The sequence below is a fragment of the Falco cherrug genome, chromosome 12, assembly GCF_023634085.1.
Source record: "Falco cherrug isolate bFalChe1 chromosome 12, bFalChe1.pri, whole genome shotgun sequence".
NCBI lineage: Eukaryota > Metazoa > Chordata > Aves > Falconiformes > Falconidae > Falco > Falco cherrug.
The window spans coordinates 20,152,247-20,728,962 of NC_073708.1; the positions used below are offsets into that span (position 1 = coordinate 20,152,247).

Genomic DNA, 576,716 nt, shown 5'->3' on the forward strand with positions numbered 1-576,716 from the left:
CAATGTGCCTGTGCCCAGTGTCCCAAGCATTGTACATAGCAGGTTTACTGCATGCCAGTATCCTGAAGGATGTAGATACCACATATGTTCTAGAATGACAAAAAGCTATAGTGTGCACAAGATATGCTGGCAAAAATTAAATTGATGAGAAAAATCAGAAATAAATTTTGAAAAAATGAAAGCAAGAATTACTGATGTTCAATCATTTTTATATTCCTTCTCCAAATGTTGGGATGCCTGTTTTTTTCTCCTTTTCCTGTTCCATTTCTTTGTCCTTTTCTGCTCTGTCCGCTGTGAGTCTGACTTTAAAAAGATGCTTTGATTGATACAGCATACTCTCAGCTTGTTAAAAGCACACAAGGGTTACACATTGCTTGTGATAGAATAATTAAGCACATACCTTGGTACGTGAGAAATACAAAGGAAAATTAACACAACATTTGTCTCATTCAGCAGGTTTAATACAGTTATTTATTTTTAAATATCTGGTGAAATAGATACTACCATGAAGGGAGCCAGGCAGGTAGACAGAGATGCAAGCAGGTCTCTGAACTTTATTGTTTTGGAGGATTGATGAAAAATTATAATCTTTGGCAAAAATTCTGAACTTTATGAGAGGAGAAGGCTGCAGAAAAAAAGGTAGTACTGTATTTAGGGATTTCATTACATCCTTCATTACAGATCAAAATGAAAAAACAGGATTTTAATAATGAGGTATAATTCAAAATAATTAGACAATTAGAATAAATGCCTCATTAAAATAATGAGATTTGTGTGCTATATAACATTACATATTTTTTCCTCATTCCAAAATATGGAAGTTTTGGTCAATACGTTGAGCTCCCTGGAATGCTGCTCTGCGAAGGGTGGCTTTTATTATAGCAGGGACTAGCCCAGGCCGCGTGGCGCTGGTGAGTGCTGAGCTCTTGCCGCTCAGAGGGACACAGCATGTTTTTCAGAGCAGATTGGCAGGGACCATACACCTTAGCTCTCCTGAATTTGTTTTGGAAAGAATGATGTGAATTTTGTCACTTTAAAAATGATCTTATGGGGAAATAGCCAACGGTAAAATGGGTGTTAGAATGACAGAAACATCCTGCCCTCCAGGCTTTTTCATGAAAGAAAAGTATTTCATTGCCATTTGAAACAAGCAGAGACATATATTTGTTTGCATTCTCCTATCGCAAACACTGAATCAAAATGGTATGAAGATACAGGGAAAGCCATTACCAAGCTGAGCCGAAAGATGCCAGGTTTCAGCCTGAGAGAAATTTGTAGCCTGAAGTTATAAGCCACTGAAAATAGGTGTTTATAATGGAAGTGCCATCTTAACCTTATCTGTAGTGGCACTACTGCTTTGCTATAATATCTCCTCTCCTAGCATCTGTGAAATTGTAATCTGTCCTATGGCTGGTAACTGAGGAGATGATGAAACCCAGGGATATGCTCTGAACTACCTTAATTTATCTGTACTAGGTTTTTACTGACACATAAAAAAGGAAGGTGAGCAGGGGGCGAGGGGCTGATGTCAGACAGCTGAGTGCCTCAGACGTGCTTGGGAGAAAGGGAAATAGGGCACCAGATGACTGTCTGCATCAGTCACCAGATTATCTTTTTATACCTCAATATTTTTTCTTTCTCTACAGCAAATATGGAACAGAATTGTTCATTATATTTGAAGGTTTCATCTATGATATTTGTTTTTCAGCCTAGTGGACCTAAAAGCAAGCTGGTGTAGGACATCATAGTCCTGCTAATGAAGATGTTATCTCTGCAGACTTTCTGCTTTACTCAGCATTAATGCCATCCAGCTGCTAAATAGTGGTATGTGCTACACTGATTCTTTGTAATTAAAATAGCTCTTCTGTCACTGCCTGTATCATGTAAGCATGGTGAGAGAGACCTGTAATCCTATCTTTAAAAAAAGTCACGGTAAATATTTTTGTTGTATAACCACCTAGTTATTTTTGTCTCCTAAATCATTCAATCACCTCCAAATCATGAGTCAGCCTTATCTGACGGTTTTGTAAATTGAGCGATTGTATCTTTACTCACACAAATTATCTTTAATGGTCCAACAAATTAATTTGTTTTTCAGAGTGTTGTGTTTCTATCCATTAGCTCACAGTAATATTCAAAGATAGAGGATTTGACTCCTTAAAAGTTTTCTTACAAAATTAACCATTTTCCCATTTGAACACGACACTTAAATATTGGAGGGTATAAGTGATGTGAGCCTCTCATGTCTTTACCTGGGGTGAGGACCAAACAAAGTAGAATTTCAGTCCTGCTATCACTCTGCAGGGCAGTTCAGACAAATCTGATGAAGCTTTGGATTTGATTCTTTACTGGAGAAAGAAATTGGCAGAAAATTCTGTTACCCAAAATGACTAAGTTTGAACTACTCCACTTAGCCTATCTTTCTGTAGCCAGTTTTCACGTATTTCATATGCATAACACAGAACTACTAGAAAGAAGGGTCTTTTGGACAATGCAGCATGTACCTAGCCCTCTGGCCTCATTCTCAGAAATTACCCTTATTAATACCCTGCCTTATATTTACATTACCTTCTGATTCTCTTTACAGCTGTGTGAGTGCTCTTATTCTGGTTTACGCAGATACACAACAGCCATCAATGATTTCTCAGCACTTCACATTATTCAGACTTTGCTAATTCTGGGAATTATTTGACTGTAAGGGACTACATTTGCCTGAGGGTGTATAGTTTGTTAGTGACCCTGGGGACAGCCAGTGTAAGCAGAGCTGGAGAGACAATTCATGTGGGTGCATGCATGTGCGTTAAGGAACTGTACCATGGAGCTCTGAGCCTATGTGAAAAGAGCAGTCATATTTCCCATACATAGATGACATTTATAATATTATTTCCAAATACACTAATCCCATTTTTTTTTCTGAAATAGAAGTATAGAAGGTTATAAGGAGCAATCTAAATTAGTAGGTATTTTGGAAAACAGGGGATATCCTAGAATAAAGGGGGACGCAGATCTAAATTTCACCTTTAGGCCAAGTGTAATTGTCAGGAACATTCAACACTGAGGTTGCAAATCATTAGCTTCACAAGGATGTATCCAGACTTTTTCCTATATGGTATCTTGTAACAGTGTTTGCCTAATTATCAGAAGACTGGTTCAAACTGTCTTAATTTTCTTTTTAGTAGTGAAATATAATTCTTTTAAAATTGGCATTACGATTTCAGATGTCTCCCTCCAAAAAAATGCGATTGCCGTGTAAATGATGTTTAGATTAGCAGGTTGCTTATCTGAAATGTTGGCTTTTCTAATACTTGTTAAGACACTTTTAGAGTAGTTCCAGTCCAAAATTGCCATAACTTTTCCCATCCTATTTTCCACATATCCTGACACTTTCTTCTGTCCGTTATCCAGATGTCCTTCATTACCAACGTAACTCTCTGATCAGCTGCAGCAGTGCTGCAGCAGTGACCTGAAATTGGAAGACAAGATCAAGTTTTAAGAAGAGCTATTTTTTTTTATTTTATTAGTTTACAATGAGCTGTACCTTCTTTGGCAACAAACAAATGAACAAAGAGACTTTTACCAGCTGTTTGGCTGCCATGTGCTTGCATGCCTAGTTTTGAAATTAGAGTTGTACTTCCTAATAGGTAAGTACAGAACTACAAGTGAGTACAAACGTGCTTCAAGGAGCACATATATATATCTATGTATGTATGTATGTATATATGTATGTATATATATATATATAAAATTTGTATCAGGAATGCTTAAACATAAGTACTTTTGTTTACAAACAGAGCACTTCTAAACATACTTGCTGTCTTTAGGACATTTACATTGGACTTTTAAAGTATAATAAAATAAATAATCTTATCAGTGCTATCTATAAGATAGAAATGGAGCCTTTAATAGTGCTAATTATGAGCAAACAAACTGACAAAATATCCTGCTAAATGAACAAGTAGGTGTCCACCTCAGTGATGGAGCAGTTAATTATCTTCACCATAGATGGAGTAATTGCACAGATGTATTTGTTTAGTGCTGTAAGAGCACATTTCACATGTAATAGCTGGGTCTAAATGTCTTCCCTGTTTGCTTTCTGAGATCTTCATACAGACTGCAGCAACATCCAGCAGCACTGGGTAAGTCTTCTAATTGTAGCCCCTCTCTCCCTTCCACATTAGACTGTCGTCACAGAAATCTGAAAGAATATGGGTGGCTGTTTCTTGTCAGTCTGTCTTGTGTATTATAGTCTCAAACTATTAGTTAAGAAGATGCCAAAGCTAGAGGGATATTCTACAGCAAAAATATAACCAAGTTCACCTCAACTGATTTCCATCTGAAACAAAGAAAAAACTCACCAGAGGTTCAAACAGGACAATCCTAAGAGCCTTCAAAGTAAAACTTTTTGTCTGTCTGGATAGACAGAAAAATACCCAAGATATTGAGTCTTGGTTTCTGATTAAATTCTATAGCATTTGGTAAAAAAAAAATCTATCTTTTTAAAGTTAAAATATAAATTTATATAAAATTATATGTAAATCAAACAGTTTTGCCTTAGTGAAGCTGGGTTAAAAACATTCTCTAGAATCATAAACCACAGGAACAGAAGCTGAAAAAAGCATTCATTGAAATTCATGCCTCCAGAATTTATACATTTATATAGCAAGTGTGTTGTGCTCTTTCAGACTGGTGAGCTAAAGTCTTTACTTCGAAAAATGATCTACTGCCTCCCCACTTCCCTCAATTACCACCCTTAATTTCAAGTAACAAACACCTGTTCTCGCTAGTGGTTACTTTTTAATTACCTTGAGTGCCCTAATTCTGTTGTTAAAAAAGTTTGACATTCCTAAATCCAACTGTATACTGAAGAATCACTAGTTTGTGAGCTAGAAGTGCAGTCAGAGCTCAGGTATTGATCTTGGAAAAAAAATTACTGAGAATTGTGGGGATTTTGCTCTGACAAGAAAGAATGACTTTTAAGGCCTCCAAAGATGCAAAATTCTTTCAGTGACATGCATTAGTGATAATCAGTGTGTGTTGCTATGGTTCGGTAGAAGTCAGTACCAAACTTCACAGAACTCTTTCAACCTTTTCTTTCTAACTGTATAAATGTGAAAGTAACAATAAATCTTGTTGACAATTACTTCCACATCTATTGGCAGTCAGTCAGCTGCAATGTGAACAGCATTGTGCACAATATGTGCAGCACAGCCAACACCCATTAACTATCTCCCTAGTTTCTCCTGTGACTTAGAGAACATGTTATTTTTCCCCAGTGAGCAGCCCTTTCAAATGTTGAATTAGTAATATTAGCACCAAATACTACTAATTTGTCAGCCAGGCTGTGTTTTTCCAAAGTGTTCACAATGGGGTCTGGTAACTGCTTTGTAGTGCAGCAGAGCAAAGATGAAAATACATAAACTTTTGTAAATAATTTGTATAAGACATAAAGAAGTGGTGTAAAATTCATCTTTTACCATTAGAATAGTCAGTATATATCTAAAAAAAAAAAAACAAAAAAAGCAGAGTTTCAACCCTGTTCAGCAACAAACTTCAATGCATACTAATACGGGAGCATACACATAAGTTCTTTGAAGAAACAGAGCTGGAAACATTTTTAACAATATGAAATACTTGTTCAAACACAGTATTGTCAGGACCTCTATATTTTCAGACTTTAGTGACTAGCTTAAACAATATTTATGAAGAAGAAAAGAAACCTTTCTGCTATAAGTAACAAGTTTCTATTGTATATCATGCATTCATTGCTTGCATACAGTTTTCATTGACATCAGTATGAAATCTGAGCAAATAATTGTGTAGCATATGAAACTGAAAAGCACAAATGGATCAGGGTTGATAGTCTTATTTTTCTAATCAGTTTTTTCTATGCAGTTCTTACAGGCAAATGTACATACACACTTATATGTGAAGCCCTACTCACATCGAGAGATAGACCTGTATCTAATTTTCATAAATACATAGCTATCAGTAAAAACATGACATTCAATAGGCAACAGAGATTCCCCGTGGACATCTGAAAAATTAATTCAGCTTCTTTCCTCTCACAAAATTGTTTATTTTCAATTCATGCTTAGTCAAATACAGCATATGAATGATATATAAGTAGGGGTTGTTACAGCTAAAGCTATCCATAGTTCTCCCCATTGCAAGATTCCCAACAGGTCAACATTAAGCTGACTGATTTAGTGTGAGGAAGGAAAGGGAACCACTTTGGTGGCTAGGGAAGATGTATAGGAAGTCTCTGCCGGAACAGTCTAAAAGTTGGAAGGAAGATTGTGAATTATGTGTGATTATCCAAGGAGTTTTGTCCACATCTGTATAGCCCTATTTTTTAAAGAGAGAGGATGTAATCTAACTGAAGACTGGGTGGCAATATAGGAATACTGACTGCAGGGAGAGTGTACGTTACTGAGGAGCTTTGTTTCCTTGCACTCCCTGGAAAGTTCTTCACTTCCAGCACTCGAGAACTGGCTGCCCCAGGCTGTGAAAAGCCACAGCATGAGAGACTGGGTGCTGTCTTCTGTGACTGCCAGTCATTTCTCAACCGGACTAATGAATCAATTCTAATTTCTAAAGGAGGCAAAGAAGTCCACAGAGTCTCTCTTGCCTGTTGCTTGAATGTCCTTCCTAGGTTTTCAGCTGAATCATTTGTGGGTTTTGATACAGTTTTAGAATACCTCCTGTGTTGCTTTTCTGCACTCTGAAAGTTGTATTATAGGAAAACTTATAATATAGGGAAAACTGTATTTTGTTCCTGGTGTATCAACGTTGAATGAAAAAAGAAAAGCCAAAAATGAAAAAAATACATTGGGAGTGAGGACTGTGGGGTAGGTTCTGTTCTGGGAGTTATTACTGATTTACTGGACTCTGGGCCAATAACTGGCAAACAATTTCAGTGCTATATGAACTGGATATCTAAATCCATTTTAGACAGCTGGCCTGATTAACATCCACAGCTCTCCCCAATATGACGACTCAGGCAGTTCCTTACAGATTTGATTACTTGGAGAGAAGAACATTGCCCAGGGATTCTGGAAATAAAATAAATTTCATTACTCTAAAATGTGTTCTGAGGTGCTTAACATCTAGTTCCCAGTTTTGTCATTAACCTTCCTGGATCCATTGTGTATATTGTGGAACTAACAAAATTTTGACTTTGTTTTTTGGCATGGTTAGCCAATATTTTTAAAACACTGTAAGATCCTTCCATGGAAATTTCTACATAACAGAAATGTAGTGCCCCTTGCAGAATATATTAGGTACTACCTCTTTCCTTCATTTTACTTGAATTTGAATAAAAATTGTTAACAGAACTATCCAGCACTAACAGAGATGAAGCGGTGATCTTTGTTGTAAAAACTGCCTCTGCAAGAATGTTATTTTTTTTTTGAAGTGAGTCTTCTGTTTTATGCTCAGCAATTGCCCTGTGTTTTAATTCCCTCATAAGGATCACCAAAAAAAAAGGAGGAAAAAAAGGAAAATATAGGACTATATGCTGTAAATGTTATGGTCACATATTTTTTCCCCACAAAGAAAAGGGAACTGCTACAAATGTTGATTTGTTTTAAACCTTTCAACAATCGCAGATTATTGAAATACTAAATTACTGGCACACAAGAGAACTAGATGATTGTTGTTCCACATTTACAACACAAACCAAATGATGGCTTGGAAAAAAAAAACAACAGCAGCAAATATTTTGAGTCTTAATTATCAGGCTGAAAAGGCTGATGAACAAAAGAGATAAGGGGGGATTGTGTGCAATAGTCAACGGAAGGACAAATACGCTAAAAAAAAAATAAATTAAAGGCTTTGTCAGTCTCAAAAAGAGAAACAGACTTAATTATTATTTTCCTCTTCATTCCATTTTCAGAGCTTTATCTGAAACTATAACTTACAAAGAGCAATTATAAACAAATGGCACCCAGCATGAATACTTCTCTGAGGTTTGATTGTCTCATCCTTGGCTCTTACATCAGCACAATGATGTGTTGCCCATTGGAAACCAGCATGACTAGGACTGTAGAAGAGAAGCCATGCAGTGATTTAAACCTATAGCTTCATTTATCTGCTCCATATGGAATTGCAACCTGGACAATAGCATCAAGCCATTAAAATGAAGGGCTTATTCCAATGGAACCTGGCTAGATTAGTTAAAGTATTCTGCAATTCATGGAGAACAGCAGAGAATATGGAAATAATTTCCTAGAATAATCCAGAGAATTACTTTATGCTTCTGATATAGATCGCTGGGGAAATAATTTAAAAGCATTTTTAAATATCTTCCATTTTCTATTATGAGCCTTTGGATTTCCACAGTTTGAGAGAAGTGAGACACTGTGGCTTAGAAAACTAATTACAAAACATAAAAATGCTCAAGTCTAATGGAACAAATCAGACAGAAAAAAGATTTCCATACAGAAAGATCAATGCTGGAATGGAAGCTGCAGCTTTTACATAAGTGTCTTCCTCTCAACATCTTTGTTATACATTCTCTTTGTTCCTGTTAGCTTACTAATTAGCTGTGATTTTTTTTTTAATGCCCCTTACACTGGGTTAATTTTGTCTTACTCAACAGCAGGGGTTTGTGTAATAATAATTCACATAGCAATGTCAATGATTAAAATCCTTTCATTAACATGGTACCTTAAAGATAATGAATGTGAAGCTTTTAGCTAACCCAATCTCTAGGCTCAGAAAGGCAGTTTTTGCAGAAAATAATAAAAAAAACCCTCCTTGTGCAGATTAGCTTTTGCCAGCAGAACAAATGAGATCTTTGTTTGGGTGTATTACAAACACAAAGTCATACAAATCAAAGAGCATTTATTATGAATACAATGATGTAGCATGCTTCTTTTGACAAAAGAATTCTAATAATGTACTTGAAGAATGCAAAACAGGCATTCAGAAGTGCTAATTTTCTGGCATTTTCTGTAGACAGCACTGTCAAGGCAGAGATAATCAACTGAGGGGTCAGAGTGCCTTGAGCTGAATGTTGTCAGAGATGTGGCGGAAGGTGCTTTGGGCTGGATACGTCATTTCTCTTCAGCCTCTTCAAGAATTTTAAACAGGTTTATGTGTCAGGATACATGAAGTGTGGTTCAGTAATTAGGGACACAAGATGAAATACCATTTTGGAAAGTTTTAATAAGTGCTGGAACAACTGTTCTACTGAACTTGCTGTCTTTTCTAAAAAATACCATTCCACCTACATTTTAATGGTTCTTACATTTCATTTTTACTAAGTGCAGAAGATGTTTGCTGGATGAATTCATCCACATACAAATCTTATAACTAATAAAGAAAGGTGCCTTAGCAACAGCAGCAGGGTAACAACATTGAGAAGACCAGTAACTCTCATTCAAACCAGTTACAGCATTGTCGCCTTAGTATACTGTGCTTTCACTTCTGTAAATCAAATCTTGATTCTGAAAGCATTCTATTGTACTATGTAATCTGGGTTATATTTTTTTAATATCAAATAACATTTGTACAATAGCCAACTAATTTACATTAATAAATTCTGGCTTTAACAGTTTTATTTAAAAACTAGGGGGAAAATGGTTTTGACACCATCTTTCCTGGTTGTTTGTAGCATTTTTGTACATTTAAAACTATTTTTTCCCAGTGGAGTGGAAGCTTCTAAATCTCAAGTTAAGGGATCATGCTTCAAAGACTCAAGCGAATCTGTGCCTTTATTTATGTAGATGCTGTCATTGAAGTCAGCTGTGTGCTTGCTAAGCCTTTACTGTGTTAAGGTTTTTAGCAATTGATCAACATGAACAGAATTCCTCAGCAAACAAGCTCAGCTGACATTTTCAGTGGGCGATAGCCAAATGGATCTTTCAGATTGTCTCTGTGCTGTGTCATTCATTCAAGAAGGAGGTCAGTGAATGGGTAGTTAGTGAGAACACTTACTGCAGCTGTAGCTTCTTTATAATTTTCCTGTGGATAATTTCATATATTTTTGTCTTTAGTGCATTGCTGTTCCCATTGCTCTCATAAGCACAAATAATTGCTTCCATTTTTTAAAGGAAAGAAAGCAGAAGATAGCCCCCTAGAAAGCTGAGTCACTAAGCTGGCTACTAAAATTAATATAAATATGACTAAGTAAAAGTTTCATCTGATGAAGGCATTAATACGAAAAGTTGGAATAAATGCTTTTTTATAAGAGACTGTCAGGACAAAGCTTCAGGGTTTGATTTGCCCAGCAAAATGCAGAATCTGTGAAAATAATTAATCTTATACATGTATATATACATATATATATATATATATATGGACTGTATGTTGTTATTTTTCATCATATTTTGGCTTACAGGCAATATGTAACTTGCCTTATAGCTCCCCTCTAAAAAAAACACTGCACTGATCCATATGGATTCTTGTGTCCCAGAATGACTTGCAGCCTCAGAAAAGCAAGAAGAAAAACCTTGTTCTCCAAATAAAACCATGGTGAAAAATATGGAGTAGCTGCAGTTTCTTTCAGTTCCATGGGTAAGGTCTGCTGCTAACTGGGCACACAGCACTCTGCCAGTTCCAGCCCTATGACAGAATAGGGCACGATGCTGGGACTTGCGTAGTGATATAGCATAATATTGGGACAAGAGAAAAGTTTTAGAAGTACAAGAAAAATGCATGGGCACTTGGGGACTGAAGAGAGAACACGGGGCATAGAGCAGTCACAGTTTTAATGGAGTTACACTGAGGTAGTTCTGATGAAATGGAAAATACCCCTTTTTACCAGCTTGGAATGTAGGCAACTCAAAGGTGACACGAGACCAGCTTCCCTCATACCACACTTTCATGTTTGCTCTTGGTACATCTCTGTGTTCCACACCAGAACATAGTTTATTCCCTGTTACATAATCTGAACAACAATTTTGTATGATTCTTTGGATTTTATTGGTAAAACTCCAGGAATTCTTCATGAAGAAGTAGCATATTGAGTTTGTGATTATAATTATTTATTCTCTTATAGAAAATGCTTCCTAGACTCTTCATGACATCATTAAATACCAGAAAAGGAATTCATTGGCCCTGATAGAGTCAAATCAGTATTTCTTTTTCAGCAGAGACAATGAAAATACCCAAGACCCTCAGAAATTCCCCTGGGAATGTACTTCTAAAATGCCGATTTGTATATGTTTAGTATTGAAGTAATCATTTTCTAATTCAATATTGAAATAATATTGTCATTGTGATTGGTTTTATGTTTAGCATTTTTGAACCTCTTGAGTACTCATAGAAAGAGAAATGCTTGACAGACTCCTTGCTCCTCTTCCAGGGATGTCCTCTCAGCTCTGTAATTCACTAATTTCCTCTGCCTTTTCTCTGTTCTGATATGCAATATTTTCCTCACCCTTCCAAATAATAACAAACTGTTACTTATCAATAAACCTTTTCCTGAAAGAATGGGCTCAAAGGGATCAACACCCTGACCTCCATCTCTCTGTCCTGGATGAGCTGTGCTCAACTGAGACATAGATAGTTACCTATCAGTAGATACCTGCTTCAATATCTCTTGTATATCATGTTATCCAATTGTATCTTATTGAATTGAAAAATGCCTATCAATCTCTTCTCAGCCTGCTGATGTGTGAGAGTGTATCTTCAGTAAAGACTACTAATAAAAGAACCAGACCTACTGTTCCTATGTATGTATTGCCATATTCTGATAGACATTTCAACTTTGATGGCAGATGGAACGGCATACATGATAAAAGAGAGAGGAAATCAAATGAAGTTGAATATATACAATTGCATCATGGATGAAGGAGATATTTTTTCACTGAAGCATCTTATTCCTGTATGAATGGGGATCATCCTCCAGTTACTAGAAAGGTATTGGTACAACTTGGGTTTTTTTGTTGTTGTTGTTGAATATCTTGCTGGTCTGATTGCAAAAGGAAAAATAGTGAAATAAGTAAATGAAAATAGCTTCAGAGTTGAAATAATTGTTAGTTTGAGGTGTTTGGTTTTTGTTTTCCTGAAATGTCTGGTTGGGTAAGTGTATTGGGGTTTTGTGACCATGTCCCACTGTGGAGTTTATAAGAGGCCCTATTGTCTTGGATGGGTTTTAATTTCAGTACATCAGTTGCAACCAAGACAACCTTGATATTGCAGTTTGTCACGGTTTTTTATGAGCTCTATCTCACTGAAGTGCATTCTTCCTAGCCTGCAGCCATAGCCTACTAGTCTGGAACAAAACTCTTGCACATAACGAAAAACTCTTGCACGTAACAAAAAAAGTAAAATCATACCAGAGAAAATTAATGGGCAGTCCTTTCTACCGGCTTTGTAAAGACTATGACCTCAGCGAAGCTGAGTCAGTGTTTATGTTGCTCCTTCTGCCTGGAGCTGTGCAAGATTTCTTACTTCTATAAATTTGGTCCTGGAGAAACATATTTATGCAGCCAGAAGATGTGTAGGTCAGGATTTGGTCTCAGGTCTAAAGAAAAAACGTATATTCTTAGCCTATATGTGATATAGATAGGTTGTCTGCCAACTACAGTTTGTATCTTATCCTTGTGGTAGACCTTGCCCCCAGTGAATCTCGTTGGCCTTTTTCACCTATGGTATGGTAGCAGTGGTTCAGCTTGTGATCTAGATGTACCATTAAGTCCAAACAGAGATTATTGCCCCATTCTGACAGGGTTTGGAACAGTTAAAGGCAAATGCTGAGAGGGAAAGGAAGAGAGATTTATAATACAGAGATCGGCATGGTTAGAGTAAATGTTTTCTTGATTCTCTAACAAAAGGTTGGGAGTCTTTCTACTTCATGGAACAGAAATGCAGGACAGACTGTAATTCCTCAGAATAACGATCCTGACATGTAACTCTGAAATATAACTCTGAATCAACCCTTTGCTGTCTCCAGTAAGGACAATGGTTGCATATAATGGAAAGGTCAGATTCCAAGGTGGAAAACCACCACTCTCCAAGTAAGAGAACTGAAAATGTTTTGGAACGATTGTTTGATTTTTGTGGTTTTACCTTTAAGGGAAAATATCAATTGTATGGAGTTCCTCTCAAAAAAGAATTTCTCTTGCAAATGATATCACTTCAATGATTACTTGAAAATGGCATCATCTTACGAGTTTTGACAGGAGTTCAGGTTTTGTGTTTGCAACCTATCTGTACTGTAGGCATTGTTTTACTGTCCATTGTTCAGAAAATCTTCATGTGGTGAAGGAAGTGGATGCAGAGATGACTGGCAAAAGTTAGAACAGTCAATACAGCCTTGCACTGCAACCTGTGCTCCTTTCCTTGCTATTCCTGAAATAATGAGATACTTATGGTGTATCTGAGTACTACAGTATAGTTTAAATCATAGAAACATGCTTCTCTGATCATCAGGTGAAGATTTTATGCCTTCGTCTTGGACTGGAAACTAAACAGGAGTCCATAATTAATTGATCATTTGAGAATTAGATGGCATTAAACTGAATTTATTTTATTAAGCTGTACTACTTGCCCAAATGAAAGGCTCAGTACTCTGATGGACCTCCTAAAAAGAACAGGGAATACGCTCTGTACAACCAATATCTTTTCTGTTAATATAAGTTACTGATGTAATTATTTATGATTAAAGAATGAAAGAAGCGATGCTGAGCCAAATATGTCTCTAAAAACATATAATAATGGTAATTGCTGTATATCCTTATATCAGAATAGGAAAAAAGAGAAGGAAAGATGAAAATATGCTATAGAAAAGAAATTGTAGAGAAAAAGAGACTATAAGCACACTTGTTAGAATTTCTTAGGTTCAAAAGCTTACTTCAGTGTCAAATTCACTATTGGCCGTTACAAATGCTAGAAATGCACATGCTAATACTTAGCAGCCTTGTTAACAGATGATTGGTGAGAAAGAATTTTAGCCTGCAGTGTCTTGAATTCACCGCTACACACATTCTCCATCCCACTCCCCCATCCCCCCGGTACATGTGTGTCTTAATTTCACATGGGTAGAACAATTTCTGGAGTTTGTGTATGCTGCTTTTAATCTGGTCACCACCAGATGATGTGGATGGTGTGTTTCTGCCTCTTTCAGCACTTCCAGCTCTTTGTGGTCCTGTATCATGATGAACCTGAAGTTAACCTAGGTCTCTCCCACAAAACATTGCAGAAAACTAATCCACCATAACTCAGAAACCACTTTAAGAAAAGGAACAAACTCTGAGGCAGTAAGTTACGCTACTTGAACTCAGAATTACACAGATTACTCATACTGACACTCACGAGTACAAAATGGGCGCATTTGTGCAAGTGAGACAGAATAAGGCACAGGAAAGATATAAATAGGATACGATCTGCTTTTAGCATGCATTCTGCTAGTAACTGCTTTATTGGTTCTATTCCTTTTGATAATTTTCAACACCAGTAGGTCAAATTCTGTAGCCGTGTTTCAATCATGTGCTAGTAAATGATCCTATGATAAATCTTAGGGACTCCCCTGCAGGAAAGTTAAAAACTGTATCAACTAAGATCTCTCTCTAAACGTGTTTAGATGCACCTCTGAATTTGATGTTATCTGTATTCATGTCAATACAGATCACAGTAGATTATTTTAATGCAGAATATGTTACTCTGAAACAAAATTATCTCATATTCACTGGGTGATATCAGAGTGCTCTTTCCTTTGCTGCAATTAGATGGTGGTGATGGTGTGATGACGGACATCAACACAGTGACAGCAAAAAGGGACATGTAAGTCATCCTGAGCGTAATAAATGCTTGAGAATTTGACAATAACAATTTGAGAGTCAACAGGGAAGCTTGGCACGATGAAGTGCGGTGAATCAGGATGATCAAACGATTTTATTAGTTTGCTTTTATTAGTCAGATCTATTTCCATTTTTTTAATATGACCAGGGAAAAAAAGAAGTAATTGTAATCAGTTTATCAAACACAAGCCTGGCAGAGAGTATGCCACTGGTAACTTGATTTTGTTTTAACTGAACACACTATATTTTGACTAATCTTCAGTATCGAAGATCATTCCTCTTAAAATGTCAGGAAGATGAGTCAGAGTAATAGTTTATTTGTTTTGTTTTGGTGTTTTATTTAGAATAATCTTGAAATACGTTTCAGAGCTGGCCTCATTGTTTCTGGCAGACATGGGACAGATGAAGCTCAAAAAACTGAAAAACATCTAAATTTATCTTCAGACCACAGATGGAGAGTCTACCATGAGTGGTCACAGTATAAGCTTTGCCAGTGCCCCTGCCCTCTCCCCCTGTCACGTGAACTTCACCTAAAATAATCACATACTCAGTGGGAGAGAAGGGATTCTGTAACTGTGATAGCTAATGCTCAAGGCTCCCCTAAGCAATGATGAACAATTATTATAAACTATTCCAAATTTATGACAGTAGGCACTGTGATGGAGACTTTTGTAGACTGGACTGCGACAATTACCAAATGAAGGAAAATATTATTATTTTAGGGAATGTAACATTTTAATACATTGTGAAAAATGATGAGGGAATAATAAATGGAGGGCATAAAAAGAGCTAATAATAAAAAGGAGCTTGGTGAGAAATCCCGCTGTCATATTTGCATTTACCCTGAAACTAATGCCATGCACATTTTTGAATGCAAATAATTCACAAGAGGAAGCAAAATGAGGATGTTAATAATCATTTTTCCCTTAATGAGAAGCTGTACTTTGATTGAAAGGAGCTTTAAGGTGGCCTAAACTAGGCCTAACAAAGGAGCTTTTGGTTTTGGGGGGTTTTTTTGAGACTTTAAAGGAATGAGTTAGAATAATATTCTGTCACTTAAAATCCCCAGCATTAACATTGTTATCACAAATCTTATTTCAAATTAAAAAAGATGTGTTAGGAAAATTATTCATTCCATATGGGACTTTCTTTTTCACTTTGGCTATTAACTTAAAATGCTTTTTCTTTTGGGAACAGCTTAAGTTTTTTGGATTATTTGCTTTTTTTAAAACTTCATTCACAAAATAGATTGTTGTATCCATTCCTTGTCTTAAGACTTCAACACTAGGAAGGCTCTAGGTTGCCTTCCTCATTCTTTTACTTAGTAAAGCCTTGTTAGTTCCAGATGGCTTAAAAGGAAACTTGCCTCCTGCATTGACTGGAGTGTCCATCTTCTTACTGCTGCTTAGAAACACTCATGTATTTCATAAGATATATTTTAACAAATTAAAACTGGGTTCATTCAGGTTTCAAAACACCATTTCCAAACATTAAGAATATGGAAATTACCTTGGATTAGACTGGAGACACCTTGCCAGTGTTGGCCAGCACCCTTTTTATCCACTTAAGGCAATCCTTAGTGGATATAATTCTTTAAGTTAAACCAAGGTTTAAAAGGAGGTGAACCAGACTGATTTGTCCCCGTATGTCTTGAATCCTGTAAGTCTCCCCAACAGAGGAGTATAGTATAACCTCTGTGAGTCATCAGCACACTGAGGAGCAATCAAACATCCTCCACTGTCATCCCATGTATGCTGGAAGACAGTGGTCGTGTTTTCTGTGAGGAATTCCAGCAAATGGGGTTTGATTTCTTTTCATGTATTTGTTTTCAGTAGGTGTTTTGGAAACAGCCTGTGGGTTACGTATGCTCTGCACTGTGTGTGGTGTGTGGCTGATCACTAATGTGTCACGTGATGTGCTTTTTCTTTGATTGCACCTGCTTTAAACAGAAAAACATAAAATGAATATGATGAAGAAAATAATAAATAGAAGTAGTATAAGGACCCCAGTTGAAAATCAGAAGTGAGAGGTGCCCTGCCCTTTCCGGGCAGCCACATAGGCAGCCTGCCCCAGGGCCCTGCCCCTCTTCCGGCCACATGGTGTGAGGACCCGGAAGTCCCTCCCCACTGCATACATGGGCGCAGCCCTTCTGTCTCAGCCGCCATTTTGTGGCAGGGAGCCTTACCCTCAGTTATCAAGCACACACGTTTTCAAGCATGAAATTCCTCACACAGTTCTGTGAGCTAAAACAATTCATATCAGTGTTTATACGGACTTGAAAGAGAGCAAATACAATTTAATTGAACTGTGGCTCACAAAGAGTAAGTTGCCACTAGTAGGATTTTTTTCTGCAGTGACCGTTGAGCTGTAGTTTACATTTGCAGGGCATAATTAATATTGCTTGTCATTAAGATGTACCATCTTTCTTATATTGCCCTTAATTACTTTGATTTTATGCTCATCATTACTCATCAGCTGGCAATGGCACGGCAGGATAGATGTGTTTTTAAAAGCAAATGGTGACTTAGGGATCATTGTTAGCATTTTATAGAATTAGTTTCTTTGTGATCTGAGCTTGGTAATCGTCTTGGCCCCCGCAAGACTGAAACTAAGCAGAAAAAAAGTTGAGCAAATAAGAATTTTGTTCTGTATGTCAACCTTACACATTTAAGTAATTTTCTGTTCCATGTTTATAGCTTTTTAAAACATTATGATACCTCCAATATTGGCTTGGTTAATTCTCTCAAACAATGCATGAAAATAGTTTGATGATAATAATGACTAAAGATTTTAACATATTTTTTAATTAAAGAAACATTTCTTTGATTCTTTCCCCTGAGGTTTTTTCAGACTTCTCATTAATGTTGCAGCATGATTATACCTTCAGGTTGATCAACCAAAAATTGTCATCTCTAATGGTGCAATGCTGCCATTTTTCTCATGTTATGTAGCATTAACTCGACAAGTAGTCAAATTCAAATGCACTCAGTTGGATTACTCAATTAAATCTTAGTGAATATTGAGGATGGCTGAGTATCAATCTCAGGAAGAGCTTCCCAATCATCTAAGGAAGCCCTTCTTTAGGATCTGATCCTGTAACAGCTAATCTGTCTTGAACTACATGTGTGCAATTTATCCATGAGATTGTTTGTGTGCATAAACATGTGCATCAATCTTTGCTTGATGAAGGCCTTACACAGTGTAACTAATGAAACGAAATGATTTGTCCTCTTTTAGGGTCATGGGTATTTATTTCTCTTAACAAGTATGTGTGAATTTTATGGGCTGGTTTCTGATTATGTGCTAGACTTGGAAAAATATTATTTCATGTGGCTATGAAACTGTGTTCAGTAACCCTTTTCAGTTTTATTTTCTTAATGGTGCTATAAGAATTCTTATAGCTGTGGAATGGCTTCCCCAGAATTTGACAACTTTTAGCTCAAGTTTAATAGGTTACAGGTTTAATAGTTTAATTAAATTTTCTAATGTGTGTTCATAATGCCCCTTATACATACAGAGGTATTAATGCAAAACTGTAAAAACAATCATTTTACACAAAAAAGGATATTCTTTAAACATATATATAGATCAATTGAGAAATTATTCTGCCTGAAAAAAAAATCATGTGCAATTCCTGGATTTCATTTTAAGGAAAAAATGCATGTAGACATTATTTGCCTTTTCTGAACATAATTAATTGTAGCAGATATACTTTAATGATGATGATAATTGAATTTTATAGATATATATTTATATGCATATCTGTTGTGTAAATTTAATTGAAATATTGGTGTTATAAACATATCACAGCACTCTATATTGGCTAACATTATTTAAAGCAAAATTTTTTAAAGCAGGCTAAAATAGCCCCTGGATTCCTACTACAGAAAAATTGAAATTAATTTGAACTTCAAAAAATTGTAATCAAAAGAACTATAAAATCTTTGACATGTACTGCATGTGTATGTGTTCAACATTTTGTTGTAAGTGATGATTCACTGTCTTGTGGCATTGGTGTTTACTCTCACACTGATTTATTGGCTGGTCTTTTTCTATGCATACATGTGTGCACTTATTTTCAAAATTTTTTGTTGGTGATAATTTCAGTGGAAGTATGCCTAGGAATCTATCATACATGGTACTTGTGTTTGGACTCTACTTTATGCCCTTTTCCACAACTTGTGACCTTTTATCCAGACTATTTTTCTCTCTCTCACCCCCTGAGCTTTGTCCCCATAAGACTTTTGAAGTTTTATACCTTCAGATCTCCAGCAAAGAATAACAGGGGAGACAGAAACAATTGGATAAAATGTCACAGATATAATCTAGTTCCAAAGGAGAACTCTGATTTATGTTTACTTAGTCTTTAGTTTTCAAGTATATATGACTGTTTCTGTCTCTTCTTTTACCTTCAGCAAATGCAGAATTGATCTGTATCATATTTGCTAATTGCATGTGTTATTGCAGGTTTTGCCATCTGATAACTGATGGAAGCTTTATGTTCTGAGCCAAAAGCAAATGCATACAATAAGCACAGGCGCATATGGTATTGCTATAAACAAGTATTTACAATCACCCTCTGTTGTTCCTCTGTCATTGGCTGAAGAGCAGCTATTCTGTATTCTCTAAGAATACTATGTATTTATTTATGTAATTGTAGATCATGGCGGTATTTTTCCCTGGAAATCTAGATTTGCAAGTACTGAGGGCAATGATCATTCTTTCAACTCTGTTTTCTATCTTTATATTTTGAAATGTATATACCAAAAAAAAAATCTGTTTTCTGTTCAAATATGTTTAGCTGTATTTTAAATAATGTTAGACCTAAAAAGGCCAAGTATATATTACAAAAGTAAACTTAATCACCAGGTATTCCTAGGGCAGTCTCCTGGCTCACAATAATTGTTTCTATGGCTGTAAAAGCCAAGAAAAAACTGTCTCATTATCCCTAAAATTAAAGGTTTTGTCAAGGAAGGAAGCCTTTTAATGTATTAAAAAACCTAATTTATTTTATTGTGCTACATAAAGTCATAATATTTTAGCATTTACTCCACAGTGCATTTTAATTCTTGGAAAAGGATTTCCCACCTAAACAACTTTTTATCAGATTGTATTAGGATCTTTGTTTTCCCCTTGACAGCTGTCATTGATGGAGAAGTCCATGGGCTCATCCACAAGGTAATAAAAGAGACCCTGTAGCTACAGTTTTACTTGAGAATAGGGTATGTAATTACATGCATTAACTGTACTAGGAATGTTTCTAGCATTGGAAGCTGGAGACTGAATTTAGAAAGGTACTATGTAGCTTCTAGATCTTGATTTCTTGCCGTGAGACATCATACTGAATACTTTGGCTGGATACCTGTTGGCAGTGGCAGAAATCATACTTTTCATGCTACTTATGGTAGCTGCAAGACAACTTGGGAAGAGTCGCTGACACGGTTTGAGGAGCTTTGGTGATTTTCTTACTGTTCTTTGTACAGGAGGTATTAGGGCAAATGTTTTTCAGGGGAAAAAAATGAGGGTTAAACAGAAAAAGAGAAATTCAAGCATGTCTAAACAGTTTTCTCCCAGGTGGTGTTTCAGTTTTTGATAACTCTACCAAAATTAAACAATGTTTTAAACTTAGCCGTCTTTTGTATCCCTTATTTAATCCTTAACTCCTGACTTGAGAATTATTAATGGCATTAAATATTAATCTTACAGTGTTACCTGACTAATAAAAGGAAAAGATGTCTAAGAAGTCTTACTGCTACCCTTACTGGAATCATTTCAGATAGTTAAAAGGTACATGCTATTACAATTCTGCTAGTGGAACTACCCAACGAAGAATGTTCAATATAATACTAATTAAAATGAGATGGGAAAAGGGATCTAATACTAATTGGTTTTTATCTCTAAATTAATAAACAGTTATAGTCTAAAGAAACAAGAATCCTATTATTCCTAATTTATTCTGTACTAGATAACTGCAATGCTTTAGAGAAAGACAGAGGACTTCATTTTAGGATTGGTAAATCCTTGCTGGCATTTTGGATTCACTAACAGTAAATGCAGAAATGCAAGTGACTTGACCTAACAGAATTAAAGGTGTTTAACTTAAATAATGGGTTGAATATCAGTGGGTTTTGCTTGTTAAACACCTCCATAAAAAGTGGTTTGGAGCAAATGAATGAATTAATATCTGAGTTGTCAAATTAGAAATAAATTTAATTTCTTTGTTCATTAAAGTTTATATTCTTTTCAGACTGCACAATAGACAGTACAATATGCATTTGGAGTGATTTGTTACTACTTTAAGTTCTGGTATCATTCTCAAAATCCTATTTGTTGATTATAAAAACTGATTAAATCTAATCTCTTAGCAAATCTTTTGCCAATAGTATCCCACCAATTATGCTGAAACTATTTTGCATAAACATTGCAAAAATACTGCAAAAACAATATTGCAGAAACAGTGGTTGTTTTTTCATGGCACTGTAATGCAGCTTCCTTTTTATCTTTAGCAGTTTACTAGTTTAGGAGGAATAAGGTGAAAGTATATGGAAGTGGAATCAGTATCTCGTTTCAGAGGGATGTATATTTAGCACTTGGAGATTTTCTTGATCTCTTTTTCTTTCCTGGCACAGTGAAGGACCTTTTTAAAGGATTGAGGAAGTCATTCTTCATGAATGTAACATGGTATATTGGTAACATCTCATTTTACGAACATGCAGTCAGCTAGCATATGTGCAACAGTGCTATATTTCTTCAGACCTAGAATGTTTGGCTTTATTGACAGATTTCTCTGAATCTTATAATTTAATTAAATTTCTGAGGTAATGCTTTTCTTCAATCATGAGTTATACATCTGTTTCAAATTAATCTAAACCACACCTAATGTCTTTGCCCAAGTCTTTATATGTAAATGCACATCAATCAGCAAGTTGTCTCTTAAGGTTTTCCTAAAGCTGATTCTTAACTTTCTGAGTTTGTAAAGGAAACTGGAAAAACAGTTCCCTGGTTACTTAAATAATAGAAATATTTTACATTCAAAGAGATTCATGTACCAGTAACCAGTTATATTTTATGGTCACTGGATTCTCTGCTGATGGAAAGAATACCAGACTGTTTTTATAATTATACATAATGTCAGAGAAGATTGGAGACCATTTTCAAGAGGCAGCTAATCCAGTAACATTATGAATTCCTGCTCTGCTAGGACAGCTTGCAGTGTAGCTGTGAGCTCTCAGTGCTCTCGTACAGGCATAAACCACAATGACCACCACATTTTGCCATAGATACTTAAAAAATGTGCTAGTCATTCAGTTCTTACAACGAAATGACAAATAGTTGCATAAGCTCCAGGATAAATCAATTGAAGTTTGCTATGAATTTGTGTGTTTTAGTTGTTTGACACTCATGTTTACAAAAATACAAGATTGAGGTGAAGTGTTGCTCTGTGATGAGCATTTATAAGGCTTTCTTCCATCTGGCATCATTTGTGTCCATGCTGTAACTTTTGTAGATGCTCCTTTACCACTTGGCCTGGCTGTTTTTATAAAATTTGAGTGCAGTTAATGATCTTTAACAACTCCATCCTTATGTCAAATTTGGTTAAGAAAGTCAAAAACTTTTGGTGGACCTATGCAGAAGTAGACAGCATTTATGTGCAAGTTTATTTGCTAAGAAAGAGATATTGGGGTTGGGGTGGGTGAGGAAGCTTTACTGACTATTCTTGCCCAAATAACTGACATTCCCCCTTTATCTTCCCCTTTTCCCTTCGCGGAGGGAAGGAGGTTTTTTGTCTTTTTTGGGAGAGGGAAAAATAATAATAAAAAAGCCTTCTCTTTAACTGTGCACTAATTGCAATTTATCGCTCAGTATCTTTTAGAATTCTGGGTTTCTCCAGAGCAGAGAAAACATGGAGAAACACAGTTTACAAATGTGTATTTTCAGCCTTATCATGGGGGGGCCATACATTCCAGCTGGCAACACATTAGCTTCCGATTTGAAAGCCATGAGCTGTGTTCCAGTTCAGTTCTTAATTAACTGCATGTCCTGAGGTTACTTGTCTCAAATTTCATTCATATCCTCTAATACAATGGAAAAGCATTTCTGATATCACTAATTTTGGGGGTAGATCCCTTACAGTTCTATTTCTGAACTCTACCTGAATTTAAAGTGGGATTTATTTTTTTTAAATGAGAATGATATTTTTGTAAAGTAGGATTATCATGTTTTGGTCTCCCCATGAAGGATCCCCTAAGGGCTGAGGTTTTGTAATGACTAATTAAGAGACTGGAAAGGTGCCATTTGTTTTGTGAATTGAAATTCCAGCTGATCTTGGGTTTGGTATAACAGATATGTTTAATGCCTGTGCCCTCACTGAAGAAGCTAAGGTTTGGCTTGTGAAGGTCCATTGACAGGAATTCAGGAGTCTTCGATATGTCTGTCCTTCTGTACCTGGCTGGCCTAAAATAATTTCATTAGCCTTTCACACATGTAAGCAATTAATTCACAGCTCTACAAAACCCTGTTAATGTTTTAAAGAAATATATATTTGTGCCTGTTATTTTTAAAAGAGTTCCAAATGAAAACATTTAGAAAATATCCCAGAAGTGTGCAAAGACAAAACAACCTTGCATTTTCTACTGTGTAAATAGCCGTGTGAATTAGAACTTGCTACAGTGCTCTAATTTGCACAGCTCACATCTGAGATATTTTCCCAATTTAAAATTAAACTGAAATTACTTTTTGTATTTTTAGAATTTTATAGTGTAGTCATTTTTGTTTAAGTTACTCAAAATGTAATTTTTTTTCTTTAAAAACTTAATGCTTTGGAATTAACCTTGGAAGTTTTCCAAGAATGTTTTTAACAACTATAATTGGTTCATGATCAAATTACTTCTAATTTTGCACCTTGGAGGTTGTTATGAACTTCTGCATTTCCATTAAATGATCCTATATTTTCCTCAGTAAATGCTATTTAGCTATTCCAGTAATTAATAAAACCAAAGAATGTTTCCTACTGTGAGTCTTGCCTACATGCTTTTAAGTCCGTGTATCATAGGTGAGAATATGCTTGTAAAGTCCAACATTTAATTAAGTTGTTTTGATCTTTTGTTCTCCTTTTTGCACATATTAATTATTATACCTGTGAAGTCTAATTCAATTGTTTGATATGTGTTGATGTTTTCATAATATAACAAGGCTTTGTTTCTTGTGTACTAGATTTATTGTGTAACTGTGATCACAAGATACCCAGAGCTTTGTAACATACAACGAAACTATGCTCGTGACCCAAGTTTACAATACTGATTATTTTCCTTGTAATGTCAGTAATTTGAATATGTGGATTGATTTCCTTTTTAATGGCTGCATCTGATATAATGGGACTAAGTTCAAAGCTTAGAGAAGGAAACACTTTTAAAGTTGAGAAAGGGGTGAGCCCTACTTTTTACTGTATGTAATTTTAACAGTGTTTGCCCAGTTCATTTCATCAGGATCCAATGGAGCTCATATATGAATACAGTCATTTGAAAGACATTTCCATATTCTTCAATTAAAAAATCTGCATCTGAAACCTCTTTCCTACAAAGAAAGTTCATGTGCTGAGTGCAATTGTAATTTGACCTGGTAGGTTTTCCCCCCTACCCCACTTCTAGGCTAGACCTGATCCCTCCCTGCCAGCTGTTAGTGAGTCTGTTTAGAGTGAATGATAGCAAACAGTGTAAAGATTGATCTTGTTCTGACAGATGTCTCTGAAAGGGACTACAGAAAGGAAGTCTCTTATGCTGTTGCATTAAGCAGTGATCACACTGAATTTAAAAATGGATTCTCACTTCATTGAACTAGCCACTATTCAAAATCCTTGGATGTTTTGCTGAATGCTTTGTTAAGGTGGCACATTCTTTCTGTTGACTGTTGTTTGCCTTTAACAGTCAGTACTCTGGACGAACCAGGAAAGTACAGCAACAGGTCATAATTCATCCTGTGGGAGATAAATGAGTATGAACTGAGTGGATAGCTTAAGATTTTTCTTATACTTTGATCCATATTAACTCTTTAATACCTTGCAGGTCAACAATTATATGTATAATACATTTTCTCATCTCTATGCACACAGTTCTGACCTTTATTCCAAAAGCTGAAGGGAAGGACACAGGAAGGTACACAACTGATCTGAAAAGCCTATAAAACTCAAGTCTGAAGCTCTATCTTCATGGAATTTGCTCTGTTTCTTTCACAATGTCTTGTCTATAAAACCAAAGGGTTTCCTTTTGACTTCATCCACCACAGCAGTTAGCTGCTTATGTCCCTCAGTATGAAAGTACAACCTTTCCCTTTTGCTTTGTATGTGTTACTTAGTGATGCACTGTGAATGAAAGTCATCATATAATATACACTATTACTATTTTAGATAAAATCGCTGGTTAAATTCTTCCTTATGTAAATGTATATGAGATGTATTTCAACATGACTAAGAGAATGTATTTGAATTTTTTCAAAGATTTAGTAGGTCTTAGATGGCAGGAGCTTCTCCATTGTTTAGGAAATTTATTTACATAATCTAGAGAATGAATGATTTTGAGGAGCTAAAATTTTGGTTCTTCAGTTCATTTATTTTGATTTTAAAAACATTTTTTAGTTCAGACAAAGCAGTTACACTGCTAGAATTCCCTGGTTATTCTACTAAATTCCCTGGTTATTCTAGTAAACTACCCTAAGTTTTTTTCAAATTTTAAAGGAATTTGTCTTCCAGAAAATACTTTTTAAAGTGGTGCTTTTGAACTCTTTGCAGACTTCGGGATGTTAAGAATTATAACCTCCATCAGAGTTGTTTTACTTGAAGATAAAGGAGCATTTCACAACACCCAGAGGATCTCCAGAGTTATCCAAAGATTCTCCAAGAAAAGAATTCTCTGGGTGGAAATCTCCATGTTCTTTGACAATACGTCCTGTACGTAAGTAGTGCTGCTGTTGACTCCCTTATAAGTACAGTGTCTTTCATGCTGCAGATAAGTGCCATAGAGTAGACAGGATATTTTTCCATTTTTGGGGTAAAAACTAGTGCTAACAAGGATTATTGCCTTGCTAACTTTATTAAAGATTTAGATGATAGTTTGTTAATGAATAGACATCCATTGGGTTTTTTTTATTATTATTGATATTATTATTATGCAGGCATGCCTTGAATCCAAATTCTTCTGGAAGATATTGTACATGTCAGTGCCTTTATACATTATTCTTGCTCCCTTGTATGTATATAGGCAGCAAAAACACTAAAAGCTCAACAGAAATCCTTTCTGGGAGGCAGTAACTGGGAATACAGTTCTACAGAGGTGGGTGTCTGTGCCTAATGCCTTCATCTACCATGCCTCAAATGTAGAATGAATAAGGATATAAAGTATTTGATTAGAAATATATTTGCCTTTGTTTTTTTCTATCAATGATGTTTTGTATCAATTGCCCAGTAAATATGACCCTGTGAGTATTAAGTGATCATTTAGGCAACTGATAATTGTTATTCTTATCTGAAAAAAGAATTGAATGAACAGCAAAAGACTTGTCACCAAAGATACCGTCATGAGGTAATTTTTCAATATTGAAAATATGATCTAATCCAAGTCAAAAAACCTAAATTCCAATGCAATAAGCAATGGTTAGATTGGCAATTTTTCATAATGGAGGAATAAATTGTTAAAAACAAAAAAAGGAATGACCTGCAAATTGATCCTGTATGCATGAATCAATCATGTAAATGTTAAAAAACTTGGAACCTGGATTATAAAGTAAGAAAGATTAGATATTCAGCTACATAAAACTAAACTGGAATTCATTTTTGGATATGCAGAGCTACACAGTGATGCTTCATTAATATTTAAAATCACTATGGACAATGTTCAGACCTTGATATCATCTATTAAAACAATGTCTCACCTACCTAGAGAGTCCTTGTTAACACAGACTAGTGGATTTTTGTGCCACTAAGACTGCTTAATTTTTAGTTCTGCAATTCCACTTACTATGATACACTTATTACACAATAATACTATGTATTACATACCTCTCTTCATACAGTACCTATGGGAGAATGTTTTATAATTGGAGCAAATTTTATCAAGTTTAAAGATGAAATGTGAATAAATTTGATAATTTAATAAATGTTGTAGCATTTTAGGCAACAAAAACCCCAAAACCTCTATTTTGTAAAAAAGGCACAGGTTTTCTGGAAGGTGTCTAGAAAGTCTCGACCTCTCACCTAGTGCTGCAAGGGAGCACAGCACACTCTCCCACGTCATATGAACTGATCGTGATTGCCTTCATAGCTCTTCTTTCCCCATCCATTTCAGTCAGAAATCTGCTCCAGTGTATGAGCCAGCCATCATGTTTCTATGAGATCTGCAGCAGATATATCTGACACTTGTCGCCATGCTTCTGTAGCTGAGCTCTGTGGTGCTTCTGACAAATCTGTTTCCCTCATATTGGCTTAGGCAGTGTGTTCGGTGTGCCTGCAGACTCTTGTCATCATCAACAGTAGGGTTGAGGGGAGGGAGAGAATAAAGAACAAACAAGTAGATTGATTTGAGTGATTTGAGGAGGGAGAAAAAATCTGCACAGCAGAGCAATTTTAAGCTTACATTATTGCAAATTTGTGTTCCCTCTTTGTCAAGAGAGAAGTGTCAAGTTTTGATAACAACACATGACAGGCTTAAGGAAAAGGAATATGGGATTTTCTTGCCTTCTCCTCAGCAGGTGTAAGCAGCTATTTGTCCATACTGGCCAATCAGTACCTGAGCAAAGTTGGAAGTGGAACGTACGTGTGGAGGATAATAAATCAAGCAGACCAGGGAATTGACTGAAGATTTGAATGCAACTCAGCCTATCAAAATAAATGATACCTGCCAGTACCATCATCAAAACTTCTAATGATAAGAAGAAGCTGCATAAGGTGATGTCTTAGAAAAAATGCAACAAGCATCGAGTATGTTCTTTTTGGACAAAGACATAGAGAAGGTAATTGTGAATTAAATCCAGATGCACAGGGAAGGTAAATGAGAACCACCTTCAGCTGTGCCTGATTTCCACAAATATCTGGGATTGCAGTTTAGGCTATGGGCCTAGATATAGCACAGTTTACTGGATGCTTCTTATTGCCTTTGACAAAAAGCAAACAAACAGAAAAGCTTCATTTATGCTGATATCACTTCAACAATATGCTATTGGCATGCTTACACAGTGTGACAGAGCTAAGCTAATCACATGCAAAGTATTAAGATAGATGCTGAACAAATGTGTTTGCCTCCCAAAATATGATGACTATATGATGTTTTAAGTGGGTCTGATTGTGCTGCTATTAAAGTTGCTTTACATTTTCCACTTGAGTACTGCATTCAGTTTTTATATCCGTGCCAAACTGTAACCCTTTCATTAAGACAAACAGAGTCAAAGGATAAATAGCCCAACCAAGTAATATGTAATTTCCATCATCAGGGTGTGTATATGTACATAGTTTAGCACTGTCATAATCATTCTATCAGTGTCTTTATGCATTTGCAATTTTGGGTGTTATGATTGTCTTTTTATTATATTGTCATTTACATATCCCCTCCTACTCGTTAATGGTATTTATGTATTCAATTAATGCATTTATTCTAAGTAAAAGGTTATTTTATGACTAAAGCTGTGAGAGGGGAAAAAAAAAACCAAACAAACAACCTATGAGTGGAACAAAATGAGACCTTTTATGAGTAAAGAGCTTTGGAATGCCAGAGGATCCCAAATGCTTATTGTCTGGGAAAGAAAGTAATTTATAATATATGCTGAATGAATTCAGGGTTTGCAAATGAGCAAGGGGATGAGGTTGATTGTTCCAAGACTGCTTCTATTAAAAAATATGGCATTGTGCTATACATAAGGTCCACGTTTAAATGGTCCCTATTTGTCATATAACTGGCATAGTCCCACAATGCCAGAGTGTTTTGATGAAATAGTGGCAGCTGAGGAATAACAGACAGATCGTTGTCATCTAGATCAACTATTCCATCAAAAAGTTTTATTTACATTTAACCAGACATGGAAAAGATATTTTTTGCTAGTGGAAATAGATGAATAAACTAATGTAATGTAACAATAACACTTTAAATTATTTTTGTTTAAAAAAGAAAAAGAAAAGCTGCTTCTGTAATTTCTTTCTAATAAAAAAAAAAACAACAAACAACAAAACAGTCACAATCATTACACTCAAACCATTTGTTGCATGAGGAGGGCAAAACATAGGTTCTAATAAGTAGGTTAAATGTAAACCATAACCATCCAAAAGGGAGTTTACTTAGGAACTAAGTTTTAGGTGTCTAATCTCTGGACATCTAATCTCTTCTATATTACCTGACTTAGAACAAGGTGGAATTATGATCTAAGACATGTTGTCTGAACACCTGCATGGTAAGTAGAGGCATATGAAGCTATGTGGAGACATATTTCCAGGAATCTGCTTTGAATTCCTCTATCTAGAGCTAAGTTGCCTGGTTTAGGATTTTAAGGTTGAACTCCACCTACCTGAGATCTGCCATCCCCAGACTCCCTGTGTTATACCTAGAACTGTTCTTTGAAGACCAGAACAAAGTTAGTGGTTTTCTTTTCAAATGCACCTGTGGAGAAGAACCCTCATGGTTGAGTTGTGTGGGGTTTTTTGTGCTATATATACATGTAAACCCTCTCAGGCTGAAGAAGGAATTCAACACATTTGCTGTTTGTAGTGAGTGCTCTCCCTTCTAGGTTATTACACCATTTTTTTTCTTGTGTTCATTAGGAAAGAACATTTAGCTGTACTTTCATTGAAAGTAAATTCTATTTGTACATTATGTATATTTTCCACCACCCCCTAGATTGCACCCTGAAGGATTTAAGCAATCCTTTGCATAATTTTTTGATTCCTATCAAGCTTAAGACAACCTAAATGAACTGCTAAAACTGGAATAGTTTTGAACATGCTCTGAAACAGACTCCTAGATCCAAGAGGAATTAGACTAAAAGTCAAACAAAGAAATGCTTCTGTGATTACATAGTAGGGAGGATGGAGCTTTTTCAAACACCATTTCAGACTTTTCCTCAACTGCAGTTGAATTCAGGGGAGAAGGGGTGTGCGGTTGTTTTTTTTTTAAAAAAAATATCTCTATCTGTTAGTGTTTTTAACAGCAACACTACAGAAGTTGAGAGGTGTAATGAGCAACTTCATAGAGGGACATCTCTTGACTGTGAAGACATTGGTGTTGGAAAAGATGGAACAAGAACCTTAAGGATATCATATTTATCCAGAAAGGGAATAAAAAACAGCTTGCATTTTTTCTCTTAGAGACTACCTCTCCTTCCCCACCACCTCTGAAAAATAACCAATTCTAGCTGTTTCTGTTCTTCTATTTATCTCACATGTATTAGAGGGAGAAAGGCAGAATATGTCTTCTTTTGTAAAGGAAATTACAGCTAACAGTTTCAGTCTTGGAGTAATCTTTTAAAATTGACCATGGCCAGATTCAACAATGCAACCCAGCCCAGCCAAGTCCTTCAGTATGCACATAATTTTATTCACTTACTTAAATCCTTCTGACTTCAAGAGGATTTAAGCAGTGCTTAAGTGCTTTGCTGAGACAGTGCCTTAAATTGGTAGATGGCGAATTTCAGACAGAGAAAGGAAGGACACAGGTTTTGCAATCTCTGCTGGTAGGTGCCTAAAAAATTGGTTTTATTTTTTCAGATGATCCTGTAATTTGTACTGCCTCCGATTTTCTTTTATTCTTCTGGTGCCTTTTTTTAGAGTTATTTTGTTCTTCTTTTTAGGATCCTCATTTATATACAACTCCCAGACTGGTTCCAAACCTAAAAGAAGAGATGTTCTGGTCTGGTTTGGGCAAGCAATGTTTCAGCAATTACACATGACAGAGAAAATCTCAAGGCAAATCAGGCATATCCTAAATCAAAATGGATGGATCTTGCAAGAACACACTTCCGACACTTAACAAGATAAGTAGGGACAATTTCTAATGGTTTATTTTCAGAAGCAGTAATGTGTTAACCCTAGTGAAAGTAAGTTATGACTTTGAAAATGTCATCTTTTACATTTTATTTTTGTTTTAGTTTACATGGATAGTATCTTAATGTGATGACATCTTTAACACAATTGTCATTCTACTTTACTGGCAAAAAGTTTGCAAAGTGTTAAGATGATTAATGTAACTGTCAGGTGAAATATTCATAAGTTTAGCTGACCTACCTCACATACAAAGAGATAATATGTATCAGGGTCTGTGTGCTTCACTCAATTTGCAAAACACAGCCTCTGACTTGAGTAAATGCATGCTAGTTTATAAATATGAAGAGAAGGGGGAAAGAAAAAAGCAAGCTGTTGGGTTTTTTTAACTTTTTAGTTCAAACTAATATTTAGAAGTAGACCCTTTTACCATATGTTTACAAAAAACATGGTCATCACCCTGATGTGAAATTTTGGATTGCACAGAAGTTATTGATTGAAAAGTTAATTATTAAGAATGGTTTCCATGGAAAGAAAATCCATGTATCAAAAGAGAGGAAGAGGTGACATTGCAGTGTCCTTTGAGCTTTGTGCTGTTACTCTTTCCCCCATTGAACAGAATAACTTTTAGCACAGAACCTGGATCTGTTGCTCAGATAAGAAATGGAGCGTGTGTAGCAGGCAGTTGATGTGGTCTCACTGCTGGCCAAACTCTACCTGCTGGAACCTCTCCTCGAGAGTGTCTTCTGGGAGAACTACAGTTGTCTTCAAAAGAAGCACTCTCATGTGCATTAAGCAAGTGGGGGATTCACTAGCTGTATTGAGAAAATGAACAGTTCATTCCGTGTAGGCTTTTTTTTTCCAAAATATTTTTTCAAGTAAGTTAGGAGTATAAACAAAAAAAAACTCTTGAGGTGCAGTGTCACATGGCATACCTGTGCTCCGTCTTGATACACTGAAACACTATGACTTGTGCCTGTGCTACATACCAGCCTACATAGTCCCAATCAATTTTCAGAAGATCTAACATGTAAATATAATATATAAGATGATAATAGTTATCCTGAATGACATGGAGTTTGTTTTTCCTTTTTTTTCCCCCAAAATACCGCTGAGTTACTCACCCAGTCATTTGCAGCTAGTTAGTGAGCAGCAGAACAGAGTAATTTTGATTGTGCATTTCATAGTTTTAATTGGGTTAGGAAGCCTGCTACATGGATGTGTAAAATCTTTAAAGAATTTGTCCAGTGAACACTTTGGAAATACTTCCTTTTTTCTCTCTCTTTTTGGTGCTTCTTTGAATGTTATTAATAGTGTGGAATAGTTCTAAGCGCTTGTTTGAGTGCTGTGCTAAAGCTTTTTGTTTCCAGTATAAACTGATGGAGATCAACACTTTTTTGACACTCCTAGTACCAAGTGCTTATAAAGTGTTTATATCTATAATTGTGTCAAATTATGTTAATTAAGAGCTGAAAGACACAAGTAAGTTGAAGTGCTCAAAAAGTGTGTTACTCTGAGTGTCACCCAGGGGCTCTTTACATCAGACACTTGGGGGACAATTTTTTCCTTCTAAGCACCTTTAGAGCACTGTGTCTTAAAGTGTCTTTCTAGCATTAATTAAATTAAAAAAGCAAGTACCAGTTAAGTGCACATGATTTACTCTTATCTTTTGAAATGAAAGTGTATTTTAGACTAAAATGCCCTTCCCTTTTTACAGTTCACCATTTTCCTCCGCAGTTGTTCCCCACACTTTTTCTTATTGAATATTCAATTGCTGAAAACAACTATGGAAAAGGCTGGGAATTAACTCCATTATGAATGATTAGGCAGAAAAGAGAACTATTCAAAGGATCAGATACTCATATTAGGGTATCTAATAGCTTTATGTTAAAAAATCATATTTGCTTAAGAGAAATGCTGTGTAGGCATGGGCCAGTCTGAGTTTGTTATTCTTATGCCTGCCCCTACCCTTCTGGGTTACTCACAAAATTTATGCTGGAGGTTTCTGGAGCAGCTGTAGTAGACAAGACTATGGTTTTCTTCCAGTGAACTTAAATCATTTGTTGGTCATTAGCCATATGTTAGCCGTGTTCATGAGCTTCCGAAGGCTAAATAGTTTGGCTAAGACGATCTAGTAAAATGGAAGCTTATGCCCCACATTAGGTGATTGATCTCCACCACTGTTGTAAGATGAAAGAGCTTTGTATGGCACTGTAGATATTGACTATGAGGACAGAGGAAAAAAAAAAATAGTTGCTGAAGGAAAGCAGTTTGAAGATAGAGACAGCAGAACAAGGACACCAAAATTTAGTACGTTCCCCTGAAAAGTGGGAAAAAATAAATAAATTCTGAAGTCTGATCAAAACTAAACAGGCACTTTTAGGAATGTCATTATTGAATATCCTACTTCAAGGGCTATTCTGTTTCAGGATATAATATTCTTTTAGATGTGAGGATAACAATCCTTACATTACCTAATTCTGACTAGACTCTATTAAAATTACTTTTTTTTCCTGAGAAACTGTATTTAATCCCTATGTCAATGTGCTGAGAAAGATAGTAAAGATATATCTGAACTTTAAACACCTTTAATCTTTCTCTTTAGCTTTCATTCTTGTTGCACAGCCTCAGCAATCAGATTTCAACACTCCATTCCTCAGAAAAACTTACAGATTTAGAAACCATATTGAGATAACATTCTCCTTTCACCCACAGACACATTCTTCTATGGCTTTGGAAGGTCTTTTAAATAGCAATGTCTATTGAAATTTTCTGAATAGATAGAATATTATTTGGTACTAACTAGAACATGTCAGACGTGTGGCAGGAGTCCATAGGAGTGTAGAAGTGATTTGTGTACTCCAGGTAAAGAGACATCCCAGTCAGTCCTCACTGGAAACACTACCTGAAAAGTCCTTTTTAGCCTAGAGGTTGTAAGCTGAATTGTTCTTAACTTCATTCCCTGGGGAAAGATATCCTTTTGACAAATGTCAGTCTCAGTGTAGCAGGAGTGAAGAAGCCAAGAACTGGGTAAACATTGAGCTTGTTTGACCAGTTCAAGGTAAAATATATTGTTAGGGCATCTGAAGCCTTTCTTGACAATTGCTTACACTGTGTATATATTGGAGCAGCTTTCACTGCTGTATAAAGCAGACGGCTTTATGCTCTACAGATCCCAATCCAGCTCTTACCTGCAGGTTGATCCAGTTATCGGTGAAGGCACTTACCAAGGGACTGATTTAGAGTGAGCTGAATAAAGTCTCCAGAGTATCAATTAAATGTAAAAAGGAAAATTTTAATCATGATTAGTTTGAACTATTATTGTCTGCTGTTTGGAAGGAAAGGAATCAGTGCTCTGATTGTCTTCTCTAAGGTTACCTATTATACACCATATCCCTCTTTTCTGTCCTTCTAGCTACTTGATTGCCTATTTATTTGCAATACTCTTTGGGTGTAATGAGCATATTAAATTTAGATAGAGGGCTCAGATCCACTGTTGGCACAGCTATGCTGAAATAAGTAGAATTAGCCAGGAGAGTCAAAATAGCTTGTATTGAGCAACCATAAGCTACCTGGCCTGTTGGTGACTTCTAAAATCCCTGCAGCAAATGCTAGTGTGTGCTTGCACAGTGTAGTTAGTTTTAAAGGGCAATATATACAGGTCTGAAAACCAGAAGGCATTGAAATATAGAATGTATTGCATTACCCAGATTAAATAGTTGTCAGTATTACTAATTTGAAGGAGGGACCAGTGAGAGAATTGCTTTTGCTTTTGGGCAGTGTTTAATGAGGTACTCTTTTTTTTTTTTTTTTTTTTTTTTTTCTGGTTTGTTTGGTTGGGGTTTTTTCTGTATTTTTTTTTTTTTTTTAATCTTGGGTGCAAGAAAGTTGGACTTGTTTGGATCCAAGTCTTTTTAATATGAGGTACATACCATCCACCTAATGTTGCAAGTAGTTAGACAAATTATATTGGTTACTGCTACATAAATGACTTTGTAAGCAAAGCATCAGCCAACAGATAGCTTCCAGCATTGTTATTGCTGTACATGCTGCAATACAGTGTTCGCTAATTCCAGGGTACAACAGGTCTTGAAAATCTCAGATCATCTGGAAGATCTTAGGACATCTGCTGCTTGTCTGTCTAGGAAAAGAAAGACTGATGAGAGTACAAAATCAGAGGATCATTAAGGTCCAGGTTTAAAGCCACAGCCATGTAAAGAGCAGGACAGAAAGGGGCACTAACACAGAGAAGTTCAAAAGAGAAGCTTATAGGACACAGGAAAAAAGAAAATCCTGGGAGCAAAAAGAATGAACAGGTGAAAATATATGTCATGACATCCTGGCAGGGCATACCCCTTTTTACTGCTGGCCATGAGGGTTTCTGGGGTATGGCTGTGCAAAGCTGTTGTGTACCAGAAGTGCCACTAAGCTTTTAGGCCTTTAACGCATGAAAGAAGAAATGGTGAGTCCCTCTACTTTTTACTTTCCTGTGTCCCATTTGCATGAGGGAATGAAAATGTAGCCTTCAATATAAATGTCTTACTTGACGAATAGCTTATGCTATGGAAAATTTTTAATAAATTGTTCATACATGACATACTTGGCAATTATTTTCCATTGCTCTAAACTTGTATATATCTTCCTTATGCAGTCACTTAGTACATAACTCCAGTGATGTGTTTTTCCCTCTACACCTGCAGTAAGTTATTTTTCATAAGGATGAGGAAGTGACTCCTGAGACAACACATTGCTGAGAAGAATTAGAAGACCAAAGGTAATAGATCTTTTAATTTAAGATAGAGCCACTTGCCATTTCTGTTCCTTTAAAAAGCAGTCAATTCTAATTATAGAGGTTTATCTTGGATTAAGGAAGAAAAATACTAAAGTAAGCACCGCTTCTTCTACTATAACTCTAGGGTTAAGGCTTTTCTAAATGGGAATTATGCATTGTGAGGACAGTAAAGTGACTGCCATGCAATTCTAAATTAACTGTTCATATGATGGAAATTTTGTTTTTCTGAAACTATTTTCCTTTAAACTTTCCATTTAAAAAGTGGAAAAAAATAGGCATTACTGCAGTTAGCAATGATGGGGAAGAAAAAAACATTACTGAAGGTGAGACTTTCTGAAAGGAGGGAAGCACTTCTAATAGTTCTTGCAAATGTTCAGTTTCATCCACAGAATATCAGGATTCAAATGGAAGAAAACACTTGTGATCCATCTTAGCTGAAATATTTTCATAGTCCAATGCAAATAGTGAAGGTTTCCATAAAAGCTACAGACACCCTGGTTGAAAAAGATTAACATGGAAAGAATCACTTTCAGTGCAGTTTCAAAGACAACTGTTCCATTTCCTCATCTTCCCCTTTTGCCTCATGTCCCTGAAATGTTTTTAATTTTACCATATCTTCCTTTTTTCTGATAGTGTTTGTTCTCCACATGGAAATTCTTTAGTACTCATCAAGATAATCTGGTATCCTTCCCCAAGATATCATTTATCATGGGACTGTTTATCACTTTCCTTATCTGGGCCACAGATGTTCTGGCCTATATTTGGAAACTTTATTTTTTTCTGAGCTATCAAAAAATCTATGGAAAGGAATGGGACAACAAGAATGAAGCCACCTCCAACAAATACGGTTTCACAGTCTTTGGAACTTTAAAAATATTCAGCTCTTCTTTTGTCCTTGTCATCCTCTTTTTGTAGGAAATGTGATCTGACTTTATTTAGTACAGTAAAAGATGAGCTATGTGCCAAACTTTCTGGTGTCTCATTGTTACCCACATGGGGAGAGTGGCAGAAATGCTGTGCTGCTTCTTTCAAAAATCTTGGTATTGATATTGTGGTCTGCAATATTTAACCCTCAGTCTGTTTCTGAGGCAGAAATAAAGGAATTGGAGTATGTTTTCAGTGTATTTTGTTATGGATATCTGTGATCTTACCCTGAAAACTACAAGCCTCTCTTAAATAGACTCATATAATACGAAGCTAGAGAAGACTTTTAACACCCTCTGTTATATGTAACAAAACTCTATATATAGAGTGGCCAATACAAGACTTTGGAATGAAAATAAATATTAAGAAATGAACAATATCTATTTTGGTTTTGCATGTTTTATTAACTCAATGTTCTCAAAGTAATATCCTACTGGATGATTAGAAGTTATATTTTTCCAACTGCATTATACGTTTTTACTCATAACCCTATTCTTGTATTTCTTGATACAAATATGCCTGGAGTTACATTTTCTTAAGAAAATAGCCACAAGATGAGAAGTCACGAAGGAAAAACTCTTGAAAGGTACCTACATGCACAAAATGAAGTGGTAAATATATATGAGGCATCAGTGTAATACTATAAAAAGTTTATCCAAAATGATCACAATGCAATCTAAATCAGCTTTAAAGGAAAATGTGGTTAAGTTTAATTGCAATGGTTATTTGAAGTAGTTTACTGTGTGTAGATCATAGCTGAAAATCTGTTCATGTAGAGATGAACTGCAAGAGACAGAACAAATAAATCAAATAACAAGCCCTGTGACAGTGAAAACATCCATTTGAATTTTGACTGTCGGGCTTTTGGTATGTTATTTTTCTGAGTAATGAATGGAAGCATGCGCTGTACTGCAACTTTACCATGCTCGGCCCAGAGGATGCACTATAGATGTATACAAGAGTTCAGAGCCTTTGCCTAATTGCAGAAATGTACCTTGAGTAGACTGGACTCTTAGTGTTCTGTTAAGCTTCCTCCAAAGTATAAGGACAAGAATGAAGAGAGAGACTTGTCAGGATGGTGGGAGGTAGTAAGAAGTTTGCAGCCTTCAGGATCTAAACGAGCTGTCCTGAGAACTCCCTTTCCCCAACAGTAACAGATCGGGTGAGCACCTGGACTTACTTCGCAGCTGCAGCAGGGAGTGCCCTAGAGGACACCTACTCAGCACCACAAACGTCCCTCTCAGTACCTATAGAAGCGCTGAGGCCAGGCGTACTCCACTCAGAGGTGATATTTCAGCTAGAGAGATCACCCAGCAGGAGAGATCTGAGCAGGCAGTAGAGGTGACAAGAAGTGCAGTAGTGCTTTCTCCTGCAGCCTGGAGAGGAGCCTGTCCAAATGTGTTTGGGGCACTACCAACAATCACTTGTTCTACATTCTGTTTGGGGGTATGTTTTATTTACCTTTTAAATGGTTTCATGCTCTGTTGCTGTGCTTGCTTTCCCAAACTAATGTTGTGTTCCTGTTCAATTTAATGAAACTCTTTGTTTTGTACCAAAACTTTTATTTGCAAGTGGGAGCGTATTGTCCAGTGAGTGATTCCAGGAAAATACTTGTTTCTCCTGTTTGGTTTGGTCTTGGTTTGGTTTTGGTTTTTCTTGGTGTTGGTTTGTTGTTTTTTTCTTTTTGGGCGGGGGCGTGGGTGGGTATTGAGCTGTTTTTAATTCCATTTCTTGAGAACTCTGAGTTCAGAACTTGGCACTTACTGCTATCGAAAACTCCTGACAGAATAGTCAAAATACTGTATATGCTAGGGAAAAAAAAAATATTTCCAGTAAATAAAGTGATAGTAACTCAAAACTGTAGTCATTAGTAATCTAATTAGAAATCAGTAGAATTCTAAAAGGGTTTTTCAGGATACCTGAAGAAGGCTTCCAGAGTTAATGAATGATTCAATCCATAACTGGCCTGAAAGAAGAGTGCTGAATACATTTGTTTAAGATAGAAGTGCCAGGCTTTGGACAGGAAGAAAATCTGATAGATATTCTGCATTTAACTTCTAAGTGTCACTGAAACAAGTCTGTGTGGAGTATGAAGCTTCTGGTAAAGCTTATGTGACCCCTCTTATAATTTACAATTGAATGCTACTTTTACATATGGTTAAACGTTTCTGATTTATTTTTTTAGAATGTTTCCCTAACAGCATAATTAATTGTTTTAAGTTTCAGATTTGAAATTAACAAACTTGATCAGAGACAGGTTTATTAGTTGCTTCTTACAGGGTATAAATAAGAAACTTCCACAGTGCCAATGTAAAAACGAAAACAAAACCAGGCCAGATCCATGACTTTATCCAGCAATTAAAACGAAACTTCAGTAGTGGTATATTTTTTACTGTAATTATGACGTGTTTCTTTAAAAGAACGCAAATTTTCTTTGCAAATGGAACAGCCCAAGTATCTGTAGCAAGCATCCAATATTCTGTTTTTCATCTGTAGCAATGCCAGGAGTAAAAGGGGAGGAACTGTTATTTAAAAGTCTGTGGAGACAGTACTTGGTTATTTTCTTTAACTCGGTGATGAATCTGCTTTTAATATATGTGGAGAACAAAGCAGTTCAGACCGTTACACTTTCCAAGCAGAATGTATGAAGAGAGGCAATTTCTCATGCACTTGAATGAGGTGGTTGTAGGCAGTGCTTGTCTAACATACTAGTTCTTTGACTTGCAGTCCCTGGATTGTAAATGGCTCCAATATCTACCACACTGAAGAACCGTTTCCTCGTCAGTGAGGAAGTAACAGGTTATTCATTTGTGTGTTGTTTTGTGGTTTTTTTTTAATAAAATCCTTCATGGATTAAGCAAGTAGCATGTTAATCACAATGGAAACTATGTGATATTAAAGAGACGCAAAAGCTCCTTGCGTTGCAGAGTTGCCCCTTTTGCCCATTTAAAACTCTCATCCAGCATGAATGGTGTGTGATTCCTCCAGATCTGAGTTCTCCCAGCTGGGGCAGTCACATTTTGAAAAATGCTCATCAGAAAGTAAGGAGAGATAGTCCTTCTAGAGCAAATTCAGCTGTAGTGTTTGATAGTTTATCTTCAAACCTGGCATGCCATGATGGTGCTAACCTGCAGGACCTATGGGCAAATTACCTCTGAGCTGCTTGGCTGGATTCAATATTTTAGATATAACTTTAAATAGTATTATTGTATGCATTGGCCTACAATGCTAGGCCTTTTTTTTCCCCCTTCTTTTCCCAAAAGCATCAAAGGCAATCCCAGTCTGCCCTTTGGGCTTGCACGCATCTCACAAGTGCCCGATCTTATCTGAAGGCGCAGTGGTGCGGGGAGTCCATCGGGAATGTGGGAGTCCTGGCTTCAGTTTCTGTCTGTGCTTGATGATTGAATCCTCATCCCCTGGTGGCTAGGAAGTATTTAGGATGGAGATATTCCAAATTTTAATTGGATGCAGAAACTGGAAGCCAGAATTCCCTTCTTCCAGGTGAATGCTGAAACAAGTTAGGTTCTGGAGTGATATTTGTTCTTACTTTCTGCCTTATGTCTGTGGCTTCATAGTTAGGATGTGACAGCAAATTATATGCATATGATTTGTCCATTTATTCAAGGACGCAAATATTTTCACTTCATTGGAAAAAAATTATGCTGATTTTCACTGAATCAACCAATGCTGGGTATTTTATTGGGGGTTTCACTATATACAAACATTTTACCAACTTCCATCACAAGCCAAGAGCACTGCAGTGTTTCTCATCTTTATGGTTTAACAGTGCATATTTAGAGAGACAGGGTTCTACCTTGTTACTTTTACCTCTTCCACAAAATACAGTCTGCAAAATACAGCTATCTTATGTTAGGTATATATTCAAAAGAGATTACACGATTAGCTAAGATGGGAAATTTTAGAATTGAACAAAAGACATTTAAGCTGAATCTTTCTTTTGTGTTGTTTGGTTGGGTTTTGTTGTTTGAATATTTTTTTTTTTTAATATAACAAGCAAATTCTTACTTTTGGTCATTATTTTGTAAATAATAACTAAACATAAGCATGTCTCTACCTTTTTACAATGTTCCAGTATTGCTCTTTGCTCTGAATTCTTTTATCAGGTTACAGTTCAGTATTAGACAAGCAACACTGATAATTATATATATTCATACATTTGCTATTCAGAGCTGGCAAAGACACATATGGTGAATAAATTCTTTCAAAAATGTAGTGATGTTTATATTTGCAGAAGTAAGGGATATGAGTAAGAAAAAAGTTAAGGGCACATTATGGAATGGAAATTACAAGAAATTTTTAGGCACTTGTACTGCAATTATTCAAGTTGTAATCTGATGTTAGCATCTGTGCTGTGTTTTATGTTTAATTTCAACTTCCTAACATGAATTTTGCCTTTACTAAATGCAGTATACAATACAAATAAAACCCCTACTACAACTATCACAGTAAATAGGCATAATTCACAGACTCAGCATCTCAAGGGTATTATATGATCTTTGTCTGTTAAACAGAGTTAATGTTCACCCTATGCATGCACCCTCACATATAATAAGGACCCATTCTCAGCACTTACATGGTTTTATTGGTAGCATTTTAATGCTGAAATTCTGTGTATTATTTATGATGCTAGAATAATATGGTTCTTATTGCAAATTAAGTCAGTAGTTTCCAAGCACCCCAGCCTTATCAGTGTGTTGTTCTGTCCCACTTCAGGAAAGCTCCCTTCAGCACATGATCGGCAATGAAATTGCAGGGACTTGCAGATAGACAGAGTTGAATAAACTATTTCTATGAAGACATAAGGAAGAAACAATCAGAAGTTCAAAGGTCAGACGTTCCTGTTTAATTTTTTAATGATTTCCAATTCTTGCCAAGGTTCCCAGTATCAGCATTCTGCTCAGTTATTTGCCCAGCAGTCATCCTATCCGTATTTGATATAGGATAATTAGCAACTGGCCTTGAGAAATGCAGCCCTTTCTACCATCTGCATAATCAATGTTAGAAAGTGTTCCACTTCCTAGGCATAGCCATGTATTTTCTGAACAGCTCTTGATTTATTAAAAGGGATGTAATGATTATGAAAAGTGTTAAACTTACAGCCTTCTATTGACAGTGGTTCTGTTTAGCTTCATTAGATGTGATGCTAACATCTGTCCATTGAGATGGAGGCCACCTGCTCATTTTATGTAAGTACTAATAATCATCAATTGCTAAAGACCAATGTATTCAGTACATTAAGCAGTGCCAATAATAAAAATGAAAGTATTTGTTGTTCCTTATCAGCCTTCCAATTTCACCTTCTATTGCAATTATTGTATTACAACTTTCTGCAATCCTTTGAAAGCAGGAAAGAGTAACAGGTCTCTGTCCTTTCCATCTGGTAATTTAAGTCTCACTTAGACACCACTCTGAGATGGTGGTGCTGGTTTCACTGGTTGGCACAATGACTAGAGAATGCACAAGCTGTGAATGATCAGATTTGTAAATGGTTTGTAAACACTGGAGAAATAAGGACGTTCTCCAGTATGGCTTGCCAATAGTACCAGGTGACATTACATGAATTTAAAATAAATACATAGAAAAATAAACCCATTTTTTCTGATCAGTGACTTATAAAATGATGCCTCATTCCTTCTTTCTCTTAAAGATAACCAATACAGTCTAAACTCCTCTGTACACAGCAACTTATATTTTATGAGCTGGTAGAATGGTATTTTTGAAAACAACAGCTCTTTCTTCCATGTCTGATAAGACTCTTTTCCTTCCTCCTAAGGAGTTTATACTATGCTGTATAAAAGGAGAGAGATAAATCTCTATAGTATCTTGTAGTATTAAAACTATGTCAACCACAGCTAAACAAGTACCTTTGTCAAAAGGACAGACCATTCCTGTAATCTTAAAGGCATAGTCTTTTTGACAAGACAACTCTAACAAAGTCCTAGAAAACTCTCCTGCTATTAAATTAGTATGTCCATTCAGCATGCATGCATACAAAATGGGAATTTATGCTGTGTTAGACAATAATGCACTTACAGAATTTTTAGCTTAATAGAAACAATGACCTTAATAAGCATATTAAATTGGAAGACTCTATCTGATGATGTACATATTATTTTGCGACTAACAAACTGAATTACATGCTAAAGGTTTGCTGTCAAATTGAAACCTAGTCAGTCCATTAAAATGATTTAATAACAGGTTCCTGTAGTGCAGTATTTCTGCATCTCCCTTTAACTACTGTGGTTTTAAAATCCGTTTTTTCTCACCTCATTTATGAAAATATTTCTCTCTCTTTTAAGCATTATGAAAATTGAAAAGGGGTATAAGCATATAGGAAAGATGGTGAAACCTGCCACGTATGATGACGTAAAAGCTGGCCATATTAAAGTCAGTAGGAGAACACTAGTGAGCAGGAATTCTCAAGAAACGTACAGCCATGTACACCATGAAGACATTGCATATAGGCAATGGCATTGTTACTACTGTACATCTCCCAAACTGAACAAATTAAGCATATTCAGAGGGAAGTGAATGTTTTTGAAATAGATGGTTAAGTTTTTATTATTTAAAACCAGGTGGTTTTTATCAGTTAAAACGTGTTGAAGCAAGTGGGATTGTTTATGAGAGAGAATAATCTGAAAAAAAAATGTTGCTTTTTAACTTTTGTTCCTAAGAGGATTCTCTGTGGATGTATTGTGTGATTTTTCCTTGTATTTAATCATTGTATTGCGTGATTCCTGCTCTACCTTTCCTACTCTAGGCAAAATATAATCTTGGAACCCAGCTTCATAATTTCGATATTCATATAATTTTACGTAGTTGATGAATCCAGCGTGCAATGGTAAACAGCAGGGAGGGGCTCAATGGCAACTCATTTGTTAGTTTTCCCACTTGGAGGCTGTTATTTTTATAAATTACTGATATTGGACACTGTAGGAGTGCCCTTTTTCATATACACTGAAGTACTTCACTGGCCCCAGGAGTCACTAAGACTAGTGGATTTTAATAGTTATAGATCTTAAATGGAGGGTTAGAAATTGTTTCTTTTCATTACAATTACAACAAGGAATTAACCCCAAGGGTATCCACTTAATTTCATAATATATAGACTGGAACGCTAATAATGTGTCTCTTCTAAAATGTAATAAAGAAGCAACTGCCCCTTGGCTCCCTGGGGTAGATTTCTGTAAAATGTATTGCAAAAATGTAACACAAAGAAGATTTTACATTAACAAGCTTTGTAATGACGCTAGCTCCAGTACTCAAAGTGCTCTGGAGCTCATAGACACTAAGTATTGGCACTGGTTTTACAGCAGGAATTTAGTACCAGCACTTTTGTATCGCTTCACTGGTACAAGGGAAAACTAAAACAGTGATAGAAGGAGTGGAGGGTAATTTACAATTAAGCACATAAAGAAGTGAAGGAGCAGAGGGAGGAAGAGGGAGTACAGTAGTACAAAGTAATTACTTCCTTCAAGGTCCACTTGGACCTATCCTCTAGCCAAGTTTCCTGTGTTATTTTAATCTTCCATGCCCTACTGCAAAACAAACCTTGGCCTTACAACTGGCAGCAAGTGAACTCCAGTACATTTGCTATTCCATTTCCACTTGTGAGTAGCAAAGTAGCCTCTGACCTCTCAGTCATTACGGATGGTGACTGTGGAACAAATTCCTGGCCAAGATCTTAAATACTGGATCAGGCTGTGGTTTTAAATCTACGTTAAAGACATTTCTATTTGCTGATGATTTTAATGGGGTCTGACTAGATAGAGCATCCTGGGAAAGCTTTGCAGTAAAGACAGCAAGAAAAGAAGTACACTAGCTGTGCCTATACTTTCTATACTGAAAGAAAAAAATGCAGTTAAAATAAAAATCCATTTTGTTTTGGTTTGATTTTTAATGATAATGCTTCCAGGCATTTCTAACAGAGGTTCTAAGACTGTTCCTTCTTAGGGAAAATTCATTAGGGAAGAAACCTTTGGCCAATGTTTTTTAATTATGCATGATATGGCCAGAACTCTGTGTGCTCACTTATGTTGCAAATCTTCTGTTTGTGACAGCAAATTTAAATAGTTTTCCTGACTAATCACGGGTATGTGCAAATGCTCAGCTGATGTGCTTGTACCCATCCTCTAAAACCAGATTCCCCCAGTTACCTGAATGAGAATTTTACCTGTGATCTGTGGCCTGTACACATTTATTGGACTCCCACTTCCAAATGCTGGGAATACAAACTTAGGATCTTTGAACTAACTTTTCTAGATAAATGGTAGTTCCCATTTAATTTATGTAAACTTTTCTGTAAAGATGCAGAAGCACCCATCTTTAACAAAAGTTACTGTTGCCAACTGTCAGAGATATGCCAAGGCAAGAGTGAACAGATGTCAAAAAGGCTGCAAAGAAAAAGAATGGAAATGGAAAGAATGAGATAATACTTTGTTCACCAAGACAGTACATGGCAATACCTCCAGCAATACCTTATAAGCAGAGGTGGGAATGCCAAGCGCCACACGTGCCTAGGATTGCCACTGTATGGGTCAGCCAGGAGAAGGCGTAGCAGGGGCTATTTGAAAAGTTGGGAGATCAGATCAGAAAGATCACAGAATCGCAGAACGATTGAGGTTGGAAGGGACCCCTGGGTGTCATCTTGTCCAACCCACATACTCAAGCAGGGATATCTAGGGCCAGTTGTCCAGCACCATGTCCAGACAGCTTTTGAATATCTCCAAGGAGGGAGACTCTACAACCTCCCTGTGGAAGTGCTCAGTCACTCTCTCAGTAAAAAAGCATTTCCTGATGTTTGCATTGCAGTTTGTGCCCATTACCTCTTGTCCCATCACTGGGCACTACTGGAAAAAGCCTGGCTTCATCTTCTGTGCACTCTCGCTTCAGGTACTTCTCATATTGATGAGAACCCCCTAGAGCCTTCTCCAGGGTGAACAGTCCCAGCTCTCAGCCTTTTCTTGTAAGAGAGTTGCTCTAGTTCCTTAATTACCTTCCTGGCCCTTCTCTGCAGTATGTCCATGTCTCATACTGGGATTCTCAGAACTGGACACAGTGCTCCAGGTGCTACCTCACGGGTACTGAGTTGAGGGTTAGGATCTTCCCTCTCGACCTGCTGGTGCTGCTTCACCAAAGGCAGCCCAGGATTACATTAGCCTTCTTTATTAGTTCAAAAAACAAATAAACCAAAATATCTGGGCTCTGCAGCTGGCATTTTCAAATCACGGTGAAGTACAGTAGGTTGCTTTCTACTGAGGTGCCTTTGTGCAGTTTCAAGCCTTCCCTCACTTTTCTTTTTTGCCTTTCTTTTTCCATTCCTGTTTTCCATGGATAGTGACCTAAAAATTTTGACTGATAAACTCCATCTTAAGATAAATAATAATAAAAAAACCCCACAAAATAAACTGGGAGAAAATCTAAATTCCAAGTCTTGCCAGCTGGCTTCAGTTAATTTTATTTTCTTGGTATAAAATTTGGCATTTCTGGCCCTCTTTTTTTTTTTTTTCCTTTATTGACATGAAATTGAAGTGGGGGAAAAGTTTTACATAAGAGAGTTTATGTTTTAACAACTTTAATCACCTTCTCCAGGTTGCAATGTTAATTTTCTTAACTGTATCTTGAAGTCAGTTTACTTAATAAGAACAAGAATAAAAATGTCAAGGAAGAACAGGACAGGTAGAATAGAAGTTCAGCATGTAACTGAGTTAGAAGCTTCAGCTGAAAGAGTCTGAGGAGAAAAGTTTCAGGTTAAATGAAATGCTTATAGACATTTCTCCCACTCGTGAGTAATTACTCATATGCAATAGAGTAATAATTGCAATTGAAGTCATATGAGTGATTTTAGCACTCAGGTTTCTAATCATGGATCATAAGCTGGATTTTAATCAAGGATAAATTAAAAAAAAACGTTATGGATCTCTTCAAGAACTGCTTTTGTATATGACAAGTCAGAGTTGTTTCGCTAGGTGAAGTTAAGTTGAAATTGTGTGTATGTTAGGAATTAAATTGGAGATCTTAGTGTAAGGACATCCATTTCCTTTCTTCATATGAAAGCACGGATTACTAAGTTTCTTCCATCTATTCACAAGTGATACAAAGGCAAGTCATTTCAAGGGAAATCCGTGTTATAGCAAGATAACAAATGTGATGTACTTCACAAACAGCGTTATCTCCTTCAACCAGATACAAACATAGATACTGCAGGTTAGGTGCCAATTTGTTTCACACAAATGACATGCTGTAAATCACTCCTGCTGTATTGCCATGTATCTAGTCATATTGTACCCAGCCTCTGCAACCCTAGAATGGATTCATTTGTAATGTAAGAAATGTGTGGTAAAACATATACTATAAAAAATGGAAGTGTCATACTTGAGAGCTGGAAGTAGAAATCTGAAGCACTGACTATTCCTTTTTCACAGGTAGTGTAATTTTTGCCCTTTTTGTACTGCCTCCATCCAGTGATATATAAGTATGTGCTTTGTTTCACAGTAACGGTGATGTCTGTGATAGGTACCAGATGTTCTGTAGCCTTTATTCTAAAACACCTATTCTTTTTAAATAAAATGGGGATGCATACCTTTTATTACAGCATGAAAATGTTACTTGTCCATTTGATATGTTTTTTAAAAGGCATAAAACCCCAAGTCCTCATAAGTACTAAGGTCATATTTATGTAAAGAATTGTTTTTGAGAAACTGGCTGTAAAATGTTTGTTGGGGGGGGGGGGTGTAGGGTTTTTTTTTGTTTGTTTGTTTTTTAAAAATAATACCAATTGTGCACAGTCCAAATTGTACTGGATGTGTCTGTATTGTGAAAAGTATGAGACAGCTATAGACTTCTCCTTGCAGAAAATCTAATATATAGATCATTAAAAATAAACCTGACTTGGACTCTTAAGAAAGGTAAGGAAGGGAAGAATGTTTAGAATACTAGGTCCTCGTGATGCTTTCCAACAGGTTGTCTTGAAAATGCCTCATCATAAACTCCCATGGGAAGCTCATGTCAAAGTAATGGAATAAAATGACATGATGTTTACAGTCAACATGGGGGTGATGCTGAATGCATAGCTGGAGGTATGATACCGGCTGAAGGGATGGGGATATAAAAGCATGTTTGGGATGCTGAAATTACCTTTCCCTTTGACTGGGGAGGAAAGACTAGTTAAACTGATTGCAATTAGTAATTTAGCTGTGCTTCATTTATTTAAATTCTAGATCTTTCAAGACCCTGTTGCCCCATATTTTTTTCTTTTTTTTTTTTTTTTTTTTTTTTGTAGTATTTGAACAGTTCCAACTGGAAACATGCCACCTCCATCTTCCGTGTGTCTATAATATCACTTTTGGGGGATTAGAAGGGAAACTTTTTTTTTTTTAATTTTTCAATGTAATAGAGTTGAAAGCAGTTAAGACCCAGCAAGTTTAATATTAGAAAACATGAGCGTGTTATTTCATAATAACTTGTGGCTGATGCTTGCTGTAGGTAAAGGCTGAAAAGATCAGCTTCAAGGGAGTACATGAGAACAGGGATTCTGCTAATGGACTTCGTGTTCTCAGGAGACGAAAAACCTTGGAATCGTCTCAGCTGAGGCCTTTGAAAATATCCATTGTCCCTGATCAAAAGTATAGTAGATAAAGGAAGCTTAGAAGTGGATGGAGTACTAAAGGTAGGCTCTGAAAATTTTACCCTAGGTTGCTTTTATTATATGAGCTAAAGAGCACTCCAGACTTGCATTGGATTCAGTTAAAAGCCTGGAATGTGAACATCAGGTAAATGCCTGGTATATGTGTGTGTGTGCACACGTATATGTAGCACAACCTCCCAGTGTTAAGTGAATGAAGTTGTGTGACTTTCTATGTAAACCATTTATCTACCTGCTTGTCCAGATCAAAGCTGAAGCAGAATGCAAAGTCACAGGTAATCAAAGAACTGAGCTCTCTTTTCAGCTCTGTTTAATTATTAAAGGAAGTTTCTACCTAACTTGTTTTCAGTAATATAATCCATGACACTGTAGTTTAAAATCAATAGTTCTTTGGTTAAAACTGAAAAATGTAACAGGACATTTGAACATCACTGGAAAGGACTGAATCCTTATGCAGTACCTCACCAGCCAAAACTACTTTTCAGAGGTGATGTTTTAACTATGGTATGTTTGTGTCTGAAATATCAATAAGATGCCATAGAGGGTAGTAAAGGCCTAACCTTTTAACATCCAGTATCTCAAAGAAATGGACCAAAACAGAAAAACCTTTTCTAGAAATAATGTTCTAGCTCTTACCTTAAAAACGGGTTTACTAGCACAATGCTTGTCTGTCCTTACCTTGTGCAGTAGCAGATTTCACAGGATAAGACAAATATCTGAACATTAAATGAATTTCTGTATAGCAGAAAAATCATGGGACCCTTGATTATTTGTCTGAAAATTAAAATGCCACTTAATCAGCTGTCAGAGTAGTGGAAGGACTTCTCAAGCTGTCATCATCAGAAAACCACCTCAAAAACAATGGAAAGTAATTGGTGAGCTAGCCAGAGCTCAGAAGCATATCCAGTAAACAGTAAAAAAAAAAAGTCAGAACACTTCTTTTAAAACTCCAAGTGAACTGTTTTCTGAACTGATGACTAACTCTAATCTGCTGTACAAGTCTGCCAGTATCCTACCGCTTTAGTGGGGGAAAACCATGTGAGCTTTTACATGGCAGAAATTCCACAGTGCCTTTCACCATTCAGGATTCAGGGAGTCTTAGATAAAAAGCAGCATGGATTCCATTCCTAAATGTCAAAAGGATTTCTGGCTTTTTGAGTATGTAGGAAGACCATGGTAACTGATTTGAAGTACTGTTGGACTGGATCTGGTCCCTGTGACTAGCAAATAACAAAAGCTGTTTAATTCTCTGCCTTCCTGCATTAAGTGCATCTCTGTTGTAAACTGCTCTAAAGCCCTTTTTGAAGATGCCTCCTTCCCACCTACTGCACAGCATTATGTGTGTGAGTCCAGAGCAGTGGCTGCTTATCTGAAAGGCTAATCAAACAGTGAGGTATGTGCTTGTACTCAGGAACAGAGGTCTAAAGCAGTGGCTGAGGAGGATATTGCAACCTATGGGTCTCAAAATACCCCTCAGCCATACAAAACAAAAGTTTGCAGATGTATTAGAGGAAAGGGAAGCTAGAAAGACTGGTTTAGCCAGGCTTTCTTTGCTGAACAGTGTGAGGACTGACCAGAAGGAGGGTATTAAACTCCTGTTCAGTTAAGGAGAACTTGAAGCAAGTAAATAATTTTTTATCTTTAATGTAGAATATTGTATGCAACGTATGGTTGAGTAGGGACATAAATCAGACTTTTCAGGGAGTTTGTATGTGAGATATGATAACTGGTACTTAGCAGGTCTGCTAAAAAGGACTGTGGAAATACTTGGAGTGGTCTTTTTGTAAAGTTGTTTTTTTAAAAGTTGATTTGATTTATGAATCTGAAAAAAACCTTCTGTGTCTCCTGGTTATAAATGTCAAGGAACCAAAATAATATAGTGCACCTTGTGACTAATGTTTTAACTGCACCAAGATATTGTTAGTGTGGAGGGGCATGTGTAGAGAATGGGAGCAGCTTTTGAGAAGTGAGGGAAGTATTTCTATTTATAACATTGGTCATGCTGTCTTACTCATCTCTAAACGTTTCAAATGTGTCATATGCTTTTATTAAATCATACTTCTTTTATTAAGAAAATCCGAGTGGATGCTTCTTGCTTCCACAATACTGTAGAATACACTAAAGTTCACTTGAGGAGGGAAAAAAACATTCTGCTTTCATCCCAAAGTATACCTTATTGAGAGTTGTAAACAAACTACACTTTCATATTCAAACCTGCAAAGCAAGGTTTGTGCCACTTTTCTCAGTAAAAGGCAATGTGTGGTTGTACTAATGTCTTTAGGGAGATATAACTGTCTGGAAAAATGAAGGTACGCCAAGGTCTTGGGTGTAAGTAGGTCCAAAATTCATTCTGATTTAAAGCAACATAATTATGACTTGATTTTGGTGTAGCCAGTAAAGTTTGTACAGAGCATTCATTTTTATTATCAGGAGAGAAATGGACTGATCACAGCCAAGACATTTTTCATGGTCTTTCTTACTTGCCTTGGGCAAAGCCTGATGAATAGCAGCAGAGACAGCTGTGCTTAGAGCTAGAGATTGTGGCTCTCAGCCTTACTTTGTGGCTACACAAAAGCACAGCTTACTGCTTGAAATTTCCAGCCAAACTGCTTCTCTACACTCTATCTGTTATAAAGCATACACTTGTGCACCAAATAAACCCTTTTTACTTGAAGAAATTCACTACAGGAAGTGCTAATGCCATGTCTATTTAAACTTGCATAGAATCCATTCCCATATGAGCTTTAAAATACTAGCTAAAAGACTTTCAGAATGCCTGATGTCCATATTGTTTCCTTTGTTGTTGTTCAAGACCATAGAGAAATCATAATTAGTGTAGCTAAACTGATGTCAGTAAAAATCCTAGGTGTCCTTAGTTACTTGGGAGCAGATGATGAATCGGGACACTTAAAAGCTGCAGAACTGGTGTGAGTAGGATATGTGAAAGACAAAAAAGTAGCAGCACGATCCTTCTTATTGGATGGGTTTTCAAAGAACACCCAAATCCAGATGATATAGGAAATTACTGTGCCATTCACTCATTGAGGCTGCCTGAAATGACATGTGCTGTCATGTGTTTGTAATTTTGTGATCCTAAATCTCTTCTCAGGACAGTGTGATGGTGGGTAACATTGTGGTACCCTGTTAGATGGTTTTTGTGTAGCTGGGGCAGCCAGCCAGCATGCGGCAAAGTGGGTAGAGTTCTCTCCTTACCTTCTGTGGGTCTCAGCCATTCACTTACCTCTCAAAACAGTGTGCTAGCCACCATCAGTGGTAGAGATGGGACTGTAATCAATTTTAAGTGCCAAAGGGCAGATAAGCTATTGCTTTTGCTCATGTGGTTACCAGTACTCTTCTTTTAATTATTAAATATTTATCAACGCAAAAACTCTTGAAACAAGGTTTAGGTATCTTTTTCTCTATACCTCGTGACTTTGTAAATTGGGAGGTGGGAGGTTGGACGTGTGAGCATGAATCCCTCCAAGGCAGAGAACTGTATCCAGGTTTTACATGTGGTGAATTGAGCACTTGTTTTGTGAGAAGCCTAATCTATTTGATTATATGTACTAGACAGGCCTAGAAGATGAGAAGACTGAACAACTGTCTAATTTATGGTTCCAGACTGGACTTTGGTGGGGGCTTGGCACCTATTTCCTTTCACAGTTATTCAAATGTCTGATACTTGAACAAATTGCTCCGTACAAAGAAGTGAAATTAACGCATCAGCTGCAGTTTCTTATGTGCTGTATATGCAAGTGATCTTACCCATCTTTCAGTTCAGGAGAGGTATCCTTGGCATTCAAAAATATTCCAAATCATAAAAGCACGTTCAAGATAATAAAGTCATGCATGAAGTTTCTTGTTTATGTGATCTGGACTTACAAGCAGTAAAGAAAGAAACTTTCTGGTGGAAAAATCAAATGTGTCCGGCACCCAACTGCTTTCAAGGCTGGAGAGTGGTAGCGTTGGGTAGGTGGGTTGTGCTTTTACATGAAGGGGTCTGTGGGATTTGGGTGGTCATAACTGCTCTGTCAGGAATTGATAATCAGAAAGTTGTGCTAATGAACCTTTTCTGCTTCCAATACTTAAACTACATAATGTCTTCTACTGCAGCACCCAACGTGGATGCACTTGAATATTTTTGTATCTAGTTCTGAATATCTACCTCTTACTAATTTCCCACTAGAAACTTCACTTTGAGGTTTAGACATTTAAATATCTTAAATTCCCTGACTATCAAAAAATCAAAACCAGATACAACAGAAGAAGTTACACAGCAGGCATGTTTATGGCAAACAAGCTAATATTCCCATTGTGTGTGAACAGGAGATCAACATCATAACATGTTGACTGTAACAGTAAATGTGCTCCCCAACTTCTTTGTGTCTGTGTTCAGCAGTCCAAATTATGATGATCATACCTATTACACACAACTATTGAAAGAATTAATTCATTAATGTTTGCAAAGAACGTTGAGGTCCTCTAGCAGAAGGTACTACACAATTGCTCTGTGTTAATTTATTATTCTTTATTGTTGGATTCAATACAACACGTAGTATAAATCTTTACAAAAGCAAACAAAAAGCTAATCAGGAGTCTCTTATTCACACTGTCAAAGCTGGTAATGACCAAATAGTCTTGTTTGTGGAAGTACAAAAAAAATAACCCATGCTACTTGGTATGTTGAAGCAGCAATTAGCACGCATTGTAGGGAGAAGAAGTGGAGCTAGACCAGAAATGAGCCTTGATGAGCCTAATTGCCTTTAATTATCCCTAAACATTTTCTTGTTGTCTGTCTTATGAAGGCAGAAGAAACCCTGTAGCTCTAAAAGGAAATAAGGCTTGGTTTTGTTTTCCTCTTTTAAAGAGGGACATAATAGCCACCATGGAAACATGTTCTTAATCAACGACATTAAACTCCTGGCTGCTCTGCTTCTCTTGAAATTGCCTAGCTTCATTATTATCAGGGGGAAGGAGGAGGGGAAGGAGTTTAATCACTATTTAGCTTTTCTTAGCAAATTAAAATATTAATTACAATACACATTATTTTATCTTTGCTTAAGCTATTTGTAAGTATTGGTGAATGAGAGCTCACTTCATGTTGGAGTAATTTATTCTTAAACTATTCAGACTTACTTTTTCAATTCCTTTTAAAAAATCATCGGGGCATGAAATGCTGTCTTCTGAGAGCCAAGAAAAACTGTCGTTTGTTTTTTTTTTTCTTGGTCTTGAAGATAACTGTATAATTAAAGGTGCATTTTCTAAAAACTAAAATGTGATTACTTCAGCACAGTGAAATGCTATGGGAAGCTAGGCAATGGAAGGCCAGTCACCTCCAGACTAATGGACGGATGTTTCTCTTTTTTGCACATTTGCAGTCATCAACCTGATCTTCTTAGTTCACAGAATCATGAAAAAGAGAGGAGGAGGCTTTTGGTGAAAAGAACTATCGTAGAAAATCCATGGCCTCCACAATTCTACCCCTCTCAAAGCTTAAGTAATATTAGTGATGTTAGTTTGGTTGACAGAATACAGAAATATGGTGTGATTAAAAAAGTTAGTTATAAAATGAAGAAGATCAGCACTATTTTGCATCTTTTGTGAGTGTTGTACATCCTTTCTTGGTGTGTCCATGCCACTTCTAGTTTTTCACTATAAGCATTCTGTTGTTGCATTTCATAGGGAAGAAAATTTGCTGAAAGGGAACAAATTAAACAATGACTCCACAACAAACTGTGGCTCAGTAAACTTTTTAATTAAAATGTATGCTGGCATAAATCAGTATAGTTCTATTAACTGTAATGAGGCTATGTTGATTTATACTGACTGCAGAAATAATTAATTAATCTATTAAAGTAGTTTATGTACAACTATATGGAAGGCTGTAGGAAACACATAGCACTATGTCAAACAGATGTAGTCCTACACACATTGTTGGCATTGCTGTAGGTCATTGGACAATAGACCGAGAAAACCAAAATCATATTACTATTTTTCACTAAACAGTGGCTTGTGACTTCTGCTTTCCTTATGGTTGTCTTGCAAAGATTGTGGGTATTGCTGGAAAAAGCAGGGCATGACTATAAGTAGCTGTGAGAGTATTTAGCCTCTATTGAGAGAGCCCTACTAGCCATTTGATGTATGTCTGGATTCTGAATATTCCAAAGTGTTTAAGCTTAAGAGGTATGTAGGCTGATTTAATTAAACCAAATTGCCAAAATGAAATCTGTTGATAAACAGAGGGGAAGAGACAATATGAATCTGGCCTTGAAGTAAATCTTTTAGTCTTTTATTTTATTTTTAAACAGTCAAGTTAGCAATTAAGAAAAAAAAAAAAGTGAAGTGAAATTTCCCAGTGGCAATTTCCATTTCAGTTCAGTTCTAAACCCGACCTCTTTCACCATCATGATCTCTTCCTTTCACCTTAAAGAACAAATACTTTAAAAGCCCAGGGTATATATACAAAGAGGGTCAACCAATCCAAACAATATTTTTAATTGTAGCCATGGGATGTTCATCTCAAAAGACATGCCATGAGGTCAAAGGATTTTCATTTCTTAATTGCAGAAATCTTACATAGGCTTACTCCTAGACATTGTTGCTGACCTACATTATTGATGCGGTCTGACTTGTTGGTCTGTATTTATTTTGTATGGCCCCTCATTCTCCTGCCCCATTGCCATGTTTTCTGAGTCTTTTCTAATTGTTCTCATTATTGTTGCTATTGTTTTTATGCCACAAGAAAAGCAGAGAAAAATGTGTATGAAGCCTGGCTACATTACCTCTTGTGACAGCAGAAACATAGAATATGACCATTTCTCATTCTTTCTCTCCTAGCTAAGCACAGGCAAAGACAGCATTTGATTATTCCTGCAAGACTGTATATATATTACCTCTCACTAAATACAATTTCCTTTTTTCATATGCAGGTGCTCTTGGTCTAACACGTGACGGGAAGCATTTCTTCCCAGGACCCAGACCATTGCAATGCCATCCTTTGCTTGGACTTTTCTAATAAATTTATGACCCAGGACATGAAGCTGGGTGATTATTCGGAGTGGTAGAATGCTAAATATTTCCCATCTTGGAGGCTTTGAGATGGGCCAAACCCATGTAGAACCATTAAGCCACTTTTCTGAGTTACTTTGCCTTTCTATGTTCAAATGAATTTTCCTTATTGTATAGAAGTAAAAAAATAAAATAAAATAAAAATCTCAAGATTTTCACCCTGCCAAACTACTGAGTTTAACTTTCATTTTCCATAGGGCATACTAACCACAGTATCATGTGGGCTTGGTCTAAACACTGCTCTTCCCTGTACTTGGGTTGTCACTTTAGAGTTCATTGTATTACAGCTACCCAAAGACCTCGAAGTAACTCATGTATATTCCTAGCTGAACTAAGAAATTAAATCTTTAATAGTAAAATATCTATATTATCTGCTAGAGGATGATGAATTGGTGGTTTTGTGTAGGATTATGTACATCTTGTGCACAGATGTTTGACCTTTCCTTTAGACATGTGTTACTTATGTATTTAGTGAGGAATGGGGTTGGCTTTCTAGTGAGAGGTTGGATCAGGCCTTTTGAAGGCTTTGTTTATGCTTCTCTGTGGCAGAATCAATGCAAGAGAGCAAAGGATTGCTGCTATTTGCCCCTTTACCTGTGTCAGCACAATTCCCTACAAGCTGAGAGGAATCCAGGAATTAGAAGGCTTTTTGGGGGTAGAGGGAAGAGAAGTTAATAGGAACCATACTAGTACAGCTGCTATATGTGTAACGTTTGATTTGCTCTGTGATCTTTCCTTGCTGTATACAAGGCAGCAGTTGAAGGGAGAGTTTAATTTAGTCCTGAAATGGGGTTTAGCAGCTGGACTGCTGCAGAGTTCAGTTTGGATTGGAAGTCAGGAGCAGCTGTTATTTCAAAGGTGAAATCCTGCATCAGTCTCTCACTGGTCCTGTTGATTTCACAACCTCTAGTATTCTTAGGTCCTCTTATACTCAAAGTACAATTTCATCTTGTTTGAAGAGTGCCTTTCTCAACAACTTCATCTTGTTTGAGCATCTTGTTTGAAGAGTGTGAGGGTGGTTGTGATCCCCAGGTCAAGGAAGACCTGGTTTCCCAGCTCCTGGTAAGCTTAAAGAGACCCTGAGCTAGGATCCAGTAGCTTGTTCTAGAAATGCAGAAATGTGAAGAAAGCAATAGCTTCTGCTGAATTCCTGATGATCCTATTGGTGTAGATTATTTTTTTTTTATTATGTATTTTTAATTACAATGAGGGCTATATTCAATATCTTTGTTTTATATACGAGCACCTAAAATTATGTGCAACTTACTTTGAGCCTAGGAAAAGATGATCTTCCAGACCTAAGTAGTCATCTTATGCTGCCATCAACACTTTACTATGTTCTTCTGTGGCAGTTATTTTACTAGGTTTCATCTCTGTTGCTTAAAAAATTGCCCTTTCCCCCATTACATGCTGAAGATAAAGCAGCCTCACAGACGGATCATGAGAGGTCAGCCACAGCAGACTGATACTGACCTCTACATTTGATCAGAGACAAGCCCTTGACTTTTACTGGAGTGTGCTTTTCTCTTTTGTTTTGGTGAAGCTCATGTCCAGTAGCTACTTGGAAGTAAAATCAGGAAACACACCTCTCTCTTGTTCAAGACAAAGACAAGGGTCCTATAGCTTCCTACTGACCTTGACTGAATGCAGTGTAACAGCAGTTAGTGACACCAGAACAATTCTTTAACTTGGCATGGCTGTGATAATACAGTCTTCAGACTAAACCTCTCAAAGTTTGGAGCATCTAAAGAAAGGCTGGGTTACAATAGTTTAAGGAGTACTTCTAGTAGTCATTTAATTTCTCTTTGCCCTAACAAGAAATCTTTCCATGAACAGTAAAGATGAGAAAGAGTGAGAATACTTTTTTTTAGTGGATACGTTTATTAATATTCCTCATTTATCAATTACTTGCAATAGGTGTACAAAAAAGCCCAAACCCAACAGATGAGATCTATCCCAGTCTACTCTGTGATAATGTATCTCTTTGCCTGTTAGCAAGCTCAGAACTATTTGCATATAAAACCATATTTTGTTTCTCCTGGGAGTCTTTTCATGGTGAATTGGTAGTTCTGGCAAACACTTTTGAAAAATCAGTTTATACTTGATAGAAATAGATTTCAGATAGACATTGTGAAGTTTTGAAAGCAATTCTACCTTTTGCCGTTCCATAATCACACAAACATAATTATGTTGCAGTGTGATGCTGTACAGTTAACTAAGATAGAGCTGGTATAAGAAACAGTAAAGTGTTTGCAGAGTGGCCCTTTGCCAGAATAAATATGTTGTGTTCCTCATCAGAGTTGCTAAGCCCAAGTGCCCAATGGTATGACTATACAGCTCCCATCAATTAGCTATTCAATTCACAGGTTCCTTCAGAGTTCATCTTAGTTCCTTAGTTCCTTCAGAACTTCCTAAGAACCCACCTCCTCTGTAACAGTGGAGACCCTGTGATGGTGCATGCCCCTTAAGAGTAAGTATGGAGAATGGAAAATCTTCTAGGATGTAAATGGTTAAATTGAGAGTGTTCAAGGAAGCCTGACTCAAAACAAAGCTGTGGTATATAAGAGGGAATGTTTTCTAATAATGTAATTATATAAATTTTACTTTACATTCTTAGTGCTACCAGCCGTGGAAGCTTCTGTTTTAGGCAGGATCAAATTGGAAACTGGAATGTTCAGCCAAAGAGCAGCTTAGTAGTGAAAGCAGAAGCCTTGACTCTGGAGGCTGTTGAGCTGATATCTTGAAGTGTAAAATTGTATTTCTGAAACTGCTAATAAACAATCACCCATGGTCTCCAAGGGGCAATTTTGTCTTGTATGTTACGCCATACTTCTGCTTATATTGATTACAACTTTCTCCATTTCTGATCTTTGCTGTATTTTCTTCCTTATCTTTCACTACTGAGCAGCAAGCTTGTATTTTATGTGCAGAATAGATGTTAGTCCTGTGTAAGCAGCATATATGACGTTTGTATACCACTGAATTTCACTTAATTGCATTGAACTGAAGTGACTTGAAAGCTGCCTACACTTACATCAGATATCAGCATGGGATGAACATCACCTCTTAGGCAATGCTGTATGGGCTTTTGTGGCTAAGAATTACAGTGAATCACTGTCATAAAATGAATTCTCAAACCATAGCATTTTCAGCCATAATAGCTGCTGACAAGCTGGTACCACCTAAATAATTTCAAAACCCATGGACTTTGGAATTGAGAGGTATCTTCTACTGTTGGAGTAGATTTAACTTTTTCCTGCCAAAAGCAGTAAACCCAAAGGTCATATATATATATATATGTACATACACAAACACAGTGGCATAGGTACATCTGATAATTCAGCAGAACTCAGTAAAAGATAGTTGATATATTTCTTAAAGTGTCATATAAAGCACAGACAACACAGTTCCTATGACAGAATGATCGTAGCATGAATGGACACATTCCTTCAGAAGTGGAGTAGACCTATAGAAAAACCTTCCTGAAGACTTAAGTCTAGCCTCCTGTCTTCTCATTGGCAGTAAGTTTTTTAGTTTCTACTGCCTGTAAAATTGAAAGATCAGCTTTTATCTGGCTGCACAGTTGCCTGGAAAAAAAGGATTCTTCAATTACAGGTGAAAGTAGATTTATTTCTAGCTTTTGACACAGATTCAAGACGTCCAGTGGCATTGCAATGTTGAATATAGTCCAATCCATTCTCTTACAGTTGTATTTGACATTGCAGGATTTTATTTTATTTTTAATAACCTTAGTAACAATGCTTTCAAGATAGGTTTTTATCTTACTTACTTGACACTGTCAGCAATGAATGCTAAGTAATCAATAGTCCTGACCTGGGATTTATTTTGCAGGCCAAGATTGGCTTTAAAATTTGTCAGGTTGCATTTTTACCGACTTTTCTTTTTTTTTTTTTTTTTTTCTTCCCCACACTGTAATGGATAAAATTGTAGGATAGAAGAAGATGGAGATGAAAACCAAGACTCTCAAGATATCAGCAGAATTAAATTCCATCTTCTTTCACTTCATTCCTAAATATAGTGAAAGGTGGCAATCACACACTTGGCTAATCTTCCCTGGAGGAACTTCTCCTCTGCCACCTTCATGATGAAGAGCAAAGCTTGAGACTAACCCAATCCTTCCAGCTTGTTCTTTTAGCAACAGGAAAAGAAGTTGCCATGCCATAGTTTGCAGGTGCTAGAGAGAAGGCACGTAGGTTTTGCTATCATCTTCCAAATTCTCTATTTTTAGAGTGGGCAATTTGAATAGAAAAGTGTACCCTTAAATGCTTGTGTGTGATTGAGCTGGCAGTTACAAGCAACCTGGGTCTGTATGGAAAAGCAGGTAAACTCAGGAAGATGCATCTTGCAAGAGGAACATCTGTTTTCCTCCATGGTTGGTCCTGAACTCCAGAAGTACAGGTGAGCACATCCATGGAGGATTATTCTTCATGTTCAAACTCTGTAGATGAAAAAGTTTATTACCGTCCTGGAATGATCTCAGGTTTTTGTTTGGTTGGTTTTTGTTGGTTGGGTTTTTTTTTAGCAGGTAAATGATAAGACTTTGAATCATTCTAAAGCACTCATTTTCCATATCTAGTAGGACTCCAGCAAGTAATGGTTTCTTCTGTCCCAGTTATTACACCTTCTCTATCACCCTTCTTTAAGTTCCCATTTCTGTGTGTACCAGTCCTCTTACAGATGACAGTGGCTGAGGATATGGGCATTAAAAGAGCTGCTGATGTTTTGAGAATAAAGGCTGGGACTTTAAAAGGTATATGAGGTATGCATTCATATGTTGTATTTAGTTATGACACTGAACCATAATGTTTTTAGTAATTGCACAGAATTTGTTTGTTATGGTATGATATTCATATGGTAAGTATTCTAAGCCTTTAAGAATACATATATAGTTGAAACAAAGATGAAGACTCGTAATTCACAATATTTCCAATTTAAACTGCAGAATTAAATACAAACATGAAAGGATTTTTATGATTATCTCCTTGCTTGGTGAATGGTAATGTATTTGAATATAAAATAGCAAAGGTTGTAATATCTCACTTTTTTCTGCTAAACCTCTTCATAAGGTTGTGTATCTCTAACAGGAAAATGTTTGAGAGGCAAGAAGTTCTAACATAAGGTTAAATTATTGAAAGTCTTGTGGATTTTTTGAAAATTGTGAGCTTCACAAGTACTGTTACATATTTTACTAATGCCTTCAAATCAGCAGAAGTGTAAGTCCTTATCTGTGTATAATTTTGCTGTGATTAATATTAAATATTGTGCGATGTTTTAAGGATCGTGGCCTCAACTAATAAATATGGAAACATTTTAAACTTCTGTTTTCTGTTTAAAGGAATTAGACATGTAACAGCAATTGCTCTGTCTCTTAGAATGGTCCCCAAAAGTCCCATCTGGGATGCTCTATGTGCAGATGTCTTCACTCAGTGTCTAAAATGACACTAGATACCGTTGTTTAAGCACAGAATTATTCTCTTTGTTTATTGCTTGGCTGCTTCTCGTGTCTTACAGGGGCAGAGAAATCTCAAATGTAATTAGACAGCCCTGGAGATTTGCCCTACGAGTGCAAATCTAAGTTGTGGCTTTTTCCCAGCTGTTCCTGAAGTTGAAGCTTGCAAAGGGCCTGGTGGAAAGCAGCTGTTTAAAAATCTTGTTTTAAAAGGAATCGGCACCAGGGGACTCTTCCTCGGTTTGCTTACGCTGGTCCATCCTCTGTGCAAAAGGACTTTGCCCCACAGCCTTCAATCTAGAGCATGTTTTAAGGGACTTCCTTGTCTGAGTCTTTCTTTGGACACATTGCTCCAGGGAAGAGAACACGCACAGTTAAATACAATAAGCATTAGTAAAAGTGTCTGTTTCATAATTCTGGCAAAGTATTTAGAACAAAAATACTGAAGGAGATTTTTCTGGTATAAAAGCACTGTGTTCTCCCAAACATCTTAGCTTCTGAGTTACACCAGCAAGTGCACACTGAGTTTGTCTGTATCCTGTGCATTTAATACAGCAGAATGACTGTGATTTTGAATCTCCACATAAGTCTGAAGAAGTATATGAGAAGGGAATCTAGCTCATATCTAGTAAACATAGAAAAAAAAAAAAAGAATTCAACATGGGGTTCAGAAGTGAAAACACAACTGCAGCTCACCTGCATTCATTCTGGTTTTAACAGGAAATGCAGAACTTATTTTTCACCAAAGAAACACCGGTGTGAGAAAAAAGAAAAAGTATAATGCATTAGAATCACTTCAGTTATCATTTATTTATTTTGTATTGAAATAATAATTAAAAAGCTCTACAAAGCTGTTAGATAGTTGCCTGATCATCTTCCTAAATCTGAGCCAATTTATTATAATTTCTAATTAATAGTGCCACAGTATTGCAGCAAGACTGTAGTCATGACTCAGGCAGGAATTTGGCCAATAGCTTTTCATTGCTGTAAATATTTTAAAGATATTTAGCTACCTAAAGGCACTTGTTAAAATGTACCTCTTTCAATTTGGCATTCTACCAAAAAGTCAGTCAGAGAAATACCTTTTACAGCCTGTCAGGTCACCAAAATCAGTTTATTTTAGAATGAAGAACAGTCAGGCAAGCTTTGTATTATTCTTTAGGTATCGAATGAAACTTTAGGGGAGATTTTCTTCAGAAGTTTTCCAGGGAGGGAATGGTTTATACATAGCATTGTCAGGAGTATAGTTCTGACACACTTTAGAAATGCATATATTAATTTTGCAACTCCATTTTACAAGTATTAGCCTCAGAAGGGTATATGGGTATTAGTTTCATGCAGCTGTTGTGAAACCTGTTAACAACTTCAATATAACAAATGTTTCTGGGTAGCCCTTTTTCATTGTTGAACTAGAATTCAGATTCACAGAGGTAAACAGGAGGTTTGGTAATATCGATGCTAGTGGACTATTTTTATTTGAAATTTGGCAGGATTGATTTATTTTAAAATATACAGATTAGATACAGTAAAGGTTTCCACCACCTCTTTGTTCTTCACACTACAGAAGGAGGATTTGTTTTGGATCCCTCCTTCAGTGCCATTATGTCTTCATGCTTAAATTTCTCACTGGACAAATAGTTGTGCTTATTTCAGTGTGTCATTAAAATTCTTACCCTCCTTAGCCAACACATTCCCATTCTTTTCTGGGTTTGATTTGTGGTGGGATTTTTTCCCCAAAATTTTTGTTTCTCTTCTGTGATTTTTCTTTCTCTGCTGTCATCCTGCTTCCTTTTGGTCAATTTTTATTTTCCAGGGGCTCATGTTATGTTCAGAGTGTTCACTTGCCTTTCCTCATGTAATGTTGCAGCCACAGCAAATAACCTTAAAGGCCAGGCCTCTGAGATTCCTGTCCTTTCCTCAGCTTAATTTTAAGCTATTCTGGGAAAAGAGTGGCGTCTGTTGGTTTTACTTTTTGTTTTCTCCTGAGTGCAGATGACCCAATGTAAGAGGAAGCAATGAGCCATGCCCTGTTACTGAGCGCTGCAGAAGTCGGTGTATGAAAATGAACTGATTCTCTGTCCTTCAGTAAGATTTGTACTATCACACTCTTTATTGAATTAAATGTGTTAATAAAGGACTGATGTAGCAGCTAAGAAGGAGTTGGCTGTCATTTATCAATTAATTACCCATGAAAACTGACGTTACATGGTAGTAATAATCATACCCATGGTGTTAGGCATATGCTACATAAAAATGCAGTCACCTTGAAATAATATGGGCAAATCAGCTTGTAACCTACTGAATACTATAAATAATGTAGTCCTAAGTACTACAGGATTGAAATTGGTCTCTGAGTAGTCTATGGATGCATTGTAGGGTATTTTATTTTTGGTTCAAGTTTTAGCTGATCAAATTTGTTGAGCTACTTTTAATCCTGAAATCAGGGATTTCTTTTCTAACAGGTCTTACATGCATGAAGTAAGTTTAATATTTCTTTGGGGAGGGCAGCGGGTTGAGGGGTTTTGGCAGACAAGTTAGAAACCCAAGTTGTAAGAGAAGTTGAAGATACATTGGTAGAACTTGTATTGACTGCAACAGCTAATTTCTACAGCAGTAGAATGAAGGCCTTGGTATGATACTGTTCTCATTGCTATCTCTAAAACCAGGCTGAGACAAGGTCAGCTGCAGCCATTTTATTGCTAGGGGACAGAAGGGTCTGTGCAGCTGCTAGGTTACAAGTGTTATATGCTTCAAGTCATTTGTGCTACATTAGACACTGCTACTGCAGGAGCTTAGAGAGAAAATGGTGCAAACCAGGAGCACGTTTCTGCCTGGTAAGACTTACCTGAGTTTGCTCCTGGCTCTGGAATGAAGAAAACTTGGTATAACAGGTATGGCAATCTAGCTTAGAGGCTGTATAAAATATGTCAATATGCCCGCCGTCTCCTCTTACAGTCCTGATTACTGAAAGTATTCTTGAACGCCCACTATGCATAATGTCGTTTAGCCTTCTTGCAATGCTGTAAGACACCAGACTCCTTGCTCTTTATGGCAAAGTCATTGACTTGATGAACTTTCCTTGTTATGAGGTCTGGAGCAGATACTGAAACTTTTCAGACTTTTTTGCTGGGGTATCAGACAATGAATGCAAATGATAGCACATCAGTGTTTGTGTTTAGGTTGTCAACATCTATTGTCTTTTCTCCTCATACAGAGAAAGATGCAGTCACTTCCAGAAAGCTTACAGTCGACAGTTGTAGATGAGGTCAAACAAGTGAGTAGCAAATAACACACAGAGTTTATGGTACAGTATGGTGACCTAAAACCGATTTAAATCAAAAGCAATATGCTGGTATGCTTGTTAACTGCAATTGTCTTTGGAGTCTAGAAGGATGATGCAAGAAAAAAACCTGATGATATTTCAGTTTTTATGTGTCGACTTACCTAATCCTTCAGTAGGCTTGGGGCAGAAAGTACAGCGAGGGACTTGGGAAGGCAGTTGACTTTTGCTTTGGTTTAGTTAGATTTCTATGCAGTTATTCATCATGGTGTCTGATGTGCATGGGTAAAAGGTTTTCATTATCCCCCCTCTACACACACACAGAGTAAAAAAAAAAAAAACCCTCAGTATGAATGTAATAGTATAAACCACAGTATCTTTGTAGTTTAGAATGTTCCTCTCTCCAGCTTAACCTATGGCTTAATAAATGAAAAATAATATGCACCAAATTGCAAAAATTATGCACAGGCATTCATTTCAGAGTCAGAGCTATTTGGATGCAGCTATAAATGTACCAGTTGTGCCAATAACTAAGTAATACATTTATTCTAGCTTTATTGTTGGAGCATTTTACACTTCAAGTATACTATATGCTTCTGATCACATGCTGTGCACCATGTACTCTTTGCAATTATGGCAATCTGACTAGTTGCTAAGGTTGAAAAAGGTAACTGCCATTAGAAATCTGGAAATGTGAATTAATTAAAACATTTTGTTATGTAGGAGTGCACTGTCAAAGTTCCCATTTTATGTCAAGTTCAGAGATACGCTAAAATGCTGCCCTTTGAAAAAAAAAGAAAATTCTTATTATTTTAGCTACGTTGATGAAGATTCACTTCAGATTTTATTCCAAAGTCATATATGTTTCTTATGTCAAAATCTGGACTGTAAATGGTGCTGCCTCTCTGCAGTACGACGGAGGTTAGTAGCCTCTGGATACAAATCAGCATAAGGAGAAGTGAGGTCAGGGCATAAGTAAAGAGTATGTTGTCTGGAATGTGACATAAGGCATTCTTACCCTTTTCTTTTAATAAGCTGTAGCAGGTATGTTCTCAGATGGGATGTATGTTACATAAAACTTCAAATCTGGGGTACTAGCTAAAGGAAACATCTCTGTTGTGAGACTTATTCCCAAACCAGGCATTCTGGTGGTCATTTTGTGTCGGGACCCAGGAGCTGGGGGCAGGTGAGTGGCACTGGCAGTGTGTACTGGGCACCCAGTTTTGCTGTAACTGGTGTAATCTTCCTCAAGCTGAAGGATCCATTGTTAAATCCTTTCTACCTGATTCAAAGCGGGGTCTTCAAACACAAGGTGCCAAAAGGGTGACTGCCTTAATTTTCCTGTTGTATCTTCATCTCTGCAAGAAGCTTTCAGTCGCACTGGAGGAAGTGAACAACTGCTTTTCTGCTCCAGATATTGCTTTAAGAATAGAGGTTTTCAGTCCTTACTGACAGTGAACATGGTTTATCTGTTTTTCAGACAGCTGGACAGAAGCACAAGCTCCTCTAAAGACAAATGATGTGTCAGCAGCCAATTGCAGGAAAGATAAAGGATTCCAAAAGCTGTGAATATTGCAGTCAACTATCCAGGGCTTGTTTAATATCCTTTTATTCCAGCTTCTTTCATCACTTTAGTCTTTGCTAGTGAGAATATAAGTGGTTCACTTGAATACATTCACAGAAGTATGATACAGTAACTCCTGCCCTATTCCAATATAGAATGGATTACCTATATGTCTTGCTTGCCCTTCTACTCTTCTTCTGTTTCTATAAAAGAAGTCTCTCATCTCTCTTTCCCATTTGCTATTTTGATCATCATCTTCTTGTCTCCTTTAAGCTACTGTGAACAGGAACTGAAGATAAAATGTGTGTATTTAGGTAGCATTTTAAAATAGCTGCAATTTCAATGCTGGACCAACCCTCTGATTAGACAAGTGGAAAAGCTGTGATGTATACTCTATAATAAATGTCAGCATAGAAGAGCAAAGAAGAAAAACCTGTCCTATTAGAGGCAGGGAATAGCCAGGAAGTAAAAGAAGAACTTGTGTCAAAAAGCAAAAAAAACCCCAATATTCAAGAGCAGAACAGAAGTTCAAGGGTGACAAAGAAAAGGATCACAGCCCTTTTGGTGAGTAAATACTTTTAGACAAGTATTGATCTAGTGGGGGAAAAAAAGTGTATGCTCTCCATTGTGAAATAGCACTTATTGGGGGGTGATGCACGCAGGAACAAGGTTACAAGTAGTGAAGAGAAACAAAGCATTTTTCCATGGTTGGAAAGCATTTTGAAAAACAGGTCGTTTTTGTTATTATTTTTAATGTCTAGTACCCAAGTCTAAGAATCAACAAACTGATACACAAAAAGATCCTCTTAATGATTCAGAAAAGAAATCATAGTCTCACTGAAGTCAGCAAAAACTTTTACCATTGATTTAACTGGGGCCAGGACTTCACTGCAGGCTTTACTGTTATGAACAGTAATCTGATGCTGATGGCAGAACGAAACATGGCAACAAAGGATATAATGCAAAAGCTCTTGTCTTCTGTTCTCTTCACTTTTCCTCCTGTTGAAGGTATTACTGTGGCCCAGTGCTGGTAGGCTTGGAGTACGTGGTACCTGCTATTTTCTAACAACTGGACTAGTTGATCTGGATTCCTTTACTCTTAGGGTGATTTGCTAGTGGAAGAAGTTGAATATCCATAAATATAAATGGATGAGTTGTCTTGTTTCCTAAAAGGAAATAATGCACTAAATCTTGTCATTCCCCACCCCCAACTGTTCAATTATTCCTTACCTGTTGAGAGAAAAGTGATTAAGTAGTAAGCATTACATTTACCAATGATTCTACAAGGAGAGCATGGATGTGGAACAGCACTGGCTCTGCGATAAGGTAATAAAACAGAGGGGATAAGAAACAGAGAGAAATGGCAGAAAATAGACATACCAGACAACAAACCTCACTCTATTCCCATTAACCGGTGCAGGTCTGGAATAATCTCACAGACCTCAATTCAAATCTGCTAGTTTCATATTGGCATAAACTGAACCAAAACTTGTTTAGGCAGATCCTGCCTGCTCTGCCACTGCCTGTTGTAACAGAACGCCTGCTTGTGTACTGCCTTGTAGCTACAATGGAATGATTGTGATGATCTTTCAGTATTTCAGGAAAAATATTTACAGAGAGCTGTATCAGGAGGGCACAGTGTTTTCCCATAATTTGCCAAAGTCAACCAGATACCTTAATGATCTCTCAAATGGAGGAGTTACAGAATTAAGTTTCGTTCCTTATACCAGCTATTTTCAACCGGATGCTTTCAGCAAGTCTTGCTGCCCAGGACACACAACTTTCAGTATACTGAGCAGATTCACAGCTGTTGATCCATTGGTTGTCTGGATCTACAACTTCTTTCTCGCTGAGATGATAACCTATTGTACTCCTTTCTGGGGCACGTAGCAGACAGCAGCATGCTGATCCACCACTTCACAGGGAGAAACTTTAGAACATTCCTCTGTCATGTGTTGGAGGGTAACCAAATACTAAATGTTTGACGTGCAGGAATCCTTTCCGTTGCCTGCTTTAGCATCATGACCATTTGTTCAGGAGAAATGCTTTTCTTCTGTAAGCAAGTGATGCTGGGGGTTTGAAGGTATGTAGATTGGCTAGGCTGAATGCATCTGTGTACCATCCATGGAGTACATAATGAAAAATAGGTCCTTTTCATTTCGGCATTCGCTAACGGATACCTTCTTAACCCTGTTCCCTGCTGGTGTTGCTGACTCTTACACAAAGTATACTGGCTGGTATGGAGACCATTTCAATAGCAGCTTGTCTTTATCTTTGTAGTGAACAAAACCCCTGAAAGTTATTCTATTCCTGATATATTTAATCAGAAAAATGTGAAACAGATGTGGTTTTCTGTATCACATAATGAAAAAAGACTTAGTTTTTATTTGAAGTAAAAGTTTATCTAAATAATAAGTTGGCAAGCTTTTAGAACCTCACTAATTGCAACAAGTTGCTGGAAGACTCCTTTCAAATTACCAAAACTTGTAAATCAGGTGTAAAGAGGCAAACCAAACAAGGCTAATGTTATTTGAACAACTTTCCAGATCCTAATTCTTCTGCTCCAAAGAAATATATTTTATGTTTCTTTTTCCTGACAAATGCAAACTAAATAGTAACTGATTATATTCCAATGTAATCATCATATTCTAGGGAAGGGTTGAGGTGCAGACAGAAAGAAAAAGAGGAGTTGTTTGTTTTTATCAGGGCAACCAAGAGCTTTTCTGTGTGTATGTTTAATGAATGAATCAGCCTACTTTAGCACACAATTGCTTAGATCGATAATTATTCAAGAAATAATACTGCCTTGGGAAAATCTAGAGTAATAAAAGAGAAATCTGGATGGGCTGAATAACCTTTTCAAGCAGATATTTATCTCCAAATGAAGCTATTTTTTTGTAAAGTTTCTATTCTTTAGAAAATGCATTATTGGATGGTTAAAAATAATCAGGTTGTTAGTGTTTAGAGTCCGGAGTTCAGGGTGGCAGCGAAATAAAGCATTAATGTATCCAATGTATTCTCAGATGTATAGCCAGGAAGATTGTTAGGCTTTAAGTATAAAGTCAAAGTGGCAATATGAGCTGCATCTATGCATCTGTACTCTAGCGACAACTGTTACCATTACCAGTATGAACAGATAGCAGGTTCTAATTAAAGTTACAAGCCAGAGGGAATAGGCATTAAGAAAGAAAAGAATAATTCTGTGAATAAATTGCACTTGATTTACTAGTTCACAAAAAAGGTCTAAAAATTAGTATCTGAAATTACTTTAAATACAGCATCTATCAAACCACAGAACAATAATCAAGTCGACCTAATTAGAACACTTATAACTTTAAGCAGCCTGTAGCATGTTCTTATCTTGACGTGGGGAGACCAAGTAGTCCCCTAAGTGCCAGTTAATCTACAACAAACTTTTGCTGAGACCTGGAAGAACCCCCCTGCCGCAGCTACCTGCTTACTTTAGATGTCAGACTATCCAGAATGTAGTTTCTTGTACTCTCTGCATCTGCATCAAGAACAACTTCCACGTGCACTGGATGAGTTGGATCATGAATGGTCCTCAGCAATTCACACAGCACTTTTTAAGAGCAGTTTTATCCATAAATATAGGTTAGCCGTCATTATGTATAGGTGTCTCTTTTACTCACACTTTTGCTTACTTACTCTTCAGTATTAATTCAGGCCAGAAATCCTTCACATATGAGACAAATATTGTCTCTGCAGATACATAGCTTTTAAGATTGGACATAGACCAGATTCCTTAGGTCATGCTGAGTAGTACGATACTGTGCATATTATCAGCACCTCTGAATAGGTCACACTGCCTTGCTGGTACTGAACAGTCTTGTTCTCAGGGAAGAGTGTATTATAGCTTTAGAAAACTCAGCTAGATAATTTACAGGAAGCCAATGCTAAGGCAAATGCCTGAACCATCCAACTCTTGCTAGGTGTATTGACTATTTTCTTAATTTTCAGTGGTTTTGTGAGTGGTAGGGGTTTGGTCCCTTAAAATAAGTTGTTTTGGTTAAATTCAGTTTTGAAAGTATGTAGAGGAATGAGGGCAGTGGGTTGATTAACATTGATAATACGCAGCTGTGGCCTCGCCTCGAAGGCAGTGGGTTGATTGACATGGATGATGTGCAGCTGTAGCTCGTTTCTGCTAAGTAGTTAAATAGCCCTGAGTAGGCAGGGGGAGGTGGCTGGACTGAGGAGGGGCAATGTGGCCTGGCCTCTGGAGGAAAGAGAAACAGCATGGACGATAGAATCTGACTGATGGTAAAGCCTTGTTGCAGCCTGGTAGCTTGTTTGTGCTGCAGCAATTGGTGCCCCGTGTGAGCCTGACTGAGTTGGACTACGACAACTGGTGCCCAGTGTAGCTGAGACAAGTGGGAGAACCTGTGACCTATAACAGGCACCGTGAGAGGTGAGCTGTTGCCAACTAATCCATATGGGTGTATTGCGATATTTGTTGTCCATCTTAACTCAAATTGCAACTGAAGTGTGCTTTGACAATTTCAAGACAAGACATGCTTGGAATGATAAATTTCTAGACCACTTTCTGTAAGCGTATTGTGAGCTGGCAATGCTAGGCCATAAACATGAATTAACAAGTTTAAAGAGTTAGAAATGCTCCACTAAGCTGAAGTATTTTGTCAAATTACCCAGATGGATGGACACTAGTAAATTTTTCTGTCTTGCCTTGAAGGGGCAGCAGTTAGTGGTGCTGGAAAGGAGTGAAATGAGAAAGGGCAGAATTAATTCTGTACCTCATTTGATTCATATTAGCCTTTTATTTTCTTCTCCATCTGTCTGTATTCCTCTTCCCTCCCAAGCATTTGAAAAAGTGTCCAGGCTCAGACTCTTCCAGCAGCCTCTAACGTGCTTGGAAACTGTTTCATATAAACTTGCATGTGTTTGTGCTTTTTCATGGAGACAACCCTGTTGCTAGCCATTTCAGCTAGGTTGAGGCTCTCCTCGGGAAGGTTTTGAGCAGTAGCTTCACATTAAGCTACTCCTGCCTGAGAGAAATAGAGAGCCGAGTGCCAGGGTCAACATTTGCAGCAGTAGCACAACTGTAACCCAGCACTGTGTGGTGGCTTAACCTTGGCTGGGTGCCAGGTGCCCACCAAGGCCACTCTATCACACCCCCACACACCTAAGTAGACAGGGGAGAGAAAATATAACAAAACTCTCGTGGATCAGTGTAAGGGCAGGGAGATCACTCGGCAATTGCCATCATGGGCAAAACAGAGTTGACTTGGGGAAATTAGTTCGATATATTGCCATTCAGATGAGAGTAAGAAAATGAGAACTAAACCTAAAACTTAGAAACAACTTCCTCCAAGTCCTCCCTTCTTCCCAGGCTTAACTTCAATCCCAATTTCTCTGCATCCTCCCCCTGAGCAGCACAGGGGAATGGAGATTATGGTCAGTTTATCACACGTTGTTCCCGTGGCTCCTTCCTCCTCATAATCTTCCCCTGCTCTAGTGTAGGGTCCCTCCCATGGGAGACGGTTCTCCCTGAACTTCTCCAATATGAGTCCTTCCCACAGACTGCAGCCCTTCACACACAGCCCCAGCCAGGGTCCCCCCCAGGGGTGCCGTCCCTCAGGCACAGGCTGCTCCAGCCTGGGTGCCCCTGGGGTCACAGGTCCTACCAGGACCCTGCCCCAGCGCGGGCTGCCCACGGGGTCACAGCCTCCTTCGGGCACCCCCTGCTCCGGCGTGGGGTCCTCCCTGAGCTGCAGGTGGGGATCTCGCTGTGGACTTCACCACGGGCTGGGGGGAATCTCTGCTTCGGTGCCTGGAGTCCCCCCTGCCCTCACCCTGGTGTCCGCAGGGCTGGTGTCTCACACAGCCTCACTCCTCTCTCCAGCTGCAGTTGCTGTTGTGCAGTTTTTATCCCCTCCTTACCATGCTGTCACAGAGGTGCTGCCACCGTGGCTGATGGGCTCAGCCTTGGCCAGCGGCGGGTCCGTCTCGGAGCCGGCTGGCATCGGCTCTATCGGGCATGGGGGAAGCTTCTGGTAGCTTCTCACAGAAGCCACCTCTGTGGCCCTCCACTGCTATCAAAACCTTGGCATGAAACCTAATACACACGGATACTGAAGGAAGTAGGCTGCTGTGAGCAGGTCTTCAGTGGCATGCTGAGGAGCTAACTACTCTGGTTAGCCCAATTTTGATACCTTGAGTTTCTCAGCTAGAGGCTGTGTGTGGGACATGGAGGGCCCTGAGGGTGCCCACCTTTGGCTGGAGAGCATCTACATGCCACCCTGCAGGCCCCATGGTGTGGCTGGTACCATGAACCTGGCATGACATGGCCTTTCAGCAGCTTCACCTGCTCCCTTGTGTGTGATGTATGTTATGCCGAAACCTGTGGAGTTTTTGGTTCTACATACACAGGCAGCATGGGTGACTCACAACACAAACGGTAAACCTGATGTCAGAGAACTCAGCTGCCATGTGATGAAACCAAAGAGCTGGGAGAAATTTTGCAGTCTGTTTTCCATAGCAAGGGGATACACGTGGGCTCACGGAGCTTTGGAAAGGCTCACAAGTGCAGCTCCTGCTGCAATGAGCCAGCTGAGGTATGGGCAGATAGCAGGTGCTGCAGGGCTTCAGTGGTGGCATTTACACCAAGAAGTTACACAGACTCACAGGGCTTATCTCTTATCTCCAGACAAAATAGAATTATTGTCAGGACAGTAGCTTCAGCAGGGGAGGGAAGGAGCCCCTTTGTAAGCTAAATTCTGGATTATGGCATTCATGGGCTCTGCTAGTACACGGGACGAGGCAGCGGCACCGCTTGTGGTGCTTGGCTTGCCTTGGCTCACCTCTGCTGTGGCAATGTGGCCGCACATGTGCGGTAACAGAGCTTGGGCTGAAAAAATGTCTTTAGTAACAAAAATGTATGTGTCTACAGATTAGAATTAATTATGCCCCTGAAGTAATGCCTGTTGTACCTGTGGATGATGTACCTTGGGATTTCAGTGTCTAGATTCCACCTAAGTTTCACTTTGAACAGTTAAGTGCTTTTGGAGTCTGACATCTAGCAGCTCCACATTCAGGCGTACAGTGCGGTGGGAACACTGCCGAAAGAGATGTAACTGCTTAGAAAAGCTTAGAAGAAAATTGTGCCTCTCTAACATACTAAAATTAAGTCAATCATGCAGCTGCTGAGAGTAGAGGGAATGGTTGATGTAATTTATTTGGATTTTAGAAAGAAAAAAAAAAAGTCCTTGTAAAAATATCCCTACCAAGAAGACATTAAAGAGAAGCAGTACTGAGAAAGTGAGAGCCAAAGTAATTGTGCATTAGAAACTAAGAGGTGGAGCAGGATCAAATGGTCAATTTTTTTTATCATGGCAAAAGGCTAATGTTATAGTGCCCCAACATGCTGTATTCAAACTGGTGCTATCTGAGAAATGGGATGAACATGCTATCTGAAAGGTGGCACTGTTTGCTGTTACCAGAGAATTATTTCAGTTAATCAGAACTAGGGAAGATTGTAAATGACCTGGATTAACAAAGTGAATAAATAGACAGTGTGATGCAGATGAAATGCAATGCTGACAAATATGAGGTTGGGCACACATTCAGGGGAGCAATCGGAAGTATTTGTAGGCTTTGCAGGGTTCTAAATTAACCATAACTATTTAGGTCATTACTTGCTATGATCAGCTTGGTGGAAAAAATTGTGTTATGAAGGCATACTATGAAAACAAAAGATGATGTGAGACCATGGGGGGGGGGGGGGGGGGAACTACAGACTAGAAAATACAATTCCATCCATAGATTAACAATAACAATTCACCTGTAATTTTTTTCCTTGCCCTATCTTTTAAAGCATACTGACAAAAAGGAATTCTATGGACTGGCAACTAAATGATTAAAGAAATGGAGGAGCTGAAAACAAGGATTTGTTTAGAAAGGAGTAAAGTAAAAGGAGGCAAAGTATTTAAAATAATGAGTGGCATAAAGAATACAAGTGAAGAAGTTTGCTTCTTTTTTGCATTAGCAAAATAAATAGAGAGTGGTATATTTAAAGGGAATGAAAATGAATTATTTTCATAAAAACCTCGTTAACCTTTGGGATTCATTCTCGTAAGCAATCATGGAGGCTGAAAGTTCAGCAGCATTATGCTACAAGAAGACTGGAACAGTTATGCCAGATAGCTATTCAATGCTGCTTATTCAGAGATCCCGCTTCTCCGTTAGAAAAGCCCGTACAGATGCTAACCTGCTGCTTCCTATATGTGAATCGGACCTTTGAATGTGCATAGATGTTTTTGTGCTCTGCTTTGCTGTCTCTAAACTGCTTGGCAGTGCAGAGTTTATATTGTGCCAGAGCTCCTACTTCAATACACAGAAGGAGGTGTGCACCCAAGGAAGAAATGGTTAAGAATTACATAAACTTTGCTGTAGAAGAGGTTTTTTGCTAAAACCACCTATTCTGAATGTTATTTCTGCAGCTGTGACTTCCCCTGTCTGGGATCCTGGACTGATGACTTCAGCAGCTGGTGCATTATATGGAATGGTCCTTTAAAATCTCCTTGCTGCTGAGTAGAGTCTTGTATGATTTTCAGTAGCATTTATAACCACTCGGGCTGCACCATGGTGTGATCTGTTTCACATGCCAGGAACTTTGATGGGGAGCGGCTGAGATTAATGGTGACATAATACAGTAAGAAGAGATATTAATGCTCTCAGGCATGAATTAACGAAAATACCATTGAGAATTTATCCTGCATGAATAAAAGGATTTGGAAGTTGTCGTTCTAAAAACCACATGAAGGATTTTACTAAAAAAAAAAAAGCCAACAAAACCAAAACCAAATGCTCTGTTGAAAAAGACAGGGTCCTAATGAACCTTTACTCCATTTTTTTTTTTTTTTTTTGTCAGAGCTGGATTATTGAGCTGGATCCATTAATTGAATTCCTACTAATTTACAAAGTGTTCATATAAATGAGAGGCACAGATCTCTTGCTTCCAGGGCTGTGGCTGTGCTAATTTTTATCCCCAGCTCAGTGCAAAGCTGGATTCCAATGTGTGGTGTAGTTGTGAGTAGAGACCCAGTATGCCAGTGGCATCCATAAATCTGGGGTCCTTACCTCACTGTGCAGCCATACAGCAAGTCTTGCTTACTGAAACAGTAGCAATGCTCTTCATAGATGTGGAGAGTGACACTTGCCATCTATTTAAAAATAAAAATCTAAGGTATGCTTTACAATGACCTCCCTGCTCTAAGTGCCTTTGCAGGGCTATAGCTAAGGTGGAACTGAAGATACTGCTGTGTCCTATCACTTCTCGTTCTTCATTGTCCCCTAGAATTTGTGAGTTAAAACCCCAGTGGACATGCTGTGTATATATAATTGTCTACCTGTAGCTTCTGGATTTAAAAAATAGTTTTATTCAGGGATAAAACTTTACACTAGCATATGTTGCTGTATAATCAAGTCTAGTGGACAAGTTTTGTCAGTTTTGAGGCAAAGTGCAATACCAGCACTACACAGGGACTGTTTACTTTTGTTAATGTCTGTTCTGAGTAGTTCAGAAAAAAAATCCTAAACAATTAGGACATAAAATATGACACATATTTTATCCATAACTTACGTCAATTTGAAACACCTTTTATTGCCTACATAAGTGAATATATGTAAACTTTATTAGTAATTTCATTTCAAATTTAAAAGAAGCAAAGGTGTATTGTAGAATTCACAGATAAAGGTTAATTTTAACTATAAAGGTATTACCAGTGTTGCATTTCTTCATGTTATGGTTCACTTGTGTAGAATTGAGATGTATTTTATATTAAACAATGCATAGCACCATTATACAACAGTTCACTAAATGCACATCCCATTTAATCTTTTGTAGGAATTAATATAACTGGACTGAAGTTACAAGGAAGAATTGAACTGAGCCAGTAGGGTTAACACTGATACTAACAGGAGATTACTAGCCATAAAAAAATTACAGCTCTTCTGAAAGACAGTGCCTAAAGTAGCAGCATATCCTTGGCACCATCATAGGAACTGGTTAACTGATGACCCTGAAGAAACACTTGTTTCCATTAATTCTTCTGTCATTATTTTGCTATTCTCGAACTCTTCCTCTGAATTCTTCTGTCCTTCTGATCCCAAGACAAGATGGCAGGAACGTGAGAAGAGAACATAAAGAAATTACAATAAGCTGTCAGCTATATAATTATACTGTAACCTACTACACTGAGAAGTTACACCAACAGAAATTTGGCAAGGTATTGGCTGCTAGCTAAACACAGGACACTCACTAGCATAGCATTAAAAAAAGCAGGCTCACTAAAAAGCAACATCTACTTTACAAAGAAGCTAACAAAAGAATTCCCTTATGATACTTAGGTTCAGCTGGTTCATCTTAGGTTCATCAGCTACATTTTCTTGTTTTAGGAGTACTTGTTACATTTGCAATTGAATATATAGTTAAGATCACAATGCTACAAACCTTTTTCCAGCATGTAGTTTTGCCACCTTTAGTTAGACACAAAGGAGTATTTGCTTGAACTAGGGTTGAAGATTCTGCTGAAAGTTGGTGATGTTATTAGGTCATGTGTACTGTAATTACTTGAGCACCACATTTTTTAAATCCCTAAGACATGATTTCCTAAGGTAAAAGGAAGCAAGTATGCTTTTCAGTTGCCAGACAGTCCAAGGGAATATTTTTTGCTCAAAAAGAAGTCTGCTGTATACCCTGAATCAGAACAAATTCTTATTTCGTAGAGACTTCAGATTTTTAAAGCATCTCTACTAAACAGAAGTAAACAGTTTCTGATTAAATTTTAAATGTTCCAGTGACTCTATTGCAAACATAGTACTGTTTAAGTGTTAAGGAACATACTGGCAAGAGCTCCCAGTAGGGTCCATGGTGAAAGATGCCTTTTTCTTCAGGAAGAGTTGCTACAGTGTCACAGTCCTGATTACAGATACATTGAGGTTACCTGAACCCCACAGTTCCATCTCAACCTGGATTTTATTATTGTTTTTTTTTCCACAGAATTTGAATTGTTTCAACAGCAGGGAGTCTTGCCCAAAATATTCTTCTTTTTCAGTGTTTTCAAAGTGCATTGATTTATTATCCAAATGGTCTTTCAATGCATTAGAAGGTAACAAATGATACAGCTTTCAAATGAATTTTTGCCGTTACCATACAAACAGTCACAGTGGCCACAGGTGAAACCATGGCTTCTGTGGTGACAGGGCATTAATTTTGGAGTTATTTGGAAGAACACCATTTTGGAAGTGGTGACAAATGAAGTCCTTGGTGTTAGGTTTGAGAGGCCCTGGTTGAAAGGGACAGAAGAGGCTTGGGAATCAACACAACAAAGACTTCAGACTTCCAGTTTTGCCACTGATTTGTAGATAACATCTTGGGCATCAGCTGCCTTCTGCAGTTCTCAGGCCTGATAAAAATAGGGACAGTCATGCTTATTTATCTAACTCAAAACAGTGCCGTGATGGATTAATTATTTAGATACCACTCAGAGTGTTATCCAAATGCTGCTTATTCATGTTTTCCCCACTGCAACAATATATCTTCATTACTAATAATTAACTGCTAATTACTGTTGCCGAGAATATGATAGTGGTGTTTACCACCTTATTTTTAATTTTGGTACAGATGCCTACTTAAAAGTTATGTAAATATATGATATTACAGTACATTTTCCTAATGAGTTTGATCCTATTCAATTGTGCCTAGAGTAATAAATAGTAAAATGACCTCTCTTCTCTAGAGATATATAGACAGCTTCTACTGTATTCTCGACACTTGAATCATGAAATGTAAAGAAGCCATTCTAAGCAGGATGCAGCTGGGTTGAAGGACTGCTGATGCCAATTATGCTTCGTACATAATAATGCACATTTTACCTATTTGGAAAAAAAATTCACATTTATTTACTGTCAAACAGGTGTTAAACTTTACACTGGATATTAGTGATGGGCTCATTATTAACAGGTTTACACAAAGGGATGAAAAAAAGCAGAATTTTGTTGAAACAATTTACATTTCATTAGATTTTTATCATAAAATAAATTAATTACTAAATATAGGCAGAAGGAATATGGAAGAGTAATAGTTATGTTTTATTTATTTTTTTAAAGGACAGGCACCTTTTATTCACGAGAAAGCTTGTGAGAAGTGTCCAGTGTCCCCTTTACCACCCAACCCCGATTAAAGAATGAACAGGGAATTGAGTTACAATCTTTGTTAGCTAAACCAAATTTGTGCAAGGCTTGGCATAATTGGCTTCTAAAACAATTTTCTCCCCAAATTTATTTTTTTGGCAATAAAAATTCAAAATGTAAGAATAAAAACTAACTTGTCAAAGCAGAACACTGTTTACAGTGAAAAGTAAGTGAAAATGGGTAGAACTTGCATTTTAAACATACTACCGTACTATGAACAGAGTGTAAGAAAAACAGCTTATAACATATGTGCAACCAAGAGCTTTTCACAATATTTTCTTCAAACCCTTTAAAATTATTTTTTAATGACAATTATCTTTCAGTTGGACACAAAGGTATTTATTTGACCCTAGCAATAGAACAAAATATAATTTCTTTAGCCATTTTCTCATGAGAACGGTTCATTGTACAGTTGAGGAAATATATGAAATAAGGCCTGTGGCTTGATTGCTAGTGGTTAGACATGTATTCAATCTTTGCCCTAATGGAAAAGATTTGCAGTGAACTGCAAACTGATGCAGAATATCTCTCCTGCTTTTGCAAGTCTTGTCAGGAATAGTAAGGTACAGTAAATTTGTCCCACAGGATTTTAGAGCCTACGCCTTGTATATAATACAATGTAGGCCTAGAAAAAAAAATGGTGCAGCCATATTTACAAATTTAGTTCACAAACTGCTGCAGTAAAATGGCTGGGAAGTGTTTGTTTATTTTTTTCACAATTTTGTTAAATTCAGCAGCAGAAGATATCTTAAAATACCTTGTTGGTATTTCTTTTCTTTGTAACAAATAATTCATTTTAGTATACTCTGTGTATATACAAAGTTTTTGTTTTATAAAAATTCACAGAACTGCGAGGTCCAGTCATCCCTGTTACTGGAGAACCACAGGGTCAACAGAATTGTCTCTTCAAGCAGATATGAGGGAGCCTGCATGGGGCCAATTAAGTCTTTTTAATACTTGTATGTGGCCTTTAATATTTCTTTGCTACACTATTAAAGGCTTGTCACTAGTTGCATTTGTCCTTCTCTAACATCCCCTTCTGGAATACATCCTTCTTTATTAATGGGAATTATGTAGCCGTCGCTATTACCCCTGCTGATTTGATAGTACATCTGAAGCTGATGGCCAGCTCCTAGGTTTGGCATGCTCTTGTAGTAAATGTCCTCATTTTCGCTCCTCCTGGAGGGAGAGAGATCTTCTTCAACGTCGGGGCTGCTCTCTGGATACGGAGAGTCTCTGAGATTGGGCATGCTCGTGTAAAGAGAGTCTCTGTTGGGGGACTGGAGGTGGTCGTCAGCCTCAGCTGTCAGCTGTGAGACGTAACTGTCAGTTCCCTCGGTCTTCACTTTCTTCTGGGGCTGGTATAGAAGGGAGTGAGTCCGCTGAGGAATGAGTGGGGCCTCCAGCTCTTTGTGGTGGAGCTCCAGCCCGGGGGTGTCACTGTGCATCAAAGACGAAGCATCTGCCACGATGGCGTCATCCTCGCTACTGCTCCCGCCAATCACAGCTTTGGCTGGTAGCGTGCGCTCCAGGTTGTGGTTCTTGCTGCTGCCCCGCAGGTTGTTGTGCACTAATTCTGAAATGATCATTTTCTCAAAAGCAGTATCATTCAGGCTTAGTCCACAGTCTACAACTTGCACACTGTCATTATAGTCTCCGTTGCGCAATGAGTAGCTGTTGTTGAAATTACCATTTAGCGGTAGAGTATCCATGGCACTTGTATCCCTGGCATTGTTCAGTGAATGTCCTGAAATGGAAAAGGACAGGTCTGGTTATTGTCTGATGTGATTTCTATCACTTTTTTTTTTTTTTTTTTAACAAAATTCTTTAATGTAGTTCAGGACAAAGTTGTACTTGGAAGTAAGACTTGAGAAAAGTTAGGTTATTGAACATTCCCAAATGCTAACAGTTGCACACCTTATAGGAAAGATGCATTTTTAAAATAACGTGTATTTCCTGTGGGGAATAACAGCATTTTAATTTCTTAATTTAGTGTCAATCCTGTGACTCTTCCACAAGGAACCGTTCACTCCATGCCCTTGCATATGTAATGCAAAGCAATTCATTTGGAAACATCTATGTTTTGAAGTACACCACCATGATTTAGAAAAAGAAAATTAACAGAATTTGTCCTAAACGACACTAAAAAGGAATTAAATCACAGACATAACTGAAGGTAAATGTACAACATAAACCCACATAACTGGCAAGCAACTACTTTAACAACATTTCTAACATTTTTTCCTTTTTTATTTTTTTTGAGATGAAGTAAAGAAAAGAATGAAAAAAAATGGATAAATACAAAGAATTTATGTTAAACAAGGACAGCCATCTTTCACACTACAGGGACCAGGGCCCACAAGCACCATCCAACAACACGATAGACAGCCGGTGGAATGACTCACTTTGGACAACTCACATCATGTCTGTCTGCTCAGGCTATCTGGCCTAAGAGTAGCTGATATATAAAAGAAAGTAAAATGATTTATTGTAACATGATGAAGAATTACTGAGCTTCTCAGCAACTTAGTCAGAGCAAGGGTTCAGCAAATTAGATTACTAAGCAATAACAGCTTTTCTTTTCCCACTTAATGTAATTTTTTTGCACTAATATTCTGTCTGCCAACAACGGCCCCAGGCTTCTAAAGGTCAAAGTTTGCCTGCAGTCTGCATCAGTCACAGTGACAGCACTGAATGAACAGAATAGTTAATTAAGAGTAAGGCCCACAGTTACTATGGGCATGGAAGTCAAATGCAGAAATGTTAGGAATTTCTGTACGTATGGGTCACAGAAATTAAACCAAAGAATAAATACTAGTTGTGGAATGGGAAGAGGAAATCAGCCATGGCTGATATCTCATAGCTGCTGGAGGAATGACAGATTGGGTAAGTCTGCTGGAAACATGAAAAGAAGTTTGGGGGGAGGGGGGGGAAATGAAATCTTATGATGATTAAAGTCTTTATGCTTTTGGTTTTGGCTTTTTTTTTTTTTTTTTTTTTTTCTGGTAACAGGATAAAGAAAAGGCTTTCCTATAGACACAAAGACATGTAAACTATGACAGCACAGTGCTTCCCAAGCAAAGGAAAAAGAAAGAAAGAAAAAAAAAAAGACGACTGAAAGAAATTAAACAGTCTGAACCATGGAAAGTCAGATGGCTAGAGCATTCCTAGAAAATCACTTTATCTACAGATATGTCTGAAGTAAAGAAAGAATGGAGTGACTTTACTGAAATGAGACTGACCACTGTGAGGCTGCTGCATTATATGCAAGGCTTGGAGGAGTATGAGAAAAAAGTTGCTTTGGAAAAAGATTATACATTTTCCCATTTTGTGGGTTGGTTTTTTTTTTCATAATTAAAGCTGCAGCTTATCCTAGAAAATTCAATCTTCTCTGGAAATATTGTTTTCAATTAAAAAGTAATTGCATTTTCTCATGAAAAGATTTTTGTCTTCAACTTTAAAAAATAAGAGTAATAATTTCCAAATAAATTCTGAATAATTTGCAAATCATTTTGTATTTTTGTTATTGTTAACTCCTCTCCATGTGTACTGATTTAAACAGTGATGAGGGTTGTTTGAAAGGTCTCTTTAGCTTTGATTAAACAACTCTGTAGTTTTGCAATTTCATATATGTTCCAAGATTTTTCTTGCAATGGATTTAGCTGTGCAGAACATATGGCATTTATAAAAGTAGACAACACATGGACCACATGCTGGCATTCATTTCCCTCGTGAAAGTGATTTAATTCTATAATTTTAATTCTCTTTTTGTCTGCTAAACAGATACCAAAATATATCTGATAATCCAAAATGAGTTTTCTATTATATACTGCAGAGTTAAGCACGGTAGAATATATTCAAATTGGTTTGACGAGGTAAATTTTGTTGCCCATGATCAGGTAATTCATTTGAAATCTTTTCATAGCCTGTAGCAAGATTACTGTGGGAATTTAAAAATGTAAGTAAATTGTTAAGCATTTCTGCTTGACACTGCTTTGGTTTTAAACAGCAAATTATTTCAGCATTGCGTAACTTCTGTTACCAATAGGGTTTGCTACAGACTCATGTTGTTTCCCAAAAAGCAATATGCAAGTACTTTTTGAATGTGGAAACATTTCATTTGCAAATTGTGAACCACTTGCCCGCTGAGTCTACTTCATGACCGCTAGTTATGTTTTAATTGTGCCCATTAAAAATCATGCTGAAAAAATTTACATTTGATAGGCAAAGTTAAGTTTTACTCCCATACTTGTCTCTCTGTAGGTTGCTAGAGGAAAGCATAAGGAAAGTAAGAAAACAAGAGAATGAAAATAGAAACTACAGTTCAGTTAAAAGGAAACTTGAAATAAAAACTGGAAACAAGGTTTTATGATCTCTTTATCAAGGATTTACCATTCCAGTTATACTAAAGTGATCTTATGACTCATCAAACAGTAACTGCTAGATATTACTGATGAATTGCACCGTAGTTAAAAAAGGCAACTAGATAATGCAACAACGAAATGTTGCATAGGTAAGTGATGACACCCTTTATTCCTACAGAACTAAACTGTTCTAAATGTTAATCTCAAGATTTTCCTACAGGAAAATGATCTACCATAAAGCTGCACTATACTATAGTTTAGATCTGTTTGACGCTGGATACAATTTTCTGCGCTGGCGTATCCAAAGGTGTCAAGATGCCTTGCACTGCTTTAGTATCTAATCCGTTCTATAAGCAGTTTTTTTCAGCAAGCTTTAGTCAACCTTATATTGCATAGACATGATACCTCTAAGTGATAAATATCTTGAAGATGGGCTCTCGGACCATGTGGTGTCAGTCCTGTAATAGTATATTAAGATTTATGCCACCTGTGTTAAAAACATGGATAATTATTGGTAAATACTGTTATGGCAAAGGCATTACTATAATATAGTGCAGTTTTACAAGCTGACATCAGCAATACTGTATTTCTCGAACTGACAGAAATTCAGGGTATTGCAACTTGAGTTTCTATCTAGGGAAAAGAAGGGATTTGGAGCAAGCCAAGAAAAGCGGTTTTATTCAGGAAGTATAAGCACACCTGGTGAGTTAAACACAGGAGCTGAAGGGGCATTACATACAACTGTTTCAGCGAGCAATGTGTTATAGGGGTTGTTAGTGCCGTGTGGTCGAAGAAGAGGGTTTGTTAGTAGGTAATTGCCAGTCATTCCTAAAGCAAAAGAAACAGAAAAAAAATGTCAGTTCTTTAATTTGAGGCTGACAGTTTCAATAAAGAATATTTTTATTCATCATGAATCATGTAGGACTTGTCAAATGTAATTCAGCTGAAAATTTCTGAATGTATTTGAGCTATGTATTTGAAATGGGAGCAGGAAAATAGTTAAGATCCCAGTCATTCACAGGTGCTGTCCCAATCCCCAAAGTAAACATCTGGTGAGAGTGACATTTACTAATGTATACACAATCACTGTTACACAAGAATAGCAATTAAATGTGTAGAGATCAAGGTACTACATAAAGCTATTGTAACTTTAAAAATGATCATATGGAACGTTGCTGTCCAGAATACAGAGAACTGAATTTCTTGAGTTGAAAGGTATTGAAAAATCTCTTATGACAGGATCAGAGCTGTTATTCGCTTTATTAAAAACACACGGATAGTGGAAGGGAATTGCTGTTTTCAAACAGACAGTGGATGACAAACTGCAAGAAGCATATCTTAGTATATGCAAAAGTATGCATGCTGAGGGGAAAGCAAAATATTTGCTCTAAGAAATCAGAGCATTCACATTTTCTCCCGGGACATTCATGCTGCAAATTTATCTGCCAGGTTTTAAAAAAGAATTCCCTGAATGACAAATTTTCTTTAAACAATCAGTTTACAAACAAAGTTAAGATGAAGCAAAATACTACATGAACAGATTTTTTTTTTAAAAAACCCATTTTACAAGTTATTCCAACATCATTTAAACAACTCTTGGAATAATTAGGAAAATAATCAGACTATTTTGAGAAATTATTAAAAAGTCAATTAATCTCTGATTTCTAGCTACTAGAAGAAAAATGTGTTGGAATAATGACCAAAAATAAAACCCAAAAAACCACCACCAAAAACCAAACCACGTAAAATGCTGTGATTTAAAACTTACTTTAAACATTTCATTAAAGTAAAATTCCACTTTCTTTTCTATTGCATTGCACAGCAGTATATCAGGATCAGTGTATTACTGACCCAAGCACTGCCAAAGAGCCAGCTACATTTTTATAGTATGGATATTTTTATTTGGCAAGGACGAGACAGTATATATTCCAAATACTAATGCTTTTTACTAGATACTTTACTCTAGATACTTAGTAGCAGAAACGAGCAGAAAATTCTAAGATTCAGGGAATTATTGCCTGATTATGCTGATCTCACTGGCAAGTTTGTATCTGTGAACAACTAAAAAGGTTTTATCGTAGCTTTTTTCAGTTGTAATATACTTATTACTAGAAATACTAACTGAAATATATTCTGCTTGGGGTTCGGGAGGTTTTTTTGTGTACTATGTTTAATCTTGGTTAGAATTATTACTTGTAATTTACAGTTAAGAGAATTATTATTTTCAATCCAAAATTTTTTGCCACCATTAAAGGCTTGACTTTTAAGGAAAAATGACACTTGCCATTAATTATTAAACTAGCTTATATGTATGGATCACTGAGATAGTTACAATATTATAATTGAATAAAAACTGTATCAATTTTTCTAATAGTGACAGAACATTGCCAGTGGCTTGAGACAAGAACTCCGAAATAGGGAGAAACTTCCAAGACCTCTGTTCAACTCTGAATTAACTGAGGGTGCATCATGATTAGAGCAAACCTCAGGATTCAGAGACATCCAGTTAGGGTGAAATCCCAGACTTTTATCTACTGTATTTACAGGATTTTAGTAAGACACTGGAAGGGAATGTACTTCTTTCTTGGGCATGAAAAATATAAATTTTCTACTTAGAAGGGTTTATTTATTTTGACTTTGTCAGAGGAACATACAAGATTTAGGGGAGGGGAGCAGTGAGACACACAGGTCTTACCCACTTTCTATAAGCTAAATAGCAAAAATAGAATCATGCTTTCTGAAATTTTTTCTTTTGCAAAATACCACACTTTTTACTTTCAAAGTGAATGTAAATTAAGTACATGTCCCTACTACCAAATCTTGAAAAAAACCCCAAAAAAACCCAAGGGAAGAAAACTTGCTAGTTGTGGTTGATGACTGCTTTATAGCTCCCTGACGGGGGAATTTTCCGTTGGAAACTTCCTGAGTTAAGCAGGAGCTGGTCGCAATGAGATCAGGGCTACGTGTTCTTCTAGGGATGTGGGTGGAAGAACAGGCTTTGAACTTGGCTTGCACAGAGCAGTCTTCCCTCCTCTGCTAGCGCAAACTACCTCAAAAAGACACAGGGGGAAGGGGAGAAAGGAAGGGACATTCTGTCTTAGTTAATACCCTTGTTTTCTAACTGGACATGAGAATGAGGTTACAAATTTCAAAGCCTATTTGAGCTGAGAAATTTTGAGTTTTGGCTTCTTTGTGCCTGAAAATCTGGATTCTATCCCATGTGACAGACACGATGCTCTTTGAAATAGAAAAGATAAATGCTTCACAGACATCTTTTGCATAGAAATGATATCAATTAGTTTTCACTGGGAAAATTTCTGCACCTAAAAATCATAGTCAAATATGCATTAAAATGTTACTGCACTCATATTTCTGTTTCAGATTTAACCTATAAAGGTTAGGAAAGATTTAAAATTGTGATCTTGCTTTTAAGTTAAATTATTGATGAGACTTATTTAAATACATTCCCACGAATGGAGGAATTAAACTTCTATAACAGGGGGCCAGTTGAGGGAACACAGTTTAAAGGTGCTGGTGGATGACTTTAAAACTCTGCTTTTAGAGAACGTTTTTTCCAGATTTTTTTTTTTCCAAAACATTCTTTTCAATTCTTCTGCATTAAATGATATAAAATCTTCATAAAATTTAAGGCTTCTAAAACTGAAATGTTCCCAGTGACTGACCTTGATTAAGTGTTGAAGTGCTGTTGATGTCACCTGAGATAAAAGACGATTCGGATTGTTTTCTCACAGTGTCATTCCACATCCTCCTTATACGACTCTGTTAACATAAAGCAGCGAGACGGAAGCATAGTAAGTTACAAAAAGATTTTTAGAATGCACCATTTTGTAGTTATGTAGAATATTTGTGTTTATTCTGGCCTAAAGCAAGCTGTTCTTTTAGCATTTAGTGAAACTCCTTCTTTTGTTATTATTAAATAATTTTTTAAATTTCATTTAAATGAAGCATAATGGTATAAACCTTCCTACAAACCAGCCCCTAATTACAAGAAAAGTAAGGTGTTTGCATTAGACCAAAGTAAAAGGAAATGTTTAAAAAGAAATCAATTCTACTATGCAGAAGTATGTACTTGCCATCTAAATGATAATAATGAGAAGACAATTAGTGCTTTGATTGGAACATATCTCAGTAGGCTTTTTATAAATAAGGTTAATTAAAAGATGCTGTCAAAATCTCTCTTACCTGTGTGCCAGAGGAATAGCGAGCGCTAGTTCTTGTTGTTGATGCCTTCACTGAACTGTGGGGACTCTCAGTTGGTAGTCCACCACAGCAGTAGGAATGTCGGAAGCATTTGCCATATTCCTTACGTACCTGTGGGGGAAGAAAAGATTACTTAGCACACAAAAATAGTGTTAAAATTTCTCCACTGGCAAAAACACATGAGTCCTGCATTAAAACTACTCACACACTTTTCAAGCGAACGGATAATTCTTGCTTGTTTAATTGTTGGCTGTTACCAAAATCAGGTACTTTTCCCTACTTGGTGGCAGCATTATCAGGTATCCAGAATTTTTGAACAAGTTGTTTCCAAGTTATACACATTTCATTTAGATGTTTCTGAACTACCGTTACTGAACAATTTATGGGATTATTTTTATCTTGTTTTCATGTTGTAGATTAATATAGTTAAGTTTATTTGAATTGAATGCTGGCTGAAAATGGTCTCTTTTATATGAGCTTTTGGTGAAGAAGCCACATAAATCCTGTCTTCCCATCCCAGCATGCAAGAAGGGCTGAGGTAGCTAGCCTTTGCCCTACTCGGTACTGCCCATTATGTCAGCCCTCCAAGAAAGTGTGAAAACCTGCAATGACTATAAAGGCATTTTCATATAAAGTTACTCTGCGTAACTCAAACAGCTGCCAGTTCATATGGTCACACCTGCTTTGGGATTGCACACAGCTCACAAACACCGCTGCCCCAATCTAGGCAGAGCACCAGCTCTGCCGGCAGAGGCACCGTCAGTGTTCCAGAGTCAAATTTTGAATCGTAAGGCTGGGAACTGAAACATCTTTCACTTCTAGAACCAAAAATTAAAATCCTAATTACTGCCTTTGGTGAACCTAGAAAACTGAATATACCTACGTATATGACATTTTTGTCTGACAGAGCAACAAAACTGATGAATGATTCCAGTATTTGGCCTGCATTTATTCACCTCCTGTTTCCAATGACCTACTGGAAACATTAGTTTTGCAATTTCTGTGTTAACGTTTGTCATGAAAGTATTCAACATTAATTTACAGAGCAGTTAATTCTCTCGTATTCAGTGACTGCCACACTGACTGCTATTATAGTGCGTACTAGGAGAGCGCATACACATCTTGGCAGCATGACAGCATCAGTAAAAGGACACAGTGGATAAAATTCGTGAAGATGTGTAGGTCTAAATTCGTAAATCTTCCCAAGTACATGGGACTCTAAATGTCTCTTCTACTTCTACATCAATGAGACTCCTACATTTCTGGGAAAAGTGGGATTTTAGATAATCTGGAAATTCTGCTTGACCTATGAAAATACAAGATAGAAAGTAAGTTATGTGCATGTAAAAAGGGGAGAGGGGAAAATGCAAGATTTACATGTCATATGTTGTTTCCAATATTACAAGAATTTTACTCATGGAATATACATGTGACGTTTCTATAAACTGGAAGGTTGAAGAACATATGAAGAACATAAAAGCCTTAATTTCAAGCTAGGGACAATAACTTATCTTTTTATAAAAGTATATATTCATATTTTAAGTGAAGCCCTATCCATATCAGCACAAAAGACACATAAAAAAATGGAAAGAGAAATGCACAGACATAGAATTATAATCTTTAACTCTGTAGTCTGAAGAACTTAAATCTATATATATATCATCACTAGATGGTATAACACCTAAGAAAATACATTCCTGAACACTAATGGATATTAAATGCTCTAAACCACTACATAGCAGAGACAATAGCAATCAAAACTGTATTTTTACCCAAATACCACCCTCCAGGGCTGGTTTTGCCTAATGCCTATATTGCAGTGAATGTACATTATCTGTCAGTACTGTGCATTCCACTGTCATTATTTCTAAATTATAGCTTGTTGGAAACTGATGGAAGCAACAGCACTATCATCTTGTCAGAACTGGAAACATAATAGTTTTCACTTTCACAATTCTATTTCTCTGTTCAATTTAGTGACCAACCAGTAATAACAGAATAAAAAGACTACATTAGCTATGCAGACAGAGAATAGGATGATATCCCGTCAAAGGCATCAAAACTTAAAAATCTTAAATGGCAGCTTTAACATTCTTTCAGGTATAAATCTTATTGCTCTAGGTTATGCTTTTTCACACTTGACTGGTATTTTAATATTGCTTTTTGCTGACTCCACTTAATAGAAAAACAATGCACAGCTGTAAAAAGAAATAAAAAGGAAATCTGTTTTTGATTTTCAAGTCCAATACAAGTGGTAAAAAGGGCAACATTATATGAAGCCCTAATCTAAAAATTATTTGCATTTTGAGAATGTTTGCATTTTCTTCCCTCTCTTCTTTTCTTAGGCTTCATCTCCTCTCTAAGTGTGCTTCTGCTCTCTCAAAACGAGAGGACTGCCGTGTTCATATGGATAAAATTCTTTCTGTCTACCAGATCTTTTCCTAAAACATGGCTGAATGCCATTGTCTACACCAGATTTAGAGATGCTGAGATTGTTGGAGCTGGTACAGTCGAGAACATGCAAGAATGTGATTTTTGTACTTACACAGCAATACTATATCCAATGGTCTCCAACCATTTTATAAATATCAGTTAATTATGTCCCTGGTGAGCTAATTATAATGGGAGTTAATAACTGCTAGGTCTCCAGCCTAAAACTGGTAAAAATATTTGGAATCTAAATATTGCAAATTGGGTATTTCCAGATATAGGACGTTTTATGCATTTTATGTTAAATTTTTGGGGGAGAGATTTTTTGATGTTTACCCTTCCTCTCAACTTTTGTTACTTTCCTTTGCCATGCCTTCCAACACTTTTGGAGCTTTTTTATTTCATCCTTCGCTGAAGAACCTCTAAGACATCTTTGGAAGCAGTCCCCACCCTCAGTCTGGGTAAGAGAAGGGGTGCAGTGAACCCAAAGAGAATCCCACTCAGTTGTGCCCTTCACTTTCTTCTCTGCCATTCGCTCCTCTCTCCCCTGCAAGCCGCCTCTCTCCCCAGCACATCTGCTTCTTCTGGACTCATCTGCTCCCTTTGGGCAAAGGGGAGCGGAACAAATTTAGCACATCCCGCTCATGAAGGAAGCCTCGTGCCAGGGGATTCCAGTTTTTCCAGTTAAGAGCATGAAGCTGTTGGATTGCTAGGGGAGGCAAACACTTGAAAAAACTAGTCATGCTGGCGTCTTTGGAAAACTCTCCCCGTTAGCAGCTGCCTAGTGTTAATTACTACTTTTTTCTAAAAAATGTGTGTGTCGAAGTTCATAATAAAATTAATTTTTACATCTCGCTTAATTTGGTAATGAACAAGCACTCATAATATAATCTCTGTCTATCACCCATAGCTTTATGTGGCAACTTAATGGGATCTCAGGAGAGGTCCTCTGTCTTGATCTGAGAAAGAGAGACAGTTTGAGATGGGCTGATACTGTAAATGATCCTTTGTTTGCAGTGCTGCAGCGAAGGAAGGTTTTGTTTCAGGTGCACATAAAAGACTTTTGGCTGTAAGTCCAGACTAATATGTACCACATTACTGATGTTAAACAGTGCATTTTCTATAGCAATTTTCTTCCCAAAGCCTCAAAACTTTCCAGGCTCAGGTTGGAAATGTTGCATCCCTTTTAAACCCCCCCAGGCCAGGCAGGAGTTATATGACTCCCACAATTATGCCCAGCAAGAACTGCTTTTGAATCCTAGTCCTCTCCCCAAACTACTTTAAAATACTCCAGTTCTTGACGCTATTTTTAAAGAAATATATGTGATATTTTAAAAGAGTTAGGGAACACACATCTGTGTTTTCAGTAACTTACTTTCTTTTGAAGGGCACAATGAAAGATGAAAATAAACATTCCTTGGAAAGCATTAAATACTGTGAAGAGATAGGTCATCACAACAGTCCCCTCATTGATAAACAGCAGGCCAAATGACCATGTTAGGCCAAGGAGACACAGGAGAGCAAACGCACCCAGGACCCAGGATCTGTAAAAGAAAATTCATTTTAGTAACATTACTTAAGAGAATGCCCATCACCAAATCCAATATTAACATTTCAGTTCCCGCAGTTGACTTTTACTAGATTCATATTCAAATGTAAAATTTCCTTGGGTTTAACCTTTTATCTACTAAAGAAAGAACAATTCCATTTAGCACTTTTAGTCTCCAGTGAAAACAGCAAGAGTAGATAGACCTTTTTCTTTCTCAAGAACTGCATAGGATGTCAAAACTATTTTGAAATGCAGAAGTATAGCACAAGCCCCAGCTACTCCACTGCTTTATCTGCTTTTAGAAAAGAGATTGATAAATCTGGCTTAGCCACTAATCACACCATAGATTTTAAACAGTGGTGCTGCCATATGACACCAAATAACGTAACACAAATGCACAAAGGTTAAACAGCAGATTAAAAGCCTAGAGCCCAAATCTTTAATGCTCCGATAAACTCAGCTAAACTGAAGCTAGATGATCTAACTTCCGCATGAAGAAACCCTGCTGAAACGTGACAAAAATATGGATACTGCTCTACAGAATAGTCTAAAAAAGATTCCATCATGAATAGGTTAAGGAAAAGGAATTGTAGAGAACGGCACAGAATGAAAGGGAAAGGGAATTTAGTCAGTGAATTCCACATCTAACTAATGATCTTACTTGATAAATGGCTTATTATCTTCATAGCTAGAAAGCATTATAAGCAGAAAAGAGAAACAAAATTATTAGACAGAATTGAAACAGAAATTAATAAGAGCATTTTTAATTGTCTATAAAAATTAGTCAAAATTAGGAAATTCAAAATGCAGAGGCAAGCAATTTAAAATTATAAAGGCATATAATAGTTAAAAATTCTTTAGCAAATCAGGTATCTCAAAACTAATTAATTAAAATTAAGGGAAATCCACAATATTGACCGAGTTTGTAAAGTTAAAAATCATGCTAGAAATTTGTTAATGTAGGGTTCTATCTTACCCAGGTAAGTCCGTATTATAGTAGCCATCACAAACACGGTAATTACTGGTGTGGATGAGAAGACAGAAAGAGGAAAAGGAAGAAAAGAGAGAGATGCTAAAGATTAGCTCTCTCTCTCATCATGCAACATGCAATGAAGCTGATACTGACCTATCTAGAACATCTAGTTCACAACGTTAGCCTTACTGAAAATCTCCCTTCACCATTTTCAACATTCAAAGCAAATCTGTAAGACCCTTTCACATCCAACCCTCAGTGTTAGAAAGTTGCAACATCCCTTCAGTGTTGATAACAAAAACCTTCAGTACAACATAAAGCTATACAGAATACAGTCAAAGACTATCTAAAGAAGCACGAGCTGCCAAAGCCTTGTTAATTATATAACACAATATTACTCTGCAAAAGGGATACTGCAGTACAGCACCATGATAAACATTTGTTAAATTAGCATGAAAACAGCAGATAATCTTCAAGTTAACAATAATAATAGAGTCAATTCTCTTGGGAGAACAGGATTACGAGTAGAAACTGCTCAGAATCCCTAAATCAAAAAGTCATTTAACAAAACAAACTTAATATAATCGTATCAGCCATGCAAACAGGAACATCATTTTTGAACTGCATTTTAAATGCAAATGAAATTACTACAGTGCCGTGGCATTTCCGTGAAACAGTTTATTGGCACTAGTTCCAGGCTGAAATTATCTAATTTTGACCAGCATTTGTGACATACAGCAACAATGTGACGAAAGCAGGATTGGCTCTGTTTGCTTCTAATTGACATCTGCAGTTGCTGGGAGACAATGGCATGTGCTCCTAATGGAGAGTAGCTTTCAATCAGTTCAGCAATCAGAAAATAATCATAGTTCTCATACTTGAACACAAAGCACTTACTTAATGTTTTCCAACCTGCTAGAGTCTGGTTTCAAAGTGTTTGAGTGCTTCACCATTTTGCACAATGTGATCACCAGGAAGATAAGATTCAGCTGTCAAAACAGATAAGAATGAAATTAAACTACTTCAAGTAATAGGCTCAATAATGATGATGTTACAGACTAAACAAAAACTCTGTAATTTATTTTCAAATATATAGTGAAACTGCGTAACTCTATCAAACAGCCTGTGATAGGTGATTGCAAATACAGACAAGAGGAAAAAAATGTTAAAAGCCCTTGTTTCACTTTATTTTCCAAATTCACCACATCATCACGAATGACCGTATTTAGCTCATGTCCAACACCTGTCATTGTCAGCCTAGCTCTGCTTCCCAGCATGTTGTGCTCGACCCCTGCTCACCTTTGCCTGTCACCTCTGGCCCTGTTCTCTAGCTCACTGACTTTCTCTGAGGACTACAGTCACCCCTTTACTGCACCATACTCGTTGTCGTTTTATCACCCTGTCCTGCTTCTGGAATGTTTTTCACCTTTGCTGGTTTCTCCCTTTCTGGTTTTTTTTTTTTATTCCCTTTTGTTCTCACAAATCCCACTGGGGTCTTGAAAAACAGCTTAAATGTAACTGAAGAAAAAGAAAAAGCGAAAGAAAAAAAACAGACAAAGACAAAGAAACACAAAGATGTAGCAAACGCATCAAACTTAGCAGTGCCATAGGCATATGCTGGTGGTGCACCCTCCTACTGCCCTCTTTCCCTTTGTAGTCTGGATTCTGCTGAAGCAAGACTGCATGCCACTTGAAGGGAAGGACTATGCTGTCTCATTCTTGTTGTGTCATTCATATAGATGACACCGGGGAAGATACAGAAGTATAAAAAAGATAATTTTATATTGTTTTCCTACTGTGAAACAGAATCACAGATACCAAAGATACTAGGTGCCTTTCTCCTATCAATTTCAAAGCATGTGAAGAGCACAGGTCAGCCAAATACAAGGATGCCGACAGAATATGGGTCGAAAAGTGTTATAAAGTTGAGTAATTAGTACATGCTGTCCTGTATCAATGCAAACAATTCAAATAAAGTCATACATTTGAAAACAGTAAAAGCTATGTCCTTTCAGGGAGAAGACACACCTCCTCATCTACTATTGCAATGGTCCACAAGAAATAGCTGAATTGATAGCTAAGGGAAGATGGGAGAATATGCTCAAACATCCTTATAACACATATATTAGATAGATTATAAATCCATTCTTACAGCCTTCCGTATACATCTGCAACTGGTTACTGAAGGAGAAGCCCAGTTTCTACTTTTGGGGAGCCTTTGGTTTGAGACAGCATCAAAATCCTCACCATTTTTGTAACACTGAGGATACCAGTTCATATCAGATGTGCTCCTACAGCTGTGCCACAATGGTCATAAATGTCACTCAATTCCTAATAAAGAGCAGGTCTTAACAATCTTGAAAAGATGAGTATTTTGAAGGCTCTGATCAGAGTCTGTTAATAATGACATGTATTATAGAAATAATTCCTACTGCTAAGGGCAATCAAGTTATCACTGCTGCTGCTGTCTTAAAATCAGGATGGACGGCATGAACTGCAATGCAGTTCTCAACACCAGAACAGTGTTTGTCAGCTTTTGACCTCATCAGTCCTTGTTCAAAGTAAAACGTTTTTACACTTGTATCTTGAGATTAATACAAAAAGTGCATGTGATACAAATAACAAAAATAAGCTTTTATAATTTATTTCTGTCTGTGTGTCAAGAACTGATAGAAAATACTTGACCTTTAAGTGGAGGTATGTACATGGGGTAGGTTAAGCACGATTTTCATTGCCGCAAAATGTAACAGAAGCATCAGTATCTCTTGACCATGCTGATTACCTTTTATGATTCTTACTTAATGACTAACCAGCTGAGAAACGCTTCATAACATCATTGCCATCATTTTATTCCTCTTATCTAGGTTCCCACTGCACTGTGTAAGTTCCTTGGGTGAGAAAACAAGTTGCTTCTCTCCCTGGTCTTTGCAGTAGGCAGGACAGGGGCTCTGTGAGTGACCTCACCCTCAGTTCCATGCCTTTGCAGGAAAACTTTCTATATCTGAAAAAGTTTCTTACACATTTTGGTAGCTGACATAACATGAACTTCTCCAGACCTTCTTAAAAAAAAAAAAAAAAAAAGAAACTTCAATTTACTTTTTGTGAAAACAAACAGATTAAGAGCTAAGACACATGCCCCATGCCAATCCTAACACGTAAATCAACTTTGGCTGCAACCTATGCAAACGGGAGTGCACAATCCAGTTCAGAATAGTATTTATACCACAGCTGGAAGCTAATCCTTGCCTAAGTAGCTACCCTGGAGTATCCTGCATTGTACTAGCAACATCGTTCTTGGATCAAAAACTCATAGATACGGCTTAGCCCATAAATGACTGCCTTATGAAACGCAAGGTTTTTATCCTCTGATTCTTTGTGTGACAGAAGTGCTGGTTTGACATATGAAAAACAAAAGCTTGTGTTTATATACTGAGTTTCCTTCGGCGACGTGCAAGCATACTCAGCCTTACCCCAGAGCCTGAGCCAAGCTCCAGCGTATTAAGCAGGTTTTATGTAGACACTCAGCTCTGTCTGTATATATGGCCTTGCTGGACTAGAGGGTAACTGTAGATAGCTGTTTCTTAATAGAAATTAGTTCTTAATTTAATTTGCTTTAATTCTGATTTAGGTACAGACCCCCAAAAGCAGCCCACAGAAATGCTGTATCACAGTAGCTGAAGAAGTCCTTCCAAGATAAAAAGCAAAATACTGTACTTTGAAGACAAATTACTTTGACATCAGAGCATATCATACTTGTTTCTCCATCACTGTGAAATACTGTATAGTTTTCAGTTTCACCAGTCAAAAGACCGCGGTTTGCCACTTGTTCAAACATGCTGGCATCTCTGTTGCACATTATATCATTATCAAAAGCCTATTTTTCCTGCTTACAAATACTGTAACCAAACCTTTCTATAGATTCTCTTTTGGCTCCCTTACTGCTTTTCATCTAGAAATTGATTGCTTTGGAGGAACTCATGAGTTCAAGACTTTTGGGCATCCTGCCATTTTATTACACAAGACACTAAGCAGTGAGGGAAAAGAACATGTTGGAGAATAATTGCTTTTAGAAGGAATGGCTGAATTACTTTCCTTGGTGAGAAGTACATGAGGGGAGAAGGAAACACACTGAGTGCTTTTGCATTCTTTTGTACCAACTTTGTATAAGGGAAGTTTTTTCAGCCCTGAGCAAACTGGTCTGAGCTCAGAGCAGAGTCTGTTTTGAGCAGTAGTTTTGACTACAGATCTCCCGAAGTGCCTTCCAACCTGAATTGTTTCATGACTGTGTGAGGACTGAACTGTTACTGATCTAAGCAAATGAATCTGTAGATGTTTTCCAAGCTTGACAGATGGTCTGTGTAGGACACCCTTCTTTAAGCATGTTCACTGAAAACACACAGTACTCTGGGGTCACACAAAGGCCACGTGAACGGCAAGACAGGCTTTTGAAAGCAAACTTGTAGGAGAAAAAATGGACCTCTGACAATGAGGGCTTTCTGATCACTTCATATAACATAAAGGGCTAGTGACTGGCTGGGCCTCATCCGGACAACTGGCCTGCATTCACCCCTGCACCTGAGCAGTACCATTCTCCTTCAATCGTAATAAAAAATATAAATGTATTGTGTAAACACACCCACAGCCACAGTGTATACATCTCAAACAGTCACGAAATTATACCCTTGATAGTCAGTAAAATCTCTTCCACGCTGCACTTCTGAGAATCAGAACAACACTCTTTTGAAGGCTAAAAATGAGAATTTAAGTCTGGTCAGGCATCAGGGTCGGATTTGAAGATTCTGCTGTGATACTGAGAGTGACAAAAGACACAGCTTCAGTAGATGGAGCTATAATGCGAGATCTCTTAAAACATTAGCTGATAACAATAAGCAAAAACTTGGACTGATAATTTCATTAATGTTTATGCTAGGTTTTTGTTGTAATTTCTAAAAGGTATTATCCACTCTATGAGACAGGATAATGGATTACATAGCGAACTAGCTTAATCCAGATTCTGATTTCAAAAATGTATGTAAAATGAAAAAAAAAAAAAAAAAAGAGCATTTTTTAAGATACCAGTTCCTACTTATTTCTTAGTATGACAGGTGTAATTGGACAGAACAGAGCAAAAGAAAGACAATTGGATAAATTGGATATATATTAAAAAATAAAAAGTAACTACTTAAAAATACAAAATGTTAAGAATTTTTTAAGGTAATAATCAAATGCATCACCCTGGAAGATCATGCTTCTTTCATAGCCAACACACAGAGGGCCATTTCTGGTTTGGAAATCAGAAGGTACTAGACATGAAAAATGGTATCAGTAAGAATTCTGTCTTTCTAGCACCTGAAACCTATGGCATTTTCAGAGAGGGAGCGTCTTCAAGTCAAATTAACTTTTTTTAAAAGTGAATGTAATAACCTGCACTGAAGACTAATGGATTCAAATTAGTTGCAGGTACAATGAATTAGTAGCCAAACAGAGCTAGATTTTGCAATAATTATGATAAATTTCCCTCTGTGAGCAATAGATAAATACCATTTATCAAGTGTCTACTACAGAAAGATATACTTGTATTATTTATATACATAAGCTTACAAATACAGTCCATTTTCATATGCAGAGCTAGATTATCTGTGCATCTGTATGTATACACCCACTGACTTTGGTGAAGTAATGCCTCAACCTGATTGAAAAAATAAACTATCTTTCTTATGTTAATGAAACAGAACATCCTAGGATCTTTTGCTTAAACAACCTTTGGTAGCCCAATATGTTTGCTCCATCTGTGAGAAGCAAACTCCAGTAGTTTGGGCTGAATTAAAAGTCAAACCAACATCACCCATTCCTTGGATATGAATGAATACAGATCTACACAGAAGTCAAAATACTGAGGCTTTTCTGACCACAGATTACAGGAGTGCACTGTTTGTTTTATAGCCATGAACCTGCTCAATTGAATCACGTCCGCCTGAGCTTAGCAGCTTAAAATTCATTCCACACAGCCTGCAGTGCTGACATGGATATGATAAGACAGAAGAACAGAAACACCACTCTGAAGTAACCTAGCTGAACTGCACATGTTCTGACCCTTTTTGAACTCCCCAGAGCTTTTGTTACCTGGCAAATGCAGCTCTAAAACTGCTCTTGTATCTCCAGATCTTTGCTCTTAGCCATGCAGAAGCCTATTTCTCTTTGGGACTAGCAGCGAGAGAGGTGCTCTCTGAAGGCTTCTAAATGAGTGTGCACACTGAACTCTCACTGAACTGAATTAATTATTAAAGATGCAGATGGAGCTGTCCAAATGATAAGAACAGCTCCTGACGTATCATGATCCAAGCTTTCATTAAACCATTTCAGGCATACTAATGGTTTCCCACCGCTCATTACTTACATGCTCTTTTCTCATAGATATGATAACCCTGGTGCCCAAAGGCATGACAGGCTATGGAAACAGTGAAGTTGAAAGTTCCTCAGAAGAGACGTACTGAGGAATTTCATACTTCCCATCCTCATTTTGTACAAACCTGTATACAAGTGCAAATGCTTCTAAACTCAGAGAAGAATTTGTAAATAAAAGTAGTAAGCAATATTGTCAAAAAAGAGTTCATGTGCATTGACAGTACTATTAAACTGGGAATCAGAAGTGATTTGATTAACGTGCTAAGAAGCTTACCAAGGTGAAATTCTCACATGCTACTGACACTAAGTAAGCTACACTACAAATATGGCTCTTCGGTTGCACCGCACCTGACTTACTATTTTTCAGCCATTACACTTCTCACACTTCTTCCTCTGGTCTCTCTTGCTTTCTCAGTTGGGACAATTAGAGGGCAAAGCAATTGCTAGAGAAGAATTACTCCCAGGAACTGTGGTGTGATTGCTACCTGCTGTTTCATATTTTTGAAGTTGGGAATACTGCTCCCAAAGGCCTTTTGCGTCTCAGCCTAAATGATTTGCTGGAGGATAATAATGTCATGGCCAGTAAATAATAGTGAACTATGTCTGTACATGGTCAATATGATTAAATGTCCTTCACCTCTATTCTCACTCTGACCTGGTTATGAGGAAGTGAAAAAGCCGTCAGCAAAGCCCAAAGCCTCCCATGTGAAATGTTATTTTAAAGCAAAGGAGAGAAATAGAGGTGACTTAGCAAAATACTCCCAAGTAACGATAAAACAAAAAGCTAGACACAAAAAGCAAAATTATCACCACACAATCAGACTTGAGGTAACTGAACTATCATGGCATGAAACTTAGAACAATTTTCTAGTAATGATTACAACTGCAAGAAACAACTTTGTGTTGAAAAATACTATCATATAGAAAATACTAAGCATACTTTTCAATTGTAATTGTAGGTTTAATTACAAAAGAATCCCTATCATCCTGAGACTTGATTTAATTTAAATGCATTTAGAATAAACTCTGTACAATTCTTATGGCCTATAGTTAAGTCTTACAAACACTATAATTTTTCTAATTCAACTCATACACACAAGCGTTGGCATCTATGCCTATTCTTTGAAAATATGCCAATGAACTCAGGCAACTTCTACACTGCACAACTATCTTTTCTGAAGTGACTGCTCAAGGATCGAAATAGTTTTTGGTATAAACAAAGAGTAAAACCATCCTAAATACACATAATCTTATTTCAACACTGAAGATACCAGGAAGGAATAAAGTAACTACAACAGATTAGCTGGGTACATTTTTTTACAGAAAGATCCATAAACAAAGTATCAGTTTATTTTTACATGGAAAAGTAATGTAAACTGTAAGCTACAAAAAGTGTTGAAAGAGTACATCTGGCATATAGATCTATAAAAGAAATTTCAAAATTATGCCCGATGCATGTACTTCAGGCTAAAAGATATTTATGACAGAATACAATTTCTGAATTTCGAAATTCAAGGGAACTGAGCTTCTGTTAACATTTCACAACTCTACTACTGTATAAAGGCAGGGGAACAGGTAACTATTTAGACTTTCAAAAGCATGGAAACAAATTAATTCATCCTTCCAAACTATCAACTCTCTATGTACATAGTCTATGTTCCCAGCACCAGCCTTCTAGAATATTTCCCACGTATAGCCAGGCTTTAAAGACTAGACTTTAAAACTAGCAGAGAAAAACAACATGAGCCAAAATGTGCATCTTGCATTCACTTTCCTTTCAAATTCTTATGTTGTGCGGTGTTGGTATTATTAGTCTGAAATAACAGAGAGATGTTTTTTCCCTGGGTTGACAGATGACTATGTGCTTTTTACCTGGAAGTGCTCAGAGAATGGATAATTGATGTATGAACAAAACATTCAGTCTTAAATGGACAATGGGGCACACAGCTGTGGGTATACAGATGGGTGTGCATGCATACGACTTTACTCAAATGACTGCAAGAACATGTGTATGCTTTCTACTGGTTACATAATATTCTACTATTTATACTAAAACAGATGAACTGTGTACCTGACATGCATTACATGTAGCATAAATACACACAGAAGTAGTCATGGAAAAATATGCATACACATATGCAAATACGCATACAAATACTGTGTAAGTGTAATGAAATATAAGGTTCATTTAATTATCCAGTGCATTAGAATGCCCTTTAGAGATAATTCTGTTGGATAATTAGCAGTTAAATTCTGGAATGTGCACAATAGTGACGCAATTGAAAGCAATAACAATGGTTTCTTTAAAAAAACCCTTGTGTTTAGTACTTCATTGATTTTTCATATGACTATGACTACACATGTCAATATGACCTTCAGAGTTCAAGCCATTAGCAAAAAATGGCTATGCTGAAGTGCCACCACAGCTCTGACAATTAATCATTTCGTCAGCACTCTTTAAAGATTTCTAAACATTTATATAACCACTGGTCACATTACAAATTGTTTGTAAGCATTTTCATGAAATGTCTTGTGAATAAGGATAGTATTGACAGATGTTATTCAATCTTTTTAATTTTGCTGTGAGGCAATCTAGAAGGAAGGGAAAAAACAAAGTTCTTACCAGAATAATAAAGGTAACAGGTCCAATGAAACTCCAGATAAAATAGTTATCTACATGGAGCCAGCAACTATCATGGAAAAAAAGAGAATGAGAAGTGAATTGCTTTAGAACTTTAGTTCAGTACATGGAAAGTGCAAAAATACTTCTGAAGCTAACATTTTGTCAGTAAATGATAGAGGTTGCACAGTACCACTTAGTCCACGGACAATTTCTCTCAACCTGAAACTCTTCTGATGCGTCCTGTTTAATAACACTATTGAACTTGAAACTACATCATCAGAAATAGTTAATACATAAGAAGAAACAAAATCAGAATGAGCTTGCTCTCCTTTCAGTCAAAAGGTTTGGTCACAGGTGCTATCATGGACTAATAAATCTAACAACAGTAAATATTTTTCACAGCTTTTCCATGTAATCTTCAAAACCTACTTTTAACTTTGTATCATATCCAAAGTGCTTACTCCTGAGGAACACGAGACAGAAAATGTTCAGATGCCATGTTCTGCTGAAAACTAAAATGGTATAAATAAAATGCACCAACCGGGAGTTGAACAGTAGAGAAAGAATACATATGATACCAGACTAAATGACGTGTAAACCTATTAGGGCCAACTTCACTTGGTGATTCTTTTTTCATACAGCCTACGTCCCAGTTGAATTGCTCTTACTTGTCTTTCATCAGTAGCAAAATCAAGCAGCTTTCTTGTAGGCAACAGTAACTTCTTATTTTGTAACTAATTTCATCAAAGGACAAAGTAAACACTATGGGAAGGCAAATTCATGCCTCCAGCAACTCAGATCCTCAGAAATTTTTTCTGTCTACCTTCTGTCACTTTCTATTTCGTATTTTTGTAAATAAAAGGCAGTGGCTAATTTTAATCCTGCTATACTTGCCTGGTAAAATATTATGGAAATGAAACATATGGTTTGGAATACTGTACTGTTACAATTCAGGGCAAGAGTTAGCTAGAGGGGCAGCTGAACAAAGAGATCTAATGAAGCATTAGCTTAAAAATGGGTGGTTAGGCCTGTCAGATACTTTAAGCTGAGAATTTTTACTTAATATACATTTGAGACCAAAAAGTTATTTACTTTTTCAATTTGTTTCAGGTCAATCTTTTGTGTTAAAAGAAAGACCATAATTTTGAATCGGCTTCTCTAGAGTATAAATCCTCTGAACCTAGAGAATTACAAAAGACTTGATTGTAATTTGTGCACAGCATTGCCATTCTCTTACCAATAAAGCTTTCAGATGGTATTTTAGTCTGTCAGGGACCCTCTGACAGCTAATAGGCTTTAAAAAATTATTCACTTGAAAAACACTCAGGTCACTTGCAATTACTTACGCTTTCTCTGTTCCGTAGCTCTTATAGTCAATAGCTGCTGAGACACCAACTACTGTAGCAGGGAAGAGGTAGCCAGCAACATAATAGTACTTCTTCCTAGAATATTCACTTTCAAATACTTCTACTAACATTAGATAAAGCTGCACTCCTTCTAGACACATCCAGGCAAAGGCTGCCAGGAAGAAAAAGTGTAAGAGACCTGCGAATATTGGACATGCAATCTGCAAAGAAAAAGAAAGATGGAAATATGAACCATAAAATCTTCACATCGTTACATCTCCAATAGTGTGTAATAGAACAGGATATACTTCTATCAGAGATCTTTCACAAATTCAGGAGCATTTTCCCTACCTGAAAACAGATACTGAACATTTGAAAATACTAGTGTGTGCTCAGTAGCTACATAAAGTAAATTCGCTAAACAGTGTGAATGAACATAAGGAAATTGTGCCCTTACTGCCACCACCCCCACCCGCACCCCCTTCAATTATAGAGTAGACTTTTCAATTTTCTAAACCACTCTTTAATTTTTAGGACTTACAGTTTAGATAATCCAGGACATAACAGTTGGTTCTAGATGCATAATGTAATACTGCTTATTTAAAATTATGAAGCGGCCACCAAGCCATTTTTATCTGATGCAATTTGGAAGCCTCTACTGTCGTAACAGAAATCAATCCAATTTCTCTCCCCTTTGGCTGAGTTCTAGATGAAACTACACTGAATTACTAGATTTCAACCCAAATGAATCACTTCAGAATTAAATTTCACCAATACTGCCAAAAAACCTGCATGAACGTGCAGTGTAGAAAACGTAAATATATAGATAAGGCTCTGTACTAATGTGTGTGTGTATATATATATATATATAAGGTAGTCAGTAGCTGTTGAGACATATGAATATAGAGAGAAAAGATATATACATTCATCTCCTCTTTCAAAAGTTTAACCACCTGCTTCCTTCACAGCCAATATTTCTCAACTGAAAATGACAAACATTGCAGTAAGTGGGAAATTAAGGCCACAGTGATAGTTTTGATGGGTATAAATACTATTTATGAACACGTCTGTCTTATTTTCATACTGAGATTTTATTTCAGCTTTGCTGTGTCAGAATGCCGAAAGCTTGGCTGTGTTGTCATGTTTTAATTCAAATCCATTTCAAACAGTCATTTCAGAGAACCAGATCAGTACACACAGAGAAAACTTACCTTGTACTCTGTCTTATCGATGCCTATTAGGAAAATGAACTCAGCAATGAATAGGTTGATACAAAGGTTCTTGTGAATAGTGTTACGATCACTTTGCAGGCCACGGAAAAAACAGAATGTGAAGATGCAGATGGCCAGGCAAACAAGAGAGATGACAATTCCCACCCAGGTGATGACAGTGAGGAGCAATTCGTGCACTCCATCTTTGTACTAGAAATAACCAAGAATGGAGAAAATTAATATGACTCTTTATGAGTATAAACAAAAACCTATTTTCACAGGTAGCATCTAGAAAAGTTACTTGTTCATTACATGAGATGGGCAAAATGTACTCAGTAATTTCTCAGTTTCAGGTCAGCTTCCTAGAGGAGCAGGTCTGAGAGCAAAGATGTGACTATTTTAGCCAGATCAGATCGCATTTCTACTTTTTCTACAATCAGATAAAAACAAGTAGAAGTAACACTTTGAAAGTACCTCTAGGCTCCGATATAAACAAAGAGGAAAGCATTCCCTGGGACCTCCTATAAAAGTACACGTTCTTTCCTACAGACCTGCAACTCCAAGTTGAGAAGAAAGCAATGATTTACACACAATTAGGACAAAATGCAGAATATGTTACGTGTGTAATTCTGACTCTAATTTCACATTTAGCTAAAGAAGGTTCCTTGCTTCAGTTGGAACATAATCACTTTTGTCATCTTGGTTATCTTTTCAGCAGCCTTTCTGAATACAATAGCTTTATGAGAAGTCTCATATCCTTGCAAATATTGCATGCTCCAGACCCCATGACATCCAGTAAGTGCTTCAACTAGACAACAAAATCTCAGAGTATGAGCAGGCATTTAAACAACCCCTATGGAAGCTCCTTGACCTTCCTGCTCTCAGAAGAGCTGGCCCTTGCGCTTCCAGGGAACAGCCTGCACAGCTGCCCCTACAGATACTCTCCAGCTGTACTGATGGGGAGTCAGTAAAATGGTTGTAAGGTTGGTCAGTAACTTTAAAATATGACTTGAAGAAAACTCTTGTCCTTCCTTCATCTTCTTTCCTGCTATTTTGCTTGTAACTTTATTGATGAGGAAGAAAAGTACTACAGAAAGTGAACTGCTTTGGCAAGAGTGGGTAGAAGCTACAGATAGTTAGGAAACTTCAGCAATATTGAATCTTGCTAAAAATTTAAAGCTAAATCTTTAAAAGTTTGTTCCCTGCCAATGGCTAGAAACATCATTACCTACCACAATTTCCCGATGAGCCATAAGAATTGCAAAGTTGGTTAGGTGACTGCAAGCACATGTTGTATGAGTTTTATTTGTGTCAACCAGTTTGCAACCTTGAGTTGACCAGTATCCCATCATAGTCCTCTCTGAGTAGTTCCAGAAGGAACAATTTGCATTGAAATAATTGTCAGGCTGGGAGATAAAAGGATAACATAAAATGAGGATTTCACACACTAAGATGGCAATAACAATTGTTTAATATGTGTAAAGAGTAATTTAGATTAAACTTTGCATGTTTCGGACAATAAAGTTTTTCATCAGCAAAATTGTGGACTATGTTATACAAGGAAGACATCTAGTTTAAAAGGGACTTTATAGTCCGAAACACTCTAAAGTGTAGTCTCAATTACTGTAGATCCAATTTTAAACAATTACAATTTCCATCTTACGATTTTATGCACTGATGGTACATTATAGCCATTTTTGCTTTCTTCAACATTAGGACTGCAAATTTATTCTGAAGATATTTTTCGTATAATTGAGAATTTGAAAACATGATCTTTCTCCTTTGATTCTCACCTTTGGCCAGGCCAAGGTCATGTGAACAGACTTCAGAAAAAAGTTAATTTCTCAATGCCTATCTATTTTGATGAAAAACAATCGAACCAGATTCATAAAAAGAGGCAAAATTAGAGCAAAACCAAACCATATTTTCTCTATCATGGCTGTGATTATTTACTTTCCCCATGTGAGATGTGAAAACAGAAAGAACCAAACTAAATAAGCAAAAAAAAATATTAAATAAATTACCATGAAGAAAACATACACAAATTTAAAGTATAACAAGCCAGGATATAATATTTATTCTTCACTGGATAAATGCATTTAAGCAATTTGTATAGGCTTCCAGAACTTTGTCCAAAATGAACGTAAAAAATTACAGCGTCATTAAAACTTGCTACAGCATACAATCAAGAATTTTGTTATTTTCTACCCTGCTACTAAGGTAAGAGTTAATTTTCAGTTAGAAACAAATTAGTCATTTACATTTTCATGTTGATTACTGAATTAGCTTTCATTAAGAATACACTTAAGTTCTAATAATCACTGAACCAGGCTCATTTAATTTTATGTTCACAGACTTTACTAAGCTTGTGTCTCTGACCTAGCCCAACATTTAAAATTCAAATGGAAAAAAGGTTGTTTTTCTGCATTGCTTTTCTCTCTTGCTGATTTTATGACCTTCCCATTAATTCATTAGTGTAACTCACATCAATGTGTTCCAGCGTAAAATGCACAGGATCAGTCAGGTACACCCGGCTGGACTCCTTGTTGATAGAGGCTGCAATGACGTGGGAGTTGACTGCGATCGTGCTATTCCGCCCAGCAAAGTCGCTGCCTAGCTTTATGGTTGCATTTTCAGTACTGAGAAAACGCCCCAAACTTTTGTAAATGATGAAAACCAGTTTTGCTAATCCTACAGAAGAAAAAAATGCCATCGTCATGCCACAGAGGTCTACAAAAAGACAGCAACCTGCACTCTAATGAACTAACAATAAAGCATCAGTAAACAGAGACGCATTTTCAGGCTATGGATTTAAGGAAAACAACCAGGTACCCACAACCTTCCAGAAAAAGCCACAGAGCAGTTTTGTTGTGTTTTGATATTTTAACTAGGGGAGGTAATGTAAGTTTTATAAAAGTTAATGGAGTTTCAGTGCTCTGTGCCCAAGACTCACCGTTCCTGCTGTTCTGTTTCACGGTGCTCGCAGAGAGCTGAATTGAGTTGCCTCCTTTACTGCCCTGAGGAAATTTCAAGTCCTGCACCTGGCCTTCAGTAATGAGCACTGCAACATCCAAAACTAAGCAGACCAGAGGGGAAAAAAATAAAAGGAAAAAAAAAAAAAAAAAAAGGAGGAGGAAAAAAAAAGGTGGTAAAAAGAGGAGAACATAGAGAAAGTCTCTCGGCCAGACTGCAATATGCCACGTGACGATATTTCCCCCCACTCTTTTTCCCACACTGCTGTCCTCATTTGCCGCTGTAAGACAGATCTGTACGGCATGTTTTAAGCACACAGTTAATTTCTTTAGCTAAACACAGTGCACACTACTGAAATGACAGCACTTTAATAGTAATAAAATGAAATCAAACCTTGTTTTAATTTATGCCCTCAAAACATCGACTTAAAAATACCACACACAAGTTGCAAAGAAATGTTAATTTTGAAGATCCTGAGGTCTATGCTCTGCTAACAAATGTAGAACTTTAAGTACTGATTAAGACATAAGGAGTTTTTTAAGTCAGAAAATGAATACCTAAGTATACTTATGCCATGTATTTAGCTAAATCAGTATTTTTATCTAAAAAAAAATCTGATTTTTCCCCTAAATCTAATTGTGTATAAAAGTATACAGGAAACCATTTTATTGGTTCTGCTAGAAAATATTTAAATTGAAAACTTAGATGCCACTCAGCCTTACTTAAGTATTAATTTTATAAGACACTGTATATTAGGGAGCTTTCATGGGATTACCATTGAAAGCTATATTTCCTGGGGTATGTAAAATCATATAGGTCAGAGTGGTCAATTTGACCTATATGATTTTACATATCCCAGGAAATCTAGCTTTCAATGGTAGTGGTCTAACTACAGATCTAAACTATAGACTGACAAAAGGTATGAAATTAGGGAATGATTTCTTTTTCTTTAAGCCACGCATATGTATGTGCACTGTGAATTCAGTCTTCCGTGGCATCAGTAATGTGTTACTATGACTTGAAGACAGTTTATCACAAAAAGTGATGTTCAGACAGTCAACTGAGGTCCATGGAACTGTTTGTGTACATCCAGACAGAGACCTTCTGTGAATCCACACACATTCCTTCAGAAATAAATGTGCAGTTACTTTGAAAATGGACTGTAACACTTCTCCCCATCCCAGTATCTTCCTACTCAAAAAATAGGCAGAATCATCTTCTACAGTTAGAAATATGCAGACGTGAAATGTGAAAAGCCTCATTTCTGCAGTCTATTCCAAGTCTCCATCTCAGCACCCCTTAAAATAGCAAACTTTCAGATTCCTTGTACCTCGCTGAGACTACGTTAATCTCTGTAATAAGATGAAGGAATTTTAATTTTATGCATAGCAATTATTTTTGCTTTAACACATCTTGCGTACCAATATATGCACACCTCTAATACCAAACCCCTTCATTTTTCTGTCACCACTCAAATTCCAAATTATGCTCCAACTATCTTCAGCTATTTTGTGGTCTCTGGAGCATAGTTATTCTGCATTATGGGAGATGTAGTTCACTGAGCACATTTTTACCTGAAGGCAGTCATGTTTAATATAAACATTTGGTCTATGTTCCGAGTGCCTAAAATATTTAACTGGCAGTGTATGTTGCAAAAAAGTAATTTAAATTCATTAGGAACAGTTTATAAGTAACAGGAAAGCATTTCTGCAGCTCTACAGAAAGCAGTTACCTCAAAAAATCCATACTCTGCCATTTAAGCACCCTTCATATCCATACATTCAGCTAATGATTTTTCAGTGGTAAATCAACTCTGCAACATCAACTACTTTCCATTTTACACTGTATTAATGACACTAAAGAAGAATGCTAATTTTGAAGAACTGAACAAGAAAAGCATGTCTCCCCCGCTTAGGAGCATTACCTTTCCACCAAATGCTGTGCGGCTTGGCTTTCAAAGAGTATGTTTCTGTCTGGACTACTTTATCTTGATTTTGCACAAAGCAACGCACAGCGCTTTAAATTACACTTGAAAAGAATTTTACTTACCGATATTTTCTGTGGGCATTGAGACTCTGGTTGGTTCTAAGAGATTATCAGCCAAGACAAAAGCCCCTTCTTCCAACGTATCAAGTAGCATTGTGGCTGCATGGGCTTGTTCTGAAGAATTCATGTCCTTCCAGGACTCCAGAGCTTCAGGCCTGAGCAGGTTGTCCACTGTATCCACAATTGCCTGCATTCATTAGAAAACTATCATTAGGTCTGATTGCCCTAGGCAGCTGGGGAAAATTTCCAGCGTTATCTGGTGACAATTATAATACTTAACTGTCAGAATGATTTACTGTGATTTAATGGCACTAGAAAACTATTTTCAACATAAAAATATTTTCCATCCTCTCGCTGGATTAGCATTAATAGAAGTGCAGTTAGCCACTAGCACTGTGTGGTCTCTACGTGGTAAACATGCAGATTTGACTTGTCTTGTGTCAGATATATAGACGCTTATTAATGTGCTGGAGAATGTAAGAATAAATGCCAGAAGTTTTGCCTGAAGTTTTCATCTTAAAGTTAATGCCAAAATGTGTAAGTTGTATTTCAAAAAGCGAACACCAAAAATGGCATTCTGCAGTTTAGGCTAAAATGACAATAATACTCTTCTAGGAACTTAGTCCAGCTCATAGAGCCATAGCACTATAAACTCCTTGTCTATGACAAACTGCCTTCTTTATTACAGGAGGCATGAAATGAAGCTGACTCAGTGGATATAAATTAGCCCCAGCCACTCTCACTCCCCCTCCTATTCCTGTACCTGTTCACAGATACTTAAAAGGATTACTAACTCCCATTCCTGCACAAAGGTCAGTTAAAAAAGGAAATCAATAGAGCAAACAAGATGTCCACTGACTGTCCCTGTTATCAGTGAAGGCAAAACTGTAAAACTGAATAAAGCTGCCATTTTAAAAAGTCTTTCTTGTAACAACTCTATCATCATGTTTTAAGGTTCATTAAGCTGCATATAAAGTAACAGTAAATAAGGAAGAAGAAGAATTCAACGACATGATTACATTATTTTTACAAAATAATCCAATCAATCAGAGTAATCAGTTAATCAATTGAAGGCAGGCTCTTACATTAATGCATAATGTAGCTGTGCATTGAGTATGCTGTGCATTGAGTACGCCATGCATTGCTGAAACACCCTGTTTACTCTGTCCCATTTACCTAGTCATAATGTGTCATTAAGCATATATATAATTTGTTTGATCAATTTAAAAGCATCGGGAATGGAAACAGAACACATTGTACAAACAGAAAGATGTTGGTCTGGAATACTGTATCGTGCAAATAAACGAATAGGAGAAGTTGGTCAAGGCTATTGTCAGAGCAAGATTAATTAGCCTAATCCATTTTAATATCCTCTTTCTGCCTGCATTGTGAGCGACCATGACCTTCCTGGCAGGTGGAAGATACTTCGAAGTGGCATTAAAGCCTTTTTTCTTTCTCTAATGGGAGACAGAATAGGCAAAATGCTCACACTGATACTGCCGCAGCCATTAACTAGAGTGGAACAGAAATTGGTCTGCAGAGGCCAGATTCATTAGTCACCAAGAAATACAGATTGGAGCCTCTAATCTGAAGTACAAATGAATCCTCTGTCACAAAGTGGGCACTTGCTTCATTTGCATAGCGTAAGTCAGCTTTTGATTTGTAATTTCAAGAGGTTTATCAGTCTTATCTAAGCAGAGAAGCCCATTTGAGACCTACAGAAAATGACACCGGTTGGAAATTAAGGTTGCGCTACGGTTTCCTGTGTATCGCCATATAGTGCTGATGGTATGCGTTCATTAATATGGACCACTTTTTATTTATTACGGGGTCATCTTAACTCTGCATTTTTCCTGTGGGAAATGATCACCTGCCCAGTAATGTTTCTGAGGCATTCCCTCCTCTCAGACAGAGGTGAGCGGGCAGTGGGAAGACCGCACAGCCCTGTGATGCAGCCACTGGAACAAGCCCATTACTGCTCTTCTGACGTTCATGTTTACCATTGAAAATGAAGTAAGAAAGCTCAGCCTACTCAAACCACACCTGCTGGATTTCCCTTTACTATTAAAAAATATTTTCTCATAAAACCATTTTACAATTATTATTATTTGAGAAGAAAATTTCTCCCCAGATCTTTGTTTATTTTTGTCAAATTTTTGCTTAACTGGACATCTCCCATCCACTTCCAGGGCTGCAGGATAAAAGACAGAAGTTCCCTGCACAGAGAAATTTTTCTTCAGTAGGAGTCGGAATTATTTTATTATGTTACAACGTATTTCAAAGTTCTTTTCAAAAATCATTCTAACATTTATCACAGAGGGTATAAGTAAAAATCAGTATTTTAAAAGAAACTCTGAAATTATGTGCAATAAAATTTTTCAGAGCCACACACAATCTGTTCTAGGAGTTTTTTTCTCCTCTTCACAGGCACGAAGTAGCATTATTGGCATTGTACTGCAGAGCAGGAGCTGGCCACTATGGACAACCATTCTACAGCAGATGAAAGAAACTGAAAGCTGGGTAGCAATGTGTGGCGTGCCTTCCGTACAGCCTGGTTAACGGGACATGTGGCACACATTTTACTAGTACAGTTAGAGAAATATTTGTCTTTACATTTTATCCGGAAGTCACTGAATCTGGCCTTTGTAACAACTCTTAAAACTGTAAGAAAGAGTGATTTTACTAGGTATAACAATACACAAAGAACAAAGCAGGCTGTATAATGTACATTTTTCATGCAAGCAAATTAAGTCTAAACAGTCTTTGATATAAAATACTACCAAGCTGAAATAATTTCTATTAAGTTGCCAGCTTTTTCCCTCTACCCAAAGCTGTATTATGAGAGAGAGATGTTACTTCCAATTCAGATAATAACCATTTCAGCTCTTTAGTTTTGAACAAGTTGAGGTAAAAGAGGTATAAACTTTGATCTTTTTTTTTTTTTTTCTGAGTGTTGTACCTGTGCAAAGCCAACATTTGTACAGTTGATATGGGGCACAATACACATTTATCAAAGACTGAAATACATAGGATCATGCAGCAAGATGATAAAGCGTGGCAGGTTGCTGAAGCAGGGAGAAAGCAGGGTGACAGCACAGGAGAGATACCTTAAGGTAAGCCCTGCATGTCTTCTCTCGTTTTTGGAGCTTTTTAGTAAGAAAAAAGAAAATCAGAAGTTAGACACATTCTGGAAAGCTGCAGAAATATCAAAAAATTAGTCTGGTGTTTCAAATCCCGAATTTGAACTACAGCCTGGACATTAAGCTAGTTTCTGTCCAGTGACAACTATAAAAAAACACCACACAGGAAACGTTTCTCCCCAACCTTTATGCAGGTGCCCAGGTATCTTTGCCAAAACGGTGGGATTTGTGTGAAAAGGTCAAAGGAGAAAATCGCTGTATGTGCAGTTGATCTGTCTCTGGGAAAACTCTTTTAAGGGCCACTAGGGATTGTACGTAGAACTACTGCCAAAACAATAGAGGAGTGCATGGAGCTCTCTCTCTAAAGGAGGCTGAAAAAATGTTTTATTTGTAGCTTGTTGACTAAGCTGATGTAGAAAGAGGCCAAGAAATACAGCATTTCCTGTGAGAAAATGAGGAATGGTAGTAACATTTGTGATTTGTATTTAAACCACAAAGACGTAAGTTTTCTCTGAACATCATTCTGGAGAAAACACTTATTTGTGTTTTTTAGATATGCGTATTAAAGCATATTCATAAAGTTCAATTGCAAGTGATGTTGATGTCTTTAAAAAGATAAGGAAGTGCTACTATTCTGCAGGAAGTCAGATTAAAATAAACCCCTGCACCTATGCAGAATCCCACTGATTTTATTATATGTTCAGGGTTAAAAGGACCACTGGATAAACACACTGATTTGTTACAGAATTTCTGAGAGCTAATGCCTATTTCCCTCACGCTAGTTATAACGCATTCCAGATTTTAATAAGGGACACAGCTATGTATTTTAGGACTAGTCAGCTATTGTGAATTATATCTTATTCCCTAAAGAAGGTAATTGCAACTTCCTGCTGTATATTTACTGCTCTTTTCTCTTACATGTTTATTCCAGAACTATAAGCATGTGGGAACAAAGTATAGATTAATACTTCTGAAAGGAAAAAAACAAAAAAACCCGAGGGCAATGGTTACCCAGCAGGAGAAGGTGACAGGAGGTGTGTACCTTGTTATAACTCCTTCCAGCCGAGTCTTTTTCACTGGGCCGCAGTTCCTGCAGCTGAGCATCCAAGATGTCCACAAGCTGCTCCATCAGCCTCACTGAGGAACTAACATCGCCAGCAAAGACCGGTCCTTTGGTGTGTTTAGCCAGTTCATTGGCCAGACTAGCAGCATTTTCTCCACTTCTGATCTGAAATGACAATTTATATTATCTCAGCAGGGTCCCTTGTTCTGCTTGCGGCTCCTAATTCCAATTCCCCGTGTACCTTTGTTGTGGTGAAATAACCATTTGCACATACATTGAAATCTGCAACTAATTGAGACCAATAACGTTCTCTTTATCTCAGAAGATTAAAGGTTCTTAGATCTGTGACACACAAAAGCAGTTCTTAACAGCCATCAAACCCAGAAATCAGACTGGGACTTTTGGGCTAGATCTTCTATTCATCCTCACTTTTATTTTACTGCCATTATCAGACAGTAAGAAATCTATTTGTTCATACTAGCGCTTGAGGCATTTGAAAGTCAAGTAGCCTGGTACTGACAACAAATTATCGAGTTTTCATAAACTTAGTAAATCTCAGTAGGGAGGGAAAACACAGAAAGTGGCTCTGTGCTCTAATCATACTGTTAACGCATTCAGACAAAGATCCATTTATTACAGTATAATTTTTGCTGAACCAAAAAACCTTGCTGTATACCACAGTTTTTGCTGCGTGATTTAGAATATTTGATTTACTAAGCAAATATACCTTTTGATTTTTGAACACCAGCAAGGCTCCTTTGCTTTAAATAGCGATAAAACCATGTAATCACAGATTCAATACACGAACTTAGAGGGAGAGTGTACCCAAACACACATAGAAGCCCAACTGTTGGCCAGGGCTTTGCACACAAAGTACACATAACCCCTACTTTAAATGAACACAGAGTAATAAAGACGGCTTCAATAAACCAAATTATTAATGCTCAGAGTTAAAATCCTTAATCACCAGCGTACACCAGATGAAAAGGTTTCAACCAACCTTCTGAGCCAGCTGATTTACCCAATGCGAGGTGCAGTTGCTAAGATCAGGGCCTTTGGGGTTCCACATTCCTGTTAGGACCACGCAGAGATACGAGGCAGTTCCTACAACAGATGTAGAAAACTACAGTGAAATGGAAACCATTTTTCTGCATGCATTCAGGAAATCGGCTGCACTGTGCTCCTAAGCAATGTTAAATTCTGAATGCTGCTAATGGCAGTAGTTGACAATAATTGACAAAAACGTAAGGAAATAATGTAGATTACAAACAGCAATAAAAAAGTCAGTGAAAAGTACCAGACGTTTTCTGCAAACAAACAAAAAGCCCTTGATTTTTCCTGGAGCTCATCCAGAGGGGAGCTCATAATGAGAAAGGCAGCTGTAAGCATATTTCACAACAGTCTTCAAGCAAAGCCCTAGAATTTGACCTGGATTCTCAAAAGCGCATGCACGAGGTAATTCTGCGGCTACGCTCAAATGCTGTTTGCAGATTAAAACTTGACCATTGCCTGTAGATACTGCGTTCTCCGAGTAACAAAAGAATCATGTGACAGACAGTTTGAGATTTAAAAAAAAAAAAAGTTCACCATGAGAGAGCGGCACATTGCTTTTGAAATGTCTACTTGAAATCAAGATATATGTTTAAAGGCAATACCTCGTGTTCCTTTGGGACAAGGGCGTTCGACCATCATTCCTCTTTGTGTCTGAGGCCAGCTAATCCCCCTGGCCTCAGTCGGTTCACAGAATCTCTCTGGCAAAGGGAAAAAACTTGTCACAGGAGGAATTTTGGTTGTGGAAACGGGTGGTGGCAGCTTGGGTCCTCTGCTTCCTTCCTTTGTTCCTCCAGCTAACGTTGTGCTTATGGGACCTTTCTGTGATGTAGTGCTAGTGGTTGACACTGTGGTTTTGTATAGCTCTGCTGAAGAAGTTACTGTCACTGCTGTGGTAGGCACTGCACAGAGAAAATTAGAGTAATAATAAAGTCAGTGAATTCAGAATTATATAAAAAAAGGTTCTTTACATGTTATTTATGTAGTTTTAAAGGACTCTCTGGTGTCTCCTTTCCTTTATCTTAAAATTACTCTTTTCTTATTGCTATTCTGGGTGCTTAAGATACAACTTTGATTCCTTTTTTTTTATACTCCCAGCTCATACCAAGTATGATGTTTCAGCACATTCTCCAAATAATCCCTTCCATAATAAAAATTGATAGTTACATTTCTAAAGGCTGAAAGGCAGTACTAGTGAGCTATCAGTATATAATAAGCACATTTAAAGCAATTAAAGATTACTTAATCACTTTTGCAGGAGTAACTCAATAGACAGAATCATTGGAATCAGTGTGCCGTAAACAATGCAGTCCAGCTTTAACAACAAAGGCAGTGGGCTGTAACTAATGAGAACATTTTAAAAGACAGACCCCAAAACTTCAAGTCACTCGGTACACACCTTCCAGGAAAATAATTACGATAACATCTTCCTACCCGGCAGTCATTCTGCTTGAGAAAGCTGCAGCATGCCCGATTAGCTCCAAACAGAGGCAGCGCTAGCATGTACGTGGTGTTCTCATGTTCGAACATTGCAGGCCTTAACATCCTTTTTTGATAAAAGCAGGTATGAAGACACAACTTGTTCAAGCCAGTGGCAAGTGCCTAGTTTAATCTTTTATAGAACACTAGGATCAGCTTAGGCCAAATCATTTCTGCCTGGGACTCCAGTGACCCACGGCAGGGGCACATGGCGGGCGCTGCCGAGGTGCAGCCCCAGCTGCGCCAAGGGCTCGGGCTTTGGAGAGAGAATACCAGTTAATGCTAGTGGAGATGACGGCCTGGAATTCCTATTCATGGCCTTCAAATGTACTCTGAGCAATGACTGAAACAATGCAAGTGAGCAAAGCAACTGAAAGACTTATCATTATTTATTTCCAAATCTTCATTAGTGTTAACAGTGCGTTATAGGCACACAAAAGCACAGATCCTTGTGCTGAGAATAAAGATCATATCAAGTATTTTTTAAATCCTAACTGATATAGAAATCAATTAAGCTATTTTTAGGATTAACTTCAGTAGATGAAGTGGCTTCTTTTTTTCTTTCTTCGTTCTTCTGCTAGGCCCTTGAACCCTGACTTACTGGACAATGCAACTTCTCCAAATTAAATCATAAACAAAAAACAAAAGGAGAGCTGTCTCACTTCATTTCAGCAGATGTTTTTAAAGTTAGTGTTTTGAATAAGATTAACTTTCAGCAGGTCAGCAGATAACATTTATTTCAAAATCCTTTTTCAATTGTATTTCAGTTATAATACGTAGTCTCAAATCTGAATTTATTTTCATATGAATTTAGAGTGGAGTTTTTGAACATCGTGATTTGTTTTTAAAGACTAAATGTAACAATGTGCTTCTCATCCTTCTTTTGCTCAAAAACAAGAAGCAACTTCAGCGGCTGTCTTCTCTTCAGTCTCATTCTTGGCTGCTTCAAAACTCTGTAATTGTGCCGGACTTGTGGTGCAGCCCAGCTACTATGAAACCTATTTAAATCCTCGGATCTGTTCTGCAGGTGCTTGCCTGACATCTTGTGAAACTGCTGTAATTTTCTTTTGATTACAATGCATTCAGCCTTCTAGTGCTTTCCCAATTAACATTTGTCAAAAGCATTTGCAATCACTTGCAGAAGTGTCAGGCAAAGTCTGCTGAATCAGGTCCTGGAGAATGGGCGACTGCTGGGGATGGAGAACGATGCAGGGGACAACCAATTATTACTATCCATCCCCTAACATATCGTGCTAATTAGTACATACTTAATCACTGAAATGTGTATTAGCATTATTGCAATTACTACTCAAAACCTATAATGTTTAGGATAGCTTTATCTCATGAGCAAAATCTCACTGTAAGAATTCATAACAATTCTCTGAAGTTCTGAAGTAACCATTTTCAGAACATATTTTGTGCTGCACCCTGAGCTAAAATATCCTGCCGTCATTACACAACTTTAGGTAGAACAATTTTAATGCTACCCATTGAAATAAATTTCAAAGAATATCACCTATGATTCAAAAATGACCTGCATAGCTTAGTAGTAGTACATATTTTAGAAATATATTTGTAATCTCACATTTTAGAAGGACAACTTCTCCCACAAAACTGAAATAAATACAGATAATTTCTAAGAGATTTTCTCTTGAATTAAATTTTAAAATGGACAAGTTAGCATATTTAAGAATGTACCAGGAAACTTCAGACAGCGCTGGAAGTCTGGGGAAGAAGAAGGTTGAAAAAATAAGAAATGATCCAACACATCACTTTAAGGAATACATGTAGCTTTTAAAAGGCAGATCATTTTGTTTCTAATGACCTGTTGGGGAACTTAATCTGCAAGGCTGTTCTTCTAAGCTGCAAGAAGACACATGATAGCTGCCACCACCTGATGTGTCTTGTTCCGAAAGCTGAGGGTGGTGGCATCTGTGAGCTCCCATGCACTGTCTTGCGGAGTGCTTTATCAGTATAAGATAATGGCAGTGATGATTAATATACTGAAACTAAAAAGAAGAACATACTCCATGTTGAGGTTATTAACCTATTGTTCCAAGCAGCAGGGGTGAGCCTCTACAAGGCTGAAGATATGTAATTTTTGTCCAACACCAAGAAAGCCACTTTTACAATGTGAGATTCTATTTTGGACTTTTTGATTAGGCTTAACAAGCCTAGAAGAAAACGAAAATCTCTTGTGCCTTCTTCCTTTTTTTTTTTTTTTTTTAAGAATAAGTGTGTATTATTATCGCTGAAGACAGTCTTCATAAAATAAAAAAAAAAAAAAAAAAAAAAAAGAAGAGCCATAGGAAGTAAATTCAAAGACTCAAGTTGAGGGTAATTAATTTACATTTGTTTCATGCAGTTCCTAACAGCTGATGTAAACAGTTATGCACACTATCTGTTTCTAAAAATGAAGACACCACTGGAGTAAAACTTAACACCTGTTTAACAGTGTGATGTCTATAAAAAACATAACACAATTGCCTAGGACAGCAGGGGAATAGTAACTTTGTCTCCCCAACTGACAGTGAAGAGCAGACGTTGAGAATGCACACAAGCTATCTAGTATTCTTTGCCAACAGGTTTCTATTCTAAACTGGCATAAAATACAGTTTAACAACCCCTAACCAAGCCAAATAAAAAAAAAATCGGCACCCAAAATACAACTCTAACCTTCGATTTAAAATTGTATTGAAATGCCCAGATAATGTGCCACTTCTGAAAACACTAATGGTCCCATTTTCATCTCTGGCATCTAGGTAATATTAGAAATCAGCTACATGGATTTTGCAGTTAAATGTATATGCTCTTATAGGCGAGGTATTTCACTGTGTTTGGACATGTGAAAATCAATGTGCCCGCCTTCGTTTTCAAAAGGTGTCATACACTGAGCTGCCATGTAAAGCAATGGCGACCAGAAGCCTGTGCAAATCCAGACTTCCCTGCTTTCTGCTTATTACCACTGTGTGCCTGTTTTCATGCTTCAGTGAATAGCAGGGAAGTTGCTAGGACTCACCTAATTACCTATAGGTTCCAGCTATTATGCTAGCCCGTACTCCATTGACCCTGCCAAATTCCATTTAGTCAAAAGCCAAATGTTTACACAGCCATTTATAAATTTACACCCTGAAATTTATAACAAATACACCACAAAATTAGCAAAATATCTATGATCAAGAACTGTGCTATCTGGTCCCCATTATGTTGTCTTTACTTGTACAACCACTCTTTAATCAACCTGTAGTGCATCAGATTTGATATAACAGTAAAGATCTAATTTACTTAACAATTTGCTGCATGACTTGGTCGTAGATTCTTGGTCTTACAAAGATTTAGTCGCACTAGTTTCCTATTATTTCAAGCCCTTGGTGATAGTATTCTCTGAGTTTTTGTTCTGTCCACACTCACAACATCCATATTTTCCTGCAGTGATCCAATAAAACTTAATGATGGGTATCATGGTACAAAGGGGGAGACAACTTCAGTTTGAACAGTTTGCACAGTTAGCGCAAATTGGGATGAGTGTAGATGAAATCTCTCCCTAACGGACTAACACAGAACAAAAGGATTTATCTTCTTTTTGTTACCAAGGAAACCTTACAATGTAATGCTCATATTCACTTTTTAGGGGGAAAATTCCCTTCATTCTTCCTGGTCTTTTAACTTGAAATTCCTTTTAAAAATCCTATTTCAGTGAGGATTCATTTGGTGCCTCAGATACCTCCTTTAGAAAGAAAATTACAGGACATATCCAGTAAATTTACCAAGGATATAAAACCTCAGGTTTGTTTCAAATTTTCATAGTGGCTTTTTGCAAGGCCTAATATATTTTATTTTATTTCTAAAATAAAGTTTTCACTTTTAAATGCAATTTTTACACTTACCCTTAGAAAATGTGCTCTTCTGCAATACCTGAGTGGTACTTGTCAGCTGTATGTCTGAAAACCATTTCTACATCTATGTACTATAATTCCCATGAGAAGAGAGAAGAAAAAAACAACACATGAAGAATGAGGTTAAGGGGGAATTCTAAGGGCAGCAGACCCCACTGTCAGGGTAAAACAGTAGCCAGGCTGCAGCATCTGCAGTTCTAGAGATCTGAAGAGTTCTCCTGAAGATTAAGAAAATAAGAATATGGGGAGTACATAACATGGACAGTTGCAAAAGGAGAAAACGGTGTAGGTTTGCAGCAAGGGCAAGGTCAACATTAGGTTAATTACAGTGGTATTTCAGAGGTTTCAATAGGCAGATTTTAAAATGAAAGAAACAACAAAGAGAAAAAAAGGCAGGTTTGGGGTCATGGATGAATCCAAGATTTTGGCCCTGGGAGCAAATGTAAACCCTTGAGCTCGAAAGTGTGACTCAAATGTGACAAATTCATCTTTCATGTAGGAAGAAAGACTGTTGTTTTTGAAGCGCTCGGTAGTTGGGTGCTATGGTGTAGAGAAGAACTGATAGCCAAGACAGATAGATGAGGGAAAAAAAAAGAATCAGTGTGTGTCTATATATCATTATTGCTCCCACGGCAACAGAAGGAATACAGATTGCTGAGTTTCCCACAATGGTCCCAAGTTAACCATTCGAACAGAAAAGGCCATGACTTCCAATTTTGAGGCACTGACCTTATGACACCATTAAATACTTGATATTAAAGTACCATTGCAAAAGACACTAAAAGAAGGTTCTTGTGTTAGGTGACTTAAAGAATGTTATCCTAACACCTGTGTCTTTGAGTAGATGATTAAGAAATCTGAGCGAACCACAAAAAAAACCAAACCAGAACAAAAGAAACACAAAAATGTCCTTCATTGAATGTGCTGAAAATCTAATCTCATTCCATATGAAAAAAACTTCAAGTGTGTTATTACACATACAGATCCTTTAACTGTCTTAACAACAGAAGGACTGATCTTCATTTTATACAGACTTTATGCCGAAACAAAGAGGAACTGAGAATATAATACAAATAAAATATAGAGTTAGAAACCGTACAGAATCTCTTCTTGGTTTTATAGCAGTACATCTCAAGGACAATCATTTTAGGTAATTTTTCCTTTAATGTAGTAGTCTTTAACTACAGGCAAATGTCCTAGGCAAAAGAGGAAATGAACTGAAACGTATTCTTAGATCTGCTATGTACAGATCCATGCAACACTGAAATACTGGGCATTGGCTTCATATCAGGAAAAACACCTTTCATGAATAAATGCATCACATATTCACACAAACCTGGTGTTTTCATATGGTTTCTATATTTTAGAAAGGCATAATCAAAATACATTTACTGATGTTGTAACACATTTAAAACCCAAGCTCATAAATCACTCAAAAAATATTCCTTCTGTGTCCTCACGGGTGAATGGGCAAAAAGCTTAGCTGAGAGGCAAGCACCCTGCAGTGTGTCCTGGACCCCTTCTCGTCTAGGTCTGGTTGGAACAAACTATTTCTCCCTGTCTTGCGTGCCAGCAAGGAACATAGGAACGTGATGGGGTGCTGGTGGATGCCCAGGTCTCTTTCTGGTATCAGATGGGATGTGGCCAGCACACGTGCTGTAACTTAGGATCCTGGAGATTTTCTCATAATAAAAACACTATGCAATGTCTTACTGGAGACCTTTGGTGGTTTGCTAAAGCAAAGGAAGCATTCCACAAAGCCTTTTCTTCTCTCCCTGCTCTTCCTTAATACCTTTCGTTCAATGCAATGGTTTCAAGACTAGCTTTTGCAACATTCATGGCAGCTGCTTGTACTGCAAAAGCTACTTAGAGCCTGCACCTCCATTCTCCCCTCTTACTATTAAAGCTTTGGAGAATTTAAAATGCCTTTTCATCACAGTTAAACCGAATGAAAATGACATGGATGAGAATGTATGAACACGAAAGCTTTCCATTTTTTCTAATTACTTAGGTGGGTATGTCTCTGCTAAGTGCAGCCCCTAAGCCTCCCTGGGGAACGGACTAGCTTGACTTAGTGAGCAAAGCTTGCCAAGACGGCTGCCCTCGCAGCTGGAGCTCGGTCCTCAAACACCTGGAACCTGCCTCAACCCTGGCCATGTATTGCCAGGGAGGTCTTTGGGAGACAGACTGGACAGATTGCCACTTGGCTCTGGAGATCCTTAATGTATTGGTTCTAAACTGCCTCATTCTGCTGCATCTTATGTACTTTTGTACCTGGAGAAGCGGTGTGTACGCTGATATAACTGTGCGCACACTATGTAGATCGCCCTGCTGTGCATGAATCAGCTTTGCCGAAGCAGGATAGCTACTTTTCATGTGGAGAAGCCATTATTACTACTTTTTTTGAGGTAGAAAAAAATGGCTGCTAAACACGCATACCAGTGAGAGAAGTGAAGTATTACCTCCATTGCTAAAGCAGCTTATCAACATTCTGTTCCTTCCTGCGAGCATCTTCTGCCACGGAGCACTGCTCTTGGTATTTACTCTCTGCAGATGTTACTATGTGGCTGTGCCTGTTCATATAATTTTTAGGGATTTCTGAGACCTAAAGACCTCCGTTTTTCTTTCCTCTTTTTTCAGTGTCTTTCCTTTTAGGTACTTGTTCCAAACTTAAAGTGAGCTGAATTGCAATTGTAATGGACTTATTGAGAAACCTGCTAAAAAGGTGTTGAATAATCATTTGAATAATATATAATAACCAATGGAATAATAATTGAATTGTCTATCCTGGCATTAGGAACCATGAAAATAGGGCTGTGGGAAAAAACTTATGCTTGGTATTGCACATTAACCCCACAGATCTCCTCTGGGACCTCCCAGCAGACAATGCTCTCAGCTGCTGGTGGCAAGAAGTTAAAAGGTCTACATATATGTTGTAATCAATTCAGAAGTCAGGTAACACTGAACGGATGGGAACAGGCTTCTGGCTTAGTGTGAATGAACTCAAACTTAGTTTAGCTACAGAAGTCAAACTGACTAATGGTGTAAAGTGAATAGACAATTCCCCATCTCATTCTCAAACACAGAAAAGCTGCATGCCTGTATTAAAACAAAAAAACCAAACAAAAAAGCACAAGCCTGTAAACCAAATAAAATAATCGTATCTCTCTTCAAAGGTTCTGCAAATTTGCCTTGCATCACTGTAACGCTGTGCTGCTGAGCATGGCACAAAGAACCCCTCCTCACCTTTCTGCCAAGAGCTAAATCTAGGACCGAAGATATCATAACATAGCTATCTGAATGGAAGTACAAAAAGATTAAAAATGAGAAAAAACAAATTCTTACCTTGGGCAGGATCAGGTGGGCCAAACTCCAAAGAATATCGCAGAATGAAGTTGTTATTCCACACATACAGCTGGTTGTCTCTGGGGTTGTAATCCACTGCAGCGATGTACTGGTACTGGTTGGGGAAAGGAATGTCCACGTGCTCGCCTCTGCTTAACCTGGTGTTGTAGATGTAATCGATGGCGTTCTTACCGGTCTCACTCTCATTGTCCTGATACACTGACCGCACTACATACAGGACACCACATATCATGAAAGCATTGGATGCTGCCCGCTTGTCGTATGTCGTTTCCCAGGTGGCTTCGAAACGCAGGGTGTAGGGGTTCAGCTGGCTAATTACTATCATGCCGTTGTTTTGCTCTGTAGCATAAATTACCCATAAGCCATTTTCATCAACCGCCAAGTCAATATCAGTCTTTCCTCCCCATCGGTATGGAGAGGTGTCATGGTAATTAGCGTAATTGATTATGGCCTCTCCGCTCTTAATTCTAGTCCTCAAGTCGAATTTTACTATGTTCCTAGTTCTTTCCTTGTTAAAAAAGACAGCACCATCATACACCACAAATCCAGTACCATCCACTCGATTTGGGAGTTTATATGTTGTCTGCTGGCGTCCGTTTTGGAAGTCCTCTAAAGAAGCATATTCTATCAAAGTATCGGTGCGATATGGAGTCCATGGCATGAAGTATATTTTATCTGCAGCCTGGAGAGGATCTTTGCACCAAGCACCTGCTTTTTGTTCAGCTTCATATAAATACGGTGAGTCCACAATTGCTTTCAACGTCCCCGGGCAAACAAAAACTAACAGTCACAGAGAGAAGTAAGACAAGAATTACGTCAAATTAAGATTGTCTTATAATAAAAAGGGAAAAAAAAAGAAAAAAAGGTAGGTAAATCATAATGACTGTGTCAGGAAGAAAAAAAAATCAATTTAATTGGCACTAGATTATACCTTATGTTATAATTAATGCAATTATCACCCTTTATCATCCACTTTTCTTAAAGTTACCATGTTCTTGCTGTACCAGTATGGAGAGTGGATGGGAACTGTTTTCACTAGTACAGACCAAGGCTCAATGGCATACACAGACAGCTGAAAATGTAGAGCTACTCTTGCATTTTCGTCTTAAGACTTTTAGTGAGTACGCATTAACGCTCCAGAGCTTTTAACTGGTGTGCAGCAGTGCGCTAGGTCATTTCAGTCAAAAAAAAAAATATCACATTGACTTGTTTAGAACTTTAAGAAGTGGTGAGGCTGAAAAAGGAGGTGCCTCGATTATAAATAAAGGAACAAAACAAATCATCAGGTATATAGAGAAAGCAATTAGGAGCAGAGAAAACAAAACACAACCAAAGCAATGAATGAAACAGACCAGGAAACCCTGTAACCATGGCATGCTATGGAGAGGGTTCTGGAAGCCAGGCAAGATGACACTTGATTAACAAGAAATTACCCAAGGGTGAGAGAAAGAGAGGGAAAGAAAGACAAAGAGAAAGGGAGAGAAAAAAGCAAGGGAGTCTTCCCTCCAGCCCAAGTATTTCAGACACTATACCCCGCCACCTACTTTAAGCAGCCAAGTCACTTTATTGCAAACAGTCGACTTCTTTATGAGGTGTACTTATGAGATCCTGCTGATTATCATAATATAAGAGTGTTGTGGGGAGGGGAAGGGAAGAGGTTAACATCCATAAGGCACATAACAAGGAGCTGGGGTTTGGACTGTATACGTTATTTACCTTTTTGCTCCACTTCTATTTTAAGCATCGGAAGAAAAATAAAAAAGTGCAAGGAAAAAAGAAAGAAGATTAACATAAATTGACTATTAATCTAAAGATTAAATTAGTAACAGACGCTAAATATAGGGAGAATAAGAACTGCACTATATTGGATAAAGAGAAACAGACAACAGGAAAACCTAGCAGGAGAGAGATTCTACGGTTACACAAGTGAACATGGATCAATCATTTTAGTAGATTAAGGAGGCAATACAGATAGGTTGGCATGTAGTTTCACTTAGTGAACCTGAATAAATAATGAATTGCTTTACTAATGCATGCTATACATACTCTTCTTCTTCTCAAAGTATAATGCTATCAAGTTGGTTTTTAAGTGACACATTATCATATATGTGCGAGTGCACATATACATATTAATTAGATAATTATAAATTCAAAATGCAATATATTAATTTTATAGGTTTGTATGTGTGCTTATTAAACCTTCTCCCATCTTCGCCCCAGCCACCCCTCTGCTTTTTTTTTCTTGTAAAGAAAGCAGCTTGCATCCTTTAGCCCTCCTTAGGCTTTATTTTATTTGTTTTCCTGAATGTTATTCTTGAGAACTTTTGCCACTTCTTAGTCTGTAACTGTAAAATCAGACTAGAAGGAATAAGCAAATCATCTAGAAAAAAAGAAGCAAAAGCACAGTAAGCCAGAGGAAAAGAGAAGAAAAAATTAACATTAAGATCATTCAGATATTCTCCAGCATCATCGATTAAGCCCGAAACAGCAAGCTAGTATGCAAGAACAGTCATACTAAGTGTTTAAAACAAATATCCATCCCACTACCGTACATGGAAAATATAAACCGAACCTGATTAACGAAGTTACATTACTATAGCAATTTTTCCCCAAGGAAGTTTTAAGGAACATGTTACAGGAAGACATATAGCTGAAGTCCAGCTAGTAAATAGCTTTCCAATAATTATTCGCAATAAAATCTATTTCATATACTCAGTAGCCTTTGAAGTATGCTCCCTTAGTTACATAAAATGACCTGGAAAATGACAGATGTACCGATCTGTGTAACAGTAGCTGCTGATACCAAGGAAGTGTATCAAAACTATTTGCACAGCTATTACAGTTTCAGTATTACAGTATTATCCTGAAGAATGTATTTGTATGTTTCCTATAAAGTTTTGGATTTTCAGTTTCATTTAACAAAATTACATATGATTATTTTGAGAGAATGGTATTGGCTGAGCTGATCTAGTGTTTCTTCAGGGAACAATTCCAAAACTTTATGGGGGAGTGGGAGGCGGTTAATAGCCTCAAAATGAGCAGTAGTTCTCCTAGCCTTTGTTCATTTATACATCTTTAGGTATAATACTTGTTTTTCTGCAATTTGTAATTCTTGAGTTATCCAAGTAAACAGAAGATGTATTCTGAGGTGAATTCCTGGGTTCCACAATCAGTGTTAATGACTTTCAGATGATTCTGTTTGTGAACTTTTATGCATGAGTTTATTCCTTGCCAAAGAGCAATATTGATAATGTACCTGCTTAGAATTAATAACAGGAGAGGAGGAAAAAGATAGGGATAACTCAGATCATTACTGGCATGTCTGCTTTGCCTGCATTGGTGTACAGCTGTACATTTTTCAGGGACAGATGGGCTTATTGAAATAAACAAATGCTGCAAAGTCCAATCAATGCAGACAAAGAGAGAATAAAACACTTTAAAATGTTTTCTACTGAATTCCTGAGTCCAAAAAAGGCTTAAAATAAAAATGCACAGATGTACAAAATGGTACTTTTGATGTTCTTCTTTATGAAAGGGCTGACTTCTGTTATTCAGTCGAAGTGTCAACATACATTGTGCAGCGTAATTGAGAGAAATGTCAAGTATGGTACTCTCAATTTCTTTGTAACTTAATCAATAACACTGTTATTTTAGGACAAAGCAATGCCTATCAAATTTGTCTAGAATTTTAGTTTTGTTGGAGATCCAACTGAGTATCTCAATAGATATTTTTTGTCTACACTTTCAGATGCAAAAAAGGAAGCTTTTTTATTAAATAATTTCTTATGAGGGCGATGAATAGGGAACCCAGAGAAAGGTCAATTAATATGTATGATCAACAAAGCAGCTATGTATTTCTGGAGGCCAGCAAGCCATAAGAGGAGCTCATAAACTGCATTTTGTACAAGGGTGACACCAACTCCAGTGTGTAAGAACTTCCAAGTTTTACCACAAAACCTGTACAATTGCTATTTGTAATCTCTCGTGGACTGAAAGGTGCCACAGTGCAACACAGTAAATTTTGCATTCTTGCAGTAACTGAATGAAGTTCAGGAAAAGTAAGAACCAGAACTCAATCTTCGTTTGAAGTGCTGTGATCACTAAAAACCTTCCTTCCTAGACCCACAAAAGCCTATCCACCTTCCTAATAAGTCTCTTATGCTGGGACAGCTGCTATTTGTAAACCTAATGATTTCAGCCATTCTGTACGTTTAGATATGGAGCACTGGAACAAGTAAGGGAGGAAAAAATTAGACTTGATAACTGGAGTTTCTGTCAAAGAAACTTGGAAAAATACCAGGATAGGCTTTGTGGGACAGGGAAGAAAGACGGTCAACAGTCAAAACTGCTACTGAAGCACAATGTGGTTTGAAATCAAACTTCAAAACTGATTTTAGTAACTAGCAACCTTTTTAATGACTGCTGGTAATGACAGGTGTTGCCTCCTACAGTCCTGGAATTGGGCATAGTGTCACCACTGTAAATGCTGCAGTTGACGAACTCCAAAACTTACAGACTTTGAAAAGCAAGAAGTATCCAGAATCCTGGGTTATGATAGACACAGAATTACAAATGGTAGGCCAATGCAATTGACAGTAAACAAAAATAAACATTTTAGAAGTAGAATAACTACATGTTAGAGCACAGGGTAGGCCGCGGTGTGGCACTATACTTCTGAAAACTGGAAAAGAAAAGATTCCTGTAGATAGCAATACCCAATCAGTAGAACATATCCACACTTCTCTTCCTAAAACAGCATAAAAAGTTGTGTTTGAACATTATTCACATTACACTTTTTCTCTATGAGCTAGCCTACTGGAACTGGAAACGTAACCTCTTGCCATTTGACTGACCTCATGGTTTGGAATCAGATGCACTGTCCCCTTTCAGAGAATTTGGGAATGAAAATAGCGCTAAAGCAAAAGTGATTTTTGTGGAACAAAACTTTGGTTAGATTGGAGTAAGACATCATCACTCCTCAAAAGTGGCACGAGAAGAACAGTTACAACAAGCCACCGATACTACACACAGGAGGAATGGTACTAGGGATCACTGTATGCAGTAGGCTTCCAATCCTACAAATGGTACAGAAAAAAAATAAAAAATCAGCAAGCAACCATTTCACAGTGACACAGCAGAAATGAAGAAAAAAGATGATCTGTGTTTGGCCTTTAACAACAGTGAAGGTTCAATGTGGTGAAACAGTACAGAGTATTATTTTTTCGGTGTAAGAAGTCTAAATTTTAAAATTGTGCAGGAAACAGTATGGACAGTTTTGACATAGCTTTGCTTATGCCAGAACTCATTTCCTTCCTTTTTGGATATATACTGTCACCACAGTGTTTTTGCATCTCAGACTTGGCCTGTTTCCTGTATCAACAGAAAATGTGACTTTGGTTAAGGATTACTGCAGATCAAGAAATTCACGCTTAATAATAACTTAAGGGAATGATCAGTGCACTGCTCAAATTCCATTGCAAACACAGCTATTTCTCTGTTGAGTTACAGGACGAGGGAGAAGTCACTGCAAAGAATGACCTTACAAGAAAGCAAAACCAGTTAAAATTGTTGAATCTGCAGAACTTTTCTAAACATGCATACATGTCAATGAAAAAAAACCATCAATTATTGCAAGGAAATAAGAAGTATGTCTAAAGCTACTGAATTCTGGCATTAGAAAGAATATTGTACAAAACTGCTGAAGTAGCCGTAACTTCATTTTTTTCTATCTCAATATGATTTCAGTATTTACTTTGTTTTCAGTGAAAAATTCTGTTTTGGCAGCTGATTCAAGGCACGGTTCATATTTTCTCTTTACATCAGAAGTGAACCTTTCTTTCTTGCTTTTTTCCCCATTGTTTTTAAGAATCAACTTTCAGTAACTTATTGATGAATTATTTACTCTGAATCTACATTCACTTATAATGTGCCCCAGAAGCACAAAGTCCTCTTACAATGTCCCACAACTGGGGCATTCGCCTCTGAGTGTCAGCGCTGGGTTTTGCTACGCACCCAAAGTCAGCACAACAGCAGGTAGCCTTTCAAGTAGATCATGATTAAAATTGAAGTCAATTCCTGCTTTCGAAGTCTGTGAGCCAAGCCAATTTGTCAGCAACTGGTAGCGGGCAAAAGTACAAATTTCTATCTGGCCTACTGAATAGCTAATTTGAGTTTGTTTTCTGGAAAAACAGTAGCCTTAAAAGCCAAACACTTAAGAACACAGACAGACACTTGGCCAGCACCACACCATGGCTTCTTTCCACACTTCGTGAAGCTAATTGGAGGCCCTAGTCTGCAAGTGCTCTGCATGCATAATGGGTCTGTGGGCCATAAACATATGCTTCTTTTCCATGTAACAGCACTCCAGCTTTAATTGTGAGGGCCAGAGGAAGTGAACAAGAATAAAAAGATTATACTTACTGTAAGGAACACATTCATACTGAACTTCTAGATATTTGTATGTTCCAGGACAAGGATCAGGAAACACATCTGACCCAGTAACTACTATACACTGTGTTCGGTTGTTGCACCTGTAATGGGAAAAGAAAGCAAACCAATTAATTTAAAATTACACTGAATCTGCAAGTTCATACTAAAGTACTATATGCAGTGCTAACTCTCTTTACACTTGGCCAGTCCAACCCATACGACAATGAAGTTAATTAATACTACATCAAAGTCCATAAATAAGACTTCAAGACAGTATCTTAGTTCAGGCTTTTCACTGTTAAGTTTGGAGGAGATGTTACTCATTCCCTCTGGTAGAGACAGTTGTTCCGAGCATATACTGATTTGATACTAGTGTTCAATAAAATCAAAACAAAATGTAATGATGATACAAAATGAAAAAATATGTACTTTTGAAAAATGTACAGTAACAGAAATGAGCAATTCCTTCCATCTTCAGAGATAGACATACTGCTGAATGGTTTTACATCTCAGAGATATTTTTGTTGTGATTCACGGAAATTATTTTGGTTGAATAGTTACTGTAGACAAAGAGCATTAGCATTTCCATTTCAATTATTTTAGGAGCAATTGATGGACTCTAAGCTTCCTCTGTTAGGTTACAGGAAGAAGTAAGGAATGACCATCTGAGTATATAAGAAAAAGTTAAAAGGAAGAAATGCAAAAAAATTAATGAAAATGTATTTTAGAGAAGACACAGAAGCATATATATTATTTGCTTAACAATGGAAGCCAATGCATTTTGATACAGAGAACAATTTGATAACAAAGCCTCTAACCACAAGGGTCCACTGAATGTCATGGTTTTTGAAGATTTTCTTTTTTAAAATAATAATAACCACCAAGATATTTTAGACTACTATTCGGGGGGGGGGGGGGGGGGGGGGGGGGGATGGAGAAAAGAAAAAAGAAAAAAAAAAGGGAAAAAAAAGCTTGGAATTTCAAGAGTGGAAAAACAACCACCTAACCCTGAAGAGATGGTCAAAATGTAATATAGAAAATATAGTCAGAAGGAAACGGAAGGAAAAAAAAAAAAAAAGAAGGTCAGAGAGTTTGGTGACTAAAAGAAAAAGAGAGCTTGGCTGGTCTTCTCAGGGGTTAGTTTTGTTTGTCAGCAAACTGAGTAACAGAAGTCTGAACCAAAGTAATAGTCTAGCCTTTGACTCCAGCTGTACATCAACTTCTCTATTACTCTACTACTTCCCACACGCCCTGAATACCACATCCCCACATCCCAAGCTAAAATAATCTATCTTGTATCAGCGGTTTTCCACAGCTGTACATTGTCAACAGGTATAAGAATAATTCATGCTACCTCATAAAAGGCAGAGCAAGTGCATCTGGAGAACTCTGATATAAATCACTTTCCTTTTTATATACTAATCAAACTAGCATACAGCTGGTCAGATTATGCTGTGCCTCTTGCTGAGCAAACACAGGAACAACAACTCTTCTGACTTGATCAGTTAATTATTTTCTTCCCCCCCCCTCCCCCCCTGTTTTTTTAAGCTACTTATTTCTAGCCTCATAAGACTCATAATTGCAGAACTAATTGGAAATTGCCAGGTATTTCTATATATATGAACAACCATGGATACAGATAGATGGTGAGGAATCCACCTATCACCTCTGTGCTGCTTGTGGCAGTGACTTTCCAGAGAGCGCAGGCAGGTTCCCTGTACAGCCATCGCACAGGTCACACCGTGCCACCCCCAGTAACACCATCATTCACTGCAACAGCTCGTGCAGTTTATTACAGTCTGGAACAAGTGTGATGCATCCAGTGGCTTTCAGACTCGTGCTGAAGTGATGAGATGTGCACCCAAGTTGCAGAGAAAATCACTGTACTGAATCTGTAATACTGAAAATGCACAATCCAGTCCTTTTTTTGTACTCACACCAAGGTCAAAGTGCTGCTCTCATGTGTTGTGTAGGAGGAGGCTGTAAAAGCAGAAGGCAACACAGCCCAAAACCTCATAGGTCTCTCTGTTCTAAACCCTGTACGGGATTTTTTATGCCACACATCTCAGGCCAGACTAATCAGCATGAGAAAACCTCAGATTTAAGATTTTGTAAGTAATTTCCTTAAATTTCTTTTTGTTTCTTTAATGAAAAACTTACACCGAAGCCAAAATAATTCCTACAAAAAGACTGCATAGTGCATCATTCAGTATAATGGTTTCCACAGCTTTGAGCTGTATAAAAATTTCATTTTACACTTGAATGAGTGGCAATTAAGAGAGAAATATTGATTTGTTACAAAATAAAATGGATACATATTGGGAGAAATTGCTTGAGAATGAAACTCATGAAGGTCATATTTAGCTGTGGGAAAAAAAGTTCTACTAGCAGTATTTGTAAATCTTATGAAAAAGATGGACGGTTGTTTCCATACAAAAAGTTGTTTTCTTCCCTTTCATTTTCCTCCAGTGAAAGACTCATAATGTTGCCGTCAGTCAGGAAATGAAGAGCTTCATGTTTGTACCAAAAGGTTGCATAATAATAAATCAGAAGAAAAGGCAGTATTTTTTTTCTTTGTACAGTAAGTACCAGCATCAAACTTCAGGCACTGAGTGGTGTTTACAGGAAGTTGGTGACTGTCTGAAAATTTCTGACTATTTCTTCATGCGAGATTTCACCTGCTGTGCAGATGGTCACCTTCTGCCAAAATGAAGGAGACTCCTATTCCAAAACAATGAGCTACGCCCACTGCTGCAGCACCCAGCAGTGCTACAAAGCACACCAACACCTCCCCAAGAAGTGCAATTACTTGGATAACTAGAGGAACAGAAGGATTCGTGCTTTAAGCTGCAGGTTTTACATTCAAATCACTGATTTTTCTGCATTGCTGGTTGTGTTTTATAAAATCTGAGTTAATTTCCACATAAGGTTCTGATTTTTATGCACTTTTAAGATTTCAAATTAAAGGTGCTTGATTAAAATATTCACATTTTAAAAAGTCAGTATTCAGGTAACTATTTGTTTCATAGTTAAGTGGTCATATTTCAGTTCCAGGGAAACCTTCAAAAACCACCACCAGCAACTACAGCAGCTGTCAATCCCAATTCCTGGGTTAGAGAGAAGAGATGCAGAGTAAGTGGACTTGGTAGAAGTAGTTCTGAGACAAGTAATTCAGGGAATTTACACTACTGCAGTTCGTTCTCTGAATAAATGAAAGTCTTCTGCCTGCTGCATTGGTTTTTTCCCCTGTAAAACCAGGGGTAGCAACTTCTCTATTAGTTACTGGCCTACAGTTCTGCTGCTGCCTGCAAAGACCGTTTTACAAACAGATAAAGGTTTCCGTTTAGCTTCTTTAAGATAAGAGGCACTGAATTTCATGGTGTATCGGACAAAAGATACTCCATTCTCCATAAAATAGCACTAAACAGCAGAATATCCTACATGGCTACAGATTATTAAAGCAACTGCATCACTGCCATAGCAGAGCTTCCTAATTCTGAGAAACCTTTACGCTACGCCCAAAGAAGAGGATATTACACTGTTACAGCCTTCAGCTCAATCCTGTGATCCATTTTCACTTTTTTTTGTAAGGGGCAAGGCCTTTCTGAGTGCACCCACTTCATGGTATTATCCAAAACCAGACTATAGTGGAAATGAAGTACCTGGCGATTTGCAAAATTGGCCTAGACACCATCGGGGGAAAAATATAATCCAAACCTCATAAACCTTAACTGGCAAGTCCTTCATTAATTTTAACCAACATTATTTTTTCTACATAATATACTATTAGTTTGGTCCATCTATTCAAATGCTTTTAGAATTGTTCCCATGAAAACATGATACAAACCAGCTCTAATTTCTGCAAATTTAAGAAGTCAAATCACAAATACTTTATCAGTGTCTGTAATCTGGTGTTTAAGTGTTCTGTAGGTTTTAAGTACCTTTTAAGTGTTCTGTAATCTACTTAACTGCATACTTCCCTAGCATATGTTAAAATACTCAGATTCTCAGGTTTTATATCCAATCTTATAATTCGTATGTTCTCACACTGAGAAATGTCTTCACACTTAAGTCATTCACAATATTCACAAAGATTTATGATACACTGACTGTCATTTACAAGGAAATAAAGCAGATCTGCAAAGAACTCTAATCAAACCCAGTAACAGTTGATTTAGGAAAGGTAATACATGAATTAAATTTGAAACCCTATTTAGCAAAAGACTAACTGTAGCACTGAAGGAATGGCAGTTCAGGTTCCTGTGCCAGCAGCGGCAGGAGTTTTGCAAGTGGAAATGTAGAAAGTATCACCGTTCTCATAAATGCAAGGAGCAATTGTGTACTCGTAACACTAGTTTCTTCGGTATTTTAGTATGAATGAAGAAAGGTTACATTTTCATAATGCAGATGCATCACTTAGACTAATCTAAAAATCAAATGGAGTGTTTAATTAACAGTTACAGTACAATGTCTGAACTCCTCTCACCTCAGGAAGAAGACTGTGCAAATGAGGAATGGCCCTTTCACATTTCAGATGAATACAGAAAAAAAGGAAAGTAAAGCAGCTCCAGCAGGCCTGTTAGCAAGTACCTTCTTCTGCTCACAGCGTAGCCGTGTCCCTGCTGCATCCATTCCGTCTGTGCTCAGCTTTAAGGACAGCTGCACTTGCCATGATAATTTGTTTGCATTTCAACTCTAATCTTGACTTGTACAATTCCCAACAAATTGCTTTTGCTTGTTTTTTATTATCGTATGCTCATTAGTGCACTTTTCCACGTGCAACGTATGGAGATGAGATTCCATGTGCAATCTATTGTGTGAGGTGTTTTAATCAATAATCTTGTTCTGCTGATTAAGCAGGGGCTTCTGTTTTGGCAAGATTACATTAGTTTCTCCTGTCATGCTCCAAAAGCTATTGGGAATCTTCAGCAGATCATTAGATATGCTACAATAAAGCTTTGGTACATTCTCTTTTCTTTCTTAAATTACTTCTTCACTGTCCTATCATTCCCCGTCACCGCTGGCACTGCATTATTATTACAGCTCCCCTGAAACTTGCACTAGAGCTATGTCTCCAGGCCATAGGATGCCATTTTCAATTGAAGCTTCTGCTTGAAAATATAAATTAAGAAAATTTCATTATCTCCTGCCAAGGGCCATTATTCACCACTGTTCTAAGGAAGATTAAAAATGCAAAATCTATGGACTTGAACAAATACTCCAGCATTAAAATGAAAAACAGTGTATCATGACTGGACCAGAAAGTAAAGTACTGGAATCTGAGCAGCAGATTCTGGAAAGGCATTGGCATTATGTGGATCAAACCGGCTGACTGAGAGAAGAGGTCATCTTTATGGTTCAGTCACATCCGTCACATGAAGATACACACAGGTCCTTTCCAAGTGGTTCTCGTATTTTGCAAAATCACGCTATGTAGAAAATAATGTCAACATTACAATTTGTCCTTCAAAATGCTTTTGTTTTGCATACATAACTTTGACAAAGATAGTAACATAAAAGAAACATCGTGTTATTTTGAGAAGGGTAGGGGTTCATGTCTAACCAGAAATGGGCCATCAAAATAATTTGGGGTATTCCTAACGCTGCATTTCCGTGAATGAAGTGTTTCATTAAGTAAGGTAAAATGGGAAAACACAGAAAACAGTCATGTATTTCACTTTAAAAAGAAAAAAAAAAGATACAATACAAAGCCACGCTTAATAAATAAGATTAATTTTAAATAAAACTGTCAATACATTTAAAAATATCTATCTTGGAATGTTTTGAAACTTTTAAGTCAGATCTGACAATATTTCTCTTTCAGCATATTGATTAAATACTTAAAAGCTAGCACGATGACATGTTCCTGCATATTGCCTGCAGCAACCTGCTTAAACACCACTTGAAGCACGTAAACTCTGAGTTGTAACACCACATACTCCATATGGTCTTCTTGTTACTTAATCACCCTGGGTGAGCTGCAGCCTGAGTAAAAAGAGATGGGAATGTCGGATAGCTATGCTTCGTGTATTGACTTTTAACAACAGCATGTTTTAAATTGAAAAATTCCTGTACCTCTTTACCCAGTGTAAATGGCTGTCTTTACATATGTATTCCTAATGGTCTACAACAGCCACATGAGATGTGCTTCTGCTTTTGTATGCATATTCACTAGACCTCCACTCCTGTTATTAAACTGAAAGTTACATATGTATGAAGATGTCAGATATTACTTAAATGCTATGTTTTATTAATTTGGTCTTAGAAAGTGTGTACAAAACTTACATACAAAATAGCCACAGAACAGAGATTCTATTTCAGGGGTGTGTAGATACATACCTATGCACACGCACACCCCACAGTAGATAAAATTATTTAAAAGAATGTATTTAAATTTGGAGTTTCAAATTCAAATCAAAAGAAATACATTATTACATACTGAAACCTAATGAGTAAGTAAACTGGGTGTAACCAAAGCCTGAAAAAAACCAAGACCTACTAAAAAAACCAGCCTTGCTATAAAGCCCTAATTTGGAGCAGCATTGGCCAGCCATCACTGCAATATTCATAGTGCTCCAGCAGCAGTAACACAGCCCTACCCACGCAGGAAGAGTGAGCACACGCATCCCTACACAGCTACACTTGCTTGAAGACAGACATACAATCCTGCAACCGGCCTTTTAAAAACCCAGGATGCCACACTGGCAGTTTTGCTTACTCGTGTAAGCGTTTCTGAAAAATATTTTCAAGTTACAATCCCCAAAACTATTATGGGGAAATGAGCATGCAAAAAGAAAATAGCACCAATTTTACCTAGCTTAAAGGGAAAACAGATTTAGTGTGCTGTGGTGGTAGTTTTCATATCTAAGAAAACAATGGGAGATAAATAAGCACATATGAAAGCAGAATTTGGCCACAAGAATTGTGTCTAGATATTGGCGATCTTCCTGTGACTGCTAAAACAGTAAGGCATGCTGGAACTCGGTCTGAAAATTCACAGCCCAGTCTTGGGATTTTCTATGCACTTGGCAACATGACCGCTACAGCAATAAACCTGGTGGCTTCAGATGAAAAATATTTTATTTCTTTTTTTTTTTTTTTTTTGGGGGGGGGGGGGGAACTGAGAAAATTGTTTCTATTTTCTTTTTAAACATAATATTGATAGTTTGTTGAATCTTCCTAATTACTGAGTAAACATGACATAAGGAAGCCGAGCAGTGTATAATTAATTGTAGATGGTGCACCACAGCGTTTGTTTCCGTTTGCCCGATAAATAGGCAATAATATTTAATTGTGTTTTCTTTACACAGTGTAATCTTGTGGGAGTCTAGGGGTATGCACTGAGGATGAAAACTCCAAATAGACAAGAAAACACAACGGGAAATCCCTTTCTTAGGATTACCCAGTCTGACTTACTATCAATGAATGTGTATCAGACTTATATGGCAAACTAATTTAATGGGGTATTTCTTGCTTACGAATTCTTCTTACAATTTTAATACATTTAGTTACGACCCATTTGCCTTTTAGTGTTGTGTTCTCCAAGTTCAAAGCAGTCACTGTTAAAAAGATGAATCTTCTCACATCTGAGCTGTCAGAGGTACTTTTTCTTGTTACCATTGATCCTCCTTCCAGTACTTTGTTTATTGGTGCAAATGCTATTATTATGGCGTTATTACTAACCTGAAACTGAAGCATCACGTAAGATAGGGAGGGGGGGAAAGAAAAAGGAAATTTAGATTCCAGCGGGATACATAACTCCTGCCTTCTCACAGTAAATTTTTGAGTGCTTTTATAATCCCCTCTTTCTATCCCTGCTACTTTCTACCACATGGATGAAAGGCCTACTAGAACTGCCCGAGCCTGTGAGGAGATGACTGTAAAGCAAGGACAGGAAAGCTAGGTACCAAAAGATGCAACGATGTGTGTGTAGTAAATGGAAAAATCTCCTAGTGAGGTTTGCAGACCCAAACCTTGTAACAGTACGAAGCAGAAGAGACGTGCTTTTTAGAGAAAACATTTCTAATGCGACCTCGCCTGAAGAAGAAATGGAAATAAAGTCATATTCATAATTTTATCATACTATTTATGTGCATGTGTATTTGCAAGCAAAATGCAGCATGGGATTACAGGCAGCGCATGCCTTCGTACACCAACTAAGCCAAGCAGATCCGCACTGCTGAAAAGTAATCAGTTAAAAAGATCCAATTAAATGTTTCACCATTTAGACAAAATAAATAGCCTGCAGCTATGCTTATTTACTAACAAAAACTTTAGTAGTGCAGCATCATAACATCTGAGTGATTTACACAGATTATTCACACTGGATGAGCGTGAGCGCAGTGTCATGCCTTGTGGGTTGAGCAGGTTTCAGGGGAGAAACGCAGGGTTTGGTAATAATACCGCAGCTTTACAAAGGGGCATTTATTTCTGAGGCGCAGTGCGAGAGTGGAGCGTATAGAAAATCCAAGTGAAAATCCTAAATCACAGTGTCTGATCCTCAGGCATAACACTGCAACAGACTTGCAGCAGAAGAGACTCCCAGCTAGAGAGCATAGGATAAGAGTAAAAACCCTTTTTTGCAGCACTGTCAATCTTTTTTATCCATGGCTTGGCATGCAGCATATTCATAATGTAGTTAAAAGTTATGTAACTTAAGATAGCTTCTGAGTCATTATTAAATGAGTAACCTGAAGAATTACAATACTGAAAATAAGTAGCTTTACCCCTCACGTTAATTTGCACAGATCTTCAACACGGTTTAAAAAATCACCCACTTTAATTACCAAAACAAGGTATTTCAAATGACAGTTGTGATTTTTTACTGCAGCTTCTGAAATGTAGAAGCCATGGTACACTTTTAATGTTCATGCTTTGCCTGGACCTCCAGGTCAGTTCAATGCAAATTCAGCTTGACTCACTATGGGTCTCCTGAGTTTAACACAGCTCTTCTGCTTGCAGAAATGCATATGCAACATAAATGTATCTTAGCCTTAACAGGGAAGTAAGACTTACTAATTTACAGAATTGGCTGCTGAGGCAACATGATTTCATAGGGTACTTTGCTTTCCCTCTACAACAGAGAGGATGAAGACAATTTCAAATGGGGGGTGTGGTTGGGGCAACCCTAACTGAACTTTTTACACATGCATTCCCCCTGAATAATTAAAAGTATTATAGCCTGTATCAATTAGGAGCAATTATTTATAAAAATGTTCACCTATTGCAGTTTTCATATAGGAAAACGATCACATTTTTAACAAGGGAAATGGGAAATCGCTATGGGATGCCCTACTTAGATTAAATTAGCAAGAAACGTTATCAGACCATATAAAAGATACACCATAATAAGACGTGACCTTGCAGAACCTTGGAGCCAATCTGTGATTTTTTCCCCCTGTAACCCTTCCTAATTATCTGCAAAGTTACAGACCCTTTTGTGGCAGGTTATTTTTCTGTGAATAGTGAGGGGGTTTGGGCTTTTAAATATTTAATTAGTCTTCTGATATGAGAATTGTTGCACATGCCAACTGCTTCGATTTTCAAACTGTGTTCATCCTAATTATGTTCAGATTTAGATTGGTCATCCCAAACCTCTCACTCTTGTAATTATTTACTCCTTAAAGATCATTCAGTGGAGAAATATTTTTCACCCTTATGGCTCTTCCTTTCCACAAATGGCTTTTCTGGTCCGTTAATTACCCACTCAGAGGATTAGAGTTTGTAATAATGCAAGAGATCCTGCATGTAAGATGAGTTTTACAGGGTGAAAAAGAATAAATTGTTTTTTGTAAACTTGCCTCAGGGAATATCCCCTTTTTGGGTTATAATTTTCATCAACAGAGGCCATGTGCCCACTGCTGCGTATCTACCAATTCCACAGGGCTACGGAGTGACTGGTTTCTATGGCTGAACAGATCTCAAAGCAAAATGCTGAGCAAGAGGCAAAAGACAACTTGGTTATTTTATGAGATTTATAAAAGTGCAATCTGTTAGCAAGATGGTACAGTCTTCCTTCTCGTAATTTTTAATGCAGATTTCATGGCTTTAAAGTTATACATATTTAACTGATAACTAATAATAAAATTACAACTTTTCTTATTTCATCTGCTGATTTTTTCCAGAAGTGCTGTCCCTTGGTAGGTCTTTAATCAACTCTCTAACAGTGGTGTCATTTCCTATTAAAATGTGTCTGAAAGTCCTCGCTACAAGTACTTTCTTTTCTTCTGAGAGGAACGCCTGTCACAAAAGCACTGTTATTCATTACCCACAGTGATGCCTGGATCTAATTATCATCTGGAAAGTTTGCAGGGCTTCCAGGTATAGGACTTCCCCTGAAAAAGTATCCTTTTGCTCTAACTTGGAAAGCACAATCCCACTTTCTTCTTTGTGATTCAGAGTTAAAAGGATTAAGTTCCTGATTTGATCTGTGCACTTCTGGAACTTCCAGTTTTAAGTCCAACAAAGTTTAGGGGGCTGCTTCTGTTTGCTTGTTTTTTCTATCTGCAAACATCCTGTGTATTCTGCAGCTGGTTTTTACCCAAGTCAAGCGGATTCACTGCTGTAAAAAGCACATCAGAAAATTCACTGGCTTGACTCCATCAATGCACAGATAATCTTTAATTGTGTCAAAAATATTCATGATCTAATCCTTTTATCAAACTATCTCCCACTGAAGGAGTCTCATGTGCCTGCACAATTAAAAACCCCATGTTAGCCATACATAATACTGTATTACATTTGATGCAAATCCTTTTCTATTGAAATAAGCACTGGGCTGACAGCAGGAAGTGGCTGATAAGAAAGCAACAAGGCATTGCTGATGGCATTCATGATAACTGAGCACTAACTCATATGTGTTCTGTCCACAGTACATTACCCAAAGTGCTCCTATTTTAAATGCAACTCCAGGAGGTGTTCTTTTGCTGTATCTCTGTCACAAAGGCAGCAAAATTATCTAAGAAAGCTAAATATATGAAGTAAATTATGTTTTTCATACCCACCAGTGATGCTGGCACTAGAATAATATACTGAAGGCAGTATCAGTCCTACTACATCATAGATGAGAAAACACCTACAGCTTCATGAGTGTAACAGCACAGTTGAGTTCAATGCTGTTAAGAAATTCAGTAAACAGGGAAAGATTATGCATTCAGAGCTGTTATGTTATTGTTACACTTACAACTCAGCCTAAATTAATGTATTAAATAGAGGAAGAAGAGTACAAACTGAGTTATGGTGAAACAACAATTTTACAGTGCTGGAAAAATGTGTATATTAAATCCATTTCAAAATTGCTGGATCATATAGCTATATATCACAAGAAGCAAGGTATCTGAGAAGCAACGAACACTAAGGTTAAAGATCACTGATTACTACTAAGAAAAGAATATAGATGCCATTGCACATACAATGGCAAAATATGTATCTTGCCAGATGAAACGTTATACAGCTCGGTGTCACTAACAACTAGTAAGATTAGACTCCTTCCTCCATAGTGTTCAAATCGTATGACTCTGGTCAGGGCAGCTTGCTCAATGAAATGATTCTGCTACCTAATTTCTTTTATTTTTCTGCTTTGTGTGTTTACGTGTGTGTTAGAAGAAATTGAAATCCGGGGGTTCTGATAGTTACTGTATTATAGTGAAAACATGAAGAAAAATATGTCTTTCAACAGTAAATTTGTACTAAAGATTCTGCACTGCAAATGTACTACAAAACAGGTTTGACTTGGTGAGAACCCTTCCTCCCCATTGATGTGTCTACAGCAGGCTAAAAATATACTGAATACTGAGTATTTGGTCTATGTAACACTCTTAAGACTGCATTAACTTCATTGCAGTAGCTTGTTTTATAGGCTCAGTTCATCATGACCTATAAAATGTTAGACTGAAGTGCTTTAAATATCTGCTAACACCATGTGCAAGCCTGGGAGTACAAGACGCTGTGCTGTGAAGCGGCAAAGACAGTACTCTTCTGAGAAAGCAGCATGCACTCTTATGTCACTGATATAAACAGGGTAAGCATGTTAAATAATGTATGAAACAGGCAGCCAATCTTTATATAAAACAGGAATTCTAGTTGGATTCTTTGATTATTTTTTTTACCAGTAGTATGACACTAGTTTTTAAGACTGCTTCTTAAAAAACATAGAAGTTGACTACCATACTAAATTAAAGAACATACACATAAACTCTTTTCATTCACAGTTATTATATGAAAGAAAAAAGAAAAAAGAAAAAAAAAGAAACAAAAGATTTCTTTCATTTGTGGCCTAACAAAAAAATTCATTTTTGCTAATTATTGTTCTGCAATATGTAGAAAACAAAATGCAAAGAGGGGAAATGCAATGAGGGAAATTATCTATGTCTTTCAGTAATCATGGACCATTTATTAAGCAATTAGATTGCAATTTTATTGTTAGAGAGAAAAAAAGGAAAGGCTGTAAAATACTGTTATTGCTTGTATCTTTGATCCTTAAACTTCTCCATTTCAGCAACGTCATTGACGTCAAAATGCCACGAATATGCCCACCCCTTTTTAGATTGTATACCCTGGGCATAGGCAGAATCTATGGGATTTAATAATATTATTTTTTTTCTCGTTGAATTCAACTAAAAAGCTTAATTCAGCCAGAAAGGTCAGAAGGTTCATTTTATTGTAAGTAGGAGATTATTCTGTGGCAGAAGGAATTTTCCAGTATATGAGATCTACTCATTTCTATACTGGTCTGTAGCTACTTTTAAATTTTTAAACCCACGTTACTCTTCTACTCCTTTCTTCTGAATTAAATAGCTTCACTGTAATAATCTTTAAATTCTATTTCCTTTGTGTTACTAATGAAAACTTTTCACTTTCATCGCTACTGCTGACTTTACAACACTAGAAAGTACTCATAATTTACTTACACATATTTAATTCATATTAATCTGTCCTAATTTATGATCTATACCCTGCTCTGCCCGTCTTCATGTTCCTTTTCCATGTCAGTTCTGTTTACTAAGTGATATTCAACAGATTTCCTATAGTGCAATGAACCTTAACAGGCAGCTTTTAATTGCCTTGCATAGGAAACCACATCACTATTAATTCCACAGCAACAGTATAAAATAAAACTATTGCTTCTCAGACTCTAGAGCAATTAGACCTCTCGGCTATTTGGCTAACTCTGCTTCATGATACCCAGTGCAGTTAATTATATTTTTTGATGGTAATAGTCTCTGTCAGTTTCAAGCATAACTCCTCTTTGATGAATATTTAAATTATATTTGAATAAAAAAATAATCTTGGTTACATTTCATATTCAGCAGTCATCACAGCTTAATAAAGGTCTCCTCAGCAAGGGTTGAGATAAATGGCTATATGAACACATGTATAAAGCCCTAAATCAACTTATCAGATAATGTAGCTGTATTGGCTAAGTATTATAGAGGATATATTGGGGTAGGAGGAATTAATAGGCTTCAATTATTACAGTATTATTCTATACGAACTAAATTTGGTGCAGCAATAAGTAAGGAAATCAGAGGGTTTTCATAATAAAGTTCTGAGTGCAACTGAACCAGGAATGTATCTTGGCTAGACTAGAAATCCAAAAACTATACAAAATTCATAGAAATTTGTCCAAGAGAACTCAAAATTCAACTGAAAGGTGTTGAAGGTTAAGCAATGTTGTCTCAGTCAAGTTCTTAAAAACATTAGTAAATTACCAAGAGAGGTAACTGCATACCCCAAACATACATGATTAACTATAGGCTATGCGCACCTAATAGAACCCATTTCAGAAATCAGACAAAAAAATCCCAAGAACATCACAGGCTGAAGCATGTATTTTATATGATATATGATGCTCAAATATACAAGAAACAGTGTATAATACTTAAGAATTTATGTATATATATATATAGTTATTTATATTTATTTTCACACATGAACAACAAGGAAAGACTGATGAATATGTATATACTATCCTGCCAGATAAGATACACACTGACTTAAAAAGGATTTGATGGTAGTTTTGCCAAAAATGAAGGAAAAAAAACCCAACTTAAATAAAAGATGTGAAAACACTAAATAAAATACGAAGCGACACCCTAGTAAAATAATGAATCAAATCTTTTTTAAACTAAATCTAAATTTTATATGTCATTAGTTTGTATCAGTGACCCTTGTGTTGTTTCCTTTGTGGCTTGTCCAATACTGTGACTACAGCACCACACGTGTTATGTGCTTGTGTGTGTGTGATATACTCTCTTCTGCAGGAAGCAATAATAGAACATACTGCAAAAAGATGATCAAGTACCACTGACAGCTATTGCACCTTACTTTACTGCTCAGAGTCTCGTAATACAAGGATTTGTATTTAATTTACTAAGTAATGTCATGATGGAACGACGCCATGAATAAAACCCCCTATTTTTAATGAGTAAACTAGACCTACTACTTTCATATTAAGAATTAATGATAGTGAAAATGCAAAATGCCAGATAAGGTGCTTCTCAGTCATGGGTGTTACTGTGTTTTTCTGTAATAAAGCCAAGGACTATGGTATGCTTCATGAATATTCTAGGCTCTGTGATTCTGCCTAGTTGATGAAAACAGGCTACATGCATTTCTGCTTTTTTCTTTACATTTGAGTCGTAACTAAGTCTTGTGACTAACACACAGAAAACAAAACAAAACAGAAAAAAAAAATCAATTGGGTCATGGCCTGGTATTGTGAAAAGCTTAGTTTAAAAATAAAGAGCATTTTAAGCTTCTGCTACGTCAAAACACTCATGGGGGTGACTGCTGTACTAAGACCTATGTCTGTTTCAGATGAGTAGAAGCTTTCATTTTTACAGGATGCTTAAAGAAAGATATCTAATGTTGATAATTTTGTACGGTAAACGTTTTGTGAGGCAGTTGTCAGGAGGCTGACAGAGAAACTGCTGGCACGCCAAAGCAAAGGAAGGACCTCGTACATGAGATCAGCATCAGCACCACAGCAATTCCAGTGTGCATAAATTCCGAGAACGCACGTTATCCACATCAGCCCGTGCCATCATCAACACCAGTATTTCTCTGATACAAAAAGGGCAGATATGCAAACTCTTAATGACCAGAAAGTAGAAAAAAGCCAGGTGTATCTTTTATTCTGAGACACTTTTCACTGCATAATATCTTTAGCAAAAGGAGGCAATCTTTGGCTGCAGAAGGAAAAGCAAAGGAAAAAGCAAGAATAGCAGCAGGGGTCAGCAGAGCCCTTGACTAAGCCTGGCAGCCCCTCGAAGTGAAGTGCGCCATTACCACAATCACAGTCATTTGTGAGTGGCAGAGGATAAAATCCTGCCCGTGAAAACTGTTTCAAGTCACGTTAGACATGCAAATCCGAAGCATGCTAGAGTTTAAACACTGCATCAACCGTGGGCTCTGTCTGAGGAAGCTATTTTTGAGGCACTAGAATGCTTCTTTATGGAAGTCTTGCAAAGGCTCCAGTTCAGCTCTGCAGTGACCCCACAGCAGGGTTTGCCTTCTACCAGCAAGGACACCCCAAACAAACTTTGCTTTTGGCTAGACCTTTTCACTCTGATGTGACATTAATCAGTTACAGGAGATTTACCCCCTATCCATCCAAGCCTGGAGTCCAGTGGAAGATTTTCTTTATCCACTCACATTATGGAACAGACCAAACTTGTTTTCTCTTGAAAGGACACTAATACGGCACGACAGTGGTTCCTCGGCAGACCTGACAAGCAGGAACAAGACAGAGGGCTTGAGAGATGTGTCATCTTCAGAGGAGAACTCATTTTGTTTTCTTTCAAAAATGCCTCACTGTCATTTATATATGGGATCTTTCAAAATGACATATTTCTTGGACATGTGAATAGGTGGAAAAGAATGAACGTCTCCATTCTCCCACTCTCCCGTTGGGAAGGATTAAGAAAAAAATAGAATCTCAGGAGAAGGAATGGGTATGCTGCTTCCTTCATTTTCCCTTGATCGCTCTGTGAGGCAGGAGGCACTTTGCTTACATTTTGAAGACCCTCCATTTAAGCACAGCTGTCTTGCAGAGGGATGATGGACGTAACAGGTTAAGAGTATTACCACGTGAGAAATGCTCATGGTAACAAAAAACCAGGCATGAACTCTTCACTGGTGTCATGATGGACACGGTAATTGAAGGTACATGTGTTGCATGTGCTATAGATAGGACAGGATATGTACAACAGAAAAAAACACTCACTGCTGAAGATTTATTCCTCTTTTAATACTTTTCCTTTTCTGCAGCAATGCTTTAAAAGGGAAGGGTATTTAAAAAAATTAGCTCCCTAAGTTCATCTATTATACCTAACAGATTTTTCTATTTATGCTTACATAATATAATGAGTTTTGCTTTGTTTGTGCATATTTAAAAAGCAAACTGATACTGATTAAATATGTTTAGGTAAAGATGTAAAGATAAAGCTACAATTACAGTATAAATTGTAAATGAAAATTGAATTTCAAGGCCATTTCAGTGCAGGATTGATGTAACCTCCTTTCTGTTGCAGATCAAAAATTAACCGACCAGCTGTAAGATTATACTTTTTAATGTGGATGTTTGCATGGTTGGCAAAGACTGCAGTATCAGACATTTTGAATTTTTCCTCTTTTTTATGATTACAACTATGTTCTCAGTATCAGAACACAGATCAGAAGTTCCAATCTAAAAGTTCAAGGAATTTCAGCCTTTATTAGGAGGGAAATGGTATTTCCTCTCTGAAGTTAACATTACTTTGGCTGTCAACAATAAATGCTTGAATTTTGTGTCTAAGTAAATGATTCCATAGATTCCAAGTTAATAGGCTGTATTTTCTTTAAATGCAAAATGTTAATTTTCTTTAAACCCCACCAACAGCTCTAACTGTACATTACTCAAGAAATAATGCGTATAGATTGGAATGGACCTGACTTTTTTTTAATATAGGGTTTCTCAAGATTTAGAATTAGGTTATTTAAAATTATTATCTGCCATACTACCCAAGTATTTATTTAAATACACAGGCAAAAAAATCCATCTAATTGTACTGTACTGAAAACACAAAGATAGTTATGGTGTCTACTTTTTAAAATAATCCGGAACTTTTCCTGAAGAAAAAGCTTAGGTCTAGGCAAAATGATTCCTACTAAAAAAACCCTATTTTTATTCAGAAGAGAAAGGTCCCACCATGCAAAAATGCATCCTGCCACCTTATTGTTCCACTATAAAATTACATACACAACATGCCTTTGTGTTTGAAATGTATTTTAAGTATGTATTTACAAGTACCTATAAATATGTGTTATTATTTTAAGGTAATAAAACAGAAGTCCAAAGACTACGTGGTATCTATGTAACCCCTGGTGCCCGTCCTAACAAAAACTGCAGTTGCAGAGCAGGGCTTTGAAGTTGACACTGGAAGCAGAAAGTCCTTATAAACACACAGGTGGTTTGAATATAACTTACACAATCCACCTGCAATCTGCTTACAATGGACGTGGACTTAAGACTAGGTCATAAGTAAATTTTATCATGTTAATTTTCAAACATCTGCTATACCTGTAAAAAGTAGTACTAGTCAGCCTTATCAACTTCAAAGTCTTGTGACAGTTTCTGGCTACAGCCAAACAAACACACTTTATAAGAGCGCAACTACCAGAGCAATGTCCTCAGGCTCCTTTGCATCTTCTGCTTCCTGTTCGTTTAATTTCTTTTTAAACAAAGAGGAAACAGAGGAGATTTGTCCCCGCTAAAGGACAGCGGAGCACCAAGGAGCGGCTATTTTAAGATCTAACTGCCTGAAACATGGGTCCTCTGCCACACACAGCACTCCTTCACCAAATATTCTAGAAATAAGCTTATTTCTATACTCAAGGTAGTATCTATACGCATGGTAGGATCTCTCAGACTTGACTGTATGCAAATACCAGGGTTAATTATCAGAGAACTGTGAAAGGGGAGACAGATTTTCTAAAGGTCTAGGCTCTTTCTTCAAAGCTTTAATTTTAACCGTGCCAGTCTGAAGTTGACATGGAATCTAAATACATCTGAAAGACTTTATTCTGGAATAATTGGGATGTAATTTCAATCAGAAACTAAAAATTTAATAACTACTTTACAAAGGTAAAAGCAAAGCAATGAAGTCAGGATTCCTAGGAAAACATTAAGTTAAAAATCTGTTGAGAACTGCAGGAAAGAAGGAAAAGGGAGGGAGAAAAGGCTAAGTAGCAGCTTGTTCTGAGAAAGCAGAGATGATGCACAAGTGGACACGCGAAGTTTGTATGCTAGTATCTCAGATTCTCTGGAAGGGGAGCAGGGCATTGGATTACACAACTTTGTGTTAAACTGGAAACCTCATCTTATTTTTCAGTCTTCAGATTTCACAGTATTGATCTCATTAAGCTGGTGTTTTCACGTTGGAACTGCAGCAAATGTAGTTGCTGTACAAAAGCTGTGGAGTAATGTCACAAATGAATGATGAGTATTTAATAATTGCTGTGGAACTACATTTAAATGTAGGTGTAAACTGAACTGAGTGGTCCAACGCAGTGGTAAAAACACTGCTGGCTGAAGTGATAAAAACATATCATCAGTCTTTAAACACTGTAAGATTTTAAGTAGCAACGTAGAAACTACTGCTGTTTATTGCTGAAGGTACGTTAGAAAAGTTTCCCCTGTGATCAAATGTTCTAACAGATAATTTTTCTGGTCAGTTTAGGGAGGAAAAAAAAAAAAAAAAGAAAAGAAAAGAAAAAACCCAGTGAATCTGATAGTCCTTCAGGTGAGATTTTTCTATGGAATTGCTGCCATCAAAATACAGCTGATGTGATACTTTTAGATAGCAGATCAAGGACATGTGCTGAGTACCAAACAACAGTTTGCCTTAGACGACAAAAAATTATGATCACCAATGCAGTTATAAATAAATGAGATACAAGAACTTTTCATAAGAAATTTGCAGCGTTCTTCTATGCTTGCAATACAGCACAAATTGAGCAATTTTGAGAAAAGATTAAACAAGGCAAGAGACAGCTTTTCTACTTAATGACAGGATCTGAGAGAGCGAGCTACAAAAGCAAACTTCCAAATTACTATAAATGCCAGACAAAAATAGAAAGCAAAGTGTCAAATGATCTTTGCCATTTGTTCATGACAAAAAAAAAGGAACAAAAATGAGAAACTCTCTCAGCATAGACATACTGAACCAATGTCACACATGTGATCACAAATGCATTTTAATCTGTTGAAAAAGGGTAGGAGTGGAAGACTGGGGAAGTTAAAAAATACTCTCTCCTATCACAAACTTACAGTTGATTAATTGAAAGGGGAGGACTGAAATTTCAGCTTTCCAGTAACAGTTCGATGTCACTTTAAGCAAGATTGTGCCTCTATATTTGTCTCTGACTACCTTAATCTGTATATTTGCAGTGAACATAAGGAGGACTTTGATCAAAACACAACATGCATTTTACACAACAAGGAAGTCTACAGAGAGGCACTACATTTACAAAAGCAATTGAAGGTGGTTTCAAAGGGAGTTGACAGATTAGAGGATGATGACACTGCTGCTGCAGTCTCAATGGAAATCTGGCTTGATCTAATTAACAACGAACTAGAACCACAGAAAGATAATTCAAACATGATTTAAAGAAGTTATATTATCTTTTTACTAGTGTAGCAATGGAGCCTTTCCCTTACTGATCACAGAACAAGTCACAGGTTGAACACAGAACACGAATAAAAGGCCCAATACCCTTAATTTCCCTCCAGCATTTGAAACTGAAGCCTGAGATTTAGCCCAAATATTTGACTACCATAGAGAACATCCATATATTCACAGGAAAATGATAAAAAGTTTAAAGTCACACTCATGACAACTTGAGTGAATTGGGAAATCAATATGGAAGATTATTTTTCAGACGTGACTATATGTTACTGAGTGCTACCACAGTCAAACCGAACACAGTAAACGGAGCACAACTTGCAGGACAGCTTGCGTGTTTCACTTGACACTTCTGTGCACATGCACCAGGAAACTCCCAGGTTATTCCCATCCCCTTTCTGTTCAGATTCCTCACCCTAGGAAAAATGCACTGGGAAGAATACTTCCCACCAATCCTGAACTTACTCAGGCTTGTAGTGTAAGCCAGCAGCAATGCCCATGACTGATTTGTGCTGGCTTTTCCACAACTGTCAGTATAGGTGACTGGTGACTGCTGCCCGTGTGTGGCCTGGAGCACAGTAATTCCTGTGAATCTTCATTCCAATGCACCTTTTGTACTAAAACCACTTGTGTTGGCATTTAGGGACATTGTTTAGGGGTGGACTTGGCAATGTTAGGTTAATGGTTGGACTCTATGACCTTAAAAGATCTTTTCCAACATAAACAGTTCTATGATTCTATTATTGGCTCTTCTGACTGATTGTCTGCTCTGAATGACAGTCACTGTCACTAAGGCATAATGTAACTTGTGCTTATATGCATATATGCTTCTGTACACATACATAATGACATATAATCACCCTGGCACTTAATAATTCTGGCATTTTCCACTGGATGCATTTTACAGGTGGGAACTACGGCATTCATAGGAAATGTTTAACTCTGCCAGGGAATGTAGAAGTTTTCCCTCTTCAGTTCTCAAAACAACATATATTTACCTTTGTGTCATAATTTTGTAGGCGTCTGGAAGGAAACATTCTGTGTTCTCCATCTGGAAAGGGTCAGCATCACAAATCTTGTCATCTGTCCGTCCATAGTTAGCACTTTCTATCATAATAACATCGCTTCCTGGACACCGGAGATCAATGGAGTAGCCTTCGCAGGAGAGCTCCCTCCGAACCAAACCAAACGGTAGTGCTGCTCGACTGAAACCTTAAAAAAAAAAAAAAAAAAAAAAAAATCAAAAAATCGAACTGAGCCTAAAGGATATATTGCATTGAACTTTTCTGTCACATAGGCACTAACTCTCACCAGTGTGCTAAAGGAAGTACACCTTTAAACACTGTGACCTGGTACCATGTTAAGTGAGGCATCTTTCTTGAAACCGTCACATCCCTACACTGCTGCTGCTGTGTCCTTACTCTGGGAAAGGAGGAAATTCTTCACTTCTTCTAACCCTGGCCAGGGCAGACAGCAATACCTGTCTGCATGCCTAAACTGCATGTTCGTCTTTCCTCTCTTTTCTCTCTACTTCTTTCTCCCCTCTTTGGGCACAGCCAGACAGGCTGTGTCTGAAAGCAGGAAGCAGCAGAGCACGCAGGATTTGCAAATGCAGGAATGACTTTAAAAAAACCAAGAAAACCTAAACCCAACAACAACCCCAACAAAAAACCCAAAGCCACAGTTCCAACTTCATTAGTTTTTCTTAATTTGTATCTTACTTTCTCCAGGGAGAGTCTGTTTCTTTTGCATAGCTATTTTATGTCCCCAGCACGGACATGTTTGTGCCACTAGATCTAATACACATGCTGTAACTTAACCTAGTCGAACTTCAGTGCTCCTTACTGTTGCTTTTTACATAAATTAAACCACAGATAGGTAAGATTTTGAACAAATATATAAATGATCAGTACCGCAAACTGCAGATGTGTACTATATTAAATCTCCCTGTCCCTCCCAAAAATGATAGATGTGTTTCATAGAATTCTTATTTTTAACATGTTTTTCTGCATGAGAGAATTCCTAAAAATAGGTACCTTCTCTAATGAAGCTGTATGAAATACTTTAGAAAGAAAACAATGATTTGGATATTCATCCCAATGTTTTGTCTTTTACAGACACCTCTTTATGCAAAAAATACATAGCATTAGAACAATGTATCTGTATACCACACTTTCTTGTACACAGCTACTGGTGGATTATTATTACATAGATTATTTCTGTTTCTCACAAAATGTGTGCATTACTGCCTTTTGGAAGACAAATTGGGTAACGTGGTAGTGTTAAATACCTATTTCTTTAAAACAGTGAACCCCTTCTAAATTTTCAGCAGAATTACCTATGTTTCCTATTTTAACAAAAAATCATCCTAATACAGCAGCACAAGGTCATTAATATTTCAGTGCAGGCTGCTGAAGACAAGTTGTGACACCAAACAGCTAGTAAGTATGGGAAGTTGGAGTTCTACAGTGTTTTGAAGGCAAAGAAAATAAACTTTTCTTAAAAAGTATGATGCATTAGAAAAGGCAAGGAAGCAAGCATCTAAAAAGATCAAGAACAACCTGAGATAACTAACCCCTTGATAGTAAACTTTCACACGAACCAGAGGCTGTCACTTTTTCTATTGAATTAATGATGTGTGGATTAAAACGCCTACCGTACAAAGACGATTATCTGTTAGAACTGCAAAGACGAGCTGTTGGAAAAGATCACGCCAGTGTCGGGATGTGGCTCCCTGCCAGCCAGAGCCCGTCTTCCCGTCTGCCCCTCCGCTACCTGCATGGCCCTGCCTTCCCCTTTGCACCAGCACCAGCTTTTGTCCGACTTGTGTAGTAAACTAATGCAAGGGGCTGGTCTGACACTAACCTCCCGCTGCTGCAGAAGAACCGATGAGGTCTCTCAGGACCAGCTCCTTGGCCAGGCAGGAATCCACCCCAGCACAAGGGGAAGGTGAAGACCAGAGCGCAGTAACCGGGTCTGCCTTTACTTTACATTTCATGGAACCATATCCTACATGAAACCAGTACTGTCACTCTGCCAATATGTTTCAGTATTTGTTAATAAGGGAAGAAGCCATATCACTGTGGAAAGCACCACAGAGTTCCATCTCAAAATCACTCCTGGCTGTCGGTTTGGCTGCACATGCCGTGTGCAATCGCAAACACTGTTATTAGAGGCTTGCTGAAGTATCATGAGCAGAAAGCTGGAAAGAGCTAAAACACGAATCCACCACATTAACACCCTACATGTTCCTCCCATGCAGCAAATTAATACAATGAAGACAGAAGCTGCTCACGGCTCAGTGAGGGCGTGAAATGGGCACAGAGAGGGGTACGCACAAAAGCCCCCCCCACGCATGCATGTAGCAGCTCCTTTCATTAATTACCATCACGACAGGCGTGGTGGGACCAAATATAATGCTGCTAGTGACTGTCATTCCTACATCCTACCACTCCCGTCAAATTTAATGCCGTCCACATAAAGCTCACCCCTCCATCGCGCGGCAATGGTGCCTGTATCTCCTGCACTCCACAGGGCTTCCTCCGGCATCAGCAGGACCTGGCCGGGGGAGTCCCCATGCCCCCCCAGACTGCTGGGTTTGGGGCAGCAAGCGGGGGGAACAGCAGCCTTGGTTGTCCAAAGGGGAGTTTTGCAGAAGGCAGGCGGGGAGGGGCAGGGTGGGTAGGATGCAGCTACCGAGGTGTCGGTGGCTACGCATGCAGTGCGGCTGCAGCAGCAGGTCAGACGTATGTATCGTTACGGGGCCGGGGCTGACAGACCCACACCGAGCTACCTGTGACAAGCACAAAACCCTTACTGCAGATCCTGCAGCACGGCCTCCATGTCTGCTAGGAAATACCCTGAATTCAAATACAAGACCTCCGCAGTTCGTTACAGAGATCCGCTGCCTGTAAACCTTATTTCATCATCTATGGCAAGTGCTAAAAGTACTAGAAATGTGGTTTATCCTGCAATTTTCCTCCCTGCAGACATCCATGAGAAGTTCTGTATTAGGATAAACATTAAAAATACTAGAGCAAGGTTAGATCGCTTCGCAGGCAAAAGGTGACACACCTGAGATTGTAATGCAGGTGTTAGATTGCAAAAGCAGCAAGCAGTAAAGCAAAACAGTGCAGCATGCGCTAGGTGGGAAGACTGCTCTAAGGAATCTCTATGGCACAAAAAGAATTTTAACTAAATAAACGAAATAAATGTAAAGTCTCCTAACAAAGCTGCCGTGATCTTTATGGTGAAGTTTTATTTGTAATTTTTTTCTATCAACAAAGAAAAAATAAGCGTATCAACAAAGTGTAATTCAATCCATCTTGCAACCCTGACAATCGAAGAAAGAACTAGTGGGAGGCCCTGTGAGCGAAAAATCAATATTGCAGCTTTGTGCCGTGCAAATGTGAATACTGCCAAATAGCAGTGCTTAGGGTAAAATGAACTGTTTTGCTCCATTTTCTCCTCTCTGAACAAATGATTTTGAAACGACAGCTTTTTTTGGAGCTATAAAACATCAAGCAATAACTCCCTGCGCTTTAGGCAAGTGATTGGAATAAATACCTCTTGGCAACAGGTGCAATGACTTAGGACTGAAATTCATTTACATTCAGGAGATAATTCCTGATAAACAGATGCACTGCCACAGGATGGAAGTTTGAACGACCAGCATCTGAATGCTATTGCCGGCTTCTGCATCATTCCAGAGCTTTTTCAATGTAAGTATGTGGCTCTGTCAATAATTACTGTTGTCACTGGTAACTTTCTATCTCCAGTGCAATTTCTCATGAATATTTTCAATACTGTATTTTCTAACCATCCTGCGTTCAACCTGCAGCTTGCCTTACTGTACCTTGCATAAACCTATTTTGTTTGGCTGCCCTCCTGCAGCTGAAGTCAACATTCCTCATCTTCCTGCTAATTGCTTCAAGGCAAACTGTGCCATGGATGACACGGCCCCTGCTGTCTGCCGCCCAAAAAACCCAAAGTGCTTCCCGACTGCAAAGACCTTTCTGGTGCCTGGGCTGGGACTTCCAGCGCAACCTAAACATTAACTCAAGTAAGCATCTATTACCAGATGCAACATATGCCATCTCTGATTCATTTGCGTTTGTATATATTAATCAGTGTTGTGTGTGTTGTTGTTTTTTTTAAAAAAAAAGAAAGAAGATTAATACCTAATGAGAAAAAGGGCATGGCTTCTGTCCCGCTGACTATTTTGATTATAGAAAAGCTTCCTGGCAAACATATGTTTCCTGCACATTTTATCTGCTCACAAATTGGTTGAGTGCAGACTCTTTATTGCAAGAAAAAAATAAACTGCTTTTGCAAAATCACATTTCTAAGAAAAAAAGGTAGAGGGGTTTTTTAGTGGCAATATACAATCTTAAATGCTTTATTGTAGAATCCATGTAGAAAAACAGAGGAAAAAAATGTAAATGAAACATCACAAACAAAACTCTTTCCTCTTATACTTTAGTCCATGAAAGGAAAAAACACAAGTCCCATGAAAGAAATGTAGCTCAGAACCGTGTTTCAGAGATATTTTAAATTCACATTTGGCTAAAAATTGTTTCATGTAAGTTTGCAATGCCTTATTTACTATTTTACTGTCTTGGTTCCTTCATAGAGACGATTTGTCTTTAGAAAGATAACCTAAATTTGTCAAAGTGCAAAGAAAAGTTAATAATTCACAGCATCCTGCCCACTAGCATGCCATCTTTTTGAGCTGTCAATATTAAGAGTGTGTGCTAAGTTTGGTAGATAAAAGCAAAAAGGCACCACCACATCTGAATGTTCACCCCATACAGAGGAAAAATAGTGGAATGTAAACAGGCTAACATCAGTACTCCTCAACATCAGAAGCAAGGAACCTTTGATTAAAACTTAAAGCACAGAGAAAGTCAACATGGAAATATAAAATTATTTCAAAGAATGCAGATACTGGAAGAACTGAGAATCCAAAACAAATCTTTGCAGAAATAAATATATATGTCTCTGCAAGCAAGGAAATAGTACTTCTTGTGTTACTTGGCTCTAACAGAAAGGTCTTTTGAAAAGAGCACATCTTTTCAAACAGAATGTTTACAGTTGTCTCTTTCACAATCTCTTTTATTTTACGAAATCATGCAACATGATGATTCAAGTTCTACACAAGATGAAGTGCTGCATCTGGGGCAGCATTTCAATAATATATGTTCAACAAACGCAAAGCCCGATGAAAACTCTGCTGAGAATCCCCTCCCTTTCCCAACGAAGCGCGTACGTGAGCGCGTGGAGGGTGCAGAGACAGCTGAACATACTTTGCCATCTGAAAATCATGCAAATGCTCAACATGGGCTCCACAAAGCTTTTATAATTCCGCAGAAAAGCCTTAGCACCCTGCAGTTTCTAAAGAAACCCATGAACTCTGTCAAGGGAGACTTTTCTCCCCATCTCTCAGCACTGTATAAATTTCACACAGACAAGCGTGTTATTTTGTTAAACAGCTTTTAAATTATCCAATCCTGGTCAACAGATCACTACCAAATACTACAAAGATAGAGGCAATTTAAATGACAACTGTGCTTTCTAATTCTATCTTTGAAGGAAAAAAGTCATCCTGGCAAGCATGTCTATTAAAAGATTACATTGGCACAGTAAGAGCTTCTGATACTGCACAGAGGTCTGGAGTTCACAGCACTCAGCTCTTCTTTCAGGGAAACCCGGCAGCCAGCGCACAGCCAGCCCGAGCTGCCGCCCGGCAGACAAAACCCCACTGTTCAGTCAGGGTCAAATTAGGCAGGAAACGATCATTTCCAAAATATTCTCCTGCAGCTGTATTCTTTGCCATTTTCATTTAAGATGCTGGAAGGAGGGGACAACTACAGAAAAGGGATTATGTAGTGAAGGAAATTATTTTCTAGCAAGAAACATCTTCCTCATTTTAACTCATTCGTAGAAATGGAATTAACTCAAAACACGGTACATGAAAGGATGCTCATTATTTGAACTTCAACAAGGAGGTCCAAAGTCCTAAGGAACAGACTTCACAGTTTAAATTGCACTGAAGCAAAACAACTATTTCATTGAACAAATCAGCTGTGAGGGGTGATTTTTAACACTGGTTTCTAGAATTCAATTTCTCAGACATCCCGTTTCATATTTTAATTAGCTAAAATCTGGAAGCCTGTCTCTTAAAAGATTGAAATAGGAATTGCTATCAATAAAAGCTTTTAGGAATTTTAAGTAATTAATGGTGGCTTTTTATAAATATTTTTACATGTTATTAGATTTTGATTTAACCTTTAAAAAAATACGATGTTCAGAATCTGTCAAATTTTAGTGTTTTTCAAATTCAGTGTGAGCAGCAGAATTACAACTGTACGTAATTTTCTGTAATTACATACTCAATACTCGGAGTACATAAACATAAAGCAAGGTATGTCTGATTAAAGAAATTCAGGACAAACTTCTGAGTTACGCCCTCTGACTCACCCCAGGACAGCTCCTGCCTTCTAGGTTCACTGAAACTTATTACAATTTTCCTTTTACCTTTTCCAGTCTCCATGCAATTCTCAAAAACATCCCTGTGAGGCTCTCTTCAGCAAAAAACGAGTCAGGGCTTACCTGCTTTCTGCACCTTGTTGAATGACTCAGCAAAGCCTGAAGTGAGCAGCAGCACCTCAGCCTTTTAATGTAACACCGTCGACTGGCAAGGATCTCATTCAAATTCTCCTAAACAGCTCTCATCTCTCATTCAACAGGGCAAGAACATGCCTCTCCAAGGTAGCAGAATTAAGGGGATTTCTGGATTGTGTTTTTGTTGGGGTTTGTGGGTTCTTGTTGGTGTTTGGGGTTTTTTTTTGTTGTTGGGATTTTTTTGGTGATCGGGATTTTGGGGTTGTTTATTTATTTTTTTTGTTAATAGCAGAAGAGAAAAGAGTGCTACATTGACAGACAAGTACACCAAAGTCCTTCAATCATCTGGAACAACAACAGCCCAGACAGCAGCCATGCACACATCCCCACATTAGTCCATCATGTCTCAAGCCTATGGGAAAAGAGAGAGTTTGGTCTTCAGACCCATTTAATCTTTCACCTGCCTGCTGAGGCTGCCACAAGAGTGCTAATTAATGCTCAACGTGAAAACAGGCTTCTGCACTTTGAAACCGGCCACACTGAAATGGGACAGAAACCAGTAATTCCTTTAATGAACGTCACCAAACCAAAGCTTGGTTCCTGGCAGCGTTTTAGCAATGCCTACATAAGGCAGATGGAAACCATGTGATCTAAACATGAAAGTCTAAATATCTAGTGTAAAAATATGTGTGTTGTTCAGTTCTCACTTAGAACCAAATTTATTCTCATATGTATGCACCTTTCCCATCCCTTTCAGTGGGAGCTCTATGCATGAGAGCAAAACTTTGCCCTCATATCTAAAATTATCCCAGTTTGAAACAGTATTCATCTGTCAATGATACTTCTTTTCTTTTGCCAGCCAGATGTCTGTTCTCAGGCTGCAAGAATCTCCTTCCTTTTTTCCTTCAGATCATACACGCTTGATCCTATGCCAGCTTGCAAAAAGCACTCTACCCTTTTCTTTCTTGCCGTTAAACACATTGCATCTTCAAAATTTCTCAAGGCAAATAAGTCCCATGGTCTCTGTAAATCCCCCTCACGGAGGTTATCTCCAGTTTACCAACTGTGAACTCTGAGCACACCACCTGTCAGGAAGGAGAAGCTTCTGAATCAGAAACAACCTCTGAAACAGGGAGGTAAGACACACAAAGGCTGGTGTCAGAAACGTTGTGTCAACAGGATTTCCCATTGAATTATTTCCTCTGCACAGGATACTGGTAGCAGAATAAAAATAAATATTCTTTTATTTTCTATAAAATCGTATTTTGACAACAATTTATATTTCCAGTTATCTTATTCATTTTTGATTGGAAACCCTGGGTTGAGGAGGGGCAGAGGAAGAGGAAGAAAGGGGAATTTCCATCAGCAGCATTCAGGGTGAACAGCTGACAAAAGAAACATGGGTTTTTTTGCTTCATCTTTAAGAAACCCAAAGCCTTGTCACTTCAGCAGTTGATAGAAACCATGCAGAGGTGTACCATTTCCTTGGGAATATGTGCACTGGTGAAAGTTAAATCATTCCAGCAGGTGACACACTGGGTGCCAATAAATAACCCTTGGTGTGCTGTGTGCATCGCCTTCCTGAACGGGTTATACCCTAACCTGTGTTATGAAAGCAAAACATTAGATCTCACTAGAATGTAGAAACTAGATCCTGATAATTCTAGGTCATTTTAAAGAAAATCTTATTCTAAAGTGCCAGAGTTTAAAATACCAAATACAGACCTAATGCTAAAAAAAAAATTAACACAGATTTAATTAAAAATATTGGATGATTTCTACCACATTGTAATATTTGAGATCACAGTTGTAAAATTACAAAGGGGCATTTACTTGTTTACAAACAGAATTATACAGACATTAGAAATGGAATCAAGCAAAAATGTAAGAGTTCATATACTCCCTTTTATTTCAATGAAATGATGGGGTGGAGTCAATTGTCACAGTATAATTTACAGTGGAAAAATTATGTGGTTAATTTTAATGACGGCAAGCCACTTAAAGAGTGCTTATGAGTATGCAAATAGCACAGCAATCCCCCTCCTCATTCAGTATAGCTTCTGAAACATTTCTGAGGACTCGAACCACCCATGGAAACATAAAGGCTCAAGATCTTGCAGGCGAAAACTGTTAAACCAAAATACACAGCCATCACCTTTTGAAAACAAGAAGGGCAATGTGATGAACGTACTTTCAGGTAAATGTGCCGTCACTTCAAATATTCCCACAAATAGATATGAGACAAGAGTAGCAAGCAATCTTGGAAAATGCCTGTCAGAGCGAAAGGCTCTCTTTCTGACCTTACCTTCTCTGAAACATTTGTGGATTTCTGAAAGACTGTTATAGAGCGGAGAGGTATATACCATGCATAGTTTTTACAACATACTTTAAGTTCTGGCTCATTCCAGGAATTGTGGAATAATCCTATGTTGATACTTGACAGCATGCTCTAAATAATAAATTGCATGAAGAAAGGAAAACTATTTGTTTATCAATAAAAAGGTAATTCAACAAGTCCTAAGGAATATACGCAGTTCTAACATCTTTCTTGGGCAGCAGGGAGCAAGAATGGCAACCGAGGTACCATTTCCTGAGTAAATAATGGAAATATGCACCTCAGCAACCCTGTCAAACTGCTGTTAATCACCTATAAAGGAACTGCATATCCATATGCCTCACTGCAGATGTGAAAGACAAGGGAGATAAAGTGACAGGATAGCTAAATTCCACCTGGACTCAAATTCAGGGCTTCTGAATTTGGATTCTGGTTTTTAATCCTGGAATTTGTGTCTCCCACCCCAGCTGTCGCAATGTGGATGTAAGCATGCTCTCAGCTTTTAGCAAACTAGCTAAGGAGAGCTCAGATGAAAGAAATGAAAAATCACAATCCCCAAAATCTCTCTCCGAGTACTAAGACAGAAAGTAAACAATTTTCCATAATTATGTCGTAAGAGTTCCATAATTAATGCTATTTACATTAGAAAGTAACAAAAGGGATGAATACACACTGTAAAACAACACAGAAAGGAAAACTTTGCATTTGCTAATTACTTCTATTTAGCAGCACAAATCTAATAGCTGAAAGACTGTGCTTCCAAAGTTGTTCATTGATCTTCATACCACCAATAATAAAGGACTAGGAAAGCTCTGCACCAGACCGCAGAAAAATCGTCATTAGGTGCTCAAGTATAAGCTCAATAACTAGCAAAACAGAAGTACGGCACCGTTACTACAGACATGGAAGGTAATTTCCTCAGTAATTAACGTATTTTGCATAGTGCTTCACTGTACCAGGTCACACCATTCTCTTTTTAAAAAAATCTTTCCCTATGTGTCTAAAGCAAGTGTTTGAGGAGAAGGCAGCTGTGAAGTATAAAAGATCTGATTGCTCCACTTTTTTCCACACCAACTAAACCAACACTTTCCTACCGAAAGCACCGTGTTCTCGTGATACATTATTTAGGCGTACAAACAGACAGACGGTTTCTGCAAGTCAGAGGGGGGGACAGCTCCTGATCTCACCGCCGGGCCGGCAGGGAGCAGCGGGGCTGCCCAGGAGCTGCGGGTCCCACCGGGCTGCCGCCTCCTTGCCACCCCACAGCAGCAAAGCCAGCCTTGCCCAGCCTGCTGCCAGCCTCTGCTCGAACCCACCGGGTCCCTGCGCTCATCGATCCGTTTACATTGTTGTTTCTTCTACAGCGGTGAGTTTTATTAATCAAGATAATTTCCAGAGCGAGCTCAGAGCGTGATCAAAGCAGTCGTTATGGCAGCGTAATTGAGGAGGGAGTTGTTAATCTGCTGGGGATGCCAAGGAGGGAAGGAAAAGGTTAGGGGTGTCCAAAGGAGGCAGGAATGAGCAGGTGTTAGGGTAACTATTTAAATTAGGAATCCTGACATAATCATTTATAATGGAGGCTTTAGATTCCCTGGAAGGCACTAAAGCTGGATATCCTATCTACTCTACTCAGTAAGCAAGCTGCATTTCTTTCGGCACAAACAGTAATTTTAGTAAGTCTACACTGCCACAAAGCAAGCTGTGTTTAATGAAACTGTTCTCTGCGACTTATACTATCCCATGGTACTACTGCAGTGCCCTTTCCATCTCTGCCACTGCTGAACCTGAAGTCCAGATCTTTACCGGCTTTCAGCAATGTAGGGCGCATGCTATCTTTAATTACACAATAAGGACAACGTTTGAACTCCAAAATACCAAAGAACCCTATTTTTCACAATGGTTTTCACATACACAAGCCTCTAGAAGATTACAAGGATACTTTATGAATCAAATGCAAAATACAGAAATAGTATTATCTCTCACTGAAATGCTGTCATCTCTGAAGGATGTGTTGAGATCCAACATTATACAACTCTTCATAGTAGTAATTTCGTAATATTTTATCTACTTGAAAATAATAGGGAATTTTCGGTAAGCAAAATCTTAATTACCCCAATTAAGTTCTCATCCTGCATCACTAATGTCACTGGGAGCTTTGTCATTAACCTCAATGAGTGCAGGATAGATTCCTTAGAATTTAACCTGGACACTCAATATTCTTGTTCTAATGAAAAATGCATTAACGAGCTTCATTAGACTACTCCATTTTAAAGATGCATCTTCAGCAGCCAGTTTCCCTCAACAGCCTAATGGGGCACTGGTGCATTTCTGAACTGGGACTCGACACAAGAGTGGCTAGGTCACTGCAAGTCTTTTTATTGACTCAGCAAGCTCAATGAGCTTCATGCTTAGCCCACCAAGGGATAAGCAACACCTCTTGACTCACTTCAGGAACTCCCCGAGGTAAAGATGACAAAACGTGTATAAATTTTTTAAATTAAAACTGGGGTGGTACATCTGAAAGAGTACATGTAGTGAAATAAACACAATTAGAACTAAAATTCTTCCCTATAATTAAAAAATGACACATTTTTTCTATATGGTCTGCATGCAGGATCCTCAACCCATTTCAATCACTACCTTTTTTCCAGTCATCTACTGGGACACATTATGGGAAAACTAGTGATCTTCTGTGACCTTCATTTTATTTTATTAAATGCAGCAGACACCTCGTGCTGAATATGAAATAAAAAATATGCAACCCAGTAAAGTACTTTAAGAAAAAATGCCCTTTGGAGAACCCAGTTTCAGTCTTGATATATAATGACACAGATTTGCCTATGACATTTGAATAAAAATCTCTGTTATATATATTATTGTGTTCAAAATTCTATTCTGAATTACTAAATTTAGAACAGGCCCTGTAGATCACGATTCAGTCAATGCTTTATAAATGTGGGAAACGCATATTTGAAATACATGTGAAGGCAGAGCAGACTACCTGCACTTCCCACCTTTAGCCACATTTTAGGAGAGAATTTCTGTTTTCAAATAGCTATCCAACCGGTAGTAGTAAAAAACCTCCCAAGTATCTTTGTTTACACAACAGTCGCTGATGTATTGCTAATAAAGCCTTCAAGGAGAAAATAATGTGAATTGCCCAAGCAAGAGAAACTAGCACTTGCAGGTACCATTTTATCTTTCCCATAGCTCTAAGGACAATCGAGAAGTATCACTTGTTGCAGTCCTTGCCTTTGAAAAACTGGGGGTAGGGAGGGTGGACGGGCAGGTGGTGAGTGCAGATGTCTATTATCGCTGCTAGTAAGGGCAGATTAACAAGTCATCACCCAACATAATACCCACAACTTCAGTTAACTGCTGTCTAAGCAACCTGCCTAAAATTCCAAATGCTAAATTCCCAGCCTAATTTGTAGCTGGTTTAAAGCTGCATCAGTTTGGGATAGGTGTAGCTGGTTGTAACAATAGCACGGGGGTATTAAAATTTGGACAGGAGGGGGGTTATGGAAATCTCTCTCCTTAATTAAATCAGAGAATGAGAGTTTGAAGTGGTAAATAATAAATCACAAAGAATCCTCAATCTGGTTGTCAAGGAAACCAGTATGCCTCTGCCATAATTGCTGTGAGCCCAATCTTGCCCTTTTTGACACCAAGCCTTATCATGCATTCTGGTCAGAGACTGAGAAAGTAGCTTTTCCATTCCTCTCAGGCAGCCCTGTACCAGCAGGGAGCTCGCCCGAGCAGGGCTGCACCACGGCGGCGCTCAGCACCATCCGCCTCCCGCCCACAGAGGGTACCAGAGCAGGCAGCGCCGGCACACAGCCATCACCTCCGGGGATGAGAAATGGGACCGGCCAGCCTGGCCATGGCATTGGAAGGTCTCAGCAGCTGTGCTTACTAGAAAGGCACTTCTAACCCACTGTTGCTAACGTCTTAAGCCTCGTTATCGCAGCTTGTCACAAGTCCCAGGAATTTCTAGTTCCCTTGCACCCCTGCTCCCCAGAGCACATCCTTCTGGAAGCAAGAAACAGCCCTTCGTTTCACTCATGGACACGTAAGATGCTTGTGAAAGAGACGAACAGGGAAAGGGAAGTACAAGACAAAATAAATGCTTTCAAAAGCACAGTAACATAGATTAAAATTTGACTCCATGCCAAGCTGTTCAGATAGCTTACTGCATCATTGTCTTTTTCCTCTGTGATGATAATTACCTTTTATAAACATATCCAAACTTGTTTTTTCCTTCTGTTTTTGGTGTAATCACACATCACCGCTGGACACGCACCAAACTTTGAGCATAAGCAATTCCCAGTACTTCAACACCAGGAAGGCCAAAAAGGGGGAAAAGCTATATTAGTGTCTCTATCTCATCCTTCAAGAAATCCTGAAGCTGGTTTTAAAGGAAGTATCTTCAAAGTAAGGAAATAGGAGGAACAACAGGCAAGTACATTATGTTCCCAGCTGACTTCAAGCAAAAGAAAATCAAGAGAGACAGAGGATTGCGGGAAAGAAGAGAAATTAAAATCTCCTTTTCGGAACTACAGAGAGAAAAAGATTATCAGATAGGTTTCTAAAGGAAGAATTGCAACTGATTCTTGTTTGAAATGCTGCAACTAGTTGATTGTCTCCTTGTTATTTTACCAATGGATAAATCTTCTTTCAAATCCTAATCCTACTGCAAGCAAAACACCACCACCATCAATTTCTTTAATGTATTTAAATGTTTAATATATTTAAATTCAGTGTTAGCAAAATACATTAAAAGTAACAAGGCTGATAAATCCCGGTGATTTTAATACTTTGGTGTATGCCATTCCAATGATCTTTGTTTCTTTCAGTACTTAAAGAATGCAAAGGATTCAGCTCAGGATCCACATTTCAATGGAACGTTCTGGATATCTGCTATATAATTCCTGAACTTTATCTTGACATCACACCTGGGTAAATGTCATTTACAAATTTATTTTTTATCCATTACTCAAAGGGGTATAACGTGTTAACAGCGCTTCCTTCTGTCTGGCTACTACTCAAAGAAAGCTATTTATTTCATTTTATTGACTCTAGCAACTGTCGTACCTTTTTTGATTTTGGTTGGTAGATAAACCAAGCATCTCAAGAAAACGTATGGTGCCACACAGTTTTTCTGCTGTAATATTCAACCCAACACAAGCTAAGGATGTTAGTAAAAACCTTTGTTCCTCAGATCTGTAGACAAGCAATACGTAAAAAGCAATAAATGCTTGTTGCAGAGCGGTCTCAGTCAAAACACAATAAACCTTTCCCCAAACCCAACCCAAATCCCATCCATATTCCTCTTCCCAGGAAGCACAGTGTAGGTGTTTGTAGCTATGAGAGCTCAAGCAAATTCATCTTTGATCTTTGTTCCTAAACAATTCATAGGATCATAGTTCATCATGAGATAATTCAGGCTGAAATGGACTCCTGCCTCTTCTTATTAGCTCAGAATATTCTTTAATCCAAATACCTCATCCAGGTATAAAACCTAAATTACATATAGGAAGAATTATTCCTACATAATTTAAAAATTGAAGCCCCTATATTTGTCATCCCTGTTTAAAAGGCACAATTATGGATTAATTATAGCAAATTACAATAATGCCTATTAATATCTGTATCACTGTATATGCCTCTAAAATTCGATCACCTTAAGAAAAAAAAAATGAAAAAGATAAATAAAGGTTTCCATTAGAAAAGATAATGCAAAAGCAAATGAATATGCCATTTGGGTATAAACATGCTCATTTGCAAAATACACATGTAGCATCCATCAGAAGGAAAAAGGCCTTTAGCTGATTTACAGATAATTTACTACGGCACACTCTTACCACTATTTTATTCTTATTTGAAAAATTAGTCTAGATTCCTGAGCACAGTGACAGCACCAGTTTATTTTTATGTCTTTTGCTAAATTTCACTGATCTTGAACCTTTAGGGCTAAACATCTCTGTGACAATCTATTTCTGTCATCCAAGAGTTTTTGCATCCTTCAAGATTCAAAGAACGGTGTAACCGGCTTTCCCAGTGACACAACATGCTGGAGAAGGAGTTCAATATTACCCAGACCCTGCTCCATCATAATCCACTGTGAAAAAAATACCTCCATCTCTTCTGTTGGTAGGAAGCCATAACAACCTGGTATTTCTCCTCTGAACAATTTTCCAGGTGGTCAATTTGATTTGTCAGTTCTTTATAATTTTTATGTCCTCTGTTTGAGCAGTCTCTATCCATCATCGTTTGTCTTCACCTTTTTTCCTTAGACTCCTGCGATTTTGAACAAAAGCCTTCAAACCTCTTACTCTCTGCAACACTAATCCCTGGACTTCAATAAACTTTGCTGTTATGCGAGGAGTTCTTGTAAGGCATTATTGGGTCTTACTCTGAAACCAACTTGTTACTCGTATGGTATGAACCGGCACAGAGGCAGTTTGTCCTGTCGCGGTGAAAACCGAGGGCGTCCCATCCCTTGGTGGCTGTGCCAGCCTGCACGGTGCAGCAGCGGGCACGGTGCCTCCCTGCCTGCCGCAAGCTCCAGTGCACCGTTCGTGCTTCAAAGTGGCCAAGAGCTGCGCTGCGAGCTAGCGCCAAGCCGACCAACTGTGGCCACACCTGGGTTTATTAGGTTGGGTGAGGTACTACTATGCCGTGGATAAGCAGTTTCTAAACAGTTCTGAGCTGAAATGCAATTTTAATATGTCCCTGTACAGTATCATTCAGAAATAGCCACAACTCTCTCCTGCAGTAGTTATGAGAAATGGTTATTAATTTTAATTGGCTTAAGCTAGCTTTTAGGGAAATTATATCTTCAGGCTTCATCACCTATCTGAATAGCCTCTTTTTGCAGTTACCATTGCTATTCACCTATTAAGAAATACAGGCAATACGTTCTGTATTTCCTCACAGCTTACCAACTATATTAAGCAAAGATGGCTGGAAGCAAAACAGAAATTAAAAATTAAAGGCACTTTGAAACAAACTGGCTGTGATGCTCATTGATAGGCAACTTATCCATAGGCCTCTTTCTGGGAGAACAGGACAAGACTGAAAACTCCAAAACAGCAAACCACAGCATTTCCCTTTGTGAAAACTGCATAAACTTTATGTTCAGGAACAAGCTCTGGGTACAGGGCAATGTTTCAGTGACTCTCCTTTCCCAATTCTCCTTCCAGGCCCCTGATGGAATTAGATATAGTTTGCAATCCCCCATTCAAAACAAACCTAAAAATTTTCCTTGTATCAGATTCAACACAAAAACATCCTAGATACACAGGACTGATAATTTTAAAGGTTACCACTGCTAATGCTTTTGCAAGACAAAATGTTTCCCATTGTCATGAGAATTGTACGGACTTATAAATCAGAAGCCCTTCAATTTTTACAGTTCAGCTTTAAGCATCTTCTCTTAGTCTTTGGACACTAACGCTGTAACAGCCACAGGTGACAGTATCAGAAGAAGAAACGAGGGTCATCTCACCCAGGTAGCTAGTGAGAAGCTTTACGAGGGCTCTCCCACCAGCTTTCTTCACCTGCATAGCAATAAACCAGCCCATGGGACAGAGACAGGAGCTAAATTTGTTCAAGTCTTGCTCAGTAGGGTTGCTGGAACTAGGACATTGCAGAACATCACAGTCGAGGCAGTTTGGCCACAAAAAACAAATTTGGCACCACTATGAAATACCTGACAGTCTGGAGTCTAAAACTTAATCAGTTCTGAAGGTCTGTGCTTTATGAAGAGTAACCACTAAGACACCAGCAGAATAATTCAATGAAGTGGAATCTGTGGCTTCAAGTTTTTTTTCTGAAAATATCATATTTTCTCTTAGGCTTGCAAACAGTTTTCACAAGTGGCCTTTACAAGGAGTAATTTAGTAAACAAAAAAAAAATACCTTGTGAATTAAAACTACTTTAAATAGAATCCATTGTGACCACAATTCATATTAACATGGCAAGCTCTTTACAGAACGCCTTTTCAAGGAAAGAAATATATTCCTTGTGTGTTCAAGTATAGAGCCATAAACCATATGAGACCCTATTTATTTCAAATTTCCCATGATGCCATTTACTCCAGCTTTTAACCTTTTATGTGACATTGAGCTATTTTACAATCATAAAATAGTAGAAAAAACGACCTGTTAATTTGAAAGGGACACATTACAACATCTCTCCCCGGCACTATAATATTTTAATTTCTTTTTTCAAGGCAAACCAGTTGGAAAGTGACCATCTGCTAGTCTCTTAGCACTATTCAAGCAAAGTAATGCACAAAATGTCCTCCTTTCCCAGCAAGAGTAGGACCATTAACTGAGAGAAATTTAGGATATTGTCATGTGAGTTTAACAGATTGATTTGCAACAAAATAAAAACTCAATGTCTTTAATTACTGCTAAATATACTTGGTGATACAAAACTGCTGTGTATTGTGTGACACCTAGAGCAGTACAAGAAATCTGAACCTTTCCAAGAAATAATTTAGTATTATCAAATTTCCTATGCAAATTGTGTTCTTCTATTTTGAGCGTTCAGCTAAATGCAAGCACACTTTTACAAGTACAGTTCTATTTCTCACTTCACAATACACAATGTGCTTTGGACACCGGGTAAGTTTTCAGTATCACTTAAGGTTTTGAATATTTCAAAACAGTTGATAATGGCAGTGAAAGAGGGAACTCGGCAAGCTCTCCAGGCTGATAAATATAGAACTTTTTGGATGAGTAGAGCTCAATGGAGCCATAATCTTGGCTGGCACCTGTACATGATACTGTAACACATACAGCTAGAACTGCAAGTTTGTGAGAATAAATTAAATTAAATTCACATTCATGTTAGCACTTTAAAAGATGTTGTCAGTACAACTTTGCATGCATGCAAGCCACTGCACTTTTGAAAGTTTTACCCTAAATGTTTAGAATTCAAGCACACTGTCTCTAAAGGTTAGGAGATACACCGGCCGTATCTTAATCGGTCTTTATCCACATTATTCATATCTGTACTTTCTCAACTACCTAACTGAACTGCAAATTAGGCTGAAAACGAAGTAACTGCACTTCAAATTGTTAAATTCTAAAAGAGTTTATAGTATCTTGAATTGTGAAATATAGCAGATGTCAAATGCCATTACCAAAATGTATTCCACAGTTGCCTTAAATCTGCAGTATATTTTACTTTAAAAGCATTTTTCTCTTCTTCCTCTTCCTAGTCTCTCTCTCCCTATCAAAAAATAATCAAGCAATTCAGGAATTTACACTAGTAGTAAAATACCTGCTAAATATAAAAGACTTTCTCAGCTGTTTTTTGGAACACACAGATCTTTTTGTCCAGTTATTAATGATGTAGTCATATCTATTTGCCCAATAAATGTGTAAGTCTTACCGCTTTCCTTATTTTTATTTATAAATTTCATAATGGCAGTAAGGCACTTTAAACTGTGTATTTCTCAGGGAATACTGCACTTCAGGGACCGTTAAAAGTCGCTCTGCCTTCAGCCTTTATCACCCTACGTGAGGTACAATAAACACTGAGAAATGTGCTGCCTATTGTGTGCCTTGTTATAAAGCTCCTGTCCAGCAATTCTGCCCTTTCTGCTTGAATTTCCTTTCTTCCCATGCCTTTCTCAGACACGTTCTCAGCAAGTCTAACTGATTCCTAATGATTTTGTATGACAGATTGGTGCTGAGCAGTACAGGCTCAAGTTATGCAACAGCCTCATTCACATGGCTACAAACTCACCTACTCTGTACTCCGTTAAGTCACAAGTACGGAGTACTGCTCACTCCTATGCTGGATTCTGGCCCTTTCTGCCTAAAAATTTGCACTATTCCACAAGAAATTTCCTGTGCTCTTTTCTTGGCATTGAGTTTTCCCAATAACTATGTATTACCAGGTTTCAACTAGTCGAGTAGACCTTGCTCACAACATTTCTTGGGATTCAGGGTACACTACTGATAGAAATTCAAGGAAGACTGTACATCATTCATGTAGCTTCTTTACCACAGGGTCAGATATTTGGGTGGTGTTTTGCAAGGTGCAGAGAAAAGTCCTAGTCAAGCAGTAAACTGCAAAAGCTATGCAGAAGATGGAGTGATCCTCCAAACGTGCTTGGATGCCATGTAGGAATTCAAAAGCAATTTTTACCTACGATTGCCTTAGTTCTCGGGCTGGCTGAATCAGACAAGAGGGGAAGGCTAGATGACGCACAAACTTACCTTGCTGTGAAGACAGCATTATTAATTCTCTGTGTGGCTCTAATTCTCATACAGAAAGCCAGACACACACATAAATAAGTATTTACTTGCCGTTATGCTAATTTTGTTAAAAAACGTCAATAGTTGATCAGCTGAAAAATATGTGCAATTTTGAAAGGCTTTTGAAAACATACATGTCTGACTTGACCTTATGACCATTTTCTCCTTCAGGCAAACCAATATTATAACCAGAACAACATGAGAGGATGAACATTGTTGGGGAGTTGCTCACTGTGCCTGTCATACCCCGTTAATGCAACTTTGATTTGCCTTTGTTCTGACAGTAGCAAACAGCTGCTTGTAAATGAGCCACAGTCCCTGGGCTGCCTCCCATTATTCCACACTTTTGTTTGACAAGGTCACTTGCTGTGGGGATTTTGGGGAGAAAGAGTATGCAGCCTATAGAATTAGAGTTAAACCACAGGCAACCCAGCTTGAATGCTCTTATTATATTTTTTTTCATAGCACCAGCAAAGCAAGAATAACAAAGAGAAAATCTTTTGCTATGTGAGCAAGTCAAACTTTTCTTTTTCCTGTGTTGATTTCATAATCCTAAAACTATCTTATAAAAAGCAAGTCATGTTTCCATAAATCCCCTTTCATTCAAATGTTAACAGGATTTATATGAAAGATGTATTTAATTACAAAACAGGATTAACAAAAACAGATTAATATTGTTTTGTTCATCCGCTACTACAATTCATCAGGAGACAATACCCAGCTATAGCTAACAGCAACTCCGACAAACGCTGCAAAAACATGAAGAAACAATCTGAAAGATTTATGCCCGTTTCCACAGGAAATTGATTTATTTTTGATGGGAACTGAGACAGACTAGTCTTCCAGAAAGAAAAGCATTTCATAAGCAAATTACTGCTATGATAGCTGCCCATTTAAGGACAAGCAGACATTTCTTTGACTTGTAACTTTTATAGCATTGAATTAAACTGTAAAATCAGTTGACGAAGACATTAGGATAGTATCTGGTGCTATCAAATCATCCCGAACCTTCATTTTACATTTTGACCTATGATCTTAAAGACAGTGAAAGCTGTCATTTAGGACAGCCTGCTTCTTTGTGACAACTGTTGCTTCTGAAGCCATACAGGAACAAGGAATAGGTGGTAAATATTCAAAGGGATGGCTGATACTAGGGGAGGAGACAGCCAGTGGCTGTCTGCAACCACAGATGAATCACAGTGGAGCACTTTCAAAATTTACGAGTGAAGACAGAATAGGTGCTAACTCTAAAAATGTCTTTCAGGCTCTTCAAGGAGGGTCACTGAAAACAATGAATGGAAATCAATCCAAAAACCTCCCCCGGCAGCCAACTGCACTATTCCGAAGGGACAGTCCCACCCGATTGTTCAGGCTTTTATCTCATCAGCCCAAAAAGTGACTGAACTCTTCCTGCTCTTAATCGTTTGCTTCCTAGTTTTTTGTTAGGCCACTGGAAGAAATAATGTCTTCATCACAAAGGCCTCTGCATCCGCACTGAAAGAAAAACTTACAGACATTTCTGTAATCTTTGATTTAATTTCCACGTCTCCTGGTGTTCTCAGCAAAAAAGCACGACAACCTTTTGGCAAGTTTACACATCTTCCCTGGATAGACTGAAAACTCTGACTGAGCTTGGAAGACTACATTTATGACCATAGGATGGGGATAGGCAGCCTTCTCCTCTCTTCCCTCTTTCAGATAGTTCAGCTTAAACCTCGCTCTTCACAACAAATCCTTCAACAGCCACCTACGTGCAGGGAAGAGAAGTCTTCCCAAGTTTCAGCTGCAAGTAGTTTCCCTTGTCAAATGCCGGTTATAAAAGACATCGTTAGTGACATACCTGAAATATTCTAACTGAATTACACTTGAATTATCCTCTGCTAACAAGCAGACATCAACAACAACAAAGTCTAATGATAGCTCATGATGACAACACTCACTTTCCAATAAGGCATGCTGAATCCTGGTAGTTGACTGCCAGAGTGCAGGATGGGAGGTTGTTAGCCTCATCAGTATTCAAAAGCAGGCAAATCACTAAAACTCATTTACATCCTTCCATCTTTCTTAGTGCATGTCAACAGCAGGTGGTCTATCGATACTACCTTTGAAATAAGTAGGTGGTTTAAATTGCCTTCAAATTTCAGTAAAAACCCTGAATTATAGAATAGACCTTGAGTCTTAACTTTCCTGTTTTCTTTGTGTGGGCTGTAATAGAACATGAATAAGTACGGCACTTACTTTGTTCATATTTTAATCTACATTAAAAAATAAGTTTTATACATAAACCTAGACACCTTAATCTTGAACGTTAGCAAAGACGGTCACAGACATAACCACCTCAGCAAAGCCAGTTACAGAAGTTTATTTGCAAAGGTTTCAGTAAAATCCGCAGTAGATTATTAAAGATTTCTAGGGATGATTTTTTTTTTTTAAAAAAGCACACATTTTTAGGAAAAGCAGATGAAGACTGACGCTTGAATCCTTCAGTACATGTGTTTAAGTTTCCCTGCTGCTAGCCCACTGGAAGCTACTACTCTGAATAGATAACATTCACTACACACATCCGCGGACATATGTCTCCTATTTTTCTCTGTGGCGCTGTGACTGTTCCTAACAGCCAGTTTAAAAACACAAATGTCTGTTGTCAATCAGGACCGATTTCTGATGATGTGAGAAGAAACACTGCCTAAGACAGGAATCAAGGACATCTTCATGCCCAAAAGAGTACACAGCCAGCAGTAAGCAACATCACAAATGTGTTTATACAAAACCAGAATAGATTAAAGTAACTAAAACCAGCATTCGGTTGCTTTTCCTCTGTGATGTTTGCTTTCACGTTTTGACAACTCCCTCAGAATTTCTGTGCAATTCAGTGTCCGCCAAGATTAATACTTTGATGTCTGGCTTCAAACTTCTATAAAGAATGGTGCCTTTTGAAAGCAAACGCAGAGGTCAGTAACAACTCCCCAGACTCTGCAGATTATGCTAAATTAGCTCCCAGATTTTGGAGAGCGGGTGGAGAAAGCGTAGTACACTGTCCCAGTATCCCTGACAGATGAAGCCAGGGCTGGTCCCCACAAATCCATTACAGCCTGGGAGGGTTCGTTTACTAGCCTATCTGGCCTCGGTTAACCATCAGTGAAAACTGGCACGCACGATTCACATTTAAAGATTTGGGTAAGGTTCCGTTGCTAATACACACACATATTTGTTTATATGAAGGGGATTTTCCTGTTTGGAAAGAGGTCAGGATGCTGAAGGTGCCCCCTGTGCAACCAAGCATAAGGGAGCATGCACTTCACAATGAGTTAAAGATTGTTTAAAGACCAGGACAGTCATTAAGCTGTATTTACTGTCTAGACAGGAATCGCTCCACCTAACCATTCCCAAAGGTTGTTAGCATTTCTAAGAATTAAACAGCAGCAGGAAAAGGTTAAGATCAACTTACTAATTAAGTTACACTCACAGAAATTTGGAGAGGGGAATGGAATGTAAATTTAAATGACATCCCCCAGTCTAAGTACCAATCCTCACATGTGGGTCTTCCTCCACGAAGAGAAACCTTAGGACTGAGCAAATGTATGCAAGGTTGATGCCCAGTCACAGGGCTGCACAAAATGCCACTGGCTTGAGACAGATAAGAGAAACCCCTTTAGAGTTTATCTAAATTACTGGTACACACAAGCAGTGTTTTCATTTTACTTCTGTACAGTAAATCTGCTGCCTCCTGGTAAGTACATCCTGTGGTCATTTTTAGCTTTTGGTGTTAAAAGGTGAATTCAAAGCAAGGGCCAAACAATGAGGCATGTTCCGTGCCTAAGTTATGATGTTAATTGTATGATAAAAGCAGAGATTTAGGTCACTTCCATGCTGCTTAGCAAATTCCCAAGGGTACCTGACAGGAAAACAGAACTCCTCCACCAAGCTCCGCTGGCAGCAACCAAGATAAAAGAGATCCCTTCTGGTGACAAGCATTACTCAGAAATTCCTTAGCAAGCAGTGAGACAGGATTGTCTGAGAGATCCCTCACACTCCCAGGATGGACAGAAGGTCTTCTGCTTTACCGGTTCACGTAGGTGGAAACCTTGAGTAAAGCTCAGAGAAGTCTTTGGTTTCGATTACCATATGGTGCTTCTGTGTATGATATGCAATATTGTTTGTGCTTGTTTACATACTGGAGATTTGGGAAGAGTCTGTTGATACAATAATAATTAAATGCTAAGCCAAGGAATAACTGCATGGGCAAAGAATGGGTGGCATGCAGAGCCACTGCCGTCCACACCTCTAAAAACAGAACAGATGAATGTAAATTAAACTGTTTAGAATCATTTTAATTGTTGTTTAGATCAAAGTTCAACTACTTAAATTGTCAGAAAGAAACCTATATTTAGACAACCAATTTATCCTTCCTTACATCTGTATCTTTACTATTGAAGAAAGGATAGCTCACCGATTACCAAATATATTGATAAACATTGATTTTAAACTGAATTTGCACTTCCCTTTGCCAATTTGTAGATACATCTACCTCAATGATATTTCCACTGAGATTTTTACATTCTTCCTCTTTTGTTATACTGTATTTTTTTTCCTTTTAATTAAATGAGTATAAAATCTTACCCTTACTTATGTTGGACCTTTTTCAGGGAAAAGCATACTGGAATTCAACTAAACATGTACTTCTTCAAATCTGGTGGATTATTGCCATTTAAATTAAGTTATCCAACTTGTTTACATTACAAATGTACATACTAAAAAAGCACAGCATTTTCTGGAACAAAAAATCTGAATTGTCTGGGTTTGGTGACCAAGTCATGCAAAATTTGAGAACCAATTTAATCTCATCCTCTTACATCCAAAAATTTAGAGATCAGAAGAAAAAAAAAAGATTTGTCTGCTTTCAGTGTTCCTAGAAAACTTTAACTTTTAACAAACTTGTCAGAGAAGTGGGAAAAACAGAATAAATGGAAATTAAAAATAAATCCCCCACTATTTCCATGCCTGCAGACCGCAGTACTCATGGCTAAAGCTAGTTTAGCACCTCCCAGAGTCTTGTTCCAGATGAAATCGATGCTTTCACCATTCCTCTTTCTTAGGGAAGGAAGAAGCAAACTGGTAGCGCTTGAACATTTCTTATTAAATGCAAACCAAGAGGTGCCTGCAAGAACCACAGCAGCGCCAGCGGCACAGTGGAGTGCCTGCCCGCCGCTCCCTGGCCTCCCCCTGCCCACCTTCCCCCCTCCCCAGGCACCCGGGAATTAACAAACCCAGCGCTGACACCTGACATCACTACTGCTAAGCAGACACTAATGACTTTTTTCTTTCCCCACCCCCTTCTCCTACTTCCCTGTGGGCAGAAGTTGATAATAAACTCTGTGTATGGCACTGGCACTCTTACTGGGGAGAAATAATACACTCTGCAATTCCACCTCTTCTCTGCCCATCTCTCTCGGAGGGTAGATCAATGGTGAGGCCTACATTTTCTCTCCACCTCCCTCAGACAAAAGGTTAATAAACCACTCAGCATTTGCTTTTCGTGGAAATTATATGTGTGGGTTAATTAGCATTTCCTCGGTAACACATTAATACCATTGTGAGTTCTCAACACCAGGTTGTTCCAGAGACTTATTATACAAGTTTAACCCAAAGGCAGTTGAGGATTCATTAATTTTAGGACTGAAGAAATAATTCTGGCTATGACTACTGCTGTAACTTGGCCTAGAACTGAGCACAGACAGAATACTGCATCGTATCAGGAGCATGACCAGGAACTGAGCGACCTAGTTAGAAGCTTTTGTTCTCTTCTGAGATCACTGGCAGCAGGTCTTCATGCTTTAGGACAATTTATATTTGACTGAGGTTGGAGGATATGTATCTAACACCAGCATCAGGCTATTCTAGAACAGCATTTTGCAGGATTTCTTGCACCTTCCCCAAGCAAATTATTGACAGGAGGGGCAGAGCAGACCCCTTCAGCCTGAAGCTTAGGGTGGCCTCAGAAGAGATAAACACTCACCTATCCTCTGTCAAGCACAGAAGACACTCCCCAAGTTTCCAGCTCCTTGTGTAAGCACACCTGCACAGGCGTATTTTTGTGTAAAAGGTGGGAGATGGCACCAGCAGCGAAACCAGAACCACTCCCAGCAGGTTCACCTTAGAAAGATGTTAAGTCCAGGAAACAAGTGTTGACTTCCAGATCTCAGATGGAAGGAGATGCCTGCAAGTAGTCCTGAGCGCTAACTCAGATCTAAGTCCCAGAAAAACACCTTTCCTACTGGCTAGCAGTGGACAGCTCCAGGTCAGGCCACCAGTGACTCTGGATCCCACTTGCAGTACCACCAAATGTGCAAGGAGCACAGTGATCTTAAGAGTGTGGGACCACATACCTAACATTAAGCAAGAACAAAACTGAACATATAATGACACAATCTCCCATGCTAATGTTGAAAATGTCTAATACGGCTTCTGGAATTATCAATTATTTACTGATAAAGTGATATTGAAAAGAAAAAATGCAAAGATTAACTGTATACATATATATGCCCCAAAAAGAGGCCAAACCTAAAAATACACCCCATACAGTATCTCAAACAATCTGTACAGTCGTTTTTATATGACTCGATTATATATCCAGGAGGGCATCACACAGTTTCAGAGCAAGGCATCTGCCAAACTAATGAGAGCCCAAGAGTCACAACAACAGCACAAATAAGCACTAAAAAAAAAAATCCCCAAGCTGTAAGTAGACTCTACTGTCTAAAACTGCAGGTGCTTAGGAAGAAATTATTTCTTAACTGTAACATAAACATTTACAAAAGATGACTTTTTCTTCATCTGGTGTTCATCAGAAACTTTTGCTCAAGTCTCAAAGCAGCAGCCCACAAATTTTGCATCTTCCAGCACAAAGAAACAAAGGGTGTGTCACCGGGGACGAGAAAAAGAAAACCTTAAAGAGCTGGCTCAGAGTAACTAAATACTTCAAATCTAAATTTTAGTCACTTCAACATGTTTGGAAGCGATACAGGTTGGCCAAGAGCCATCTTCAACCCAACAAGTGTACCTCACCAGCTGGCATGACACAGACAAGAGCCCCCAACACCTCAGGAGGGAACAGTCGGGAACAGATCGGGTGAATTAATGTGGCACTCCAGGTTGCATGCCTGGGCAAAACTGTTTGTTCTTCGGCTCCCATTTCAAAATCAGACAGTATTTAAACTGCTTGTTGTTCAGCTCGGATTCCAAAATCAGTGTTTATGTTTTATTGTTTTACAGTTTGACAAGATCAAGCACAATTAGCTTATAAAATATTATAGTGCCTTTCTTCAAGGTTGAAGGAGGGTGAGGAAGCACAACGTAACATCAAGTAGTTACACACTTGGGCAGCTCTGGGTACACTCAACTTTTATGCCATAGTATACTCCAGCAGCTGTTCAAGTTACTATGTAAACCAAGACAAATAAAACTGTACAGTCAACATCAAAGTAAACCTTGCCCACATTTAGAAAACCTGGCCAGGCCGGCTGCAATGCCGCATTTCTGCTGCACTGGGAAGGGCAGGACTGCGGGACGCAGGTATGCAGCTGGGGCTGCGACAGTTTACTTATTGTAAACGTTACTGATTTGTTTGTTGGGCTTTTTTAAATATTTTTTTGGAAAAGTTTTCTTGGATCCACACTGAAGTTTCTGATCAGAGAAGGCTGAACACACCAGCCAGGAGGTAGGATTTCAAACAAGGGAGGAGAGAGTATCAGAACTGTCCTCTGCTGGGATGCCGATGGGTTTCGAGGCCCCTCTCAAAAAAAAAACCACACCAAAAAAAATTGGTTTGTGCAAGAGCTTGTGGGCTGCTGCGAGTCGCAGGGAGCATCCGGAGGCAGAGGGGCTCCGCCTGGGAAGCCTGCAGCTCCTCTGAGACGAAACGTCTATTACAACAGTACAGAAATGGCTCAGAATCTATGAATTTCCATCACATGGGGTACCAAAATCAATCCAACAGAGGGTGAAGAGGTGATTTATGTGTAAGTACCTACAGCAGGGAAAAGCTTGCTAATAACCATCCTCATAAACACAGCAAGCGAAGGCAGAGGCAAGCACAACACAGCACAAGGACACCAGGAGCTGTGCATGTTTAGAAGCATCCTGCTTTCAAGCAATGAGGAACACTCACCGTCCTTTGAACACAACAAGCAGTTCCTTCTGACCAGTTCTGAAATTCAAAGTCCATCCAGGATACACGCTTGACATATGCATGTATAATATAAATCCCTGAACTTCTCTGTAGAGGACAACCAACCAACCAGTCAGCCTTATCCAGGATTCGAGAAGGCTACTTTTTGGGGAGCGAGTGTTAGACAGTCCCAGAGGTTTTTTGTTAAATTATCAGATTAAGGATCTTTCAGTGGAGTGGTGGAGCCCACCACTCCTGATAATGAAGTTAAAGAAAAAAAAAAGACAGCAGAAAATAGCAAAGAACATCAGAATTACCTTTCCTTAGTTATTTAACATAAGACATATTTTAGTATAGTTTATAGCTACAGCTAAGTAATTCAAACACTATCAGTATTTTAAGAGATACCAATCAGTGTTCATAAAATACTTTTTGATACACTTTAGTGTTATCTGTTTTTTTAAATGTATGCATGAGCATTTCAATTATTCCTAAAATTGGGGAAAATATAAATGAGAAAATTATTGTTATTCTACATTATTTTTCACAAAAAATGTAAATTCAGACACAGACTATCAATCTTAAAGAGACAACACTGTTTTTACAAAGCTTAGTCACTTACGTTTATTTCTATTTTCTCAGTAGAAAGAGACTTCTATGAACAGGACTGCCTCAACACCTGGCTCCAGATCTACACTGAAAATCCACAAGTGCATGCAAGCAGTTGTTCTGTAAGATCTCCGTTTATTTTCTAGCAATTACTACTTGCTACTTAGAATGACGCATTATTGGATTACCCATTCCAATTGCTTATTAAAGCACGAACAGGGTATCTTCAAGCCTGTCATAGACATAATCCTGGGGGTGCCTCTTCTGGTCTCTGGACGACACCACACACAGCCCAAAACATCAGCGCTACATTACCCTTTCAGTTGCATGAGGTACCTTCGAGCTAATAGCCCAATTAATCATGAGGATGTACTTGAAAAGGAAGTTGAAATCTTGTTTGGATAATGAAGCAGAGATTATAAGATGCCTAAGAAAAAATGTGCCATACAAGCACAAATTGAGCATGTTCATTATTGTGGTACGATACACTTATCAGAACTTTAAAAAAAAAATTAATTGCCAAAATCTTAATTATCATTTTACAGACTAACAACTGCAGGTACAAATGGAGGTAGACAGACAAAAGGGTCTAAGGAATCTAATAGGGTCAAACTGCATGCTGTTGAGAACCCACACAAATTAGTTTTTTTATTTATAGTTATTAGCTCCACAAAAATGCTCCAAAAATGGCACCTTCTTTTACACATAGATTGAAGAGGTTGAAAATTAAGAGGAAAATGTCTTTCTAAGTGAAGACATAGCACATTTTAATATTATTGACCCACAACTGTAGAGCCTAAAAATCCATTTTATAGTCTTTCTTCAGAGTTTCATTGTACAGTAAAGAACATTTGAGCCCTGCCATGTGAGGCAATGGACCCTGGTGAAGATGGAGAAGGGACACGTCCACAAACTCACCCTGATGATGTCCTCCCACAAAACATTTTACATCTGCATTACTTGTTTCATAAATTTAAGGACTTTGCAAATACAGAGTAAAAAATAATCTTACATGATTTTGCAGTTTGCATTTACATCCAGTCAAGTGATAATTTCTTTTCTTGTCTATTTTTTGTCTATTCTTACTGCTACATTTTTAAGTAATTTTTTAATTTATTCATTAGATTAAAATAGTCAAACCTCATTATCTACTTTCTCTGAATTTACTTTCAAATACAAATGTGTCTGTATTCCAGTCACTTCAGTTACTGTAGTTATAATTGTCTGTACTCCAGTAGTCCAGTTACTCCATGAAACTGTTAATATAATCATTAAAATGGGAGAATATGGAGGACCTGAATTTTTTTCCTGCTTAGGCAGTGAGCAGTCCTAATCACATAGAAGTCTTGGTTTATTATATTTTCAACACCACCCACCCCTCATTATGACCACACAAATAACTGTGTTTCAACATCTGAATCAAACTTTCACAGCTGCTATGAGTGATGAACACTGAATACCTTTTTTGCGTGACCAGATGCCAACCTACTGTAACTCTGGATGAAGTCACTGTGCTACTGAGTAATCAAAAGACAATAGCCTGACCTTTTCCGAACTGTTATCCAATTCACAAATAAAGAGCATTAAAAGAGATTACAGGAAAGCCTGAAAGTCCTCAGCATTATACCTGTTTATGTTTCTGTTAGCTCTGAACACATAAACAGAGGTAGGAATTAGTGGAGGCACGAAATGCTTGTCAGTTCTAGGGTTCATATGAATGTTTTCAGGCTCTCAGGAAAACAGGAGATATTTACACAAAGTCATAAAAATGAATCTTAATAAGAGAAAGCTAACACTGATTTCATGGCTAGTGAAGTCATTGCAATTAAACTTGTTCTAATTTAATGAGGATCTGGTCTGAAATATTTCACCTGCAGGAATAAACAACTAACATGATGTTTTAATTTTATTCTTTTGATTTAATTTAATTTCAGGTGGTGTTGTTGTTTTTTGGGTTTTTTTAAGGAAACAAAACTTTACAAAATCAGATCTCTTAAACTACCTAAAGAAAAGAGCATCAGCCTACTTAAATGGGCACTATATTCTGCACTCACATATAGTCTCACAGAGGCTGGGAGGCTCTACTTTCATGGATAAGCACATCCTAAAGAGATTACAACATCTTAGGCAGAAGGCTATTGAGTTACAGTGTGGATTAAATTACAGAATTTGGTAAGTGTGTAGTATCATATATCAGCACATCCACCAGTTTAGTTCAGGAGATAAATTACTAAAACTATGCAAGAAACTGAATAGCCTCTTATGACAGTTTGATGCATTATTGATTTTTTTTCCACTTTTATTTCCAAAACAAATTTCATTTAATTTTCATTATTTAATTCCCAGGCAATTCACAAACTTTTTTGGTTGTTGAATTTCTTTGTGCAGAACACGTTTAAGTAACTGAGTGGAAAATTCTGTCATAACCACACTTTTTCCTTCTAACTATTGGCAATTATTCTCCCAACACACTGACAGCGTTACAATCAACTTAATTTTTATATACAAAAACTGGAAAAAAAAAAAATTTACAGGAACAGACAGTTATCAGTACTCCAACATTCCTAGTTACTACTCATCCAAAGCAATAATTATCCCTTGATTCAGCTTACCAGGAAGTCACCTGTTTAATTTTTGTCCTTCTGTTTTAATGAAGGTTTCATAATACAATTTCTGCCTTTTCATTTCAGTTGCTTACAAAGGATATTTTAATGCTAAAATAAAATGATCTATACTAGATGAGCCAAAAAGCTCATTATTCGTACCTCAGGCAAGCAGAGCAAAGAAGGTAACTCTTTTAAGCACTCAGTCCTGTTAAATCTTAGGAAAAAAAATAATATTTCTAGGATATTTGTATACTACAGAGTAATATGAAGCAAGCCAAACTATAATAATGAAGAATAACCAATTTAAGTATTTATAAAAATATGTCTCTTTATGGGAACCGTTCAAACATAACCCAAGAAAGAAAAAAACTAAATTCAGCCTCTGGGAACTTTTGCTAGACACATTGTTTTACATTTATATTAGATCATAAAACGTAATTGATATTTTCTGAAAAAATGTTTAAGTTTGATGAGGAAAAGCTGCTTCAGCTGTAAGCTCATGCTGGTCAACCAGAATGCAATACTGTCACCTACATATACATTTTGTATTTGCAAAAAGCGAAGTACTTGTTAGAACCAAAACTGAACTACTAGTAACAGGGAAACCAGGACAATTAGCACAGTCAAAGTTACTCCTAATCTGTAAGAATATAAAGCTATAGGTGTGTATTTTAAGACAGAAAGAACGTCTGGCAAAACCATTATAATATTTTTTGCCTGCTAAGAGAAATATTGCAAAATATATTTTACCAGCCCATGTTCAGACTGTACAACGATAAGGCCTAATTGTTTTGCATAGAGGAATCTGGGATCCCAAGATTTCCTTCTACCTCTAATAAACTATTGTTCAGTTCATTCAGTAATGGAATATTCTACTTGGGTCAATGCTGGCAGCTCAGGCAAACAAAAGAAGCCTTTATGCTCCATCTAGATGTTGCAAGGTGCTTATTCAATTTCTTCTGCATCAGGAGCACTGTTCCTTACCTAATATGTATACATTTGCTGAGTGTTATTCAGCCTTTGTTGCTTCTGACCCTCACTTGGCATTTAATTCCCAGTCCACCAGGGTATTCATGCTTGATGGCACTGATGCACACACTGAATGCTTTATTTATTTAATGGTACAGGGAATGAAGCTATAAACTGTATTAGACAATATCCTGTTTAAAGATGCCAATGGTCGATGTCACAGCATTACTGACCCACGTCTACGGTGGTGAATATGTCATTGGAATTTAGAGGACAGTATGTAATGATTACAGATCAACACTGCAATAAGAAAAGAATATGGTTTCAATTCAAAATCCTATTTAACGGGGTTTTTTTCAGAAATATCATTATAGTATTGAAAAGGTTATGCATGGGTTTATGTTCCATATTTTTTAAAAATGCACATCAGTCTTCACTGTTAGTGGCAAAGCATTTTTCCTGAAAATACTGAAATCCCTAGTAAAAAATGCTGATACTACAAGGAAATTTAAGATATATGCCTGTGTAGTTAATGCAGAATCGTATTAAAGCATAAATCACTAGAAAGCCGATTGCAAACAATTCACGCACAATTTGGTAACTAGTGAAGAAGAATACTGACCTTTAGTCAGTTAAACAACTTTGTCATTTATAACAATAGAAATAATTTCACCTACACTGGTATGGTATCATCTTTCTCCTAGTTAAGCTAAGGTTTTCAAACCAGCGAAACTTATGAATGTTATTCAAATACTCAGAAGGTCCATTGCCTAAAACCAAACAAACAGTATTTGACCAAAATATGATGGAAGTGACCAACACAGGTATGACCTACTGAAATCTCCCTATTCAAATACACTGACTAAAGGGAAATAGCAGATAAATGCTAATAGGCAACAACAGCAAGAGGTATTTTAGGGGAACTTAAAATTATTCTGGAAGCCTGGGACCTAAGATCCATAACAGCCTATATCATCTGTTGTTTTTAATTATGTCTTTTAAAAAAGCTCCCCTGCTGTGTTTCTGAAATACTAAATGGCCTCTGCAGCTACTTGGCATAACTCCTTCTAATTCATGATTACAAGATGGTATTTTCAGACTATTCCCTCTTTCCCAGCAACTACTTAAATGGAAAGAAAAAAAAAAAAAAAGTCTTAATTCCTATTGAAACCATCCATTTGAGGCATAAAATTTGAAATGCAATAAATGCCAAGTCACAGTACATAACATGTACATTATGTTTCTGCAGAATTCCTATGTAAAAGAAATTTTAAAAGTTAGGCATGGTGATTTAGTATTTGTCTTTAGGAAAAAAATCAGATTGTAGAAATTTTCATTTTAAGCAGGATGGTGTGAACTGAATAAGATTTGGTTCCAATTTTTAGTCTTCTCTGCAGGATATAGAAATTTAAGATTACAACCACATACACTAAAAGTAAAAAATTCTGCTCAATACAGTAAATATCACATTTCCTAACTGCACTTCTGCTTTCAAATGCTGAAAGTTGATATGTATATTTATCCTATAAACTGTAACTTTAACTTCTAAAAAGGTTATGCCCTTAAGGTTCAAACAAAACACACTGGAAGACATACTTAAAGCAAAAGATTCAACCACTTTGTATGACCTGTCCTCTGCAGGATTACTCCCATAAATACTGATAGCCTTTTTCATTCTTTACTCTCTTGTTATTCCTAAAATACTACCAGTTCTTTTTTAAAGAATACTGCCATTAAGAATTGTGTCATTTGCATAGGAGAATTACCATTGTTATCTCCCTGAGAAAAGAAGTGCAAGGTAATGGAAAGGGAAGGGAATAACTGAACGCTTGGGGTCATAAGGACTAAGCCTTAAACAAAGACAGAATACAGAGTATTCATGAATTTGCAACTAGTCAAAATGTGCCAAGGACTGTGTTTTCTCTCTGTAAGCTCCTTTGTGTTGCATGTAAGCAGAAGTCAAGCTAACCCCAAAAGAAGCAGTATCTGATTTTCTGGACAGTTCCTCTGATAGGATGTAGCTTGGGCTCTGTTTATCTGGAATAATGCTTGACAGCTGCATCCCCCAAGCACATGCTCCGACACAACGTCCCAAGATGGGTGAAGCATGTATAACAAAATGAAACTTAAAGCAAGACAGCCGAGTCAGACTAAATCCCTGTTTCATTGAGTCCTTTCTTGACTGAAAGACGTGGAGACTGTCTCTTGGTAACATACTGAGAAACCACTAGGTCTAGGGGGGAATACAGTGTCATTCTTTGCCTTTTTCTATTTTATTTTTTTTCCCCCCCTAAATATTGATTTTTAACAGCACATTAAAAAGAAGGATGACAGAATCAATAGAATTTAAGATGCTCTTGTAATCTGGGTTTAACTTCATAGTAACACCTCTAATCAAAAGCAGAGAACCCTTTGTGGCATTTTGACATCTACATCTATCATGTGGAAATGGCTTTTATTGAGCTGAATTAACAACTTTAGACAAATAATTAAAAATCTAGCTGCCCCAAATGTCAGAGTAAAAGTAGTTTAATACTTCATCATTCTTGTAAAAGCATAATTTTAATCTGCACATTGTGCCAGCTATTTTGTGGGTTTACAATAAAAGTAATCAAGCAGTAGAACAGAAAAAGAAATTGTAAAACAGCAAAAGAAATAACACTACAGTAGCCTGCCACATGTTGAAATTAGCACCGATTTTACTCCATGGAAATTAAACCCACCAATAAAAACTGATAATACCTCAAAAGTATAAGCAAGGGAATACTTACAACATCAAATCCAACCTGGGTTCTATTCTTCTCCTTAAATAAAAAGGGTCATAAAAATCTCTCATTTCCTCCCAAAAGTGGGAGTAAAAAATATCATGGGTTCTATCCTGTAATTTGTCTTCTCATATCCTGTTGCACTGGGAAAATCCGATTCTCCAACTACAGACCGAGTGTAAAAAGACCAAGGCTGTCTTTTCAAATGGTGTAACGAGCACCACCACAAAAAGGGGGGAGAAAATAGTTTGCCTTTCATCTTTGCTGCTCCTCCCTTGTTTTGGCTAGGTGTTTTGTGATGTGGTGCTTTGTTTTTGATTTTTGTCATAGTGCAAGTGGATCACCCATGCTGCATAACTGATCAGAGCTTCAGACCACATTTCTGTAGGGAGAGGCAAACTGAAGTTGGAAACAGTACCCAGGGGTGGGGGAGAAGGGTAGGATGCTTTTTTAAGTGGTCACACTGGCTTGTTTTAATCACAAATAAGTATAATCTCAGTTTTCTGTTACTCTTAGCAGCTGAAGGACTTTTTAAATTAATAATAACTGAAATATAGACAAGGCAACAAGTACTGACAATTCTCCACAATAGGGATTCCTTTGCCTTTACCTTCCATTATGACTGGTACTGGTGTACAAGACCATTTACACTAACAGATATGACCTTTTCAAAATGAAGGAGTAAGTCTGAGACAGGGGAGAGAAAGCAGTTGAAAGATGATGCTGGTGCCGCAGTCATCTTATGTTAAAGGCTCTGCTTATATGCGTAATTCATACCGCTGAAGTCAGAATAACTTGAGAGCTGAGTTTTCAACAGCCTGTATAAATGGTGTGTTTTGTTTCAGAAAATGTCGTCTTCACTGAAATGCTGGTAACGTCTACCTAATTATGTCAAAATTAAACTCACAATTTTTTAAAAAAGTCGATGCCTTGATTTAAAAAATAAACTATATATCAGTGACTATTTTCTTTTACTACCTTGATGCCAATTATTTTGAGTTTTACTGATACATATTTTTGTTTCAGCCAGGTTCTTTCCTTACTAACTGTGTTAACAATGTTAATGAGAGAACCACATTTTCTGTACAGATGAAAAAAAAACCAACATAACCATGTCTTCCTCTTCCCCTCTCCCCACTTCTCTTATGGTTTAATATGCACAGCAGATATTTCAAATTATGAGACCTGTACCACAGCAGTAGAAACCCTACACAGCAAAACACTTCCAACGGGCCAAGCACTGTCCCCAGATGCACAGCACGGCTTCTTATTTATTTCAGTGTGAGTCTTAAACAGGCAAAGACGACAAAAAAATTGTAAGCACCTGGGGAAGAGATTAAATTTAAGTAATAAGAAAAATATATACCTGATCTTAAATACTTTTACTCATTGTGGGAAGGTGCTGACACGCTTCTCACCTCTGCAAAGTGAAGAATAATGAGACAACTTAATTGTTTCATGTTTGGATAATGCTAGCTATGCCTAGAGACTGCAGTTAGAATTTCTGGCAACAAATTTTCATTCCTGCGACTCGAATCCAAGTCCCAACAAGCACCTAGGCTGATAGATCCAAGATAACTCACAGATCAAGTTTCCAGGTTAAATTAATACATCCCACTACTACTCACTTTAGGCTGAGTAAGGTGAACTGAATTTCATTAAGAAAATCTGGAAAGTGCTGTTTGAATTGGCAAGGAAACAAGGAAGGATAGTGGGAGGCAGAGACTAGCAGCAGAACACATCTGCAGCCTCAACTCCAAACCTTTCTAGAAATCCACAATCCTGCTGGATGAAGGGAGAGGAAAAAAAGATACAAGAACATGTGCTAAAGAATGCTCTCTTATCCGGACTGGCCACTAAACCAGCATTAATTTGAATGCCTTGATGCTTCTGGGAGATTAAGAACTGCCCCAAAGGGAAACACTCCAAAAGAAAGGGATTAACAAGAAGACAGTTCTAAAAACTTTTTTTTTTTTAATTGTAGACAAGCCAGAAATAGAGAACAACAGCTGAAGGGGAAATTAGAAAGAAAATGAAACTACTACAGATGATAAGGAATTGAGAGGGTTCAGATCTCTCATGAGATTATTATGGCTAACAACCCAATTCAGGGAGATGCAAGATACATGTTACCATTTCTAACCCTTTATAGCATCAACAAACCCAATGAGCTACAATGTAGAAAAATAAACATTCCAGGTAAATATTTTCATTATAGTGATACAAAGTTACTCTTTGTTTCAAAAGGACTCTGTGTTCCTATGGCTAAATGTTTTTGTTTGGGAGGTTTTTGCATCAGCCCCACTCTAGCTCATCACTGTGGAGAAACCTGGACTGGGTTTTCTCACTCTGACACCTTCCAAATATTCTCAACCTGACAAAAAATAACTAGAAAATCTGTACAAAATTTGTTTTTCATTATTTTCCTGTTCCATGTGAGAAATTGCATATTACTCATTATAAATGTCTCTTGCGCATAATTATTTGGACTGAGAGGTTGCAGCTTTTCCTGCATAAGAAGTATTTTCTTCCTCCCATCCTGCAGGAATATCTTGCCTTGCTGCTGCCTGCCTCTCACCAAACAGGACACCTTGCTGCCTGCAGGGCATCAGCCAGGGGAGCATCTTCCTCCTGCCTGACACTCACAATACCACTTGCCAGGCTGACACTGGCAACTTAGAATGAAATGCATCCCACTGCTGCTGGTCTGATGTTCTGGACACTCCCTGTTTAGGTAGATAATTAAAAAAAAAAAAAAAAAAAATGAGGACTGTGAAAAGGTCACGTTCTTGATTACACAATTGGGAAGAGCTAAGAAAGAAAAGTAAAATATAAAAGCAAAATTGTAGAGCTTGCTTCCCAAGGAAACCCTTCCTAGCTCTTGCACTGTTTTGGTTCACTCGGCAGGTTCTGAGCTCCTCCTTTACCCACAGCTGTAACTCGCTTCCAGAGAGTCACTCCGAGCTACATTTCCTCTGTTCCTTTTTGAAAGATGGGAGTCCCCCCAGGGCTGCTCACAGCACTTGCTCAGGGCTACCTTCCTCTCCCTTCCATCAAAGTGGAGTATCTTAGTCTCCTATCAGGCATCTCTGCCTTTCACAATTTCCTGCACTAGTCATATCAAATGTGGCTGTGGAAATTTGTATTTTTCCCGCCTGCTTTCTGGTGTAAAAATATATTTTTAAAAAAATGCAATTAAGTAGGACAGCACTCTCCTTGCACTAGGGAATCACGTTTCATTCAAATGAGATTCAAGATTTACTGTAACGTACAACTCCAGATTATAAATCATATGCGTATTTAGAAGTATTCAACATATACATGGCTTATTACCTAATACCTCTTTTTAGTGTTTTATGAAGGCCACATGCAACATATTGATAATATGCCTACCATCTACAACGCCTTTTCCAGATCACTGTCCATTACTGTTTTGTATCGTTTTGGGAGTCTTGACACTACAAAACGCAGTTACGTCCAGCTGAATCTTAAGCAAAACCACCAAACATAAGAAACCTGTAATTCTGGTATTGTTGTAACATCCAATTTCTTTGTTCAGATTTGGATCTGCTAAGCTCCAATAACAGAAAATATTCCATGTTAAGAGGTGAAAGAAACAGTCCATGTTTCTTAAAATAACAGCAAGGTTTTCTTTTTGAACTGTTTTAAATATTTCCTGCACATCCCAAAATCTACTGCCTTCTGCATGAATCTAGCCTCCTCTGCATGGTACAGGGCAACCTATACATAAAAAACGCCACGCCTTGGCACCAACAGCTTGCCTTATGAATAATCGAATCATAAGATAGTCTAGAATAGTGACAACTATACTTAGAAATCAAACTGCACAATGACATGTTTAAATACATCAACAAACCAAGTAACAAAGGAGATTACATGCTGACCATCACAAACATCAGTCATGATGAAAACAGTGAGTTTATTTATTTAGCTCAACCTCTATCTCCCTATATATATTTATATTCTTCAAAATAGTGCGTGAACATGGTCTTAATGGCATGAAGCTGACCCAAAAGAAACAAGCATTGTAGCAAAAAAATGGGAAAAAACAAAACTATTCTTCATATAATCATTATATTGTAGTTACACAGTATAGTACTAAAGACAAATAGTAAATTTTAATTGCAGAATATAGAAATTGAATTCAGTTAATATGATACATTGATTTTTATTTGAAGTTCATCTTTTCAAGAATTATTGTTTAGCTTATGATGTCATAAACATTACTATTAAAATAACTCGGTTTTTTTCAAAGATGAAATATTTCACTACAAATAGTTCCTATTTTTTTCATTTGAAGGCACTTTTTTCTGCTGTGAATTTTGGAAAGGAGTAGAAAAAAAATCATGGTTTTATGGAAGTGTCCAGTTTTCTCTAAATTCAGTTAGTTTCTACATGATCAATCCCAGCTGAGCTCATAAATCTCACACTGAAACTTATGAAACAGCTACAGGTATCAGAAAGACAAGAAACGGCTGATCTCACTTTCTGCTCAGACTATTTCGTGATGCACAGATCAGTTTTCCAGATGCCTGGACTGGGGAGACCATTATAATGAAAATCAGAGTTAAAAGGTCTGTGGCCTTACCTAGCCTGGAGGTATTTGCTGAAAATACTGGTTTTCCTGGTCTAGGAGTCATCTAGAGAAGTGACCCCTCAAACAAGGTAAGGACTTCTTCAGAGGCCTGAAATAAATTCCTAGGTGCGAGATGCTATTTGAGTTTACCCATTCCCCTTGGGTTCATGCACTTCGGCAGAAACACGAGTTGGAAAACGCCACTGTCGTAGTCTCCCATGACTACATCCTATGCACCAAAAATACAGATACAATGCCTAACGGCATCCATAAACATCCTTCTTGTAACACCTAGGAACCTACAGCGTGCACCTACAATGAAGCGGTCACCTCCATCTCTAAGCACATCAACACTTTTAAAAATATCTTGCTCTTGGGAGAGAAAACTGAAGGTTTGTGGAAACTAGGCCATCAACAGGAGATTAAGGAAATAGTTTCAGAGTTCATTTGTTCCATCATAAAACTGCGCTGGGTAGCCCTGTGTTCTCCTCCACGTCCCCATCAATGCCCAGCCACTTGTGCCACCCCCAGGGCAGGGACACCATCTGGGTCAGCACCGTGCTGGGGGCTGAACCCTGGCTCCTGCCAGCACAGGGCTGCAGGGGCGACCGTGCCCACCGGGGAGAGGGCTGGGGTGGAGGGGGAGCATCCCTCATTCAACAGCAGGGCAGACCACTGCTGCCACTGAATTCATGGAGAATCCAGGATACCCATTTTACGTCCCCAAAGCCCATGAAGCAAACTGACCAGTGCTGCTGTTGTGTGTCAATTAAGTTCCAGTCTTCACAAATTAGCCAGAAAATTCTACCTCTAGAATCAGATTAAGATTATAAATTAGTTAATTGATTGAAAAAATCCTTTGAAAAAGTAATTGTTCTCTGAGCTTGCTGAATTGCTGCCTACAAACTCAGAGACAGAAAACAATACAGATTAAGCACATGAAGAATGTTTAAATTAATTTTAGAGAGCTGGATCCAATTATCATGAATAATTATTTTACTTTAGACTGGCTTTAACAGAAACATGCATTGCCAACAGTTTAGATATGCAAAGAGAAGAGAAAGATCTAATCCTTGACATCAAAACCCACACACTGATTTTTAAGGGAGTCTGATTTGCATAGAGTAACTGCACGCTCAGGTACTATTCCAGACTCATTCCTTTTAGGACTACAGTCAGGGTTGTTTCCCACCTGTAAGAGGCAAAAAGATATCTATATCTATACATATATTTATAACCATCCTTTTGGTACCCGCTGAGTTCTTAGTCAAAACTGTTAATCTATAAATGTATATTTTATGCAACAGATGCCAGAGGAAATGACTTGACTGTAAGTGAATTTGTTTATTTTTAAAATAACGTTTCCTTTAACATCCTTAGTTTGAGAGGAAAGGACCTCTGAACGCTCATCAGGGTCCCAGTGTTTACTCCCTTTGTATTTTAGGGCAAGTAATTTGACCTTTAATTCCATGATTTATTCATTTATAAAATGAAGAAATGTTAACACAACAGTACAAGAAGTTACCCATTCATAAAATGTTCTGAGGACACCATGAAGTGGAGAGCTGTGCTTTACTCCACTGCACATCTTCCCAAGCTTTCAAGCTATGTTTGTTTTTCTTTTCCTTTGGATTTTGTTTTTCTTGTTAGGAAATTTACTTAGAATTTAGAACCTGCTAATACAAGACCAGGCTTTAGCAGGGGGGAGATAAATCTCAGTGGATGCACATAGCTGTTCTCTTCTACTATGAAAATTTTATTTTATTCTCCAGAGACATATGCAGAAGACAGAGAAACAGGGAAGAGGAACGTACCAGCTAATGGGTTCAACAAGAGCACGCACAGGAAGGTTTCTGAGCTCCAGAAACCTTGCTGCTCAGCTAACCTGCTCAGTTCCCTTTGCGGGGTTAGGTCCTCAGTACAGCTAACCTGACCCTGCAGCACGCTGCCTCTGCTGAGCCCCGCCAACACCCCTCCAAGGTTAGCACCAGGACCAGCACAAGAGTAGCAGGGGATGAACACAGCCAAGGCAAGAGTGAAAGGGAATTATTAATTCAGCATAACCTGTGCATGACAAATGCAACCCAAGTTTCATTGGTCTTCCTAATCTAAAGAGAGGCAGAGGGAAGCTCATCCATTTATGAGGATGCACTTCTCAGTTAAGTGAGAATTCACAAGTGCTATATTTCTTTAAGGTTTCTAAAGCACCTCATTCTCCCTGACTGGCACAGAAGTTAGGCACCTAACACATTCAGAAATGCACCCATAATTGTCAGCCTTGCCTCATCTATTAACTAGAGTTATTACCTTGAACAGTTTTACTCCTACTCAAACTGATAATGAAATGGCAATTTTTTTCCAGCTGTTGAAAAAGCACTTCCTTGTTTTCTTGCAGTAACATTACAAACCAAATAGGTTACAGAAGAAATGAAAGAGAGGAAGACAGAGATATGCATGGATTTGTTTTCACAGAAACATATGAGAATTAAACAACCAGAGATCCTTCAAAATAGGCTTTGCGATTGATACTGATGTTTTTTGAATACACTTAAGACCATAATTTTTAGACATAAATGAGTACATGTTTAAAATCATATATAATTATAAAGCAGCATGAGCTCAACAAGAGTATATCAAGATATGGTAGGAGTTATTTTCAAGCTAGTTTAAAAAAATCCTGTCCATTTGCTAGATTCTGTAATTATCAATTAACAATGTATTAAAGTATTTATTAACTCTTTATAACTGATTTTAAAAAGAGCATTGTTAGCACCTAAAATGTCCTCACCAGGATTCTAAGCTCTGGTTTGAGTTTTTCCATTCAAGAGGAAGGTACTGTTGCCCAGTACTGTTGTGGTGGTTTTCCTTTTTCCTTTGGGTTGTTTTCTCTATTTTTTTTTCTTGGTTTTGTTTCTTTGGATGTGTTTCTATATAATGATTCTTGAGTGCTAGTAAATATTAACTTGCAAACTAGAGGCAAGAAATAAAACAAGCGTGAAGGTGCAACTACTAATAAAATTATCTTGGGCATATACATATGTAGCTGAGATGCTTAAGTGAACATCATGAATTTTGGACTCTATAGTAAACGCCTGAGAATAAAAATTGTGACTTATGGCAAGTGTGAGAAAAATGCAAGGAAAAATCATAAAGAAACAGGTGTTGCACTTACTCATAGTAAAGAATGTACAATTCTATAAACAACATTAAAGAAACCTAAAAGGGCAACTGGATAACATCAACACTTCTAAAGTTTCTTTGGATTCATTTTAATAAGTATCAGGTAAAGGGAGGCATAATTTAACTGTCTGAATTACTGGATTATGAATTAAAAGGCTCCTTTTACCATTCTGTACTCAAACCACAGTCGTATTAAGTGTAAGACTGTAATATGAATTCTTAAAGAATGAGAAAATATTATCAGTTCTGCAAGTGATTAAGTCTAGCCCAAAAAGAACATGTAAGGCAAATGTTTCGGAAAGCCTGCCTTTTTGTATAAATGACAGATCAAAGTGGTATTAGTAAAATTATATAATCCTGTTAAACTGGTTCCTGGAAAAGGAGTACTGAAAGGCAGTTTAGAGTCTACCACTTCCTCAAACCACCACATTTATTTATTTTAACTTGCAGGTCCTTGCAAAACTCTTACTGGCATGTACATACTTTCCTTGCTGCTGAAATTACACGACAGGAAAATCAGGTTTGTTATCAAAAAAACCAACATAACAAACACGTGCACACATTTTTCTTGGGATGAAGAATAGCAGCCTTCTGCTTTTCACACTGACAAATTTGATAAATACAGAATATACCTCTCAAATTTGTTTTCTGTTCTTCACTGAAGACTTAAAAAAAACCCCAAACAACAAGAACCCCCCAAAAAAACAAAAAATAAAAAAAACCACAGATGGATGGAGATTTCTTCCATGTTCTGCACACTGTATTGTCACCACAGGACCACCTGCAATCCTGCACTGTCCAGATAGGTGTTCTCAAAAACACCTGGGTAAGCTGTTTGCCCAAGGACTATGTACTGGAGATAAGAGGTAATTAGCAAATGAAACTACTCTTAGCACTCCTCCTTCAGCATTAAGTGCAGAGCTGCAGCAGCAAGCTGGCACCTGGTAGAGGGAAATGCTAGATGTGATCATTTCAATTTACACATTCAGCACTACATCCCATATGCTTGTCAATGTGAAAGTGTCAGTGGTAACAGAGATCTCCTAAGAAAATGCTCTGTTGAAATGCTGACATGAAGGTTTTATATATGAAGCAGACCCTCTCCTCTGGACCATCTGTAACTTCTTCCTTTTCTCACGGGGTATGTGTTGGCCATAAAGTCTTTTCATTAAAAAAAAAAAAAAAAAAAAAAAAAAAAAAAAAATTAAGTTTGACTTTACAGAGAAAACTGTAAGTCCTTAAACATCCATAAACCAAGTTTATATACCCAAGTATCATTCATATAAACACTCTACTTGCTCAGCAAGAAGAAAAATCTGCTGAGCAGGAAGAGTTTGCTGCAATTAGATATAGCAAAATTTATAACTGTGCTGCAAAATTAAAGTGTCTGACTTCTATTGCTATATAATGTTAACCAAACCAGCAAAATATGACTGCTTTGTCTCCCGACTCTGTGCTGTATTTTTTCTACTCCTATGTTCTATGCACATCTTAAACTCACAGGTGTTTTTCCAAAACATTTTCTATATATAACCAGAAATTCAAGTACAACAAAAGTAGGAAGCCTACTTTTGTGTGAGAAGTGACGAGTTTGCTGAGTTAGGTGACCAGCTAAGGCTAAAGAAGACAATGCAGAGAAGCTAAATGATTTCCTCTGCACAGTGGAGGCTTGTGAGGTGGCATAGATCATCAGAAAAGGATGATAGAGAGTATGGGGGGAGAAAACCAGGATGACAAAATTTACAAGGCAATGGTATTAGTATGCTCCTTAAATGATCTGGAAATGAGGTGAGAAGAGAGAGACTAAGAAATCTGCTCCATGATAATGTCTTTAAAGAGTGAAGTCTACAAAGGACAAGGGCACTCCTGACCACAGTAATGCACTCCAAAACTTAAAAGATACAACTTAGGATATTTAAAAAAAGTATTTAATTAAGCAATGAGTTAGGATATATCTACTGGGACTCAATGACAGAGGATAATTAAATGTCCACTGTAAGCAGGCTACTTTGCACATTTTAGTATTTTGGCACCTTCCTCAGAAGCTTCCAATACTGACCACTAGTGAAAGGAAAAAATCTGAACTAGAAGGACCAAGATACAATAAGGCAATTTCAGTTCCTGTAAAACTGTACACAATCTTAAAAGCCCTAATGCACCTTTGAAAGGACTAGCTAATCTGGGAAATGACACCTTGGGAAAAATCTTGTTTCCCTCTTCAGAACAAAAATCAGATATAACTCTGACATCTACCCAACCACACCCTTATGAAGCCACAAAGACAGCCTTCATATATACACTTTTAAACACTTGCTGACAATTTGGGATACGTTTCACCACCTTTGTAACTAAATCAAGGAGATGCAGGCACTAGATACTCTTAACTGTAGATGACAGAGTCCCACCAAGTAGCATTAATCCTGTGAAGAGTCAAACTGGTACTAGACCAAAGAATGACACATTTTACATCTGTTTTCCCTCCTGAAAATAGAAGGCCCATTCATCTGCGCCATGGTTTCCCAGGCTCCAGTGCACGCACAGATCTCACCGTGTTTATCATCTACTTAAGGGTGGAGCACGCTGACAGCTCTCCCATGACCTACACTTCTCCCAGCGCCCAGGTGACACTGTTCAGGGAGGTGACTAGGGGAAACATCTCCCTAAAAGAAAGACTGTCTCCTGCCAGCCCTGCTCCCCGTATCGGGCCACCACACGGATGCCGGAGCTCAGTGTTATCTGGCTCACCCCGCTGATGTGCGTGTCCCCAGCAGCGCAGCCGTCCCAGCTGCCATGACGTTGGCTCCCGGGGCGGGCGCAGGTGTCCTCCTGCCCAGGTGCACGGGGGGCAACCGCAGCCTTGCCCTTCACAGCCTTCCAAAGGCACACTGTCTGCTGCAAACATCTGAGAATTAAATCTTAATACCTTCACTTTGGAAAGCAAACACCTGACACTGAGAAGCTGTGCACACCTCCACATGCTCCAGAGACTTTCCCAAATAACTTGTCAGCAGTACTAATTGAAAGTGTGTAGTGTTAATATGTTAACAGCAGACATATGATCAAAAATAGGTATTTTCCACAGAAAACTGAAATTGGCCAGGAGGTGGGGTGGGGAGAGAGATGCATGTGGATCTATTTATTGTGTAAATATTTTTTTTCCAAAGTATTTATTTGGAATATAATTTAGAAATTACTGTTATACATTCTAACCATATGCTTCCTAAGTAGGTTTTGTTGCTCCCTTTAAACAGCATCAAAGTCTTATATTGACCTCATCAGAAGTATGTCAAGATCTGATCTCCTAAACTCAACATACACAGAAAACAACTGCCATGCTTCTCTTAAAAGTCTCTAAGGTTTAGGTGAAAAGTCAAATGACACAGGCAAATCTGACAGCTCTAAAACCAGACTTATCAGTTTAGGTTGCAGGTATGCTATTGTGCTGCCTGTTCCTCTGAGTCAGCAGAATAAGCATTCTTGTAACCTTCAATACTCTGGTTGAAGAAACCAAAAAAGGTGAGTGTGGAAAACCCAGAGAGAAACAAAACCAAGCATTCTAAGTCTAGCGATGTGAATCTACATCATCAAAAGGAGACACCTAACTTGTGCCACAGATCTCATTTAGAAAGCATGACTTTATGAATGCTCAAAGAACAAAAATGAAATATTAGCTGAGCATGTATGTGCACATTGTTAAAAATACCTGGTTTTAAGCTGAAACTATGCAGGTCATTTGTTCAAAAATTAAGTCCAAATGAAGAGTATACATTTATGTGGGTAATACAAACAGAAACTGATTCCGGAGTCTTTTATTCCAATACCTCCTTTACCTCTAATTCCCCTAGGTTATCTTAAGGATGTAGCATAAATGAGAATTATTTTCATGGAACGGCAATTTCAAATAAATGGGCTATTGGAGATGAGAGCTGTATGTCTAAAAATGCTTTCATGTGTAAAACATGAAATACCATGCAGTAAACTGTTTTCCTATTTAAAAGGCTGTCATACATAAATACATATTTAAAGTCTTTTTAAGAATGAAATTTTTAGTTAATAAGCTCTAGGAAAAGTCACTTCAGGAAGACCAAACTAAGGTACCACACAAATGTGAACTGCCTTTTTATCGACAGATATATTATTAATACTCATGAGAATCACCCGCTTATGAGTGGTTAACTAATGCCACATTATCAAAATACAAACATGTTGCACAAAAATTCTCAAAATCTTCAATAGTAAGCTTTACTCATTTCTTCATCGTGTCACTAGAAACAATTCATTGGGCCTTATCAGACAAGAGTTCCCACTTTCTATCATTCCATTTCAACCTGCCAAATCGGTTGAACAAAAGTACTTTATGTAAAATGATTCCTTCAGTTGCCTTAGCTACAAATCCCTGCAGTATTGTATAATTGAAATCTACTCACGTAAGTTAGGAATAATTAGAACCCCAAATTAAGCCAAACACAAAGTTAATTCAAATAGTCAGCTGCTGTCATTTAAATAGTTACAGAGTTTTATTGTTGCTTAACATCTTTGAATGCTTTGAAATGCAAGACACACCCCACACACCCCCCACCCCACTCCAGTTAAGATTTCATCCCTTACTCCAAATGGAAATAGGATCAAGAGAATAAATTTTGGTCAGGTCACAATCATTTGTACCTTCACCAAAGATTTTCTTTAGTAAAGTTTTTCCATATTATCACCACCAGATTTTTATTTTTTTAAAATCAGCCAAATAAAAAAAAAAAGGCATTAAAAAGAGTAAAAACAGATGAGGCTTTGGAGTAAATATTGAGTCTTACAAATGGCATCAACACGATGACAAACTTTTAATAGCAAATATTCAGAAAGTCTCTCCTCATACTTCAAAAAACCTTTTGTAAGCAGAAAGCAACATAAAAATGCTGTAAAATGGATTCATAACAAAAACAAGGAATAGAAAATAATGTATCAAAGTAAGATTATATATTGGGACTAGAGTTGTTGCCACCACTGAGTTAGGACATTGCTGATTTAAAAGAGTGAAATTCAAAATAATTTATACAACAAATTAATTGTTACACTGCTATATAAAATACATATAACAAAATAATTGTTATATTACTAGATTACAGTGTAACTAGTAAAGAAAACACTGGTGGTTAGATTAATTTCTCAACCATTTTTCTGTCAGCACTTAGTTTACACTGCAGAACAAAATACTGTATATTTTAAAACCTTCAAGACAGTTTACATATGGATGACTTCCCAACTTTTGTATTCTGAATTTTTTTAAATGTATTTGCACAGATGCTTTTTATACATATGAAGATATATATTATCTCTTTCCACTAGCATAAAGTAATAGAAGATTTGATTTTTTTTTTATTACTGAGTGGGATTGAATTGAAGGCCTAAACCAAACAGTTTATGCATGACATGCTATGCTGATATATTTAATTTTTTTTCCAGCTGGTACATTAATACATGAAGTGATGCTTTGTGGACTCTATCCATCTTTACGGGTAATAATCCACATCACAAACCACCCGTTTGCCCTCTAGTACTTTCCATGCTTCACTCTTCACACACACCAGCTTCATCTGTTGCAAATTAAATGATGCAAAAGCATAAGCAGCAAACTGTTCGGTTTTGTTTACGAAAAGCGTATTTATCTTAAGCCACTAAAAAGAAAGATCAGTTCTAAGGCATAAACTCACATTTTTCCAATAGACTTTCAATGGTAAATGTTAACAATGGTGCAGTAACATTTTATAATAATAATAATTAAAAAAAGACAAAATATTAAAGGCAACCCGCAAGCCTAAGTTTGAGAAAAGAACTGGGGCAGCTCAATGGGGAGAAACAGGAGAAATTAATGTGAAATACTGTGAAAGGCAGATCAAGTCACATGCATAGTCAAACAGGATCAGTGGTGAACAGGCAAATGCAACTGAAGCTCACTAGGAAGATGGTTAAAACAGAAGTGATATGAAAGAGCACTGAAGTCTTTAAAAAGCAAACATTTCTGATTGCTTTTCCAACTAAAAATGCAGTAGAAAGGAGAATCCGGTTTCAGTGTCAACTTCCTCTCAGGTTTACTAAATGAATTACTGAATTCAAATTTAACAGGAAAATTGCTCAAACAGCACCTTGCATTAATTGTACTTTCTGCCAGAACAGAACAAAACTACCTAAACTCCTGAGAGAGACATCAAAATCCCTGACAAGGGAGAACACAAAAGCCAGCTCTCCTTCCATTGTCAAGATCCCTCATAAAACTTGCCAAATGCTGTATCCAACAACTGAAAGTTATGTGGTCCCCCTGGGCTTCTCACATGTATGTGTTGCTCAGGCAACAGATGAAAAAAAATTTCATTTTGCTTCCCAACTAGTCTCCCACACACACATTTTATACACCGAGAAAACATCAGTGATTATTATACTAGTATGAATTGAGAAAACAAAAAGAACAAAACATTCCCAACCACACGGACTGGTCCAAGCTCAGGAGGAACAGCCAGGGATTCTCCCCTACCAACACCAGCACACTCACGTACGTTTACATGGGCTGCCTTAATGTCACCAGGACACGGATGAATTGTCTCCTTGATTGAGAAGAGGACCCACGAACCGAGCCAACATTCATACATCTCTGTTTCCCTACACTTCAAAAGAAAGCCAGGAGACAGAGATTATAGAAACACAAAGAGCTTTAGACAATTGGGTTTTGAAAGCCAGTGGGGTAGTCAAGACTCTTTCTGGAAAGGCAGCAATTTGGGGACACCTTCAAGCAAAAGGATTTTTTCAGCTCCTATCTATCAGAAAGAACGGCATATTCAATTTATCATATGGTGTCTTTGGATTTGAGGTATAGCTTATTTACAGAATCACACATACAATATTTATCCTGGGTTAAAAATGTAAAAAATCTAATATTCCTGGAAAAAAAGTGAACAATGATTGGAAAAATACCCAGCGTTCCTGTGTCTCATTCAAAATGTCAATCCAAACAAACCATCAATGCATAAACCAGTACTATTTATAGAAGTGAGTAAAACTGGAGCTGATCCAGCTTTGACAGAATGAGATCTTATCAAATTTGAAGTGATTAGAAAGAAAAAACACCAGCACTGATTCTACCAACACAGATACAGAAGTACCATGTAAAATTGAAAGTACAACAAAATTTTTCATGAACCTGAACTACATGTGTGGTTTATTTCCTTATTTTCCTTTCTTCTCATTTTATACTTGGACGGCATGTAATACAATGAAGTGCTGCTTTAGAGCCGTATTATCCAAGTAGAAAGTCATATAATAAAAAAATAATAAGAGGGAATAACTATAAATATTCTTCTGACCAACCAATGTTGATGAGTAAATACAACACTTCTTTAGCCACTGTAAAAGGCCAGGCATTTTTTAAGTGTCTCTTCCATGAAGATTACTGTATAAATATATACAACTGCATGACAACATGTTGGGAGCTCCTATACTATTAAGTGCATTTATGCAAGAGTATGGATGGACAACAAGCCAAAAACTCCTCCCTGTGAATTGTTTTATCTCCTCTTCCTCACATAACACGACCTGGAATGCTATTACAAACATGGAGGCAGGCACGTAACACGTATGTGAAACATATTACAGCTGTTCCCCTAAGTCCCTTTTCTGTAGCCCTTTCATCCTACGTACACTTGCTGCTATTAAGACATCTGTATAACACACAGCACAAAACGTATTACTTTTATGTACCGTTTACTCACAGAGGTAGACCATGAACATCAATGAATCTACTTGCAAGTAGAAAACGCATTATGTGCTTGCAGAACTTGTCAACAAATACTAAATCTAAAATCATTATACTTGATGGTAATTTTTATAATCTGATCATAAGGACACTAAATGTACTAAGAAATCAGTGCTGCGGTATTCACTGATAGCAGATGCTTCAGGCAGTTATACTTCCATTTTACACCATGACCTAAAAATACAATATGAAGACAGACGTTGTTAAAGCTATATAAAAAACCTTTTTATGATAGAAACAGTATTCTTCCACTTAACAGAAAAGAGAAATGAAAATAATTAAACACTTTAAAATACAACTATTAATAAAAATAAATGTTTTTTTTTTCTATATTTAGTAACAGAATACTAATGAAGCCTATTTGTTTTTTAAAAGACATGTATGTCCAAATTCTGCCGTTGTGTTCTTGGAAAGGCACCTTCCCGTAATAAACTAATCTAAAATATACCTGAATTTATATTTAATAAAAGAAAAGCCCCTTAGGCAGTGGTGTCAGTGCAGATTAGCTGAAGGTTAAGTCAATCTCTACTCACTGCAGTGGTCAGCGGCATGGCTCGCCTCACCACGAGACTCACCAAGGTTACAGCAACGGAAGATGGTAAACTGAAGTAATAGCTTAGAGGGCTCTGAAAATACAGCATCTGCCCTTAGCACAACACAACTGCATTTCTACTGCTTTACACCGTACAGGGTTCTGTTCTTCTGAATACAGAGCTCAAGAAGATACAAAATCTCCCCTCATAAAGGAGAATGTTTTTAAGTAACCGAGAAAAAGGACAGCATATCAAAATAGTAGTACTATTATTCACCTCATAGTAATTCTGCATAGTTATTCTGCATTTATGCTTTTTTCCTTTGTCTAAATTATAAGACCCTTACATTAACATTTTGTAGCAATTCTCATAGAAATGTTAGTATAATATTTAAAATAGTTCTTCACGCATTCTTGTACACAGTTCTTCTCAATTTAAAATAGTGGTGGTTTGGCTTTGGTTTCAAAAATGTAACGTTACAGCACAGGATCCTGCAGACCTCACTGTTCAGGGAATATACAAAAGGATGTTCACTGCCAGCATGTTAAAGAATCTCTGGCTTTTCCAGGCAGTCTGTCAGTCTCTATTAGCTGCAAATGCACTTGCGAAGTGTAACAGACACTCTTCTTCAAGAAGTTTGGTCTCACTGTTTAGATCAATTTCCTTTTTAGAAAATACATTGGGCCTACACCCCCCTCAGGAAAGTTAAAAAAGAGATGTCCCAGGTAAGTATGCACCACAATATCCCAGTGAAAAATCGCATGTTCTTCCCAGAAAGAAAACAGGACTCAGCGCAGCAGTTGCTTTCTGCAGAAACCTAACTGCTCCTTCCACCCAGATATTTTCTTCTGCATAATCTGTTCCAGCCAATTAAGAAAAAACACTTGCTAAAGAATCACAGAACACTTTAGGTATACACGATAAAAATTAAGACAGTATCGGAAGGCTTATTAGATTGACTCTCCAAAGGGTGAGCAATAACTGGCTGGCCTCAGCACGCTGGGTTGCATTTACGGATGCTTTGCAACCTCTGTTAAACCAAGTAGTTGCCTGCTAACTGTGTGCTTCACAGAGCTCTCACTGTGACAAATTCCCTGGCTAGAAATTAAATTAGTGCTCCTATTTGCTCTTGCATGACCCCGTAATGGGTTTCACCCCTTGCAGAACTTAAATCCACTAATTAACAGAAGTTGATTTCTTCTCAAGTCCAGGGTACAAGATTTTTTAAATTTTTATCCTGGGCAATCCTACTAATACTTCCTAGTAAATGTGAGTACCTGTGCTGTATGTCTTAGATGTTCTAAGTCTGGGTGGCTTGACAGGAGGCTGAAGACCTGAAGCAATACACTAAAATATCAAATACCTTTGTAGTGGCCCAGTGTATATTGTCTGTATTTAATATGACTTCTTCAGTAAATGCACTAACATTGGATATACACTTACAACTGCTTCCAATTTAACACTCAGCTCCTTGGCTGGCACAATCGGAATTTACAAGAACATGTATTTCTTGGCATAACGTTAAGTAAAATGTACATTCAGAGGCAAAGACAGGATGGATTTCTTAAAAAACATGAATGCCATTTAGGAAAACAGAATAGATAATGACAGCATGATGCTTCTTCTTTGGACAAAGTCTAGATAATAATTCATAATAAAATGAATAAAATTATATTAAAACCTGATTAAAATAAAATGCAAGCAACTAAAATTATTTCAGTGCTTCCCAAGCACTTGTGCTTCTCAAGCAGTAGTAGACAATAAGAACAAAAGGCATCTAAAGCTAGTCAAAAAGGTGGACTTTGTAAGCAAGATAAAAACTTAAAATATCTAAACTTGTACAGTCCAGAAACCAATCTTAATCAGAATGTTTAGCTCTGACATCTTTTTTTCATATGCATATTAGTCTATCTGTCTTAACTTGCTGGAAGAGAAACCAATAATATGTATAATAAGCTTTTTACTCTGCTTTGCTATGGAAACAAGGCATGTGTGATCTCACTCTCTGACTTTCTGTATTTTCTCAGATAATTTTTAACTTGATGGATGATTTCACCTAATTAGGAAGGGAAAAGAAAAAAAAAAAAAAAAAAGATGGTGTCAGAAGTAATTCATTTCCTACAGTTTGTAGGAAACAGGTAAGTAAAGGTGCGGGGCTCAACTGCATGGAACCCACAGGAATACGAGCACCCTCCTTTTGCCAGACCGTAGAGCCAGGGTGGCATGGAACAGGGACGGGGAGAGGGATGGGGACGGACACTGCGCCAGCGGGAGCTCCCGTCTCCCCCAGGCCATCAGCCACAGCACGAGGCCAGGCTGCGCACAGCTACCTCTGTAACTCCAACTCAAACTACTTCCCAAGGTAGTTCTTTCAGTCTGTCTTTTCTAATAAAACTGTAGTTTTAAAGACATACCTATAGTAGAGTATGTTAGAAAAAGTGACAGAAGATACCTTCGGAAATGACATTCATATTCAAGCTTTTAACTTTAGCTTTTCATTCCTTTTTCCTGCCTTTCATCTTTTCTTTATTTAAGGCTGCAATGCTTGCTGATGATGGTAGCAATGATGTTTTTCAGCTCTCTACACAACAATATTGACCTGTTGTTGATCAATATACCAGCAGTGTATATAACTCGGTGCAGCTTTCCCCTCCAGCTGCTAGCACTCATCTGTTCCAGGTTCCTTCTACCTGAACAAGTGGACTGCTTCAAAGACAACCCTACCTGGACTGCACTAGCCAGGAAAAAAAAAAAAAGGCTAAACCAAGACCTTCTTAACTGAAGATACGATCCCTGTTTGGATAGCTGACACTAAAAGAAAATTGCAGCCTTCATATAACTGTGCCTGCTTGCTAGTTCCCTGCTGAGTTAAAGTTAAGGCACTGTGAAAGTAACAAAGTCTTTATCTTGATTGGAAAATGTTTCATTATGTGAACAAACGATTCACTTGTCCACATCCAGGATCTTCCCCCCGTCCCATCTAATTGCACAGAAACATTAAAATAGAACAGTAGGGAATTCAGCCACGTTTCCTCTCCCCCACCAACTACAACAACCTGCATATATACATAAGATTTCTAGAAAAACCCCTAAGCTGCAAGTGAGAGAATTAAAGATATTTTTTTTATTTCTAGCAAAAGTTAGTTGCTCTTATTTTAACCTTTGTTCATGTTCATACTTCCAGGCATGAAGTGCTACTAAAGCACGTTACACTTGGCATCTCTTATTACTGAAGCAGAAGGCAATGTAATCTTGTGAGAAAGTGTAATAATGCGGTATTCATTTTGCTTCTGTGGCTGGAAGCCAACTCTATATTAATATTCATTTCCAGTATACACAGACACAGTATTTCATTTATTTTAAGAATTTACAATTAATTTGGTACGATTCTGATATCTGCTCCCAATTTCCTTCCCTGTTTCTTTTAGCTGAAAAAGCAGCTCTTGTATAGACTTTAAAAAAGTAAATTCACAACTGAAGCATCAAAAGATTGCTACTGGCTACTAAAAGCAAAAAAAAACAGGGACAGAACAAAATGAACTTGAAATATTACAGATGACAATGAAAATTAGCTTTCTGAAATGGCAAAAATTCAATCTGCAGAAGTTCTCAGTTGACTTTTTCCTTTCCAAACTCAGCAGATAAAACACTCTTTGCAGCATGCTGTTTGCTACTGTAACCAAGAGTTGTTTGTTTGCTTTTCCTTTCTGTTTTCAAATATTTTCAACCACCACATAGCATGAAACTGCAAGTACGTGAATCTTTGTAAAATGTACTAGACATAAGGATTTGAAACAACTGCAATAACAAATAAAATCCTTAGTATTTTAAAACTTCAGAAAATACATAAACAGATGCCTCTACTTCCTATACCGTTGGTTTCGAGGAGTGCAACCACTTTTGCAATGTAAGTGCATTTATAATTAACAGAAGTGATTACCTAACCAGCCAGTTCTAAGATTTATAATCCTATTCTCCTAATACACATTTACCTCCTTACCTGTGAAAAGAGGCTGAAAAGCATTTTGCCTCCCAGCTGTTGGCACTTACTTTCCTATAAAAGTGAGATTTTACACAAGTCCACTGACTCAACAGACACCAAGAGAGCAGTCAGTACAGCAGCTAGCAAACCAGAAACCCCACCAGTGATGAAACCATCCAAGATCAGCAGTGTGCTGTGGGAAATGCCAGTTTTCTAATATATTCTGGCAATATTTAAGAAGAAAGAGGGCAGGGAGGAAAAACTGACTGTGAATGCTATTTAAGTGAAATGAGACTTCCCCACATTCAGAAACCTCCACGAAGACGCCTAGGACTCACTCCCTGGTACATGTGTACGTTCACACATAGATATGAACACCCTATTTCAGTAAAGCTTGTCTATCATTACGACACAAGGCCCGAGCTGTGTTAGTCTAGAATAAATGCTTAGGAAATTACATGGTGAATGTGGAAGACTGTATACAATATTTAAATTTTTAATCTTGGGGTTTGCCATTTTTGGGGACTAGATCCTTTATGTTTGTATAGATTTCAGAAAGAAGAGAGGGGGAGGCAGAGCAGCTTTCCTGAAGTATCTCTGAAAATTTAGCCTTAAAATTCAAAGAATTTTAACAGGGTAAGGTATGGATCTGCTTTAAAAGATGGTGTGATCACACCACAGATGCACCAAAGAAGCCTATGTATTATATACTGACTACTGAATAATGTAATAAGGCATGGAGATGCTATTTTATTACTCAACCACTCTTTTCACCTGCAATCTAGTCAATCAAAATGATTACACCCAGGAACAACCTCAAGTTCTATACAAATAATTGTAATTAAAAATTCATAAACCATGTTTTCCTGATCATTCATTGGTGTTTCTCTGTCTATTAAAAGGGCCACAAGAACAGCTGGGGAGACAGACTAAAGGGATGAAATAAAGTTTATGAAGAAAATGAGATAGAGGATACTTTTTTAAAAAAGCTTTTTCCTTCCTCATCTCTTCAATTTAAGAGCTATTTTAAACACCACATTTGATAGCAATGAAGCATTTTCCCCATTTTTTTAAAAAAGCAAAAATATTTTTAAGTAGATGCTATTTCTGTATGCACTTAGATTTTTATTTCCTGAAATTTATCTTGCATAGTTCTAATCTTAATGAAGTGTTTTCCATTTTATTTTCAGCCAGCCAAATTACAAAAGTAAAACGGGTATTTCATTTCCACTTTTTAGTTATTTTATATCACATTTAACATATCTATACATTGTTGATAAATGGCTGCACAATGAGAACCGAAAAACGAATTAACAGGGAAAGTCCAAAAACAAGGCACCTACCGATCAAGGATATTAACAATGTCACTTCAGTTGCCTGAACACTGCATCTCAGTTTCAACATACCACACTATATCAAAACCAAAAAATGTATTTTCTTTTTTCATTCTAAAAGAGACAATTTGATTCTTAGAAATTAAACCCAGAACACACTACAGATACTTCTAGTTTAACATCCTAAAAGTTCAAATCATCTAACAGAAATTAACTGTACAGACCATTCATCACATCTGCAAACTCAAGTAAAAAAAAAAATAAACTACAGCTTACCTTCAGTACACTGCAGGAAGCTGATAATGAGCAGAAACCAGAAACTTCGCATTCTGCAGCCAGAAGACACCATTATTGATCCCTGTAAGAATTTTCTTTGTATTCCTTAATGAATCCAGTTATAAAAGCCCAGCATCATCGAAACCAGCGGTCTGCATTATTCATCTTCATACCTGGAGAAGCAGAGGGTTTGGAAGAAAAGGAGAAAAAAAAAAAATCCATCAATAGCTGAACACCAATAATTTGGAATACCAAATTTTACTTGACATGAAGACAGACATTTTTAATAAAAACTGACAGTACACCTGTACTGTAGCTGGGAATTTGGCAGGTTTGTGGGATGTAATCACGCAAGGTCAGTGATCATTAAACAGAATGCCAAATAATGATACGTGTTAAAGTTGGAAGTATGAATGTTAGTGACGTACTTGCACTAAAACACATTGGGTGGGTGGGGGAAGATAACATTCTCTCTGAATATAAGGCACTGGATTTGCAGATGACTAGGCTAAGCTCTTCCCACTCCCCAAATCTGACACAACCTGCATTTCTCTACCTCAAAGAACAACAAAATTAAATCTAGGGCACTGCCTTATCTCTTAGGGATTCAAAACATGGAGTGGCTAAGAACAACAGAGCAACACCACTTAACAGTAGGGCTCTGCAGGTCTCCTCCCTGCCACGGCTCTGGCGTTCCCTTTTGCTACGTGTAGGTCACTCCTCTGAAGAGAAGCGTTAACAGCAACTTTGCATAATACTCTGCTTGGTGAGAAATCCTCTTCATATGACTCTACAGTTTGCCATATTTCTACCCAATAAACACCTTCAGACAATGGATGAGACTCGCCTGTCCTTAGCCTCTGACGAGATTTGTCCCAGACTGAGAAATATGAATTGCACTGCTCCAGTAAACGATGTACCAAAGGAAGAATTCTTAAAGCTATCATTTGCATTTGAAAAATGTAATTACAGTGATAGAGTGCAGTAGCTGTGATAGAAGATTCAACAGCAGAGTGCTCCCTTTTGCTAATGACTTCATTCTTTCACCAGACAACTGAGTAACTACATACATCCTCTTCTACATCTCACTGTTTGAGGCCAGATCATGCTTCAGCCCCTACTATTAAGAGTTTGGGGAGACAGAGAAAAATTAACATCCATACAAACCCAAATTATTTTTAACTACAAAGCTGGCTCTAGATATTACAGATGTGTGAACAACTCTGGAAGAATGACTCTCATTGCAGCAATTACAGATCCAGAGAGCTGAGTCTGGTGCCACGTTGGCTTGGTCTCTCCAAGACCAACAGACAGAACTGTGTGGAAGTATTTCTGAGATAGCTGAAATTAACATTACTTTAAAAACATAACAATGACTATGTACACATTTAAGTGGCAGGATCCAAGGGCCACTTATGACCCTTACGAGTACTGGAGCATGTTGAGAGCTTTAAAAATACATTTACCCATTTGACAAGGAGAACTAGAAATGCTGAAGAGCACAAAATGCCAGACAAAGAAATTCTGTGAACTGTAGATCATTTTCAGAAGTAGAATGTGTAACTTTTGTATTAGTCACTGTTAATATTAATCAATTATAAGTTTGTTCCCTGAGCACACAGACAGCAACAAGACTGACACTCACTTTTTTCCCCAAGGAGAGAAAGATGGGAATTAACAGAAAACATTATGGAACAATTTCTCTGGCTCTCAATAAAAGTAATGTGACTGTGGCAGGAGATTATTAAATAGCCAAGTAGGCTTCTTTACTTGGCTCCTCTTTAAGAGGAGTGATGCCATTTCAGTGTAGCGCACACAACACAAGCGTGTTTGTGATTTCTCACACGGGGAAATGAAAGAGAACCGACATCTGAGGCTGACTGATTTTATGTTTATTTATACATAAAAACAAACCCTTTTCCCAATTTCCAGCTACAGGCAGGTGCTCTTCAATCACAGGCGCTTTTATCCGCACATATTTCAACAAAGGGCATGCAACAGCAAACACAGTGCTTCAGTGCAGGACAGCCAGAGCACGGCTCTCCCTGGCACAGACCCATGTGCCTAGGGGTAAAAGATGTGCCCTCAATTTAGGTGGTGATACACCAGCTGCTACAGGACAAGCCAGAAGCAGTTATGAAGAGACAGTCATATTTTATCACTAGATCTTTCACACTGGGCTGATAAGAGTTTTGCAACTAAAAAAAAAAAAATAAATCTAAAAATTCACAAAGGATGCACTGCATTCAGGAGAAATTACAATTGCAAAGGAGCTCCTGCCGAGTAAAGAAGGAAAAATTGCCACCATGATATATCAAAAAAAAAAAAAAAAAAAAACCCTGGAGATAGTTCAGCTAAAAGCTTGGGACAAGCTTGGATTAATTTTTTACCTGTAGCACCCAAAGGAAAAATCATAAAACTATTTCACAGACACTACAGACTAATCAGCATAATTTCAGTAAGCAATCAGAATAATCCAAGAGAACAGATGAGGAACAATAATGGCTAAAAGGGAAATTAAGTCAGCCTTCTGATTGCTCCCAGTCTGTCCAGAAGATTTTGACTTCCTGAGACTCAAGTTTTATCATTATTTCCATAACATATCACTGCACACCCGGATTTTGAGACATCTTCCTTCACCTTCAAGTGGATAGCGACGTACCTGTGCTTTATCATGCTTAAATTCATCGCTTCCTTTTGGGCTTTTTTTTTAATTGGAGGTAGGGGGGAAGGGTTTTGTTAAAAACAAAAGCAATAATCAAGCACCACTTGCAGTACCCAATGTGTCTCTAGGAAACAGTTACAAGCTTTATGGCAGAGACTTTTTTTTTTCTTTTAAATTCGGTAAGAGTTCCTGACCTTGTAAATGGATTTATTTTAACTATTTTAATAAAAAAACAGTTTCTGAAAGAATGTTGATGCTTTTGTGATACTAAAACCAGCAGAAACTATTCAACAATAAATGCAAAACAATTTAAGAACAAATTTAAGTGCTTTGTGCAATATATTGTTCTCTCTATTGTCATAGCCTACAGACTCAGAATTTAACTCAGTGTGCTGCTGCAAAAAGAATTCAAAATAAACTAACCAGCCCATACCAGATTATCAGTAACATGTTTTTTCTAAAAAAGCAAGAAAACATTAAGCAATGTTTGAAAACTAATGCAACAGGGTTTGGCTTTGCTTCTTTTCTTTCAAATAAAAATGAACAGCTTCACAGTGAACAATTTTTAATGCAACCTACATATTTACGAAACTCTATGTGGCTCCAAGTAAAAGAACAGTGCAGTTCTGAACCAACTAATCATCAGTGTGACAAAAGCTAATGCTGAAAAAGGTACCCAGACATGAGCTGGAGCCAGAGAACACTCGGGCCACAGACACTGCTGTCAGCCACGTCCTTCTGACCATCCATCCATCAGCGATACGGAGACTGTCAGTGGCATCTCACAACAACAACAAAGCCCAAACTAAACAAGTAAGACCAGGAAAAACTGTGTTAAGTTACTTCTTTGTAAACAGAAAAAGGAGACCATGGTGAGCAGCTGTCCTGCACAAATAACTTACTTCCCCTCAGACCTTAATAAACTTTTTCTCTGGATCACTGACTGCTTGGGCTTGTGGGTGGGGCAGGCAGAAACTCCCTAGAGCAAAAGGTTGCTTGAATTTCAGAGCACAATAAAAGCTGCCCAGAAAAAACTCAGTTGTAACTTAAATCCCTACCTCTGGGCCATACTGCAGTCTCCCATAGAAAAAAAAAAAGCCAGCCCTCCGCTGGAAACAGAGCAGTTCACCTTGTTAAGTTTCTTTGCCCATTTGCTGTTAAAGATGACTAGATCAGTAATGGAAATGTTAATGTTCAAACCCGTACACTGCAAAGGCATTGGGCCTCTCTCTCTTCATACGGTATTCATAAGCTGTGCTCCAAGTTCTAAATATCTTAGTGCCCCTGCCTTGCTTCCTTGTTCTTCTGTACTTCTGAAACTTCTTACAGAGGAAACACAAGCGCTGCAGAATACATGCCACTGTTGGCCATCCCTCTCCCCGCAACATTGCTCAAGAGCACCCCAGAGATAAGAGAAAGCTGCTCCAAGCATGCTCCTTGATATACTTTCATCTTTGAAGAGAAAGACCTCTAAAAGACTGCCACGTCCTGACTCTACTGTTTAACCTTCCCAAGGTTTTATTTTCAAAAGCCAAAAAAGGGTCTTTTAAGAGCTTCCGGGCAACCGACACAGCATGCTCAAGAGCTGCCTTTTTCCTCCTGTTCCATCCAGCTTTCCAGGTGATTAAGACAGAGGGGAATGCAGAGATCTTTCCAGCTAAGCAAGGATGTTTTTCTTTAGCTGAAAGTCTTTCAGACTAACACTGAATTAATAACTATATTTTTTACAATATGATGCTAAATTTTCCGAATCATCTTAGGAACACCACCACAAAGCACCTGCGACATTGGTCAAGCTTTAGCATCCCTACTACAGAAATAAAATTTACACTAGCTTTACAGTGATGAGGCAGAGAGAGGTAAGGAACATCAGTCATAGCTGCATAGCTCAGACGCACCGAGGAACCAGCATGACCCAGTCAGTCCTTCTTATAAATCCTGTATGACCTATCTTGCCACATATGCAGCACCCCCACTGCCTTTCATAACCCAGTTTATGAAACTAAGTAATTCTGTAATATCTGAGACGCTCTGCAGAGGAAAGCAGGGGGAAGAAGAGGCAAGGGTGAGTAGGTATATATTCATACAATATAATAGACTATTTAGTCTCCAGAGAAATCATGTGTCCACGTGCTTTCCCATCATGAGGCTCTCCCAATTTAAAAAAAGAATGAAGTTAAACTTCCCATAATCTGTAACATAAGAATTTAATTAGTGCCGTGTGATTAGTAAAACTAAGCCACATTAGTAAAATACTAGAATGAGACTAATACTATGATCCAACAGCTACAGTTTTATATGTACCTGCAATAAGACCCAGCTCTAGTTTTCAACATTGAACATCTCTTCAGATGCATTTGAGTTATTCCTAATCCTTCAATATAGTTATCCAAAAACTGACTAGCACTAATGCGAAGTTATTAATGTAACAGCACCATATCCTAGGAAATCTGCAAAGTTAAAAGATTTTACAAGAAAAACTGAAGACAAGCAAGACCCCATGCTGACTTAGTTATCATCCTTCTACTACCTATGGTAAAAAATCAATGCCTCATCTGTTCCAATTAAACCAAGTTGCATATTGCAAGAAGAAAGGAAAGCCTACTCTGCTCTGTCTAAAACTGGTTAACAAAAGCTTGTTTTCCATTAAAAGCAATTCAATGCTTAAAATGTATCAGAGTCTTACCTTCAATTCTGTATTCAACAGTCCCTATTAACTGTCACCTTGAACACAAATTTCTAACCCAAAACATCTCTTCCCAAGTCGCACGGAAGGAATATAGTACCAGAGAGGGGAATAATACAGTAAGAACAAGACTTGACCAAGGTCATCCAATCTTGCAACAAAAAGAATTACTTCAATACATTCAGCTGCATTGTGCTCTGAAGTGACATACTCACGTCTGAGGAACACCTGAAACGGTGTGCAGTGAATGTGAACCCCCAATAGAGAATGGCCGCAGGAATGCCCAGCCCAGCCCAGCCCAGGTTCCCAGCTCCTTAGTGCAGCAGATCATTCAAAATGCCAGACCCACCTATGCAAGGCATGGCACCGAACAGTTCACTGACACTGTTTTAACAGTGCAACATCACAATTCAGTTCACCAGTCCACAGCAGCCCAGTGGTCTACCGCAATCATTCACAGAGAAAATAAATAGGATTTGAGAGGAAAAGACGAAGATTTTCTTTTCTCATCAGCACTCCAGTTCGGCTTGGCCTCACTCTGGTGTTTTACAGACATCTTACACGGCAGTCCATTCCTGACAAGCCAGCTTTGCCCCTTCTTGTTAACACAGGATAAAGCCTGGACACTCTAGGGAGTTTTCATTCAATAAGCCAGCAAAGTAAACCTTTGCTAACGCTAATAAGAATGGCTTTTTTTGGCTCCAGGCACTCTCCTTTTGCCAAGTCTGAATTTCTTTTTGCGTTTGCTAAATGCTCAGAACCAACGGGGGTGGGGGGAGTTGTCACTCAGTCCTCATTGCGAATTCCCTGCATTTCACCCGGATCGACACCGTGCCACTACATCAGACCACCTCCGCTCCAACAGAGCAGGTAAAACCCCTCTAACACTTCTGCCCTCTGTGCGCTACATCTTCCTGGGGTCTCAAAGATAAATCCCCAGCATCCAACAAAGTGGGTAGGGAAAGAGAGGCTGTAAGTCAATTACAACTGTTATCAGCTAATATCTTAGTGTCACGCTGAGCATGTTAAATATGCTGATCACTCTGGACACCAGAGGCACAGTCTGAGGCTGTCTGCCATTCCCTTCATTAAACTACAAAACAAATAGCTCTCATTTTCAAACCTACATAGGACAGATTATACGAACATCAAAAATAAACAAGAAAATAATGAATAGCTATAAAAAACACTGAGAACCATATGACAAATCAGAAGAAGCAATCGTAACAGCTGAGAAAATTCAAAGGCTTTTCAGACTTCTCAAAGAAGAGAAATCCTCAAAATAATCTATTTGTATTAGAAGAGATCATTCCTTTCCCTTGGAAGAAAAAAAAAAAAAAAAAAATCACTAGACTAACATCAACCAAAGACACTGCAGTCTTGTAAGACAGTAAACTGTTTGTTGACAGCCTTGACAAGGCTTTGCAAAGGCCCATATTTCTCAAAGCTGTTCTGCCACTTAGCTGATCTCTTTTTTTTCTCCTCCTATCCAGTGTTTTTCACAGCCAAGAACTTGTTTGAAGTGGAAGTAGACCGAAAAACAAAACAACCAGAACTAAATCCTGGGACTGTGGTCAGACATGCCCGTACCTGTGCAGCAGCGTGGTGCTTCTCTAGCTGACTGCCAGGATTTCAGCGCACCCCGTCTGCTTCGTGGCTGCTACCGCTGGGCTTGAGCAGGGAACTCAGATGTCGAGTGCTGCGCTCAGCTCTGGGGCCCCCAGCATAAGGAGGACATGGGCCTGTTGGGGCGAGCCCAGAGGAGGTCACAAAGGTGATCAGAGGGCTGGAGCACCTCTGCTGTGAAGACAGGCCAAGAGAGCTGGGGTCCTTCAGGCTGGAGCAGCTCAGCTCTGGGGAGACCTTATAGCAGCCTCCCAGTGCTTAACGGGGGCCTGCAGGAAAGCTGGAGAGGGACTTTTTGCAAGGGCGTGAAGTGATAGGAACTGGAAGTGGGCATTTACCTTAGATATTCGGAAGAAATTCTTTCCTGTGAGGGTGGTGAGGCACTGGCATAGGTTGCCCAGAGAAGCTGTGGCTGCCCCATCCCTGGCAGTGCTCAAGGCCAGGCTGGATGGGGCTTGGAGCAGCCTGGTCTGGTGGAAGGTGTCCCTGCCCAGGGCAGGGGGCTTGGAATTAGGTGATCTTTAAGGTTGCTTTCAACTGAAACCACTATGATTCTAGTATGGTATGCCTTTCACAGCTGACACACTGAAGTAAGACAACTTCACCAGACCAACACAGAGCCACCAGCCAAAAACCGTGATGTACTAACTTTCAAAACAAAATCAAGTTACAGACAAGGGTAGAAAACCCCCAGATTTTTATGTATGCATTTACAGCACTTGTACCCATGCTGTAACGGGGTTAATGGGGGCTGTACAGCCCTAATACATTGGATCTTCAATGAAGCCACGGTCGGGGATGGCTGTGCTGCAGCCTTGGCATCTGCTTTTCATGCAGAAACCCCAGTTTGGTAGCATGAAACCCCTGGAAACTACTGCACTGGAGACTTGTTTTCTAGGCATGTGCCAAAGCATATTATCAGAAAGATTCATGAAGGTGCTGTTTTAGCATCTGCCTTAAAGCATCCCATTTTCTATCAGCTCTATTTGAGATTGGTCTGTGTGGTCTACATTCAATATAAATGACATAGCTTGTGTGGGCAGCAAAGTCACTTTTGATTATTTTTAAAAATCGTATCAAAACCCTTTGTTGTTACCAGAGAAATACCAATTCTTTAAAAAGTAACTGGAAAATATTTATATTTTTTTTAAAAGCAGAAGCAGGAGGAACATACACACAATGCACTGGGTATAATTTGTTGCATATCTTTTGCTTAGAGAAGAATATGGTTCTGATGTTAACATCTGTGAGACCATGGCCTAATCATTGTGCAGTGAAATATGAAACAAAATCAATGGCGGCACATAAGATGTAATCTCTGCTGTGTTTGGCTCACTGCACTGAATCCTTGACTCATAAATCATTGTTACTAGCCATTCAGTGAATCAATATTCAGATTCCCTCTTGGTCTATACATATGACCACTAAATGAAATAATAATGACCAAAATCTGTCACATATTAGGTTATCAATATTACCAAAAGGGATTTCTTGGGAGCAATGAGGTAATCTAGGATAAAATAGATCAGATGAGTGTGCAAAGAAATGTGAAAAACCTGTGACTAAATACAGAGACAGCAGGAGAAATATATTTTGAAATACCTATTCTTCCATTGTAACCTTAAGTATTAAAATTTACAATAGCTTCACAATAATGCATTTTATGAAAGACCATATCAATAGTGCATGCCTTTAATTACATTTTAAAACATGTTGTGCTTAAGCATTTTTTTCTACTTTCAAGAAGTTTCTTTTTCCCTGAAGCACAATTAATAAATATTACAGTGATCAGAGAACAGGATTTTCTTATAAGCAGCCTGACAGTCAGGAGCTTCAGAAGACCACATTTTAGTTCCACTAAAAATTAACAACAACAAACAAATGCCTAAGAGTAATGCCGTAAAGCTTTACTTTCCAAACCATTCACCAACCATCTAGTTATTTAGAAGGTAGTGGATCATGTCTTGCAGAGAAACCCAAGAAGTGCTGTGCACTGCCAGCCCACATGGCCATAAACAACATCAAAATTCATCATTTTGACAACAAAAGAAGGGAAGGCATGATGGAGACCCTCAGATATGTCACCTTTGGAAGAATAATCAACTAAGAATAGTCCTTAACTACTTTCTAAGCATACAAGAGATTCTCCAGGCAAGTATGACTTACAGGTAGAAACTTCAATGAACTTACTTAACCCTTTGGAGGAGTTCTGTATGTATATTAAGTACAAATAAGCAGCACACATTGACAGAAGCCATATCTTTCAGGTTCACCAATTTTACATACCAGTAGCACTTAAAAGTAGAAGGCTGAAAACTCAAATATCATGAAGATTTTGGGTTTTTTCCCTTGTAACTGCCTTTTCTCATGCACATATTCATGGTGAAAACAGGAACTCAAGGGTGAGAAGCCATACATGACAGTACTGCACAGACAGCACTAACTCTCTTCCTCGCACCTGCCCACAGATACATGGCCAAATCATGTAACTATTGCTCGCATGTCACCAAGAACGTGCAAAACATATGCAATAAATATGGCAAATAAATCTTCAGTATCTATTCAGAAAGGGCCTGACTCTGCAACAAAACACAGAACTCACTTCTGTTACAGGGTGATGGGGTCTGCAAAGACGTACGAGTTGCCTAGGCATCTAATGGTGCAACTATAGTCAAGAGTATTTTCTTGTACATTTTAATAAGCGATGAACATTCAGCTGGCTACCCTTAACTGTGCAAGGCAGCTGAATGACTACCAGTCATTCATCAGAGCTGTACCGCTCCTGTAACTGGCGTGAACTGTGGGCTTTCTTATTTATTCAAACTATAATAGAAAAATATAAAAGTATTTCAGTTCATTTTTTATTCCTTTTGTAAAAAGGCTAAGTCGGAAAAAGATAACGATTACATCTGGAGAAGTTATGAACAAAAAGAGCTCTAAATTGTAATTCAAAAGAAAGGCTCCTTCTACTTGCACGCACCATTGTTTAAAGCTCTTCTCCCTAGCATCCTACACAGTATTTTTCTCTTCCTTGGGTGGGGGGGGAAAGACAAAACAAGAAAAACAAAAATGTATTGTAGAAACAGTAAGGGCCTTTTCCATGCACTGTGAAAAGGGAATTGTGAAGTGTTATTTTCTAACTATTAAACAAAATGGAATATGGGTTAGCTCCAGCACTGCCACACCAGCCACAGTGAGCACCTGAGGACAAAGTATCCCTAAATTGCTTGTTTCAAAGAATTTTAAGAAAGAACTAATACTTTTTAAAGTATTCAATGAATAAAAGAGTTTACTCTTTTGGAGTGACTGAATACATTGTATTTCCCATATACTTTAATTTTTTTTAAATCATCCATATAGCACCATATTTAAACCATTTTTAAAGCATCCATATAGATGAAATTTAAGATCCATTTTTAACACATATTTTAACAGCAACATGACCTCTGATATTCTGTGGTTTCATCAGGCATATGAAGATCTCTGCGTCACTCATTTACAGTTCTTTTAAATAATGTAAGTCTTGGTAGCTCAATGTGACAATGACACTGCTACTTTGGAAAAAAATTGTATTTTTCGTTATTTAGGCTATGCTCCGATTTTAAATAATATATTTCCCCTTTCACAATTACATACACTTAATGGCTTTTATTTTGTGTTAAAAAACCTGCTCTTCATATGTTCTGCTGCAGTTCACGAACTGTATCTGCAACTAAAAAGAAAAATAAAGTAAGCCTACATTTGTCTATCAACAATATTTATAAGCAAACAGAGTGGAAAGATTACAAAATTTTAATAAGAACATTATATCATAGTAGCAATAATCTAGGTGTTTTACTGGGAAGTGAAGTGGATTACCATAAATGAAATTTTAAATGTCCTTTCCATTTTATAGATAACACAAAATGACTCTTTTCATGTCTCCAGCGATAAGGATACATGTGCCACACATTTAAATAGTGCCTTCACCCTATCCAACCCTGCTCATGAATTAATAATTCAGTGACATTAATACAAGAAGATAAATGATAAAGAGGTTACAGCATAAGGGCCAACGGTACACATATACTTCTTTTAGAACAGCTAATACCTCTCTGCCAATTACAGTCAGAACTTTTTAACAGTTTTCAATGGCATTTTTACAATCTAAATAGCAGCTTATGCACACACAATTTCACACAACTCAAGCTTAATAAATCTCCCGCTGCTACCAAACAATCATTCTGGGGGATTAAAGTGCAACATCTGCTAACATTAATAAGCATTTTACATAGCAATATGTATAAAAGCAGTTGCTATCAGTCTTCTGAAACAGCTTCTAGACCGGTTTGGCATAAATTATACCTTTACCGTTCAACTGGTAACTTTAGCTTACGGCAACAATAAGGTAGCTATATTGCTATGTAGCAGGAAAGAACAATGACACTATATACTGACTGCAATTATCATTTGTAGTGGAACAATTTTAAAAACACTTGAGAAATAAACAAATAATGTAGGTATGCAAAAAATTGCAGGTAAGAACTTGGTAAAGTCCCAAAATTTCAACACAAAAACCCAAAGCTTCCAATCTGTTTGCAAGAGACCATTTCTCTCCTAACCCTGGTTACAGCTTTTTAATCCACCTTGGGTTTTTTTAATTCTTATTTGTATTTCTACCAAAGCAGCATCTACTCTGAAAGAATGCATGCCTTTCCAAGGCATAAAATAAATATCAAGGGGTTTATTTAATTAGGAATTCCAGCATACATTTTTAGATAGAATTTGGCAAATGAGCATGCTTTGGAGTCGAGAGACATGTAACATCAACTTGAGCCAAGAACACAGTTGGCAAACACGGTACAAAGTTTTACGCGCGGCCCTGCCAATGCAACTCAAGCCCTGCAGTTCAGCCACGGACAGCTGAATGCCAGAGCCTGCCAATCACCCTTCCTCTGCAGCAAATAAAATGAACAAAGTCATAGTCTAGCTGGTGTTACATTCTATCATAAAGCAGTTTTTAAAAGACTTTTTTAAAATGGAGAGGTAAAGTGTTACAGGCTTACTTCATAAGCCCTACAATCTTAGTATTTTTTAGAAACTAAAAAAGAAAAAAAAAGTCAATTTTGCAATAATAGATATTGTAACACTTACAATACCCTCGTACAGAACTCCAAGATAATTTTGGTGCGTGGACACATGTGGGCAACTATCTGCAAGCTCGTTTCTTTCTTTTACGCAAGATGAAATTTGTATCAAATATATCCAGAGATATAAGAGTACAGCAAACTGGATCAAATAAGTATGTCAAAAATATTTAATCTTTTTTTTTTTAATTAGCAATTAATTTCTCCTGATTTTTTCATTAAGAATTGCTTAAAAATGATTGGTTTAACATTATTTTTTAAGTCAAAACATTGCTTTAAAAATTACTATTATCATATTCTCCTGACATCGCCTACATTCTTATTTGACATGTTATAACAGCGATGAAGCAAATCAAAAGTAATAAGACAATAAAAGATTCCAGCAATGCCAGTGCTTGATAACTAACACTTGGGACCTTTTGATGCTATTAGGCTTTAAAGTACCCAGAACTAGGGCTGAAGCCAGCCTTAGCCAAGAAAAAATAAACCGGTTATTTAAGGACAGAAGGAAAAAACCTAAAACAAAAGGTAAGTACATTTAGTATCTACTTCCTCCTCAGACTTCCTCAGATGCTTTCCTTAGGCTGAAGTCTGCACCTGCAATTCCCATAGATATTTCAAAGACTGGAATCACTGTCACTGAAGGAAGCACATGGGGATTAAGAACCCAGATGCCTTGAGTGCCACAAACAGTCTTCCTTAAATACAGCTTAAATTTTAGATTACCATTTTTAAATAAAATTTTGTGAAGTTCCTGTGCACTGCCTGTAAAAAAAACAGCTTTAAAGTGAAAAATTCTTACCTTTTTTTTCTTTTTTTTTTTTTTTTAAAATAAGAATAGGAAAACGTGATACTGGCACACGACTTTGTTTTCAGGCTATTCCTCCACCCGCACTCTAATTCTCGCATCAGACATATCCCCTGTTATGTGCTAGCCTTACATGTTCTTGAAGATTTACTGCTGCTGTAGTAGTCTCATGGCTATTTCAAATCCAGGTCACAACTTCCCACAGTTACTCAGATTAACATTTGCAATTTAATCTATTTTAACAGAAGAATTCAACAGCCCTGAGACGAAAACGAGGTGTCTCTTTTTTGCTCAAAGATGACTGAATATTCAATATGAAATTTAACAGATTTTAATCATAACAGTTTGTAAACAGTGTAATATATATGTCTGCCCTAATTTAGTAAGATGGAATTCTCACATAACACTCATCAAACTGAGCACAAAAAAATTGTTCTGGCATTTCACTAAATTAAAATCTTCAGTCCCTACAGCAAGAATGCACAAATTTAGATTTTATTAATACCTTAAATCAAGCTCACTTTTATGAAAGGCAATTTACAAGTCATCTTCTCTTGTGATAGCAATGAACAGAACAAGGTCTTAAACATATTTTTACAGACACTTTGATGATAGTCTAACCTTTTGGTCTGATTGCTACTTTTAACAAAAACAGAATTTTCTTTGAAATCCAGAAAACTTGTTTTCATGAATATAGTTTTAAGCCTTGAAGTGACAGAGTGGCTGACAGCTCAACAGATAGATAGTAAATTTAAGAGAAGTTGTCCCTGTTTAGAAAATGCATGCCATTTTACCAACTCCTCATTCAGCAAACTGAAAAACTCCAGATTTAGTCTGGATCAATGTATTTCGCAGGTTGCCCAAAGGTACCGTACTGCACAAAACCTTCACAATCACAAAACCGTGCAAGTTATACATAGAGTCAACAAGATACCTTGATTTAACTGGTGATCTGTGTACTTTAAAATTTTAGATTTCTAACATTAAATAACACTTATCAAGCCTTCTGCATTGCAGGCACTTCTGCAATAGATTACAAATCAGATGCACAATGAAATCATCATCATTAGGTAGACTCCCCCGTACTGTCAGTTACTCACCAGAAATCAGTGAGAGTCACACCATAGGGCCAGAAGAAAAAAAAGGGGGGAAAAAATACCAGGGGGGAAGAAAAAAAAAAAAAAAAAAAAAAAAAGGAAAGGGTGAAAAAAAATAAAAAAAGGAAAAGGGAAAAAAAAAAGGCAAAGGGAGCAGGCAGAGCTGGAAGATGGCATCCCCCCTAGCTAGTTTCAAGTGCAGTGGAAGTGGGAAAGCCTCTGGGTAGGGCACAGAAGGAAAGCAGGCAGATGGAAAAGGGAAGGCCCAAGGAAAGATGCAGCAGCACGGGCAGGCCCGCCCTGCCGTGCCATGGGTGGATGTGTCCGGGAGCCTGTGCAAAATAAAGAGGCAATTGAAGGAGCGGAGGAAGACTGACAACGAAGGAATGCAAGTCAACAGGGAACAGAAAATATGCAGCACAGTACAGAAAAGGGAAGGACTTGCTATTATGAAATATCTGAGTGTAATCTGATTTCCTTCAAGTGGACCGTCAGCATTTAGGATCAGTTGCCGCACTCTCATAACATAACGTACAAGGCTTTCTTCTATCTGGGACACAAACACAAGCTACACTAACTGCAAATACTCACTTTTTAATCCATATGAAAGGCCCACCAATACACATCAGAAGCCACAAATCTGTTTGAAGAATGAGTCAAAGGAGTAATAAATGCGGAGACAGAAAAAGACAACGCTGGCACTAAATGCTACAAGAGGGGCCAGCACACACGTGCACTGAGATGCACGTCTGCATGTGTACCTGCATACAATTATTTAGAAACATTTGCTGTTCTGCAAGTAATCATATTCTATAAATGACTGATGATTTCACAGTCCCAGAATAATAATACTAATTTTAAAAAGATGACCACAATCTCCACACATCTATTGCGTATTCCAGGCTTCTTTTTTTTTTTTTTTGTTTAAAAATCAAATACAGAAGAGGTTGTGACAGTAATAAATGTACAGCTTATTTATGGGTCACTATTGGGCTGAACTAAGATTTTGTTTCTGGAAGAGAAAAAGACAGACAGAAGGATGAATAACACAGACAAAAATGGAAGGGGAAAAAAAACCAACCCTACCTAAAGGCGCATATTCTCAGATACGTAAGAAGCGACAGACACAGGCATGACAGAATACTTCACCTGATGCTGTCTGGTTATCAACATACTCTGCAGAAGTTGCTCAGTTTTACTTTAACATCTCTTCAGTCAAAAGGCGATTTGACGTTTTTGACCTAAAAATAGCAGCTTTATAGATCTTCTGAAAATAAAAATATCTAACTCAAGACTACTATGGTGCACAACACAAGAAGAGCTTGCAGCAAGCACAGTTTAAGATTTCAACAGCCAGACACTTCACCTCAATGATTTCAGGTCACCAAAATAAAAACCAAATTCACTGTTACAATATTATTTTATAACAATTAAGTAAATACCACTTTTTAGCTTTTCCACAGTGTTGTTATTTACTAACTAGAACATGTACAGGTACAGTCCAGCTGGCCGGGAGCAGAACAAAGGAAAGCAGGCTCTTCCTGGCTGGCAGCCCCTTTGGCCATGACCGGACAAGAACCTCTTTTGCTCTGCCTCACAATTTTAGCACATGATAAACTGGACACTTTGCATTTATGAGTAAGTACGATATAAATAAACACTCCCACACACCTGTACTCAACCGTACACATATTCATAAGCAGACATTCACTTGCTGTTTTCCAACGTTTGTTATTATTTCCGTCACTTTCAAAAATATTTACAAAAAACACAGTCTCTAATAGCAGCTTAAGATAGCTAAGAATATATTTGGCTACATAGTTTCAAATATTCCAACTAAACATGCATTCCTCTCTACGAAGTTGTTTATCTTGCAATTACCACTAACAGCTCTAACTTCCAAACAGCAGGTACCAATTGCTTCAGCATTCAAAGCACCAATTCCTTAAAACTTGGACTTAATGCAAAAGTCCATCTCCCGCTTTTTCATTTTGAGCCCCATTCAATAAGCCACAATTACATATTTTTTTTCATGTTGTTATTCTATTACAGATACAGGGATATAACTCATTAAACTGTGGTGGAACAGGCTATGGTATAGGAGGAAAAGTACCACTACCCTTCTACTAAGGACCAAAATATCAATAATTCAAGCTGATTGGAAAACACTATTCAACAAAACAATTAATTTTTAAGATGGTGGTGAGGATAGCAACAACCATCACAGAACAATTTTAAATTTTACAAGAACTATCCACAAAGCTTACAAATACAAAGCCTTTGAATTAAATAAATCTGTATCTCTTCTTGTTCCAAGTTAAAAAGCCTGGACTCTGGGAACCACAACTCAGGAATCCAGCCAGCAAAGCTATGAGCATCACCAGTGAGTGACCCAGGCTGCTGCTCCAAGTATGCACTGGAGTACTTTGTGCCATATACTGTGCTACACCGCTTAATAAGGTTTTGTCAACACAACTCTAAGGGTTTTTTGATCTTAAAGCTGTTCTGTTGTAGGTTCCCCCACCAGAAGCAGGCATTCAGTTAAAGTGAATGTTAGCGAGGATGCCTGAGAACACATAGCTTAAAAAAAAAAAAAAAAAAAAAAAAACCACCAAAAAAACACCAAACAAAGAACAACCCACCATGCAAAAATTAAAAATGCAAAATAAAACTATCCTCTAAGGTGGCTCCATTTCCTACACATTCGTAAAACTGCACGGACTCAGGACACGCCATTACTCAAGATGCTCCTGCAAGCTTCCTGGGGTCCCTGCACTGCTCACCAGCAGCCATGGATGGGGAGCTGGTCGGAGCCTCCCCCAGCCCCGGCACACAGGTGTGCCCTTTCCGGGAAGAGAGATAAGCAAAATGGTGTTTCCCATGGAGCACAGGATGAACCATTCTACTCATAAATGCTCTTACGTTTTCCATAGTGAGTGTCATTTACATGAAGGCATTATAAAGGTTCCCACATGAAAATGCATCTCTGGGATAATTATTTTCTTTCAAGTTACTTTTCCTCCCACTTGCTATAGTTCTTAGGTGAAAGGAAAATATTGACAAAAACAGGACATAAGGGGGACATAAGCTAACCACAGACTGAAAAACATGAAACCACCAAGCCATTGACAACTCTTTTTTTTAAAACTTTAACTCTTCATTGCTACTGGGCAGCCTGAGATCAACCGCACAGGGTAAAATACTCTAATTTATAGCTTAAGGGTACTTCCATGTTTAAGAGGCAGGAGCATTTAAAGAAATAATATCTTTCTCAACCCGTCTGTTCTTTGAAATGTCTTCATTAAAATGGAGATTTTGACTTTTTGGCTGTGAATAGCAGAAAAAGGACAAACCTTGTTTCCCAGGATCTTCACCTGCAGACAGCACATACAACGCTCCCCTCTTTGTCTTGCCATGATCGCGCTTTCATATCACAGACAATTTTTGAGGGGTAAGGGCAGATGAGACTACCTCCAGTTTCTGATGATTAGCTAAATTAGCCCTAATTACACCTTTTTTTTCATTATGAAACAACTGAAGGAATCTAGCCACAAATTTGGATGTGTGGCACAGGACTCGCGCTTCCCCAGACCTGTGCGGCAGCCATGACAGAGCCCACCACTGCAGGCAGGGTGGTGACAGCTCCGTACCAGACCATGTCACCAGAGAGCTCCGAATCACAAGCCTACAGTAAAAAAGTTGGGGTTTCTGGATGTTTGAGTTGTGGGTTTTTTGGATGGAAACATCTTGTACAGATTGTCATTCACGGTTATTCACTAACACTGCAGTACAAACAGAATTTGCACAATCATCAGATGGACTTGAGTGAATTTTAAGAGCACAATCCGGGAGCTATTTCTTCATACCATTTGTGAGCCATAATAAAATTCCACTGAGCATATTTGCTCTGTTGCTTTAGCAGCAGCTAATATCTCCTATATGTACAATACCTGAACAATTGTTCTGTTAGGTAACTTAAATAATGGCTGTAATTAAGTGATTGAGGAGATATTAATCGTATCTCTCAGCTGTGCCAAAGTAGCGAACACAGTTGTGCAAACTGCTTAACCACAGCACTGAAACAGCAACCGATTTTCCCACTGCTCCACGTATTTTTCAGAAATCCTTACTGATTAGTTTCAATAATGTGCTAATGCTGCAGCTTTATTTGTTGTATTTGTTATTATTATCTAAAACACAAATAGAGATAATTTACTGCCTATCTTCCAGCAGACTTACTATACAATTTTATTTATTTCACTTTCTTTCAATTAAGATACACTACTTTGGTAACTTTTATATATAGATAGATATATATACACACAACCTATATTGCACAAGAAGAATTGTTTTAAATAACTGTTTCATATATAGAGTGTTTTTCTGTGAAAAATACACAAGAACTATGAAATTAATTGTTTACAGAATCTTAGAAATCTATCACATACAAAGATCAGTCAAAGTTGGACAAAAAATTAAGCTAATTATAATTAAAATAAACCAAATAATTTTTTCATTATTTAGATAGGCAATAGAAAGATGCTGATTTCACTGTAAGTCCCTATCTTAGTACCTTTGAAAAAATAATAATAATCTAAGGGACTATACGTTCAGAAGCAAGCTGAGAACAGTACTTTCTAATCATGAGTCTGTCCAAACTGCTTTAAATGTCACTATAATCAGAAATAATATCATTAGAAGTGAAGTTGTACTAAAAATATAGGAATTCTGTACAGATGACAGAAGTATAAGAAAGAATTTCATTCACAGGTATACTTCAAAGGTTATACTGGTTTTATGTGCTCTGTTCAGCAGATTTTTCAGTCCTGAGCCAAGAACTGCTGATTTCTTGCATCCCATTTGCCAAACACAAAAGCTTTATTAGTCATAACAGCACTGCTGTTCCAAACAGACAAAGAGATATAAATAATAATAAAAAAGACGGGGCGGGGGGGAAAGACAGACTTATTCCTTCTTCAGGGTTAGTTGTCTGTGGGCAGTTAAGTATGACTTAGTGTGGCTTCATTTTTAATGCGCACTACAAGTAAAATGACTACAGTGTGGATTTGTGCTTTGACTTATTGTCTTGCCAACAGAAGAATACTAATTTTAAGAATCCATTCCTTATGGCATTTGTACAAAAATAAAAATGGTTCATCTTTACCTTTACCTTACAGCAATATATACGTATTCCAAAAAATGTTTCAGCACATAAGGCTAACAACTTGCTAAGAATATTTCTGCATATATTTTCCTCTTTCAAACACAGAAATTACCTTCCCAAGCATTAGAAAACTTTTTTTGATAAAGATAAATGTGTAAAACAAATCCACTGTACCCTATTTTTAATAAATTTTAAAAAAATTAGAAATAATATTTAAAGCATTGATAAAAATGCTTTACCTCTTACTGATTTTTTTATGCATTATTCATCCTTTTATTGTAAGTACTGGCTTCTTCTTAGGGTATACAAGACAAGCACTGCCCTCAACAATGCAGTCACAGTTCACGCTCTTAAATCGGCTGGAGCTCCACGTTCATCAGGGGGTAACATTCGTCCTTTTGTGTTTTCTTTTTACTTACAGACAAAAGATACAATCGTTTTCCACAGTTCAAAATAAATAAAATGTGAAGCCAATCTAAGAACATACAGGAGCTTTTCTAAAATAGAAAATGTTATTCTATAGGTCATAATTCTTGTTCTGAACACAAGACTGAAGACAAAGATCCAGAATTTCGCTCTAGTTGTGTAAATACAAGGTGTATGAGTTACTGATGACAGATGAAGTCATACACTGCTGTCATCATTACAAAAATATTCAAGCTTTGAATATTCATTGTTTAATGCAGTTTTGAGGCCCCAATTATTTTCCAGTAATCCACCAGAGAACATGAAACTATGTGCAACGTTACCTTCTATTAGCACATTTTCAGAAGTGGAATATTTCATGTCAAAAGAAACAGGTGCACCCTTCCGCTGGCTTTTCGTAATTAATAACAATTTAAAACAGATGGGTACAGGACCTTTCTACATACAGTCTTACACATAGAATTAATCCAAAACATCCAGGAACTGTTGTGTCTTACAAATTTAACTAACACTATTCATGCTTGTACACTATACATGGCATGGAATACGTATTGGGAAGTTCTTCTACAGCAAGAACTGCCATCTATACCTTTTCTGAATTTTGGAATGACCTAATTATCATTTTGTTACAGTAAATCAGGGAAAGAAAAGTATTTTGTTTGTCTAAGCACTCATTATTCCAGTATTTACTGAACTATACCTCAAGGTATCATCCTAAAACATGTGGCTATTCTGTCACACTGTGCCATTCAGACTGCTGCTCAATGCATCTATTCAAAAATTACTATATAACCTAATATATTTTCTTCAGTCAGACCCCATAACTGGTTTTTTTATTGATAAAACATAATTATGTTTTATTAAATGTTACTGGTACATTGTTTCTGCCAAGTAAATGAGTACTAATGTCTCGCTTTCTTGCTTTAAAAAAAAAAAAAAAACAAAAACAGATGGAAAATTTTAAGAATTAAGGAACAGCTTGAATGTCACTTAACATGAAAACTGTACAAGTATGACATTATTGTCACTTTTGTTGCTTGTAGTAATTTTTAAAAGTATCCAAGTTACTTATCACCAGAAAAACCTGGTGCTAATGAAACAGAAAAAGTGTGTTAGGCTACAGCTAAAACAATGTAACATGATTTTATTCAAGCAGGCTCTTCCAATGTAGCAAGTAAATTACCATTGTTCTACCTTCAAAATACAAGGTTTTAAAAAAATATATCTTAATCCCAGCTGTACTATCCTCACAACAGAATTAAAGTTACATTCGTGTCTTGATTTTCACATTGTACGGCAATCTCCACTGAATGGAATTTCTGAAACATCTTTACCTCACTGGGAAAGAAAAAGACACATTGTGTAAAGAAAGATTATGCCCAGTGCCTCCCCATAATTCCTCAACAAGATTAAACTGAGAAACCTCTCTTTCTTCATCACAAGTAATACATCGGTATTTTCCCACGCAAAAAGGATGATGCAACTTTTCAACTCGTAGCACCTATCAAAATCTCTACAAAAGACATAATTTATGTATTTTCTGTAAATCTTACCATTATAATCCTATTGGAGTGTAATTGCTGTGGCTAATATTCTTACCCTGTTATGAAAATGTTCAACATAAATGTGGCACTGAGTTGTTAAGATAATACATGATCATGCTGTGAGAGGGTAATACCTATACAATAGCCTTTGCCAATACCATAAATCTCTTTATTAGACAACAACCTATTACAGGAGATCTACTTAACTGTTTGCCTACTTAGAGGGCCATTTGGTGTTACAATAACAAGCTGACTTTTCACATTAGCAAGGATTAGCCAGTATAAATAATAAATTGACACAGAGTTGCTGCTCTATTAGATATGGTAAATCTTTCTTGGTGTTTAAAAAGAGAATCCAAAGTAAAACCCTAAGACCGTGTTAGCCTGAACATGTGTTAAGTGTAAAGTTCTGTTAGTTTAAACTAACAAAAAAAAAAAAAGGGGGGTGGGTGGGGTGGGGATCAACTCTCAAACCAATTTATGGGGCAGATTTATTACAGAACAGTATGTTATGGAGAGCTGTTTCTGCTTTATGGAATGTGCATGCATACTGCTTTATTTCCTAACAGCATCATAGCAAATCATCTTTAAATTTACTGAAATATTTTACAGTAAAAGGATTGCCACCATTTTTCCAGAGATAAATAGTGCAGAATTCATTTAAGTACTGTCTATTATGCTTCTTGCTCAGCAAGCAAAACTGTATTATAAATGAATTATTTTCTTCTCTGAAGTCTTAACTTTTTGAAGGATTGTACACTCTCATCATCCAGATAACCAGAATCCAGATTACAAAACCTGCAATACACCAGATCATTTCTTTCATTGCACTAGATTAAAGAAGATCATTATCTAAAATGCTTCTGATTCTTCAAGCTAGTTTTTAAGCTACAATTTACAAATAAACTTAGGTTATGATATTCCTTGCTCTTTGTTGTCAATGTTTTTTTTAAAAACTCAAGACAGCTATCCTTACCACTGTTTGTCTGCTTTAGTCCGACTGTATGAATTCATCAATTATATCTGGATGAAAGCTCATTCACCTTTTTATGTTTTTTTAATAGAGAAAAAGCAAAACTGAGAATTAGCCTTGCATCTGCAATCAACGTGATTATGATAACACTGCTTGCATAAATAGAAAAGACTTACCTATTGCTTTTTGCTAGCACACTACACTGCACGAGATGTACTGAAGACCTGAAAGTACTGTGTTGTCTCTCTCATGCTGACATGATGTTTTTAGACTCAGAGAAGACAGTTTATGCAAGAAAAATCTGCTTCCCATCATAGAGTACCAAAACTGTCCTCTTGCACTTCGACACATAAGAATTGTTTTCCACAGTTTCTTTTTAAACTTCCAATAAAAAGGCACTTTGAAATATGAAGTATTTCTAAAGTCAGCTTTTGCTTACTGACACTTTATCATTTTTGCCCATCGTTATTTACTGTTACTGACGGACAGGCTTTTTAAAAGCTATCTTGCGGAGCCTTTCTGCTCTGCATAACAGAGAAGGCACTGTGAAATGGAATTGTACTTACTGGAAACAGCTCAGCCCTGAATGCCTTGATTACTCTGATTATCTCATATACAAGCTCCCTCTGCAGGTAATAAGAAGAATGAGCAAAAATATGTGGAAAATGTGGGTAAAGTCAGCATAGGAACGCAAATAATCAATCATCGTTTTAAAGAAACTCCCCCAAAAATCCTTCTCCAATGTTATCTGAAATAAGGAGTTCACATAAAAAACATTTTTCCAGCCCTGTGTCTCTTCTTGTCCCCTCAGAAAACTTAAAACATTCAGCTTTAGTCTCTCCTTAATAAAAATACACAGATTTCTTTTTCAAAGTCCCCTAAATGCTTTCAAGGCAGCAAAAAAAAAGAGAAGGAAAGAAAGGAAAAAAATCACCAAATAGAAATGAAAGACCACCCCAAACAAGAAAACAAATTCATCCTATCTGATGCATCTCCCTAACCCCAAACCAAACAAACAGCAGCATCCCTCATTCTATTTACTGCTGGGAGATAAAATCCAATGCCACTTCGAGATACAATTACATATGCACTCCCATAAAAGTTTAAAAAGTAATTGAACTGAATGGTAAGTTATCTTGAAAATTAAAGAAGTCTCTATCCATTTATATCAAATTATGAAGTAACAATGTAGTTTTCATCCAATTGGAGGCAAAACGCTTTTCTTCCAAAATACCCTTACCTTAAAATGTCTTCAGGTTGTTCGCCATAATAGCATGAGCTTTCTAGAAAAGAATCCCTCCAACACAAATGGGAAAAAGCTTCAATGAATAAAGCTATAAATATTAAGCAGATCAAAATTGAGCCTTCGTCTTACCTAACCTTTAGCACACACTCAAAAAACTGGAAAGCCATCAGGCAACATTAATTTCCCTTCTAACAGGGAAAGAATGAAAGTATGCCTGTGGTTTTGTTTCTCTTCAGAGCCAAATCCCACTTTCTTTACTTCTGCAAGTAGTGCCATTAGACTCATGAAGAATACTCATAAAATAAATACACATGTATAGGGCATAAAGTCACATATGCCCCATGTGACCTGACTTTCCACTTGGAAAAAAAAAAAAAAAAAAAAAAAACTCCAAAAAAACCCCAAAAGGTTTCAATGTCAGCTTTTAAAAAAAAGTAGAAAAATATTCATGATATTCTAGTATGGCTACAGCCATTACATGGGACAAATGTAGGATAAATTTGGGGTGTTCACTTCAAGACAATGAGACTGCTCCACACTGAGCTCTTCTTTGCTGCTGGAATATCTTTTAACAGTTGGCTCAACAACCAGTTATTATCATATACTATTATACACCTCCTCAAATGAGGGAAAGAATGAGGAAGTAAAGAAAGCAGGAGAGAGGGAAAAAAAAAAAAAAAAAAAAAAAAAAGGCAACATTTTGAAGATACGATGCTCTATTCAAGCACCTGGTAAGATTATTGCCTGAAGGGCAAAAGGATTTCTTCTTACTTTCAAATTATGTCAGCATGCAACTCCACTCCCTCTCTAAACTCCCAGCCTCAGCCCATTTTCCCGGCACAGCAGCTCAGCCAGGAATGCCTCCACTGCCCAGGCAACCTCCCTCCTTTAAGCACTTTTATACCGATTGACACAAGAATCAGCCTCACCGACTGACAGTCTGCGTTTAAGAAATACTTATTAGCATGAAGTGAATCAAAGCCTCAGGAGACGCTGCCCTTCAATATTGAAATGACGAATTTACCAACGAAATAGTTACAGATCGGTATTCTGGAGAAGTCTCACTTTGTTCAAACTGAGGATGCAATCCTTGTTCATTCTGGGAAAGCGAAGTTTTCCACATTGGTTGCTTCGCGTAGAAGTCTAAATTAAGCTTAGAAGAATGAATACAAGTATGCCTGGATCAGATGAAAAGAATCCTGCCTACTGTCAACACAGACATCGGGAATTTCCCAGAGAAATGCAGAGTCAACAGCAGAACTTGTTCTTGGGAATCTTTTCTTAAAGCGCCACTTTATTTAGAAGCAACGCTGCCTATGGAGAGGGAGTTGTTTCTGAACACTCTTCACACCAGCGTAGACTGCTATGCCGTAAAAAAGGACAAATATGATACTGTAAGAGAATATATGGGGAGGTGAACTAAAGTCTCCTTCTGGTATGTGATCTCTCTCCAGCACTGCAGCCTCATTTCAGGGTAAGGCTCGCACTCTATTTACACCGGATCCCACCAACAGCAAAGCAAGTATGATAGTCAGAAACAAGGTCGGTCATCCCCTCCCCAGCCTCCAGAAACAATTTTTAATCATAACTGGCATTATATCATTCTGCCATCTAGATACAGAACAATAATCGGTTTGAGGTGTCGACTGGTAGGAAAATACCAACAGAGGGCACAAAGGAAAGCAGCAGCTTACCCCAAATGAGAGATTTGGGATTTTATCATGTCCAGAGGCAACTAAATAAACAGAAGGAGCCTAATTTTTAAAGCACGATTCTCCAGTGATAAATTGTTTTGCTGCTACTTGCTGATTTTATCTGGGGTTTTTTCAACAGTTGTAGATAGAAATCTAAGCGTACATTAAGGAGATGCACCTCTCTAGCGGTGATGCACAGTGCTCAGCTGCTCCCTGCACTGTCCCCACCACACAAAGCAGTGAAGAAGCCCAAGAAATATGAAAATTCCCTTCTTTGCCGTAAAAGGTATGAACACTCCCAACACCTAATTTATGCACCAAGCCATCCCTAATTTAAAAATTAACATATTAAACACACTTTTATTTGTACAGTATCAGAATTCAGGATCTTAAATAGCAATCTTCATTTCTGTTATTTCATTCCAGCTTTTGTAGTTCATTGTGGCCAAGTAACACATCATTAAAATACAAACATAGTACAAAACACTCAGATACATCGATCAGTGTCAAGTCAATCTGCATTACATTTTAAAAACTATTCTACTTTTTCCCTATATTGCCACTTGAGCAAAAGGAATTCTCTTCCTTGGGTGGTAAACACACTGTAAAACACTGTTAAAGCAAAAACACAGTCATTGCAGAGGTCTTTAGCATACCAAAGGCCAAAACAGGCAGACCTACATCCTACCATATTTGTATGAGGAAATGGCGTAAGACAAATTTCCTATGACAAAACACTGCATTACATTAAAAGGAAAACATTCTTAATATTGCATCTACGTAAGAAACCCAAATAGCTTCTTATCAGCTATGACTAGATTTTCTATGAAGCTAGCTATTTTCAGTATTGAAATACAGACATTGACACTTAAATCTTTTTGTGTAAATGTTAGTGTTTATAATGTGGTCCTCAGAGATTAAGATTAGGTGGGAAAAAAACACAAAACACACAGCCACGACAGGCCCTATTTTTCTCAGTCCATGATCACTTGTCAAGCCATGATTAATGCTGTGCTCTGTAGAGGGAGACATTACATCTAGGCTACAACAGACCTAAATTTTACCCTAAGGCAGAAGCCTGATTCAAACATCTCTATTCAAAGTGACATTTGTCCTCTCTTTTCAACCAGTTTCCTCTGAAATTCCAGTAAACTGACTTTGTGACCTACAAATGGTCCATTGATTCTAACTTGTCCTGTTGCCTGTCCTTGTGGCAAAGTTAGTTTTGGTGACTGAATGAAGCAAGATGTTATGCATTCAAGAAAAATACAGGAGCAGAGTCCATTAGGTGCTCTATTAAATGCTCAGTTGGACACCAGCAACTAGGATTTATGGCTACAAGGATTCCACCTTACACAGAAGAGCTAAAGATAAATACTGAGGTCAATATTAAAAATCAGAAAATAGTTTTATATTCAGAAGTAACAATGGCCTTCATATTCTAAGGTGATGAGCAAAGATACTTTTTATTTTTTTTTATTACAGACAAGAACACGGGCATCGTCAGGGCCACCCTGAAAAGTAATTACATTTTATCTCCTGCCTTTCACTCTGAAATGTCTGCTAAGGTATTTACATTTGTCTGTTACAAGAACAACAAGCTAGACAGGAGAAAAAACTAGTTGTGATCACTTATCTCAAGTAAATACTATTTCTCCAGTGAATGGTATTATTCCATCTATTTTATAAAGTTATTGTTAGATCTTCCGATTATCTGTAACTGCTATTGTAGGAATAAAAATAAGACATGCTTATACCTTATAAAGAAATAGCCGAATAGCAGACCTGGACATGTAGAATAGTAAATATCCTTCTTGCTGAACATAAAAAATGGCAACGTTTGACAATATTAAGCAATTTAAACAGTGCTGGCAAGTTCCTACTAGCCAAGGTAATCTTATTTCTGGTGCTTTTCAGGGTAAATTGATTCCCCTCCTCCCCCTTAGCTGCTCTGATAATTGAACGAATTTATGTAAGTGTGATGGGATTTTACTTAGCAGACAACACACAAAACATTCCCCAAACATGAAGTACATCACTCATAAAACCTATTTTTTTAAATTAAGCAAGCTGTATTTAAACTTGCTTTGTGCTAGGGTAACAATCAATAGCATTTTGTTGGGGACTGCACTCCACCTCCAGGTATTAAGCACTGTGCTTGCTTCAGTCAGGCTGCAATGTTTTTGATTATCATGCCTTTCTAAATAATCTGGGTAAACAGCAGGCTAGAGTAAATTGAATCACTACAATACCGTATGAAAATCAAAAAGAAAGAAATCATGACATATGCAGATTACATAATCTTCTGAAACCCATAAAATAATCCATTTAATGTAATGATCCATAACCTGGAGATGCTATGATTTGGCATTTGAAGGTTGGGTTGTTTGTTGGGTTTCTTTTCCTAAGGAATCAATTTCTGGTCAGCTACCTATTTGTATCTAGAGAATGCTGTAAGACTTTAACATTCAGTAAGTATATTTCTATAACTACATCGCTTATAGAAAGCGACACAATCTTCAAAGCCTGTGCTGTAGAAACACATCTCTGTACACTACAGGTTGAAAAAAACATGAACTCCAAGAAAATGATCTATTGAAAAGGGCTTTAAGCCTGTCATCTTTCACCTTTTAAATGAAGACGGTTAGAAAGAATCATATTTGTTAAATAAAGACTGGAAGTATTTTCTAAACCAGGTATATATGCACATTAAATTGCAAGTTACCGATATTCCACCTACTACTTTTATTTTAAGAACTGTTGGAAACAGAATGCAGCTATCTTTGAAAACTATTTAAATATTAAACATGATTGTGAAGAGTATCAAGAATGGCCTTAAAATAGCTTTTCCTTTTTCCAGTTTTCTTGACATCAGATTATAACTATGATGGTTTAAATCTTTTACTTGTTTCAAACTGAGGGTTTTAAAAAAATAACAGACAGCTTTTAAATTTAAAAGCTGCACATAAATACTTTAAAAGGTGAATTTCTTGCGATTTCAAATCGCTTTTGTACATCACAAACATCAATCCTAAAAAATGCTTCGAAAGAGTCTTTTTAACATGACATCTCCAAGTAACATGCCTGACTATAAATTTCACTAGCCTGCACTCTAAAGTATATTGCTTTATAACTGACTGCTTGTCTACCTATGCATTAATACGATTTCAATTATATACCAGACGCAGTTTAACTTCTTCTCTTGCAGCTGACCAGGTAAAATCATTAATCATTGCTTCCAGTCCTTGTATTATCAGTCATCCACAGATATTCCTCAGTGGAAATGCAGAGGAGACATAAAGCATTTTTCGATATAAAATATCTCCAAGTGGTTATTTGTAGTTTTTTCTTCATTATTATTATTATTATTAGGCATGGTGCTACCCTCAGCAAGAGCCATACTAGAAGTTAACAGTATTTTCTTCCATGTATGTCAACATCTTAGGCGGACACAGGATGAGCAAGGGCTTGGAAATACATAAAACTTTTTTGACTGGTAAAATTCCTTAAAACTTATGATTATGTTTCTACCTCTCTAAACATTAAACAATTATTTATACTGGATGGGTATTATTATTTGTATGAATTTGTGACACACGATATAGAAATGTATTGCAAATGTAACTTTGATAAATATTTTGCCTAACTTCTCTTTCCAACAGCCTTAAGTGAAAATGATGGACCTTTCTACGAAGCTGTCATTCAAGACTGTAGCATTTTTTCTTCATCATAACTACCTCCATTTAAAAGACATAAATCAAAATGTCATGTCTATATATTGCATTTTAAGAAATAAAAATCATCATATTAGGACGTATTATTAACCATAAAGACTACAAACTCTTAAGACTACACTACCCTGCTTATTTAAATTTTAATAAGGTGCTTCCTTACTACAAACTAGAATTCTTGAGTAACCCCCTTTCCTGACTTTATGCATTAAAAGCAGTAAGAGATAAATAAAACATTGAGAAAGCTTCTGCAGCGATCAAATAAGAACTAACTAAGCAAACTTTGGGTCTTTTTAAAGCTCTCCTCTTGCTCATTTGAAGAAGGGAAACACCCAGAAGTCTGGTGTTAATGTCTCTGCTGATTGTGAAAATTGCAGCAATAAAAACTCCAACTGCTTGTCTTAAATTAAGACTTGCAAGACTACATGTGAGATCTGTATCTTTACATTAGTTTTTATAACGTTTCGAAGTTTGGTTGCTTGCTTTGATGTTGGTCTATTAATGAGCAGGGGAGCCAAAAGCCAGAAAATAATGTTCACTGGAAATTCTCAAGTCAAAATCTGAAGTAATTGGTTTGTTCTACCCCACATGATTCAATATCCTGATTCCCCCAACTACCAGCTCCCTGAGCTATCTGAACGTCTATGCTTTTTTGCTGTTGCCAACACATAGTAACCCACAGTGATTGAAAATGGCAGCTGAAGTGCTGCTGCAGCACATTAATTTTTCTCTAAGTGGTCCAATTTTGTCATCTGGATGTTGAAAATCTTCTTTCCACTAAATGTTTTTTATATATACCTTTAGAGATTTGTCGAATTTGAGGTTGCCATCATACAAACCGAAAAGCAACATTTGCAAGACAATTTTTAGATTATCCCTAATAGCTGAAAGAAAGCACCTTCTTTATAGCACTCTACATTCAAAGCACACTAGTTAACAGTAACTTAAGTGTGATAATGGCAATTACATCAATATGTTCCTTTTATACCACCAAAAGGTACTACTTCAGACAGCTGAAGACATTAGGTAAATAAACTGCTGGAAATTACCTGGAAAGTAATGACACACGATTTTAGGACCACTAAAAAAATGGTCGTGTCCACTTAAGAACAACAGAAATCTATAAAAGTTATTTAATTAACTGCACGGGGTTTTGCCAAGACATACCATATACACTCAGTTCTTTCATTAAATGAAAGGAAATTGAAGCATGAGTGAAGACGACCTACTCTAAAGGCACATCACTTTCATGGCTTAGAAAAAGCCACCACACACACACCCCAAACCATCAAATGAAGAACCGGAAGAAAAAAAACAAACAAAAAACCCCAAAAAGATAAACAGACCAAACACTACATACCAAGCACTTAAACCAACTTTTTAAAAACACAAAATTTATGTTTTAGTACCTGCATCATTCAAGTAAAAGGTTTGGAAGGACAGCATTGGCAAGGAAGGGATAGAAAGTTCTTTTTTTTGCCCGAGATATACACCAGAACACAGTCCCCAAGAAACATCTGGTCCCTGGAAAAGGTCCCAACTTATTGACAGGTAAGTGGATTTTGCTTGGCTTTTGGGTTGCCAGATTATGAACACTGATTTGCAAAGCTAATAAAAGGGCAGGCCGGGCCACATCCCCTTTCAGGCTCAAGGAAATAGTAACAAAAGACTAAAAACCTGCAAATACGTAGTCGTGTAAAACAACTTACAATGGAATAGATGTTCTACACAGCCACCAGAACAGCACTCCATACTTGGTTTCAAATTGTTTATTACAGGGTAATACTAACCGCAAATTAGGTTATCTTTGTAAACACTCTATCCCTGATTAAATGAGATTACAAGAATCACTCATTTTCACTTTTTTTCTAGAACAGAAAGGACATGGAAGCATATGGCCGCTGGCGTTCAAAACTTCTTCTACAACTCTCCATAAAAATATCTATTATTCCAGCCTACCCACCCATGAAGGAGGGAAGCGTATTTGTTTCAAAGGTCTGGAATCGATAGGTCTTTCATTACAAGATTGCATTTGTTTTCCGAAGTAATTAGAAGGTGCTCCCCACCCAGCCCCCGCACAGCACCGTGCGGGCCGTGCCCAGCGCGCTGGCGCGGGGGAAGGGGCTTCCCAAGCCCCCCTGGCGAGGGGAGGGGGGCGGCAGGAGCCACGCAGCCCTGCCCGGCGGAAAAGGTCACTTTTTCCCCTCGGAACAAGCCATTAATCAATGGAGTGTAATTGTCCCAGCGCTCGCAAGGGCTCTGCAGCGATGGGACCTTGTTTTTCGCTCGCACAATTGCCAAACAGCGAAAGTTGAGAAACATAGCCCGCATCCACCTCCCCATTTTACCCCTTTACAATTCCCTCTGCCCTTTGGGCCTCTGCTGGGAAGCAAATGGAAGACAAGCTGAAGTTTTCTCAATTGAGCCGGAGCCGAGAAACCTTTGATATGCTAATACCCTCCTTCAAACGGTAAGAATTCACACTTGCATTAATTCAAACAATTTCTGCGGAATGATGCGAAATGGCACCTCTTTTCGTGGCAAAGCAACAAAAGGAGGGAGCCGGGGCGTCTGAGGAAACCAAACAGCGGAACATTTGTTGTGCGCCCCCCCACACCCCACCCCGCACCGGGCAGCGCCGTGCCGGGAGACCCGCACCTGAGCACCGGCGGGTCCCGGTGCGACAAGCCACCGTCGAAGCCCAGCAGTGCTAGCGCAGACTAACAAGGAGATGTTATTTTTAGAGCCAGACACAGCAACTGAGGCTCATGACACACTCTTGTTTTCTGTCTCCAGATGGCCCCAGATTTCTACATGTGAAAATAAATAGAGATAAAATTAAAAAAAAAAAAAAAAAAAAAAAAGTTGTTCTCACTCCGCAGCCGACAAAGGGCAATTTACTGCTCTCCCCGAGGCCACCCCCCGCCCCGCACAGGCCGGTGGGCAGCCGCGGGGCCGAGTTACAAAAATAAACCCGCAACAGGTAATTATTTACCGAACGGATGCAACTTTCCCCGCTGCGCACTGCGCGCCGGGGAGCGCCGCGCCGAGCCGAGCGGCGGCCGGGCCTGCTCCGCGGGTCACCCCGGCCCCAAGGCGGGGCGGGCAGCGGCCGGGGGCCGCACAGACCCGCCGCGGCTGCCGCAGGCCCCTCCGCAGGGGTGGGGGTGGGGGGGCGGCCTGCGGGGGGGCGGCTCCGCGCGGGCGGACAGCGGCCGTGCGGGTCGGCGGCGCCGCGCTGCTGCCGCCCCAGGGCCGCGGCCTCGGCGAGGGGCGCGCCCCGGCTCCGGCGGGGGCCGGCGGGCGAGCGGGGGTGGGCAGAGGCCTCGGGCACCGGCAGACAAGGCAGACCCCGAAGTAAGCGTTTCCCCGCCGGCGGCTCGGTGGCGACCGGCCGAAGTGGGGAGCGGGCGCCGTACGAAACGAGCGGCGCGGCTGCAGCGCGGGGCTCCGCTTACCTCTGTCTGGGAGCCGAAGGCGGGCCGGGATCTCTCGCCCCGGCGGGACCCGGGAGCCGGGTGACCCCGCCGAGCTCAGGGCTGCGGGGGAGCGCGGCGGAGTTAGTCCCGGGGCTCCGGCGGCGGAGCGGGGAGCGGGCGGGCGAGCGCCGGGCTCGGGCGGGGAGCGGGCGGCAGCTGGCTCTGCGGCGCGGCGGGCCGGGGCAGCGCAGACCAGAAGGCGGCTTCTCCTCCAAGCAGCCAGCCGGGAGGCTTCTCTGGGGCTAAGTCAACATTTTCCTGCAGTTTCCGACACTCCGCTCCGCACGAAACGCACGATGCAGCCAGGCTCCCGCCCGCACGCACGAAAATAATAAATTAAATTTAAAAAAAAACGAAATGGAGGGGACGACGGGCGCAGCGCGCAGTGTGTGCCCAGCCTTCGGAGTCCTTTCTGTGCAACGATCGGGAGGCGATGCCAGCAGCGGGAGTAGCGGGGAACAACTCGAAAATGTTACAATGGACCCCCCCTCCTCTGTGTCTCTGTCGCTCGCACCGACTAGATTTACATCTCCCGGGATGACATTCTGGCCTCTGGCGGGGTGCGGGTCCGGCCCCTCCTCGGATTTTCTCCTCTTCCTCCCGGTGCTGCTGCCCCGCCAGCGACTGGAGGCCGGCCGCTGAGCTAGTAACGCGCGCAGCAATGGGAAAAACGCAATACATACACACACACAAAAAAAAAAAAATCCCAATGAATTGTATCGCAGCCTCCTTTTTGCTCATGCACCTCTCCGTGTGTGACTGGGGATTGCGAAGTCCTGACACAGACTCTCCGCCGGCGCTGAACTGGAGTCACCTCCAGCCTCCTCCCCCTCCAATCTCCACCCCCTCTCCCTCCGCTCCCCACCCCTGGGCTCAGCTAATCATATAAACATATTATCACGTAGAGCAGCACCGACGAAGGACAATTTTTCCTCCCCCCCCCCCCCCCCCCCCCGCGCACCCTCCTCCCTTTCTTCCAGCTGGGGGGGTGAAGGCTAACAGCAAACGCCCGGCCGCTCGGCACCACAGGCCGAGCCGATGGGCTGCGCGCCAGCGCTGCCCGCTCCCCGCTCCATCGCCGCGGCTGCCGCGGGGCGCGCACCGACGCGGAGCCGCCCGCCCGCCGCCGCGGAGCCGCCGGGCGCCCCTGCCCGGCGCCTCGGGCCCCGGCGCTCGCCGGGCCTGGGGCCTCGGGCCTGCCGCCCCCCCTCACGCTTCCCGGCGGCTGCCGGCGCGCCGCAGGCCGGCAGGCGTCTCCGCGGCACTTTCTCCTTGGCCGTACCCTGCCGCGCCACCGCGCACCGCCACCGCGCACCCCAACTTGTGCGCCGGGCCCTGCTCAGGTGCTGCCGGGCCGGGCCAACGCGCTGCACCCACCGTGCGTGCTCCCCCCCGGCGTCTGCACCCAAAAATAATTCACCGGGCGGCGCGCCCAGCGGGCCAGAGCAGGCGAGGGGCGGGAGGCAGGGGGCTCCCGGCTCCCCGAGGCTTCCAGGGCTCTTTCGGCCCCTTCCCCGCCTTTCCCCGCACGGAGGCTGCCCGGCGCCCACCTGCCCAGCCACCTCCTTGCGCCGCTCCGCCCGCCCGCCCGCAGCAGCCGGCAGGGACGGCGCTGCTAAGCACCGCGCTGCGCTGGGGAAAGCGTGTCAGGACAGGGTAAACGGCACTTGGAAACGATTTAAAGGATACTGAGTTGACTCATTCCTGCGCTCAGATACAAAACGCAGAGTAGTAGCGCTGTTGCGTTTCTTTGCAAAAATCTGCTCTTAGAAACCAAGGTTTGGGACTGTTGGCAGGCTTTTTCGGTCTGTTCCTCCGCCCCCCCCCCCCCCCCCCCCCGTGTTGATGCAAAATACTGAGGATCCGCGCTGACCTTTCAGGCTTCGCAACATGCCCAGTCCCCAGCTCTCAAGGTCAGGCAGAAGCAGCTGGGCATTAGGCAGGGCCGGTGGGCGCGGCGGGCGGGGGCGCGGCCGGGGCGAGGGCCGGGCTGCGCGGCCGCGGGGAGGGACCGAGGTGCGGCCCCGGCCTGGCAGCGCCCCCCTGCCCCCGCCGCCCTTTGGGGCTTTTTTTAGCCGCCCCCTCCCTCCCCTGGCTGCGGCGCTGGGATGAAATCCGCTGGGCTGCGCCTGCCCGCAGCGTGGCACGCACGGCAGGGGACCAATGGGGCCCCATCGGCTCTGCCGGGTCCAAAGCACGTTGGCGATTCGGCTCGGATCCCCCACACCACTGCAGGAAATCGGGATCGTTGCCTTTGTTAATGGCAAAGATTTACTTTTTAACATAATTACCTCGACTGCTCTGCATACCTGTGCAATTAACGTTCCTGCTTAGCAAAATGCAATGTGTATGAAGAGGGACGTGACACGGTTAAAAGGAAACTGGATCTATCAGCCCTTGCGACCTGAAGTGTTAGTGGGGAGGATAGCCTTGGCCCAGGCCTCTGTGAGAGCACATTAAACTTTCAACAGCACTAGCAATAATCCCAGGGATTAGTACTGAAAAATCACCGCAAAATGGGCATGCCATAGCCTCACTGACCTTCCCCGCTGACCGTGCCTGTGGAGGGGACCGGGAATGGGGAGAGCACTCCCAGGCTTGTGGGCCCGGAGAGGTTGCTCGGCCATGGCGGGCGGCGCATCTTCCTGGGGCTGCTGTCAGTGGGGTTAAACCTGCACGCTGCCTGGCAGCCACGCTCAGCATGCCAGGGCAGGAGATCCTGTGTCCCTGTGATAGTTTGTACCTACTATATATAGTTAAAATATAGGTTACTGTGAGAGCAAAATGTAGAAAAGAGCAGGTTCTCTATTTTCTCCCTAGTTCTTTAAGTCCTTTGTGTACCCCTAGTATAGCTAACTGCCCTGTCTTACTGAAAATATCCTCATAAATATCTCTATAAACCCTTAATAACCTCTTACGCATTTCTAATGGAATTAAATCATACAGGTATTTTAATGTGTTATATTAGAAACTGATTTTCATTGAAAGGGTTGGATGCATCTGTTATGGAAACATGCTTCTTTAAAAGAGGGTCACAGAAATAGAAAGACATACATATTGATTGGCTATCATTTTACCAGAGTTTTAAAACATATCATTAACAAATCCTACTTTTTTCTTTTTTTTTTTTTTAATGTCACATAAATGTAATTGCAGATAAGCAGTGATAGCCTGGAAGTAACAGCCTTTTGCTTAGTTGATGAGAGCAGGGTTTAGCCACAAAACAGTTGAGAGTACAAGAATTACATAGGGTTGGCAGTTTCCCTTTGAGAGGGTGTGAGAGAGAGGAATTCTTCTATTTCGAGCAAAATGTCTGTTGGTTTCTGTAGAAATTTTTTACCCACAAAAAGATTGAAAAGAACTGCAGAACTAGGCCTTGTGTTAATATTTGCTGAAGTGGAAGTGAATTCACCTATGTGGATTCAACGGCAGGACTGAGGTTTATTTTCCCCCTTTTCATCAAAAACTTCTGGAATCATATTTCTTTCTACATGCAGAAATTGAGTTTTACAACTGTAAGTTTTACAGCTCCAAGTTGTAAAACTGATTTTTAAACAATTGGGAAAAATGCAGACAGAGACCTTTCAGCCATTGTTTCGAAAACACATGCTCCCATTAATTCTCATTAAATGTGGATTAAGATATGAGAATACCTGGCAGAGGTGTATGTTACTTTGGCAAGTAAAATAGTATTATTCAAGTGATTAATTTTGCTTCACATGAAACAGCATCTGTTTCTTTAGAACAGGAAAATTGTAGACACATACACCCATGGCATACTTGAATCTCATCCTTTAGTTTTTACCCGGCCACAATTATTGCAAGATTTGCATATTAATACATAAAAAAGAATTATAACAAATCAAGTTTCTTTTCACCATTAAAGCTGCCTATTTACTTTTTGCCATATCCCTATAAAATGTGTATCTCATTCCATACATACTCCCCAAGTAAGTACAGACAAGTAGATTTTCCTTTAAAACCTTGCTTTGCTGCAACAGTGCAAAATAGCTAGCTTGAAAACACTGTGAGAACTCTTATAAGCTTAGCAAAATAATTTGATAGTATTTTATTTGACCCTTTTACTAATGTTAAATTTTTGTTTTCATGTATGTTCTGTGTATTGCTCTCAAATTGCTTTGGTGAAACTGCTGGATCATGTCCTTGAAAAAATAAAAGCAAATTCATAGTAAATTTTTAAATAATCACAAGAACTGTGTATCAATTAGCATTTCTAGGGCCAACATGTAGGACACTGAGAACTGGAAAAAATTTCACTGTCAGCTTGTACTTGAAGAAGATGCATCTGATAAAGATGATTTAACTTGCAGAAAAAAATTGGCCAAATTATGAAGTCTGTAATACAAACTTGCAGACTCAACTAGAGGTTTTCTGCCATAGAATTGCAGTTTACATCTGCCTATTTTTAAAAAGGTTAATTTAAAACGTTTAAATATCTTGATAAATAATATTTTGTATTGCCGTAAGTGTCAGTTCTCCCATGAGAAATGGTTTACACAGATTTTATGCAACCTATTTCTTTATTACTGGAGTTTTATGACTGAACTTTAAATACTAGCAACTGACATTTCCTCCCTATCTGTGCATACCCTGTTGAATAGCGTATCAATGAACTTATAATTAGATATTAGTTGTAATGTTGTTAGACATAATGTTAGCAAAGACTGACAGAAGAGGTTGTATGTATGTAGTGCAGTAGCATCAGCTAAAGTTGGTGTGATATAAAGATGCGGTTTAATTGGTACAGCATAAAGACATGGGGGTTTTTCCATGGTACGTGGAAAAGTAACAAAACATTACATGATTTTACCATTTCAACACAAAACTGAAAAGTCAAAATTTTGGGTTTTTTTATTTAGGAAAACCCCCAATTAATTTTGTGGACAAATTTATATAAATAAAGTGTGAATGATACAACCCATAAAAGAAAATATCCAGTGTATTGTCTTAAAAGTTTGGAAAAATATCTTGACAATTACCAGTCTTTTAAACTAAGTAATTGATTTTAGTGTCGCTTGGGAAAAAAATGAAACCCATCAATAAAAGAAGAGAATTCTGCAGCTGTTCCTAACAAATAAATGTAACATGAATTTGCATTTTACATAGTTTACTTCAGTAATCAGTTTTAATAACTCATAATCTATATCATTATTTAAGAAATGACAAAATCACTGTCTTACTCATAACACTTGGTAATTGTTTTTAAAAATAAATTCTACACATGACTAAGGAAACACCCATTTCCATTTGCTTTATGTTAAATCAACATCTAACCACTCATGGTGATTTCATTCAAAGAAAACAGAAGGAACACATTAGCTGTGTGGTTAAAGAGATTGATGGGCTTCAAAGATTTTAACCATGGATGGTTTTTTCCCAACTGTAGAAACTCATGTTTTTAATTTAAATAGCTTCAAGAAAATGAAGATAATTTCATTCAACAAAGCTGTTGTTTCTTGTTTCTTAGACAGAAATTAATTTGATTTTGGTTAATTAAGTAACATTAGAAACAACCTTGTTCAGAGAAAATGCAGCTAGGAAACAAGAGCATGCGTATGCCATATTAGCTAGGTATTCTGAAACAGAATTGTATCATGCTAATAAATTTTGTATAAAATTAATAAACTATTTTTTAAAATTATAATTAATAATTTTAAGAGATCAATGTGATTTTTACCAGTGACTTTAGATACAGGTTTTTATGTTCATGCTAAGACACTGCAGTTGCCTTTCTACTCTGAAAAGTGAATCTGGGGGAGCTTCAATAACGCTGGAGCTCAGTGTTGTTGAAGAAGTACATTCCTTACTTTGGGCTTTGGGTATTTATGGGTGTATGCTGGTGGAGAAAAGTTTACAGTTTAGTGCTGCAGGCATTTATAAAGGCCAAAGAGTTTTCAAGATTGAGCTGTTAGGAGTCACGTAGCAGAACACGTTTAAAAAGAGACGAGTACAATTCCCTGTTTTCATATGAAAAGCTCAGCACAGAAGCTGAAACGATCATACCAGAAAAGGAACTGCAGTGCTGAGCTTTTGGGGAAAGAGATATGTCATGAGATCCCAATTCTCCAAATAGTTTTGCACATTTCTAGGTTCCCTTTTCTCCAACTGCTGTATCTGCATAGGCATTACTTCTGCATTTCGGCAGCAAATGTTTTTTAAGGAAAGAAGCAAAGCTCAAGAGAATAGTAACAAATTAAATAGATTTTTCTATTTAAAATAAATGTAATTTTGCCTGGCAGGTAGGGAGGTCCTTCTCCTCCTCCCCCTTACACAACTATATTACACAATTTTGCTATGACTTTGCTAAATCTCTGTATCTCTTTCACCTGGTAATTTGCAGCCAGAGAAGTACCCGATATCTCAGACTGGCATATTTGGAGGTCACTGTGTATTCTCACCACCTCTCCTCAGCTCTTGCTACACAGCTGCTTGATATAACATAATGGGAGAAAGACCGGGTGTCTACACTAAACCCCTATACCTCCTATGATTTCCTTTATCAAACTCCAGTTGCAGATCTAGAACTTATACTCATTAGCTTGCTTTTAACTATAATATTACCCAGGTCCTTGGCCACTCTTCTGTTGTTTGTGTGCCGCAAACTGGAAGGTGATGCAAAACAGATGAACAGAAAATGGAGAATTCAAAGGCAAACCATTGTATTTGCAAGTATGAATCCATGAAGGCTTTTCGTTTCTTACCCAAGCATCTAATACAATCGTCCTAGGCACTATTAAAATCCATGTCCTTGATGACATAGGCTAAGATTTAAAGAGATATTAATCTTTATCTGCACAGCTGTACAAACTCATAAAGACTTAGATGCCTACGTTGGGGGTGAGGTTAAATTTACTTTTTTGAGAAGTTATGGGATAAAATACATCAAATTCTTGGACCACCAACCAGAACACAGGCCTCCCCATTCCAATTGATTGCCCAAATCATTGAGCTACAGAGTTGTATTCCCTCTGGTGCTCTCTCTTTCTAGCCCAGTGAATCCTGAATAATTTTCTGCGGGGTGTATGAGTTTAGCAGAAGTGGAGAGTATCTCCATCTCCAGTCAGGCTGTGGGTTAGAGAACTGTTTAGCTGGGGAGAAATACACGTTTGAATCCTTTCAGGCAGAGGAGAGAACTGATCTTGTTTCACACACTTTGGACAAGTCTCTTAACTGCTTGTTGTAGAATAAAGCTACACCTTCAAAAGAAAGTGGTGATTACCACTGGGTTTAGTGACAGGCTAACTGTGTTGTTGCGTGTCAGGTGCCCTTACAGTATGACTGTCACTTTCAACTGCTCAGCTTTGTTTTACAGCTCATTGGCAATGATGTTGGTGCAGAGCTCCTTAGTCTGGTTTATCTTGACTAAAGCAATATTTGGCATGATGAGCATTACCACTGTAGGAAAATTTAATGTAAAAACATGGAAGTGCCTTTTGAACAGAGGCATCTTCCCCAGGTAGGCAGCATTGAAACAGGGTTTTTTCAACTTAAGAGCTTAAATTCCTTCCGTGTTTCTCTTTAGGAGTCTTGTTGTTGGAATTCTGTACGATGCCTACATGAAAATCTGGTCCATAGTCACAATAATCAAGTTCAGAGATACGGTAGTAGGTTATGAACCAGAAAGAACAGGGTGCTCATGATCAATCAATCAGGAACAGAAAAGAATCTCCCACTGGGACTTCCACACGTCATGATTGTAACTTTCAAATTCCCTTATCAAATGGCAAGGCGTGAGAGCCATATTTGCTTCCAAACTTGCATATTTCAGTTCCCATTTACTGTTTTCCCAGTGTGCTACTAGGTGTTAATCTGTAAGAATAAGTGGGGTTTTTTGTCATTTTCTTTTTTAATTTAGAATACTCAATTGGTACCTTTAATCAAGACAACGTATAAGTTGTGCTTTTTGTACAATTCATCTGGTTCTGCTTCTCAGTTTCCCATCCAACTCTGGAAGTGCTCATAACCTGAGTTGATTGGTTATACTTGCTTTGATTTTGTTTTGGAGTTTAAACCAAGGACTTGGTCCCTTATATTTTTTTATAAGAATGTATTTTTGCCTCTTGGTACTGATTGCCATTGAAATGCCGACAGTTATGTGATTGGCTCCCTCTGGAGCAGATACCAGAGATGCATCATGGATCACTGGTCAGAGGGCCTAGAAACAGCAGCAAATTCAGTCTCCCCCCCTCCCCACCAACTCTTAACATCAGCACTGCTTTGCAATCCATCTCAGCTGGCATGGGCAGAGCATGGAGGGGCATACCCAGATTTGTTTCCAGGCTCACATCTTCTAGTTCACATTTTGTCATGCTTGTGTTACATGCCAGGTGTAACTCTGGCAGCTGTAAGAACAGTCATTTTCCTTCACTGAAACTGCATATAAAAGCCTCTGTTTCAGTAATGATTTGTTATACATTACAAACACCTGCAGCACATGGGAATTAATATCACTAAAGTATAGGGATCAAAGATATTCCACCTTTTTTTCTTTAATTAAACGATCATTTACTTCTGACAGACCTCAATGTTTTTGACAAATAGTATTTGAATCTGATTGAAGGTATGGTTACGCCTTTGTAAAAACACTGCAGTCAGAGAATGATATTACTACCATACTCCTGTTGTGAGGAACATCGATTGACTGCTTAGTACTACTGCTAATTATAAATATTAAAATACAGTCAATAATTAATTAGGATGCTATTCCCTACCTTACTATGAGCACTGGCTACTGTTTGTTGAATAATCAGCACCAAAATATGATCTTTTCATATTCTATCTGGTAAATCATAGTACTACATTTAATATATCCTTAAGACAACACACTTAAGCTTTTACTGCATGTTTGGAAAGCAAAGTGATAACTCCTTATGCATTTACACAGGAATGGGAGAATTTCCTGCATATGCAACCACCGAATCTTACAGAAGAATAAACCGTAAATGTGCACTGTACCATTGAGGTGCCCAATTTGGCCTTTCTGTTTTCTTTTCCCGTCACCTCTCTATATTGCTACATTGGTTTAATTTGCTTTCTTTAGAATTTTTGTTGATACTAAAATTAATGTGCAAATTCCCTATCAGTTGTATATATTAATGTAATTCCTCTCTCAAATACAGCTCATTGAAATTAGCACTGGTAAAAGGTGAGATACATATTCATACAGTCATTTCCATAAATCCCATTCAGCTTTATGCACCCTAAGCTTTAATGCAAAGCATCTACTACTGCAGGTAATTTTAGCACAAGCAAAACAGCTCTTAAGTGACATCTGACTTCCCAAAGACTGGAAGTCTTTTTAATAAACAGATTATTGGAAGAGAAAAAAATTCTATAATAAATTACATTTTTGACATTGTAATTTTTATGAATAAAGATTTACTTTAAATATTCTGCATATCTTAACTTCACTACTTAGTGCAACCCAGTTTTGAGTTTTCAAGGAATTTATTGGTCAAAATTTATCACCTTAGAGTCCATTATCATAGTAAACCTTACAAATTAGACCTTTTATTACAGTGCTGAAGTTGGCAGACCAACTCCATTCTGCCTTGCAACTGAATTCAACTATGTTTTCAAAAAGATTAGTAAATATATGGTAATAGATTTGTTTCCTTTGGGGAAACTAGTGTGTTTACAACCAAAAGTTGAAAACAGTGATGCATTTCTCCAACAAATCGCACACAATTGGTTCTTTGCAAGTCCTATAAATTGTGCATGATGCCAAATTTATGATACAGTGTAATATAGTATAGTGTATTAATCTGTTAATAAACTAAACTTATCAACAAGAATTATAGAAGGAAGCAACTTATAGTGTACACCCTGGACCAAAAAGTAAATTTTATTAAAAAACCTATATACTGAAAACTGATCTATGCAGCACAACATTTTTATCAGTTCTAGTGACAAAAATATCTTTAAAATAGGTTGTAATATGCATATTAAGCCTAATTATTTACTTGGATTATACAACGCTAGCTATAACAGAAGCCATTAGGTCAATATCTGTATAGGTTTGGGAAATTAAGGCATCATCTATTCCTTGTTGTGAAAGACATTTGCTACTAAAAATATAAATAGAAATCTACAAGGTGCAGGTGCAGATTCTACTTAGCAATGCAGCTCTGTTTGTGTAAGTGATGTTTTCCCTAGTAAACAGAGGAGCTGCAAGGTCATGAAACAGACAATGGCACATATCTCTCAGAAAATTATGCTTCACTGTACAGACTTGCAATTTTTATATTTCACTTAGCATAATGCAGCAACACATTGTGACTTATAGCAGTCTCTATTTTTCACAATTTTCCAGTTAATGAAAGTAATGTTTAAATACTCTGAAGTTAGATTATTAACTTCTACAAAATAGAAACAGATGTGTGTCTTAGTATGCCATTAAATTTATGATTTACATAGTATTCTTGAATACAGCTGAGCAGAGGCCAATGATTCTAATTTGCTCTAGATTTACAATAACCTGATCTGGTTTTTGTAAGTACTGAAACACTTTAAACAAAATTAGAAAGCCGTTGTGCTTTGTGTGATTAAAGATGCAATTCCCTTTGGGGTAATGAGAAGAGTTAGAACATGTTTCTTTCTTTATGGATGTTTCTATTATAAACATGAGTACCATATATTATGTATTTTTGTTACTATTTCCTTGTTTTTAATTATAAAATAAACTGATTGAGCTGTACTGGAGTTACACTGAAACAATGCCAAAATCTAGCTAAAGAATGCATACAGAGGTTCATAAAAATCCTTAAAATTCTTCGGAGGGTCTTAAGATCTTGTTAGAAAAATACTAGTTCCTTATAGTCTGCAGAGACCTAAAAATGTCTCTGATTTGAAACTACACAATTTAAAGATCTGCTTGAAAAGCTAACACATTTCTCTACTTATTATAATATGTTAATGCACAAAATTTTACAGGTCAAAGGTTCATAGTGATATACATCTGGAAATATGGGTTTGGTGTATGTAATGGCAGAAATGACAACAGGAGTGAGTGTTATAGTTTAAAACACAGGGTATCTATGGGTAGACATAACATGTTGCTGCTCTAAATACTGATCTTTTTTTCAAACAGAGGCAAAATGAGACTAGATATATCTGATAGAAGTAAGTGCCATGAGAGAGGAATACCTTGTGTATGAAGAGTTAAGGCCTGATTCAAAGATTCCGAAAATAGTAAGTCAGGCCATAAAAATGTATGGGTTCAGGGTTAGCTAGAAATTAAGTATTTCCAAATTCTAATCTATGACTCTAAAAAGGATTTCTATTGTGGCCCAAATGTATGTCATTCAGCACTGTAATTTACTTTTCACATGGAAAGGTGACGTAGCAATGAAGTGTAAGCATCTGTTTCATAGAGACTTTCTATAATAATTTTTAAGGCTGCCTCAACTATTCTTTGCATATTGCTCCCCCAAATATCAAATAGATTTTATGAATGTAGAAGTACTGAACCAGGCCTTTAATTTACATAGTACCTGGAATATTATATTATTTCATGCTTTGTGTTATTAATTTGCTATTTTACATAATGCCTTGAAGATAATATAGGCTGAGTATTATATATTCGTATTGAATCATACTACAATATATGTATTTATATTTATCTTTACCTCTGATGAAATGTTTAATATTATTAATCCTTTCATTTTAATTATATTTAATTAACTATCATTAAAACAGGAGCACTACCTTTTAATAAAAATTTAATCATACATTTACTCATGCACGGGATCAAAACGCTACACACAGATGAGATGTCTTAAAAGTGATTGAATGCATTCAGTTTGTTTGGTCACTCACTCTTGCAGTGCACTTACAGACTGCCATTTGTGCTTTGCTCAAGAGATCTCCAAGGGTAAGCTCCCACCCTCCTGCCATGTTCTTTGACTTGGGATTTCAGTGTTAGACAATTGTACAGGCTGAGCCACAAGCATAGCTCTCAGCCTGTGTGTTGCTCCAAATTCAGCTTTCAGTTTTACCAGTGCACCCCCTGATAGCTATAGCATATGGTCTGTTACAGGTATTTTTGCATTTGGCTGTGGATTGGCGTAATGCAGCACTGGTACAACTTTTGACCCAGGCAGACTGATGTGCACATATTTCATTTTAAGAAAGGATGAGGATCACTATGAATTTTTGCTGGGGCATGTGACAACAGCAACTGGAATGAAAAAACGGTAGGAGAAAAGATTTCCATCATATATGGGAGGCTGAAGTGCATATAACTGGACTAGTTTTGTGGTCTCATGTGAACTTTCTGGGAAATATTTCTATTAAACACATAATTACCCATACAAGCGGCGTTAGGCTGACAACAAGAGATTGGCAAACATATTAACTAATTCAAGTTTAAGTTGTGTCTAGGGAAGAATTAATATTATAGAATTGTTTCCTTCTTGAAAAAATGAATATGTATATGGAATAAATTACTGATAGGAATGAATGGCATCAGGACATTGGAACCTCATACTTACTTTTTTACCTGTAACTTAACATAAGCTGAGGCCCCACTTCTGCAAATGCACAGGTTTAGGTGAGCAAACTTTTGCTGAACCAAGACTGTATCCCCAGTCCTATAAATATGCCTGTTAAATCTTATCAACAATATTAATTTGGAAATCTCAGATATAGGAAAATGTGTCCTCTTTATGTCTTGCATTAAAATTGATGGTGAGTTTTGGAGAAGGAGCTTTTAATTGTTCTGGTAAAGACATATTAACTCACTGAGCCCCAAAGTATGGAATTGTGTTTGCAGCAAACTGTTGCTCAAGGAGCCCTGTGTGACTAACTTGGAGACTGGAAGTAAAAACTGCAGATGAGAATTCCATATGTCTGAGGCAAAGCACCTGAAAGGAAAGCTCACATTTTAATGACAGAGCATGGGATGGCCATTATAGGAATATATTGTATTGATAAAAAGGGAAAACACCTGGTCAACAAAGGTTTTGTAATATTTTTTCATATTAGTTATTTTAAAGTCATATTAAGCTGTCGGAAGACTTTGGTTCATTATGAACACTCTGTTTCTTAAAGATGCTCGGTGAGTCTGGATGTACTTAGCATAATTTATTTTCCAATCGACTCTGAGTTGCCCAGACCTACTTCTATTGAAGTCAACTTTTTTCTTTTTTTTTTTTTTTTTTTTTTTCAAAGAGAATTAAATCAAGTTTAATTTTTCTTCAAAACCAGACTTGGTTAGATTTCTTAATTGTCAATTTTCTTCAAACAATTGCTTCATGACGTTTTAGAAAAATTGAAAATCCAATAAATGTTGTGATTCCTTATATTAAAGCCCACTCTAAAAACATTTGTTTGGTGCAATTACTTAGCAACTCAGAATAAGTGGGAAGTTCAAACCTGTATTTATATTAGTTTAAAACCTTCATAATGTGATTTAAAATTACCTTATCCCAAAATACATTTAAATCTCAAATGGAACGGTATTTTAAACGTTTCTGTGGCTGTAAGGCTTCATACATTAGACAAATATTAACTAAAAATACAACAGACCCTTTTCTACTCTTTTCTTTGTATTTACTGGAGCTGTTTCATATTAATACTGACATGGGCAAGACAATGCAACAAACTTCAGAGCGATAAGAAGGCCATTTTGCAATGGCTCTTTTGTTGAGCTATGAAGCTGTGTAGAGAAGGGCATATTTTGACTATTCAGTTCCCATCATTCTGATCGCTCTCTACTGCATAAGACTCAGGTCAGAAGGTTTAAGTGTCTAAAATCTATGGGCTGCTTGTTTTCAGAAAAACAATAGTAAAAATCGGCAGGAGAACTTTCCATCTTCTGACAAGACATTTTTTACTTATGCAGAACTGGGCTTTGTTGAAGAGCTTCTGTCTTCATTATTTAATTTCTTTGTGGAGCTTACAGTCAACATGATCCCGTTGAGTTCTTTATTTAATATGTTTCAGAACACAGGACACCTGCTGACTTCTTTAATAACGAGTTGTCCTCAGTTGGCTTGTATGTGAAAACTGTGCAGCAGAGGCAAGTAAAGAATAACCTTAGACATTAAGACTGATTCCATTAAAAAATAAAATAAAACTATGTCCAGGCTCCACACCCAGAGTCCCTAAAATAAATTTGCAAGGGCTTTTCACAGCATGGAATCCAGGCGGATTTTTTTTAATTGAATTCTGTTCTGTGTAAGCGCAGCTCAGTAGAATTCAATTTCTATGTAGGCTCCCAGGAAAGAAATACATGCTAGGTATTTTTATTGGTAATGTTTTGGATTTAATTTCTTAAAGTATTATTTAGATTTGATTGTGGACAGAGTTGCTAGTGTTTACCTTTACACAGTGTCATGTACCTTTTATTGGAGAAGGGCATCTTTAAAAAAGGATTGGCGAAAGCTCAGAAATTTAACCACGAATAAATTCTGGGGCTTTGTATTGTATTAATAAGGCTCAAACTCTACTTCTTTGTACAAACCCTATGAATTCGATGGAATATCTCCATATTCCCAGTTCAACCTTTATTTTTTGTCCCACTTTAATATATTTTCCCTACTTTGTTGGAAGACTGTTTCACACCTTGTTAGGTGAAGTGTGGGGAAATACTGTTATAGATGACTCAGGGAAGCCCTACAGTCTCAGTTCGTAAGTAAGGGAAGAAACCTTAATAAGATCAATGAGTCATCCTTCTCCTCTGAGTGGATGGTAACTAAAACAGAGAAATCAGGCTTTGACCGATTAGTGTATCTTAACTGGCTCTATTCTGCACTCATTCACATAATTTCTCCCATAATTCTTTCACTTTTGATGAAACAACTTATTTTACTACAATCCATAAAATTCAGATGATGAATAAAAAGTATCTCACAAATGGAAACTACACTCAGCCACTGTTAGCTCACACTCAGGTTGTTTTTCTTAGTCAATAGAATCTTAACAAAATGCTTTTTGCCTTACAACTATGAAGAGAACTGTTGCAAACTGATAAAGCAAGATGTTAAAACAGATAAACTTTTTATTTTGGTTTTTTAATGTTAATCCTTGATTTTCATACAAAGAAATACCCTGAACCAGAGGTTCAGCCTTGTTAATAATTTCATGTTACAATCAATAAATTAACCAGCCTTTATCCACACTTGGTGTGATGTGAAGGATGCTCACCTGATGAAGGAACATGTGCTCCCACCTTGGATTCTGTCACAAAATGTGGACCTAATCCAAAGTATACCTGAATCTGTATTAGAAAACAGAATCTGCACTGCTCGTGTTTAAATCTACTTCCCTTTTCTTTAAGAGGAAATGTATCAATTTACTATCTTGTCTACTATATATAATCTATATTATCATTATACCTGCCTCTCTATATTCTATATTACATATTACATATTACATGTTATCTATTGGCTATTTGTTATATTGTCAAATAATCTTTAAGTACTGGGTTAGTAAATTATTATGTTTAATTGTGTGTTTTTTATAGATAAGCCTGTTGATATGTGTGTAAGGTTTCTTAATAGTTTCATTAAGTTTGTCAGGAAATTAGGATACGGTAGAGATGTATGTCTTTTTCAAATCTGTCTTGCGACACCTTGTGCACACAACCTCTTTTCAAATTCTCCTTATGAATAACCATTTTGTATGTGCTTAAATCACATTTCAGTTTTCTGTAGACGGTTCTTAATACCTGACATATACCATTGCTAGTTTTGTAAACATGTTTTCACTGTTACTTACAAGAACTGAAACAAATCAACAGCTGATCTGCAGGATGACAGTGGCAAGGACAGCCTGTGCGTATGATTATCAAAGGGTTCAATCAGGGTTGATACTGGACAACGCACAGAGCAAAGGGCAAACCCAACCCAAAGAACTTCATAGTACTGCCTCCGTCTGAAGTTGCACAAGGTTTCCTTTTCAGCCTCGGTGTTGCTCAAGTGTCATGGGAATGGCAGGGGGCAGGGGTGGGGAGCCAGCGCTGAAGGCAGCAGAAGCCTCCCAAGCTGAAGGAAGGCTCACAAACCACCGCAGCTTCAGGCAGGAACGGGTCTGCGGGGCCGTTGCACCCTGTATCTGCCTGCAACCACAATCCACCTACAAGGCGCTGGATGGATTTAGGCCTGAGAATTAACAGAGGCAAAAATATTTGTGAATGCATACCGACTAGGGATTCAGTTGGGCTTTGGGTCTGATTTCATACCAACTGGGAACAGAAGATGTGCAGGTAGCGTGGAGCTGCCCAGGCTGTGAGCCTTAGAGCTTGCCCGTCCCTGCAGCTCCCCGCAGCCAGCTTATCAGGGTGGCCTTCGGGAGGAACACTGCACTCCCCAAAGATTTTTTGTCATAGTCCATCTTCATTTTATTGTAATTCTGTATGGTGCAGCTAAGCTGTTCATAACCAGACAAAATGATATCTATTTTTCCACTTCAGCTCATGTCTCTTCTTCCTGTGCTCCATACAATTATTTTGTAGCACATGAGGAAAAATGTTTATGTTCTGTCTAATTCAGTCTAAATAAAATGTTAAAGGGTGACAATCTCTTTAAACATTACTGATCATTACTTACAAAACTATATTTTAAAATTGTGAAAACAAATGCTTTGACCTTGTGAGCTATGGAAATATTTAAAAAACAAATCTGCTATGCTTTTTTGGCTAATAGTTGTGATTTGCATAGTTGAACCTTGAATGCAGTCATAAATAGCTACAGAATCCAGCTTGGCATAATGCCCAGCAACGTTAGGGTGCCAGACAAAAAATCGGGTCAACCACTTACCAAGTAAGTCATTCTGTCTCAACAAGGTGACGTCTAACAAAGAAGCTACAAGGCTGAAGACAGATAACATATTCAGCTGCTGTTCAGAAAGACAAGAACTTTTCATTTATCAGGATAATCTACTACTTGTAATCAGTACACTGAGTGAACTCCCTCTTGTAAAAAAGAGAAAAGCCCATCAATTGTTTTTGCTAATTAAGATGAATATTATTCCTGTGAAATGAACCAAAAAGTTTTGTGTAACCAGAATCCCAAAAGCGATCTATAATATAAAATAATAATTGCACAGAGTTTTAATTGAGAGGAAAATGAGAACTACTTTTTGTCTTCTTCAGTTTTTAGCCAAGATGGTCTTCCACATTAGTAAGTCTTTTATGTTCTCAGTTGATCTAACATGATTTTCCATATATTAAAAGTTGTGGAATTAAAAATTCATGACAAAATGGTTATATGATGATATATATAATGAAATGCTACCGCTAAATGTTACATATTTAGGAATAATTTGAGGTAAAAGATAATTTATTAACATATATAGAAAAAAGTCCATTTTTAGATTAAAATCTAGATGTTGTGACTGTTCATAGTAATGTGTATTTAATCTTTATTCATTAAACATAGCTAGAGTTAGAAACGAGAGGGAAAGTTATTTTCTTAAAGTGATATTAATTATATTCAACAATTTATTTTCTTCTGTGATATTTATCTTGTTTTTAAGTTTAAAAAAAGCCTTGAAATGTTGAAAGGGAGTAATATGAGGAAGCTCAGTTTCCCATTCCATAAACAAAAGACATCCGACTTGAAAATATATTTATATTTTAATTAATATTTACATAAAGGAAATCCATAATTGGCAAAGTAACCTTGTATTCTGGAGCAAGTCAGGGAAAATTCATTTAGGTGTACATGTTTATACAGACAAGAATTAATTCTTCCCAAAATAGTCTAGTACTGTCTTTGTTGTAGCAACCCTTAAGGTCCAAGCCTTTTGTCCTATCTTCTTTGCTTATAGTGTAAATCACACGGTTGGCCTCAAAATAAAAATAATTTCACTTAACGTGCAAATTTAGAGGTGTAAATTACCTCAAATCAGGATACTGGGTGAATACATTTGTTTTCATGAAAAATGAAATGTTGTGTCTCTCTTCTGCCCTTCCCCCAAGCCTTCTTCACAAGATCAGCCTCAGGCTAAAATGGTTTTAAGTAGACTAAATCTGCTGGTAAACACTTACTTTTGACAATATTATTGCCTAATGAACATTGCAGAAAAGGGTGTATGCAGCCCAAGTGTCTGTCTGTGGCTGCAACCTACAAACGATCCTTGTGCCAAGTACCTACTGCTAATAGGCAAATATACACAAGAGACAGGCCCTTTGATGCTGTAATCCCAAACATACTTAACTGTCACATAGTTAATCTTTTTGATTAAAAATGACTCTCGAGTTCTTCTCGAACATTTTTGTGTTTGTGGATGAAGGAGGTTAAATGTAGTTCTCATGCCTGTTTGGATTGTTTTTTTGTTTGGTTTGTTGTTTTTTTTCCCCAACCCTAGTCCCCCCCGTCCCCCGTCCCCCCCCTTTGTTCAACATGACTTTTCCCTCTCTTTAATCATAGATATGCCCCTGAAGGATCCTCAGCCCTGATACTTCTGAAATTCCCTCTGTTAGCAGGCAGGTCAAAATACATTGCAGACTTTGCCAAAGCAGACCTCATTGTTATTGTCAGAGGACTAGATCTACAAGTCATAAACAAGTATTTCAAAACAGCTTCACCTGCAGGTTTTACTTTCCTAGAAAAAAGTTTCAAAGAACAACTCTGACTTTCCATGTTCATCAGAAATCAAGTCATCATTCTTAAAGTTAATCATAAAACTTGTGGTTTGCTATTGGTTTTTCTTGAACACTGGCAACTTTGATACTGTTTCTATCAAAGACAACAAGAAATCAGTCCCACGTATTTTAAATCTATCATTGTTTTAAGCTCTTATGCATTAAAGTTTGTGAATAATGTCCTTTTTTAAAGGGTCTTGAGTTCCTTTTGGGATTAGAGGGAAGGTCTTTCAAGTGTAACCCTAAGAAGCAGTCACATTTTGAGTCAGAATTTGTGCTCTGATGGGATACTCTTTGAGTAATATTTCTTTCCACTTTAACAGTAGTTTCACTTCATGATGGTCTTCATCATGTTGATTTCAGACTACATTTTTATGTAGTGGGAAAGAATTTTTTTTTTTTTGTAAAGTGAATGCCCAAGACCTGTCGGAAAACATTTCTCCTTAGCAACGTACTCATAGGATTCAGTATAGTTTGCTCAGAAGTGTTATTTTAGGATGACCTTTACACATACAGTATGATGAATTTTTCTTTTTATTTCATTGTAAAGATGTTATGATCAAGGGGAAAAATAAATATTGCCTTTTTCAGCCATAAAAAAAAAGAACGACGAATGAAACCATCTTTTTTAAACAACACAATAGCGTGCAGAAGTGATGTCTACGTTTGGAAACTACATATTTTTAAATTCACAGATACAGCAAAGCCCTAGTGAAACATAAATAAAGATCAATTTTATACATTTCAAATAGTAATGCATGCTATGGGACTCACCCTTTTCCAGCCCAAAGACAAGACATATTTATGTTCTTCACTGATAAAACAACGTATTTGTATTTATGAGAATTTATACATTATAATAAATTGTCAAGAAAAATAAGAAGTTGAGCATGCCAGGGTCAGCAGCATTTCTAAAAAAAGATGTTAAATCCTAACTTATTTTCTTTTGAATAATTAGCATAATGTTCTGCAAATCTTTTCTAGGTAGCTTACAGGATTTGAATATTCAAATATTTTCAGTTGTATAAGCCATATAATTATGAAATTGTTCAGTACAGTTATTTCTCAAGCAATTTGGCAATCTTTTCCTACAAGAATTTACCTTATGTTTTGTGTTATCAGAAACAGAAATAGCTTTCTGCTTACCATTCTGGAAAAGATGGAATTCATCATTCTGCCATAAAGACCCTAGAAAGCAAAGAAAATGTTATTGGTTATTATACTGTTATCTGCAGGGATTCTAGGTGCCAAAAAATGCATCAGCATCAAAACAAAAAATGAAAATATCTGTTCAAATCATAGATCAATATTTTAATGCAGTTCTGAATATACATTACATGTATTTAACAGGTACTGGATTAGAAAAAAGCACAGGCTATTGTGTATATCCATCGTTAGAACTGCATACCAGCTGGAATTTATTTGCATAGTGTTCATAAAATACAGACATAGGATCTTGGCATCCAACTTGTGATTGTGCTTTTGAAAATAAAACCATGGGCTTGCTGTCACTGTTACAGAGTGGGAGAAAACAGGGTAAGGCATGTGCATAAGGGGTTAAGGTGAGAAGAGACAATAATCAATGAAATATTAAAGATTTCCTTCTTAACTCATTAAAAAAATTGTATTATGATTTTCTTAAAAAATCTTTTCACGGTTATTAAAATAATTAACTGCCTTTACATTTTGCTTTAGAAAAAAATTACTCATGGGTTGTAAGTTTGCAGTGGTTAGACTAGGGTACTGAGAAAGTACTAAGTACACCACACACCTCATCAGCGTGCTTTAACTCTGATGTGGAAATGAAAAAATGGATACTAGTTAACTGTCCTTTTCTTCCTTCTTTTCTATTATCCCTTTCAGTCTGTTTTATGCCTGACATTGTAGCTATTCTGTTTTCTTTAGAAAGAAATAAATCACTGCTACCAGTTCCTTTAACTAAAGGCTGAACAGAATGATCTCTTTCACTCAATATTCACCCAGTGAGGATTTTCACTTTTCTATAACATCTTGTGCTGTATGTCCCAACTGTGCAGTTTGAGAATAAAAAGTTTTCAGGACAATAGGCTAATGTCTGCGATCATTTCTCACACAGAATACAACTTTACTCCTGCTGAAGTGGCCAGTTAGATACAGAATCTGCCTATCTGCCTGATACATAGTTTTCAGAGGTAAAAGAGATTTATGCCAAAGAAGGGACAACACTTAAAACCCACTTGTTAATTCTTAACTAGTTTAATTCTTTGAGAAAAATACACATGCATAAAAACCTAAAGTAAACATTCAAGGGAGAGAATTAAGGTGTTCAATTAAAAAAGTATGTTTAGAAAATGGTACTATAACCAAGAGATAGAGTCACAAACCACTTAGAAAAAAAAATGTAATGTCTAGCTAGGTAGGGCTATTACCTTTAAAGAAAAAACCTAAAAGCTAAAATAAATGATAGATTGATTCCAGGATCTCACCATGACTGCATATATTGCTGGATGAAATATAGGTATTTACAGGTAAGGGAGTGTCCAGATAGAGAAGAATTCCCCAGTACGGTGCAGGAGTTATTTCTGTTCAAGGAGTTCAGCTTGGGCAAAAAGGGAGTTTCCAGGGTGTTCAGTGCTGCAGAAATTCAGACTTAATCTAGGTTGCAGCACAGCACAAGATATAGGGAAGCCTGGATAAAGCTAATGTAAATTAGAGCAACCCCTGAGGGCTGCTCTAATTTACTGGAGATTCATTGGCCTGTATCCAGCCTTGAATCTGAGCATCTACAGAGATGTCTTAAAGACACTTTTGCTCTATTCTTTGTGGGCTAAATCTTGTGCATGGTGCTTCATGTGAGATGTAGCACAGAATATCTCTTTTGTTTCATTTATGAAATGCAGGAAAATAGGGTCCCCCTCAGCCAAAGAAACAGTATTTCATGTAAACTTAAAAAGAAACCTTTGAACATCCATCTCAGTTGAGCCATGTTCCCACAAGGCACTGGCTTCTGCACCCTTCCTAGAGATCTTTGCTCCTCAGCCTTCACAGTTTGCAAACTGCTGTTTGGGAGAGGTGATCATTAATCCACTGCCTGTTCAGAACTGCTACATAAAAAAAATCCATTCATTTCAGCAAAGTAGTAGTTGTCCTTCCTCCACACAGCTTTGGAATTCCCCTGCCACAAAGCCATAATAATTTTTTTTCAAAAGCTATTTGTAAACCAATAAAATACCACCATTTCATAAATGAACAGAAGTTCTCATTGACTTCGAAAGGAATTACGTTCACAAAAGGGTAGATTCTGCCTCTAGTTCTTCACTGCTTAACTAAGATTCTACAACCTGGCTTATGATTTTGTGAGATATGAACTGAAAATTGTGTGCCTATCACCTACCTGGCAGCCATGTATGCAGGCCTCTGGGCTGATACACAAATTGTCCAATACTTTCACACGAGTATCCCCCTGAAGTCATTGCGGCAATGTTTGTGCTTAAAGTTAAGTGTACGTTTTAATGTTCTGCTAAATCATGGATTAAATTCTTACATGGATTCAGATGAGCATAGCAGCTGAAAGTAAAATAAGTTTAGTGTGACTGTACTGTAGGAGCTCTTTTGGGACACAAATAATTTTTAATAACAGGCTATTTGCTGGTATGTACAGTATGGAATTATTACTTTAGAACAAGTGACTCAAGGCTTCTCCTAGGTTTTGCTTTCACTGGCTGAAATAAATAACCTGAGTGGATGCGAGTATGACCACCCGGTTCTCAAATTTGAAGAAATGTTAACACATTTTTTGTTTACTTTTTTACTTGTTTACTTTTTTAAAATCAGATTTGTATGTTAATGTTGCAACTTCTTTCAGTGTCTCTGGCATTGGCATTGCAAATGTCAACACCCACCACCACCCCCAGCTTATTCAGTTCTGTAGATCCCGTTTGCTCACTACAATTTTTGAATCAATAAATGAAATCACCTATTTTTAATCGCTAGCTCCTGAAGAGGGCAGCACGTTCTAGATATTATTGAACTGTAAGCTTTGAGATGACAACCTGGGCTTTACTGTACTGCACACAGAGGAAGGGGGAATAAAAACTTTCTGGATATTTTGTGTAGACAGTTCCCATGATAAAATGTCAGCAAAAGTTCTAGGCTGTTACAGACCAAGGTCAAAACTGTATTTGATTATTAAAGAGAACATTCAAATTAGCTACCTGAAGCAATGCATTTAGAAAGAGAGCAACAAAATACCAGCAAGGAGTACTTCCACAAGGAATATGTTTTATCTTTAACACTGTAGATAACTTTTCCTATTGGCAGTGCATTGACTATCAAAACTACTAAAGGGGTTAGATTTAATTATCTCACTTCTTTGCACATTTCATCTCAATTGCTATGGCAACATTCAGTTGCCTCAGCAGCAATGTACACTTTAATCAGATATTTCCTCACTCATTTCTCTGTGCACCACAGCAATGTAGTCAAATTTACAGCCAAACCCTGATGCATCTGATAACACCTCTTAGGAATTAATGGCTAGGTTTCCCCTGCCCCTCACCCATAGCCACAAATATTTCTAGAGAGTTTTGCACCCTGATGACAAAGGCTTTAGGAGATGAAAAGTGTGTATACTTTAAATCTTTCCTACTTCACTGATTTCATGTTGTTTTCTGCCACTGCTCCCTTTTTACATGGCTTCTACTGGGGAGCTCTTCCCGTCAAGCCATGGGCAGGGACTCTTTCAGGCCTGAGAACAGGAAACACCGTAATCAGGCAGACAGTATGGTTCCTCCCATATTGCACCCTGCCCTGAAAAGCTTTTTGTTTGATTACTCAGCCCTGATTAAATGCTTCGTCAGAGTACATCATAGCTCGTTAAACTTCTTGGCTCAGAAATCAGGAACATAGGCTAAAATAAAAGTAATTAGGAGTGATGAGCAGATACTGGGGACTCCGTACTGAAATGCAGACAGTAAGAGGAGTCAGGAAGCTAGAAGTACATGGGGGTTACTAAATTCAGGTTATGGCAAGGCTTGATATTTCTGGCATAGAGTATCATCTGGTTTGAAAACACATCACCCACAAGGTAAAGTGGGAACAGAGGTAAGTTCATAAGGTTGCCTAACTTCTATGGTAAAAAACACATCAGAAATGCATTAGATAGCTTGAATGAGATTGGGTTACAGTCAGACATATAGGAAAAAATGATAAACATAAGGCATTAAAACATAATTCTGCATATTCTGAAGATTGTCTTTAGTCAATTAGTTGATTTTGCTTTTTTGCATTAAAGAAAATATTCTACACTGCTTTTTGCTTTTATGTGCATTTTTCATAGCTGTTCATCTACTCAAATGTAGAAAACTATCACAACTCATTTCAAATAAGGTCTCAGACTACTGCTGTCTTAAAGATTTTTGGAAACCCTGAGTAGGTACAGAATTGACTTGGGCCACTGTTGTCCCAGAGAGGTATGATGGAGCTAGAGTCAGAACCACTCTACATCTTGTCAATGGTAATGAAGTCTGATCAGCCCCCCTGACTGTGCAGTATAAAGTCACTCTCTGCAGTTTATCTCCATGTGAGCCAAGGCAGCTTTTCTAGAGGCTTCCTAACTGCCGATACTAAAAAAATGTAAAAGCCTTGCCTGGTTAAGAAAATACAGGAAAAAATGTGCTCAGTATGCTTTCCATACATGATGGGGCATCTGATCATATATAACATGAAAGTCCATGTTACATGGGATGTCTGTTGAGGATCTGGGAAGACTTTTCCAACTGAGGTGCTAAAGCCTAACATCTGTGGGCCCGTGTCATATGACAGCACCGTCTCCTAATCCATCAGTGAAGCTGTTGTATTTTTAGAGTTCTGAAGGAGAAGCTACAAGTTACAGAATCTACAATGCTTTTTCACATTAGTACTTTGGAAGATGTACACATATACCCTTTGAAATCAATGGGTCTGATCTTATAAATGAAAACTATTTATGTTTGCAAGGCTGGTCCCAGTAGTTTAAAATAGGTATTTCCATGCAGCTTTCTGTATATAATATAAGCTTTATGTATAATTATAGAACTGTAAGCTTTAATAATGTATCCAAATGACATTTGTGCCATAGAGGTTGCAAAGATCATTTACAGTACAGAGTTTGCTGTTCTCCACTAAAATTAAAATTCAAAAAACCCCCGAAACTTTATGTCTAAAAAATCCAATATGCATGCATTGCTAAAGATTTCAAAATGTTTGTAGAATAACTTGTTCCACTTAAAGAATTAACGTAAGTTAGTTCATGTAACATGGGAAGAACTATGCTGATTTCCACCAGCTGAGAGTCTGGTGCATAGTCTTTATAATAATGATTTAATAGTGCTGAAATTATCTATGCCATATGCAACTGGAAATCTCTTCCAAACAATATATTCCTTCTTTGAATAGTTTATAAACTGGAGACTTTGATAAAAGATATTGCAAACACCCTTCCTGCCCCCAGAACAGTGCCTTGTTATTAGAGGATGCTTTTTGGACCTTGTGGGATTTTACTGCAGTGCAGCAGAGAAGAAATTTGACTTTATGGGCTCAAAGACCATATGAAGAAAGATGCGTGGAATAAAAATGATCAGACAATACAGAAATTGACAGAGTTGTTATATATTCCCCTGTGCACATTCCTGTTTCATTTGCTAATTTTATGAATTTATGAAAAATAACTGAGTTAAAGGCTGATATATTTGGGAATATTCATGTACATTTCCAGTATCAATATTCCAGTTCTGGAAAATATTTTCCTATCCTTTTGATTCTTGTGTAGGATTGTACCAAAGTCCTACCCAACAAATATTAAGAATAAGTTACCTATACAAAAAAAAAGCAGATTTGTTAGAGACAAAGAATTATAAATTTTATCAAGCTCTTTACCCATTTGTGTATATTTGCACTAAGCAAAAGTTAACTTTTTCAAAATAGTTTTTTGGTGAGGGTGTGCTTTCTGCAGGGTACAAGAGAGTACAGTACAATGTAATCTCTATAAACTATGGCATGCCACACAGTTCTGTAGGGGACACACAGTTCTTGTTAGGTTTCTGATCAGCAGTTTGCACATTTTTGCCATGGGTTGCCTGTAATTTTCAGTAACAGTTTGTCTCCTTCCCTCCTTTCATTCCTTCTCCAAGTAGGTTTTCCCTTAGTCTCTGTTTTAAGAAAACTCCACACCTTCCCTCACTGAGTATAGTAGCCTACATTTTTTTTAACCTCCAAAAATTCACTTCAGCAGTCTGGCAGCATCCCCTTTCCCTGCGGCACCAGCAGAGCTCCTGGCACCCTCCTACTGCCCAGCACCACCCTGCTCTCTGCAGGTGCCTTCTCCAAGAGCTGCTGCACTCCAGCTAACCATCGGAGAGCCTCTTCCTGAGCCACCAAACCCGACATTTTCTTGGGAGAGCCACCCATTTCCCCGGACCCCAGCTCTCTGCAGCCTGAATGTCTTGCTTCAAGAAGAGAACGTGGAGTCTGGCACAGGTAGCTGCTGCAGCTCCATTTTTCATATGGTTGCCAAGGAAGGGAGAACTTTGTGTGACAGAAAGACAGGATAGCACAACAGTAAGATTCAAAAGCTAAGTAAAACTCTTCAGAGTTTAATGTTTTTTTTATTCCCACTCCCAGGTGCTCAACACATTCTGCTTCTCCCTCTCTCCAGGGTAAAGACTCACTGCTTGGTATATTACATGGAGAAATTTCTACTCAGTTCTCTAGCCACTTAGTTTTGACTCTACTCAAGTTTAAGGAAACTTTCTATAAAGCCTAATCAATACAAAGTCCATTTCCCTTGTTTATGCAAGTGACTATATTATTATTTTTTTTACAGCTTAACAAAGCTGGAGAGTGGCACTACTACAGAGGAGGCACTGCTCAGTTTTTATATATGTTATACATACACACACACACATATATGTATCCACAGAATTTATGTGTGTTCTTGCTGTAGGACTAATATTCCCTAAAGGTATTATTATGTTGTTAGACAAATTAAAACTAAACAAGAGGTAAAAGTGCACTCGAACTGAAAACTGTTAAAAAATGCCTACAGGCATAAGACGAAAGTGAACAGCATGAATTTGTCCAGCTGTGTGTCTAGAAGTTCCTCTGGGCCAACTGACTGCTCCCATTTCTGCTGCAGGAGATGCAATTTCAAAAAAAATACATATAGGTGTTGTGACTTCCAAGCAAAATGACTTGAACATTTTTTTGTCTGCCTTTAAGATAAAAATGGAGGGAATTTCTGTCAAATGCATTAAGCTACAGGACTGAATGAAGAGGTAGGGTGGGAATACATAACAGAAGAGCTCAGAAAAGGTAAGAATAAGACAGAGATCTACCCAGGTCAGAAATGTGATGACAGGTAGTTTTGCTGACCTGGAGATGAGGATATGGAGGCATGGTAGGAAATGTCTCATTTTTACAATACTGTAATCCCAACGGTGCCACTGGAAGTACTCCAAATTTGCACCAGAACAAATTCTGGTCTTCCAGAACCTCCAAATTATGCCAAATAATTTGCCAAAAAAACCCACAAAAACACAGGACTTCCTCTGATTCTGTGTACTTGGAAACTCTCTCTTACTAATGGCTGTGGTTATAACCCAACTGCTATACAATGAAAGGAAACGGGTGAACATGAAAACAAAAGAAATATTAATGCATGCATCAGAATAATACAACAAATAAGGATATGGCTTTTTCCTGGTGAAAATGGAAATTAATCTCTTCTGCTCTGAGCACTTTGACTCTAAGCTCGAGTCATATAATCTAATTGGTACATCACAGAATCATAGAATCGTTTAGGTTGGAAAAGACCTTTTAAGATCGAGTCCAACTACTACCTGGCATTGCCAAGTCCACCACTAAACCATGTCCCGAAGTGCCACATCTACACATCTTTTAAAAACCACAGGGGTGGTGACTGAACCACTTCCAGGGTAGCCTGTTCCAATGCTTGACCACCCTTTCAGTGTAGAATTTTTTCCAAATATCAAATCTAAACCTCCCCTGGTGCAACTTGAAACTGTTTCCTTTTGTCCTATTGCTTGTTACTTAGGAGAAAAGACCCACACCCACCTGCCTACAACTTCTTTTTAGGCAGTTGTAGGGAATGATAAGGTCTTCCCTGAGCCTCCTTTTCTCCAGGCTAAACAACACCAATTCCCTTAGTCACTCCTTATAGGACTTGTGTTCCAGAGCCTTCACCAGCTTCATTGCCTGTCTCTGGACACGCTCCAGCACCTCAACATCCCTCTTGCAGTGAGGGGCCCAAAACTGAACACAGTGTTCGAGGTGCAGCCTCACCAGTGCTGAGCACAGGGGGACAATCACTGCCCTGGTCCTGCTGGCCACACTGTTTCACAGACAAGCCAGGATGCCATTATCTTGACCACCTGGCCACACTGCTGGCTCATGTTCAGTTGGCTGTTGACCAGCACCCCCAGGTCCTTTTCCACCAGGGAGTTTCCAGCCGCTCTTCCCCCAGCCTGTAGCGCTGTGTGGGGCTGGTGTGACCCCAGTGCAGGACCTGGCACTTTGCCTTGTTGAACCTCACACAATTGGCCTTGGCCCATTGGTCCAGCCTGTCCAGATCCCTCTGCAGAGCCTTCCTACCCTCAAGGAGATCAACACTCCCACCTAACTTGGTGCCGTCTGTAAATTACTGAGGCTACACTCAATCCCCTCATCTAGATTGTCAATAAAGATCTTAAACAGGACCGGCCCCAACGCTGAGCCCTGGGGAACACCACTTGGGACCAGTCACCAGTTGGATGTAACTCCATTCACCACCACTCTTTGGGCTTGGCCACCCAGCCAGCTTTTTACCTAGTGAACAGTACACCTGTCCAAGCCATGAGCAGCCATTCTCCAGGAGAACACTGTGGGAGACGGTGTCAAAGGCTTTACTAAGGTCCAGGTAGACAACATCCACAGCCTTTCCATCACCCACCAAGTGGGTCACCTTATCATAGAAGGAGATCAGGATTGTCAAGCAGGACCTGCCCTTCATAAACCCATGCTGGCTGGGCCTGATCCCCTCATTGTCCCATACATGCCACATGATGGCATTCAAGCTGACCACTCTGTAATCTTCCTTGGTGACAATGTCAGGCTGACAGGCCTGTAGTTCACCAGATTCTCCTTCCTGCCCTTCTTGTAGGTGGGCATCACATCAGTTAACCTCCAGTCAAGTGGGACCTCCCCGGTTAGCCAGGACTGCCAGTAAATGATTGAGAGTGGCTTGGTGACCACTTCCACCACTTCATGAATACTAAATGCAAGTAGATGACATTCATATAACTTTTTGGTATATGAAACTAAACAATTTGTATATGTGAGACGATCTTTCCTTCAGAACAGAGCTCTGTGAAGCAAATCTTAACATTAAACAGTAGCCTCAAAGACCTTTGCCTTTATAGGACAATTCCAAGCTTAAAAGTGCCAATGTGAAATGTACTGGTTTCATTCAACAGATCTGCTTTTCAGACTAAATCCAGATTCCAAGTTATTGGGAGAGATTTTTAATTCTGGATCAGGCCCCTTGTGTATATTCACGTTCACATATGATTTAGTGGAAAAAGTGGCTTTATTCCTAGTTCTGATGGAGTGAACTGAATTCTCTTTTGGCATTACTTACTTTATCAACAATGAGATTTATGCAGTCTCAGTGCATTTAGATTCTGTGCTATACTAAAGTTGAACTATCCCAATGAAGGGTAGCAGAAAAACTGCTAAAGTTTAACTGGGAGCATCTTTAGTAATAACGAGATGCATGAGATAAAAGGAACCCAGCCTGCCCTTTTGCAGCCCAATTGAGTTTTCCAAGTTTTGTATTTAAAAGCTGTAGAAGATACTTGTTAGTGAACTGAGGAAATTAGATAAATCCTCTGAGACTCAACATGTGTGGAAACCTGTTCTGCCATTCTACCAAAGTAATTTTTCATGACGCAACCACACTAAAATAGTCCATTTTGTGAAACAGTTCAATTGTTAAATTGCTTTTGCATATGAGTAGAACACATTTAATAAAACTCACTTGTACCCTTTTTACACATAACACGTTCACATAATAAACGTCCTGCTTATGCTATAACATTGTTGCTTTCTTTGGCATAATTTGGCATGTAATGTAGGTTGATATTTTGTTTATTACATGCAATATTTAAAAGAACTTTTGTGGAAAGGATATAAAAAATAAGGTGAATGTGCATATTGTAGCTGAGACTGCTGAAGGAGTATGGAGAACCTAGACCCCTAGACCTGATGGAAGGCAGGCTCCTGTGGTAATCTCAGACTATGTATAGAACAGAATTGCTCAGCATTTATTCAGGTATGCACCTTAAAGCAAAACTTCAGTGTGATCAGTACCACACACATAGTAAAGAGCTTTGCAATTTCCTGAATAGCTTTTATGAGGAGAGCTCCTGCCTCTGTCTTTCTCCTTCCTTTGCTGTTTGTGCCCTGCTTTCCGTTTTTCACTCCCTCCTCCTTAAAGCCTCCACAGCAACCTGATGGACTTAGCAGGAACTGGGGTCATCGTGGTGATCAATGACTTGGGCGGTTGAGCATTCAGCCATTGATCACACCGAACAGATTCATATATCTTAGGCATGCCATCACAAGCAGCTGCTTCTACTTAGCCTGCCAGCTTTCTGTCACCTCGAGGATTCAGTGAAGTTCAGAGGCAGTGTGAGAAGGTTATATAATTCTGTCAAGAGATCATGTCTTTGATTTTTTTCATCTCTTAGACCTACATGTCTACCCTTTGGGGGTCTATCACAGACTAAGAACTTCCAATATATTACATACCATAACACAGCAGTATAAAGCATGCTATATAAAATATATAAATGTCCTCCCTTTGAACAGAATAGCAGGAGCCTTCACTCCTTTCTTTTATGAAAGAACATTACCTAATGCCGAAGATAAACCACAGCTATATTCATGTGTGCACGCACATGCTTTGCTTGTAATTTGAAACACATTCCCATAAACTGTCAGATATTATCATATCTAGTGCTCCCTCTCCCTCTTACATTTAAATATTCTGTGCCCAATTTGTAAGAGTAAAAAGTAACTTTAATCGCTTGGATAAAATATTCACAGTTTAAAAACTTCACTGGGAAAATAAAATACATTTCACGGAGTCATTAAAAGGACACTGGGAACTCAAATGCCACTTTCTCATCTAAAAACTTGTCATACGGTGTAGCTGGGAAAGATTAAAGACCTTTTTTCTCAATTTTTTTCCCTGTTTACTTAGTGCAGGTAGTTTGTGCTCTGGCTCACATAAACTGAAGTAGAAAGCTGCCACAATTTTGGATGTTACCACTTCCCAGCTTTATGCCTTGCCCCTCCGCTGGAAGGCCATAATCCCATTGACAGCCCAGAAGATTAGGGCAAGGGCTCTTTCACTGGCAGTTTAAATTAACCAGTGATGTGAATGTAGTGGCTCAAGTACAGGCACATGCTTCTCTCTCTTGTCCCTGTAGGTTGACAGTAATTTCCAGCAGAATTGTAAGATGGACAGCTGCGAGCATGAATATCTGAAATCATGGCAGCTACGTCTGGCAGAGCTTGTCGGTCAGAGACCCATGACTGAAAGGTTGGTTGGCAGCGCGGTCTCTGTAGGCAGGGGTCTGCTGGAGAGAGGCGCTGGAAAGCTCAGGCCTAAAAAACCTCCTCAAACAACAGGCAGCAAAGAATGAAAATAGCCTCCGTGCACAGGGCAAAGCAATGTTGTAGCAAAGTCCCCTTTCAAAGTTTTAAAATAATGCAGAAATGATTCACAGGGCTCAGGCTGGCTGTATGCACTGGGCTAATTCCTGTTAGAGAAAAGGACGTGTGTTGGGGGGAATATGAAAGTGTTCATGATTAATAATGATGGCTATGATAGTAATATTCTCTGGCCTTCTACATGATGTTTCCAAACATTCACAGGGAAAAAAAACCTGTAAACATTTTCTAGGAATTAGAAAAAAACCCCCCAACACCCAAGAGATTTTTTTTTTAATTGGTCATCTTGAAAAAATTCAAATTGACAGCGTCCCTTTTAATGATACACTTCAAAGCTTTATGAAATCTCCCTGTCAAATGAGACTACTACTTTAACACATATTCAAAGAGGTGTATGCAGCTTGAAAATGAATTAAGCAGCCAGGAAAAGAGGTCATATTCTGTTATATGAATGCAGTTCCAGGGCTTTAATGAATCTGGAGAATTTCACAATGAACATGGTACATAAATTAAGTTGATTTACTATGCAATCTGCTACTTAAAAACAAATGAAATAAAGAGTTAAGGCTTCCTATTCCATCACCTTGCCATTTTTACACTTTATCATAATAAAAAATGAAAAGAAAGTGATATCAGTCAGTATTGCAGAATTCCATATTAACTTTTCACATAAACCAGGTGCAAGCTATTAAGAATATGCTTCCTCAATTTTTAAAATCTCTTTGTGTTGTTTATAGCCATTCAGTTAAAAGGGAAAGAAATGTCCAAAGGTGGTCTACACAGATTGGGATTTTTGGTGTCTGTCTTGGCTTTCTAGGTGTATCAGCTCTCTTCCTGAATACTTGGTATTTTGTAAGGCCAATCTGAGTTCACATCAGAAGATACAATATGTTAATAAAAAGTTATGGAAGTGGTATTTTTAACCAAAGTAATTCTAATTGAAATTAAAACAAATGAAAACACATCTCTCGATGTTAGGTTTGGTAAAACCCATTTCAAAACAAAATCCATCACTTGGACTAAAACTAAGGTGACACTCACTTTAAATCACAACTCTGTATTTCAGCAATTGGCATCTCATGAAGTGGTTGTGCCACTTGCAACATATTCAAGGACAGCATTAAACAACATCTACAACCTTCCTAATGTTATTTAAAAGAAAAATTAGGTTTTCCATCTCTCTAATTTCTTTGCCTCTTCAAGTACTCTTATTAACATTCTTTTTCACACATCCCTTTTCTTTCAATTTTAATTATTTTTTTCTTTCTAAATTAATCCTTTGTTTGAACTGTTGCTTTTGAGAGAGAAGAAAAGTACAATGAAGAGCTGAATGTATGCCAGTTTGCTTTGGGTCTGTACATGCTCCTCTGAGGCCACATCCTACAAGGTGCTGAGCATCAGGCAACTCACTAAAAGTTGAGGGTGCTGAGAATATCTGGGAAGAGCCTGGCATATTGCAGGATCATGCCTCACATAGCAGGTTCTCCAAGTGATGACTATTTATGTTTCACTGAATAGACTTAGCATAAATTTTAATATCTCTGATATGATTGGGGTTTTTTATGGGCAAAGAGGAGGTATTTTTCATGAATGTATCACTCAGCACTTTGAGAATGAAGCCTATAGTAATGCCACCCAAAAAGTCTGGCAAAACCCCGGATGTCATAGTTACAAACACACACAAAAATTGGAATACATTGGAGGCAATTACAAGGTATGTAAACTCTTCAGTGCGGAGAAGGCATCCAGATCAGTGTAAGTCCTGTCTTGATCAAATAATAATTCAAAACAAACTTATACACAATCACCAAGAAATCTTGAAACTGAAGCATGAATGACCCCAAAGTACTGTACACTTTGTTCTGTTCACCTGGGTTGGTTTTCTTATGTTACAGGTGCTACATTAAGGAATATTGTAAATATGCACACTACGGTAGAAATTTCAATCTTTTTAAAGAATCTTTTGAATTAAGAACAGTAATGTTAACCTAAATTTCTTACTTTGAATTTTTCAATCTCTTATACAGATAGTATACATACTTGCTATTTCTCCACTTATCGAAGACAAGCAGTTACGATTTATGATTTCTTTCGCAGATGTAGTAAATAGCCACAGAGCCTGCAGCTGGACCTGAGCAGCACCCATATCATCCAGATCTGAACTGTGCGGGACACGGTGGTGGGAAGGCCCATCTCTGCCCTCGCTGCCAGCTGCCTTACACAGGCAAGGCTGCAGCACATCTGTGGGAACTGCTCTATCACACACTGTTGTGACATGGTAAGTCCCTGCAGGATAGAAACTCATACAGCTCAGTTATCCTGAGGTAACTTTAGTGAAGGCTTATTGAAATCTTTGTGGTTAAGAGCTGCATAAATTTTCCCAGGCTTTTCCTTGATATAAGAAAATTATGTTTATGGCTATGTGTTTGCAGTTACATCTGTCCCAATGACAACATAACTCACAGATATATTGTTACTTTTTTGCTCAGATGTGGACAGAGGATTATACCTAACGTACCTATACATGTCAATATAATACAGTGATTTATGTTTACATACAATGCTCTAGCTATACAAAAACTTCTTGTAATAAAGCACCTTTCATTATGAAGAATCCCAGAGCATTTAAAAAGGAAAATCACATCCTCTTTTTGAAACCTGAAGCAAACAGCCCCTCCTGATCACAGCAGTATCAATACAGACAAATCATATTGCAGAAACAGTGTGCATATAGGAATGATGAAAAGCTGAAAATTTTGTATATGAAATGTGGTTTGAGATGTGGTTTGCCTAATACATAAAAGGCTCTGCCAATTATTTGCTAACTCCATGGGAAAATCTCAAACAAGCAAAGAACCTTTACGAGTCTAACTTAAGCAGTGACCATTTGCTGCATCGACCAGGTACACAGCAAGGCACACAGACTAGAAACAGTGCTGTAAACCTCACCCTGAATACCAGTAATCAGCCGGGGTGTTTCCAGGGAGCTCTTGGTAAACATTGTGCTGATGATAGATTCCCAGTAGTTTGCAGCGCAATAATTTGTTTAGAAAATGCTAACAATATGTTTCCATTCAAGAACAAGTATAACCCTTATCTAATTACAGAATTATTTTCCAGCATTTATATCCTTTCATGATTCCGTACAAAACAACATTCTTTAACCCTATGTACCATGAAAAAACTCCTATCAAAATGTAGCTATGTTGACTTTCAAGGCAGAGAAATGGCAAACGTTTGTTCTGAATCTACACAAGCTAAAGAGGTAAGAAATACTAGACCAGGAAGAAAAAAACCCACAAAACAGCAAAAAAAAAAGATTGTGAAAAGTTCTTACTCCTAAAAAATTCTTGCTCCCTTTGAACTAGTTTACTCAGCTTATATAGAAAATACCAACAAAAAATACTTAACCCTTCAAAATTCACTCTATTTTAGCAAGTACGAACAGCTTTTCCCAATCATACTATTTTTGTTTCTGTTTGGTTGTTTTCTTTCTGGGTTTCCAAACATAAATATACAGTCATATAATTTCTTTGAGTTTCACATCACCTTTCATCACATCCTTTCCTTCTATCATTTTTTATTTGACATAATTTCTACTGATGGTGCTTTGCATACTTTGAGCTCTCAACAGCTTAGACCTGAGTATTATATTTCCCCTTTATCATTTACACATGCACAAAAAGAAGAAAATTCTATTTCTAAATAGAAAACTTTTTGATGTCTTACTGTGCCCACAAACTTCTCTTTCCATACTTACATTGGTCTGTCATTATCAGTCTCTCAGTCTTTCCTGTCATTAACCTCTTTACTGTCCTGTACTCTGCCTTCTTTCTTTCTGCTTCATGTTCATCAACTGCCTCAATAGGTTAAAAAAAAAAAAAAAAAAAAAGTGAACTGCTTTGATTAAAAAAGTACAACCCAGGTTAAAGAATGTTCTGTTTTGGTTTAGCTTCTTAACTTGTTTTTAATCAATTTAAGCAAAATTGAAAACAGCCACTTGTAGATCAATGCAAGAACATCAAAAAAGGGATTTGAAAACATTTTTGTACAACAATATAAACTTACATTTATAATGAAAATATTTAATTTCTGAGTAGACATATCCTTAATAATAAATACTATCTGTCTTTCATAGTGTATTCCACATGTAGATCACCAAGAACAATTAATTGAAGAAATCAGTTAACTGAAATTTCATAGAAATGGCACCACAGGAAGGCAAAGCAGTGCTCAGCCACTAAGCCGGGTACAAAACCTGAAACTGCACTGCTCTGTGCTTTGCCCGCTTGCCAACACTGTCTCCTTCCTGGTTTTATTTTCTTCAGGTAAATTGCTGAGGGTACTGAGATAGGACATTAGAAGAGATCTAGATTGTATTCTAAAATGAATGCCAAAGTGACATATTGAAGGTCTTCTCAAGTACATTGACAAACTGGCTGAATATGGGAGCTCAATGTGAAACTCAACTGGATGAACATGGGAGGTGAATGGAACAAATCCCTTAATTATATCTGATTTCTACAACTTCATGCTTATCGCAGCTTCATTTGGACTATTCCACAGAACAAGATAATCCAGAAACACTGCAGAAAAAGGTAAATGAAGATGCTTGGCTGGGCTCTTAGAATAATACTCAAAATGCTGTTACAAAACGTATCTGCTTTAAACTAATGAAATCACTGGCAAGACTGAGATCATACTGTATGAACAGCAGATTAGGGGAAATTCACTGATAATTTCAAAGCTTTAATGTTATATGAAGTTTGGTGGAATTTTTAATATTTGCTGTATTCTGGGTTGTTTCTTATTGTATTGTGTATTTCAGTTGTTATCCATAACATGCATGCTGTGGTTTTATGATTTGCCCTGCTCCTCCTACATCCCCTGTCCTTCCCCAGAACTGACATATGTTCTATCAGCACCAAAAGCTTCTGGTAAAACTTTTGTTCCTTTATATCTCTTAATAGTCAATCACCATCAGCATGTATCTATGTATCAGCAAAAAAATGTCTTTTATCTTGTGAATTCCAGACATTAGATGGTTGCCTCTCCTGGAAAGACACCAGATTAGTTTGTCCATAGATGATTCACAGTGGAATTCCCTTTTTGAATAACTTCCTTATAAGTAAATGAATATACTTATTTCCGCTTGAAAGTGCTCCATCAGGGTACAAAGGCACACTAAGAAGCTTTTTCATATTTCATCTGATCTTAGGTCATTGAATTAATTCTTTATGTAATACTGAATAGACTTCAAGATTCTGTAACTAACATTTAGAGTACTCCTAGTACATGATCTTAGCACTCTCTATATTATGGAAGTGATTACTTCTTTTTTTCTTGTGGCACTGCTTTTGCTAGCTGTTCCAAAGATTTGCCAAAACCTGGGTGTTTCTGCCCTCTGTGTTCTAAAATTGCTGTATCAATGGAATTATTTTCCTTTAGATGTCAGACTATGAAAACACTTACTTTTAAATAGCAAACTAAAATGCTGGCTTTTAAATTGGCTCACAATTAGCATAGATTTTATTTTAATTTATTGTCTTACTGCTTTTCTAAGAAACTCCAGGATTCTTTAAAAGTCACTAGGTTTGCATGGGGGTGTCTTTTAAAATAATGGTAGTTATCATCATGTGTCATTAACATGAAAATATCTGAAGCGCTTCGAAATAACATTCATAAGAATTTGAGAGTAAATGACACTAATGATGAGAGCACCTTAAAGGGTGTAATTTAACAATACACAAAATAAGGAAAGCACAACACAAAATTCCCATATCAACTCCAGTTCTAAAAACTTGTATTGAAGCTAAGATACCTGGTGTTTTATCTAAATCTCCAGGAAATCAATTTCCAAACACTAAAATGTTAAATATGGAGGATCTAGCTACTGAAATCCTTCTTCAGGGGCTCAAACAGAGTTTTAGGGCACTGAGTTAGCATTTTTGATAGGGATCTCACATTAAATTGACCTTTCCTGGTGCAAAGATGCATCACCTGTAACCAGCTGCTAACCCTGTCTTGACCTGCCCCAAGTCCCAAGGCTATGGATGTGTGATATACTGTTTTCTTTCTTGTCTGCAGCAGATTTTCCAGCCAATGTAGTTCAGATGCATATTTTCAGCAGTGACGGAGGCCTTGTAATTAAGTGGGGAGAAGGAAGGAGTAAGAACACCCTGGCTTTTATCCTGATTGAGCCACCAGAGGAATATGTGACTCTGAGGAACTGTTTGGCTTCCATAAAGCATCGTACAGTTTACTGGGCTAGATAAGAAGCCCTGCTCTGAAAACCATGGCCATACCATCCAAGTTTAGCATTATGTGTAGATAAATGGCAAACAAACAGAATCTTTTTCTTTGTAAAATGTTTCTAAAGAGCATTGTTAACGATGCAGCCAGGGCTCAGAAAATACAGCTAATTGCACTTTGCAGATGTAAAAGCAGTCGCAGATCCCTTCTTTCACAAGCATAGGTCTATCATGCAGCTAATGTGCTCAGACTCCTGCAGGAGAAGGTAAAACCTGATGATTGTTTACCATAGCCAGGCAGGAAAGGTTGCCTGTCCGCCGGTGATTGAGCTCCAGCAGCACTGGCCTTTCAAAAGAGAGAGGCTGAGAAGACATTTACAAACTTAGCAGCCTCCTGTTCCTTGAGGGAAGCACACCCTTCAGCTGAAACACGGGTAGGATGCTGCTCAACACCCTGCCTCAAAGAGCTTCTTCTCGGGGGTAAAGTGGTGGAGGGTAAACTAGGGTATATAAATGTAACACATTTCTATAAAATGTCATAAAACATATTTTGATACTGATAAAAGCACGATCAGAGTTTCGGATAAACTTACTGCATCAAATATATTGTTCTTATGTTCTGAAGAATATGTTTAAATAATGGTTGGTTTCAGAAAATACTTTGAAGACAGCAGAGAACTATATGGTTCTGTTCAGTTTTGATCTTCATAAAGTGTAGTTATTTTTGGAAAGAGAATTGTTAAAAATATTAATGTTATTGGATGGAGCAGCACAGTTTACAGTAATTACTACTGGAGTCTGCCTGGTGATTGGCTGTCAGTGTTTTCACATGAGACTCCCCACGAAAAAATGTGCTCTTTAGCCTGTACTAAACCAAAAAAATACAGAGAATTTGTGTGAGGATCTGGAAAGTAGCATTGTTTCATTTACAGTGAAAACCACTGCAGTTACAGAGCTAGCACACTGGCTCTGTGTCCCTGTGTTCTCTGAAAATAGAGTTCGCTTTGGACTGAAGTCCCCCAGTAATAAAAACCTGCTCTCTTACCAGCTGTACAAAGACGGGAAGTGACATCACTCTAAAAACAAATATAGAAATAGGTTTTCTGGAAATATTTATACTTTGTTAATGGATAAAGTGCTGAATGCACAGCCGAAGAGAGCCTGCTGCTCAGCTTGCACCACTTGAAAAGGGGAAAGTTTTTAAACTTGCAAAGATTCTCTCTCTTGGACTTCGTTTTTTCTTTTAAAATAACTGACTCTTGACACAACCTTGTCTGTTTTAAAGGCCAAACATTTTCCTTACTCCCAAGTGCTTTGTGAGCCCTAGGGATATATTGTCCCTAGCAAAACTGAGATAGCAATATCCTGGGAACGGGTGATTTCCATCAGGGACAAGGAAATCACTCCAAACCACATTTCATTCTGGTTACAGCATTTTAATGAGATTTGCAAGCCCTTCTGAGACAGTCACAAGGAACGTTCAGCACCAAACCCTCAACCAGAGTCCGGACAGTTATTCTAGTGTCTCAGCTGAGGATGGATCCTAGGATTCCAGTTCTGCTGTGATATTTCTTACATTATAATTAGCATTAGCTAATTAAGGGGTGAATAAGTATTGACCTCCCAATTAATTCTGGAAGAAGCTGGATGACTGGAGATACCTACCAACATTTGAGAAGGAGTTTCTCCTTAACTGTTTCCTGGAAAACAGCTTTCAAAAGTCTATTTCAATAACTTCCAAGCCCCTTCATGATATGGATTTCAACTTAATCAGAAGAGCTACTCTTACTCTAATGAACACATAACATCCTATGAGAATGTGAGCAAGTATTTGTATGGGAAATAATAAAATTGTAGCTAGCAATATAATTCTTAATGTGCAATAAGAAGGTATAGATATGAATGCAAATGAAGACACCATCATCTATCTCTCTGTGATCATGCCTCAATCACTAATAGCCTGTTTGCAGACAGTGTTGCATGGATCCAGATATTACATTGCCTGGACCTAGAGTGAAAAAGCAGCTCACTGTGAACAGATTCTGTGACACTACAATGATGAAATAATAAAGGGTCTAAGATGACTGTTAAAAGAAATAAATGATTAAGAAGCAAGTCTTTAGGGGGAAAGGTGATTTTAATTTAATCAGAAATAAACTGTGACTCAGATTGTGCTGGGTTTTTTAGTTTACACATTTTGAATTAATGTAGCATGAATTATATTGCATAAAACAATGACAATACATGAATTTCACTCATGGAAATTACTAATCTGTCAGCCAGTGTCAAGTATATTCAGAAGCACATGCATTAAGTTCTGCACTATAAGTTCAAGTAGTTTATATGTGAATAATGGTAGTTGCAAAAATGAAAAAAAGAAGAAGTAAGGAAACTTTGGGATCCTTCTGCACTGACTTTTCTTTGACCCAGGAAAGAACAATGAATGTTTGCTTTCCCTTGGAAGGGGTGCCAACAAGGCTACACAAACAAAGAAGCAGAAGCTCAGCTGGTGCAAATTAGGACAGTTGCATTGACTTAATGAAACTGCATCCTCTCCACCAGCTAAAGATGTGGACACAAATATTAAAGGTTCCCCTGTTATATTTTTTTCTATACAAGGATCAATCATGAATCCTTCCACAAATCTTCAAACAGAGCTTTTCCCAAGCAATGATTTTGCAGATCTGATTTTCTGTAGGGCTTTTTTGAATGCCCCAAAATATTTTATTCCTCTCATAATAGTGCTTTTTTGCATTTGACTTTTGCATTATTTTGTGGATTCTGTAGTACTGCAGCAAAAAAATAGTGAGTCCTTTCAGTTCCTTCTCAGTTCACTAGCACTGTGTACTCATCAGTAATGTTCAAGGGTGCCTGGCCATGAATGGCCATATGCTTCCTTCATTTCTTCTCCCAAAAAGTAACTACAATGTCAGAAAATGAGCAGACAAAGGCCAAACCTCTATTTACCTCAATAAAAAGGCTGTAGTCCATTTTTAAGAGTTTCTTTCAGATGGAAAAACAAATTCCATCCACATAAAAGGATATTAAAAACTTAAGGTCGGTCATAAAATGAACGACATTTGCCAAATTTTACTGCCACACCAATATATATCTTCTATATAGGTCTGAAGTGAAGTGTTATATTTACCTGGAAACTGAACTTTTTTAAAAATGGTAAAAGAAAGCTTGTAATAGCCTGTCATTCTCACCAGTGCTGTTAATGTTGAGTGAAGCCAGCCCTTGTAAATCCATTGATGTCAGAGGTTTCAGTGGATCTCTTCCTAAATGAGTGTAGAGTTTGGCATAGTGGCTAAATAGGCAGACTCAAAGGATCCTGGTTACAGTTCTTGGACACTGCTATTTTCTCTATGAGAAAGTCCAGGAGTTTTCTAACGCCATAATTTGGCAAACAAGTTTTGGAAGAAAGCCAAATGACTGCTCTTCTTCTGGCTCTTGGGAAGACTGGTACTCCAGTAGAAATCAATAGACCCCAGTAAAAACAAAGGAAACCAAATGAAGATTTGTGTTAGTGATTGTATGGCTTCTAAGCTTACATATGTTCTGCCATAGTAGCTTGTTTTTTATTTTTCAATGATACTTAAATTGAACACCACTGTTAGAGGGATTACAACAAAGAAAAGCTTATGAAAAGAATTGTAAATGACAACAGAAAAAATAATATGAAGACTGCAACAAGATGAAGGAAACAAAGAATCAGAACTGGAGGAGTAAATTGACCAGAAAAGTGGGAAAGCCTCATGACCAGACAAGGGCGCTGGGAGTGGATCCATCAGAATAAAAAAGTAGAATGGTTATAAAACTTTGTTTTCAGGAGAATAAAAGAGCATAGGTTCCTTAATGTTAGTTTACAGAAAACATTTTTCCTAAGGCAGGGGCAGCTGGATGCTTTTTGTTAATAAAGCAAGAGCTGATCCAGGTAGAATTCCCTAGCAGTATGTGTATCTGTGTCTGTATCCCTTTTGCAAGGGTCACATGAAATCACTATTAAATTATTTCTTGCCATTGTGATTTTGATGTTTTGCTGAAGTTCAGAAAATGGCTGCCAGCCTAAACTGTGAACTGCTTTAAATCACTTCTATCCAGGTGATGATGAATGCTCTCTAGATTTTATCTGTAAAGTGGAAAAAATAAACAAGAATATATTACTCAACCCCTAAGATTTTTTAGAAGCCGAAATTCATCTAAAGGAACACTTGAGTCCTGTCTACCACCCACTGAAGTGATTAGGAATTTCAGCTAAATAAAGAATGAAGGTGAGACTGAAATGCCCATGTAATCAACCTTCACAAAAAATCTAATACAAAGTTAAAACTCTTTTGAGATAAGTGCAAACATGAGAGCACTGAAATAACACTGAAAGAAATGAAGGAGGCTTTTTAAAATTCCCAACTTGTGCTTTCCTCAAAGTGTAATTCAAAACTGATTAAAAGTATTAAATCCTTTTTATGCAAAGGGTTAATAACAAAATTCAAATAGTGGTGTGGTGTCCCATGGATACTCAATAATGAAAATTCAAATGCTCATTTCTTTGAGCCTTTTGTGTCCCTTTTCTACATAATTGGGGGTTTTGCCTAATTTTTGAGGCTATTTAATAACACCTCCTGCTAGACATCTCATGTAAACTCAGCAAGAGGAGGTATCCTGAGTAATAGAAAAGACTTCTGCTCATTTTAAAGCTCAAATTCATACTTTTCTTAACAAAAGAGATCCCCACTGTTAGAGTTTGGCAACCGCCGAGCCAACTGTGTTGAGGAAGATTGGATTAGGGGGGCAGCTGACTGTGTAGTAAAGTCTCCACTCTCCAGCAGGATTTTTATGTAAATTCCATTACAATTCATGCTTTTTGGAGATAATGAAATGGATACAAAACACTCCAAGGTTTCCAAGTCAGCAAAATAATGAACAAGGGCATTCAGAAAGCTGATTTAATACATTTTTAACATTTGGACCCTTGTATGAATAGGATTGGCATTTGTGCAATGTATCACATGGAATTTGCTTTTAATACCACTGTCTAAAACCCGTAGCTTTTCAGGTTATTAGTGATGTGTGAACATCGGCTATCAAAAGTTTTTCTCAGTTTAAGCTCTAATAAGCTGTATCATTTTCCATGTGTTTGCCTGAAGGCAACTTTTACCAAAGAATCAGCCAAATATTTTGGGGAAAAAAAAGTATTTTCAACTCATCAGCTTTAAACAACTGTCTGTGAATACATCACAGCACTTGGTATCAACGAGCTTCAAATAATAAGAGACTGGGGTCAAGGGGGGGCATTATGATGGTCTTCTACCTGCATATCATATAGAATTTAACTTATCAGTATTTGCTCTGATCATAGTGTGTTCGAACTGGAACCTCGATGAATGTTTTGATATTTCTTCAAATTTATATGTTAACTGATTATAAAATTAAAATATGTGTATATTTGTAAAAGTGTACATAGATAAGACCTAACATACGTAAGCACACACTAAGCATTTTTAGACTAGAAATACTCTCACAATGTCGAGTTCTACGTTTCTTCCAATTCAGCCGATATGAAAACCTCTGGCACAAAAGAATATACAGTGAGAATACTTCCACTACATTAAAGTACCCACGCCATAGGGTTTATCAGTCAGCTTAAATAGCAGAAAGACAAAAGACATCATGGGAGGGCCAATACAGAACATAATACACAGGTACTACTTAAGAGCTGTGTGAGGCGTTTGGGTACTTCTCTTCTGGGGTTTGTGTGTTAATTTTAGTATTAACCTATTATTAGTGGTAGTCAGGTTCACAGCGCTCAACGGGAATATTGAGTAGCAACATTCAAGGCAAAACTGTACTGCTAATATTGATAGCACTCTGTATTTTTATACACAACTACCCTATTGATATAAATGAATGTCTTAGAGTAAAGGGAAAAATATCCACTTTTAGAAGCTGAGGGAAAGAAATTATTAGCAATTATCTAAACTACACCTGTAGAAAGGTTAGCAGAATTCAGAAATTATAAAATAGAAGAGCCATTTATGTCTAAAATAGTAACCTCCCCATGACCTTTTGGTCTAAGTAAGTTTTCTTTCAAACAATCAACTATTTATTTAAATAAAAAGGAATATACACAATAAAGTTTCCCTTCAATGCATATAATCAAAATAGAAACCAACTAGTGCACCAAAAATCTTTCAAAAAAGAAATCCACCAAGATCTGAACCACAATAGAGTTTGTATGATGCGAATGTCTAGCTATTAAGGTTCATTATGATGATCAATGAGGTTAAAAGGTGATTTTATGAATTAAAGTTTACAAGTCCTTTTGTTTAATGAAAAACATTGAGAAGCTGCAGAAGGTAAAATCTGAGAAACAGCTATTCTTATCGTTTAGACCACAAGATCACACTGGTCATATTGCATCATTTAAGAGAAAATGTAATAGGCTTTTCTGAAACAAACAAAAGTAGTAGCAAGTTATAAACAAATGTGATTTGTGGGTTTTTTTGTGGTACCAAGTTGCTCATTTGGTTATAAACACATACCTTGCTTTTTCTAGGGAAACATTTTGCCAAGTACACTAACTTCAGGAATAAAAAAGAATGTGAGAAGCAATACAGAGAGAAAACATGTTAGGATCCAGCTCTGCCTCCATAATACTAAGCAGTTGTTACTCTGGAAAGTGCTATTAAGCTAACTACTCAGTGGACCGGATTCAGCTACCTACGTTCATGCAGACTAACATACTAGCCATCAGTCAGTCCTCCTGGGCCATGCTCTGAACTTCATTACATGGTGAGCAGTTACTAGTATGAATAGTCCCACTTATTTCAATATAATTATTGAGAAGAAAGAAATGGCCGAGGATGGGTAAAGGCAGTACCAAAATCAATCTCAACAGGAATAAGGATGGCAGAATGAAGTCTTCTGGGTGCAGCTAGTTCGCTTAATGCTACAGTCAAACACAGCGAAGAGCATTCATGTCTGATAGACTAACAACTGGAATGGAAAAAAAGCTTCTAATTAAGAATGACAGAAGAGGAGTGGAGAGTCTTACTTCTTGCTAAAAGAAATAAGAATACATCCAAGATACAGCAGAATCAAAAGAACAATAAAAGCACCACTCTTTTTTCTGTGTTTAGGCGATGATCAGAATCGAGTTGCTCTTTGTCACAGAGATATAATACTGTCTTCAGGTGGTCATTGTTTCCTGTCACCTTTGAACCACACAAAACCCTCTTCAACATGCTCCTCAAATATTCTGTTGTTTTCTTTCAATGAGTGATTTATAACATTTCACAGCAAGGAATGTGCCACATCCATTAAACATTAATACTGAGTTATAGTTTTTTAAATCATAGCTATCTGCTTTGTAGTCCTGTGCTTGACTTGTGTTTCAGAAAAAGAAAAATATATTTTTCTGTACTGTCAATTATTTATTCAGCACTAGCCTGTACTGAAATCTCCTGAAAACAGTGGGGAAATGTCTTTTTGTTTACTTTTAAAAATACCTGGGTTTGCTTGAAATACACAGTGAAGGATAGTATAAATATGATAAACCATTTGATGAAGCTTGAACTGAGACCACAGAACAATATCTCCTTATAGCTAGGAGAGCTCATGAGGGCTGCTGGAAGAATTCCTTCTGAAGGAAAAACCATACAACAGCCTTACATGGGAAGATGTGAGAAATCCTGAGAAACTGGGATTTTTCTTTAAACTGCAGAAGAATAGACCTAGTGGTTTTGACACAGAAAAGAGATGTTTCCACTGGACAGTTGGTCTCCAGCTGGCCCATCACATTCATTGTTACTGCTGCCTCTGATGCCTTCTGTGAACACAATTTACTAAATCACTTGAGCACATATTTAAAATTATGTACAAGAATAATCCCAGTAAAGTGAATGGAACTATTTATGTGTTTAAAATTAGACACATGCTTAAATGTAAGGCAGGATGAAGCACATAATCCTCTCAACATGATATTTTCAAGTTGTACTTGAAGCTTGGTGAGTGAAAACACATACAGTCATAGAGCAATTCACAACACCTTAGCAATCCTGTCTCTGTGACACTCGTTTCAAGCTATTAGTCCCTGGATCCATGCAGAAATGACTTTGCAGGATGCTGGAGGTGTAGACCTCCTGGAGCACTTTTCGCTGGCTATGCAGCAGAATCTGCTGTGCTCAGGAAAATGTATGTTGTAGGGGAAGGATTTGGAACTAATGCTTTCTAGAGCATTCTTAAACTCCTGGAATCAAGTAATCGGAATTTTTTTTTAAAGCGCCAGTATTTTTCCTCATGTAATCTAAGTAAAACCTTCCGGCTACCATTCAGTTATATTGGACTCCCCTCTGAACCACCTAGCACCCTAACATGGTAAAAAGCCCTGCTGTCTAACAGAGCACTCTGGAATTTATTTGGGGACCCTGGGAAGCCCCAAACCATAACTGTGTCTAGCATGTACTGTTTATAGTCAATTCTGTAATCTATGGTAGTTATTACATTTCAAATATAAAGAAGTCTGCACTAAATAATGTGGAAGAGAAGACAAAGCAACCCCATCTCAACATGTGCAGTAGACAATAAAAGCATTCCTGTACATGCACATGAGGAAATTAACAGCATTCCCCACATATTCATTCAAAGCAGTGAACATGCTGTGCTGGATGCACATACAGATTAGAAAAACAAAATTGCTTTAAATAATCAAAATACACAAAGGGATATTTTTCTGTGTGGCTGGAAATAACCCTGACAAATGTTAATGTTTTGCAAATGAAAAACATTCGTTAAGAAACAACAGAAAAAACCAGCAAAATTTCAGACACATATGAAGTAAACTCCTATATTAACCTCTGTTATTCTGCTTAGATGTATACAAAAATCATTGTGTGATGTTCAAGTACATTCCGACTTCTTTTTTCTGAATTATGAATGTATTTTGACAAGACCCAGAGAAGGTCAACAGCATGATTAAAGATACAAAGAAGCTTCCATATGGTGAGATACTAAAGAGTGGACTATCTGAGTTTAGAAAGGAGAAAGGTAGCAGCATATGTTGCTGATGTATAAATTAATGAATGACAAGAAAAGACCTCTGGATTTTTCACATAGAAAGATATATGTATATATTATGTATACAAATATATAGGTGTATATACATCTCTTTATATATGACTTATATGCATAAATGTATATATTTATACATGTCTATATATTTGATTTATAAATTAATGAACAACAAGAAAAAACACCCAAATTAAGGAACAGTGGTTTTAGTGTTCCTGCTATTTTATTATTCAGGATACAGTTAATCAGTGAAACTCATCGCTGCAGCAAAATACTGAGATAAATTGATTGCAAACAGGATTAGTCACACATAGCTAAGACCAACATACTGATTAAAAATTGGACAGACTATATATGACTTTCATTTCTCAGGTTACCAGTTTTGATGCTTCAGAACATAACGCTGGCAACTGTACAGTCCAGAAAAAAGCCTTGCACTGCTAATTTTTGGGTAGGGTATAAAAAGCTACATATGGTCTTTTGTCATTAGCTCTGAAAGGTAGAAAGGATCACACAAGAGGGCTAATTTTGCTCTGACAATTTATACATTACATTTGCCTGCAAACCGTTTTTTCTAATTGAGAGAAGTGACAATATATAAGTAAATAAAAAATGAAATTGAAAAGCAAGATTGAGTTGTAGCTAGTGTCTACAATAAATGAAGCTCAAATCCTGCTGTTATATTTCTGACAACTTTAATAATAATAGATCATCTTGTTTTAGTTGCGCACTGAGAGTGGGCTACAAGGTATGTCACCCACAAGAATGACTAATACGTTATGCTTATCACTCCAGAAGCAGGACTATCTGAATTCTGCTTGCTAACTATAGGGTAGTGCAAATTACCCTGACAGCACTGTGTGTTCTTTCTACACCTTGCTTACAGGCCAGGATTGCTTAGTCCCAATGTATTAATAAGTAAGTGCAAGTATTTCAACAATCAGCATTTTAGAATTTACATGCAAACTCTCATGCTGTGTAATTATACACAGTGCTGGCACTCAAATTAATTAAAGCTGATTTCTCTGTGACTGCAAACTGGTCATATCCCCAGACTTGCTCTAGTATGAAGTCATCACCCTATATTCAACATGACACTTTATGTCCCTAGCATTCTTAGCAATGCTAATATGCAACAACTGTAAATTAGGCAATATTTTAGAGAGCAGCTGACAACGGCTGGTTAGTTGTTGAGTTCCCCCCCTCCAACACTTTCCACATAAAAGTAAGAAACCAGCTATTTCCATTGTGCTTGCTTTGTAATTATCTCAACTAACAATGTAAACAAATTACATACATTGTTTCAACAGATACTCACCCATGTTTGATTAGGGGTTACAGAGAACTTATAAAACACAAAACCCAGCAACAACATCAGCAGTGTTGTTTGATGCTAACATACAATTAGTCTCTGACAATTTCAATGTTAATTTAAAAACTCCTTCTCTTTTTCCCTGAAATGGATTTTTATTTTTAAAAGCCATGCTCTTGATGATCAAGAATAGGGAATTGGGGAGGCAGAGCAGAAAAGCTGACAGCTAGATTTCAGGAATCCTCATCAAATAGAGTGGAACTGCAGCAGAAACAGTTCTTTGCAGCACAGATCCATAAATGCTGACTTCTGGGGCAGTGCTGAGTTCCAGCCTCTTTCAAAATTGTTGTCTGCTCTGGTATTAAAATTTGGCTGAAAGAAATCTGTCCTTAATGCAAATTTTCAGCATAGAAATTAAAATATTATAGTGATATTTTATCTCACAAAAATGTCTGCAATAGGACTCACATTCTCCTATAACCATCAGAAACAGAAAATAATATAATCAATCCCTTTGATATTTTACATTTGCAAAATTTCATACAGAATGCTTCTTCAACTACAGAACTAAAGTACTCCTAGAGAGTTTATGACTTTATTTCCTTGGAGCCATAGACTGCTCTTGGCACAGAGCCAATCCCTGAAAGCTTCCTCTATTTGTACCAGTAGATGTATCATAGCGAGGGACACCAATGGTTTCAAAAAATTATCTAACCCTTCCACTAAACTGGAAAGCACACTTCCAAGTAGGATCAGGTCTTTTTTTCTCCACGTAACCTGGCCCTAGGAAAAGGGAGAGTCGATTCCCTCAAAATATTAACAAAGAGAAATGCGCAAGTGGATATCTTGATAAAGTAGCTGATGTTGTCCTGAAAAAGGCAATGAAAAAGGATATTTCCCCCCATCAGTGCTACCCTGATCACTTTGTGCTTTGCAGCAATTGCTACCGTGATCACTTCGTTCTTTGCAACATTGCATTTACTCATTACTTTTGTCCTTGTCAACAATTTAAAGGAAGGATATGGTCTTTTAAAATTACTTTTAATGTGAGGTGCTGGGGAGAAGTCTATGACACAACACCATTATTTTTCTAAAGCACAAGGTCTAACTTCCCCAGACAGTTCTCATTTGCCAAATACAGTTAACTGTGGCAGTAATGACAAAAGGCTTGGTTCGATATCATGCCGATGCATCACTTGAAAGGAGTTACCCTGACTTACACTGGAAAACATTGGTTCAGAAGGAGGACTTCCGTATGCTAACAGTATTAATCAGCATAGTAACTTATCTTCCCTCAGCTGACACGGGAAGTCCTGAAATACCATGAGGAGAGGAGCAAAAGCCACTGTCTTTAGCTCGAATTGAAACGCCATCACTGTTATGCTCATTCCTTCAGTGCTGAGCATTTTCAGCTTCTGGATTCGAGGTCCATTTCCATCACTTACAAAAAAATACTAGTCAGAACAAGACATGTCAGCTCAAATTTCTTTGACAGAGTAAAAAAAGAAATGCTAGAAAGTCTTATTTTGGGTTAACAAAAACTGAAGACATCATAAATATAGGGGGATAAATATAGATTTGGCAAATATTTGCAGAATCAATTGAGGTTAAGCAAGAAGAATATTTAGAATGCCTTTAATAATGTTTTAAAATTTAGCAATGGCTATGTATTCTGTAAGTCCCCATTAAATTCAAGAAACACTGAAACCAGGCAAGGGCAAAAACTATTGCCAGGTCATATCTTTCTAAATGTTGGCTGCTTTTCAAATGCTACAGTATATTCACATACTTCTGTTCTCTACTTGGATATGCCAGGCCCGAAGACTTGTCTCTATTGACAGTCTGAGTATCATCCTTACCAGCGTTGCTGCAGTTCAGATAGTACTAGAAAGAAATATTATTCTGTGGAGTTTCTTGTTTATTATAGCATGGTAATAACATTCTTTGAGCTATGCCTACAGTGCTAATCTATACAGGCTTAAGTACCAACATTGCTAGTACTCCAGTTGAGAGACTAAACCTTTTTACACATGTAGCTGGAGTTTGCTCCCAGGGATGGCATAGATCAATACCAAAAAATGATAGACTAAAGGGAATTATTGTGTAACCTTCCTTCTCCAACACTGGGAATATCATTCTTGATTTGAAAGGTCAGTTTTCATGGTACTGGCTATAAATGCTATAATCTCCATTAAACATTTCAGAAGAAGACATTCAGCATCAGTGATAAATTGGCCCTATAACTGGGGCAGCACAGTTTCAGTGGCAAAGAATGGGATTCTGACCACAAAATCCTTCCTGGGGTATTACTGCTTTCTCAAATATGCCAGTGAACTCATGTTCTTAGTCTGCTTATTCTTGCCAGGTCTCCCTTCACAAACCTTGATAAACAGGATCACTTCAGAGCACGTCCTCAGATTAGCACACACCTCATTCTTAGCCAGGTGCAACTGCATTAGTTGGAATAGACAGGAATGAGACTAGAGGTCAGTCACTGATGCCAAGACCTCTTTGCTGACCCATCGCACAGGTCCTGTACACGCTGAGGGAGGAGATGACACATGCAATTCGAGAAAACGTGCCTTCAGTATAAGGAGCTCTTCTATTCTGAGGTCTGGAAGACCCCTTGTAAGTGCTAAGATAAGGTGAGATATAAGATAAGGTGAGCTCTCTTCACCATCTCTGAGGTTCACAGGCATGTCACAACCAATCACTTTCATACTAGAATTACTTGGAGAGAAGTCAACAGCCTCTACCATTACGCTCCAGTGTGTGCCGCATTTCTGAGGTGGCTGAGCCATTTGAAAAAAAAAGATAAGCACTGTGGGACTGTTTGATAAAAAGTATTATGTTTTTACCACTGTTACAAAGAAATAAATAGATCATCACTGAATGGATTAAGTAAACCATTTCCCCTCTCAGGAATTTCCATGTCTGTCTGGAGCAAAAGAAAAGAACTCTGAATATAGACCTTAAATGAGATCATCTAATTATTAATGCAGGAGCAGCTTATGCTTCTTGAGAAATCACCAAAAATTTTGGAGAAAAATTTTCACCTCTTCTTGTTCATCAAAACAGATGTTTGGAAGGCAAGGTCTATATAGTTAAGGGTAGTAAGTGTGTAACTCCCCAAAATGATGTTTGGAAATAACAAGACATGAAACAATGTTGTTTGTTGGATCCAGCTCCTGTCCATTCAGTTAATTTTAAAAGAACCACTAGAAATCAAGAAGAGTCAGAAAGCTGCAGATTTTCTAATCAAGTAGCCATGATTTCCTTACAGGTGGTATTTGACTTAAAGCACAGCTGTTTTTTCTGTGATAGACCTGAAAAACCTTACATTGGACTAACCTTACAGTGAATAAGTTTAAATAAGTGAGATGCGTAAAGTTAACCCAAGGTATAAATATCACAGTTAATGTCATCTGAAAAAAACAACCAGATACAGCATGTGTGCTACCAACAACTCCACAGTCTACCACATAAAAAAATGTGGAACACAAGCCTGGAAAGGACTCTTGGGTTTTCAAGGCAATAAATTGAAAACCTCAATATATCTTTTACATTAATCCAAAATTTGGGACTCTAGAAAAGAAGTATGTATAGCAAAATAGCCTTTCTAACCAAATAGTGTGCTGTTTACCCCATGGACACTATGCGATTACTCTGCCGTGCCATGTACAAACTGAGAAGTTTCATAACAACTGATGAAAATGTCACCAGCTATTGATCATTCAGTTAATTGCTATTTCAACAATTTGACTAAAAGCAGTGAGTTGCTGCTTAGCTTTTATTGCCTGTTAAATATCCATGTTTTGCAGCTCAAGAATCTTAAAGCTCTACAAAAGTTCTAATAAGAGAGTGCTGAAGCTGACAGAGAAATTGTTGAGACTGATTCTGCAGCTCAGTCTTTGTGACTGAGCAGATGTATTTCTAAATTTTCCTTCCCATTATTTACCAGCTCCTTCTCCACTATATTTAGGATTGAATGCTCGTTTTCTGAACATTTTCCATTCTGTTGGGTTTGTTCTACATTTGAGAATCAGTAGGTCAAATGTGCTGCAGACTATTTTGTTAGACTTGTTAAAACCAAATTGAAACTGTATGATTAACGATATGATTCATCTGTGTTGTGTTTTTTTTTTTAAAATGGGAAAGTAAACAAGTACTTGTCTAAAGCTCCACCTGCTTTGCTGCTGTTATGGTGCTGTGCATATCAGAGAAAACAATTCCCCCTTCTCAAGGCTGAACTAAAATTAGGCTCCACCTGCAAGATGTTAGTGAAATCTTACACAGCTGCATTCCAGAGACAAGTTCCACAGATTGCTTTTGGAAAGCACTGTGCATTTCTGGCAAAATCAAAATCAAACTTGTTAGCTTTTTTTGCCTAACTTTTCAAAAATGTATTATTAATGATAAATGTAATTATTATCACACTAATCATGCTGATAAGTAATCTCAAAAATAGATCCATTTAAAATGTAATTTTACACCCACATCCCACTGTATTTAACCACTTCTTTGCAAATGCAGGCAGTAATCATAATAATACTTAGCACTTAGACAGCACTTTATTCATTTATAGACACTTCTGTGGCACTCATCACCAGAGTAACTTTATTTTCTTTATTATGTCTTCAAAGTGCTGCACTGACATTAACAAATTAATGCTCATGGCACTTCAGTGGGAAAGGAGTAAGTCTGATCTTGCACTATTTACGGAGCAAAACTACTCTTAATACACCCTCAGTAGCCTTTTACTCACTAAGAGTGAGTAGGAACATTAGAACATAGATCACAAGGACTACAGAGCCATTAAAAATATTCCAGTTCCAACTCTGAAGTGACAGACAATACTGCTATTGACTTCAATAGTAGAAGGACCTAAATATATATTCCTACCCTTTTTCACAACACTTCCTTCTGACAAGTGAATGCTAAACATTCCAATGTATGAAATAATTGGAAGTGTCTGTGCAAAAACACTTTTATTGTTTGAAAACAACAAACCTAAAATGAATTGCTATTTCATTTAGCAAATAGGAATGAGCTATATAGACATTACTTTTCCAGAAGTGCTGGGGTTTTAAGACCTTTATTTTTCAACAGAGCTTGTGCATATTGAAGACTGAAGTGAAATTTGTGTTGTTTTTCATTTGTGTGTTTACAGGACAGCAATTGCTTATATGAGGCTTCTAGTAACAATTTAAATGTAAAGTGGATTAACTAGATGCAAGTCAGTTAATATAGTAAACGAAAGATGAAAACAGATACAGTCTCATTATGTATTTGATAGTTCCTCTGATGATGAAATTTAAGAAATGAAAAATATATTCTCAAAATAAGGCTCTGGGATGTACAATGTCATTAACCAGTTGCTACACAATATATTTGATACCTGTAACTCAGGACAGACCCACAATGGATAATTAATGTCACAATTTATTTTGCATGCTAAGATACTATAACATAAAAATAATTGAATCAAAATAGGCTACCAACCGCAATGTGTGAGTAAACATTTTGTTTACCATGCTTCCCAATTGTTACTGTCAAAAAAGAAATATCAAAAGAGGTTTAACTTTCAGCTCCTAGGTAGTGAACTCCTCTCTTTCCACACTACAGGCCATTAAAGACTTGATGGCCCCCTGAGACCAAGTAATTCTAGTGCACAATATAACAAGAGTCAGTACACTGGTGGTGTGGGAGTGGACTGGGGCACTTATCTAAGTTTCATTCATTGCAGTAGCCCAAGGGAACAGTGCATCAAGCCAGCTGCGCTGGCTCAGTTCATCCTGTAACTTTACACTATTTTCCCTCTAAGTCACTACTAATCCCTCGGGTTTACATGTTTTTTTGGGCGGCATCAGAGAAAAGCAGTGTGAAATTGCCTGAAAGCCTCTTTATAAATAAGACTTATGATATAGACCAGTTATGTTGTTGAAAGACTGAAAGAAATGCCCTTGAGGATCCCAAGAACCATTTTACAAGTCTCCCACTGTGATTTTTTTGTCCCTATCTAATGACTGATAACTAAAAAAAACCAACAGTCAACAAACAAACAAACAAACAACCCCAGCTTCCTCTTTTAACTTAGGTTTGTCTGGTTTGCTTTTGTTCAGCTAAAAACAAGATATCCAATACAAAATAACATTTGCTTAGGTACCTTGGCTATTTTGCTACTAACAAATTGCCTCTTCTTAAATATTTGTCTTACTCCCTGGGAAGTTCTAATGCCCTGGGGCAAATTCCTACCTGGCTGTGTGGGTGTGACTGCACTGAATGCAAGAGGAGGTGAATTCACTAACACCAGGTCTGGATTTAACCTAGGCACTTCACATGCATGGATGTGTAAGGTATGTGCTACTAGTGTTGTGCTACTGCTCAACATTCTGTGCATCAAACTGGGACACAGTAAGGGTCACTAATCCAAGCAGAGGTTTCAAACTGACCCTGCATATTGTTTAAACCCAACCTCAGTTGTCCCTGTGAGTTTGAAAAGCCATTTGATACAGGGGCATGTCTAAGACTGGCAGAATGTGGTAGTTCAGGGACAAATGTTGGTTTAATCATGCAAGCAACTGCTACAAGGTGCTGGCAAAGATGGATTCTGCCCAATTCAGAACTTGCATGACTAGCAAACTGGGTCTCATTTACAAGAAACAAATATAATTTGTGGCAAGATTTTTATTTTTATTTTTTAAGTTAAAGCCTGGAAATTTCCAGATTCTCACCAAGGCTCAGTGTTTCAATTCACACCAAATTCATCGCCTTCTGAGCTCATGCCTGACTCTTAAAATCAGCCTTTCAAATTAACAGCCTCAGAGAAGCCATCTTACATAGTACCATCTTGCTGGCTCTTTGAGCAGCCATGGTGCCCGGTGCTGGTAATGATAGTTCTCAAAAGAGTACCGTATGTGGTACATCCATAAAGCCCACCAAACATGCCGAGTGCTAGTTGTCTTACTTTTGTGGGATCATGTTTGGGAATTTTTCTTTCTCAAGCTTCACTTTTAGGGAAAGTTTGTACAGTGCAGCAACTGATTGTACCATAGCCTTCAATAATAGTAACATTTGGAATTGGTCATTAGATGATGTAATATTTTCTGCTTACAAAATAATTAATAATACAATCCCTATTTCTGAACTCACAGTTTCTATTTCTAGAGTATTTATTTTATTTTGGAGAGGAAAAAAAGATGTTGCAGAGATAATTATATCTTATGTCAATCTACTTCAAGTACAAAGCTTTTTTCTTCTTGTTAACATTGATTATGGCATTTGAACCACACTGAGACAGTTGTAAATTGGCTTACTGGCTTTCAACTGAGTGAAGTTTAAAACATTCATCTTTGAATGACAACTTTTTTCTTCCATTCTAGCTAAATATCTTGACAAATACATTTGCTTTTTAATTATAGCAAATGAATTCTTAGTTTCATGACACTTTCATTTATTTAGTGGAAAACAATATGTATCCATAACTGTACTTATATCTGTACCTATCTTTTTGGTACCAGAAACCTTGAGTGGAAATTAAGTGATGCTTCAGACAGATTTATCCTTTAGACAGAAATATGGATGAAAGAGGGACAAAACTATGTCTATGTTGATAGTTCATTGATCAATTTGCTGTTGATTCTGTGATTAACAGCATCAGCTCACTTATATTGAAACCTACAAAGCTCCTTAGTAGGCAAGTTGAAGAGCCATTGCTTTTTGATAACTTTCTTGTTAAAGCCAGTGACAAAGATCCTATCCAATGGGGGCAGTTCAAGGCTCTAAAAAGCAGAAAGATAAGCAGAACTGATAAGTGAAAAATTAAGAATTTTGTCTCAAATAAATTACCTGAGAGTACTTGGTTTGAAATTACTGTGTATTCTCTCACAAATTGCAATCTATATGACACAGTATGAAATGGAAAAGAACTAATTAGTGTAAATGGATGTAACTGGAAGGCAGAATGACAAAAATCAACGTGCTTCTAAATTTTCTGCAGAATTGATCCTGTCTTCATAGCAATTGGGACATGTATTTATTTAATGGATGAGCATATCTCCAAAAGCTATGTGGTTTTCTGTATGTCAGGAAGTGCTCAAAAAGCACGCATCACGTATAGTAAACATTTGGACAATTCAGGCAAGAGAACATTCTTCCGTGGTTGTCTGTTTACCAACATCTTTCATCCTTGCTACACAACAAATACCTGTTAACTTATGTAAGCTGCTCTTTAGGGAAGGTGTTCTCCTGCTTGGACTCCAGTACTTTTGAGTTTGCCTGGAGAATTCTGTGAAACTGGAAGATAATTTGAAAAATCATATCTAGTTTTATGGGACTTAGCAGTTAAAAAATGCGATGGTACATTAGCGAGCTTTAGTCCTACTTCTGGTAGATTCAATCATTACAAAGCGACCATTACCGTTTCCTGCCATTACCCCTTTTGTGCATGGCATTTTCTGAAAGACATGCTATTTCATGCCATCTACCTGTCCTGAAAACAGTGAAGGAAGGGAACAATGGCACGGCCTCGAGTGCTTTGTTTTATCACAGCGCTTTTCCGAGCAGCAGCCTGTTTCTATATGGCAGAAGTTGCTTTTGACATGCAGATCAAGCAAGATGGTCAATACAGAGTCTTCCCTTTCGGGGCATTCCAGTCATTCCACAGTGGGACGCCTCTCCTTTCAGTGTCTCTAGCCCTTGGTTTCCTTTTGTAACACAGTGTCTTACCCTACCCCTTTGGCACAAATTCCTTAGCAGAGACATTTTCTGAATTTGATCTTTCAAGCAGAATTTCTTCCTTTCCTTTCCAAAAGCTTCCGTGGCCAAGTTTTACTCTGACTTCCTGACAAGTAGTTGTTCTCAGATGCTCTACTAATCTGCAATTTGGTGCAAGCTTTTTTTAGCTGAGAGTGAATGAGGAGAATAGTAAATCTGGATTGTGCTGCCTTGACAATATGCCATGGCCTTTTCTCAGGAGAGAAGAATAGGGAGGGAAACTTTGGGCCTATTCATTAGTCTGACTGATATTTTTTTCTTAGTTGACAGCGAGCACTGAGAGTACTTCAAAGGTATTAGATAAAGAAGAAGGAACAGAGGGCCAGCACATCCATTAAATCCATTTATTTAATAAACCATAAAAAGCTTCAGAGCATGAGTGAGATGTCCACAAGTGCACAGAGCCAGCTTTCTCTCCAACCTTTTACTACCACTGTTAGGGATCAGCAAGAACTGGAAAACATAAGCTGTTTGAGAATGGCCGCACTTTGACTTGAATAAAAAAGAGTGTTTATTTATAGCAATCAGTATAGCAAGACAAGAAGACCCAGGTTTAATACAAAACAGCTAGATTTTCTTGATCCAGCAATGAGCAGACTTCTAGGGAGTCCAAGGCAAGTTTGACATCAGTATCTAACATGTATGTAACATCCTCCACAGCAACAGTCATGAGCAGGCTTGGCACAGAGCTCTTGCAATGTAGCTGTGCTAGATCAAAACTAGATTAACTTGGATTTAGTCTCTCATTTCTTGAGACAGTCACCTCTGGCACTGACATCAGCATTCACATTCCGCTCAGTCCCTTGGTAATTACAAATACCTTGAGGCTAAATGGATATTGGAAGCATATGTAAACCCACTTGAAGATCTAGGTCAATAAGGCTTTGATGAATTGATGGGAACCAAATTGGTGCCAAATCCAAACTTTCTAGCTTTCTAGAGAACCTTCAGGTGCTGAATTTTTGGCCTGAAAATATTTACTTTAGATACGTGATCTCAATCTATATGTGAGTTTTCCTGGGGTCTTGTCTAGTGTGCTACTGTGGCAAATGGTATTACAGGTCATTTTAGGGTCAAGAAGAAGAGCTCTAGTTTTCTTTTGAAGCTGACCTTGAACATTTACTACTGAATACTTATAAGTCCAAGACTTTGGTCATACCTGCTTCACGTAATCAGAAAGCCTGACTGTCATTTACCAGCTGTCACCAACTGTTCTGCCACAGGTGCAGGTCAATAGGGTCATTCACTCCACAGAAGTATAGCTGCAGCTTCAATACTGAACTTGCATATGCATAATGTTGTATTGCATATGCAATACAGATGTTGACATCTGGCAAGAAGGGATGGTTTGGTGCTGCTATCCTATTTATAATTTATTTCATTATCTTTTATGTACTCCCTTTTGAGACTAACTGGGTGCTTTCTTCTTGGCTGAGGTGTGCCAGTTGATTATGCTTCATACTGCAACTTTTTAAGTTTGTTTTAACTTGACTGTTGTAAACTTCTTTGCTTGTTTTAGCAATATTCACCAGGTGTGTGTTGACACTTTTCTGAGAGGTCTTTTGTTGTAATATATCAGCTAGCTTTGAACTTGTCACTCTTGGACGAAGAGGTAAAAAGCATACCTAAAATTATGATGCACAATCTACACCTCACACATGACTCAGGAATTCTGTTCAGCTTTTTAGAGGAGAACAAATCTGTGGCTTTAAGTTTCCAAGGTTCTGTGCACTCTCCAGAGTGCTGGTAGCAGCTGTTAACTGCCAAATGTTATTTCCAGGGTTGTACCTCCATTAATCATTGTGCAGGTGCATGAACAAAAAATGGTTTTCTGGCATGATAAGCTGTTCACTTCAAGAAGCTGAAGTTAGAAAAAACAGCTATATTGATGTTAAGTCTATTCAAGATGAAGGGGCAAAAAAAAATCAGTGCTTTCCTCATGAAGAGAACAAAATTATTTGTGAAAGAATTATTTCAAGTTTTTTGATTTTTGTAAACAGTTCTAGTTTTTATAAAAAAGACCACAGAAAGAAGTACTGTAATTTTAAAATAAAACATTCTCAGGTATTCATAGTACTCACTATGGTTGTAGTCTCAGATTTATATTTTGCAGGTGTTATTTTTCCAGCCAGATCTAAAGACTGGGTATTATTTTTCTCAGAGTAAGTATAAAAAACTGAATAGTTTTTGTCAACATAGGAAAAAACAGCCAAAAATCCAATTGTATGGATCACATAACATGGATGTTTTACTTAAGGCAACAGCAACATTCCATAAAGGTTTGTATAGACAACTCATCTAGGTTACTCTGAAGTAAACATCTCATTAATTGCCTACATGGTCATGTGTCTGTAAAAAGGTATTTAATATGTAACTTAATGCACAACCTTTGCGTACATAGGATCCAAATAATCTTCATCATACTGTGTTTGACACGATAGCAAGCTGTCTTGCCTTTCACACATAGGTCATGTAAGTTCACCATAGGCTAACAGTTATCGTAAAGCCTGCAGTAAAGTCTCTACTGGTATTTAATATTGGATATGATAGAGAGACATGAAAGTTAATGTCCTTTAAATTGAGTGCGTAACACTGAAAATTGTACTGGATGGGACACATGAAATTGGAAAAGAGCTGGAAAGAGCTGAGACATGACTTCAGACAAAACCTTCTCCTGAGTATACAACAAGCACAAAAAGACCTCTTGTGCCTTTACCCTATTTTGGCATTAGGCGGTGGAGCTGTCCTGACTGCTCATGTCTTGTAAAGAGGCTTCCCTGATCAAAACCTTCTCTGGAGGATCTGTGCTTGCCTTTGACGTATGTCACCAGTAAGTTTCCTGTCACTGTTGGACACTTTGAATCTGACACTACAGAGTGTATCTTAAGAACAAGGGTCTAGTCCTAAATTAATATCCTCTAATTTCACTCAATGCTGTTTTCTTAGGTTTCAATTGGATTCTCTTGAATTTTCAAAACCTAATTTGCTCTCCGTAAAAAAAGATGCTCATTAAATAGTTTTGTTAAGTGGTGGTTCCCTGCAGCAGTTCATGCCTAACATTAGTAGTTAGATGTGTCGTTCAGCCTGTGTAAAGCATATTCAGAGCTGAAAGTGATTTGGAAAGGGAAATTTCAAAGGTGACAGCTGTTCATATCTCATCAAAAACCCCACTGCTCTTCTGTTCCATGAAATTTTTACTCCTACCTTGACTAATATATACTCTGGAAATGTTCTGTGTCTCAAAATATCACTGAAGCACCTCATGAGAATCCTCACAAAAATATTCTCCTACATCATGGATGCTATGTTGATATATAGAACAGAAAGACACAGAAGACAGTTGTCAGATACTATAACCTCTAAGTAAGCTGAATGATTTCTTCTAAGGTGAGTTATGATAAGCATGTAATCTATGTTTTTTCCCCTTCACTTCAACTTTTTTAAAACATTACTTATTAAGTGGATTTAATTTTTCAGTCTTACTACCATGATGTAAAAAAACTTCACAAAGACATAATCTGGGGCCCACTAATTGTCCACGAGCATGGAAAGTCCTTCCAAATCCACCTGCAGGTGCCACATGCAATTGCTGTGAAGTGGAATGTCTCATTCTTAATCCAGCCTACAATGTTATTTGCATTGGGTCAGACTAATGGAAACAATTTTTCTATCTTCCATTTTCTTTTTCATTCTCTTTTTTTTTTTTTTTTTTACTGCCTTACTGCTGCTGACAGCATAAAAAAAATGGTATCTATTTTCTGCAGGGTCACATTCCAGCTCTGCTGGCTTATTGAAGTAGCTTTCACTGATGGTGGATCTAGTGTCTCCTACCTTTGAGCCTGAGTTCTATTTCAGAATGAAAATAAAAGTAATGTATTTCCACATAGCTGTATTTTAGAAAATTATGATTTAAAAATAAGATTGAGAAGGATCTTTACAACTCATCTAGTCCAATCCTCTGTCCAAGGTGGGATCCTCTGTTTTCTGTAATTATCAACAGATATTTGTCCAAACTCTTTTTAAAGAATTCCTGTAAAGGAGATTCCACAGGCAATATAATGTAGCACTTCCACAGCTCTTGCTTAGATAATTTTTCCCCAATATGTAACCTGACCCTTCCTTCGTGAAACGCATTACACACACTTGAAAGAGGTAAAGACTTCCTTTCTCATGTTCAATGCTTTTTGTCATGTCTTCCCCTCAGTTTTTGTATCAGAGCATGACTATCATATAATAAATATTTAGAACTAATTTTCAAAGGCTGAAAAGGCACTTCTCAAACAAAACAAGAAAATTGGGATAGCTTTGAATGCACTTATCCTATCACACCATTTCTTCTCACAGGTAAAGTGCTTAGCAGATATAGTACTTTATTATGCATACTTTTTTGATACCTCTAATTGATATCTTGGAACAATATTTGGACAACAAGCATACAAGCACATAATGAAGAAACTAAACTGGGACTACAATTATGATAACCCTTAACAGTTCTAGTCTTCTTTTATAATGAAATAATAGAAAAATTCTATGTGGGAATATCCTGAAGAAAACAAAGAAAGATTAAGAACAACTTTTCCCAAGCAAAATTATGAGCAGACAAGCATAGCACTGAGGGAATTATTGCCCTTCTCTTGATGCATCAGTCAAAGTGAAGATTTTGGTTGAAATTAAGAAGCAGAGGGGCTTACGTTACAAAGGTGACAAACAATTTTTCTGAGTTGAAGGAGACAAGACAGACTTCCATTAAAAAAAAAAAAGAAAAAGAAGCCTAAAGTCCCTTATCACTGGAAACTGGTAAACAAGATTCAGAAATTTATGTTCTATTCTCTTCAAGACTCCACATTTAAGGCAGTCTGCATTTTCTGAACAAATAAGTACACCTGATAGGGGAAACCAAAGAGAAAGAGAAAGAGCTATGGAAAATCTAGACAGGTAAAACCCAGTAGCTGTCAATCACTTAACGAGTGTTGATTCTCTGTTGATTTAAATCCTTATAGCTCCTTTAATGTCAGCATATATTAGCTGTGGATTGCCTTGAGGATCAAATCCTGATACTGTTGAAATCAATGGCAGACTCAGATCTGAGGGGAAATATTCTTTACTTTTCATAACTGAAGCATATTTCCAACAGATTTCAAAATTCCTGATGAAGATAAGCAGCCATATGTTCAGATAAAGTATTAACAATGACCACAAAAACAGATCCTGAAAGATACTAGAAAATATACATATGGAATGAACATTCCAACCATGCATGATCCAAATGAAGATGGAATAAAAAGACCACATAAAGGTGAATCAATCACTTGCATGTCATTTTCGTTTATATTTTTATTAAAAATAATTACCTCTGCAAGCTTTGGAGTTAGAGCTTTTCTATATTAATATGTGTTCCTGAAATAAAAATCTAGAATAAAAGGTTTTACATCTAAAATACTAATTGGAGAGTTTTAACATCAGAAATATCTCATACAATAAATTAGACTCAGCAGAAAGGTGATCAAAATAAAGTTTAGTTAGGCATTAATTTTATTTATTTTAAACTAGATATTTCCTTGACATTCACTGACGGTGTTGCACTGATTATTCAAATAACTTTTCACTTGCACAGCTTGATGGCCTGAATTTACTAAAAAAAAACAAACCCAACCTCCTCATCTATTTAACCTATTTATTCCTACTTAGGCTTTATGCAGACGTTGCTACCATGAAGGAATAAGTGGCATCCAATAACAACTAACAAGAATGGAGGAAGCTACAGGGTAAAAAGTGCTCTGCACAGTGTACGTTTGCTGCTGAAAAGAGAACTGTTGATGGACAAGAGACAGTCTCTGGAAAGTTGTTTGGCCAAAAGCAGCTGTTGGGCATCAGTATAAAATAGGTTTTATATAAAATGCACATTTTATAGTTCCTAGTACAGAAGATCAAAAATTAAATATATGCAGGAACATAATTAAAGGATTAATGGCCAAAGCTTCTACATAAAGGGAGAGATTTCCAGGGGAAAAAAGTGTGTTATAAACATTTTTTAATGACTAGGTTTAAAAAAAACCCTTGAAAATAGAAAAACAACAATTCTCTTGTGCTGGAAAGGTCACATTAAACAATTCCACTCTGGCTTTATCCACCTTAAGAACTAGGAAAAGGGTTTGCCTCTTCGACTTGGTGAGATGTGATTCTCAGGCTTGTGGGTAGAATCATGAATTAGAGTTCCTTGGTTTCATCAGGCAGTCAGAGGAAAAGGTTCACTTATTTAAACTAGTTTACAAACTCAGTGCTTCTGAGCAACACATTTTGTGAGTTCAACTGCCATACTTTGGCTTGTATTCTATGTGTAAGCCAAAATGGCTATTTTAACACTCTAGTATAAAGAACTTAGGATCTTCCCTAAAGAAAATAAGCGGGTTTGTTTGCTTCTTTCTTTCTTTCTCTCTTTCTCTCTGTCTTTCTCTCTTCCTTTCTTGCTTTCTTGCTTTTCTCCCAAGAAGCACTGTCTTGGCTTCAGGAAAATCCTTTCTTTCTCATCCCAGACAGATATGCAACTGAAATCCCCAATATGTTGCTTTAGTTCTTTTTTAATAAGCCATTAGAAAAATAGATGTTGGCAGGGAAAAATAGTTAACTACACCTTTTGTGAGTAGTCTGAGTGGGTTAGCAGGAGTGCAAAGTAGACAGCCTTTGGGATTCAGAATGGCAGAGCCATCAGGGAGCTTCCAAACATTCTCTTTGGTAACAGATAGTAAGCTCTTCAGCTCAAACTGTGTTGTCATATGTTTTATTCATAGGCCATCATAAGGGCCGCCAAACAGATTATCATGTTTACATCAGGCCTCCTCAGAGAGATATATTCTTTAATAGTTGAACTGGCAGGGTCAGTCAGTACAGAGATGCCTGCCGGGCAACCAAATAATAAATAAGAAAAAAGGAAAGAAAGAAAGAAGAAATGAAATCAAACATTGAACTGCTTAATGATGTCCTTCAGCAGTCACCAATCAATATGTTTTATCTCTTGCTGAAAAGGTTATATTAAGGTTTCATCATTTTAGCGGCATCATCCTTTTTCTGTGAAGTGGGTAATTGCAGAGGTACATGGAAAAAGCAGAGTCTAGGAAAGTATAACTTTATCGGGGCTGACAAACCTTTACAAATACTTATCTGTGATGTTGCGTCTCTTTAGTGATTTGGGTTCCTGGTGTAATCAAAGTGCCACGTGGAGTTTTCCTATTGTTTGTTGCTGGAAGTAAATGTGGTTTAGCAGGCACAATGGCACAGAGCATTGCTATTTGTGCTAGAGACTCTAATATTAAAGGTGGATATAAGAAAAAACAGGTCCAGGGGCCACTACTTATCTACAGGTGCAAATATATGCAGTCACTCCATTCACTGTATTTTTTTTTATTAAGGAGGTAATATATGTAAAACTAGCAAATGTGGGATAATTCTCACCAGTATTAAAATATATGACATTTAAAGGGTGCAAAAATTGGCTGTAGATAGGCCAAGAATGCTCTCACTTTCTGCTTTTATAGGAAATGGTGTTAGCACCACTTAGATTTGAAATTGTATTCAACTCTTCCTTTTTTTCCAAACCCTCCAGGTTCTTATGAAAATTTGTATTTTAAAACAGAGTAGATCCAAAATACCAACTCACTCTTGCTCATTCCAGCTGAAACAAGTCTATAGCCTTCTCCCAATTCTTTCTAGGGAAAATTGCTTTTCTCTGTCCACTCTTCTCTATCCCAGGTTTTTTAATTCCCCTGCCTACAAATGTTAGGGCAGCTCTTGAAACCAACCTTCCCCTTGACCTCATTATCTCTGGTGTTTTCCACTTGCTTCCCTATCTTATTCCGTCAAATTCAACTTTCTACAACATTTTAAACGCACTGGTGTTTTGTTGGTTTTTTGCTTTGTTTTGTTTTGGTTTTTTTTATTATTATTATTCCTCTTGTGTTATTTCATCTACTTTACAGTGGTTGCTCCTACCCTTCCTTTTGTGAGCTTCTCATATTTTAATTTGTTTTCAATTTTTCTACTTCTAAGACTAATACTTTCAACCTCCCTCAATCAGACAACTGCTCTGTATTTATCCTTCTGATGCTAGAAATATTTTAAGAGAATCAACTGATCAGATAGGGGTGTAGTAGAAACTTGGAGTTAAGATAGGATGAAATGGTGTTCTGGGAGTTAAGGTGTTTAAATACTATTCAGTAGCATTTGGTTCATTTCTGTCCTGTGACACACACTTTATGTATAATTATTCAGACACTTAGCCTTTCTATACCTTTATTTCCTCTCCTAAAATGTGAAGAGTAGTACTTTCATTGTACGATTCAATAGTACTTTCATTTTAAGAAAAATCCATCACAAAGTGAAGTGGACAACAACTACAATACTGCAAGTACCTCAAGAATTGTACCAAGCCTTGGGGTGTTTAGTCAAAAATGAAGTACAGCTGACTTGTGCAGTGCACCTAATTTATTCCTTTGGAACGACAATTACCTCTTAGTTTTAGTACAGCAATATCAGAAACAAGAAAAAATGAACAAATAAAAAATGCAATTTTGTAGAAATAAAGGGAAATCACAACTATGGACTACCATTTGTTTTTGACACATTCCTTTGTTGATGGGCAATGAGGGAGGGAGGCACTGGCTTGAGGATCTGTGAATATCAGGAATATGAAGCAATGGCATGCCAATAGCTACAGCAAATGTTTGTAAATTGAAATACTCTTTTAGTTTGGAGAGATCTGCTTATTAATTCACAAACAGCAGACGTACTTCATTGGGCATAGAGCTTCTATTTCCCCATTATGCACAGATTCATGGCTCAGTACCTAACATGCTGGCAGATGAAAACATTTTGAAAAAAATATTTTTTATACATTCTGTTGTGTTAAATTCAGTTACATGGCATCCAATTAGGCTGCTGAAAGCTAGAGTGATGAATTGCAAGAAAACATGATGAGACATAACAAGCTGCAACAAAGTTGGACAGAGTATAAGAAACGTGCATGAGGCAGTGAGTTAAAAAGATACAAAGGTATGAAACCAAATAATCACCAACATCTAAGTGGCAAACCACATATTGTGGGGGGCAACACAAGAAGAATTTGTTGTTTCTTTGGTCCTGAGTTGTTCCATCTTGGGCTTATAACTTTGAATAAGTAATAGCTCGTGAAGGCGACAAGCAATTGAACCAGCAGCTGGCAACTGGTAAGACACACAGAAGCTTTGATTCTTTCGCTACGTGTTAGGAGGAAGGATGCTTTATGGGGACCATGAGGCTACCACTGTGACACCAAACTGAACAGGGCTTGCTGCCCTGAATCTTTCTTATAGTTATATTCAAAAGGTTGGCGAAATAGTGCTGCTGTCCATATCACAGAATATATATCTGTCAAAAAAATTCAGCAAAATTGAATTTTTTTCCTCTCAGTTTGTGTCTCAGGCATTACAGTATATTTGGAGTATGAACAGTACCTTGGACTTTTTTAGAGTGCAGTATGTTTAGCCTGACAGAGTATATGGAGCAAACACCTGCCTATTTGTAGAGAAAGTGGATTTAGGAATGATGGAGTGGGCTCTCGTGGTGTGCTTTATATAGTTTATTTATTTCTATTTACCAATGAGGCAAAAGGCTTGCAAACTTCAGCCTTTTCTGGTCTCCAAAGACAGGCATGGATATTTTATAGGCAAGAGAAAGCATAACTGCTATATTTTTCTGTAATTCGAAGAAACTTAATCTTCAGCATTTTGTATATCATTTCAGACACTGAAAAAATTCATGTAGCTTTTGGACATGTTTCTCAAGCCAGTAAGTAAATTCCCATTACTGTTCAGGGAAGCATTGTAAAAGGAAGTGGAAGAGCAGGGAAACCTTATTATATCATATGATCAGAACTATTTGAAGAAATACAGATGGAGTATTATAAAAACATGAGACAAAATGTGGGAATGGGAAAAGAACCTTGTATGTTTCCATTTCTCTTTTTACTACAGACATTTTCGACTCTATTTTATAAATTCAGGACATCTGCTTTATTGCACTAGAGGGGAAAAAAAAGGTAAGATTTAATGATAGGATTCGGGACTCTTCTGATCTTATACTCCACACAGCTAAGTTTTTTTTTTTCTGTAGTTTTAATGAAAATGCGACACAGCATACTCTCTAATTCAAATTATGCACGTTTCTACCAAAAAATACCTTAACCAAGTCAAAGTGGAAGAGGGATGAGAAGAATTGAGAAATGAGGACAGACTGCAGCAAGAAGAGAGAAAATCTTGGCAGTGAAGATTTTCTCCAACTCTGTACACTTGCAGTGTTAGAATTAAAATATGACTTGGTTTGCACTATTCATTCACTGAAAGGCATTGGACTCCTTTTAGAAGAGCACAGCCTGTGCATATACATGATGTGGTAGATTATGGGCAAAACCAACATGAGGGATGAGTATTCCAGTAGTAACGCAAGAACACCCGCCTTTGGGACAACACAGTATTTTAGTGAGGCACCAACTGGAGAGGGGGAGAGAGGGAAAGGGAAAGGCACCAAATAAATTTACAAATCCAAAGGGTTAGTCCCACAACTACTTCAGCTTTCCCTTTTAGTTTCAAGATTTTGGATGTCCTGGATCAACTGACCAGAAAGGCATTGGTAAAGAGTACTGAAAGAGAATCTGTACCATTTGGTAAGAAAAATGCCTCTGGATATCTCTGATACTATTCTGACATCAGTTGTGATTGGGGGCAGCTGCAATGTAACATCTCTGGGTGGTCAAAACCCTGCACAGGTGGTAATTAACAGGGGAAAGAAAAAGTCTGTTCTCTTTAGATTCTTTGTACCTCTTTCTTCTTTCCCTTGCTTAATCCATATCTGATTTGCTAATGTAGATTAAGTGATAAACAGAGCATAACTGAGGTGGTCCCTTGTTTCTAGCATAAGAGACCAAGTGACCAAGTTTTGGTGCAGCTGTGTATAGAATCCCTGTAAAACACACCTTGAGGACTGGTCTTCAGGTGTGTTGAGCATCGTCACCACGGCTTTCGGTGAAGCTGTGGGTATTCTACATCTCAAACATAAAGAGAAAAGAAAAAGAAAACCCTAGCAGGAGAATTCCAACATGGCTGTATTTTCTGGAAGCACCATCTAATACGTAAGAATAATAGTAATTATTCAGACCAAAAGTCACTATAGTCCAGTGCTCAGCAGCAGATGCTTAGAAAAGAGTATACCAGGACAGGCATCTAGTGATGCCTGTCTCCTGTAATGTTCCATCTCTCAGCCATCTGCAGTCAGTTCTCGGTGGATTTCATGAATTTCTCTAGCTGCTTTTTGAATCCATGCAAATTCTATTACCTACAGCCCTTCAGATATATGAGGTATTATTATATACTATTATGTATTGTTTGATTTTAACTTGCTATCTGACAATATAATCTGATGCCCATTTTTCTCGTATTGTGAGAGACAGTGAATAATTGTTCCCTAATCACCTTCTCCATGCTACTCTGGTTTTATGGAGTTTTATCATATCCCTCATCAGTCATCTGTCCCAGCTGAAAAGCATCTAGTTATTCCTTGTACAGAAACTGTCCTACACCTCTGATCAGCCTACCTGCTTTTCTCCGTAACTTTTCAGGTTCTAACATTACTTAAAAAAACCCCAAAAACCAGGCAAGGGGAAGGAAGTCTCTAAAATGTCTTTGGTTTGATTGAGTACCATGGATTCATGATGTATCGATTGTTTCTCTTCCTCTCTTAATGTTTTTTGCTCACTACTGAGCACTGAGCTATTATTTTGGTTCTGTTTTGGGGTTTGTGTTTGATTTTGGTGGGTTTTTTTCAGGAAGCTAACTTTTAAAATTCCAAGATCTCTTTCCTCAGCAGCAATTGCTCAGCAATTCGGCAAGTAAAGTTAGGATTTTTTCTCCTATGTGCCCTTGAGTAGGAACACAGGAACAAGACCTTCAATATTCAAGATCTGTATGGATCTGTCATGATTTGTGGAATTTGTGGTTTCCCATTTACTGCTCAGCAAGAAGAGAGGAAAGCAAAACAAATAGAAAAAGAGATCTCTGTGAAACTTAAGGAGCTTTTGTGGGTTTCCTATGACTTTAATACTATATTTAATATCAAAGAAATCAAGTAGCTGTCGGTCCCAAGATGGGAAAATCAATTCTTTTCTGACATTTAATTTGTGCTTTTGAGATGCAACATAACAGCAGTAAAGTATAAAGGTTCTGACTTTCCTATTGGTTAATTTCAAAGCTTTGATTACACCTTTTGTTTGAAATAGTTTCAGGTTTTTATTTGACATTTTTATCAAGGTTGCCAAATCTCTGTTTTAAATGAGAAAAGAAAGTAAGATGTCATTTCCTATCCATAGATCCCAGTTTTTTGAACAACATTTCCTTGGAATCTGCATCAACATTTCACTAGAAATTCACAAGGTAATAAATTTGAAGAGACAGCAAAGTCATAATACAAGTATTAGACTGGCTCTATTCACCATCTTGTCCACTATCAAAATCAGACTTCTTACAAGACAATGAATTTTCTGGACTTCTCCATCCAAAAGTCTGTACAATTCTGTTGGGGAACGAAGGAATACATAGAGGCCATGCAATGTGACTGAAAGCACAATTAAGCCCCTTCCAGGGAAAGCTGATCAGATAGCTAAGTGTTTCAGGCTTCACACCTTTGTCAGACTAAGCACTACATAGCCTTTTCTTTGTCTATTACTATTTTTCCTGTATTTGTCTTTAGAAATACACTATATGCTGTAAATATCCCCACAGCCACATGGTAGTGGCTGTAACTCAGCAGTGAAGTCATGTTCTCTGGGCTGGAGCTGAAACAAGATCTAATCTTATTCCCACTGATAGCAGTAGAAATACTTACAATAGAAAATGTACTGTTAAAATTAGCGTCCCTTTAAGTATTGATTGCATTTTTTCCTAACTAAACTTACTTAGTCATGAATAAAGCCAGATACTGCAAATATTTATAACTAAATGGTGTGCTGGCAGTAGTTTGTCAAACTGGAATGAGTAGGACCGCTGCCATGGGTAAGTGCTGGCATGAGGAAACCAGTGTTGGTCCAAGCAAAGCTTCATGGCCGTCACAGGGATCTGCACAACAGGGAGCTGATCTGGAAGAAGGCTGCCCTTTCTCTACTTGCCTCCAAGGTGCTCTGTTCTGGGATGTGTAGCCATACATTTTGCCTCTCTTGATTCCTGACGTGCTAATGCTGTGGTACAGTGCAGGGACAGCACATTGCTGCCCTGATCTCCTTTAGGGTCTGTGCGTATGAATGGAATGCAAATGTTGCTTTGAGAGGCGACCTACGTGTTCATTTTGATAGGTAATTATGGGTGACTGCTGGGACTAACATTTTAAATATATGACAGAGTTAGGATTATGAATATATGTTTTAATGAAAATGTGTTTGGTAAATTCTCTCAGACAAATATGCTTTTGTTCCATCCATACAGCACTAGGCACAACAGGGCCCTACTCCTTCTTTAACTTCTCCTGTGTAATAGAAATAATAAATAACAATACATGCTCATGGGAGAATTTAGTAGTTATGACATCTTGTTTATTACCTTACAGTATACATAATTCAAGGTTTATTTTTGTTACTTTCTTTTTTTTTTTGTTTTTAGTACACTACTTTTCCATCTTCTTCAATCAGAAGTCAATAAACTACACTTTTGTCCTATGTCTAACTTGTCAAGGTCTCTAAGAGGAAATATGTTTTAAAGGAGTAGGAGTTAATGGTCACTCCTGCACCATAAATTGCACTGGCAGACACACCAGTAGCTTGTAGAAGTAAGGATGGCTTTCTCCTTGAAAGCTCTAATGAGACCAGGGAATAATATACAATCTGTGATTCAGGTACACTGCACTGCAAATTCAGGAGCTTTTAAACAAGTTGTAATGCTTAATAATACTGGAAATACATTCCATCTGCTTCTTTTCTGAACTCAGCGAGATAAATACTTGTTATATTTGTGGAACTTAACTGCCTTTGATTTCTATTGCTTTCAAAATGCTTAATGATTATTTTATACATGTGAAAGTAAATGCCCTCAAGGATTGTCTTGAACACAACCATAATGGATAAAAAGGAAAGACACCACATTCTTCTGGAAACTTCTCGACAGTAGTGTTTGAATAACAGATTTTTAACTCAGTTACTACAAATATTTTGTAATTCATGTCATTATTATTAGGCATCATAAGTCTCCCAAGACAATTACAGCCGATAGGGGTATATTAGTTTAATTTTATCTGATGTGTTTTCAGACTATGTAGGCAACTGCTGCTAGAAGAAGGAAACTTGCAAGGAAGGAAAGAATGAAATTTTAATACTTGATTAGAGCACTCTGGGAATGTCTTTTTGAAGGAGTAAGACAACTTAAGACTGGACTTTTTCTAAACAATAAAATGAGTCTCACTTCTAAAGACTAAAACTTGACAGATTTGTAGTGGTATTCCTACTACCATATTCTTTAAAGCCTGCACAACACTGACGGCTTGGCAGAAATCACAGCCCTGGAAATAACTTGATATGTATACTAAGCCCAGAAGAAACAACATCTAAAACCTGTATTCATCTGTAGCCCGCAACTTGCTCACACTCAGTGCAACTAATTATTCCTTTTACTCTATAAGGAAACCTTTTCATAAAATGCTTTTGTTTTGGAAATGTGTCAGTAGGCAAGTAACTAAGAAAAGAGCCTTCCTAATCTTTAGAGAGGCTCAGACACCACTGGACTTTATGCTGATTTCAGTAGTTAATGACTGGAAGTAGTTAATGACTTTATATGTCCTTAGTGTTAGTCTTATAACCTCACTCTTTTTCCCAAGATGCAACTGTATATTCAACTACATTCAACAGTCTGTTACGTATTAAAGTCTGCTGGGTTTTACTTCATCTATGTACGGTAAAGTACTTTCCAGTAATTCACGTGTGAGAATTTCAAACAAAACAAAATTAATTCTTGCAGGAAATTGTGAAAATTGAAATCTTAAAAGTTGAAACATATGAAATAAATATATATCATGAATAACTACAGATTAATGATTTTTAAAAAAGAAATTATAATTTGGAAATCTCAAAACCATAAACTTCTGCTATTTTCATTTGAAAGTGAAGTTTACTTCAAGAAGAACAAATTTCCTTCAGAAATATGAAATTAAAACATTGTGCATTTGTAGTTGATATTCTAAAATAAATGAAATGAAAATTACATTGCCAGTCTCCATTTTGAAAACCTTTTTCTTCAAATCAATGCTTCCTTTTATCTTGAAACACAAGTTCAGAGCTTCAAAAATTTGACAAGTCTTTCTTGTCCATGCAAATGTTTAATGAGCTCTTGTTGTGTGTTTTGTCCCTTAAAATTGTACAACCTCATTAAGACAGGAGTTGACTACTTTTATGAGAGGCGTACATGTAATTTCATACTATGTAACAGCACTGTTTAGCGCAGGCTGACAAAAAATTAAAGCACTGTTGCGACGTTAGGACCTTCTTTTTTTTTGTTCTAATTTTCTAATTTTAACTTAATAAAGTTCTAATTTTTTTGTTTTGACTGAGGTACAGCATTATTTCAAAATGGAAATCTTTCTGCCATTGATGGTTTTCACCTTACAATAACAGGTGCTGTCTATGTGGCCTGGTCAGAAATATCATGAGCTAATGCTAACTAGTGCCTTCATTGGAAGCTCTTTTGCCAGCTTCTTGGAAAAATGTTGTAGCCCACCTTGCCTCACAATTCCTGCTTTCAAATACTGCTGTGTATTATCCTCTCATTCTGAATATGATTATATAGCTGTTACTTGCTACTATTAGAAGAGTTTCCAGCTAGATTTCAGACTCGTAAAGCACCTGATTATACTGCTGAGAGCCACATATTCTGTGGAATAAATCCTGACCCTTCGGTGACTTTTAAGACAGAGATACCACTGATGAACTTAGAAAGCTGGATGCAAACTTTGCTTATTATTCTCTGACCATGTTCTGAAGAATCAGGCTTATTAGCTATCTTGAAACCATGGACTGGAGGACAGCATTTAGTCTAGTTATCTCAACTGTGTCAGCCTTTGCAGAACATTTATATCTGGAAAAGAGGAGGCTGATCACATTTCATTAAGGGGAAATTGTTACTAATTATCTTTCAGAAAAGAAGCAAAACTTAACACTGTACCCTCCATCAAGAACATATGTTCTTTAGAGTCCAATATACAGTAGCAGAATTAAAAACTGTCTGAATTTGTATGTATTTGCTTCAGGACACTAAGTGCAAGTATGCCTTTTATCAGCTCCACCAAGATAGGAAATGCATTGCCATTTACTCAGTTCCAGCTGTCCTCCTGCCACCTCAAGGGCTCCATGGCAAAACCTATGGCAGACAGAAGAGGGAGCGGAGTTGAAGAGCCTGTATTCCCCCCACCGTTCTCTCACACTTCAGCTCTGACTTTGTGGATTTTATTCCTGTCATTGAATTACTGAACAAGCCTTTGTTAGCCCTCGCATCACCAGTGATCTGGTGCAGGATTTGTTTTTTTATGATGGAGGTGGGCATGCATAGACTTTTCTGTAGTTGCCATGAGAGGCTCCTACACAATTTATTCAGCTAACAGTCCTTTCTCAGCCTACTAGTAGAGGATAATTTGCAGAGCTCTTAAATTTATATAACTTTTCTAGGAAGTCTCCAGTTGACATAATAAATTCATTCTCTCCTCTCTAGTGGGATCATCTATCAGCAGAGCTCATTAGCATCTTCTAAAACAAAGCCTCTCCTAAAATCCTGTTGACATCCCTGAAATTTATTGCAAGTCATATCATACTATTTTAGAAAACAGTACTGGAAAGGACCTCTGGAGGTTAATCTGATCCAGTATAACTCAACAGCCTGTAGACCACTGGTGAGCTGCAGAAGGACTGCTGCTTGTGCCAGCTAGCAGGCATCGCCAGGCGCTGCCTCCCCATGTTATCAAACGCCTCCCGGCAGGCAGGGTTAAAACCTGGCTCCTGACTGCTGTCAATACCCGCAGGCGGCCGCAATCCGGAGCTGGCTTCCCACCGCAGTCAGTACCTGCAGGCAGACACAGTTGGGAACCTGTATTTGTAATTACTGCAATGGAATTAAGATGTATTTTTTAAAATCCTAGAGACAGTTTAATCTAAAAGTTAAGTATTTTATTTATTACTCCCCTTCCCCAGCTGTTGAGTAAGAGTTGGAGACATGTAGTAGTCCACGGAACTTTTTAGAACAAGGTTGGATGATCCTTTGACTACAAAATACTGAGAAAACCAGAACTAGTTCATCTCCCTGCTAAAGGCAGAATAAATAAAGCCTACATCACTCGTGCTTCTAAATTTGAAGGTGATTTATTCTTTATATTAAAAAAAAAATCTCAGCCATAATTTTGTTTCCAACAAAACAGCTAACCATTCTTATTACAATTTATGCAATGTTTCATGGCATTTTAAAAAACATTTTTAAAGGTACCTCTGGAAAAAAAGCAACTTCAAAAAGCAGAAGTGGACAAATTTCAAAACAGAAAGGACTGAAAACTTTATGCGAAAACATTGGTATAGGAGAAAATAAAAAGATACTTTATTGGTAGGGAAGAAAAGATATGTTCTAAACACAATATATTCTAAACTTTGAATCACAATCTTTCACTGGGGTTTGAGACGGTGATCTGTAGTTTCAAAATAAAAGGCTTCCTCTGCAAAAACTGATGAAATACCACATTGCTACAAAATCAAACCAAGAACTTTCAAAACTATACTTGTGCCTGATTTGGTTTATCCTATGAGATGCAAATGTTACTGGCCTTTCACATCCCATGTGGAAAGGAGCAAACATCACCACTCCCATGCAGTGCTATGAACCATCCCAGAGCATACTCTGGCTCTTTTTTGGTCTCTTGCCCTTGTCTTTTCAGCACAGAATGTAACCTTTCCTTAAGGCTCTATTTAGTATAATGCAGTTAATTGCTGCCTTTTCTTACCTTGTAGTTGGCTTTGTTGGAAAAAGATATTGGGGAAAAAGCCAGAAATAAAATGTTCTTATGCTAGATCCTGATGCCTTTCAGGGGAAAGGAAATGTAAGTGTTGCTGCACTCTTGTGTTTAGAGTTGTCAGATTGCGTTATCCTCTCCCATTCCTTTGGCTATCTTTTGTGTTTTGGTACGCTTTCCTAAAGTGTACCACACCTGTAACAGTGGCCATGGTATCAGAATAGCAGCTTTAATGTGGTCTTGGAACTATTGTTGTTGTATTATTATTATTATCATTAAAAAACATTAAGTACACAAGGAAATTTTATATTTTACACTTTCTGTTTCCCAACAGATGCTTGGCTTTGGTTAGAGAGTAATGTTTTAAAACACATGAGTTAATAAAAGAATAAATGTCTACACAGAAGTGTCACTTTTTTTTTTTTTTTTTTTTAAAGACAATAAATTAGAATGTATTATTCCACAACTGGAATTCTGCTTTTATCCTTGAATGTCAGTTGACATTAAAACAACAACTGAAATACTGTCTCATGCTACCAAATGCTGTTCCTGCCTATTGTCAAAAGAACAACTGTGTATCAGTGAAATGAAAATGAATATTTAGTCATTCTGAAGCAAGATGGGATGATTGTGAGTTATTAGCTCAGAATTTTCCTTTGCAGATTTAGTTACGAAGAAATTGTTTTCATCATGAGCTATAACTACATCAAAGAATCACAAAATGTTGTATTTGTGCCATATTTATGTCTGGATACGATCAAGTTATTTGCTAGGTGAACAGAAATGCAAGATTTTGGAGGGATTAAAGGTACAAAAAGAAGCACTTCACCTTAGTGTTCTAACTTCAGACCAGTGTGAAAAAAATCCCAGTGACACACAAACTAAACCTCTGGAACAAAAATATAGTTATGTTACTGCCATTAATACTGCAGCAGATAGACCCTCAAAATAATTTAAAAAAAAGGAGGGTGGAAGTGTTGAAGACACATGATTTTACACGGGGAAAAAGGCTTTGGCAATCCTGCTACAATAATTCTTGTTTAGCTAAAGACTTGTCCAAGTCCGAACCAAAGTGGGGTGGATTGAGAGCAGTAATAAAGAATAGCTGAGGATTTGGACAGAACTACTGGATACTAATAAGGTGACCAGTTTCGGTTGCTAAAAATTTACTGGTGACATTTTTATTTTTCAGCATTTCCATTTCAGTCCTAAAATACCAATATAAATCTGAAAATAATTAAAGACACCCACTCCACAGATATTTCCCATAATCCAGAGAAATAAATCTAGATATATGATACAGCACACATTGCAGCTGAGTTCCCCAACTTACATAACATTTTAAAAGAAAAGCAGAGTAAAAGTGACGTGACAGCTCTTTAAGGTCATGCCCCAGTATGTTGATCCTACTATATTTAAAGGGTAAGGCTGGGTCACTAAATAAATACGAGCAGTACTGAAGATTTTTTTGTTGTTCATTTCGGTCTTGATGACCCCAGCAGAGGTCTCACTTATTAAAGTGTGTTTGTGTATGGAGGCAGCTCCAGAGGGAATGTCTTAGATTATGCTCTTAGAATTGTGTCTGAAATTGAAAAAACACTGCTTAAAGAAACATCATGGTAGCACTGAAGTTTCATTCTAGCCTGGTGCACAGTTAATGCAGTCACTAACTAAAACACACAGCTCTGTCCAGAAAAGAGGTAAAATGCTAGCATTTTCATTTTTAGTAATGGGAACAGTATTGCTCTATGCAGTATCTGTTGAATATGTTCCTGTACATAACAAAATAATAATGTGGAGGTTCAAAAGGAAGAAAATATTCCATATTATTGTGGTATATTCCTTCCAACATAAAACAGATGTTTATTTCAATATATTAAAATGTCAGATGATATATGAAGGTATCATACTAAGTTTTAACCTTCATATATACACATTTGACATACTGTGGGTGTTAATTCCATTTTTAATATTTTTCCCCTTTTACCCTTGCAACCTTTCTGCATTTCCTCTTTCTTATTTATAAATGAATTAAAAAAGGAGGAGGAGGAGGAGAATGCAATCTAATTGGGCATTATTTACCTATGAAGCTTTATTTAAATTACATTAAATGACAGGGAGACCTAGAGAGCTTACAAGAGCTGGGGAGCAAATCTGAAAAACAAGACAAAACAACATTCAGTAATGAAAACTAAAAAGTCAAATACTTACGGGAAATAATCTGAAACACAAATATACTATGGAAGGAAGATAATGTTTGGAAAGCACTAAAAAAAACCCAACAAAACTTAGGGCTAGTAGTGAACAGCAAATTAAATAAGGGCTTGCAATGTGATACAGCACTGGAAAAACAAACAAATGTGATTTTGGCCAGCATATACAAAGGGATCACATTCAAAGTGAAGCAGTGGAATTGCATCAGAGGATACAAAGTATTTGAGAATCTGCTGCAGAAAATAATGGATTAATATAGGGGTATACAAGGCGATTTATTGGGTTAAAATTCGAACCTTTGTGAACAGGTGCAACCTCATAGGATTTAATAAAAATTTACCTCTTTTTTTCTAGAATTGAATTTATTCCATTTTGTTCAGTAATTCTGTGACTTCTTAATTCCCGTAAATTTAGTAGACTCCTTGGAATTCATCCTGGAGTTTTAAAGAAGGCCACATTGGAGAGCAGCAGGTCAATGAATCATTTTCCAGTTCTATTCTCGGTTTCTTTCCTAATTTATGAGCTAGGATTTTTTAAGGACCCCTGGGAAACTGAAAATGTTTCGGGCCCAACTGTTAACAGGCAAAGACTGCAGGCAACTCTCAAGTTTGCCTAGCCTTACTGGTAAACATGGAGAGCCTGCTGGTCTGAGCGGAGGCTGCAGCCTACTGCAGGCACCTGGAGAAGGTAGGTCCTGCCTGCCCTTCTGGCTGCTGCAGGTAGGCATGTGCAACTAGAATTCCAGCTAAAACATTCTGCTTGATCTTTAGCGCCTTTGTTCTGAGAAGTTACAGTCATATGACATTATTTATATGGAATTTCTGAAAGCTTCTTATACCATTTTCACATGACAAGCCTCTGCTTAGGCTTGTAGCTGCAAGGATTCAGGAAAGAAGCACTGGAATGTTTTCAGCATTCTTTCAGTACAGAAAACAGAGATGGTCACATCGGGTGACACAACTGTTACAGAAGGACTGAGACATGGACTGTTAATTTCACAGTCTTTGACCTGTCAGACAGCATGCGTAACATATGTTACTGGTCCTGATCCTTTCCTAACCTATGCCTCTTCTGATAAGCTACAGCTGTGCAGAAACAGTGCAAAACATCACGAGTATACTTGGAAATTCTGCATGTGTATCGTTGAATTTGTGCTTTGCACTCACTTTATATCAGTGAAATTACTTCGCAAGATGTTGGAGAGTAGGGAAACAGGCTAAATGTTTGCAGTCTGGTTATATTAAATCTACTCACTGCTGCAGACATAATACTTGTTTCAGGACCCTCATGTCCAGCTAGACATCCATAGTGTTGACCAAGAGACCAGTGGTCTTGCCAGTTCGGAGAGAAACAAGCACTCAACTACTAACGGTACAAGGATGACATGAAAGTAAGTCTGCTATCTGCTATAATTACAAGTAAAACCCAACAACATATCTGCTCTGTTAGAAGAAACACGATAAGCGTGTGCAAGGCCAATGCTCAGTGCTCTTAAATAAACAAACAAACAAATGCACACAAACACAGAACAGATGTTTGATTCATAGGAGCTTTAAACCGGTGGGGTCACTTCTTGGACGCCTGCCACTTTCCATGTGGCAGTATATAAATTACACACAGAGTCTGTAATCTATATAAAAATCTATATGGCCTAGACAAAGGAATGGGCTACAAATTTGTAGCCCAGGGAAATTTTCTGATGTCATGGAGCATAGTAGCACACTGAAGAAAGAACTAATTTCAAGTTCAAATAAAAGTTTTTAATTTGCAGCACAAGTTGGCTGCTGTCTGTACCATATGTGTCTTTCAAAGTAATAAACAAACATAGTGTATACACAGGTGACTGCAATAGAATTACAGTGGGATTCTTTTGAGAGAAATTGTAAAAAAGGGGGATCTTTTAATCAAATATTAGTTAAATATGGAGAAGGACTTAAAAAGAAGAAGAAAAACCACCAGGAGAATTCACTATACAGGTGAAAGTTGAATGAATGTTTTCAGTGCTCTGAGTTTAGGTAGAAATGTCTTTGCTTTTACTTATAAACCCCTTTCCCAACAACCTGTCTTAGCATTTGGGAAGGCACAAAGAAGGAACAGGAAGACAGAGAGGATGATGACAAGCTATAAATCTCAATGCTTAAATTAAGTGGTAGAGCTAGAAATACAGTACAGTGCGTCACTTGTTACAGCGTGACAAATGGTGCTCCATTTGCTAAAGTCATTTACAACTGACCATTAATAAAGGGGCTGGGACAGGGGATGCCACTTGCTAAAGTTCTAAAAGGAAAGTGATTAAAAGTAGCTGGAAGTCTGAATATACACTTCAGAGTATTGTCCAAGAAAGGATTTAATTCTTGTTCTTAAATATAAACATTTTACTGATAATGTGCACTGCTCCCCCTAAGACTGTAAAATCTAACCACAGCAGACAATGCTCCAGATGTATCATAAGGAGAAATTACTGAGAAAACCTTACATGAAGTAGTTACTAAGAAGCTTTACATTTGTAAGACAGAGGTTTGTGGAACGTTCTCCTAAACACTTATCAAGACTATTGTAGTAAACCCATTCATTAAAAACCCCCAGACAACATCTCTGTGGAAATCTAGCTACCCCTCTCAGTGCAAGAGCTTAGACGTGCATGCTGTTTACCCGACTTTTCTCTTGATACTCTTTCCCTCCGTCATGTCAAAATAGGAATTTCTGATTCTCAAGTAGGTCACCAATTTATTTCCTCTTTCCCCTTCTTTGTTCCCTTCAATAACATATATCTAGGTTGTTTTCTTTTTTTTGCTGTATACCGGTAATGCCTGCTACTCTAAATTTTTTTTTTTATGTCCTCTAATAAAAAATACCTGCAATTGTGTAGGCTTCCCACGACTTGTCATCTAATTCCCTTTCCGAGCTGCACTACCCTCTGAAAAAGATATAGGCAGAGGAAAAAGTGTGACCCTGTTTCCTGACATGCTGGATACTCATGGCATCATTTAACTCACACTGGTGGAGACCTTTTGGTCTGTGGTCCTAGGTAATTTTACCTGTTGGTTCTCTGTAACACTAGTTCTGAATTTGTCCATTCCATTACTAAAATTCAACAGTCTGATAATACTGCATACCTGAGTGGCTGTAAATGTTATGGGTGCCAATCTCTATCAGACTCTTAAAGGTGGATTTGAGCGTGAGCTTCAAACTTTTGGAGTCCAAAAAAACATGCAAGCTACAAAGTACAGGAAAACCTTTCAGCAGCTTCACTGAAGCTTTTGTTTGGGAAACTTAGAGGAACGCCACTCTTCTCTGAATGAGAAAAGATAGAAAATGCATACAAATGATGAGCTATGTGATAAATAAATAACCTCAAATACCACCACCAGTGTTACCAGTGCATTATTAGAAACAATACACCTATTACTAACTATAAAAGAGATGTAAAAAAGGGAACAAGAACTATCGTGAACTGTTATGTTTAATTAATGTTTTTTCTTTTAAATTAATGTGAGTAGTTTACCAATCACTGTGCTAAACCCCTATTCCAGGGAAACTGGTCTGTCTTCTTTCCTGATCACCTAGGGAGGAGGTGCATTTGTATTCACATTGCTCTGACATGGATCACTTTTGCAGTTGTCTCTGTCTTCCACATTCTTTCGGGTAACCTTTCAATTATTATGATAATTTTAAGCAAACAACTTGAAACAAATGGTAAAATCAGCAGAGCCAGACTCTGCCTTATTTTGTTTCTTTTACTTTCATGGACATTTGAATGCTGTTTGGTCAGGATGGCATTTGATTTGTATTTATCAGTCTTGGAGGAAAAACAGCAGAAGCTAATGTTTTATCCAAATACAGACAAAATAGGCTTGTAATTACACGTTGTTTCAATGCATTTATTTTCAACAGGTAATTTGATACTCTTTTCAAGAATTAAGATGTCATAGATAAATAATTGCAACGTCTCAAGTTTGCTTCTCAAAATACTTAAAATCTTCCTATGCTTTTTATTTAGATCTCAAATATATATATATATAATTATAAACTTGAACTTTTAAAATTTTATGTAGATAAACTTTTGTAGTGGAAACAAAATTGGAGATAATAGAGCAGTTAAAGTAATTGGATGTTAAGAGTAATATTTATCAAAGTCTACATAAATGGAAAGGAACCTTGCAGTTTTTTGCCAAAGTACCAGGCAACATATTGTATGCACAGCAGAGTTACCTTGTTAGCCCTGTTCAAGTTTTAACATAGCGAGACCTATAAATGTGTGGGGCAACTTTGCCATTATTCAGCAAAGAAATGTTATGTCATAACTCTGAGATCTGTTGTGCGCCATAGATAACTGAAGGTGGTTTAAAGCATGATACGGTCTCTGCAGTCTGAATTTAGGAATAAGGCATGCTAAAAAGTGAAAAATAGAAAAAAGAAAAACAAGACTAGGAAAATTTTGGTTCAGTTGATAAGCAGGAGACACTCACCCTAAGTAGAAAAAGGAACTTGCAAATGTCAGATTAAAAGTTGGATCTTACTATAATTGAGACAATTGTCCTGTTAAAAAGACTTTATTAGTAGTTTTGTTCAGAAATATTACTGCTAGAACCTGTTCATTTAAATATCAAAAATGACATGTAGGCTGTCGTTATTGTATAATACAAGCAGATATTATTAATGACATTATGGCACCTGTGTAAGTTAAACCATAGGAAGCCTTACATAATGGAAGAAGGAAGATTTGAAGGAATTTCAAACACAGTTTCCAAGTTCATTGTTTCTTCTGGAATAAAGCAGTTTTCTACAAAATAAGATTTTTTAACAGATCTGCTTTCAAAATGGCAACATTCTTTGGATTATCTTGTTTTAGCCAGAAATGAGCTGCTGAACTGACCTACCATAAAAAGTATGGCAAATAAAACTCAGTCTTATTCTTCTATCAATACGTGAAAAGAAATTGCAACAATATTATTGAGAGATGGACACAGTTCACAGATGAGCAAACAGATGCCAATTCAAATAATACTTTAGCTGTGGGATGAAGTAATATTAGAATTTGGCATGCTGTACACAGAAAAATAATTCTGTTTTTTATAAATATCACATCTATAAGTTTTGGTAAGCCCAGTTGATGGCAGACTGAAGTGTGATTAAAGGCCAGCTGAACTGTACCAAGTTTCTCAATTATATCCAATCAGCTTAATATATTGGAATTTGATAGTGAACTTAAAAGTTTCTTTTATTGAAAGTCTATGAGAGTACAATCCTATTCAGAACTCCTTCCCCAGTATGTTCTTTGTCTAGGAGTGCCTGGCGATTTACAATCTACCTTCATTTCAGGGACTACTGTTGATGAAGCAGCTCACTATTGTGAGCTGATAAAAGATCATGATACTTTTAAAGCATGAAACTAAGAACCTAAAAAGACAATGAATGAAAGAGTATGTTGGGCTAGAACCTAAGTACATTCATCACTTAAAATCATGTAGCTAGTAAGGTGTCATGAGACTATACTGTCTTGGATCAGTAATATCTGTGCATGCATTAGTAAATAAGTGGCAAAGAAAGAAAAGTACAAAGTTTTAGGTGTATAAACAACAATCTATTCAATAATATAGGCAAATCAAAAGGAGACTTTCTTCAGAAAAGTTATTCCTTGGGAAAAAATTCAGTACTGGTGTTGATTTTAAAACTGCAGGTTAAATATCTAGGGAAACCATGCAAATTTAGACAGAAAGCAAAATAAATGGCTAAAGACTCAAAGAAAATTAACGGAACATGTAAACTCCTTGAATGCTGAACAGCTAGATGACTATTTTTATAGGATCTTTTTATGCTCCTTACTTGCAGATGACTTACCCTCTCTTTGCTTTCTGTTGTATGGGAGTTTTAATTTTAATGCTATAAATCTTGGGTTATGACATTAAACTGTAGCTATTAATATTTATTGATATACAGACTGTCCATCTAAAATGGGGCTAAATTTGAATGGCCTATATCCCTTCCTTTGGTTTTTTTATTGGGTAATTATTTGAAAAGATCATATTTTATCTACTGGTATCTTCCCATCTACTGATATGTATCTCGGTCTAGCTTCCCCTTTTAAATCTTTCCAGATTAAGGCAGTTTGTTGCATGCATATACATGTGACATGGAATATACTAAAATATTTTGTAGAGAGGACAACAGAAAGCATTATTCCTTAAAACTTTAAGTCAGACTTGGAACAAATACAAATTGGTGCAGCTCCATTGGCTTTAGTGGTGTTATCTGATTTTTAGTAGCTAAGAAGCTGCCACAATATTTCGTTTTCAATCTTGATATTTTACGTGTTTCTTTTTATTGAATGTTGCAGCAGAAGATTGCTTTGGCTGTAAACACAAACAGCAATGCCTGTGAAATAGCATTCATATACTCCAGCAGTGTATAGATTAGATAGGTTTACTAGATGCAAACCCATGTCTGTATTTTTTAAGGTGGAAGAAAGAAAGAAAGAATACATGAAATACTGAATAGCAGGACTGCCGTGATTCATAACTTGCTCTCTGAACTGCTGTGACTTGTCACTGGTTGTTCACAACATTCTTGTGGGATTCATAAGAGTTTGTGCATTAGCACAGCATTATTTTTGATCCCATTGAAAGTGCCCAGAAACATATATGATTCAAGTCTTTGGTTCTTTCCACACAGTAAAAAAATTCATCCACAACAATTGCACTGCACACAAACTCCTTTAATCAAATGAAAATAGGTGCAATCCCTTCCCTACTTCAGACAGAAATAGCTGGTCTGTGGGAGGGAGTGTGGAGTGCAGACCCACAGCAGAAACAGTTCAGTATCTGAATTACCAAAGGGAAAATATGGGGAGTAGTCTTGCAAATACACAGGCATTCTGCATGCTCAAACATGCTATCTGGTAACAGCTACAGACAAAATCCTGTAAGTCTTAAGAATAAGTTACAGGAATCCTTCTTCTGGGAAAACTACACAGAATGATGCTTTTTGAGGCTAAGCATTAAGGCTGCTTCACAGGAACAGTATACAGAACCCAACAGCTGGTAAGGTGAAGAAGAAATGTGCGTGCGTGGGCTGGGAATGAAAGAACAGGTCAAATATTACAAGTCCTTGAAAAAAAAGCTTTATATCAACTCATCCTACCAGTACTGACAGCTAGTGGCTGACATCCCAGATTGCCTTGTTAGCTGGCAGGGTAGGGTGGACCCACTTTTGAGGTCCTGTTGATTAGGGAGAGTTTAAAGACTTGCTTTTGCGAGGAAGGGATGCATTAAAAGAAGGAAAGAAAAAGGCTTTCCTCTTATCATCCTTCTGTCATCACCCACAGAAAGGAATTTGACCTTTTGATTGAGTTGTTTTCTTGCTTTGTTTAGTAGTGAATTGTCATTTGCAATGGGCCTCTGCCATCCATGAAGTCCTAAGCTCTCTCCTATAGAGATTTATGCTATGGAAGGAATGCACATTAGTAATAAAGACCAACAGGATTATAGTTACTTAATTGGACTTTGGCTAATAAAATTACCCAATAGATTTAAAACAGTTGTTTTGTTTTCTTTTGTTTAGTATTACCAACAATATTTTTCCTCTGACTAGATGCCAGGAAAAAAGAATTCCTAGTTTCCTAAGCTTTTAATGAAGTTTGCTTCTTTTTACATTATGCCTCTGAATTTAGGAAGTGTAAACTCTTAATGACTGTTCAAATATAAATTAAACAAAGTGGTAGCTACATTTTACAATACGAAGTAATTTAGGATTGCCGTATGCTATCACAGCTTGATTAGAGTAACAATAACAAAGCTCACAGAATGTTTTCCATTTGTTTTTAAAGTTTTGCCCCTTAAGGTTTTAGCAGAGGAATTCCATATAAGACAGCAAGCCATAACTCCTTGCCTTCTGTAATGTTTACTTTTGCCCAACCCATTTTACATTTGTATATAACATTAATACACTTGCAGTTATTTGAACAGAAATTATACTATGTATTTAGACTTCTGAGGGATAACTGGAAGTAACAACAGAATCTTAAGTAATAACCCAGCTGTTTCCCAAGTATTATCAAGCCTAAAGTGTTATTGGGAATGCACAAAACTACAAAGGATTTGTAAAGAAATGATTTCATCTGTATATGATTTTAATCAAGCTTGGCTTGCTGTTAAAAGGCTTGTTTAATGAAGACTGCATTTCCCTTATATGAGTCCTGACCATGTAGTTCAGTATCAGCCAACCAAGGCTTATTGTCTTAACAATAGCTGGAGGGTTTACCACAAAAAAAAAAAAAAAGAAAAAAAAAAGAAGCCACCACCGAAAAAAAAAAACCCAAACAAAAAACCCCTTTCATTTCCATCTGTTTCTGATCACTTATTTAGAAAATGACAGACAAATAACAGACAAAAAATCAAAGTACCTGATAATTAGTGAAAAGTTTGCTCGAACAAATGTAAACTTGCAGAAGTTAAATAATATTTTATTAATATAATTTTCAATCCAGTTATTTAATTAAAAGAATCAGTTCATCTGGGATTTTATTTTTATGCTACATCATTATTTCTGCTACTGTAATGTTACTGATTTTTAAAAGTGAAGTCAAACTCTTTCCAGCTAAACCTTTATAAATGTAATATGTGGATGTTGGATTTAATATTTCTAATGCAAATACAGATAGCTGCTTTGCAGAACTATGAAAACATAAAAAGATCATTTTGTCTAATGCTAACTCAAAACTGAATCAAATGTCTCTAATTTTAGGACAGGCTTCTGCAAGCGTTAATTGTAGAAACAATATCTACAAATGTTATTTGTAGAAAAACATGTAAAGGAATACTTTGCTAATGATCCCAACTCATGATTTTAATAGCATTAATAAAATGAAGTAAACTTCTACATCTGTCTCAGTGTTTGTAGTCAGGATTGGTGCTTTAGTGCCAGACTTTGAAAACTCCAATTCACACAGATTGTCCCTTTGATGTTAATGAGATATTTGTATGGGTAGGGGCTACTCACTTGAGCCAGTGTTTTGTGGTTGGAGCCTTAGTCCTTTCTGTTGCCAAGTGTACTTAAGTTTATAAGACCATCCATTTCAACACATTTTGTTTAGTTAAACTGAAGTACTTCATTTTTAAGTAAAAATTTATATTGCCAAAAAGTATAAACAGGACTAACTTGGACTAATATAAATATTTGAAAACCAGAACTTTTTTGTTACATCTTATAGAAACAATCCTAATGCAGACGACAGAGGGAAAAGTGCTTTTATGGAATAGATGGCTCAACTGAAGAATAGCACAGAGGAAATTTTAAAAATAAATATGAGGAAATTTGTCTTGTAACAGCCAGCATATTTGGATCAGGTTCAGAATATTTTTGCCCAACAATTAGATGGAAATCCTTTACATTTCCAGTTCCACAGCACATTATTTAAACCTTAAGCCTCTCTAATTAAAAGGAATCATTAAATTTATTCCTATTGCCTGCTTTAAAGTTTATTTCCTAATAAGCAACTGGACAAGAGATGTGTGAAATGAATAGTTGAAGAAAAACTCTGACAGCAAAAGAGAGGTCTGGAGGGTGAATTTGGTTTATTAGGCACCGTTTGTCATGAATGGGTCTACTGCACGTACAAAAGCAAATCCCAGTACCTTAGAAGATTAATTCTGAAGGAGGCACTCGTGGGTCAAAGTATACATAAGCGTGTGCCTAATCTCAGAGAAATCAGGCTATTTTCTCACAGCAATTAAGCAGAGGTCTAGGGTTTCACCCACAGTGTATTTAAACACAGGATACAATTAAACCCCAATGTATTAATATCTGTGCTGTGCAAAATTGCCCAGGAAATAGATTTTGCCCTCTTTCAAATGGAAAGCAAGGCAAATTAAGAGGATGACTTTATTTGAGTAAAAATCATCCCAAAACAAATGTAAGTAATTCATTTTTAACTGTTAATTCCTTATGTACACCTTTTTTTTTTTTTTTTTAACTTTTTCCTGCTTACATAATTTACTCTGGAATGTACAAAGTTCAGTGGCTATAAGTGATCAATACAATTTCATTAAAACAATTTTGATTTCATGGCTAGTATAATTTCTACAGGATAACGGTGCAACAAAAGCATTTTAAACAAATTATGAACAAAATGCTGCTCTGTACTGGCAATCTTTAAGATCAAGGAAAAGAGTGACTGTAACAACAACTTATTCAGCAAAGAACGGTTACAAAAGATCTCTTTCCTCCTTGATGTTTATGGATTATTGAGCAGTGTGAGCAGAAGGAACACTATGACTTAAGGAAATTTAATGCCAATTTGAAAAGTTTATCTAAAGAAAAGGGAAAAACTCTTTTAAACACACAAGAATTTTAATTGCATATGAACTTCTCTGCATAAATCCAGTAACAAATAATTGTTTTAAACAAAATCTTTTCAAGTTCCCTAAAAATCCTCTCTGATTTTATGGTCTTTCATGTTATTATTTAAAATATAATTCACTTTTGTCTGTTTATCATAGCTACATAATCTGTATGTGTATTCAGTCCTAAGTCATTTTATAAAAGGAAAAAAGAATCACTCTTTCCCCCCCTCACTTTAGATGGTTAGCATTTCCTATCAGAACTACTGTTTATACACAAAGTAACACACACTTCACTGTGATAAATCTTGCCTCCTATATTCTTACAATTAGAATTGTTAGAGCTTTACTACCATACCAATGTACATAACAATCTAAACAAACTAATTCTAGATCTCAAAGCTTCTATGTATCAGTTTTAGTAATTCTGTGGAAAATCTTAGTATTTTGAGCTTTCAAATCACTGATGTATTGCACAGGATGTTAATAAATAATCTAAATAGTGAAGTAACATGCAGAAATCTTTTAAAAGAAACAAAAAAAAGTACTTCTCACTGATCACGTTGGTCAGCAAGACACTATCTTAACCTTTAAAAATGCAGCATATCCCAAAACAAGGTACTTCTTAAATAAATGCTCTTCTTGAGCGTAACTGACCTTTTAAATGATTGTATCTCAGCACTTGCAACAAAAAGAATTTCACCTATCACCTTTACACTGTTGATGCACTGCATTGGGTAAATTCATAACCTTTTCACAATATATAACATGCTGCAGAACACAAAATTACTTGCTAACTTTAATTAAATCCCTTCAGAAAAGTCCTGCTGACCTCTTTGTAAAGAAATCTTACTAAATGAAAAAATATACCCGAACAAATTCCAAAACCCTCTACATTTGATAGCTCTACATGAATTCCATTCATTTCAGAAAATTATCTTTTAGAGCACTGAATAAGTTTGCTGCTCTAAATTTTTCATAGTAAGGTATTCAGATAAATTTCAGTAAACATTAGGAAAAAAATAATTCCTGTTTAAAACACGTAATCTTCTATTTTCCCAGGAGTCTTTAAGGGCCTGATGCAAGCTGACTGAAGTCCTTGGAAGAGGCCTTAAAATAGAAATCTATTTAAATCCTCCAGATTATAAACTTCCCAGACAAGATTTTGGGACAAAACTTAGAGAAAAAATACTTTATTCACTTAACCTTCTAAAGCACCAGACTTGGGGTTTTGTTCTTTATTTTCTGAGAAAACATAATCTAGAGCAAAGCAATAGATACAAAAGGACTCTGACCACCGAAACAAACAGCAAAACTGCCCCTGAGCCAAATTTGCTGTTGTTGTATAAATGATTGTAGCTGGCATAGAGCTGTGACCTCTTTGCTCAGTACAAAATGACAACAATGATTTTAAACTTTAAATTATGTTAGGAGCAAAATCAAACATAATACATACTACCTTCAAAGTCCATGATTAATTTAAAGGGACAGAAGAGTTTGCAAATTCTATTTCACTCATCTCAAGTTAAGGATCAGAACTCCAAAGACAGTTCATATTTCCTGATGATAAAAAGGAATATAGTAAGCCTCTGCCTACACACATGTATGCAGTAATAATGGTTAAGCATGTGTATGCACACATTGACACGAGCACACACTTCAAACCAGCAAGAGATTGATTTTATACAAATGTTTCTGTTCACACGCAAGCTGAATCTACAAAGACTACAAAACTTTGTAGTTGTCTTCTGTGAGACACAGGTACTACAGTTCGCTTTTGATGCTGAGATGATCATAATTATTTACTATGTTCTCTACAACATGAATTAAAGAGGAAACATAAATCCTGATGTGTTTTTACACAGATAAAGAAAATAAAATCTTTATGAAGTCAGTGGGTTCTAAATGGCCAGTGATGAATTTTAAATAACATTTGTTGCTGTCTTTACAGTATTTTTTTAAATTCTGTTTGAGACACAGCTAGAAAGAAGCTTATTCATTTGAAATGAAACCTATTGTTGTCAGGAAAGCATGCATTAAAATTGAAGAACCCCCTACACAATAAAAAGAAATTCACAAGGATCTTTCTTTCTTTTTTGATGTTCTGAGTTAATAAGCTGGTGATCTTGCAGTAGATACAACCTCCTGATGTAAAATCAAAATTAGTGTCCAATGATATGCTGAAGTACTGAACAAGCAAAGAAATGGAGATACATAAGAAATACAGAACTTGCTGTGGCTTTCTCTAACAAAGGAAATGAGTTATCTGATTGGTGTGTAATCACTAAGTTAAACAGCAATAAGGCTAAACTAATTCACTGTCAAGTCTACATGTCATCCTGGCTGGTTCATTATGTGCATTTATGACAAACAATACGGAAGAGACAACTGTACTGAATCAAATAACTTGCAACAGTTTACACTCCTATAAAACTATTTACATTTTGTCAAATGAATATTTATAACAAGTGGCTTTCCCTTCACAAACACTATAGCTCAAGCAGCTCCCATTCATTATCGTATTTAGGAAGTACAAACACTAATTCTGTGAGTCAGCGACACAGTCTGTCGTAACTTGCCAGAAAACAAGGCCTGCCATGTTAATATAAAATCTAGGAGAAACATGCCATTGCTTCCAGTTTTTCAAATGCCCTAGCATTTTTATGTCTCCAAGTCACAGGAATTCAGCTTCAATATTATATCTGCCCTTCAGCATAGCATGCCCCAATGAAACAGCCGGTGAAGTTTATTTTGCACTTTATCAATACAGTGTAAACCAGCATGTGCTTACCTCCATGGGGTTACTGAACCCAACTTGTCTGTGTGCACAGACAGCACTTTGGCCACAGATGTGACTGGTTAACTGTACAAGCAAGGAGGATAAATCCACACAACAATACTTCATTCACCAAGGAAATCTGCTGTGGATTACAGCTTCTCTATGGTTACGTCTGTTCTTAATTTACTGCTTTTATTCAGTTTTCAACCATAAATGAGCCCCTTATGAGGCATTCACTATGCAGAATTGACAACTCTTTTTATCTACTCAAAAAATATTTTTGGTTAATAATTTATGGTTACGAAATATTTTAAGCAGTTTGAATAGTTACATTATATTCTTTCAGTACTTAATGATGCAGTATCCCCTGTAAAAATGGAGACCTGGTCAATCTATTGATTTCACATATTTATAACAAAACACAGCAGCCTTGGCCATACAGAAATACAAATTTTAAAACGGCATATATCATGGGAATGGCATTGTGTTTTTTTTAAAAAGCTCTTAAACAGCATCTCTTGAGGAAATCCTGGGCCAGAACTGTGACTGAGGGCCCTGTGGATGGGAACATAAAGAAAGCCTTTTGGCAGGCATGATATTTTGTTTATGACCTTTTTTTTCTTTTTTCTTTTTTTTTTTTTTTTAAGTTTGCAATAGATTTAGATTTGAAACACTATTCAACAGAGAAAATGTGATGCTGTCTGTAATGCTGGGGAGGGTTACTGCATTAATGTTTTATGTATGAAACTGAAATGTGAGCATGGGTATTTTAATGTTGTTTCACCATCAAAGATAGTCTCTCAATTTGTATGCCAAATTAATGCGCTATCTACTTCGTAAAAGCCATCTAAAGGGACTGATTAGCATTGGGCACTAAGTGATGCTTAGGAAAGAAGGTTGTGAGTAAGCAGAGCTGCCTAGGAAACTAGCAACATGCTACAAAGCTACTGGTGTGAAGGTATATTTTGTTGCATGACGATATCATCCTTTCTATCAGTTGTGACACACATCCTCAGAGGAACTTCATACATTGAAACTATAATTGGCAATAGAGGAAGGCAGCCATGTGAATGATATGGAATATTCTTATTAATTGAGACAATAGTGATGAGGCTTTAAAAAGCCTTCCAAGATGATGAAGTCCCCTTTGCATTATTTTAGATTAATTTAAAGTGTTGGCACACAAAGCTTTACAACTTTATTCTTGGCAGAATATGAGTACTTTCAGACTCATTGATACTCAGGGATTCTTCACTATTACAGAGTAAACTCCCTGTAGATAAACAAAAGAAAACATTTGAATGAGGTACTTGCAGTGTTTTCCTCATTAGCAGCTACAGTGTCTTGAACAGGGAATGAGTGTTTTGGGAAAAGCATTCTTGGCATTAACAAGAAAGGACATTGCTTTTACAGGCAAGAACACTTTATGGCTTTCTGAAACATCCTATCACAATACCATATGTAATCCAAATAAAAAAATACAACTGAAAGCAAAATTAAGTGTTAGGGTACTTTAAAAATAAGTGCACTTGTATATAAATACAGCAGAGAAATACTGATTTTAGTTTGGTTGCTTTAAATATTGCCCCTGATGTTTTATGGATTCCAGTTCTTCCTTTGTTTGCTATTTAATTGCAACTGGTTTTGATTTCTTTATAAAAATAAAAAAATGCCATGTTTAAGACTGAATATCCTCATTTTCATTTAGTGGATGCAGTCAGATTGTTAGGTGTAGGCAGACATTTTCCGCATGCATTTAAGATTCCCCTGGAGTGGCTGGATAAAACACCATGGCAGATACTCAGCTGTACAATCACAGGGACTGTGCCAGTGAGTCTTTAAAGACTTCTGAGCATAAAACTTCCCTGAGTTAGAGGTTACCTTTTAATTGTGTGCTCATGTGCAGACACACATTAATTTGTGTGCCGGGACTGTAGCTATGCTGTAACGGTCTGTATGCTCTCTTAATCTGTATTTATGAATGAAAGTTTTAAATTTAGCTAAAGTCAGTGAATAGCCGCGGGGCTACTATCAGTTATGTTTGGTACCATGATCCAAACTTAGCACTTACATCTCACTTATTATGTTGAGATTTAATGGATAGCAAAATCTCTAAAAGCTTCATGAGCCTGAGAACTCTGCAACTTATTTTGCGTGACAGATACACATGTCCAAAAGAAGAGGAATGCCAAAGCAGTAAAAGTTGCTGCTGAAGTGCCAAATTGGCTTGAGAAGAGCCACCTGGATTTGGATTCTCGAACAGCAGTTTTCCTTTGTGCTGCCCCTAGAATCTGCATTACTTCTACTACCTACAAAGATAGGGAAAGATTTCCCCCTAAAAATCAAATCCTTGGATACTTGCATGTGTGCACCAACGCCGTGGGGTGGGTAGTTCAGTCACGATATGGAAAAGTAGGAGCTGGAACTGCTGGTAAGAGGACATAAAATGCTTCTGTAGCATTTAGACATTTTATGGATTTATGCCCACGTAACTGAAATTGTGGAGAGGAGCAACACAGACACCTCAAAGCAGCTGACAACTCCTAACTGGGCATTTCATGCAAGAATTTGGATGAGACAACAACTCATTTTTTCCCCTCCCTCTTTTTACTCCTAAACTCAGTTGTCTCAATGTCTGGGTAGCAAAGGGCAGCATCACATTGCTCCAAGCCACATGGCTGGGGCTCTTCCTAACAGCTGAGTTTCGCAAACAGCAAGCTAAATCACCTATCTGTGTTTTTCCAGCACAACTACACTGAATTACAATAATATAATGCTACAGGTCTGAATTAAACTGACAATGACAAGGACACTGCAACATAAGATCCCCACTCCACTGTGAATTCAACTTCTAGTCATACGTATTGCAGCTAAGAATGGTTCTGTACCAGGGTACCTGACCCAGGTGGTTAATCAAGTGTAATCTATCTGACCCATCTGGCACCTGAGCCAGCCTCTGCTCTTCCATAATTTATATTTCAGGGCAATGTACTAATTTGAATCCTACTCCTCATCAGAGTGCATGTATGAGCAAGTGCTAGTCAGAGGATCATTTAACACCGAATTCTCCCAACACATCAGAATTACAGAACCACCTGTGCTAAACAGCTTCTCCTTCCTGAGCTACTGCAAAAATCTTCAGTATCCCAGAAGTCAACAAAATACATCAATTCTTCTTTGATGTGAAGAAATGCAATGTTAGCATATGGTGGCTGAATGATAAAGCACAGAGAAGCAGGTAGGCTGAAACACCACCAAATTATTGCCCTTGGAAATTTTTTTCTCTTTACCTCTTTTCTCAGATGTATATTTGTATATTAGGCAAAGTGGAACAGATTCTGCAGATTTTGTACACGTGATCAGCCCTACAAGTCAACAACATGTAAAGATTAACAATTTGCTTAATTAGAGTTTGCAAGTCTAACCTTTGAAAATGAAAAATAATAGAAACATTCAGGTTGGAAAAGACCTGGCAAGGTGACTTAGTCTGAATTACTGCTTAAAGCTGTCTCAACACTGAATTTAGACCAAGCAACTAAGATTTCATCCTTAAGCAGGAATTTCGACTTGAATACGTCTTCTTTTGGAGAATCCCACAACCTTTCTGGGCAACCTGCTCCAAAGACTAATTATTTTCATAGAATAAGAAGAAACACATTCTCGCATCTAGTCAAAACCTTCCCTATACCAGTTTATGACTGTTAACTCTCCTGATCCTGTTGTACATCTCCATGAAGAGATTGGCTTCATCTTTTCTGTAACCTCATTGCAGATATAGGAGGGCTGCTGTTAGGTCACCTGGGAGTCATCCCTTCTCCAGGGTGAACACACCCCAGTCCCTCAGCCTCTCCTCACGGGCCAAGTGCTCCAGACTCTGATCATCTTGTAGTCCTTCCACTGAATTTGATCCAGTTTTTCAATGTCTGTCTTGTACTGGGGGGCTCAAAACTGGTCTAGTAAATGCTAATTAAAGGGGTATAATCACTTCCCTTGATCTACTGGCTAAGCTCCTGGCTATACAACCTCTTTATGCTGTGATCCCTCATTACTGCCAGGACACACTGGTGACTCTGGTGTAGCCTAGTGTAGCCTATTGTCCAACAAAATCCCCAGCTCCCTTCCAGAGCTGCTGTGTAGCAGTCCACAACCTATTCTGAAGCAGGACCCTAATTTCCTGCCACGTTCAGGGCTTGACAGTTGTTCTTGATGAAATTAATTAGGTCTCATTGTCCCAGTTCCTAGTCTCTCCAGGTTCCTAAGCCTGCAAAATTGATGAGTGTCTTCTCCTCCAGGTCACTGGTAAAGATATGAAACAGTGCCAGTATAGATCACAGAGGAACTACACTTTGCAAGCTAAGTATTAACCATAGGCCATTACCTTTCAAGCTGGATGATCCAACCAGTTTTTCACCTCAGTAGTTCACTCATTTAAATTGTGATATCCCAAGATGGATACAGGGAAGTTGTTTTGAAATCCTTGCTAAGATCATTGTAGATGACAGTCACTATAACATACAGACCTACTCATTTCACCATAGAGGATAATCAAGTTGGTAACGCATGAGTTACCTTTGTAAATTCCAATTTGTTATTTCCAATTACCTTCTTATTCTTCACATGGCCCAAAATTGCTCCCAAGATCCCTCAATTATTCTCCAAGGGACTGAATAAGGATGACCAAGCTAAAGTTCCTTGGGCTGTCTTCCCTGATAGTCTTGAAGATGGATGTGACTTTTGTCTCCCTCCAGTCACTGGTGACTGTTCTGGACCTCCATGACCTCTCAAAGATGATGGAGAAAGGCCAGTTCACTGGCCACAATGAGGCCAGTTCATCAGGTTCCCTCAGCACCTCTGGATGCCTCCCATCTGGTCCTATGGATTGGTATGGGTCAAGGTTTCTCAAGAGAATTCTGACTTGATCCTCTCCCACTGCTGGTAGATCCTGTCCTTTTTCAATCCTGTGTGTCTAGTCAGAGTCATGGGAGACTTTGTCAGTGAAGAGCAGAGCAATGAGCTACATACAGCCTTATCTGCATCTGCTGTTACTATTTAGCAGCACCCATTTAGCAGCAAGTCCATGTTACCCCTGTGTACTGCTAATACAGATGTAGAAGCTCTTCTTGTTGACTTTGATATTCTTTGCCAGGTCCAATTCCAGCTTCATTTGCCAGTTTCAATTATAGATGAGGTTTAGTTTTCCTTATACCTTCCCTGCTTGCCTAGGCAAGTCTTCTACATTCCTGTGTAGTATCCTCTCCTTCCTGTCGTATATGTGCACTTCCTGTGTATGTCCTTTTTGCACTGGAGTTCAGTCATTAGTTTCAGTCATCTTTGTTTAACCAAGATGTTCGCCTCATAGGATTTTTCTGAGTATTGGTATGATAGTTATTGTGCTTTGAGGAGGCTGTTCTTAGAGATCTGGTAGCTTTCCTGAGCTCCTTTGTCTTTCAACACTGGTTCCCATGGGACCCCACTTACCAGTTCCCCCAAAAAGTCATCCAAACAGCCTACCACCTCTTCCTTAGAAAAGCTCCTAGAAGAGTGATTCGAACTGCTCCTTCATGTAAATGGCACTCCCCCATCACTTTCTTCCATGTCTGCCTTTTCTAAAAAGCCTGTACTATCCACCCTAGCTGCAGTCCAGTCCTAGAAGCCATTCTACTGCATCTGTCACCCCAAAGACGTCATGTTTCTGCAACCACATGTCTGGTTCCAGCTCCTCCTGTTTTTTTCCCAGGCTGTGTGCTTTTGTGCATAGGCACTTGAGGTTGGCCCTCAGGGTGGGATTTAACCTTTCTGGTGGTTGCTTTCCTCCCATTAACGTACCCTATATATTAACCACCCCAACCTCTGTTCCCTCACTTAACTACAAAGTTGTTTCCCCATATCATGGTCCACATAAGTTTAAAGCCTTCCTCATCAGATTGGCAAGCTTGTTGTAATTGGTTTTGCTTGCAATGGTTATATGCCACGAGAGGCATTTGCCTTCTGCTTATTTCTTGAAGTGTGTATAACAGAATAACAAAGAATAGAATGCTGGACATTCTGATAGCAAAGGAAGAGGGTTTCCTGCATTGATGCAAAGCTCTTCTAAAACTGTCTTTGACAACAAACCCCCTTAACTCTGCTATGAAACTTTACAGCTAGCAAAGGTGAGATGGCTAGAGGGAAGGATGACTTTGCACCTATGCAGGCTTCAGGCTGATGCAATGACTCCTTGGTGCCACAGAGAAGCCTGAGAACAGGTCTGACATGCTTCATAATTAGAATACTTCAGGATCAAAAAGTATAAAGATGACTTAAAATCCCCAAGCTGTGCCAGCTCCTTCTGAAATTGAAGATCTGGTCCCATAAACTAACTATCCAGATGTCAGTGCCAAGAGTTCACAAATACAGACTTAAATTTTAAGCAGCTAAAACTTCACTGAAATGAAACATTCACATACTGAAATTAAGTATGTTTATTAGGAATAGATTCAGCACAAATGAGAAGGCATTGGGAGCAAGCTAAATGAATGCCAGTTTGCCCCTATCAGGGCATCAGAAAAATGGACTGGTGGAACTAGTGAGCAGCTGAAGCATCAGTTTCAGAAAATGGTGCTGGTTATAGAGCAGAAGTGCTGCTGTTTTGGCTGGCTCCTTTATATTATGAAACAACAGCTTAATCCTAATTGGCACACATATCTTTTCTCCTGATAAATAAAAGGAGAACTGGAATATTGTATGCAATTCGTTTTATCTTGTGTCTGGGATATATGGCTGGCATGCAGTGTGTAGGGCTGCGCCAGATGTCAGAGTTGGCATCTGAAACTCAGTGGGCATCTCACTACTACTTTTCAGGAAACAATGCTCCATTTCTTTCTAAAGTTGAACACTAGGAGAGAAATGGCACCTAAAGCCTATTCAGCTGTGTTTTTACAGGTCCGATCTGTAGCATGCCTCTCCTTGGCAATGACCTGCTATAATTTCAGCACCTAAATATATTAAGAAGAGCCAATCCTTTAGGAATGCCTGAGATATTTTTGAAAATGGGAATTCAGATGACTAAGGGCATTTACCAATAGGCTGCAGCAAAAGTAATTGCAGAAAATTGCCAGATACCTTCTCCCACTATCTGCTTTGCCCCTCTGCTGAGTATGGGGAATGGAATGCATACGTGCTTCTTGGCTGCTTAAATGCAAACTTTCAGAGTCTAGATTAAAGGCCCCTTGGTCAGCAGTTTAAAGCCCTCAGACTCTTTACTGACATGATTTGAGATGTGGGTGTGTGTCCCAACCTGCCTGCTCTCCAGTGGGAGCAGCAATCTCCAGCAGTGGGGAAACAGTGGAAGATGATAACATCTCACACAGCAGTTGTACTGCAAAGGAAATGTGTGCCAAAGACTTCAGTGCCAAAGACTTAGGTGCTTAAAGATACATATTATCTGGGAATTTACAGAAATATCCACTCGAACTAAGACATTTGTCTTTCACTGAAATCAACATATATTTATGAAAAATCTCAGTCATCACATCTCTCAATCTTTAGTTACTAAAGTACCTTTAAAAAACTAGTCGTGCATCAAGCAAGAAAAAGACTAAGGTTCAGATGAACTGACTTAGACTCTTTGCAAATGCTTTCCCCAATGGTAATGCAGGAAAACATTCCTGTTTATGGATGGAACTCTATTAGAGTAGAAGAAGTAGAAAAGAAGGGAAAAAATTCTATTAAAATAATTATTTTTTATATATTTCAAAGGAAAAGAAATGTAAAGTTTGAATTTCAGTCAAAACTGAGATTAAATATATGGATTATGGGCAAAAAGCAGAGAATTTTGTGCAAATTTCTTTCATATTAAATTGCTAGCTGATTCTTCCCTTAAAAGTCCAAAAGCACTATGAGGTACAGTGACTATAATTAACAGAAAATAATTTGTAGATATCTAATCATACTTAAAAAAAAAAAAAACACATGCAAATCTAATCTCACAAAACTACATGCAAAATAACAATTGAAAAACGTGTCCTTTAGCCTTTAGATGAATTTAAATAAAAATGTGTATTGGATCTGCACATTAATAAAGCCTGTTAAGCTCAGTAGAATACTTTATATTCATCTGTGCTTCATCAAGCAGGTTCACGACCTCTACAGAACTGCAGCAGCTCCCTCTGTTCTGAAAACCACATGGGGGAAGATGGTAAATATTATTTTGTGATTAGAAAATGTTACTGGAATTGTCATAGAGAAATATTTAATGTGGAGAGTGTGGTTCAGGAATTAAAACATACGCAGCAGGAGAAAAAGCAGCATGGGGCAAATTTTACTCCTAGTGACAGGCAAGTAAAATTTAAGGAACATCTATGTCATTGGACATATTGTGCCATAGTTACATAGTTATCATTGAGCTCATGAAGACATTTAAGCACCTGCCTAACTTAAACCATGTGAGGATTCTCATTGTTCTACATGAGACAATGTGGATATTTCAAGTAAGTAATGATTAAGTATCTTGCTGAACTGGTATTAAAGAAAAATGTTATTTGAGGGATTTTTTTCACTGACAGATGAACATACATCTAAATAACCAAATGTGTTAAATATATGCATCAATGACATATGATGAGAAGCATAGGAATGACTGTGCAGAACATCATTCTAAGGTAATACATAAAATATGTGGGGCAATATTAAAGCTCAATGCATCAACCATGTTTGCAGTTCCTTGCAGTTTCACTGTAGTATGCATGAATACATGTACATCTCCATGTGCACTTTACTAGTAATCAGTCTGCCTTGCTTTTTCACAGATTACACACCAACCTATCTCTTCAGATGTGAGCGTCAAGTGGGTTGGTTAAAATATAAAACCAGAAGCATAGTATTGTGCATCTTATTAAAAACCCCAAACATGACAAAGAAGGCTAAGAATGTCAAAACATGTCCTTAACAAGATCAACTTCCATAGGGTTGATTCAAAATCTCTCTCCTCCCATTCAAATTACACCCACGTAGAAGACTTAAAAGACTTGTAGCTCTACTGCAGTCATGGTAAATGTTGCTTCTTTCTCTTTCGCTCATTTCAGCAAGGGCAAATCTTAACTGCTGTTTTTGAGATTTCAATTTGAATGTTTCAGTCCAGCTTGGTTATCTCAGTAATCTGTTGATACGATAATTCATTATTCAGTATAACCTTTCCCCCCATTGGTGAAATATTCTTGATTAACGTATTGTTGCTGTATATTTGTATTACATGTTCCATCATTATCAAATGGAGAAAAAGGTAGTAATGATGCCTGTGTCAGCACACACCCACAATTGCTTATGCTCAAATCCTTCTCATCTAGAAAATTCAAATCATCATAAAGGTTCCCTGCAGCTAAATATTGCTTTCACATAATTGCCAGGAAAGGGCTTCCTAAATTATAGGAGAGAATAAATTATAGGAGAATCATGTTCCCTACAATCCAAGAGGAGAATTAACACAGTCTGTAAAGACTCCCAAAAATTACCAATCTGAGTTTAACTTCCACATTTTAGTGGAGCTAAGCTAACAACAATTAAAAATTTCTCTGCTGTTGAGAATGTCTGTTCTAGAGAGGATTAATATGGGCTTTCTAGACATTTAATAAGTATTTAAAGCAAGTATTCTATTTATTAATAACTGAAAAATGCAATGACTACTATAGTTTTCATTCAGAACAAAACTTAAAACAGGAAAAAAATATGAGTCTCAACAGACTGTTTGAGTTATCTGTCCCTTCTTTAATCTGAGAGATTACTCAACAAAACCAATATTCATTCAACAACATTCATGAAATCTGTTGTGGATTACCAATATCATCAGTTAAACCTGTTTCAAATTTATTGCTTTCATTCAGGTTAAATAATAAAAGAGTCCATTTGTACCACCACATGTATATACATGAATTCAGCTTTCATCATTCTCTACAAGTTTAATCCAGTGATTTATGTTTTTTAACACAGTTTTGGGCAAATCTGTTGAAGAAATTTAGCTAGACTGATAGAAGAGTTAGACTGGATTACTGTGATGTGTGCCATATTTAAAACCAGCCTGTTCTGTTTGGAGGAAGGGGAAAGTCAAGCATTTTAACACTGTAACCCTGCTTGAAGTTCTAATAATTTTAATGGCTTTAGCAAAGGAGAGCAGAGTAAGGTTGGGAGAGTTCAAAGACAATATTCTTTATTATTAGAAATATGTTAGAACAGCAAAGAAGCAAAGTTGCTTTTTTCTGCTTTTCTTTAGTCACAGCAGGAAATAACACTGCTTAGATTAGAGTTTTCTGACGTTTAAATAGTCATGGCAGTGGCTACACATTATTTTTTTTTAAATCATCTCCCTTTTGAAACTCCATCTACCAGTGTTTAAAAAAAACACACACGCAGAAAATTAAATGTAAAATGTTTCTCTTATGTTTCATATCACAGCTAAATTTTTTCACTTAAATTGAACTGAATTGAATTGAATGGCTGCACAGCATAGCTGAGGGTTTTGCTAATGAGATACAAAGCTTTTTGCCTTTAGGTCACTGGTTCAAATCCAGGCAAGGCTAGAAACAGCTGAAAGCTTTTAACCACCTGATGGCTAAGCGATATTTTAACATGAAATGAGTTTGTCAATCAAAATCCAACTTCAGGAAATAAGTGTTCCCACCATAAAAACAACCATCACACAATTAGAAATATTTGCAGTCTTCTGAAAGGTCAAAAATTAATTACTCTGTGCCTTTAGCAGTGATTTTTTTAGATAAAATGACCGGTGTTGAAGTATGTAAAGAATGAAATATGGAGACGTTTACATTGCTGATACATTTGTGAACATAGCTTTCATAGGTAAAAGAGGCTTAAATGACTTTCCTTAAACCTCCTGCCTCCTCTCTCATTAGCATCAGCTGGTGTAGCATGTGCTCCTACAGTAATTGACACAAATCTGGAGGTACAACCTACCTCAGCCATAGTGGGGAGCAGTTGTATGTCTGCCAGATGAAGACAGTAAAGTTTTTAATTTCCATGTTAATCAGCTCTTAAAAAAATAAAGCTTCTGAAAGTTTGGAAGGAATGTCAGTAACCTGCAACATCCTCCTACAATTCATGTGGTCGTCTTTTTGCATGTAAATAATTCCTTACTTCCAGGAACAACTGATCACACTTGTACAAAAATGTTTTTAGTTAAGTGATAGATACAGATCTCCAACTCCTCCTCTACCAATCAAAAGACAGAGCTGCATATCAAGCAAAATAAAACTGATAATTAAAAAATTTTGCTAACCAGAATTTATCTCACCAACTCCTATATTTTAATATTATGAAGCTGCAAGCAGCTTAATAAAAGAACAGTATAGTGTAGGAGCCAAGTCCAAACTCAAGGGCCAAGTGTAAATGTAGTCCACATCCTAGCATTGAAACGAAATCACACTACTTCTGATGGTGCTGATTTTAAGCTAAAGGAGACTGAAAAATTTTGGTATTTAAGCAGTCAACTCACCTTTTTTCCTTTTTTTTTTTTTTTCTTTTATCCCAGATGCTTAAGTATAGGTTTAGTTGTTTACCTTAAAAACCTAAGTTTAAACATTTTGAATAAAAGTTAAATACTGCCACTGGCTTTCAATGTGAGTTGGAGTTAGGTAGTTTCGGACATTGAAGGAGGATTTGAAGATCAATCATTGAACCTTCTTTTCTCTTCCCTTTTCTCCACTCTGTGTGAACTCACACAAGACATCCTCTTTTCAGTGGCACTATGTACCTTCTAAAAACCAGTGTTTTCACAAATCTTAACAGTAAAATATTTATACTTAAAAGTTCAGAGACATACTTAGTGACATCATTTCTGGGAAAGAGAGAGAAGCAATACTGAACTTTACTTCTTATCAAACTGGAGCAAATTAATTAACATTTTGAATAATCCTATTATCTTTAGAACTACACTGGCACTTATTAAGAATAATATAAAAAAAGCTCTTTCTGCTTCCATATTCTCCACTTCTTATACACTAAGTAAAATTAATTTCATGGGGACAGTCACAGCTCACATTAACACACGCCAAAGAAATGTGTAAGGTTATAAAACAATCCTGAATTTTATGAGGTGGTGATTTTTCCTGATTTATCAAAACCTGAAAAATTATGTAAGAGGACTCACAGTGAAATTCCAGAAGATGCCTAAATACGAAACACCCTCCCCACTGAAAGAATGCAAGATTGGACCCTCAGACTTCAAAAATCTCCTTGCTTTAGTTTTCCAGCAAGGAAATTCGAAGAGCCAATGATGACATTAATTTTAATTTTTGTCTTCAGTTTAGATTTTAGTTGCTTTTATGTCTTTTATAACACATTGCTATCAGTCTGACTTTTTTTTTTTATTTTAATAGGACAGATTAGTTGATTTAGCTTTCAATAAGCATGCGGCTGTAACAAAATCTTACAGTTTTACTGGAAGTCAGCGGAAATTGAAACCTGGAGAAAAAGATTGGGATGTGCCTTAGCACTTGTACTTTAATTCCCAGGATGTTTATACTGCACAGCTAGCTCAAATGATTGGCATCTACATCTGAACTCACAGGTTAGCTCAGCCTAGGTTTAAGGATTCCCACAGCAAGGTCTTTCTGTGTTATACATCCCTGTTATTTCCACACATCTCAAGGGCGTACAAATTGTTGTTTATGATGAAATGTTCTAAAATTCTTTCCCATTAAGAAAGTTAATTCCTACTGTGGTTGTCTTGTCCAGAAGACTTGCTGAGCAGAGGCATACTATCAGTACTCAAAAGATTGTGACACGTTAAGTACCGTCGTCAGTAAAATACAGCTTGTCTTTAACTTAGACCCTCCAGTTTTACACACAGTGATTCAAATTACTACGAATAGGGGCCTAGCCACTTTAAATAGGAAATGGTATGAACACACTAAAACTATAAAGATGACTGCAGAGATGACATAATTAGGAAGGAATTGTGGGGAGTCCAAACAACAAGGATGGGTTCTGAAAATCACGCAGTTCTACCAATAAACTGGCAGAACAAATCAGTTCAAATAAGCTGCAGAGGCAAAGCACAGCTGGAACAACCAATTGATTCATTGGGTCATGATGCACTCATTAGATCAACCTTGTCCCAGCTTTCCTCAGCTCTGCTTACTGAAGCCTGGAGACCTCTCTAGAACCGTGCCCCAATTCACTAAAGCCTTTTCCAGTCATTCCTTTTTTCCTTCTGCTCAGTGGAGGAAAAGCATTTGCTTTATTAAAGGCTCCTTGTACCACTAAGGGGGATAAATGTCTCCTAGACCCTAAAAGCAAGACTGAACTTTTCAGTGTAGTCATGAATAAGGCATAACATGTAATAGCGGCGGATTTTCCAAGACTGGAATTTTAAAAATAAAAGATCACAGGTTTCTGAAAGATTCATGGCAGTTAAGGAGGGATCAGTTCAGGGACAGTCTACAGTCTGTGTTACATAGGATATTACAGTGGTCTCTTCTAGTTCTATAATTGACGTAGCAATGAAACTTTTCCATTGCTAAGAAATACATCATTCTTCACTTTCTCTCCCTTTGCTCCACAATAGCTACATTCCTGCAGTTGTGAAAGTCCATTTTTTCCCCTCATCTGGCTTGCTAGCTGTTCTAATCAGCTAGAGAAGAACAGAGACTATCTGGGGGAGGGAGAAGAGTGCTGCTACAAGGGCCACATTTGTCCTTAATTCTATCCTGTAACACATAAAGAAGAACTGGACATGAGGAAATAGCCTGGCTCAGTGTACAGCCTTTAGTTTGGACAGCTGGAAAAAGGGAGTGAGCAGCATTAGCTTTTGTTCCCTTACTTGGCTGAATAAGCAGGAATACAAGACATACAGAATAGGTGCAAAGGGTTATGACAAGAATTTGGATATAATTCCCATTTTCCTAAGAACTGCAAAGATGGGAGTGAATGAAATTTGGAAGTATGTTGATGCATTGTGCTCTATTGCCTCCAACACTTTGGAAGCTTTACTGACAGGTTGCAAAGTCTTCCTTGGAATCCAGCAAGCTGTGATGAGGAGACCTTGCTTTCCAAATGTTAATGCTGAAACTCCATGCTTGAAAGAAAGACTGACAACAGACAGACAGAAAAAAAAAATAATAAATTAATAGGCTGCTTCTTGTCAGTTCTTCGGTATTTTTGAATAGTAATTTGGCATCCTTTGCCATTTCAGTAAACTGAGAAGAAAAATGTAGGTTTGAAAATCGAGAAAAGGCTTGAAGCAAACTTGTCTGCAAATCTTTGACAAATCTTTCATGATAGAAATTTGGAAATGTGGCTACTAATGTTAGCTAAAGATGTCTTACTGACAAGCAGGACCATTTATTGTCTGTATTCTGTATGCAGCACTTACTGAATAAGGTGTGTGTTTGATAGCAGTAGGAACAGCTGTGGACATGCATCTGTCCCAGGGCTCCCTGACAGAGGAGTTTCTGTTTCTAATAGTTGACTCTACAATTAGTAGCACCTGTCTTTGGCTTCTCACTTATACTGACCCTTCAGTGGCCCACTTAATGAAAAGGGAAGGAATTCAGCAGGACTCTTTCAGGAGTTAATGAAACTACTTACACTGATGCAACCACAATTTGGGTGGCACACAGTAGTATAAAAAGGATAATTATATATCATCTTCAGTCTGGATGACAGGATGTTTACTAGACTTTCTGAATTTCTGTCAATGAGTGTACGTGCTTTTAACATATACATGCTGGCTCATTCAAAGTTGCTTATTGTGGTGGTGAGTATATGGACCACAAAGCTGCCAGCTGATGCTGCTCTACTTAAAGTACTTAAAGTACACCGAGTGTACTGGGCCTCTGGGGAGAACCACCTTCATGGTGAGCAAAAGCTCTTTGCACTGTAGCTCCACCAGAGGAGGGCAGTTAAGGTTATGGACTGATGTACAAAAGACACACCAGCTATGTGAGGAAGGAATTAGCACATGCACTAACTACACAGCTCTGGTCCATTACTGGGTTTGGCTAGACTTTTTCAGCAGATGTTAGGTTTTAAATATTTGACAGCACAGCCAGGGACACCTGTCTCTGACGTCTCACCCTTCTTTAGCCATTTAATGCAAAATTTGACCTTGTGTCCCGGATATGCCAGGAGACAGGCATAACGCTTTGCTTAATACAACCCTTCTCTGTAACCAGATGTTTTAACACAACTAGCGCTATTTAAAACAACACAAACATATCTCATTATTGTCTGAGGAGAAAAATAGGCCTCTGTATAGCACACATTTATATTCTGCAATAAAATTGGCACCTGGTATAGCAAAAAGGATATCAATGTGCACATTACATGGCTTTACAGACTTCATGTGAATAATGCAAAAAGTATTAAGTGAAAGAAGCACTGAAATTACCACTGCCGATAATTTTTCAAGAGTGCAGAATAATTTCTTGAGAAAACAAGAGGCACTATTCATTACACTCTATCACATGAGCTCTGCTTTCATTTTTTTTTCCCCTGGAATTAGTTTTGAAAAATTCAAGGATCCCAGCTGTTTAATAATGACGTTGTTGTATTCATGCAAATCCCTCAGACCTTATGTCAACATTTAATTTTACAATAAATATAAAATTAAGACTAGTCACATCTGTAGTCCCCTGGGTTGTAACTGGCAAATCATCCAAAACATCCCTCTCCCTCTTCCCTCCTGAACAGCCTTACTGCTTTAGAGGTAATAGCAGTCAAAAGGAAAATGTTAACATTCATGTGGTATATTGAGAGAAGTTTATAGATATTGACAGTAGTACTCACAAAATAGATTATATCAAAACAACAAATATATTACCTTTACCCCAGTGGTAAGCTTTTATAAATTGAAGTCAAATATGTAGTTGTTGAACTCTGCAAGGATGATAAAGGCAGCATAGAAAGGACTTCAAGTAGTGTAGATTTAGAGAAGGAACTGTTCCCACTAACCATTTACTCTCAATGAATGGTAGAGAAAAAAATTATTTATTTACTGAATGACACTTCAAAAACAATTTAAAAATTCTGAGCTGTTTGCATAAAGAATGCAGTATCTATAAATCCCTCTAAAAGTTTTGCCAGTACATTGGACATGAAATAAAAACCAAAGAGAATTTGGTTTATCATAAAAACAGGTGCCTAAATCCTAAAAGACAAGTATCTTACAGAAGAAAACAAGGCTGTATGGACAGTAAGTATAACTGAGAAGAAATTATTCCAAATCCCTACAAAATAAAATATAGAGTTACATCAAATATATGGAATTCTAAAAGCACAGCAGAGCATTTATTAGAGAAAATCATATTAAAAAATATTCTTCATGCAATCCAACAGGAATATCCCATAAGAATATATTTGCTTCAAATACACTAGATATTCCTCAGATGTCAACACAACAGACTGTTAGGCAGACAGTTAAAAAAAGCACTTCTAATTCTGAACTTTGAAGGACTAAAGCAACGTTGGTAGGACTGCCTACTTCAATAGATGCAGAGAGCTAAAACTAGACATGCTGGAGTCAATGAGAAGTATATCAGCACCCCCTACAAGGTAGCATTTTTTGAAAAAAACACACTGTGCAACACTGGGATTGCTGGTAGCCACTGACAGCCTCGATGAAACTCTCGTTTCACCACATCTATGGGAATCTTACTATTAATGTTCAAAAGGCTCAGGATTGTACTTCATGCATAAAAAGATGACCTTCACAAAAGGTTTGAAAGGTCACGTGTCTTAGGCAGCTAGCGACCAAATGGGTGACTAGGCTATGGGAGGGACAGCAGAGATGTTTCTTTTGGCTTGGCCAAATGTAGATTCAGCATGTGTCACAAAGCGTCTTAGACTCAAAAGGATGATGCAAAGACACATCTGCTGTTTCAACCTAAAGCTTGTAGCAATAGTTTTGCACCATTTATAGAGGTGCTTTGGAGGAAAAATCTGTCCCACAAACTTCCACATATCTCAAGCTAGCAAAGCCTTTTCTTGCACTCTCAGCTCAAAACCTCAGCAATTACCTTGCAAAACACCTTTCTGTTTCTTTAAAACAACCAGTGATTTTTGCTCTTCACATTCAGGGATCCCTGTAATGACTCTAATCCATGTACATCTCCTTTCTGGCTTCCTATTGCTTCCCCAGACACTCCACATTCACTCTGCAGACTCTGCCCTGTGCTGTGCTCCTTTTGTCTCTTTGTGACTTGATGGTCTCTTCCAGGCTGCTGCCTCCGCCTCAAGCAGTCAACCCCTTTCCACATTTCCCCAGTGCATCCCATGACCTCATTCCCCCTTCCTCCAGTTCCTCATTTTCTTCCTTCAATTTTCGTTATCCAGCCTTTCCACCTCTTATCATTTATTAAGAAAAGCCCACTGCCACTGTTCTCAACAGGCCAGTATTACTAAAGCAATTGGGTTAACAAAAATTAAACAGAAAAATTTTCCTGGAGAACCTTTCTTTGTTGTCATAATTTATTTTTTCCAGAGGTATACAAATGTTTATAGTGGCTCTGCTTCAGATGTGATTTGTGCTGATTAGACTATAAGATGCCAAGGACAGAGCCTTGGATTACTGTCTTCTATCTGTGAAATGCCAGACATGTAAGTATGTGTTATAAGTGAAATAATACTAAGAAAATAATGAAGACAGCAGTTGCATCTTTGTCATATCATCTGACTTGGAAATGCTGTGAAAGCTTTTGAATGGGATTGTGTGTGAAAGGGTAAGTTTATCTTTCCAGTTCTGTGTAGCTTGTGTCCCTGAGGAAGTGCTCAATACTAATGAAAAGCCGAATAGTTTCTCTAAAACCTTAGGGAACTCCTATCAGCCATGCTACGAGCATCCTTGTTTCGTAAGTCATCCTTTTTTTGTATCATTCTCTATTCTACTTTCAGCTTCCACCATATTAATTACATTTAGTTCAAGTATTCTCCTCTGTGATGAGAAACCTATATAACAGATTGTGTGTGTTTGTGTGTATATATATAAAGACAGTGCATGCATGAGAGATCAGAGGTATGTCTGGTTTTCAGCTGTGAGAACACTTCAAATGATATGTTCAGTAGGTTTTGGCAGGGCATTAATGATTTCCAAACAGCACCTCTAGCACTGTGCTATTGGAACGTCAATCCCAGCACAGTTACTTTGGCACCTGACTAAGTCCTCTTATAAACTCGGGCCTAGAATTATAAACCTGATCTTGTAGGCACCTTTAAGATACTATCAAAATATGAGCAAACAATCCAGTAACACAATCTACTCTGGAAAAAGTATGTAAGAGGAACCCAATACTTGTTAGAAAAACAACTGAAATGAACATGTTTGAGGGAAGCCTGATCAACTGGAGTGCAATATTCCAGCCTACTCTTGAGTATTTTGGTTCTTTTCAGTATTTAAGACTAAAGAGAAATGAACAGGGTAATCAGTGCAGGAGCACATTTTTTTAAATGCAATCTTTATAGATGATCGGAGACATGCAGAACTTGTCCTAGCTTTAAACGAGAGCTCATATTGCAGATCATTTACAGGCATGTAAGAGATCACGGTACCATAATTTGCCCTGGATCATGAATGCACTGGATCACAACACAAAGGTGCAGTGACACGAGCATTTTCTCCTGCATACACACAACATTCAGTGTCCGTAGCCAGCAATCCCCACAAGCCTGGCAAGGCTTGGAGGTTAGTACACCTGTCCCAATTCCCAACAATGCTCCCTGGAGCAGGTGCACAAAGTCTATGGTTTAGAAAGTCTCTTCACACCTGCGCCTCTTAACTAATGACCCTTTTTGTTTTCTCCTTTTTTGATCTCCTGAGTGCACAAGATGATGCTGAGACAGCAGACAGGCAGGTGTGGCAGCCCCAAGGAGAGGATAGAGAGGGCATGTGCCTGTGTGTGTGCCTGCCAACAAACCATTGATTTTGTTCTTTATCTTTTTGCAGGTGACTTCTCATGAGATTAACAAAAATACTTGCATTGTTAGAAGCTTGTGATTTCACTGGAGCCTTGTATACATCCATGTTTCTTTGAGGCAAGAAGAACCAAAAGCCCCTTGAACCAATTCAGTTAATCCTGATCCTTGTACTTGAGCAAATACTTAGCTAATCCTGATTCTAAGTATTCTGTCAAGTACTCGTACACGACGGATACAGTGCGATGTCCATGGGTGTCAGCACGAGTACCCCCAGCTGAGCAGACTGTTATTTGACCCGTGGTCAGGAGCACTCCAGAAGAGCAGAGGAAGGCTACCCAAAGGGGTCTGATAGCTCTAAAATCCAGGAATTGGTCATCAAGCAAGCAAGCAAGCATGTGAGGCAGACAGTATGTACAGCCTGTTTCATTTATTGCATGCAAATAATCTTCTTTTGAATTTAGGTTTTATTCTGCTTCTAACCCTTCTATAAGCTAATCCTCATTTGTGGGTATGTTTTCAGTATTCGAGATTAATCTGGAGTAGCACAGTTCTCCTGAGTGTCATCCATAAATTCCTGGATTTCACTGATTGTTCATTATTCTGGGAGCCATGTAAAAATCCTCGCTCTTTGGTAAGGGAGCTAAAATATTTCACACAAAATACTGATGCATACCACATGATAAACAGTGTGTAAAAAATACTTTTGTTTGTACTAATACCTATATTTTTAGTAAGAAAACTCATATTACAAATAGATACAGTGGCAAAACCCTCTGTTTACATCTAATAGCAATAAAAACTCCTGCTAACGTGGTTTGGCTGGCTGTGGCTTCTGAATTCAAATAGATGTTTGTGCTCACAAATTCATTTTGTGTGATTAATGTATAATATCCTATGGGCTGAATAAGTCATATTTGAAATAATCTGAATGGATTCAGTTTAAAGTCATTTGCCAATAACTTGTAATCAGCATATAATCTTTAATGATGATATTGCTGAACTTTGCCCATAAACCAATAAGCAGTTTAAAAGCTACTTATATTTCATAAATTAAACATTATCTGGATAAATACATGTCAGTACAGAAGCATTTGTGTCTCACATCTTTTCCTTGGTTTAAATGGGTTCATCCAATATCAGCTAGGTAGTGAACTTTGAAGCAGAGTCCACTGTAATAATAGTAAAGTTTAATGATGCATAGCTTTGTGAGACTGACAAATTCCCAGCCAAAGTATTGATTCCAGGAGAATTTATGAAGCACAGGCTCTATTCTATGTCATTATGGTCCATTTTTGGCTGAAAGAATCATGTAAAATAGATTTTTAAATGAGTGGTAATAGCCAGACATAAAGAAGGTATTGATGTGTGTCATGAAGGGTGAAATAGCATGCCAGGTAAAGGCATATAACAAATTGCAAACAGTGCTGAAACTCCCACAAATGTAAATTTGTTTTTAGTTTTAATCAAACCTTTGTTTCAGTAAGTACAAATTTTGCCATAGAACTGAAAAAACCCACCCTTTTTAAAAATGTAATTATTTACAGTTCGATTTCATGCTTCACTTTGGAATGTGTCTATAAAACGCGTATCTCGCTTACAGACATGTTAATCAATATGAATTGTGTACTACATTACAACAAAACTACATCTAAGATTATTAGGGGAAAAATCAAATGCACATAGTTCTGCTTACTTGAGCAATATGTGAAAATTAATAGTTTGAACCTCCACAGAACTGGCTGTTAAAAGACAGGACACTTTTTTTTTTCTTTCTTTTTTTTTTTTTTTCCTTTCTTCTTTTTAAAGAGAGTTTTATTAATACTATCTGAGGCATTTTCTGATAAGGTAAAACCAAATTATGGTGCAGGCAAAACTTGGAATAAAATCTGAAAGTGCAAAAAACTGACAAAAAGGTGGGGAAAGAGAACTGTTGATTGGGTTACCAGGGCTTTACAAGAAAGTAACACTGCATTTTAATTGCATTCCAGCAACCTCTTTTTGATCTAGAAAGAGGTCACCTAGGTCTAACAATGCGAAGGACCTTCATAGTCCAGACGTAAATATATCTCCCCCACACCCAGAAGCACCCTGAGAATTAGCTAAATCCTCCTCAGAGCAGCTGCTTTTCAACAATTCAGGATTTTATCAGCCTAATAAAAAAAGTAGCTGGCAGGAAAAAAGGCTGACAGTCTCAATAGGCTGTTCTGTGGCCTAGTGGGGCTGAAGAACTCTTCAAGGTCTTAGTCAACACTGAACAGAGGGCTCTGAACTGGCACACTCATCTACACCACAACCAAGCTGCAAAACCTGGAGAGAGGTCATTCTTTACATAAATGGTTTTCCCAGGCAGAATGCAAGTCAGAGAAAGTAGGTTGAATCCAGGTGCAAGGTCAGAACACAAGCACTTTCAGGCTTAGAGAAGTAGGGGCAAAAAAGTGCCCACCTGTAATACAATCTAATAGTAGCACTATTTGTTTCACTTCCAGTTCAAATCCTTCTCTATTTTTATATTCCGTATGTTCATTATGATTTATAAGAGCAGTCATCATCTCTCAAATGCAGTATTTTTGTCTGAGGTCTAAATTTCCAGCTTACGTTTTTACAATATTTCAAGAATCAGTCTGGGCACACTGTAAATATGTGTGGTAGTGATTTCACTGTCTTCTTTTTTTGTTATGTTTGCTATTCCTTTAAAAATTAACTTTCCACAAGCCGTTTCACCTTAATTCATATCTCCCTGCCTATTACCAGTCTATGATAGACTTTTAAAGTTTCTGGAATATAACTTTCATGTGTTAATGTGCAAACATATAGTATACATGAGTACATAATTATTGTACCTGACTGCAACAAATCAACTTTACTAAAACAGAACTGTCCTTTTATCAACAACATAAACTGCTGAAAAGGGGAAAATAAGTCTATTTAATGGCATATTAGATTCAGTAAATAAGCTATTTTACAATTACTAACTCACTTGATGACAGGCATCCAAAGAACGACCTTTGATCACTGACAAGGCCCCACAAAATCATATGAACTATGATAAATACCTATAATTAACAGCATGAAGTTATTTCTGACCTACAGCAAAGGGATGACATCATACACAGCAGAATTTTCAGGCTGTTCACTTACTGATCCATGTGGTTCATTTGTGCTTTAAGTTTTCTGGACTGATTTTCTAAACTTCATGCATGCATCTACATGTACAAAAAGAAATTTGTAGCACTGTCTTAATTTTCATGTATAATTACTGCAATTTGCACATGCAATTCAGCTACCTTTGCAATGTTACTGTCCAGTTTTACATCCAGCTGGTCCCACAAAAAAACTACTGAACAGGCAAATTAAATGTATAGTACTGCACTATTTGTATATTCCTAGATCTTTGTTGTCAGGACAGATCTACAACATGTTTTGTATTAAACTGAGAAATACTCTTGCTAGCAAAATAAAAACCTAGTCAATGTGCCTTACGTGCCCCAAATTTCATTAAGAAAGTGTTCTGGGACCTTATTCTTCCCAGACTAAGCTAACTTGGATTTAACAATTTAAGTGCACACAAGCAGACAGATAATACACTTCAATAGTCTGTGGATGTAAAATGCCATGTCACTCATTTGTGTGTGTGAACTCTCAGTTATTTTCAAGCAAGCCCAACTTCACTGGAGTTATCAAAGATTCACATTTCTCTAAATAATATAATTTTCAATCACATATTAATGCATCAAAAATTACTTTTCTGGATATGAAACAAACATTAATGATAGACTGAAAAATACTTATGGCTAGAATGAGTACATTTCACATTTAAAGAGGAAACACAACCTCTTTGAAAATCAACTGAAGGTGCAGCACAAAGAAGGTGCATTTGAAAACTCCCCTGATCACATATGTAGGAAGTACAGCAGGAACTTCAGCAACATAAACAGTCAGAAACAGGGTCTAGTTTTAGGGTATCAGTCAAAAGAAACAGCTATTTAAAGATGCCAGTGTTGAAAACAAAAATGTTTAAATATTCTTTGTCTTTGTAAAGCAGTCACTTTAAACACGGACTTCATCGTTAATGTAAGAAACATATTCCTTCCCCGCCAAGTTTCCATTGCTCTGTATTTTATATATGGACATATATATAAATGAACAGAACAGAGAACTGAGTCACTACATGAGAATGTCAATCTTTCACTTTCACTTTGTGCTTAGCCAGACAGTTTTTGGCTGGACTGATGTAATGCAACCTCGAAACCCTCTATCGTTCACCATGGTCTTGTCACTCAGTAGCCATAAGCGAGCAGAATGGTGTCTGAACACACTTCCTCATTGTTGTTACAGCTGGTGTTGCAAATGCAAGGCCTGAAAAAAGGTTGCTTGGCTGGGAACTCTTTACTATAAAACAAATTTTGTTGAGTATGTTGGGTCACTGATTTCATACATGTTGTATTAGGTTTAGAGGAGAACAAAAACGTCCTTCACTGAACAGAGCTGCTTTTAGCTGCTGCTACAAATCAAGGCCACCAAGCAAAGGTATAATTCCTGTAACTGCCAAACAGAGGAATACTGTGCATCTCACACGCAAATTCAGCCCTTTTTGAAGAAAGGTTTCTTTCCATCCACAGAATTGCACAATACGAGTTTCAGTGGAACAATACCATATAGTATTCTGTTTGATATATGTTTATTTCACATTACTTGAACCTACTTTTGTGGAAGTAATGTAAAATAATGTTACCCACAGGATATACTGTTACCATCATGAATGGATATAAGCAAACTGCTTTCCAAAGGAAGAGCGGGTCACAGCTTACCTAACACAATCCATCACAGAGGTTAAAAGGAATGATTGCTTTCTGCATGACCAGCTTTGCCCTGTTGTTTGTCATATATACTGCTCTCACCAAACTGGAATGTGAGATCTAGATGCTGCTATAATGGGATCTTCTTTGATTATATCACTCAATAAAAACTATAGCTTAAGAAATAGGAAGTACAACTCAACACAGCTGATCTTCTGTCACTTTTCAACAATGTTTAAGTTATGTACAACCATATCAAAGGACCAGCAGCCTCTGTTAGGTGCTTTGAAAATGAAGACCAGTGTAGAATTTTCAGAATAAAGGATGGAGAAATCCAATATGAGGCATCTAGCCCATTTTTTTTGCTAGTGAGTCGTAAATATATGGACTATAATCTCTGCTAAAAAAAGGAAAGAAAAAAAAGTCACCAAGTAACTGTAGAAGCAAAAGGGTAAATATAACAAATAATATCTTATAACACCATAATCCTAGTGCAAAGTTATTGTCCCTACCAATTTATGTGAAACAAATTAACAAAATTAATTTAAAATAGATTTTTTTGTATTTTCTGAAGTGTCTTGAACTGAGATTCATAATGAGGCTGATAGATCATTTGTAAAATGTTACATTCAAAGACAGCTTTTTATATTTTGTTGTAAATCCTCTATATATCTATTGTTGCAAATTCTCTCTATATCTATTTTATATAATTGTAATAATAATAAACAATAAACTACTAAGGTAAGATGTTCCAGTATGTATAGATTATGTTCCAGAAATATAAACGCTCAAAGCACATATATGTACATATCTATGCATAGGTAATATAGGTACACAATAGTCTAAACTCTAAAATATTCACAAATTCCCAAGAAACTTCACTGTAAAAAGTAAACTCTGATCACCACCACTTCTTTAAAGTTATTTATGTGAAATAGAGCATTCTGTTTTCTCTAGCCAGTGGAATGCTTACACGTGCAAGGTTCTCAATTCTGTTTCCTCATCTTCAGTTTATTACAATTGCTAATTTCTATTTTACTTATGAGGATATATTCCACATATATTGTACTGTATAAAGAATATCAACTACATTCCTTCACCGATATCTGTATCTATACGTCAATACAATGGCTTTGTAATGAATGTGTTCTAGGATGTGTGTGTGTTATGGGGGGCAATTATCTTGTCAAGCGTAAGACATACTGAAGAGAAAAAAAAAGAGTGCAAATTGCACTCGATAGCCTTAAAAGCAGTACTCTGCTTGTAGCATGTTACACATACCCCTGGAAATGGTCCAAAATGAACTCTTCCCTGAGGTCTGCATTTTGTGCATGATAAGGAATAATCAGTCTCATGTTATATAAATGCAGGTGACAGCCTATGTGCTACAATAATGCAGCTATAAACCAAAGTGATGATACAAACCCCTCCATTAGATGTAGATTAATGTCACTAAATATTATTTTCCAAAGGTCACAGTCTGCAGCATACTTCTGTGTTTCACAAAGCTACGTTATTGATAAAAAAGCTCCCACTCAAATATTATAGAAGACATACTACATTGCTTGACTTGTAAATTTTTTTCTCAAAGATAATGTTATGTCAGTCTGTCTGCAAATCTAAAGCATTTGTTTCTGTTAAAAACCACTCAAATATCTTTAGACCTTCACCAAAATATAAATAAATCTTAACAGTGCACACACTGATAAAGTTTATTAATGACTAGAATGAGCTTTTCAAATATAACACTAAATATATCCACTCTTTGGAAAGGTTGAGTTACATAAATTGTCCATCAGTGAAAATACAGGATTTTATGTGTAGGGCTCCACCCGCCATCATCCCTTCTGTCACATCCTTTGGCCCTGGACAAAACTGTGACCATCTTTCCCTGTGACTGTGATCTTCCAAACAAAAGACAAAAAGTGCATGTGTGCAAACATAGTGGTTAGCACAATTGGCATGAAAATCCCAGTGCCCTCAATATTGTCATGTATTTTTTGTAATATAATCACAAAAGAAGTTAAAACGGGGTTAAAAGAAGGCTAGTGAAACACATTTGTGGATGTTAATCAGATATCTTCTGAAGCATGAGCAACAGTATGGTGGAGGCTGTGAGAATTCCCATTTGCAGGAATAACCAGTAGGAAATAAAGAAGCTGGCATCATGACAACTTGGAAGCAGGAGTCCATATTTCCACACAGCAGTAATAAATGTCTAAATTGAACCATTTAATCTATTAGGACCACATCCTTCCACTATGCAATGCATAGAACTGTTGAAGGTTCTGGGACTATTTTATGAAGAACACCAGTGTCAGAACATCACTTCTAAGCTGAGGTTTTAGCTGACAGAAGTGTTTATCAAACTCATTAGAGAGCTACTGAATATTTATTTTTAAGTCTCCCACTGATTTAGGAGGTAAAATATTAAACTGTTTCTCTCACGTCACAGCAGAATATTTGCTTACTGTTCAAGATAAACTAAGAATTTCAGTAATGACAGTTCATACTTTTTCTAAAAAAATCATAGACACATGAATACTGGTACCCTCCTGGAAAAGCACACACATTTAGCAGACAGGAAAAGCCAATTAAACAACTTCCAGTGTGCTGGTTTTGCCAATCTAAATCTCATAGCCTCCAAAGAAGTCCTGATTCTCCCTCAGTATCTCTTTTGCCCAAATCCCTGCTTCCTTTACATACAGTCAAAAAGGAACAGCATAACTCTAGTTTGTGATGAATAGTTCCGCTCACCATCACCTCGTCTTTCTGATCTTGGCCGTTTTGGATGGCAGGATATTGGCAACTTGTCTTCTACTGAAATACACAGCAAACACAACAGTGTCTTGCCAATGGAATTTTTTGCTTCAGTTTTGTCAGATGCCATAACACCTCATAGAGCAAGATAGACTGAAGTCATGTCAATCTCTCAGTTTATTCACTTCTAATCAAGCAGCTATATCTCAGTTCCCAGACTATGGCTGCCTTAGAAGCCAGCAGAGTGCTCCTGCTGTTCCTGTTCCTTCATGAACAAAGCAAAACCAGTCCCTTATCTCCACCTAGGATACTGAATATAACCTGGGTTGGCACATATCAGAGAGGACATTAATTCCTATGTGCTTGCAAACTACTGAAGTAATTTACCAGTTTAAATGCTGTGGTTTTGATACCTTCCTGTTCCTCATCCCTTGGAACTGCAGACTTTTCTGCGGTGGTTAAGAGGCTTCTTTTTAATTCTGTGATTTATACATGACTACAGTTGAGAATTATGATCTTACATTGACTAGATAAGAGTGCTGCTGCCTCGGTTCAAGCCCAAGGTAGGTAGTGGAATACTCCACAAATTGTCAGTAGCAAGGAACTCTCAGAATTTAATTCCAGAGGTCAGTGCTTTCAGGCAAAATGGTCTTAGGAATCTCATAAAGTATTCACAGTTACTGTTGGTTATCAGTGCTATTGCAAGTTTAATCGTCGAGGCATTCAGAGTTTCTATGTGGGTGACTTCTAATTACTGTTGCATCAGAATGAATAAACAGTTCTTGGGCAAAGAACCACGATCCCATACAGACAGATATTGCTGAAGCATTCTGCATTACACACCTGTACCTATGGAAGGATTATAATTGTTTTATATTCAACACTATCAATAACCCCTTTTTTGAATCCACAGGCAATAAACAGTATTTGAAATGACTGAAGTTTCATTACTTGTTCCTCCAACAATACAACTACAAGTCCGGTGTACTGTCTTCAACAAATAATAATCTTCAACTCCTGTTGGGAGTGGTTGATCAAGTTCATTACTTTAATAAATTAATTCGAGCTTCAATCTGATGTTTTGCATATGTGACCTGTTCTTACACTAACGTGAAAGAAAAAATGAAGTTCTGGGAGTCTGGCCATTTGCTGTCTCTGTTTTACTTTTTAATGTTTATTTAAAAAATGTTTAAGTTTCTCTCTTAAGCATCTGAACTAGAATTAAATGAACTAGAAATCAAAAGAATGTTAAATGCATTACACTTATAGTTTACAATTTTTGTCAATATCATGGTGCAATGTGAAAGATTGATTTAGCAACATTTTGTAAAAAGCAGAAGTGAAAGCAAAGAGCTAGGAAATACTGCTGTGAAACAGTTAAATTCATTCCTATGAAGCTGTCTTGCCCATTTTTTGTTGTTTAGTTGCCCTGGCCAGCTTCCTGCTGAGAGACGTCACTTTGAAAGAAACGCAAAATTCAGGCTTCCTAAGTACTTTCACAACCAAACTCTCCAATTGTGATGGTCTCTCCAAACCTTTCTGCATACGGATATAAAGCTGGGGAAAACCACATTTAGTCTCAAATTTAAATGAATCTAGTAAAGGAATTTTAAAAGTAAAACCTGAACTTGACGATTTAGAATTTTAGAACCTGATTTTAGCCTTCTTCTGGAAAGGTTTTAATTTTAATTCAAGGATGAATGTGAAGATCCAGAACAGAAGTTTTAAATAATTGATGGGTGTGGGATAGGGTGGTGCTATCCAAGCGGAAGGTTTCATAGTCTGCTTTGGGAATGAGTCAGTCCAACCAAAGCCAAACTGACTGCACAAACTCCACCTTAGTGACTAAGACTTCTTTGTAAACTCAGCTAGTGTTAAGTTTTCCATTGTAATTACATCTCCTCTTCAAATAAACAATATGATGCTAATCTAAAATAAATTAACCTGTTATTTCATCTATTGCATTTGAAACCCGAGTACTCATTCTCCTTGAAGAAGCAACTGTGGCTGATTTACTTGAGCAGACTCTGTTTCTTCAGTGATGGCAGAGAAGAAATGTTCTGCCCGCAACATCCTGGCATAGTCTCTACTCCTAAAGTAAAAGAAATGCAAACCTAAAGGAAAACTCCCTTTTTTTTGCACCTATGAACAATAAAATTAACTTCTGGTTGCAGTGCTATTACTCCATTCCTCACAGAGCAGCACTACTTAATACCTCCTGATAATTACAAAAACAAGTAAGTCAGGATCATCCTGAACTGGATTGTGCTAATATACAGCAGAGTATAAATTTGGTCTTGATGAGTCTTTCTTTACTCAACAGTTCTCATTGGTTTTATTCAGTTTGTCTCTTTTCTTGCTTAATCTCACCTGGGACTATTCTGACTCCTGTAGCCTGAGCTGGAGAAAGCCACCAAAGTGAAAATTAGTTTTTATTTGTGTGTTGTATATTGACACCTATTCATATACCCCCTTTCACTAAGACTGAAGAGTTCTGCAAGGTTTTCTATATTTCCAGCATCCCTATTGTCAACATCCATTTCCAGTGCCATTAAATCAGTCATTAAAATTTGCTTTTAGCTATGTCTTACTATACAAACACACACTGAGAACAGTAAAAGACCTTTGCTTAAAAGGTCAAAGGACATCAGAGGACTACAATTCTGCACATGATTTTTCTAACATTGTAGCTTTGGCCAGGAATTGAAAGTCATTTGGCCATAGTTTGAAGTCACTCATCAGACAACACTGGCAAAACCTTTGAGTATGAATTGGGTCCAACTCTCATTTCCTGTTACTGTGATTGATAACACCCTGTGCAAGGAAAACACAGCTGAAACATGAATTATTTCATGGGAAGTAGTAGCTCAACTTCATATAACTTTCCTGCTGTGTATTTTTCTGGTTCTGTTGATGGCTCCGTGTGTGTATGTATGTGCATGCACCTAATCTCTATAATATTTCAGAAGTTCTCTCCAATGCTCCTAGTCTGCTTTAGTGAGCCTCTGTTTAAGACATTATAGGGCTCACCTGTGTTGCACTAACCTTGACATGCTAGAAAGTCTTAGGAAGTGGAAGGCAAAACACAAACCATCAAAACCATCAAAAGAATAGCTATTTCTATTTTAAATAATTTGGAAAACATCAGAGGTAATTAAAAAAGCCCAACCCTACAAAATGGTTTGAAATAGGCTGGAACTTTTCCTCCTCTCGCAAACCCAGAAAAGAAAAATCACCTTTGAAAGTTCTCTTTAGCAGCCTTTCATGGTTACCAGAAATTATAAATCATGAACTGCCTAGCAAACATATATATACTTCTTTTCATAATATATGATTCAAGACTGTCATTTGGCAAATCTCCCACTGACTTCAATGCACTTTTTACCTAAGCGAGGTCTGAGTAAAGATGGCAGAATACAGTCCATAAACTTTAAAAACATACTGTGTATGTTTGAGGAAGATAATCTTTCTCTCCTTATACACCCAGTGCCAAGTTGGAACTGGCACTGACAGGATTTTTGCTATTAGCAGACAATAGGGACTAGGTTAAAAATAGTGTAGCCACAAGAAAGCAATGATTCTGATTAAGTAAATTCCATTGAACTCTTTCTAGTAAGCATTATTCAGGTCATGAATGCTAATTTGTCCTGCAGGGGGCTGTGGGTAATTACCCAGAAAAACTATCAGCTTTATTGAGTTGCTACAAAATAGTATTACTGAATGGAATGCACTGTAAAGGGAGACAGCCTTGATATGTGCCCATAGAACTAAACAGTCTTTTTCTGAGGACACCATAAGCTGGACCAAAATCATAGTAACTTTACCTTGGATTTGGATACACTCTAGGCTACTTTCATGTTTCTATTAAATAAAATTAACATGCAAAATTATGCAGCACAGAAGTGCCACTATGACACCTAGAGCAAATTTAGCGTTCTGCATATTTAAAGTTGTGTAGAATCAGAACCATCTTAAAAAATGAAGCAAATGTGGCACATTGGCTGCATTCCAGCAGTCACATAGAACTGCTGACATTACTAAAATCTAGATAATTTAGTCCCATATGGGAATCCATACCACAATTATATTGTCCCTGTTCCGACACAGTCCTGATTTTGCACTTCTTTAAGCCTAGCTTTTTATAATTTTAATTCCCTCCACCAATAAAGCAATTTGCATTCACACAGCCTTCTTTGCTAAGTGAGAGTGAAGAAGAAATCTGTTACATGACCTTGGTCTTTTTTGCAGTTGATTACAAGGAAACAAACTCTTCAGCTAAACCATTCTCTCATCTGTTTTTAATTGATGTAGAACATTGCACTACAAACCGTAGGAGAGAATTAAACAAGTAGCACACCATGGCAGGTGAAAATTCACCTTCATTTAAAGAATGCATACATGAGACAAATCCTCCTGCATGGAAAGAGGTGCAGTACACACACTGGAGGTTTTCCCAGGTATACACATGATATTTGCTGCTCATCTTACTTATTAAAACTCAATAATCTACAAAGTGTCCCCATTGAATCTTGCAGCTCTGTAAACATTAATGTGACTTGTTGGACTCAGTTCCACACACAGTGTAGAACCAATCCGTGCATGTTCTCCAGCCACCTGTCTGGGATTTTGGGGCATCTGGTCAGAACTAATGCTATGGTCCTTCCTACAGATGTCCAGAGATCCATTAGATTACTGGTAGAGTTGCATGGTACTGCCAGAAGTGTTAGAATGAGCAGGTATATCTAAAGGAATGACAAGAATCAAAAAAGAAGGAGCATGAAAGAAGATATTTCATACAGCTATAAACGCTGAGTCTGGTACTGGGGTCATTTAAAATAATCTTCCTTTTGATTCAACTCTTAAAATAAATTGCCAGCCAACAAGGAGTACCCCTGAGTGCTATCATGCTAGTCAGTGCACAGGCAGCTGGGGTCCTTAGCCAAAGGATGTGTGAGCAGAGACTGACATTCCCACTCAGGTTCTCTTCTGAGAGAACTGGGATCAACTCCACTATAATTTGATAAATCCATGGTAATGAATACTCGTTGATGATATGGCTCCTATCTTAAAATTTTAATAGTAAAAATTAATTCCAGATACACAGTTCTTTAAAAGTGCTCCAGATAGCAGCGACATGAATCAGGCTTTATTTGTTACTTATTTTGATATTCTTAGGTACTGTGACAGAACAAAAACAGCATGTGAAGAGTATGACGAAATTAAAAGTTATTTTAATTTTAAAGAACAGAAAAATTATTCTCATGATTCTTCTTAATTTCTGACAGTGTTGGACAAGAAACTTCTTAACATGTAAGAATGCCAAATAAGGAGTATTTTTAAAAAGTTTCAATAAAAATTAAGAAACCTGCAGCAAAGCTTGCTTAATATTTTAATAAATAAACTGACACTCCATTCTTTGTATTTCACTTTCTCTTATTTTCTCTCACTTTTCACTCTCCAACTACTTTTTTTTTCTTTCACACAGTCTCCAAATAAATACATTTCCCTTTACTCAACAGATTAACATTCCCACAGAACTGGCACTGTTCAGATTGGCTACTGTAATTTGTTTGAAGGATTGATTTCATGTTCAAAACATTGGAACAACAATGTTTGTCAGTAAAATAAAATATTGTATGTAACTTTGAGTTGGACATAATATTAATTAATAATGTTTTTCAGTGCCTCATTTCTCGTAAAAGGTATGGGGTTTGGATCAAAGATCAAAATGTAACTGCATATTTTGTTGGAAAAGGCTAATTTCTTATTGTAGGTACTTGAATGCAGCTGGTTAAGTTTGTCCTCCTATATTTTTCCATATGATTTAAAAATAAACTTTACTATTACTTATTTTGAAAATAATATGTTTTCCTGCTTTGTTTTGGCAAAGAATAAAATCGTTTCATTCTCACAATGAAATGTTTTGTAAGTGTCCTGAATAAACCCCCCAGCCATGAACAAAGACAACCAAACAATTGTGAAGCTAAAGTGTTCTACTGTACTAAAAAGGGAGTATTTTTTAATTCATTCTGAACCTCAACAATAACAGAATTGAACAACAAAACTCCACCCCAAACTGCTGTGATTATTGGTAATTCTCACTTTTCTGTGTCACTAAAACACACAAGCAATTATGATATTTCAGCTGCTAGCTCTTCTACTGTTGTTGTATTTTGTTTTAAAACAGTAAGATCAAAAATGCATGTCCACCTCCAATTTCTGTTCTTCAAAATATCATATTGCCTCTCTTGTGGTTCTTGTTTAAGAGAAAATTAATACTACATAAACTAATGAGAAATCCCAGCTATGAAGAGTATGAACAATTAGTTAGCCCCTCTGTTTCCAGAAAGTTTTCTGATAAGATTTTTGATTACTTAGAGTACATATGATAGTATATTTTCCTCTGTTTTCAGCCAACAGATAGGTGCTCCTAAATACAATAATCACTGTGTATTTTTTCTTTATATTAATATTAATTTCCCAAACAAAGATAATACTGCCAGAGTACATAAAATTAATGCTGCTATTAGGTCATTAGTCACTACTTTGTGCTCAGTCTAAAAAGGGCAGGAAGCATTAATCTGTGTGTATTACATGGGGTTGCTGTTTGTCTTAAGGAAAAGGTTAAAAAAGACCTTCTATTTCAATAGGGGCATTAACATAAAGAAAATATAAACACACTTACAACCACCACAACAAACTCTAAATTTCTGTTTCTTTCTTCAGGCTGTGAAAGACTGAGAGCCATTTCTCATCGTTCCTGAATGTGCTCTGTTGTAGAAAGAGCCTAACAAGGATTAAAAAGGCCGTCCTATGCATGCACTTTGCTAAATCCCTGCATGCCATTCTAGGGTGACTGTACTGTCTGAACAAGTTCTCCCTGTTTGCATGTAAGAAATAGCTGGCTCAAACAATTCATCTGATCAGCGAGGCTCAGCCAGAGAGTGTGCCAGTCCAACTATATGCAGCCTCTTTCCATGAATGACGGTTAAAAAGGGCTTTCTTGCTTGAATGGTCATCCATAGGATGTGGAAATAGGCTCAGCTTGGGGAGGGAGGCAGGGAAGGAGAGAAACCAGCACCAAACACCACTGCTTAGGTCCTGCTGGCTACCTGGCTTTTACTACAGTGCAAACAGACAGATTCACAGTATATTCATATAAAACTGTCTGTCAAAAAGCTATCCATTCTGTATCTGCTACAAAGCAGTTATCTGAATGGGGCAGGAGGTCAAGGTAATTGCATGATGGCAATAGGACAGGGAAAGAAACACACTGGTGGGGATCCTTGCTTCCTCTTATGAACTCTTCTCCCCCCACCAGTCATGTGCATTTTTCAGTTCAGCAATTTTCCATGAAACAGAGACAACATACACGGAGCAGAGCGAGCAAAGGGCTGCGTAACGCTTGAGGACAGAGCAATGGCACCAGGCAGAAGGAAAGGTGCCATCCAGCTGTGTGTTAAAATTATTCAGTGCGGTGTGTTCATTAGTCCGGGTTTTCAGAACTCATATACAGTCATCTACTTCTCATGTGTTTAATCATTTTGAGAGATTAATATGTGAAAATGTCAGAACTGGTCTGCTAAGTATCATAACCAAAATAAAGCTTGGATAATAATTATTCCACTAAGGCAGAAAGGAGAAAGAGAGGCATTTTACCATTACTACTGCATAAATGGTAGATGTGTAAGAACTTCACACTGCAGATACAATAAGCACATTGTGTATGTATACTGGTCCAACTGGATTGAATACACAACAAATCTAGATTAGGTTCACTAAATTCAATCATTATATATTAGTATATTCAAAAGAGTCTAGTTATTCAAATCAAGATCTGAATCTAATTGCAAACTAATTTGCTTTTATATTTCCCATGAATATTTCACCTTCTAAAGGTTATGTCGGTAACAGACATAGGAGTAGGAAATAAATGAGGCAACCTTGTTTACTACATGCCAGGTTAAATGAAGAATATCTCAGTAAAGAGTTTCCCTGTATTGCCCTGCCAGTGAACTCTGCTTGGCTGGAGAGATACTCATCTGTAAAAGTAAAAGTTTAACAAGTCTTCCGACCAAACAGCCTCTAACCCATCTTCCTTTGAAAAGACATAATAAGCTTGAGGATTGGGAAGCTCATACACAGAAAGCGGCTTTCAAATCATTTACAGACCAGGTACAAAGCAGACAGCTGTAATGTGAATTCCCCATTACTGTCCCACTGTATACATTTCTACTTTCCCACTGGAATCTCTTCTTGGTGACAAATGACTCACTCTTCATGCGTACTCATTTCTGACCTCACCTGAACACATCAATTGCACCAAATACTGCAAAGCTTTCCTAGTTTTGTAATGTGGTCAAATTTCGGACAGCTCAGCTGTATTAAAACTCACTTAAAAAAGAGGTGATGATGTTCCAGAGACCTGAAAGGCAAGTGACAGATTCTTTATCCAGCAAGACATCCTGCCCTTGGAATAAGTGTATCATGATTTGCCCACTCTGTGAAGTATGCTATATCCTCTGTGCCTGTTTTTGTAATTTGACTTTTGTGCAAGGTGATCTGGATATTATTTCATGAGGGTTTTTTCTTCAATTTATAGAGGCTTTTTCTTAGTCTGTCTGGTGCTGAAATTTCTATTCCAGGTTTCATGTAGATGTAAAAGATACACATGTGCATAATATTACTTATTCTTACTCTGTCAGCATCAATGAGGCATACTGTACCTGGCATTTCCACAAACACAGAGAATGGTAATTCATTAGAAAAAGTTTGCTAAATTAATTTCCGTAGCTTTTTATTTCTATTCTTTTCTATAGTCAGACTTCCTTCTCCAGACATGAATGAGACTTACATTTGGGGAAGAAATATGTGCTAGGTCAGGGCTTGAAGGAGACATGGAAAAATTCAAAGTGATCTCTAGATGTGTTAGCTGCCAAGGAGGTCTGTGTTGTCATAAGATGGTATCTCAGGACTCCCACAGTTCTGAGGTTGTGGGAGACAGGTTTTCTGTGGGCTATCCGTTGGAAGATCCTATTGCCACTGATATTAGATGCTCCACTAAAATTAAGGCATCATTGTTTCTTAATGATTTATAGTTATTAATGAGTAGAAATCTTAATTTTTCCACACGTGTGATCTGCCAATGATCACACAAGCCTACACTATCTGCTCTGGTCACTGTAGGAACCTTAGGGTCCAGATGGCTCAGTTTATCACAGTACACTACTGAGTCTCTTGAAGGAGCTGCATACCATCTGGGCCGCTTTAAAGCCAAAAGGAAAGATGCTAGATCCTATGGAAACTGGTCTCTTGCACACTGCCCCAGTAGTCTTTGGCTGTCATCTACCTGTTCTTCTGACTGAGGTATGGGTAAGAAACTTCATGGGGAGGTGCAATTACCAGATCTTAGTGAAATGAAGATGCTCGTAATATATGACCGCCTAATATCATTCCTCTTCTGCTTTCACTGTTCCTTTTCTATTAATCACTTTTGATAACTGATTAAGGGAGAACACAGCAAAAGAACAGACGTAAGACTGGTCTTTCTCCCTGCCAGGAAGACAGAATGTTTGCAACTTTGTGGAAGCACAGTAAGTGTAAGTAGTTGATTTTTTTTGATTGTATGCATACATATACATCTATTTACAAATTAAAATGACAGTGAGAATACTAAATTAACATCATCACTTACTGTTTCATTTTTGCAGTGTTTCCTACCACCTCAAAAATGCTATAGCTTGGACAGCTGCATTTTTCTCCAGCATAGCCAGAAAACCTATTGAATCAATCTCACCTGTGCTAGAATCATCATCAGCAGAATTTAAATGCACATGCAAATGACTTTAAAATTTTGTGAATCACTTGATATATTTTTAAACTCTATGTTCTCATAATTTAAATAGCTAAGAAGTATGTGATCAATCATTCTAACAAATAATTTTATTTGATATTGTATAAAATGAGCAGCATAGGCTCATGTGATCGTGCATGTGAATCACAGCATTTATGCTGCCTAAGGCACATGAACACCAAGGAGCAGCCCAGACCCAGCTGATTAAGCTGTAGTGCAAAACAACACCTCAATAGTCAGAGGTACGGCAGCCACAGTGGTTTATTGGACCAAGGAGTATAACACTGTAATTTATTTTTTAATATGTCATGTTCTCTCTTAGTTTCCCCTTATAGAGTGAACTATGTAGGTAAGAGATTGCTGCAGTTTCATGTGTTATGTCCCTCCAAAATTAGAGAGCGACAAACTGTCTTTAGTAGCCAGTACATTTAGAATAGTGCCATAAATCACTGAAAGTGCAGGTGAGCATCTAGTGGCTTAAAAAGTCAAGAAAAGCTAAAAGACTTCATGTACTTGTCTAAAGTGATTTTAGAGCTACAGTACAGCTAGACAAAATACTACTCTTCCTAGCCCTGCCCATTTTTATTGTATGTTTCTGGCCATTATTTTATTGCTTATTGACAGGAAAACCACAATTTATAGAGTCTGGCTCAGGGCAAATATTTTAAAGATTTTACTTTTTTTTCTTCCCAAAACATAGTAATATGGACCCAAACTATTTTATATGTGCCTACTTTTCTTTCAAAACAGGAATTTGTAGCCTTCTTCTAGAAGAACAAAGTATTGTTCACAGACAATTTATAAAAAATAGCTTGCTTGTTTATAAAGCAAACACATGTAAAACTAATGAAATTATTAATGTTGCAGTGTTAACTTTCTTCTCATAAATATAGTTTAACAGTGCTGACATTGCAATTACAGTCAAATGTTCCGGCTCTTTGCTTATTTGCTCAATCTGTCAGTCCACCATGGGGGGAGACAAATTGTGGTGAGCATTTGACAATGCACAAAAGAGATATAAGACTATTCTGATTAAATCTTGGTGAAAGATTAAATGACTCTGAATACTTGCCAGATTTTTCAGACATGACATTTTTAACCAATGCTACTAAAATATTCTGCTCACCACAGTTTTAAAAACAATTAGGGTAAAAATAGTGCATGTAGCTCACAGACTGGTCAGTTGTTATGTTTCAGAGACAACAGATTAATAGCTACGTTCATACTATATGTCTCAGTGATGTGAATTATGTATTTTAGTGCATTAAAAGCTATAGTATAGCTCATCTACACTCAGGCAATAAACCCCAAATGAATGAATCCTCTGACAAAACTTTCTTATTGACATCGGAGCAAGAGCATCACAGATTTGACTCTGCGATACCAAGGGAAAAAAGTATTAAGCTACTTTCAAAATCAATCATCCTTATAAGAGGACTACAGCCCAGGCAAATTTTGATAGACTATGTCCATACATTTAAGTGTCAGACAAATCTTAAAAACATAGAGCTGCAATTTCCATGACTTGAAAATGTATGGTAAGTTTTCTACTGACTTCAGCTGTGGAGGACTGAATCCTTGCTACAGAGTTTGGTACATAATCGCAGAAACAGGTAATGTGGAACATGTGAGCTGAAACTACTTGTTTACACTCCTATGGGTGATTAAAGGTCTTGACTGTCCTCCATACAAAAGCATACAAATAATGGAAGGCCCAAACTATTTATTATGGTTTTTACTGGTAATCCATTTAACTTTGGTGTTAAAGTTGCTAGATACTAAAATGGATTTTGTTCTAGTACATATTGTATTTGTACATTGGATTATTAAAAAAAATATTGGTGTACTTGTAGTCATAATATCAGAAAAAAAATGTAAAATTTAATGTTTCTTAATCAAGGAACTATAAGTGATGATACCAAATGTAGGGGAACAGTAAGTGATGATACCAAATGTAGGGGCATTAAGGCACTAAACTCACCATTTCTAGAATTATATTCTGCATTTATAATGTAAAACATACTGAAATCTGTTCATCTACACTTTTTTTTATGAGATGATGATTTGTTCTTAAATTTCTATTCTAATAAGACTTTTTTTTAAGACCCAAATAGACAGTTTGGGCCTTTCATTTACAATTGATGAGACACATATTGAAACTGAAACACATAAATGACACATTTCAGAAGTCTCTAATAGATATGATGTTTACCTTCTGAACAAATGAGAGTATTTTATTTGCTTTCTGTTTCATTAGATCTGAAGGCTGAAAAAAAGTCTCATATGCTCACAATGAAAACATATTTTGATATGATTTTCCAGATTTCAGTGATGACCTCTTTCAAAAGACAGAGGAATCCTCTGTATGGGTCTCAAAATATTTAGATAGCATAGAACAGAAACACAGAAGTACAAAAGTGCAATTCTCACAGTTTAAAAAAATAAATTAAATTGAAAAAAATGCTTTGAAAGGTATTTCTTTAGTATTCTGCTTTTACAGGCATCCATTAAAACTGATAGGAAACGGTGAGCTGGGAAAAACCTAGAAACTAAGACCTTTCTGTTGACATTCTGGTTTAATAAATTGAAATAACAACTGTCTGCCCCAACAAACGGTTACTACTTACATCTCCCTATGCATTATTTGCAAATTTGCAATATGTAGATTTTTTGGGTTTAATTTATATATGTAAAGCTCTATATGATTATATACTTTTCAGATGTGATAAGTGAATGGGTAGTAGTGATTTTTAAATCCACTTTCCAGCAAATACTTAAAATACACATAAATTCAGTAGAGCAAGCAATCTCAATCAAAGTCAACGTGTTTGGCAGAGCTGTGTGTAAAATGCTCACCTTACAAAAGATCCTGTAAATTTACTCCCCAATCCTGACCTTAATAACTTCAGTGTTAAAGCCCCAGCTGATAGCGGTAGGAGCAGAATCAGGCTGCTACAGCTTAGATTTTTAAGGTTTTCTCCCGCTTCCTTTCCCCTCCAACAGCTTGAATTCCTGTATTCTGATTAAGATAGATGGAGTATTTGCATCCTATCCATATTCATAATCCTTCTTTTCAGTGTCAACCCAAAATACTGCATTTGTTGCCCAGGCAGACACATGCAATGTCTTCAGAAGGTTTTGCATAGATGGATAAGGACACATCCCTTTTCAAATTTTGCAGAATAGGTGGCCACTAGGTGAATGCATGCTGTTAAAGTGCTAAGAGACCAGAACAAAAAACATGTCTTTTGTGTGTGACAGAAACTGTAATTAATGATTTCTCCTCTTTTTGCTAAAAAGAAAAGGGAGATGTGCTGTTGACAGGCATTTTATTAATGGTTTCTACCATCTTAGTATACATAAAAGGCATTATTGGTTGCAGTGCTAGTTTAAAAGATTTTTTTTTTCTTTAGGAAATGTTGAAGATGTTTCATGGATGAAAAATGAAGGCAATCTGTCCGCTGCCACAGAAAGTTTGGGTTTCAATAATAAAATTGAAACTATTGTGACAGTTCCCATTGTATCCTTTAACCATCTGCCTCCTGCTGGCACAATCAATGATGGCATCTGCAGGGACATGGTCGCCCTTACCTAGTTTTTCTCTTATTTCAGCAACAAAACTTGTCAATAACATGTCTCATGGCTGCTTTTCTAAGATTTATCAAACGTCTTGATGATGGTACTTATTTTAGTGACTGTTGGTTGGTTGTTGTATTTGGAACCAATAAGAGATAAATATTCAGCCTGGTACACAAGAAATTAGACATGCATTTTCCAGTTGCAACAATGGCAGCTGACTGCCTAATCCAGAGGCCAGAGCGGTGATGATTTACCCTTAGATCGTGCTTATACTATGGAATTAGACTGAATAAGAACAACATAATATCACGCTACTTTCTGAACTATATTAAGTAGGAGAATGTGACAAACCTGCATGCAATTCTTGAATTTGCGCTCGTTTTCCTTGGAAAAAGAAGTAAAATAATTTCGAAATATCCCAAGTGAAAAGCTGAAAATAAGAGGCCAAATCCTAATTCTGTATGAATGAAAGGCAGCAGCTTGACTGTTCAGATAGGGTAATGCTCATTTACACTGGCTAATGGGCTTCCCATAGCTTATGGGCAGACAAGAAAACAGCCATTTGTCTAGGTTAGTACTCCTTCCGCAACACTTTGAGAAAATGTTTTGCTTTGCCACTGATTTGTGAACAACTTAATAACTACTGTGAACCAACAAGGAAACAGACATTTACCACAAGTGTTCACAATAATGCAATCAGAAAACATGTCAGGGAAGGGATTTACAGCAGTTTGCACACTCCTCTCCAGACAGAAACAACCAAGTAGCAAAATGTTCTTCCTATATTATATTAAAGGTTGGATGAAATCTTAATTTTAAGCACAGAACTTCTTTGTGGCTGTTCAGCTCAGCATTACAACTGACAAGTCTGTTAAATATAGCTAGTTAATAAAATATCCGTCACTTCTCTAAGCAAATGTGCCATTCTTTTCATTCAGTTTTTCAAACTTCATTTCTAGAAGTCCTGGAAAATCTGTTTTGGGAGGCAGCTGGAAATGCACTGTTTGCACACTGATCTATACTAGCAGCCATTCATTTTCTCTGGGAATTTTTATGTAAGCTCCCTTATTGGGAATATGCTAATGACATCCGCCATGATTACTGATTTTCTTTGAATCGTTATTCCTCTGTGGGCAAAGCAATCAGAAAGGGAGAACAGGAGATTTACTTCTTGCTTGTGTGCCTTCTTCAACCATCTGCTCTATCCTGATTCATTTGAATAAGATCTGCAGTTTTAGATTCTTTACTCTGGCATTCTGAAGCATTTTAAAGCTTAAAAGGAGTTAATAGTTATCTATCAGTGTCACAAATGTAGTACTGCGATGCATTCTAAGAGCAAGTTTGCCTTCCAATGGTTTAGAGGGCCAGATTAATTTTATTAAAGTAAAAAATTACAATGTTCTTTAACAGCTTCATTATTTCAGACAAGTCTTTTGTGAGCACATTTATTATCTGGAGCGTGGAGTATAAAAGCTGAAAGAAAGGGAACTAATTTATAAAGCAAGAACGTTTCAAAAATGGAAATTGTTAATCTACTCCCCTCCATACATGGAAAAAATAGAGGGCAAAATTGTGATCAATTTAATGAAAATACAACCTTGCAAAATGCACTACCATTAGTGAATTCTTATACCTGTTCTTTTACCTGGGTGCATTTCTGAAGTGATTTACACAAGGTCATTTTGATTTTAACAAAGGTGCTATTTAGCTGTATCAAAATTCAATTAAATGGTTCTCTCAAATGAAGTACTGTCCTTATATAACAAGTTTCCCATGCACAGTGATAATAATGTTCATGTTTGGTTTTTTTTTAATAGGATGCCACTTTTTCTGCTGCTTTATATGTACATGCCATGCTTAAAACAGCACTGCTAATTGCCAAAAGACCATTTTGTACAACAGTAATGGAAAATAAACAAGAAGACGACACTGTAGCAAGACAGAACTAAGCACAGATGAATGCATAGATGGAATTCAGAGAATTGTATTGAATAGTTAAGTGTAGTCTTTTCACAAGCAAATAATCTTTGAAATGTTAAGGAAAATCAGTGTTTTGGAATAAAAAACTTCTTTATTATACTTATTTCAGAAATACTGTAAATGAACACAAAAAGAGAGGCTCTCTAATCTGTTTTATAGATTAGCTCGTAATGGCTATGAAAATAGAGACCCTTGTAAAAAAGTAGAGACAATCTTTAGATTAGCAAACAGTACATAATGATCTCCAAAGCACAAGATGACCCATTTTGTTACTTTTGAAACCAGAAACTTAAACTAATGCAAAATTATTATAAAAACCTAACAGTTTGTCAATTCCTTTGGTGTGGCCACAGACATTAAAACCTCTGCCTACCATTTCTACTGATTTTTTTAAAAATAGTCTTTTCTGGCAGCCCCTGTTGGTTAGTGTTCTGATTTCTACTTATCTTTTTAAAAATAGAATGACAATACAGAAGACTGAAATGGCAGTGACCTCCCTGCTAGAATTAGTTACCAGGAGCCACTTTCTATCAACTAACTTCAACTCCTTTCAGAGCTCTTAGAGAGAGCTGCAACATGTACGAAGAAAGAGTAGTTATTTGAGAAAGGGTTTTTCTGTTCTTATTCAAATGAAAGGAAGTTAGAAACACACTTTGTGTTTGCTTTTAATTAGAGGTGCAACTAAACTAAACCATAAATTACAGGGCTCACTGCATTTGTGGCTTGGTCATCCTAGAGATTAGAAATGGCGACTACAGTTTCTTTTGGTTTAAAGATGTATCAATCTTTGAAATTCCTTATTCCATATCTCACTAGAGGACTGGAAAACCAGATTTAATTTTTATGGTCGTTTTTATAATCAACGTCAATGTGGTTCCATGAATTTCAAGGACCGGTTTCAACCTTATTTTTACTTTGATGTATTGTACAAAGCAAGCAGTTCTGAGAAACATGAATAAAAATAGAAAAGCAGGATTTTATCTTAATAATTCATAAGACAAAATTCTTAACACCAAATTAAAGATAGGCAGGTAGCCAATGAAATACAGAGGAAAAGAAATCATAGAAACAGCAGCGCTGTTTTTCATAACAGCATAGACATTGCACTATTTTGCAGGTCAAGTTTACTACACATAAAACACATATAGTGTAATATTAAGTCCTTTTAATTGAGAAACATTTTATCTTGTCTTGCATTTGTATTTCTCTTTCTTCCTAATGACAGCGTGCCTCACTGCTAAAACTTCATGCAACACAGCTTGCTTATTTCATGGTTAAAGGCACTTACCACATGAAGCTCTGGCTCTTTAAGTACACAGCTTCACAGTGCAGTAGGAATATTTTAATCTCCTCCTCAATGTGCCTCTGCAGTCTTAACCATTTTTAGGCTTTTTATTTTTACTAAAAATCCCCAACAACATGATTACCTCTCCAAGAAAGAAGTTTCTAAAAAACAGAGCACTGTCCTTGAAAAGCTGAGGGCGAAGTAAGGGAGGTAGTATGTTTATTCTTGACAGAGAATTGCAGAATAGGTCCAGTTGAAAGGTACAACCTGCTCCCATATGAAGAGCCAGTAAATCCAGGAAGGTCTAACAATTATATTTAGCCCAATTAAAAATACCACATCTCCACTTCTGCAATGACAACTGTACAGAGTTCAGCTTCAAGTACCTGGGGGGAAATGCAATGCCCCTGTGCTAGCCCTTTATAGGCTGCCTTACAATAAAGTCAGTGTATGACAAAATTTCGGCCCTTGTTGACATAATCAGATCATGAATACACCATTTGTTGCAGGCAATTTACATAGTCCTAATAATGTTTGAGAGCATAGAGATCTTTATAGCTATTTATTCAAGCATATGAAATACTAGTGATGAAGATGAGACTTCAGATTTTTTATCCAATTTTGCTGCATATCTATTTTATATTTTACCTAAACAAACAAACAACCAAACCAACCCAAAAAACACCCAGAAAAAGAGAGAAAAATGGTTAGTCTGTAGACCTAAACTGCTAGTGAATCCTGCTAAATGTGGCAATTTCTTTTAACCAATAGACAAGTAATAGAAAATACTTTTTATTACAGTTTTTCTCCCTTGAATTTGAGATGGATACATGTAGAGGAATTTCCATTACTGAAAAATGCAAAATGACAAGGAAAAAAACAGCAAAAGAAGCATCAGAAAACAATCAGATAAACTACCTTGGAATCCCCAAATGAGATCCAGATACACTTGTTCTTTGAGTTTCTCCATAAAATAAATATGGATAACGTAGAATAATGTCCCTGTGACCAGTTTAAAATGGTATGTACTAGTTTATTTTTTCTTGTGTATTCTTTAACATTCAGATTTTAGACTGAGAACTATTCTTTGAAGTCTACAAAAAAAACCCAAATACCATCACCATGTATAAACATTGTAATAATTCTATTTCATGTATATTTTCTTATATTGGCAAGAGAGGATATATATCAACTAGGAAGCCACTGGCGTAGCTGCATTTATATTTTCTTTCAGAATACACTGTATTTCTCATTTGTGCTATAAAGTGGAAAAAGGATTTCCTTTCATTTGCATATGATGATATTCGGAACTGTTAATCTATCATGTAGACACAGTCAAATGCATCTTGTAATAACACAAACCAAATTCATTGCACTTAGGTAAGATGCTAGCTGATGTACACACAAGACATACAAGTTCATACAGCCTGTTCTTGAAACTTAAAAGCCTTTCATTTAATGCATACAACATACCTAATGTGATTTGTAAAGAGGCAGGTTTTTAGAATAACCTGAAGAATGAAAGCAGGGATGGGTGTGGAGAGTGGTGAAGACAGGAAGAAATTTTTTGTCTTACAATGCTTCAAAACAAATGTTTCCCAGACAACATAACATATACATTTTTTATGTTGCAAAAGTGATGAACTGGTGACAGAAATAAGACTCAGTTCAAAATCTTTTGAATGGTCTCATAGTTTGGGTCCGGTTACAGAGAAGACAATTTTCTCAGATTATATTTTTGGGAACTGCAAGATGTACAATCTCATCATTCCTTTGAAAAAGGACAAAATTTTTGCATGAAATATGTACCATGTTCTTAAATTCCTGACATTTCTCAGCACTGAGTTTTTCTGGATAATGCAGATGTAGGGATGTTTCCATAGAACTGTATTTATGTAATATACAGTTAAGTGCAAAGATTTTCTCCTCATCACATTCCAAGAAACAGTTTCAGTAATTCAGTTAAGTTGAATCAATAGAAATTATACCTTTGTGTATATTATGGACAGTCATTGACTGAGATAGGAAACTCTGACTTTGGGAGCAGTAGACTGGTGTCAGGATAGCTGACAGCGTGAGGACGCAGGGAATACCAGATTAAATGTGTACATTTGTGGCAAACACTCCAGTCCAGCAAAAAAAGGTCACATAACAAAAACTTCACTAGACTTCTGTAATAAAGCACAATCCAGGACAGACTAAAGGTAACTAAAACCGTCTCTCTGTGCCTCTTTGCCATCAAAATTTAGCAAACATCTAGCAATCTCTACAATATATTCCTGTAAATCTCTGTACGAAAGAATCTCACGTCATAAATATAGTGGTTAACTAGTAATACTTATTTAATAATTTAGGCAACAGGGGCATTTTAAATGCCAGCCATCCTATCTATGCTCAAAATACATTTACATCTAAACAACAAGCAGCACAGAAGCAGAAGCCAAAATGCTGCAGGAAAACATGAAAACATGATTGAATTAGTTGTTAGATACCACTCCTATAGATTAATACACTGATCAATAAGCTTTTATTAACTACTAAATAAATGGTTTGCATTTTCTTGAGTCATACACTAGTGTAAAAGCAAGGACAAGGAGGATCCTCAACCAAGCTTTCTATGTGAGTTAATTAAAGCTTTTGGAGTAATTGTCCTCTCATAAACCTCAACAGATTTCTCTCAGTTCCTTTCTCAGATACAGAATTCCCTAAGGATTTTAATTTCCTTCTCCAGTTCCTAATTACTGTACTCCACTCAGATTCTGGTTATCTTGTTTTCCCTCTCTGAGTGCTGTTTTATTCCTTTCAGCTCCTCACTCCTCCTCCTTAGGATCTAGTTTCCCATTCAAGCTCTTTTACCATGTTATTCTGGGGAGTCATTTAGTATAGCTCTGTCTGTCTCTGTCTCTCTCTCTTTTTTTAGGTACCAATGGAAATCCTTCACTATTACTAGTAGACCAGATTTTGGGGTAAAAATAGAACACTGTTCTCAGCACTCTACATTACCCAGTCTTTTTTTTTTTTTTTTCTCTCCCCCCCTCCCAACAATTCAGCAGTATTTCTGTGCAAGCTAGCTTATGCTTTGGGGTTGCTTTACTGAGAAATAAGCCCATCTGCTTACAAAATTTTAACAACAACATTACTTTAGGTCGAAATGCACAGACCTAAGATCTGCAGAGTACATGAGCATATAAAACTAGTCTAATTTATCCTTCTCCAGAATTACTTGAATACTTCACACAAAACAAAGACCGACTTCAACAACAAACAAAAACAACAAAAGAAAGCAAAACCCAAACTCTCCACTCATCCTGCAATTTCTTTTCAAGAATGGTAAACTTTATATCATCTTGTCACAAAACACACTGGCTAAGAAAGTTTAATTTTGTATGTGGTCTTTGCCCAAAAACGTCCTAGCAAACATTGTTCGTGGAATAAAGAACACTAAACATTTTATGGTACAAGAATCAAAGGTGGCTCTTCCTGCTACTGGTTTTACTCAGCAGTAAAGAGAAAACCTTGCGAGTGTTGTTTACACAGTACTAAATCCTTGTAAAGTCATACTGAAACAAGTCTGCTATCTGACCTAGCCCTTAGGGCTACTTAAACACCTGTGGATTTATAGAGTTCAGATGTCTACAACGTCTGTGCTGAAGTTCATTTCCAAACCTGTGCCCCATGTGAAGTGCTTTGTTGGCACAGTTAAGCCATTACTACTTGTTTCTGGTTTGTAAGGCAATCACATTATGAAATAGAAAAAGTTCAGAATTAAGAATATTTATCTTTATACGCAGATTGTAAATGCACATAATGGATAAATACTCAACATATAAGTTTTTATTTGCAGAAGCTTAGCTTCACCAACAGCAGAACAATGCAGGGAGAAAGAGAAGTTATCCTCATCTGTATATGTATAACTGATTCCCTAGCAGGATGTATACATGTAAAACATATATCAGACCATCAAGTTTAAGCAAAGCATGCTTTGTGCAGAGATAATTAGCATTATTAGAGAAAATACCAAAAACTTCTCATCTCCCTCAGAAAATAAACTCTCCTGCACCCTGGGTCACGGTAAAAATAGCATAATATAATCCATGAGAAGAACAATAGGATAGAACATGTTCTAAACATCATAAAAAAATAGCTGAAAGCCTTACTGGTTAAACCTTGGTTCCAGAGAAATCCATATGCTTGAACAAGACCAAGATTACATTGGCCAATGGGTTTAAATAGAGTATCCCTAAGTAGTATGAATCTTCAAAAGTCAAAGGTGTTTGCTTTCAGTTTAATTCTTTCAAAATCATCACACATTACAGTTTACAATTAAGGCCATATTATTATTATTCTGTGGCTCAATTATACCCATTTCCTTTAGATTCTTTACTACTGTGTGTATGCTCAGCAAGCGGTAAGAGAAAATTAATGGCAATTGTATGCTTTCAGTGTGTTTCTTAAAACTCTGTCCACCGCAACTGCTAAATTTCAGGTTTTCTAAGAGGTCTCCAAGGGTTTCAGAAATACACAGCCTCACTTAGATGAGGCAGAACGGCAGCCACTGCTTAGAAGCCTACACTGCTCCAGAAGCCATAGGAGCATTTGGCTCAGCTCAGCTGCAGCGTGTGTTGACGACTCATGGTTTTATTGAGATTTCCCAATACTCATTATTTTTCAAAGCCCCAGTTTCTTAAAATATCAGCTTAGAAAAAGCTTGAAAATATCATCCTAGTATATCCTACAAGTTCATAAAAATAAAATAATAATAAAAAGGAATAAAGCTTTTTTTTTTTCCCTTTTCTCCCTTCTGTAACTTCATGATTTTTAAGCCAATCTCATAATGCATAAATGTGCCACCTTAATTTGCTAAAGCTGGAACTGGTGAGATTGCTTCTTGGAACTCTAAGCAAATGCACACTGAGAAAGCTTCAGGAAAGCATGCAGTCAGTGATTTTTACTTTTTTTTCCCCCCAACTACTAAGCTAGCTTCATTACACAAAAGAGAGCAAAAGCAGCAATTGTCTTACTGTCATCCCGTATCTCTGCCATGGCTTTAGGGAGGTTTGTGCTGCCAGTACAGAGCAGTGAACAGAACAGTAGCTGCACATAACTATACCAAAGCTGGTTCTCGCACAGGGGTACAAGGGACGTATCCTCATGCCCATTCCATGTTTAGTGCTGTAATAACCTAGAGCACAACGGTACACCTTCACGTATTTCATCTGAGCCACTACTGCAGCTGTTTGGAGTTCATGTTTGTACATTGATGAATTAAGAGTTACATAAATGCTAAATGCTCTTAAAATCAGAATCACAAAAACCTCAAAACTCTTGTGAAATGCAAATTCCGAATTAGATCCCTCTTAAAGAGCAGAGTAATAAAAACAGCCATCACAAATTCTCAACTGCCACCACTTCTTTCTCTTTTACATTCTGCTCAGTAGGCTTTCAGTAGGTAGGTTTGTATAATAAACCACTGCCATGCTTGGCCTCTTGTGGATCTATTCTGTTTACGTATTGCTAAATCTTTTTTATTGCTTCTGACAATATGTTGTTTCATACCTTTATATCTGTACTTATATTGGTTTTATTGTTGGGTTATCATTGTGGTGCCGAATTACACTATAAAAACCATATCTGTTTATCTGATAGGGTTTGGCTCACGCAAACATTTTCATGATCACAGTTGGTTTTGTACCATTTATTTAATATACATTTATACACAGTTACTCTGTACCAAACACACGAGAATGTACTAATTGCCATCAGTGCTATTACTAGGCAAGGAAAAACTGACACTTTCTGGCAAAAGCAAGAGATGGCACAGCCAACACAAATTATTTATCTCAGTTGTTCTCCATGCTGAGTCCTTGAGGTCTAAGGATGAATTAAGTGCCTAGCAACTAACAGATAGTCTATGCTACTACTCCTTTCTTGTCTGTCTTTATGTGGAGAATGGGGCCCTCACCAGGAAGTATCTCTTATACCCGCTTAAGAAGATCCCCATTTATCACCAATTGTCAATACATGCAGATCTCTCCATCCAGTCCTATGTATTAGCCATTCTTGGAAAGACTGACTGCTGTGCACGACATAGGGAGAGTCAAAATACGTGAAAACTGCAAGCAACTCCTATTCACATAACTATTCATACAGCCAAAGGTTATAAAATACCTTTGTTCTGACAGCTGCTGGGAGATGCAAAAGTAGCACCAATTCAGGGAACAAGATGAATCTAACTAATTTTCTCTTTGGAAATTTGGGAGAAACTCAGAATTGCAATCTACAGCCTTTTGCCAATGGCAGAAAACCAAGGCAATACGGAGGCAAGGAGATGCAGATCAGTCGAGTCCTACATACTGAACATGAGATTCATGCACGGGACTGCCTGAAAGTCCCTGTACGTAGACCTTAATCAAATGCACTTGTTAATCAGTGCAGAGGCTTTCCTTGTGCTCCACTGCCTGCATGTACCATATCAGCTATGTCTGGCATGTAGGGTCATGCAGTGGAAGGCAGGAACCAGGGGCTCAAAGTCAAAACCCCCTCATCCTGTGTCACAGGTGTCTCCCTAGGATATACCTTGGCCCATACCCAACCTCTCAAATGCTAAAGGAGGAGGGTTAGTTTGACAGCCCTGGGGGTAGCTCAGTGCTCAGGTCAGGGGTAGTTAGGGTAGTCAGTAACAAGACTGAGGAAGTTCCCAAAGTGGGATTTTGGGTATTAAGGTGGGAAGGTAACAGTGAAAGCTCCAGAAAGAGCTTTTAAAGTATGTGGAACAGAGACAGCCCATTTACTTCATATCTACTTGGCAGGTAGCACAAGTAAGCTCCCTGTGGCACTACAGCAAAATGGTTTTATGTTGCTGGATATGATAGCAGTGTGAGGCCATAGCAGTAGCTGCTGAAGGGTAGAGAGGAAAAATGAAGGGTAATGAGCCTGAATTAAGATGAATAGAGCAGCGGACAATTAGCTAGTTTGTCAAAGGAACAAACAATCATTAAAGGAAGCCTTTCACAATGTAAAACCATTTGTATAAGGGATGCAGTAAAGGGAACATCAATTTTGCAAGACTGCAATTGAGCTTGATCTTATTCTTAACAAGGCGGATTCTCAAAAACTCAGAGAAATAATCAGTTATTTCCCATCTTCAGTGGGAATGCAGCACTAGATCTTTGATTAAACTTCATTCCTAATGTTTGGTTTGCTGGAAAAAAAATGGTCTTCTGAATCATTAGAGTACTTTGATGGGACAATTTGTTTCTTCTGTTTGAAATATTTCCTACTGCAATAAACTGCTGAATGTAAATGCTAAAATACAGATTTTCAGAGAGCTAGAGAGATATTTTTAGGTTTTCAAATATTAAGAAAAAACGGCATCGTTTTGTATCTAAGTCTGAATTTTAATGAGCAGCTCTATTGATAATCACTGAACATCTATATTTATAGAGAAATTGAATATCATAAATACAGGATTGTGCCATTATCTACATATGCTGCACTTCTCCATATATATAGAAATCAGAGAGTTTAATTTCTATAGCAATGGAAATACAGCAATTTACACTAGAACTATTAGTCAGGATGCAAAATTATATCTAAGCCAATGTGTTGGCTCAGTTTTTAAAAGTTTTTAAAAGCTAAATTTTTCTCACGTGTGCTTTCATTTCTGCCTCACTGGAGAAAGAAAGGCACAATTTTGTGCTTACTCTGTAAGGTCATTATAGAAGGTTCTTAGACTTTTAATGCCATTTATTGTGGTGCAGCCGTACTTATGACCAGGGTCTTAAACAGCATTGAAATGCACAGCAGCAAACCAGGAAAGCCCAGTAAAAATTTGATAGAAATTTTGTTAGTATGTGTTTTATTTCTAAAGGTTATATCAGTGTCTGATAAAAATTAGTAAAAATATTGGAAGCAAGGAAAAAAGACTAGCAACCATGATTTTTGATTCCTACTATATAGCAAAAAGAAACATTATTTTAATTGTGAAATTGAAAAGCATCCAAGTTTCCCTAAGTAAATATACAATAGCTGCCCTCTTGAGATGGAATCTCTCTAATTTGGTTGATTATGCAACTAAGTTGTGAATATAGAGTATATATTCAGAAGACGGAAGCTTTACATAGTAATATGGAATTTTGAAAATAGAGTTGATGTGCAAATTCTTAATCTATTTTATTAATACTATACTCATTTTGGCACAAGATTTAAAAAGCAGAAAATGTATCAATTAGGCAGTATACCTTCAGATCTTCACAGTGTGAATGTACACAAATAAGCACATAAGAAGAGTATAATGAACACATCTAAAAATGTTGGAAGCTGGCTTTCCAGACATGTTTCTATAAGTATAAATACTTTGAGATTCTTATATAAAATATAAATACATACCATTGCTTATTAGTATTATTTCATAAGTAATTCAGTAATTGGATAGATGAAAAAATGTGTAATAAAGTATAGGTATATGTTATCTATAACATGAGCAATAGAGCGGAATGTAAATTGAAGAAAAATGAAATGTCTTTTCCTCCAAAACATGGTAATATAAGAATAATTAAAAAAAACCCCCAAAACAACACTTGAAGAAACCTGACTCCTCCTCCTCCAAACATATACATGAAGTTCATATTTTTGTTATTTATCTAAATTGAAGTTTAAAGTGTTTTTTTTCTTTTAAACTTTAAACTTTAGTGACTGTGGGAAAAAAAATTATACACTGTGCAGGGTATTCTTTTAGGTGTGTGTTTTCTAGCATTATTGTTATTATTATTATTATTATTAACAACAACAACAATAATAATAATAGCAATAACAATAATAATAATAATAAAAAGTATAGCAGATCAAACCAGAAGGAGCCTTGAATAAATTTGCTGAGAATTGCCTCAGGCTAAACACCAGGGACATGAAACAAACTGTTCTTATCACCTTTTTCCAAACACAGTGATTTAAATTTACAATGAAAGTGCCAGCACCAGCTGCACTTTAAGAAAGCACCACATGTCTTGATGAGCTCCAAGAAAATGGAAAAAAGCCCAGTTCAAGTTGGAGGTGTCATCTTCCTCTAGTCAGCTGGGTGACACAAAGCTGAAAGCGATGAAGTGCTAATTAGAGGTTGATGAACAGAATCTTAGAGTGGAAACTTGTCGAAATAGCCTCTACTGAATCATAGCCTTATAAGTCCGCCCTTATCTCCCCATACAGAGCACTGTCAGAGCCAGAAAAAGGCAGTGTGAATCCAAATGTCTATATGGTTACGTTACATGTTTTATCTCATACCATATGTCCACTTTATATTGGCGTTATTTAAAAATTACCTTATTTTTAATGCAGATACATCTTTTCCCCAGTTAGTTCTCTTAGAATGTCTAGACTCTTGCAGAAGGAGCAATCAGTTGTTGTTTTTTTTTTAAAGTTGCCTTTTATAACTAATTCCCATAAGGGAAAAAAAAAGAAAAACCTTCCACTGCTAAGTGAGAAGAAGTAAATAACTATTTCTTAATGAGAAATATGAATAAGACCACACAAAAGAGAAATTAAAAACTGCACTGAAATCTAAAAGCATGATGCTTAGAATAGGTCCGAGTTTAGAATAGTTCTTCACTAAAAAGAAAAGCAGTGGGGGGAGGCTTTAGCTGGCAGGTGAGTTTGGTGCTTTTTTGGTCTTTTTTAATAATGTTGATGTTGAAGTGCCGGCTGTTTTTGGCAAGTATCTTGTTCTAATTGGACTGAAAGCAGAAATGTTTAGCAGTGCTGACAGGCAAGTACAGGCAGGGTGGTTTCACTTCCAGTAACAGCAGGAGCTACTGCTCACACAGCAACAGCAGGTGCTCCAAGCTGGGTTGGCAGGACACAGGAAGATAACTACAGCATTCTCACAAATGTGTCTCTCTTGCTTTTCCCTCCACCCCACATTTCCCCCCTTTCTTCCACCTTATCTATTCATTCTAACTATTGCTATCCTTACTGAGCAAATGTAGCATCACTACATCTCTCCAGGTCCTGAATCAGCAAAGCCCTTATGTACTTGTTACTGGCTTCAGTGGGAGACAAATACCTGCTGAATATTAAGAGCAAATTCAAAGGTTCTGTTTATTCTGGGTGACAAAATCCAATTAAGAAGAATGAAAATCTGAACATAGAGAGGAAAGTTGAAACCGTTCCCACGCTAATGCAGATGCACAACACTGCAGCAACAACTCTGTGTATGTGCATACTATGCTAGAGCCACATATATTTGGTTCATCAGCTTGGCATCAGAATATCTTATCTGGCACTTTTTACAAGCTTTTTCAAATGATACTGCATTGACACTCCAGAATCAACTGACTTTGACAAATACCTGTTTCTAATTAGTATTAGGCATTTTGAAAACTGTATGTAGTAAAATGATCATTTTATGAACTTCGTGTAGTTTGTGGGATAAAATATCAGGACTAAATTTCATTGATAACAGTTAATTCTGGAACATCTTTCAGCTCCTATGCTAACAAGTCCAGCAAAACCAAGCTACATAGAATGGAAGCCTTCACGAAAAACCTTCCCCTTTGTGCTCTAAATTTTAGTCTTGGGAGGCATTACACATATTGTGCAATTTATGCTAACTAATGTAATGGGGTTTGTAATATAATCTGAGTGTTTTAAGATCCAAAATATCAAAGTCACAGGCCTTTGTTGATACCATCAGAAAAGGAAAAGATGATGAAAACTTCAGAAGTTAGTCACAACACACAAAAAAAAATCCATTGTCCTGAAAAGCACACAATTTAGGAATAAAAATTCAGAGCCATAATTGTTGATTATTTTATGTAAACAGTATGGGTTATGAGAATCATACTTTAAATAATTAATATCTTATAAGATATGAAGCACGATTTCACATCTGTAATTTCAGACAGTGTTTTGTTCTGTTAGCCTATTGATTCAGAAACCCAGTTCAGATTAATTGTTGTCTCAGAAAAAAAAAAAGAAAAAAAGAATCCATGCTCTTTTGAAAATGTCAACTCCCATTAAACCAGCTCTCCAAAATAATGACGTTCATCTGATTTCTCCCTCTTTGATTAGGCTTGTATAATTCTGTATTATCTTGGTAGCTTTGATGCCATACAAGATTAAATTGTCATGTACAGTATATTAAATTTATAGTCTGAATAAGAAAATCACTTATAAGGCACTCAGAATCAGTATCTAGGGACACAGATACTACATTTACATAATTTACACCGCTGACATGCCATTATTTCCTAATTATTTATGGCCAATTATCAATTGCCGGTCAATGCTTGGAATCAGTCACTATAATTATTTCCCTACGGCCTCTTGTTTAGATGCAACAGAGACAATTCTATCAAGCCTCAGCACAGCACCAACACATACATGTATTTCCTCTGCAAAGTGATACTATTTTTTGCTGTCTTACATGTTCTTTGTCTTCAGGATGAGAAAAAAATATTTCAATTACAAACTGAGAGTTTTAAAGCAGCATTTTGTTACTTCTGACATGTATTCAAAATGCTTACAGAGGATTACCCAGAAAAAGGAAAAAAAAAAAAGAAAAGAAAAAAACCCCACCGAACTGATGTAGTAGAAGAGCCCTGTTCAACAATGTGACCTTATTGTCTATCCTCTTCTCTTTTCCATTTTTCTTTCATTTTTTCCTTTTGTATTTTATAAAAATGGATGAAATAATAGCTGATTTCTGCCCTCATATCTAGATTTCACTTCCACTCAAATCAGTCCTAAAGCATGCAAACAAAAATCTGCATTTGAATTCCTAATGATTCCATCTATTGTCTCATTGCTGCTACAACCTGTCAATCACTGCTGAAAAGTGCTAATCACTCCCAGAAATCCTAGTCTCACAGACAAAAGTACCAGTCACCAAAAAAATAATACCAATTGGTCATGGATGGAAGGCAAATCTCACTAGGGATCTAACAGCACAATGGAGTTTATTAAGTCCATTTTGCTGTAGTCTAGCCCTGCTAACAGCACCCAACGGTTTCAGACTTTAATTTCAAAGTCAGCTAAAATCCACCATAGTAACTTATATTCATTAGCTAGGCTTTAACTGAACTGCTGTGAAATCTCTTGGCTGCAAGGGCCTTTAGTAGAAGTGGCAGCTTTCATTTTCAATTTAAGGAAAACAGATCTAGTCAGATGTTAGGTACTTCTTTCTTAATCAGTTTGCTTTTTACAGGCACTTAGTTCTTTACAAAGTTGTTTCTTTAACTAATTGTATACATCTTAGACTAATAATACACATGAAATGATATCTTGCTGTTAATACCCTGTACCTGACCAGTTCCCCCCTCTTACAACATTCAACTTCAGTAGAAAGAAGTAGTTACAATGAGTATATACCATGCATCATAAAGAACTGTTGCCTCAGGTCACAGAAACTGTATTTCATATTACAAAGGGGGAGGTGGGTAATTCTGTACTCGTGACATCTAAACTGCTGTATCCTAAAGCCCACTTTTTTTAAGCTTCAGTGCATGTTGCGCTGTTTGCATTTAAAACTATAAACACTGTTTTCCTGTTAGATTAACTAAATACTGAAGTATGTTTGATCTTAATAAACTATAATTAACCAATATACAGTAATTACCTTTTAGAAATCCCTATAGTGATTATTACCTCTGGAGTTGACTAGAGGAGGCAAAGAATGTGCAATAATTGATTTCTATTGGTTATATGCATTCTACTTCCTGTTTTTCAGAGAAGCAAAATATTTTAAATGAGTAAAACTTCTTAGATAAGTAAGGTTCATCTGGCTTCGGCAGACACTGCTGCTTTCAGAAACTTCTATCAAAGTTGCTGTTGAAGCTACGTTTACTGATTATTGCAGTGAAAAGGCCATCCCTGAAAAAGTTATAATAATTATATAAAAAAATTTTTTGCAGAGAGGCATGATTTCTATATGCTTTGTGCAATGTGTGTTTGCCTGCTTAGCATGGCTGGATTTCAGTAGGGTTACAGCCTGCAATTCTGAATTTTTTCAACAAAAAATTCAAATTGCTTCAACAGGAACCCACAGCTCCCAGCCTGAGTGCTCCTGTAGCACACTCGGTACCTGTAGTGCTGGAGATGTACTTGTTTTACGTCTTTATTTTTTTACTTAATGTCATACACTTGAAAAACTTCATTTATTTATTTATTTTTCCTTTTTAAACATATTTTACAGTTTAGGTAACTTTCTTTTTCTTATAGTTAAAATAAATAGAACGCTTCAGCACAGTGACTGAAAAAAATATAGCTCCAAAACACAGGTTCATCAATATACTTCTCACATGACTACAGTGCCCATTCTTTTGGATTTCTGATTTCAGTACAAATAATAATGAAACTCAAATGATTGCACACATGGTGAACTAGGAGGGGAAGCAAACTTGCACTTCAGATATCCTCACTTTGTGATACAGGCCACTCTAGGCACGTTAATTCAGAAGTACATTAATCCACAGTGCCACCTAGCCACCTGTGTATATTTAGTTTAAATGTGACAAGAAGAAAAGCTTTCTAAACTGTAAAAAACGTTAACCCTCTCCCTTTCCCCTCCCCTCCAGTTGCTGGATGTAGATGGAGTAGAATAATAATAAAAAAATAGCCCGACATGTTTATAGCAACTGTTACTGACCTAAAGGAAACCTGCAAATCTTTGCTACAGCTCTGTGTTACACTGTTATTACTCCAAACAACATAAACTGGGATATTAGCTGTACTGAATTAAAATGAAGCATTCTATAAACACCTGCTTTGTTGTACAAAACTTGTTTCCCTGAAACTTGGAACCCTTTCCCTCCCCTCTCTTTTTCCTTCTTTTCAGCTCTACCCTTAGATGTAAATTAGATTTTATATTATGTTTATGTTGCAAGAACGTTTTAAAGCTTCAGCAAGTATGTAATTTATTTTAGGTCTTATTATTGTAAAAATAATAATGTCAGGCTAGCAGATATTAAAAGACATCCTCAAAATATACATCTAATAGATATTCTCAACCAGTAATATTCCCACAGCAATTTTAATGCATACACTGAGTACACCAAACATCTTTGACAGAATGCTCAAAGCACCATGCAGCTCTAGCTGAAGGTGTGACAGAAAGGAGTTGTTTTTAAAACTTCTTTCTCCTTTGACAGAAACTGCACAATATTCCCTATCGTTTACAATTTGCACAGGAAAGAAGAGAAAGTATGAGAATTGAAATGTCCCCAACAGCTATCCAAAGCAAAGCCCGAGGTTGGTGTCTGTCCCACCCATCGAGAGGCTGAAAGCACTGAACTTCTTCCTTCCTGGCATTTGCACCTGCTTCAGGCAGGACAGAGTTTTGTGAACATTAACTTACATATCACAATTTAGTGTGTGACACAGTGGGTTGAGGGTACACTTGGAAGCCCTCCCAGCCACACAGGGGTTTGGCAGACCAGCATTCCCTTCGCTGGCTCCAGGTGAGCTCCATGGGGTTTGGAGGCTGAACAAGGCAAGTTGAGCCAAGAACTGAGAGGTGCCCCAAAAGCCTGGACAGATCTTTCTGTCCCCTTCATGTAGCAGTCTACATCCAGCCTCTTTGTATATTAGCGTGAATAAGGTGCATGAACATGATTTCAGGGCAAAAGCTTTATCTAAATATAATTCCAGTTAACAGCAGTTTCTTTAGAGTCCTGCTAATACCTAATGTAAGATTTGCAAAAAAATCTGCACTTTCAAGACGATCATTAAGAAAGCTGAACAGCAGAAATCACTCAGGTCCCCATTCCTGTAAAATCTGCCATCAGTCTCTAACCGCTGGAAAAAAAAAATAAAAATCCTGCTGTAGGGTCTCTGCCTGACAGGCTTTCCATGCATCATGACACTTTCCTATACCCCTCAGCTCTGCTTCCCTATTATCCTTACCCATAGATTTATCGCTTCCCAGGTTTATGATACTCCTGTTATGCCAGCATTACCATTTGAAGGAAATGCTACCTCTCTACATACTCACACCTACTTCTTATCTTCCTCTTGCCTTAATTCTTTGAATTGGTCTGCCAGGCTAAGGAAGGGCCAATAGGCCAGTCTACTCTAAATATGTCTCAGAAGATAATTCTAAACACTACCCTGTATGCATTTAGTTAGACATCTGCACAAACATGGCACAGAGAGAAAGCCTAAGGTGGAGGAAAAAAAGAAAAACCAGAAAATAAACCTTTAAGGTATAAGTTTTCCCACTTCCATACAGAGAATTTTTCACCCTTATTCAATTTCCTATGAGTAGAACTGGTGATCCTTCCCTGCTTTTTGTCTCATTTAAAGAAAGCAAGCTGATTAAAAAAAAACAAAAGTGGCACAAAAAAAGCACGCTTATTATAACAAAAAAGAGAGAGAGAGAAAAAAAAAAGAGAGCAAAAGACAAACAAAGAGATGGATTGTTTCTGACACAGAATAAGATAAGCATTTCTTACTTCACAGTTTTCTTGTGAGTAAAATGGCCGGATTCCAGTCCCTTCCCTGATGTCAGACCTAGGCTGGTGCCAAGGTACTGAAGACACTGTTTCTTCCATGGTTTGGGGTTTTTTTTTTTGTTTTTGTTTGGGTTGGGTTTTGTTGGGGTTTTTTAGTTTGTTTGGTTTTTGTTTGTTTGTTTTTGTTTTTGTTTTTTTTTTAATTCTCTTAATAGCCTATTTTGATGATTCTTTTGTTAACCTCTTCTTTTCTTAGCAAAAGGTACATATGGAAATATATGCTCATGCTCCTCTCCTTCCTTACTTCCTACACATGTACTGCATCTTTTTCCTGTTAAACACTTGATCCTGACAACAATATAAATCTGAACTAATAGGCCAAAATATATACTGAATATATTGACAAAAAGAAAAAAAAAAGAGACTTAACTGGTGAAAACTAAGGGACACATAGTAAGAGGAGTTTTTTTAAAAAAAAATCATTATTTGAAAATTAAATTTTGGAGGCCCCATCAACTTCACAACAAATTCTGCTGTCTACCACTGGCTTGATCGATATAGGGTATGGACTATTTCAAAGGATTCTGCCTCGTTTTAGTGGAAGTAAAAAAGTTAAGATTCGAGGTTTCCTCTGGATTCTAGTCTTAAGCTTCCCAATGGAATGCCTGTCCTTTCTACATAACTTCAATACAGGTTATTTCATATCAAAGTAAATGGAGTGGGCAGGATGACTGACACCTGATTCAAGACAATGGGGTAAGACCCAGTGCCTGCTAGCCTTGTGCTTTGACAGGCTTTTTCTCCTGGTGACTGTTAGCCATTGTTTGATAACTACAGACTTCCCTTCCCACAGACCTTTCTGAACTCTGCTGTCTTTGAACAACCCACAAAATGCAAAGGAAAGTATTTACCAGCCAGTAATTACAAGCCACCACTCATGTAAAGGTAAACCCTAATGAGGAATGTGCAAAGAACAGCTAGCACTGGCAAAAGAAAAGAAAAAAAAAAAAAAAAAGCAAGCTTGTAAAACGTAAAGCCATACAAAATGCCTTATAGACTTATCCTGCAGTAACTGTATCAATTAACCGTGCTAAAAGCCCTAACTCAGATGGGCACTGCACACAGCATGTCTGCCAGTGTTTTATTATCAAGTCCATTATGATGAGTTCTTGTCCTAGACAAAAGGAGAACAGAAAAAGAATTCAGGCTGACAAATTAGACTTGAAATCAGTTTCATTTACATAACGACTGGAAGTTCATTAATAACAGAGTTTTAATTATTCATGCTCTTGTTTCACTAGATACAGCAGTTTTCCCCCTGCTGTGCTGGATGTCTGGATTAGCTAAAATGAACCATAGCAAACTGATAGACTGCCCAGATTTCGTAAGTTCTTTGCTGCTTTCAAACTACCAAGGAGAGCGCTTGGGGGTGGAGGTGTAGGAGAATGCAGGGGGAGGGGAAGAAACCCTTTCCTTCAGCTAATGTTATAACATACTAATGAAGGAAATATTTGAATTCTGCTTTGGGTGCAAACTTTGATTTGATGAGAACTCAGCCTCAAAATTCAAGCCATAAGAAAAAGTTCAAGAAACAGATTCCAAATTCTGTATGGATTTACAAACTTATTTAGATCACTTTAGATCAGTAACATCAACAGTGGATATTTGTGTTGGGATAACTAATGTGAGCAGAGAGCATTTTTAGAGATAACCACATTTCAGTCAGTCTCTCAGAAGTGTTTAACATCTATGCTAAAATCATGGTGATTTCATAATTTCCGTTTCCTCCCATTTCTTCCATCGGTTTTTGCTTTCTATGGGTTTTCTTTGGGGTTAGCTTAATTTTTAATTATGAAGTGGAATAAAGACAGTCAGAAGTTCATATATTTTCTATAGAAAAAATGAGATTGCTAGTATCTTTGTAAAAAAATCATTAAAATGCAACAATGAATGGGCAACCTTATCTTAGAAGGATAAGATTTTTCCATCACAGCATCTAACAAGGAACTCCCATTGACTTCAACTTATCCTGCAGTGAAAGAATAGGACCCGTGGATTTTACATGACTATTTGCTATTCAGTGAAACCTGAGGGCTCTACTCTCCCGCTGCAGGATGCATGTAATACCCATTGAAATCAATGGGAATTACTCTTACGTCCTGCAGCACAACCAGGCCTCACAGCAACATGTCGTGAACTATGAACACTGGCAGGTGGACAAAGTGAAGGATATATGTGAAGAACAACACTTGCTAAAATCTGTAAGTTATACTTTGTTTATTTCCTTTTTCTCATAACACTTAACTAAGGCATGAGACCATGGGTCTTTTCTTCTAAAACCTGAAAACAAAACAATGAATGGAGTAAGAACATTTTGTGCAGAAATGAGAGCAAACAAGTGATCTCTTAACCTTTTACTGTTCAGCATTTGCTTTTTACTAGAAACATCAGTAGCTTTTTTGGTGCACTTTCTCTCCATTCTTAAAAAATTAATAACATAGTTAGAAAAAAAAAATTATGGAAAAAGCCATAAGACGACAGAAAGGCAGAGATTCGATAGACATCTGGATCATGTTTGGTCTGGTACTTTTTTAGGAGTCTTTTGTATTATGTTGCTGTGGGGGACAAAGAGGAGAGGTTTCCCCAGTGTTTATATTTGTATTCAGGTACAAGTATTCAGCCATCTAATTTTTGTCAGTATGTTGCATCTTTCATTTCTGTGTGCATATCTTGTATACCATGCCCATAATAAATGTCACTGAACGTGCACTGGTTTTTTATTATTTATTTTTAAATGGAAACCAATTCTAAACTAAAAGGAAGGAAAAATACGAGGCTGAAAGTTAGTAGATTTAGACTACATTCTAGCTGTATCACTGTCCCTTATCAAATAACCTACCTATTGACACTGGGCAGAACCATAAATCCCTCAACCATGCTGATGGCTAAGGAATATATTCATATATAATTATTCATAGGAATTGTTCTGCAGGGATGGACAAAAATTCTGGGAGTCACTGTTCCCTGCTGTGAATAAGAGGTGCATAACTGACCCTGTATTTTCTGGCCCTCTGTTTGGTCTTATGGTGATAGTCTTTCCCTGACTGATTGGTTTAGTCCATGAATACGTTCCTTCATTGGGTTATAGTGACAAACACAACAAAAATATGAAATGAAAAGAGCTGCTAGATTCCTATTTGAGAAGATTTGGTTGATGTGGATAATTTCCTATTGGTCTGAGAGTGACAACACAAACATAATAAAGGCATGAGGGGTGTATGGATGCATTAACCGTGTAATGTGTTTTCGATTGGACTTTGTGAGAATAATGTGAGTTTCTTACAGCCTGCTCCAAATTTAGGTTGCTCATAAAGTAACTAGTGCTAAGCTGACAGACTTGATAAGGTCTAGTGGAAAAAGAGGTCTGCTTACCACAGAGGTCAAAAGCGACCAAGGTTATTCCTACCTAGTCTATGAATACATTCCATTTTTATTCTCATCAAGTTCCCAGACATATGATGTCTTTCACATTCCTATGGGAGATCCCATGTTTCTAACCGTTCTTCTAATCTTTTAGGAAGCATACCAAGCAGTTCCCATTGCACAGATGGCACGCAGTGCCTGACTGAACTAGCAGACTTGGTGCTGTCTCAATGCCTTTTACTGGCAAGAACTGATTGAGTAGCCTTGATTGATACTCTTAGTACTAGCTGGACAATCTGCCTTGCTATGTTTAATCCACAGACCATGTGGCTGTTGGGAGACAGTTTTTTTAACAGTTTTTTAACAATTTACAAGGGCAGCTTTTTTGAGAAATTATCTTTCCTGATTTTAACATGCTGCTGTCTCTACATATTCTTCGTCTATCACTGGATTTTCTAAAAAAAAACATCCCTTGTATCTCAGTGTGGTTTATTTTCAGTTGTTTTGAAGTTTTAGAATATAACTCAGCAGTTCAAAATCCTGGAAAATAACTTGGTGAAAAAGTGTCACAAATGCAGTCATGAAAAAATATAGACACACATATCACCTCCTTGTCGTTGACAGATCATGTTGCTGAAAAACGTAACAAGAGGTAGAAGCTTTAAACAACACATTAGAGCAAATTAAAGAGACTGAAGGACTCCCAGATTGCTGTTCTGGCCCACATTTTCAAATTTCTAAATTAAAACCTAGCCAAGATGTGACTGTCTGAGGCCTTAAGCTTATAAATAGAGCCCTTAACTTTTACATAGGAAATTAAAGATGAAAATTACCTATCTTGATCACTTCTTTTTGAAAAGAGTGACCTACAACACATGTTTTTGAACTTGTCAGACCTACTAGTTTCCTTTAAATCAAGTCAGGAACTCAGTTCCATTTGGCCCACTGTACAGTATGTAATGCAGTGAACATACATTTTTCCACAGAGTTAACAGGAAAAATATGTACTGCCTTTTTTTTAAGGAGAATACTTGGGTGGAAGGGGAGAGACAAAAGAAAGTTGTTTTTCAGATCTAATGTTTGTTATCTCTGTTTTCCACATTTACAGTCCTCATGGTCTTACCTGCTCTTACCAGGTAATTTCCAGTTATTCACTAGTTTCCCTTTAGCCTCAATAAGGAAATCTTCAAGTAAGGTTAGTGCAGAAGATTAAGACTGCATTAAGATTAAGTCTGAAATGTTCTGCTACCAATTAGCCCTCTAGTATTTCTGTAAGCCTTGAATTTTTGATGCGATCAATGACACCAAGTGGAGCCATCTTCTGTGGAGTGGTTATTAAAGATATAAAAATCAATACAAAGATGATACTTGGAAATCTATATCACAAGATAATGAATCACCATGAGAGCCAGCTAAGGAGGAATGTCAGCAAACCAAACAGAAGGTTTGTGCATAACAAATTATTTGATGCCAGTACAGTTTAAGCTAAATTTTGCATGAGACAGAAGTCTTCAGGCAACACTTACAATACATTTGCATGGCAAGGTTTTAATGAGATGAAGACACAAGACCATCCATGCACAGGGCTTTTTGTACATTAAAGAGAGACAGGAGGAGTGAGAGATGATTGAGACATATGGGATTAAGACAATAATGCTATAATTTGTCTTTAATGACAAAACAGCATCAAAAACTTTCTCTGTCAGTAATCCTCATTCAGTTTCTTTTAAATGAAACATTATTTGCCTGTACCTTAAGTGCTGATTGTTATTGGAGCTGTGTATTGGAGCTTCACAGGATACTCCAAATTTAATTTGAACTAGGGATTGATTTAGTTGGCTTAAAAGCCAGGTTTTCCCTTCCAAAATTGAACTAGTGCATGACTTTGCAAGTTCATTTGGGTTTACAGCTTGACAAAATTGTATGAGACTTTACAGCATTTATAGTACGTTTTGCCCTGTTGATCTCTTGTTCACTCAAATGTACAGACACACATACAGACAAAACTATTAAACACTGTTGCTGCCCGCTGCCCCCCGCCCCCGCCCCCCCCCCCCCCCCCCCCCTTTTCCCTTGGAAATACAAACTTCACTAAAAGCTACTGATTCAAAAGACTCACACAGTTCAAATCCATATTGTATGAAAAACATCGTCACTTTGAACTTCTAATATATCAATTAGAAGGCTCTTAGAGCATTTTACTATCATTAGTTATGCTATAACTTTTTTGAAAGATGAGAACAGCATGTTCTCATTTTGCAGATCACTCATTTTACTGAGGGATGTAAAAAACCAAACCAACCAACATTATTACATGACAAGGTCTTAAGCAATTTGAATTCTCTTCAGCTGTGGGGCATTTACCTGCTCATTGTCTATGTTGTATATTTAAACTGTGAGATCTTTGGAGTACAACTAGATGACTATGACTGAGTCTCAACCAGGGCCTCTGAACACTAATGTAATTCAAATGAATTATATTAATAAAAATCAGGTAACAGTATCCCAGAGGAAGTCTAGAAGATCCAGAATGACAACAGGTCCTATAATACATTTTATTCTGCTGTAGTTACAAAGCCAATCTTACCCTAACATTCACACAGCTTTACTTCAACTTTTTTTTTAACATTTTTTGGGTTTTTTTGTATAAACTGAACATACTTCTTTTTAGTATCCACATTCCCCTTCAACAGCTATTTACTCTTATTCAGTAGTATTAGGGACTTTGAATGCATCTATTGTGGTACAACAACATGTTTCCTTGTTTTTCCTAGGCCCTCATAGCTTTCACATTTGCAGTTGGTAAGTAGCAACGTTCACAGATAATCATGTTCACAATCACAGCTTATTGTGCTTTTAACAGGACACTAAATGCAAACCAGTTATTCTTTGTTAATCAGTAACTGTTGGTTGACAGCCACTAGATGTTTTTATTAAAAATTTTTAGTGTGCAGTTTCTCACCTGTGCCAAACCCCCTCTCCAGATCGAGACTAAAAAGCAACAGCAGGTCAGATCCTCAACATGGTAGATGCATACCTACAAAGGCTGCATCATTTGAGGACTGGCCCTTTGTCCTGTAAGCAAGAATAACATGGAAACTTTACAGCAACTCTACCGCTGTTTGCTAGAGGTTGGCTGGCAAGTTAGTGAATCAACTACCTCATTGCATAGCAAAGCTACTTCAAAACTAAATAAAGAAATAAAGAAAAGCTGTGACATATTTTGTGCAGTTTTTACCAGTCATTGCAGTTTTGACTTAATTTGTTTCACTCCCTCTTTGCATCTTGAGTCTTTGAAGGCAAATGAACCATTTGGTGTCATAAAACAAGGAGAACTAGTACAGCCTTCAGTAATAACAAAAAATAAAGGAAAAAGCAGATCTTTTGCAGGCAACATTTCACATGGCTCAAAACGTCTTTGCCGCAGTTGCGATTGTTCTGACAACTCTTTATTGTTCCTTTTAAGTGCAAATGCCTGGGTAGCATCACTATAAATGAAACAGTAGTGTTCACAGATTGCATTCAACGGCTGTTAGAGCTTCCTCTCCTTCATCTGCACAATTTGCATCTATTATAGGCTCAGGAATATAGCTTTTGCTGCTTCTCAGTGACCTCAGAAGGGCACAAGATCCCCTCCTAAAGAACTGCAGTGAGGCTGATCGTTAAAGCCCTTCCTAGTGGCAGTCCCGCTACGCTGCTTTACTGAAGGATGGGAGGAGGGGAAGAAGCTGGTACTGTGAACGCTTTAAAGGCCATCACTATGATGTGCGATGCAAGTTCTCTGAATGATCCCATCTTGTGATATTCACCACAAAATTTAGAGTGTTTAATTTGAATTGCTAAGAAAGATGCAAAGCCCTTGTCTGAGACTGCAGCACAGGCACTCAGCCTCCTGAGCATGGCTCTGAGGGGTTTTGCACAGTGATTTGTGCAGTACTCTGCCTCTGGGGTGCAAGGCAGAGGTGGGTGAATACGTTTTGCACCTGTGAAATTCACATTTCTTTCACAACACCTCAGGGAAAAAGAGTGTATGGAGAACAGACTGCATCATCTCTCTTAATACCCTATTATCAGTTATGTGCTGAGAATATTTTAACAAGGGGTTTCTTCAAAAATTAACCACTATGACCTGAGCTAAACCCCTGGCTGGTAGCAGAGAAGTGTTTTCATGCAGAGCAAGATAAGATGCAGGAGATGCTCTGTTTGCTTTCTGATTGCTCAAATCAAGAGAGGAGAAAACCGCTCTTAACAAATCAAATATATGAAGTGCAGAAGCTGCCTATTATTTATTTCTGAGAAAATAATATTTTGCGGATTTGACTGCTCTCCTTGGATAGATAATTTTTTCTAGATGAGATCCAGAACCTTTGTTCCTTTTGTGGAAATGTTTGCAGTAACTGACAGGTATTGTCCAGAATGGCACATTCAGAAAAACAAAAATATTGAAACTGAGTTGTTAGGGAAGAAACTTACAGTATTTGTGTTTAGTACTTAGAGAAGGCCTGATTTAGGAAGGGAGACCTTTAGGTACAGTACCAATTATAACCAAGCTAGAGGTGAATGCATATTAAATGTGGTTTTATTATCCTGTACAATTATTATTACATAAGTCCAACATTTCAATACAGTCATGCTGCAGCATGGGATGCCATTGATGTTCAGGTAGTATTATATATAATCATTGTCCTTTCTGTCATTAGACTCCACTATTGTAATATTCACATGAGGTGAAAGCAAAAAGACTACTGCTATTATTATTTTTCTTTGTTGTGTCTCTCAAAAATCAGAAGATAAGCCAAAGCGAGGAGAAGGGAATTCATTGTACTAGGCCACCCTGCTGATCAACTAAAACAATAAGTTATCATACGCTTTATCTCAGTGACAATGCAATGGGATTATATTATTTTATCTTGTTTTACTAGCAAGGCATAATTGTATACAGCCTCTCCATGGAGCACACAAAGTACTGAGACTGGGAATTTGAAAAAAAGAGCTAGGTGTATGGAAAGACTTTTTCTTACACTCTGATCAATAGAATGAAAATCTGAAGAATCACTGACACTACATCTTTCATATTCTCATTCTTTTTCTAAATAGAGAACATATTTCACTTAGAGAAGTGAACTATTATAAATGCTGTTGAAGCCTGCATTACCTATCCTTTGGATCCCAGCCATCTGCTTAAAATCTCTCTCTTTGTTATACTTTTTTTTAAAAAAGAAAAGAATTAGGTAAAATTTATTCAACGACCACAAGAATTTATAAGCACATACTCCATTTGCATATCTAGCTTTCATGCAATACAAACACATTTTCCTGAAAATAAATACTTGTTTCAAATAATATTTTGTTCCATAGTTAAAGATGTTGGTTATGTGACAAAAGCTCAACAATATATTGGAAAGGAGTAACCTCACTGATTATTTATCTTCCTTTTTTAAAGTGACACTTGTCTACTACTGCCTTAAACACCTTGCAGCATGGCTTCAGAGTCTCACTACAGATATTCCATCAAATGTGTTGCTGTTATTCTCCTATAAATTTGAACCACAGACATAGAAGTGCAAATCACAATACCTCAACCTTCTAAACTAGGCAGTGGCTATGCAGAATATAGATTTTCAACCACTCCAAACATTCTAACAATTCATTTTCAGCTACACCATTTATCTAACTAGCACAAAATTAATTTCTATAAGATACTTTGATTCTCCAAATAAAAGTATATAAAGACAGGTTTTCTTCTATTAGGAGAGCACAAAAAATGAGCTTACAGCATGACGTTATTAGTATTCAAAAGAAAGTGAGTACTACTGTAGCTTACATGAAGCTATTACACTTCAGAAAGTCTGCAAGGTCTACACTTAACACTAAACTCACTTGCTGCCCAGTTGTCCCTGCCCAATGAACTAGAGATTGTCCATTATTACTAGAAAAGAGGACCTGTGTATAAATATCACAGAAGATGTAAAACAAGTATATGTTTATGTATATAGATGAATTTCATGTTCATGTTCCTCTGCATTTCCTACTAGAACTGTATTTGAAATCAGGTAACTAAATTAGACCACTGGTAGAACTCCAGGAGAGATTAGCTCAATCAGACAGAAAAACCCCAATAGCTACATTGATATTCGGTTGCACCCTTCCAGACAGAGAGATGAATACAGAATAAACAGATGCAAGCAGGAAGATAACCACTTGGCAAAACCTGGACACAAGAGCACAGTAGCCAGCTAAGTACAATCATCCAAGTAGGAGGGGGAGCACAGAAAATGGTTCATTAGGAGCCCCTGCAAGGCTTTTCAGCCTCATGTGTCACCCTTTTCAGCCCCTTGACACCAAACACCAAATGCTACTGGCCTTTCTCTCAAAAGAAGCATTTCCCCCCCCCCCCCCCCCCCCCCCAATTGTCACTGTGGCTGCACAAGCATTGCCAGAAGTCACCCCCTCACTTGCCTCATGCTTCCAACCACCTGGTGCTGGCAAACATCCCTTTGGCTGGCAAGGCAGTGGGACTTTATTTTTCCTTGTGGCTCTTTTGTAAAGGGTACAATGTGGATCGTTGTCTGCTTATGTATAATTAAGTGCTTAAGTGGCATCATGTCATGCTGCAATGTTGGGATCTGAGCCCGGGTCCTGAGGTAGTTTGCAGGCTCAGAGGGTTGACAGGCAGCATTGCATTGAATAACAGTGGTAAAAATTGCCAAAGATAAGAGTTAATTCATTTAGATGAAAAATGCACATGTGAAATTTAGAGGGACCTACCTTCATCTCAACTTGATGAGAAATGCTTGTAGGAAATCATAAAAGGAAACAGTGATGAAGAAGCCAAATTAAGTCTGCTGCAGTATGCCCTCCAGTCCCTTATGGGTCTCTTACCCAAGATTAGGTCTCATTGTGCCCAGCTTCATCTGAAGTGATAACCCTGGAGTGCTGTCACCTGCAGGAAGCACAAAACCGAAAAAGCACAAAATATTAGTGGATTTAAAATACAAACATTACAACCATTAAAAAAAAGGCAAAACATGGTAAATTCAATTCACAACCTTGGCCAGAAATGAATCTGTATTTATTTAGCAAAAGGAAGAATGTGGGAGGCTTTTCTTTCTTGGTTAGTGAACCTTGAGGAGTGCGAGAATAGCGTTGCAGACAGAGAGAGAGGGAGGGAGGGAGGAAGAAAAAGGTGGCTGAATGATTTCAGGAGCTCAGTTTTGTGGCTGAGAGCAGGTAAGAGACTGCTAAATCCCACGTAGCACTAGGAGAAGATTAATAAAAAAAACCCCAAACCAACACAACAACAAATAGAAAAAACCCACAAAACCCAAACTAAAACAATCAAATCTTAATCTTCAACAGCTAGTTATCTGAAGAGAGCATTGTTGCCACCTGCCTGTATTGATCATGAAAATTAAGGTTATTCAGTGGAAGGCTGCCTTCCTAATGATCTTAGCCTGTGCAGGTTCAAAACTCCCTCATCACTTGTCATGAAACAAAACACAGTGAAACTACTCTCATTACCATCTGTGAAATCCTGGTCAAGCCCTACTTTCAGCTATCCTCATTCAAATCTGGAGATGTTCTTTTGAAATCAACACAGAGAACCTTAGATTCCCAGCCAATGCAATCAAGCAAATTTTCACTGGATTCCGTGAAGTTACTTCAGGATTTGGCTTTGTGGTTAAGCTAATTGTTCCACAGGGTTAAGTGAGAACACAGTATTCCCGTTCCTACATAATCCTTCCATGCATCTCCCTCTCTTACATTCTCCTCTACTTGCTTCTAGTATTTGATAACAGTGCCAGACTTATTCTTTGCCAAATGAAGCAGACAAGTGTTTCATTACTCACTTTTATTATTTTTTTTAAACATGTTTATCTTATCTGTAGTTCTGTCTTAAATAATAAGTGATTTGCATGTGTCTGGGAGCCAAGAAGTGTGCTCTATTCTTTCATACATTTCTGATCTGATGAAAAAATATTTTATTGGAAGAAATAATTACGTAAGGGTTACGGGGGAGGGGAGCGTGAAACTGGAGTTATTAATAGTGGAGCACTTAAGGAATTCTCCAGCCTAAATTGGTTACAAGAATTCGATTCTAAGCTGAGACAGAAGATCTTTAATATTATCGAAGGAGAGAAAAAAAGAGAATAACAGCTTTGCTGCAAAACCCAAACATATGAATAAAAGCTTGGAATTGATACCCAGAGTAGTAAATGAGAAACTAAATCAACCTCACCGCTAAGATACATGACCTGTATTCTTGTATCAGTTTTGATCACTGTGCAGTCTTCAAGCAGGAAACTTCTTTAATATCTATCTAATGGATCAAATTAAGATATTGATACTGTCTTCTTTAAAGAGCTTTTACATCCTTGACACTAAGTATTATTATTATGGCATGCTTGAGTCTGTGGCATGGTTTTTGAAAGCAAAAGCTACTACTTTCAAGGAGAGAAGTAGCATATGTTCAGTTTTAAATTCAAATGTATTTATAACTGAACGCTAATGGCAATGTCATTTATTCACTTTAAAAATTCTACAATACACTGTATGAGGCAATTATTTTTGTAATACATTTATTGGTATTGTACAGAAAGAGAGGAGTTTAAAAGTAGCTGAGATTCATCAGGAATTGCAGTGTACCATAAGGTGGTGAATGCTGCCCTCTGGCTCAGGCTGGCAATGGTCACTTATTTAGAAATCATTTATTTTCAAAGTGTGGGGAAGAAAAGAAAGGGTTGGGTTCAACAATTTTCTTTAATACTTCAGTATGTAATAGTTTAATTAAAAGTATAAATGCATAAACCAGTATCAATATAGAAAGAAATTTCCTCATGGATTAAAGGCTGTAGTTATTTTAAAATTATGTTTTTAAAGCAGCACAGAAGAGGAGCTGATTTTTTTAATATATCTTTACCTTGCATGTATCACATGAGAGTCATATCAGCATTAAACTTAGAAGTTCATAGAGGACAGTTTCTTTTACGCTGATTTTTATTTCTTTTTTTTTAACAATTCAATAATACATGTAACTTACTTCAGTGTATTATTTTACAGTTTTAGGCAAGATTTAATAACAAAGGAAAGGCACAATGTTTTTTATGTGTTCATACAACAGAGGAAAGCTTAGTCCATTTCACTGAAAGTTACAGTGATTGAGATGTATATGTCTGCAGCTTAAACGTAACAGCTTTAGAATTTGCTAAAATTATGCCTACGTTGTTCTACTGTAGATACACCACACACGTGAACAGGACTTTAAGGAATAGAACACAATGATTTTATTGTGCTCCTTCTTCCAGAAGATGGGTACAACCTTTCCCCTTAAAAGTTACACCTTCCCCTGTACTGCCTGCACCCTTTGCGTTAGTTGGAAATCAGGGGAAATCTCCTTCAATTTGAAAAGCAGATGGAGAAAGAATTTCTATTACTGAAGGTAAGCATTATTTTAAATATTTATTTATTTTTAAATATTTTTAAAAATTAATTAAATAAATTAAATTAAAAAAATATCTATTTGTCACCCTGCCCATACCAAGTCTGCCCCACAGGAAGCGCAGAAGCCTACCTGCTTTGCTGATCACTTGCCTGGCATGTTGATCCCCAGCAAAGCAGCATTAGACCTGGTGTCCTGAGTGCAAGACTCAGTTTTATTTTCCTACCTCCTCCCACCTAAAACTCAGTGCTGCTGGGGTGGTGGTGGAGGAAGTACGGAATAGAAGATGGTTGTAGGTCACATGTTCAGTCCTGATTTATAGCAAGTAGGCTTCCACCCCCTCGCCCCTCCACCCCAGTCTTTTATAACTGCACCTTATATTCAGACCAATATGTTTCAACCATTCTGATATAGTAGCATTTTACACCTATATTGGACTCATGTGGAGGAGTATGTTGAGTTTAGGACAATAGGAAACCCAGCCCTGTGACTAAGTCCTAAAGCTCATCTTAGAATAGAAGTTGTAAGAGAGCCTGGATGCCTGTCTCTCAAGATGATAAAATGCAGTGTTCTCAATACAAGGCAGTATTTCTTCTGGGAATGTTTCATTTTGGATAAGAGAGCAGTACTCTTTTCCATAGCTGAAGAGAAAATTTTGTTTGTCTTAAGGGACAAAGTTCAGAGCAGCTTTGGGAACAACCATCTCAGAATCAAATTGCAAATAAAGAGGAGAAATTGATAGGGCTTTTTGTTCACTGATTGTACACACTGACAACAGTAATTAAAAAATAAAACAAAACAAAAAAAGCACTACAAAACTTTAGTATATTAAAAGAAAAAGAAATGCCCAAACAAACTTTTAAAGAAAGGATTTTTAGAAGCTATGAATGCAATGCGTGGATTCAAAAGACCCAGTGGAATCAGGTAAGGAGAGCAAAATACCCTGGGAAACCTCATAATGTGCTCTCAGCTGCACTTAACAGTGAAATTTACACTCACAGAATGAGTCCTAAGAATCCCTTCTTACAAAAATGAGAAAAATCAAGGCAACATGTAAATCTTCTAGCTTAAGTTTTTATTTGTTAATAGCAATTCTTTAATTTCTTAAAGGCAAACGTTACACTGATTCCATATCCCTGTAAATAAGGAGATACAGAAAAGCTTTCGGCATGCAAGATACCTCCTTTCCTTATTTATTCAGCAGGAGATATTTAGAATCAAGTGGGAATTGCTGCAAATGAATCTGATATTCTGAAATGAATATCAGATATTCTATCTGAATTTTTCAGATAGAAATGGCTGTTTGAGAACCTTAGTTTCCATGTGTTTAGACACTAACATGGCTTCTGAGAAGGAAAATACGTTTTGAGAAACCACATAATTGGAACTGATAGGAAGATAGAAAATCCTTTTTGCAGCAACATTGTGGTTTTGAAACTTGTTGCCCTAGCTTTGAGCTCATAAAAAGCCTTACAAAGATTTGCAAAAGCAAGAGTATTAAAGTGTTTTATTTGAGGCTCAGGGTAGTCTGCTGGGTGTGCTCCATTCTGACCAGAGTTTTCACACTGCATTTGGCAGAACATAAGGCTGAACCTAGGTCATAAGTTTCCCAGGCCAGAGCCATAACCCACAGAATGTTAACAGTCTCTATAGTTGGATTTTTATGAGATGGCATGTTTTGGCCTACTTGCATGCGACAGAGAAGTCCACAGTTCAAGTTTTTCCACAGTGATGTAGCCAAAAATTCATGTGGGTGGTGTTGGCATGGTAGGACCAATGGAATTTTTGAGATGCTGTGATCCTAGAAAGATCACTATGTGCATATGTTGTGATTGGGTCAAATTGGTTAAAGGTGTCCTAGGAAAACGCAAGGGGCTTTGGGGGCTATATATGAAGAGGTCTCTCACCTAAGTTTTTCACTTTACCAGTAGAAGATGTCTATCTCAAGCCCCTCAAAACATACAGTTATTTCCTCCACTTCTCTCCCCTTCTGAAAAGCACAGGCCTTCTCTCTAGCCCCACTTTCTTGTTTCTCCTCTGCAACAGCATGTATTCACTCATTTACATCCCCCCCAGCTTCTGAGAAAAGACATCAACAGAAGAAAGGGGAGACAGAAAGGCTAGGGACTTAGGAGAGCTTGAGACAACACATGGTCAACAGAGTTAAAGGCCTTAATCCCAGTCTGGAGCCAAATCGTGCAGGTGGGCCTATTGTGTTTATATCTGAAGCCAGCCCAACACAAATTTCTTCTTTGATGCTACAGACAAAATTCAGTCTTTGGGGAATTTTCACTTCTGTATAAAGACATCACTGTACTTCCTTCTGTAAGGACAGAGAGACAGAAGAGAAAGAATACACAGAAGACCTTGTGCAAAGCATGCATTTCTCATGCTGTCCCATCCAGCCTTGGTGCCCCCCTGTACTTCTTTGCAGAGGTCCCAGCTGGAGGAGTAGACTGGGATTATTATATGGATACAGAAAATTCCAGAAGCAGAAATATTAAGACAATCAAGAAAATATTTTTACATTTCCCCCACCCTTATACACCAGCAAGAGATTCTCTGATCTCCTAAGTCCCCCCATATAATTTTTAAATAGTATATGGCTAGAAAATCCTTATTTATGGTATATTTACTTCATAAAGTAAGACAGGAATAACTATTAAGAAAGAGTGATGGGAAGTCCTGTTGTCATGAGAACTGGTACATTCTCTCACTCCTCATGTTATATATTTCAATGCCAACTTGACAATTTCAGAGCCATGAGTGCACAAAAATCATGTAGCTGCAATTTTCCAAAGGATCTGAGTGCAAGGACCTCAGCTTCTTCCAACCAATTAACCAGAAGACATTCCAATATATTTTTCATTTACTTGAATAAGAAGCTATGTTGCACAGCATACAATCTAATCCTTTAGCTGCCTTGATGAAAGTGGGAGGACTTGTGTCGGTCACAGCTGACACAGAAGGTACAAAGTGAAAAAGATATGCTAAATAAAAAACCTGCTTGGTTCTTGGTGACTTTGAGAGAGTTATCTCTCATCACCTACGAATCTTTTCATGAAGGCACTAGCAGCTCCTTTGCTCAGAGTGACAATACCTACACAGCTTAGCTTACAACATCTCATACTTAATTTACATCACAGCAGAACATGCAACCACTAGAAAACTATCTAGTAAATGTAAGATATTTCATTGAGAGAAAGCAGAACATAAACATATTTCAGTAAGGATGCTCATGAGCTCTATAGGAGTAATTGTTTCATTTCCAACTTTAAAAATTAACTGTTCCTCTATTTTTTGTGTTGTAAGTAATCTATTTTTGAGTGATTTTGAAATAAGAATTTTAACACATTCCCCAATAAAACCAAAAAAACCCCCCTCAGACTGAAAAATAAAGAATAATACCTCTGCTATGAGTATCACTAAAAGATACAATTACTATGAATTTTGATATGTAAGTCTGCTTCCAACCTCTTGAAATCCAAACACCTGACATAGAAGCAGAGCCCTGAAACAGCTGGGTAGCTTGAATCTGATATGAACTTATCTTTCAGAAAGATATGCTACACATCTTATAGCTAAAGACAGAGCTTTAATTTTCAAATCATGGAGAAGAGAGGACACATAGGGAGAATTCCTCATTACTGTGTCAAGGGAAACTGAGAACATTTGCTTAGACTCCCAATAGGGGTAGGAAGACATGTTGAAAGTACTGAAACTTGGAAGTTAATAATAGATATTGTAGTCCTTTTATGAGTTTTTATTTTCAAAACATGCATACTGAAAGTAAAAGTTCAAGCCTCTAAGTGAGGTTTAAGGGTGTACTTTGAAATGGGGATAATATATGAGTAGATGACATTTACACCGCCTAAATTAGAAGAAAGATATGAAAATGAGTTTATTTCTGAAATGAAGAAAAAATTAAGCTAATCATGTAACTATGAAGTTATTTATGTATCAATGTCTGGGCAAAAGAATGTAGTAAAAGAGTTTGCTAACAAAAACTGAACAACTGGGCTTGAAAGCAAATGCCAAGGTCTGTTGGAAAAAGGAGGAAAGAATGGAGAAAGGTTCCCCTGTTTGCTATGACATTATATCTGCAGTGGTCCAGGAACACTTGGCTGAAAATCAAGAACAAGCTCCTTTCAACAAGATGCTAAAGGTTGACTGACAGCTATCTGGGTTGAGAAAAAAAATAAAAAAGAAAGAGGAGAATCATAGTAAGTAAAACAACATATATTAAGGATAGTTTTCATAAATTCCACCTTAACCATTATCTTTGGGTCAGTATCTAATTGATACTTCTGGACCAGGCCTTGTATGATAGAAAATAATACTTTTCGTATTATTTTAATTTGAATTCTTCTTAATGTTTTCTTTGTCTCCGTTCTCTGCCTTAATCCAAATTAACGTTGCTTTTATGTAATGCCCCTGGCCAAGTTTTTGAGACTCATGGCACGGAGTCACATTACACTAATCCATGGCAAATGTGGAAAACTGCTGAAAGGACAGTGGCTTCTTTTGGGGGTGGGAGGTGGGGCATGTTGGAGTGGGTTAATTTTGTCAAGTCATCCTGCCAAGATCGTATGATCCCTAAACCTGACATCAGGAAAACAGGGATGGGACTTTTGGTGTCAGCCAGCAGTTATGCTGAATTAGGTATAATGTGAAACTGCACCGTGAGAAGAAAAAAAGTCACTTCTGGGCATCTTAGAGAACCATGAAATGCCCTCCCAGCTTAAGAGAGAGGAATGAGGCTACAGGCCTGTCAGAAGAAAAGAATTTAAAGTGAGGTTGTGTCTGAGGGGAGGGCAAATTCAGTCAGTGTAGACGCAGAGTTTGATCCACAGCTCTCTGAAGTCAAATGTTTTAGTTTACGTCAATGGCCTTTGATTAGGCCCAGAGAGGGCTGTAAGATCCAAGGGCTGCCAGGTTTGGTTACAGTCATCAATACTATAAATCCCTGAGAGAGTTTCCTTTCTAAACTCTAGGCCTTTTTGCTGCAGGACGCTAACTAAGGGCATGATCCTGAGCAAACTTAGTCCCATCAGCTCCAAAGGCCATAAATTCTTTTGGCCATCTTGCAGTGCACACACAGATCCCCTGGTCTGCTGTTGCTGCTTAATACAAATGCTAGAAAGGGCAGGAGAATGAGAGGCAGTTCCTGGCAAAATGAAGCTATCCCCATCACCAGAACTGGGGTTCCTTTGAGCACGTTTGAGTTAGGAAGGCCCCAGCCTGCTGTATGCGGGTCCCAGGGGCTCCCCCATGGGCACAGCCAGCGGGGCAGGGGTCTGGCCAGGCTCCTTTCCCTGTGCAAAGGGAAAGCGGGACCCTGAGTCTGCCTGAGGGGAAGCCTTCAGGTAGTAAGGTGAGTCATTTTGCACCACTGAGCCCAGCAAGTGGCCCACTAACTTCAGAGTCTAAACCAGTTTGTTTCATGTTTTTAGCATCTTGTGAGAAACCATCCCATTTCTTTAGTTACCAAGCCTTTCTGAACAGGGACAAGTGTAGATGGAAATCTGTTCTTTTAGAAAACAGAAGCTATAACCCTCCCTGCTGTAAGGGCTGATCATAATGTTGTTGTATACTTGGGAAATCCTTATCTGCAATTAACCTTGAAGCTCCCCCTCTTGCTCCCTCAAAGCCCAACTTATATTATTTGGTTGTTTGGGTTTGTTGGTTTTGTTTGTTTGTTTTTAGTTTAGTGTTCTTTTTTTAAAAAATAGATTTCATAAAAAAATATTTGCAGGATGAACAGAAAATAAATCAACACTACCAGAAAGCCAGCAACTTGATTGTTTCTCCCTGCTTCTGCAAAAAACCCATAAAAGCTCAATTGTCCTCTCAGGACTCCTTGGAAGTCTTAACAAAAGTCTCTAAAAAGAAACTAAATGAAAGACCAGGGAGTTAGCAGCAGGGCAGATCTATCATAGACAAATCAGACAAAACCCTCTTTCCTTCTGACCGTATCTGGGCTTAATTCTGATCTCCTTACTCACGCTGAGTAATAATTCACTCCATAACTAGCCCCACTGGAGCTGCTAAAAAATCACTCTGAGTAAGCCATAAGCTTGTTTGACAAAGATCAGTCTGATACACTAAGGCTAAAAAACCTAAGAGCTAATTCAAATATTATTTTTGTAATTATGTGGCCTTAAAAAAGGGTTCTGTTCTTTGTTGTTGTTAAGGCAGTTTGTTATCTTCCAAACAAAGACAGGAAGTTTGTTATTATTTTGTTTTGTTTTTTCATTTTAATATAGAATCCAGCTATAAAATTAATGTTTTGTCAACCCTAGAAAATGCAATGAATATACAAAGATATATCAAGAACTAGCACCTTTTTGACAGAGATATTAAAACAGTAAAACCTGAGGCCAAGTCTACAGTACAAACTTCTGTCTGAAAAGTACATTAGTCAGCAATGTAATAGGACACGATCTCAGCCATTAACCCAGGCTGAGCACCTTATTTGGCCTACCCAGTGATTAACCTGACGCAAAGCCATCATTTATTTACTGCATCTTTGTGTTGCTTCATTCACCCATAGGTACGTGACAGTAACACTGTTAAGAGGGAGACTTGCTGTGCTGCTGCAGAAGTGCATACTGTAGATGTTTTTGTGCCTTTGTAAGCTGGTCTCTGCTATGTGTCTTAGTGAGTTGTAAGAGGGTTTATCCGTGTTCCTAATCACATGAAAGGGAACCATAGGAAAGTATCAAAAGACTATCAACAATCAAGCAAATTTTCTAGTGTTTCAGTCTAACAGGGCTGGACACCAGCACAAGTGGAAGCACTCCAAGAGCTAATCAGGATCCTTAGGAAGGCTATTCTGCTCCTGCTTAAAATAGCAAATTCCTGCGAGTGAGCTCAGCGTGGAGACGCAAAGCCTGAGGAAGTCCCTGAGGTACCAGCAGCAAAGCTGTTCAATGAATGCCATTGCACAACGCCGCAGTGGTCCTGCCAAACTCCTCCTCCAGCAGGATGCCTGGCAACAAGGCACTCAACCAGTTGAACAAAAACTACAAGCTTTGCACCATGCGAGTGATTTGCCAACAACCAGTAGCCCGCAGGCGGGATACTGTTACCTAGTTATTAATGAATGCTGCTGATTAACCTTTTGAAAGTACTTTGTCCACCACACCTACTGGTGGGAACCTGCAGTGGTAACGCTCAGGGAAGGTTGCTGACATACGAGTGACATTTGTGATAGTGAATAGGCACCCCAAGAAGTGACAATGACTTCAAGAGTTGAATACAAACCAGGGTAATTCTTCCAGAGACCTTGGGTATGGGATGGGGGATGGTAAGGTTTTTTTACGCTTTAAAAAAGTTATTAGCACACAGACTTCACTGTAACCTACACTATAACTCAGACTGCTGTATCTGATTGAAAACAAATCAAAATTTTATTCAGAAGGCTTCCTATTATGCCCCTGCAGTAAATTTGGCAGAAACCGTTATACATCCCACCCCCACCCCCCCAACTATTCTCATCCACATTTGAAGCCCAAAACTCCTCAAAGTAATGCGCTGCCTAGAAGATGGCATCTAAAACACTAAAAAATGTTGTGCCAGGTACCTAAGAATCATGACAGTACTTTAAAACTCTGGCAGAAAAAACTTGCATTTATGAGTTGTGGGGGTTTTTTTTGGTTGTGAGGTTTTTGTTTGTTTGTTTGTGGGGGTTTTTTTTGGTCTTTTTTGGTCATACCTCCATTTTTGAGCTTACTTTTCTTTAGAAAATATTAAATCAACAAGAAAACAAGATTCAGTGAAAGGGTAATGAAGTAACAGGGTAAGTAACTAGGGGTAAGAACATAAATAAATAAATATAAAATTCTGAACTACTACAAAGTTTGTAGAAAGATATTGAGACTTGATGACTACAGAAAAAGCACAGGGAATAAGCAAATATGAAGGAACTGCCTGAATCTCAATCATAGATAAAAATAAAGGAGGAAAACCAATTAAAATATGAAAGAAGAGTACCGAAAGGACAAATATGGAAGAGAAAACATTGTACAAAAAGTGTTTTATAAAGAGGGGGAAAAATGTGATTAAACCCCCAAACTTTATCCTTACTTTATCTATTACCACAATAAGACTGCTTATGCATACTTTCACTGGGGGATTTTATACAGTATTTTATACATTGTTCTCTTTTCTCAGTGTAACACAACTGTTACTTTCTAAGTTTCAAGCATAGTAAAAACCCAACACACACACACACAAAAAAAAAAAAAAAAAAAAAAAAAAAGAGATTTCTTGCCTAAATCCTTTTAGGTTGAGATTTCACACAACAGTTGAGCCAGTTTGACAGCTTGCCACTGTTGACTGGGGAAGCAGCCTCACTCCCGTGCTTTGTTCCCAGCCATGTGGTCTTACTTCTTCCCTTGTGCTGAAACCTGCACTTGTCTGACACCCCAGTAAAAGATATTCCACTCCCTAAATTTAAAAAAATACTTTTTTTTTCTTCTGCAGCTATTTTTTGTTTTCAAGAAAAGCATCAAGAAGAAGTAGGTGAGGCTGCTTAATAGTTCTATGAAACCTCACCCTTAATACATTCCTGGAACTATGGAGAAGACAGACATTTGTGTTTTGTGCCTGTTGTGCTCATTCTACTATTACCCATTTCATTAAATGCAAATATTAAATGCAGTGCCATACACCTCATAAATTAATACAAATGATGCAAAGGGGTAGGTTATAGCCCCCTATACAAACTGCTAGCAAAAGCAGGATATGAGAACTAAAGGTGAGTTTCCCTCTGATTTCCAACACTACAGACTGAGACTATACTGAGCACAGATCAAGGCAGGCTATCAGGCATCAGATAGACTAAAGACCAAGAACAGAAAAAAAAATCACAAATAATTTGCCATATTCTGCCTTCATTTATACTCTTGCAACCTCGTTGATATTCACTGCTTCAGCTTCCCCTCACAGTAGAATTCGGGTTTGTGTATACAGATTAGACTTTCCTTGTTTTGATTACATTACCACTATTATTTAAAGAAAGGGTCTGCTTTTGTTCTCTTCTGTTTCTGGGTGGGACAGATTTCTTTTTGAATGTTTTTATAATGGACAGTAAAATCTGTGCTTGTGCTGCAATCCACAGACCACAAAAGGTTGTCCATTGCTTTGCCTTAGCCAAAGATTTTTCTTTGGACAACCTTATTGCCAGATACAGAAAAAAACCCCAACAACAACATACTGCTGAAAGCAAAACTTAGTTTCCAGTATTCAACCCTGATTCTTACTGATAAGAGTAGTTTCATTACTATCTGTGGTACAAACAGGACATGGCAGGATTCAAGCTATTAAACCCAGAGATTATTCAAAAGTTAACATGTGTTTTTTATTTACAGAAACAGAACAAAAGGCTCTCTAATTGAAACAGGTCATTTAAATGAAAACAGCATACTACTTATGCAGATAGTATACTTATGTAGATGCACACGTGCGCACACATGTACACCCAGTCAGAGCTTCCTGTGTGTTCTGGCTCCTGGTATTACACGTAGGAACCTAATGAGCCCAAAAAACCTAGTGCACATGCTAGGATTTTCTGGGTAACCAGGCTCCCCAGTACAAATCTGGGAGTCACCGGGCGCAAGAGCAGCCTCTGCTAAAATGAAGAAAGATCCTCAGCTGCCTCTTAGGGAATTTGCCTGTGTTTCATCAAATTCAGCATATTCCTGAGAAATATCTGGGGATGTTTGATGAAGTGACATTTCCCTGATCATTTCCCTTATTGTTCCTTTTTAAGAGACAGCTGAAATGATTTAGATTGCTTGTTAAAAGAAACAAACACAGGAAATGAAACTGGATGAAAATAATTTCTTAATTTTGAGGGTGTGCTAAGGTGGAACAATCCTTACCAAAGATAACTGAAAATGTAAACACACTGATTTCAATCAAGAGCACTTTTCATAAGAATATTTCACTTGCTAGTTGCTGCTGCTGGCTCCCTGTTCCTTTTAGAGGTGTGTTACCCATTCTGGAATATACACAAGAGTTCAAGTGTTGCATAATTACACAAAACAGGGCCTATACAAGAATATCCTGTTTTGCTTCCTGTACACTCACTAGGGTGGCTCAGCTGAATCCTTGACAACATCTAGCTCCACGAAGAAAACATCAAGACTGCTTGCTGATAGCAGTTTTTTACCTAGAGCTTCTCAGCAGTTGGGCTGTTTAGCCCCAAAGTGTAAGCAGACAATCACCCTATTGTTTACTTTCTAGTTAGAAGGAGCATTACTGCTTTTCTTCACTGTCCATGGCCTCTGTAATCCTAGCAGTCATGTTCACTCAGCAGTTAGTCTAAATATGAGCTTCCCAAAGGAGTTTCAAATCCATGTCATAGATTAGCATCACTGTGGTTTGACGCTATCTGTGACAGATTCCACAGTAATTAACGTTTTAAACCATGGTCAATACTGAAATTATTTGATGAGGACTCTATCCCCCAAATTGTGAGAAATTAACAAATTTAAGGAGTGGTATTATTATTATAATACAGTGAATATGCTGTGGAGGACAATGTACATTTCAAAAACCCTGTCAGCATTGCTTCATCTCACTACATATCACTACATCTTAAAAAAAGGAGCGATTCAATTGTGTGATGGTGAATCATGAAACTTCACAAACATTCAAGGAACACATGCCACTACAAATTAACCATTAGCACTGCACGGCATTCATCCTTTCTGTCACACACTGTGGGAAGCACGCCTTATTAGCATGGAAGCACGGAGCAATAGTATCTCAGTGTACTTAACATTCGCTTACCTTGGAAAAAAGAGCACACAATTGCAGTCTTAAACAAAAAACCCAATCCCCAAAATGCTGCAGCTCTATGCCTTTCCACATTTAATCCTAGGACTTAAAAATTGCAAAATCAAATCCTAGAACCTTTTCTTTCCACTCTTCCAGTTCACTGTTTTTTACAATGAAATGTAGTTTTTGCATTTTTAATGAGTCTTAATCATAAACAAGGCAGGCATCACAACTACGGATATTTCAGGGTTCTCCCTCACACACATCATTTTTTTGTTGTTGTTGTTTTGAATTTCAATAGTACCCTCAACTGGGGGTCTTCCTGGATCCCAGATGTTGAATTATATGGTCTGTCCTGTTCTTATAGTGGCAATCTAGTTCCCTGTTAATTTTTGCGGGAATCTGAATAGCTGTTCTGAAATCACCCATTTCTTCCTGAATTGTATTACAACTAAACTTCATTTTGTCATCTTGATTATTAAGAAATAGTTCTTGACTTAACAATTTTAGAAATATCTGCTCTTTTTGTTTCTCTTTTATCTCTCAGTAATATGAAGCACCCTGTGCAATTCCTTAAAGAAAAAAAAAAAAAAGAAATTATAAAATCTACATTTAGCATCAGTGTTTCTGTTTGAGGTCCTGTGCGGTCTATAAAGCCTTGAGAAAGGGGCCCACTTCCCATACCTATCCTACTTACATGCTGTTTTATTTAAGAATCAAGAGTACATTTTACAACCACTTTACCAGGTTAAAAAAGGAGGAACATAAAAGTGCCTTTCAGGGGGAGGGTAGACTTATGTTTTGTTTCACTAGCTTCTTTCAGAGTAAACTTGTAAAATAAGAAGATGTAAATGCCAAACAATTTTGTAAAAGCTAATGTAGCAGTAAACCAGAGCCTCCCACTGATCTAGCAGCAGGATTTGTGTTTTAAACCTGTACTGCTTTAACATACGGTTTATACATATACATATTTGACATTTAATTTTTTTTTTTCTAAATGTAACCCAACACTATGGAATCACACACATTTCAGAAATTACTCCTACCCACTCCTTGTTCAAATAGTAACAGAGGTTTTCTCGCAGATAAGGTTAACATTGTGTAAGGTATTTGAACTAGCAGAGCCAGTTCAGATATGTAACACAATGCATCACGATGGTAAGTCATGGCTTTCGGCACCCCTGCTCATACTATTATTAATTATGCATTTCCTCATCTTATTAGTGTTTGAATGGATGTAAAAAACAAACAAGGCTGCCCTAAAGGATATTGCAGCCATACTGCAGCCTGACATCTTTCTGGGATTAATAACAGAAGAACCAGTCCTGCAAGTGACCTTTGGCTTGTATGTCCTCAAGACAATTTTGGTTTTGGATAGATTACATGGACAACTGTTATCTGGCTTTGGGAGGGATCATTTCTTCAGAGATATTGAGGACCCTGTTAAGCTACATGGCAGCAGCCATAACCTTCTTTGCACTTAGAAAACAAAAAAAAAAAATATCTGTTGAGACTCAACCATATCAGCAAACCATTGAGTTATTGAATAATCTCAGACTACCTCAGACATATCTCTTTGCATTCATTATGCTATGATTGTCATTTCATAATTTGCTTTTAAATCATAAAGATCTAAAAACCTTATACTTACAATAGCTGAATTACTATCATCTTACATAAGTTAGGAGTGGAAGCTTATTTAAAGTTATCTAAATTTGCCTATAAAGTTATCTGAACTTGTACAAAAGTCTCAGCTCCTAACTTCAGATGTGTTCATAAGTGACATATCTTTAAGTAATTCTATTTCCCAAATGGTATGTTTTATTAGCATTATATAAAGGATGAACTAAACTCACATTGTTCATGCTATACCAGTTTACAGCAACATCTGTCTGATAACCTAGAGCTGTAGTAACAGAGACCCTGACATACTGAAGTGACAGAACAATATGAGACATGGCTATGGGAAGGCAAGGGTTAGATAAGAGGATAAGAGAAGGCTTTCACATCAAAGATGTTGCTTCGCAATGACACCTACCCTTCGCTACTGCCTGTGCCATTGATTTCATGACTTGTCTGGGTTGCCAGTTCATCTAGAAGGTTCCCCAGCTTACAAGAGGTTGTATCAGAAACAATAAAGTCAGATGGCAGTTTTGTATGCCTTAGGGGAGAAAGTAGATCCACACGCTAGAGAAAATGATAGAAAAATGAGAATAATTTTACTCTGTTTTACAGTTAATTTAGTGATTTAGCTGGCATTAAGTTAAGCACCTTATAGTGCTAGTACCTCAGTTTTGATGGCCAAAAGTTTCCCTCTCTTTAAGAGAAAGAACGTTGAAAACATTCACGTTAGTAGGTCAATAACAATAATATTTGCTTTGATAGTCTTGTTGACACACAATAGTTGAGGCAGGTGGGTTTTTTATTTTTTTATTATGGCAGGAGTATCTTTAGGGCAAAGTTTCTGGGAGAAACACTATTAAATACTTAGCCTGCACAAAACCTTCTTGCAGAGGAATTTTCAATTGCTTTTCAACTGCACTGTGGTTTATTGTTTGCTTTAAATCAGGCCAGACCCTAAGCTACATACCATGGTGTCTGTTAAAAAAATAATTATGGTGCAATTAAAAACAATGCTAAAGGTGGAATTCCCCCTTTCCTCTCTCCGTATAACTGTTGTATGCTTCCTCTGTGCCTTTCATGATTATCTGCACCAGCTCTGGTCAGGAGATACAGCTGTCATGAAACACTCAACAGATGGCAGTGGCTGGGTGATGCTTCATCCATTTTTGGATGCCTTACTGACATTTGAGCTCATGCCTTCTATAAATGCTGTCATGCCCCTGACTCCTTTTAGCCAACACAAGCTTACAACGTACAGTGACAATATTCATCTTTCTAAAGGAATAGAGATAAATTGAACTGCCCTTATGAAAAGCAATATAAAATACTTAAATTTAGTGTCCTTTAAAACTTTTAACCATTATAGATAGATAGGGCTAGAAAATAGATAGACTGATAAATTGGTAGATGGATCTCCTTTCTTACTGCTGTTTCATCCTTAAGCTATTTTATTCTTATAAGGCTCTTCAGAGATTGATTTAGCTTACAAAGAACAGCAATTTCCCTCCAGTTTTAGGAAACTGCTAGGAACTAGAGTACTTTGAAAAGAAATTGATTAGCACAACTTCTTTAAAAAGAAAGGAAAACAGCTAAAAGATACACAGTATCTTTGAGCTTTTCAGGTCATAAAGGCTGCTTAGCGTTTTATCTTAAATTAAGTTTCTAAAGCTTACTACTATTGCATTTTTTATATAGTTAGAGTCAAATTGGAAGAAGCAGCAGCTTGTGGAATAGAAGACATAAGATTGCTTTTGTGTGTGTTTGGGTTTTTGTTTGTTTTAAAACAGCTTTATAATAGTACCATCTAATATAATTACTTGGTATGGAGAGACTGTGATAATCCTTATATGTGTCCCACATAGGGGACTACATTTCACGCTTCCCAAGGTTCAATCCCAGTCACTTCGGTTCCCAATATAAAAACAAACAAGAGATAACAGATCGAGAGAGAAGAGGTGGATAAATTCATGTACTTAATCATAGGGATGGAGAAAGACTTCTTGGGAACGGTGGGTACTGGTATTTTGTCCTGACCTAGGAGTGGTAGCTACATTTTTCTCATACTGTTTCCAGCACAATTGATTCTAAATACAGGATGTTCAGAGACTATCATTGCAAGCATACCTGATGTGTTTAATTGCACAAACACTTGATGATGCCCTTCACTATGAAGCCTATTTTTTTAGTGTTAAGAATGATGTGATTTGCAAGGTAGTTTATACCCTAATAGTGATGAAAGTAAGTATATGGGCTACGTCACTTTGTCAACAGTCCTTGCTGAACAGCCAGGGGATATTTAACTAAGTATTTATGTAAGCAAGACACACCTTCCAGTGTGATGAAAGGGAAACCAAAGCTAGGAAGTATGATCTAATTCTTGAAGCCTAAACCTAGGTTTAACACTGGAAGTAATAGCAGAATAATGCCATGACAGCATGAGGGTACAGTCAGAAGAGGGACTTACTTTTTACAGTTCAGCAGTAGTTTATGTCCTCTATGAAGTTATGCAAGTTAAGATCTCTTAAATAATCTTAACAGAAATTAACTTTCACAAATACAACTTACTATTTACTAACAGTAGCCACGTTTGGCTACTACAGAATACAGCTTATATAACCACTTACAGATCTTGAATTAAAGGACCTCCAGATCGCTGTGTTTGCTAGAGACAGAGATAGGCCCATTTCAGTCACTTTTCATACTGTATTTCTTTCTGTTACCCTTCAACTGTTAGTACAGTAAGGGAAAAGAGCACTCTGTGTACAATACCTGAGCCTATAATCGATAGGATCACAGCTACTTATTTTCAACATAAAACCCCCACATAGTTTGCCTGTACAAAAGCTTCATTTATTGAGCATTTAATTCCCAAATTGCACCTCTAGAGACAGCAAGCTACCAAGAAAATCTAATTCCAGTATCTTAACTTAGCAGTGCCTATTGTTTCATTTATTCTTGGACGGCACAGTCAGACAACATACTTGCTAGATCAGGACAGTCAGACGTGGCCAACTAACCTGCACTAATCAGTTAATAAGCCTTCGGACCACAGAGAGCAATGGGAACATCCATGGTTCAGACTTGACACAATGACATATATAACTGTATGTCTGAGTGTTAGAAATGAAAGAGATGCTAATGCTGTATACCAGAGGGTTAATCATCTTTCTTGCTGCTTAGAAGTCCTCTGGATTCTATTTTCACTAGGCACCCACGCCAAGAGTGCAGACAGCGATTCCCATGAATTTCTGCCTTTAAGACACCACTCTTCTCTGATGTCTCAGCACGTATCAAAGAATATGTAATATTTGCATTTATCACAGGTTCACAACCCTTAAATACTCTCACTTATTTAAATAGTATTTATCTCACGTTCCAGAAAAATATGTTCTCTAGCTGTAGCCATATAATTTGTTATTTTTGATGTTTTGTGCTTTCATTATCTAATGTATGAAGAGAATGAAGTAAAAAAAGTATAGTTCTTTGTAGCACTGGCTTGTGTAGCGGTTCTTCTATACTAGCTTCAGAACCCTGTATCTTACATCAAGAAAGCAGAGAAGGATATGGGAGAAACTATAAGAAGGATTTTGAATTCCTCTTCTGTAACTTGTAAACTTAAGCTATGGAGAAGTCTGCAGTGCATCTGTGTATCTATAAGTCTGGACAGCATTACTGTTTCATGCGGCATTTCCCATCCCATATGTTTATCCCACACAGTTCAATGGAATTATATTAATGAGTGAACATTACTAGTGGTTATAGTTGCATTCTGAGTTAAAAACCCAAGAACCACCTGCTATGCGCTTCATACAAATGGCAGTATAACACTGAAAGTTTTCATACAAATTCTACCTAGAAGTCACCTCATAAGACAATTAATTCTCTCTGTAAGAAAGGGCAGGAGTAATCCCTTTCTCTCATATGTACATGACTTTGCCTTATTTCAATATCATTAACTTCGGGAGTGGGCATTTCATGTTTTTCTTGGCTTTTGGTATAGATGAGGTTATAGAAGTTTGAGCTGAAAGCTGTATGGTAATGATTACTTTTTTGTTATATCATTCTTGAGCATACAACAATGCAAAACAATCAAGGAATGACAACTAAAACACTGGGAAAAGCAGTCAGAAATACCCTGCAAACACACAAAACAGCAAAGCTGAGCAAAAAATTAATGCTGCAAAGATTCACAAGCCACAGCTGATCTGTTTGAGCACTGTGAGACTACACACAATAGGGAGCTTTCTAGTACTAATCTGTTCTGACATTTTATAGAAACCAATTCTTGCAGACAAATAAAGGTCTAGTTTGGAACAATTTTTTTTAGGCCATCAGCATCCTTCCTGATTTGATCTGATTTTCAAATAGCATATGTTTTCCTGTTTGTGGTCTTCACATCCAGCATAAAAGCAAGATAAAACAAGCAAATGCAGCATTTACAAGAAAGCTAAGATATCAGGCAGGTACAATTTAAACAGATTTTAAGGCAGGACAATCACACAACAGAAAGAAAGTTGAACAAGAACAGAATTACCAATTTCTATATATTTATTATGTATGTATGTCTATTCACACACATGCACACACATTGGGAATTCTAACAAAACATTGCTTTAGCAGTTCCTCAGCTGCGTATATGCTGATCAGTCACTGGCTGAAACTCTAAACAAAAAAAAATGAGTCTGAGGGGTTTTTTTGTGTGACTTGAGTACTGGTCCTTCTGTCAGTCTTCCACTGCATTATTTTAAAGAGTAGTTCTTTGCAGTGAGGAGACAGGTGCTGGTGATTTAGGCAGGCCAACACACCACAGTACTTTTACTCAGCTGATATTTAATGATTTACTGTTTAATGCAGTTCATCTTTCATAACCCTGAGTTCAAACAGAAGCAGCTACTACTAGGGATGCAATGGTACAGAACATCCAACCAAAGGCATAGGAGAGCTTCTTTTATAGCTCTAGCTGCTGAACCCATCTGGCTCTTCACTTAAGCACTGCAAATGAAGGAGAGAAACACTTTGCTTCCCATCAGTGAGGTTCTGGACAGAATGCATAATTATTCAGAATAAAGGCTTTCCAGTCAAAATGAGCTGCATTAACAACATGTTCCTAAACTTTGGTGGATGAGAACAACTTAATCCATCTTATTATCTGAAGAACACTCTGGTGAAATCAGAAGCATATAAAAAGAGGAACCATACCTGAAATAATTTTTAATACCCACATCTCCAAGTCTGATCATGAGGAAACTGGGTCATTGTTTCTAACACAATTTCTTCTGGAAATGAAAGATTATTTTCTGATATACATCCATTTTGAAACAAGAAGGGGGAGAGAGGAAAGGAGAGTTTATAGGCTTGTGAGATGCAACAAAAGCTGATGTATGGTCTCTTTCACTAGAAAGGAGACTTGCATTATTAGGGCTGGAGGCTTGCTCTTCCCCAACAGCCCAGCTCCTTGTGTTTTAACTAAAGTAGTGTTCCCCTTCTCCAGCAACTTACATGAAATGCAAGCTTTTAGAGGTGATTTCAATTTCTTTCCATCACTTTGAAGGGGAAAGCTTGCAAGTGCTAGAAATTTTAAAGCAACCTGTTTGATAACAAGACCTTTTAAATAAAAAAATTCTTCCCTAATACAATAATCTTCCATTCACTTTTGTACTTGTGGATATCTGACAGAAAGTAGATTAAGGCAGAACTACATTTACCTCCAATTCCTACCAACATCTGTAAATTAGGATTTGCAAGAAAAGAAGTGGATTAGGGACTTTCATTACAATTCCAAGGCTACAGAACAACTGTTGCCTAGTAATGATTATAGCTAATCCTTTCATTGCCTGCAGTGGACCAAAGAAATGTTCATATCTTAACTGTAAAAGTAGGTGTCTTTTTTTATCAATAGCTTTTAAAGTAGAGGCATCCAAGCACAATACATTTTTCAAATACAGGGATCTATGTCAGGACTTACATGCAGATTCACTTCTTTTTGGTTTCTCTCCACATCTAAGAACATTAACTTAGTTTATAATTATTACAGGATTCAGTCTCAATATGGACTATAATTTTGGTGATGCTATTTTTACTACTGAAAGCTCTTCAGAGCATATGACAGCAAGCATTGCTAGAATTCATGTCTAAATGCCAAATTCGGTTCTGGATGAGTTCTCCATTGCTCGTTCTACCCAATACTATTATTGTTTCTAGCATGTTGGAAGAAGTAAAGCCAATTCACCTCCCTCTTCTATTATTTGCCAGTTCTCAGTCCTTCCTTTCCCCCCCAAGAATACTCAATCTAAATTGCAGCATTTGACTCAAAGATGTATAAGTTTATAAGAGACTTGGAGAGAGTTTGGCTCAATCTAAAATTTATGCTGAATTAGCAGAATATCTTCTTGTAGTCTAGAGAGATTTTCAAAGACACCACTTAACTTCCAAGTGGTGATTTCCCTTAAAAGCTAAACAGGATAACAATATACGACTCCTAGCCAAGCTTTATCAATTTTATATTTCCAGAATCAGGTTGTATTAAACTTGGCCACTCTCCTTGTATTTTGTAAGCCTCTCCCTGTTCTTTCTTTCCCTTAAAAGTCATCCTTCAAACACACATCAAATGACCAATTGGGGCCAGAAGTTTATGCTATGTTCATAGGAATCCCTGGGATGCTTGGCTGACTGTTTACTTTCAAAAAGGTAATACCTAATAACTATTCCACTTACCACCATGTAGAAAGTGGCATTAGGCAGGAAAAGGCCAGGAACTAGGTTTATAAAGCGGTTCTATCTAGCATCCTCCATGGTTTTTCCTTTAACAGCTTCCAAAACTCAGTGCTCTAAGAAGTGATGCTTTGATTTTTTGTTGTTTGTTATTTTTATGTGTGTGTCTGTGAATAGCAGCTTCAACTGGATAGTTGTGGTACAAGAGGCACTTCTACTTGCCAGTGTTTGTAAACAAAGACTGCAGAAGAAAGCAGACCCTCTTCTCCTTCGTACTGTTTCTTGGCATTCTAAGTGTCTTACACAGCCAATTCTTCTGTGCAAGATGGGCTAAAGAACAGTTTAAGTTCTGTTTTAGTTACCCTTGCCCAAAACTTCAAAACCTGCTCAGGCATTCCCTAGATCTTGGAGCACCTCAAGTCTGGATCCACATGCAGGTTAGGCAGCATAAGTCCACAAATGCTGGAAGTTTTTTTGTGTTGTTTGTTTGTTGTTGGCTTTGGGGTTTTTTTTCTTTGTTTGGTTTTCTTTTTCCCTTATAAAAGGCAGCCAGTGCTGACAGTCCACACAGGGAATTAGGATCTTTCAGATTTCTAGTTGAGGCAATCTATGACGTTCCTTCCAAAGGAATCGAAGCATCCTGATACCCTAAGGATTTCTTAGTTTTCTTTATGGAGATGGACTCCAAGTTCTGAATCCTAAAGTTCTTCTGATGCAACAAAATGTCTTCTCACTACACACCCAGCACATTGTCCAGGGTTCTGTGAACTTTGCTTGCTTTGGTAGCTTCTTACCTTACTGAAATTTTGGTATTTTTCAGTTTTTGTTTCCCATGATTAAGTACATTTAAGTTGGATTTTTCAAAGGATTTTCAAAGTAGTTACTTCCCAGCTTCTAGCTAGACAGCCCTAGTAGATTTATCTGTAAGAAGTTAGTTGAAGGGGGAATAACATTTGTCCTGATTATAACAGTCACCAAAAACCATGTCAGGACTGAGGTCCACTTATGACCTCATCAGCGAAAGATACAAATTTGTACCTCTGACAGGCAATCAAAGAGAGCTTAATATCTCATATATAAGGAGTGGAAAAAAAAAAAAAAAAGAAATTGCTGGACAAGAGCAGGGAAAAAATGCTACAGGGATAGAAATATTTCTGTTTTTTAGAGTCTAGCCATTTAATTCCAGAAGATTAATCAAGGTTGCAAAAGCTATCTGGAAAACAATACCTAGGACCTGGATTACCTGTTGCAAAGACATAAGTATGCCCCTATCATATGATGAGTATGTGTCAGCTGTGAGAGAGCATCTAAGCACTAAGTCACCTGATTTGACACATACCAGCTGCTATCATGTGACCAGGATCGTGTGCCATTTATCAGGATCTCCTCCTATGCATATTTTATTCACATAAGCATGCATTCATTTTTGCAAAAGCATCACATCCTACAAGAAGTACAGGAAAGGAGAGAGAACATGCCACAGGCACATAGGCTATCAGCCTGGCAGATTAATAAATCCATCCCACAATTTTTCCCCTTTCTTTCCTGTGAACACTCAGACAAAGAAGTAGGCCAGGAAGATTTGGCAGGCAAGGCAGCCTACAGTGCATAGGCCTGACCTATCCATGACAGAGCAATTTATCTCTTAGCATGCTCAAATTCTTCTTCAGACGCCTTCTCATTTGCTAATGTATTTGCTCTGTTGATTAAATAGTTTTGTAGCTGTAACAGAGACATTGTTACACTCCACAACCTTGCTACATGACACCTCTGTGTGGGCAGGCAAAAATGAGTCATTCCTTACTGCACAGTAAGTCTAGTTCACTTTTCACTAACATCAGAGCATTCCTTGAACCTTTCAATACTCGCACTGTGTTATATTTTTGCCAGATGTATCAGCTTTAACACTGTTCAAGTCAGATTTTTCTGCCTCTGTTTAAGGTCTTCGGTCCTATTCCTAAGAACTATTCCTCCGACCTTAGCAACACTCACATTTCCCCATCAAACATATAATAAATTGTTACAGACTATGTTATTATTCTTTCCTCAAGAAATCAAAATAAAATTACTAGCCCACCATACATCCTTTGGCCTTACCATAAACCGAACTCTTAACTCTTCAACCAGATTTCAAAAAGTGTCAGTTTTCATTAATGCACATGTGATTTAGTGAGATGAAGTGATATAGTTTTGATTTTTATAAAACAGCCTTAGAAAATTCCCAAACACACTAATGCAAACACATTAGTAAATATATATTTACACCTATATATAGCATGGTTTTAAAGAATTATGCCTTGTTAGGGTATTTTTTCTTAAACTTCTAATCACAATACAATCATGATCTTGTCCACCGCTTCACTACTTGTTCCCCTGTTTTTCTAGAATTAGATATTAAAAGCAAGTTTTTATAACTACTAGAATTACTTGACAAGTAGCATACTTTTTTATTTTCCAGGAGAAAAAAAAATAATCCTAGAGAAGTCAGCTCAAAGTCTTCATATAAACACTGCCCAAAGAGTATATTTTCTTACTATATGCACTAATGTTTCTTCCAAACTAAACTATCCTATGTGCTAAGTTTCTGCAAAGTTTTTAAAATATAATTTTATTTATATTATAGCTTTACTCAACAAAAGATAGGTAAAATAGTGTTTAACATCTTAACATTTCAATTTGCCCTCTTCCCTCCCAACAAATTTACTCTCCCAAGATTAACTACTGTGAATTTCTGGTACCTTTTAAGGAAGAAATTACAGTAGGAGTTCTTGGAAGTAAAAGGGGGAGTAGGTGTGTTAAAGTGTTTTTGGCAATGCCATCTCTTAACATTGACTATTTGGATCTTCACTCTAAAGTAAAATGTGGCCTATGATAAAAATCATCTGACGTCTCAGTTTCCATAGAGGATCTCAGTTCTGTTGTTATCCCCTCCAAATATTAGAATCAACCCATGAACTCAGTAAGACAACTATGGACATTGGAAGACAAGGCTATCATAATTAAAATTGACTGTGGGAAAAGAAAAAGTTTATCCTAATTACACATATGCAAAGTGTTTACAGACTGAACAGAAGTCATACTTGTTTGTTTCTTATCAGATTGTTTCCAAGGAAGAAGTTAGAAATATTTTTTTGGTAACCACTTATGCTCTAATGAGGTCAGCATGTTCATTCCCCTTGTTTTTCTTCTAGTGATACTTTGTCCCACACCTTCAGCTAAAGGACAAAGACCATTATTTCACAGTATCAGCAAGAAGCTTATGAAAATACAGAAGAGGTTGCTTAACAACGTATTATAATGGACAAAGGCATTTGACAACACTGAAAGCTAAAAGGCTTTTAGATAATGTTAAGTATTGGATTACACAAAAGAAATATTCTGTAAGTATATGTAAATTACTTGGTATAGCTGTATTTGGAATAATTTCTACTTAATCTGCCATTTCTCATATACTACCTACTGGAGATAATAACTAGTATTATTTCACTGCACTTAAGACCACAGTACTTCAGGAACTTTGGTCTATGAGTCTGCCTTTGTTTCATATATACAAGTTCCCATTACCAAGAACTCAGGGTGGTGTCCTTCCTCAGTGCTGGATGCACAATAACTTGCTTACTATGTGTATTCTGATTGAGGAATGTCATTTGTGTAGAGGAAATTCAGTTCAACTATTTTCATCTCTAGCTGGCAATGTGTTACCTTGGAGATATTGCAATGTGATAAATGCATTATTGGTCAGTAGTGACTAGATAAAAGCAATATTGTCAGGCAGGCTTTAAGGTACAATATGAATGGGAGAATAGGGAAACCAAAACCAACTCAAAAGACTTTTTCCTTTCCTTGAGCACGAGATGTCAACCTCAATATGATGATAATAGGAACTACTTTCTCTTTGTGATTGAATAACAGTGATAGCTCTTCCTTTATTTAGGGTCCTTTCATCTTTTTAGATCAAGTGCTTTATAGGCTTTAGATGAAGATTACTTCCTCACATCCACCTACCACTGACGCCCGTGAAGAGTGCCAGCAGCCCAACATAGCAGGTTCCAGAAGAGGAAGTAAAGAAGAATTAATCCAGCTGAAACTATGGGGGAACAGCAGAAAGGATGACATAATGACTCAAAATGGAACTTGACAAAGATACCAGGCTTAACAATCACACAAGGAGCAACTGTTACAGTTTAGTTTCGTGTCTCATCAGCCATGAGCCAAAATACCACTGCTGAGCCGTATGCCGATGAACTGATTTAGTAGTTCTCTTGCATCTAATAATCATCTATTAATTTGCCAACAGCCCCAACTGCAACACCCAAATCTCTATTGTTCTCCTTTCCAAGCCATGCACAACACAGTTTACTTAATAGAGTATGACAAAGTCACAAGGCTGTATGGCTAAAGAGACAGGCATTTGAGAGGATAATGATCTGTCAGCAGGGCAGTGGCAAAAGGAATTTACATGAAGATTAATCAGTGTTTACAGCTCTTCTCATTTATGAGAACAAAGTGCTGTTCCTACCTGCCACCAATTCTATGATTTTTAATAAAGAAAAAAAAAAATCCCACCCTTTTTAGCTGAGGGGTGGGAATATTGTTCTATATATTCTACAAGCCCCATGCCCTGGGTTTAGTAGGTATCAATCCATAGTCATTCTTCAGTGAGGGACCACTGTTTAGTAGACACTGGATGCATCTTTGACACATGGTTTGAAGATACTTGTATATTATGGTAAACTTAACTGAGAAAAAAAAACCAAAAGACCACAAAACTTCCCCAAAAACCAGAAAAACACACACTATCAATTTTCCTCGTTGAGCTACCACAGCTGTCATGATTCATGGTGATTTGAGAATTAATCTTTTCTTTCAGAGTTTCTGTAATTGAAGAAAGGAAGTGAGTATGTCTTTTTGAGGTGCAGCACACAATTAGAGGTGAGATGACAGAACACACAGTAAGATCTGTACAAAGTCAGATTTGAGGAACTTTTTAATAACTTGAAAACTGGAACATGAGTTAAAAAAAAATCAACTTATTGATTTCTACATCATATTTACAAGAGCTAGTGTTGTGAAATATGAATTATAGCTTCCTGTACCAGTATAAGCACTGAGCCCCAATGGGATCCATTCTAATGAAAACAAGTGGGTCAACACTACTAGCTTAACTCAGCCATTTCCCCATAAGAATGATAGGTTTACACTCTGTGACTGCCTAATGGGAGCAGCTCTCATACCTGTCTCAGTCCTTCCTGGCCACAGCACCCAGGTAGGTGGCAGTACAGACATTACATTTTTTTCTTGCTGCCTTCATCCTTCTTCCTCCTACATAAGGGAGGCTCTGCCTCAGGGGCCCTGCACCAAATACCAACTTTAGGGTGGAGCAAATTCAGAATAACTCAATTGCAGATGATAAAATTACTCTAGATCTGCCCAACTTTCATCAAGACAGGAATCTCTCTTAGGACAAGCCAGCATCAAATGGAACTGATTTGACATAGGCTTAATATGCAGATTTAGGAGTTGGCAATTTCTGTTTTCTTCTCTGCCTCACGGGGTTTGCAGTGCCTAGTTGGGAAGGTGGTTTCCCTGGGGAATGCCTACAAGCCTCACCTGGCTGCTTCTCAAAGGAGCAGCCCCTTTACCCGCCCTTCCCCATGATAAACTCCTCCGCGAACATGGAGTCAGAGCAAAACAATGGCAAGTGACAGTGACTGAACTGTATAAACATGTTGACAACTGATTAAGCAAAAATAAAACAAGACTCAAATAGCTCTTCTGCATAATTCCCGATTTGCATAACCAAAAGGGTGGCAAGACTCCAGCCACCGTTCATTTCCTGCAGCAGCCAGCATAATTCAGTTTGGAGCGCTCCTTTGCCAACAAGAATTTCAAAACTCTGTGGGGCACGAGAGAGCCTCAGCAGCTGCTCAGGCTCACAGCCGCCCACTGAGGTGGCAAAGCCACCTGCCATGGTCACAGAGGGGCAGCAGGGTTTCGTTGAAGATGCTCCTCAGCAGACTCACAGGAGCACAAGCAGGCTAAAGGCCACAACAACAGGCAGCGGAGACACCACATATTACAGATCTGAACAGGAGACAAACTGCAGTGCACCAACCGCATTCAGCACTTCATCTATGAAATTACCTCAGCTAAAGGATGAAGGCATCCCAAGGTGTAATAAAACAAAAACGGGTGGCTCTTGCTAGACAAAACTCAGTGAACCACTAACCTTGAACAGAGAGGTTACTGAGATTGTCTAATACTACTATACTGTGGTCTCTAAACCATCTCTAAATTTTGGGCAATAATTGCCAGCTCTGTTCTGACAAAAACAAACAAACAAACCTGGAGAGTATTTAATCATTTTGCCTTCGCTATGTACTTGTCTGGGCTGTGCTTCTTTGCAGACTTCAGCATCTCCCACACTTTAGTGAAATTCTACCCACAAGAGCCCAGCTGTCCACTATGAGATTTGCTTTAGTAAGGGTTTGTCTCCTACAAAACTGATATTGGTTTTGGGGAATTTTTTTGGTTTGGATTTTGGTCGGTGAGTTTTTGGGTGGGTTTTTTTAGTAGTTTTTTACATTACAATTGCCAAGTGAACCTATATAGAAATCAAGAAACCAATGCCAGCAAGGAAAATATTGTGGCATTATCATGGCTAGAAGAAACTCTTCTGTGAAGCTAGGAGTGTTGCAGGCTGCTTACAAAGCCATAAAGGTGTATCTATGGAGATGTTATTTTGATGCTTATTTGAAAGCAGAATTTTAATTCCTTTTACATATAGGTCCAAATAAACCCATGTAAAATATGATTATTTTTCAGGTGGTGCAGATGCATGCACTGTTTGGCCAAGCCCTCTTTAAAGCTGCTTGAAACTGTTTAGGAGACTCAGTTTAATAGGAAAACTATTGTTAGACTGGTGATCCTATTTCCTATAAAGTAGTTGGTAAACTGTCTTGCTAATACAGTAGACCATTTCAGCACCACAAAATAAGTCTAGAACAGGCCATTTCCTGCTATCTCTACCATGGCCACCACAGTGGAAGAGTTTTGCAAAGTCATAACAACGTAACAGTCTTGACTGTATACTGTACTCATTAATCGAGTTCTCCTGGATAACAAATGAAGGATTTTTCAGTATTTCTTCTGTTCAGAGAGGACCCTGCTTTTGTGCAGATTTCCAAGATCTCTTTTACGTAAAGAAAAGGGAGCTCGGTTGAGTTTTCTTCTTCATCCAGAGACAATCTGTAGTAGCATTCCTTTCCTTTCAGTTTTCTGAGATCTGAGAGGTCACAGTCTTGAAAAGAGATAGCCCCCTCCCCATGCATACTACACTGAAGACAGGTACTGTAATAAAATTTTAAATAGTATTGAATTATCTCCTCCCAGTCTGTACAGGCTGCTTTGCTTTCAGGTTTGTGCTTTCAGGATTTCTACTAAAATTTAGGATTATCAGGCCCATTGTATTCAAAGCGTTCAGGTTTTTTGACCTTTCTTTCCTATAGTGGCTAATGTTCTCCTTTCCCTGTATACACACTCCTCTTAACTCTTGCACCCCAGTCTCCAGTGCCTGATTTGTCACAAACAGATGTCTATCTCCCCTCCTCATGCACCGAGCTCCACAAAACCAGCCCTGGATTTGTACAGCTAAACCTTTCCTTCTCCTCCTTTCCCCCAAAGCTCTTAGCACAGTTTACACTGCATCTTTCTTGACTAGCTGGTTATCAATACCATCAGCATTAATCCCTCAAAGCGCCCAGGCCCCTGGCACTTGCCATTTTTCCCTTGACTGCTAATTCCTGAGGAAGGAACCCCTGGCAGGGTATCACTTCATTTGTTACCATACCTCAGATTTTTTACGTGAAAAGTCTGGACTTCCTTGGAAACTGGAAACAGAGACATACCTACACTTTTTATGCATCTGCAGACATCACACCTTCCTCAGGGTCAGCATCACTCCCACCACATGCAAGGAGGGGTATAACAGCACAGGAAACAGTATTTGGCTCCCCCTGAGCCACCTCATTCATTGGGTTGGTCTCCCATCCCTTGCTGCTGCTATCAATTTGTCAAAATAAGCATCCTCTGAGACTGCAAACTTCACACCCCTCCCCGGTCCAAGCCAACAACTCTCAAAAGGAAAGAAGAGATGGAGGGAGAGAGGCAATCGCTGATGGAGTTCTCTGGGACTTTCTGTACCCTCATCTTCAAAGCTTCCAGGTCCCTAGAGAGTGCCTTTGCCCTACATCTATGGTTTGGTGTCAGTTCCTGGTCCAGCTGTGAAAATGGATGTCAGAGCCTCTGAAGTAATTCAAATAAACCTATGAGATAATGATAGTGGTGACTCACAACTGCGGTAATAAAGATGCTTCCACGAAAGCCATGAAATATATTCCAGATTTCCTGTTCAAAGTTAGCATGGATGACCAGTATTTCTGATGGGAAAGAAAGACAAACTGATGATCCCAAGGAACTGAGGAAAATTACTTAAACCACAAGGATCTATCTAGATCTCCACCAAGCATTTTTATCAATGGTCTGTCAGTTTCTGAAGGGCAGCCACTAACAATGAAAGCAGACCCTGAGATAAGAGATAAGGCAAAACCCAGTTATATTAACACTGGATGTATGTGTGCATTTGCACATCAATATGTGTAAGTACATGCATGTGCATTCCATATAAAGCCCAATGCATGAAGTCCTTCACATACTACACTTACCTAGTCATGAGTTTTTCCAAGATTTCTTAGGTAAATGCACATTATCAGTGCCTACGATGACACTTTTGTTTCTTTACATTTAATTAGGATAAAATCTTCTGAGCTCTACTTTCTTATCTCTCTTATCGAAATGTGGGAAAAAAGCTGACAGCAGATCTCTAACAGCCAAATAAGTATGACCAGTATAAATGATCAGAAGATTTCCATGTTCTTCAAAAAGCAGAGTAACTAGAGGAAGATTTTAAGGAAAAAAAAACCCACCTTTAAAGCCATGAAAATGTCTGTTTATTGTGAAAAACATGAATATCCAATTTGGATGGGAAACAGCAAATCTACTATTTCTTTATTTTGAAAAAAAAATCAGAGGTGAGAAAGTGAAATTGGAAATTCTTGATTTGCTAAGAAATACCCCTTCTATCATATAGACACCAATTTATTTTCTCTGTTTACACATCCACAAACATTTCATTTCTGGATCTTACTGTGGCTGAAGAAGATATATAATCCATAATATAATTTGTTGCGGCTTGACATATCACATAGATGAATACTTTGATCTGCATTAGCTAACCCTGGAACAAATTATTGAAAGTTACTGCTGACTTTGATATTCTGCCTTTATATCTTCACCAAAGCTAGCACTGGCTTGAAGCTATTCATAGAATGCCCTTGGATAATGTGATAGATTGTACATGAATTCAGCCTATAATCATTTTGGAGGCAGTAATGACAAAAGAAGACTGTCCAGATCCCAGACTAGTAATGGCTTTTTTTTTTTTTTTAAAGAAAACTGGTATCCAATGTTCATTTTCTGACTGCTAAACTAGCTATGGAATAAATCACACAAAACTGAAGTCTGGTTGTACCTGCAGCAGAATGTATTTACTGACCAGAGGAGAGAAAAGTCTGAATTTAAATACACTCTTGTCCTATTAGTTAAACTCTCAATAAAACAATGAAATGCAATTACAATTTTGTTGATAACTTAAGCAACACACCATATAGTTATTAATAAAATGGCTTAGTATTTAGTCTAACTAGAAACTGAAGTTACAGATCCCAACATGGTGTTCCTTACAGCTGTTAAGACCAGTACAAATGCTTTGGGCCATCTTTGAACTGCATCTTTCAGGAGAGGCACCCCAGTGAGAAAGAAGGGAAGGATACATATCTTACCAAAACCTGTTCATAGGTTTCATTTAAATTTACATCAACTCTTGAGGATCTCAAAAGGAAGCTTCCCACACCTTTGTGGCCAATGCATTGTTAAAAATACTCATCATACCATTAGTCCCAGACTAAGATAAGGGCCAGTACATCTTTTCTCCTACTCCAACTGCTTTACTCTGGGAATACCGGACAGGGTTTTGGCCACAGAAGAGCACTTTTATAAAGACAGGAAGAAATAAAACAGCCAGAACACCAAAGAGACTATCTCCTTGTAAGGAAAAGTCCACACAAGGCACAATTTGAACTGTTTGAGTGCAGATATCAGAATATTATTCATATGTAAAATTAAATTTTGCCAAATAATATCATAAAACCCAAAAGTGTGAATCCTTTCATCTGCAGGGCAAACAAGATAAATCTGAAAAATGCCACTTGGTGAGACCATACCTCCCAATCCATCCAGAACAAATAGATCCACAACAGACAGCGCAAGGGATAAAAAATACATGGTCTTTTTCTTCCAGATGTCTCAGAGAAGAAAATAATGAGGCACAGGAAGACAGATTTATGTTGTTTCATGAAAACAGTGTTCTCTTTCTGCCTCTCTTAAATTTGCTTTACTTCTAAGAACAAGGGAAAAAAAAGTCACGGAAGAGTTGACAAAAGGCTGCTCACCAGATACACAGCATTAATCAATGAACTGGGCATAGGACTGGATTTCAAGGAATCTAGTTTTACTCTGGTCATTTGTGCTAGTTATTTAACCTCTCTGTGCCTCAGTTTCCTTGGCACATAGTGTTAGAAAGTAATTCCACGCCCAGGAAATGTAAAGCACTATTTTATTAATGTTATAAGTAGAGAAAAGTCAGCAAGTTTTGTTCTTTTAATAAAAGTTTTCAGAAAAAAAAAAAAAAAAAGAACAATTTTCTGTTTATTTGAGAATGGCTACTTGGTACCTTTAACATACCAATAAAAATACAGAAGCAAAGCCTGGTTTTGATACATGTGTGGTATTACAATCCCTTGTTGCTGATAGTACTTTTTAATGTTAAGAGCCTGTTGGCTAACTTATGTTTCCTCTGGGTGTGTTCCCATATTCTTCTCCTCTTTGGGAGGCAGGCTCTTGTTGCTGCTCAGATATGTATCCCACATCTTGTAATCATTAATGTACTCAGGGGAAAAGAAGGGGGCAAGAGGACGTTGTTTCAAAGTATGTTTCTGCCCAATTCATTTTGGCTTAATTTGCAGACCAAAGCAGAGCTCTATTGAAGCACGTCCTTCCTGAGCCATTTATCATGCTCCCCCTTCCCCACTACTGAGCTGAGATACTAAGCAGTAATAACACAGCTTTGGATACATTAGTAAGTAATTTCTCTGCTCATTCTTATCCTAATTTTGTTTAGACTTGGAAACTTTAATTCTTACAAATGTTAGTGAATTGACAACATGAAGGTAACAGTAGTATTATTAAGCTATTGCTCTGCATGGCAGCTAAGTGTATAGAAAGAGAGAATATCCACTATTGTCTTTAAAGAGCAGGCAAGAATCTAACTCAAAGCTTCCCAGCTTTGAGGAGGAGGAGTAATAAAAGCAGAATTGCCATCCTAGGATGATGGGACAGAATCTGTGCCAGCCAGTCCAGCCCTGGTAAGGGTAATGGACAGAGTAGCTGTTCTCCCACACCCTCCAGACCACTTTTTCAGTGACAAGTCTGGTTTTCAAGGGCTCTGGGATAAACAAAATAGCAGCAAGGCCTTGGCTAATTTTGCTGCCTCTGGCAATCTTCTACCCTAAGCAACCACTTACTTAGCATTCATGGCTCTGGCCCTAGCAGTAAGTATATTGGGGAAGGCTGAGAATGTGGCTGGTTAAGATTTTCAAGGCTGGTGCTCAAATATACGACAGGAAAGCTTCAGAGAAATACAGGTCTACCAGAACTAGGGCACTACACCAGACAGACCTTTTGGTATCTCATACTGCAGAGTTATGAAAGCAGCTCCTGTACCAATTGTATTAATCTGGTGTCTCCCCCCCCCCCCCCCCCTTTGTTTACTCATGGTAACATGTATATGCTTTTAAATAGCTGCATAACTCTCATTAGGCAAAAATATTGTTTAGCAATGAGCTTGAAAATATCAAAGAAATGATACTTTCAAGACCAACTCCCCCTTCCCTCCAAAACCAATACACTGCAAAGGTCTACTGTAAAAGTTCTTGTTGAACTGGGCCTCTGTGATCTTGTTTACCAATAAGTAGGCTTTTTCTTTCTCTTGTATGATGTGTTTACCCCAGTAACATGAAATATAATCAATAAATAAACCAGAGGGAAAAATTACAGTCCTTTAAATTAAACCAGAAAGATCTCACTGATTGCTTATATGCTTTACAGTGCATCACAGAAAACAGGCGGCTACCTTCAGAACATGTCTATCCTGAATACGTAGTTATTAAAACTGATTTTATTTGCGTGTGCATTTTACTACCTGAGTGAATTTTAAAGTGACTGACAATCGATTCTTACATCTTACCGCAGCAGGTCTTCAGAAACTATAACTGCATGCTTCCCATAAAATGTCTTGCATATTTTCCCCATAAGGAAGACCTAATATTTCTGATAGAAATCGTAGCAATTATAAAGAAAACAGGTTTACATTTCTCCAAATATGATCTGAACTCCTGATAATTTGAGGAATCTCCCTCTATTTTTGTGTTCACAGCTTGTGCCAGATCCTCACTGTGTGCAGAAACTTGTTAGTGTTGGACTGTGCTTATTTCAAATTCAGAGTGAAAAAAAGCAATAGCTTTGTGGAATTGCACTACTACCAGTTTTAGCTACTCCCAATACAAAACACTAGCTGGCACTGTCTGGTTCTGCTGATGCAGACAGCTGCCCAATCCCCCTTTTCCTTTTTCCTCCTGCTGTTATGCTACACCTCCCTGTGTATCATCAAGTCTTTTTGGACTTGTAATAAGATTTGTGCCAGACTATGTTTCTTGGCTTTAATCATTAGCTTCCTTTCCAGAATATACATGCTGTTTTACACATACTTTTATTACTGACATCATGAGAATACATCTCCGCTATGTTTAAATTTGGGTGTTAACCTGATTTTGCTTCTTCCATATGTGGATGATGTGAGACTCTAAGAAAGCAAATTAAGAAGCTGTTACCTGCTTGGACCATTTCCCTCTGCCCTTTCACAGGGGAAGTGATAATCATTTGAAACAGCAGGCAGCCTCTAGCCAGCATAGTTTTTCAAAAATCTGAGTTTCCATGTATTTGAATCATATCACTAATGCAATCATATTGACTTTGCATTTTATTCCATGATTAAACACCACCAGGCACAAATACAGGCCCCACACACACTTTGCTTGAGTATCAATTGGACATGCTAATAATCAAGTTTTTAGAAGTAATCATTAACATAGGTTCTGACTGAGATCTATCTCATCAGGAGTAAATAACAGGTATTTCCAAATGTCAAACAAGCAAAACATAGGGTGGTCCCCTATTAATCAGAGCACATTTAAAACTATTACTGTTGCTCCCTATGAACTTCTCATGCTATGAGAGTTTCTAAAAAATGGTAGGTAATAAGCAGTATTTTGTATAAATCCACATTCTACTGAGTGAATCCAGATGAGGACTCAGACATTCAAACACAAGATCCTGGTGTTCTCAATGAGCCATATGGGAAGCTTTATTTAGTTTATTTCCATTCAACATACTCTTCACACAGACTGCTTCTGAGGATCCCACTACATTTGCCTTGACCAGTAAGCTGGAATTGGCTTTAGTTCCTAGACTGGGCCTTTTATAACATACTGCAACCAGAAGAATTCAACTTGTCTATTTGCTAGGCCACATGATTTATGGGATCAAGTCTGGATCAACCAGTGAAAGATCAAACTCTCACTTTCTTGGAACAGAAGACTATCATTCCATACAATCAGAATTTATTAAAAGGAGGAGATATTTTTCTTACTGCCCTTTGAAGAGACATTCCATGAATATTAAGAATATAGGCAATCAGTTGTTTATAGGTAAACAAAGCTATTTCTAAGGCCATGATCTGACAACATGAAATGATCAGCAGCAAAAATTGTTTAAATCTTCTGTCACCCTTTTATTAACCTTTCCCTTCCCCAGCTCTCTGTTGCAAGAAAATTCTGTCAAAAAATCTAGATCAGTTCCCACGTTCAATTCCCTCATGCTGACACAGGTACAGCTGGGAGAGGAAACTGCAAGGGCATAAACAGACAGCAAATATCTAAAAACTGTTTACACTAGTATTGATATTAAAGTACAGCCTACATTTTAACTTCTTATTCTGGCTTTAATCTGAACCAGCCACCCTTCTTGTGTCTGCAAAATTACTAAGGAAATGTCTAAGATTAAGTTTACTCCCACATAATTCTCAAATCCTCTAGTTCTCTCTGGGACAGAAGACCTCTAAGAGTAGCCCTTTTGACAATGCCTTTACATTTCTTTCTGCAGTGAATTGTGGCAGAGAGAAGTAGCAGGAGCATATGAAAACAAGAAAGATTGTTTAAAAGGAAAGAAAATTGTTCCCATACACATGAAATTAATAAGCGAGTACTGGATTAAGACTTGGAATAATTCTGCTCTGCCCTGCATTAATAGTCAGGATTTTCCTTTTTTACATGTACCACCTTGCTTGGTGAATACCCAAATCTTCAAACTCAGCCAAAAAAAATATATCAGTAATTCATCAACTTGTTTCTATAAATTTGTGGGGAGGAAAAGAATTTCATAGCAAGTTATAATATCAAATATTAATATCAATTAGCATTATTAGGAAAATAGCTTGTTGTTTGAAGATTGATATTATTCTCCATTATATATAATATAGCCTTTTGAGATTGGAGTAACTCAGGACTGTGGAGTAACACAGATGAATAAGGAATTAGAAGCTAGCAGGATCCAAAATACAAAAAGGATTATGGTAGGACTGAGTATATTGGTGGTTCCCAGGCTATTGGCTGTAGTATAATTCAAGAATAAACTGAGCCTGTACTAGCTGTGTTATGGCACAGCCTTTCCCTAGCAAGAAAAGACTAGTTGGAACCCAGTTTGGATTTAAACAAATTGAAATTTGTACCCATTTGAGATCTTGTCACAGAGCCAGAAAACATGTCAGAAAGCTGCATGTAATCTTGGAGTTGTTACAGTCAGTTAATACTGATCACAAGAGACAAGATAGCTCATCATACATTTTAATGGAAAACATGGGAGTCACAGTTCAAAGAACCATGTTTGAGAGGATATTAGATAATTCTTCCTAGCTATAATTAGGGTACTGAATCTCAGTTAAATCAGCTTCCTTATCAGGTAGGAAACTCTCCTTTTTCTCCTTGCTGGCCTCCTCCCTGCCCTCCTCAGTAAACAAACAAAAAAACCCTCCACCACAAAATTCCCCAAAGCAAATACCAAGCCAAAAAATACCAAACCCAAACCACAACAAACCACCACCAAAACCCAACCAACACAGAATTCCTCTATATCTAAATTCCCATATCCTGCAGCTTTAGAAGCCCTTCATCATTTCATCCTTCTTTGTATTGCAAACTAAAAGGCAGAACTAATAAAAAGAAATCAAACAAGATGATGCTATCTGTTCCCCACTGGACTTCGAAGTACTTCAACTCAACCACAGACTCACATGACATTACCGGGCGAGACATCTCAAATAACAGACTCCTTCAGGGAAGGCAGAATAAGTCTTCTCTTGCAAATTTACCTCCTGCTTATTTAATGCAGATTGCTGAAGCCAAATATGCCACTTTCTGGAATGGGGGATTAGTTCTGAAATGCCACTCTAATATAGATAATTCTTTCTTGCCTCCTTGAGGGTTTATCTGCCAGGCTAGACACTTTGTTAGCATTAAGTTGGTCTTCTGGCATTTGTGAGTGGAAGTTGGTGAAAATAGATGAGACTGGGTTGCAGAAGAACCCTAGGGGAGCAAAGTATTATTGGATGGCATGTGAAAACTCAATTAAATTTATGCCCAATCATTTTCAACACATGAAAAGAAAATCCAGAGCCAAATGTATGAACTCCAGTTCTCTAGCATTATCAAATTTCTGTCTTAGCTGTTTCCTTTCCGTATTCTATGAATCCTCAATTCTCCCAGCCTCAAGAGAAACCAGACAGTACAAATACAGAGATAATGACTGAAGTCAGCATGCAAATAGTGTGCTGATAAATTGGTTCAGGGCTACTGTCATGGCTTAGAGTTTATCACCATCAACTAAGCAACTAGGTAGAAGCATATAGATGTAAAGTAAAATAGCAATCATACTGATGCCTGCCAAATAAGGACTGTTTACTTTATCCAGATATTGAGAGATATTGCCCTTATTTGGTTATAGAAGTATTCATAATGTGTTGATTTACCTTTGGGTTGACTTTGTGGTAAGACCTGAGATTTTTTTTCCATGAAAACAAAAACCATTTTGTTATAATTTGGCTACATGTTACTGTCCTGACACTCAAATGCCAGCTATTTAAAAATGAAACAGTATTAAATTATTGCACCGACTTTTCCTGTATCCATGCACAGATCCTTAAAGCCAGCAGTTATTTACAAAAGCAAAATAACAGCACATTAATTAGCTCTGGAAGCTATCCATTTTCATACTAATAACTACTGAATATCGTATTATGTTGTATTAGGAAATTTGTGATAGAAATATACTTTGTGCAGAGTTAGAAAGAAGCTATTAAGTAACTATTTGCAAAAGGTCTGGTAGCTAGGAAGAAAGTAAAAGATTCTGATACTCAGGTGTCATGAACACCTTTTGAAAAAGCCTGGAAAAATAATCCTTGACTGTATTTTCTTAAAAAAAGTTTTTTGAAATATACCTTAATTTGTACATTCAGTTCAACTGTGTAAATATTATTTTCCATTAACTTTCCATAGTGCCTTTAATTCTTTCCAAAAGTTGTAGCTTTTTGTGTTATAAGCACAGATTCAAATGCCTAAATCACATCAAACTCATATTTTACCTTAACTGCTCTTCTATAAGATAAATTAACTACTCCTTAATTCCAAGTTTCATGCATCTGAACCAGCAAAGAGAATAGCTACCTGACATTAAGTGTCTCTATCTGACAAAGCACACCTAACCTCCTCCAAGAAAATATCAAAAGCTAACCAAGCCCCTGTCTCTCAATCTCTTTCAGCCCAGATTTTTTGGGCAACTTACACATGTGGAACTCCAAAGAAATCAGACCATGTGCATCTATGGCACCCCTGAAAATTAACAAAGCCTTTGAGAAAGTTGACCTTAATCTCTTATGGGCTATCTTTATGAAGTCAATAAATGGCAAAACTTGCACTTCTACTGTAAGCACTGAAACACCTATAAATCATGATTAGAAGCATCATTTTACTATAATCATATAACAACTGACAAGAAAGCCTCATTAATATTTTGATGTTGTCATCGCCATTTCTGATTCTTGGTGAAACGGGTAGCAAAGAACTGCTCTAAAATAAGCTGAATTCTTCTAAAGCTCAAGGTACTGGATGTATAACTCAACACTTGCTACCAACACAGAGCTCTTCCTGCAGGTGATGCTCCCCAAGCCTTGCGCTCATTGCAGGTTAATACACCCCACAAAATGAGTCAGGGTGGTGTCAGCCCACGGGTGCTTCTCGCAGCTGTGCCAATGTGCAAAGGCTGCAGGAAGAGGCTTGGAAAGTCTGACGAGCTGAGAATTTACACATTGTTTCAGTCATTGGAACATACGATTAAACCACCATACAAAAATAAAAATTGAAGCACTTCACTGAAACCTAGCACCGTTTCCTCCCTCAATAACAGTTTAAGGAAAAATTCTGGTTTAGTTTAATAAAATGATGGTTTTAGCTATTTAAACTGAACAGTCTCTTAAAGTCTTAATCTCATCTGTATTAATTTAATACTATTTAGACACTGAAAAACCTTTGCATATCACAAGGAGCTATACTGATTCATTCTAAACGACACTAACAGTACCAGATAAACACTTTATTATAAAATAAGCTCTAGAAGATTTTTTTTCATGTAATAGTGTCTTTAGTAGGTGGAGCCATATAAGAAATTGGATAACTTTCAATTCCAGCCACTTTTAGCACCTCCTTTTCAGCTTTAAGTGTTGATTGCTTTGTTTTCCAAACCCCCACGCCCCGCATTTCTATTTTATTGTTTCCCTGTCTACTGCCAGAATTAGTTCTGTAGACTGAATAATAGAACATAGCAATTGTTGATTTTGTTTGAAAGGAGAGCGGCTTCACTTTTAAAAACACAAAGAAAACATAGTTTTAAGATAGAGCACAGGAGCAAAATTGTAGTTAATATAGATACAATACTATTTTAAGACCTTCAAAGACTTCCTTAAAATAGTAAGTGTCATTTTAAAAAAAAGTCTTTTGAAAGACTTGTGGAACAATATTTCTGAAGTGATCAATTTTAAACAGCTTTACTTGTAAATTGCAGATCAACTTTCTCCAAGAAAGTGTCCTTTTTTGAAAGAAAACAAAGTCCTAAGTTATTTAACAGGATTTGAACAAAGGGGCCATTATCAAAAGTTACAGAAACAGTCCATTTTTGTAGGAAATTGATAGCAGTAACTTCAGTCTGCTTATCATGCAACAGCATTTTAATGAACAGTTATACTCTGGAGGTCTGTGTCACAGACAATATGGAATAATTATTCAGAGAAGGTTGAGGTATTTTCCCTTAAAGATGAGTTTTTAAAAACAGAATCACAATGGAAAAGACCAATCTATCGAATTAAGCTTTAGCAAAGCAGTATCTCCCCCCACCCAGTAACTTCTGGTAATATGCCAAAGCTCAGCTTCCATCACATTACATCATTTGCAGTCCAAAAAATGATAGGCATCAATTTAAGTCATATATTCTAGACATCAGCTAAATATATGAAAATATTAAGTTAAAGTCTTTTTTGTTGTTTCTATCAGGCATTGTACAAGTGGCATCTAAACCACTTTTTTTCGTCTCAGAATAAAGGAAGCTATGCATTTCTTTTCTTAGCAGGTGAAAGCACAGCTAATACTGGGAGTGACTTCCTGGTAACATCTAGGGTGTAGAAGATGATGTATAACCAGTGACCCTTATTTTGGGGAAACCATCCAGAATGCCAACAGTTTTGCAAGTTCGAACAAGCTTTTTCCATTCACCAGTATCATAACAGCAAAGGTCACAGTAATAACTGGGATGGGAAAAGTTTAATACACGTAATATCAATATGAATCCTGGTACAGTTCTTCCTGCATGATTATATAGTTTGCACATGAATTATACACATTTTAGTGATGCTTTAATTTATTTTTCTTCCATGTATTTTCTCTGACAGCTCCATCTTCCCTCCAATTGGAGATAAAAATCAATTTAGTCTGCCAATGCCCTTCTGAAAGAAACACAAACATTCACATACGCACCCCTCATTCCCTGACCTTATTCCCCCTTGCTTCATACCCAAACACAAAAAAACCCCAGGCATATGGCTTTTCAGATGAACTGGCACTTTAAAATAAGCTCATCCGTGGAGGAAAACTGCTTTCAGGGCTAGAACAGTAGTCCCAGTGTAGTGATGGATATATTCTGCCAGACATAAGACACATTTGAAGGCTTTGTAGAAAAAAATGGTTTAATCCCAAATGGATACAAGACGCTGGTAACAGAACAATTTGCTAGTCTCAGGAACTGCTGTGTTTGACACAGGAGGTGGCACATTTTGCTTTCCCTCCATCTGTGACCTTTATATAAAGGTGTGACATAACTGCTATAAAAAGATGTAGTTGAATGCGTTAATGCCTCCTTTTGAAGTCTGCGATAATCTTTTTATTTACTTTTTAAAACAAAAAAATCCAATGGCAATCAATCTGTAAGTAAATTATGATCTGCAAGTAGATAGTGAAATAAATATTATTGTTGCTTTGAAACATCTGGCATCTTAACTGAGATGCCTTTTGTTTTTGTGACTCCTCAGTTTAGCATCTAATTCTGCAAAGAACGAATACTAGCTGAAAACTTTTAAATAATTATTCCACATTGTCGGTTGTTACATTCCCAGAAGTAGGTAGTGCAATTATTGTCGGTCTCAAAATACACAGTTATAGCAAAAGGCTAAATTAAATTTACTCTTGGTTTCTCCTTGTGATGTTTCTGTATGTACAACACTTGTATTTTAAAGTGACTCTGTGTTAGTTCTCCTGAAGAGAGAAAAAAATTCTAAGAGGTTCATATGCTAGTTTCTATTGTAGGTGAGAACCAAATCTCTACCACTACAGCTCTCCCTGTGCAGCAGCATTGACAGTACCAGCTGTTATTCCAATAACTACTGTTGCAGTAAAGCCATTTCTTCAAATTAGAGGATGCTTACGCTGCAGAATGATCTTTTTCTTTTGTACACTAGCATCAGGAAACCTTGATAGTAACTACAGATCTGGTCTGGCAACGATACTGCTGAGTGTTGAAATGACTTCTTCAAAGCTCTAGGTTTACAGCCCACTGTCCAAGTCCAGAGGATCATTATTTGTGCAAAGTAGTATCAAAATGTATTAATAAAACTAGTATTTAATAATTTACATTCCTTTAAGTTTTAATTGCTGTTCAAAATAATACTAAGTGACACTTACAAGAGAATCATATTGTAAATATAATGAAAATTCCTGTACCTTCCCTCCTTAGTCATCTTGGAGCAAGTCACAATATAGACAACTAGAAACACCTTGAAGAGTTGGCACAGTTTAGCAGAGAATTGTGAATAAGGAATTCTACCCTAGCCAGAGTAGAAAGCTCACTCCAGTTCAGCAGGATGCTGCAAAATATGCGTTACTTAAGGTATATGATTTCTTTTCAGTTGCAAATGTTGAAATCAGCAAGACTTTTGAATATAGACAATGTTTAACTTCAGAGTTTCAGTGTTCACATTTAATACTCCAAGTACACTCATCTGACCCTCAGATCAATCATTTTTTTAACTGACCCTATGTATATGGCTCTAAAAGCAGCAGTGAGACTTCTGCATGGCACAGCATTGCCAAGCCTCTCCCTAGCACTTACAGGTGAGACACATACTTTGAGCAAATAGACATTCCCTAATCAATTGCTGATAAGGGAGCTCAAAGATAGGTAGGTACCTGTATTCTGCAAATTTTCCCCTTTGCCTATTGAAAACCAGCAATGAGACTTGTTACAGACTCTCCCTCGGGTTTTCTCCAATACCAAAGTCCTTCATCTCATCCCAAACTGAAGACTTTCTGACTGGAAGAGACCTTGAGGTTGAACAGCTGAGACAGTTTCAACACAAGGGTGTTTGTTGTGGGAGCAAATAACAGTCCATACTACTTCTGCTTTTATATGGTTAGAGTCCAAACTAAACACAGTATTTGTGTGGGCTGGGTCAAATCTGGGCCCAAATTTGCCATGGTAGTTATTAGCTGATCATTGTTACCTTCTGTTGTAATCATCATGCTTGCAGTATATTGGGAATTTCTGGGTATTTTTATAAACAAGCACTATGTTTTTACAAGATATATTGCTGGGCTTACAGACTGAGTGGCTTTTTATTGACATTTTTCTGTAATTTATTAATTTCTCATTGATGATGCAAGGCATAATTCTATCATTTGTTATTTTATGGATAATATATATATAGTGCATTTTTTCTTTACACAGAACTATTAACCCAAACATACTAGTGGCAGGAAAATCTTAGTGCTAAACACTATTGAATTTAAAATTCTTGAAGTCTGACTCATTGCCAGAGACATGTGTACTTCAAGTTTAAATGTCATAAAAGTACAGCTTTGAGGCCAAAGACCCTTTATGGCAATAATATCCTGACACTACATCAGCTCAAACATCACTGAATGTTAAACAGTTTTAGGAGTACAAATGTAAGTATAATGATATTACAAAATCTGAAGAGAAAAAAGAAAAAAAATCGAACAAGAATCAGTTTAAAAATACAATTTGAAACAAGAGCAAAATCTATGTCCACAAACTTGGAAAGAAAAATGCAATGCTGTTACATTAAACAAGAACAAACACAGCTATACAGACTAGGAGAGATCACAGACACCAGGGATGGATATTCCTTTGGCGCAGGGACATAGAGGGGCGACAGCTATCTTTAACCACATCTCAGCACTGTGACTAGTCATTCTATTAGCATGCTTGTACTAGCAGAGACACAAAGCTTTCAGGACGTAAAGCCATCTCCCTCAAATCTCACTGAATATATATTAAAGTAACCAGCAAATTGTGTTATATTTGCACCAAAGAGATAATTACATTAGTACCCAGTGAGACTATGTAATAAGAGGGCAAATTTACTACCATTTACTGCACCCAAGCAGAGATTCTTTGGGGCCTATAAACATGTATTCATCTAAGAAATACTGATCTATGGGAAATCAGAAAGTGTAGCCTGTCCTTCCATTTCACTCTGAGCTTTACAATTAAGGCTTCCTAAGGCAATTCCGTGTCAAAGTCATATTTTGACAATGTACCATACCTGTGGATAAGCATGGAGTTGGTGAGATGGAGAGGGAAGAATGAGAAGTCATTAGAGGAACATTTGATCACTAGGCCTTATAAATAAAGCATTACTAACATTTAGTCCCCCATAGCCCACAAACTTCACATTCTCAGCAGAGGTAATAACTGCTTTGGCATTCCAGCTTTCATACTCTCCAAAGGAGGAAGCCAGCATTTTTTCTAGCACTCCCAAGGCAACACAAATTTGAACATCCCTCCCTGAGTCACTCTTGAAGTGTCTGTACATTGCTTTGTAAAACAAAGGCCTGCCTGAATAAAAATACCCTAGAACTGTTGCATATGAGCTATCCTACATGCTTTATAAATATCAATATACTCAGCCATATAAACTCCCTGAAAGAATTTATATCCCCACTGAAAGCAGCATAAAACAGGTGCTGAGGCAGAATCCAGGTGCACTGTAAACTCTCGGCCAAGTACTCTTGCCAGAGTCGCATATCATGGCTATACGTGATTCAGGAAGATAACTCAGTGCAGTTCCCTTTTTTGGTCAAAGCAGGAAAAAAAAATAATAAAAAAATGTTGAAACAGACTTCAAGGGCACTATCAGTCTACCCAAGACAATCACTCCATCTTGGCTTATTTCCCTGGGAAAAAAAAAAAAAAAAGGCAGCAAGTGCTGTTTTTTTTAATATTATGGTTCAGACTTGGTTGGCCTCAATTGTCTATGTGCCTAGTGTTTGGAATTGTTTGGATGCTCCAAAAGGCATACAGCCCAACAGCCAGAAATACTAAGCACACAGACACAGAAGATAACTGTGTCACATACTGGGCTATAACACGTATCAAACACTTTGGTTATATCTGCATAGTTTAGTTTTCCTTCTTTTTCCAGTGTAAAATTTACTCTTTAAGCAGGCCCAAGCAGTTAAACAGTTATTGTGGATTATTTGTTCCATCTTTATTGTGTTTCTCCAGAGAAACACAAGATGCACTCACTCATATTCAGAATATCTAAGACCACAGAAGAGAGTCAGTGTGTTGGTTTTTTTTTGGTTTTTTTTTTCCTTTTCTTTTTTTTCAATATGCAGCTCTGAAGTAGTGTAATCTATTTCAGTAGCTGAAAATTCTTTCACTGTTTCTCATATTGGTTGCATTCATAGGCAACTTCTCCATGTAAACATTATGAAGCTGGGGATGAGCTGCTCCTTTTTTATTTTAATAAGTCACTAAATAGTAAAATTAGTCCACAAAAACGATTCAATATTTCCAAAGCTACTGGAAAGCAAGCTCAATCATACAAAGTTCTGGTAAACACTTTGTTCTTATTGTTTCTGTAGAGTGTTAATACATACCATAAAGAGAATACTATGTTCAGCTGGAATTATTGATGCAAGAATTCCACTTATTTCAGAGAGGTTTACACAATCAGATGACATATTGCAGTACCATATGAAAGATACTGCATAATAGCAGTGTCTTTAACGATGCTGTTGGACTCCCTTCCTCTCTTTAGTAACAAAAGACTTGAGCTCCTCTAAGGGCAACTGTAACTTGTCAGCATTTTGATCTTGAGCAAACATGCATCTGAAATTCCAGGTAATTTCCTTTCTCTTCCACTTCAGAAATCAAAACAAGGTCTACGGTATAAAACAATCTTTTAGGAAAAAAAAATATTTCAAATTGTGCTGCCAAAAGATTGTGCTAGTATTTAGCTTTGTGTAATTTGCTATATGAGATCTAGAAGGTATGGAAACTGCATTTTATTAAGAAAGAATATGGCCTACTCTACTACTGCAGGGAAACAAACATCCTAAAAACATTGCTGCCTGAAGTATAGCAGCCATTTTTTATCTAGAAATGTATTTATCTCTCATCACCTTTTTAAAGTTATCAATAGCACATCTCCATCCTAAAAAGGAAGGGCCAAACTTTACAAATCCCTTTTTAGGCCTATCTGACTGCTTGCTCTCTTGCTGGCTTTTAAAAAATTATTATTTTCTTTCTGTGTTGTTCCCCCTCCCCTTTTTCAGGGTAAATTGAGCCCCAGCCCTACACAGCCCAACACCTCCAGCAGTGTGACCCAGCCTGCCAGCTAGGAATGCACACCTCAGGCAGACCCTCTGGAAAGGGGGAAAACCGAGAGACAGAAGGAAAATAAGGAACACGCTGATTGATGTTAGGGAAGGGAATGATGAGGGAAGGAACACCAAAACTCATGAAAGTGAGCCCCTGGATTTAAATTTCAGTCAGGAAAAGGATCTGGGAAAAAACAAGTGCTGCCCTTTATACAAATCCTTAGCTCTGTCACAGGGCAAGAATTAACCACAAAAAGCCTATTACAATGCTGCCTTCGGCACCACCACTAATATTTTCCAGGAGAGGGTTTTACACAGGGAAGACACCAAGTTTTCTTCTTAAATCAAGCAGATCTCCAAGCAGTTAAACCGACCTCCCTCTTCTCCCAAGGCAGACTGCTTTTCCTGTGAGGACAGGCAGCCATTTTGTGGCCTCAGAAGTAACTCCAGCTCAGACTCCAGGTGCTTTGCCCAGCCTAGGATATTGCACCCAAAATAAGAGAAAAAAAGAAAATTGCCCAGACTCACTCTTTGCCACAGGAACACCAAGACCCAGGCCCAAGCACAGGGGAGACCATAATCACCCCTGCCCTTCCAACACACTTTTGACACCCCAGACACTAGGGGAGCATGTGTGGGCAGGGGCAGAAATAGGCTCTGCTCCCACCACAGCAGCTGGACTACAGCTGCTCCTCATTACTCCTAATTACTGCCCGTCTCAACTTCTTCTAGGGGGGTGAGGCTGGGGAAGGAAGAGTGATTTTTCAGTGGGCTCTTTACTGCAAAATGCTTTCTGTGGCTGCTTTTGGCAGATGCTGTTTATAAAATATGCCTTGCCTAAAGTCATAATCTTACCTTAAAGCCTTTTGCTCTCCCTGACAAATTTATACTAAACTGGATTGTGGTTAATACAGCTCAGGTTCTCTGTGTTGCTTTGCCTTCTTGTCTCTAGGGTCGGTTTATCCTTCATATTTGCCTTTTCTAATGCAGCCACATAGTGGAAGACATCAACATTTCTTCTATGGTAATCTCCCAAATCTCTTTCCTTCGTCAGTATGCTGCACATTTTTGTAATTTAATAAGGTTGTGGGGTTTTTTTTCTTTTTTTTTTCCTTCCTTTTTTTTTTTTGGTTCACTGCTCCTAGACTTCATATTTTACATCATGTACGCTAAACTTTGTTTTCATTTACTGGCCCAGACATTTAAGAGATGCTGCTATCTCTGAAGCACGTTGTGCAGTTCCTCATCACATAAGGCTGACGGCTAGTAAAATGTCAAACATTAAAATTAAGTTGTTTTTACTGCTTTGGCAAACCTACCTGGATGAATTTTTCTGCATTTAAGTAGCTTGCCAATAGCACAGTCTATGTTTTAGTGAGTGAGTGATACAGAAACATCCGCTACCTGAAGAGGTGAGGGGAGGCACGTGCAAAGCCAGATCCACCAGCCTACGCTTAAAGCTTCACTTGGTATAAGCTAACTGCCACATACCATTCAATTAGATTTGATTCACAGAAGTTGTTCACTAGAAGTATGTGTATGCTAGAAAAATGTAGGCCTACATTTTGGTAAATATACAAACAAGCAATAATAATAAAGCTAGGCATGCTAATTGACACAAGGCATCGAGACTGACAGCTTGAATAAGTTTCAGGCTCACACTGATACTCTGCTTTCACTCAAAACTCTGCTTCCAAGCTGCTCTTTAAAGTGGAATCTCAGGCAGATTATATTTATTGCTAGATTTAAGACAGTCTCTGACTGTGGTCTCTACCGGCACTGTTAAAGAGTTTGCCAATTACTGCCAGTAATGGTGATAAACTTTTACACTGGTGCCACTTACTCGGTGATCCATCAAGAAATTATGAAAGTGCTTAACCTGATACACAGTAAATTAGAGAGCCCTCCTAACTTCAGTGGGCCTCCCTACAACGCATAAAGATAAGCATGTGTGGGAGTCACGTAAAATCCACATTACCTGAGAATGTTCTGAAGACAGGCAACAAACTATGTGATACCTTACAGTGACTACAGCAAGAGTTCACATGCAAACTGTTGCTGGACAATATTTTCAATCCTAGAATAATATCTATCCTAGCTTTAAATGCCTGCAGTACAAAAAGATACCCAAATTTAGCATAACACTTCTGGACTGAAGTAGCCTTTAAGGAGTGCAGTGGGTGTCAGCTCCTGCACTATTTCTGAGGTGAGAGCAAAGACACTCTTTTGTTGCTTTAGCTTGTGGTTTTCACACTGAGCTGGCGACCAAAGGACTGGGGAGCCAGCTGGCTCTTTTCTATCAGCAGGTAGTTTTGTGGAGCAGATGAGAGCATGCTGGCTTTCCTGGGCCACTGTGGTTCTGTGGGGCAGGCTGGATGCTCATATAGCAAAGGAGTCTTGTCACCTCCCAATTCCTCCTCCCACTGTTGCACATTTTTCTTGCTCCATTGTACATCTTTGAAATACTTCAAGAGTTTATGATATCATAGTAACTTCTTATTATCAGTATTGTAAGGGGTTCAAATGGCGATGGCCTTCATGTATCCAGAACTGAAAGAATATAAATCAGAATATCCTTTCACTTACCTTCTTACTATCTTTTAAGATTTGTGAAACTATGGGCTGCTGTTAGAGTAACGGTAACATTTGTTACAACAACAACAACAAAAGATTCCTAACAATTGTAGTAGAACCATCCCCTGATTCTACCTGTAAACCCTACTGTTCCTCACCTACGGAATATGAATGGCAGTCTCAGCAAATGAGAAAAAACTATCACTAAGACAAAGTCCGGTTTTAAGTTTGTGAGTCTGTCCTCCTAAATCCACAGTTTCTTGTCCACCCCTGTAATCATACAATACATTCCAGTTGCCTAAACCAGCTGAGCTGCTAAAATGATAAGAAGAGGTAAAGAGTTGGTCTCTAGATCATCATGTTACCATTCTGAAAGTCATTTATGGATTTTGGCAGACAAAATGAAAAAGCATAATTGAGGATTGAAGTCTGATGGAGTGTTTTCATTTGGTTCTTTGTGATTCAAAGAGCTTTCTGTTCTTGTTCCCTTTCTTCTTTGAAGTGTCAACCCACAGCAAAATGGGCTCTGGGACTTTAAGAGACTTACAACTTGATGTGACAAGTTTCAAATTCAATTAAAAAGATATATTGACATGTGCAATCTCTGCTATGTGTGAAAATGTAGATTTAACAGTAAATAAGAAAATGTGTTTAGTGTTGTAAGGGATTCTCTCTCTATCACCCACTTGGAAGATTGAAGAGGACTGTGAAAAGCAAGGAAAGAAAGCAGGACAAAAAAATGTTTCACAGTGCTCAAAGTCACAGGCGACTATGATGCCATGTTGAAAGTATTCCAGCCAGAAACCCTTCCCCTGCCTTATTCTCCCAGCTGCATTTTCTCTTGTGAAGGAGTAGTTTACTCTACAAGTTATCAGAAAAGCAAACAAACAAGGAAGTTTACACAAAAATCAAGGAGAATGGAATGATAGGACAATGACAGAAAACAACAAAAGCAAGGAAATACACAGATAAATGTCAAATGCACCCTCTGGACCCTTCCATTTGTTTTACAACACCTAGTTTAAAAGACTCCTCCTTCCTTACTTCCAGGATGCCTCCTGCTGTGCCAAGATTTGAAGGCATTTGATACTATTTACTCTTAGTACCTGGTGTGGATTTCACCAGCACTAATGGATGCATATTACAGGTCTGAGAAGACCCTCTTCACAAAACTGTTGTGGGCAAACCAGGATATGTCTGTGGCAGGGAAGCAGGTTATGTTGACCTGCTGCAAAAATCTAGGATCCTGTTTTTAAGACTCAATTTTAACACAAAATTCCTGTACAGAGCTGGATAATATACTTCATCTTTTTCTGCTTAAGCTCCCCATCTCCATAACAGCAAGATACTATATTTGCTTGTTCTTTGTGGGTGAGATTTTCAATATCACTGAGAATTAGCTTGAAACAGAGAGTAAAATCTCCCTGGATTTCAGCAGGAGGTTATTATTTGTGTGCTTTCATTTGTATGCTTGGGTTTTCCCCAACTGTCTGTCTAGATCATAAGCGCTTTGGGTCAGAGGCTGTATTTCAGTCTATGTGTTAACCACAATTCACACAGCAGAGCTCTGATTTTGGAAGGGTACTCAAAATGCCAATGAATAACAGTAATTGAGTAGGGAGTGTGGGCTACTACCTTTCAGCCAGGAACATGGGGTAGCTGGTTGGGTTCAATCTGAATCAAATTCAGATAAATTCAGCCCTGGGCTCCTTTCATTTATTTGTTTCAGACAAAAACCCATATGCAAGTGTCAACTAGGCAGATTCTCTACTCTTTTCTGAATAGTAGTGTGGAAAATGGGAACAGCTTTGTGCATGAAGAAAATTAATAGGTTTGGGATGTTATTTTCAAATTGTTGTAAAGTTTGTCATAGCAACACTTCTTTTGTAATTTCTTTGATAGCACAGGAATATTTCTTCTTTAGTGAAAGGTCAAACATCTCTTAAAATCAGTGAATGCATAATGGCTTTTGCTGTTCTAACAGGAATCATTAAACAAATTCATAAATCAATGAAGCACACCGATGCATTACTTTAATTATCATTTCTGTTCAGATGGTTGGTTTATGTAATGTAATTGTTTACTATGTCTGAGTATTACACTAGAGAAGCTTGGATGGATCTTAATTTCAATATCTATTTTAATTTCTTAAGCGTTTTTATGAAATTAACAAACAATAGCCTATGGAGTAGACTGAAGAAATTCAGTTAAAGGAAAAAAAATACACACACCCCCTCTCCTTTTGGCATTTGTTATGAGATAATTTTAAACATTCCTGTCATTCTGTGTGTTTTCTTAGAGATGAATTCTATCCTTAGATTTGTCAGTTAAATCTCCATAACAGTTTTTAGGCATTACAGAGCATTACATGTTGTTAGGTAGACAGAATTTATGAGTCGTGCAGTTGGCTTCAACAGTACCATGCTTAAGATATTAGACATGACCAAACACAAAATGATAGACATTAATAGCATGAGAAGCACTGACATTTTTCTATGAGATACAAGGAATAATGGGTTAAGATGAAATATTATAAAATTCCTTTTCTTGAAATAATATTTTTCCTAGCAGAGTGGTACAGAATAGCTAAGTGTTTAACAATCATGATTTATACTTCTTGCAAAATCAAGGGCTTGTCTTAGAAATAATGAGATTAAAACCCCTTCAACAACTATAATTTCGATTCTTATGTATTTCTTGTGTTTTTAGCTTTTGGGGTTTGTGTTGTCACTGAGAAATTAAACTCCCATAATCTGATAACCTTAGGCACTGGGGTTTTCAGAATAAAATAAAACTAAGAATATCATAAAGTCCCTGTGATGGGATTTACAAGAGCCCAATGGCCTGAATGAAGTTAACTCAAGCAGCAAATTAGGGCCCTGCTCAGGGTATTGAACAGCAGGAAGTGAGGATATTCGTCAGCCAAACAGACTTCAAGAGATCTGAGTCAAACACCAGGATTTCAGGGGAGCATGAAGGGGAACTCTGGGCTGGAAGAGGGAGGCTGAGAAAGGCTGTACATGTACAGTGTAGAAAAAGAACTGTATTACATGAACAGATCACCTGGCTGAGAATGAGCTTTGCACTTATCCCTGAAGACAGTATCAGCACAAGTCTTTTGTATCCCTGTAGTCTCTCAAATTGGCTACACTAGGACATTTGTGACTTACAGGCCTTCAAAACTGAATTAATTGGAGAGAATCTGCTATTTTTCTCACCACTTATCTTATAACCTATATATTCATCTCATATCCAGGCACGAGAATGCATATTTCTGTCCCATGGTTTTCTGAATAAAGAATAAAAGGTCCTTCATTTATTCCTATTACATACAACATGTTTGAATGAGATATGCTATCTAAGTTTCTCATTAACATTAACGTGAGCTACATGTATGTATCAGTGCAGGTCCCCTAAAGTGCCTGTCTCAATGTGCCGTACAATCCATCATGGGGCCTGAAGCTAGTAAGTAGGTCATGAAGCCATCATATCGGCTTTGATTATTTATAACTGTCATTAAAGTAATTCAAAAAGCAGAACTGAGGACAAGAAGACTATAGTAAACCATATTGCTTTATAAATGGAAAAAAGCTGCTGTACAATATGACTAGAACAATACCGTGTTTAATTCACCTCAGGGTTAGGTCTACCAGAGTCAGTGGAGTTTCATCACAAATTACTATGGTTTATTGTGTTGCAATTCTGTGGATCTTGCAGCTTCGCAAATGAATAGTATAGTATTTAAAGAGTCAGATTTTAAAATCATAGGCAATGTTTTAGAAGTGGGCCATAGAAAATTATTAGCAAAGTTTTTACAAAAAGTAAATCGTTAACCTGTTACAACTGTGGTACCGAGATATCCTTAGTGTAATCTGCAAGATATTTATTGTTTCTATAGCCTTTGTGCAGTGTGACATTTCAAAGAATGCTTTAGTTCTGTTAAAAAAAACCCTCCAATAATAACTCAACAATGTTAGTAATGCATTTTTCCCAGGGTCTTAACAATTTCTACTGTTCTACATATGTAATGCTTTCTCCTACTAGTAGCAAGTTGCTTCATAGATTGAATTATATTATTGTATAGGCTTGTAATCTTAAGGTAGTCTCTAAGGGCTATAATGTGTCTTGATGAACAACCATTAACACAAACTGGTACATAAAATGCCCCTCTTGAACCTCAGCAGGTCTTAGAATTTAGCAGCCTGTCGAACTTCTCTGCTTTCTTGTTCTTGCTGGAGTATAACTTTTGTGCTGGTTTGTATAAGAAACAAGCTGAGATGTCCAAACACATGATAATAGGAAAAGGAGAAAACTGACATTCTGTCATACTAACAGGTTTTTGCTCCAGAATGTGAATGACTGGTATTATACAATTTCTTTGTCTACTTGAAACTGGTGAAGCAGTGTAAAGGAGTTCTCACCATTTTTACTCATTTGTGGAAATATGTAATCAAAATCAATCAGCTGCTGAAGTGCTCCATTATAACCTTATTTCAGAAACATGTTAGCATTAATTGTATTTTATTAGCATTATGAAAGGAATATTTTCAGCAGATACCATCTCATATATATCAAGGTACTTGCAGTTCCAAAATAAAATAATGTACTACTTGAACCCTAATGCTTCAGAAAGGGAAAGGGAGTTGTTCGTAGATTTAATTATGCCTGATTTCATTGTGCATTATTCTAAACTACTGCTCCACAACTTTCCTGAGAAGTATCTAGGTACATTAGGCCTCCAGGAAAATACCTGGCATCAATCCAGCTCTTTTTTTGACTTGACTTGAGATTGTATAGTATGTCTCTCAGTGACAGCATAGACCTCTTTTCCCTTTCTTGTAGGGACAACTTCAGTGAGTGATTTGGGAGGGATATGTTCTTAACACAGAGGGATTTCAAATTTCTTAGTGAAACACACAGTTAAAGCCAGCTTAAGAAAGATGATGTTACAAAACAAATGAAAACAAAAGTTATACAAACAGGAGAGAACATTGTCAGTGTTGCATTTTGAAGTGATTTTTGAGGTTATCAATCATTTACTGACATCAAATGTCAACAGAATCCATTCATAGATCCAACTTTGAAAGATACAAAATCCTTAAGAGTTGCAAGGAGTTGAACATTCATTGCAACTAGTATGAATGCATTTATTCATATAATTTGACTATCTTCAAATTAAACAGTTCACTGTTTATCCCTGATCTTTACACCAGTTTCATTAGCAGAGATGGGTTTAGCTATAGAAAAAAATGTAACTTTGTATCATGCATTATCTATCCGGCTTTACGTGCAGCAGCTGCAAGTTGCAATGAGTTTTTCAGGGGTTGGTGGGGGGTAGCGTTATTGTTGTTGGTGTGCAAGTTTGTTTTTTAATATGGTTATTTATTAAGCACTGTGAATGTGCTCAGCCCTGTAATTTACACTGATGAAGCCTGTCCCATAGGACTTCTGTTCTTAGATAGTGCAGTTCAGGCATACAGAATTTAGCCCGCTGATTTACCATGTCAGAACAGATTTTCCCTCTTCCCTTGCCCTGTCAGGCTGTAGTTCTTTGTTATCTGGTAAAGGCAGCTTCTCTTCTCAATGAACCAGTCAGTGACATTGTCATCATCTGTGATGTTCCACAGTTCCCTGTAGACTCCAACACTGAACCAAAGCAGGGAGAGAAATACACATTATCCATATTATTACCCATAATTATGGTTCCATCTAAATAAATAGACACGATCCTGGAGAAGAAAATAAGAGTATGGCTGATCCTCGGGGAGTGCACTACTGAAAGAAGGCAGTGCCCCTGGAACAGTGAGGTCTGTATGGCACTTGTACTCATATCGCAGCTGAGGACCTATGTTTGGGGGAGTTTTCTTCACGCAGTTTTCAAAACAGGTCTATGCCCTAAGGGCAAAGCTTGCTCTCCAGATGGAAAATTGAGGTAAGAGGGCTTCAACTACAGACCAAACAGCCAAATGTCTTCACCAAAGCTACCCTGATTTATTTATTTTTACAAGGTTTTGATTCATTTTGTTTGAGTGAAATGGCTGCTATTTCTGCCTTTGCTCAGTTTGAACATGTTTTAATAGAGGATTAGTCTCCTCAGGCAGGTGCAAGGAAAGTGCTTACAGGATGCGACAGTGAAAAGAACCGGCCGGTAGGGAAAAAACCTCAACATGTTGTGGTATAATGAGCCCATTTAAACAGAAGTGCCTGTTTGACATTTACATTTCCCTGTCTCCTGTACAAGACCAGAACAATGTTCTGGAAATATAAAAGTGGTGGAAAATATTTGGCTTAAAAAAAAAAAAAAAGCCCTTTAATTTATTAAGCCTCCAGCCCTGACAGCTTGTCACAGGAAAAACTGGGTGCGATCCCTCCCTAGGGACAACTCTGTTCTCAGTTGTTTCACAGATCAGCTCTGGTGTCACTTTGGAGAAAAGACACCTGCTCCTTTCTCAGCCAGTGGTGAAACAACTAGCAGTACTTAAAAATTAACGAAAAAATAAAAGGAAGAAAAAAAAGAAAGTAAATTTGATGAAAATTAGAGACTGGGGATAGGAGAATTACAAGAGAGGGAAAAATTAATAAAGCCTATATTATTTACTTTAACTTTCTAAAGCCATGACTAATGCATAATTTAAATATGTTTAATTAATTAATCCAGTAAATGGATACCTAGCAATTTCAAGGAGCTAGCAAATAAGCTAAAATAGATTACATTATCAGAATAGGCAGAGAGCATGCCCAATAATATCTGAGCTAATTTGTCTGTTAAATAACACATCATTGCTCCATTTCAAATTCCTCCTTAAAACCTCTTTGCTCTGTTGCACCTGTGAATGGTAAGGCTTAAAATTTGCAAAAAATACTCCTTATCATCTTGGCAGATTTTGCCTCATTGTCTTCTATTTCATGCTATTTTTACTATCTTGAATTTACGCATAGCACAGGAATTTTTCCAGTCTGTTTAGAAGGACTTTAGCACAGTGTTCTTCTAGTAAGAACAAGGGCTTGTAGACAGCACACTAATACTACTAATAGATTAATAACAAGAAAGGCATTGAGTAGTTCATACTTTGGTTTAGTTCTTGAAAGTCACAGTCATAATTAAAGATATATTTTCTAGTTAGTTTTCAAAGAAAAATAAAGCATAATAGAGACTTTTCATCTCTATGATAAATATTACCTGTAATATTTTATATTTTTCACTGTCTTAACATTTTTTAGGAAATGGATGAATACTTACAAAAGAAAGAACAACAATGAAAATGAAAGAGTTGATATCTATATGAAAAAGAACCACAAACATTTAGATGGAACAAAAGCTGGTCTGGATGTCTGCCAAAACTCATATCCAACACGGACCTCTTTAGGCTCAGCTAAACTTGGTTTTGATGATGGAGAGAGGCACAGGGCAAGAAAGGAAAGAGTACAGCCACAGCAATGCAGTTTTGTGGCAGCAGAAGTGATGTAGACACTTGTAAAGTCACAGGTTGTGTTGTGGTGAGAACTATAGTGAATGAGAATGAAAGTGAGGAAGTCTCCATAAAGGTGCTTTTTAACCTGCTTATGAGCCAAAATGCAGTAAATTAATAATAAAATGACCAAGGAAAGTTTTACATCAAAACCCAGTGGAAAGCAGGAAAAGGAAGACTTCACAAAGAAATCTGGTCCAATCTGCCTCTCTCCCAGAAAGATTAAGATAAATTCAGAAATTATTTTGACCCTTCTATAAAGTCTTAAAACTTCTTAATATAACGCAGAACCAATCTTGGCCTAAATTCAAAAGGCCAATGTGTATTTTTCAATTGCTGACATCTGAATACCTCATTAGTATGCTGAAATTGTCACTCAAATGGCTGTTTTATTTGCCTAAGTGCTGATCTAATAGACCGAATGCAAGATTTGGCAGTATTGTTAAGGCACCCATGTTGGAAAACTGAGTGCTGACTTTGAATTATATGTGCCTGTATTTGCGTGGCTGTTCGGTGAAAACAAGCCTTCTTTCTATCCATCATGGCAACTCTCACATCAAAACCTGAGGTACTGTACACTACCAGCCCATCAGATGCTACACTGCATTCATGTTTTGTCTTTGGGTTTTGTTTGATGTTTTTTAAAACTGATTTTACAGGAAATCACCACACATTTTTTTCAATTTTAACTGTTTTTTTACAATTAAGGCTTCAGTTATTGAGTATAATAGCTGATGAGAGTTTGAAAGAAAAAGGGCAGAGAACAGCCCTGTATTTAGCAGTAGTGGGACCAGAAGCTTAAAGGTCCAGACAGGATTAACTAAGAAAGGAAGAGTTAAAGGTACCCTGAATGGCACCCTTGCTGATGACAAGTTGATGATGACTAATGAAAAGCTGTTAGATAGCCACCTTCCTTTGAACTCACATTCTAATATAGGAAACTATTTAAAAGGCAGATTTTTAGGTGAAAATCTTTCTCAAACACTGAATATGGAACTGACCAGTCTGGGTTTTTTTGGCTAGGTTGTGTCATTAAATATTGGAAGATATGTTGCAAATTAGAGATCCCAAGAATGCCACGGCAACAACACACAACAAAAACCTCGAGACCTCTTCTGTTATAAGAAACTTATCAGATATTACCAGAAAAAGTTGTTTGAAAATACAGATGACTTTGAATGTGTACTATCTCTTTAAAGTGAAAGTTAACTCATTTAGTTAATAAACAGTTTATCCTTGTAAGAGTTTAATAGTAGTGTGGGACAGCTTTGTGGAACAGAAGGAGCCTCCTTTTCTATAGCTTTCCTATTATTATCAACTGCAAGCACACATAAAAGGTGCTACATTTGCAAAGTATTATTATTCAAACCTATCAATGTCAAAATTCCTTTTTAGCTAATCTGCCCTCACAGCTTGAAACACACTGGCAGTTCTTGAAGTACTGGTGTTTCATCCAACAAGCCCTGGCATAATTCCAACAATGATTCTAGCCCTTAAAAGGCCTGGGACTTCAGTTAAGGCCAGTCAATCACACCGGACCGTGGCAGATCTGTGATGTGGGCAAACACCATGGAGAGGCTATGATGCTGCCCTCACACTCATTTAAAACTTACTTTGAAAAGTCTTGGATCAGGTTTACAGGGCAGTAATGGCAGTATAACTATTTTTTTAAGAAAAAACCCCAAAGTCATGGGGTTTTACTGTATAAAGATGTACAATGTGAAAGTGCCTTCAGAAAGTGAACATGTATTTGTCCACATGAACCACAATCACAGGGAATGCACAAAGATATATTTGAGTGTCCAAATGTGTGCAAGCAAAATCAGAAGGAAATGTTGAAAATGGACATGTTCTTCAATGAGATGTTTTTATTTTTTAAATTGATAGTGCCTATTACGTGCAAACTGTTTTGCATTTTTACAGTTAGCAAATGTCAATAAATCCATGGCATGTAAAAGGGCACTGCTACTATGGCAGTTATTGGAATTCTATACTTAGTCAAATATATGTAACTCTTAATTCAATAATCTTTAAAAGCAATACTCATTGTGGTTTACAGTATGACACCTGACCTTTTGTTAATGTCAAATACCATTTTACTTTAGCATGGAAAATTATTATATTTCTATAAATATAATCATTATTCTTGGAAAAAATGTATTAAAGAAATAGAATGGGAAACTGATCAGCTAATCAATTCACATGACAGTGGTTTTACGTATTATTGTTGACATTTCTGTGAGTACCCTAAACAGGCCCAGGGTATAAAAGAAAACAGCAACTGGAAGTCAAAATTCTGCCTGTAATACTGGCCAGTTAGCTGAGAGTAGATAAAAAACAAAATTCTGTTGTGCTGATTGGCAAGAGGAATTTAGCATTAAGTTGTTTTTCCAGTCAAGCTAGATAAAATCTCTGGCAATGGTTATATGATATGTGGTTTGGAACTTCTCTTAAAGGTAGCTAAGTTAAGTACAGTTTACAAAATACCTATTTAGTTGTGATAGATATCTCCAGTTCTGCCTTAAAAGCAAGCTAACAGCAGGGGAGATAAAGAATTCACTTCCACATCATTAGGAGATACAGAATTTTTTTTCTGCCCTAAGCAAATATAGTCGCCATTGAACGAAACGTATCAGTTAAGCTTAAATCTGCTGCTTGACCAGTGTATTCATGTACATTATCTATCAATATATGCTTTTCTTTTCATGTTGACAGGATAAATCTCATTGATTCATGTGGGCATTTGTGTTAGATGGAGAGTGTGGGTTAAAAAAGGACCCTGAAAATACATTTATTTTTTACTTATCTCTATATATGTATAATAGAAGAGATGCATTCCTACTGATCAACTGGATTGTACTGAACAATCTTGCACAGAGAAGCATATTGTCCTTTCTGTTGGGATAGACCAAGGCAGAATTTTGCACTGTGGAAGAAAACCAATGTACCTTCTTTTTGTTTATGATGTGCCTCCAATGCTACTGCATGTGCCAGAAAATTATTCTTTAAATAGCAGCCTTCTTCACCTTCCATACTTGGCATTGACATTGTTTTCTTTATGAGGTAAAGTGTAGAAAGATACAACACAGTCTTAGGGTGGCTTAACAAGAGAGTAGTGCCAGATTTAGACTTTGTTTATGACATAGTTCTTCTATGAATATGCAAGCAAAAATCAAAAGACTCTCCAGCTCGCAAAAAAGAATTAATTATGAAACCCCACAACAAACCTAATGAGAACTTTAACAATTCCTGATTCCAATATTATATTAGAGGGCAAAAGAGTAGCAGAGATGAATCAGTTGCGTTACTAATGTGTGAAATAATGGAGGCATCAGCTGCATTCATGACTATGGAGAACATGAGATTATTTTGTAATATTTATGTAGGCATTTCAGGTCCTCCAGCTTTCTGCATGTTATTTATAAGGAGACAGATGGGTTAAAAACTGGGAGTCAGAATATGGCTATTTGAAAGGGCCTTTCAGCTCCAGAAGTCTCTTCACTAAAGATAATAGAAGTCTCAACCACCTAGACAGTAATTTTTTAAAATGAACCACTGTCTAGAGAAGAGAGAATTTGCCAGAGACAGCATTTTACTACTGCTGTTACAGACTTTGCTAAATTTGGCCTGGACATTTCGCCCCTGGCCATTCGGTAATTGAAATGACCAATAGAAGCTATGGCCATAGCTTTGAAAAAAGCTGTGTTGCCTACTTGTAATTCATTGCTGGTTGCTTAGCTTCCCTTAAAAGTCAACTCCTCATTTACAGTTGATATAAGTCTTTCTGTAAAGGCTGGAGAAAAGGTAATGTGACTTATGAACCTGCTTTTCAGGACACAGACAAAAGTTGTCTTCAGGATCTCACTGAATTGGTTGGTGCTGTTTTCTATCACGGGAAGCTACTACCCCAGAGCTCTGACAGAGGAAGGAGGTCATGTGAGTGCTTTTCAATCCATTTCAGACAAAACGAGCTGGGTTAGCTCATACTCACCTTCAACAGTTCATTAAGCTTTCCCAGCTCATTTTGCCTGCAATGCAAAGGAATGCATGCACAAACTCCTCCACAAGCAGAGATGGGAGGATGGCAACTTCTGGCAGAGGAAGGCGACATATCACTGGGGCAAGAGCCATTTTCCATTGTTTGCTCAGGAATGTTTTTCCATGAAATCAAAGTCAAAGCAGACAGAACACTACCTTTTATGCAAGGCAAGCTGAAATTTAGCCCAATGAGGCTACTTGTAAAGACTGACACTTTCTGAAGAATCTTTCACAAAAATCAAGAGTTAACCGACAACCATTTTAAACAAGATCATGGAAAAACTGTTAACTTTAAAACCAAAAAGGGAATGTTTAATTCAAACTTACTTGCAACTTAGTATATGGATATGAAAGCAGGAAATCTGCCAGGTTTACTGACAGGTATCTTTGGAAGTAAATGCCTTAGAAAAAAGCTATGTATTTGATTACAGTAAGTCAATTAATGCAAATAAATAACAAATCCCAAGATTCAATGAAAAAGTCAACAAAATCTCTGACATTCTTTAAAAAAATGCACAGAAATATCTGAGAACTACGGGTCTATCCACTGAATGCTTTCAAAGACTGAACTACAAGAAGGAAGAAAAACTCAGAAAGTGCTCTGGGTAGATAAAGACAAGGAGTCCTGTGCATCCTTGACCACAGCTTAATAAACCAGTGGTGTCTGATGGTACAACAGAGGCTTCTGAGTCTTTGAACAGAACTGTACAAGCATTTAATTTCAAAATCAGGTTGAAAAATATTTGTTATTTCATAAGAATCTTAAGTGTACAGTTTTGTCCAACAGGCCACTAAAGCCTGTATTTAACTTTTAACAGATGAATCATTCCATACCCTCATAGCTCAAGTGAATTAAGTGCTTTAGCCTTGAGATTTCAGGGCCTATAAGTCCAATTATGAAACATCCTCAGACCCAAATATAGTATTTGCTGTCACACATAATACTGCTTCCCCACATAATAGCTAGCGTGTGTGGAACCAGGTCATTAGCCAGACATAACAGCTATGAACAATAAACCTAATGACAGTATGTAAAGGGCACTAATTTTAAGGTATAGTGATACGTAGTACACAAAGATCTTGCACACGTCATCTTTTTTCAGTTGCAAATTTATCTCTTTTAATGTGAGAGAATGAAGTATGGAAAGCGATAAGGAAGGGAATATGACACTGGAAGCCTAACTGGTTTAGCTTAAAATGCAGCAGCGCCTATTGCTTTGTTGAAGGAATGTAACCTGCTGGTGACAGCAATCATGACTTGACAGAGGATCAATCACAAGAGTTACAAGTGCTTTGCCCTTTTTCTGATATGTGACAGTTTTGGAAAACAGCATCCTAGATAATCCCTTGTGGAACAACTTTTTAGATTATCTCTAGTGACCCTAGTTTTCCTACACAAACATAAATGTGCTTCATATTATTAGCACCAGTTAGCATAATAGCCTTGGTAACAATGAGATGCAGAATAACTAAGGAGCTTTACTGTGCTTGGCTGTTACAAAAGGCACCTTGAACAAACAGAATAAAACAAAACCAAAAAATGTTTAAAGCTACCTGCAGCTGTGCTCTGCAACTCTAGTGGGAACAGTTTTACTGACTGTGAGGAGTTTGATTCAGTCCTTGCATTTCTTCTGCTTTCAACCAGTACAAATTTAATGAAATAGCCAGTTTAGTTTCCTTCCAAAATTCACACTTACATTAGTTTAAAATTGGAGTATGACAGCAATGAGCCACACTCTTTTTATTTGGCCGAGGTTCATCCTGTAACTACCTAAGTGGCTCCTGCATTAGCAAAATCTTCCATGCCCAATGACTAGAAGAAGATTTGAAAGATTAGGACATAAAAAGTTTTGAAAGGATTTGCCAAGTTTGACATTTGCACCTCTGTAACTAGCAAAGGACAAAGTTTAGCCCTTAATATTATTTTATCCTGGCAGCATTTTAATATACCCTGGTTTGATTTTGCATCAACTCCTAACTCGTTAACAGTTTTGAATATGGTTGTGACTTACCACTGGGGTCACTGAACAATGTTAGTTAAACATCCAGAGTGCGATATTTGATTACAGTTAAGCTTTTCTGAAATCCAAGAGGAATCCATGAAGAAAATACTAGAGATGGAATTTTTAAAGACTCTATATGGCTACAGACTCATATAGCTTATTAACGTATGTTTTAAGAATATTGATTCCAAAGAAGAAATGCACCCACATAGAGAGACCCAAGATAAAGGCTAATGTGTAAATTGCTTTCAAAACCATAGTTACTGTAATTACATGGAGCATTTTACAAGCAACTAGGGACTGCTTTGGATAGATGACTGAAATTTAATCAGTATCTGGCACAGATTGCCTTTCTTTCACACCTCGCATTTCTGAAGTACTATTCTAGGGAAACCTGCTAGAATTGAGAGCCTTTATTATCAGATTTGATCTCTATATACAGTTTCCAAAAGAGTGACTTTCCCAGATCTCACAGAAGATGTGATGCTGGGTCCTTTTTCTCAAGAGCATGTCTTTCTTTTCATTTTTGGGTAAAATTCATTCAGTTGTCCAGGGTCAGGTGTGTAATCACATAGAATATTATGTATGAAATGCAAAAAAATGTTAGCTTGCTAATGCCATCACCTGAGACTATAAGATAAAGGAAGCATGCACAGGACTTTGTAGCCAGAGGACAGAAACACTTGTGTTAAACCTTCTATAAAATACAACTTATTTCTTCTATAGGCTTTATTTTGTTATTTGTATTAGCTGTCAAGAAACTGTCAGTTAAGAAAAGGGTGCAAAAGGGAGCCCCAAATGATCTATGCCTTTTAAAGCAAGAAGGAAACAGAAAATAATTAGATATGGTAAATGTGAGAATCGATCTATCTGAAGAGTGTGCAGTTTACAAGCAAGAAATCAATCAGTTTACACCAAACAGATTAAAATCATGTATCATTATTTTTAATGGTTCAAGATGTAGAGGTCTGAAAGTCTAAATAGAATTATTGATGATTACTTTTATTAAAAACCTAAGTATTGGATGATATACAATGGCTGTTTAGATTGATTACTATATTATCTGCTTTGTAAAAAAATAATATCCTTGACTTGCTGTTCGTTGCTAAAATCCTCATTACTATGCCTAATATACCCTGTCCCTGGAGTTAGTTACAGCATTTCCATCTTTTGTACTGTAGTTTCCTTAAAGTTGGATTCTTAGAAATACTGGGACTATGCTGTGACATCTGAGTTCTGGAGATCAATTTATAGCTGTTAAAGATCATGAAGAATTGCCCATTAAAACAGTTACTATTTGACAAATAACAACATTTGTGTTTAGCCTGGATATTTATCAAGCATGCTGACAGCACACTTACTCCTGATGGCTGAATGAAGGTCTACATGAACAAACTTATTATGCCTGTTTTAAACCACCTGTCTTATTAAAAAAAAAAACAACGAACCAACCAAACAAAAACCCAGAAAACCCCACCCAAACCAAAAACCAAACAACAACCCAACATGCAAACTGCACTTTTACATATATTAAAATTGCACCTCTGATTTGATAGCACTGGGAAATGCCTATGTCAAGGTGTCATAGCCACAGGCCATACCACCAACAAACAGTAAAAACTGATATAAGAAAACCAATTTTCTCCTTCTTGAGAAATGTTTACATATCATTTTATTCTAAGACTAGGGATCTGGTGAATCATACATATGCATATTGTATTTAGGCATACAAAAGCTCAAGCAGATCATGACTGCATTTCCTCAGATATTGGGATATGCTACTGAAGTCAATGGGAACACTGACCTCCTTAGCTTTTCAGAGGTTGGAAACTGATTCACAGAACACCTCATATTTAAAAAGTTCTAAATTAAAATTATCTTTGAACTATTTCTTAATTATCTGCTAGGAAAAAACACATTTTTTAAAGCAAAACATTTTGACAAAATGAAAATGTTTCATTTTAATTTTGTGTTGTATAAGATTGTTATCAAAACCATGTAAGCAAAAATAATTTCTATTTAAAGGTTTGTTCTGAAAGCACCATCACTTTACCAATTTCCCTCCTCGTTCTGTTTCCAAAGAAAACATTGGTTAAATTGACACCATTTTGTGGAATTTATCAGCACTGCCGGAATTGCATTCTATGAAAGAAGATGGTTTCATCAAAGCTGTCCCAAGCAGCTTAGTTATCGAAACCACGGGGGAAAAAAGCAAGCTTTACATAGGTCCTAGTTACAAAGAGTATACTCTTTGCTAGTAAGGGATCAGCATAACTAAAACAAAGAGGTATGGATAAGACAAAAGTTTCTAAGGAAAGCTTTGTGGCTCATCATTCTACTTAATTTCTCTGAGAATTATCTAAGAGTTGTTAAACTTTGTGGATTTTGGTTCAAATTAAACACAGTATATGACTATTTCATTTCCTTTTACTGTTCAAACCACTGCAGATACAGCATTTATTTTAACAGCAAATTATGAATTTGGGTCCTGTATTTTATTTTATATCTATATGTATATCTATACCTATATCTATATCTATATCTATCTATCTATCTATGTATTCTGCATGCAGTATCTACTCTGGTTCTTCAAAATCCAAGGAACTTATTTCAAAAAGGAATGAATAATAGGAATACTATTTTCTTCCATTAATAATTATATTGTGTTTATAGAGCATTTAGTTTTCAAAGCTATATACAAATATTAACCAAACAATCATCACAACATTCTTGTGTGTCAGATTTTATACATAAAGAAATGAGAAAAAAAGAAGAAATATGAAATACAGTGCCTAGCACTTTAGTCCTATAACTAGGGTTTCAAGCTACTAAAGTAATGCAAATAACAATAATGGTATGGGAGCTACCTTTCAAGTTTGAGTGTCTAACTGGCTTGATTTTCATAGGTTTAGACTTCTGAGCACTCACAACTCGCTTTGAAGTCGATTGAAAATGTGAGTGTCAGCACACATTAAAATCAGACCGCTAATTTAGATGCTTAAACATGAAATTTAAATTCACAACCTTAAGTTTGGAAAAATCCACCTGGGTGACTTTTCCAAAGGTACCTTAAAAACTAGTGCCAAAACTAGGAGATTCTTCATTTCCAACACCTTGTCTTCACAAAGATTCCAGCACAGACACCATGGGCTAAACAAATCACTTACAAAATTATAGATCTATGCAGCTAAAGTGAGTTGGTGTGGGCAGGGACTATTGCACACTATCATCATTCAAAGATTTGTATGAGATACTGCAAGAAAAAAAGAAACATCCCTTCCTGCCAGGGCAGCCTAGTTGCTGATACAACACTGTTTCAGAGAGAGGACTGCGAAGGAGTCTGGTCATTTTGCATAAACTTCTCCTCTTACCCACTTGAATATTACCTCCTACCATGTTACAGAGAAAGCCCTCACAAAACTGGCTGGAACTGCTGTGTTACTGCCTACAAAACTCCTATGGTTTAGCTTTCTTTACACTTCTAAGAAGTTATGCACCAGATTGTCCTGTCCAGTCTTCTAAGGTCACTTCCTCAGCTTCAGTGGAGCATAAGGAATTTTTCTTTCTGTGTACATAAGACTCAATTCTGGTTGTTACTGTGCAGATATTGAGAGAAGAGAGACTATGAAGAGCATCTTCCTCATCATCTGACAGTCACAGGAGATGGTCACTGTACAGAAAGGGTGTTCCTTGATCTGTATGACTTCCTAGCTTTAATGAGTTGGCCAAAGTTCCCTTTTATGTTATGTCTGCAGCAAGACCCAAGAAGTAATGACTTGGACACACTATGACTCCTTAAAATTGAAATAAGGATCAGAGCTGGTGAATTCTACCACTCAATAGAAGTTAGTTTGTAGTGTGAATTGTCAGGCACCGAGAACCTAACATGTCATGCATATGTCATGTATATTAATTCAGGCTCATTCTAGCTTGGTCCTGTGGTCTGAATGCCCATGACTGGTCAAATCCCATCAGTGGCACTCCTACAAAACACATCCTCTAGCTCAGTGATATTCAGAAGGAGCAAGGCTATTTTTGGATGTGGACCAGTGCTCAGTGCTTTGGAAGGACACGGAGATTTCCTTCAAGAGCGCACTCCTAATTTATCTGCAGCCTCCTGGAGGTACACCCTCCATGCACTCCTGTGTTGGTTCTGTAGCTTGGTACTTCCAAGATCAGCACACGTTAGGAATCTGCCTACAGTGGAACTCCGCAAGGTGGGCACTACTCAAACAACTCGAGCCTATAAACCTATGAAGCAGAGGCAAGGTAGAAGCTGGGAGTTACAGTAAGCTAAGCCTGGTAATTACAAAAAGTTGTCCGATCCTTTTAAGGATCAGGAAAAGATACTACAATCTCACTTGCTAAAGCCCCATCTGAAAGTCCTGCTCATACCCAACTGACCTTGAAAGAATGAAATAATGCACTAATGTTATAGAAGTACTAAAACCGCATAAAATCCACACAGTAAATAAGGAAGGTTTACCATGGTTCTGTGTGTTTTCCTTCCATTACATTTTGTGAGAGAATGAGGCATATGAACATCAGAAAATAGTCATCTTAAATTGTGATGCTTGCAGCTTTAATTACGAGCAACCCCAAGTCTATATGTGTACAGAAGAGAGATCACCTACATGTTATTTGCAAACCATTGGGTGTAAGTTTATAGTGGTAACAGGCAAGTCTAATTTTCTTTCATACTTAGGATTTAATAGGTACAGAATGCTGCCCAAGGGAAAAAAAATGAACAAGTAGTAACTTGATATTTATTCTACACAGACGTGAAGAAAGCTTAAAGAAATACACAATGTCTGAAACATTGACATGTATAACTATTTTAATTGTAATGTTGATTTTCTAATAGACTTCTCTGCTATGGTACAGGTTGAAATAGTTGCAACACTTTCCAGCCAAAAAAATCCCAACCCAAAACCAACCCCCAAACTCAAAAAACACCACAAAAAAAAACCCTCACCCACAACTGTTTGGAAAAGCTTATGGTGGAATCATAAAAATTGCACCGAGCTTGTACAGTCTGAAGAGGAGAATACAGTATTACCATTTTGTATAAATGATGCTGTCTTTCCTAGTTCAAATTATTTTGTAAATATGGACTCCTTCTGTTTCTGATATTTTTCATCTATCCTGGAGAATATTACTGAAGGATCCTCAGATATTTTCAAGCACAGAGATCCACAGCCCTGCCATTTTGACTGCAGGCAGTGACCAGGAATATGGTGTAATGAACAGGGCAGTAGCAGAAATCTTTTTAGACCTCCTGGCAAATCCATGTCTGCAGGAACAGAAACATTCCTGCAATGTAAGTGCTGTTGATATATTTCCTTTTTTGCAGATAGAAGTGGAGGCATAGCCAATGTAAGTGGTTTACCCAAGAATACGTGGAAAGTTTGTGGCAGAACGAATACATGGAGTGCAAGTTTATCCTTGCTCTTAGTTCACGCTCACTTGCATCTATATCTCCTGACACTAGACCCTGAAAGCCTGACTCATCACAGATTCTTTGGCATGCATATGTTAGTCTATATGAAACATATAGGCCATTATTTTATATTATCTATTTTTACAGTGAATAATTTTCATTTCATTTATATGTATATTCATATCAAATGTGTTTGGTGCTTCAGTTCCTATTTTAACACAAGAATTGTCATTTGTGTTGCATTTTAAGCCAAATTAAATTATAAAAATACTCAGTTGTGTAACTATCAACAGCAAAGTATTTCTTATAACGAAGACAAACAACGAGTACATTGGAAAAAAAATTGTGAATCTCATTTCTGATCCTAATGAAGCCAGTAACCCATTATACCAAGGTTAATTTGTTGACTCATGGTTTCCACTTATCCAATGATATACTGAATCATATGAACAAACCTCTACATCTAATCAGGTTTTTTTATTGAATCCTGACCTTTTATACACCTTCTTCTTGATTATGAATGACAGTGACCTTTACCTAATTTAAAACACACATACCAATGCAAAAATATGCAAAGTACACATGTAAATTCTGAATTAAGATGAAGATGTGCATAATCTTCTGGGGAGAAATTGCTTTAGAGAGAGATGTTTATATTAGGGCCAATTGAGGGTATGTGGGGAGAAAAAGTGAATTAGCCAGAACTCAGATGGGTTTGGAGGAACAGCTGCAGAGATACTGAAGTCTGTTTAGATTTTCTCAGCTTCCATTTAGAATCCTGAAATGTCAATATAAATATCAATTTTTATTATGCTATTCAGCATTTTACGACATTCATGAAATGATCAAAATGCAATAAAGTCCGATAAAATACCTCTTCACCTAAAATTTGGCAAACTGTACCTCTGTATTCCATTTATGTTTCACTCAAAATACATAATATTCATTTTGTATAACACAAAAGCTGGGCCAAATTCACAACGTTATAAAAGCTGGCTGGTTCACTTTGCTATTTATCTCATTTAAAGAGGGATGGTATGAGCATCATCTGGAGATGGTGTTTTTAGTTCATGATATAATTAGGAACTGCTGTAAATACTGAAAAATAAATAAACAAATATCAGAGGAGTGACTCCTGGGGAGAAAGAACTCCCTAACTTTTCTTTTGCTTTTTTCTGTTCACTGCTAATGGGTCTGCATTGAAATTACTGAAGATGAACCCAGCCATGGGCACAGTCTGAACTGCTGTGTAATCCTATAATCCACTCTCTTTTCACAAGTCATTCCTTCCTCTGAGTTGCTGTGAACCTAAGTTGTAGATCAGTGGCTTTGCTCTAGCCTCTCTCTTTAAAAAATATAAAAATAATCAAAAGTAAATTAAAAAAAAATATATATATACAGAAAAATTGCAAAACTCGGGGTAAAGACTGTCAAAGCAAAAATCTAACAAACACATTCCTCTGAGAGACTCCAACCGAACAGTACCTGGCATCAGCATGTACTTTGATGATTAACAACAGGGGGTTGTCAGACTGCTATTTCTGAAATAAACAGATTTATCCTGACAGATAATCAGCAGTTTGCACTACCAAATACATGTTATCATCCACTACTGACATCATTACATTAAAAGCACACTTAGTATAATCTTTTGTAGGAAATTAAACTGGTTTTATGATACACATTTGGTGGATTTTTGGGGGGGATAAAGGGAAGCACAGGGGAGAGACTAGAACGCTAAAGAAAAGATACATGCCAAACAAGACAGGGAAGATCCCCAGAAGTGCCATGCTGTGTTTCGTTTTTCACAATCTATTAATGTAATTACTAAATAAATTAAAACCAAATGTTCTGACTGTAAACCATGTCTTGTACTTTTAAGCAGCCTTTCCTAATGTCCTTTGCTGTCTCTCATATTACCTCAATAGTCTTCTGGGTCTGTCTGTCTGCCCATCCTGCCTGCTCCACACTAGCCAAATAACACACATTTGCAAAACACTTCTGATCTTGTCATTGACAGACATATTTTTGAGACTGGTTGGTGGCCTTTGGGAGACCAATGATATTGAGCATCGCCTGCATAATTTTCTGGCAAGCTCAACATTTACCTTTAACTTTCAGGCATCTCTCTGTGGACCTCCTGCCCATGAAAAAGGAGACACCAGGTTATGCATAACTCACTGGACAGGAAGTGCAGAAGCTACCGGAACTATGGAAAAGTTTGGTGCAGACCACTTCCATGACCTGCAGGAAATGTGGCACAAGGTCACTTACACATGAGGTCCCTGTGGGACTGCCCTTCTGAGCAGCCTGCTCACTCAGCTGCCTGTTTCTGCTGTGATCAAGCACATATGAACAATGAAGTGATAGAAAGAAAAATGTAATATACTTCCCCTATCTCCTCCAAGTGAACCATTCTCGTCTCAGTTGTAAAGGTGATGGGAATTATATATCCTTGGGTTTCCTGGAGCAAATTTTGAAATTTCTTTCCTTTTTTAAATTTTAGGTTGTCATTTAACATTATACTGTTACTGTTCTGTGAAGTCACCTAACTCAGCTAGTGCAAAGACCAGGTAACAAAAATTGCATGGGGGCTCTTAAAGGAATTTAGCAAGTATTTCATTCTCTTCCTCAGAGTGCAGTTTCTAAGCCATAGACTATTCTGTAGGGACAAATCAGATATCAAAGTCCTGGCTCCAGTGGCCTGTTGTGACTAGCTTTAATTTCTCCAGAGACAGAACCTGCATCCCTCTTTCAGTCTTCTGTCTCACATGGGATGCATTTTGTCTCTTCTGCCTTCCTCCTTCATAACTTGGTAGGAAGAGAAGTAAGAAACAGTGGTTAGTTATTGAGGGATTTTCATCCATCCATACTCATGCATTTTCACATAACATCCCCCCCTAAGGTTAAAAAAAACCCTAAGTCTTCCCAACCAAACTTGCAGAATTAAAACAATGGGAGGGATAAAGTCCCTTACATGACAAATGTAACCTTTAAATAAAGAAATGGCAGCTTCACACAGGCTTTAAATACACCTTAATTCCTATAAACCCTTTGTCTTTTATAAAATCTAATACTTGAGAAATGCATATGTATTGGTTAAGCATCTCTTACCCTCCTTTTCCCCTTTATTCCTCTCCCTGACATTCCAGTTGCAGTTGTTAAAACTAATGCAGAATTTGGCCACTGTTCTTTTGCCTCAAGTACGCTGGACAAAACCTCAGCATCTGATACTCTGATGTGGAATGGAGAAATAAATGGTAATCTAACCAAGTGATTTCAGTGGTTTATTTTATTTTTATCTCTAGAAGTGATGAATTTCTACTGATCCACATTCTACATATTTCTTGTACTTACTGATGTTTGAGGTTGCTTAGACTTTTATTTGTATTGGATATTTTGTGTCCAAAGGTCAAATGAGCATTGCTTTTGAGTCAGATGCCTACTGGCTGCATTTCTAATAGTTAATCTTTTCACACTGAGAGAAAGAAAAAAGTGGGAGACAGTTCAAGCTATCCCAAATAAACAGACAGAAGTAAAGCAACAATTACTTTTCCTGTGTGGACTGCTCTTGCTCATTTCTCCGCAAGAGATAACACTCCCTGACATAACGTCAGATAACCATGTTCAATGTTTCAGAGACTTGCCATTTAAAGATTCATTTCCACTCCACTTATTTTCCTTTTATCTGCCCCTTTTTTGGTGCATTTCAGCTGTGAAACTTTTCATGTAGACTCCCCAGAACAGGTACTGGGGATAGAGGAAACAAAAGGGTCCAGTTTGACTTAAAACACCTCTAGAAATTATAAAGGGAGTACAATAAGACAGAAAAATGAAAGGTTCTCATGAGAATAGTTGTTTGCATAAAATTCTCAGCTGTTACTAAAGCTTCAGTGCAGTTCCTGGGGAAGATGAATATATAAAGCCTCAGGTTAATTTCAGTCATTACCAAGCATTTTACATCTGCTGAAGAAATCCAAACATATAAAAGGATGTCAATCTAAACCTTTAGACCAAAATAAATAAATAAATAAATAAATATGTAGATAAATAAATAAATAAATAGCCACTTCAAAGGCTGTCAGTAGGCAAGTTACGGATCTGATTCAGCTTTTAACCCCTAGAGGTATAAGCATGTTTTATCTGCAAAAGAAATGCAATGTCTGTAGTCTGCAATGTTACATTTTAATCTACAATACAAGGCAATGATAAAAAAGGAGAATAAGATATAACTGTGTACATAATTTGATGAGAAGCTGTGGGAGACATATTCTTTCTATGCAATTATAGAAAATACTAATGACAAATCATTGACAGAGGACTTTGTTGACAATTAGATTTCCTGTTCATAGCTGTACATTTTCTCAAAGGCTTTACCACTTACTTTCTAGGATTCCCAAATTTTCTTCCTTCTCTAAAGTATTTTTAAGGTGTAGTTCAGCAAATGTACCTGCTTAGAGCTGAGAACAACTAAGGCCTTTAAGAAGTCGGATGGAACTTATTAACAATCTCTATAGCATCCTTTTAAGATGATAATTTATCTTTTTAAGTGTCTTCTGTAAAATCAGCAGAAAAGAGCCTGATGGGGGTAAGAGCCCTGCATTATATAGAGCCACAAGGTTTACTGCATCCTATAGATTCTGCTGCAAGGCACACTACAGCAAAGTATCAGGTAACTTATCTTGAAGAGATGTTTGACCGAGTTACTATAGCAATGGCAAGTTTGCAGAGGCAGAGGAAGAAACCACACCAGCAGAAAAAAGGAACTGGCCCTTAAAAGACACTGACAATCTTGTTTAAAAAATTGTATAGCATAAACTAGCCTGAAATGAAATGCAAAAGTTCGCTCCTTTGAGACTTTACTGAAACTATATTCAGAGGTCTCAATATTATCAATACCTGATTTCTTCTGTTTTATTTCAGTGTGTCAAGGATTTAAACAGAGTTACATCAGGTAAACCTGGTGAACCTACAAGGAGAATTGTGTACATAATTTGGAAGTAACTGTATGGAATGCTACTGGTGACTCACTAAGGAGCACTTTTGCCTCTGTAAGACATTGGTCGTTGGGTAAAAGGTAGAAAGGAAGCAGGAAATAACTGTCTGCTGCAACAATATGTTAATCAACTTACAAAAAAATCTTCCTTGGAAAGGTCTTTTTCTCCCTTTTTCATATCTCCAGTGGTGAGTCATCTAATCACATCTCTGTATATTGCTAAACTCCACAGGGATCACCTTTACTTCCCAACTTTATCCTGACCAGTGATTCAGTCAGACAAAAGATCCTTAATGTCTTTCTTTAAGTTCAGCTGTTTTCTCTAAAATCCATTCCCCACCTCTTTTACAAAATGAAGGAAGTCTTTTTGAGAAATGCTTTCTCTCCACCTTTTTTTTTTTTTTTTCCTCTCCTTTCGTTTCTCTGGAGGAGGAAGGATGCCTGCACCAACTCTTTCTTCACTATAAATCAAAATTGCTTTTTGTGGAGCAAGTTGCTGGGAAGAATATACTTCTTTTTCCCTGTATAAAAAGTATTCTAAAATTTAAAACTCATAGATCAAACATACATGCTTGTTCTTCCTAAGTAACATTAATTTACTCAAAAAACTCTGCACTTGAAAGAGTTAATAAAAATTCTAATTACAGGATAAGAAAGAAAGGTCAGACTCCACTTACATCATTCTGAAGGGCTTTTATTACACACTGCTATAAAACATATTTCTTTTTTCAGTTGCCATCCTCACAGGGTAACCTGCATACCAATAGGATCTCCAAAATGCCATGAAGCAAAAGATATTTATCTGCTAAATTCTATGTACAGTATCCTAACAAATGCCAGAGAAAGAAAGATTGCCCTCTGCACAGTAATACTTGTGTAGATGTCTTCTTTATGCTAACGATGACAAGGTTCTCTAGGTTTGTACTGTATTCCAAAATCAGAATGCATTTTTTTCAAAAAGCAGACTGTATATCAATAAAGAAGATGCACATTTTAGGCACTGAAATACTTAATATAGTGAGCAAGTACACTTTCCTGAAGCATGCTAACTAAAAATATCTAAACCAGAAAGGTAAAATTGATAATGTATGCCTCAAGTGTTCTTTTAGAAATGAGACAGGATATGTTTTGGAGCATCTAAGCCTCTCTCTCTGTCCCGGCTGGTCAACTAGATTTTCATTTTAAACTCTGTCTAAACCTTCACAGAACTGTTATTTGTTTAACTTGAATGTGTTAGATAGTAAGTCTATACAAAAGCAGAGTGGCTCCAAGTCCAATAATTGTAATGTCTTAAGTCTAGCTGTGCAAGACAACAAACAAGAACTTTACTGTGGGACAACAGTAAGTCAGAATAATTCTAATTTTTTCAATATATTAGTCTTCATACTTGTTATTTGTGATTTAACACATCCAAAGTTGTTTTTATAGTTAATCATTTGCATCCCTAAATTCTGACAACAAATTCGAAGAAATATACATATAAATGCGAGATTTACTGTCTGCTTTCATAAAACCAGTGTGTGCTGTCAGAAACATTAGTTCAATATTTCACGTGATGTATGCTCAGAGTTAGTATGTAACCAATGAAGAAGTGCCTTACTTCCCTTTTCTTAAGGAATTTTTTGAGAATCACATTCACATAGTTGTTTCTGAGTTGCACTTTGTTTGCAGAGCAAGCACTGCCTGTCCAACCTTTCTAAACAAAAAATATTAACAGAAAACTGTGAGGGTTCCATTTCACCACTTCTGCTGGCAATTCTATTAACTATATGTTTATCTTGTGGTCTGAATTTATGGCAGGCCCATTTGCAGCGAGGCCTGGAGTTTTCTTGTTTACAACACTGCAAAGTAAAAGGTGACCTTTTTATTTTTGTTAAAAACCTTTCAACAGTTTGTTCTGCTCCAAAGATAGCACCTTAATAAAGTTTCAGGCCAGCAAACTCTCTCGATACTGTTTTCCTTTGGGGGGGTACAGAGCACTGCATTAACTTACATAGACATTAGAAATCATTTTTAAGAGAAAATACAAGCTTGGCTGAAGATTACATTTGCAGATTAGAAAGCTGCTGTGCTAAGACCCTACCTGCCATTGTGAAAAGGAAAACCGTTGTGGGGGTGGGAGGGGGGGGGGAGGATATTATACATTGCTGGGAAAATAAACAGTAAAACAGCCATTTAAAACAGTTGCACCTATACACACACAAGTAACAAACGCATCAGGCACCTGGCGCAGTTCGCAGTTCTATTAGGACCTAATTCTCACAACAATATGCATCGTTATAGTGGGATCTGATAATGAGCAAAAACTGGAGGCATTACATGTCTTTAGAAGAATCAGACTTCCTACCTTTTTAAGACTGACAGAAGGTAAGTCCCCCTCTAAAGAAAGTTGTAAGTAAAACCAGGCAGCAGTTGCAGTAAATTGAGTCCTTTCAGTCACTGTATACATGCAGCAGTTCTGCAATAAGGGAAAAATATAATGGGAGGAGCAGCTGTGAACGAGTGACCTCCTGAAGCTGAGTTCTCTTTGTGAATCAAGCACTGGGAGCCAGTGCCTCTGATTTGCATGGATTATCTCCACTTGAACAGATACATTTAAATTAACTGGCACAGTGGCACAGGGATAAAAAAAAAAAAAAAAAGAAAAAAAAAAGAGTGAGTGAGTGAAGGAGAGACGGGAGCGGAGGAGAGCGAGGAAGGAGAGAGGAGATGGGGCGCTCGGCTGGGTACGCTGGTTCAGGCAGAGCCGTGTCTCGGAAGAGCTACAGCTCCCTCTTCATGTCACAGTTGTAAGATGAGGAAAGCTGTCATTATGGTCGAGTTAAAAACAGATTCCACCCCCCACCCCCACCCCCACCCCCCCTCCGGCTCCCTCCAGCTTCTGATGGTCCATTTGATCAGATTTCTATAAACACTTAATAACTCAGTCTGTCATGCAGCTAGGGTTTTATACTGCAAGCCTGAAATGATTCTAAATCTGGTAAACCCTGCTAAATGATTTTAAACATGGAAATATTTTGAACAGAGTAACTTGTACAAATGGGGATGGGATATTTCCAAGTGTGCCTTGACAGATTTATTATAAATGAGTGTGCAGGTGTCTTTAAAATAGTTAAGGGAAGGCAGCATTCAAAGCACTTCTGTGCAGGAGGACCACTAACAGGATGATGGTGTGTGCTCCAGCCAGTATTTTCAACATTATCTAAAATCTATCAAGACAAAAAAGAGACAAAAAATTTGCATTCAACCACTTCAGAATTTCTCCCTTATTACCATAAATACCACAAACATTACCTGTTGCACATTCCTGATTTGATTTAAATGCAGTACTTAAGCTGATTAGAAAAGTATGAGTGTGTGTTCAACCCTCTTGAACCTGCATCCAATTCAAGAGGAACCTGAACTAAACTTTGTTTCTTTTGTTTAAAGAACTCCAAAGAAGTTATTTTCACACCATGGTACAGAATTTTGTGAACCTCTACATCGATTCATGTGCTCAGAAAATAGACCACAAGTCATGAAAAGAAAGTAGAATGGCTGCTCATATGTCCTTTCATCACTGACTGAAAACAGGAATGGATGCAATTAACATTCTTTGAGAATTAGTATTTGGTGAGATTTGGTGGGACAAAATGTCCTATATTAGCAGGTAAAACAGTTGAACTTTGTCTTGTAGGAAGCATGTATTACTGTAAATCACTGCTTGTTCAGACATCAGTAGAATGAGACTGTCTACGAAGACAATCAGGGCTAAATTCTGTCTCTGGCCATCTGCAGATCAAGCTGAGTCCAACATAAGTCTGTTGTGTTCATGTTCCTGATCCACATTTTTGGGGTAAAGCCCTAAGAGTTCTCTTTGTAGGATCCCAAGATTTACTTGTAACATAGATTCCAGAATGATGCCTCTGTCTGAACAGAATATATGGGAAGTACTATACTTAATCTAGTCATGAGAAATCGCTTCTTGGAAATAATCACATTTACAGTAAAATTTGCTGCAGATAAATGATCACATAGATGTTAGACAAAGTGCTGGCAAATATATTTGGATTTTCTAAATGTTATGTGACATAATTATTGGTGTCTGCCTGAGTCCCATAAAATGCATACTCTGAGAAATGTTCTTGGTTCACTGGAGAAGGTTTGGGAGTTTGCTTATTTTATTACGAGAGGGGGAGGATCCTTCAACTAGGCTCTATATATCTGAATATTTACCCAAATAAAATTTAACCTTACTGAAATCACATTCGTCGCAGTGTGTTCTCCGGAACTTCCCAACCCTGTTCTTTGGTCATATCTTACCTGTATGTTGGACCCCAAATTTTATTTCTTATTTTCTCATTTGTTCTTTTCCTAGTGACCACTCACCAGGTAATAGTAGATGAATTTGATTCCAGCTGGGCACTCAGAACTTGAGCCTCAGTATCAAAGCTGTATATGACAGCTGTGGAAAGCAGCCTCCTGGTTGATAGATGGCTTTGAAAAAGATGGACTGCGAACCAAATTTGCTCCTATTACTCTGCCTCTGCGATACAGTCCTCAGTCCTGCAGTATGCCAAGTTGATAATGGCATAACTATGCAGTCCCACCAACCCATATGTCACCGGCAGCAGGGAAACCCAGAAAAAGAAAGAAATATTCAGCAACTAGAGGGCTTTTCACTTTAAAGGTATAGGTAAGAGGAAATGACTATTGAAGGAACCGAGTCAGCCATGGAGGGTACGAGACAAATTGCAGGGACAATGTGAACTGGATGCAGAAGCTGTGGGATGTATCATATTCTCTGGAAAGATATGTATGCCTGAAGTGTCATCTGCTAAAGTTCATGAAGAGAAGACCTTACTAGAGATGTGCCTGGAGGCAATGTTGAAGGAAGATGTGGATTTGAGGAAATGGTGTAAGAAAAAGCAAGCTGAATGGGCAACTGGGGATTTACAGACACTTGTTGAGTGAGAGGTCATATAAGAGATAGCTCAGAGGAGACTGGTGAGTTGCAGGGGGAAGCCTGCAACAAAAAGAACAAGCAGAACAGTCTGGGAAACAAAGGAAAGCTAAAGAATATGCTTGCCATCTGGGAGACTGAAAAAGTACAACAGACAAAACCAAAACAGAAGGTAGAAAGTGGAAAAGTTAGTTCCAGCAAAAATTGGAGACTAGGATCCAAAGAAGAGTGAGAATGGTAGAAAAGTTTATGAGGAGGGAAGAATAAAAGGCAGGATCATCTGTGAATAGAAGGTAAAATGAGCTAAGAGAAAAAAGTAATGTCTGCATGAACTGGGAGCCTGAGTTAAAGAATAACAACTAAGTTGTCACTAGATAAATTCCACAGAACAGGATGTGAGGTCATTTCCCAAGAAGGAGGATGTGGGATGTGGGTGGGAAAGAAAAAAAGGATTCTGCTAGGAATAGGGAAGATTTTTTTTTTTCAATGTAATTTTCTTCACAGTGGGAAAATGATGCTATGAAATTCCCATGGGAATAAATCAAAGCTTTTTACACTAAATAACTTCATTTTAGGTAGGGAAAAAATGCCTAAAAAGTGAAGACTCATGGGAATAGTATCTGGCTGAATATCCATGGAAAAAATTGAGACTGAGATCCACATTGTTAAAAAAAGAATCTTAAGAAATACAAGGAAACCTTGGCAGAGATTCAAGTCATCTTCATGCCTTCTTACTGCACACAAGAGGAAGAAAATCTAGTCAATGAAAATTGGGCTATGGTTGAGGAAATACCAGTGGATGATCAGGGAAAAGAAGGCAAAATTATATCTTGGAACCACAGTATTGAAGTGTACTAGCTACTCAGGAAAGATGTGAAGAAAGCATAAGTAACCTTGCATCATTGCCTTCTAATAATCTGGTGGATTAAAAAGAAGTAAGAAAGGACAGCTTTCATCAAATGGAATGTTTGGGTCAAATTAATGCATATGTTTACCAAGCAGTCAACAGCCAGTAGAAGATGAAACTATTACTGTCATTGTTCTAATAAGCAATACAGATACTACGGGAAAACTGGTCCAAATGCTGATCATGAGTTAAGCTCATTTAAATGAAATGGAACAATCAGTAAAAATAAGACTTCATAGCTCAAAGGGCAAATTTTGATAACCTAAAAGGTCTTGTTAGTGATATTAAATAGACTGATCTATTCAAGACATTGAATGTGGAAGAGCCTTGGAATTACTTTAAATCAAAGGTGCTAAAGCTATGTGAAATGTGTAGCTGATAGTGGGGAGAGAATGCATGGGAAAGTGGTGAAGCTGTGCTGTGCAAAGGAAGAACTCCTTCAAGAAGAGACTTAGAGATATGTAGGGTACAGGAGGAAACAAAAAAGACATATCAGCAGAGACAGATGGGTTTCAGAGGTAAAATTATAAGAAAAAGCAAAAATTGTCAACAAACTGAACTGCAATTAGAAAGGGATATTGCAACAAATAGCAAAACAGTCTTCACGTAGGTAAAATGAGACCAGATAAAATATGGGATCTCAATACACAGGGGATGTGATGGAAATAAAGTAAATATATCTACAATCAAAAACTGACTACATTGTGTACGTTTTCAGTAATATTGACCAGAAAGGAAACAGGATAAATAATGGGAAAGAAGTCATGATGATAGAAATTACCAAACTGGAAGCAAAGCTAAAAGCACAGTGCACTCAGGCCAGGGAGAGGTATCAAATGAACTCTATTCCACAATTCTCATAAGAAAGGGAGCATGAAATCCCAGACCTCATAGGAAGTAGCTCAGACATGATACTGGCTGACTGGAGAATAGCAAATGTATTACCCATTTCTAAAATGGAGACCTACGTGGCTACAAACCCATTAGTTTGACCTTGGCTGCTTTAGAAGAAATTTTGAAGGAAAAAATAATTGAAGACAGGGAGGTAAATGGAAAATGGGATAACATACAAAAAGGATTTACTAAAGCTAGATCATGCCAAGTGAATTTGTTATCTCTCTTTAATAAGATAACTGATTTTCTAGACAAAGGATTTGTGATACATCTTATCTGTATCTGTGCTGCATATGATACAGCATCACATAGGAAACAGGGGATTAGGAGAAGAGTTGTAAAGTGGATAAGAGATTGTCTAATGGATAGATGGCAACAGGTGGTATTGAAAGCAGCAGCACCAAACTGCAGGAAGTATACTAGCAGGAATCCTCAAAATTCAGTCTTGGGATCAATCTTCTTTTAAGATCTGGACATAAAGAGAAGAAGTATGAAATCTATAGTTTCCACTAAGCTAGGATACAAAGTAATTACAAAAAAGGATCACTGTTTTTTTCTTATTACATAAAATACATGTACCCAAATATTTTATACACACACATAAAATATGTTATTATATTTTTCTATAATAGAAAAAGAAATATTCATGCCATCCACAGGCTTGAGAGTGTGGTCATATTTGAAATTCTGTGCATATCTTTGTCACTTGGAGTCAAGAAAATACGCTAAATCTGGAATAACTGTAGGGAGGTGCAACTGCCATGGTTGGCAGGCTGGAGAGCCACCACTCAGGGAGGAGAACTTTTCTGGCTAAGCAAAAAGCTGAAAGGGGGTATGGCTGATGTCTATAAACATATTTATTAAACACCAGGCTGGAAAACAGCCATATAAAGCTATAGGACAAGGCTGACAAATGGAAAAGCAGCTTATGCTTGGATAAGAAATGCAGAGATGATTCCAGCCATCAGAAAAGTGATTTTTTCCCAGGCTCTCAATAGCTGTAGTGGGGGTAAAAAATAAAGTAAAATAAATTAAAAACATTCTAATGGATAATGATTCTTTTATTAAAGAAGTAATTTCACCTGGTTGTCTATGCAATTAGAAGACTAAACTCAAGAGATTCTATGCCTTTTGTTCACAGTTTCTATAATATATTCCATTGAACTTGGTGACCTGTCATGTGTCTTGTCCCTCCCCCCTTTTTAGTGTCAGTCAGTATCTTTGGTGTTTCTGAAGAATCCAGCAGCTTCAATGGTGTATCTGTCATGCTTTAGAATATGCTGTTCATAGATGCACTACGCATTATTCCCACTTCTGCCCTTCATTTTGAAATATGTCTGATAAGGAAAGATTATGCCATAGATATAACAATTATTTTAGCATCCTGTACAGAATCTGTTAAGCCCTCCATCCAAAATAACTAAGAATAAGAAAAGCAACATTGAAAGGAACAAGATAATCTAGCGGGAAAAGACAAGAGTACAGTTTACCAGGAAAATATTACTGAAGCAAAAGGAATGAGAAAAGCATAGTACTGTTTAGCATGGCTGAGATCACAGAGAAAGTCAGGCAGAGTCAGAGTGAAGGATGTAGAAAAGATTAGAGAAAATGGACAAAGAAATTCAAAAACAATTTTTAACTTTACAAGAGGCTTGATTTTGATTCATTTATAAAAGAGGGCCCTTTGATTTATTTAAATCCACGTGAGCAACCTTGCTCAGCAATTGTACAACCTGTTAACAATTCTCTGTTGATTAGACAATGGAAAAGCAGAAAAGAACCAATCATGGTTATAACAGCAGAAAAGCCAAATACATTCTAGTAACTGGCTATCCTGGATAGGAGAGTCCAGCAGATATAACTCAGTACCTACAAAGTCAGATGAATATGCAAAAGCATGAATGTGATTGCTGTTGGTGCTATTTTTGTTTATTCCCATTTCCAATAGGGGCAGATGTGAACATCAACAATAACTGAACACATTCAGATAAAATAAGAGCTCCTGGATTTCTCATAACTTATTATAAATGCCTATACAAACTGTAACTAAACCCCAAATATCCAAAATAATATCAGAAGGTTCTACCTGAAGTGCTTCTTGCAGAGCATGAGCTGATTAAGTCCAGAAAGAAGAGCCTATGGTCTGTTTTCCTAAGGAGAAAAGCAGAAGAAACCAGAGCCTTGGTGACTCTCTAAATGAAACCTTTGAAGGAGGCTGAGCCAGTCAGAGGTTTTCTGGCTGAAGAAGAAATTGCATTGAGAAAAGCTGCTTTGTTAAACTGGAGAACTTTTGACAAAGTGTCATAGATTCCAAGGAAGGCTCTAAGGAAACCTTTGATCCCTTGTAGGTCTTTTTGTGGAGGTGAAGAAATATGATGCGGTGATGGTGCGGCTAGCTGCAAGTTTTGCACCCTGTTTTCCCTGTCTCAGGTCTGTAACTATGGGCAATATATTCACTGTTCTGCTTCAGAAAAACTTACTGATAATTGCAAAGACGTTGATGACAACGTAATTTTCAGTGAGAAGCTATAGTGCTGGGAAACCATATATATAAAAGAAAAAAAGGTCCTTCTTTTCATTTCAACAAACAAACAAGCAAACAGTCCTCTTGTAATCTTGTGAGGCAGACACCCTGCTTCCAATCACCTGCAAGAAGTCTGAAGGGCCTATTCTGTAGCGGCCTTTATCACAAAGTCTGTAGGTCCAGGACAAAGCTAGAAAAGAAACCTACAACTATACCTGCCATTTCCAAAGGTTTTTCTTTATTTACCCCAACTTGTACCAAAAATCTTCGTAAAAGACAAAACTAATCACCTCAGAAAGAACCTGTCTGAACAGCAACCAGTCTTCAGGTTTCAGCCTGGAGACAGCTCAAGTCCAACCCGCCAGGGAGATATTAGGTCACACATGTGGAATTCGCTGCCAAACTAAACCACTCAGATTAGCAGATCCCAACAAAAATTTAATTTAAAAAATTGTTCCACAGACTCTTCACAAGATGTGCTATCTATGAAAAAAGTAAAGTTGGTTAATTGGTAAATTCCTATATGACTTTAATTCTTCTGTCTGCTTGCAGATTTTTTTCTTAATTTGGGGAGAATTTCTGAAATAGTTTAATAATTTGCATTAAAAAAAATGGAAAAATAGATCCTCTGAATAGTTTAAGGTTTACCTGTGATGTCTGTGGGTGATCAGATTGCTAGTTCAGCCTTTCAAACCCCACTTAAAGAAATGGTAGAAAATGCATTTTAAATGTATTTAGTAATGGAAGAGAAAGGAATAAAATAGAACATTCCAGAGAACATTGAAACTAGTACAGATATTCTACTTGTAATGACAGCTTTTCCACACTTTGTACAAAGCGTAGAGTGCCTGTTAGGCCAAAATGGGCAGATAATCTTTATAGAAGGGTGAAATTTAAATCCAAATTCTAAGACTGTATAGTGTAATGAGCAATAGACAGGCTATGCATTTAATTCCATTAAGTGAAATGTATTTCATTAACAAAAGTGTTAGTAAAATTAAAACTCACACTAAAGGAATGTGAAAACTATCAGTGGCAGCTGAAAAGCTGCCACAATATGGCACATATTGCAGAACAACTGAGGCTGATGTGGGATTAAATATATATGAAATGAATAATAAAAAAACCCAACAAACCCTGACAAAACTGTAGCAAAATTTGAATGCTAATTTATGGCACCTACTGAAAGAAGCAGGACAGCAGATCATCTGCATATAAATGGCCTCAACACATTTCTCAGTGCCAGTCTGTTATCCTGCGCAAAAGGAAACAACACATTTTTTAACTAGACTACAGCAAGAAATGGTCAAACAGGAGACTCATTTAGTTTGTTTGGTTAAAGAACAGAAGTAATAGTATTAACAGTATCAACATTAAGAAATGATTGAAAAGAGGGTATGGAAGAGGGAGGGCAAGAAAAGAAAGGAAAGCAGAAGAAATACAACAAAATAAGATAATATACCTCCATAAGAAAGACAGAATGCCTTCATGGATACCCTGTTCTGCATAATTATGCTACCTGACCCTCTGAATGTAGAATAAAAAACAGTTTTATTTCTTGTGAGGCTCTGAGCATCAAAAAGGACTCTGAGGAACACCACACTGGGAAACAAAAGCTACCACAAATACCAGGTGACAGAATAAGGTATAATATCACAGACTTCCAAATGCCTTTGTGTTTACATACCAGTATGTAAACACTCCAGCCATAAACACCATATTACAGAGGTAAAAATGGCAATATGGGAAAGTTTATTCTATTATTAGTTGTATTCTTACCCACTTCCCAATGACTTTTTGAAAGCAAATTGAAAACAAATATTATGAAATCTATGGAAAATAAACATGCTTATTTCCACCTCAGAGGGCTAGCTATTCCTTGCAACAACTACGTTACATTTCTAAAGTGCCTGAAGTTTTGCTCTTTTAAATATGTAAGTGAAAACCTATATGTATATAAATGAGTTCAGCAAGAAAGTATAAAAAAACCCAGCATGTGCATTAATGAATGATAAATAAAAAATCTAAGACATTCAATTTGTTTAATGTGGGATTCTGTTTTACCAAGATTAGCGCAAATTTCAGAAACCCTGTATTTTAGAAGTGTTATCTACTAGTATTCAAGATTATGTATCAGAATTCACAGTGAGTTCTTTAAGACTGCAGTCATCACATCCGATTACATTGCTTGATATTACAGTATGCTATTCGGTACAGCTTTATCACATCTTTTTTTTTTTTTGAATGACCGACTGAAACAAATCACATCTTTTAAACTCCATGAAAAAAAGGGATTTGTGAGTATTCCTGGAAGTGTAGCTGTATTTTCAAAGCAACTTGGGGCTTCTTCCACTTGTGTCTTATGAATATAATGTCGTCAAACAAGACAACAGAGTTAGGCTATTGTTATTATAAAAGATCAAGTGCCTCTTCTCTTTGTAAATACAGCATTAGTGTTTCTGCCTTTAATTGCTGGAACAGGTCAAGGAGTCAGCTGGATAGCTGATAGCTCCCTTGCACACTTTTTGAGTGGCACTGAAATCTAAATCATTCTCCCTGAGTCTTTGCCTCCTTACCTGTGTCAGAGCTTCCCCCACATGTTTGTTCACCTGTATGCCCTTTTAACTCTCCTCCCTGCTCCAGCTCCTGTGCCTGGCACCCTCTCCCCAGAGCCCCAGGTCCTCTCGCAGAGGCTGCTCCCTGCCCTGTCTGGATCTGCAATGCAGGACTGCATAATGACTTCACCGTTTTCTGATCTTTGTCTTTGCAATTGGAAAAAGAGTTCTGTTAACATGACAGATAGGCATTTCCAGTGACTGATTCATTTGAAGACTTTTGGTATTTTCCTGGCATTAGTTCACACTGTTTCTTTTCCTGTTTGATCCCTCCCAGCAGCCTCGGCTGGTTTCAGTCCATGCAGTGCAACGGAAGATTAGTAGAGTGAACGCAATGATGTTTCTACCAACATCATATAGCAATGTCCTCTTTTCTCCCCAATTACCAAAGCAGTATTTTAGTATATGAAATGTTCATTTTACAAGTACTATTTTGAGATTTGCGATTTAATTTCAGGAACAATATAATAATAAAGTATATTAACTAACACTCAGCTGAGAATGTTCCCATTTCATACCTTGATTCCTGAAAGGTTTAGGCTATTCTTTAGTTTCCTATTCTCTATTTCTAGTAAATTCAGTGTAACTGTACACAGTACATAAAATTAAACAGTTATTTATTTCATGGGATTAAGGCCAAAGATCTGAATAAAGAAATATATTTTTAAAGACTAGGAATTTTAGGTTGCTTGCTAATCCTGGAGCATATCAATAAAACCAAGCATTAAATACTTAATTTAAATACAGAACTAGAAGCCTCATCTTTCTATCTCTCTCTATATTCAAAAGGGGGAGACAGTGAGAGTGCCATTCCTTCAAAGAGCAATCCAGGTCACCTAAGGTGGGCAGAACCCCCAACCTCCCATTTTACATTTAGACCCAGGTTCCACCTGTGAATCAGCAACAGCAGGTTTCTAGAGGAGATGGATTAATTAAATGCATCTGTGGTCTTTTATTCCAGGTGAGTACTGGGAGCAGTGCTGGGATCGCAGTGTCAAAGGTCAACACAGTTATTTTGAGATCTTTTTCACAAGCAGCTAATGGATGTTGATACCCTTTTACCAGTTACAGTTAGTGGCAATTTGGTGTCTATGCTGTCATTGTTTTGAGAATCTCATCCAGGGAGTTCTGAATGGAAAATCTAGCTACTTTTTTTAATATATATTTTGACCAGGGACTGCGGTTTCCTATGTTATTTTTATTACTTTCTCTCACTTCTTGTTTTAGCAATCAAAATCTTTTTCTCTCTTTCAAAAGTGAATGAAAATAGTTTAGGCAGGCACGAAGTTTAGCACCTGGGTGAATTAAATCTTTCAATTCTCTGACTGCCTTCAGGAAGCTCTTATTCATTTAGTGTGATTTGCATACTACCAAACTGTGTTCCCTGTAAGTCTTGAAGCTGATTTGCAACAGAGGGCTGATGGGCAAAAATCAACGGAATTGTTAAAGAAGACCTAATAAGGTCAAACAAATCGCTAAATCGATTTTTAAAGAAATCTTTCTGGGTTAATTTTCTGTTTGCTCAGGAATTCAGACAAACCTATTCTTCATGCAAGCCTTACTTTTTAATTAATCACATTTATTTTTGCAGAGAAGCAATATTGAAGATTGAATTTAAGCAACGACTTTAGCCTTTTCCACTGGGTTATGTAATGCAAAGAAATTACTCCATGAAGAGCATAAAGCTTAGCCACCTTTTCGTTACTGTGTCACTCTTTTGTGACTCTTTGTTGTATGCTTTGTCCTGTTATTAATATTCATGGTTTTATTACACCACCAGCACTTTATTCAGCAGGTCTGATTTATGCAGTCATCTCATCTCATTGCAAAACCCTGGGAAGGAGTGAGCAGGATTATGTTCATTTGTTCTCATCTAGAACCCTCAGATGTATTGATCAGTGCAAATATAATTTGGATTGGTTGGGATCAGACTGTCAAAGGTGCTGTCTCTTACGACAGTACTGAGTAGCTGGAAGAAGCCGAGGGCAGGTTCAGTCGTGTCCCATCTAGGAGCTGTTTCAGGCCTGGGAGAGAGCGCGTGCACTGCAGAGCAGAACTCTCCCCTCTGCCAGTCCTGGCACAGGCTGAAATAACCCAGCTCTGCTTTTCTCCCTTATCTGTATCTATCTGTGAGCAACGTTAGTGGGTTTAGCTCTAAAGCTCGCCGTGCAGGAATAATATTAATTTATAAAGTTCTATTGGATGTACCTGGCAAGTTTAAAAACAATTTGCTCTTGGAGGAACGGCAGCTGTGAACATTGACTGATGTGGGATGGCTGGGAAGGGAGAGGAACATTTCAAGTCGTGGAGAGGGGAGCTAGGTTTATTGATAGCACTTTCCTTTATGATGACAGGGACTACTTCAAGCTGATGACAGTTAGAGGCAGCTGGGTTCCACTTCTGCGAAAAGAAAGCATCGTGGGGAATATGAATATTGCCTGCCCCAAAACAAACACTGAGGTAGAGGCATGCACTTGTGCTCTGCATATATTCAGCCTTTGTGTGTAGCATAAGCCTACGTCTTACCCTCCAAAAGACCTCTAAGGCCTGCTGTGTGTTTAGTGGGCACAACTAACAGAACAAAACCTGGTACGTGTGCATGGGGGAGAAGGGAGTGGAGAGAAAAAGGGTGTCAAAAAAATCAAAAAATGAGCCAAATGCAACTTCTCACAGATCTATCACAGAACGCTAAAGCTGGCTCTGGCAGTTGGCTAAACTCAATATTTGTTCTATTCAAAGTATTTCCTAGGGTAATTATGGAGAAATACAAGGAAATACTGTGTTTAGAGCCAGATATGCTAGGAGGTAATGAGTCCTTCCTTTGAAGCTGGTTTGAGCTTAGGAGACTCAGCACCTTGCAGAATCTGGCCTGTGCTGAGAGCTTATTCATTTTGAATCACACTGACATGGCTATATATGACAGACAGAGACAGAAAGAAAAATCCATGTCATACAGAGACAGCTCTGTTGACTTCAGTGGTATGTCACACATCTGAATCAGGCTGAATTTGTTCTTGTAGCTATAGACTGTATTTGAAGGAAACAGTTTACTGAAAATCAAGTAGAAAACAGAACAAAAATATTTGTTATAATTAAGAAAATTATTCTTTTGCCAAAAATGGAAAGAAATTCAGTAATATTTTTCTGTATTTCCTTCTACCAGAGCAAAATGAAATAAAAATAATGTTTATTGTAGTTGTTTATGATGAAAAAGCATTAAATGATTTTTTTTTATCTGGCATTTAATGACTGAAGACTGAAATGGCTTGGAATTTTATTTATAGCACATTTCTATCTTCTTTGCCACATAATTTTAGACTGATACAAATGTTTCCGTGTTCAGCACCTCTGAAAAAGGCATTAAAGTGAGGCAAATTCCCTCCTCTTCACTTTCTGTAGCAGCATACTACACAGAGAAACATTATATAATTTACAATATGAACAACTGCTATCAGCTTTCTCCTATGCATGCTGCAAATTGTTGTCTCAGAAATGTACTGCATTTTAACATTTTTTGCAAACTCCGTTACTCTTTTCTGGCCAGAATCTTGTACATCTTGATGAGAAATACATTCATTCTCATGAATATCATGTAAAATTAATTAACGTCTTTACGAAATTGCTGTCAGTGCTGTTAGAACCTGACACAAAGTGAATAACAGTAAATGGGGATCTTAAAAGCGTATTTAATCAGGTTTTTGGTGTTTATATTAAAATGTGTATTAATAATATAGTTTATAAAATATAACTTAAAAGGCAATCATATCAGGAAGTTTATTATTAATATTATGCATGTTTATATAAACAAATTGTTTGGAAATTACTGTAATACAAACATTATGTATGTATATTCTTCATATAACACTTTTTTTTTCACCTCAAACTTCAGAATTTCTTAAAAAAGTAGCTTTAACAGCAGTATTCCCATTCCACAAGTAGGGAAATTTGGTATGTAGAAAAGGCCTTATCTAGTATTCTTTGCATATCTCAATTTACTATACTTCATGTAGGATTCTGGAAATGATTTAACATCATGACTAAATTAACCAAATTTAAAAGAACAACAACAACATCAAAATTGGTGTCTGTTCCCGTTATTTTATTAGGTGAGTGAATTGCAGAGAAAATTCAGAAGTAGGGTCGGAGAACTTTTATCTACACAATTCTCTTCCCATCAAGAAGCTCCCTCACGTTCTTGCAATTCTCAAAAGAAACGTTTTATTGCTATCACTGATCAAATACTTTATTTTACAAAGATTTTGCTTTACAGCTGTCCGGCTACCTTATTGCTCTGAGTTCAGAAGGGTTGAAAACTCATCAATTAAATAATTTGAACAGTGAAATAATTTCAGAGTTCTTGATTTTAATTCACTCTTTTTCCAGATAAGGAAATGAGTCACTAAGTATACATTCTGCTGTGTGTAAATCAGAACGTCAAAATATATACACATTTACGTAGGATTCACTATGAACAGAAGTTGACTTGAGACATTACAAGCCAACATTAACTGTGAGGGGGCACTGGGAAGAGTTGATTACCCACTTATGGGGCCCAAAACGTCTGTTATCATGACCTATTCCTTAGCTCTCAGTAGTGTGCCAGCACACAGCAGCCTTGTAGTGAGCGTAGAGGTGCAGATGGCAGCTCAGTGGTGGGCCATATCCCAGCTCTTACACTTGAATATCCAGTCTCCAATTACTGTGACAAATTCTTGCTGCACTGAAGGAAGGGTTAAAGAAGAAGAGCACAGCAGTTAGACAATGAGTGGTTTCCTCCACTTTTCCTGCTTGTATTCTGAGTGTACCGGTGGTGACTCTTCTAGCTCTGAACGACCCCTGTCCCATGGCAGCAGTGGTGACACTCAACACTTCAGAGCTGAACAACATATATTTTTAATGCACCACAGACTAATTCCTTTCCAAAATACCTCCTTCTGATTCAAAAAAAGCATTAGATACCTTCAAAATAAAGTGTGTAACATCTTAATCAGCCAAGTACCACCCCTCATCCCATCCAAAATTCAGTAATTCTGTATGTACCTGTTACACCTTTTAATTGTTTTTTGTTTGGTTCTCTTCCCTGCACCCTTTCTTCATTAAGTACTGCTAAATAAGAAAACTTTGTGCAGTTTTCTGTCTTCATTACTGTCAATACAGACCGCTTCTCTAAGGGTCCACAGACAATTGTGTCAACTTCTCAGAGAGCTTATTCCTCCTTCAGTGTGCAAGGAATTACTCCATAAACCTACACTGTTCCTGGATGTCCAAGGTGCTAGGGACTCATAAGAAGAGAAAACTGCTTGAGAATCAAAGATGCAGAGATCTGGTGGCACCTAAATGAAATCCTCCTTGCCCCTTAAAAGTGTTTCTCCAGTACACGCATATCCATTTGTACTGATCTGAAGAGCCCCAGCACTGGCTTTCACGTTAGAGCTGCCCCTGTTGCTCCAATTGCATCCTTGTAGCCAGAGCTGTGTCTAGGATGGGATTTTTTAATATCTTTTCTGAAAAATGTCGTAACGACTATTAGTTAATTTAATTTAATTAATTTTCTTTTCTTTTATTCTTTGGTTAATTTCCCCCCATATTCCAATTCCTTTTCCCAAAGAAAACATGTAGTTAAAGATCATCTGCTAACATAGATGTACCTTCCTCTACCAGTAAACATGAAATTTAAATATATTTTGTGACTGCTGACAGCTGAAGACCCTGAAGCTGTAGCTGCAACAGTGACTTGGTATGATGCTCTTTTCTTTAAAAAAGGGGGAAAAATTGTAGTAAGCTTTTGTGTTACTGTAATTACACGAACAATACATGAATATGGTCACAAGCTCTGATACAGGTGTCTACTGTGTTGTGACATGGAAGAGTAATTGCCTTGTGCTTGTTAGGACAGGATCATCCTAAAAAGTGTGTTTGACAACACAACCAGTTGAGTGTCCAGCTCTACCCAGTAAGAATGATAAATTTACAATGTCTAGGTCTCAGCTCACAGCAAGCTCTCTCATTCAGCTGCATGGCGGCAGCCTCACCATTCCTAATGACAGAGTTACAGTGGTAGATCTTTTTGTAAGATTTCTGTGATAGTTATGCCAATATAACCGCCAATGGAAACTGTCAATTTATCCAGTGAAAACCGTTATTTTGCAACAAGGGTGGAGTCAGCCCCAGTTGGTTAAGCAAAAAAAAGATATTCTTGCAGAAAAAAAAATTATCAGGGAATAGTATCTGTTAAGAACTAGTTTAAACATATGCCTTCAGTTTGTGAAATGGTGCAACTTTCATGTGTAAACATATCCAGGATGACTATACTGTGACTATAACCAGTGGGAGAAGTACTACCTTCCTACTGGGTGCATGAGCAAGCTGAAGTGCTGTTCAGGATGCTCTTTATACAGACAGATGTACAAAAATTACTTGGAAAATGAATACATTAATGTGAGACCCTTTTAGGTGTGTGAATACCAAAAAGAAGTTAGGAAACAGAAGCAGAGTGTCCTGGGCGGTGTTTACCCAGGACAAGAGGAAATGGCCTGAAGTTGCACCAGAGAAGGCTTAGATTGGATATTAGGAAAAATTTCTTCACTGGAAGGGTGGTGAAGCCTTGGAACAGGCTGCCCAGGGAGGTGGTGGAATCACCATCCTTGGAGGTGCTTAAAAAACGTGTAGATGTGATACTTCAGGACATGGTTTATGATGGACTTGGCAGTTATGGGTTAACAAGTGGACTTGATGATCTCAAAGGTCTTTTCCAACCTAAATGATTCTATGATTCTAATGTAGGTTCTAAAACATTTTCAATGATACAAATTTGGTAGTCCATCTTAATAAACTGATTTCTTGTTTACATCTGATGGATTCAACCAAGACTGGAAATGAATTAAAATCTTTCTACTGTCTTAGGTCCTCTCTGGAAAGTCAGTTTAAGTAAAAAATTAAAATACCAAAGGCTGAACCAAAATAAATAGATTTAATGCCTTTTAACCACAATGGAGTAGAAATCCTAACTCATTGTTACTATATCCAAAACATTTTAAAAGTACAAGCAAGGAATGCATCTCTATCATCTGAGTTTAATACAAAATCATGTTCCTCTCCTGTCACACAGAGAATTTGTTATAGATTTTATCTGCAATAAAAGCTATGTCAGTAGTGCCACATAATACATTTGTAAAGGTTAGAGATATTTTAACCCACATCTGTGACCAGCATTTTAATGACAAGCATATCCTCTGAAGCGGTACTAGGAGAGGAAAACTCTTCTGTAGATATTAATGCAAATCAGCGTAGAACAATGCCTACACAACATTGCAATAGGGTCATTGTGAATCATGTCCTTGAAATTACAAATATGTGACATAAGTAAAAATATATTATTACAAATTCTGCCAATCTCCTGTCCTTGTCAGGGGTTTCTGCTTTAGCAATCCAGAGAGATTAAACCATTTTATTGCTTAAACTGTCACAAAGACCTGCAAAACAGAACAGTGGAATTACTTTAATGACTTTCTTTTTGAAATATGCATTCTTACAAACCATGCATAATGAACAGTGAATTCACAGATGTATTGTTTCTGTCCATTTGTATTTCATTTTCAAAAATTCATTTACTTCCACCTTGAACTTTGCTAATTAGGGGGGGAAATTAGGGAACCAAACACCCTATCAACAGCACTTTTGCTCATGTCCAAGGGCTTGAAGCATCAACTTGAAGGATCAAGTGCTATATAAATTAGAAAGAGTTTAACATGGGAAATTAAAATTTTGATATACAAAGGGGGCACTTCTTTCATCAGCCTCTCTGTTGGTAAAACTTTTCTTTTAGACTACAATGCCTCATTTAATTGACTTAGGAAAAAACTCACTATAGCTTAAATGAATGGGAAGTCTATCACGTGGGATCCACTAAGAAAATGGAATCGATGATTTGAACTTGTTTTACTTAGGTAGAGCAGGAAATGCAAGTAGGACTGTTTCCCTGCTTGAGAAAAAGATACATATCCATAATAAACTCTTTGAGTTATAGGTCTCTGACCATAACTACTCATACTACTTAAGGCTTATTTTGGCATCTGATCATCTTAGTTGGAACTGCAAGTCTTGTTTTAGGTAAAAGCTAATTTAATTAGTGGGCTCCATACAAACTTTCAACTTTTACCTTTTCCCCTTAAAACAACAAGTTTCTAGAAAGCATCAGCAAAAGTCTTGTTTTGATTAACCTTTTATCTTCAAGCCTTAGATCAGTATCAGGACATTTTTTTCTCTTTTCATTCATAATCCATTTTAGAAAATACTGTTGCTGTCTGCAGCATTATCGAACCTCCACGTTACATTTTTTAATTATCCATAAGATTTAGGTGTAGCATAAAGCACAACTGTTTGTCTCTAGGGTACATCTGCTAAAAATAAAATTATACCATAAATTTTCCAAGACAGCCATCACCTACCTAGTTGTTACAGAGGCAAAAAGTCTTGGCTTCCCAGAGCAGGTTCCTTTTCAGCCTCTTTCCAGAGAGGTCAACAGCATTTACTTTTGTGCTTTTTCTAGGCACCTTCCCCCACTTTAATGAAATTAGCATGTAATGCTTTCGACGCCTGCACATATCAGCTTTCATTTTTTTGGGGAAACATGTGAACATCATTAAAACATAGTTTCTGTCTCTCTTCTCAAAAATATTTCTTTAACAAATTTTATGAAATTCAAACTCAGAGAGTTCATTCTGGTGCTGTCTTTAATAAAGTGGCATCTGCTAATGCTGGTGAATGTAAGCATCTGTTACGATTTTTGATAGGAATCCCTATCTTCCCGAGTAGGGAGATCTCAACATGGACATAATATCTACTTACAAAGGTGCCATCCCCAGAGTTAGGCATTTGCTTTATTCTTGGAAACCTTGTTCAAATCTGTTAATCTTTTACTTTGCAAAGTTAAAAAAATGAAGGGAATTTTTAATTACATTGTCACTGCCACTTACTTTTAGCATTAAATGCTACACTGCACCATGAGGAAGGCCATGCATAGCTCTTGTCTCCTGAGCAGATTCACAGCACAGCTGGGGAATGGGGTTCCCGTTGATCTCTTTTTAAAGCACGCTTTTTTGTGTAGTGGTTTGCTATATAAGCTTGTTAAGAGAGGAATGAATTAGGAGTGAGCTGATGACTTGCTTACCTTGGAGAGGCAAGAATTATGTTCTTGCATTCTTTGAAAAGTTCATGGGCAGCATCTACTCAGGCTCTCTGTGTGCCTTTTCTTCATGAGGCTCTCAAATATCTGAACTGTGGTAGGCTTTGGCATTTTTATAGTGTATTTACCTTCCGGTATGTAAAAAGCAAAGGTTTTTTTCAAGTCGAGCAGGATATGAGGGCTCCTTCTCTGGCAAGATAACCTCAAATGGTTTTGCAGCTGGCTGAGACTGAAGTAAGTGCTTTTGACAAATGAGTCAAAATGACATGTTTGAGGATGAAATAAGGTGCTAGTCACAGGTTTTTGAAAGAGCATCCATGGTAAGTGCTTGAAATATAGCTTTTTCTACTAAATTTCTGTAGTGTGAGCTAGTTACACTTCTGAGATGTTGCTTTTGCTATCAAAATCCCTTATTGCTATTAGATAATGACATTAAAGTAGGCTAGAAACTCTACCGGCAACCCAAGCTGTGACCAGTCATGAATCAATTCGCACCCCAAATGAGTGTAAGAGCATTTCTTTTTTAGAGGGAAATTTGGGCTTCTCACATAGGCACATGACCACTACAGTGGGGTTGATAAGGAAAACACCAAATATGCTGGGACTTGTGGTATCTCAGTGAGAGGCGATAACACAGAAATAATAACATTCCATGTGGGACTCCCTTGCTGTTGTCACTAGAGAAATATCTCATGCTAGTAATGAAAAGGCAACATATCTTTATTCTGTTCTACCTTTTTATTCTATAGCACTGTATTTGTACATTGCCACAAAAGGAGTTGTAAAACTGCATTTTGAAGTCTTTCATATGGCATACAAAAAGATGCGTGCTTAATAGTATCTCCCTAATGAGAGTTTACTCTTCAGGCATCTGATATCTGTTTTGTAAGGTACAGCTGTCCAGGACACTTGCGGAGAAATAGATAAGATAAAATGAATATGGTTTAATTAGGCTGCAACTTTATTTACTTATCTCATTTTGGAATTACTGATAAAGGAGTGCAAATGCTAATACTTTATTTAATTATTTTCACTAGTTAAAGCCTGTTATGTGTGCTCTGCTTTTCCACAACATTTTCCTGAATTGGAAGAATTGGGAGGCATGGAGAAATAGAGGGAATTCTGGACAATCTGGGAATTCCCAAATGCTAGAACTGCATTAAGAAGTCATGCACTCTGCAAGGGGTGGACAGGCTGAAGTACAAGGATAGCTGCTTACTTTCCATAGGATATAAAATGCATTTTCAGTCTATGGAAAACATGCATTTCCCATTGCATATCAGGTCCCAAATTCTCTGCAGAGTTTTGGTTTCCTTTTAATTTTTCATCAGAGGAAACTTGCATCAGATCTATTGCATTCTTTTCTAGTAATAAGATGGTTTTCAATGAAATATTCTAATTTAATGCCTTTTTGTTCAAATATATGATTTCAAGCGTATTTTTTTCAGCCTGAACTATAGACAGAACTGAAAAAGCACCTTTTGTGTTAGACTGTAGAATGACACAAGTTTTGAGACACTGTCAGATTCTTAATTGTGCCAATCTATGGCTTGATTTTAGAAGGACTGGTTACTTACTCGTATGCTCAATGTTCAAATTATTCGCATACTTGTATGCATTTTCCTAGAATACAGGCCTTATAATACACATAGGTCTTTATGAGGCAGTCTCTAAACAAACCTCAAAAAAACTTTTACAATAAAAGTTGTAGATGGTTACATTTTAGAAAACTGTTTAGGCCTTATGATTGTCATCTAATATAGCCAACATTTGTGAGCCATTTATTAGGGGGAAAAAAAGCCCTGAAGAAGCATAAAGAAAATGGATAAGCCATTTTTAACTAGATGCTGTAAGTAATCTGTTTCTCAGATGACCCAAACCTTGCAAATCCTGAATCTTTACTACCATTCAGATCAACAGAACTTTTAACAATAGTAGGGTTAGTAAGAAAAATAACATCAATATTTAAAGGCACAACTGATAATTAGAAATAAATAACAACATTTCTAGTTGCTGGCTGACTGTCCAGCATGCAGTAGCCCACCTGTACTTCTGTGTTTATAAACTGTTACTACCCATATTATTTAAATATACATTCCTCCTTTTTTTTTTGTAACTCTTTGTATCTGTGTCTTGTCCTATATATAAAATGCTGGAATATATTTTACATGCAAAGTACCATGCACTCAGTCTCAACATTAGATTTTTTTTTCCCCTTCAGATTTTATTTCCTAATGTCATAGGTGCTTTAGGATTAACAAAACCAAATCTTGTTCTCAGGAGACTTGCCTTGCTTTGAGGTGTTAAGCTAATAACCCATTCATTGAATGGCTATGACATACCCATAAAGTGTTTCTTTCAGCTACTTTATGTATATCACAGACTTTTATGTTTAAAAATGTTATTATTCTTTTATGAGTTGCCGTGTGATTTTATGACAATAAATTTTGTTGTTTTCTTTAACTGATTTTCCATTATGAAACCTCCCACCTTTTAGCACGTTGGAACTGTATGAGTATTTTCAAGAGAACGCAAGCAAATTCTGTATCTATCTATTTGAATGAGAGCTGAGCATTGGTCATGAGCATCAGCCTTATAACACCTGTTCCAGTTTCATGCATCTTTCCGTGTTTTCTAGCAACAACTGGGGACAGTCTTAGAAGGAGAGACCACTAGACTGCTCCCAGAGGGTTCTCCTTGCAGGATAGGTTACACCTTGATCACTGCATTGTTGGTGCAGGCTGCAGCTGTGGTCCAGATGGGGAGGACAACTTCAAGACTTACCTCATAGGCATAGATACAAGGGTGAACATGATGAAACACCTTACATTGTGTTGTGAACCTAGACTGCTTGAACTAGAACTAGAAACTTGGTGAACACAGCTGACTGACTGGTTATTTGTATATTATATATGCATTGACACCTGGTCACCCACCGTCAGACTCAGAGTACAAGACTCGAATGGGTCAGCTTAAGGTGAATTATATAGCTTGGCAAATGTTAGCATAAACAAAACATTTTTACAAATTACTTTCATGTAACCTGTGATCTACATATTTGAGAAGTGTTTTGAGGAGTTTGGTTGTTTTTTTTAAAAAAATAATTAATGTATTGGTACTTAACCTTTTTGTCTCCCTCATCTGTAATACAGCTCTAATTATAGTAGTTAAAGGTGAAGAAATAATTAGAAATGTGTAAAAATGCATCTAACTATTTTACATAAATCTAAGTCATAAACTTAGGCCAATAATAGAAAGGTTTTGGGGGGTTTTCCCCCCCTATGGGAAAAGAAAGGAGTTATTTTCAGCTCCAGAATATCTAGTCTGGCTCAGTGGTTTATGGATATACAACCTTAAGCTTGTAGCTGGTCAAAAACTGAAAAATGATTTGGAATAAATAGTTTTGCTTGCCAGTTTAATTTCTTTCTTACAAAGAATCTGTCCTTCCAAAAGAGTGGTCCCTGGCTGATACAGAAACAGAACATGGAGTGTATGAAATGTAACAAACACCCTGACTAAAATATCCCATATTAGCTGGCAACTCTCTATATAAATAATAAGTTTGAAAATCATGTTTTTAAGTAGACAGGGGGTTTTGTTGATCCCTGCAGTAGGAACATTGTAATAATTTATGCACAATCTGACTAGGGAGAGACTGCCAGACTCCAGGACAAAGAGTCATGAGGAAAGTCCCAGCAGCAAGGAAGATGGAGGGTTAGTACATTAAGCAAAAATTTCAGGAGATGTGGGAGATCAAAAGCATATTGTTTAGAAATAGGTCCAAGAAGCTCAAGGCAAGCATAGACGTCCTTCCTTCATCCAGCTACAGCTACAGCCTTGCAGCTGCAGGTTAGGTAAGGGGACAGCCCCTGTTATTGCTCCTTTATTTTCAGCCAAAGTTGACTGAGCTCATGCGGATTTTAGCTAAGGTTTGAGCAGCTGAAGCTTTGGTGATTTTTGATGAAGCACAGTACTTACATAGTCTTCATTTTAGGGGAGGGAGACTGAGCTTCCATCTGGATGAAAACAGTCTGGAGGCTGGAGCACTTTGATGTTCTAACCAGGTGCAAAGTGAATGTTTGTATATGCCTTACACACTAAAAAAGAGACTTAGGTAAGGTTGAGGGTCCAATAATGCTTAAAACCCCTTATGATCTGTGGCCTTGTAAGCAAAAAATCATTTTTTAGTTGGTGGTTTTTTTTTTTTTTTTTTCCTACTTGGAACATCTTTAGGTATATGCAGATACGCATTGTGCACATGCTTTCGACAGCTATGGCAGAAGAGAAATCTCTATAAGCACCATCAGAAAGTAAAAGCTAGGCAAGGAAGCACTTCCATTCCTGAACAATTTTCATTTCCACTCATCAGGAGGTTTACAAGCCATAGCCACCACAAGTGAGTCACCAGATTTTCTGGAATTAATATACATCTCCTATCCTGATAACGCTATGTCATAACAAATAACGCAAACAGCAAATAAAGCAAGACTAGCTGCACTAGCAGGAAAAATAAAAGAGAGTGCACGGCTTTTAATTTTAGCAGGGTATTCAACTGTGAAAAGGGGGAAGTGTTCTAGGTTGTACTCCTGGCATTTTATTTCAGAGGGGTTTTTGTCAATGATTGTTGAATACATGTTTAATATGACATGTATTCAACAAGTCCTCCAACATTTCTTTAAAGAGAAAAAGTCATGCACTGTTCATTCAGGGAATACAAATAAATGCTTATACCTAGGAGTTTTTTCCCTCTTACCTTGAATTTGAAGGGTTGGATTACAGACTTCTTTACTTAGTATTTCCTAAGGTATTCTTCATCCATATACTGGGGACCTGATGAATGTGTCCTCTGACATTTCTCCTGGTAAGCTATGAACACCTCCTGATCTGAAACAATACTCAGTAGCTGTGTTTGCGTCATGCCAAGACTGAGCTATTTAGAAAAAAATTTCCAGTTATTCAAAGAGATTTTCCTAAAAAAACCCAACAACCAAACCACAAAATGGGTTTTTTAGCTAGGCATGGTGGGGAAACCTGTTTTTTTCAATGTCTGGTGTAAGATTATTCCTGTTGGCTTAGCTCAAGGCAGCACTCTCAGTTTGTTACCAGCTAATTCCACCTGAATATTGTAGTGAAAAGCTGAACACTTAAATCTTTCTTTGAGATCTTATTCTATGTGTCATACACATAGCTGTTAAAATTTGAAGTCTCTAGACCTTTACAGAGGCAACAAGTCTACAGAATATGACCATTTGTCTGATGGAATCCCAGTTTCCCCTCTAAAAAATGAAATAGACTTTTTTCCTACCTTGTTGAGGTGGGTGTTAAAGTCCTGCCTTAACGAATGAAATCTTGGCTCTGTCAGAGTCAATGTCAAAACTCACATTGACTCCAATATGCTCCAATTTTATCTAATATTTAGGATGCCCTTATTGCTGCCCTGTGTGAACTGTGATAATCCCCAGTGCTCTGCACATGCTGTAAAATGTAACCTCGTGCACTCCTCCGATGCATCCCTCTGTGTCACTTACTTTTGCCCCCTTCCCTCCCCACATACAGACATTTAATGTATCCATAATTTCCTTTATGATTTTCATCCCTTTTTTAAATATTGCAACCATATTTGCTGGCTTCCTGCCTGGTCTCTTGGACTCATCTGACAGTGTGTGCTTTCATTTGTTATGCAGCTATTTTTCTATCCTCTATGATTTTGTTTCATAACCCTTCCTATATCCTTTAAAACTTCATTCTTGACCTATTTCTCCCTTTGGCAGAACTAAACCCCAAGAACTCCTTGGATTAATGCAGTTTGCATTTCCAGCTGTAGTGTGTCTCATTTAAAAGTTTTTCTTTGCATTTGCAATATCTGCTCTGAAACACAGTAGACTTCCAATTAATACTCTGCTTTTAACATCAAGCAGTGTGCTGGTTTTGGATAGGATAGAGTTAATTTTCTTCATAGTATCTGATAAGAGGCTAGATTTTGGATTTGTGCTGGAAAGTGTTGTTAACACAGAGATGTTTTAGCCACTGCTCAGCAGTGCTCACACAGTGTCAAGGGCTTTTCAGCTTCTCACCCCACCCCACCAGCGAGCAGGCTGGGGGGGCACAACAAGCTGGGAGGGGACACAGCTGGGACAGCTGACCCCACCTGACTAAAAGGGATATATACCATATGATGCCATGCTCAGCATATAAAGCTGGGTGAAGAAGAAGGAAGGAGGGATATTTGGGGTGACAGCATTTGTCTTCCCAACTAACCATTAAGTGTGATGAAGCCCTGCTGTCCTGGAGATGGCTGAGCACCTGCCTGCTGGTGGGAAATAGTGAATGAATTCCTTGTTTTGCTTTGCTTGCATGTGTGGCTTTTGCTTTACCTCTTAAATTTTCTTTATCTCAACCCAAAAGTTTTCTGATTCTCCTCCCCATCCCACCTGAGGGGGAGTGAGCAAGTGGCTGTGTGGGGCTTAGCTGGGGTTAAGTCATGACAAGCAGTCAGTTCAGTCCTTGATAAAATGGGGAAATAGGAAGGTAAACTTGAATAGAAAAGTTTTCAGGCTAGATTTAAACTGACATAGCATAAGGGCATTCTACATATTATCAAGTTTCTTTCTTTCCTCCCAGTGCTCCCTACTTGCTTATTTTCTATTAAACATTATACTAAGTGATCTTTCCATCCTTCCTCATCTTTTCGTTGCTAATTGCTATACATACTTGAGGGAATTTTTTCTTTCTCTCATAGGCTTTCATACATACATTTTTGAGCCTTTTGATATTTCACCATTATTTTTAGATGTGGGCCAAAATGAAACTTCATTTGATGGTTGCCTGGACACAAGTTTAGCATCAGATGTAAGTCTCCAGGACACCTTCATTCTCAGGCAGAAATTCCGCCACTATTCAGTCTCAGGAATGTTAATTTACCACAAGTTGTAGCTCATTTCTTGAAAAATTTCATTCTTTCATAATAGACAGTCCCTGAAGAATTAGAAAAGACCTTTCTTTTTCTTTTTTCTTTTTTTTTTTTTTTTTTTAAACTGAGGTTATCAGACACGACCAGGATTTGCAGTTCTGGCTTGAAGCTACTAGAATAATGCAAAATCAGTCTGATTTGTCTAATATCATGATGAGAGGCATTATTAAAGCTTGAAATGGACAGGGGTTGTAGAAAACACTTTGATTCTATAACCCAGAGACTTTCATAGACATGCTGTGTCACTGTAAGAATTTCTTCTGTGATTATCTCTCTGCAATGTAACATCATTGTACTGGAACTCTCAGTGAATAATTTCCCAAAGTATTACATCATTCTATTATAAGGAATCCTCCTTACTGTCATTCTCAGACCAGGATTATGCAGAAAGGCTAATGAATGCTCAGGAATTAATCATTACCAATCCATGGATCAGACTCTGGGAGAGGAAGAAATAGGAAAACATCCACCATTTATCATTCTAGAGGGATTCACAAGACATCTCTTTATCCAGAATAAAGTGCAAATTAAAAAAATAAACAGTTGGCAACGTTGTGTTTTAACCCCAGCCAGCAGCTAAATACCACACAGCCGCTTACTCCCTCCCTCCTTCCCCTGGTAAGATGGGGAGGAGAACTGGAAAAAAAGAAGTAAAACCAACGAGCTGAGATAAGAAAAATGTGATAATTGAAATAAAGTAGAATATAATACTACTTTAAGTAACAATAATTATAGTAGAAAGAGAGATAAGAAGAGAAAGAGAAATAAAATTCAAGGTGAACCCCCCCCCACGCCCAAACCAAACCGTGTGATGCACAATACAATAGCTCACCACCTGCTGCCCGATGCCCACCCAGACCCTGAGCAGTGATCCCACCCCCCTAACTCCTCCAGTACACATACTCAGCATGATGCTCTGTGGTATGGAATATCCCTCTGGCTAGTTCAGGTCAGCTGTCTCGGCTGTGTCCCCTCCCTATTTCTTGTGCCCCTCCAGGCTCCTCACTGGCAGGGCCTGAGAAGCTGAAAAGTCCTCAGTATAAACATTATTCAGCAATAAATAAAAACACCAGTGTGTTATCAACACTATTCTCAACCTAAATCCAAAATAGAGCACTATACCAGCTATTAGGAAGAAAATTAACTCTGTCCCAGCTGAAACCAGGACAGGTAACAAGACCAGTTTACTATTTCATTTTGAAAAAATTAACCTCCAAGTTCTCAGATGCTAGTTTGTCTTTGATGAGATACTCCAGTGAACTTCTGGGCACAATGACCAATACAAATGCACTGAAGAACATGAAAGTCAGTGACAGCTCTGTGCTGTGCTCATCCTGCCTTTAGGGACTACTTGCCATTCTTCTAACCTGAAGAAGACCATTATAGTAATGGTGAAATTCATAAAGGAAAATCAAAGATACTTACACTAAAATACAAAGACATTTATTCTGATGTGCTTCCATGAATTCTTGTTCTTTAACAGGAAGCATGATGCATCTCCTCAACACTTATTCAGAGATATCTACTTGTCCCAGATTTGCAATTCATCATTGGAAGGAAAGAGTTTACTTGCTACTTCAATGCAAACTTCTGAAGTATAAAATGGAAAATATTTGCTTTAACATACATCAAAATATTACCTTAAACCTTTACTGCTTGGCTTCATTTGTCTGTGACTGAACAGTTACTGCAATCACCCTACTTTGCTTTTACATCATACTTTACAATGAATGGAAAGCATGACTGGATTCTATTTCTCTCAAAATCATTCCTGAAGAGTTCTGTGATTGCCTGTCTCCTCTTATCAATTTATCATTGGAAGACAGAATAGAGGACAGAAATACTGATGGAAAGTAAATACAGTGAGAGGTACTTGTTGAATCACTGATTTTGCTGTTAGTAGCATCGATCAACACACATTTCCAAGAGCTCTGTAAACCGTGGTTTCACTCACTTTCTCTTTAGTAGTCTGTCTTGCTATGGTGTACTGCATGTCAAGCTATTTTACATGGAGTACTTCACGGTTTTTGACTCTGTTTGCAACCTAAGGCTGCCTCTTCTGGCATAATACACTTCTTTCCAATCAACTAATATCAATTTCAGGCTTTTTAAGTACAGTTCTCTTCTCTGCTGAGCGTGGTCTGATTCTCTCTTTAAAGAGTCCGGCTCATTCCAGTTTTCATCAAAGGAACCGTTCGTCCTAGCTCTTCTTTTACTCCTGATAGAGTTGGCTCACACGCCTCTTCCCACTGCCAGCACTATTGGCCTACTTTGTTATGCTCGGATGGAGCCATCCTACCCTACTTGGCTGCAGTTGGCCTGTTCCACTCAGCTCAGATTAAGCTCTCTAACTCTGCTCTTTTTTTTTTCCTGATACGGTCATTCTCCTGTAATCCTCTGTGCTTTTCTATAATCAGTTTGCACATCATTTGTAGAAAGCTGTCTTGATAATCAGATTCCCTCCATATGGAATTTAATCCAGGTATTTGCTAATGACCACTAAGACTGGTAGCTGCCTTTTCCTGGCAGGTTTTTATAGGAAAGTTATACTATCTGTCAGATGCTCTGTAAAAAATGTACACTTCCACGTTAATGTAAAATGATCTGTGTAAAAGCATATCAGTACAAAGCTGTGAACAGTCCCTGTACATGTCTTCGGAGCCAGACAGAAATGGACGCATGTAAACTCTAGTTAAAGGCTTATTACAGAAGCACATATTACAGAGGCATAAAGGGATCCCATTGGCATTATTAAAAAACACCTGACTAAATCCTTCATAGAGTATCAATATCAGTGCACCTGCCCTGGGGGCTGTGCAGAAAACATTCCAAAATGTGCATAAACTTAGGTTAAGAGCATGTCTAATCCCACAGTGTTTACAAGTTGCTAATTATTTGGCCCCTGATCCACATTAAATATGAAAGAATTCTAAGTATCCTTTTGTATGTTGCTATTGGCATGTCCTAGCTACAACTGTTCTAGCCATTTCTGACAAACAATTTACTACCTTTCTGCCTGTTTGATAAAATCAGTTCTCAAAATGTGGCAGGGTTGATTTTGGTTTTTTTCCAGTACTTACAGTAATCCAGAAAAATACCCAAGAATTAAACAAATGAGAAGGTACAATTAATTCATGAAAGTCCTTTTTGAAAATTTTGGCCCATATTAGGCTGTCTTTGCCTATGTTTAAGCTATCCTATTTCTTAGTTCACCTATTCTGCATTATTAAAATGTATAAATTCATTACTATGAACATTTATTTTGACTGAAGCATCACCAATTTTAACCAACATGCTTATATGAATCAGAGCATGATAAAAAATGTTTGACTTCATAAATCTTTTACTTCTGAATGACTGATGAAAAAAGAGTCTATAAAGCCACGAATACCTTCTCAGTAAATGATGCAAAAAGTTCTATAAAAAATCACTGATAATTTTGAGATCAGTGAAAAAAATTATAAATCTGTCTCCTTTATGAAGTCTCTTGTGTGAAATATGGAATAGTTTAGGTTATAAAAGATATGCTTACCAGCAGGAGACTCAATCAACAGCTTTAAACAAGGTATTTATGGATGAAAACAGAAAAATAAGCTATTACAGCATTATACACAGTTAATTACTTCTGCTGGAAACTAAAATATTTAGTTCCAGCACCTTTTCTCAATGGACTTGCAAGACCCTATTTAGAATTTGTGTATATGGTGTGTTGCACATCTTAAAACCATAAAGACCATGCCAGGGGCTCTGAGGAATAATAAAATATTAATTTGATGGCAAAAATTAAGTGGCTTAAAGAAAGAAGCTGTTGTTTATCCCATGAGTGGCTTTTAAGACATCGATGTCTGGTTTGGAATGTGTCTATTCTTAGCCAAACTAACCACACGTAATGAGACCTAAGTAACTATCTGACTTCAATCAAGCAGCTTGCTTACGGAAAACCTCCAATTTTCTCTCTGTCAGGTCCTCTGCATGAGAAAAGACATTTCCTCTTTCTGGACTCTTCTGATTTTGTTAACACTACACAAAGGCCTGTTTCAGCCCTGTGAACTTGCAGGAAAGGTATGTCCTTAAAGAAAAGATGCTGTCTTTACACATGGAATACATGGAAAGAAACACACAGAAAGTGTGCATCTTCCATATGATATCCTAATTCACTGAGAAAACAGAAATACCTAACTGACCATGAACAGGGAAAAAATAAGTAATTATATGCTTGTTAAAATAAATGAATGGTTCTGACGCTCCACTGCTTCAAGAGAATTAATTCAATTTACAGAGCACCTAAGGATCCAGCCTATAGTTTACTAGTGGTATATATTGTGTCATCAGGTTTAAATAAGAAATCTGGGAACATACTTTGCTTTCAGTGACTGTCAGAGATAGTCATAGTAGTATGGTCAAAATATCAATTTATGTAAGGAACACTGCACTATAAAATGGTTTTCAGTTAGCAAGGGCTACTGATTATGATTTCTAATTACATTTAAAAGAAATCACAAAACATGATAATAATTGATTTCCTTTAGTATGAAATAAAAAATTATAGGAAAAAAGTTACTTCCAGAGCTATTTTTGTAGTGGTTACAGGGAATAATGGCAACTTCTTAGTTTGCTCTTTTTATTAATAACATTCAATGTAAATCAGAGAAAATATAAACTGTGAAAAGGCAATTTTTCGAAAGTGTCTTTTTAATATCCAAGGCTTCTGACCATACCCTATCTTCTTCCTCCTTCTGTTGACGTATTCTTCAAAGCAAAGCAAATTGCTGAATGCATCCTAAGGAAGCGCCAGATAGCCTGAAGATTTTAAGCAACATAATGTGAAAGCATTGGCAAAAGGGCAGAAGGTGTGAGAAGAGCCAGTAGAGCAGGGAGAGACTGTAGCAGCACAGAGGTGAGCAGAAAAGGGTCTATTTCACCGCTAAGAGAGGTACAAAGAGCAGGAGTCACTGAACTTAACCCAAGACTGTAATTCTTTTGAGATGTTCTGGTGAAATCATTCTTCTTATCCCTTGAAGTTAATGATCAGCAGGACAAAATGAAACGGTGACCCATGGTCCTTGAGGAAAATAAAAGAAATAAAAGGAAAAAAGGATGAACTTTTGCATTGTGCACACCCCAGGACTCTTTCAAGGACAGAACAGCTGGGTATATTTTTTGCTGACTCATGTCATTGGTATGTCTGAGCAGACTTCATTGTTCTCACAATTAGTATTACGATTATTTTTAGACAGTTGGTCTCTGAATGCAGATGTGCTACATACGGTCGGTTGTGTATCTATGTCAACTATTTCAACAGAAATGAGGAAAAAAGTGGATAGAATTGGATGTTTTCTTTGGCTTTTATGTTTTAAATGCTTTCCTTTGGTGCTATGTGCCTGTTTTGCTTTGTCACATAATTATACTAGGTCTCATTCAGTTTAGAAAATCAAGTTTATTTTCTTTTTCAGGAAAGAGATGACAAGTACTGTTTTAATCTTTCCAAGCAGTTTCAGTATTAAGCATTCCTATCACATATCAGTTTGGGGAGAGGAGGTTACAGCTTTGAGTTACTACATCTGGAGTTTTGTCCACTCACACGTAGACGTGACTGCCAACAGCAAAAGAGGGAGAAGAGTTTGGAATCGTATCTCAATTAAGGTTATACAGCATCAATGGTGCCAGGCTCAAGGGAGGCATTCGGCTGTCTATATCTGCTATGCAAACCACCAAATGCCTCCATCTGACAGCTTTTCAAAATAGCTACACTTGGCACCACTTCTTTGGGCACAATATGTCCTGGATAATTTATTTAGTTTATATATTCAGCTGTGTACTAATTAACTCTTTGTCTTTTGGAGTTCTGATTTCCTGTTTAACACATTTAACATTGTGCCATTGCAGTCCAAGGGGAAACATTCTTTTGGCATTTACCTGGTTGAATTCAGAGCAATTCAGACAGCTTCAGTGGACTTACACTGCCTTTAGAGAGCAGAATTTGATCCTCTCAGTGGAGTTAACAAACAGCTATAATTACCTCCATTAAAAAAAAAAAAAAAAGTGCAAACAGATTTTACCTTCCTTTCTCACTATTTGTTTTTTATGTGCCAAAGGACACTTAGCAGAGGACAGCACAAAGCTTTTCAAGGAGGCTCACTCAAGCCAGTAAAGTCAGCGGTGACACAGAACCTATATTTTCAACTGGAATTCCCATCAAAATTGCTTGAGGGGCAGCAACTTTCCAGATTTTAATTTTAAAATCTTAATCTGAAGCAGTGGGATTAACTGAGAGCAGATTGTTCTGAAAGAAGGGTAAATGTGAAGGAAATAAGAACTACGGCTTGCATTGTTTTGCAGGCCCCGCGTCTATTGAATTAGTAGTTAACGTTTGCAGGAATTTTCATTTTAGAGATGTGAAAAACCCTGTCACTACTACAGACTAGTGTTTAAAAGCAATTTGCAGCAAGTTAGAGAGAGCAGCAGACAGGATACTAAAAAGCAAACAGAGAAAGGCATAATAGATGTTACCTGTGCATTCCGAAGAAAGGAACTGATATCTGTTAAACTTCCCTACTTGTATTCACGTTGTATATTTTTCCTTTTTTTGTTTGTTTGTTTTCTTTTGCATTTTTAATGATGTATAAGAAATCTTTTTTCATTATGTTTTTTGAAGAGATAGATGACACAACCTACATTGGATGTGAGGTAGTTTCCAGTGTGTGAAATCTGTGCTTGTCTGTATATTTCCCTTTTTGTACTGAAGTATTTCATTTTAACAATCACACTGCGAAGTAGGTAAGGTTGAAAAACGCTGAAAGCTTTGGGATGTTTTAGGATCTTTAAATGTGCTTGGTGGCTACCTGGGTTTTGTAGCAAAATGCATTTGACTGTTCTTTATTTAGACTAGTCTAGTTAATTTGATTTTCATTCCTTTCATGATCCACAATACACCGTATAGCATACATCAAACAAAATATTAACTGCACACGCATTCTATCATTTCCAGAATAACTCTAGTATTATATATATTGTATCACATAGAAAACATTAGACACGTGATTCACAAGTATGGCAGACAGTACAAGTTATTTCAATGAGATACATATTAGAGTTCCCTCAGCTCAGTGTTATATGAAGTTTCCTGGATCACATGTGGACATTTTGTCTTATAAACCCATTTTAAATTTAGAAAGAGACAAGAAATTAAACCTGAGTGTTCTGAAATTCACTTACAAAAACCAGTTACTTTGATTTTATTTTTATTTTGTTGCTATAAACAGAACACTTTGAAATAAAACCTGGTAAAACTAGAGTGCCGTAACATTGTCAGAACTGTATTCTGTGTGTGTATGTGTGTGTGTGTGTGTTGGAAAGCTAATTCTGACAAAATTATAGCTGACCTTGTACTGTGTTGACAGAGCTGAATATACCACAGGAATATGATTCCAGCTAAATTTCCCTGACCAGAGTTACTAATAACTAAGGGAAGTTTTTGAAGTTCCTGTCATAGAAGCATATGAACTGCTGAGAACTTAGAATCCAGCAACAAAGATAAAAGTATACACATTTCGTCATTCAACATGTGGAACAAGGAATTCAATGCTGTTTGTTGGCTGACAAACTCAGTTCTCAGATTTTGAGAAAATCAGAACTTTATGGCAGGATTAAGCTGATATGCCTGACTGTGGAGTGATGAGCTCTGACTGACGCAGCACAAGTCTGAGTGGTGTTCCCATGCACAGCAGAGGAAAAAGTGTTAAAATTTTCCTTGTCTTAGAGAATGGAGAGGACAGAGAGGGCAGTGGATGAGAAGGAAATACATAGACATAGCATATGTTACACATTTAAAATAAAAATTGCTTACTGAAGTGCATAAAAGAACCATTAGGGTTTGTTTTTTGGGTTGGTTTTTTTTGTTTTTTGTTTTTATTTAAATTTCACTGATGTGGGACGAAGCGATACTGTGGCAGCCAAAGCGCTAGAGTGGAGGTCAGGCCTTCACTGTCACTGTTGCTGAATGCCTGGTAGCCCCAACTGCACGAGAGACCACAGGCAGAAGCTTCACACCGACCCAGCAGTCTGGCTCGGAAGCAAAAACATTTCCCAGAAATTTACAGTCTGGCACTTCCTACTTGTGTGTACCAGCCTGCTCAATATCCAGGCTCCCTGCAAGCTACTTTTCACTTTGGGATTCACAGTAAGCATATTGAAAGCCATGGGAAAATTCTCATTGATCTTAGGGGCCTTCCAGACAGACCTTCTGTGAGTGCAAATGCTCCAAACACCAAGTTAGTTAGAGATGTTAATGTGAGTTTGTCATACAGCGAGGTTGTTACAGAATTGTATATAAACAGTGTTTTAAAATGTGGAGCAATAACCATTTAGTGAGTGAGATGAAATGGGGACATGTAAGTCACAGCAACATATTTTAGTAATTTGTTTATGTGAAAGCAAACAAATTGCTATGATTTTTAGCAATTACCATCAATTTACTAGCAATTATTAGCAATTTTTTTCCATATTGGATTGAGGGATTTAATTTATTCTATTTATTTACTTGTTCTCTGTTCTTCGTTTTTATTTTGTACCTCTGGGATAATTAGCAGAGACACAGGCAGCAGAGAACAAAAACACCCATTAACCTTATCAGCTCTTAGAAGCAGCAGTGAGGAGTGGCATGTTGGCTAAAGGGAAGATCCGGAGCAGTTCAGAGTCATGCAGTGACCCATCAAAAGGGACAAGGGATGAGCTGGATGATTTAAGGGTCTTTTAGTATCCTACGAAGAGAAATCCAACTGACTATGATGCTGAAGTTAGCAACTTTTTGCACCACCACCCCCACCCCCCCCCTTTTAATGAATTGTACTTCACCAAAATCAGCTATCAAGGGAAAAACTGCAAATGATGAAGCTCCAGTTATCAAACGGTTCCAGTATCCCCCAGGGGGTGTGTATAACAGGGAGCCTGCCCCATGTAACAGACACCTCGATCATTCTTGAACTTCTACCATCCTAAAGCAAACACAAGCCTAAACCAGAGCCATGTGTATACATAAAACAGATTAGCTTACTCGGAGACAGTGAACCGAACAACAAACAAACAGAAATTAGGATAAAGGAGATCAATACACAGCAGCACAAGGGGAAAAGTTAGCATCTAAATCTCAGATTGCTGACAACTAGCAGATTCATTGCTCTTTCAAAGGAGAAATAGCTGCTTCAGCACCTGGAATAGGAACATAGGCAAGAACGCATTTACACTTTTGTGGCTCACACAGCCATCCTATGAGAACAGATTATTGCATACTGATGAAAACAAACATAAGCCACGCTCCAGATTTGTACTGTGCGGCTAACTACTTTTCAAAGAAAATTTAGACTGTGAAGACTGCAAATATAACAGGTCCCAAGTCACAGCGACAAACACAGTCTACAAACACTAAATCTGGTGGCATGTTTAGATAATCCTGATCAACCACCCCAGACTCCTGCTCTCGTGTTTTCAAAGGGTATTTTATGAAGGATAATAGAAATGTGTGTACATAGTCAAATATACCAATATTTTTAAAGTAACAGACACTGCCTTATGCGTTCCCATTGAGCCCTAAAAGAAAATATAAAAAATTACCAGGTCCTACATTGCAGCTGTTTTCCTCAACAGTCCTAGTGGCATTAACTTCTAAAACTTTAATTTTCCAGCCAGATACCAAGCATACCTGAGATCCCTTATTATGGACTTGATTATCCATGCCTGACTGACATGGCAACCGTGGCATCTTTGCTGTGATGAGGAATTCAAGTTAAAAATCCAACCCAGTCATTCTAATTTACAACTATACAGATTCACACAATGTGATAATAAAGAGGATACATGATGAAACCTGACAGGACATTGAGTTTATTGCACAAGTCAGGACAGCTGAAAGGGCAAGAAATAATACAGTTGTCACTGGACTGTTTCACCTTAACACCATATAAACAAAAGCACTGTTGTTAATCAGTCAGACTCTTCAGCTGCATAATCCCAGAGTATTAATGCTAAATGTGAAAACTGTAAACCTCCAGCTCTGCTGCTTACATAAAACATATGACTCTGCAGCAGTCTGTTTTGGTCAAGAAATTATTTTGATGTCTGAAATCAGGACATACACATATAGAATAAATACTTACAGAATGCTTTATATTTTTTATGCCTTAATGTTGCTCTTTATTTTCTATGATACTCAATTGCTGCTAAAATGGCAATGAATTTTAGTGGTACACAAAGGTACAGAATAGACATTGAAACTACATGAGAAATGGCTTAGCAGTAAGTGCTCTACTTGGATTTTCCACAGACATTCTATTATAGAAGAAATATTAAATCTGCAACAGCTCTTAGAAAAGAAAAACCTAAACACTTCTTAAAGTATATGATCTTAAAGAGTAACTTATCTTTGAAGAATTGCATTTTCATTCTGGCAATGCTTACTTCAGTCTCACTTATAAGAATAATTTATTTTTCAGTAATACCTAGCCATGTGCTTCTCTGATATTGAATGCACAAACTCTGCCACAAGAATGATACTGAGGTGGTCTTTAATATAATGTCAGTGTGCTAGTCACAGCTATTTATCCTTAGTATTAATCAGCTTATATTATTTTTATTCATACACAAGGATATTTTTCACATTTTTTCAAAATAATAAGGAAATCCATATTTGGCTGTAAGTTTAGGCTCTGAATTAAAATATAAATGTATAAGAAGTGCTTAAAAAGCAGTTTTCTACAGTCACATGGGTTTTCCTTCAACATTTATCAAGTAGAGAACACTATACAATGGGTAACAGTATCTTCTGTACCAGTTTTGCCCAACCTAAAGGATTTTTTTCCAGTATTAGATCCCTTGCATTTCATATTTTCCTACATACTTCTTCATGACTAATTGGAGTAACATAAGCTTGCACTCTCTTGGATATTATTCACTGTCAGATTTCTCTCCTGAATGAACTGATCTCTTGAAAACTTACTTAGCACACAGCAGGAGAAATGGGGGAGAAGCAATCACTGTCCAAAGAGAGGTGGAAAGAGGAGGCTGAATGAAAAATAGATAGATATGAATCACACATGCCAGATGCTGAAGTAAAGCCTGTTTATCCCTAATAAATTGGTGAAGTTGTGGAGAAGAATTTATCCGTGTGAATATAGGATTCTTGTAGTACTGCCAAGGTCAGTGATAACGGATGGTGATCAGCTGAGTAAATGCTGGTTGTGCAAGTTAAAGTTGCCTAGGGACTGCTTTAACCTATGCACCCAATTTTTTTCCAAGCCTAGAAAATATTTCACAAATGAAAACACATCTAAAATGCCTATGTGGGCCATGTGTTCTTTGTTTCCTACTTTCCTAAGCCCTTGTTTCCCTCTATTTTATATTTTCTTTATGCCCTGGGTTCTTGAAGATGGATGTCTAATTGTAGTTTGAATGACAGATTGGGGTAGTGCCTTTCATTCACATTGCACAAACCTCCAGGATCCGCAGGGTGCAAGTAAGGGCAGAATAGAGCGCTTAGCTTTTAATGGATGGTTAAGAAGTAATGAAAGGAGAATCAGCTTGTGTTGGGGTGCCCTGTGGGCTACATTGTTTTCAGATAGCTTTTAGCTGGCCCTTCTCTTTCTAAGGTTATATATATTGTTGAAGTGATTACCTCAAGAAACATGACTGCTTCAGATACACCCCTTAGATACTTCGACTGTAGCCACAACTCTAAATTGTGTTAAAAAGTTTGTGTTGTACTGATAATGCCAAGACACGCTACTGAGCTCAGTTTATGGTGAAAAGCATTATACTCCTCCTCAGCAAAGAAAGTGCTACAGATCTGATCCACTAATGCACTGCATGTGTCTGGCTTCCAGATAAACAGGCTAAGACTGCAGCAGATGTGGGGATTTACAGTGTACCTCAGGACCTGCAGTCCACCCTGAAGAGGTTATCCACTGCTCCTTTAAGGACATCAACTGTCTAACACTTGTTAGATTTATAGACTTGATATAAGCTGCATAAAATGGTTTCTCTTCCTCTCTCAAAGTATCATGTCAGTTATATTTATGCAACACCCACACATGAAATTATTTTACTGGACAAAGTGATCCGTGGCAATATGAAATTTTCCAGCTGAATACTAACCTGGACTTAAAAGCATTTCTGGCTTAAAAATATGGTGTGCTGAGTTAAAAGGGTGGTGCTAGGCAAGATCATTACCATAAAGGGAAACTTTCACAGAAGAATCAGGGATTTGAGACAGGCCCAGAACATTGTTATAGTCAATGGAAAGTCTGCCATAAAAACTAGGGAGCTTTTCCCTGTGGTTTCTGGGAAGGAGATTACTCTTACCCTCCATTAAGTGGGAAGGGTGCTCACCTTCTGGACATTATAAACCTTTGAGACCTGTGGGAAGCTTCTGAGCAAATTCCTTAGACTTTTCGTAAGGGGAGACAGGCTGCCCATATTACATCTGCCCCTCACCTCCTTTGGGAAGCGAGAGCCCTAGGGTGCAGAGGGGTTTGGTTTTGCAGAAGTGGCATGTGTGTGACTGTGTGTCCCCGTGTCCTTAAGAGTGTGTCTGCACATGGAAATCTTAACAACCATCTGGGACCTTTGATTTGCTGTGTATAGTAAATGTTTATCAGGAGCTTGTTTTCCCCTGAGCATATGGAATCCCTAGAATAGTGATAAAAGAGGTATGTCTGAATAAAGTAAGAAATATTAAAATACTTATTCAAGAAAAAATTGAACAACTTTGAAATTGTTATATTTAGTTTTCACATTCCATTCTTCCAGTATTGTGTCAATTCTCATCTTGCTTATTTTTTGTCCAGCCTAAATTTTGACTTTCAAAGCTCTTTACTGCCCAGAGAATTAAAGGAAAGGATGTGGTCTATCATTCAGACCAAGCAACAGGATCTCATTCTAGTCTCATCTCTTATAATGACCACTCTCCTTAACAGTGAGAAGCTAAACACAGGGAACTTAAAGTTACCTGGTTCAGAAGATGTTATTAACCTTATTTACCTAGACAATAATGGTCCAAATTCCACTGAAGTCAATAGAGGGAATCCTATGGATTTTGGGTCAAGTCCCAAACAGATTCAATGACAATACTTAGGTAAGCATCTGAGCTCAATGCAACTGTTGTACTTTTTGAGGTTTGCTTGAATCAGCTGACATTTTATGTAAAATAATTTGGATAGACAAGGACTTAACCTGTTCCTGTCAGTCAACATTTCCTTGTCACGATTTTAATAACACCTTTTACAGATGATTTTAGTTGGTATTAACAAAATCACTGCTTTAATGCACCCAAAGGTGTATCCTGCAATTGACTTTTGCCAAGTGGATTAAGCAAGTTCATCAAGACAAGGATCCTGAAGTTTCAAAATGTCTTTCAGTTTTATTTTTATCCTCTGATGGCAGTGTTTAATTCCAGGAAATTAAACTTCAGGCATCAAAAATATTTATAGTTCATATGCCAGTGATGTTTTGCAGCAGAGACTATGGAAATACAGAACAATAAACAAGCCAAACAATAAACTGGAGATGTTAGCAGTTTATTATACATATTCTTCCTCAACTGAGCATTCAAACAGCTGATACACCTCAAAATGAAAACTTTTTTATATATATACATAAATACACAAGCACACACAGTATGTGTATGTATGTGTCATGTTAGTTCTCTGTGTCTTGGCAAATAGTGCAGGTAGTTCACATGAGTGGCTGAAAGATTGTTTATACTCACACGTACACACACCCCACACAGCTTTCCAAATGCCTCCTCTCTTCTGAAGCTTTACAAGAAGGTACACATTTTTTAAATGTCTTTTCATTAAAACTGCACTTCCTTGGAAAGTGGTCAAGAATAAAGCTATGCTTCTGCTTTGCAGTAAATGTGGTACAGCAGGCACCGTGCTGCAGCTAAAGAGCATCGCAATCTGCTTTACTACAGCTGTGGGCAGTAGTCACAGACGCTTCCCAGGATAAATCACTGGCACTCCCTGCTTGACTTTTGATTTCCTATTTCTTTCTCCTCTCTCTCATTTCAAAGTTTTGGGTCTATGTTCCTTTTACGAGTAGAAAAAAGTGGAGCAATGGGAAATATAATTAGGTTATTAGGAAGACAGTCTTCAATTGAACTAGTTTTCTTGGTTTTGCTTGGAAACTTGTTTTCCTAGAGATGGGTACTGCGGCTAAAGAGAAGGAGATCTCATTAAAAATAAAGTTTGGATGACTGTCATTTGTTAGGAATAAGACAGCAAAACAACTGACCTTCAGTATCTATTCAGGTCAGTAGATAAACGTCACAGTCTTGCTTTTGAAAAAAGTAATCTATTTTGCTGTTCAAATAAGCTTTACTGGGGCTCCAGTTTTAGAATACATTTCCCATGATTAAGACTAACTGAAAGCAGTCAGCAGAAGGTTTTTAAAGATGTATTTTAAGCAGCGTAGCAACAGTACATTCAGATGTCCCTTATGTTAGCATTTCTGAACAGGTATGAGAGTTCTACTTCAATTATTTATTCCTCTCAAAATCTAGCCTCTCTTTTTATTAAATATTAAAACATAAGAAATTTTTGAAAGACACTGTTTGCATTGATAATGGTGGATCTCTGAATTACTTTTAACTAACTTACTAATTGAAAGCTGAGTTTGAAAAAGGTGAGTTAAGCATCATCTGGGAATGGGATTGTAAGTGTTTTTCAAGGTTACTTTCTCTTCATTAAAAACTTTGTAAAATAATAATGAAGAGGAAACCATCTCATTAAGGAAAGAATAAGATCACTCGTCAATTTTACTGCTCTTCTCATCTAACTTTATATCAGTAGGAGTGTAGCAATGCCTTGCATTTCTTAAGAATTCTTTGCCCCATATTCACTGTAAACAGAAAGGAGCCATAATTATACTTCATTTGATCCATATCAAAGCTACTGATCCATGTATCGATTTACATAAAGTAAAGCACATAAAACATTTTTGCTTTTCACCCTTACTTCACCACCTTCTAACGAAAGTTTTCCTTTGCAGACTTCATTTGAATATAAAAATCTCCCGTTGAAATTTGCGATGTTAAACAAACCATACCAGTCATTCAACTTTTTAATTAAGGATTCAGTGTTCCATCCCTTTTCAGACATTAAAATTCAGGTGCAGTCATTAATCTTTCTAAATGAATTCACCTGTGGCTAATACTGATGTATTTTCTATGAGGCTTGTCATGGACTGCATACTGCATGCATAACCACTCTACAGTTAATTACACAAGGGATTATCGTTAGTGTCATAAAGATAAAGCCTTGCTAGAAGCATTACAGATATTTTTTGAGCAATGACTTATTTCATTTTTGTTAACAGCTACCTAAGTATTTAAGAACAATAAAAGTTTGTGTATAACGTGGAAGAGTAAATGGCAAAGTTCAGAGAACGCTTCAAATCAGTAAACATGTCCAGAGCAGCTGACCACCTTTCTTGTCTTCCTTACATTGTTTTCACACCTACGCCACTGAGCAGCAAGAAAGAAAATACTGCAAATAATATACTCCTTTTAAGATTTTTATGTTGAAGTTCTGTGTCAAGTATTCTTCTGTAAAGAAGAATAGTGCAGTTTATGAGAACTGCAATTTATAGCACTACACACCAGTCTGCTGAGGAAGAGAAAGGTTCAAAGGTTGTTAAGGAACAAAGCAATCTCTGAATAGCAAGCAGTGTAATTTACAGGAAACTTCATGAAAACATTCATGAGCGCAAAAAAACTTCAGAGAAAACAAGAGAATAGCATCTAAACTGCATAAGGTTTTAGTACTCTAAGGTTTGAATGTTTTAATTAGATATTACCAATTAGAAATGCAATCCTGTCTAAAACTGTTGTGTCTTGTAGCACACAATAAAGTGTTGGTAAAAGACTTGCCATATTCAGCAAGATTGGAAAGCATTTCCTATCAGTTGAGCTCATAGGCACTGCTCCTGTTATAACTTGAGTAGGCTTGTCTTTAGCCATCCAGAGAGATCTAATCAACACAGAGCAAACATGAAATAAACATATGTAGTTAAAAACAAGAACAACAACTTTGTTTAAAAGATAATACAGTAGAGAAAAAGATTTGATTTTCAAGCCCATTGCATCTGTTTTGAATTAACTTCAGTTGATTTACTCCTCATTTACACTATTACAAGACAATCCCCAAGATGTTCTTAAATTATTGAAGAATTTGAAATTATATACATCAGTGAAAAACACAGAATGAGTAAAAGAATAGCATTGTGAAAGGGTCAAAACAGAATTGTGACAAAACCATCTTTAAAATAGTAACAAATGAAATAAAAATCAAAATTTCATTTTTATTTCCTAATACTTTTAGTGGAGAAGGGAGAGATGGAAAGGAAAGACTAAATTTCCGTGTTATTTTTCTGATTCAAATATTAAATATGTTCCAGTCAAGAATGAGTAATTTTTAGTCTAGTGGCATTCTAGCAAAATAAATAAAAAGAAACAATCAGAAGCCTGATGCAATGATTTACTGTGATATTAACAGTGACTTTTATTTTTATTTCCTGTAGCTTTGAACACCTGAAAGCTGAGGGGCAGCGGAACAGAACCACCCAATTCAAACCCTTTTTTCACACTTTCCTGTCTGTTAAATCCCTCAGGACTCGCTTCTATAAACAATAGCAGATAATTAGATTTATGCATGTAATTTGATTCAAATTGATCCCAGCAGTTATCCAGCGATGCTACAGAAGCTGTCCAGCCAGTCAGTTGACAACATACACTAGCAACTTCACAAATGACATGAAACAATGATCTCTTTCTACATACAGCTTTATAGGTACCATTTATATATAAACCAAATTTAATTAAGTCTGGAATTTTCCTCATGCATCCATCCCTGATCTATCTAGTTTATTCTGATCTTCATTGTTACAGAATTAAAGTAGCATGGAAGATGTCCAGATAACAGTAGCAAATCAGTTATGGATTCACCAAATTTTGCGGTAGGAGTTTCAGCTGGGATAGTTCTATGGGAAGTGACTGTGTGATGTGTTAGGGTGAAGAGGGTGCAGTTCTTGCTAGGGTGGAAGAGCTGCTCTTGAATGTTGAAGTTAATTTGGGAAGTAACCCATTTTCTTGTCTGGGGTCAATAGTAACCACTAAAACATGCTAAAGTGCTGCTGTACCCGTGTTGTTAGTGGAATAGAATCCCCTTTCTATTAAAAATAATAATAATAATAGATGTCTCCAGTAACATTTTACCAAAAAAAACTGTGCATATGAAATTTTCATTAAAAATTAATGGAATATTCCTGAACTACAGATTCATCATTACAGGAAATTAGCAACTTCCACAAGTACCTGTTGTTCAGCTTTTCATGTTTTTCCCCCTTTTCTTTTCCTTTCCACCCAAACAGTTTCATTTATTATGGCAAGATTTCTTCTCAGTCTTGAAAGTTTTTATAGAAAACCGATTACCTTGTCAATGTTCTTTGCCTCTAGAAATTTGAATTCACCCATGAGTTCACAGAAATTATTTTTTATTCAAAGATAAGTCCAAAGGATAGGGAGCAATTCCAGCTACACAGAATGTATTGTTCTCTTGCCCTTTGTCATTTAATATGATAATGATCACCACCAAAATATAGTGAAAACAAAAAAACTCTCAGAACATGTAAAACCCTCAAACCATGAATTTTACTTCATTTTCTGTCTGGTTTCTTGGTTTTGGGGAAGAAAAAAAAAAAAAAAAAAGAAAAGGCAAACTATTTTTTAGTGAAAGCTAAAGAAACTTCAGGAATTTTTAATCTTTTACCCTTTCTCTTTTTGTTCTGAGGCAAGGTGTCCAGAACAACTCTATTCCTTAAGTTGCCCTGGGGGAGAAAGAACAGTAAGATGCTATGTTTTATTACTTGGGAATATCTTATGCGTGCTTCAGTAAATAAATAATGCTGTCACAGTCTCTTATTTATTTAATTTTGAAAATGAATTTGGTGCTAATGAAGTTGAGGGGTTGGTAGCAAAGTCTAGAGTCAGGCACAGCATGGGCAGGTGCTCTGAAAGCTTCTTCAAACAGCTCTGTCAGCAAGTGCACTTTAATCCTGCTTTGCAATGTCCCTGCTTGCCATCAAAGTGCCAATTCCTGCCAGGTACTGAGTGCCCTTGGCTCTCACTGATGACAACAGCAGAAGAACTTCACATGGCGAGCTCAGAATCAGGCATTCAAACGCTAGTGCAGAACTAGAAATGAAACTGAAAATAAACTTTGTCAAGTACAGACATTTCTGCTAAGGACAAAGACATGGGCTCTGAAAATTCTTTCATTAGTGGTAGATGTATGTAAATGATGTAAAATTTAAATATTGGAACAATTATCAACCACATGAAATCTAACCGTACCATGTCTGTTGTTAAAGCAGAGGAAAAAAAAAAAGGTTTGTCTGAACATACAAAAGTAATGGGCTTGGGCTCTGTTAGAGTGTAGAAATGGAACGTTTCAGTATGTGCTGGCATTACACAGGTGTCCTGGTTTAACCCTGGCCAGTGACTGGGCACCACACAGTTGCTCGCCCCCCCTTACAGTGGGATGGGGAGAGAATCGGAAGGGTAAAAGTGAGAAAACTCATGGGTTGAGATAAAGACAGTTGAAGAGGTAAAGCAAAAGCCATGCACACGAGCAAAGCAAACCAAGGAATTCATTCACTGTTTCCCATGGGCAGGCAGGTGCTCAGCCATCGCCAGGGAAGCTGGGCTCCGTCATGCGCAACAGTTACTTGGGAAGATGAATGCCATCACTCTGAACGTCCTCCCCTTCCTTCTTCCCCCAGGTTTATATAAAGTCCCCACTTCCTTCTTCTTCACCCAGCTTTATATACTCAGGAAGATGTCATATGGTATGGAATATCCCTCTGGCTAGTTCGGGCCAGCTGTCCCAGCTGTGTCCCCTCCCCATTTCCCATTTCCGTGCCCCCCAGCCCTCTCCCTGGCAGGGCCTGAGAAGCTGAAAAGTCCTTCACTCTGTATAAACATTACCCAGCAACGACTGAAGACATCAGTGTGTTACCAACATTGTTCTCACACCGAATCAAAAACACAGCACTGTACCAGCTACTGAGAAGAAAACTAACTCTATCCCAGCTGAAACCAGGATAACAGGCCCAAAATGGCAGGACTACTGGCCACAGTTACCCACATGTAGGTTTGCACTTCTGTCTCAGATTCTTTTTTGAGAGAAATCACCTGAATCTCATGCTTTAAAGAATCAAAAAGTTTCTTCAAGTTTTCAGGTTTGGCCTGAGGCATTCATTTTCTTCTAAATATCTTTTTAGCTTTTGTTGTGGCCTTCTAGACGCAGTTTTGAATAACACTTAGCTTTCTGACCTCCTAACAAGTTCGGCTTCTGCTCTGCTGTAACTTCGCACTGTGGGACTGAAGGTTCTGCAATCCTCAGAGCACATGCATACCTGTTGAAGAGTGATGATCTGGGGTCTGCAGTTAGGGCAGCCTGGAGGAAACAAGACCAAAGAGTGAGCTACTTATTTAGGATCTTGCATTATGTGATGTACCAAGACCTCACAGAACTGCAATAACTTTAGCAAAAAGCAACAAAGCTGGAGTTAAATGTGGGAGCGTGGAAAACCATATACTGTCTTATACTTTTTGAATCAAGTAATAGACAAGGAAGGTATTTGGGGGAAAGACTGAACCATTTGATACAATTAGTCTTGGCATGCTAGATTGGAGGTAAATTACAAACCTCTAAACACTGTATTCAGATTTATATAAATTACAATTCATGTAAAGGGTGGATTCTTAAAAACAAGCAAACAAAAAGCTCAGGGTAACATCCCCAGAGAGGCAGAGTTCCAGCTTCATTCTGGTGATAACAAGCAGAAATATGTAGCCTATCAGTGTTCCTACAGTGCATGAGTGGGTTCATCATCTTAGCTAGTACTTAATATCTATTTTTGGCGTAAACCTACAGATATACAGCCTAGATATGTTACTCAATGCACACATTTGTATGCATTAACACAACCATAATGAAGCTTTTGTGTGAACTACACAAAGAAGGCATATGCTTACATCTTAGTCTCTCTTGCCAAAATATGGGTTTTATTATAGCTAGGTCGCAAATGTCCTGACAAAGGAAGTTTAACTTCATTATGACACACTAAATTACTAGTAAGGTTAATATAACTCCCGTGATGCAGATCTTTGACCATTTTAATAGCTAGATTATTACTCCATTACTCTTCCTAAACTCTAGTTAAATTTGGTTCCCATAATTCGTTCATATAAAATCATTTACGTAATTAATATGTTAGTTAATGTAAAAATGCAGATTTCTGAAAGACATGTGTTGTGATTCAACAGCACAACTATTGTTAAACTGAGGATGCAATGCTTAGACTAGACTGGCAGCACTTTACAAAACCTTCTTTTGCCTTTCTGGACATATGCTCCATTTCAGCTCATGAGCAGGCTGGTTACTGGCCTGATACAACAGCCATGAAAGGCTTCATTTCTCCATTTATTGGTTCAACAACATGCCTTGTAGAGTATATTTGCAAGATGTCATATTCTAACAAGCATATAAACACGGCATGGAGTCGGAAGCAAATTTCACAAAAGGCAAGTTCTTTTTATCTGTGGGCACTAAAGCTAAAAGCCCAGCAGGATCCATCCAGTTTACAAAAGCTCTTCCTCCTTGCATGCAGGGTGTGCTTAGATATACCCACATCATCCTTACCAAATGTCTTTTTCTGGCTGCTCAGTTCATATTTGTCACCAGTGTACAAAAATGTGAAGTCTAAAGAAAGCATGAGCAGCTTTGCATCACTAATCTTGTTACTGTAATGGCTATGAAAGTATCAACAACAAAAAAGTAGCATATAAGCCAGTCCGCACATACATACTACGCGCAGCACGTGCCCCAGTGAGCCATGGATCTTCTCTGGCTCCCTGAAACCACAACAAAACCCAGTCATTTTAATGCTACTCCTCACATCCAACCACAAGTGACAAATACCTCTCATAGCCCAGATGAAAGGGCTGCTGACAGTTCTTTCTACCTTAAAGACAGATGAAGCACTTTGATGGGAATAAAAGTTCACCAACCTCTCAAATCCAATTAAATATTTTTATCTTTAGAGTCTTTGGGAAGAAGAGAAGAGGGATTCCTTTCCCTCTCTCCCTTTCAAGTTTCCCACTTGTCATTTACCCCTCTTTAATTTGGCATATAAAACCCCCAAGACTTCAACCCTAAGTCTCTTGAGACCAAGATTACATCACTACTGTTATGGCATGTTATACACTAATCATAACCATTACCACTTACAAGTTCACAGCTTCATTCAATTAACTGCCTGACATGGATTTTGCGGTTAATTCATAGTGAAGGTCACCAGTGGTCAGAATGGCAGGTGCATTCTGCTACCTCTCTGAATGCCAATTACCAGTCTTAAACAAGTACTGGGGAATACCGAGTCTCAACAAGTTAATCAAAAGGCTTAGAACTTTAAACACATTTTTATAGGCGTGTCTAATGGTCTGTAAAATAATGTAGCACAATTAGCATATTCAAATGACAGCTACATAATTTAGAACTCTAATTTACAATAAAAGGCAGAAAAAAGATTATTTTATCTTTTCAAGAGAAAAGAGAAGGATGAGATTATACAACTATATTAGAAGTCATCTAGCACCATGCCTAGAACTATCACAAGTCCTTATGTGCTGTAATTAAATATTCAAAGGTACATTGTAGTAGTAAATTACAAGTATTTCTTGATCTACTATAAATTTAGGCCAGCTTGCTTTATTGCTGAAAGACAGACGTTATCAAACTATATCATGATAGAAATGCACTAGTATAAAAATACAATCCGGCTTTCAACTCGAAGAACAAATTCCTAGAATGGTTGTGCTGAAATGCCTGCAAGTAGTCAATCATATAAATAAAGAATGACTTGAGAAGAAAGATATAATGAAGACATGGTGCTTCTCAGGTAGAGCCATTTCCAGCTGCATCTGGCTGAACATTTTATGCAACAATCTGGATCAGCCACACCTGGACATGTCAGGATGAACCCAGCCATCTAGTAGATAGAAATCCATCACAGAATACAAACCTTTCCCTTGAGTATCCATGGGAAGAACAGCACAGCTGTTTCTGAAGAATATCCTGAACTCTACTGTGCTGGCAGTTCATTTGTTCTAAAGCAGGAGCACCGTATAGTAGGATAGCGGACAAATATCTCCATGTTTATTCAGCCCTACATTCACAGGTCTAAACTGAGCTGTAAATCAAGCTTTCTCTAATTCAGTGAGTCTAAACTTCCCAACATGGCACTAACCTAACTATACAGTGCCGTAATAATATTATGTGTATGAAAATATATTCTTATATCACAGCTACACATACACAAGGTGTCAGAGTAGAATTAGATTAGGAAGTCCCAGTATAGAAATTTAGATATCCTATTTTTAAAAGTTATTAGAGGTTTGAATTGCTGAAGAAATTCACCTAGCTGAAGGGGGGGAAATCCCCACAGCCTTGTAATACCGTTCTAGTAAAATTTCCTACCAATGTTAGCAAGCTGCAAGCTTACCTAGTGCTAATATGTAAAATTAATTTCATGCTTGTCTACTCTTGTAAAATCACTGACAGAATACTTCACTTTTTAAAATAAAATTGGGAACTTACATAAACTCAACATTATTTTAAGCTAACTAATATTTGGGTTATACGGCTGCCCAATTAATTGAAATAATAAAGCATAAACCAAGCAAAGGTTCCCGCTAGGAAAACAAAAACTTGTCAACAGATGCCGATGCTTTTTTTGTCTCTATTCCCTTGATGACCAACACTTGATATGTTGTTTCATACAGATGGAAAATGACAGTGAGAAATATGTATATTCTCTCTATATATTATACAGAGTGATAAATACAAAAGAACTGAGAAAGATGCCTTAGGTATAACATTAGCAGGATGGAAATCCTATCAATAATTGAAGCAGAACATTTACACAAGTAACTATTCAAATATTTTATTAAAAAATCATAAGCCCCAAGACAGTTTCCTCAGCACTGGAAGAATGCTAGATCCACTGGTACCCTGTGCCAAACAATACAGAGGAGAGGAGTTTATATTTTGTGTTCCTAACAAAATTTGAATAACAGGGCAAACCACACTGAGGGAAGAAGATGAGATTAAACTACTCTTGTGCTTAAGAATGAGCAATATTTCTTAATTTTCCAACTATGACCAAGAACAAAACCACTCCCCAAACAGGGGATTATTAAGCAGAACTAATCAACAGGAAGATGTACAAATGAGAGGCAGATACAAGAAAACAGTAACTTGGGAAATGTGAATAATTAAGATAAGCAAGTCTACCTGCCCCAGGCTATTCCAGCAGGACAGAGATGCTTGTATATCAGTTGATAACGTCTTGCTCCTCTGATTAAATTTGCATGTAGTTCACTGGGTCTGTAGTGAGTATATCTGTTAAGGACATGTAAGTATTACACGGGATCTCCTTGGAGCTGCTGCAGTGATAAGAGATCAGTAGGGGCCCCTCCAACATTCCTTCTCCCCACTGCTGAAACCAGCCCAAGGGATCTCACTTGCTTTCCATCTCACTTTTGGTTTCCTTGCCCCTGTGAGCTTCACCACAACTGTTCTTCCTCCTTTTCTCTTAACAATTCATACATCAAGTCTATAGTTTTTTCAAGGAGACATCAGTGACACTACAGACTCCCTTTCAGTTCTCACTATAAAACACAGAAGACCTGAAAGAAAACTCTTCCATTGCCCTTTTCTCACTATTTCCTTTCTGCAATCGCTGAAGACTTTGATGGAGCTTTTGATGACCTCTCTCTCCCAGAAACATTGTACAAACATTTCCAAACATGAATACAAACAACATGGTCACTCCAGGGTTACCTAGAGTGATGTTTTAACAAAAATGTCACAAATACTTTATATCCATCATACAAATGAGGTCTGACATATCCAGGCAGCTCTCTGTGCTCTCCAGCACATTTCTTTAGAGAACTTCCCCCGCTTAGGGGGCTCCTGCCCATCTGACCTGCTCTGCTCTCCACATAGCATCAAGGCCAACAGTAATCTCACTATTCTTTTGAAGGAATCTAGCTGTGAGACTTACCTTTGATACTCTCAGTGTATCAACTAGATACCAGAGAGGGTTGTTGACACAAAAGCAATCCAGGTACTAGCCAAAATAAGCTGGGTTATGCTTAGTGGCAGCTTAAGCACTAGGCAGCCCGGCTAGCTTGGTGCAAGGAGGAGCACAGGCTATGTAATCCTCCCTGAAAAGGGGATGCTTCATTTGAGGGAAGCATCATTACTTCCACCTGAAGTTTCTTTCAGGCACCTTAGCTCTCGACAGAGCCTGAGTACTTTCGAAAGAATAAGTTATTAGGCTGAGGCTCTCCGGCTAATATCAACCACAATAAGTGAGAGTGTCCAGGGACTGGTGTGTGTGCAAGGGTCACCTTCAGTGAAATATCTCTGTAGAGCAAAGCCTGTGCAAATGCTTCTTTTTGCACCTTCAGCCAAAGAGTCAGAGGATGGACTACAGTTTACTGTAATTGAAGAAACAGTTTTGCTTTTGTAATCCTGCTAAACAGCCCTTGTAGTAAGGGCTGATTTATCTTAACCCCATTTTTTTTTCTTTAAATCACAATTGTCCTGTTGCATGATGTCTCCTAGACTGTGTGGCAATGTCACAGCAGCTAGTGTCCTACCCACAATGCAGTGAGACAGGAACATTTAGTATGAAGTGATAGAAATGATATGAGAGAAACTCCTTTTTCCTTAGACTTGTTAGTTCAGGCAACAAATATCCAGTATGCAATTTATGGCAATAATTTAAACAGTTATGACAAATATGTTATACTTTGCCATGTTTTGGGGTTGGGGTTTGTTTTTTTTTTTTTTTCCTACTGCATTTTCTGTTTACAGTAAGGAATAATTTGACATCTTTCTATATTTAAAACCAATTTTGGCAGGAATCAAGCTAAAATTTCTGCTGAAGGACTCATGGTTCATAGCCCTTTCTACCATCTGGAAAACAAACAAACAAACAAACAAAAAGTATTTTGTACCAGAATTTTATCTACTTTTCTTGGGAGGTGAATGAAATATCTTACATCTCAGCGAATCACCTACATGTATTCAGCCACCCACCATCAGGATCACTATTTCTGATCCCTGCAATATCTTCTCTCAGAAGAGAAAGTTACTGCTCCACCTCAGGAAAAAATCTTTCACTTTTGTGGTTCTTTAGACAATAACTTCTCATGGGATAGTATCTCACTGTGTAACTATAGGAGATGAACCAATACAGAGTAACTTAGTAGTGGGACCACATGCTTGCCAGACCTCTGTGTGGAACTGCCTGCCCTTTTTTCTTAAAATAAGTACATAAAACATCTAGATGTCTTTCAGGCTATAAACCAAAAGGCCACTAAGAAGAGGCAACAGAACTGTAAGATAGAAAACACTTCAGATAAAGAAATCTCAGACGTGCCACAAGGGAAAGACTAAATAAGAAAGACGGGAAACCAATCTTTTCCCTGTCAATCTGTCCTCATGGGACCAATCCTTCACTCTTCCTGTGGCTTTAAAGGTTGCCCAAACTCTCCACAGTATTCACTAAGTCCCCAGAAAAATCTCTCCCTTGCTATTACCTGGTAGACTTGGCCATGTATCTTCTCTCTGATTCATACAGTAGCTTCCCCGCTTGCTCTAGGAAAGTCCCCACTGCACCTGCACAGCTGCTTTTAAGGAAGGAGCCTATTCCTTCTCTCCTCCCATCCCTCACAGGGCCTTTCTCCCTTAGCTCCAAGCACACTTCATCCAAAACATAATATCCTATACATAGGCACTAACCTGACCCATAGTCAGTTAGCTCAATATAATCACTGACCCCAGTCACTCTAATTTCCTTTGTCAGTCATTTTAATTTCCAAAGCAGATATGTGACATATGGTCCCAACTAGTGGCTAATTACTAAGTGCCAGCTAGAACAAAAGGCATTAATGTTTGGTTAATTGTTGATTGCTTTTGACCAATTCCTTCAAAATAGTTAATTTTATTCTCATTGTAATTCCAAATTCTGTTCTATCAGAATATATTTCAAAACAGCAATACTTATCTCTTCAATTGTGGTTGTTTCTGGGAAGAATAGATGGTGTTTCTTGCTACTGTTTCTTCTGTCTTAAGAAATAATCAGGACTACATTGTGAACTTACAGTAATTCTATGAGGTTTAATAAGCACATATGATTGCAAAAGATTTTAGGGTTTCTTTAATTGGGTGTGTGGTTTTTTGGTGTTGTGTGTCCCTTGTCCCATGCCGTGTGTCCCCCCCTCCCCGGGGATATTTCAAGGTTTCAACAAAAAGATGTCCCTAAAAGGTGCTCACATTCTTCATAAGGATTTGTAAATTACACAGTTACGGATATGATATGATCCAAAACATATAAAAAAAGATAAAATAATGATTTAGTTTTGATGAGCTTCCCTGATCCCTTTTGGTCAGGGCACTTTATGGAATTGGATATATGGCTGATAAATAACCAAAATAATACATTTGGTTAAAAAATCTTTTCCTCCCTCTCCGCCGACTCGCACTTGTTTCCCCTGCCAGGCAGCTGCTGCTGCAGCCTGACACAAAGCCAGGCAAGGGGCAGGTCTTTCCTCTGCCTCAGGATTCTTGTTAAAACTGCAGGAAAGTCATTTACTCTCTCTGCTTCAGTTCCCCATCTATAAATTGAAAAGAATATTATTTCCAGGGCTATGATAAAGAAAATACTTTCCATTACAGACTTGGAAGTGCTTAGTTGTAAAGGTGCTGATATAAGTACCTTAGATAGATAAGTATCTGGGGTACAATACAGGCAGATAACAAATAGCTTAATCCAGCTCCTTATCAAGCTAGTCAGCAACTTTTGCAGAAGCAGGTTGTTGGACACAGGAGAAACCACTTGAGGCTCAGAGTGGAATCTATTAGAGAGGTCTGAACTCTACATTAAGGACTGCTCAAAATAGTGAAGTGCTATTAGTCCCAATTTACAGATGAGGCATCTGTGGTAAGAAATTTCAGGAGTGCTTCTTCTGCTGCCTCTGCCTTTCCAAAAGGCCAGGGTGCGTAGCTTTGCAGCCTGAGCTGATACAGGAATGAAAGCAGCACGGTCATCAACAATGTGTAGTTCCTGTGATTTCTGTGCTGCCCTGCAGTGTGTTCAGAGTTGGCATAAATTAAATGCTGATAAATTCAAACAAGTGACAGAGTGCAGTTTTGCACAAATCCAGTATTATGTTTGAATGGAAGCTCCAAGCATGCAAAAAATGAGGATCAGGCATCTAGAATATACTCTACAACAGCTATGAAATTTCAGCATCATGTTTTTTTCATGCATTCAAATGGGATCTGTCTCCCTACGCCTACTCTACATCATCTGACTGGACTGCCTGCTGGGAGGCAACAGTACCATGGCAGTTCTCACTGAGAGATCACTCAGTCACACCGTTTACAGCTATAGAGACTGTAAATCTCTTAGGTAGACTATAAAAGAGTGACCGTAAAAAAATATGCTGATTGTTTGTTAGATTTCTTTTAAAGTACAGTGCTCATTCCTATTTAGTAAGCATTTCACTGCAGCATCAAGGGTATTATAACTAATCTCCCTTTAGAAAACAAAGTTGCCTCTCGTGGGAAGGTACATTTTTCAGGGGTTTCCCTGTGCCATTCTCTTTTTCTCCAAACTCCTGTATTGAAACATATCTGCCTTTATTTTTTAAAAACACACTGATACTATTAACCTGATTGTGTCTGTCTGTAGTAAAGCAAATTTTACGTGTGCTTTGCAGCATTTTTCTTTTGAAGTCTTTAGTATTTTGCTTATCATACTGCATTTTGCAGACCATATTGCATTTTAATGCCTTCACTATAGATGTAATTAGGTCAACTGTTTACTCCCAAAACTTATTTCAAGGTCCAAACCAGACTAAATTGAAAAACTGTATTAGTCTTTTCCAGTTTTGTGTCTGAAGTACACCACAATTCAGAGAAGAGAAAGCAAATGAAAAATGTGTTAACTAACAAGAGATCAGACAGCTGCAAAAAAGTTTTATAATCTCCCATTTAACATGCACAAATCTTTGCGTTTCACAGAGAAAATTTCCCAGATTCACTTAAAGAGAAGCTAAGAATTGTGCAGAAATGACTTAAAATGAGTGAAAATCATATATCACTGTTTAAGCTGCCACTAGCCAAATAGCATTTTGCTAATGATTTCTACTTTCAGACTACAAATCAGACTTGTTTGAGTAGCTAAATTGCTCCTGCTTTTATCCATCATGAGCAGATAGCAAAGTAACCTGGAAGATATTGCTTCTGGGTTGGAAGGAGGAGGAGAACTAAGTAATTTTGTCAGTGGATGAAGAAACTCTTGAAAAAATGTCCAGCTTATTGCAGAGGAAATTATTTTGAGATTTAGGGAACTTTGACCAGTCCCAGAAGCTTTTAGGTATGAGCATGAACGGAACACATTTCACGGATACTCTAGTGTGACATTCTGGTACCCAGCTTAAAGACTTCATTTCAAAGATCTTGTGTGTATATACAGACATAAAATGCCCTTGTATAAATACTATTATTATTGTTGTTGTTGTTTTTGTTATTGTTATTAATATTAAACATTTACAGAACCACTGCAAATTCCAATAGTTAGGAGATATAGAATACAGACAAAATGTTCTTCAGTTAGTGTTAAGATCAAATTTGAAATGAAAAACAACATAGAATTACTACTTCTTCTGATCAGTTCATTGATTGTTTCATTTGATGTCAGTAAAATAGGAGTTGCCTGTGTCATAGCTAAGCTATCTTGCCTTTGGTTAAACTGTAAATTTTTGCTTATGAATTTTTGGTTATTTTGTGTATTTCCAAAATTTGCATTTAAGGTTCTTCTGCAGGTTTGGGATATTCATAGCATGCTATGTACAGCTTTGTAAATTATATTTTCGGAAGAAGCAGAAACACAACATCTTGTTTTTTTCTATAATTAAAAAAAACCTGTAATGACAATATCTCCTTTTTCTGTGTTTCTACAAGGAATCCCAGAAAAGTGTTAATTTTTTGATCTGAAACAACTTTCCCTTTTTTAAAAAACAATTATTAAATACATTTTTCTTTAGATTGTAATCTTTTACTAATAGATACATTTCAATAAGGTTTTAGCTCACATCTCTATCAAATAATTAACACTCCTTAACTATTTTCAAAAGGGGCGATTTAATTTACAAGAGGCCTGTTAAGAATTCTGTTTTTCCTCATTAGATATAATTGAGGGATATGACATTTTGTTCAAGAGAAACTTTTTAATCTTAATTAGTCAAACAATGCAATGTTTCACACTTCCGCTGAAGTTAGTGTGACACTACTTGAAATTCTTATAAACTAAAAATAGGTAGGAACAACAATAAGACAAAAACTGGAAAAATGATCAGTAATACAACAAGTTTACCTTCTGAAAACTGAGGTTCCATAACCTGAAACTGAGACTGTGGTCTCGCAAGCATCTATGCATACGCTTAATTTTAAAGCTGTATTGTTAAACTGTTTGTAGGATCAGGACCCTGTGTAAAAATACTTAACCTAGCTGATGACAAGAGAATTGTGTCAAATATAACTGAGATCAGAGCTGATGTTCCAGATTTGTGATTTATATGTGTTAGCAAATGTAGAAAATGAGACCTGAAGTCTCCTGAAAGGATGATTAATGTTTTTGAAGTGTTCCCATAAAGCCATACTCCAAAAGCGTGCAAAATGTGCAGTTTCTCTCACTGTTGACACCAAGCCAGAGAAAACTCATTGGTTTTGATGGTGTTTCACTTTGCAATTTTAAGTTTGCTTGAACTCAAAACCTCATAGTCAAATTTGAGGGTGGAAGTGGGTGTGAGCCCACACAGGTTGAAACCTAGCTTTCTGCTTGCACAAAGCCAGAGAGTTGTGCAAAGTCCAAATGCAAACTGAAAGTGGGTATGTATGAATATGTATGCATGTGCAGCTAGATCAGAGCTAAAAATCGTAAAGGTCTTTGTCAGTTCATGTTTGATTTCGGTGCAGTCCCTGATTTCAAGACATGTAACAAACCTGTCTAAGTTGCAGCTCCTGGAACTTTTTCCCTTTCCTCCCCTATATTGTAATTGTTAACAAGGCAATTGGATTTGTTGAATACTCTGTGCAGTAGACTGAATACTCAGCAAGTCAGGAAGGTCTCAAAGGTTGTACCATGTAAAAGTCAAGTAATTAACCACTGATTACTTACTGTAAAAAAAAAAAAAAAAAAAAAAGAGAGAGAAGGGAAAGAAAAGGAAAAGAGCGTCTGCTGGGAAAGGTTGGATTCAGAAGGTCTAATTTAACACAGAAGATTTCAGTGGAAATAGAGCCTTTAACTGCATTCTGCTTGACTTCATCCAAAAGAAAGGGATGAGAGAAAAGATTAGAAAAGCTATTCAGTACTTTCTTTCAGCAGTGGTGCTTTGGGAGGTGACAACAGCTACTGGTAATTCTTTCCATAATCTTTTCCCCAAAACAGCATTTAGAATCCTCTTCAAAATTTGGCTCCAGATCTATGGCTTCATTATTTTTACAAAATACAAAGCCACCTCCCTTCTGTGCTCTTGGCTACAGATTAAATGTTTCAGTTCCCCAGAAACATCTCACTTAAAAAAAAACTGTTGCAAACCCAGGGAACTCTGTTCCACCTCATGCTATTGCCTCCTCGCATGTTAGAGAAATCCTGCCTTTGCTCTGCACCCCCAGTCACTCTTCTCCCTTCAGTGCCATCAAAAGCTCAATCATGTTTTGGTGGCTGGCTTATCTCTGCAGTGTCCCAAGAGAAACAAAAGGCTGCAAGCTCCACAGGCTGCTAAAACTATTTTCTTTGCTATAAGCCACCGCTCCCCTGCCTCTGCTCCTCTGGCCACCTCTGGCACAATGGCTCTTTTCATAGCATGGGCACAATTAAGAAGTAACCATTAAAATCTTTTGCATGTCATCGCAATGTCAGAGAGTTGGTCTTGGAAAACATTGCGTTGGGTTTCTTTTACCACAAAAACACCAAGAAATGAAGATTTTTATTTGTAGAAAATTATCCGCTCCGAGCTTCTCAAGCACTTACACATTAGAATTGTTTATTGGAGGCAGCAGAATGAAAGCCTCACTCACAACACACAGCAAGTTGATTACTTACATCAATTGTTGTGATGGGGAAAAAAAGTGCTTCATTTTCTTGGCACTGGGTATTGGCTGAGTTTATTCGCACCTACTGAAATATAAACAGGCTTATGTTTACATTAGGTACTTTGGGGAAAACATCCCGCAGCCAGAACTCCGGAGCACTTCAGGAATTTTAAATACAGCTATGATATTATACTGTAACTAAATAGGTTTTTCTATTCACTCTTCTCTTTGCAATCACATTTCACATGTGCATTGTACTCTCCAAAGGTTAAAATCCAAAGAGAAAATGCAGTATTTAACAAATTGATGCTCATTTCCCCCCCACCCTTCATATCATTAAATTTCATCCTTTCCCAGGGTTCACTGTCGATGTAATTATAAGGCACTCAGGAGGTGAATGTTAGTTGGGGAACACAAGAATTCATCTTTTGAATTGTGTTGTATTTTGACAATTTAAATTAAACTGTTTTCATTCCCATTAAAGGAAATTCTGACTCCTTATGTAAAAGAGCTGCTGAAAGAGCACCTCTGTCAGAAAGTGACGGTAAGGGGGTCAAGGTATCAAGGAATATGTGAGAGATGTAGAAGGAGAATCACATTGCAAAGACTTTAGGGTGAGATTTGGGGGAACACAATCCCTGCCTTTATCATGGATTTTTCCTGCATCAAGCAATTGCATCGTCTTGCCACTGTCTCATCTCCATCTCATCCCCATCTACTCCCCTTTACCTGGTCCTGCTTTTCTGTTTGAATGGCAGGATCTTCAGCTTAGAGAGGCTTTGTACAGCACCCAGCGTAAAGAGGCTGCTTACATGTTGATGTATATTTTAGATACTATTTTCCTTTCAAGCAGTTAACAGATTTCATAATCGTATAAGCAAATGTATGCCTAGGTGAGCTTATTGCATTATGTGGAGACTTTTTAAATAAACTTTTTTTAAGTTCACTTTTTAAGTAAATCAGAACTACTGAGACCAGTATATATTTTAATTTCTACTCTGAACATTTTAAAACATAAAGGTACAGCTTTAATCTATGTTTCAATCTGACTATATTTTTTAATCTGTTTTAAATTGCTTCCCAAACGAATCAGTCTTTTGTGTGGATAGAAGGGATGTAGACCAGCAAAGAGGATAGGTGCCTCCACTCAGGCTTTACTTCAATTAAGTCCGTTCCTATAGAGAAAATGCACTATTAAATTAAAATAAATTCCTTAATTCCTCTGGTCTAAAGGTTCTCATTAGCTCTTCAGACTTAATCCAGGCTTTGACACTGACTTAAAATTTCAGCCTCAGTTTCCCAAGTGTTTTGAAGATTTGTTAGTATCTGTAAATCACTTCAAATCAAACATGTAATGTAGGGAACCTTACTATAGGTCTAATTCATTAACATACATTACTGAAATATGACAAAAGCATTAGAATAGTATCAATTTAAGAATTTTATACATATATATATGTACACATACATATGAAAAAAAAAATCATAGAGGCATGACTTGAAGTGTGTCCAAAGAAGATCTGCCCTTCTTTTGAAAAAGATATTTTCTTATATACACAATCTTTTTTTCCCCTATCTCATGAAAGTACATTTTGTTTAGGCTTTGTTTTTTTCCCCCTTACCTTCTGTTTTGCTGCTTTTTTTTTTTTTTTGCCCTTGGAAGTCCTTTTTGAAAAGTGAAATCTCTGTTGATGTGCATAGATGATGGCCATCTATAATACAGTTAGCAACAAACTGGCAGGAAAGTGATGGCCAGGAAAGTGATGGCCATGAGAGATACTTGCTCTTATTAAAAGTTTTTACTAATGATCAGAGTAACTTACACTTTATCAGCGAGTTCTCTAAGGAAGGGCAAATCCTCCCAGCCTTTTAATCAGGCGTGTGTGGTCCCAGGAAAACAACTTCCCCAGATATGAAAGTCTGTGTGTCTCTATGCTTGTGCATGTAGATTTTTGTCTCCCAGACCAGTGTTTATTGATTCCATTTAATCTTTAAGTCACAAAAAACATTTGAAAATGGCCAGTGGACAGCTTCAATGGCAAGCTGTGCGTTCTGGGAACTGAGTGCATTATAGCAACTCTACAGAAGTTTATCTGTCTTGTCTTCTAGAATTTTCACATGATAATGTTATTTTGCTTTCACAGGTAACATCACACTTTACAGCAATGAGAAAGAAAACCAGCATTCTTCTAAAATCTCAGTTTTTCCCTCTCATTATACTTGAAATTGTGATAATATATAGATATATAAAAAATTGTTATAATCATCATGGGCTATGCCATAGACCAATTTCTCTCTTCAAAACATTCTCAAACAAGAAATTCTACTGAAATAACTAGGATTACTTGGATGAATAACTTTTCTCTAAGGATTTTATCATCTCTTCCCAGGAAACAACTAATATTTTACTTAGAATTGATCAAATTTTTTAATGTCAACATGACCTATATGGAAATAGAGCCTGTTATTTAAACTGTGCCCAGTCACAGCGGTGTGGAGTTCGAAGTCAGTAGTTAAATGAGCAAAAGGGAATGCTAGAAAAGAGGAGTATATCTGACCAAATAACCTCAGGATTTACATTGCCACCATTGCCAATGCAATGTTGGTTTCACTAAAGTAAACAATGAACATACGATCAAAAATGCAGAAAAATGTTCAGAGCTTTCCATGAAATGATTTTTCAATAGACTGTTGATTTTTCTTGAAGATGGTAGAAAAATTACAGACCTCTTTCTCAAAAAAAGTCCATTTGTATTCACTTAGACCTTGAAAATCTCTGTTTGGGAAAGTTGGGAGCATTAGTGTTAATGAGATGTCTGGGAAATTTTAAACTGAGAAGTTAGGCTGCAAATTACTAAAAAGAAAACCAGTGACTGGTGCATACCAGCTTTTCAAATGCAACGGAGCTGTAGTAATAATAAAAATAGTGAGAAATATAAACAGATGTTTCTCATTGATTAGGCTTCTCTGATTCTATAACAAGAGTAATGTTTGTAGATTAATTTATTTTTAAATAAATAGGATAATAGCATGAAATTGTATACAGCTAACTAGCTGTAGCAGATAACAAGCAGAAAGTTGTTAAGAAATATCCTGCAGAATTTAAGAGAGAACAATTAAACTGAAAATCAGATTTCTGTCTAAACAATGTTTCATTCTTTTGGTATAAGTAAACGGGGAGGTGACAAAGCCAGCAATGACTGTGAATGTGGGTGTATGCATGTGTATGCATGTGTGTGTGCACATAGGTATATGCACATGAGCTTATGTGCATCTTTTCACTTTTTCTCCATGTCCATTATCTTGGTGGAAATGAATATCATCATTTTTTGCTCCTTTTTACAACAAATTTCATTTTCACTTGTTCCACCTGCAATATATGTCAGAATATGTCTAGGTGTATGTACATCCATCATCATCATCATGCACTGATACCAGAGACAGGAAATATCCAGGTAAGACTAAATTTTTTTCAAATCCAGTCAGCTTGGTTCAACAGCACACAGGTTTACAGGCAAGCATGCCAGACTCGGGTTTATGCTGTCTGTTTGGAAAATGTAATTGTCCTATGACAGCAGCTTGTGCCAGTGGGCTTCAAAATCCTGGGATATTTCTTGGGCACATGACACCATCCCTACAGCCTACCCCACCGCTCGGCAGGACTCAGTCCTCTTCCATTAGCCTGCTGTTTTCTCAAGATCAAAGCACTGTGTAATGAACTGCACTTTACTCTTCGTGTTTCAAGTTTTTCCTGTGCTTCCTTTTTCTCCTTTTGGCATGTAAATGTCAGGCAGGTGTAACAGTTTAAAGGGATATGTGAAGCCAATATTTTAGCATTAGCATCAGTAAGGACCCACTGCGGCAGAGAGGGTGCAGGCTGCCCTGGTGGCACTGTTGGCACGGTGGCCAGGGCTTTGCCAGTGCGGGAGCAGGCAGCCAGCCATTGCAGCAGACGGGGAGAAGAGGAGGCAGCCAAAAGACAAGACTTATATGCATACCACTGAAGTGTACCTCTCAGCCGAATTTTGAAATGTCGATCTGTCTCTCTTAATCTTATAGCCTAATATAGCTAAACAGCATAAACAGTTTGTATCTGTAGAAATTATTACTCCAAATGCAATTCCATTTTTGTATCAATAAAGTATAAACTTTTGTTTTATCTGAAATCAGCAGGTTCTAAGAAGAGCTACAAGCAGTCGGTGTTGCCATATAAACATATGTCATACAAACGTATATAAACATGACAGATTTAAGAAAGAGTGCAGTTATAAAGTAAAAGAAGACTTTAACACACACACACCCCTTTTATTTTTAGGTGAGGCAATCCTGCTTTTTGCAACATTAATTAAACCCCACATACCTTAAGGAATGTCATCTGTAAATTAGACAAATGGGAAATATTTCATGCCATTATATGAACCATTGACAAGCTTCATGGTAAAAACTTTTTGTCACCTCTGTTGAAAAAGCTGAGGGAAAGGAGAAGCAGAAAACAGTTGGCAATGATCTCTGAGGATAACTAAAGGCATGAAAAAAATCTCTGCAGAGAATAAGAAGTATAGACTGTTTATTTTAGAGAAAAAGATAAATACAAGGAGGGCAGATAAAGCTTTATAAAATAATATATGGCATAGAGAACAGAGAGTGGAATATTCAGCTCCAGCTTTCTCATATTACACAGACAAAAGGATATTCAGTTAAAAGATGAGATTTCAAGCTGAGGAATGGAAATATTTCTCTCCACAACGAAGAAGAATTATACCATGGGACTCTTTGCCAAAAGGTAGCATTGGTTTTAGCAGGATTAAAAAGAAATAATAAAAAAAATATCATATGGATGCTGAGAGTATCCAAAGTAAATAGTACTGAGCTGTAAATAATATATGTCTTGTTTCAAACACATTGCATTGGAAAGGAGAGAGAAGAAGAAAACCCCTTCTTTTGTGTAAGTTATCCTGAAAATGCCTTCTTTATGGAGTCTTTCTCTGAAATAGCAGATCCTCACCGTACAAAGCCTGTGGAAGTGTATGAGATACCAGTTGCATTCAACATATTAATTCTGTAATAAGCAGATATAATAAGGTTTAAAATCACTTTCTGTATTTTTTTTAAGTGTTTACACTTTTAAGTAATAAGGAAATACTAAAAAAAAATAACAGGTGTTGTTTCACTTAGCTGATGTCATAGACTTTCATCAGGAGACAAGTGGCACAACAACAGTGGAAGAAATTCAAGATGAGTGCCACAGTTTCACGCTTGGACATAGGCACTGTTTCATGAAATGGGCTGCTTGCCAAAGAATATAAGTGGTAGTGATGGTGGTGAGGAGCCAGAAGAGGATGGTGATTGGGAGGCAATGTCTGAGCTGTAAGCAATCCTCACATTTACTGTAATTAATAGCATGAGTCAGACTCACTCCATCATCAAACTCCTATGGAGAAGTATCATCACTACAGCTGGTTAGGTACTAAGGATTAATGTAGCCAAACTGGTGAGCTGAGATGGGCATTTAGCAGTTTTAATTATTGACATTTAAATAAAAAAGGAAAAAAACCCAAGTAAAATATATATTACGAAGTTTTCATATGGATTTTTTGGAACTGTTTCTTTAAAATTTAAAATACGTGCTTTAATAAAGATAATTGCAAGCTACTGCTGGCTGTGCACAGCCCCCTTTCCCACCCCAGTGAGAGCTGTAGCGTGCCTATCTTAGGTTTCACATCTGCCTTTCATCTCAGCAGACTTTGACTGCAGGGGGTAGGACACAGAGGTGAATACAGATGCTTATCTCTCTGTCCCGTTTCAGGTTGTCTTCCTGCAGTCCTTGTACCCGTGGCACAATTTCACAAGGGTCTTGGAGTCTGGGTTACAGAGATGCTGAAGCAGGAGGAAGGATCTCAAGCATATGTTTACCGACGAGGTAAGAAGCGTTAGTTCTTGCTGCAGCCCGATGTGCACCACCAGCGAGAGACGCTTGCCTGGCAAGGTGACCTGTTGGAGCCCCAGCTCCCCTCCACTTTGTCTCCCCATTAGCGTGGGGCTGCTGCTGCTGGCAGCTGATGAATATGGCTCTTTTTATCTTGAGTTCATCAAGCCCTCACAGCTGCTTTCACAGCACGTTCCAATTTGGTATGAACATTGTGTGTAACTCTAGAGCCATGATCACACACTAATATGCTAATAGGATTAGCATTACAGTTCTTGGGGAAGAAATTTATATCTTTTGATAAAAGGTTTCTTCTGCTTTGAAGATTTTGAGCTCTGTACCCCAACACTGTTGTAGTTGGGGTGAGGGGAAACCTCTCCTTTCTCACCATCTTCATCTCTCTGTTTGTATGTTGTCAAATGATGTTTGAACCCTGTCCTTGCATGTATTTCACAGCTTTGCCTGGTTGTTTTATGGTATTATTATCCTCCCACCGGTATAAGGGGAAGCTAAGGAAGAAGGCAAGTGGTTTACGAGAATCAACGTTCATATTACTATCCCGATGTTGTTGCTGATACTACACAGCTACCACTCTTGTGGCCACAGACTGCGTAGCTGACAAGGTAACTTGAGTTCAAGAGACTGCCCAGTGCTTTGGAGGGTGTTTATGGCTGCTCCACATGCAGGGATGCCAGTTGTTACTCAGAATTATTTTGTATTTTGCTATATGTATCGTCATGCCATACAGTACTGTTTTGCCATGGAGAAAATATACCTGGTGGCCCATGTGTCCTAGTGAGGTATAAATAATAATTTGCAAGGCTGTCTTGCAGTGGTATTTTGCCTGAATTTCTTTCAGTGAAAAGCAGGATTGTCCTCAACTTTCCCAGTCTCCCTGAGTTCAAGGAACCACGACCATGGAATCCAAAAATTCTCCCTGTTCTCTCATTTCTTTCTGTACATGTTTAGTGGAGAAACTTGCCAAATTAATTCTGCTTGATGCTTCTTTACTCCCAGGTGGGGAAAGGAGTTCAAAAAATATGTTGATTCCCAGCTCAGGTCAAAGAACATGTTGGTTGTTGGGGGTGAAAGCAAGACACATGCACGCAATACTGAAACAATAAATAATATTCTCAGTTGTGACTGGCTACGGTAGGGTATTAATATTTTTTTTCCAGAATCAACCATTTAAAATATGTCATCAGGATAGAAAATGAAGTAGAATTCACCTATAAATGTTTGTTGCATAAAAAGTTAGAAAGGGAGATGGAGAGCTTTCACAGCTCTCAGGAATTGCTTGTTATCCTTAGGTAATATAGCCAAAAGAAATGGGAAGGTTTGGACAAAATGCCCTTTCTGAAGTGATATTTCTCTTAGGACAAAGAAACATGGGAAATAAAAAAAAAAAGAAAAAGAAAAAAAAGAAAAAAAAAAGAGAAAAGTTATCTGAATTTTAATGTAATCCAGCTGAAAATAGTGACATATCATGCCCGTCACTTTTTTAGGCAAAAATTTCTCTCAGGGTTATATGACTACAGCTTGTAACGAGGAAAGCATTATCTGGCTTGGTCTTCTGCTGCCTCCCAGTCAGCCTGTCATATGCTTGCCACAGCCTCACTCACAGCATCCATGTTATTTTGAAACATTTACTGGTTCAAAGGGTAGTTCATAGGTACAGGAACAAATGTTCCAACTGCAGAAATACTCTTAGCGAGATGACAATGTACTATTTATTGTCTGGCAAGCAAGTAGTGGAAGGAACAAATAAATACCAGAACAGACAACTGCAAACAGCATACTTTAAAGCAGTCTAACAATGTTTTATATTAAATCATCCATTAAAACTTCCACCCAGACAAGATGACACTCTGTTTTGGAGGACTGCATGAAATTATATATTAGAAGAAACAAGTGAGTTTGTGATTTCTCAGAGTTTCATGAGTAAATAAGTAATTCTGATATAATCCTGTACAGAAAACATAAAATACTACTAGGCATCTGCATACATATACACATGACTTCCAGAGAGAGGGAAAATTTACTGAAATGGTCTGCCCTATCTCATATTATCCTGTTATTTTTTAACAACTTTCCAAGCTAGCCAATTTAATGTTCCTAATATTTAATATGATTCTACCTTCATTTATGGCTTCCTGGTAGATTTGCACTCCACTTTAAATGAGCTCTTCCTAAGAGACAGGATCAGAAGGATTATGTTTATGCACACAAGGCTTGAAATAAGACATATCCTAACCTTTAATTATGAATCACTGCCACGGTTTCTGAAAAGCAGCTGAAATCCTAGTGATGTTTTTAGAAGGTAAAATCCTGAGGTTTATTTAAGAGGGTTCTGTTACTTTAAATGTCATATACTGAAAACCCTTGTTAATAAAGACTGGCACAGGTCACACTGTCAAGGATAAACAATCATTCCTAAATCCTTTGTTTCAGGCTACAGTGAAACCTAATCCCCATGGTGTTCTTGTCTGGCCATGCATGCATGTAGATATGCACCACTTTTATAGTACTAGTGCTTTCTTTCAAGCACGTTGCTCCTGACTGCAAGGCATTTGATTTCTGGTAATTAATCAGCTCATCATACATGCTGTGTTTCTCCCTCAGGCCCAACTCAAGTTAGTGATCCAAATCTGGCCCTGGGAAAAAAAGAAACCATTTATGCTCTTAGTGCACAGAATGAAACCCTGATAAACAGTGCTTGGCTAAACATTGAATTCAGACGGCATTATTTTTTTTGCAAGCTCTAAGTGTAGGTTTGGAGTTTGGGGTTTTTTGAAAGCTGTAAGTCTGCATTTTCTTTGTAAGCTTCAAGCCTGTTTCTCCTGTCTGTTTTTAGAAAGGCAAAAAAACCCAGAACCACCAAATGTGCCCCTTAATGAGACATCAAGATCACTGTATTATTCTTGAGGTTTTGTGCTTCAACATCTGAACTCGTTGCCTAAAATATTAGCGTTCATTTTTAAATAACACTTTGTCACGTGTTTATCTGTCACGCTTTATCTTTGTGTTCTTTCATGTTTGGCTTCTTTGTATAATCAGCTGGTTACTGCTAATTTTACCAGATCCAGGAAACAACTTCAGCTTGTGTTGGTAATTCTTCATGCCTAGAGATGTGGCAAATCTCATTCTTTTCAATTATGTACCATTTGGCTTTAACTGCTGTTTGAGAAGTCGTGCATTGTTACTGAGGATCCACAAGAGCATTAGAACACTTACCAGGCAAACTCTCACTTTTTATTTCTTACAATTAAAATAATAACCTGTATGCCTGCAAAGGAATTGTGCTCAGCTAGTGGAGAGTACAGGCTCCCCCCTCTCCATCAGCTCACGGATTGCGGTACTTGCTCCTTGTTCTGCTAATGCATAAGGATTTGGAGTACTTGCTTCCTGCAGTGCTGAGACATACAGCCCTGCCAGCATTATTTCTAGGCTATATTTTTTTGGCACAAACTAAGCTCTTTATGCCAGTTCTTTTCCCTATGGCAAAGGCAAGAAACCGAAAGGAATTATTTCACCTAATAGCTCCTTGCCTCACAGGGCTGTTGTGAGACTTAATTAATTAATGTTTGTAAAGTGCTTTGAGAGCCTGGGATAAAAAGGTGCTATATAAGCACTGATATAAGTACAAAATATTGTTATTACGAATTCCCAGTCTGATACAAAGTCACTGAGTGAATGAAAACATGAACTGTAGTCCCCCGTGCAAAAGCAGAAATAGCTTGTCCAGTGTAAGGAGGGGCATCACAGTGCATTTTTGTTTGCAAGGACTTGTGTTTAGAGGTGTCTTTAAGCCATGGGCCTGCTTGACTCAGAATTCTTGTAAAACAGGAAAAAAAGTGAAAAGGCTTTTGAACACTGTTACTGTGCTGTTTTTAATTTCTCTGTCTTTTCTTGTTCTAAGCATACCATCCAGATAAGGAAAATAAACCACACTGGGCTACAGATTAAGTCAAATATCAAAATCATTGCATGCTGACCGTGAAAACTCACTCATGCTGAACATTTGTGGGTTATCAGGATCAAAGAGCACTTCAATATTTATCAAAAAGCATAGCCCACCATGGTTTAGTCTTCATTAACCTGGTGTGTATTTGAAGAACTCAATAGAGCTAATGCAGTCCAAGCTAAAGCTGACATTTTTTGTCTTAGGGAAACATTTATCCTCTTGAAGAGATATGTATCAGTTTGTAAATGTTGTGAAAGGGCAGAATAACACAAGGCTCACATATGCTATTGGGTTGCCTGAATGCAATAAGCTTTATGGAACTGAATTATGCTTTGTACGTAGAGTCAAGAATGAACTTGTCATTTCTGTAATACCAGTAAAGCTTATTTCACGTATAATGGGACATCCCGCTGTGCATAGATGATACAATTTTTCTAGTTGGATTTAAAAATATTAAAATGAAAAAGAGGCTAAATTAGGCTGTGAAAGCTTGGGAATGTGTGATACTAAGGGTGTGCAACCAGCTGTAGGGAGTTTTGGAAACACATGGCATTACTCCTCCTGCTACTCTTGGCTGACTGGGTTTCATGTCTGAACAAGACCTCGAGGAGTTTAGCTCATATAAAAGACTCTCCCCTGTATATAGAAAGGAATATGGATCTTAATGGGTGTTAGTTTTGATTCTCTGGCACTGCCTTTAACCTTTTCAGTCTGTTCTTACTGTGCAATTAATGCTCATATCCATGATGTTCAGCTAGAAAAAGACAATTTAAAAACCTGCCATGCTAAAACAGTAAACCAGTATTTCAAAATTAAAAGCAAAGAATTTATGCATATTGATGACATACAATATACATGTATGTCAGGGAGAAAAATTGAAGTGGAGGTTATGGCACAGGACCTAGACTCCCGACCCAGCTTTTCTATCCATTTCTTTTCATAACTTGAACAATTTTTTTTAAAATTTCTCCAGGCCTCAACAAGGTGTTGTGAATCTTTTTCTTTTTTATCTGTATGAAATAGCAGGAAGTGAAGCAAAAGGGAGTGGGTATATGTGCCTGAGAGGATCATGACTGTAAGAACAGAAGAAGAGAAACTGGGAGTTTGATACTTAAAGACAAATAAAAGCCAAATCCCAGACAACAACTGCTTGTTGACTGGAGTTCAGGCTAAAGAAGTGTTTCAGGCAGAGAGAGTTAGGCGCTGTTTATTGCTGATTTGCTCTGTATTCCTTTCTGAATATCTGAAAATTTTCTTCTCATGTGAAAAGTCTTGATGGCGTAAGCAAGCTGGTAGAACTGTGACACAATTCTGGTGAAAGATGCATGTCTTTATCTTTAGAATTAAGCTGAATCATAGTAGGATCCAGAATTGGTAACCAATTCCTTCACTAGATCCTCACTGGCTGCTGAATCTCATAATTATTGCATTCTTGTGCTACGTCTTCAGCTGGGATAGTAAGGAAAGTACAACATTTAGAGTGTAAGGTGATCAGATGTGGAAAGCGAAGCATTACTGTTTACCATTTAAGCATACTTTATATTTAACACAGTTTAACACTGTTGGTTTGTGGGGTTTTTTTTGGTTTTTTGTGTTTTTTATTATAATTATTATTTTTTGCATTTAATTTCCTTGTGGTTGAGGTGCTATTCTCAAATCCTAACAGAAGACAGTTTAACCAGACACTGCCAGTAGTCTGCAGTTTGTGCAGATTTCCATATTTTGACTAAAGCCAGATTCTGGAGAGCTGCATAACACTATCAGCCCATAGTGCTTGCATAGCCTCCGTCTGCACTAACAAGTTGGCAGCACATGCAGGTTGCACCAGACCATGTCACAGCAATGTCAGGTGCTAGAGTAATAAGGCAAAGTAACAGCTCCTCATCCTCAGGCTTCCTACTGTAAAGTTGTCTGTTAGTGGGGAGTGTGCTGGGCCACATGGAAGATGGGAAAGCTCCATAATTCCATGTATTAATGAGGAACATGTCAGAATGCAGTTTGGAGACTGATCTGAAAAAAAAAAATATCTGGGCATTTTGCACCACCTGCAATAGAAGCCTGTCAGGGGAAGAAGAGTGAATATCTGGATCTGCCTACATTTAAATGCAAATTAGAAGGAAAATACCAGCTGCAATGGGAACAGAACAGTGGCCTCTAAAGGTTCAGTGGTTCAGTTTGAATACCTCTCTTGTAACATCAGTGACTTACTTTTCAAAGGACCTGTGCACCTGTAGTTCTTATTGTTCTCTACTGTTTGAATTGTTTATTCCTTCCAAAAATTATTTTACAGTTAATGCAAATTGGGTCCTTGTACAAAGCTAAAGACGAAAAGGGAAAAAAACCTAACAAAAATTACATTGGGAGAGAAAGAGTGTTACTGGAAAATTTTAGAGCCTTGTTTTTTTCCCTGATTTTGAAATAGGGTTCAGCTGGGTTTTCCCTAACAAATTAGTTCTTCCATCACCCCAAAAGAGACTGGAAATCTAAGCAGCTTCCTGAGTTAATCAAGTAGAGGAGAAAGCACAACCAGAGTCTTATCTGAGTTTTCCCTCTGGCTTTTCCACCATACCATCCCTTTACTCCACAAACTTCCAGCAAGTTTAAAGGCTCTCCGGCAGCATAAATATAAGTGGGCTGCCTAAGATAAGGGACACTGCATGAAATGGAGAACATGAAAGCAAGCACACATCGAAACAGCCATCTGCTCAGCCTTGGAAGAGGAACATTGCAGAGCTCATCTGTGCATTAGTGTTGCCATTTAATGCAGCTCCTAACAAAAAAAGTTAATAAAATTCATGGCTGTAGCTGACTCACATTATAATGTCCTTCTAGAAAAAGCCTGTACCATTGCTCAGTGACTCTGTGCGCAGAATAATAATATGTACCATAAAGCAAACCGAAGAGTCTCAGGTTTCTATTGCTGCACATAGTTGGACTCTGAGTTTGCAAGTCAGTTGAAAACCTGCCTGGATCGGTAGCAAGAAACAACCTGTTTTCCTGAAACATACCATAGCAAAAGTTGTCCCTAAGCCTGGGAGGCACATGTTCTTAATATTCAACAACTGTGCCAACAAAGTGTTGAAGAGGAGGTATGGAACAACTGTTATTTACATTACCGGAAAATTGTTAAGAAATGAGATGTAAGGTCAATGGAGTCTTAAAGCACTTTGTCAGCGTTATCTATTTCTGCTCTCTGTTATTTTGCACATGGTGGTCTGCAATGAAACCTTTCAGTGTTTACCTTTTACCTAAGAGTTCACTAGCTGCATTACTTACCGGTAGAGGTAATGGTAAGCTAAGTTGATGGCATGTGACAAATACCACAGTAAGGGTAATTACTTGCAAATAGATGCTGTGAGGCTGTTAAGAGCAACCATTGTATACAAACAGTACAGTTTAATAGCTTAGCCTACAAATCATTGCAGTCATTTTAAAACTGTCATTCTACAAAGAAATATTATTTCTATAGGCTAGCTCTCATTCTAAAACCTTTAAGGAATATATTTGCTAAGAGCTACTTCCAATTCATTTATGTTATTAAATTAGGTTTCTCAGACAAATATTGTCAGTAGTATTAGTAAGCAGTTCTTGTTTCATTTGCTGAAGATAGAGCTGTGAATTCTCCAAAGGAAAAAATAAAGTGTTTTAAGACATGCAAAAATTTGGAGGGCACAATCCATTGCATCAACTATTTGCTTTGCTGCTGTAAATTGATGTTTTTCCAGAGACTTCCAGATAAGTTTTATACTTTATGCAAACAGAGAGGTAAGAATCCAGAAATCTCTAAGTGCAGAAAGACTGCAAAACAACATATTTCACAGTTTACAAAACACATTTGAGACATACTTTAAGCTATTTAGAAAACAAGGTATTTAACTGCAAGATATATTAAGTGTTTAAAATATATGAGAGAGGACTGCAAAATGCTGGAATCTGTCAGATTTGGGGGACTGATAAGCGTTCTGCATGTCTGTGTGTGCATGCATGCCTATGCTTGTGACGTCTTTTATTCAACTGCCAATGTAATTAACACACTACCCTGGGAGATGGAGGTGGTGCTTATTTTCCAAATCACAAACTCCTTGTTGTTGAGCCCAGGACTGTCTCAACTGGGTGTTTCTAAACATCTCATGTTTAACTCTTTCATTTAACATAAACAAGTAAATAATGTACAAGAGGGGTTCTGACCTCACGCTTCCTTCTTAGATGAGCTCCAATTGTTGAGGATATTGGGCTTAGACAGGAAGGGTATGTTGCTCTGCAATGCCCAAATCTTTCTCATATATTTTCTCCTAAATGTCTCAGGGACCATTAATTGTGAACCAAAGGCTTGTTAGTGCTTACATTGTATTTGAAAATGAAACTCAGGCTCCTAAGCTACTTGCAACCTTTGGAAAATGTGAGTCTGGCAAGGATTTATGCCTGTTCACAGCATCCCACACACTGAGTCCCAGCACTGCCACGGTGAGTAACAGGAATGGGGTTTACAGAGGCATTCAACTGCTGGATCTTGGGTTACATGAAACAGGATTGAAACCACAGTTCAAATGATACCTCTCAATTTTTGGATTTCATTGAAGGATGTGGGATGGAATTACAGGGGAAAATACCAAGCTTTATATATCAGAGACATTCATAGACTTTTAGTGTAACACAAATAAATGAATTTGGAACAAATAAAGTGAATGTTGACAAGTGCTTGTAACACTGACAGTGGGGATTTTTTTTTTTTTTCAGTTTAACATATTACTGTTTGCTACAAAAACTGAGGAAGTGGGAGATCCAGGTTCCCTTTCTTCCTGTCTCAGGCAAATTGAATCTATATCTGTCATCGATCGCTAGCTGCTGGACTGGATAACAGCCTTTGGCTCCTATTTAAAAGCAGAGGACAGAACACTGAGAAAATACAATGAATGGGATCCACTTTCAAAATTAGCATTAATTGAGAAGTACAGGATAACAGAAAGCAAGCCCAGTGGAGACTTCTACTTACTTGAAGTAAATTCTCTATTCCAGATTTTTTTTCATTATCTTGATTTTTCCTTCCTAGCTAAGAATGAGATGATCAATGGAAATCTAAAAAACCATTCATGGAACAGAACACGCATAAGCGTGTGTTCTGCGAGTACACATCTTAGATGTGACAGGGCTAAAGAAATTGCTGCAAATCAATACAATACAGAATCTAAACATGCAAATAGAATAAACAGATGTGACTACTAATTAATGAGTTAAACTGAAAAGAGAGACCTGCACGTTATTCCTACTTGCATTCTCCAACATAACTAGCAAATGAAGAAAGTTTAATCTTTTCTCTCTCCACTGTGTAGCAGTCCCGACTAATCTGCTGCTGATGCATCATACCTGGCTCTCCGCCTGCTACATACTCAAAGTTTTTACCACTATCTTCCTGCTTAAAAGCCACACAGAAGTTTATACATCAGTGCAAAAAATGTTTAAATGTGCCCAGCTCATCACTGAAGGCATTGTCACAGAACAGAGGAGCGATGCAGATGTATCAGATGCTCTGGCAGCAAGTAGCATAATCCAATTGTTCATTAACATAAATTCAAGCTGCAATGCTGCAGGCCTAAGAATTGAAAAAAAAAAGTTGGGAATCTGGAAGTTAAAAGGACTTGCAGGGAACTTTCAAAGCATTGTCCTACACAAACCCTGCCCGCCTTAGCCAAAGGACAGGGAATTCCATTTACCTAAAAATGAAGGCTTTGAAGAAGCTGATTAACACAGAGTTCAGCCTGGTGTTACAGGCTAATGAAATGACTAGATCAAGCCTGTGTTTTGAGACTGAAATAATAATGTAGTAGCACCTTTTCACATCCTCTGCTTTGTTTCTTTAAGAAAGCAGTTAACTTAGACATAATTAAGGTGCTTCTCTGGTTTTTGAAGCCTGCACTTTGTATGTAGGCTGCAGCTTTTCTTCTGTGTCGTTGTTGTGGGCTTTCTGCAACGCTGAAAAGCAGTTCAGGGTGACTGAAAGGCAAGTTGTGCTTAAAGAATAAAAATGCCTCTTCTCACGGTGCCACATGTATCCAAGTTTGGTTTTGGTTTTTTTTTTTTTTCTGTGCCTAGGATGTGCTATATTTTTAGTTCCACAAAGACTATGGCAGCAAATTTTTGTAGCATGTGAAGTGGATTATACAAAGGGATTTCACTCACGCATGCAGACAGTGAAATTCTCTCTGCATGCTTGTGCCATAGGAAGATTCCATTGTATCTGAAATTGCCAAATCCTCTTACAACCATCAATCTATTCTAAACATAAAATTCTAATATAGACCCAAATGACAGATGAAAACATTTGCATTCTGAAGACTAAACTGACTGTATGGATTTTGCAGTCTTATTACATTTTAAATATTTTATTTTGGAAATGCTTAATCAATTAATTGTGCCAAGTTCTACTTTTCATTTTCAAGAAGAATCCAAGATTTCATTGTGTTTTTATACATAGCATCTAAATACATCAAAACACCTACATTTAGTCTTTTAGATACAAAGATGATTCTTTCGATTAGCCAGAATTGCCGACACTTCTATCTGCTGATGTATTAATATCTGTGTTTTCATCTATTTCTGATTTGTCTCCTTTTATTTGCAGCCCTTGCCACTCCAATGAACCTATTACCTTAAAAAATGCTGTATTTGAAATTATACAGAAAAGTCATGTATGCATGCAGTTTATATAAACTGGATTAACATTAAGCAGAGGAGTAAAGTTATTCATGGACTTTTTAGGAAAGTAGTGATGCTTCTCAATGGAAGTGAGTAAATACTTTAACCCTAGCCTGTGCATCTTAATATGGTTTAAAGCATTAACTGAGATTTAGAAAGCTTTCACTTTTGGCTATTAGACCTGCTTTCATGTTGTAATTGGTCTTGAACTTAGCTTAATAATCCAAAGTCTCTCTCTAACTGTATACTGTTCCTTTGCCTTCCCATTGCTCATCCTATTGGACCTTATGAATATTTGAACGGTTTCCCTCAGGTTGCGGTCAATCAAATGCTTATCATGTTATTAATTTAATACTTTTCTATCTAGCATGTATGCTTCAAGGATTTCTTCAGCTCTTTTCATAATCACAAACTGGGGGGGGGCGCGGGGGGGGGGGAAAGACCTTTCTGGATGAGGGGCTCAGGTTTCTGTGCCTTCTAGTTGGAAATCACAACTTCACTCTGTGCTTGACCTAGGAGGGGTACTCGATAGTATGGAAAGCCTATACTTGCCTTTCCTAGCGGCACATAAGAGCTTCCTTCCCTCTTGTTACAGAATGCACTACCTAACATTTGACTGCAGCAATGACTTTGACAAACTCAGCTTTTATGATCATTAACATTGTTACTGTTAAAGAAGCAGCTTAGCTTGACTCCGAAGCAGAGTGGCCTAGACCCTGACTTTGGATGTGCTTTATAGAGAAGAGAGGTTTCAAGAAGAAAGCACTGCATCTCCTGGCAGTGTGCCTGGGCAACATTTCCATTTTGGTAGCAGGGAAAATAACTACTTATAATAAAATTAGTTATTTCTTCTAGATGGTTGTCTGCTTAATAGTTCTTTATGTTTGTCATCTAAATACCGATCTAGCCTAACTCTGCACATGATTTCATTTGAAATTTGCACTAAATGCAAAATCGTATGTATTTAGGCAGTGACAAAGAGAAGTGTACTTAAGTATCCAGCGCAAGACAAAATCTGCAAAATGTAGCCCTGGGATTTATTAATGATTATTCCAAACGTGTTAATGACAGAGGCAATGCTATGAACTACTTAGAATGGATAAATCCAAAGGAAAATGCAGTTATATGAATGTTTAATAATGATAAAAGCTTCAGCATAGATATCTCCTTTTCCCTGTCCTTTTGCCTTACAAGGACATACCATTTCCTAGCTCCCAACAGCTTGAGGCTGACTAGCTGCATGTACATAGCTTTTAAGCAGTTAAACATTTGAACTGCCCTGTTGTTTCTTCTAGATTCTCAAAGACTAGGATCCCCATTTTCAGATATTAGCCCATAATTTTGATCCTATTCTCTCTAATAGCAATGCAGTCCCTAGACCTTTTCCCCAAAGATGTAAGATACATTTTTTTTTCCCCCTAGGCTTATAATTTTCCTGGAGCAAGACATCAGTATTTCAACAGGAAGGCAATAAAACATTTCTGAACACTAGAAATGGCAGTCTCCCCTGTAATAGATTCCTATTTATTTTTAACAGAATCAATAGTTGTTTGCAAGTAATTGCACACTGCAGCCTGTAAGTAAGGTAAGATTGAGAGCATGTAGCTGTCTTACAATTCAGGGATAGTAATCTGATAAAGTCTGTGGCTACTTTCTATGAAATCTACAGGGCCAGCTCTTTCAGCAGGTTCGTGAGAGTGACCCCTTTCCAGATGACTCCATATATCCCTTATGAAATCCATCAATACAGTAAACTGCCTAACCTCTGCATTGATTGAAGTTAAGTACTACATTTGCTAGTAGAACTCAATGAAGCTAATCATCACACAAGTGCAGCTCTATGTTTCCTATTCAAGAGACTTCAAAATACCTGAATATCATCATAATTGGTCTGCCATTGAGTATATTTCTATGCTCATCTTAGGAAAGGATGAAGTATCTCCTTTTATACTCAAGTAACTCTCACTCAATCATGTACAAGTAAATAATGAAAGATTTACACTAGCCAGTTGTTTTCTGTTATGAAGAGGACTTTTGAATTAAGTGTCTTCAAATTACAACCCAACTCTTCCTTTCCAGCTTTTCCACAGTACAGTTGCTTTGGCATGTGTATTAATGAATCAAATGCAAAAAAAAATTTCAAAGATCTCCCCCTCCTCAAATGACATTGCTGCCACAGCACAGGCAAAACTAGCAAGCTGCAGCAAAGGCTTTACCATCAGTCAGGTTCTACTGTTCATGCCATTTCACCCACCTCCAAATGCCAGACCACACCACTCCTCCTCCATCCAACCACCTTCTCCCATACTCCTCAGTGCTATTTAACTATTTATTGGAACGAGCTACAGCTGCACATCATCCATGTCAATCAACCCACTGCCTTCCTAGCAAGGCCACAGCTGCATGTTATCAATGCTAATCAACCCACTGCCCTCATTCCTCTACATTGCTACCAAAACTTGAGCATTATCTTTGACCGGAATTTGACTTTAATCAGTGTTAGAATCTAAATGGCAGAAAGGCACAGTACTGCCAGCTTACAAGGCTTTTGCTTTCAAGAGAGTAGTCACATTATCCATTCCTATTCTAGTAAGATGTTCCCTTGAGAAGGGTTGGGGTGTATGTAACCCTAATTAAATTGTTGTTACTGAAAGGAACTGCCTAAAGACATACAGCTCTCAATTATAGCCAAATTTTTATTTATTTTGATTTATAATAAGAGGAAAAAACCTACCTATTGTGTGCTCTTAAGAATTTTGTTACTTCAGGTGCAATAGATGTGTACAGGCTGTGCATTGGGGTTGCTAAAAGGATGTTCATAACGTAGAAGACAATGCAAACTGAATGACTTACAGCACTAGTTTGTACCTCACATGGAGGTAACCAAAGGGGGTTTATGGGCACCCCTAGGGTGCATATCCTGTGTTGCACAAAAAGATGTAATGTCTTGGAGAATCTGTCCAGAAGGCAAATGTAAAAACAAAAGCTGTGCTGAGGAAAAGAGCATAGAACATACTTAAGGATTACACAGGATTCAAAACTTCTGTGTGCTATGGAGGAAGATATCACCATAGGCCTTCTAGTCTCTATCTTCCTTTCATGAAAAATGAGTCAAGAACATTTCAAATATCTTGAGTTCATTTTTATTAGATTTATGTATTTAAACAGAATAAAACACCTCCAGCAACAGATAAAATCCTAATGAAAATGGTTCTACTTTGAAAGAAGCTGTGCAAAGTCCTTTATTCAGTGCCATTGGCTTTTAAAAATACATTCCAAATGAAAGGTACAAAACTCAGGGTTTTTGGATAGTCAGGTTCATATTTGTGAAGTGGATATTTTATACATTTATCTAGCTAGTTTATAACATAAACATGCATGCACAGAAACGGGGAATGTGCTTAACACTGTTTCAGAGTGGCGTAGCCACTGACTCCTGGGTGGAGTACAGATGTTTTGCTATCAATGCCAGCTGCTACAGGCTTCTAGAGAAAGAAGGACCTTTCCAATGAGACGTAACACATGTGCTTCAGGTTACTTGACATCACACAAGATCAATCAGCTAAAACTGCAGTTACCTATTTGAAGGTATTTCACATTGTCCCAAATATAAAGAAATGGCTTATCAGAAGAGAAAAAAACATTTAGAAGTTATTCTTGAAGGCAAGAGTCAAGTATATAACAATTAAGCTAAATTTAAAAGTAGTATTATATCATAATATTTTTTAATGAAAAGGTGATGACAAGGTATTGAAGGGGAACCTTTTTCTGGCAAAACCCTTGTATTTCCTTACCTTTGGAATTGGATTGCTTCCTTGCTCTGACAGAGGGCCAAGTGTTGACTTCTAGGGAGTGCTAAAAATCTTTTCTTTCAATTTTTTAAAATTTATTTTTCAAGGAGAAATAAGATCATATCTCAAATCACAGGAAATGCATGTTTTCCTTTTCTTTTTGGAAAGTTTTATTTCTCTTGTGTTTGTTAGGTGATTTTAATTATACTTTTTTATATAGCAAGTAAGGTTTTTCTATGTACATGTAAAATCAGATACTACAACTTCTGAATGAAAAAATCAAACTATTTATCAGCAAAAGGAAGTCTAAAATACAGTCATCATTCCTTTTATGTAATGCTAATCATGCTTCAATTGAATAAAAACAAACAAAAAACAAACTACCAAAGAAACACAAAGGCTTTTTATTAACAAAGAAGTAAATTTGTGTGGTACTGTGCCAGAAACATATCTGCAGCATCGTTCTTGGTGACGATATATTCAAGTTTGGACATAATAAACCACTCTCTCTCTTCTGGATAATGATTTTCCCATATAAAAATCCCCTTTCATATTTCAACTACATGCAATCAAGTGCCAGTTTAATACTGTGGTATCTATCATCACGTCATCACAGTTGTTTGCTCTGATGTCAGCTGTTTCACCAGCAGCTCTAACCCACAGCCTTTCATTTTCTGCCTCTGTTGATACGTGGAGTGAGGCTAGCCCTGACTCAAAAACAACAAAAGTGCACAGAAGTTCCAGAAACAAACAAACAATTTAAAATATCTCAGCACTAATAAAGCCACTAACAAAAGCTATGGCAAACTTCTCTGTAAACAAAAGTTTTATTCCATTTTCCTGGAATAAACTTAACAATTTAATGGGTGCAAAGAAGATGGGAAAAATTAGTCACGGCAGTGCTGCACTGCACGTGCTAAACTGGCAACAGAACTTGATTAGAATTCTGCATAACAGCACATCAATTTAATGCTCGTAGTACGACAAAAGTGTTGCTGCACAGTGCTTTTCTGACATCCAGCAAATACCATAGTTGCATAAGATTAACATGAATATTCAAATAACGAACAACAATGAAAGCTTAAGAGTAATATAAACATCAAGAAAAGTTAGCCAAAAATCGGTGGGGGGTTGGGGAGGGGTGCAAGTAAAAAGTTTTAATTCAGCACTTTCAGAACTTCAGATTTTTTTTTAAAGTGAAAATGTTTTAATCAGTTACTCTGAGGGATTTAATTAGTTTTCACATTCTCATGAAATTTTGAAATTTAACTGTGACTCCATTATTACATAACAAAACTTAATTTAGTCAAAGGTAAACTTTCAAATTGTTTTCGCTGGAAATACATTGCTATTTGATAGCCTTTCATGTACTTAGATGCCCTAAATGTGTCCAACCTGCAGAACATACATTCTTCACTGAATAAGCCATATTCCTTTGTAAGCCCCAGCTCTGGATGACCATAGTGTATTCATACAGCTGGAAACAAAAAAAAAAAAATGTTTTGTGTGAACATTCTAATAATTCCAGTTCCAATGGTCAGGTTTAAATTATTTGTGTATATATTTGTACCAGGTTTTGAAGAAAACAGTATCTTTTTCAGTGTTTGCATACTGTTAACTGTAATTCAGGTTAGCCTTGTTTCAAAGCAATATGTTATTTAAAATGTATTGATTTTGGGTATATAGGTCTTTTAGTGTTTACAATGTAATGACTTTTCTCCATTCCACTTTAATATATGTCATTGAAATAACAAGGATAAGAATAAAATCATTTTAGGTAACTATTCAATTGTTAATATAAAGTTATTCTCTTCAGTAAAAATACCACAGGCTCAAAGAACTACAGTGTGTCAAAAGCAAAGTTGTATGTCAAAGGCGCTCCATTAAAAGCTATATTCAGTCACAGGATTTTTTGCTTATAAAAGAGATTTTAAGGCATGCTGAGGAGCTATGGTGTGGACAAGTAACAGAGGCATGAGCTTCATATTTCATTCTTATTTAAATTTTCGAAGTCAAACACATGGCTCATCTGCATTTAAGGAAAAAAAACCCTGTGATCAGAATATTGCAATGAGTTAATTTGATTTAGCTTGTGTAATAGCTTAAACATCGGTGCATTCTGACAGTATTGCTCTTTCATTTGCTGGATTGCAAAGCAGCGAGTGGAGGTAAATCTAGATCTGCTCATTCCAGCTGGCCTAGAGGAGGCCCTCCATCAAGCACAGTCAGATGGGCTTGGGCCATCGAGTGTCAGAGCCTTAAGCCTCTCCCACAGAGTGCAATGGCCTGGGGAAAGGCTGGTCAGTTCACTAGCAGTATTCGAGACCAAAGGCATCCATCAGGGTAGGAAAATATCTCAGAGAGGGCAGAGGTGTGTGTGTTATAGCTCAGGTTACAACTTTTATTCCATTTCTGACACAACCTCCATCCCAGCCTTCAATCTAATTCTCACCATACTAAAATTACGTTTCTGAAGATGAGGATCCAAAAGCTGTTACATAGGTGTATATGAAACATATAGATTAATGTGCCATATAATAGTGGACAGAAAAAAGAACTCCCTAATCACCTGGGTTGAATGAACGAAGGAAGACGTATTTGCCTGCCATCTGTTAATGTAAATGGTGCAGCTAATTTAACAGTATTAGATGTGAATCATCATGCTATTATTCCAGTTTTACATCACTGTGGAACTGGAAGTGAATCATTAATATCAATGAAATTATACCTGTGTCAGCCATGGAGTAATCTGCAGAGGGGATCGGGTTCATTAATTTTAATAATTTATGATACAGTGTAGGCTACACAATGTGACTAAATCTACTTTTATTTAATGTGACCTACTGATCCTTGCATGTATTACAAATCATCCAATGTATTAGATTTGTCTATTATAAGCGGTTTCTGAGGAAGCATGACTTTTTAGCAGAGTGTACTAACTTCTGAATTTATCTGAAAAGATTGCTGACCTGATCCTTGAAATGTTAACCAAAGTACTGGCTTCTACACAATGAAGGTATCACCATGAAAAGATGAACTTTTGAGGCTGCAATGGTAGTCTGAAATCTGAATTTAGAGCACTGTGTGATGCATTAAAGTCAATAAGTATAAATTAAATGCAACAGGTGGAGCACCTAACTAATCACTGATTTAATCCTTCATTTACCAAAACTTTTGAAACAATTTTTTATGTGACATTTTGGTCTTTCAAACTTTGCAAAGTAAAGGTGAATGAAATTTGTTTTGTAGTGCTTCACTATTATTAACATAATCTTATAAATAGCATGAAATAAAGGATATACAAATAATAATAATAGATTAAAAGTTTAAAGAACTTTTTAAGCTTATTTATGGCCTAATAGGAAAAATTACATTAAGAAGTTATAGTCGTACCTTTCAAATTGACTTTATTGTAGAAAATATTAAATTATTTTCTTAGTTGTTAATGATAACGGTGATTTTCTAAACTGATGGTTTTAAAATGGCTGGTAAGATCCTCATTTGATATATTTTGACATCTTTCCACTGATCCAATAAAAATACACTAATTCATATTAGTACAAGGCCTGCTGGCCATTTTTATTAATATCTACAGTTTGATTTCTAACCTCACTTGTCAATGCATTCTACAAAGAATTATTTGTTTCTGTGAAAAGAAATGGAAAACCCACTTAATTTGAACTGATGATTATTGTTGTTATCAAATTCTGCCTCCATACCAGTTCATATTCAGAGAAAAAAACCACTGCAACTCCTCAGTTGCACATCACTTTTCAGTAAGTTTGAGCCCTTGGAGTATTATTTAGGATGTTCCATTCAATTTCGGCAGGAATTCATCTGTAAAGAAGGAAAAATTGTGAAAAGGTCTAAAAGAAGGCAGATCCATTAAAGGGAGGAGAGATATCATAGTTGTGCAACAGAAGGAAAAGAAGAGAGAGAAGGAAGGCTTCTGACAACCAAATAGCATATGTAGAAAGAACTAAAAAAGAAAGGAAAATCCAAACCATGACCCAGGCTCCTTGTTAGTACATACATAAAGTAAATAAATACATTCCTAGGATATTTGTTCCTCTGGAATGACACTTGTAATGTGTCAAACTTTTATCAGTCCCAGCAGCATTGAAGTTCAAAGAATCACATGTGGGCAGAGCCATGGCATGTTCTGAGGATAAACCATGTTACAGGAGAGAGGAAACCCAAGAAACTGCCCTGCTTCTTTCCATTTCTTTTTCATGCTGTGATGGAGCACTGTAGCTGTGTGCACTCTGAGCTGCCTAGTATGTGCCATGAAAGAAAGAGAAGTGTATGGTCTTCTAATACCTGAAGCACACTGCAAAGCAGCAGTGGCGTGCGTAGGGAAACCGGTGATCTTCAACGGTGCTGCTGCACTTTATGGGTTTTATGAATTTTCCTGCATCGGTCAGAAATTGACCTTCAGAGGAAGGGCACTGTGCACGCTATTCAAAATTGGCTTTTATGAATTCAGGTGACTTGAATGCCTGTTCATCTGATTCCTCATTATTTACTTATGGCTTTGCAATGACTGAGTAGCATAATTTGCTTTCAGACGTCTAAGTTACATAACAGAGCTCTATGTTATACTTAAGAATCTTTGAGGTAGCAGTAAATGAACTGCAAGAAGACCCAAACAAATATCTGAAAACCTGGAAACTTTCCTAAAGGTATATGCCTGAACAGAAGTTTGAAATCTCATGAAGTATTAGCTTTCGTAATTTTCTGTCTTAATATTTCAAATATAGAGCTAGCCGTTTTGTTTGTGATATTCCATTGCTGTCATTATTAATATACATCAGGACTTTTTTAAACTCTCTCCATTCTTATTAGACATGGAATGTTCACTTTTATTTTTCCTCTTCTTTTTCCAGTTTAAAAAGTACGTTTAATAGGAAAGTCTGAAAAGGCAAAAGAAAAAAAAATATGAATTATTGTGGCTGAAAAACAGGAAAATGTAAACCAACTCTTTAGAAATTAACTTTACTCCCTATTTTCTATTTAAAAATATTTCAGACTCTGTTTATCCCTTTTGTTACACCTCTAATATCCTTCGAATCATATGCTTGTGAATCTTTTTAATGCGAGATCCCATTTAGACATCTGTCCTTTTGATTAAAGTCAAGAGGTTAAGGGCATTTTTGTGCCTGCACGATACATTGTTCAAGTTAAATAAACAGATAAAAAGTAGACAAACCTGAAAAAGGCAAGGATTGTAGTTCAGGCAGATCTTTATTTTATATAAATCAGTTCATCCATCCATAAATTTAGATAGCATGAAGTTATTCTCATTCACTGTAGAATGATTTACATAATAGGCATAAGTTTGAAAAGCCATTACAGATTGAAGCATCTCCAGGGATCTTAAATACGTTTTACAATTCTTTTTTTTTAAATATTATTTTTATTAAAGAAAATTATACAGCTGATACCAGGAATTTATCCTGTTAGGTCTTGTGTCTGATAAATACTTAGACACTACTGCAGTCACAGTGTCTTGGGATATCGCCTTAGAACAGTCTCTGGTTCACTTGCCACCTTGCTTGGTTCCGCTAACATGAGCGCGAGAGGGTAGAAGCTGAGGAACCAGAGATCTATGAACACAATTAATGAGGAGAGTATCTATAGGGTTAAGTAAAGACTGTGACTTTAACCTGTAGTAATTTTGATGGAAAATTTAGCATTCAGCTTCCTTCCAGACAGACAAAGTATAGATCTCATATATACTGCTTAAGTTAAACCTGTGTCTCTAATTCAGTGTTAGCAGGTTGGGCTATCTAAAAGTGTGCACGAGAACCAAATCAATACCCAGCTGCTCTTCCAAGGCTGTGGAAGCATCAACTTCCCTTCACACCATATTGAAGACACTGATCACCTGTGCATCCCTGTATCCTGAACATTGATTTGAAGGCAGAATCTTCTGCATTGGAGCTGGAAAATGTGGTTAGTTAGTTGCTGTGCGATAAATAGGTGGCAAATATAGAAACTGAACTCAAGAGATAACAGTCTGGATAGCAGAGTACCTGCAGCGTATGGGGATTTTACTGCCTTCTATCCTCTCCCCACCCTGGGGAAGGTTCCCGTCCTTGCAGTTGAACCATCAGGGGAGATGGATGTGTGTCTGTGCTTCTGCCTCTCCTCTGCACAGCTGGGTGTCCTGGTGCACATCCATCTTCATCAGTTGTTGAAGCTAATACAAAACAAGCTCAAACATGCTTAATTATCAGCAGATGGCAGCTAAATTTTTATTTCTTCAAGGTACTGGTGCAGGTTAATATTTCCCCTGAATGCAAGCGGTTTATATTTCTGGAGTGGATCTTTCTGGAATATTCTTAGATCATATACAAAGCACTTAGCTGAATATCAGGTTAGTATTCATGCAGTTAGCACTTCATGGCTTTGGTATACTCAGCTACACCCTGCTACTTCAGTACTCTTTTAAGGTAAAAGGTTTACCTCCAAGGCTCTTCCTTATTATTTGAATGCCACTTCAGTAAACTTCTCAGAGTAACAGGGTAGTTACTATCACTGTCTTGTTTATGTTGTGGAATTCTTATAAATACTGCTTTACACCCTTTCTGTGCTTTGGCTGATGCCTACATTTACAGGGACAGAATGATATTTAGCAATATATCTTGCACCCTGGCACATTTAATTAGTATGTCAAACTTGTGCTTGTACTTCTATTTCTATTTCTAAAGCAGAAGTACTTTGCTCATAGTTTGGTGTCAGAATGCATGAAACCTCCTTGGCATAATGTGAATTAGAACCAGCAGCAAAGTGAATGAATGATTAGCATTGGGCATGGATCCAGTGTTTGACATTCCACTCATTAGAAAGTCTACTCTAATTAACGTAATTGGAATCTACTGGGTGTGCCATTGATGGATTTGCTTGTCACCACAATTTTGTTTTATGTTCCATCATACTCATTGGTGAAAACATGATGTATGCTGAGATTACCTTGTAAAGACCCAGTTCGTCAGAGGGATCTGCAAATTACAGCCTCTCGCTCCCACACGGGGACTTAATGAAGCTAACAGGAGGCAGGGTGCATGCTAGCGAACCCCTTTGCATGATAATTGTTTTCTCATAGTCCATAGGAGTTATACGCAACAGACATATAACTTTGCATTTACCTAGCACCTGGGGATTTCAAATGATCTCCTAAACACTGAGAATCAATTGAGCCACTTTTCCTAATGCTAATAGCACCTTTCCTACAAGGGGTCACTGGAAGTACTCAATAAACTCATTGGGGCTACTCAATGCATTGTCAGAATCTGGCTGTAATTAAGTGAGCCTGGTAAAAACACTGTTATAAATAAAATTATATATATATATTTTCTGACTGGCATACAGGGAATGTGATATTTCCAAACCCATACAGTAAATGATTAACGAAACCAGAATGAAACCAAGGACTCTGTTGAATGGAAACCAGTTTTGCAAGTTGCCACTTGAATCATTAGAACTACTAACTCACTTGAAGGTTTTTATCCTTTTATCTATAATCCTGACACAGCCATTTCAGCTGCAGCCAGACATTTTACAAAGAACTTTTGCTTTTTAACTTGAAGGCGTACACCTGTGCTGACTTTCCATCTTCTTTATATGCATATACATATTTCATTAGATCAGGGCTCTCATAATGGTGGGCAAATAACGTATTCTTGGTCTGGAAAATAGCATTGGTGATATTAAATGTAAATGGGAGGTTTGATTTCCATTAAACTCTTCTTATCTAAGGCATAGAATTCTGTAAACAGAATGAAAAAAGACATAATTTAAGCTTTGAAAGCATGGAATGGTTAAATGGATACCATTGGAAGGAAAATTTACATGGTGGAGAAGATATATAGATAAAGTTAAGTCCCTTTTATTAATATAAAATCTGTGGTCATACTTGGAATGAAACTCCTATCCCCAGAGAAGTTTAAAGAATACATACAGCAAGAAAAATACCATTGTTACTTTATATAAATTATGGGCTTGAATAGATATGACAATAAGTATATTTTAGGGAACGGTATTGTTTATAGTAGTCTGTTGAAAGATTAAAAGCATTTAACATTTCTTTTATATTGTCTATTTTTTCTTATAGCTTTCTACAAACAGGTCCATAGATTGTGTTGCATTTTCACAGAAATTTCATGAGAACAGAAATGCTCTTGTCATCAGATGTGGTTATTAGTATGGAACTGTGGAAAATTTCCTCTTACCTAAACTGAGTTCTGTGAAAGTAATTTATGTTTATTTAAAATCTAGTGAAGACTTACAGATGTAATGAGTGAGAGAAGTTAGAGTGCTGTCTGAAGATACTGCTAGAGAGGTAGGAGTATCTGCTGACCTGTGTGATTTATAAGCTACTCTGAGTTTGTCTGAGCTAAAAATAAGACTTGCAACAATCATTGCAAAATAAAAATGGCCTGTCTTTTAATCTTGGTCCAAATATATTTAAAAGAATGCCATGCAAGTATTTATATAGTGTCTGCCTCTAGAATCCCTAAAGGATTTTGGTTTAAATGCATGTAAAAATGTCTTCTCAATAAAAAACTTACTAATCCTTTGCTCATACTAAAGTGTGTGCACGTCTAAGACAGTTTGTGGTAGCAAGTGCACCACATAACCAACTGCAATGTTGGAGAATGCCCAATTTGATTAGAATTATAAACTAGTTCTGCTGGAAAGTTAAGGTTTTGGTGGACTACGGTGAGAAATTCAAAACTAAATAGAAGAAAAGAAGCCAAAGCATTTTCCAATAGTCTTTACGTTCTGTTAAACATATGATGAATAGGCAATAATATTCAAATTGATGAGGAAATGAGTTATACTGTTGTGGCAAATATAAATTTAATAACTTGGTCCTTTGGTACCTCAGTAAAAAGGTGGTATCTTCTTAACAGCTTTCATTTGTCAAGCAAAATTAAATGTTTTAAGCTTCAGGAAAAGTGAAGGAATCTGAACTTAAGCTTTCATATGCATCTTGCATCTTCCAGTGGTGACTCTCAAACATTTTAGTTCACTGGACATCTATGACATTATGCGTTATTTCAGGCAATTGAGAAACTAGACAAAAAAAGGACATAACCCATACATTGGCCTGGAAATGCAAATCCAGAGAATTGTAATAAAAATAAAAGCACTGTATTCTAAAAAGTAATTTTCTATGTCTATGCTAGAAGACTAAATAGAAAAAAATCACAAAAAGAAGCACAAGTTGATCTTAAAAAAAAAAAAAAGGGGAGCCAATTAAGATAGTTATCCAAAAAAAGTACTTTTACTTTGCAAGTCTTTATCTGCATCTCTCTCTGAAAGTCTGCATCTTCTGAACTTAAATGTGTTTTGCAATCTGTTTATACATTTTGTGTTTTGTTATTTATTTATTTATTTATTTGGGGCATATTTGTAGAGAGCGCAAAGTTGCTTTTCCTCTTTAATTTCTTGTGATTCACAGCTTGTTTCTGAATAATGTGTGAATTACAAAAGAATCCTAGATATAGATCAACTATAGATCCGTTGCAATGGTTTCCTTCATGACCTTTTGAGGGGCTCCCACATTGTTCAAAGTTTCTGAAGACTTCAGTCTTAGGAAAGAGGCTTCATTTTTCTAGTAGGATGAGGCTCATGTTCTCTCAGCCATGAAGAAGGGGATATCCATTTTTTTTGGACTACTGAACCAATTCAGTCACCCACTGTGGTAAGACAGTTTCATCTCTTTCTCAGGAAAGATACATCAGTCTTTCAATATCAGAAGGGATTTGCTCTGTAGTTTTACTTTGGCCCCCATCAATACTGTATATTTTGAGGACACCTTTGGGTCTTTTAAAAAAGTATTAAACAGGTTGTACGGCACAGAAGAGCAGGGTGTTGCATTTTCTTTTTTTTTAATTATTCTATAAACATTTTAAACTCAGAAATTGTCCTGAATCTTCTTAGAAGTACGTTAGAAGTAGTATCTTAGACTTTTATACTGACACTGTGGATAGTTTAGATTTTTTTCAGCTAATGCCACTGTTAAGAGACTGTTGAAATGGGCTACAGTTTTGGGACAGCAAAAATCTAGACAATGGCATTCATCACCTCAGTACCAAGGTTGGTAGGGCTTATCTGTGCTTTGGCCAAAAGAAATTTAGACCATTTGTTAAGTTTCAGGTTTTGCATATAGTATCAACAGAGCTGGGCATCTCAGTGCTTTAAAATGTACAAAAGCAACCAATCATGCTGATTAGGGAATGACTAGTTATAGCCTGGGAGTACAGTAAGGGTCTGTGCTCTTTCTCGGTAGTAATCTTCCCAGATTACTTCTTCCTAACTGTACTAAGAAACACAAACCTCATCTGGAAATTTATATGATGTATAAATACATACATCATCTATAAATTTTAGTCTGGGAGTTCATACAATATATATATATTAAAAAGATTTCATTTACATGGTTATAGTCTTAGGAAAGACATCTTGTTCCCTCTCTTACAGTCCCCTATGCATGTCATGATTCATATACACAAATACAAGATTACCTGTAAAGAAAATGTCTTTTAAAATTAAACTCTATTAACATGATAAAACATAATGATTTAACAGCAATTAGGAATTTGTAACCATGATTAATTAAGATCATACTTGTAATCCAATTGTAGAGTCTAATCTCTCTTGCTTGTCAGCAAGACACATGGGTAAAATTTATCTTGACATTTTATGTATGTATGTATAAATAACAATAACTGTATGTAACAGTCTTTTTTTTATTATTATTTCAGTATTTCACAGCCCTTTTCTCTTTTTCCTAACACCTCCCCCAAAAATAGAAACAAAAGACTTATTCACAGATTCATAGAAAACAGATACCAAGGTCACATGGCTCAGAATTCAGACGTTAGCCTTGAGCAGGGACCGGGGTTTAAATAAGTCGGTATATTGCATCACTGAAAAATGCAGTTTCACAGCACCAGCACCTCATTCCAATCTCAGAAATTCTGGCTTGGCAACACTGTAATTCTAGATTTATACTAGACTCATAAGATCTGTTACATTCTGAATCCATGTCCATTTTAAGCCTGTTTTGTAACCAAACTGCCACACAAATGGGACCATTTCTTTTCCCAAGTATCATAAATTCAATTTCTGCTGCTTTAGACAGCCTTTTTTTTAAAGAACATGACCAGCAACCATTTTTATGTTTTTTTCAATCTTTGCCTAATATGTTTTAAGTTAATGTGTTCCAATTTAATTTACTTTTGATAGTAAAATCTGTAATAATACATTTATAATGTGTTACGTTTTACACAGTTAATCACAACTTAATAAACTTTTAACCTCTTAGTTAGAATAGGTATTGTACAGTAGCAATCCTTTTTGTGCCATTGTCTGGGATACTGGCTGTGTGGCTTATTGGGGAATGGTAAGCAATCGCTGGGTGAGGTGAATTGCCCTTGCTCTGCACCAGGGGAAACAGATGTCTCAGAGTGACCTCGCACATGTCTACTGTTGTGGTTTATCCACTTCCACCAGTTTCAGGAAAAAGCAAAGTACTCTTGGCTGGGTAGACATCTTAAAGAGTGCATGAGTGACACTACATTGATTCGTGGTTCCTAACATGTGAAACCAGCCTGCATTTTCTCAACGTCTCCAGCCAGTGTGTGCTATGTGGACCAAAAGCTAAAAAAAAGGCAGACAGTAAGTGAAATTATACTTGTAAGATTACACCCAAAAATAGTATTAGCAGATTTTTTTCCAATCTATTCTATAAGGCAATTTCTGCCAGGTTCAAACAGCTGAATAAATAGCTGCTGGCTTGTTGATAGCAGGGGAAAAAAAGCTCTAATTTATCACAGTTTATCACATGCATTTATCCTTACTTTTTTTTTTTTTTTTCCCAGTGTATCAGATTGCGCATGTGAATTTGTGCCTGTTTGTACGAAAATTGGATGAAAAATTGGGTCAAAGTACTATTCTTAACCACAGATGAAATGCTACTGACTGCCATTCTCATCTGTATGTCTTTGCCCATCAGATTTTGAACTTTGGTCCTGAGCAGTTTAATGTAAATTGCTCTCCTTAAAAAAACAGTTCTTATTAAAGCTTTCTGTACCACTTGTACAGCAGAAGTTGCATTATGTGCAGCATATAAAGAATTCTTGTGGAAAGGTCTGTTTATCTCATCAGAGTGAAATTATATCTGTGTAGACATAACGTAGAGTAGATATATAGAGATATATATATGTAGTATCATGTTGCATGTTATAATGCACTTTACAAATTGCCCAGAATTTTAAAAATAATTTTCAGTACGTCATACTGCCAACAAAAACACGGCACTATAGCTTAAGACTTGGTATTATATTGTTATTTCAGTTTTTTTCTTCTCTTAATAATGAGAAAAACAATATTGATTTTGGATGTAACCATGAAAGAATGATGATTAAGAATTACAGAAATCTTTTGTCCCTGCAAGGTCCTTATAGCTCTCATGAAATTTTGAACCAGTGTACTTTGTTACCTCACAAATCATTAATATAGGCCAATAGTAAATTGTGGGTTGGCACACTGCCCAGCATAGCACCAAGATCAAGCCTCTGCTTTCTAGTAAACTAGAACCCAGCTTTTTATATCAGAGGTACACACATTTATGGAGGCATTAGATGTGAAATAATCTTTCATTTGCCATTTACTTTTCTACATGTCTAGCTTTAAACTAGGTCACATAAAGGGAGTTATTTGTGGAATCAGGAAAAACTACACTAAATTGACCTGCAAGGTGCGCTCAGCAGCGAGGAGGATTTGGTGAGATGCATCTGATCAAACACCTGAAAATTACCTTAACTCTTAATTGGGCAATTATAACTATGTGTAGGCTCACTGGACCATGCATTACATGTGCATGATCACCAAAGCACAGGACAGGGATCCTGAAGAAGAAGCGGGGCTATCTCTCTTGGTAGCATGGCATATTAATGAAATTAAAGCACGGGAATGAAACAGGGAAAAATCACACCTTTTAATATTGTTGGAAACACTTTAATCCATTACTTCTTGTATCCTAGTGATTACCAGCAATTTCTTAATCGCAGTTTGTTTAATTACTTACCATTTGCTTGTATTTAAAAAGAATTACCTCAGATTGTTTCTAGAAAGTCATCAACATTACTTAAAAGAAAAGTAGTTAGACAGACGGACCTACTGTTGTTGATAAATTGTCTTTTGTGATCGGTAGACGTGAAGATATTTCATCGCAGCCTGTTCACTTCAGGTAGTTATGCAGCAAAAAACAACAATTCCCCAAAATCATTCTTTTCCTTTGAACTCTGCTGTGTTTTAGTGGCCTTTTGGATGTAGCTTTCTCTTCAGTATTGTTGCTTTAGCGTATGCATCTTAGGGGCATGAAGGTGGGGCACGGAGAGAAAGCAAGTGATAATACCGGTCCTGTTAAAGCCCATTTGTAACTAGTAATGATCTAGGAAAGGCAATCCTGGAAAACTGGACTCCAAGGAAGCTTTACAGGTTTCCAGTCATCTGTGTACTCTTCCTCTTAAATTAGTTACGCACGTTCTGCAAGCCTGTCCTGTTTGTTGGGTGTAGGCAATTACCAACAACCACCCTAACCCACAGACATAATTCCCTAAGAAACATCTTTGCTTCTTAACAAAAGAGTAACCTTTGATACATTTGATGCTTAAACCTGTCAGTTGCTTCCATTTCACTCTCACTTTGTAAAAGCAGTATGCTCCTAAATGACTGATACTTACCCTCAGAACAAGTTTTAATTAGGAGTGAAAATTTCCTTCCCAATTTAGCCTGTATTACACAATATCTCAGGTACCTCTAAACTCCTGGAGCTGCAGAGAGAAGGCCTGGGGACAGGTTTCAGAGACTCTGTGCTTTATTCTCTCTCACTTATTATGCTCTATTCAGAGCAGCTCATCTATGCTGCTGCACTGGTTGCTGCTGTCCCCAGCAGAACAAGCCGCCATGGGGTGGTGAGGGTCGGGGTTTGTGTGCTGTACACTGCCAGACTCCGGCAGACACTTCACAATGCTTCATTTTCCAAATGCACAAAAAAGGCTTCCATTTTGGTACCAGTATTACTATTTCTTGAATGTAAGTATAATAAGCCCACAAGTGGTTAAGTGGGTACAAATAAAGTCAATGGTGCTACACCTGCTAATACCACCTTTGAGTGTGGCAGAGTATAATTATTCCAAATATTATTGTAAAATCACTCTTTCATGTATCTGCCCAAAGATGGATGTATACAGATATAGGCTCGTTGGGTGGCTGATAGAAGGGGCCTTCTTTAAGTGCTACAGGCATTTCATATACAAATATTTTCTATGGTTTCCCTCCTCAGACAGAATAATATTGCTGCAGCCAACATAAACACGTGAACTCACCAATAGGTGGAAAATGGGAACTGAGATGTGAAAAAAACCCTTCAAAAATGTTGACCCCAAGTATGAAATACTGAAATTTTTGCCTCAGATAAGACAAAACCCAGTTCTGAAAACAACCCATTGCACATAAAATCTAGGAAGACTGAACTTTTTACTGACTTCTAGAATGGTTTTTATGCCACCTCGTAACCATTATGAGGCTAAAATCAGAGAAGGAGACGGCAGCTACAGGTGGCCCCGCGAAGTCTGGAGTTCAGGCTGCTTCTCAGAGCTTTCCTTCCCCTGTACCCCTGAAACCTGGACTTGTCTCTTTGCAGACGGCTTCTGGGTTGTCAGGCCCAGAAAATGGCAGCAGTGCCTGCGGGAGCTGAGGCCTCAGGCAGTTTTCCACCCCTTTGGCATCCTCCACCTGTTCCTCTTCTGCCACAGCTCTGGCTACATCAAGCCACAGCATGTAATCCAAATACTCTGTATCCCACCTTCACGAGGGAACAGAAAAGCATCTGCTTGTTCCTGGTTGCTGTCTTAGCTTGACACTTCAAGTGTGAAGCGCTCTTTCTCCACCTACCTTGCTAGGTAGGAGGGAAAGCAACAGGAATATTTTATAAGCAGGAATGTCAGTGCTTTGATTATAATGTAGATGACCAGGACCAGCACCCGTGCAGTCCACGAACATTTGATTGCTCTGGTTTTGTTTGAATTCAAAACTATTCATCAGAAAAGGCCTTTAATTGATTAAAAAAAAAGGTATAGGTGATGAGATGAAGGTGTTATGAACTGAGTACACTGTACATAAAATGAAGAATACCTAATTACTTAGGCAAAGCCCACCTCTGCATTTTAGTACATTCACACATGAAAAACTCAGTGTGGTAAAACATCTTTGAAATGCACCTTGGTAAAAATGATGCTTGGACAAGGACAACACATTGGGGGCATCATCTCAAGTGTGGATTTACATCTGTCTCAATGGATTGGGGATATGATGGCATTAAAACTAAGGTAAGTGTAAGCAAATAAATGAGAGCTCAAAAGAAATGGGTTATCAAAAGAAAGAATACAATAAAGTGCAAATTTGTTTAATGCATTGTATTGCTAAAAGTGAATTCAAAACTCTTGGCAAGGAAAGTATGAAATGTGAAGCTAAGAAAGGAGTAAATGGGGTGCTGCAAACATTAAGATTTGGGGGAACACTTAGAAAAGTGGTGAGGTAAAATTTACATATTTATACAAGGATGGAATACATGACTGATTTAATTTTCATGGAGACCATGACTAAAGATATACTACTGGTTACACCAAATACATAAGCCTATGACTACTAAAAGTACACATGTAATGGAAAAAACAGAACTAAGCAATGATTTTTGAGGGATTGCTTACCATTGTTATAGAGTGATGAATGAGAGTCCATAATCATAAAACCTCTGTATTCTGTGCACTGTACTAGTATTCTGGATGTTAAAAAGCAACAATAACACAACAAAAGAATATGAGGAGTGAATAATCTACTCTGAAGGACTAATTGAAATTTTTTCAGAAACAACAACAAAAAAAGTCATTTAGACAACGTCAGTTCATTTGAAAGAGGCAAGGTAAGAAGGATGCTAGAAGTGCTTAGGGGAAGGGTTTGGCAGGTCAGAGTAGAATTTTTCAAGCTGATAAAAATGTTAAGAACTAAGACTGCAGAAGAATTTAACAAAGTAGAACATGTATCTGCTCTAGAGTTTGTGGTGAATATTAGCATTCAGCAGTGCTGGGCTATATGAGATGGTGATAAATCAGGCACGATTTGGAAAAGCCTCTGAAATGTGTATGTGAATCTCTGAGAATATAAAGCAGTGCGGGTCTTGCAAGGAGGGACAAATGCTGAGAGGGAGAGTATGCTACAGTATGTGAGGAAAAGGCATATGTTAAACTCTTAGAAATCTAGTCATACATATTTTATTTAAAGCAAATGACACAGTTTTCAGAAAGCTAATCATATAAGAAGACAGGCATGAGAAACATTCTTCTTAATCATTTGTGTATGAGTGAAAGACAGAGAAAATAAAAGCTAGGTCCGTAGGAATAACTATACTCTTTAGTTAGCCTTTGTACTGCAGCAGCCTTACCTTTTCTGGCAAAGCCTGCACCAACTCTTGATGCTCAGGAATTATTCCTGGCTTTACCTGACTTCCATTGAATACAGGGCAGCCACTCTAAAAAACCCTGTAATTCTGGATTTGAGTATTAATGTCACTAAAAAGTGGCTCAAGTTTGCACCCCCAAGAGCAATATCCCCAGTCAGTCATATTTGCCCTCTTCCCAGCATCCTGCCACCAGCTGAAGAAGAGCTTGGATTTCCCTGATGCCATCCTGAGTTTTCCCTGAGTCCTTCACACAACAGAAGCTGAGGGCCCTGCTTCCTACATGTGCACTGCTTTCTCTACTAGTGTCCAGGCAGCAGGATAATTTATTAGTGACATTGCCAAATTAAGTATTTTAAGAAGTGTTAACCTCAAGCTGAAAGTCTCAATACCTATGACATTTAATGTAGATTTTATTCATGGTGTGATAAATAGCAAATTAAATATCTGATTAAGGATTAAGTTTCAAGGAGGTAGAATCAACCATATTACTATAATATCTGAGATGGAGGAGATAATTTGAAGTGGATATTTGAAGAGGATAGACTATTTCTCTCATGAGAGTAACTATGGGCACTACAATAAAACCCCTTTATTTTCATTATTCACTGTAATCAAATATGAGATTAATGTCTGATACGTTATATTATTAGCATTTCTGCATTATTTGATGTTATGGCAGAGAAATAAATATATGTTTTCCTCTCACCTCTGTTGTGCAGTCAGTAAAATCCTTCTGCCAACCAATGGGGCAAAACCTGGGCATATTCCAGTTTCAAATAGACTGTCATTGCACACTGATGGTACTTAGAAATATATTTTCAAGATGGGGCAGATTTGAAAGAAAATATTGGATATAAATACGGGACCTGGATATCTTTCTTGGCAACTTATTAGCTGTTTCAAATGGAAATATTTCCTCTCACTAAGTCTGCAAATGAAAACATTCCAATTACAGGATGTCAGATAGATATTAGGGATAAAAGTGCATAGTAATGAGCATGACAAACAGAAAGAGAATTTATTAGCTGTCTTTTTTTTTTTTTTTAACCTTCTGGAATGGCAAATAGAGTTTTGGATGAAATAAACAGTTTCACTAATCAGTAGCATAATTTAATAAATTTTATCTAACATTCTATGTCTTATTTAAAGGGTGTTTTGTTTCACATCACCTATTCAAACAAACAAAACCTCCCTGAAAGCCATGACAAGTGCACTGTATTTCCCTGAGCAGAGAGCAAAATATGCACATTCATTTCGGTCTTGTGGTTGCACTAAGGAGCTTGACTCATGGAACCCACTGTGCCAGGGATGCAAAGTGACACTTACTTGAGATAAAAGAAGAGGAGAATTATGAAAAACAAAAGCGAAGTTTTCAGCACAAAGCAGAATATGTACGTGCTTCTCTGTTTAAGGTTTTCTAGGAAAGCAAGCACTCACTAAAAAGTGAAGACCGATAGACAACATATATTTTCATACTTGTGGTCTAACCAGGACCAAATAGGGATAGAAAAGAATACAAACTTAGTTAAAAAAAAATAATATCTCAACCTTACTTTCTAGTGCAGAGGGTGTTTTTCTGAACCTAGGTTAGGTATTATTTCTCTTTGGACCAGCCACGTGCAGCATGCTGTATTACCGATGACAAAGTGACAACGTGTATTAGGAACAGCTTGGTTAAAACAAGAAGTGATCTGAGCCTTTGGCCGTCCTTCAAACCAAATTGAACTCAAACCTTTGACATTTCAGTTACATTGTCTCCTGCCTCATCCTACATTTCTCATGGTATAGTGGCATGCTGAAATGCCCAGAGGTCTGATATTCAAAAAGGGCAGCGATAGGCACCTTGCCGCTTCCTGCTGGACCAGGGATTTGTCACAGAGAGAATGTTAGGGCTGTGGGGAGGGGGCATTTTCTCCTTCAAGGCAAATATTGTTGGTAGGGAGAGGGCAGGCCCTTTCACCATGATGCATGATAACCTCCAAGGAGAGCATTGATGATGGATGACCGCCAAACTTCCCTGAAAGAATGTTTCTATGCCCTAAAGAAAGAACAATACCACACTCACCCCAAATTCAGAGAGTTCACTTAGTTTGGGTATGATAGACTTAATAAAGATTCCACTAATAAAAATACCAGTTTATTTTCTATATTCAATTAGATCTAACTGGAAGAAAATCAGCAAGATGTTACATAATCATTTCTCCCTGGATTTTAAAAAAATCAGTCATTAAATTTGCTTTCCCAAATAAACCCAAGACATTTTCAGTTGTATCTAACAAAGCAGAATTCTATCTGTATCTTGCAGTAATGTATCTTTTTAAGCTCATGAGAAGTATTGACTGGAAGTATACCAGGTATTCTGTGATTAAAAGTGTATTAATCATTTACTGAAGATTATTGAATGATTCAGGATGAATTGTCTGTTTATATCATTGATGCCAGTATGATTAATCCAAATCTCCTGCTAGGTTTAAGAGGACAGAATTAGAGATATATCCACAAGTACCCTCTTGATCCACAGTTAGTATGTCAATAGCTGTTGCATCCTTTAACTAAATGAGTGGGCTAATGTACAGAAAATTAAAGTATTACAGTAATTTCTGGGTTCTTTTCCCTACAATAATGGGTTTTATATAAATTGTTAAATATGTGCCAGATGGGAGGGCTGTAATGTTTGTGCTATACACACTCACCATTTTTCTGAGTAGAATGATTCTCCATACTGGCAGTGAAATACTGCAGGTCTTACTCAGATGCTGTTACAAAATCATTCAGATGCTTGTGAGTGGAAAGGGGATGCTTTACCTGTATGAGTAAGAGCTATGTATTTAGGCACTAACAGCCAGGAGCTGGTCTTAAAGCTAAGAGAACATCAGCATGCACCCACAGAGGTTCAGCTAGAAACTGAAGGTGGATCTGTGAGAAGCAGCCATACCTACACATTAAGTTCAGATTCAAAAGCTTTTTTTTTCATACCTCCTAAAGCAAAATTTTAGAACAGCCTGGTGGCTAAAGTATGTCACAAAATCTGAGTTCTGCTTCCATCTTTCTTCAGTCTTCCTGTGCAACTTAAAGCAAAAAGTTTAACAATTACAGTCTTTTCTGTAACATCTAACACAAAGATTGTAAAGTAGCAGGTGCATAAAAGTACTGTAAGCTAAATTGCCAATACTTGCAAATGATTTGGAAACTTCAGCAAGGAGCTATTACAGAAATACAAAGTATTGGTACCTATTGGCAAATTAAGGAGAGGGTCACCTTTTTTGTGAAGTGGCAAAATTGCTGATGATTAAACATTCACTGATGGTTCGGGGGTTTTTTTGGTGGGGTTTAAACTCATTAGCAGAATAAATTACAAGTTTATTATAAAAAACATTATACTTAGAAACTTTACATTTTACATAAATTAGAAAAAAAGTTCAACATTCTTACAGCAGAACAAAGTCAAAATTAAGTCAAGCACACAACTGACTATTGAAAGTGTTTGAAAGTATTGAAAGTCCTATATGTCATGTTACTATCACTGCTTCTCTGCATTCTTTTGAGGGTTGCATTTGTACATAATATTTTTTTTAAAATACAACTATTAATAATTTTCATTTATTGTCAAAATGACTATTGTTTTACTCCTGAAATTTAGTTTATTTCACATTTATTGCTAGACTCAAACAAGATAACAGGATGCTATTGGCATTGCCAAAAGCCAAATGTAGGATCATGTCTGCTTATTATCTTGGGCAGCCATGCAAGCCGAGTTTCAATGAGTCCTACACAGGGAGTAATATTCATATATTAAATCCAATGTGAAGTCCAGATACCACAGGAAAAAAGTCCCTTCATCCTGATTTTCCAAAGAACAGTGGTTTATGTGATCACACTGTCTTTCTGCCTATACTTTTCTGTCTTCCACCTGAAAACTTTTGACCTGTTTGGCCTATTACCAAAGATGTTCAGTATCAGGGGGCCGCGAAAAAGTGGGGGAGAGCTTCTGAGTATCCCTTAGGACTGCCCTAGCTGGGAGAACTTTGTGGGATCCTAACTCATGTGTTGAAAAGATAGATGATGGCTTTTAGGCTTTCTGTTTTGTTACCACACTCCAATAGTCTCATCATCATTGACAGAAACTGTGCTGCAATGACTAGCATGGAGATTTCTCTTTCCTCTATCAGTCTTAGAGAGCAAGGAACCACTAAGTGCGTTATGTGTTGCAAAATATAATATAAGAAAATTAATTTTCTCTGTGGAATTATAACCCCCAAAATCTACTTAGTACAAAGTTAAGGTCAATATTTTGAAACAAGAGCAAATTGATTCCCAGTGCCAGTGCAATATTTTAATGATTGTAATGTAAAAGATAAATAACAGAGTTGTTTCAAGTTGTTTATTTCTATGTGTACTGATTTGAGTGAAAATACATTCTTCTACCATTCACTGCTGATTCAAAACCTGCAGTGCGATGCACAACGGACAGGGTCAACTTCAACAAGCTAAAAAAATAGGACATGTGACAAGTACTCTGTTCCAACCAGTGTTTTGAGAGGGATGAAGCTCTCTTACACTAAGCCCTGAATTTGAACAGAAGGCAGAAACTCCTGTTAGTATGCAGCACTCTGGATTTTTTTCTGTTCTGCTAATATCCTTCTGCAGCATTTTATAGTGACAGGAATGTATCACTGGGGTCAGCACTGTGGTTATCTTGAGCTCATTCAAATGACTCCTGGGTATATGTATATTAGAACAGAGCTTTCCAAAAGGTTCTTTAGAAATTATTTTAAAAGGGATACTTTTAAATGAAATTTTACTATTTCGTCACATTATACACAGGAAAGTGTCATATAGAATTTACTATCAATATGTGCAGTAAATCTTCTCATATTGTCTTAATCATTTGTATATTTTAGAAAGTTAATTTAATCAAATGTTCATTAGCAGTAATAATTAACTACTGCAAAGTTCATCAGACAACATATACATGTTGCCAAACGATCACCATGATGTTCTTTTGACAGAGTTGCTACAGCACAAATGTTCACACATTTTTAAGCAGTGATTTCACCAGCGCATAACACACTGGTTATAAATCTGCATTTACAGCTCTATAAATTACAGATGTAGTAAATATTATTGAAATATACCTTAATTTCATTAATTGTATAGTTTTGGATTATAAATGCATATTCAATTACTGTATAGATTTTGTCTGCAGTAAAAACCTGGTTATTTTTAAGGCTAGTTATTTCTAAAAATATCCCACAAATTGTCCACAGGAATCATGTGTTTACTAATCTATCAGTAAATTGAAAATCACTCCTTTTCAGAAAGTCTGCATGTTTTATCAGGAGTGGCATGACTGGAAATTCTTGCTGCCTGGGAAAGAAGGATAGCTTTGTCGTTAGGGCATATGGCTTGGGGGAAGCATATTCAGTCACTTTGCCACAGGTTTCCTTTAGGTAACTCATCTTGTCTGTCTATGGGTCATTCTTTTATTTATAAAATTTATTTATAAAATAGAGATAAAAGCTTCCTTTCTGAAATATTGTTTTCTCTATCCGTTTCCATTTTGGGATTGGGAGGGGGGAACATCGTTATGTTTTTCTCCAAGGTTTAACAAAATGAAGTCGTATTCTTAGTTGAGGCTTTTAGATACTGCCATGCTATATAGTAATAATACAATTATTATTGCTCTGACAAAACCATTAATTTAATTGCTCTTTCTGATTCTTGAAAGCACTGCTGGCTTCTGAGCATTCCATGCTCCAATCAGGCAGATGAAAACAGAACACAAAGTTCAAAATAAATCCCTGCTAAAAATGCAAAGAGTTTCTCTACTTCCCTTTCCACAATGCTTAGTATGCTTCCATATGTTTCTGGGTGAAAAAGTCTCACATGTGCAGACAAAGCCTTGGTTTTCTTTGAGCTATTCAAGAATAGTTCTTGATGTTATATTAAAATTTGTCAATGATGTTGGAGGATAGTGACAAGTGTGCAATTAATGCAGCTGCCGAAAGTGTGTATGAGTAATTAGTGGCAGCTAATAACCTGGGAGACAGCAGAAATATTTTGTTGGACCTTTTTCAACAGTTAATGAAAGATGAACATCCCCAAGAGATCATAAAAAAGTTACAGAAAGACAGGTAGGTCCACCTCAGGTTGTCTGTACCAGAAATTACCAGAAGACTGAAAGACATAAGCTTGGGCTCATAACCAAAGGGGTTGGCCTTAGTTGTGTTGATCTGTGCTTTTTTTGAGTCAAATCTCTGGGTAGACTTGGACCTGGGAAACCCCATGTAGCAAATTTGCCTGCACTATTTGTTGAAAGCCAGCCAAAGAAAGCCAAGTATATTTGGCTTAAACCTGTACTGCTCCTCCACAGTATAGTGACAGGTTCATCTGTACTTAAATTCTGGCACTGTTAGAGCTGGAAATTTAATATATGAGTTTCCCTTAGCTCAGCCCCTGGAGGCAAAGATACATCACAGCTCTTCAGTGAACATTTTGTTGTGCTAGAAAACCTTGCAATACCCAGACACAACATGGAAAAATCAGACTAGGGAGAGTTCTCTGGCTCTACATTTTCTTGCTTTTGTTGGTGTGACTCAGAGCCGTTAATTGAGTGTAGTTTTCTTTTTGAGATATTTTACAGTCCTGCAACGTTGTTTTTCATTGTGAAGTCAGTGTACTGGAGCACCAGCCAAGAATAACAATTAACTACTTAACCTGTCCGGTTTTTACTTGAACTGCAGTGTTAGATCAGCCTTTCAAATAATGGTGACAACATCTCTTTTAAGGCTGGGGACCGGTTCAGTAAAAAAAGGTCACAGGCATCTGCGTCAAGCCATCTCGCTAAGTCTTTCTGGTTTTATTACACAGCTGTATCATCCTATTGTCAACATGAAGCAAGCCGGCAGGTTTCAGGTGTGTTCTCGGGAAACCTGCCCGCTTTCACTTACCACAGTGATAGCATATGAGGATGAATCTATTTGTTTTTTTTAAAAAAGTCCAAATGAAAATTCATGACCATGGTTTTATGAAAATGTCAGGCATTCTTTCAAAATTAATTCAGGGAAAAGACCTACAGTTTCAGTGCTCTCAAAAGAGTGGATAATGCTCACAAATTGGATATTGTTCTTCTCAGTTATCAGACAGGAATTTATTCTTTCACTTTGGTGAAGGAATTTAACATTGATAATTCTTGTTAATTGCTATCATCTTTCATTAGGATTTTGCTGTCAGCCTGTGTTGTGCAGCAACTGTATAGACCAACTGTGTTTCTAGGCTGAAACAGTAAAATGATACAAAAGCTAATTCTTTTCAAAGGATTCCATTTTTACTTAGAAGTTTGGGAGAAGAGAGAGGAAAAAAAAGTGACCAGGCAGGAAAATGAAAAGATTAGATATACAGTCTCCTAAATGACAATACCAGGGACATATGTTTGCATAATGCAGAGTCCAAGACCTTCCTTTTATGTTATTCTACAGAATTGGATACGGAAGCATGCTGTGCAATAGTTGAGATCCAACTATCTCAGCTTCAGACTGAGCCTAGGTAATTCAGCTTAAAAAAATAAATTTAAAAAAAAAAATCTATGCAAGGCCAAAAGAAAAATGATCCCTTGGTTTATTGAGCCACGTTCTGCCTGACAAGTAAAAGTTCATAAATTTTACAGAGTCAAAACAGAGTTCAACGTAGTTGTACATCACTTTCTTCTGGCTGAAGACAACCTACTCTACTGCCCCTGAGCAGGGAGCCCTGTGCTACTGAGTAGCTCTTTTGATGTATTTCAAGAGCATCTGGTTGCCAGTTACTGGCTGAAGATAATGATCAGTTACATTTTCACCTGTTCCTCTTCCACATCCCTGAAGTTTCTAGTTTGTCCAATTAGGAGGCTTTGCCCTGTCCCCCACAGGCAGAGGATAAAGAAGCAGCCCTTCCACTGGGGAATTAACACTCAAGTCACCAGTTTTTCTGGCTGCACCTTGGCTGGATGTAGGTTATTAGAAAGGAATATTTCCTTCCACCTTCGTTCTGATGATAGAAATCTCATGTTTGATCACCAAGCATCCTAGTGGGAAAATCTTGTGGTCTTATGAAAGAGGGCAGGGAAAGCAAACCAGGGGTGAGATATTAAGAAATAAAAAATCCTTTAGAAGGAGGGACTATTCAACCAGTAAACATAGCTGTGCCTCGAATCTGTAATACGGTATATATGTTCCCAAAATTTCCTGCCATGTTTTGGTTTTGGTTAGTTTGGTTTTTTTTAAGATTCCTTCATGTGGTTTTGAAAGTAAAGGCAAATTATTTTAATAGGAAGCTGTGATCTGTGGAAGGAAACAACAGCAAGTGTGGATAAGAAATAATACAAAGTTCAACACGCTGTTATACTGCCAGCTTATTTATAGACTGAACTGAGAACTTCTGGCACAGGCTTCTTTCACTTAAATTGAGCATGTCATGATAGAATTCAATGTCCTAACCTGTGTTTTCACATGTGATGCAAAAAGCATTGATGTCAGCAGGTACTAAGCACTATTTGTGCTAGCAGTACACAAAAACAACTAAGTGCCTGGTACCTTCTGGACACCACCCCAACCCCCATCAGTGGTCTCTTCTAGGAATATTGCCCCACTAGAAATCATGGGTTATATGTTTCTGGAAGTGTCTCATAACTATCTGTGAGCTGGGGCTTTTAAAGCATAATTCCATACTCTGTTTCGTACAGTGACAGAAACTGTAAACAGCTCTCTGCTTCTAATAAATGACTTAAACTCTTAATGAGTATTGCAGTAATGAATCCATAGAGAAGGACATATCTTATTTATATTGTTACCAAATTAAGAGCAACTTCAAAAAAAAAGTAAGGTACGTAAAAACTAAAATTATTATCATCAATCACTTCCATAAGATGGCAAATATAGACAGCATGGAGGAAACCTCATATGCCCTAGAGACAAGCCTCACAAAGACAGGTACTGATAATGAAAGGTGCGCCAAGATTATTTTTCAGGGAAGACAAGATAGGATTTTCTGTGAGAAAACTTTTATGGGGGGATTAGAAGGTGATAAAAGGTGGGTGTGAGGAGAACTTGAATTGGTTTGTTGTAGCCTCAAGAAGGGGCATTAGAGAATGTAATAAAGAATGCAGTAACAAATAGGTATGAAGGAAAAACAAAACAAACAAAAGAAAAATCCAGCAATTCAACTGAAGAGACAGCTCTGTTGTGTGATTTATAATGAATTTTTGTGGGACTTCAAACAGGAAATGATCTTGAATTTGATGTTAAAAAAAATGAAAAGGAAATTGGAAAAAAAGATTCAAGGAGGGATTTGATATGATTGAAGCAGAATAGCTGAAGATAATTTTATCAGTGGTGTTTTATACAGACACTCCCAGGAATAGGGAAATGAAAGAACAGAGAAGGCTGGTTAAGAAGGTTTTATTAAGTTATATGAGTCAAGTTGAGAAAACACAGGATGAGAGAACCAGATCTTGAGCAGCTGGCCTTCTGAGACGAGAATGAGGGTTGCCGATGCTGGACAAGACATATTGCCAAAATTATTCCAGCCAGATATATTGCAGCTTCCACAAGAGCTAAGCTTTTTCTTTATTCACTATCTCATCTGAGGGCGAGGGTTCATTAAATACATTCACCAGTATCTGTACAGGTAATGAAAATGGTGCATTTCATAGAAGGGCTTTGTGGAAATGTACATAACATAACATCAGATCATTCCTTCCCTTGAGAAGGGAGGATTTAGTGAATAGCACAGAGGCAAATCTTGTATAGCAGGCTTAATCTTCCAGGTTTTCTTTCTTTCTGTCTTTGGCTGCTGTTTTGGGTTTTGGTGGGGTTTTTTGTTTATTTTTTTTTTATTATTATTATTCCCTGCCTCGCCCCCTCCAGGGAGTAGGAAAGAAAATAAATGTATACTCACTTGAGTCAGGAACGTCAGGTTTTGAGCCAAGGTTTCCAACCTTCATATTCATTTGAGCTACTTATGCTCACAAGGAGACTGGATATAATGGTCATGGATTCAGTGAAGAGAGAACTTCATACCACATTATTTTATAATGCATATTTTCTTTCATAATCACAGTGAAATATAGGAAATAAAAAGGTTGAGCTAGGTCTTATGAGTCATAACCACAGTGCAGAGCAGCCTACACACGTGCAGGGTTTGTAGTTTTAAAAGTTATGACTTCACCTCTAATTTTGAGGTCATATAGATGATTTTCCCTTTGTTGAAAATGTGCACTTGTGTAATGCAGCGGCATATCTGGTGCTTGTGAAAAGTGCCAGAATGACAGCTCTACAGGGCAAAAGTAGGTCAGTTCTTGCAGCAAGAACAACTTGGGAAGCAGCATAAAAGCTTCCTCTATTCTGCCAGTATGTTCCAGTTAAAAGTGGACGTAGCCTAATGGCTCCAAGCACAACATATAGAAGCCAGAAGGCAATTTGCAGGGGCACGCCTGGCCTCCCAGCTGGGGCTGTGAGTGGTTGCACCAGGCGGTTGCTGCAGTGGATCTTGTGCTGCGGACGCCTGTGCCACAGCCTGCAAATATTACCAGCTTGCTGCACTTTCGGCAGAAGCCACCAAGCATCCTTACTGTTCTGATGTATTAAACATTTGTTTCACTGAAATCTGAAAAGGAAATGAAAGCAGGAAGAATACTGCAAGGAAATACAAGAAACCAAAACATTTTTGTGACCTTTTTTTCCCCCCCAGTAACTTTTATTTGTTTTGTTAATGCCAAACATGGTGACATTATGTTCACATCAAGCATGTGTTGTAAAATTGCACTTGTCAAGCATTTTGTTTGGCAGAAATGCAGAGAAGATGCTGAGCCAAGAAATGTTTCTCCCTTTCTCCCTCATAAAATGGAGAGCTCAAGAGCAAGTGGGAGTCTGTTCTGTTATATTAGCATGTGAGGGACTGACAATTTTTCTAGTACATACCTTCATCTTCAGATGGTTTTAAGTTAGAAGTGGACATTTATTAGGGGCTGAAATCAGGCATTAAGAAAAGACACTGAGCATACAATATAAATTCTAATAGCACATTGCTTTATGGAACAAATCAATGTCTTCCTGATGCCTTGACCAGTGTGAAACTACAAGTTTTTGGAAGCAAGGAGAATCTCTTCATTCTGTTGAAGCGCACAGCCCATCCTAATCCATGGCTAGAACCAGAAAGACATAGGTAACAGTAAGCTGTGAAGCTGTATAACATCACTTGTCAAGCCATGTCATACTCACATGTGTTAGAGATGCCTCCTTTCTGCTACTGCTCTTTGCAAACACGCAAGCAAAATTATATATGCCTATGTGAATGGGAAGGCTGTTTCATCCAGTGGTGGTTTCTCTGTAAGAAAAGGCACAGCACATGTTAACCCATGGCTGGAGAGGACAAGGAGAGCAGTGCTCAAGTCATGTCATAT

At 37.5% G+C, this 576,716-nt stretch overlaps 1 protein-coding gene and 3 long non-coding RNA genes across 22 annotated transcripts in view; 3 read left to right on the forward strand and 1 right to left on the reverse strand.

Annotated features, from left to right (window-relative positions):
- Window positions 1-1,806, forward strand: part of LOC114015375 (uncharacterized) — a 10,441-nt gene extending 8,635 nt beyond the window's left edge. The window contains exon 3 of the long non-coding RNA XR_003559262.2: window positions 1,709-1,806. This is a non-coding gene — a long non-coding RNA (uncharacterized LOC114015375). The remainder of the gene's footprint in view (window positions 1-1,708) is intronic.
- Window positions 1,807-34,642: 32,836 nt separating this feature from the next.
- On the forward strand, window positions 34,643-55,325 carry LOC114015387 (uncharacterized). The gene is made up of 3 exons (XR_003559286.2): window positions 34,643-35,530; window positions 41,207-41,320; window positions 55,067-55,325. It is a non-coding gene; the product is annotated as an uncharacterized LOC114015387 (long non-coding RNA).
- A 22,107-nt stretch (window positions 55,326-77,432) lies between these two features.
- ADGRL2 (adhesion G protein-coupled receptor L2) lies at window positions 77,433-471,501 on the reverse strand. Of its 16 annotated transcripts, XM_027802672.2 has the most exons (26): window positions 471,394-471,501; window positions 396,222-396,396; window positions 257,049-257,090; window positions 205,028-205,200; window positions 148,974-149,187; window positions 128,303-128,412; window positions 121,862-122,662; window positions 113,747-114,043; window positions 113,092-113,195; window positions 112,071-112,256; window positions 110,996-111,034; window positions 107,892-108,075; window positions 105,823-105,945; window positions 105,355-105,560; window positions 104,102-104,275; window positions 102,870-103,079; window positions 101,659-101,879; window positions 100,313-100,379; window positions 92,182-92,273; window positions 91,288-91,332; window positions 90,973-90,999; window positions 90,138-90,306; window positions 86,315-86,443; window positions 85,795-85,891; window positions 82,811-82,939; window positions 77,433-79,494 (listed from the first exon to the last, which is right to left on the reverse strand). In XM_027802672.2, exons 4-26 carry the CDS (start codon window positions 205,098-205,100, stop codon window positions 78,740-78,742), a joined length of 4,452 nt encoding a protein of 1,483 aa, XP_027658473.1. In that variant the 5' UTR covers window positions 205,101-205,200; window positions 257,049-257,090; window positions 396,222-396,396; window positions 471,394-471,501; the 3' UTR covers window positions 77,433-78,739. The 16 variants fall into 16 exon arrangements, with proteins under 16 accessions (XP_027658473.1, XP_055580236.1, XP_055580237.1 ...); XM_055724272.1 differs by lacking the exons at window positions 257,049-257,090; window positions 396,222-396,396; window positions 471,394-471,501 and adding exons at window positions 80,153-80,205; window positions 237,272-238,064 and having other exon boundaries at window positions 79,379-79,494; XM_055724261.1 differs by lacking the exons at window positions 257,049-257,090; window positions 396,222-396,396; window positions 471,394-471,501 and adding an exon at window positions 239,166-239,180.
- On the forward strand, window positions 152,362-172,774 carry LOC114015377 (uncharacterized). Of its 4 annotated transcripts, none has more exons than XR_003559267.2 (5): window positions 152,362-152,696; window positions 152,869-153,037; window positions 155,521-155,745; window positions 162,790-162,892; window positions 169,476-172,774. It is a non-coding gene; the product is annotated as an uncharacterized LOC114015377 (long non-coding RNA). The 4 variants fall into 4 exon arrangements; XR_003559265.2 differs by lacking the exon at window positions 169,476-172,774 and adding an exon at window positions 164,230-167,338; XR_003559264.2 differs by lacking the exons at window positions 162,790-162,892; window positions 169,476-172,774 and adding an exon at window positions 155,888-160,804 and having other exon boundaries at window positions 152,364-152,696.
- Window positions 471,502-576,716: the final 105,215 nt, after the last annotated feature.

Bases quoted from the DNA above. Each gene is read 5' to 3' on its own strand.
- ADGRL2 (XM_027802672.2), bottom strand. From the start codon at position 205,100: ATGGTGTCTTCTGGCTGCAGAATGCGAAGTTTCTGGTTTCTGCTCATT. The intron at 128,413-148,973 runs GTAAATATATGT...TTCCCATTACAG, and splicing joins TACAAAATTATGACACAAAG to GTGCAACAACCGAACACAGT. The intron at 104,276-105,354 runs GTGAGTTACACT...TTTATCTCCCAG, and splicing joins TTACGCTGGAACACATTGAT to CCTGACAATTATTTCAATGC.